The sequence below is a fragment of the Mercenaria mercenaria genome, chromosome 17 (assembly GCF_021730395.1).
Source record: "Mercenaria mercenaria strain notata chromosome 17, MADL_Memer_1, whole genome shotgun sequence".
NCBI classification, from domain to species: domain Eukaryota; kingdom Metazoa; phylum Mollusca; class Bivalvia; order Venerida; family Veneridae; genus Mercenaria; species Mercenaria mercenaria.
This window is the reverse complement of record NC_069377.1, coordinates 48,972,808-49,549,523: the sequence shown is the minus strand read 5'-3', so window position 1 is coordinate 49,549,523 and position 576,716 is coordinate 48,972,808. Positions and strand designations below refer to the sequence as shown.

General features: G+C 35.2%; 12 protein-coding genes and 2 long non-coding RNA genes across 33 annotated transcripts in view; 6 read left to right on the top strand and 8 right to left on the bottom strand.

Annotated features, from left to right (window-relative positions):
* Window positions 1-3,388, bottom strand: part of LOC123565515 (uncharacterized) — a 5,177-nt gene extending 1,789 nt beyond the window's left edge. Inside the window, exons 1-4 of the mRNA XM_053527830.1 lie at window positions 3,321-3,388; window positions 3,039-3,108; window positions 2,744-2,853; window positions 1-2,371 (exon numbers count right to left, since the gene is read on the bottom strand). The exon at window positions 1-2,371 is cut by the window's left edge and continues 1,789 nt beyond it. Coding sequence (XP_053383805.1) covers window positions 1-2,371; window positions 2,744-2,853; window positions 3,039-3,043 — 2,486 coding nt within the window. The 5' untranslated portion in view covers window positions 3,044-3,108; window positions 3,321-3,388. The remainder of the gene's footprint in view (window positions 2,372-2,743; window positions 2,854-3,038; window positions 3,109-3,320) is intronic.
* Window positions 3,389-34,327: 30,939 nt separating this feature from the next.
* On the bottom strand, window positions 34,328-45,050 carry LOC123537216 (uncharacterized). The gene is made up of 2 exons (XR_006683489.2): window positions 44,886-45,050; window positions 34,328-35,003 (listed from the first exon to the last, which is right to left on the bottom strand). It is a non-coding gene; the product is annotated as an uncharacterized LOC123537216 (long non-coding RNA).
* Window positions 45,051-59,508: 14,458 nt separating this feature from the next.
* LOC123535732 (piRNA biogenesis protein EXD1-like) lies at window positions 59,509-75,736 on the bottom strand. 3 transcript variants are annotated; one of them, XM_053528130.1, is made up of 7 exons: window positions 75,410-75,736; window positions 67,641-67,944; window positions 67,197-67,277; window positions 64,737-64,859; window positions 63,597-63,718; window positions 62,476-62,668; window positions 59,509-61,162 (listed from the first exon to the last, which is right to left on the bottom strand). In XM_053528130.1, exons 2-6 carry the CDS (start codon window positions 67,911-67,913, stop codon window positions 62,545-62,547), a joined length of 723 nt encoding a protein of 240 aa, XP_053384105.1. In that variant the 5' UTR covers window positions 67,914-67,944; window positions 75,410-75,736; the 3' UTR covers window positions 59,509-61,162; window positions 62,476-62,544. The 3 variants fall into 3 exon arrangements, with proteins under 3 accessions (XP_053384105.1, XP_045174415.2, XP_053384106.1); XM_045318480.2 differs by lacking the exon at window positions 75,410-75,736 and adding an exon at window positions 68,923-69,086; XM_053528131.1 differs by lacking the exons at window positions 67,197-67,277; window positions 75,410-75,736 and adding an exon at window positions 68,923-69,090.
* Window positions 75,737-79,054: 3,318 nt separating this feature from the next.
* On the bottom strand, window positions 79,055-103,610 carry LOC123536181 (uncharacterized). 2 transcript variants are annotated; one of them, XM_053528128.1, is made up of 8 exons: window positions 87,806-87,821; window positions 86,189-86,253; window positions 84,046-84,356; window positions 83,207-83,287; window positions 82,245-82,367; window positions 81,550-81,671; window positions 80,899-81,091; window positions 79,055-80,410 (listed from the first exon to the last, which is right to left on the bottom strand). In XM_053528128.1, the coding sequence occupies exons 3-8, from the start codon at window positions 84,313-84,315 to the stop codon at window positions 79,532-79,534; spliced, it is 1,668 nt and encodes a 555-aa protein (XP_053384103.1). In that variant the 5' UTR covers window positions 84,316-84,356; window positions 86,189-86,253; window positions 87,806-87,821; the 3' UTR covers window positions 79,055-79,531. The 2 variants fall into 2 exon arrangements, with proteins under 2 accessions (XP_053384103.1, XP_045175062.2); XM_045319127.2 differs by lacking the exons at window positions 86,189-86,253; window positions 87,806-87,821 and adding an exon at window positions 103,593-103,610.
* An 18,030-nt stretch (window positions 103,611-121,640) lies between these two features.
* On the bottom strand, window positions 121,641-235,544 carry LOC123536259 (calcineurin-binding protein cabin-1-like). 2 transcript variants are annotated; one of them, XM_053528124.1, is made up of 41 exons: window positions 235,443-235,516; window positions 224,419-224,937; window positions 220,899-220,985; window positions 216,278-216,391; window positions 215,541-215,678; window positions 214,555-214,735; window positions 213,402-213,531; window positions 212,073-212,121; window positions 175,790-175,890; window positions 173,595-173,661; window positions 170,282-172,228; window positions 169,257-169,342; window positions 167,608-167,681; window positions 167,128-167,296; window positions 165,396-165,513; window positions 164,664-164,752; window positions 164,044-164,171; window positions 163,157-163,227; window positions 162,074-162,164; window positions 159,028-159,161; window positions 158,518-158,604; window positions 157,396-157,520; window positions 155,936-156,109; window positions 154,048-154,164; window positions 152,648-152,828; window positions 151,219-151,338; window positions 150,565-150,622; window positions 149,952-150,036; window positions 149,388-149,450; window positions 148,852-148,963; window positions 148,302-148,463; window positions 144,330-144,539; window positions 142,247-142,339; window positions 140,502-140,659; window positions 139,224-140,053; window positions 137,452-137,636; window positions 136,445-136,555; window positions 135,237-135,400; window positions 128,569-128,809; window positions 125,765-125,845; window positions 121,641-123,416 (listed from the first exon to the last, which is right to left on the bottom strand). In XM_053528124.1, exons 2-41 carry the CDS (start codon window positions 224,758-224,760, stop codon window positions 122,199-122,201), a joined length of 8,691 nt encoding a protein of 2,896 aa, XP_053384099.1. In that variant the 5' UTR covers window positions 224,761-224,937; window positions 235,443-235,516; the 3' UTR covers window positions 121,641-122,198. The 2 variants fall into 2 exon arrangements, with proteins under 2 accessions (XP_053384099.1, XP_053384100.1); XM_053528125.1 differs by lacking the exon at window positions 224,419-224,937 and having other exon boundaries at window positions 235,443-235,544.
* Window positions 182,958-194,113, top strand: LOC123536152 (uncharacterized). Of its 4 annotated transcripts, XM_053528126.1 has the most exons (4): window positions 182,958-183,352; window positions 184,360-184,579; window positions 187,079-187,210; window positions 190,636-194,113. In XM_053528126.1, exons 3-4 carry the CDS (start codon window positions 187,143-187,145, stop codon window positions 191,588-191,590), a joined length of 1,023 nt encoding a protein of 340 aa, XP_053384101.1. In that variant the 5' UTR covers window positions 182,958-183,352; window positions 184,360-184,579; window positions 187,079-187,142; the 3' UTR covers window positions 191,591-194,113. The 4 variants fall into 4 exon arrangements, with proteins under 4 accessions (XP_053384101.1, XP_045186374.2, XP_053384102.1 ...); XM_045330439.2 differs by lacking the exon at window positions 184,360-184,579; XM_053528127.1 differs by lacking the exon at window positions 182,958-183,352 and having other exon boundaries at window positions 184,256-184,579.
* LOC123536153 (uncharacterized) lies at window positions 200,933-203,913 on the top strand. Its single transcript, XM_045319052.2, has 2 exons — window positions 200,933-201,145; window positions 202,722-203,913. Exons 1-2 carry the CDS (start codon window positions 200,973-200,975, stop codon window positions 203,674-203,676), a joined length of 1,128 nt encoding a protein of 375 aa, XP_045174987.2. The 5' UTR covers window positions 200,933-200,972; the 3' UTR covers window positions 203,677-203,913.
* A 5,624-nt stretch (window positions 235,545-241,168) lies between the features above and the next one.
* LOC123536284 (protein P200-like) lies at window positions 241,169-373,616 on the top strand. 12 transcript variants are annotated; one of them, XM_053528114.1, is made up of 13 exons: window positions 241,169-241,266; window positions 259,575-259,767; window positions 295,139-295,594; window positions 296,957-297,772; window positions 303,167-303,253; window positions 308,338-308,383; window positions 325,967-325,990; window positions 341,492-341,519; window positions 341,899-341,980; window positions 345,074-346,840; window positions 349,808-349,840; window positions 366,528-366,670; window positions 369,469-373,616. In XM_053528114.1, exons 2-13 carry the CDS (start codon window positions 259,615-259,617, stop codon window positions 369,620-369,622), a joined length of 3,789 nt encoding a protein of 1,262 aa, XP_053384089.1. In that variant the 5' UTR covers window positions 241,169-241,266; window positions 259,575-259,614; the 3' UTR covers window positions 369,623-373,616. The 12 variants fall into 12 exon arrangements, with proteins under 12 accessions (XP_053384089.1, XP_053384094.1, XP_053384095.1 ...); XM_053528116.1 differs by lacking the exon at window positions 241,169-241,266 and adding an exon at window positions 259,228-259,364 and having other exon boundaries at window positions 341,899-341,935; XM_053528113.1 differs by lacking the exon at window positions 241,169-241,266 and adding an exon at window positions 259,228-259,364.
* Window positions 373,617-377,906: 4,290 nt separating this feature from the next.
* Window positions 377,907-403,121, bottom strand: LOC123537068 (protein arginine N-methyltransferase 1-like). Of its 2 annotated transcripts, none has more exons than XM_045320620.2 (10): window positions 402,993-403,121; window positions 397,682-397,816; window positions 395,208-395,363; window positions 394,255-394,318; window positions 391,487-391,635; window positions 385,109-385,196; window positions 383,107-383,222; window positions 382,423-382,573; window positions 381,338-381,462; window positions 377,907-380,382 (listed from the first exon to the last, which is right to left on the bottom strand). In XM_045320620.2, exons 1-10 carry the CDS (start codon window positions 403,008-403,010, stop codon window positions 380,299-380,301), a joined length of 1,086 nt encoding a protein of 361 aa, XP_045176555.1. In that variant the 5' UTR covers window positions 403,011-403,121; the 3' UTR covers window positions 377,907-380,298. The 2 variants fall into 2 exon arrangements, with proteins under 2 accessions (XP_045176555.1, XP_045176556.1); XM_045320621.2 differs by having other exon boundaries at window positions 397,682-397,813; window positions 402,993-403,075.
* Window positions 403,122-403,127: 6 nt separating this feature from the next.
* LOC123537069 (transmembrane 7 superfamily member 3-like) lies at window positions 403,128-439,691 on the top strand. Its single transcript, XM_045320622.2, has 11 exons — window positions 403,128-403,283; window positions 416,875-417,032; window positions 418,608-418,758; window positions 421,500-421,586; window positions 422,972-423,171; window positions 425,572-425,758; window positions 430,088-430,171; window positions 430,834-431,067; window positions 432,295-432,392; window positions 435,845-436,007; window positions 436,288-439,691. The coding sequence occupies exons 1-11, from the start codon at window positions 403,226-403,228 to the stop codon at window positions 436,575-436,577; spliced, it is 1,710 nt and encodes a 569-aa protein (XP_045176557.2). The 5' UTR covers window positions 403,128-403,225; the 3' UTR covers window positions 436,578-439,691.
* A 10,070-nt stretch (window positions 439,692-449,761) lies between these two features.
* Window positions 449,762-464,033, bottom strand: LOC123536373 (FGFR1 oncogene partner 2 homolog). The gene is made up of 4 exons (XM_045319509.2): window positions 463,899-464,033; window positions 452,830-452,965; window positions 452,277-452,528; window positions 449,762-451,215 (listed from the first exon to the last, which is right to left on the bottom strand). The coding sequence occupies exons 2-4, from the start codon at window positions 452,962-452,964 to the stop codon at window positions 450,880-450,882; spliced, it is 723 nt and encodes a 240-aa protein (XP_045175444.1). The 5' UTR covers window position 452,965; window positions 463,899-464,033; the 3' UTR covers window positions 449,762-450,879.
* On the top strand, window positions 464,029-517,916 carry LOC123536372 (KICSTOR complex protein ITFG2-like). Its single transcript, XM_045319508.2, has 12 exons — window positions 464,029-464,161; window positions 469,826-469,921; window positions 470,731-470,772; window positions 477,885-477,968; window positions 489,979-490,069; window positions 493,277-493,422; window positions 499,271-499,389; window positions 500,866-501,029; window positions 505,151-505,242; window positions 507,570-507,687; window positions 513,388-513,564; window positions 514,339-517,916. The coding sequence occupies exons 1-12, from the start codon at window positions 464,063-464,065 to the stop codon at window positions 514,404-514,406; spliced, it is 1,296 nt and encodes a 431-aa protein (XP_045175443.2). The 5' UTR covers window positions 464,029-464,062; the 3' UTR covers window positions 514,407-517,916.
* Window positions 517,917-523,261: 5,345 nt separating this feature from the next.
* On the top strand, window positions 523,262-531,632 carry LOC128550071 (uncharacterized). The gene is made up of 2 exons (XR_008368031.1): window positions 523,262-525,577; window positions 526,359-531,632. It is a non-coding gene; the product is annotated as an uncharacterized LOC128550071 (long non-coding RNA).
* A 23,324-nt stretch (window positions 531,633-554,956) lies between these two features.
* Window positions 554,957-556,355, bottom strand: LOC123535734 (uncharacterized). The gene has a single exon (XM_053528111.1). It carries the CDS (start codon window positions 555,854-555,856, stop codon window positions 555,251-555,253), a length of 606 nt encoding a protein of 201 aa, XP_053384086.1. The 5' UTR covers window positions 555,857-556,355; the 3' UTR covers window positions 554,957-555,250.
* Between the last annotated feature and the right edge of the window lie 20,361 nt (window positions 556,356-576,716).

The following is a 576,716-nucleotide window of genomic DNA, read 5'->3' as shown; positions in this document are numbered from 1 at the left end:
TTCATTTGCTGAAGGTACATGTAGCTTGATTTCGTGTACAGATTATGTCCTGCAGCTGCAAAAAAAGGAAGCATGTTTTTCAAAATCTTGAGGTGACATCGCCAATTCCCAATCCTTTCAGCTGCGATAAACTGTTTCAGTAGGTTGATCATTTCTAAGTATTGTAGCCATAATTTTGCAGTTCTAGAACTTTTCAATGTATGCTTAGTACTTTCAACTTTGTCAACCATTTCTTTAAGATTTATGTTGTCTTCAGTTACTAGTAGCCGTTGATCAATTTTCTGCTCGAACACATTTTCAAAAATTGCGACTAATTTTCTCTGTTCAGGTGAGTAGGCTTCATCATTGCTTCTCACTGTTTCAGCATGATTGTTATTCTCATCTGTAAACTGCGTTTCCATTAACTCAGGAAATGTCTTCTCCATAATGAGCTGGTCAAGTGCATCACTGGCCAAGAAATGACCTCTAATTGCCCTCTGAACCGCCTTTCCACTTAGCATATGGCAAACAGTGTTTGGAGCATATACAGTGCTTAGTAGTTCTGAAAGACCGCTATTTTCCATAATCTTCCCTATACACCCCAAGAAACTCATTTCCATATGAAAGGCACCAAGTCTGATTACAGCTCTCTTCAGCTCACTAGAATCTGGTTCGTTTGTTATGATAGTCATGGCCTTCCAATACAGTGGTTGGTCAAATGTTATGACAGGGTCAATGTTCATCAAACGGGCTTGCTGTGCAACGTATGTCAAGGTGGAATATATGCAGGACATATCACTTGGGTTCATGTCTATCATGGGAAGGAACTGGACTTTGGACTCTCCTGGATGTTCACCCTTCTGAACAGTTTGCACGATTCCAGACCAGCTTGGTGTCATTGGTCTTAGTGGGCGTGTAATTTTAACAAGAAACTCGAAGTTTCCAGGTATAGGATCCTCACAATCTATATCCAACAGCTTCTCAAATATGACATTTTCAAGGACATTGTCATTTTGCTTATAATATTTTATATTGATTTTTCCAATTTTGACAAGCTCTTCATTTGTTACTTGTATCCTGGGTACAACTCGTCTTTTGTTGTCCTTTGGTGTAAATGTTGCAATTATGCCCATTCCATGGAATGTGTTATGGCCGTCAATCGTCGCAGTGTTGTGATCTATATTGTCAGCAACAAATTGTACATACTGTTCAACATTGTTCCTGTCAACTGCATTGCCTTGAGTATATGCTGCACATTTCTCGTATTTTTGTACTTCTTGGTAAGAAGAGCAGAAGCCTAGGCTGTTTAGGGTCTCTATGAGAATTCTTGATCCAAACTGGTGATGTAACTGAACACCTAATCCAAGCTGGAGAGGACATATTATACTTCTAGGAATCGCTGCTTGGACAATTGCTTGGCTAATAGCTGTGATAATTCTCTCTGGGTCCTTTTGGTCAATGAGTTGCTGTAATAATGTTACTAGACTAGGAGGTACATATTTTCTGTTGCCTTCAGTTGACATATCATTTGCAGATGGGTATATCTCTGCATTTTCCTCCATATCTTTGATGTCATTCAGAATCAGTTTTCCTGCTGTCTTTATGATTGCCAGTTTCTCACTTTCACTGTCATTTTTATTTTGTCTGTGATAATAGTTATGTAAAATAGCATGGGCTCTACTTCTGAAAGTGACAACATTGGATTTTCCATTCAATTCTGTAATTATAATACTATTACCATAATGCTCTAGCATTCTTCTTTTCATATATGTTGTGCTGTAAGAGTTATCTTCACCACAAATGGATGCCATTTTTTGTACCAAGTCGCTGATTGTGGTAAACCCCATTTCAGTTTCCTCAAATTCTTCCAAAACAGTTTTGAAGGCATTGTCAGCACAAACGCAAGCAGGTCTGCCTTTCTTTGTCTTGCTGCACTGGTCCGTCTCATATGCTGCTCCATCATCTGTCACTGGTGACTGAAAACATTTTGGAATTTTATATCCAGACCTAAAATTAGAACTACAAGACTGGTGATATCTAGCTTCAGCAGCAGGAAGATCACAGACACATTCTAATCGGCCTAATACTATATCACCCCAATCATCATTTCTTTCTAAACAAACATCTTTAATAGACTTTTGAAACTCTAATGTTAAGACAGGGTGAACATCTCTACCTCGTTTACGTTTATGTTGTTTATGTGTTGCGTTTGTTCCACAGAAAAAACACTTCGTTTGAAAGTCAAAAGATAATTCTAATGACTGTCTAGTACTTGGACTTGTATATAAATTTTCTTTGCTGCTGCTATTGAGACGATTCTGATTGGGGTGGCAGTAAATCCTCCTGCAATCCTTGTGAACTTGCTGTCCAGGTGAGACGACCAACGTTCGACCTGTAATTCATACAATTTAATTTATTTATAACTAATAAACCTTACATTAATCTTTATACATGCTTTCATTTTAGAATTTCATTTCCCTTACATATTTGATGTTGCTGAAGAAATATATTTTGGATAATACACGTATGTGCATGCATGTGTGCGCGTGTGTGTGACAATAGTTTAATCATAGACAATACTGAATGAATTCATTTCAGCTTTAGTAAGTATAAAAGAAACGATTTTACAAGTTTTTGCTATTGTGCTACCTAGATAATGTTATACTAGATGACACTATAGTACGAAATATTAAACTGATATATATAGATCAGGAGAGCCTACAACACAAGACCCTTTAAATACTTGCTTTTAAGAAGCACTAACCCTTATTCTTGCTGGCTGCTATGATGCTCTGGCATCCCCTGTCGCCGAGAACTGAAGTGGGGTTATCGTCTCTAACGCCACATAAAACGCAAGTGTTTTCATCAGAAGTACTGCAATTGGAATAGAAATACAAATGTATAAATAATCTATACTTTTATACGAAAAAGTTACTTGAAATTCAAAAGATCATTGAACAATCTCTATGTACATTTAAGAGCCAAGAAAATGTTATTATCATACAAAAATCCATTCAAAGATGATGAAATTAAATAACTAATAACTCTTAAGTAATTACCTCATGACCTGAACTTCAGTTGAATACCAATATCATTATACACAACAGGCGTTGAATTCTTCTGCAGCAACTGTAATAATTAAAAAGAGTAATAAGTTTAAAAAGAATATAAATAAATAATGAACCAAAAAATAAGGGACACCAAGAAGATAAATATGCTAAGAAACTGTATTTAGGTCTGTTTACATATATAGTTTATATGCTTAATAGCCAAGAAAATAACATTATCATACAAACATCCATTCAAAGACAATAAGATTAAATAACTATGTAAGTAACTACCTCATGACTTGAACTTCAGATCATAATACACAACAGGTGTGGAATTCTTCTGCAGCAACTGTAATACTGAAATAAGTTAAAGTTTATTATAGGACCAAACTAGTAAACAAAATTCTCAGTGACATCAGGAACATAGATATGCTAAGAAAGTGTACTGGTTACAAGTACAGGACTATTTAAAAACAAAAATAAAAAATGGACATTATTTTATGCATGAAATTTATGTCCACGATGGCGTTGCATAGTTAAATAATAAAAAAGAGAGACTTTCTTTATTGCTTTTTCCCCATATTTCCCTACATGATACTCCTGAAAGCATATCAAATATATACAAATTCACTAATTTACCATTTCAGTCACAAATAACTAATAACTTAAGTAATTACCTCATGACCTTAACTTCAGCTAAATACCAATACCATAATACACAACAGGTGTTGAATTCTTCTGCAGCAACTGTAATAATAAAATAAGTAATAAGTTTATTACAGGATCCAAAAGAATATAAATAAATAATGAACAAAAAATCATGGACATCAAGAAGATAAATATGCTAAGAATTCTATTTTCAAGTCTGTTTACAAATATATCTATTATGCTTAATAGCAAAGAAAATGTTATTATCATATAAAAATCCATTCAAAGACAATGAGATTAAATAACTATGAAAGTAGCTACCTAATTACTTGAACTTCAGATCATATTACACAACAGGTGTGGAATTCTTGTGCAGCAACTGTAATAATGAATAAGTTGTAAGTTTATTATAGGATCCAACTAGTAAACAAAATTCTCAGTGACATCAGGAACATAATATACTAAGGAATTGAAGTTGTTTTAATTCTGGTTACAAGTACATGACTATTTAAAAAAAAAAAATTGATATTATATAGTTTATAAAATTTATGTCAGCGATGGCGTTCCATAGTTTTAAAAAATTCGAAAAGAAGGACATCCTATATTTCGGGTTTTTTCATTTTTTTTCTACATGCTACTTTTGTAAGCATATCAAATATATATAAATTCAATACTTTTCCCATTTCAGTCGCAAATAATGTTTTTTAGGTGCATAAACCGCATTTTACATTGCGTCGTCTGCTAGACCGCAACAAGCATAAACTTTTCATGATTTTCATTTATTTCCGTACTGAAGACATATTTATGGATTTCCCCAAGAAATATTATCATAAACAAACTTACCACATGCAGAATGTTCGATGACTGCCAATGATTTAAATTGTTTTTTCAGTTATTGTCCGATTCCGAGACAAATTATTTACACGGTATAGCGTTATATTTCCTAACCGTGAACTTTACTGCGGAGTATGGCAGGACGTTCGAGACATAACATTGTGTACAGTACTTTGCAGATTAAATACGTCTTTTTTCAAGTAACGCCTAGGGATTTTGTTGAGGACTTTTAGTATGTTATCACACTCGTATTTATCTTCGTTTTTATAATAAATACTCTTGTGAAGGAATTTGTTTGACCTTTTCTCCCAGACAGCTTTGCCTACAGTGCTAATCTCCAATCCTCCGTCTATCAGAGATGTTATTGTATAGTTAGAAATCAGTGACCTTAACCCTAAGACTGCCAGAGGGCCACTTTTGTGGCCCTACTACATGCACTAAAATTGCCAGCGGGCAATTTAGGATCGATTTGTAACGTTTAATTCAGTATTTTATTGCTAAAACTAAGGTTTTATGAAATGTAAATAGTTGTTATTTTGTACACTTATTGACGTCATATCCACCGTGACGTCGTATACGTGCTTTTTCGCGCCGTAAATTTTCAATTACGTCGGTAATTGAACTTGTTTGTGTAGTTTTATCTGATACTATATTTCTATAAAAATTGCATGAAAAGGAAATTTTCGGTACACTTGGCTTTTGTTTATACGGTCTTTCATGAATTACAAAATGGTTAATATTCATGTAATTTTATTACATATATTGTAAGAAACGATTAATTTACTCTTCGTTCTGAATGGGTTTATGCCAACGTAAACAGTTTAATTGAATCTAGGTATTGAAGTTTGTATAAATATGGTATATTTCTACCCTACAATTGTATATCACATGTGTGACCGTTTCATTTGCTCAGTCTAAAGCATTTTACTTGTATTTTAGTTGTCTCGAAAATATTTTTCATCCAGGAAAGACAATTTTCTTTTTTTCACGATTTACTAATTTCGATTTCTATCCATCTTCGATTACTGTTTAACTTTTCTTTCGGGTGTTATTAACAGACGCACGTACTGTCAGTGAAAGAGAACGATTCTTACCAAAGTCAATGATAAGCAGCGAGATATCAAAGTAAGACTGAAAATAGGTAAAAAGTTAGATATTTTGAAGAGCTTAATAATACACTTGTTACAAAAAAACTGCATGTATGTTATCATTCTGCTTGAAAGATTCGAGGGTGGGCCGGACAAGATGGGAGGTTGTTCCATACGACGATTTCATTTGGGAAATAGAAGATTAATAATAACTAGATAGTATGTTGAAAGACGTTACACACCTGGACATTTATAATATCATCAGCGTAATATTTTCCAAAAAGGCGAATTTTTGGATGGAAGTGTTTCCACCGGAACAAAAAAGTAACTTCAACGCTGCTGATGAGAGTGGCCTTAAACATATGCCCGAACGTTATGCTAAGCTAAAGTTTATTTCATGTTCATTATCACTATGAATTTGATCAGATACGAACAAGTAAAACATTCATAGATATTATGCTAATGACATATGTTATGTTTATACCGCCTGAACCATTACTTCCACTTTTATGTTTTCAAAGCTCAAATAGGCTACATGTACATTATATATAACGTTACGCTACAAACGATAAAACTTAACCACTTCTGTGCCAAGGGCCGATTGGCCGATGTTGTTTACTACGTTGAGTGACAAGGGCCAATTTTGGCCGATCTGAATTGAACATTTACGCCGTTCTTTTGATGTAGGTGTAATTATTTTCTAAGCAGAAAGACATGCTATTGTTTCTACGGAAATGAAAACATAACAATCTTACTGGCATATCATGACGTCATTTTCGAGTTGGCGTCACTATAAAGACGTTATGGTAACAACGATTCCCGCCGAAATTATATATATTTATATCGGTGGTTTGGGTGACTGAAGAAACGTGATAAAATGACTATGACGTACGTTTTACGACGATCATGTAATAGAAAAATATCTAATTAAGATATTCTTTACTTTTTTAAATCGAAATAAGTAGAGCAAATTACGAAATATCATGTTCCTGAGAGCCAGATACTTTCATTCGCATCTTCATCTCGGACTCATTACCGCACAACAGTTACCCTAGAGCTACATATTTCCATCCGCACCTTCAACCAGTGAAAGATTATGCTAATAAAAATGCTCGATTGATTATTGAGAAATACTTCGTGTAGGTATGCAAAAACTTCTGAAAGGATACGACAACATTTCTGAAATGCATTCAAGCTCGTCACTGTTTCTGACCGGAATGATTCTCAGACCTTTTTTTTTAATAAATCTAAACAATTATGTTGTTACCTTTTCGAGGAGTTGGTTTGTTTATACCACATAGTATAAAGCAAGGCTAAAATTACCTCGATTATCATTTATTGTAACATGACAGTGTTACAGTGAGTGTTTAAGCTCTTAGTTTTCAGGTTTATATAATGAAATCGTAATAAAACACATTAAAAAGAAATAATACCATATCGGCTTTTTAAGATGAGAACAATGAAAAGTATTTACTTTATATCATGCTCACCCAGGAAGCTCTTTATCCATATTCCTGAGCTCGGATCCTGGGCGAGACGTATCACAGCTCCCCGGGGAGATCGGCTAAAGATCGGGGGAGTACTGGTAAAAACCCCCACAAAAACAGATAACACCGTAAATAACGTAAATGCTGGTGAAAAAATATCGGTAAACCCATAAAACATCAACAAAGTTTTATTATACCCGATGTAATTAGATCGCTTCTGAAAAATAGCATTGCATAAAGTCATTAAAATAGTTTTATTTTAGTTCTATGTTTATTGAAAATACTACTGTACTTGATATTTTTTTTGAGTTAGTTAAGACTGTTTTATATAATATTATGTTGACAATGATTGTAATGGAGCTTTTGTTCCTAATTACAATATAATTATATATTCAGAGTCATAACTATAATTGTATATCGTATGCCATTAATGGGCTTGCCGCCAATTTCGCAAAGCAGAAATTGTCTTCGTTAGTCACGCAATAAAAAATCTGTGTGAAACAGAATTAATTAACTGCATGTATTTCATATCATACTTGAAATACTTATGATTTGTAAATTTGGAATCTAATATGTATGTATATACGTTGCTATCTGTTCGTCTTAAGGTTGTCCTTTTAGGGCAAAAGAAAAATGAAAGCAAAATATTAAGACAAAATTCAATCGGTTAAAATTATGAGATTGAAGGGGTAATTAATCATCTTGCTCAAAATTTTAAACATCCACAAAGCAGGGATATATTCTGAAAGAGTTACGGTGACGTGTTTAAGTAGAGATATCGTGATAGGGGAGGTCAAGTGTGGTAATATGTCTATGTAAATCATAAGGCTACCACAATAGTTATTAATATTAAAAATTTGTTTATCATAAACCGAACGTAAAATCCGATCAGCTTCCGATGCAAAACGGACCATACGACCAAATATGCAGACGAAATATGTACATGTACCTTTTTGTTGTTGTTGTTGTTTTCGCAACGTAAATCTTGTTTCACAGTGTACCCAACGGTTCTCAGCATTTGCGCATGTTCTGTCTTCTGTCATAATAAAGTGTTTTCATAGTTTTATATCCGCGCAATTTCTCTAAAGAGAAAAACTGTCTGTCCTTATCCCTAATTAAGAGTGATCGGAATATGCATGTTGAAGCTGACAGTTATATATATGGTTTACCCAAGAACGATCCCACGTCTCGAGAAACAAGTACAGTGTACTGCCACAGTATTCATTTTTCACTATTCATTAAATGCTAGACATTTAGAATTACCAGCTTATGTTAAATGTGTTTCAGTGATTTACAGAAATAGTAGAGTGAAATATATCTGGTATTGTCACAGTGAAAAAATATTTGCCACTGGTAAGAAACTATAAAATGGGTAAAGTTAATCAAAACATAAAACAAAAAGAAAATTTGTTTGCTTTACATGAAATATCAAAATATTTTTCACTTATTGATACCATTTCTTACATTTTCACCCATGGCTAAGCCACTTATGTATTATAAGTACTGCATCTGATGTTCACTCGTGAAAGATATTTTAATCATACACAAACAAAATATCCTCTCTATATTCGTTCTTCCATGATAATTGATAAAATAATTCCCATTGCTTGTGCAATACGCGACAAGTAAACATCAGTATATGTTGGATAAATAAAACGTAAGTCAGTTTTTGGAAAACAATCTGTTTAAGGTTAAATTGCCTATCCCTGCTAGACCTTGTGATGTTGAATAAATAAAACGTAATTCAGTTTTTGAAAAACTCGACACCATTACTCATAAACTAAAAATACTCCAAGGACAATACAAGGAAATTCATTGATGCAAGCATCAAAGACGCCGCCAAGTGTTGTGTCTGAAGTACATTTATTGCAATATGAGAAATCACCTAATCATTACTTTATTAGTCTGACTGGCTACAAGTTATCAACATTAGCACATAAAACAATATATGTTATAAACTGTTTAAAACATGAAGAATAAACACGATAGAAAAGTTATACCATGCAATACAAATCCTCTACCTGCAATGACATTAACATTGCGAGTAGGTGGTCCCTTTACATACAAAATTAAAGTAATTATTTCACTAATTAAGGACATCTCCTGTGAAAAGTTCTTATATGCAGGAGCGTGTTTATGAAGTTTCACAGAACTGCAGTTGGGAAATGAGGAAATGTTGAAATTATTTCAAAGTTGTGGTTCACAGAAACCATTATTTTTATTATCATGTAATGTAATGAGTGTTTTCTATTTACTGATGAAGTTTTATGGACCTTAGTCACCTACATTATAGATTTCAGAATGCAGATTATACACAGCAATTTACTGTTTCCCTTGACAAAAACAATCAAAAATTTTGTCCAAGAAAAGAATGATATAACATAAATAATCTCTATATTGCCCCTATTCACAAAGCATGAATCTTTCTTATATACTTTTGAATATCATAGAATTCATTTTTTTTTCGGACGAACGATAAACTTGAAGTCCTCATTGAACTGTAAGGTTACTAGGAGTATGTCAGTGTCTAGTTCAAATCTAATATTACAAGAAATTTAGAAAGCATAATAACCCACTGCCAAAGTGTAGAAAATATTTCAATGAAAATGTTTTTGTTTTTTTTTTAATTTTTTTTTTATCAGGAATGGACAAATTTAATACAAAAACTATCTATTAAATTTAAAAAAAAAAAAAAAAAAAAAAGAAGCAAGTAACAAGATATAATAAAACCAGAGCAACTGACTAGTCATATACGATCAATGAACATATAAAAACAAGGAATTCTATTTTAAAGTCACTGATGCTTTGATAAGTTATGGTCCCATGGCTTTTGATATTTCGATCTAACCACATTTAAAGAAGTATTAACTTGTCACTGACAAATTCAGCCAAGTGCTCTTTAGCCTATTGCACACCTTAGTTGACAGTGTATATCTGTAAACAATGAGTAGATCTATATGACACGTAAGCAAAAAAAAGAAAAAGAAAGAAAAAAGAAAAAAAAAACCCCAAAAAACAAATAGAAACAGGAAGCGCATTCTGAAATTACATCACTGTACCAGGTACTATCAACAAAGAAAATAAGACAAAAAGGTTAAAAATAAGTTAACAGCGGCACTTCCTTCGTTCATTTCAACATATCTATGCTTATTGATTCCTTTATTTACTTTGTTAATACGTTTTTTTTTCCAAGGAATTTTTATGCAGGCAATTGTAATTTTCCATAATTTTTTTTTTTTAATATTCTCTTCGAAGTTGTAAAATACACGAACGCTCCCTTGTCGAGGCGATTCACGCTTTAGTGGCAGGGGCCAGTTTCGCATTTGGCCTGGGTACGTTTTTTAAATAAAATAAACATATGTACTTTACAGGCATATATATTCAACTGGTTCTTTATGATGTTTATAGAACTAAGGATTCCTGCGTACGAGTGATTATTGTGTAAAATAAATATGTGCATGTATCGATTTTCCTAGCTCCATGTAGACGGCCGGGTCTAAAACTTTACCTGAGGTAACGGAAGTCAGGCGAATTGGAAGCGGTCCTCCATCAATTCAGCTTCAGCTCAAATTTGCGGAAAAAGTAAACGGTTATGAGATACTTTTCTTCCCACCATTATTTTCGTCTGGCCACATGCTTTAAAAATATGCATGTGTTTTAGGGCAGTCATTTGCAGATAATACGGTACAGGTCGCGCAAGGAGTGCATTTTGGGCCATTTTGTCTAAAAATTTAGTGTCCTGAAACCTGCGTTTTACTCGTTTTTATCACAGAAGCAACAGAATCGGCAGACTGAAAATGTCACATAATGAAGTGCTATGTCTATGCGAGACATTCGCTCAACAATTGCCTTGAATTTGTCGAAATTGGATTTTTTTATGATATTTTTCGCACTGGCATCAGCGCAGAGTTGTGGAGTTTTCAAATTTACTGTCCCTTGCCCCCATTTACAGTATGGTATATCTGCGGTGTGTTCTATTTATAGAAAATGTGATAGGTAAGTAGGTCATGCTAAGAATAGAAATAGAAAACTTGACTTACAGAGTAACCTCCCTTATCAATAAATCGGATCAACATTTTTGACGAAATTGTAAATAAAAAAAATATGTTCTGCTCTACAAATAAGGAGAGGAAAGACAGATAGCATTATTTTAAATCACATAATGAGTTGCATTACATACATTTTTTATGTTTTCTTTTTGCCATTTTTTGTTTATTCACTAAAATGCATTGTGCAATATCGTTGATCCTTTTACAAACTATTCACTGTGTTCAGTTTATCACTCCGAAACTATTCATTACCATCTTTACAGGGTCCGAAATAAAAGTGTATCCCATATACTCGACACCGCCTTCAGGGCGGCGTCGAATAAAAAGAACGATTCTTCCGCTAGAAGCATTTCGCAAACGGATTTACATGTTTAAGGGTAAATATATTACATTCATTCGAATTAAAAAGTTGACACAAAACTACACTTATCTCTAAAATAATATTAACATGTGAGACGTAAATGCCGACACATTAAATAGAGAGAAGGTTGATAATTTAGTATACATTATTTTTAAAACCGCTATTTCCTTAATGAATTCAAATTGTGTTGAGCATAAAAACTTGGCAAACTGTCTTCAATTTTCGGGAAATCACTTGTTCACCGTCACGTACTATAATTCTTAAAGATACGAGTCTGAAAATGACGTTCACGGAAGAACGATTTGTAGTAATGAAACTGTTCGTGTACTCTGTACTGCCGAGTACGGCTCGCATACCGGGATAATTTAGCTTATAACGTGATGTCCTACATCTGCGATGAACAGCAAATCTCAGCAAATGTATAATCACAGAAGTACCCTAGCTAGAGAAACACCCATAGACTTAGATTTAATCAGTAATGAAGAATCTGGCCATAGACTCTAGCTAAACAGTTCCGAGAAAATGTTTGATTTTTGGGCATAAATGTTCTCTGTTGATGTCAGGAACCTAGTTTGATCTAAATTTGAAGGGCGTAGGAATTACTGATCCCTTAGAATTTCTTCATCAGATTTGGTCATTTTCAGTTTTTTATTAGCTGGGAGAAATTTGTTTACCTTGCGTTAATTACCGGTGCAAACTAAACTTTCTTTTACAGAAGTCCCCGCAGTAGCCCTTCAAACACATAATTGTTGAAAATATTATGTTTGGCATTTTCTGTTTTATAAGGTTGATGTCACTTATATAAATAGAGTGGGCTTTTTTCAGCTCAGCCACACACCGGGCCCGGACAGAAAAGGAGAATTTGTTTCTTTACTTAACTTTGAATTGGTCGGTAAATGGGGCCTTATTTAATTCTCTCTTAAGGTAGTTACTACTATGTCTTAAGTCTTTAACATTGAAAAGTCTTCTTTTTATATTGCGTGACTAAAAGCAGTAGTAGCGCGTAAACACTAACAGTAAAATATCTTCTGCTTTTGTGTTTTGTCCAGTTAGAAGAAAACTTTACAAAATACCATTTTTTTATCAAACAATGATAATATCACTGCCTCTGTTTTATGCATGACATCTGGCCTAATTAGTCTTAACGTCATTTATTTGAGGTTAATATTACATTACAAAGTAATTCAGTGTTTAACTACACTTCACTTCCATTAAAATGTATAAAATAATAAAAAAATATTTGTTTTAAAAGGGTTCTCATTAATTATACTTTCACTCTCCCCTGGCTGTGCCGCTAGTGAAATTATAACGTACGGTGTTCGACTTGATGAAATAAATATCGATCTTCCGCTGAAATTTACTTTCATCACCAATATTTTACTTTACAGTAAATAACTAGATCAACAATCACATGATACTACTTTCTAAATTTCGGAAAATTTGTCATAAATCTTGAGCAGTTAAAGTATGTTACAAGCCTTATGTGTTTAAGAAATCGTAGATACTAACTGATAACACGTCTAAATTGGTTTATCTGTGTTTTAACTACATAATTAGAAAAACTGGTTGACTAATGTTAAAAATTTATTATATAAACACGGTTATGGGTATGCAGGGACAATCCCTATTGTGTTGATCATATTTTGAGTTTTGTTACTGAGTCAATATTTTACAGGAAAGGAGTCACATTTTCTATAGAATAATGACCGGGGGGGGGGGGGGTCGTTATTCTATGGGGGTCGAAATACTTCATTACACCGGCCCATATTTTTGTACAATCTCGCCAAGCATATGTATGTTTTTGACAACACAGAAAATGATATCAGACGACGTTCGTTTTTTTTCCGGAAGTAAAGAAAATGAAAGTAAACAGGAAATCGAAAGTCGCATTTGCATAGGCCTATAGTCAAAGGTCACGCACAGAGGTCATCCCGTCTAAATGTATGTGCGTGGACTTCTTTTACAAATTCCACAGGTGTCCGTAACGGAGCAAGGGTTTACGGAGATTTTTGGAACCTTATCAAATCGTTCAAAAGGTCCCTTTTGATGTTGTCTGAAAGTGTCATAATCTGCCTCAGATGTACGATATTTCCATATATCAGAGCTGCAGACCTAGACATTTCAGAAATATTTTCAAAATTAATTTCGTATAATAAATGTTGATTCTTCGGAAGCGTGAAAGGCCCATCAGACGCTAGTACGTTTGACTACGTTATGGCAGCGGAAAGGATATAATCAACCTCTATTATTAATAACTATATATTTTGACCTTGTATTTGAATTAGTGATTATGTTTATTGATGAGAAATCGTAAAGTTTAAATCCTAAATAAAATGTTCTGTTCTGTTATTACTCCTGTGTACGAGTCCAATTGAATTCAGCATTGTACCCAACAATGTTAAATTGCCTCTTTAATTCAAACCATAAAAAGATAAACGTAAAAAAACACACGCAATTTAACTGACAAGCAGCAATGCACACTTTAAAATACGTTCTTCTCTGATAGGACTTAATACGTACATTTACTCCAAACAGGAATACTGTATACTATCTATTTATCGAAAACAACTTTTCATGAAATTTTGAACCCAAACCATAATAATCTCTAACAAAGAAATTCAGTGCTTACACTTACATGTGGGGCCTTCGTGACCGAGTGGTTAAGGTAGCTGACTTCAAATCACTTGCCCGTCATCGATATGGGTTCGTGTCTCAATCGGGGCGTTGAATTCTTCATGAGAGGAAGCCATCCAGCTGGCTTACGGAAAGTCGGTGGTTCTACCCAGGTGCCCGCTCGTGATGAAATAATGCACGTAGGGATACCTGGGGTCGTCCTACACCATCAAAGCTGGAAAGTCGCCATATGACCTATAATTGTGTCAGTGCGACGTTAAATCAACAAAATAAATAAAAATACACCTAAAAGGCATTTTTATTTTTTTTACTGCTGCCGCTTTATACAAGGGAAATGACTCTTTAAAAGGAACCGGAAGAGTTGTCCCATCCAATAAGTAAAAATGGATTTTTTGGGACTCGAGTCCACTAAAATAATATGGAGTTTGTGTACTGAAGACACTTAACACTGTTAAATTACCTCTTTATTTCACACCATAAAAAAGATAGATATATAAAAAGAATTCACGCATTTTAAGTCGCAAACAACAACACACGTTCTTCTCTGATAACACGTAGATCTATGTTAATTTTCCAACATTTACTCCCAGTGCAACAACTTTTCCTGAAATTTGAACCGAAACCATAATCATTGGATAGGAAACGTTCTTACTAAGAAATTGAGTGCTTACACTGAGTTGTCACGTCCAGTATGAAATTTAGAGTTTGTGGCTGTTGCTGTATAGAAGTGTGAATGCTTTCTATTATATTGTCACGTGATAGAAAGAGAAGCTTCCAACTGGTTAAATATATATAGCGGAAATAAAACAGTTTCTTGGTTTCTGGTGCACATATTTCAATGAAATTAGAAATCAAATTTTATGTAAAAATATCAGAACTATGTGTATAACACGGATTTTTAACAAATCATTTGAAATACACTGTAAATTTCATGACTACAACTGGGAAAACTTACATGAGAGGCAAAAACGTCCTACATAAATACAACGCAAGCTGACTGCAATTGTGTGATACAGTTGAAATAACATATATACATACAGTGCTGGAAATTATTTAATTCAATCGATGGAAAACTTGCAAATGAACACTTTTGAAGTCACAGAACGTTAACATTTCTTACTTGAGCCACTCTAAAAATAATTTGATAAATGAAACAATAGCCATGTACATCATTGCTAATATACACATACACTTGGTATCAAGTAAAGTAACTAAATAGAAAGATAGCAGTGCATTTGAGTAGATATGTCCTAAACGTTGATGAGGACTGGTCGTTTGATTAAAGTTTTAGCTATTATGAAGGACCATTGCTTTCCAGACAGGATTTTCCTGGATTTTTGCCGCTGCTGGAAAAACTCATCTTACAAAACGTGGTGTAAGTTGACTCACGTGCTGAAATTAATGAATGAATGCGTAAATTAATATTAGTATGCTGCTGTAATAAAATAGTGATTACAAGAAAAGTATTCTTTTTTTTTTTAATTTCTTCTATTAATCGAAGAAAATGTTATGCAAGAAAACGTATCTATCACCAGCTGAAGGTGTTGATGGAAATATCTGGTTTTGCGGTAACTCGACAGAGTCTCGTTACCGCCCAGACATTTACCCTCGAGTCAGATATATTCCATTCGCACCTTAAATCCTTAAATACTTAAAATGCCATGTAATACGTAAATATTTTATGGTTTTCTTTTTGTCCCTGTATTTTTGTTTCATAATATATATTGTCCCTTGTACTTCTTTTAGAAAGGTTTTCGTGAATATTTTATGAATATGGATGTATATGTAATGTCAGGAAAAGTGAGACTTAAAAAAGATATTGTATTGTATTTTATTGATATTACATTTATACAAGTAGTAGGTTTAATAAATATTTGTAGACACACTACATGATTTTTGAATAATATAAACGTAAGTTTGTGGATATTTAAAGACTATGAAAATATAGCAGGAGTAAAGTTCCTAAATACTGGTCTACTGTAGTCAGAAAAGGTTTTGGCCTAGATACAAAAATTATTTATAGTCGGGCCAATTTGCTCCTATAATGCTGGGCTCGTATCTTTTTAAGTTCACAGATATTTTGGGACCAGTATAGCTTGACTGACTTAAATAAATATGATGCCTAAATAATAATTATTAATAATAAGAATGTTTTAAATCTACAGTCTGCATGGGTAAGGCACACATTACACTGAAGCATATAAGATGAAGTTTATTTAGTACAAAAACTTCACTATCTAACCTTTATTTTACCCACTTTATGTCAAATTTGGTGGAAATGAACATGTTGACAAATTTCACCCAAACTGTGGGTGAGTAGCTTTAAAGTTGTTATCATTATGTATTTGCATATTACTGACAACGTGACGTAAACAAAATAGTACGTGTAAGCTGATATGGTTACAGATTTATAGACTGATGTTGCGCAATGGATACACTCCAGGGCACAATTCAGTTTAAAGCAAATACGATATTTTTATGCCGAAAACACACTACTTTACTCCAGCTCCAATAACAGACAAAACATTTATCAGGTTTAAAATGAAGGAGCCATGATATCAATAGGCGTACTTTATGTTTAATAATTTTGTAAATATCAGTACAATACAATACAATACAACATTTATTTAAAGACGGTTTACGAATGTACAAAAAGAATAACAGAAGCTATGTATAGCTTTTTACCGACATCAGTTGTATTGAGTGGTCCATAATTTATATAGAGGACAGGTTTGAAGCTGGGTGTAATTTTCGGAAAACAGCTTGTCCCACTGAGTGACATCAAATATTTTCATTAGTGCATTTTGCAATATATCAAAATTATCTTAAGGCTGCTAAAGTCAGTTATAATTCTGCATCGTATGTGTTTATTTCTTAACGAAATATCAAATACAGATAAAGAAACATGTTTAGAAAAATAATTTCATATCTACTACGCGATGTGAATTTGTTTTGTAAAAAAATATATATATTATAAAAGCATGCCTAATTGTATCATGATACGGAAGGTAATGCTAAAGTGTGTCAAAATTAATACGACAAATAACAAATATTCAAAGATTATCTGTATAACAGTAACTCATTTAAAATGACTCGCTATAGAATAGTACCAGCGTACTATCCAATTTAATAAAAGTGTCAGACATTTGTGTTAGAACTTAATTCAAGTACATCTTTGTTACAGTTTTTTGTATAGTTGCATTTGCCTTATGGGTAACATGCATTAAGCGGCCACTTGCCTTAAGCAGCCACTCAGCTAACTACCCAAATTGATTTTATGTTCTGATTTTAACTTGTCGTAAGCGGCCACTAACCTTATGCAGTCAAACTGTGTCGTTCATTTGACTGACTGCGTAATAATGGTTGAACTCTACGTGAAATTGACAAGTAAAAATAATGACGGAAATCCGATTCCCAGTAAAGGGGGTCTAAAATGATGTAACAGCCAACGACAGTCATGTAAACGTCATGCTGTCAGTGTGAAGTGAGATTCCATAACTGAGTATCCAAGGTCGTTGCTTTGAAAATACATCCCCCTCGCCACTTTTTGTTCGGGATATAGGTTTTTGTTAATGATTCATGCGAGGAAGCCATCCAGTTGGTTTACGGAAGGTCGGTTGTTCTACCTAGTTACTCGTTTGTAGCTAAGACCTTTCTCTGCCATAAAAACTTTAAGACGCCATATAACCAAAAATAAGTCGGCTTGGCTTAAATTTCAATAAATAAATCTATTGCGAATTTTTTTTTTAAATTAAAAAAAAAAAAAAACAAAAAAAAAAAAAAAAACAAAAAAAAAAACGAAATTCTGTAAAATAAAGTGGGCATTTTTTGTTTCAGTCTATGATCAAAATATTTTTAGCCAGTGAACATTAGATGTAATATTTTTGTGCGAAAATAGGTTGAATAGTACTAGTAAAACGCACTTTCTCTTTTAACTAACCTATGCACGTCATATAAATCTGGTATAATAATAATAATAATAATGTGCGAGGCCATAACGTCAAAATATTCATGAACAAAAAATGTTAAATGATTTAAATCCGAAATATTAGGTGTTTCGTATCACGTTTTACTTGTCATTGTCATCACAATTAGGGGCTCTACATGAATTGATAATTCAAGTCACTTGCCTTCGCCTTTTTTGGACCATACCAGTGCTCCCACGGAAAAAAAAAAGAATAATTGCAGAACTGCTCTGGTGCATTTCGATGTATATTAGGAGATATACCCTCTCCACTGTCTGATTTTTTTATATATAATAAATGTACCTGTGAACATCATATGTACTATTCATAGACAAAAGGTTAAGAGCACAGAGCATCCAAAACACAGCCATGGAGTCATGCATTGCAAAGTAGGCCCATAACAAAAGAAACTGTAACGGAAAAATATTGCAGACGGGTTGCTTCAAAAATCCAACAAGTACATTTTAAATATATGCAAAATACAGAAAATGGGGGTTTGGAGGTAAGGGGTAGATAAAAGGGTCGGATATTGGGGGAAGGTTGAGCAAGGATGAAAATACGTTCCTTAAACGTAGTATTCCTACAACGTCGCAGACACGCACGTACAAAAGACAAACACACACATATGTATACCGAAAAACAAACAGACAAGCAAGAAAAACATCACTGTGGGTCATAGATACATATAATACATAAACACACATAAGCAGGAAAAAGCAACAGCCGGGCACTACCCAAGGACGGCCGGCGGACAAAACAACGGTGGGCACAATAATGTGCTCATGGTAAAATCACTGTGGGGCACCACCCATGACAAACACGCACAAATACATATATATACGTACACACAGAAGCAGGAAAAAAAAACACATAAGGACGGCCGGCGGACAAAATTATGGTGGGCACGACAACTCACTCACGGTAGTAGGAGAGAGGAAGCAAATGCAAAGAAGCGTATATGCAAGGGAAAGGGATGGGATTGGACGATGGGGGTAAAAGGGGGTAGTGACGGGAAAGCGGAAAGAAACGCAAACAACGAACAAGACAACCTACACAACACAAAGTAAGAGAGGGACAGAAAACAAGTTAAAAATAGGGGCACCGCCTTGGAACGGTCAGTAACCTATAGAGGAAACTGGGGGTTTAAACGCGTTTAGGACTTTTCAACAAGTTAGACAACCAGTGTAAATAAAATCATTCCCCGCTGAGAAATGCTCTAACATTAGTGACAAAATACCAGATCATATAAAGTAAAACATAAAAATAGGGTCAATCTAAGGTATGAATAAACCATTGTACTCAACATCTTGTCGGAAGTCAGAGCACCAAGAGCCTAACTTTTAATGGCACGACTAAGCAAGCTGCAAGACAAAATTCAACTCCCTTCGCCCGTTTTTATAGTATTTAGGAGAAGAGCATCAAGAAGTCTCGCACTTTAATTATCACACCATCTAATAGGAAGCTTAGCGATTAACTGTAGAGGGTTCAATCACCAAACATGCACTGCGCTTAACGAATTTCGCATTGTATCCTCTTTTGATATCTTTTTTGACACATTTTACAAATATTTGATTAAAATAAGCATTATGTTTAATTTTTTCGAATTTTATAAACAGCATCTAGAACATTTAGCAGCAGGTATACGCAATGCTGCGAAGTGCGGACAAGGGAGCGTTAAAATATTTTCTATATATAATGAATCTTCAGCAATCTCAGTAAACTTTCGAAGAGAATTTAAAACGTAACATGTTGCCTGACGCACCTGTTAACAGAATAAATAACAGAAACCATATCTAATTAAATAAATATATTGGAACGAACGTAGGATATATATACAAGATATACAGAAATGATTTTTTAACGAGACCATGGTCTTTTCAAAAAGGGTAGGCAAATAAAAGAAAAACTGTTAAGAAATATGTTGCATGCACAATGCTTCATATTCTGCAAATAATATTATTAAAATCTACTAACTTGCATCAGAAGAACAGTTTTAAAGTCTGGTTTACAAACTTCGTAAGATCTTGGGTCATGGTAATTTTCCAACTGTATTTGGTAAAATTACAAAACGTTTTATTAAAAGCGGTTACGACCCAACTGTTTTGAGACATACCGCATGTTTAGTGTTCAACCAGTTCAGTTGGACACTACGCTTCCCTCTTTGATTGTGTCTGACGGAAGAGGGGGAAGACTCTATGATAAGCAGTTTTTAAATCCCACCAGGACTGAACTGTTTTGATGTCTGCCTTCTGGCCTGTTTCGTCGGGCCCTTAAGGATGTTTCTCTTGTTGCTCTGTCTTCTGCAAAATGCACTGATTGTTAGTTGTGCTAGTTTTAGATAGCAGACCTTATCGGTGACCTTATCATATGCTGTTGGTAAGCCGTTGAAATGTTTTCTCTTTACAAAGGACAATTTCAGCATGTTAGAGAGCTGTATTTCAGGAACGGAACTACGTTAAGCCTTAAATTAACAATAAATTTGTCTTTAGATAAAAAAAAATATTGCAAATATGTTTGAATGAAAAAAGACATGCAAACTCAGTAGTGTTCAAGTCAGTTTAAATAAAACCCACGAATATAACGTTTAAATGAATGATCATAGCAAAACAATTGCTCCGCCACATCAGGTTTCTGAAATCTTTGATTGAGGAAAAATGGCGTGTTGGGTGCTTCCCTTACTCAGATAGTGTTTACACAGTATTATATATCCGTGTATGTATACCAGTGTGTCGGAGGGTGGGGAATTTATTTTAGCGTTAAAAGGGAGATTTGCTTCCCTTCCATTATACCTTGTCGAGAGTGATTAATACAAATTGTACAGCTAACTTCACAATGGAACTAAAATGATATTTGGTTTAACGTTATAAGTCATATAGCGACTTTCCAGCTTTGATGTTGGAGGAAGACCCAAGGTGTCCCTCCGTGCATTGTTTCATTACGAGCGGGCACCTGGGTAGAACCACCAACCTTCCGTAAGCCAGATGGATGGCTTACTTACATGAAGAATTCAACTCCCCGAGTGAGGCTCGAACCTACATCGGTGTGGGGCAAGTGATTTTAAGTCAGCGAACTTAACCACTCGACCACAGGCATGTTTGAATGTATGTTGCAAGAATATTTGAAACACACACCGAAAGAATGAACGAAATGTTTTACACAGGGAAATATATTTAACAAAATAAAAGCAAAAGATATGCCACCACTCACGTAATGATTATACAGATACGTTGATTTTTCCTGTTTAAGATTGTGATGTTGACAAATAAAACGTAGTTCAATTTTTGAAAAACGTGACACCATTTCTTTCTGTTTAAGGTTAAATTGCCTATCCTTGCTAGACCTTGTAATGCTGCATAAATAAAACGTAATTCAGTTTTTGAAAAACTCGACACCATTACTCATAAGCTAAAGATACTCTCCAAGGACAATATAAAAAGAAAAATTCTTCTGCTAGAAGCATTTCGCAAACGGATTTACATGTTTAAGGGTAAATATATTATATTCATTCGAATTAAAAAAAAATACACCTATCTCTAAAATAATATTAACATGTGAGACGTAAATGCCGACACATTAAATAGAGATCGAGAAGGTTGATAATTTAATATACATTCTTTTTAAATAACGTTATTTCCTTAATGAATTCTTGTATTGAGCATTAAAACATGGCAAGCTGTCTTCAATTTTCGGAAAATCACTTGTTCACGTACTATGATTTTTAAAGATACGAGGCCTAAAATGACGTGCATGGAAGGCTAGTGCTGAAATACGCAGTTTTACACAGCTCAGAGCCATATATTATAAACACCATAGTTAGTTTGTAGAATTGTCTATGTTGGTTCGGCTGTTTCATTTCATACATTGTAAATAGAGATAGTTTTGTTTATGCCGTTGATACCCCGATCAACTATATTTTTTGTAATAATGAAACTGTTCATGTATTCCGGCTTGCATACCGGGATAATTTTGCCTACAGCTTATGACGTAATGTCTTATACGTCTCCGATGAACAGAGTCGGTTCTCCACAGAAGTAACCTTAGCTAGTGAAACACCCAAAGGCTTAGATTTAATCAGCGATGAAGAATCTGGCCATGGACTCTACCTAAACAGTTCCAAGAATATGTTTGATTTTTGGGCATAAATAATTAAATATCTGATAGGATTTGTTCACTGCTTCACATTTTTGTGTTGATGTCAGGAACCTAGTTTGATCTAAATCGGAAGGGCCTAGGAATGACTGGAGACATGCCTTCATCAGACTTGGTCATTTTCAGTTTTTTATTAGCTGGGAGAAAGTACTTTACTTTGCGGTAATCACCGGTTTCTTTTACAGAAGTCCCCGCAGTAGCCCTTGAAATACATAATTATTGAAGCATTTTCTGTTTTAAAAAGCTGATGTCACCTCTATAAATAGAATGGGCTTTTTTCAGCTCAGCTACACACCGGGCCCAGACAGAAAAGGAGAATTTGTTTCTTTAGTTAACTTTGAATTGGTCGGTAAATGGGGCCTTATTTAATTCTCTCTTAAGGTAGTTACTACTATGTCTTAAGTCTTTAACATTGAAAAGTCTTCTTTCTATATTGCGTGACTAAAAGCAGTAGTAGCGCGTAAACACTAACAGTAAAATATCTTCTGCTTTTGTGTTTTGTACAGTCAGAAGAAAACTTTACAAAATACTATCTCTTAATAAACAATGATAATATCACTGCCTCTGTTTTATGCATTACATCTGGCCTAATTAGTCTTAACGTCATTTATTTGAGGTTAATATTATATTACAAAGTAATTCAGTGTTTAACTACACTTCACTTCCATTAAAATGTATAAAATAATAAAAATATTTGTTTTAAAGGGGTTCTCATTAATTATACTTTCACTCTCCCCTGGCTGTGCCGCTAGTGAAATTATAACGTACGGTGTTCGACTTGATGAAATAAATATCGATCTTCCGCTGAAATTTACTTTCATCACCAATATTTTACTTTATAGTAAATAACTAGTTCAACAATCACATGATACTACTTTCTAAATTTCGGAAAATTTGTCATAAATCTTGAGCAGTTAAAGTATGTTACAGGCCTTATTTGTTAAAGAAATCGTAGATACTAACTGATAACACGTCTAAATTGATTTACTGCGTTTTATCAATTGGTTGACTAATGTTAAAAAAAATTATTATATGAACAAGGTTATGGGTATGTATGGGACAATTATGGCATGTCAAACGTTGCTAAATTATATATGTATGTTATTATTATTGTATGTTTGTTATTGTTATTCAATGTCTTGTCATTCATATTCTAAAAGTCATTATTGTTATTCTATATTTCGTTATTCTTATTGTATCTTTGATATTGTTATTCAATGTCGTGCCATTCATATTCTAAGTCTTACCATTGTTATTCTGTTTGTCGTTATTCTTATTGTATGTTCGATATTCTTTTGGTAATAGTCATCATTGTTGTTCAATATCTGACGATTCTATTTACAAAACGTGTCATTCTTATTGTATGTTATGTGATTGTATTTGTATAGCGTCGCTGTGCTATTTATATTGCGGGAAATCGCACATACAAGAAGAATATCAAGCTTACAAAAACAATAATGAATATACAACAACAATAACGTCTTTTACAATAAGAATATCGAACATAAAATAAAAAAAAAAACACATACAGAATAACAATGGTAACACTTAGAATATGAATGACACGACATTGAATAACAATATCAAAGATACAATAAGAATAACGAAATATAGAATAACAATAATGACTTTTACCATAAGAATATCGAACATACAATAAGACTTACGACATATACAATAACAATAGCAAATTTAAGAATAGGAATGACACGACATTGAATAACAATAACAAACATACAATAATAATAACATACATATATAATTTAGCAACATTTGACATGCCATAGACAATCCCTATTGTGTTGATCATAAAACGTTTTGTCTTTATTTTAGTCTAGGCAACTCTGGGCAGAACCAGTGCTGTTTTGGTAGTTGGTAACCCTTACAATTTCGTTTCGGCAAGGATTTACACCTATTATATTGCTTAATGTAGTTTAATTATACTTATTATTGAACAGCGGCGTGTGTCATAATATTAATGCAGTTCTTGGGCTCGGTGAGCTCATAGTTAATTTATTGGTATTAACAAAGTAAAGTATAGTTTGCTTCTCTTCTTGACTTTGATACACATAAACACAAGAAATTGATCATATTGTTAGTTTAATTGTGAAATTTGAACTCATTCACTGATATGTAAAAAATGTCATTATACCATCTATAAACACTTTGCTAAAGTTATCAATGAAGTCAAAAAATTAATAAATTAATTGGTACTAATTTGGTAGCATGTTAAAAATAAGAAGTGCATATGTATATATTGTTGTACTCTCTCATATACACGCATGCATGTACAGTTTATGTGACGATGAACTTCTATGTTCAAGTCAAGTTGTCAATAAAATTTCTGTTCTGTTCTGTTCTGTTATTGTGTTTAAACAAAAGACAATAACAATGGTTTGAAAGTACAAATAACAGCTCGGCACTGACGGTTTATAAAACTATTAAAATCACTCTTAAGTATGAACAACACTTAGATAGAATGTTGTTAACTAGGTTGCGGGTTTCAGCACATTGTCTAAGAATAGAAAGTGCTAGATATGATCGAAACAGGTTAGAAATAAATGAACGAATTTGTTAGATATGTGAAGATGGTAGTATGGAAGATGAGTATATTATTATTATTTTTGTAATAAGTATAAAGATATAAGAAGGACTCTTTTACCGCAATATTATAAGAAGACCTAGTATGTTTAAATTCGTTGAAATGTTGACATGTAATAAGAGAAAGATTTTATACAATTTGTGTACATATGTTGAAAAAGCTTTAGTAGTGCGTGAAAATTGTTTAAAAAATTTACAAATTTAATGTTTGAATTTTTTTTTGTCCAATGACATTGCAGTAGTTTTCAATTTACCGGGAAATTTATTTTGGTAAATCAACATTTACTTCCAGTCGTTTATTAACCCGGTAAGTCACATACTGTAGACGGAGCTTAAATTTGTAAACAAAAAATAATTTCAAACACTAAACGCCGCGCCAGATCAATTTAATTTGATAAATGCTTAACTAATAAACACTAACCTATACGTAGTCAGTGAGAATATATAAAAATCTGGATGCAGTTTGTTTATATCCTTAGGACTGCCGGTGTAACGTTGTAAACTGACCCCCATAGAATAATGACCCCCGGTCATTATTTTATATAGAATAGTGACTCCCCGGTCATAATATTATGACCGGGGGGTCATAATATTATGACTACCCCACACGTAGAAAAGTGACCCTCACATAGAATTGTGACCCCTATAGAATAACGACCCCAAACCCAAACCATGACCCTAACCCGTCTAAGGTACACTTACAATATAATTACCCCCCACCGATAGGCACCGGAGGAGAATATGGTAATGGCACCCGTCCGTGCGTGCGTCCATGCATCATTTTTGTGACCGCAACTCCTCATTCATTATTGGACGGAATTGATTCAAACTTTCAGGGATTACTACTACTGATGCTTAGTTGTGCATGATGAAAAAAAATTGGGTTTGCTCCACCTGTTTGGGAGTTATGGCCCTTTGTTACTTTTTTCTTATATATATATTGCAAATTTTTGTGACCGCAACTCCTCATTCATTATCCATTCATTATAGGATTGAATCGGTTCAAACTTTCAGGAATTACTACTATTAATGCTTAGTTGTGGAGGAAGAAACAAATCTTGGATTTGCTCAACCCGTTCCGGAGTTATGGCCCTTTTTTCAAATGGCATCGGCAGGAGATATGGTTGTCGTTCGACTGCAGCCCTTGTTTTTTTTCTAAGAAGTGGTCCTGGCTTCCCTGGTTTCTTTAAAAACACATTACAACTTTATATATAAATCGTGACGGGTATCGTAACAGAAACTGAGTTAACATATTGTGCAATGGCTTTTACTGTTATAAAGGGGTATAATAATTGCTCAATACGTGTTACTTAGAAGCTCTTGAAAAGTGACAAAAAACACCTAAACCTCCAGGGGAATGACTATATTTCAATATTATACTAAACTTTGAACAACATCTTATTGTCATTGGCGTCACAGGTCATAAAACGTGGGACTTCCCCACAACCGATTTGTATATTTTATGCCTTATAAATATTGTAATAATTGTTGACTTTTTCTACTTAATAACGCCTGAAAAATAACAAAAATACCCAAAATCCAAAGAAGGATGTCTCTTCAACAATGTACTGAAATTTGAATAATTTATAAAGACGAGGAACTTCATTGGTAATAAAACCACTGGGCTACCTCATACCAGTTTCGCCTATTTTTGGAGGTATATATGAGTGATATATAGGTGACATAATGAAGGTTAAGAGTATTTGACATCACTTTCAGGGACAGCATAAAACATTGTGCTTTTCCACGTATAAATTGCCTTTTAACAATCTTGCACTCCAGAAAATGAACTATTTTACTGTCAACAGCATTTTTTCGTAATGAGCCCGCGAGCCCATGCTATTACGAAATAAGTGCAACATGTAGGATGCAATAACAAAATGATGTTTCCTCTAAAACTTCGAACAAAATCATCATTATTATAAGTTCCAGAATGCTTACACTACATTGTACAGAAGGTAAATTAATAATTATTTACATGTATGCGTAACATAATTATACGTTAAACCTTGCATATAATGCGATGTCACAAAGTTACGAGGCTGTCAAAGGTACTAAATTAAAGGTAGTGTTAAAGAATCTTGGAAAAATCTTGGAAAAATAAAACTTAAGCCTATTGAAATACCTGAAGCATGAAACTTTTATAGGTAACAAAAAGATTTAGATCTAAAACATGTTCTAAACAAAAAGTCATGCACCTTTTAAAGCAGGAGTTTCGTGATCTACATGTATGTTCGAAGTATGTTCTACCGTGTACCTTGAAAGTTGCAGGGGTTCCAAGTTGAAAAGGATTCCTTTATGTACCCCCTTTCATTAGGTCATCTGTTTCTATTACGGCGAAAAATTATCCCTTTGGGGAGACCTATCCGCTTTATTAAGCAAGCGCGCTACCATTGCGCCACCGATGCTCACAAAAGTCGTAAGTATATTTAAAAGAGGATGCATAATTCGGCCTCAACCGGGATAGCTGGTTTTTAAGATGCTTTGTTATGCCACCGGTTGACGTAATAATGGTCGAAAAGTAAAGTTACCATATTGCCCTGATATTTGGTATTCACTATACAAGGACATCTCTCCTTCTTTTTGTACGATTCAGATCTTTTATATATTCCTTTTTTGTTTAGCAAAGGGCTGTTCCGTACAATTTATGAAAAATTGAAGTATCTGGAGTAAAAATGGCTCTTTTTTTCACTGGATTAATTTCAAAAACAACATCCGGATGCTCTTGATAAGGGAAACAGAATGATATGTCAGTGTTGTCAATCGGAAACTTCATAAAATGTCACTATGATGGGCGTTAAATGTTCTAAAAATGCGCGATTCTTTTGATCTTAGAGTGGCACCATACGAGCTTCGGTGGACGATTTGGTCGACGGAAAACGATTCAATCTACTAACGACTTACGCAGTCTTTTTGCTATGAAAATTCAGAACTAGTTTATGAAATAAAAAAGGGGCTCTTTCCGTGAAATATTTCACAAAATGCGGTAGAAGCATATATTTGCATCGCGTGCATCACTGAAGTAGCCTAAACGTCATCCGACGTAACACAAGTTTCAACGTTACAAAATCTTAATGTAATTGCTGTTTGTGAAAAAATTCACGGAAAGACCCGTATTTCCTATTTTACAATTTTGTTCATATCCATATTATTCATATTCAGTTTAACGCCCACTTTTAGATAGCCAGAATTGGCTAGTTTTCAGGCGGCGAGGATGCCTGGGTTTCAATCCAGTAACGCTGGGTTGCTTACCGGAACTCCTCTAGTTGAGTGGGAAACTGTGTTTCATAATTTCCAGCTTCCCCGCCCGGGAATCGAACCCGGGCCGCTCGATTAGGAGTCAACGGCCTTAACCACTCGGCAACTCCAACCAAATACTTAAGCAAAATCACTGTAAGTGACAAGTGGTTGTGAATCATTTTCCGTAGGCCAAATCTCTCACCAGAGTTTGTATGGTGAGGCTTTTGCTTTATTTCTAAAGGATGATCTCAATTGCTATCAAGAAAACACGACAAAAATCATTCCAGATGACTAATAAAAGATGATAATACACTGTTTATAAACAAAATCAAATTATCCTCTAGCCTAAATATCGGTTCTCTCTATTTCTAAAGTAACCGTGAAACGACTTAGGTATATCTGCTATTATTGTAATAGTTCTCGTTATGTACAACAATGATAATTCAAATGAAAACCCTTTTAAATTTCATTTTTCTATAGGTGTACGTTTATTTCTTAGCGGGGCCTCTAAGATATACTGCTGTTGTGTCAGCTGTAGACGCAGCAGCAGCAGCAGCAGCAGAAACAACAATGTTCAACAACAACAACAAATATAAGCAATAGAAATACGACAGTGACTTGAATTGATAAAGAGTATGTTAGTACTAGGTTAGGTGGGGGTCAATATTTTATAGATAAAATCGGGGGGGGGGGGGCCATTATTTTATAAGGGGTGTCAGTATTTTACAGATAGGGGTCATTATTCTAAATAAAATAATGACCGGGGGGTCATTATTCTATGGGGGTCAGTTTACAACGTTACACCGGCACATATTTTTATGCAATCTCGCCAAGCATACGTATGTTGAAAATGATGTCAGACGACGTTCAGCTTTTTTCCGGAAGTAAAGAAAATGAAAGTAAACAGGCTAAACTTGAAATCGAAAGTCGCATTTGCATTGGCCTATACTAGTAGTCAAGGGTCACGCGCAGGGATCACCCCGTCTAAATGTATGCGCGTGGACTTCTTTTACAAATCCCACAGGGATCCGGTCGGAGCAAGGGTTTATGGATATTTCTGGAACCTTATCAAATCGTTCAAAAGGTCCCTTTTGATGTTGTCGAATGTATCGTAATATGCCTCAGATGTAAGATATTTCCGTATTTAAGAGCTGTAGACCTAGACATTTCAGAAATATTTTCAAAATAAATGTTGATTCTACGGAAGCGTGAAAGGGCCATCAAACGCTAGTACGTTTTACTACGTTATGGCAGCGGAAAGGATATAATTATCCTCTATTATTAATAACTATACATTTTGACCTTGTATTTGAATTAGTGATTACATTGTATGTTTATGGATGAGAAATTGTAAAGTTTAAATCCTAAATAAAATGTTCTGTTCTGTCATTACTCCTGTGTACGAGTCCAATTGTATTCAGCATTGTACCCAACAATGTTAAATTGCCTCTTTAATTCACACCATAAAAAGATAAACGTAAAAAACCACACGCAATTTAACTGACAAGCAGCAATGCACACTTTAAAATACGTTCTTCTCTGGTAGGACCTAATATACGTACATTTACTCCAAGCAGGAATACTGTATACTACTTATTTATCTTTATAAGGAACCGGAAGAGTTGTCCCATCCAATGTGAAAGTAAAGTGGATTTTTTTGGGACTCTAGTCCACTAAAAAAATATGGAGTTTGTGTACTGCAGATACTTAACACTGTTAAATTACCTCTTTATAAGATAGATATATAAAAAAGCACGCATTTTAACTCGCAAACAACAACACACATAAATTAAATACGTTCTTCTCTGATAACACGTAGATCTATGATAATTTTCCAACATTTACTCTCAGTGCAGCAACGTTACCTGAAATTTGAACCGAAACCATAATCATTGTATAGGAAACGTTCTAACTAAGAAATTGAGTGCTTACACTGAGTTGTCATGCACAGTATGAAATATGGAGTTTGTTGATGTTGCTATTGCTTTCTATTATATTGTCACGTGATAGAAAGAGAAGCTTCCAACTGGTTAAAAAATATATAGCTGAAATAAAACGGTTTCTGGTGCACATATTTCAATGAAATTAGAAATCAAATTTTATGTAAAAATATCAGAACTATGTGTATAACACGGAGTTTTAACAAATCATTTGAAATACACTGTAAATTTCATGACTACAACTGGGAAAACTTACATGAGAGGCAAAAAATCCTACATGAAAACAACGCAAGCTGATTGCATTGTGTGATACAGTTGAAATAACACATATACATACAGTGCTGGAAATTATTTAATTCAATCGGTGGAAAACTTGCAAATGAACACTTTTGAAGTCACAGAACGTTAACATTTCTTACTTGAGCCACTTTAAAAATAATTTGATAAATGAAACAATAGTCATGTACGTCATTGGTAATATACACTTGGTGTCAAGTAAAGTAATTAAATAGAAAAATAGCAGTGCATTTAAGTAGATAATGACCTAAACGTTGATGAGGACTGGTCGTTTGATTAAAGTTTTAGCTATTATGAAGGATTCTTGCATACCAGAGAGGATTTTCCCGGGTTTTTGCCGCTGCTGGAAAAACTCGTCTTACAAAACGGGGTGTAAGATGACTCACGTGCAGTAATCTATGGACGAATGCGTAAATTAATATGCTGCTATAATAAAATAGTGCTTACAAGAAAAGTATTCGTTTTTTTAAATGAAGAAAATGCTATGCAAGAAAACGTATTTATCACCAGCTGAAGGTGTTGATGGAACTATCTGGTTTTGCGGTAACTCTCGTTACCGCCCAGACATTTACCCTCGAGCCAGATATATTCCATTCGCACCTTCAACCAGTGAAATATTCTTATACTATTACATACTCGTTTCTATTCCCCGTTAAGTTACACTGGTAGCGGAAACGTCAATATTTTTCCATACACTGACGCCTGAATTTCATATCAGTTGCGTGACGTAATTCAGTGTGTGTTGTTGCACTATTTTTTTCTATTTAGTTCAGTATTGTCAATCCTGTTCAGGCTATTGAACATATTTATGATATTTACATAATATTTATACGTGTAGATGCGTATGTAATGAAAAGGTTATTATCTTTGCATCGGGAAATACGCACTCGTTCTTCAGCGGAAGAATATTGCGCTCCTAAAGTCGCGCAATATTTCCGCTGAAGAACTCGTGCATATTTCCCGATACAAAGCTAATAACCTATAATTATCATACAAACATTTATGGTCACATAGAAAATGATATTAGAAAATGCAGATGGAAAGACAGACGAAACATGCGATCGTTTTTCCCGAAATGGCAGAAATACAGTAATGTTTGCATTATAATTCTTACCTTATTTACTGTTTTGTTTTCTCGATTAAGGAAAAGAGGTCAAAGGATAACGTACATTTCATTAGATACCGATGGCATCGTCACCACCGGAACTGTTCTCCCCTTCCAAGAAACAAGAATGTCAAGCGGCCGTGAGAAAGCTCAGTCGGGAAAAAGTAATCTCTCTAGATGCTGAAGGTGTTCAACTTGGTAAAGACGGACCTCTTACACTGTTGCAAATTGGCACACTGGATGGATCAGTCTACTTATTTGACGTCATGATAAACGAAAATAAACAGGACAAAAAGTTTTTCACGGAAACGGGGCTTGACACCATTTTAACGTCAACACAAATCGTAAAAGTTAGACACTATTACTTCAATATTTAACCATAATTGTACCTAACAGGCATTTTAAAATTTTAGTTGTGATTAAAGCTAGTATTTTATTTATTGTTTGACTGTATTTATGCTTCTGAAGAATTTTACTTATTAATATCAGCTGCTACATTTATTTCTGGATCAATGAGTTCATTCAACATTTATATATATTGTTATATATTGTCCATTTAAGGAGGTAGGTTACCTTGTTACCAGGGTAAATTCAAATTAGTTGAACCGCAGCAATATTTTGTATTTCGTGTAATTTAATGTTTTAACTGCTACAATCTCAATTTCGTTTATCTCTGACCCTTCAAGTACAATTTTTATACAGGTTTGAAGAGCATGACCCTCCAAAGGTATTTTATATAGAAAGAAGAAGGAAAATACGTATATTAAAGAGTTTTCAGTGTATTTTGGTTTCATTGCTATCCGTAGAAGTCTGCATAATTAATAATTTTACTAGTATGCGCGTTATCTTTCTAATATAAGCTTAAAATGTATATGTCGCGGGGCTCGTGTTTCCATGGTAACGCATTTTTTAAATGTTTAAAGTTTAAAGTAACCATGGCAACAAAGATGTTTAAAATTGCTTATATCTTGCTTTTTATCGTAATTTCTTATAAAAAATATTAAATAAGATTATATTTCTTGTTAATGTAGCTTTAACACCATTTTATTTTTAATGCAAGTAATATTTTCGTGTTAGTTGCATTTATTTAAACACATTTCACAGCTTACAATACTTACAACAGTATCCCTCGTCTGACATTTTTTTATGGAAAATCTCTCTGCATGCTGCTCTTATTATTATGAATATTGTTGAAATGAAAATAAAAAGCCGAAGCCGAAGCCTTAAATAGACCAGTGTCAACGCTTTTGAATTTTACATTTAGATATATAGGTCACGGGCTTCGTTTCCATGGTAACATCAATTTAATTCAATAAACCACAATTTTAGTGCTTAGTTTTAATATAACTAACAAATTATCAACGGAAACTGCAAAATAGGTATTACAAATCAAACTGCCCAATTTTTATTTGAAAATGGCCGTATTAAGTAACCTTTCACCCAGCTATATTCCCAATAACTTTGGTTACCATCATCCATTTTCTTACATTCCGCATAACATTTCAATAATAACTACATAAAAGAAGCAAAATATTGATTATTATTCAGAGCGAAAGACGCACTAAAGATATTTCAGCAAATAATGGCTGTTTAATTAATCAGATTTTGATCAACAGATGGATTTGTTTCAAACTTAACCAGCTGATCATCTACACTTACATTTATGTTCACGGAAATCTTTTATAAAATGTCTGTCAGATTTTCAGACTTTCACTGAAAGTATTTTTAAAGTTTGATATTCCTATCCTGGTTGCCCAACCAAGACAGCATTGTTTCAGCAAAGACAGCATTGTTTCAGCATAAGTATAAATTAAATTAACATATTTTGTCTAAGGAATAATATGAATATAAGCACTTAACTGTATTAAAGTTGTCAAATATTTCAATTGATAAGTACATATTTTGCCAAAATTCATTACAAATGCAAGTTTATTAAATTATTAATACCCCCCTTTGTTTAACTCGGTTGAGCAACCAAGATAGATCGAAAATAGACGAAATTCAGAAGCTACGCGTTGTTTTAAAACTAGCCTTTTGTTTAGGGTTGTTGAAATATCCCAATATTTATCAAATGCAAATTTATTTAACACAAGAAATGATATTGAAATCAAAAGAAATAGTCCGATTATTAAATAATTTTATATGAAAGGGAGGTAATTAAAATGTATATAAAGTAATATAATACACATTTCCAATAGGAATCTAACTCCAATAAAATGTCATAAAATGTTTCTCAAAAGTGATTGACCACCTTTAAAGGTGTTAGATGGATGTGGTAGCTTATTAAGGACTGTTGTGTCGTATTTTCGCTCGCAGATAATGTAGCATTTTGTTTTCTTTTTGTCGTCCTGATGCGAAAGCCAGTGCGACAAAACAACACTATCAAACATTGAACGCGACAGAATGTCAGCTTTATTTCATGTTGGTACGAATTAAATTAACAAAAATGTCGTTTTGGCGCCCGTGTCAAGACGAAATACTTGTTTTGTATCTCGTTGGCGCGTGCTTAGGACGACACAGCCCAAGGTTCTACATAAGCCGCGTGTTCGCCAAGCGACATAATGAAATATTCTAAATCACACATAATAAATAACCTCTTTGAACTATGTAAAGCGCCTTTGAACGTGTTTATCATGATTTTAAATTGGAAGAAGTCCACACATATGTATAAGGGGTCGTGTTTCCACCTAGTGCATAGGTAAATCTTACGATTTGAGTGCAAAGCTAATGTCATGATTAGATCCGAGATACACATATATACAAATGTAGTTGGCTGATTTTTTTCTTTGTACGCAAAACAAAACAGGAGTTGAGGTATCTGTCGCAGTGTACTCACGGCACTCAAGCAAACACTGCAATCACATTCGTAGGGCCAATAACTATAAGAAAAAAAATCCTAATCAAATTTATGTTGTTCATGTTTACTGTAACACTTTGTTGGGTAACAAATAAATAAATACACCAATCAATCAATGAGAGAATTAGTGATCAGTCATTCAGTTAAGATGTTCAGTTGTGAATGTATGTAGTGGCAGGTTTTATTATTCTTTTCTCAATAAAGTGATAAACTCCTTTAATTGAAGGAAAGAGAAAAGAAAGATTGTTTGCAATGATAATCATAAGAGCGCAAAAGTCCAGTATAATGCTTCCAAAGAGTTCATCCGTGCATCATTTGAGTGTCATACAGCTCTTGCAGTATGAATATCTTTTGTAAGCGCCGTTTTTGGTTGCAGATGGATATGTTAATTTTGTTGACGTTGACCTGTTTCCTTCCGTGAATCATTTTCTAAAAGCATCTTTGCATTGCTCGAAGAAGTATTCGTGACACAGACAACAATGTTCGTATCCATGTCCGAAAACGTCACCACAGGCCGCGCATATCGGTGCTAGTTTTTTCATAAGAAACGGGTGTATGTCTTGCACATCACATTTTGCACAAGGTACGCCTGACCCACTTTTTGATTCTATTCTATATGTTGATACATAACCTAGCAACGTCACCATGGCAACTATGACAAGAGTCATTATTTTTGAAGATGATTTTTGCCCGACAGCCTTCATATCCTTTTTGTGTCTCTGCAATGAAAAGAAAGCATGTTAAAGATTTAGAAATTTCTTCGGAGTATTTGAATTGAAGCGTGCATATTTAGGATTTGGACACGTATGGCGTTTTAAATTAGTGTTGTGTCATGTTTTCAGAAAATATACCGTGTGAAGTCTCGCAGAATCATTACAAATGTTTTTGTACTTGAAATTTGTTTCGTGTTTTCCATTTTAAGAGATGTTGTCTCCTGGAACTGACAAATTTTACATATGTTTTATATTCTTGTACTTACCACAGTGTATATGCATTTATAAACATAATTACAGTTTATGGGGAATTAGCTTGGCAACCACCACATGTGAAACAGTTGAGATCTGTTAGTCAGCATGGCATAGATTTATGGAAATGGAAACTAATACAGTAAATTAATAAGTTTTTAATACATGTAGGTTGAAAAGTGATAGAAATGTAGAAACTGGCAATTTGAATATCTTAAGTGTTTAGAAAATTTAAGTTTACTTGAAGTTTCACATGTCACCAAAAACTACTTTAATAGAATGGTAGAAGCAGCTGTGTCACTATATAAAGCTGAATGGAAAACTCTTATTAATTGAGCCACTGGCACAAGTAGACGAGTTGGCAATAAACTAAAGACTTATAAATTACTAAAAGAGGACTTTGTAACTGACGATTATGTGAGTTTACATTATGCATTTAAAGCATCGAGCCTCTTTACTAATAGTGTAGCGCCAATTAGATAAGAGACAGGAAGGTATGGAAACCTTGTAAATCTTCCGTAGAAAATGAAAAACATGTACTTATTCAATGTCGTTCATATGATGAATTAAGGCAACCAATGTTAAACAAAGCATCAAATATAAACAAGAATTTCGTTAATTTATCAGAAGACGAAAAACTACTTTTTGTACACTTCAACAAAGATATGACAATTTTGACGGCAAAACCCTACTACTGTATTCTTCAACTTAGAATTAACATTTTATATAAATATGTTTCATATGCTTAACATTGTATAAAACATTGTATTTTGTCATTATAAATAATGTCTGATATAATATTTTGTTTTACTCTGTAGTATGATTTGGCAATTTATCTAATCTGAGAAGCACAGTTGTCATAATTAGTTCATCCTTGATCTGGTCCAGGGTGATAGCTAATTTTTAAACCATTCCTTAATTGCACAGTAGTCCCCATTTCACTTTTCAGATTCTTAATACCTTATTTTGGTTTTAAGATTTTTTTAACTTTCAATTAGCGACTGCTCCTCAGTTTTATTATATAAATATGTGTTGATGTAAAAAGACGTGTTTGTGTGACTGTGTGTATAGATTATCTGTGATAATAAGTCTCCTGTTATTCAAATTTGAATGGAATTGTACTTTTACTGCGTATGTTATTATAAATATGTTATATATTTGTTGTACAATGATGAGACGTAAATAAAACAAAATAGAAACTTGATTACATGTAGCCAAATGTAATAGTGACACAATATGTCTCACCTTTCGTATTAATATTTGACAAGTTATTCACAGACTAATTACCGAGGTTCTCCCTTGAGGAAGATTTAAGCATCTTTAAGATAATCGTGTCTTGTTTATAGCACTTCAAGCTACGCAGTATTACTTTTCTTGAAACTTGGTTTTAGGTTCTAACATTGCTAAAAGTAGGCTTCGTTAAATGGTCCCTTGCAGACCCGAACATTTCTGCTGAACACAAGGTATATCCTCAATACAACAGTTTAGAAGAAATGAAGAAATATAATTTAGTTTTAAAGCTGGTCCTTTTATTTGAACTAGAATATTGATTGGGAAAGAACTAACTGTATGCAATAAAAATAAATATCTGAAATGGCTTCAATTAGGATTGAATGCTAATTTTGTGTTTTTATTAGGGCATAACCCACATTGGAATCCATTATTCGTATAAACGCAGAAAATAAAATTTCAATCCTCCGGTTATCAGTCTTAACAAAGCTAGGTAGGGCAGCTGAAAAAAAAACTTGCACCCACGTTAAAAGATAAGTATAAAGCTCCTGGTTTTGCTTCGAAATATTATTAAATATTAAATCTAAAGAATATCGTATTGTATTGTCGATTCAGTTTCAACCGTCATCTTTTATGAGGCTTTAATTGTCGATTTTTCACTTTGTTTATGCGTCATATCGCAAGAAAGGGCTGTCCTTTATATTACTGCGCCAATATTGTTTATATGAAAATGAATGTTATTTTTCCTTTTATACAAAATGCATAGTGAATGTATATATCTAAGAAGTAAATGCATTTTTTATGCATTGAGGTGATGTAAACAACATTGGGACTTCTTGCAAATCCGTAAACGAGATACGAAAACGCAGCAAAAATATGCCTGAATATATTTTTACTACAAAAAGCATCACCTTGAAATGTTCAACACAATCACATCTCGATACTCTGTTCCCATTGTGTTAATTTGATGTTCTGTTGTGCTGATTAAATTTGAACACAACGGGTATAGAGTATCGAGATGTGTATGTGTTGAACATTGGAAAGTGATGCTTTTCAGTTGTAAAAAAAATATATTCAGGCATGTGTTTCTTGCGTTTTCATATCTCGTCAGTACATAAACAATCAGGAAATGATCGCAACTAGCAGAGATCTGAAAAGAGTGCTAAGACTGATGAAAGTGAAAACCTTTGGGACTAGGGATAATTGTATGATTAAGTATCAGTTGTTGCAAGCATGTCACTCTCTCGTAACTAGATACAACGAGAAATTCCACGCTGGAATTCCCAGATACTAGTAGCCCACCACTGTTCATGTTTTTATGCAACAAACACAATTAATTACTCGCGTTTATCCATAATTCCCGCAGCATTATGTGAACATTAAATATAGGCTCCTAATGATGATTATTCCGTAAATCATTGCCACGAGGGAGATTAAGTTAACGTCCATTGAGGTCCAATGCTGATGATAATGACCACTGTGGGCCTAGCGACAATATAAAAAGGTTCAACAATGGATGTTCCCGCGATATAAATAAAGCGAATACACACGTGAGATCTGTATCAGTTTCGTCAAGTGAAGCTGAATCGAACAGTTCTAGAATAATTACAATTAACTAATTCATCTGAACCGTCTTCCAGAGCACAAAATATAAACATAACTTAGTTACTGCGAGATTTTTTTAGACTATGTTTTTGCAATGAAGGAACGGAAACAAAATGCCTCAGCATGTCAATTGCATTGACAAGCTTTACCATAATTATATGCGTTCTCCTGAAAAATTCTATTGGACTCATTAAGTCATGATTTTCAAAAGTTAGATAAATTACTGAATAAAATACAGTATTAATACATACCATACCATACGTTACGTTACATTACGTTACGTTACATTAAATTACATTACGTTACGCTACGCTACGTTACGTTACGTTATGTTATGTTATGGAATTAAAATAATCATATGTTATTGAAATATGCTATGGAACTCATTTCCCGTCCAGACCAGGGAAGCTGGCTCTTTGGCTGCTTTCAAAAGCCTGCTGAAAACCCACTTCTTTGTGCAACATTTCGTAAATTGACTAGTATATTTTTCCTCATATCACAGCGTAGAACAGTATTTTATCCTAGGGTCACTTAAATACTTTTAAATATGCATATATCGATATGGTTTACATTCACGAGTTTTGTTGATCAGAAAATGCATTTTTGTTTGTGTTGAATGTGTAATTGTTTGTATTGTTTGAATGTACTCTGTAACGCTCTTTGGTGTACGTGTGCTTGGAAAGAGCCCTATATAAATGTGGTATAATAATAATAATAATATATCATGACAAGTTAAATCATAAATATGTTATTTTGACAAAATTATCCTCCATTTAATACGTTAAATCTGGCTATTGCACTTGGAAAATGTGACTGAAACCAATAAAGGTATTTCACTGGAACTTTTCTGAAACCTCTTGGCTTATACGGCAAGTTTACATAATATACCCTATAACTCTGTCTTTTTATACAAATTGTGCCCCTTTCTAATTGTGATACATACTAGATATTCAAGAGAATGACATTAACACCGCAGAAGGGGATTTAATGTGACTTGTTGTACTTGATTTTTTTCACATTTTTAACGATAGGGGCTTTTCATGAACTTAAGTGAATTCTGCTAAACTGGTGTGGGACAAAAATACAAGAATTAGTTAATGTAATTCGATATAATCAAACATGCTAATAAGAAGAATTGAAAAGCTCTATTGTAAATTTTTTGTCCTGAATCGTAATGAAGACAGGCCTATTTCCTAGTTGTATTTATTTTTTACTACTTATTGCCTCTTCTGAAAGGAATTTAATACTAACAATACACAACAAAAGATGACAATACATGGATATAAAGAATAGAGTAACTATAATTTTGTCTTGAATGTTATAAACTTCCAAACAAAGCTTTAGTGGGTATGAATCACCATCAATGATAGATCTAGCTTCAGTTTATTTCTATTAAAACATGCTAAACTTCAGTCATCCGGGTAGTATTTAATCCGACGTAATACGATTATTTGACGTCGTAATTGACGTCATAATATTCTTTCCCCGGTCCGCGCGTCAACAGTTGTTGAATTACTTCTTTGTCTAATTAACTGGCAAAAATATCGAGCCATGTCAGATGTTATGTTAGAATAACTACATATTATAACATTTCGAAATAAATCATTTTACTTTTGCTAAGAATTTACATGTTTTCTTTCGAAAATAAGGCCTACAATTTTGCCAATAAAACTAAGACTATTCTACATATTTCTATTGCCACCCGATGGATTCCTGAACAGAAAATCACGTCACGAGAATTCCTGTTATGGATTTGTTAAATAGACAGCCGAACCAATGACATGGGTTTTTTCCACTGACACTGTCGATAATACAAGGCCTTAAAGAATGTTTGTGACTTTAGAAAAAAAGTATCTCTATTAATTCAGTTAGGGCGGCGAGTGATTGCTCTCCAATGAATGACATTATAACAAAATATACTTAACTTCGGCATTGCAGACTGTAAATTACATTACAACTCTTATGAGTATTGTTTTCGTTTCTGGGCTTACTTCTGGATGACATATTTTATTACCTTTATATTCGTATCTACTGTATGATTTACTTATTCCAAACAAAATGTTCGAGAACTTCGTGCTAGTTTTGCTTGAACCAAATATAAGTTACAACTCAAGAAGCGACTATAATAAAAGTAGATCTTATTTTAATTATATGACTCATGTATTGTCATAAGAAAATGTTGATTTTGGGCGTAAAGTTTTTTTTTGTTGTTTCTTTTTTTCAGAATTGTACAACACGTTCGTAATATGCTTCCTTAAGATATTTAGAAAGTCTCAAAGAATCCGAGTCAGAATTACAATATATTTCACAAAGTTGTTGTTCATGGCCTCAATAGTGTATGGAACGGTAACGTTTTATTTTTGCGAAAACTTTACCGTTTTTCATGAAAGCTTGGTCCATTTTTGTGAAACCTATCTGGTTTTCTTATGCAGAAGTGGGCACTAACACAATTTTTTCCACTTAATATTTGCAGTTCTTTTCGTGAAAAGCTTTTATGTTTTCGCGAAACATTTTTTGTTTTTCGTGAAAACTCGATACATTTTCGCGAAACTTATCTGGTTATCGTATGCAGAAATATGCCACCATATAAAATAGTTTTAATAGGGCGTAGTTGTGTTCTGCAATGTCATATAATACAGAAACAAAGAACGTATTCTAAGCAACATAAAATAGTTATTTTACGCTCTAAACACTACACTGTCTAATGATGATACATTCCTTGAAAACATATTTCGTGGCATAAGGAAGTCACAGAGTGCAGTAACATTGCCATTAAAGGAACTTAGATGTGCCTTGGTAGTGATTTGTAATATTGCTATTACATCGCATCTATAAACCTTGGGCGTCCTGGTTTAATATGTGTTTAAGTTCAGAACGTTTGAGTACGTGTCACCTGTCTACATCATACCCTGGTACTGGCACACTGTCAGCGCTAGAGCGGATAGGTATTTTCTTGTAATCTAGCTATTTGTCTATGTTTATATTTAAAATCCGTTGAATAATGAACAAGCTGTATTTAAAGCTGACATGAAGGCTAAAATTTCTCATGTTTTGTAGACTTCTATTGTAAACGACGTAATTTGTGGAAAGTTTAAATTGATAACCACATGCCAGTTTTCAGGCTTTTGTTTTGGCTGAGTAAAGTGCACAGGGTAGGACAGTTTAGCGAAATGAAAAATTGCGACACGGTGTCCAGAAAAAATAAATTTTTTGAGCGGCAACGCTGTTCAGCGACACATTTAATAGATACCACCCAACACCCACCACCAAGTGACAAAACGTTCTTTTTGACATTTTGGTTTGTGGATTATCTTTCAAGAGCGATATACCGCTCCTAAAATGAAAATCACCTAATCTAGGCATTTTTGTAATGTAATTACTTATATTCACTAAATCATTGTATTAATTTTAAAAACTAAGTAACAAGGAAACGAGGAAACATTTCCCTATTTAAGTATTCGATAGTGCAGGATGTGTACTTGGTATACGTGTGATACTGGATAGTTGTCATACCGTGAACATCAAATACACTGTCTATAACGAAACGGACTCAGACTAGTTTTGTCATACCAGAATACAGAGAGTTCAGCTGTTGCGTTTGTAAGTATTTATTGCATTCTGTTTTCCTATTGTTTCCACAGTTCAGTATTAATTTTCAACGTGTCCTTAATGAATATAGAACTACGTTTCACACAGTGAGTACTGCTTCATCTTGAAAATTGATTTTAACAACTATTCAAAATTCAAAAGTTTCTAGAGCTATCATGGAGATACACACACACTGAATGCCATTAATGTAAATCAATCAATGGTTAATAAAAAAAAGTACACATTCTAGAAATTCTAAATCGTATTAATATTAAAATGGTTTAACAGCTGAAGTGTCAGTGAAATTTCCACCTGCCCTTAATTTGCATTTGCAAGGAAGGGTGATTCCACGTTTCAAAACTTGTTATAAAATTCTGATAAACGTTACTGACTACTGAACCTTTTCAAATTGATAATTAGTCATTTAGTCATCAGCTTAATATTAAGTAATAATTTTTTAAATAAAATGAAACTATGAATATTACACATTTTTTTTTCTTTTGAAGATTTTTTTCACAAGAGAGATGAAAATAGTGTTTCAAAAATTTCACTGATATTGCATGTTTCATGAATATGACTATAATATCTATCATGCAATAAAACAGAACTTGATATGCATGATTTTACAATAATGACCACAAAGCATCAACAATTAAAACTAGAAATACACGTATGCCCCCACTATGTGATAACAGGATACAAAAGTGTAAGTCCTGTGATGACACTTTGACAATAGAACATGTATACTGTAACATAGACCTTTACGGTAGGGGTAGGGGTCTTGAACGCAACACATCTTCTTGTTCTGGTGGTTATTTTTGCCAAGTTATTGCACAATCCGACATTGCAAAACAAACAATCCGACATTGCAAAACAAACGATTTTGTGCAAGGACGGATGAACGGACGGACGGACGGACGTACGAACAGACAGGGCTTACAGAATTTTAATGGTGGGAGCATAAAATATCCACAAGGTAATGTGCATGCTAAGTGGGCATATGAGAATACGAAATAGTTAGTAGCATAGATTTAAAGATGGTTAATCAGATTTTGATCAAGTACTAAGTTTGTTCAAAAGTTTGACAAATGATCATTTACACATACTTCAAGTCTTGTGTAAAAATTTCTCTGGAGGTATTTTTTTTTAATTTGTTTTGCCTGTCTTGGTTGCCCAACCAAGATATAGTTATTTTAGCATATGTATAATTAAACAAACATAATATGCATAAGAAACCATATGACTATGAGAACTATTGTGTTATATTTGTCAAGCATTTATATTGAAACACATATATATATATTTAGCCGAAATTCATTAGAAATGTAACTTTGTAAAAATTTAATTAACTCCCTTTACATATCTTAGTTGTCCAACCAGGATAGATTGAAACTATATGAATATATTGTTTTAAAACTTGACTTTTGTTTCAGATTGTTAAAATATCTCAATATTTATCAAATGCAAGTATAAATTAGAAATTATATTGAAATCAAAAGCAATAGTCTACATTATTAATACTTTCGTATTTAAGGTGAGTAATTAAAAAAATCATGAAAAATAATAAAACATACATTTCTAAAAGGGATCTAACTCTATGACATGAGTCCCTTTGTTCCTCAAATATGTCTTTAACAGAATATACTAAAAATAAAAATGTCCGTTGTACATGTTGAATGGGATAAATAACATGTTTTAGTTCAGTCTTGATTTCAGTACATTCTTGAAAATGTGCAAATAATTAACAGACCTTGTCCTAAATAGTTGTTAACATTTTCATTACTAACAAATAATATTTAACTTCAAATATATGGAAGCAAGAATGTAACTAAGTACTTATATAAAACCCCTTTTAAATTATATTAGTCAGTATTAAATGAAATTTTAACATTCAATAAACACAAGTTTTCTAATTTAGTAACGCTTGTATAGTATTATCTAAGAAAAACTTGCAATAACATCAACTTTCAAAAAGAATAATACAAATATCATTTAGTTTTCAAATTGCCTGTTCACTTTTGTTCTGACAATAAACGACCTTGGTGCAAACACAAATGTTATTGTAAATGCTTCTTTTTGTACATACTTGATGAGCAGCTGAACAGTTTATTGTATACCAAGGAAAGGAAATTTCTTTGCTCACCAAACTATCTATTCTTCTTCATTTTTGTGGAGTAAGTTGGTTTTTACCAATTTATTTTTAGGTCGATTGTGAACTTATATAAATCACTTTCGACACCTCATTCCTGATGGAAACCATCGCCACGAGGGTACGAGATAAGAGCAGCCATTTTCCCTTTTAATGTTGAGCGCCAAGCAAGGGAGCTAACTGGTACCATTTTTACGTCTTTGGTATGATCAGTTTTGTTCTTCTCGGCTTCGCTGCACAGCCGTTTTGATTTTTCATGTTCTATATATGTATATGACATGTTTACGCGTAATCGATCAAAATTTAATAAGATACTGATTGTATGGACACATCGCTTGAGAAACAAAGTTTACTGCACATTTTTGCTTCATCGCTAGTTGTCGTTTTAGTTTTAATTTAGATTAAACCTGCACGAATTTTCATGAAAAGGACATTCAGTACACTGACAGAATCTGATGTTGTTATGTTCTTAAAAATAGATACAATTTAGACAAATAATCAATTTTTGGGTACAACGTTTCAAACATGTTTCTTATCATTAAATTATAGTTATATCTGTTTGTAATATGTTTCTTTTGTTCTTGGAAATTAAGTAAACTTTTGTATGTTATAATCTATATTTCTTATCTATAAAATGGCGATATCATAAGCAGTATACGTAAACCTATTATAATTTAATTTTCAAACGTTTACAAGATATATGAAAAACACAAACCTTATCACAGATTTCTGAAAACCGTAAGATATTTTCATAATTGTTCTGTGAATATGTCTAAAACTGGTTACTTCTTTGAATGAACAATGGGATTCTTTTAAACAAAAAAATCAACAATCCAACTAAAACGAAATACAGCGCTATTTTTGTATAAAGTATGAAAAGTTAGTAAGGCATATATAAATTATACAATTATTCGAACATTTCTATGTGGACCTTTTGAATAGTTTACGTTTAAAATTGGAAATATTTAAAAAATAATGCAAATAAATGCATGAATAAAAAGTAAATACAGGAAGAAAGAAAAAAAAACTACATAAAGAAAAATAAACTTAAACAAGAAACCAACCTCGTTACTTTTTCGTCAGTTTAACAACCAATCCGTTTCTCCACAAAGTGTTACAATGTTTCCAAGCACGCGATCCTGTTTAGTGCCGTTCTATGTTGTCATGTCCGCTAACCAATGGAAGCAGTGCAATTTATACACTCTATCAATATCCGCGAAAATAACGCCTGCTAATACGACCTCTTCTCCTTTGCAATTGCACCATCGAGAGCTACACTCACGTTGTTCTCGTGTCACTTATGGGGTTTCTTTTTTCCGTTAAAGGTGGGTGTTCCAGGAAAAAACAAGATTGTTGTTGTGGGCTTGAATACAGTCTGGTATTAAGGGGGGAAATATTCAGAAACAGTAATTAAAAAAAAACAACTTTAAACTGTCTTTTTAATGTGGGCGCCACGTGTATAATTGTTAAGTTTTGAGCAAAAGATTATTGAAAATGTATCTTTTTCATTCTTTTACAATGATTGAAATAACAGAAATTGTAAGGAATAAAACATCAAGTATGTAATTCAATAGTAGAAAATTGAATTAGTTTGTTAGTTATTTTCTCGCCGTATGTGTATAAATAGACGGTTATATGAACAATACAAAATATATATTTTGTGGTTATTATAAGGTATTAGTCGGTGTCTTTGAGCAGTATTAATATCATTTGCAGAAACCCTGACATTTAAACCAAGGCCATGTCTATTATTTAACTGTTTTATCGCAGGAAAACCTTTTAAGATAAAAAGGTTGACAATTAGATTAGTAATTCATTTCTTATTTTGTATTTTTTTTAATTCACTCTTTAAATCCCAGGAATATATTACAAATTATCAGAAGTATTTGACTGACATCCACCTTTTAAGAGCACAGGTGTTCAGGCCGAAGAAAATGTTGTTGTTTTTTTGTGTGTGTGTTTTTTTTTTTGTTTTTTTTGTTGTTGTTGTTGTTGTTGTTGTTGTTCATTTTAGCAGGGGTTGAGGCGGGGTTCTTAAGACCAACAGTGAAGAGATACTACCCAGCTTTAAAGACCACTAGTTTAATTTCTAACTCAACGTTAAACAGTTGTGAATGAAGTCTGCTTGCACATAAAAACAGCGCTTTGGCTTTTTCAAGCATGGTATTTATAGTCGAACCTGTGCTCGAGACCACCTGTGATCGCGGACCATCTAGCTCGTCCGCGCGAAATGGTCTTCTTATGATTGTTAAAGGGTACTTCAAGCAAAGAAACGAATACGTGTATCCGACTTATACAAACGTGCACTTTTACTGAATTATCTATTTAACGCTGTATTTTTTTTTCGCACTTGTCTTTCTATCAATATTTGATATAGATTTGCTTTTGCATGAGATTTTCGCGTCCCTATCTTGTAAATATTGTTCGTAGGCAAGACCATAACAACGTTATTTCCCTTTAATTGAACAGTTGTTGAAGAACACAGGTATAGGAGGCCTGTTTGATGTTGTTATTACCAAGGAGTTCAGGTCTGTATCAGAATCATTGTCAAATTGTAAATCAAGACTTATAAAAAGATCTGATCAGTATGGTGATATCACTTTACTTGCGACCACAGATCGACTTCTGTTTGAACCCATTTGATTTTAATATGTTTCCCGAATCAATGAAAACAACTCGTCATGGGACATTTTTTGATGTTAAACAAACAGGTTATTATGGAAAGAGGTTGTAAAAATTTTTTACGACGGAATCGACATATTCATGTAGACAATTTATTATACATGTACTACTGTTTATAAAACGTATTAGTTTTATATGTTATTCCATTAGCTGTTTACAACTGGTTGAAGAAATTGATTTGTGTGTGGTGGTGAGGTGGGAGTTAGGAGGGGAGGGAAGAGAAGTCAGATGGTAAAATTATCTACATAATGTCTATACATTATGGTTTCTTTAACAAGTCTAGAGGTTTTGCAGGCGAAGACAATTTATCAAGTACACAAATGTTTTACTGTTATGTAAAAGAGAGCCTTGGCGGACCCTGGAAGTGACAGGTATTTCTGAAGAGCAATCACCATCTAAGATGAAAGTCAAATAAAAGCCGATGCCTTTATTGAACGATATTTGACATTTTTTATCAAAATACAAACCTGAGTTTTTCTTCTAAAAGTAAGGATAGTTTTAGTGAGAAAAAAGATTTTAAACAACGACAAAGTGCAGCAAATTAAAGGAAACGCTGTGTATCACAAATATAGTTTTAGCACTAGTAAATGTTATACTTGAGCTTAAATATGATGGAAAATGTTTAAGCTGGTTAGATAAAATCTTCTACAGTTTCGATGCAGAATGTTGTTAGTTGCCATGGTTAAATAGATGAATCTACTATTAATTCGATTCGCAATGTTGTAAGATATTTTTAAGATCAGATCTTCTACATCTTCTACATGTTTGTAAGCTGCTTAGATCAGATCTACTATAGATTTGATGCGAACTGTTGTAAGCTGGTTAGATCAAATCTCCTACATGTTTGTAGCTGGTTAGACCAAATCTCCTAAATGTTTGTTAGCGGTAAGATCAAATCTCCAACATATTTGTTAACTGGTTAGATCAAATCTCCTAAATGTTTGTTAGCTGGTTAGACCAAATCATCCCCTTCATGTTTGTTAGCTGGTTAGATCAAATCTCCTACATGTTTGTAGCTGGTTAGACCAAATCTCCTACATGTTTGTTAGCTGGTTAGACCAAATCTCCTACATGTCTGTTACTGGTTAGATCAAATCTCCTACATTTGTAGCTGGTTAGACCAAATCTCCTACATGTTTGTTAGCTGGTTAGATCAAATCTCCTACATGTTTGTTAGCTGGTTAGATCAAATCTCCTACATGTTTGTTAGCTGGTCAAATCTTTTACATGTTTGTTAGCTGGTTAGATCAAATCTACTACATGTTTGTTAGCTGGTTAGATCAAACTTCCTACATGTTTGTTAGCTGGTTAGACCAAATCTCCTACATGTTTGTTAGCTGGTTAGACCAAATCTCCTACATGTCTGTTACTGGTTAGATCAAATCTCCTACATTTGTAGCTGGTTAGACCAAATCTCCTACATGTTTGTTAGCTGGTCAAATCTTTTACATGTTTGTTAGCTGGTTAGACCAAATCTCCTACATGTTTGTTAGCTGGTCAAATCTTTTACATGTTTGTTAGCTGGTTAGATCAAATCTACTACATGTTTGTTAGCTGGTTAGATCAAATCTCCTACATGTTTGTTAGCTGGTTAGATCAAATCTCCTACATGTTTGTAGCTGGTTAGACCAAATATCCTACATGTTTGTTAGCTGGTTAGATCAAATCTCCTACATGTTTGTTAGCTGGTTATACCAAATCTCCTACATGTTTGTTAGCTGGTTAGATCAAATCTACTACATGTTTGTTAGCTGGTTAGATCAAATCTCCTACATGTTTGTAGCTGGTTAGACCAAATCTACTACATGTTTGTTAGCTGGTTAGATCAAATCTCCTACATGTTTGTTACTGGTTAGATCAAATCTCCTACATGTTTGTTAGCCGGTTAAATCAAATCTCCTACATGTTTGTAGCTGGTTAGACCAAATCTCATACACATTTGTTATCTGGTTAGATCAAATCACCTACATAATTTTAGCTGGTTACACCAAATCTCCTAAATGTTTGTTAGCTGGTCAAACCTTTTACATGTTTGTTAGCTGGTTAGATCAAATCTACTACATGTTTGTTCGCTGGTTAGATCAAACTTCCTACATGTTTGTAGCTGGTTAGACCAAATCTCCTACATGTTTGTTAGCTGGTTAGACCAAATCTCCTACATGTTTGTTAGCTGGTTAGACAAAATCTACTACATGTTTGTTAGCTGGTTAGACCAAATCTCCTACATGTTTGTAGCTGGTTAGACCAAATCTCCTACATGTTTGTTAGCTGGTTAGATCAAATCAATCTACTACAGATTCTATGCAAAATGCTGTAAGCTTGTAAGATCAATTCTTCTTTATATTTGCAAGCTAGTTAGATCGAATGTACTACAAAATCGATGCGAATTGTTGTAAGCTGGTTAGGTCAGAGCTCCTACAGATTCGTTCGATTTTAAATGCTTGTAAGCTGCTTAGCTCGAATCTTCTACAGATTCAATGCAAAATGCTGTAAGCTTGTAAGAGCAAGTCTACAGATTTGATGCGATACATTTGTAAGCAGGTTAGATCATTTTGTTTTACAAATCCGAAAGATGCAAGCCTCGTGGAACAATTTTAAAGTGAACCTTAAATCGAATGCTACCGTACACATATTAGAAAAAATGTCGTTTTTTCAACACAATGAATTTGACTTCTGGGAATTTGAATTAAATCTTAACGTCCCTTTAAAACCATTCAGAGAGTTCTTTATTTTATTAATGAAATCTGGTATCACAATTATTGCGTATGTGACCTCTCATTAATTTTATAAAGAGGTAATATTTTTGTCTAGTCTAGACACAACAATTTTTGTTGCATTTTAGCACTTGTACTATAGACAAGTCTCCCAGGGTTCGGGTCCCACATTTTTACAGAGGTGGGCAGATTTCCTTCTTTGATATTTCTTTTAAATATATACATGTATATTCAACATTAATAAGTTAAGTAACTCGTCTTTAATTAATTCAGCGATATGCCAAGAAGTTCATCTGCTAAACTTACTTTACTGTGTGATCCGCAAAATCTTTACCACAGCTTTTCGTGAATTTCGGCAATATTCAGATATTACTTGCTCAGCATTCTAAAATCATGTAAATAATTACTCTTTCAATATTAAAGGTATCCAATGCGCACCTTTCATTAAATAGGTTGGTTTCATATATACCAACTTTACATGTCGAAAATCTTCATCAAATGAATTTACTTTGTTTGATAATATAAGTTAACATATTTAATGATCAGTTGTTAAAAAATCTTCCAGTCTTTTTAGACATAGTACATATCTATACTGCGCTTACCTATACATGGTGTATGTGTATGTACTATTTTAAAACTAACATATGGTACTGTGTATACAGACAAGATGTTAATTTTACATAGATACTACAAAGTAACTGTTTTGAATTCTGGCCTCATAAATCTTTAGGGATAATGAATATGTTAAGTATTATTGTCCAAAATGTATTTTCTCCTGTGTGAATTTTTGGCCCCGATATAAAATGTTGGGTAGGTTATAGTTCCACCGGCTTTATAAAATTCTGCTTTAGAAATTTAATTCTATCTGCATTTATGTGACAAACGGTATGCGTCATCATTGAACTAAGTCCGCATTGCCAGTGCTAATGATCTTAGTATTAAACTTGATTTTGCCCGGAAGTTGACAAGCTCTCTGCAGCCAATAAAAACGTTGTTAAGTGACAAGTTATTTTTACAGTGAAACTAATTTTGTAAAACATCTTTCGATTGGATGATGTTTCACGAAACAGGTCAATGAAATATTGTTGTGTTTTCAGGCTTTCATGAAAAGGGATATTTTTGTATTACGTAGACAGTCAATCGCAACATCAACATAATGGTTTCTGACTCAAATCTGATACAGTCGGTGAGTAGACCAATTATGCTTTTTCTATCGTTGAAACAGTGTTAGTTTTTCTAGTAACATTGCACACCGTCATTATGTTAATTTGCCTGACTGCACAGGACACTACTGTATTCGTCGTCAAATTCCAAATAAAATATAATAAAATAATAATATTAAATATATTAAGTATAAAGTTTATTTGATAGTGAAATATAATTCCACAATTAGAAACTAGTTCCTTTTGAAATATTTGTTGTGCCAATTGAATAATACACATGATTGTTTCATCGTTGATTCATTTAAAGTCGAAGGAAGAGTAAGATAATAAAATTTTACAAACTGGCATTTCTAATGAATTTTGGCAAGATATTTAACCATGCAAATTTTTGACAAATGTAATACAATGGTTCTTTTGTTCATATTATTTCTTAGGAAACGTGTGTTTGTTAAATTTATACTTATGCTGATATAGTTCTACCTTTGTTGGACAACCAGGGAAGCAAAATCAAAGTTAAAGAATACCTCCTCTGTAAAGTACAACATAAATTAAATATTGCAAATTAAATTTAAGCAACTATGTTCGTAATTCTTTTAGAAAATTTAATATAAATTTCAATATAAACGTTTATCAAAAGTGGACTATTTCTTTTGATTTTAATATAATTTCTAATTTAACTACTGCATTTTTAGGTACTGGAATACTTCAACATCCTGATTCAAAAGGCCAACAATAAAACAGCACATAGCTTCCGAATTAATTTATTTCCTTTCTATCTTTATTGTGCAACCAAGATAGGTAATGGGAGATAATTATAGTACTACAGACGTGCATTTCTAATAAAGTTCATATAAACATGTAATTGTCAAAGAATATATTAGTATAATATAATAGTTCTGATATTCATATAATTCTTTAGGTAAAGTATGTTTATTAGATTTATAATTTTGATAAAATAGGTCTATCATAGAAGAGGAATTCTAACTTGTATTAAGCGCTCAGTGAAATCAAATTAGTACAAATGATCTGTTGTTAAAGTTTCGCACAAATCCAATACATCGCCAAAATCTGATTAACCAAAGTTAAGCGCTCAGTGATCATGAGTAAGAGTAAGATCAAATATGAGCCTTTTGAACAAATCTATCACATAATCAGAATTCGATTATCTACTTTTAGAAAAACGGTAGTTTTAACTTTTAACATTTGGAATAGGCCTCACGATTCTTTAATTCTTTAGAAGAAATATATATCTCATATTCGATTCATCTATCAAAAAGGTTAATAATATAAAACTGAAATATTCATGTAGTTCACAAATATATCATCATAATCCGTTTTTTACTTATTTTTCAAATTTTTGCTAGCGGATAGATTTTTTCGAGAACATGCCACTGCAGAAACTGCTACATTTTATTGCCCCGTCATTCCCTTTCCGACACTTTTAAGTGCCAATTTTAGTTAATTCTGTTTATTTCAATTTTCTCATGTCATTGATATTGCTAAACGTGGTGTCGAAAGCGACTTCTTCTATGATACCTGTTTTTGCAAAAAAACAGGGGTACGCCTAAATAGCGGAAAACACTTTTTTTTTGCGAAAAACACTTTAAATAGCAAAAAAAGCTCGGCATTTGTTTATTTCTTAATTTATTTACATGATTGTTTTTTCATATCGGAAATAAGATTAATAGATTAATAAATACGAAATATGAGCTTGATATATCGAAAATTGGTGTAGTTATTAAATGTTTTAAATGCGCACAATGAAAAAATCTTTTTCGCTATTTTCACATTTGATATTTAATAGCAAAAAAAGTTCGGCGTTTGTTTATTTTTTAATTCATTTACATGTTTGTTTTTTTCATATCGTAAATAAGGTTATAGAGTAATAAATACGAAAAATGAGCTTGATATATCGAAAATTGGTGAAGTTATTAAATGTTTTCAATGCGCATAGTGAAAAAATCTTTTTCCGCTAATTTCACATTTGTTTATTTAATAGCAAAAAAAGCTCGGCGTTTGTTTATTTTTCAATTCATTTACATGTTTGTTTTTCATATCGTAAATAAGGTTAATAGACTAATAAATGCGAAATTTGGCTTATATATCGAAAAATGGTGAAGTTATTAAATGTTTTCAATGCGCACAATAAAAAAAATATGTTTCCGCTATTTTCACATTTGATATTTAATAGCAAAAAAAGCTGGGGCGTTTGCTTATTTTTATAATTTATTAAACATTTTAAAGCAATAGTATCATAAATAATGTATATAGACTCATATGTACGATACTTGCCCATGATATATCGAAAATGATGATGTTATTAAATGTTTTCACAGCGCACCATGAAAAACTTTTTTTCGCTATTTTCGCCTATGATGTTAAGTAGCAAAAAAGCTCGGCGTTCGTTTATTATTTAGTTTATCAACATGTTTTTTCATAAATATCATAAATAATGTTTATAGACTTATTTGTTCGATACTTACTATATCGAAAAATGACGAAGATATTATATGTAACCTGTCTTTAACGCACCATGAAAAAAAAATCTTTTTACGCTTTTTTCGCATAGAGTACCATAGCAAGAAAGCTCGGCGTTTGTTTATTATTCAATAAATCAACATGTTTTATTTAATTATCGTAAATAATATGTTAATAGACTCATATGTATGTTATTTAAGCATGTTATATTGAAAACTGATGTAATTATTAAATGTTTTAAACGGCACCATTTTCGCATATGAAATATTATGCGTATAATAGCAAAAAGTCAGCATTTGTTAAAGTCGATAGACAGACAGAAAGACAGACAGACAGACAGACAGATAGATTGTTCGTGGGCCGTGAAATGTTATTCATTCAATTAAAAAATAATTATGTCAATATGAGCAAGTGACCAGTAGTCTTTTTCGTGAGGACTATGTCAGATATTTTTGCATACAAAGTTGGACGAATACTGTGATCTGCTGACTATGTCTGTGCATGCCATTGATCTTTTGTCTTATAAATATCTTTTGTCTTACTACAAGGGCAACACAAAGAAACAGATTACAGTACAAAACAGGTGGGGTTCTATAGATTGTTAATACTCCTGTCAGTTTTAGTTTTTTTCAGTTCCCAGTCGCTGCCATTTATCAGTGATTCAGTTATAAAAAACTATAGTACAAACATGTTTTGAACTGAAACCCTGTTAAAACGATTAGATAAGTCTACATGTTATGTAAGAAGTCAACAAGAACACAATGCTTTTTTAAAAACAATATTTAATGGTTGACTTGGCATCATAATCTTATTCAATATATATTACATCTTTAATAATCATACAAATGGTAACTGTACTAGCTTTATCATTGTAGAATCAGAATTCAAAATTTCAAGTGAAAAAGTATGGTACCAATAATATACACATATACACATATTAATAAGTCTCCCATTTTATGTAATAAGTCACAAAAGAACAAATGCATTAAAACAATATTCAATGGTTGGCATCATAATCTTATTAAACTTTATAGTATATTTTTAATAAATTATACAAATGGTAACTGTTACTAGTACTTAGCTTTATATTGTAAAATCAAAATGTAAAGTTTCAAGTGAAAATAGTATGGTACTAAATATATACAAAATTATACACAATACTAATAAGAAAAGAGAACCGCACTAATCAACTTTGACGAGGCATTATTGTATCAGTTTTGTTTTAGGTCGGTGCGAATCACGCAAAGGGCCTGTAACTTAATGTTACAGTCCTGTACCGACTTTTTTCACTCTATAAGTCTACGTTTTGGGACTTTGACGATGGTGTTTCGTGAACGTTCTGCGCGTTTCCTTTTTTGTTGATTACATTTTTTTCCAGCCGACGGTTTTGTAATCATAGTTCTAGTTCCATCTGACGTTTGTTACTAAATTAGGGTGCGACTTACCCTTATCAGTTAAGAACCTTGCTTCCCGTTTTTCTCTTAAATTCTTGTGTTATTTCACCCCAGCGACTTATTTCAATGGAGGTGATGCGCGAACTTTCGTGTAGGACAAAGTTTCCATATCCCCTTATAGCTCGACAACGTTCAATCTGCTCACCAAGTACAATGTCTTTCAACATTCTAAAAAATTCGGGAAAGTTCTTTGAGTTGCCACTGTTTTGCGCGCTTCAGTATTGATTGGCACTCTCGCTGTTGTTGTTAGCCCAGTTAGGTGAAATCCTTCCAGACTGTGATGGCTCTATTATGTGTGTTTTTTAACATTGGAAGCATTTTCGACTCCCAATAACTCTTAAACTTTTTATCACCTTCTTTCACTCTCTGATCGTAAATTTTCAATTTTAACACCAATAGCACCAACTTGTAATTTAATGTGTCAATATCTTTGACTTCAGTTATTCCTTAGTACCAAAGATGTCATCTAAATGTCATCACGCTCAGTTTTGTTGTACCCAACAGTACCCTCCATGTAATGAGTTGGTCTTTTTAGATGCCGCGTAATAAAACGTGAGTACATCCTGGGAAACAACGTTAATTGGCAGTTTTGAAGGCGGTTCTTCATCACTTCATTGGTCACTTGGGTAACTCTTCATCGAAAGATTGTCGGCATTTGATGATAAATGTTGGTTGAATTTGTTGATGAATTTGTGTGGACATTGTGGGTCGGGGCAGTAGGGTGTGTTTTGCCTTTCAGTCTGTCAGGACATGTCTTTATAAACATGGGTGTTACATGAAAAAGCTCCAAGATTAAAAAGTTTATCTATACTAAAACAGCACCACCTTCTACACAACAAAAATCTTAATATCTTTATTTGCTGGTTTGTGTATAACGTTATCAACGGAAATTTAAAGGGTCTTCAGAAGGGTGTCACGTTAACAAAATCACTTTTTTGGTCATTTCCTAACAGCTTGAACATGATCAGCGACATTTTGTGTTTTTTTCATGTGGTGGTTTTTTCTCCTTGTTAATTGGTATTTAGTTTTCTAAGCAATTTATCGTTTCTTTGTTTTTCAAAATCGTCACTTTTTTCTCTATTCATTTGTCGTTCTACGGTTTTCAGGGGATTTTGTTTCAGTCTTGATTTCAATTTTTCATCACTGAGTTTTTATTCTAATGTACTTTACATTGCCATTCTCATTTTAACGCGACCAGGTACTGAAGCGGCGGAAATGTCCTACATATTCAACAACGGCAATGTTCGTTTGAATATACAACATGTTTGCTGGACATTTTTCAATCCATGAAACTCGACGTTTAAACTGTTCTTTACCGGGGGGTGATCTTTTCAGTGTCTGGTACAATCTATGAACTTCTAGTATGTTTTCTTCAGTCGGCTGTGGTTCAAAACTCACAAACTCGCGTTTTCCTTTCACTTGTTTCATTGTACCATATTTAGATTCTCGTTTCAAAATCGTCACTAATTTTCCAGCATTTTCTACATAATATGACACGGGGGTTGTGCCCTTCTCCCAAGCTCCACAGTCGTCCCACACGGTCGAGCGTTTTCCCATCTTTGCGTTTTTCAACATTATCCGAGTTGTTTATCAAAAAGAAGTAACCTTTCTTTTCTGCCCACTGGAATTTCATTTAATACACTATGTGATCCTTTGTGCACACTGAGTGTCTCTTTAAGGTCCATGAATTTATTACCAAGAACTCCTGGGGTGAAACTTACGGATTGGGGTTCCAATAAACTTTCATCCATATTGTCAATGTCAGTGTCAATAACAGAGTTTTCAGAGCTTTCGGTGTTTGAAATTGTCGTACCTGTTTCAACCTTTCAGCACCCATGAGGAAGTCGAATTTACCATCGTCATCGCTACGACACCGGACACAAATGTACGCAGGCACGCTTTTCCATTCTTGTTGATCTTTGGGATCGGCTACGCCCTCACATGTAAAGTGAAGCCACGTCTTACATGTCTGAAGAAAAATAATTTAAAATTGTCTTAAAATTAAGGATTCAGTGTCAAGACGCATGCATAATACATCAAAAAATAATATCAATATTATTTTATAATTTTTCGATCTTAAACAATATATATCAAGAGGAAATGAGATCCATCTTTATACAGAATCATGTTGTCCTAAATTTGTACATTTATCTTTCACATTCCTGTAAAATTCCAATCTAAGTATTCAAGACTTTTGTGTCAGTGTTTGATATTAACGGTACAAGTTTCATTAATTTATCGGTGTATTTCTTCAAAATCGCTTTAGCAATTAATCATTTTCACATTATATCACATGCTTATATTATTTTCTATTCAATATTTATTTTATTAAAGCATTTTTAAAGTTTTAAGACCAGTATCTTTTTATTTTCTTTTTTACTGGGTAATTACGGGGGCATCACCTTTAGTTTTTTATATAAAAAATATAGAAATGATAGATATACACTTGAAGGATATGCGGGAAGTAACAATATACTATAATAAGAAAAACTGCAGTTAAGCAAGCTTTATTGAACAATAAAGTGAGGTAATAAAAGAGCAATAAGTTATAAGAATTATGGAAATTAGGGCAAATATATACTGTATTTTATCACAAGTTATTAATATTAATTGAAAGTCAGAAAATATGTAAAAATAATACTATACAATCACAGCATTTAAGCCGCGGGAATATTGTAAAAGTGTTGGTATATAGTAGGCAATACAATATTATCAGTAACCACACATTATACAATACAATGGACGCTGATATTTACACCACATGGATGCACGGTAAATCAATAAGGTGTCATGTAGTAAAGTAAACTTGTAAATATTGAAATTATCCATAATGCGAATTTTCCACATATCTCGAAATTTAGTTGTTGTTTCTTTTCCCATCGAATGACGAAAAGTTCCTATTTCATTTTACTTATCATTTATAAAATAAAGGGATGAGAAAATTGCTGTCAAAGTCCGCAAAAGACTAGTTTCAATTTAAATCAAATACATGAGATAAAAATACATGTACATGTACATGATATGTTGCCCACAGATAATACGTAATTTTTCTTCTTGTCTCTGTAACGTTATAGTAATAATACTATTATACTATATGTGTTGTACAAATTGCGTTTCCAATACGTTCTAATATTTGGTACCATAAGCTACGAAAATATTGTAGAATAACAAAATTAAATCACAAAATTTCTTACCTCGCACTTAATACGATCATGTTTGCTTCCAGTAATCACTGGGTAATAAAACAAATGAAACGATGATTCTTAATAACCTGACATGCTATGACCACCTACCGATACCAACATCCCCATTTAAGGTGACAATAGGCCACATAATCCAATCACACATAATCAGCTACTGATAATATTGTTATACAAAATTTTATCAACCGTCCTTTAATCATAAATCCGTAAATCAATTATCAAAAATACTTACTTACCAAATTTGGCATCCTTTTCATTTCATATATATCACCTTATTAACATTAATTACGATAATTTAAATTAATTCAAATATTAAACAAATGCCGGCTTTTGTTTGCTATTTACATTTAAAGGGAACCACAGCGGCAAAAAAAAAAGAAAAAAATTTTTTTTTGTTTCATGATGCTGGTCAAGTATCGTTTTATATATATGAGTCTTTTAACATTATTTACGATATATAATATATTATATATATATATATATAAATTTTAAAACAATAAAACATGTCAATAAATTAAAGAATAACGAAATCCCAGCTTATTTTCGCTATTAAACTAAATGGGCGAAAAAAAAAATTTCACGGTGCGTTTTGAAAACATTTAAAAACTTTTATCATTTTTCGGTGTATATAGCTAAAATTTCGATATTAGGCTTTATTAGCATTATTTACGATACGAAAAAAACAACCATGTCTATAATTTAAAAAAATAAACGAACGCACAGCTATTATTGCTATTAAACATCATAGGCGAGAATAGCGAAAAAAGATTTTTACATGATGCGTTTCGAAACATTTAATTACTTCATCATTTTTCGGTTTTATATAGCAAAATTTCGTATAGTAGGCTTTATAACATTTTTTACGATATGAAAAAACAATCAATGTCAATAAATTAAGAAATAAACAATGCCGAGTTTTTTTTTGCTATTAAACATCGTAGGCGAGAATAGCGAAAAAAGATTTTTACATGGTGCGTTTCGGAAACATTTAATTACTTCATCATTTTTCGGTGTATATAGCTAAAATTTCGTATAGTAGGCTTTATTAACATTATTTACGATATGAAAAAACAACCATTTAAATAAATTAAGAAATAAACAAATGCCGAGCTTTTTTTTGCTATTAAACTTCATAGGCGAAAATAGCGGAACAAGATTTTTACATGGTGCGCGTTGAAAACATTTTAAAAACTTCATCATTGTTCGGTATACATAGCTAAAATTTCGTATAGTAGGCTTTATTAACTTATTTACGATATGAAAAAACAAACCCTGTAAATAAATTAAGAATAAACAAATGCTGAGCTTTTTTTGCTATTAAACTTCTAGGCGAAAATTTGCGGAAAAAGATTTTTACACGGTGCGCTTTGAAAACATTTAATAACTTTATCATTTTTCGGTATACATAGCTAAAAAATTTTGTATAGTAGGCTTTATTAACATATTTACAAAATGAAATAAAAACCATGTAAATAAATTAAGAAATAAACAAATGCCGAGCTTTTTTTGCTATTTAAAGTGTTTTTTGCAAAAAAAAGTGTTTTCCGCTATTTAGGCATACCGGTTTTTGTCTGTAGCAATTCACCATGTGTCTCAAAACGGACGGTATCAGCACATTTTAATCAAGATATAATTACTATTCAATCAGCCTAATTTCTTTGTTATGGTTTATATTTAGAAACATGACCTTAAATAAAGGCGTCACACTGGTAGTAATAGCACCGTCTCATTTTCAGAATTACCTTTATTTTCATCATTCAAATTATATGAGGAAAAAAAAACACACTCACTCGTGCAATTTTTCTTTATACGCTTTCATCATTTAAAATTCTTCCCTTTACACCTACGTTCACACATGGAGATGATTTTATTGTACTATATTCCACATTTGTGTTGAACGACAGGTGTAATGTAGACCTGCATAGAAAAGAAAGCATAATCAGCACATTTCGTGAAATTCTTGTTTTGTGATTAAACAAGCAAGAAATACAAATTGATTCATCCCTTTAAGTTTTATTTCACAAATCATTAATACATGACGTATAGGGGAAACGTTCATTTTATTTTACAGAAATATTTCAAAATACTGCATATAGTGCACTTTTTATACATATTAAAAATTAACTCTATTCTTTATCTCTAATTTTATAAGCATCAATAAAACATAGTTCGCATTACTATCGAGTTCACAGTGAAGTCTTTCCTTTTATCGGAACAAATTCAGATGCTCTAGATATGTGTTTTGTTAAAATTAAGAAAATAAATCATTAAAAGTAGTTTCATTAAAATAAGTGCATATTAACATGTGCTTCGTTGAATCAAGCGATAATCTAATTCATAAAAAAAGGGAAGGCATAAAAATAAACGGAAGTCTTTTTACTATATTCATTTTCTTTACTTCCTATGTATTACAGGCTTTCAAATTGTATAAAAGAAAAAAAGTAGTAAAAATATATATATTGAACGTGAGAGGCAAGAGCAACTAATTGGAACTTCTTTATGAAAAACTCTTGGTATCAATTGCAATATTTTTGGATATAAGATAGAGTAAATGACATGAAAATTGACAAATATATCACAAGCAAACATGCAAATATCAGACAAAAATAAAAGCAAAAAAGATATAACTAGCATTATATATAATCATTTTGCAACAAATACATTTATCATATATATAAAGGTAATCATACATTACACTATAAGGTTCATGAACATACTCTTGTTATAATGAAACGTCTGGTTTTCTTTTTAAGTTTAAAGCTCAACATTCAATATCGTCTTCCACCGCCCCTATTTGATTGCGGTAAAACCTGGAGAAATTCCTTAGCTCTCTGCCTTACATCACTAGGAACTGATACATTCTTTATGTAGAAGTCTAGCTTCCTTCGAAGTCCATCGTTCACACGAAGATTTCCGGCTCGATAATCTTTTAGATCCTTATCCAACTTCTGTAATGCAATCTTCCAGTGCAAAGCCGCTACGACCGGGTGGTAACTGCCTGACGTGAGTCTCAGTCCTCCTAGAACCATCCTTTCGGAATCCGTCAGCTCTTCTGTTTTAGTATTTCTTGTATATCTATGTGGAATTCTCTGCAGTATGGTAGATTCTTGTTTTTCCAGCAATTCGTGTGCTAATCTTTTTGCATTTCTTGGAACACCAGGGTTGTTTGTGAAAAATCTCAGTTTAGAAATCGATATACTAATGTTGTAATTTGGATCGGCTTTTAACGAATCAGTAGCGTCTCCAAGTTCTTTTTCTACAATTCTCCAGTACAAAGCAATTATAGTTGGATGGTAACGCGAGGCATCCTCTGAAAGTAGTTTAAGTCCTCTGATTATTTGATATTCCGGGGCAGATAGGTTCTCAAGAGGTGTGTCGGCATTATACTTCGTTTGTACATCACCAGTTACCACCTTGTTCACCACTTGCTTGATTCGAGTTGCCTCTTTCTGCATTTTTTCAGAACCACGATGTTCAATGTCGTTAAGCTTGAATATAAGACCACGACCTGCGTTGAAGGTTTCATGTGTCCTGAGCTTTTCTTCAATGGACTTCAGAAAACTTGCCATTGATTGCCGCTTTAAGTTTTGTATTACATCAGAAAGGCCCTCCATCTCTTCAACATTTGTATCATTTAGTGCCTTTATCTGTTCAAACAAACAAGAACTGGTTTCTAAGCCTTAAAGGTCAATAAAATTATAAATTATGTAATACATCTAAGAGCAAGAGCAAAGATAAAAAAGTTAAAATAAGAGTCACGTTCAAAGAATAAAAGACCGCAAACAGCCAAAACGAAACCCACCCGAAGTGTAGATCGGGATGTGTCAATAACTGGTAATTATACCAAAGTACATATCCGTGGTGAACCAAAGAAAACAAGGAAACACAAACAAACGAAGGGAAAAGTGGGTCCCCGCCTTGGAACAGCCAGTTGCAAAACACTACTGGGGAGTCTGAATCGTTTACATGTGCACAAACTCTCAGTCTGGACCCCACAATGCTCCAAAATTATAGGACAGTGCAAATAATATTATCGTGCGAAGCATATATGCATGTAAATAGTGAATTTTCAGAAGTGAAAGTAACAAGAGTAACACCACGTAAGGCTTGACGGAACATGTGAAATGACAAACAATAAATCAGTTCCAGTGATCTTTAGAAGCTTAAGCCTTATTCTATGCTTAACTTTCTATTCTTGCTGAACCTGAAAACAAGTCATATTCTGTTTATATTTGACTTTGAAGAAAAACTTTAGCATATTTATCACTCATGAGTTCGATTCCCGCCAAAAATGCCTGCCTTATCTGAATAGGATTCTTACCAGTGACCTCAGGTTTCATCGGGCGTTACCTTATCAATGACACTAAATCGTCATTGATCTTAACAAATACATTATGTACAGAATAGTTTGCTTTATTATACCTCTCTTTTGTCTACAATGATAAAATCCCATTACCCGAAAAAGAGATATTTTGACTATCAAAAACATTTTCAACCTTTTTGACACGTGACCAAGCGAAAGTGACTGTCAGGTCATGTGACCGCGCTGATATTTTGAATGCCATATAAGGGCAATTAACTGCTTCAATTTTTAGCCATATGATTGCCTCCCTTGTATACATAATATATATTATAGTAGCGATGTCACTATTCAATGTGTACACAGGCGATTACCGCGCTAAAGATGAAACCGTTAAATTAAATGAATAAAAAACATTTTTAAACATTCTTATGTACAAAATTTTGTTCGGTATAATAAAATAAATATCATATGGCAACGTATATGACATTGATATTGTCAACCATCGAAACAGAATGTCACCACTCGGCTTTCGTCTCGGGTGACATTCTGGGTTGACAATATCAATGATGTCACACACGCTGCCATATGATATTTATATAATATGTTTCAGCCGACCACATTATTACAGCACATTGTTATAAAAAATTCTTGACATACTTCATCTTCATCCGAAATCGATGCAAAGTCTGTTCGTATTTTGTACTTTTTTGCCATTTCATCAAGTATTCACATTCGGATGTGAGCAGTTCTCTCTTTGCGGCGTTCCTTAGCATTAGGATCTATCTCGAGCTCAATTTCTTCTTGAACTCTCTCCTCAAATAAATCAAAAATACCATTTTCTCTAATGTACCTGCAATGTAAGTTGAAAAAAAAATAATTAAGGAATAAATTGGCTTGTTGAAACCTTTAAAAGTCGCGTTAGTTGCTCTGATTCAGATGGGTTTTTGTTCCTTACTTTTAGTTCGATATTCGAATTTTAAATCTATTAATCACTTTAAATATCTTTTCTATAATCATTGGTAGCATTTCCCATGTATGTACAAGTTATACTATGAAAACCTTCGTCAATGAAATCCACATTTTCTTTTTACTTTTCGTGGTCCGCGCAAACGCGAGGACGCGTCTCTTGCATATTGTACATTACTTGACAAGCAAATATCAGTAGTTGTCCAATAAGCATACGGCAAAATAGCTCAGTCGGGTAAAATGCAGATAAAAATAGGGAATCAGCAAATCGTTTTGCGTAACGAGTTCGAATCATCGTAAGGATTTTTTTAGTTATTGTTTTCCTATTTGTTTTAGTGCTGTTCCCGTAATTTTCTTTTTTTTCTTTGATGGTTTGTAAATGCAACTATTTCTTTATATATATAACATAATATTATGTTCATTATTCGCTTCAGTAAATGCATTTAACTAATATCATCTTTGTTATGATACTAAACATTTCTCATACGTCATATCGGCTTCAGATATTTCTTTGTCGTTGTGTCATAGAGAAAATGATGAAATCTAACTATTTGATGCAAAAATGAAAAGAAAATTAACTATCGTAGCTGAATGTCGAACCCACACGACAAAAGATCTGATGAACATAAACAGTATGCTTTACCTCTGAGCTAATTTGTAAGTGGCACTAACACTAATTTATAGTCATATTTGAAAACATCACGTTATCGTTGTTAACGTTACTCATCGTTACTCATCATTACTTTGTAAGTTTTGCTGTTTATTTTCGTGTGCACAAGACACAGACGTTGTACAAGAGCAAGGGTTCCCACCTGTTTTGTGTTTCATAAACTTCTGGAATGAGAGCAGTTACGTCTGCACTGGCGTAGTCTAACATCTCTTTTGTCATTGGCCTCTTTGCCCAAAAATTTCCCGCAAGTTTACTCCATTCCAACTGAAATATGATTTTACATTACATTACATTGCATTCATATCAAGGTATCATACCCTAAGATTTTCTCCATTAATGTACTAATGTCAGCGTATAGTTTTCAGGAAAATCGTTCTCGAAACAGATTCACATATATGTTCAGTCAAATTTATAGAAGCATTTAGAGTGATATGATAATTTAATGAAGTATTCAATGTGATATTGTGTATTCAGTGATAATTCAATGAGTATTCAGTCTGAGTCACTGTGTATTCACAAAGAGCTATAAAAACAAATAGATCCGCAAGTTGAAAGGCTTATACTGGGGACATCATGTGGTTTTACTGGTGTATGAAACAGAAAGCAGAAGGATAAAAATTTGTATCGTTTGTTTATAATGTTAATGGTGTTTTTAATGTTGTTAGTATTTACTACACGGGGAAGGAATGAATTTATGAATGGAAGTCTGAGAAATCTATGGTCGTTTGAAAATTGGGCCCGATTCTGTTTATTTTTACGTGCCGGCCGTATCGCCAGTAATACTTTTATAAGCGTCTGTTGGTTTGATCACGAATGATCCACGACAGCAAACGCTTCAATAAGATAACGCCAATTAACGCGGTGATACGAGACTACGCGAGATTATCTCTGTTGCGATTCTGTGTATTTTATACTTCTTTGGTATTCAATGATAATTCAATGAAGTTTTCAGAGTGATTCTGTGTATTGGTGATAATGTAATGAAGTATTCAGTTATTCGGTAGTCGTCTTTAAATTTAAATATATATGTGCCGTTAGAACCAAAAGTTCAGAGGCTTATTTTCAAACGCGGCTAACATTGCAACATTTTTTGCACTGCGAGACATTGGTGGCATTTTTTTGAAACTTAGTTTTAAAACCGACTAATTTTCGAGATTTTAGGGTGTTCGCTTTGATCATTAATAGTACTCCGTCCAATTTACATATTTTGAAATGTGAGCTATTCATTAAATCTTTCTTTCTATTGCAAAATAAATGTTATTTTAAAGAGTTAAATATTAACCTTTACATCTTCTTTGCCTTCGTAAACTTCGGCGTTTTCGGAATACATCTTACATATATCTGCAAGTTTCTCTCTTGCTGGTAGTTTTCTTCCTTCGTGTTCTTGGATCACAAGATGTGCCACCTTAAACAGATTTTAAACGTTTTCTTTAATATTGCTAACTTACAACAAACCAGAGCACCGCAATGCGGAGCAATATACGCCCGAAGGTATTACCTTTGACCCCTAAGTGTGACCTTCAAGTGAGCCATCCGAAACATGCGCTCTGCATGTCGTCTCGATGTGGTGAATATTTGTGCCAAGTTTCTTTAAAATCCTTCAAGCGGTTCAAGAGTTACAGAGCGGACACGAAACAAAGTCATATGACCTTTGATCCCCTAAGTGTGACCTTGACCTTGAAGTGAGCCATCCGAAACATGCGCTCTGTACGTCGTCTCGATCTGGTGAACATTTGCGCCAACTTTCTTTAAAATCTTTTAAGCAGTTCAAGAGTTACAGAGCGGACACAAAACAACGTCATATGACCTTTGACCCTTATGAGTGACTTTAACCTTGAAGCGTGCCATCCAGAACATGCACTCTGCACGTCGTCTTGATGTGTGGAACATTTGTTTTAAGTTTCTTCGAAATCCTTCAAAGGGTTCAAGAGTTAGAGCGGACACGAAACAAAGTCATATGACCTTTGACGCTAAGAGTGACCTTAACCTTGAACAGAGCTATCCAAAACACGCGCTTTGCACGTCATCTCGATGTGGTGAACATTTGTGTCAGGTTTCTTCGGAATCCTTCAAAGGGTTCAAGAGTTACAGAGCGGAAACGAAATTGCTAACGGACAGACGGACAGACGTCATAACATAATACGTCCCTTTGGGCGTATAAAAATAAAATATTGTTGTAAAATTCATAGCAAATTAAAAAAAAAACAACAAAAACCTTTTTCTCTTATTAGTTAACATCAGTTTGCGAAATAATTAAAGTTTATCGGCCGATAGCAAGGCACGCCTTGGATTGATGTAAAGGGTGGCCAAGAAGAGAAACTAAAATAATGAATTGTATTCATATTAGTTAGAGAAGAAAACATTTTTTATCAAGAACTATTGTGTTATATATATATGCTGTAGATATGGGAAATACACTGCAGTTCCTTTACTGTTTTTAACCACGCTTGTTCAGTTTAAACAAATTACTAATACTTTCAAATGTTTCAGGTTAATTTACCAAATGGAGACATTTCAAGAAGAATAAAAGTTCGGTTATTATTTTTGTACTTCACTTCCATTCAATTTCCTCTGCCACGTTGAAGTTTCAGCAATGTGCCTTCAATCATTTTGAATTTATGTCAAGACAGAGTTTTATGAGGAAATAAAGGGAGATAATAATAAGAGGAGATATACATGTAAGAGGAGATAATTTTAAACAAGTAAAATAGAGGTATGGCTCTTGTACCTGGCATTTCCCCACAATACCCTCCTTCTTTATATGCAGTTTCATTATATGCAGTTTCATTAAAACCCCTGACGCAGTTATACCTCGGCGATATATGACCATTTTGTGTCGATTCGCCGTAAAACCAAACTCAAATCACTCACTTACACAGTGATAGAGTTATAATTCGGACAAGTAAATCTAATAAATATTGAAAATCAAAAAAAGGCCGCTAAGTAGTATTCGTGTACATTGTATTTCCTCTGCCTCTGCCATTACTTGAAGTTAAAACAGAATCCCTTTCGAAGTTTTACATTTCTTTTCCAAACAAGAATGTGATCTGTTAATTAAATGAAGGGAGGTAATTCTAAAAGTAAGCAAAGTAAGGTACAATTCTTATACACTGTACTTCCACTTGATAACCTTCGGCTTCATATCATGTTTGAATAAAATCCCTTTACCATGTTAAGACTAATACCCCAAACAATTGTATTAAACAAAGGGCGATAAATCAAAAAGAAAGAAAGACAGGGTTACGGTCCTTATACATTGCACTTTCTGTCAATGTCGTCTGTCGTTTGTTTGAAGTTTTAACAAAGAGCTTTAATAGTTTTAGATTTATACTCCGGACAAAAAACCATTAGCAATTAATAGATATGATTCTAAAAAGTAACAATGCTGAATTATAGGTTTTGCATGGCATTTGTCATTGTGTAAAGTTTAAGAATATCTTATGAACTGATTTGGAGTTATACTCAGCACAAGTGTTTGAGTAATTATAAAAGGGAGATAATTAAAAAAGTAAGCCAGTTAGAGTTATGGTTTTGTATATATATCCTTTTCTTAATAGCCTCAGACACTGCTTGAATTTTTAAAAATAAAATCCCTTCAAAAGTGTTTGAGTTATGCGCCTGACAAAAAAAAATGTTACTGACTGGCACACTCACGGACGCTCGCATGCATGGGCAGAGATGATTTCCATACCCCCTTTGCCTTTCGGCGATGGAGATACAAGTCATTTTCCTTGTACGATACCTGTGTATCAAAAACATTTTCAAGTCTGATGCCAAACTGGTGGTACAGAGCAGCACTGTCTCCTGAACAAGACTGGATCACCTGAAACATAAAATAACCATGACGAGGCCAGAGCGTCTACATAGCAGCTTGATACTTTTAGTCATAATCCCTCTTTAGTGTGCATTACTTGTGAAAAAGTTATAAAGGACTTTTTTAAAAATCTGAATATCATCTAGAAACCCCATTTAAGACACTTTCATGTAATGCTGTAAAATTAGTAGTGCTACCAAGGTGCCTGCTCGTGTCAGATATCAAGCCCAGTGATCATCTGATACCACCCACTCCCCTTCTCCATTAAATCAAGAATAATGTGATTTGACTTAAATTTTTCAGTAAGACACAATCGCAAAATATTTTTTATATATAAAATATTTTGTTTAGATTAAAATATCAATGTCTAACTTTGATGATTTTCGTTGATGTCAAGATGGCATTAAGCCCTGTCTCAGTGAAGAACTTTTTATCCTGTTTCTTTTCATTTATCATGACGTCAAATAAGTAGACGGTTCCGTCCAGTGTCCCAATCTGTAGCAGTGTGAGAGGACCGTCTTTTCCAAGTTGAACACCTTCAGCATCAAGGGATATCACTGTTTCCCGGCTGAGCTTTCTCACGGCCGCTTGACATTCTTGTTTGTTTGAAGGGGTATACAGTGTCGGCGTTGATGATGCCATCATTATGCAATATTATACGTCAATTCTTTGGGTTCTTTAAAATTAAGAAAAGAAAAAAAGTATAATAAGATGACAAGTTTAGAGAAAGTGATCGTATGATCCGCCTGTTTATTGTCACGTTTTCTTTGTCATTTCTCGCTGTAATACTTATCAAAAGTTTTAGAATTTGCCGTTTCTAGTCCAAATTAGAAGCAATTGCCAATATTCATCAACGTTATGTCACGGGGAACAACTGTTTGACTCTATAAAACCTAAGTATGTGGAGTAATGGGCATGTAAAACAAGGCAACGGTGTCTTTAATCTATACAAATACAAATGACAGAAACTAAAGTTAGAAATGGTAACAGTCTTGAACCTCAAAGTAGTATAGAACCAATTTGTTTCCCTATTGCATTCATTTGTCCTTTTTTACCAATAGTATTAAAGTATGTTTTTCCGCTCATGTCAGATTTGCACAAATGTATACTACTTATCTAAGGTTTACATGTATATTTCCAACTGTTACAAATCTGAAAACATCCGCAAAATACAATAGGCATAAGATATTTTATTGATGTTTTACTCTTGAAGTTTAGGAAGTATTATCATTTGCCATTGTAAATAGAGCTATAATTACTTTAGTTGCTGTAGAAAGGTTGTGTAACATTCAATAATGTAACTAATTTGTGATAGATATTAAGATTTTAAAATAATGTATCTTGAAATCATTTTGTTGCAATGATGTTTATGTTCAAATGCGTAAAAGAAATTAAGTGTGCAATCATTAAACTAATCTGTTGGGACAGCAAAATACACGTTTGTGTGACATGAGAGAACACGTATTACTGTAACTGTTGCGTGAGGAAACAATGCAGTTTTACCTAACTAATACAAACTGATTTTTGTTTACCTTTCTCAGTTATTTTCTTAATTAACGCGTTAGCTACTTCATACAATCATACATTAACCTTAAATTAACGATTCTGATATATAAATAATTTCTATATTCGTGAATTTATATAACATACTTACCCTAAAACTTGCAAATCCATTTGATAAATGAGCCTTATTGAATAAAAGCTTTTAATGCTATCACTTTGTGTCGTGAAACAAATGCACACTTAAATACATTGTCTCTCAAGCATCATCGATTTATTGTATGAGAAACACTTGAAAGCTTTTTAAAGGCTAAACTAGTAAGTGATAAGAATCACACCCGTTAACCGGTTCCGAGCAAAACAGTTCGTGGCGGACAAAACAGTTCACCGATATTTTTGACGGTATCTGCATTGGGGTAAGTATTCTCTATCCAAGAATCGGTTGGTGCAAAATATGTTAAAGATTTTTAATTTTGTAAAAAGTAGCATAAACGAAGAACATGTCATGTGCTTCCCGTTTAAAACTAACTTATATTTAGTAAGTTATGACGAGTTAAAAGTGTGATTTTGTTGAAAAAATGTGAAAACGAAAGTTTATCACGGTATATTTAATTCACTTTTCAACTTCGGTCTATGGTATTAACGTCAACCTTTATAATAATGTTTGCCCTGAATATTGTCCAATTTTTAAGCGACAAAACGCAATATTCAACGAGTTATAGACATTCAAACATGACGTGGTCGAAAAAAAGTGTGGTGGCATTGCACAGCTTAAGGTTATTTGTGTGGCGAGCAAGAGCAGTCCTGTTTCTTTTTTAGTTTACTTTAATAAATGATCTAAATAGTGATATCCAGCTATGAAAAATAACGTTTGTAATCAGACAACAGCAATTTACACTAATTTTTATTAACAAACAGATGTAAATCAAAGCATATATAAGTCATACAACCTAACAATGTAATATATCATCAACACTTCTTCATACATTTTTAAATTATGTTTACAGTGGTACGGTAGTTTGATGTGATGCCTTCCCATTTAGGAACGTTCCACTTACTTTATTATATCATTTGTGATATTTCTTTTAGGATCACAATGCACATGAACTTGTGCTACTACTGCAATACAACAGCTGACGTTTATAGGCACTTAATTCAGCACCTCTGTAATAGCCATAGGTTTGACACGTTCAAGTACAAACAACTTGAGCTTGAGTGTCGTACAGGAAAAACTAGATATCGAACAAAAATATTTGAATGTATTAAACCTGTGTCACATATATTATCCGTTGATGAAAACAATCAGTTACACATATCTCTTCTTGAAGAAAACAACACTGAAAATTCTTTTTTATCTGAAGTAGCAGAAGACAACCTTTCACTAAGCGTTAACGAAAACAAGGAATAAGGAAACACTTCAACATTCAAATTAGAATTCTCTCCCTGTTTTTCAGAAGAAACAGACCCACCTGAAGTAAATTTAACTGATATTTATGACAATATACCTGAGGTAATAGAAACATTACATGAACATGGTCAGTTAGAATTATATTTAAAAAATGGCTATCACTAGTCGCTAGTAAACAGTTCCCAATGGAAAACATATGTTATTTGTTGTTCCTCGATTTTGTAGAATGGTCTTCGAAATCCTCTTCATCCCGGTTGAGATATATGCACGGATTTTTAAAAAAAAAATTGGAAAGTTGGTTACAAACTGTTCCATGGGAAATTGTTGCGTTTCATGGCTGGTCCCCGAAATACAGGTCAAGTTGTAAGTTTGCAGCAAGTTCTTAGTGATTGTTCTACACAAAACTCAAGTATAAACTTTGCAGTGCCTTCTAAACCAATCATAGCCCAGGACGCATTGGAACCAATACTACTAGGTGTTTTTGTAGACACTATGAAGATGTTTGCAAACTATGTAGTGGAAAACTCTATCAAAACTGGCATAGACGGAAAGAAAATTGCATGGGATAATGGCAAAACAATGGGAGATATAGATTGCTGGTGGTTCGAGCCTGATCCAACACTGACTGACAGAAAAGCCCGATTAAAATCCAAAAATATGTTCTTTTTACAAAATACATGTGCTGGTTTAATAGTGCCAACTATGGACTGGTGATGTGTATAATCATTATACGCGTATTTTACATCACTATATGCATACGAATTGCATCCTGTCATCCCCGCTGTATTTTCTGAACATTGCTGTGCTAGTACCATTTGTTTTTGTCAGATTACAACGAGTAACAGGCTTGATATCACTATTTAGACCATTTATTAAAGTAAAATAAAACAAAAAAACACAGGACTGCTCTTGCTCGCCGCACAAATAATTTTGAGCTGTGCAATGCCGCCACACTTTTTTTTTCGACCACGTCATGTTTGAATGTCTATAACTCGATGAATATTGCGTTTTGTCGCTTAAAAATTGGACAATATTCAGGGCAAACATTATTATAAAGGTTGACGTAAATGCAATAGAACCAAGTTGAAAAGTGAATTAAATATACCGTGATAAACTTTCGTTTTCACATTTTTTCAACAAAATCACACTTTTAACTTGTCATAACTTATTAAATATAGGTTACTTTTAAACGGGAAGCACATGACATGTTCTTCGTTCATGCTACTTTTTACAGAAATAAAAATCTTTAACATGTTTTGCACCAACCGATTCTTGGATGGAGAATACTTACCCCAATGCAGATACCGTCAAAAATATAGGTGAACTGTTTTGTCCGCCACGAACTGTTTTGCTCGGAACCGGTTAACGGGTGTGAGAATACAATTCAGAAAACCAAGCAGATCATGTACTTATTATTACGATTATGGAAACACATTTGCATTTGTTTGTTTATTCTAAACTTTGAAAATATAAATAATACAATGTCCTATGTTCTACATGAAAATTATTGTTTGCTTATGTCTCCAGATACCATACATAGTTATACCCGCCCGCTTAGCTCAGTAGGTAGAGCGTTGGTCTACGGATCGCAGGGTCGCGAGTTCGATCCTCGGGCGGGCGTATGTTCTCCGTGACTATTTGATAAACGACATTGTGTCTGAAATCATTAGTCCTCCACCTCTGATTCATGTGGGGAAGTTGGCAGTTACTTGCGGAGAACAGGTTTGTACTGGTATAGAATCCAGGAACACTGGTTAGGTTAACTGCCAACCGTTATATGACTGAAATACTGTTGAAAAACGGCGTTAAACCCAAATCAAACAAACAAACAAACATACATAGTTATTGCGGCACGTTGAACATCTTTTCCATTGAAATATTGTGCTTGATAATATGACAGAAAAATGGTCAGAATGCGCCACTGGTACCCGTTCTGAAACCATTTGGAAGTATCAGAATCACTGCTATTTAACAATAGGTTAATACATCCATATGTTGCCAACTTGGATAGGAAAGAAAGAAGCGAAATTTGCTTTAGGATATACCTATGTACATGTAGAAAAATTGAATTATTTTGTGTGCTTGTAAATGAGAAAACACCATCCTTCAGTATATGTATGTCTTTGCAACAGTTTCAGGTACCAAGGAAGAAAAATACTATGGGAGTTAAACTGATTTTTCATTTTGTAGGAAGGAGTGAGTTTGTGTTTTTGGTTTCTGACTTTGAAGGGTTGTAAGCAAGTCTCTTTATAAAGATTGTCAATAGAAACAAATTAGATGGCTTCAGTAATGATTCTGTATGCTTCAAGTTGAATTCCACAATTTCATTATGTTGGGTAATGTTATCGGTCGGCATTAATTCTCCCTCATTGAGTGTACGCACGCATTGAATGTACACTATTAAACCTATTTAGTCAATATATTGTACACTCAATACAATCCAATTGGGCGATTTAATGTTGGCTTAATGTTATCCCACGCGACATCAGAATACCCAGGATCAAGCATTTTAAAGGCAGATAGATAGGTTCAAGAGAATTGTGGTCAATGATAAAAATAAAATTTAAGGCTCTCATTATGTTGATAGTTACGTTTCACTACCTTCTCTTTGATGCTTTCTATGTGTTCGTGCCAGTTTCTAGAAATCTTTCAAAATTAGAAAATTGTCACTTGAAAGAGGAGGTGGAATGGGAGGTGGTGGTAAGATAAAACCAGAAATTAGCCAAAATAAAATTAAAGAAAGAAGCGTGCTATTCACTCTTGAATGCTGACGAAGAAGGAAGATGCCGTTTCTCGACTGGTTCAACGGTTTCACGTGATGAAAGGAATTCATTGATTGGCTTTTACCGTAGTATATAAATTAACATAATTCAGAATAGGACCGATTCGGTCCAAATGTACAACAATGACATAAATAATTTTATCTACCTATAAAATTCATTTATAATAAACTCAAAGATGCTCGTGAGACGTCACCGCTGATCGGTACACCATGCATATATAAAGAAGTAGGAAGGGGTTTGTTAATTTTACGAGAAATGAGAAAGGATTCTGTTGAAGCCAATCAGCCACTTATTTGCCCACTCATCTGTTTTCATCAGGTCCGGATTTAGCGTTTTGGCTGCAGTGATCGGATTGTCAATGACACTGTTCAAGCTGGTAATGAAAAATGAAATGAATATGAACATTCAGATTGTGAGTGAGAATCTTGAAATCACCGACTGGAGATTGAAATGTGTGTGTTTATACACTAGCACAACAGGATAATAACATCCAGAAGTTTATTCCTCTTTAGAAATGTATTACCAGGAAAATACTTTCAAAACGAACTGAACCTGTCGGGCGGCACATCTCTGTCACTAGAAGCTTAGTAATGTAGGTCTAAATTTCGATGACAAGTCAGATGTAGTTCGATCGAAAGTTTTTGCACTAAATGTTTTGCTACATTTATAAACATTTTGAAATTTCACAATCTTTCGTAACTGTCTTGAATAACACATCAGACGTATTACCAAAGGCAAAAGGTAAGCGTAAATTTCCCGGAAGCACAAAGCACCCCAAACACAGTCATAGAGCCATGCATCGCAAAGTAGGACCACAACAAAAGAAGCTGTAACGGAAAAATATGTGGACGGTTTGCTTCAAAAATCCAACGACAAGTACATTTTAATTATATGCAAAATAGAGAAAAAAAGGATGCGGCGGGTAAGAAGTAGACAAAAGGGTCGGGGGAAGATGAATATTCAACAGGGAAAGACATGTTCCTAAAACGCAGTTTCCCTACATCGTACACCACAGCAGCACAGACACGCACGTACACAAGAGAAACGCACGCACGCACACACAACTAATATACATAAATAAACAAACAGACAAGTAAGAAAAAACAACACAGTTGTGCACCGCCCAAGACATACACACACACATTACTGCAATATTTAATTGGTTTGAAATACTTTTCGAAGTTACTGTCCAAAGATCACACCTGACTAAGATTCTAACCCCTATTACCAACTTCTGATCTTAGAACTGATTGCCGTAAAGGTTGCTTTGAGATGTGCAACAACCAAGTTTGATTTTTCGTACTCCAAAAATGACTTATCTGGATAAATATATCTTATAATTACATTCTTCTAATACTGTGACATATGACACACCTTGAACATCTACTACTATACTGCGCCGAGGCATTTACGTATTTTTCATATTATTCATTCATTTAAGTAAGATAAAATCATAGATATTCATTTTTGTAAGCCGCTGTATCATATTAGGAAAGGCAGAGGGACCAAATATATATATTTATGCTTTCTTCAATCATGTATAATATTTTATTATATATATTTTTTTTTGTAATTTACAGTATCATTTAAGTAAATTGCAAGTAAAAGTATCTTTATCTTATACAATTTCCTTAAATTACATTTGCATATGAAAAATATACATGAAAAATCATACAAAGAAAACGTTTGGATTATTTCATATAATGGTATTCGTTATACGTTTTCGTATAATCAGCGTCGAGGCAAGTTATTTTGATATAAGAAGAAAAAACACTATATATTTAACGTTAGGCACGTAAATCCATGTGTGAAATATTTCTTGCTTACAATTACGCCCTTATATTCTTACTCTGGAATATCTATCTTTTCAGTCTTGTTGTGCAACATTATTCTAAAAGCATATCAGCTTACAAAGTCTATTATATTTACTTTGTAAATAATACGGTATTTAAGAAATAGGATACATGTATTTGAATTGTAATATATTTTAAACGGATGCTACTGCCTGTATTATTGTATCCATTGATATCTTAGATATATACATGTATGATGTATATTCATATTTAACACAATTGATACACAAGCTCATTGAGCTTTATTTTATATTACATAAATAGTTATTGCACATATAACTTTGATATACTTACTATGCTTTTCTCGAAAAAGTGTCATAATGAACTAACTTGGCAATTTATTAATTGAAAATTTGGAAAAGTAAAGTGAATGCCTTTCCCCTGTACGTCTTGGTCAAAGTTTACAATTCTAATGACATTTAACACCGGATGTGATGTTTGTTTGTTTTGCTGCCTTTTAAAAAAATGAAATACCTCATATTCGATTCGAGAAACATTGATATAACGGAACTGAAATATTCATGTGTTTTACAAATATATCAAGACAATCAGATAAAGTCATTTCCTTCATATTTTTACTAGCGAACAGAATTTTACCTGTTGTCCTTCCGATCCTTTATGAAATGAGGTCGATTTTCTCATATCATTGATCCTTCTTAAACTGGTAATACTTGTGATTGTGACTGCCTCTTCTGTCTTTGGCAATTAGACATGTATACCAAATCAAACGATATTAACGATTTTTTTTATTAAGATCCAATTATTTTTGTATCTGCCAAGCTTCTTTTTATTTATTTATTTTTATATATATATAAAAAAACATGTCCTTGATAAACGTGTCACGCCGGCATTAAAAGCACTAATGACATTTTGTTTTCAAGACAAAAACATACACTCATGCTTTCTCCTTAATACACTTTAATCATTTTAAAAGTCTGTGTTTACACTTAAGATGTTTTTTCCTGTTTTGTATTTTATAAACTGGTTCGGAATATTACGTTTACCAGATGAAATGTAACTTTGTTATTGAGACGATAAAACATAGGAGTTTTAGACACCACTCAAAACATACCATAACAGGCAAATTATGTAGAATGAATTTTGCATTTGCTGAAACATGTACTGAAGTAATAAACTTAAATTTGCGACAATTATTACTCAAATGATGGCACGCCAATGGTAGTTACTATGGCACCAACCAATATCTATCTGTTACATGGCAAGTTTGAACAGACTATCTTGCAAATCGGAATCAAACCAACACTGTGGTTAAGGTTCTTGATTTTGTTTAGATAGATCATCAAGTTGACGCTGCATTCATTCATCAAGAAAAGATAGTTTCCATCCAATATTAAGTTTACTCAACCATATCGAATAATCGTTCCTTCTTGTTGTGGTAATATGAAAAGGATTCGCTTCAAATTAAACACTAATTTCATTGAAAGAATACAAGCTAACCATCGTTATCTTACACAATTCATTGCATCAAAATGTGCTAGGTAGAATTTTAGCCTTGCCAAAACGTTATAGAGAATTATATCGTACGTACGTTCGTTTATTCGTCACTTCAGTAATGTTAGTGACTTCTTGTTGTAGTACAGGATGGTAATTTCTTCGATATGTGACATCAGCTTTGAAAAATTATCAATAGACGAAAAGTGCCATAAATTGCCCACTCAAACCAATGAAGTTAAAAATGTACTCAATCACAGTGAGTATTAATCAGTACGTTACCAGATATTTGCCCGTTCAATTAAAAATGATTTTTGGTATCAAATACAAAGGTTTAGTGCAATTTTGTGCATATATTACAAACCTACTGTAGACGTAAATCGGCCTAAGAAATCTCATGACTTATTGATAAGCTCAGATTTACGACTACATACATTTTGCGCCTCTGAAAAGTGTACAAGAACACGTTGTCACATTGCCGCAGTATTATATGGTACATCATAACGGTAGTCACTTACAAAAGGAACATTCAATTAGTTCACAACAAACTGTCAAACATTAAATACGTCAGATGTACATTAATAACTGTCAAAAGTCGCATACATGAGTATGTTGGAGAAAACTATCAACTTATTCCAAACTTATGAAGAGCCACAAATTTGATATACATAATTTCATGACTCTCATCTCTCCATGTTTATCCAACATTTAATGATAATCATGTATGATGCTTTCATTTAGTGCCGATTGATATTGTATGGAAAAAAAATATTGACCGTCTCTGTAAGAACGTTCGGATCCATAAACTAAACACAAATCCGAAGGATTAAATCAAAATGTATTACAATAGATTAAATTCATGACTATTAGCATGTCAGTTATGACCTTTCACATATACTCTAGGTACATTCCGTTTTTCCTATCGCCGCTTTTTATTATTCATTACTATAGGAAATGTTTTGGTAGGGTCTCAATATCGAGAATACCTTGTACAAATGTAAGTATATAATATATGTATCATTGATTTTGAATACGTTTCCCGCCATTTGACCTTACGTTAAATCTAATCTACGTCAGTACCCGTTGTTATATTATGTATAGATTTCCTGTAAGGGTTAGCCGAACTTTAATGAGATAAAAAAAAAAGACTTCAATCGTGTTGTTGTGAAATACCTATCCACTCAAACATCTGTAGTTACAAAATACTAAAGATGAGTATTTTCATTAATCATTCAGGATTACCATTAAACCCGGATATTTTCTTTAAGTTTATACATGTATGTGGTACAATCAGCCGGAGCCTAATTTGGCCTATGTGACCATTATTACACGTAAACCATTGTGAATTATACTCATAAATTATCATTTGTTATTCATTTGCCTTATGAAAAATGTTACAAAGCACTACTTCGACATTTGTTAATAAATAACGATAACTTTGGAAAGTTAATATACTCCTAAAAAGTGAATGCTTATATCTATTAAACATTTAATAAATATTTCTTGCGTTTTACTTTTATCATATACGTTCAGGTCATAGTTTACTAATCTAATGCCATTATATACTCATTATGATAAGTTTGTTTGTTTTGTTGGGTTTTACAAGATATCAACACAATTTGTGAAAGTCATATCATTCAGATTTTTACTTGCGGACAGAATTTTGTTGTGCATGCCAGACCAGTAACTGCTATTTTCTTATTGCCCTTCCGTTCTTTCCCTTTTCTTGAAATAAGGACCATTTTCTAGTGTCACTGAAACTTCTAAATTTGGTGATAACTGCCTGTTTTGTCTGTAGCAATTAGATTTGTATACCAAAAACGAACGATATTGACACATTTTTATTAAGATCCAGTTATTTTTTGTATCCGCCAAATGTCTTTGTCTTTATCATAGAAACATGTTAAATCCTTACTGAATGTGTCACGCGGGCAGCAATAGCGCTAATGGTATTTTGTTTACGTCCAGCAAACAGACACTCGTACGTCTTCCTCAATCATTAAAAAGAAGTCCCTTTTAGATCTGCGTTACACTTTAAATTGTTTTTCCTGTATTGTATTTTTTAAATTGGCGTGGAATATTTTAATGCTGTGCTGCACAGATATGAAGAAAAAGAATGCGGAGCTTTTCCAAATATGTGAACATAACCAGCACATTTTGTTAAAAACCTTTTTCACGATTAAACAAGTAAAAACGCAAAGACGATTCATCCATTTTAATTTACAAATTATCATTACATGAAATATAAATATACAGAAAAAAGACTCTTTCAGTTTTTCATTAAGATTTCAAGATATTTAATAAAACTTCATGTTATACACATTTCAAATAGACTGAAATATTCTCAGTTAATCATGTATGTCCAAGTTCCTGACATCAATTAAACATTGTTTTTCTCGGTATAATCAGTTTAATAATTGTCGAGTATACAACAGTCTTCCTATTCTTCGGAATAAATTCAAATAATCAACTACAGTATGATCCACCTTTTCCATTATAAAGATTTTAATTGATTTATCTGACATAACATAATACCACTCGTTTCATACATCATTTTAAAGACAACCGAGGGTAAAAGGAAATTCTTAAGTAAGTAATTTATTTATCGTGAAGAAACAGTTTTGGTTGTAAATTTCAGCCATTTTGACACCAAAAAGTTTTTGAAAATACGATGTTGGCTGGGAATCGCACTTTAGTGTATCATTAAAGCTCCATTTACTTCATCTGTTGAATAATGCTTTATGTTCCATTACTTTATATATGAACATTCTGTCACTATACTACTTTGGGCTTGTGTCAGTAAACGAACTGAAACTTTTTCGTTAAAAACCGTTGATATCAATTACAACATATTAAGGGGGTAAGAAATGAAATGTAAGAAAAAGGTCTGGACATAGACATTTTGATAAATACAGTAGTTTCATTAATTACTGCAATAGAAGATGGAATTTGCAGAGAAGAAGTGGGTCTGGGTTTCTCCCATGCAGACCTTTATTTGCTACAGAAAACGTAGCCAAGACATCAAACCACTATAGCAGGGGGAATCCGGGCAAAAAAAGACCTAATATATCACAGACATACATGTAAATATGAAACAAAAGTAAAAGAGCAAAGGCAATATTCGTCACGTTATAGAATTATTTTACAACAGTTAAGAATATATAATAAGGTCATTTATAAGACTTTTGCTTCATGAACATAATCGCAAAATTATCCAGAAACATCACTCTGTAAAACTGAAGACATTATACGTGTATAGCTTGACGTTCAGTACCTCCTTCCACCGCCCCTGTTTGACTGTGGCAAAGCTTGGAGAAATTCCTTAGCTCTCAGCTTTATATCACTCGGAACTGCTCTATTCTTCATGTAGAAGTCTAGCTTCCTTCTCAGTCCATCGTTCACACGTAGATTTCCGGCTCGATAATCTTCTAGATCCTTATCTAACTTCTGTAATCCAATCTTCCAGTGCAAAGCCACTACGACCGGATTGTAATTGCCTGACGAGAGTCTCAGTCCTCCTACAACCATCCTTTCGGAATCCGTCAGCTCTTCTATTTTAGTATTTCTTGTATATTTATTTGGAATTCTCTGCAATATGGTAGATTCTTGTTTTTCCAGCAATGCTTGTGCTAATCTTTTTGTATTTCTTGGAACATCAGGATTATTTGTGAAAAATCTCAATTTAGAAATCGGTATCGTCATGTTGTAATTTGGATCGGCATTTAGTTTATCAATAGCGTCTGTAAGTTCTTTTCCTGCAATTTTCCAGTGCAGGGCAATTACAGTTGGCTGGTAACGTGGTGAATCACCAGAAAGTGGTTTCAGTCCTCTGATTATCTGATATTCCAGGGAAGATATATTTTCAAGGGGTGTGTCGGGATTATACTTCGTTTGTACATCACCAGTTATGACCTTGATCACTTCTTGCTTGATACGAGTTGCCTCTTTCTGCAGCTGCTCAGAACCACAGTGTTCAATGTCGTTCAGTTTGTACGTCACACCACGATCTGGATTAAAGGTTTCAGGTGTCTCGAGTTTTTCTTCAATGGACTTCAGAAAACTTGCCATCGACTGCCGCTTTAAGTCTTGTATTACACTAGGGAGGCCCGACATCTCCTCAACACTGGTATCATTTAGTGCCTTGATCTGTTCAAACAATAAGAAAGTTATGTTTTAACGTGTTAAATGCTATTCAGCAAATGTTAACAGCTGGTCAAGAAAATGTTCGTAATGAAATACATTTAATTCACTTTTCATAATTTCTTATGAACAGACTCAGTCAAATCGAGTCTGCTAATATTTTGCTTGATTGCATCCCTATATATTTAATTTACCTATGTCTAAGTTTTCATCCAAGTTAATGTGGAAGAAATTTCTTATTTAGTATATTTTAATTCATTTTGGGTTAAGTTTACGTAAACAAACTAAATCTTAGGGAATCACTCCCGAGAGCAGTGCAGTTCACTTTTCCCAGTGGAATTCTAACTTATGACCTCAGGTTTAATCGGTTCGGTACCTTATCAATTACACCAGCACTTCAGTTGTTTCATGTTATATACTATGTACATAATAGTTTGTTATATTCCTGAGGACCACGTTATTTCTGTAGATTTTATAAAAAAATCTTGACGCACCTCATCTTCATCCGTAATGGATGCAAAATCTGTTTGTCTGCTGTACTTTTCTGCCATTTCGTCAAGTATTGCCATTTTGATTTTAATAGTTCTCTCTTTACGGCGTTCCTTAGCGAGAGGATCTATATCGAGTTCAATTTCTTCTTGAACCCTCTCCGCAAATAAATCAAGACAACCATTGTTTTCCAAATACCTGAAACACAAGTTGAAAACTACTTAATTCACACGTATATTATTTATTAATCATATCTCTATTTTTTATCTTTATTTGTTTCAAGTTTTTTAATTGTTGCATCTACATGCAGCTGGTTAAAATGTTAATTTTGCAATTATCGACATAGATTCTATACCCCCCCCCCCCCCCCCCCCCCCCCCCACCCTTTGGTTATATGCAATTCAGTGTACTCTGCGGTACTACGCAACACCAACCTGGTTATGGTTTACCGTTTAGACAACAGTGTGAATGTCTAGTTTCCCGTACTATTTATTTCTTATCGTGCTGATTTTAATACATGCATGATTATTAAAAAAATCTTTTGAAATATAATTCTGTGGCAGATGTATATATCAGTTACTTATTCTTGAGGAAATTAGGATTTGTAAAAGATGTGTGTACGTAAAAGTACATTGAACAAGAACAAGGGTGTCTACCTGTTTTGTGTTTCATAAACTTCTGGAATAAGAGCAGTTACATCACCACTTGCATAGTCTATCATCTCTTTTGTCATTGGTCTCTTTGCCCAGTAATTTCCTGCAATTTTGCTCCATTCCAACTGAAATATGATTCTACATATAATAAAACATTACATTGGTTTTGCATTGTATTGATCATTGATATATTATAATTTGTTTTGGGGCCTCCCTGGCCGAGTGGTTAAGGTTGCCGACTTTGAATCACTTGCCCCTCGCCGATGTGGGTTCAAACCTTACTCGGGGCGTTGAAAACGACATGTGAGGACGCCATCCAGCCAGCTAACGGAAGGTCGGTGGTTCTACCCAGGTGCCAGTCCGTCATGAAATAATGCACGGAGGGGCACCTTGGGTTTTGACTCCAAAATCAAAGCTGGAATGTCGCCATATGACGTAAATTGTGTCGGTGCGACGTTAAACCCAACAAAGAAAAAAATATCCTAATTTGTTTTGATAACTGATATAACAACGTCCGATTTGTAAAAACTGTGACAGATAATATAATATAACTTTTGGAGAAACATGTATACAATGTGGAAGCAAAACAAAAAATGTTTTAAGATGAACTGTCAATCTGTCTTTTTTGTTTCGCGAAATTACGGTAAAAATAAAACTATGTAGTTTCTAACAAGTTCAAATTTAGTTTAGACATCGACCTTTACATCTTCTTTGCCTTCGTAGACCTCGGCATTTTTGGAATACAACTTGCAAATATCCACAAGTTTCTCCCTTTTTGGAAGTTTTTTTCCTTTGTCTTCTTCAATCACAAGATGTGCTACCTACAATAGATTAACAGTTTCGAAATATACGCATTTGGGCATAGCATAGATTTATTGGTGATAATCGAAGACCAATTACTTAGAACTAATAGGTCGGTCTTTGTTTTAAACTCCAATTTAAATTCAACGCTTGGTCGAACTACAGTGTTTGTGTGTGTGTTGGCGTTTTAGCGTCTTCTTTCATATAAACGACGGTGTCTACTTGTAGCAGTGAGAGCAATGCCCAACTTTAAGGTGCTGCCTCACAGGGATAACACGCCATAGACACGTGACATGATGCCTCACCAGGTCACATTATACTGACAACGGGCTTACCAGTTTTATTACTATCCTCTTAACACTGAGCGCCAAGCGCGAAAGCTGATAGTACCATTTTTCACGTCTTTGGTAATACGCGGCCAGAGAGCCATCCCACGACCCCCGCTCTCGAGGCGAACGCTCTATACCTCTGGGCTACTGAGGCGGTTTTTCGAACTATAGAGCAGACCACTCATTGATATATGGTTAGAGTTACGGTTACATTATGTTGCGCAGGTACCGAGGGCTAGCTTGGGAATCATGTCTGACAATTCTAACTTTTTTCTTACCTACAAATTGACAGCCTAGGGAAACCTGTTTCCCAACCGCAGCGCCACCTATATTACACCCGAAATATGCGGGTGTATAATAAAGAACAATAACTTCTGAAAGCAGTAATCCATGGAAGCGGTGCGCTGTGATAGCCCTAACCGATGTAGCTTAATGCGTAATATACAAAGGGAAATGTTGATATTATGCTTATTAGTTAACAGAAGCTAAGTAAATACACTTTGTAGTCTGTTATATTACAAGGAAATTACCTGTGTATCGAAAACATTTTCCAATCTGATACCAAACTGATGGTATAGAGCTGCACTGTCACCTGAACAAGACTGGATTACCTGGAACATAAATATGCATTTCAACGTGATTGTTCGGAGTGGAATAGTCAGATGGTATTACATATCAGTCTGACCCCTCATTAAAAGTGTTTACCTGAATTTCACTCATCATGAACTGGTATCCAGGGAAGCATTTGTACACATATTTCTGGATAATTTTAATATCAGTAACATAAAAAGTTCTTGAAGATATCTCCAGTTTGTTTATACAGAGCAGAATCGGTCTGATTGAGTCTATTCATGAGAAGAAATGAAATATTTAACGGGACGGACGGACGGACGGACGAACCGACAACTATATGCTTCCCCTTCGGGGAGCATAAAAATAACAACACTGAGTCCAAGTATTTAAGGGGAAACTATCACGTGACACTTAAAGTCTGCCGTTGTGACATTTAATGAAATCTATAAAACAATTCTTTGGAATAAGAACGCAAGCAAACAAAATGACGCAGATATTGCTGGAAATTCATCCTTTGTTGTTTTGAATTACTCTGTTCATGAGAGTAATGAAATATACAACTACTCTCACGCCCCTAGTGTTGGCTTAAATGGACAATATATAAAAATATATATAAATGTTGAATGAACACATTGATCCAAAAATAAATGTAGTAGCTGATATTTAATAAGAAAAATTATTTAGAAGCATAAACACAGTCAAACAATAAATAACATACTAGCTTTGATCACAAGTAAAATTTTAAAATGCCTGTTAAGTACAATTATGGTTAAATATTGAAGAAATAGTGTCTAACTTTTACGATTCGTGTTGACGTTAAAATGGTGTTAAGCCCCGTTTCCGTGAAAAACATTTTGTCCTGTTCATTTTCGTTTATCATGACGTCAAACAAGTAGACTGATCCATCCAATGTGCCAATTTGCAATAGTGTAAGAGGTCCGTCTTTACCAAGATGAACACCTTCAGCATCAAGAGAGATTACTTTTTCTCGACTGAGCTTTCTTATGGCCGCTTGACATTCTTGTTTGTTGGAAGGGGAAAACAGGTTCGGTGGTGACGATGCCATCGGTATCCAATGAAATGTACGTTATCCTTTGAACTCTTTTTCTTAATCGAGAAAACAAAACAGTAAATAAGGTAAGAATTATAACGCAAACATTACTGTATTTCTGCCATTTCGGGAAAAACGATCGCATGTTTCGTCTGTCTTTCCATCTGCATTTTCTAATATCATTTTCTATGTGACCATAAATGTTTGTATGATAATATAAGAATATTTCACTGGTTGAAGGTGCGAATGGAATATATCTGGCTCGAGGGTAAATGTCTGGGCGGTAACGAGACTCTGTCGCGTTACCGCAAAACCAGATATTTCCATCAACACCTTCAGCTGGTGATAGATACGTTTTTTTGCATAGCATTTTCTTCAATTACTAGAAGAAATTTAAAAAAAAAACGAATACTTTTCTTGTAAGCACTATTTTATTATAGCAGCATACTAATTTACGCATTCATCCATAAATTACTGCACGTGAGTCATCTTACACCCCGTTTTGTAAGACGAGTTTTTCCAGCAGCGGCAAAAAACTGGGAAAATCCTGTCTGGTATGCAAGAATCCTTCATAATAGCTAAAACTTTAATCAAACGACCAGTTCTCATCAACGTTTAGGTCATTATCTACTCAAATGCACTGCTATCTTTCTATTTAGTTACTTTACTTGACACCAAGTGTATATTACCAATGACGTACATGACTATTGTTTCATTTATCAAATTATTTTTAGAGTGGCTCAAGTAAGAAATGTTAACGTTCTGTGTGTTCAATTGCAGGTTTACCACCGATTGAATTAAATAATTTCCAACACTGTATGTATATGTGTTATTTCAACTGTATCACACAATTGCAGTCAGCTTGCGTTGTATTTATGTAGGATATTTTTGCCGCTCATGTAAGTTTTCCCAGTTGTAGTCATGAAATTTACAGTGTATTTCAAATTCGTTCATTTATTTCTAACCTATTTCGATCATATCTAGCACTTTCTTTTCTTAGACAATGTGCTGAAACCCGCAACCTAGTTAACAACATTCTATCTAAGTGTTGTTGATACTTAAGAGTGATTTTAATAGTTTTATAAACCGTCAGTGCCCAGCTGTTATTTATACTTTCAAACCATTGTTCTTTAATTGTCTTTTGTTTAAACACAATAACAAAACTTTTTATGATCAACACAATAGGGATAGTCCAATACATACCCATAACCTTGTTTATATAATATTTTTTTTAAACATTAGTCAGCCAATTGTTAAAACGCAGGTAAATCAATTTAGACGTGTTATCAGTTAGTATCTACGATTTCTTTAACAAACTAGGCCTGTAAAATACTTTAACTTTCAAACCATTGTTATTGTCTCTTGTTTAAACACAATAACAGAACAGAACAGAACAGAACAGAACAGAAATTTTATTGACAACTTGACTTGAACATAGAAGTTCATCGTCACATAAACTGTACATGCATGCGTGTATACGAGAGAGTATACCAATATACATATGAAATAAAATAAACTAAAAACATGCTGAAATTGTTCAAATTACACTTCTTAATTTTTAACGTGCTACCAAATTAGTACCAATTAATTTATTAATTTTTTGACATCATTGATAAATTTAGCAAAGTGTTTATAGACGGTATAATGACATTTTTTACAAATCAGTGAATGAGTTCAAATTTCACAATTAAACTAACAATATAATCAATGTCTTGTGTTTAGGTGTATCAAAGTCAAGAAGAGGAGCAAACTATACTTTACTTTGTTAATATCAATAAACTAACCATGAGCTCACCGAGCCCAAGAATGCATTAATATTATGACACACGCCGCTGTTCAATAATAAGTATAATTAAACTACATTAAACAATAGGTTGTAAATCCTTACCGAAACGAAATTGTAAGGGTTACCAACTACCAAAACAGCACTGGTTCTGCCCAGAGTTGCCTAGACTAAAATAAAGACAAAACTTTTTATGATCAACACAATAGGGATTGTCCCATACATACCCATAACCTTATTTATATAATTTTTTTTTTAACATTAGTCAACCAATTGTTAAAACGCTGGTAAATCAATTTAGACGTGTTATCAGTTAGTATTTACGATTTCTTTAACAAATTTTCCGAAATTTGGAAAGTAGTATCATGTGATTGTTGAACTAGTTATTTACTATAAAGTAAAATATTGGTGATGAAAGTAAATTTCAGCGGAAGATCGAAATTTATTTCATCAAGTTGAACACGGTACGTTAAAATTTCACTAGCGGCACAGCCAAGGGAGAATGAAAGTATAATTAATGAGAACCCCTTTAAAACAAATATTTTTTTTATTATTTTATACATTTTAATGGAAGTGTAGTGTAGTTAAACACTGAATTACTTTGTAATATAATATTAACCTCAAATAAACGACGTTAAGACTAATTAGGCCAGATTTAATGTATAAAACAGAGGTAGTGATATTATCATTGTTTGATAAAAAATAGTATTTTGTAAAGTTTTCTTCTAACTGGACAAAACATAAAAACAGATTCTCCCTTTCTGTCCGGGCCCGGTGTGTGGCTGAGCTGAAAAAGGCCCATTCTATTTATAGAGGAGACATCAGCTTTATAAAACAGAAAATGCTTCAATAATTATGTATTTCAAGGGCTACTGCGGGGACTTCTGTAAAAGAAACCGGTGATTACCGCAAAGTAAAGTACTTTCTCCCAGCTAGTAAAAAACTGAAAATGACCAAGTCTGAAGGCATGTCTCCAGTCATTCCTAGGCCCTTCCGATTTAGATCAAACTAGGTTCCTGACATCAACCCAAAAATGTGAAGCAGTGAACAAATCCTATCAGATATTTAATTATTTATGCCCAAAAATCAAACATTTTCTTGGAACTGTTTAGGTAGAGTCCATGGTCAGATTCTTCATCGCTGATTAAATCTAAGCCTTTGGGTGTTTTGCTAGCTAAGGTTACTTCTGTGGAGAACCGATTCTGTTCATCGGAGACGTATAAGACATTACGTCATAAGCTATAGGCAAGATTATCCCGGTATGCAAGCCGGAGTTCATGAACAGTTTCATTATTACAAAAAAATATAGTTGATCGGGATATCAACGGCATAAACAAAACTATCTATTTACAATGTATGAAATGAAACCGAACCAACATAGACAATTCTACAAACTAACTATGGTGTTTATAATATATGGCTCTGAGCTGTGTAAAACTGCGTATTTCAGCACTAGCCTTCCATGCACGTCATTTTAGGCCTCGTATCTTTAAAAATCATAGTATGTGAACAAGTGATTTTCCGAAAATTGAAGACAGCTTGCCAAGTTTTTGTGCTCAATACATGTATTTATTAAGGAAATAACGGTATTTAAAAAGAATGTATATTAAATTATCAACCTTCTCGATCTCTATTTAATGTGTCGGCATTTACGTCTCACATGTTAATATTATTTTAGAGATAGGTGTATTTTTTTAATTCGAATGAATATAATATATTTACCCTTAAACATGTAAATCCGTTTGCGAAATGCTTCTAGCAGAAGATTTTTTTTTTATATATTGTCCTTGGAGAGTATATTTAGCTTATGAGTAATGGTGTCGAGTTTTTCAAAAACTGAATTGCGTTTTATTTATGCAACATTACAAGGTCTAGCAAGGATAGGCAATTTAACCTTAAACGGGAAGAAATGTTGTCAAGTTTTTCAAAAATTGAACTACGTTTTATTTGTCAACATCACAATCTTAAACAGTCAAAATCAACACATCTATATAATCATTACGTCATCGCTATATGACCTATAATGTTAAACCAAATATCATTTTAGTTTGATTATGAAGTTAGCTGTGCAATTTGTATTAATCACTCTCGACACGTCATACCTGATGCAATCTGATGCCTCTGTGGTATAATGGAAGGGAAGCAAATCTCCCTTTTGACGCTAAAATAAATTCCCTCACCCTCCGACACCCTGGTTTACATACACAGATATAAAATACTGTGTAAACACTATCTGAGTAAGGGAAGCACCCAACACGCCATTTTTCCTCAATCAAAGCTTTCAGAAACCTGATGTGGCGGAGCAATTGTTTTGCTATGATCATGCATTTAAACGTTATATTCGTGGGTTTTATGTAAACTGACTTGAACACTACTGAGTTTGCATGTCTTTTTTCATTCAAACATATTTGCAATATTTTTTTTTATCTAAAGACAAATTTATTGTTAATTTAAGGCTTAACGTAGTTCCGTTCCTGAAATACAGCTCTCTAACATGCTGAAATTGTCCTTTGTAAAGAGAAAACATTTCAACGGCTTACCAACAGCATATGATAAGGTCACCGATAAGGTCTGCTATCTAAAACTAGCACAACTAACACTCAGTGCATTTTGCAGAAGACAGAGCAACAAGAGAAACACCCTTAAGGGCCCGACGAAACAGGCCAGAAGGCAGGTATCAAAACAGTTCAGTCCTGGTGGGATTTAAAAACTGCTTATCATAGAGTCTTCCCCCTCTTCTGTCAGACACAATCAAAGAGGGAAGCGTAGTGTCCAACTGAACGGGTTGAACACTAAACATGCGGTATGTCTCAAAACAGTTGGGTCGTAACCTCTTTTAATAAAACGTTATTTTACCAAATACAAATACAGTTGGAAAATTACCATGACCCAAGATCTTACGAAGTTTGTAAACCAGACTTTAAAACTGTTCTTCTGATGCTAGCTAGTAGATTTTAATAATATTATTTGCAGAATATGGAGCATTGTGCATGCAACATCTTTCTTAACAGTTTTTCTTTTATTTGCCAACCCTTTTTGGAAAGACCATGGTCTCGTTAAAAAATCATTTCTGTATATCTTGTATATTTCCTACGTTCGTTCCAATATATTTATTTAATTAGATATGGTTTCTGTTATTTATTCTGTTAACAGGTGCGTTAGGCAATATGTTACGTTTTTAATTCTCTTCGGAGTTTACTGAGATTGCTGAAGATTCATTATATATAGAAAATATTTTAACGCTCCCTTGTCCGCACTTCGCAGCATTGTGTATTCCTGCTGCTAAATGTTCTAGTTGTTGTTTATAACGAAAAATTAAACATAATGCTTATTTTAATCAAATATTTGTAAAATGTGTCAAAAAAAGATATCAAAAGAGGATACAATGCGAAATTCGTTAAGCGCAGTGCATGTTTGGTGATTGAACCCTCTACAGTTAATCACTACGCCTTCCTATTAGATGGTGTGATAACTAAAGTGCGAGACTCCTTGATGCTCTTCTCCTAAATACTATAAAAACGGGCGAAGGGAGTGGACTTTTGTCTTGCAGCTTGCTTAGTCGTGCCATTAAAAGTTAGGCTCTTGGTGCTCTGACTTCAGACAAGTTGTTGAGTACAATGGTTTATTCATACCTTAGATTGACCTTATTTTTATGTTTTACTTTATATGATCTGGTATTTTGTCACTAATGTTAGAGCATTTCTCAGCGGGAATGATTTTATTTACACGTGTTGTCTAACTTGTTGAAAAGTCCTAAACGCGTTTAAACCCCCAGTTTCCTCTATAGGTTACTGACCGTTCCAAGGCGGTGCCCCTATTTTCGACTTGTTTTCTGTCCCTCTCTTACTTTGTGTTGTGTAGGTTGTCTTGTTCGTTGTTTGCGTTTCTTTCCGCTTTCCCGTCACTACCCCCTTTTACCCCCATCGTCCAATCCCATCCCTTTCCCTTGCATATACGCTTCTTTGCATTTGCTTCCTCTCTCCTACTACCATGAGTGAGTTGTCGTGCCCACCATAATTTTGTCCGCCGGCCGTCCTTATGTGTTTTTTCCCTGCTTCTGTGTGTACGTATATGTATTTGTGCGTGTTTGTCATGAGTGGTGCCCCACAGTGATTTTACCATGAGCACATTATTGTGCCCACCGTTGTTTTGTCCGCCGGCCGTCCTTGGGTAGTGCCTGGCTGTTGTTTTTTCCTGCTTATATGTGTTTATGTATTATATGTATCTATGACCCACAGTGATGTTTTTTCTTGCTTGTCTGTTTGTTTTTCGGTATATATATGTGTGTGTTTGTCTTTTATACGTGCGTGTCTGCGACATTGTAGGAATACCACGTTTAAGGAACGTGTTTTCATCCTTGCTCAACCTTCCCCCAATATCCGTCCCTTTTATCTACCCCTTACCACCCAACCCCCATTTTCTGTATTTTGCATATATTTAAAATGTACTTGTTGTTGGATTTTTGAAGCAACCCGTCTGCAATATTTTTACGTTACAGTTTCTTTTGTTATGAGCCTACTTTGCAATGCATGGCTCTATGGCTGTGTTTGTTTTGGATGCTCTGTGCTCTTAACCTTTTGTCTATGAATAGTACATATGATGTTCACAGGTACATTTATTATATATAAAAAAATCAGACAGTGGAGTGGGTATATCTCCTAATATACATCGAAATGCACCAGAGCAGTTCTGCAATTATTCATTTTTTTTCCATGGGAGCACTGGTATGGTCCAAAAAAGGCGAAGGCAAGTGACTTGAATTATCAATTCATGTAGAGCCCCTAATTATGATGACAATGACAAGTAAAACGCGATACGAAACACCTAATATTTCTGATTTAAATAATTACCATTAACATTTTTTTCATGAATATTTTGACGTTATGGCCTCGCACATTATTATTATTATTATACCAGATTTATATGACGTGCATAGGTTAGTTAAAAGAGAAAGTGCGTTTTACTAGTACTATTCAACCTATTTTCGCACAAAAATATTACATCTAATGTTCACTGGCTAAAAATATTTTGATCATACACTGAAACAAACAATGCCCACTTTATTTTACAGAATTTCGTTTTTTTTTAATTTAAAAAGAAATTTGGCAATAGATTTATTTATTTAATTTTAAGCCAAGCCGACTTATTTTTGGTTATATGGCGTCTTAAAGTTTTTATGGTAGAGAAAGGTCTTAGCTATAAGCGAGCAACTAAGTAGAACCATCGACCTTCCGTAAACCAACTGGATGGCTTCCTCGCATGTATCATTAATAAAAACCTATCCCGAACAAAAAGTGGCGAGGGGCATGTTTTTTCAAAGCAACGACCTTGGATACTCAGTTATGGAATCTCATTTCACACTGACAGCATGACGTCTACATGACTGTCGTTGGCTGTTACATCATTTTAGTTCCCCTTTACTGGGAATCGGATTTCCGTCACTATCTTTACTTGTCAATTTCACGTAGAGTTCAACCATTAATACGCAGGCAGTCAAATGAACGACACAGTTTGACTGCATAAAGCTAGTGGCCGCTTAAGACAAGTTAAAATCAGAACATAAAATCAATTTGGGTAGTTAGCTGAGTGGCTGCTTAAGGCATGTGGCCGCTTAATGCATGTTACCCATAAGGCAAATGCAACTATACAAAAAACTGTAACAAAGATGTACTTGAATTAAGTTCTAACACAAATGTCTGACACTTTTATTAAATTGGATAGTACGCTGGTACTATTCTATAGCGAGTCATTTTAAATGAGTTACTGTTATATACAGATAATCTTTGAATATTTGTTATTTGTCAGTATTAATTTTGACACACTTTAGCATTACCTTCCGTATCATGATACAATTAGGCATGCTTTTATAATATTATTTTTACAATACAAATTCACATCGCGTAATAGATATGAAATTATTTTTCTAAACATGTTTCTTGTTCTGTATTTGATATTTCGTTAAGAAATAAACACATACGATGCAGAATTATAACTGACTTTAGCAACCTTAAGATAATTTTGATATATTGCAAAATGCACAAATGAAAATATTTGATGTCACTCAGTGGGACAAGCTGTTTTCCGAAAATTACACCCAGCTCCCAACCTGTCCTCTATATAAATTATGAACCACTCAATACAACTGATGTCTGTAAAAAGCTATACATAGCTTCTGTTATTCTTTTTGTACATTCGTAAACCGACTTTAAATAAATGTTGTATTGTATTGTATTGTACTGATATTTACAAAGTACGCCTATTGATATCATGGCTCCTTCGTTTTAACCTGATAAATATTTTGTCTGTTATTGGAGCTGGAGTATAGTAGTGTGTTTTCGGCATAAAAATATCGTATTTGCTTTAATTGAATTGTGCCTTGGAGTGTATCCATTGCGCATTCAGTCTATAAGTCTATAACCATATCAGCTTACACGTACTATTTTGTTTACGTCACGTTGTCGGTAATATGCAAATACATAATGATAACAACTTTAAAGCTACTCACCCACAGTTTGGGTGAAATTTGTCAACATGTTCATTTCTACCAAATTTGACATAAAGTGAGCAGACCTGGGGTAATTAAAAATGTAATTGTAATTAATTGCAATTAAATTACATTTCCCAAGTAATTCAATGTAATTTGTAATTGGGTCATTTATCAATTACATGTAATTGTAATTTAATTAATTACAGAACAGTTCTAGGGTGTAATTGACAATTACATTTCAATTACTTTCTCATTACATGGCACATGCTAATCCAGTTTGTTGAACAGATAGTATATATAATTTGTTCAACAAACTGGATTATTATTTTATGTTTATTACCAGTGACACTTCACTTTAACATGCTAATATGCATTTCATAGCTGTGAAAAATAACAATAGAATATTATGGTAGGTGTTAACCCATTGGACATAGCTCCTTTGTTCTGATATTTGTTTCATTAGAACCAACTGGTAATCTTTGATGTTGTTTGACTATGTTTTTGGAGAAAATGATCAAATAATGATTTGAAATTGTTTTTTTGCATAATTATTATTTAGATTTTTATCGGAGCAAAATTTAGCATTTAGGTTAATCATTTTTTATCTGTGATAAAATTTGTTGTATTAAATGATATAAACAACATAGCATTTCACAGTTCTAACAAGATAAAAAAATTAATTATTATTGTAGACATTATGAGTATTCTACAGTTTTAGTGATACAGTAAACCTCACTTATAAGGAACTCGGATATAAGGAACACTCGGTTATAAGGAACAGTTTTCAATTCCCCGATCTAATTCCTTCTTTATTCAATGTAAAAATCCTCGGTTATAGGGTACTCGGTTATAATGAACACTCGGTTATAAGGAACATTTTTTCTAGTCCCAAAGTACAAAATTCAATGGAAAACCCCTCGGTTATAGCGAACAGACATAAAGAATAAAAATTATTGGAAACTGGAAATAAATAAGAGAATCGCTGATGACGTCAGAGTAACGTCGGCACTTTCATGCGCTTTTATGCACATAAATAAACACATATGATCTTTAATTTGTTATTTCACGGATATGATAAAAAGAAAATAGATAATATCATCATTTACTTATAGTTATTCGAGATAATGTTTGAGAGCTACATGTATTAGGCATTTCATGTTAACAATAGTAAATGAAAATCAGTCGCGGACGGGGTCATGTCATACTATCCTAAATAAATGTGTTAATTACGTGTGATTAACAATGGCAAACAGTCCAGTTTACCAAATTTTCAATTGTAAAAATTATAGCAGGTGCTAAAATGGACAGTAGCAAAACTATAGGTATAATTTACACTTTAGTCCGTATGTATGGCGCCGTTGTCTAGTCGTAATGCACTGTATGTCATAAACACCCTACTTTTAAATTTTAATTGGTAGTCTAATTTAACATTTTTGTATTAATTATTTGAACATTTATTTTATATTAGTATTGATGCCTATTCACATAACATGCTGTCGAGCAAGGTAAGGGCTGCAACATATAATCATAATGTAGTGCTCTCTAAAAAGAAGATAGAAATAGCCGACAAAAATAAACACAAATCACGTCATTCTTACTGATGTACATTTTGGTTTAGTTTAGGTTTAAACGCCGTGTTTCAACATTAGTTCAGTCATATACACGCAGTCAGTTTACCTTACCATCTCTCTAGGAAAGGACCGGTACTAGACTCACAACTTTCTCACATAAAGTTTCATGGTCGACCCGGTGCCCTTTTCAAACGTCAGTCAAATAGTGTTCGCTATACAAATTGTGTTCGTTATATAAACCTCGGTTACAAGGAATTAGTTCGCTATACGGATATAAGGAACCTCGGTTATAAGGAACAATTTTTAGAGGTCCCAAGCTGTTCCTTATAAGCGAGATTTACTGTATAGTTATTCTAGGATGACTCATGAATGTTTTACAATTTATTTTCAATGTGGTCCTTTGGATAACTTGTAGTGTCAAGGATAAAAACTTAAAATATATGTTTAAAATGTAAATTATTAAATACTGAACTAGACTAGTTAAATTTGAAACATATTGCAGAACCATGATCCTATAAACTTCAGAGAAATTCAGACCTCAGAGAAATATCTGACTTTACATGCATCTTCTCTAACCGAATTCTGCTAGACGATGTATTAACTATTAATTAGGGCTGACTTTTTGCTCCTTTTGCAATAATATTAAAGACAGAGTAATGTTCTCCCGCAAACACAGATTTTACTTTGAGCTTAAATTCAATTTTGAAATAACTGAAATCAGTTTACATGTGGATTATCATGTTTGTGTAGTACAAAGTAAAGAACTTTGCTACAGTGTTCGTGTAAGAAGCACCACATTTGGTATTGTAATTGAATGAAATTAATTATTAAGTGGGTAAAATAAAGGTTAGATAGTGAAGTTTTTGTACTAAATAAACTTCATCTTATATGCTTCAGTGTAACGTGTACCTTACCCATGCAGACTGTAGATTTAAAACATTCTTATTATTAATAATTATTATTTAGGCATCATATTTATTTAAGTCAGTCAAACTATATTGGTCCCAAAATATCTGTGAACTTAAAAAGATACGAGCCCAGCATTACAGGAGCAAATTTGCCCGACTATAAATAATTTTTGTATCTAGGCCAAAACCTTTTCTGACTACAGTAGACCAGTATTTAGGAACTTTACTCCTGCTATATTTTCATAGTCTTTAAATATCCACAAACTTACGTTTATATTATTCAAAAATCATGTAGTGTGTCTACAAATATTTATTAAACCTACTACTTGTATAAATGTAATGTCAATAAAATACAATACAATATTTTATTTAAGTCTCACTTTTCCTGATATTACATATACATCCACATTCATAAAATATTCACGAAAACCTTTGTCACTTGACACAGAAATCAGAGCATTCCGCAACGGGAAAAGGGATTCTATTTCTAGACGCTGTATCTTGGTGTATACATTTTTTTCAGGAAAATAACAATTCACAATACGTTCACAAAACACACCAGTGTCAATAATCCATGCAAACTTCGGTATGAAGTAATTCTTCAGAAGAAAACTGCACAAGAAACTGCTAGCATAGAACTTCGTATTAATAGAAGTTGCCATACTTAGCAGTGGCTGTAAAGCACGGTAGCGGCAACAAGAGAAAGTAGTAGTAGTAGTAGTAGTAGTAGTGGCAGTGGTAGTGGCAGTTGCAGTAGCAGCAGCAGCAGCAGCAGCAGCAGCAGCAGCAGCAGCAGCAGAGGAATAAGTGACAGCAACAACAGCAGCAGGAGAAGAAGAGGTAGATGTACAAGACGTATTAGTGGAAGCAGGTATAGTAGTATCAGTAGTAGCAGTTGTAGTAGTAGTAGTAGTAGTAGTAGAAGTAGTAGTAGTAGTAGTAGAAGTAGTAGAAGAAGAAGAAGAATTACATGTAGCAATAGCAATAGAAGTAGCGGCACCAGTAGTAGTAGTACAATCAAAATGTTAACTATTGGCAATGGAGGGTATTAGAGTTGTAGATCTAGTAAAATTGTCCGTTAGGTTTGGTGGGGATCACTTTTTGATAGATATTATCGTCGAAAGTCTTTTTAGGAGCCGGTGTTTTACACGGTAAGAGTAACTTTTTTAAATAGAATAATGTCCGGGAATCTATATTGTATGAGAGTTCGAATGTAGTAATTTCGGCAGTGAGTATTTTACATGGAAGGAGTCACTTTTTCTATAGAATAATAACCGGGGTCGTTATTCTATGAGATTCGAAGGGAGTCATCTTTAGGGAGTCAGTATTTTACTTGGAGGGGTCAGTTTTTCTATAGAATAATGACCGGGGTCGTTATTCTATAGAGTTTTCAAAGGGAGTCAGTTTTTTATAAGGGGAGTCAATATTTTACAGGAAAGGAGTCACATTTTCTATAGAATAATGACCGGGGGGTCGTTATTCTATGGGGGTCGAAATACTTCATTACACCGGCAGTCCTAAGGATATAAACAAACTGCATCCAGATTTTTATATATTCTCACTGACTACGTATAGGTTAGTGTTTATTAGTTAAGCATTTATCAAATTAAATTTGTCTGGCGCGGCGTTTAGTGTTTGAAATTATTTTTTGTTTACAAATTTAAGCTCCGTCTACAGTATGTGACTTACCGGGTTAATAAACGACTGGAAGTAAATTACCAAAATAAATTTCCCGATAATTTGAAAAATACTGCAATGCCATTGGACAAACAAAAATTCAAACACTAAATTTATAAATTTTTTAAACAATTTTCACGCACTACTTAAGCTTTTTCAACATATGTACACAAATTGTATAAAATCTTTCTGTTATTGCATGTCAACATTTCAACGAATTTAAACATAATAGGTCTTCTTATAATATTGCGGTAAAAAGAGTCCTTTTTATATCTTTATACTTATTACAAAAAAAAATAAAATAACATACTCATCTTCCATACTACCATGTTCACATATCTAACAAATTCGTTCATTTATTTCTAACCAATTTCGATCATATCTAGCACTTTCTATTCTTAGACAATGTGCTGAAACCCGCAACCTAGTTAACAACATTCTATCTAAGTGTTGTTCATACTTAAGAGTGATTTTAATAGTTTTATAAACCGTCAGTGCCAGCTGTTATTTATACTTTCAAACCATTGTTCTTTAATTGTCTTTTGATTAAACACAATAACAAAACTTTTTATGATCAACACAATAGGGATTGTCCAATACATACCCATAACCTTGTTCATATAATAATTGTTTTAAACATTAGTCAGCCAATTGTTAAAACGCGGGTAAATCAATTTAGACGTGTTATCAGTTAGTATCTACGATTTCTTTAACAAACTAGGCCTGTAACATACTTTAACTGCTCAAGATTTATGACAAATTTTCCGAAATTTAGAAAGTAGTATCATGTGATTGTTGAACTAGTTATTTACTATAAAGTAAATATTGGTGATGAAAGTAAATTTCAGCGGAAGATCGAAATTTGTTTCATCAAGTCGAACACCGTACGTTATAATTTCACTAGCGGCACAGCCAATTAAGGGAGGGTGAAAATATAATTAATGAGAACCCCTTTAAAACAAATATTTTTTATTATTTTATACATTTTAATGGAAGTGAAGTGTAGTTAAACACTGAATTACTTTGTAATATAATATTAACCTTAAATAAATGACGTTAATCCCCAACTTTTGCTATAAAAAGAAGTGGGAGGAGCCAAATTTCAATTGATGGCAGTTTTTTTGCAATAATTTTCATCAGAGAGAGATTTTTCAGGAATTTGATAGAAATAAGTTGTATTCATTTTTTTTAAAAAAATATGCAGTTGTAGGGACGTATTTTCTGTACAAAAAATACATTCCTTCTACAAATAATCCATTGAATAAATTAGATATAGCAGTTACGAAATTGAAATATCAAGGTATTTATTGAAAATTTGAATCTGACCTTTGACCCACGTCATGTGATGTAAACAACCACAAGATGTATATAACTTGTGTGTATGGATATTTTGTTCCTAACAAGAACTATAGTTCACATTATAACAAATTGTCTACTTTAGATTATGGTTAGTTTTGAATGCATGCAAATTTACATGCTTTTTCTATTATGATTCTCTGATTTAGACATTATGATAATTGAGTTAATAATTAATTCCACTAACCTGAGTCTTGGGTCCATCATAGTTATAATTCCAAATGATATGTTATCCATTTGTTATAATTCTTAGATGAATATTAATGTCTGTGATATAAGTCACTGTTTGAAATAATTGTAACTGTTTAGTATATACCTAATTACACAATACAGAATTTTAATTTCCTCTGACATCTTTAAAAAAATCTATATATACATGAATTTTGGTATCTAGTTCCATTTATGGCCCATGTATGGCTGACCTGGAAGGTTTGGGTACAAGCCCTGCACTTGGTTTATAACATACGCTGGCATAATCTCCCTTAATGTCCACACAGCAGCCTCTGTCCCTGTCCTGTTTAATGCCATTTGTTTCTTCTGAATATCGAGGGAAGTACCAAGCCCCTGCATTTGATAGCATATTCCAGTATTTTTGGTACCTTCGTTTTCGTAACCCAAGATTTCTTTCATGTGGGTTTGCGCCATCATCGAGCTAAGACTGTCGTTGTTGAGTAACACATGCATTCAAAAAACAATGTTGACATGTTTGTCCAATGTCAATATCTTCAACGTTAGTCTGTCTCGTCCAAATTATCATCATTGTCATCATCACCAATGTCCCCACCACCTGTCGCTCCCTCAGTTAATGGACATGGCATTTTCCTCATTTTCAACAACAAGCAAGTTTTCAATATCATTAGACTCATTAAAATCATTTTCCTCATCATCCTGTGCCCACTCTGATTTGACTAAAGAATTCTCAAAATCTCACTCATTAAATTCAAAAAATGAACCAATACATCAAACTGTTCCCTCGTTTTTCGGCCATTTTGTCTCAGATCTCACACAAAAATTTTGCCGGGAAATTTCACAATCTCAGCATATGTGGAACAGATGATTCCATTATTTCATTATACAGTTTCTGTTTGCTTATATATAATATATTTTGTACTAAAATAATGCTATATGCTTACAACTGTATTATTAAATTTTAGTAATGGTGTGTTCTTTAATGAGGCAGAATATTTAACTCTTTAATTTTTGAAATAATAAAGTCAACATAACAGATAATCCTGCGACCCCTCAAAAATTGTTTCTGGTGTCTATGGAACTTGACCCAAATTAGTTTATGATCCACTGACCATTACAGTTATCTGTTTCATCAAGATCAGGGATTTATTTTATGACCCAGCATGAAGCATTCTCCATCAATTATCTATACATATTGTATATCCACATGTAGATTGCATTTTGTGAAGACTGTATTTAATCTAATAGATGTAATTTGCATTTCGTGAAAATTCCCATTAAGTGAATTAATATTCATTAAATTAAGAACACAACTAAAATCTGCAGACATAATTTCTAAAAGACGCCTCATTAATACCAATTATGACAGTTAAATAAAGAATTTGGAAAATTTACAATAAACAGCATATTTTTAGGGCTGGTAAATGCTGATAGGTCTTGGTAAACTAAGAAATAATATTAATGAAATTTAAAGTACATGTACCTATATTATTTCAACATCAAAGACATTTTTTTCACTGTTTATAACAAGTTTAAAAGGGTATATATAAGGTTTAGTATGGTAATAAAGTGTTTACATCCACCATTGATCAACATGTGTGATGATGTAAGAAAGTACTTATTAATTGATACTAATTAACACATTGCACTACTGATGTCCATATACCATACAAGTGGTCATTTTAGATTTGACTTGCATAAAATAAAGATAGATTAGAAGCATTATAATTAATATATATAAAGGATATTAATATAGACTTGCTTATATACCAATATATATAAGTAAATAAAATATTTATCAAAGACAAAGTACACCATTCTAGTTTGTGAAGATGGAACAGTCAAATTTGAATGACGGTGTTGAAAGAATTAAAGACAAAGCTAAGCACGGATTTTCAAGGAGTACAAAAAAAGGAAGTCAGATTCTGGTTCACCCATGAAACGGAGAAATCAAAAACGCAAGTTACAGGAAAAACAGAGTGTTTGTGGAACAATCAAGTTCTATGTAGAAAATGAGGCAGAAAAAAATTAAACTTTTCAATAAAGTTGATCAATGTAAGCTGCAGAAAAGTGAAAAAGTAAATGATACAAACAATGCAGTCTTATTAAATACATTGTTGGATTTCTACTTTAAAGGTCATGGAATTGGATCTTGCAACAACTCAAAAGAACAAACACATGTTACATATGAATCAAACATTATTTGTTGGCAAACAGAGAGGACAGCAGTGAAAAGCATTTTCTGACAAGCAAAAGTGCCCTTAGAAACATGTGTCATGGGATTCTTGAACACCACATAAATTGTCAAGCCCCTATCGATATTGACAACATTGATTGGTTTCGACATGTTGCCAAAGTCCATTTTAAATGCAAGAATGATCCCTTTTTTTAAATATGACTCTTCACCTCATACTGAAGGTGGAAAATTTCTTGGAAATATGCAAGTTCTACATGGACTGTTAACCTCAGGACTAAGATATTTGCAATATGAGAGACTCTGTGAAGATTCCTTGTTTGGTCAGTGCCCGGAATCTATGTATTCTTCATTGAATGAAATGTACTGTGATGTTACTAAGGAAGTGGCTCAAGAATGTATCACAGAGGCTAGGCAGGAGGAGGAGATAGCATCTATACAAGAAGCTGAGGAAATGGTACTGTGTATAAAGGAATTAATATTCTAACAGATGCCAGACATGCTACCAGAAAAAAATCAAAACAGTCTGATGTAATTGCTATAGGAAGCAAATTACACAAAATAATTGGCGCAGTAACAGTAACAAAGACTGCTGACCCAGTAAGCCAGAGACATGAAATCAATGGAGTGAAGCGACTATATGAAGATCTGGATAATTATGATTTATCTGTCCGATATACATGGTCATGACAGAAATTTGTCAATTAACAAATATTTGCGCCAAGAGAAACCAGAAGTTGAAAATGCAAATGACACATGGCATGCTGCAAAAGGTGTTTCCGAGGTAATTAAATCAATGACAAGTGGCCCTAAGCATATGCATGGTAAACATGGCACAACGAACTAAGAGACAAAGCTGCTTCTGTTGAAACGCATGTTTACTATGCGATGAAAAATTGCCAGGGATCAACAGAAAGACTACAACAAATTCTTGACAACATTACATTACATTATCAAGATAAACATGAAAACTGCTTAGCGGAATCACGATGTAAAACAGACAAGAATTATATGCCATCAAAGTTAATTCTAAAGGATAGTTTTGCAGTGTCTATTCTTTCCAAAGCCATAAAAAGTCTTCAAATATACAAGACACCAGAAGACTATGTTCATTGCATGGATACCCATTATGTAGAATCTTTTAACAATGCATATATCATGACAAAAGAATATCATTTGGCAAAACCGAATATGAGAGAAGAACAAACATGGCAGTATTAGACTGGAATGAAAATGTTGACAGACCTTACACATCCGTTTCTGTGACAGAAGACCCCAGAAACACCCGGAAGCAGACAGGCAAAAAGGCACTGGTTGACAAAAGTTACATTTTTAAGTCTGTGTTGTGGGCAAGAATTATAGATAACCTTTACCAGATAGCCAATTAATTGTTTACAACCCTGTGTGAAACTTTAAACCAAGAAACTGTCATGCGATGAATATACAAGTATTTTATAAATATGATTTATTATTATTTTATATAATCAAATGCTCTAAATGTATTCAAGATTTTACTGAATTAAAAAGTAATATTGCAATGTTTTATACAGATGTTACAAAAATGTGTTATGATGTTCTTTTCATTTGCTATCAATTGTTGATTAATATGACTAGTTTACATTTAAAAATGTAAATGCAAATACACATTATTTATGAAATACATGAAATACTTGGTGTTCTCTATGCTGGTGACCATTAGTTGCTACTAGAGGCAAACATTATCAGATACCTGTTGGAATCTTATCGTCTGCTACAGATAAACCACACCTACAAATTGTGTGTGTAGCAGCTACCTTCCCCTTTAAGACTAATTAGGCCAGATGTAATGCATAAAACAGAGGCAGTGATATTATCATTGTTTGATAAAAAATAGCATTTTGTAAAGTTTTCTTCTAACAAGACTAGACAAAACATAAAAGCAGAAGATATTTTACTGTAAGTGTTTACGCGCTACTACTGCTTTTAGTCACGCAATATAGAAAGAGGACTTTTCAGGGGGTGTTTTAACAGAAAACCCCAGGACTTAAGACATAGTAGTAACTCCCTTAAGAGAGAATTAAATAAGGCCAAATTTACCGGCCAATTTAAAGTTAACTAATACAGAAACAGATTATCCCTATCTGTCCGGGCCCGGTGTGTGGCTGAGCTGAATAGAAAAAATGCCACTCTATTTATAGAGGTGACATCAGCCTTATAAAACATAATATCTTTAATAATAATGTGTTTCAAGGGCTACTGCGGGGACTTCTGTAAAAGAAACCGGTGATTACCGCAAAGTAAAGTACTTTCTCCCAGATAATAAAAAACTGAAAATGACCAAGTCTGATGAAGGCATGTCTTCAGTCATTCCTAGGCCCTTCCGATTTAGATCAAACTAGGTTCCTGACATCAACCCAAAAATGTGAAGCAGTGAACAAATCCTATCAGATATTTATGCCCAAAAATCAAACATTTTCTCGGAACTGTTTAGGTAGAGTCCATGGCCAGATTCTTCTTTACTAATTAAATCTAAGTCTATGGGTGTTTCTCTAGCTGAGGGTTTTTCTGTGATTAAACATTTGCTGAGAACCGACTCTACATGTACATTGGAGACATAGGACATCACGTCATAAGCTAAAAGCAAAATTAACCCGGCACGCAAGCCGTTCTCGGCGGTACAGAGTACATGAATAGTTTCATTATTACAAATAAATATACTAGTAGATGATCGGAGTATCACTCTCTAACCTTCAGTGGCATAAACAGGACTATCTATTTACAAAGTATGAAAGGAAACAGTCAAACCAACATAGACAATTCTACAAACTATAATGTTTATAAACTGTGCTCCGAGCTGTGCAAAACTGACTATATCAGCACTGGCCTTGGTGGTTCGTCATTTTAGACCTCGTATCTTTGAACAAGTGATTTTCCGAAAAATTGAAGACAGCTTGCCAAGTTTTATGCTCAATACAACATGCATTCATTATGGAAATAACGGTATAAAAGGATGTGTGTTAAATTATCAACCTTCTGTCTATTTAATGTGTCGTCATTTACGTATCACACGTTGATATGTTTTTAGAGATAAGCGTAATTTTGTGTTAACTTATTAGTTCTAATTTTCGAATGAATATAATATATTTACCCTTAAACAAGTAAATCCGTTTGTGAAGTGCTTCTTGTGGAAGAATAGCTCGTTTTATATTGCCCTTGGAGTATTTTTAGCTTATTAGTTCACTGTTGGGAATCACATGATCAAAATAATCTCTAAACCAAAGTTATATTTTAAAGAACATGCATTAATTTCATGATAAGATATGAAATTTAAACATAGCCTATCATATGACTAATGAAAATTGTTAGATAATTATGTAGTTGACAACAATGATAGATTTCCTGTAACTACAAACACTAAGGAAAATTAGAAGTTTCATGTTCTTGAAGTGTCCCAGATAATCAGAAGGTAATTGTGATTGAAATGTGTAGTTTTAGAATACATCTATGTTGCCATATGATAGGCTATACTTTAGGTTTACAGTAAAAGTTGCTTCATTATGATGCCATATTGTTCATATTTTTTTTGTTTGGTTTAGAGATTATTTTGATCATGTGATTCCCCGCAGTGTAGTAATGGTGTCGAGGTTTTCAAAAATTGAATTACGTGTTAATTATCCAACATCACAAGGTCTAGCAAGGATAGGCAATTTAACCTTAAACAGAAAGTAATGATGTCGATTTTTTCAAAAATTGAATTACGTGTTATTTATCCAACATCACAAGGTCTAGCAATGAGAGGCAATTTAATTTTAAACAGAAAAATCAACGCATCTTTATTATCATTACGGAAATGGCATATATTTTGCTTTAATTTTTTTTTATATAAACTACTCAATACAGATGATATTTACAAAATTACTAAACATTGATATCATAACTCCTTGCCTTTTAAGCCTGGTAAATGTTTTGTCTGTAATGGAATTGGAGCTGGAGTAAAGTAGTGTGTTTTCGGAATAACTTGAATATTATATTTACGCTCAAACAAAGTCCGTTTATGAAATATGTTTTGCTTTAAATTGAGTTGTGCCCTTACGTTTTCACTTTGGAGTATTGTATGTAGAAATGGTTTCGGAAGAACCCATTGTGCAGCATCAGTCTATAACCGTATCAGCATACACTTACTATTTCATTTACTTCACGTTGTCAGCAGTATGCAAGTACATAATGATAACAACGTTTTAAGTTTTATTTTTCGCATTCATTTATAACAGACATAATATTATATATTCTACTATCTTCGTGTACTCTATAAAATGTAAGTGTTATTCATAAAGATCCTTGATCAAGTTATAAAAATACCGGTATATGTGTAATTGGCTCGAGCGTTAACAATAGTACATTTTCAATTAAACCTGTGCAAATATTGCAGCTGTATACAAACTTTTACAATTTATTTGCTTTGATAGAATATATTGCGTGTACATGTTTACATCGCCATCTATGGCAAATAAGGAGGTTAATGTTATTTTAGATAGAAATATACCTTTAAATGACAGTAATAGTTTGAATGAAAATATATCTTTATTTGAGGTACAAAATGCTATTTTAAACGCAAGGATTGGTAAAGCATATGGTTATGATAATATTCCAATGGAAATTCTTAAAAATGAATGTTGTGTTTCTTTTTTTTTTTTGCATATTTTTTCATAATATATGCTTTGAAACTGGAATTATACCTTCAGATTGGGGAAAATTATAATAAGCCCCATTCTCTCAGACTTCAGATCCAAGGGATCCTTTATCTTATCATGGAATATCTCTTTCTTGTACAATGTATAAGATTTATTGTTCTATATTGAATAATAGATTGTCTAAATGTATGGAGATGAATAACATTTTATCAGATGAACAAAATGGTTTTCGGAAATCTAGAAGTACAGTAGATCACATTTCTTCTTTGGCTAATATTACTGATACTAGAAAAAGACTTAGACAAGCTACCTTTCGTGCTTTTATTGATTTCCGCAAGGCTTGTGACTTTGTTAATAGAAACATTTTATGGCAAAAGTTTTTAAGTTTAGGTATCCATGGAAATACGTATAAAGCATTACAGTCCTTGTATCAGTCAGTATCTTCGTGTATAAGATTGAATGGACACTATACAGACTGGTTTGATGTTCATTGTGGACTCCGTCAAGGTTGTACACTATCACCTCTTTTGTTTAATATATTTATTAACGACCTAGTAATGCAGATCAAATCACTAGGAAAAGGGATCCAGGCTGGAAATGAACGAGTCCGTATATTGTTGTATGCAGATGATGTTGTATTGATTGCCGAGAATGAGCAAGATCTTTAAAGTATGTTTGATGTTTTGTCACAGTGGTGTAATAGGAATAGTATGTTTGTTAATCCTCAGAAGAGCAAGGTTGTCCATTTTAGATCTGTCTCTACTGAGAGATCGAATTTTCTATTTACATGTGGTGAACATTCTTTGGAAATAATTGGCCAGTACACATATTTGGGCCTTCTTTTTGATGAACGTTTAGATTACAATAAAACTGCGTAGCACAAAGTGCAAGTAGAGCGTTCGGGTTGTTGATAGCTAAGTCAAAAGCTTTGGGATCTATGCCATATAATGTTTTTAAAAAGTTATATGACTCGATGGTTTGGCCAATTGTTTCATACGGTGCATCTGTGTGGGGTAACAGGTCTTTATAGAGTTATGCGTTTCTTCATAGGAGTTGGAAAATATACCCCAAATGCTGCCCTTTATGGTGAATTAGCATGGCTTCCACCACATATAAGGCAATGGAGGGTGATCTTTCAGCAATGGCATAGGTTTAGTAGAATGAATAATGATAGAGTAAATTACAAAATCTTTAAAGCTTGTAGAAATAAAAGTAGTAATAGTTGTAAAAACTGGCAATATGATTTTCACAAATGTTTACATAAGGTAAATTTATCAGGTTTATATAAGGATTGTGATCATATGTCTTCTAAATATTTCTGTGATAAGATTGAGAATGCATTGATGTCAGTATATAAGACTGACTGGTATACTTCTTTGCATAATGATATAGGAACAAGTGGTAGAGCTGGCAATAAGTTAAGAACCTACAAGTTATTTGAACAGAATTATGAACTAGAACCTTATATAGGGATGTTTATACCTAAGAAACATAAAAGTGCGTATACGAAATATCGATGTGGTGTGGCCCCACTTCGTATTGAGACGGGGCGGTATGAAAATCTTCCAGTCGAAAATAGGCTATGTCCATTTTGTAGATCATCAGTAGAAAATGAAGCACATGTTATGTTGTATTGGAATACTTACTCAGTTTTAAGACAAGAATTTTTATCTGATGTTTAAGAAGTTGATCCAAATTTTAATGACCTTACAGATGATGGGAAAATAGTGTTTTTATTCTCCAACAATGATATGGTAAAATATATAGCCAAAACCTGTTACTTGGTGTTACAGTTGAGAAGCAATACTCTCTACAGTCCATAAAATAAACAAACGTGTTTGTAAACATATACGGATCCAAACGGAAGGGGAATAAGTACTTTATACAAATATTTCGATGGCAAAATACAATACATATCGTAGCACTGACCAACCTATTAACCGGGCCAGTCTATTTTCTAAGTACAACAACACGGTTGACCTATTTAAACGAGTTGTACCCTTAGGTTTGACAAATGTTTTTCGGGTTTTACTGTAGATATTGTATAACATTGAAATTTTATTGTAACACAAAAAGTTTTATAGAAAATAGATATTTTTAGCTCGACTTTTCGAAGAAAAAGTAGAGCTATTGCACTCGCCCCCTTTATTGGCGTCCCGTCCCAGTTGGTTATTGATTTTGATAATTTCAGGTAAAACATCTCTGTTACTATCAAAGCTTGGACTTGAAACTTGAATTAGTTATAAACTATCAAAAGCTACACGATAAGAAGCAATCCCCATAACTCTGATTTGAATTTTGACAGAGTTATATCCCTTCCTAATTTATAATTTTTTGGTTAACGTTTTTAATAGGGTCAAATATCTCTTGTTACTATCAAAGCTTATGACTTAAAATTTAAATAGTTAAAGTCCCCATAACTCTGATTTGAATTTTCACATATTTATGTCTCTTTTTGCTTGGAATTGTTTTGTTAAAGATTTTGGCAGGTCAAATGTCTCTGTATCTATCAAAGCTTTTGACTTGCAACTTAAATTAGTTATTTTTTCATCAAAGGTTATACAATCAAAAGCAATCCCAATAACTCTGATTTGAAATTTGACAGGGTTTTTTTTTTTTTGACAGAGTTGTGCCCTTTTGGGTGGCAAAGCTCTGATTCGGAGTAAAGCACTGGGAAAGGTCGAGCGTGCTGTCTTATGGACAACTGTTGTTTGATTATTGGTAAACTGTTACTTGGTGTTTTATTGTAACAAAAAAAAAAACGTTTTTAATAGCAAATAAATATTTTGGATTAGTTGTAAAATGTAAGATAATGATGTGTTTTAGACTATTATAAAATGTGGTTGTTTTCTTTAACAAATGTATATTATAGTCTCTTGCGAATCTGTATAGATTGGCTTTGTGGTAAGTGTTAATATAAATCTTATATGTATGTATTAAATAAATGTACACAATGATGAGACTTAAATAAAATGTTGAACCTTGTATTACTTTGCGCATTTTTAACTTAAATATTCATCATATTCTTAATAAGCGCGATGAATCAAATTTCATTTATTGCATTCTTCACATGTTGATATTATTGGATTATGCGGAAAGTTTTTAACACAAGGAATTAGTAATCTCAGGCTATAATTTTGAGAGAAAAGATCGTATTTGTAAACGAGGTGGCAACATAATTGTATATATATCAAAGAAAATATCACTATATATAAGGCGCTATGATTTAGAATTAGACACGTTAGAATCAGTTTGTATTCAAATCAGTTTAACCAGAAGTAAACCGTTCCTTGTTAACTTCGTATATAGATCCCCTGACTCTAAGCAGTCATGGATAGATTTACATGACAATCAGTTCAGTAGATTAGAGTATCAAGATCATGAAATACATGTTCTGAGCGATTTAAGTATAAATTATTTCGCACGTGTAAAAATTAATAAATTAAAAAAAAAAAACACCTACAAGAATACATAAAACAGGTACTTCTGTTATAGATCACATTTATACAACAAGACGCGATCGCTATATATGACTATGCTATGAACGATTATTTACCTGTCTCTTTTACAAGATCTACAAAAAAGAAGATAATCGAAAACAATATAAATAGTCATGAAACAATAGTTTACAGATGTTTTAGACCTTTTTAGAATTGATTTAGCAAATTCACATCTTGATGGTATCGAAACTGTAAACTAACCCAAATCTAACTAGATATGTTTTATAATATCACCAACAGTGTTCTAACTAAACATACACAGGTCAAACATAAAAGAATTAAACATGTTAGTCAACTATTTTGGTTTACAGACAATATTCGGCAAACAATTTATCTGAGACACTATTATTATAAGCATTTTCAAGAAAACTAGAAATAAGCTATCTTCTATGATACGGAAAAGTAAGAAATCTTTTGATAACAACGCTGTAAAAGATAATAAATCCCCGAATCATCTGTGGAAAAATTTAAAGAACGTTACTAATAATGGCAACAAATTAATATTCCAAATAAACACATTCGTTACTGGTGAGTTGGAAATATTAAATTTCGTAAATGTATCCCATACAATTATAAAACACCTTTAGTTGATACAAATTTTACGAAACTTCAAAAATATTTAGATGCAAAATTGCGACATGTACAGTTTAATTGTGAATACATTACTCCATTTGATGTAAATAATAATCGAAATCAACTGGTCGTGACGTTATCGGACCAAGATTGTTGAGGTATTGTGGAGATCATATTACTTCTGCAACTGCATCTCTCATTAACCTAACCAGTGTTCCTGGATTCTGTACCAGTACAAACCTGTTCTCCGCAAGTAACTGCCAACTTCCTCACATGAATCAGAGGTGGAGGACTAATGATTGCAGACACAATGTCGTTTATCAAATAGTCACGGAGAACATACGCCCCGCCCGAGGATCGAACTCACGACCCCGCGATTGTGGACCAACGCTCTACCTACTGAGCTAACCGGGTGGGCTGAAAAGCTTTTGATATGGTGGATCATGAAATACTGCTTTACAAACTGAAACCTTACCATTTTACAGACAGAACATTGAATATATTTAAATCTTATTTAGCGAATTGGACGTATATTTTAAAAGTAAAGAAGTTGCGTTCCAAAAGGATGACAGTACAATCCAATGTTCCACAAGGATTCTTACTAGGCCTAATTCTTTTTCTGATATATATCAATGATATGGCGTTGATTTCAAATACTGCCAATATTGATCTATAAGCTGGTGACTCCGCCTTACATTAATCCGCTCAAGTATTACAAACATTCAGCCTGAACTGCAATATAGCCTCAATAATGTCCATAATTGGTGTAAAATAAATACCATGTCACTTCATCCTTCAAAAACAAAATGTATAGTATTAGCACTAGAGTCAAAATATAGAAAACGTACTAAAAACCTAAGTTAAGTTTAGATGGTTCGGTCATAGAAAACGTTAAGTGTCAGAAAGTTCTAGGTAAAACGAACTACCTGAAACAAACGTTTAGTTACAAAGCTGCACACATATAGAATTCACTTCCTTCTTACATGAAACTTCATAATAATATGTCTGCGTTCAAGCGAGCTTTAAAGAATTTTCTCTTGCTACAATAATAGCCTTTTTGCAGTTTATTACTTGTATTGAATAATTCGGTTAACATTAATGATAATAATTGTATTATCCTAAAATCCGAATCTGGCACATGTATATTATTTCATGTGACAGACTTTCCTTTTTGCACGTCTTAATTGTTGAGAATTAATCTTTGTGACGCGTGGTAAATTTTTGCGCCAGGTTTGCAATAGGTACATTTTCATGAAATATGTTGCAAGGGTTTGCATTTTTAAAGCCCGAATGTTTGTAATCGTTTGATATTTCAATGTGATGAAACAAGAAGGATAATCTTATCCAACTTATGCGGTTACAATTAATGGCAACTTTTCTGTTATATACATGCAGTATATGTATTTTGATGTAAAATCTAGTGAGTTTTATTATATACCTCTACCTTTTTGTTTGTTTTTTGTTACTGAACGAAATTTTCAATGTTTATCGATAATAAAATGGAACTAAGTGAAGTTTTTATGTGCGCTATTTATAGAACTGTGTCAGGTTATGTTTATTAATGAAAGGAGTCCGGCAACGCACAATACGGAATTTACATGGTACAATACGGATTTTTTTTCTGCCTGTTCATATTAAATTGTAAAATACAAGCTCATTTTTACAGAATTTATATAGGTATTAAATGCGCATATGTTTCAAAAAGTGAGAAATTGTTAGGATACATACCTTATAACTGGTAACGTGTGTGCTGCCGTTTTCCAGTGCCTACATTTTTTAGCTCACATGTCACTTTGTGACAAGGTGAGCTTTTGTGATCGCGCAGCCGTCGTCAGTCGTCCGTCCGTGCGTAAACTTTTGCTTGTGACCACTCTAGAGGTCACATTTTCCACGGGATCTTTATGAAAGTTGGTCTGAATGTTCATCCTGATGATATCTAGGTCAAGTCCGAAACTGGGTTACATGCGATCCAAAACTAGGTCAGTAGGTCTAAAAATAGAAAAACCTTGTGACCTCTCAGGAAGCCATACTTTTCAAGGATCTTCATGAAAGTTGGTCAGAATGTTCAACTTGATGATACCTAGGTCAAGTTCGAAACTGGGTCAGGTGCCATCAAAAACTAGGTCAGTAGGTCAAATAATAAAAAAAACCTTGTGACCTCTCTAGAGGCCATATTTTTCATGGGATCTGTATGAAAGTTGGTCTGAATGTTTATCTTGATGATGTATAGGTCAAGTTCGAAACTGAGTCACGTGCGGTCCAAAACTAGGTCAGTAGGTCTAAAAGTAGAAAAACCTTGTGACCTCTCTAGAGGCCATACTTTTCATGGATTTTCATGAAAATTGGTCAGAATGTTCATCTTGATGGTATCTAGGTCAAGTTCGAAACTGGGTCATGTGCCATCAAAAACTAGGTCAGTAGGTCAAATAATAAAAAAAACTTGTGACCTCTCTAGAGGCCATATTTTTCATGGGATCTGTATGAAAGTTGGTCTGAATGTTTATCTTGATGATGTCTAGGTCAAGTTTGAAACTGAGTCACGTGCGGTCCAAAACTAGGTCAGTAGGCCTAAAAGTAGAAAAAAACTTGTGACCTCTCTAGAGGCCATATTTTTCATGGATTTTCATGAAAATTGGTCAGAATGTTCACCTTGATGTATCTAGGTCAAGTTCGAAACTGGGTCATGTGCCATCAAAAACTAGGTCAGTAGGTCAAATAATAAAAAAACCTTGTGACCTCTCTAGAGGCCATATTTTTCAAGGGATCTGTATGAAAGTTGATCTGAGTGTTCATCTTGATGATATCTAGGTCAAGTTCGAAACTGGGTCAACTGCGGTCAAAAACTAGGTCAGTAGGTCTAAAAATAGAAAACTTGTGACCTCTCTAGAAGCATCTTGTGAATGGTCTTCATGAAAATTGGTCAGAATGTTCACTTGAATCTAGTCAAATTTAAATGGGTCGCAGCCATCATAACTAGGTCAGTAGGTCAATAATAGAAACCTTGTGACCTATCTAGAGCCATATTTTCATGGAATGGGATCTGTATGAAAGTGGTCTGATGTTCATCTTGATGATATCTAGGTCAAGTTCGAACGGGTCACTGTGGTCAAAAACTAGGTCAGTAGGTTTAAAAAAAAAACATTGTGATCTCTTAGAGCCATACTTTTGAATGGTCTCATGAATTATCAGAATTTCTGTCTTGATGATATCTGGTCAGATTCAAATGGGTCACGTGTCATCAATAACTAGGTCGTAGTCAAATAAAAAAAAAGCATTGTGACCTCTCTAGGGCCATATTTGTTAATGGATCTTCATGAAATGGGTCAGATTTGTCTTGATGATAACTAGGTCAGTTCGAACTGGGTTACGTGCGGTCCAAAATAGGTCAGTAGTCTAAAATAAAAACCCTTGTGACCTCTCTAGAGGCCATACTTTTCAATGGATCTCATGAAGTTGGTCAGATGTTCAACTGATGTCATCTAGGTCAAGTTCGAACTGGTCATGTGCTCAAACTAGGTCAGTAGTCAAATAATAGAAAAACCTGTGACCTCTCTAGGGCCATATTTCATGGATCTGCATGAAATTATCTGAATGTTATCTTGATGATATCTAGGTCAAGTTTGAACTGAGTCAGTGCATTCCAAACTAGGTCATTAGGTCTAAAATAGAAAACTGTGACCTCTCTAGAGGCCATACTTTCAATGGATTTTCATGAAAGTTGGTCCGAATGTTTCACCTTGATGTATCTAGGTCAAATTCGAAACTGGGTCATGTGCCATCAAAAACTAGGTCAGTAGGCAAATAATAAAAAACCTTGTGACCTCTCTAGAGGCCATATTTTTCATGGGATCTTCATGAAAATTGGTCACAATTTTTGTCCTTATGAAATAGTCAAGTTTTTCGAAACTGGGTCACGTGCGGTCCAAACTAGGTCAAAGGTCTCTAAAAATAGAAAAACCTTGTGACCTCTCTAGAGGCCATACTTTTCAATGGATCTTCATGTATTATTGGTCAGATTGTTCAACTTGATGTCATCTAGGTCAGTTAGAAACTGGGTCATGTGCTTCAAAAACTTGACGTCAGTAGGTAATTTAATAGAAAACTTGTGACTCTCTAGAGGCCATATTTTTCATGGGATCTGCATGAAAATTCGTCTGAATGTTCATCTTGATGATATCTGGGTCAAGTTTTCGAAACTGTCCCGTGCGTTCCAGAATGTCAGTAGTCTAAAAATAGAAAAATGCTTGTGACCTCTCTAGAGGCCATACTTTTCAATGGATTTTCATGAAAGTTGGTCAGAATGTTCACCTTGATGTATCTAGGTCAACTTCGAAACTGGGTCATGTGCCATCAAAAGCTAGGTCAGTAGGTCAAATAATAAAAAAAAACTTATGACCTCTCTAGAGGCCATATTTTTCATGAGATCTGTATGAAAGTTGACCTGAATGTTCATCTTGATGATATCTAGGTCATGTTTGAAACTGGGTTCAACTCGGGTCAAAACTAGGTCAGTAGGTCTAAGGTAGCATAAATCCTTGTGACCTTCAAGAGGCCATACTTTTCATGGATTTTCATGAAAATTGGTCAGAATATCATCTTGATGGTACTAGGTCAAGTTCGAAACTGGGTCATGTGCCATTAAAAACTAGGTCAGTAGGTCAAATAATAAAAAAAACTTGTGACCTCTCTAGAGGCCATATTTTTCATGGGATCTGTATGAAAGTTGGTCTGAATGTTTATCTTGATGATGTCTAGGTCAAGTTTGAAACTGAGTCAAGTGCGGTCCAAAACTAGGTCAGTAGGTCTAAAAGTAGAAAAAAACTTGTGACCTCTCTAGAGGCCATACTTTTCATGGATTTTCATGAAAATTGGTCAGAATGTTCACCTTGATGTATCTAGGTCAAGTTCGAAACTGGGTCATGTGCCATCAAAAACTAGGTCAGTAGGTCAAATAATAAAAAAACCTTGTGACCTCTCTAGAGGCCATATTTTTCAAGGGATCTGTATGAAAGTTGATCTGAGTGTTCATCTTGATGATATCTAGGTCAAGTTCGAAACTGGGTCAACTGCGGTCAAAAACTAGGTCAGTAGGTCTAAAAATAGAAAACCTTGTGACCTCTCTAGAAGCCATACTTGTGAATGGATCTTCATGAAAATTGGTCAGAATGTTCACCTTGATATCTAGGTCAAATTTAAAACTGGGTCGCATGCCATCAATAACTAGGTCAGTAGGTCAAATAATAGAAAAACCTTGTGACCTATCTAGAGGCCATATTTTTCATGGGAATGGAATCTGTATGAAAGTTGGTCTGAATGTTCATCTTGATGATATCTAGGTCAAGTTCGAAACGGGGTCAACTGTGGTCAAAAACTAGGTCAGTAGGTTTAAAAATAGAAAAACATTGTGATCTCTCTAGAGACCATACTTTTGAATGTATCTTCATGAATATTAGTCAGAATTTCTGTCTTGATGATATCTTGGTCAGATTCAAAACTGGGTCACGTGTCATCAATAACTAGGTCAGTAGGTCAAATAATAAAAAAAACATTGTGACCTCTCTAGAGGCCATATTTGTTAATGGATCTTCATGAAAATTGGTCAGAATTTTTGTCTTGATGATAACTAGGTCAAGTTCGAAACTGGGTTACGTGCGGTCCAAAACTAGGTCAGTAGGTCTAAAAATAGAAAACCCTTGTGACCTCTCTAGAGGCCATACTTTTCAATGGATCTTCATGAAAGTTGGTCAGATTGTTCAACTTGATGTCATCTAGGTCAAGTTCGAAACTGGGTCATGTGCCTCAAAAACTAGGTCAGTAGGTCAAATAATAGAAAAACCTTGTGACCTCTCTAGAGGCCATAATTTTCATGGGATCTGCATGAAAATTAGTCTGAATGTTCATCTTGATGATATCTAGGTCAAATTTGAAACTGAGTCACGTGCATTCCAAAACTAGGTCATTAGGTCTAAAAATAGAAAAACCTTGTGACCTCTCTAGAGGCCATACTTTTCAATGGATTTTCATGAAAGTTGGTCCGAATGTTCACCTTGATGTATCTAGGTCAAATTCGAAACTGGGTCATGTGCCATCAAAAACTAGGTCAGTAGGTCAAATAATAAAAAAACCTTGTGACCTCTCTAGAGGCCATATTTTTCAAGGGATCTTCATGAAAATTGGTCACAATTTTTGTCCTTATGATAACTAGGTCAAGTTCGAAACTGGGTCACGTGCGGTCCAAAACTAGGTCAGTAGGTCTAAAAATAGAAAAACCTTGTGACCTCTCTAGAGGCCATACTTTTCAATGGATCTTCATGAATATTGGTCAGATTGTTCAACTTGATGTCATCTAGGTCAAGTTAGAAACTGGGTCATGTGCTTCAAAAACTAGGTCAGTAGGTCAAATAATAAGAAAACCTTGTGACCTCTCTAGAGGCCATATTTTTCATGGGATCTGCATGAAAATTAGTCTGAATGTTCATCTTGATGATATCTGGGTCAAGTTCGAAACTGAGTCCCGTGCGTTCCAGAACTAGGTCAGTAGGTCTAAAAATAGAAAAACCTTGTGACCTCTCTAGAGGCCATACTTTTCAATGGATTTTCATGAAAGTTGGTCAGAATGTTCACCTTGATGTATCTAGGTCAAATTCGAAACTGGGTCTTGGGCCAACAAAAGCTAGGTCAGTAGGTCAAATAATAAAAAAAAACTTATGACCTCTCTAGAGGCCATATTTTTCATGAGATCTGTATGAAAGTTGATCTGAATGTTCATCTTGATGATATCTAGGTCATGTTTGAAACTGGGTCAACTGCGGTCAAAAACTAGGTCAGTAGGTCTAAAAATAGAAAAAACTTGTGACCTCTCTAGAAGCCATACTTGTGAATGGATCTTCATGAAAATTGGTCAGAATGTTCAACTTGATGTAGGTCAAATTTAAAACTGGGTCACATGCCGTCAATAACTAGGTCAGTAGGTCAAATAATAGAAAAACCTTGTGACCTCTCTAGAGGCCATATTTTTCATGGGATCTGTATGAAAGTTGGTCTGAATGTTCATCTTGATGATATCTAGGTCAAGTTCGAAACGGGGTCAACTGTGGTCAAAACCTAGTTCAGTAGGTCTAAAAATAGAAAAACCTTGTGACCTCTCTAGAGGCCATACTTTTAAATGGATCTTCATGAAAATTAGTCAGAATTTTTGTCTTGATGATATCTTGGTCAGGTTCAAAACTGGGTCAAGTGTCATTAATAACTAGGTCAGTAGGTCAAATAATAAAAAAAAAACTTATGACCTCTCTAGAGGCCATATTTTTCATGAGATCTGTATGAAAGTTGATCTGATTGTTCATCTTGATGATATCTAGGTCATGTTTGAAACTTGGTCAACTGCGGTCAAAAACTAGATCAGTAGGTCTAAAAATAGAAATACCTTGTGACCTCTCTAGAAGCCATACTTGTGAATGGATCTTCATGAAAATTGGTCAGAATGTTCAACTTGATGATATCTAGGTCAGTTTAAAACTGGGTCACATGCCGTCAATAACTAGGTCAGTAGGTCAAATAATAGAAAAACCTTGTGACCTCTCTAGAGGCCATATTTTTCATGGGATCTGTATGAAAGTTGGTCTGAATGTTCATCTTGATGATATCTAGGTCAAATTCGAAACGGGGTCAGCTGTGGTCAAAACCTTGTTCAGTAGGTCTAAAAATAGAAAAACCTTGTGACCTCTCTAGAGGCCATACATTTGAATGGATCTTCATGAAAATTAGTCAGAATTTTTGTCTTGATGATATCTTGGTCAGGTTCAAAACTAGGTCACATGAGCTCAAAAACTAGGTCTCTGTGTCAAATAATAGAAAAAAAGATGTCATACTCAGTTCAAAACTGGGTCATGTGCGGACAGGTGAGCGATTCAGGACCATCATGGTCCTCTTGTTTACTGAATTACTTGTGTTTACCACTGTTTGCTTATGCATATCTGGCGACCAATTTTATTTCAAATGTTACCAATATACTCTGCATTTCCTCATTGATTCTAATGTATATTATTCTAATGTATATTCCTTTTTTCCTGCATACTTTGTGAAAATATTTGAGATATCTTAATATACATAGAAAGTGGTAATCTTTATTTATTTCAGCACGATTCTTCGGTAACGTTTATATCAATACTTACGTTACTTGCTTTTGTAGTTCAAATATTATTTTTACAGCATTGCAGAGGTATATTTTGATTTTATATACACTGGTTTTATAATTAATCACTGTCAAATCATACAATTTTTATAAAATAAATGCCGAAAGTTAATAAGCCTTGAAATTCATAAAGAAGTAAAACAAATATGATTTGTTTCATAATTGCAAACAGATTGCATTTTATACGCCTACTGGGGGCGTATTATGTTATGACGCCGGTGTCTGTTTGTCTATCTGTCCGTTAGCAATTTCTTGTCCGCTGTGTAACTCTTGAACCCCTTGAAGGATTTGAAGAAACTTGACACAAATGTTCGAGACGACGATGACTTTGTTTCGTGTCCGCTCTGTAACTCTTGAACTGCTTGAAGGATTTTAAAGAAACTTGGCACAAATGTTCACCACATCGAGATGATGTGCAGAGCACATGTTTCGGATGGCTCGCTTCAAGGTCAAGGTTCACTTAGAGATCAAAGGTCATACATTCGGGCGTAAATTGCTCCGCATTACGGTGCCCTTGTTACAGAAATTATTTACAGGATACATGTATTTGTGAATTGTCATTCATACTATGCCCATATCTAGAACTAAGGTGAATGTAATGTTTCTGCAGCTGTCTACATAAAACATTTTATGGTTTTTAATATCATAACATACTCAAGGAAAAAATTGACTGTATATGTTACATAATGAAAAATTCGAAATGATAAATGCCTACCAAGATTTTGCCAAGATTTGTAATATACGTTACTAAATTAGAGCATGTTACAATTTTCAACTCTACGTTATTTAACGTAAGTGGGCTTTTTATGTTAAGTACATAACTAAACATACTTTCTTAAGATCCAACTTAAATATTATAAAATAACAGGAAAAATATTACAGTTAACTTTTATATCAATCGAACCAAGTATGTAAATGGTTTGCAACTTCTCAAGGTTTTATTGTAATCACAGGTTAAAGTAAAAAATGTCGTACATATTATTTACTGTGTACAATTTATACTGCAAACGTCAAATATACAAAATTTACTTTACCTATTTATTTGCTGATGATACAAGTGTTGTTATATTACAATATGTCCACTGAATGCATACCTTATCATGTGGATATATTTATGCCTCACCCCCACTCTCCAAGGAGAGGTATATTGTTTTGCAGATATCGGTATCTATGTAGACAAATCGGTTTTCGGATGATAACTCAACAACGCTTAGGCCTAGGATCATGAAAGTTGATACGGAGTTTGGTCATAACCAGCAGATGACCCCTATTGATTTTTAGTTTAATAGGTCAAAGGTCAAGGTCACAGTGACCCGAAACAGTTAAACAGTTTATATTTATCAATTGAAAATGATTGGGTCTAGGATCACGAAACTTAATAGGGAGGTTGATCATGACCAGCCGATGACCCCTGTTGATTTTAGGTCATTAGGTCAAAGGTCAAGGTCACTTGACCCAGAACAGGTCTACGGTTTCCGGATGATAACTTGAGAACGCTTGGGTCTAGGATCATGAAAGTTGATAAAGAGGTTGTTCATGACCAGCAGATATCCCTATTGATTTTGAGAGGTCACAGTGACCCGCAACAGTTAAATGGTTTCCGGACGATAACTTGAGCCTAGGATCACAAAACTTAATAAGGAGGTTTATAATGACCAGCAGATGACCCCTTTAGATTTTTAGATCAGTAGGTCAAAGGTCACAGTGACCCGGAACAGTTAAACCGTTTCCTGACGATAACTCGAGAACACTTGGGCCTAGGATCACGAAACTTAATAGGGAGGTTGATCATGACCATCAGATGACCCCTACTGATATTGAGTTCAGTAGGTCAAAGGTCAAGGTCACATTAAACCAGAACAGTAGAACTTTTTTGCCAAATAACTAGATAAAGCTTTGGTCTAAGATCACATTTGATACGGAGGTCACTTATGACTGGTAAATGACCCATAATTATTGAACTGAGGTCAGTACATCAAACGTCCAGTGCTGAGTGACCAAATTATTTGTTCCTTGTGCAGTTACTGAATGCTTCAAGGTGGGGGCGGGGGGCGGGAGATCATTTCGTGTTCTACGAGCTCTTGTTTCAATCATTAATGCTATGTGGTCGTTATAGTGAATACATGCATATCAGTTTTCATTGAAAGATGAAACAATGTGCTACAATCATTAAACATACAATGCCAGCACAGTGTTATTTTTATTTATTCACATATGTTTTGCAACTATCTTGTGATAAAAGTCACAGATAATAAATAGTTTGTTTGAAAATCGCCGCTCATTTTCATAGATATTACGTTGGATATTCATGCAAATTCTGCCTGAATTTGGTTAATTAATGAGTTAACTGAATTTTGACAAGACGTTATGTATCAAATAGTTGTTTGACTGCGATAAGTATTTGGTAACGTATGTATATTTCACAGTAATTACTGATGAGTGGTGCCTCTTTTCTTTTACAAATTTGAGGTTGGTGAAAATTTCAGAGATGACTAATCACATGTTAAAATGTGTTAACATCAATTCAATTCAAGATCTCTGGAACATTTAGTTTTCGTTTTTTACCAATTATCATTTGAGCCTCATTAGCGACATTGGCTGTAAATGCAGCATAAAATGACCATCATATTTTACAAAAACAATCAAATCATTAAAAAAAATGACAGTGTACCGTTCTCAAAGTTCTAACAGTACGTTCATTTTAAGTTATGGACAGTTTTAAGTGTTTGAGAATAGACAAATCTACTACTAGTTATTACATGCGTCTATTATAAAATGCGCAGTTACTCCTCTTCGATGTATATGGTCTGCAAGTTTTGAATGTTTATGATATCTATACTCGTTAAACTAATGACACAACTGAAGAAAAGTAATTGTTATTGTAGGTATCTTTTAATAGAATTGACAAAGTGTTTTTCTTTATGTTTTTCCACTTATTTAGTGTTTCCAAAAGATAACTTTCCCGACTATTCAGCCACTGCTATGTGTATAAAAATACCTTTTTCTATATTTTCTGAATCTTTATACAAAAATGATGCATCAGGCAACAGCTGCGCCAGAACTATTGAAGGACCTCGTCTGCAGGTATGAAATGTGCAGTGAAACATGCACATACCTCGCAAACAAACAGCCATGCACAGTGGCATGTACCGGGAACACTGACTCAGGGGACGTGATGTACGTAAACGTTTTAAATTCTTCAAACTATATCTGAGATATGACTTTTTAATGGATTTAAAACACTGTATATAAAATAATATATATACAAACACAAAGGGCGGGCGAGCGGGCCATAAATATTATTTTACTCAAGCAATCTGACTGAAACTTGCAGGGTGGCATTTCCATGTAATGGTCAACAATTCTACCAAGCTTCATATAAATATTCCAATAATGTCTTAGATATGGCTTCAGATGGACAGACAGATGGAAAACAATGGCAAAACTATATCCCTATGCATTCAGTTAGTGCGTGGGGGGGTGGATAACAATCAGTGTTGCCTATTGGAAAGGAACAAACACAAGTAGACACTAATATTCAAGTTCTGTATTTCACAACAATTATCTGCACCTATGATTTGACAACAGTTAACAACTAATTATCAACTAACATAAACAATGTTCATATCTTGATCACTTTGTTTACGTATATATAAACAATTGATTGCCTTTGATAATAGCCCGGATTTCCTATACAGATAGGGGTTAATGGGCCGCTGAACAGAGAAGATAAGTAAAACTAGACCTGAATCAGTATTCCATCAAAATTGTTTTTGGATAGGTTGTAAAGATTTTAAAAGCTTGTATTATCACTCGAAAATAAAGGTGGATCAACACAACAGTAGACATTATTCATAATGTCATTCAAAACTCATCAGTAGTAAAGGAGAAGTAGCCTTGACAACCTTAATCCAAAAATGATCTTTGAAGGGCAGTGACATCTTCAAAGAACATTTATTGCACTGGAAAATGAACAACATGTGAAACTAACTTTAGTACTGAAGCTTCCAGCATTATTTGACTGTAATTCAAGAAGGAGTTTTAGAGGAGTCAGAACACTTTATGACAGGAAATACAAGATCACTTCTATTCATTTTTGGGAGAAATAATGGAAAATGTAGGCATAATTCTTGGACACATTTGCCTTGCCTGGGCGCTAAGCTTATTACTTACAAGATGTAATTGTAATCTTGTGCCTAACATTTACAGATCTGATTAAAGAAATGCAAAAGAGGATCTGAAGATGGATCACATATTTATTATTTCTTCAGTCTAAAGACAATACAAATTATGCACATATAGATCAAACAACAGACAAGGTGTTTATTTATCTCTAAATCATACACGTTTGGCTCAAACTTCACAAATTTTAAGACATAGAGTAGCAATTGTATTGACGACATGAATATGTACACATATAACAATATCCATGGAACTGTGTCCATGTGAAGCATTCATTGTATTAACAACATGAATATGAACACATATGTTGTAACAATATTCATGGAATTGTTTCCATGTGTAGCATTCATTGTATTAAATTAACAACATGAAAATTTATACATATGTTTAAACAATATCCACGGAATTGTGTTCCTGTGTAACTTTCATTGTATTGACAATATGAATATGTACACATATGTTGTAACAATTTCCATGTTATTGTGTTCATGCATAGCACCTGTTGTATATGACAACATGAAAAAATACACAGTTTTTAACAATATCCCAGGTTTTAGTGTCCATGTGTAGCACTTGTTGTATCATCACAATACCAATATCCATATCCAGCACACCTAGGTTTTATCAATATCCATTGAACTGTGTCCATGAGCAGTACTTGCTTTATTCACAATGGGAGATCCAACTGGTACTGGTCCGATATCTGCGGACATCAGAGAAGAAATAAGTGATGGATCAAAGTCTGGAACTTCTTTTACCAGAACTTCAGTTCCCATTAGAATGTTCTTGTGTGGCGGGGAAGGAATAATGGCCTTCCCTTTTGGTGCATACTCTTCATCTGAGATCATTATAACATCATTGTCAATATCATCTTCACTAGCGTTGTAATCTTTATCTCTGTCATCATCTTGATCAGCTTCATCATTACTGCTAATTAGATCAATTTCATTATCATTATCACTACTCTCCTCTTCATCTTCAGTTGTTGGAACTACTTTCATTCTTCTTTTCACAGCTTGAGGTTTCTTTGCAACCTCTTTGGTATCATTTTTATTGTCTAGCTTACCATCATTGTCATCATCATCACTTTCACTATCATTACTATCAGATTCTTCATCTTTGCTATCATCACTTTCATTATCACCATCATCAGCTTCACCATCATCATCATCACTACTTTCATCACTACTACTTCCACTCTCACTAGATGATGATGATGATGATGAAGAGGAAGTTGTAGAATTAGCCTTTGCCTCTTGATCATCTGAAGCAGACGGCAAAGGTGCCTCACTTTCATCTTCAGATAATGCTGAGGACAGACCTTCATCTTGTGATGTTTCATTGTCTCCACTGTTGAGAGTTCCTTCTTTAGGGTTTGGTTTCAACTTTTTAACAGCCTGAAGCAAACCCATTTTAATTTTCACAGTTGGAGCACTTGTATTCAGAGACGGTGAGGCAGTTTTAGATTTATCAACATCATCAGTCTTTTTCATATCAATAGATGATTTTACTGGGGAGTCTACAGAACTGTCTGACAGTATGATAACATCTGCTTCCTCTACCTTATCAACTGGCTGTTTATCTTTGGCTGAAACCTCTGCCTCTGACTGACTGTTGTCTTTACTAACAATGTCAGTTGAAGCTTTATCTAAGTTACTTTCAGTAGCTTTCTGCATGCTGTAACTGGCTCCCTGACTTTCCATGATGTTTGCAAGACTGATTAAATTTGGAGGTTTTATGGATTTTGTAGGTACATCTTCAGGTGTCGAGTTGGGACGTATACTTGCTGGCACTAAAGTAGAAACACTGGCTTGAGATTTTGTATCCTGAGACTGAAATAAATGAAGACAATTTATCTTTCTTTCAATATGGCAAAGCTTTGTATATAACAGTAAATAATGAAAATCAAGACAGAGCTATCACTTAAAGGGAATTCCTATAGTTTTTTATGCGCATCTTTCTGCGCAGCCGACACTTTCTATGGTAAACTGAACTGAAGTCAACATTTGTTGAAACATGTTACAGACAATCTTAAATATGAGGAATTTTGAATGAAATAACATTTTTGATAAGTTATATCAGTAATCAAATGTTGATACTGGTTTATGTTGTATTGACAAGTATCATGCCTGACAGGTATCTTGCTATTTTTGTGGTTGTGTTTTCACATCGCATTTTAGTACAAAGACAGTGTTGTTCATATAATGTAAGATAATTGACTTAGTACTGATAAGACAATATCACCTTTCAGATTATTTAGTATTCAATTATAGAAAGAATTAAGAATTTTTAAAATCTTTTTTTAACTTTTAGCAGACATACATGTAATCAATTTGGCCAGGTTCGCGCCATTTCCGTCCGAACAGGTGTTGTATTCTAGCAGTCTTAACATAAAATTTAGCCTGGTGACCCATACATTTTTAGCCATTTCTATGTTCACAATACAATTATCTATACACAAGAAGAAAAAGAAAAAATTCTATGAAAGAGTTTTTTTAAAATTTAAAAAAATATTCTTCACTATGGGTATTTTTAATTGAAAAAAATTCACAAAAGTAAATATGAAACAATATTTTTTTTTCATTTGTACCCATTATTGTAAGGATAGAGTATTACAAATATGACTATGATATCAAATAAGTATATCATAAAATCTGTAAAAAGAAAAAACCGTATTGTGCTGCCTGGATGTATATTTTGGTTGGTATTTATAAAAAAGCAGAAAATTATGAAAATGTTGAAAAATCGCTGGCAGTTTCAGCAACAGTGGGTGTGTTCAAAACAATTTTTCACAAAAACCAGCCTGGTGACCTATTGTTTTTATTTGTTCATTGTTTTCAGCACAAATTTTCCTATCATATATGTGAATTTAAAAAAATTCTATAAAAGGAAAAAAACTGGACATAGTGACCAGGGTTGTGCACTCTGCATGTTGTCTTGAAGAGGTATGAAAATCCTTCTAATGGACACAAATTAAAGCTATTTAATCTTTGACCTTTGTCTGACCTTGACCTTGCACCTAATGACCTGGGTTGTGCTCTCTGCATGTCTTCTGGATGAAGTTGAAAACTGATGCTTACTTCATGAAATTCATGGTAGTGGTTTAGAATCAAAGCTGGTTGATCTTTAGCTTCTTAAGTGTGAACTTGAATTTAGTGACAGGGGCCAAGTGCTCTACACATTGTCCGGATAAGGTAATCAAATGATGCTACAGATGGACAGACCTACCAACCTACCGACGGACTGGGGGGGCATAAATATGGCTGTCAGCTTACCACTTGTGATCTTATATTTGATAACAATATTAACAATGAATATGAGGTGAACGACTACTAGCATTGTCTATAATACAATGATTTAATTTCATTGGGATCAAACCCATAACTTCAAACTTAAGCTTAAGTTGGTGCTAGGGGGCGAAAGGGGTGTTGTACTATCCATTACCTCTCACGAAAAGACTCAAAGAGTCTACTATAATTTTGCTTAGATGCATTCTTAGCATCCAAATGAATTCTGCTTAAGCCAGTGCTTGGTGAGTGAGGGGTGTTGCATCATTACCTCTTAAGAAAAGACTCAATCAAACCGATTCTGCTATAATTTTGCTTGGTTGCATTGTAAGCTTCTAAAGGAATTCTGCTTAAGTCGGCGCTTAGGGGCGTGAGGGGTGTTGCTTGGTTTCATTCTATGCTTCCTAAGGATCTTCTTAAAGATTTTATTAACTATCTCATAGCAATCTTCAAGTGCCATTTGGTAGCCATTAAAAGCCTCCCGGTACTTGGATTCAGTGTTGTCATATTTTCTGGTCCTTTTGGGATCATGGAGTCTATTCAATATCATTGTAATAGGATTCAACTTAAGCCAGTGCTAGGGGGCGTGATGGGTGTTGCACTACCCATTATCTTTCACGAACAGACTTAAACTGAGTCTACTACTATTTTTGCATGATTGCATTCTATACTACCGAAGGAATTCTGCTTAAGCCGTTAATAGGGGAAATAACTGCACTATCCATTACCTCTCATGAGTATAGGATATGATCTAGAAATGTGGAACAAGCTTCCAAAAGACCTTCTTATAAACTGTATCATCATTAAAATTTACTAAACTGCAACAGAACAGACAATATGCTTATGAATCATCATAATGATCTATTTGTAAGCAGTGTTTATTTTGCCAATACCTTTTCACCTTTGTGCTTCTGAGACTGCAGCTGCTTACAATATCTGACTGCCTGGTCCAGAAACATTTTCTGCGGTAATGTCTAAAATTACAAATAATCTTTATTAAAACATCATGCAACTTCTAAGGTTGATTAGAAGATGCTTTTGTAGAAAAGCGCATGTCTCCCCCAATGCATAGTCGTATGGGCAAGAAGTCAATAGGGGACAGGAGCAAAAGTCAAAGAGACACTGATGGTTGGCTGCAATAGGGATCATTTACTTGGCATGTCCAATTACCCCACTAGGTTTCAACATTCTGGGCCTAGTGGTTCTCAAGTTATGAATTGGAAATGGTTTTCCATTTTCAGGCCCCTGTGACCTTAACCTTTGATAAAAAAACCCCAAAATCAGTAGGGGTCATCTACTCTGCATGTCTAATCATCCTATTAAGTTTCAACATTCTTGGTCAAGTGATTCCCAAGTTATTGATTGAAAAGATTTTTCAGCCCCCTGTGACCTTGACCTTTGATAGAGTGACCCCAAAAACAATAGGAGTCATCTACTCTGTAAGTCCTATCAACCTATGAAATTTGAAGGTTCTAGGTCAAATGGTTATCAAAGTTATTGACTGGAAATGGATTTCAATGTTCTGTCCACTGCGACCTTGACCTTCAATAGAGTGACCCCAAAAACAATAGGGGTCATCTACTCTGTAAGTCCTGTCACCCTATTAAGTTTCAACATTCTAGGTTAAGTGGTTCTCAAGTTACTGACCGGAAATGGATTTCCATGTTCTGTTCACTGCGACCTTGACCTTTAATAGAGTGACCTCAAAATCAATAGGGGTCATCTACTCTGCATGTCCAATCATCCTATGAAGTTTCAACAATCTGGGTCAAGTGGTTCTCAAGGTATTGACCGGAAATGGTTTTCCATGTTCAGGCCCCTGTAACCTTGACCTTTAATAGAGCGACCCCAAAATCAATAGGGGTCATTTAATCTGCATGTCCAATCAGCCTATGAAGTTTCAACATTCTGGGTCAAGTGGTTCTCAAGTTATTGATCGGAAATGGTTTTCCCTGTTTAGGCCCCTGTGACCTTGACCTTTATTAGAATGACCCCAAAATCAATAAGGGTCATCTACTCTGCATGACCAATCATCTTATGAAGTTTCAACATTCTGAGTCAAGTGGTTCTCAAGTTATTGATTGGAAATGGTTTTCCATGTTCAGGCCCCTGTGACCTTGACCTTTGATGCAGTGACCCCAAAATCAATAGGGGTCATTTACTCTGCATGAACAATCATCCTACGAAGTTTCAACATTCTAGGTCAAGTGGTTCTTAAGTTATTGATCGGAAATGGTTTTCCATGTTCAGGCCCCTGTTACCTTGACCTTTGATGGAGTGACCCCAAAATAATAGTGGTCGTCTACTCCATAAGCCCTGCCACCCTATTAAGTTTGAAGGTTCTAGGTCAAACAGTTCTCCAATTATTGATTGGAAATGAAGTGTGACAGACGGACAGGGCAAAAACAATATGTCTGGGGGAGACATAAATTTAGTACTAAAGATTGAGTGATTATACAGTACAACAAATTTAAACAGACAGGCATTACATTGTATATGCGATACTGTAAGTAGCAAGGAGTTGTGAATTCTGTATGCAAATAAGGCTGACAACTACTTAATTGTCTACAGAAACAATGTCCATACAACAAATTGTTTTAATGTCTAATGAAACAGTGTCCATACAAGATTTTTTAAAGTCTAGTGAAACAGTGTCCACTTGCAACAGACTGTTTTAAGGTTTAGTGAAACAGGGTCAATACAACAGACTGTGTTAAGGTTTAGTGAAACAGGGTCAATACAACAGACTGTTTTTAGGTGTAGTGAAACAGTGTCCATTGGCAATAAATTGTTTTAATGTCTTGTGAAACAGTGTCGATACAACAGATTATTTTAAGGTCTAGTGAAACAGTGTCCATACATTTGATTGTTTTGCAAACTGAGAAACAGTGTCCATACAATATATTGTTTTAAGGTCTAGTGAAACAGGGTCCATACAACAAACTGTTCTAGGTCTGAGAAACAGTGTCCATACAGCTGACAGTTAAGTGTTTTAAGGTCTAGTGGATCAGTTTCTGTACGACAAACTGTTTTAAGGTCTGAGAAACAGTATCCATACAACAAATTGTTTAAGGTCTGAGAAACAGTGTCCATACAACAAATTGTTTAAGGTCTGAGAAACAGTGTCCATACAACAAACTGTTTTAAGGTCTAGTGAAACAGTGTCCCTAAAACTGATTGTTTTAAGGTCAAGAAAAACAGTTTCCATACAACAGAATGTTTTAAGGTCAATACAACAGATTGCTTTAATGTCTAATGAAACAGTTTCCATACAACAGATTCTTGTAAGGTCTTAAGAAACAATTTTCATACAACAGATTGTTTCAAGGTCTACGGAAACAGTTTCCATACTGCATTTTTTTAGGTCTAGTGAGACAGTTTCCATACTACAAGCTGTTTTAAGGTCAGTGAAACAGTTTCCATACAACATATTGTTTAAGGTCTATTGAAACAGTGTGAGGAGTATCCATGCAACAACTGTTTCAAGGTCACTGAAACAGTGTTCAAATGCGACACACTATTTTCAGGTTTATTTAATCGGTGACCATAAAACAAATTGACTTAATGTCTAGCTAAACAGAAAAAATGTTTCAGTTGTAGACAAACATCTAATCTTAAAAATAAAACATTGTTTCACTCTCTCTTATTTTGTTAACTTTGAAAATATCAGCAAAATGCAACCTCAGCCAGATTATACCTCCAACTTCCTAAGTGTAACTCTGTATGCTTCAGCCAGCAGCCTGTTGGTCCTCTCTACATGCTTGTTCAGCTTGTGTACACCATGCTCATGTATTTTGTAAACGACCATGAGGAATTTCTGTCTAACTTCAGTATCAGTGATTGCCTTCATGTCCTCAATCTGCTGTTCTACAGCATCCAGAGTGTAACGGTGTGATGTCAGGGCATAATATTTCTTCTCTGCATCTCTAAGGTATTTTCTACAAAGAAAACACTATAAGTATGGACAGTGTAAACACATAAATTAGTATTAAGTCAGCACTACAATTACAAGCCAAATTAAAGTTCACTTAACATTATTTTTCCTATAGATTTATATGCATTTCCAAATTTTAGGAAAACTGTCATGTCAAGAAATACTGAGATGTCTATTTCTGGAAATTATAAGCTGTTAATACCTAATAAAAAGAAATCAGTTAAAAATAAACCTAAAATAGATATACCTTTGCAAATTTATTTTTTTTCATCAATATTCCCTTCAGATTACCACTGTGGTAAATAGAGTGTCAGTAATATTCTTCTTTATAGACTAACAAAAACGTATTTATCAGATGAAAGATATTGAAATTTAATTCTAATATGCTTTTCTCTGTTAAAACACTCTTACGCTAGAATGACGTCACATTAACGTGCGGTGACGCCAATGTTTTTGTTGCAACCAAGAAAGAGGGCTATTATATTTTATCTACTGTTTTAGATTAATAAGGGCATATTAGAATCGAAATAATTTATACCAAAACCGTGTTTTAACACTACTTATTCACTTTGGCGGTAAAACGTTGTACAAATAATTTCACTTGGGCTGCGCCCTTGGAAAATTATTACGCCCAACGTATAACTGCCCATTGTGCACAAATAAGTGTTAAAACACTCTTTTGCTATAAATTATTTCTTAAATACATAGATAGGGAAATGCACTACCCTACTAATGTATGAATTTTACAAATGCTGGTCAAAGAAACTGGAGTAGCGTTTTCAAAACGAATTGAAAAAAAAACAAGAGAGCCATGATGGCCCTATATCGCTCACCTGAGTACAATTGCTTTAACCAAAAACAAAAAGAAACAAGAGTGCAAGAATGTCACAATATACGCCCGTCACAGCAAATTTCTTTACTCTAGCACCTGTATTTGCAAATGGAATTTTAATTTTGTGGTTGTATAGTAATAACTGTAAGTGTTTTGTTTTTCTAAGTCCACAAAAAAACTCCTTACCAGGTAGAGATACCTTAAAATACACCTAAAATTGGAAAGTAACATCTATGTTGTACCACAGAAAAGTGGTCTTGGTTTTTCCCTACGGTCAATTATAAAAAAGTTACAATATAAGTTATTTATAGTAACAACTAAGGGAAGTTAATCTTAAAAAAAAAAAAAAAAAAAAAAAAAAAAAATCAAAAAAAAAATTGTAAGTCCTCACAAAAATCTTTACCAGGTAGAGACTGGTCAAAATACACCACAAAATTGGATGTAGCATGCATGTTGTACTACAGAAAAGTGGTCTTGATTTTTCCCTACGACTAGTAATGAAAAAGTTACAATATAAGCTATTTATAGTAACAACAAAGGGAAGTAATTCTAAAGAAGGGAACTGAGCATGACACTTCGTCTCATGATGGTGTATAATTGTGTCAAGTTACATCAAAATCCCTCCATGCATGAAGAAATGCTTCGGACAAAGTCATTCTTGTATCTGACCTTTGGCCTCTAAGTGTGACCTTGACCTTAGACCTAGGGACCTGGTTCTTGCGCATGACACTACGTCTCGTGGTGGTGAACATTTGTCCCAAGTTATATCAAAATCCCTCTATGCATGAAGAAGAAATGCTCCGGACAAGGTTTTCATTCTTGTATCCTTTGACCTCTAAGTGTGACCTTGACCTTAGACCTAGGGACCTGGTTCTTGCGCATGACACTCCTTCTCATGATGATGAACAATTGTGCCAACTTTCATCAAAATCCCTCTATGCATGAAGAAGATATGCTCCGGACAAAGACATTCTTGAATTTGACCTTTGACATCTAAGTGTGACCTTGACCTTAGACCTAGGGACCTGGTTCTTGCGCACGACACTCCGTCTCATGATGGTGAACAACTGTGCCAAGTTTCATCAAAATCCCTTCATGCATGTAGAAGATATGCTCCGGACAAAGTCTGTGGACGCCGCCCACCCGCCCGCCCGCCAGGGGCGTTCCCATAATACGTCCCGTTTTTCAAACGGGCGTATAAAAATTCTTTCAAGGTATAGATATGTCAAAATACACCTAAGTATTGGCGGTACCATTCATGTTGTACCACAGAAAAGCAGTCTCTGTTTTTCCCTACGGCCAATAATAAAAAAGTTACTAAATAAGCTATTTATAGTAATATAAAAGGGAAGTAATTAAAAAAAAAATAATTGTAAGCGAACAAAAGAAGGATCTGCCAAATAAAAACAAGAGCACTGCAATGCAACGCAAATGCAGAGCAATATTCACATAAAACAAAGTAATATGACGTGTGACCTTGACATTGAAGTGAGCCAACCGAAACATGCGCTCTGCACGTCGTTTCAATGAGGTGAACATTTGTGTCAAGGGGTTCAAGAGTTACAGAGCAGAAGGTAAATTGCTAACCAACACACAGACAGACAGATGGACACCGAGGCGATAACATAATACGTCTCTGCGGGTGTATAAAAAGGAATCGAGATCTTATGGTGATACAAGTTGTGTGCAAGTTTGGTTAAAATCAAATCATAAACGAAGCTGCTATTGTGCAGACAAAGTCAAAATAGCCGATTTTGGCCCTTTCAGGGGCCATAACTCTGGAACCCATTATGGGATCTGGTCGGTTCAAGAAAGGAACCAAGATCTTATGGTGACACAAGTTTTGTGCAAGTTTGATTAAATTCAAATCATAAATGTAGCTGCTATTGTGCAGACAAGGTCAAAATAGCTAATTCCGGCCCTATCAAGGGCCATATCTCTGGAACCCATTATGGGATCTGACCGGTTCAAGAAAGGAACCAAGATCTTATGGTGACACAAGTTTTGTGCAAGTTTGGTTAAAATCAAATCATAAATGAAGCTGCTATTGTGCAGACAAGGTCAAAATAGCTAATTCTGACCCCTTCAGGGGCCATATCCCTGGAACCCATAATGAAATCTGGCCAGTTCCAGACAGGAAGCAAGATCTTATGGTGATACAAGTTGTGTGCAAGTTTGGTAAAAATCAAATCATAAATGAAGCTGCTATTGTGCAGACAAGGTCAAAATAGCTCATTTTGGGCCTTTCAGGGGCCATAACTCTGGAACCCATAATGGAATCTGGCCAGTTCAAGAAAGAAACCAAGATCTTATGGTGATACAAGTTGTGTGCAAGTTTGGTAAAAATCAAATCATAAATAAAGCTGCTATTGTGTAGACAAGGTCAAAATAGCTAATTTTGGCCCTTTTAGGGGTATAACTCTGGAACCGATAATGGGATCTGGCCAGTTCAAGAAAGGAACCGAGATCTTATGGTGATACAAGTTGTGTGCAAGTTTGGTTAAAATAAAATCATAAATGAAACCAATATCGTGCAGACAAGAAATTGTTGACGGACGGACGGACGGCCGCATGGACTGACGACGGACGAAGGGTGATCACAAAAGCTCACCTTGTTACTATGTGACAGGTGAGCTAAAAAAACAAATAAGTCTATGGATAAAATTATCTTGTGAACTTTAATGTTAACACAATTTTGTAAGAGCAAATCTTTCAAATTTAAAAGCCAAACTAACCAAATTCTGTAGTTCAACTTTTACAAATGAAGAAAATATAAAAAATTGTTACAATACTAGGTAACATTTCAACACACAAAATATAATACTGAAATTTCAAATTTTTTCTGTAATATTTTTCTATACAAAGACCAGAAGATTAGTTCCACAAATGAAACGTATGTCTCCCTTTACTGGGTTTTCTTCCAGTCCTTTGGAATCATCGAGTTCAATCAAGTTATATGTTTAACAAGAGTTCCACTTTCGTTCAATACAGTCTGCTATTTGTTTGCTTTATACATTCCAACATGAAACAAAAGTGAAGCACCTAACATTTTAAAACACAATATCTAGAAATAATACAGACGCTGTATGGATACAAATACTCTGTAGAACTTATATGATGTTTTCAGTAACTGCTAAGTCAGAACATGTTAACACAAGAGCTGTCACAGGAGACAGTGTGCTCGACTATTTCGATACTGGATAGTGAAGCTGGGCACATCTGAAGAAACTGGAGCTGTCACTGGAGTGTTTAATGACTCCAATGGTGGATGAAGATATTGCACAATAGCTTGAGTCTGTGTCAAAAATATTAAGTAATAAGAGATGTAAAGATAAAGTGTATCAAAACACTATATAAGTATAAATCTAAGCAAAAAGGGGGCATAATTAATATTGAAATATTGATGCAATAGTTATGCACCTTGAGTCATATGATGTGGGTGATGATATGGAGAAATTACTTAAAGTTTGAATCAAATCCTTTTCGTGAAAATGCATCAAAATTAACCTTAAATTCTAAGTAAAAGGGGGCATAATTCATGAAAAATTGGTGCCAGAGTTATGCATCTTGTGTCATATGATGTGAGTGATAAGTGGAACAATATTTTAAGTCTGAATCAATGCCATTTAGCAATAACTGAGATAGAGTGAAAGTGTATCAAAACTTTAACCTGAAATTCTAAGTAAAAAGGGGGGATAATTCATGAAATATTGGTGCAAGAGTTATGGCACTTGAGTCACATGATGTGAGTGATGATGTTGAACAACTATTTTAAGTTTAAATCAAATCCATTTAGTAATAACTGAGATATAGTGGAAGTGCATCGAAACTTTAACCTGAAATTCTATGTAAAATGGGGATAATTCATTAAATATTGGTACAAGGGTTATGGGCCTTGTGTCATATGATGTGGGAATCCACTTAGGAATAACTGAGATAGAGTGCAAGTGCATCAAAACTTTAACCTGAAATTCTAAGTAACAAGAGCTCGTAGAACATGAAATGCCCGCCTTGATGCATTCAGTGACTTTGACCTTTGACTTCAAAATCAATAGGGGTCATCTGCTGGTCATGATTAACCTCCCTATCAACTTTCACAATCGTAGGCTCAAATATTCTCAAGTTATTGTCTGAAAACGGTTTAACAGTCCTGGGACAATGTGACCTTGACCTCTGGTCTCAAAATCAATAGGGACCATTTGCTGGTCATGACCAACCTCCCTATCAACTTTCATGATCGTAGGCCCAAGCGTTCTTGAGTTCTCCTCTGGAAATCATTTAACTGTTCCGGGTCACTGTGATCTTGACCTTTGACCTACTAAACTCAAAATCAATAGGGGTCATCTGCTGATCATGATCAACTTCCCTATCAAGTTTTGTGATCCTAAGCATAAGCGTTCTCAAGTTATCGTCAAGAAATGGTTTAACTGTTTTGGGTCACTGTGACCTATGACCTTTGACCTCAAAATCAATAGGGGTCATCTGCTGCTCATGACTAACCTCCCTATCAACTTTCATGATCCTAGGCCCAAGCATTCTTGAGTTATAATCCGGAAGCGGTTTAACTGTTCTGGGTCACTGTGACCTTGATCTTTGACCTACTGATCTCAAAATCAATAGGGGTCATCTGCTGCTCATGACTAACTTCCCTATTAACTTTCATGATCCTAGGCCCAAGCGTTTTTGAGTTATCATCCGGAAACCGTTTAACTGTTCCAGGTCACTGTGACCTTGACCTTTGAACTACTGATCTCAAAATCAATAGGGGTCATCTGCTGGTTATGATCAACTTCCCTATAAATGTTTATGATCCTAGGCCCAAGCGTTCTTGAGTTATCATCCAGAAACGGATTGGTCAACATACCAACCGACCGACATCTGCAAAACAATATACACCTTCTTCGAAGGGGGGCATAAAAAGAGGATAATTCATGAAATATTGGTGTGAGAGTTATGGCCCTTGTGCCACATGATGCGGGTGATGATGAGGAATAACTATTTGAAATTTAAAGCAAATCCATCAAATAATTACAGAGATAACGAGAAAAAAGAGAAAGTGTAAAAAAACTTTAAGGTGGGGACGTGGAAAGATGCCGACGCCGGGGTGAGTAGGATAGCTCTCAATATGCTTCATATAGTCGAGCTTAAAATTAAGATATATCGTACATATCTAAAAAAAAAAAAACATCACTGTGAAAAGCATACTAATTTTGTAGTCTAAACATTTTTTTGTTGAGCTGCAAGTTTACTAAATAATTCTTAGCAGATACTTATTACACTGCCTCAACAACTCAAATAAAAAGTGTCCACCTGAATGCCACACAAGCAATTTTAGGTCATATTGCAACATTCCATTTTTTGATGTGAAAAAATAACTATAGCACAGTTCCATGCAATATTTCAGGGACAGGTGGACAAATTGGTAGAACTACAGACCTGTAAATCAGCTGAATTACTTCTTCACAATGAAGATCTAGTAACTCATAGTCTGAGATCATCACAACTTCGCTACGGAGGCCTCTGTTGGAAGATACAACAGCATCCGCTCTTGTTTGGTCTTAAAATCTTTTTGGAATTCCAAAATCAGTCTAAAACTTACTTTCCAGGTTCTGGCTGCCGGTTCAGTTGTAGATGAACTTGATGTAATGTCTGACTGTCTTTCTCTGCTCGGAGAACATCGAGAACCAACCCTATACATCTGTTCAAGTGTGATGGAAAACTGCCAGACCGGTCAATTTCATCTATTGGAATTTTCCATATCCCCTATAAAACATGTTTCGAAGTCACTAATTAAAGTTACATGTTTCGTTTAAAATTAATTTACAGGTAATCATAACTTTCAACAGTATTTCAGTGACTTATAAAGTCATTTATTCCAACAATATTTTTTCTTCATAGAGATACAGTAACAACCCAGGAATAACTGAATTTCCTTTTACTATGGTAAATGTATTATATCAATAAGAAAATCATGTAAAAAGAAAAAATAATTCTTTTTTTTTTTTTTTAAGATGCTAAAATACCCATCACAATGTACTAAATGAGCTATATCAATAAAAAAAATCATTACAAGCAATCCTATGGGATAAAAGTTTCTATTTATTTCTTTTAGTATGACTGAACATTGTTGAAGCTTACTATATGCTGTACTGTCACTAATACTGATGTACTGATAAAGTACACTGTGTATAAACTGACCCAACAGAAGGGATATGTATAACAACTGGAGCCTGGTTTTAATACGTTTATTTCTAAAGCTCACTACAGTATAACTAACTTCTACTATCAGAGAGACAGGCATTTACAACTAGAGTAGGCGGAGCCTACGTGGGGTCTGCATGATGCCATAACGCTGACTGGCAGTTGATTACATTCATTGCATATGCAATCATTTATATTCACGGGGACTAATTGTCATGGATTTCGTGGTTGTGGCAATCTATAAAATTAATTTTAAACAAACAAATAAAATTCCTATTCATTTTATCTTCAAATCAGCAAATTTATATCCCCACAAAACAGCCATGTAATTTCATAATTTTATAGTATTCAATTCCTCTCGATTCCTCATTCTTAGGAAAGCCATTTAATGCGAAATCAGGTATTTTTGTGAAGCTGAACGTTGAATGCTTTTAAAACTGGAACTGAATTGTACACTAAAACAGTCGTAATGCATACCACTATTTGAAACATAGGGCCATTTATATAAGTAATAGTTATTTCCCAAATAGGACAGATAGCTAGTGTAGCAAACAGAAATCCATATATAAATTTCTGATTTTACGGTGACAGAAAAACAAAATTTACCTGGAAAAATTTGGTTTGTTTCCTCTCCCCAAATAGTCCTTGACACGGCATGTAGTCTAAGTCTTGCCATTTTGGAGCTCCAAGCAGTATATGGTGAGCTTTCATTAGATCCTTTAATAAAACATACACAACCCATAAATTAAAATGTATGCTTATGGATTTGATCGAGTAGTTTTATTGCTACTGAAAGACATTAGACCCTTAAAAATCTGAAATACAATGAAATCAATCACTGTGGATGGAGTCAACCCAGGTGACCTTCTGGGCATTTATTTCATGGAGGCTCCAGTGTAGGACCATTGACCTTCCATAAACAGCTTCAGCAGGTCCTCTATACATTATGAGGTATACAACTAGAAATAATACAATTTATCTGTATTTGAATAGTCTAAGGTACCAGATGTGTACAATGTTTTCTTGGTAGAATATCTGGCATATTCTGTAGATAATTACTGGTTGTTATGTATATTATATATATATATTCATTTAAATTTGAGCCAGTCAAATGCTTCTGAAAATATTAACAAAATGCTCAGCTAATAACATCTTCCTTTAAGAGTGTAAAGGAACGCATGTTGAGTTTTAGTTTTGAAAATTGAAGCACAGTATGAAAAACATTTAACAAAGTTAATGTTTAAACTTTGAAACCTACAATGAAGTTTTGAGACATTCTTTCTTTATTCTCCAGCAGGTTTATTAAATAAATGCCTGTGAAATCCCCAGGCTTTTTAAGGTATGTTGCAAAAAAAAGTGTAAATGTACCAAGTGAATTTCAAAAATATTTACACTGCAGCTGTTTAAATAAAGATTTACTGCCACATTCCTACAAATAAATATTTTGAGGAAATTATATGGCAATAGATGTAATTTCAATATTTTTTTCTAAAATAAAGACATGTTGTAAATGCATTTTCAGCAGAAAGGCAGGTTCAGTGTGCCTGACTTTTATTGGTTGGGGGAAAACTCTGCCTGTTAGAAGATGTTGTATAAAAAAAATCATGCCTTACCTTATGATAAGGTGAATAAAGGTGAATGTATGCCAGCCTGTAATGTGACTTGTAGTGGGTAGGAAACCTCTGCAGGCATGTGGTAAGAGCCAGACGACATTTCTCAACAAGTTCCTTGTGCAGATCTGTCACGGGCATCTTCAACAAGTAGTTTATCTGATCATCAATCTTTGAGTCATCAGAGACTGAAAAAATATTGTCAACACTTTCAACTGACTGGTAACTAGTATGTTCACACTTTTTTATAATGTAACACCTTTTTTTAACCACTCGTCACTTAATAAGTATCTTGAAAATGTTGAAAATGTTCTTAGATTTCAAAAGCATACAATGTATTACATACAATGTATTGGGCTAACAAAACCACTAGCCAGCAAACAATCTACAAAGAAATCCAACTGTAGATCTAACTTAAAACTCCTGGTTTGACGAATTCTTAGTTACTTTTAACTATATAACCTAGTTACCTGCAAATCTGTTCACACTGGTAAATAAATATACATGACAACCAATTCTGGAAATTTAAAATGTTGAATCATAATTAAAACAGTATTTTTCATAAGTATGAAACACACTTAAAAGCACATTGTCTTGTGTTTTAAATGGTATAGTTTACTTAATTATGTGGATCTACTAAGAGTGTTGTTTTTTTTAATATGTAAAAAAAAAATTTCTTTTAGGGGAAGTTTTGTCAAAAAAGAGCTTTGCCAAGTGGGCAATATACGCCCAAAGGTTTATATCAGACAAGGAAGGAAATAGAAGGGAACAAGATTTAAGGTAAAAGCAAAATGGGGTGGGTGCGGTGATGAGCAGCTGGTTGTGTGCGTGTGCGGTGGTGGTGACAGCACACTAAAGGACAAGAAACTAAATGACTTTTTTTTTTTAGGGGAGGGGGGTTGTAATGTAGATTGTTGCTGCAGTCTGCACATTGTCTCATCACAACATACTTATGTTTCAAGTTTTAACTCAATACCTTTAATATTTTTAAAGTTATGCTCTGGACATGAAATATGTTGGGCAAACTTGACCTTGCTGTGACCCTGACCTATGACCTACAACCCTTGTTCATACAATCTGCACATTGTCTCATCACCACCTATTTACGTCCAAAGTTTGAAGTCAGTACCTTGAATGGTTAATAAAATCATGCTTGGGACATAAATATTATGGACAGATTGACCTTTGAGCTCAGTTTGTGACCTTGGCCTTAAACCTACAGACCAGGCTCATGTTTTTTGCACAGTTTGAAGTCAATACCTTGAATGGTCAATAAATATGACAGACAGCTCAATTTGTGACCTTGACCTTTGACCTACAGACCCTGTTCATGTGCTTTGCATATCATCTCATCACCATCTACCTACATGCCATTTTTCAAGTCAATACCTTGCATGGTTATTTCGTTATGCTTCTGACACAAAATATGACGGATAGTTTTGACCTTTTAGCTCAATTTGTGACCTTGACCTTAAACCTACAGAGCCGGTTCAAGTGAACATCATCATATCGCCATCTACCTACATGTCAAGTTTTAGATACAAAACTATGCTTGTGACATGAAATATAATGGCCAGACAGATGGACGGCCATCACATAATATGTCCATTTTTTCGAAACGCGCATATAAAAATGTGGGGGCGGGAAACATACACCTGGGGAGAGGGGAAATGTCCAATTCTACCCATAAAATTAGCAGAGAAAATCCACTGCAATGGAAAAAAGCTTTGATGCTTTTATACAAGGACCTGCTATAACGAAAGTCCCTACAGTACCTTTTGATGTAGATTTTTGCTGATTCTGTGCTTTAATCAAATCCTCTCCATCTACTTCCATCGTCTCCACTTTGTCCTTGTCATCATCAGTTTGGCTGGAAGTATTGTCCTTCATTTCTTCTTCAATCAAATCTTCTATATGTGCAAGAACATTTTTCACTTCTTTCTCCGTGTCTCCTGAACTTAATTCTGCCTTTTTCTTTCCATCTGTTTCAAGTTCAGTTGTTGGTGTCCCTCCATCACCAGAGGCACCAGCATCTTCTGGTCTCACTTCAACATGTTTTATTTCTTTAGTTTCTTTGACATCTTGAACTTTACTCTCTTGGCTTAATGCTAAACTATCACCACCTGCTTGAGTATCTGCTGCTCTTTTTGGAGTTTCAGGTGATTCACTGGGCTTTTCTCCAAGGATACTTGAGATAGAAAATGGAGACTGCTTAAGTTTCTGCAAATTAGCACTTTCTTTATCAGCTTTACTTTCGACAAACTCATTTTTCACAGGTGTTGCCTCCCCTTGCTGTGAGGTTTCAACTCTAGGTAGTTTAGAAGTGTCCACAGTCGCCATGTTGATGTCTACTTCTGTCTTTTGCTCTTCAGAATGCAATTCCAGGGTTGTTACAGATTTACTTTGCATAACCACATCCTTTTCTTCAACACCTGCATTGTTTTGTTCTTCAACTTTCTCTGTTTCCATGGCAACAGGTTCTGCAACTGGTTTAACACCAGGAATACTTTTTTGTCTAAAATACGTGTGGTCAGAACTTGACTTTGATTTGGAAGGTGTTGTCTCTGTACACGAGTTCTCATCTGCTGATGATGCCGAGTCCCTGCTGTATAAATAAAGTACAACAGATGAAAAACTGCATGATTTTTTTTCAATATTATAAATGAATCCCTCTTGGCTGATAATATCCATAAGAACATTTTTTGTTAGGTTTAATGTCACACTGACATAATTACATGTCACTTGATGACGTTTCAGCTACTGATGGTGGAGGAAGACGCTAGGTGCCCCTCAGGGTATTATTTCAGGCACAAGCAGTCACCTCACATGAAAGAATTCTACACACCAAGGGAGGTTTTAGACCCACAGCAGTGAGGGGCAAGTGGTTCCTAGTCACTGACCTTAACCATTTAGCTATTAAGGCTCTTTACTATCCATAAGTGGAAAGAGCACCACTGAGATTTCAAATATTCCAAATTACTTAAAAATAACAAAGAAAGAATTAAAGACGAAAAAAAAAAAATTCTGGCAAAACAATCTGAGCATCAGCTTACTCGGTTTTATTTGTCTGCCCATATTCCAGGCGTTTCACAAAAGGTGTGTTTGCAGCTTCTACGATGTACTTCACATACAATTTGTAGTCGTGGCTATCTGACTCCGCATCATATTTCAACAGCTGCTTTAGTATTATCACATGGATTCTATAATACATCTGTAAAAATATAAATAGGAGATTACACCTGCCAAAGTATGACATTCAATTGCTACAGTATGACTTTCAATTTCTAACTCAAGTCGTTTGACAGAAATGAAGATAAAGAATAATGGTAAATCAGGAGTATTCATGAGGGATTATTATATTATTTCACTAAATAAGTGTCAGACTTAAGTGCAAAAATTAGTTCTTATGAATACAAACATTTTATTATTAATGGAAAAATTTACAATTTCAACAAAAATTAAACCTCGAACAATACTGCTGTTTAAAAATTTCACCAAATTTCAGTCATATGAAAATGTCTGATATTAGAGATCATTTCCCCTTGTAAAAGAGGGGATAATTCATTAAATACTGGTACCAGAGTTATGGCTATATACCAATAAAAGAAATTGTTCTTTGTTTCATATAAAATTCAGCTACTTCAGAACAATTTTGTTACAGTTTCTAGATTTTCACTCCATCGTAGACCTATTTTCCACAAGATATCCATACATTTGCTTCAAGAAAACGAAAAGAAAAAGGGGTGTTGAATAGTATGCAGTGAAATGCAAGTCAACTGAAGTCAGGTACCCTCATATTGCCGCATTTCAGAAAGCGGTCCGCAGAATAAACACCCTACTTTCGTTTTCAAGTAAACAACTCGAAAACATGCGAGTATTAGCATGAAACGTGTCCTATTTTATGTAAAATTCATTCCACGAGTGAAATAATGCCCATTTGGCCCCCGATTTACGCACAAATGCGCGTAAAATGGAAAAATTAGGATCTATTTATTAGGGACTTCTTTCGACTACACCACGGAAGCACATTTTGGACCGAATTACTGCATTATAACCTTATGGACTCTGTGTAATATGAAGAAAGAGATGATGTGGAACAACTACTTTCAGTTTGAATCAAATCCATTTAGTAATAAACTGCGATAAAGTGAAAGTGCATCAAAACTTTAACCTGAAATTCTAAGTAAAAAGGGGGGATAATTCATAAAATACTGGTGTGAATGTAATGCCCCTTGTGCCTTATGATGTGGGTGATGATGAGGTGAAACAAATCCATCAAGTAATTACAACTTTAACCAAGGGGCGGACGCCAACGCTGGGTCGAATAGGACAGCTCTCCATACTTGGTATAGTCGAGCTAAAAAGGGGGCATAATTAATGAAAATTGCTGCCAGAGTTAAGGACCTTGTGTCATATGATGAGGACAATAATGTGGAAGAACTATATTAAGTTTGAATCAAAGCCATTTAGTAATGAGAGAGAGTGAAAGTGCACCAAAATTTTAACCTGAAATTCTAAGTAATAATTCATAAAGTATTGGTGTCAGAGATGGATCCTTGTGTCACATGATGTGGGTGCTGATGATGACTAATTATTCTAAGTTTAAGCTAATCAATAAGTTATTACAGAGATAAAGAGAAAGTGCATCAAAACTTTAACCAAGGTGTGGACGCAGAAGGATGCTGACGCCAGGTCGAGTAGAATAGCCTTCCATATACTTTGTATGGTCAAGCTAAAAATCTTCTGACATGACAAATGATAAGCTACAGCCAGATATCTGTTTTATGATCAAACTTACCTCTAATGCCTCTACAGCTAGATGCGGGGTGTTGTATGCATACTGAATACGTTTAGGATATTTAGCATGCTCTTTGTGTACACATTCCAAGGCCTGAAAAGAAAAAGAATTTTCTACAATTTTTACACATTTTCTAAACAACCTTTGATCTTACTGCTTTCAGATAATGTTTGATTTTACTTATTTTAACCAGTTAAAAAAACGTAAAAGCTTATTGAGATATTCTAGGGTTAACTTTGTACAGAAAAGCCAATACCATCAAACCTGTCTTAAGCTAAGACCGCCTCAACAGTTCAGTGGTAATGTGTCCGCTTTGATTGCAGGAGTTCTGGGGTTTGATCCCTGGCCTCGTCATACCAAAGATGTAAACAAGAGGACCATGATGGTCCTGAATCGCTCACCTGTCCCCACATGACCCAGTTTCGAATTTATGACGTCGTTTTTTCTATTATTTGACATAGTGACCTAGTTTTTGAGCTCATGTGATCCAGTTTTGAAACTGACCTAGATATCATTAAGATGAACATTCAGACCAACTTTCATACAGATCCCATGAAAAATATGGCCTTTAGAGAGGTCACAAGGTTTTTTTATTATCTGACCTACTGACCTAGTTATTAAAGGCACCTGACCCAGTTTCGAACTTGACCTAGATATCATCAAGGTGAACATTCTGACCAATTTTCATGAAGATCCATTCGAAAGTATGGCCTCTAGAGAGGTCACAAGGTTTTTCTATTTTTAGAACTACTGACCTACTTTTTGACCACAGTTGATCCAGTTTCGAACTTGACCTAGATATCATCAAGATAAACATTCTGACCAACTTTCATACAGATCCCGTGAAAAATATGGCCTCTAGAGAGGTCACAAGGTTTTTTTATTATTTGACCTACTGACCTAGTTATTGAAGGCACGTGACTCAGTTTCGAATTTGACATAGATATCATCAAGATAAACATTCTGACCAATTTTCATGAAGATCTTGTGAAAAATATGGCCTTTTAGAGAGGTCACAAGGTTTTTCTATTTTTAGACCTACTGACCTAGTTTTTGACCGCACGTGACCCAGTTTTGAATCTGACCTAGATATCATCAAGATGAACATTCTGACCAATTTTCATAAAGACCCCATGAAAAATGTGACCTCTAGAGTAGTCACAAGCAAAAGTTTATGCACGCACGCTGCGCGATCACAAAAGCTCACCTTGTCACTTTGTGACAGGTGAGCTCAAAATGGTACTGGTAGCTCCCTTGCTTGGCACTCAGCATTTAAAGGGTTTTACCAGGAGGTAAAATTAGCCCAGGTGAGTATCTGGAGACATGGTTTGTTGCACAGAGTTTTGAAGCTTGTGTTGTATGTTGATTATATGCAATGTTAAATAAACTTTAAGCTTACCTTTACCTATCAGGGGACCATTTAACACAAGTAGTGATATTACTCAAAAGTACAAAACTTTTCTTTGGATATTATATTAAATATTTATAAGCTGTGGTCAAAGAATGTAGAATGTACTCTGGTATTACTGAATGAAAGATTCTATTGGTATTTAAGACAAGCAAAAATGACAAAACTACTGCCAAGTAATAAAAGAACCCTTCTTGAAAGGCCACTGTCATACTGCTGCAACAGGAACCAATGTTTCTACATTGAAACTTTACTGAAGAACCTGCACCACTGTCTATAAATCAGCTTTCATGAGAAAAAAAAACAACTTGTACTAAGTACTTTTTGAGTTATCCACCACCATAAAACAGGTGACCATTTAATGCATTACTTTAAATGACATTTTTGGGGGAATACAAAGAGCCTGTTAATGAAAGGTGACCATTTCTGAAAGGTGACCATAAGCACAAGTTACACTGTACTTTTTATTTTTCAAGGTTCTAATACAGGCCCTTCAAATACTGTACGTTAATATATACAACTATTCACACTATAAAAGATTTGTAGAATTTCTATTTATTTAACTTTTCTTTGTGATAGATTTTAAATTATTTGACACAAACATGTCTTTTCAAGAAAATACAGATCAATTTTTTTCAAATAACAGAAAATGTTTATGAAAGAAGCAAAACATACCTTCGAATAATATCCAAGAGAATCTTTTATCCCTCTATTATTCTTTTCTAAACATTTTCCAAGCATGTAATTATGTAACCATTCATCTTCTGACCAGTCTCGATCACAGCCTGCTGCCATACGGAAACAATCTGTTGCCGTCTGCAACATCTCGCGTTTACTGTCCACAGCAATCTTAACAGTTTCTTCATCCATTGCAAACCATTTTTTCTATGAAGCAAAACGAATTTTAGTAACAGAAATAAAATGTCAATCAAATTATGCAACATGTCACTGACTAAGAAATATGTCATACTAAAGGCGCATACATCCATATATAAGATAATAGATCTACCAATAATTTCAAAATTGTTAAATGATACTTTATTAGTATGAAGTAAAGTATCATTCAATTTGTTTTTTTTTTATTCATTTTTTACTGTGCGAGTAACACAACAGAAACCTTTTTATACAATACACAGACTACATGAGATTTTTTTTATCTTTTTTTCATTTTTTTTGTTTGGTTAAGAATTACACAGACACAATTTAGGTAATTCAGGCATAGGCAGGCAGCTGCGTAGAACCAACTTTCCATGAGCCAGCTGGATGGCTTCTTCATGCCTATAAATAAATAATCACTTTGGTTTTATTTATTACTTAGAATTTCAAACAAATAAAATATGACCTTTGACCTATTGAGCCCCAAAACAACAGGAGCCCCCTATTTCATATGCTCAATCATGCCTTCAAGTTTGAAGGTTCTAGGTCAAGTGGTTCTCAAGTTATAAGGCAGAAATTGTTTTCAGGGTTCAGGCCCCTTTTACCTTGACCTTTGATCTACTAACCAAACAAAAACACTGTAGGTGTCATCTACTTGATAAGCCCTTTCATGTTGCTAAGTTTTAATGTTCTAGGTCAAGTGGTTCTCAATTCATTGGGCAGAAATCGTTTTCAAGTTTCAGGCCCCTTTGATCTTGGCCTATGACCTATGATTAAAAACAATAGGCTTCTATGACTTCAAATACTATAGGGGTTATCTACTTCATAAGCCCAATCATGCTACCAAGTTTGAAAGTTCTGGATTAAATGGTTCTCAAGTTAGGCGGAAACCATTCACTCTATGGACTAACCAACCTAGTAACCAACAGATGCAAGCAATATACCCCCACTTCTTCGAAAGGGGGCATAATAATGTATATACACCTGGATGCATGAACAACTATTACTCAAACTCAATTAGTTTCTACATACAGTTTATTTCAATGATTCACCTGTGTATTATAAAACAAGAGGACCATGATGGTCCTGAATCGCTCACCTCTTCCCACATGACCCAGTTTTGAGTATGACGTTGTTTTTTCTATTATTTGACATAGTGACCTAGTTTTTGAGCTCATGTGACCCAGTTTTGAATCTGACCTAGATATTATCAAGATAAAAATGCTGACCAATTTTCATGAAGATCCATTGAAAAATATGGTCTCTAGAGAGGTCACAAGGTTTTTCTATTATTTGACCTATTGACCTAGTTTTCGAGGGTACGTGATCCTGTTTTGAACTTTCCCTAGATATCATCAAGGTGAACAATCTCACTAATTTTCATGAAGATCTCATGAAAAATATGGCCTCTACAGAGGTCACAAGGTTTTTCTATTTTTATACCTACTGGCCTAGTTTTTGATTGAACATTACCCAGTTTCTAAACTGACCTAGATATCATCAAGGTGAACATTCAGATCCATTTTTTATGAAAATCCATTGAAAAATATGGCCTCTAGAGAGGTCAAAAGATTTTTCTTATTTTAGACCTACTGACCTAGTTTTTGACCGCAGTTGACCCAATTTCAAACTTGACCTAGATATCATCAAGATGAACATTCAGACCAACTTTCATACAGATCCCATGAAAAGTATGGCCTCTAGAGAGGTCACAAGGTTTTTTTATTATTTGACCTACTGACCTAGTTTTTTAAGGCACGTGACCCATTTCAAACTTGACCTAGATATCATCAAGGTGAACATTCTGACCAATTTTCATGAAGATCCATTCAAGGGTATGGCCTCTAGAGAGGTCACAAGGTTTTTCTATTTCAAGACCTACTGACCTAGTTTTTGATCGCAGTTGACCCAGTTTCAAACTTGACCTATATATCATCAAGACCAACATTCAGACTGACTTTCATACAGATCCTATGAAAAATATGGCCTCTAGAGAGGTCACAACATTTTTTCATTATCTGACCTAATGACCTACTTTTTGAAGGCACGTGACCCACTTTCAAACATGACCTAGATATCATCAAGATGAACATTCTGACCAATTTTTATGGAGATCCATTCACAAGTATGGCCTCTAGAGAGGTCACAAGGTTTTTCTATTTTTAGACCTACTGACCTAGTTTTTGACTGCACATGACCCTGTTTCGAACTTGACCTAGATATCATCAAGATGAACATTCAGACCAACTTTCATACAGATTCCATGAAAAAAATTGCCTCTAGAGAGGTCACAAGGTTTTTCTATTATTTGACCTACTGACCTAGTTTTTGACGGCACGTGACCCACTTTCGAATTTGACCTAGATATCATCAAGGTGAACATTCTGACCAATTTTCATGAAGATCTCATGAAATATATGGCCTCTAGAGAGGTCACAAGGTTTTTCTATTTTTAGACCTACTGACCTAGTTTTTGACCGCAACGGACCCAGTTTCAAACTTGACCTAGATATCATCAAGATGAACATTCAGACCAACTTTCATACAGATCCAATGAAAAATATGGCCTTTAGAGAGGTCACAAGGTTTTTCTATTATCTGACCTACTGACCTAGTTTTTGAAGGCATGTGACCCAGTATCGAACTTGACCTAGATATCATCAAGGTGAACGTGAAATATATGGCCTCTAGAGAGGTCACAAGGTTTTTCTATTTTTAGACCTACTGACCTAGTTTTTGAAGGCACGTGACCCAGTTTCGAACTTGACCTAGACATCATCAAGGTGAACATTCTGACCAATTTTCATGAAGATCTTGTGAAATATATGGCCTCTAGAGAGGTCACAAGGTTTTTCTATTTTTAGACCTACTGACCTAGTTTTTGTCGGCACGTGACCCAGTTTCGAACTTGACCTAGATATCATCAAGATGAACATTCTGACCAACTTTTATAAAGATCCCACAAAAAATGTGACCTCTAGAGTGGTCACAAGCAAAAGTTTACGGACGCACGGACGCACTGACGCACGGACGACGGACGACGGACACCGTGCGATCACAAAAGCTCACCTTGTCACTTTGTGACAGGTGAGCTAAAAATATATATCTCACATTGTAAACCATCACAAATCCCAACAGCCCATTCATTTCACAGGATTCTGTGATTTTTTTTTTTACAAAAATGTTTTCTAATCAACCAACATGAACACAAACTTTGTTGGTCGGAACTTTTTACATATAATTTTGTTCTGTCAAGAGCCTCTGGTGCAACAAATAGTCACCTCTTTATTAACCAGAGATAGTTATTTATGAATCTAGTTGGATTCAAAGTGACGTTACCAACAAATGTTATGCACCTAACAAATCAGTGCCTATCTGCACAATTCAGGCATATTTACACAATGTACTATGTAACAACTGCCGCTAATCCTTCCATCAAATTAGACTTAAACCCATTTTCCAATGTCACTGCACTTAAACCTTTAGCCTGCTGGCGGCAAGTGATTTTGCCTTTGTAACCAGAGCAGACCAAGATCAGCCTGCACATCCATGCAGTCTGATCATGGTCTGTACTTTTCACTATTCAGTCAGTAAATTTTCAGTGAAATCCCCTTTGAGTATTAAGTGGTACTGCCCAAATTAAATAATGGACCAGTCCATTTTAGAAATATAGTAGGGTAATGGTTAATGAATATGCCTTTATTGTTAAGGTTGCCATGTATCTTTCTAAAGAAGCTGCTAATAGCATTAATCTTATAAACACACACATACCCATTCAATTTGCCTTGAAGCATGCGAGTGTAACTGGTATGCCAAGGTTCCATATTCTATCCACAGTTTACTGTTTGTGTCGTCTATTTCTACTGCTCGCTTGAAGCAACGAAGGGCTGCAATAGATTTCTTGTATACTGGTTGGTCCATTTTAAGCTCTGCCTGTAGTAACAAATAACGGATATTAAAATTTTATTATTTCACTTTTTTGAATAGAAAAACATCGAATTGGTTAATCTTGAATATTGAATTATTCTAATTTTGTGCCATAATTTTGCACTTCATTTTTGTTTGTTATGTTTAACCTATCTTGTAAATTCTAGTTTTTACTTCCTGCCTCTAATTTTGTGATGACAAATACTACTGTTGTATCTGTATCAGCACACCTCTGGTTTTTTTCAGGACATCTCCAAATTCTATTAAACAAGGATGACAACAATAAATCCAAAATGTAGTCCTTACATACAAGTATGACTGTACCATCAATTTTATACTTTTACCATGGCAACTATGCAGCAGTCCCCTACCACTGTGTAATATTGATACTCACTGAGGTTAGCTTAGAGTCAAGCTGACTCATCCGAGCCAGTGCCATACCAGCCCAGGAGTCCAGCCTACTGGGGTTCATACACAGGTCCTGCATGTAGAACTTTATCGCCTTGCTAAAATTTTAAATATATTAATATGTAAATAATGCTGCAAGATTTGGTATTAAATTAAATAACAAAGAAGTTGTATTCAAAATTTTCCAAAGTCAAATTAAGTACATTTAAGGAAGTAGCTTTAAGAAAAGATAGTCAAATAAAGTAAATTTGTGGAAGTAGCATTAAGAAAGCACAGTCGAATGATGCTGAATATACCTGCATGTTTTAAAAATGCTGATGACACGAAGTTGTTCACCTGATCTGGACTGTTTGAATATTAGTCATTTTAGTAATGCAGAAAAAAATGTGCAGTAAATTTAAATTTTACTAAAAACAGACATTAATCTCCGACTCCTTGACATTTTGAAATCTGAAAATTTTGTGATGTTCATTTTGCAGGAATGCCCCCTTTAGAAAAAAAGTCTGTTCCATTCAAACTTACACTGCCTCCTTGTTTTTGAGGTAATAATCTGCCAGCAGGTAATATATGACATCAACAACTGGTCTGAAATATAATTAAGATAAATATGTTACTTGTTTGTCTGTGATTTGTTTAGGACAATTTATTTTTCAAATGCACTCATTTACACCATCAGCTCAAATATATTCAAGAATGTGAAAAACACCTAACATGTTATTCAAGAAGCCCAAAATTTATCTCTTGATTTTTATTCAAAACATCAAATTACTATTAATTTATATGACCTCGAGGGTCTACCATTCAACCTTTTCCACTTTTGACAGTGAAGGAAGACCAGGTGCCCCTCTAGGCAGTATTAGAGACATGAGAGTGACGCATATGGGTACGAACCACTGACCTTCTGTAAGAAAGCTGGACAGCCAACTTCTAAATGTGATTGTATGGATATGTATTACCAAATATTGCCTTGCCTAATTATCAATAGTGGAGCACAACAATTTTCCGGATAAGTTCTTATTAAAGTTCATTATCTCATGAAGGGATAAAGAATTAATGTTTGTAAAACTATAGTAATAATTAACTTACAATGTTACTTGTCTGCCATCCTGTATAACTGGTGTGGTACTGTTTGTTCCCTCTATATAACTTTGTATCTCCTCAACAGTTAAACCTAAAATTCATTGAGTTCAATTCAAAATGTGCTCTACCACAGAGCTTCCTCCATTTCTTCACGCTATTTTTATCAGCTATACATTTTGTCATTATGAGATTTTAACTTCAGTTTTGATGTCATATATAGTTTTAGACTTAAAATATTGTTTCTGACTACCTCACTGATGCTATTTTACTGCCACTACTACAGGTTTTACTGTCCTGCTACATCTTGAGATTCCTCTAGTACCTGATTCAGTGGAAGCTAAATTGTATTCAATAGAAAACAATTGTACAAACAACTTGAGGAGCAAGTACCTCCACACAAAGGCTGTGATTTTCTTTTCAAATAAACCAATTTCTTAGTATTTTAAAACCAAATGTAGGCAATTTTTTGTTGCTTTTGTAGATAAAACCAAACAAAATGTGACCATTAAATGCCTACTTCCAAAGGGATACATGTTAATTAACAATAATAAGATTTATATCAACAGGCAGGGTTAAGCTAGCCTCAGTAGAATTGATTAGGAAGAAATTTTACACATACCCATGGATTTACTATTCTCTGGAATTAAAGGTATGATTCTCTTCAGCAAAAACTCCACCTGAAATATAGTCCATGATATGGCTGTAGTAATCGGCTAAACTTGCAAGAAGTGCAATACAGAGCAGCTATTTACACAGACTACAGAACCTAGCAACATATTAAATACCATAAAAACAGGTATTTTTCATGCAACAAACTTTCATAAATTTTAGTATTAAAATGTATTTATAAGATTTAAAATTAACATATTCATGAAAACAAATACATTACTAGAAAGTTACTTTCTTTCTAAATAGACAAAATTCCAAGTAATAAATCTACTGTGAAATCACTGAACTTTGATGACAAAAAAAAATAATATGGTTTTGATCAGAATGGCTATTTCATGTGTGCTTAAAATCATGGGTTTCCTGGTTTAAAGATGAAATAAAGAGGAATTTTCTTTTTTTCATCGGGATTTCATTTCCGGGATTGACAAAACCATGAAGTCCACAAAAATTTGACCCCCACAAATATTTTTGATTACACAGTATCCGGAGGCAAAAACTCTGTACAACAAACTGTAATTTAGTCCCAGAGCTGAGTTTCCTGTAGACAAGTTGCACTGTAAATATGCATGTAAACATCTATCAGTGTACAGAGAACATTGTTTACCTCAGTACTGATAGTCTCTGACCTGTACCCATCAAATTCAGGCAGACTCTTTGGTTTGAAATACTCAAAAACATCTACAGCATGCTCCCACTGAAGGCTGATGTTACTGGCACTGTGATCCTGCAAAACAGAATTTAACAAACACTGACATCATTTAAATTTGAATCCCTGGAATACTGGGCCTAAGGTGCTCACTTGAAGAGGACCTCAACCATATGACCTTGCTTCTGACAAACTATTGCTAAGTTGAAAATGGGGCATAATTTTGTAAAAATGTAAAGCAGAGTTATGGAATCTGTGCACTGCACATCAGAACATCACAGTGAACAAGTGTGTGAAGTTTCAATCCATTCCCATTAGTGGGTACTGAGATACCAGCTTACAAACAAAAACTTAACTAATACATGCTAAGTAAAACAAGAGGCCCAAATGGACAGTTCATTAAAATAGAAGTTATTTACAGGTTTTTTCTACATTTTGCTGTGACAGGGAGAGGACCTTATAATGATGCTACAGACCAAGTTTGATGAAAATCCTTTTTTTTTTTAGCTCTAGCAGCCCCTAAAAGGGGTAAAGTGCCCCTAACTGACCAAATTTGAGAGACGACGTTACACTGATGCTAAAGACCAAGTTTGATGAAGAACCATTAAGCGGTTCATGAGAAGAAGTTGTTTAAAGTTATTCCTAATTTTAGCTCTAGCAGCCCCTAAAATGGACCAAGTGCCCCCGTTTGAAAAAATTGAGAGAGGACCTTACAATGATCCTACAGACCAAGTTTGATGACGACCCATCTAGGGATTCATAAGAAGAAGTTGTTAGAAGGTATTTCTATTTTTAGCTCTAGCAGCCCCTAAAAGGGGCCAAGTGCCCCAATCTGAACAAATTTGAAAGATGCCAAGTGTGATGAAGATCCATCTAGTGGTTCATGAGAAGAAGTTGTATAAAGGTATTTCTATTTTTAGCTCTAGTGGCCCTCAAGTGCCAAATGCCCAAATTTGTACAAACTTGAGAGGGGACCTTGCAAGGATGCAACAGACCAAGTTTGGTGTAATTCTGACCAGTAGTTTCAAAGGAGAAGATGTTAAAATAAAAATGTTGACAACAGACGCAGAACGCCGGACCATCCACCTACACTAATAGCTAACCCTAAAGGTTTGATTCAGGTGAGCGAAAAACACCATACGCCCTTTAAGAGGCATAAAATGGTAATCATTCTATGAAGTTTGAAGAATAAAAGGCCTAAGCAATCTCCATTTATTTAATTCAACCTTTTTTAATGTGACCTTGACCTCTGACACCCAAACATCTACTGCACTGGCAATCATCCTATGAAGTTTCACTGCAGTCAATCTCATAGCGTTCTCCAGTTACTGATCTGAAACAAAATGGTCTACCACCTGACAGACCAGAATGAGCAGAACAATCTTACCTGCAAGTGTTTCGCCTTCCCTTTCTTGTTTGGATGACCAAACAGACAGTAAACACACTGTTCAAAGGCTTGCTGGTACTCCTCTTGAAACTTCGACACTGTTTCCTGGCACATATCTTTCTTCAGTACAGACATAAAGAACAGGAGCAGAGCACCATCTGACTTTGTACACCAAGAGCGACTTGAAAACACAGGAAGTTAAAACATTATATTCCATTAAACTGGTTAACATTTGTTTCATTTTGAAAACAGGCCCAAGTATTCTTTATTTATATGATACTTCTTCAAAAATAACTATTTAAAGAACAAAAACATCTCCACTTTTGTACACCAAACATGACTGACACATATAAAGAAATGTCATTAAATACTGCCAAAGTAGATAAATCTGAATTCTTTTTGTAGAAGATGTGACATTGTTTAACCAAAGTTGTAAGGAACTGCTTATTCTTGCTCAAATAGTTCTGAAACACAATTCTAATGTACCACAGTAACTTTCACAAGGCTTCATTTAGCAATTTCCTGGATAGCAGTGAGTGTTTGTGTTTCAGGACATGATGCCGATTTATCCTCATCCACATTTTGAATTCGTGAGTGGCATTATTTACGAATATTAAAGAAAATATGACCACAGCATAGAACTACCCAATGCACAGTACTAACACTCATAACAAGCTATTAAATACAGTGAAACACCGCTCGCTCGAGGTCGCAAGGGGATGAGCAAAATGCTCGAGTTATCCATGGTTTCAAGCGACCCAAACATTGACCAACATACGAAGAAAAATTGTTTTATTGTATCAATTGTCAGCGGTACCATTTGCAGAGGAAACGGTGATGCATAATAATAACAAACCCGTGACATTTAAAACAACGTATCTATGATGTATTAAGTAATAACATACTTGCTTTAATCTAAAGCAAACAGTAATTGATCAATATTTGATCAATAAAACTTTTCTTTAACCTTTCATCAATAATTAATCTCACTATTAGATCAAATATACCGACAAACAAACATTTAAGATAGTCGGGGAAAAGACAACGCAATTTTCACGACGTGCGAACATTTTTAATTAACCGATACATTCTGATTGCCGAAGCTGCGAAAATTTTTGACACCTCTGCTCGAGTTAGCCAGAAGCAACAAAGAGTAAATTAATACACAGGGACAAGGTGTCATGCTCGAGCGATCGAGTTATCGATGCTCGACCCAGCCATGGTAAATTCACATAGAAAATAGAAGGAAATCGGCCGGGACCACATGAATTGCTCGAGCGAGCCCAGGTGCTCGTTTCATCGATGCTCAAGCGAGCGGTGTTTCACTGTAAAGCAAATGATGGCACAAGAAGTCAAACAGCTGAAGAAAGTTCACACTTTATAATGTCCTTTGATCTTACCTGCCGAGATAGTCATGAGCTATGTTTAGTAACATATATGATGAGGACAAATTTTCTTCCTTTTCTTCAACCACTACATCTTCCTTCATTCTTCTCTCCTCTAACTTGTCTTCCTCTCTGAAAAATCCACAGAACCTTTTTTTTTTTTTGTTTCTTTATTCATAAGCATTAGTTAATTAAATACTGACTGATCGACCTAATCTGCAACAACAGGGCTTTCTGTGAATATCAGCTTAATTTTGCAACATCAAAATATAAACTAGATGGTTGTTTTTGGAAAAAAAAAACCCATATGACTTCCCATAAATTTTATCTTTAAAAAGAAAAGTGAAACAGAACATGGATGAAAATAATCACTTACTAGAGAGAAACAAACTGAAAGTTATGAGTAGCGCTATGCAGATTTTATGCGTAAAAATCAGAACCATAACTAATTAAAAGATCATTCAACTGTAAAACCAATCACATACTTATAACTAGGATTGCTACTGATCATTGCTATGAAATTTCATTCAAATTCCACTAACAGAATAGAAAATTTTATCCAGAAATGACCTTTATGGGGCCATAACGCAAAGTAAACCAATCTGAACAGGACATGTCAACAATATGCATATCTAGGCTTTATATCAATCACGGCTGTGCGATTTCATAGTTTTGGAGATGAACAGCAGACAATTTTAATCTCTATATAGAATTTATGGAAAAATCCAAAGGGCCAAAAAATATTCAACCAAAAATTGTGATTTTCCTATAGACTTACATTATGAAAACTAAAGGCATTGGACCCCTAATAGTAATGTTTAAAAAATGGCATTTGCTTGGTATATTCTTAAAGTTGACCATGTTTTACACTGTGTTGCAAATTTTAAACAACTTTTACCATGCCGTTTTTTGTAAATTTTGTATAATGTATGGTATTTCCTCACGCTCAAGAAGAGACAAAATTCAGTGTGATGGCCACTATCTAAAACGTCTGCAGAGAATTCATTACAGCATTAATTTTAATAAAAGAAACATCAAACTGTTGTACAACAATCATAAAACACAAAATAAAACTGTAAAAATAATTTTTTTTCTAGGGTGCTTCAAGTAAACAGATTTAATGAGACAGAATTCTAACTCCAACATTGACAAATTAAGGTCGAATCCTGTGGGTCTGTTTTGAATTTTGCTCACTTCATTCAAAAATAACCATGGGACAATAGTAAAACCTACCTGCATTTCTTCCACAATATGTAATCTAAAGAATGAAGTCAAAATAGAGAACTTTTACCGCACGTAACTCAGAATTTTTAAAGATGTGTAACTCTACCCCTCCTGATTCAGAGGTAAATTCACATTGAACAGCAAAAAATCGCTTATAAAATGAAAATTTTCCACTTTTGTACAATACATCCATAATTAGTCTTGAAAGAAGTAAAAACTTACTAGAAAAAAAGGAAAACATAGAAATAAAATTTGGCCCCAGTGGGGTTTGAACCTACGCCCCCTGAAAATTGCAGTCAAAGTAGGTTTATGGTAGAAATTGAATACTCTTCAAAAAGGAGATACTCTATTACGGGTCCAATACCTTAAATGAGGTTCAAATTTTTCAAAACAGTCACCATGCAAACTTGTTTTTTATTTGCCGAAATTTCTTAGTATATTCTAAGTTTTGAAAAATCAAGGTTTAATCAAATTCACACATTCTAAGCATTCTGGAATACTATTGTTTTTTACTCCACTGACATAAGAGTGTGTGCAGAATTTTCTAGTAGCCAAAGGAATATGACCCTACTTTCTTCTGTGAAACTGTCACAGAAAATATCTGCCAGGTAGAGACCAAACTTTTGATCTCTACCAACTAAGCTTATCAGAGTGCTACATTTACATGAAGAACACTTACTGTTTGATGATATAATACAGCAATATCCATGGTATAACAGTATCCACTGCCATTGCAGTCATGCTCTCTGGTAACGACATATTCAAATTTATTAATCTGATCAGATTCTGCGAAAAACGAATAATCTTTGTTGATGACAGTGCTTGAGATATAAGCACCTCCTTCTCAAATACCCTGCAAAAATGAAAAACCTTTATTCCATATTTACAGTCCAAATACATTTCATAAATAGAAACTATTTGCAGTCTGTGTGAATGTATTTTCATTCCCTTGAATGACTTTTGTTTTTGTTATAGGTCACATGGCGACTTTCAATTTTTTATGGAGAAGGAAGACCCATGGTACCCCTTCATGTATTATTTGAAAATTTCAAATAGTCATGCTAATGAGCTTTTGAACCCACAGAGGCAACTGACCTAACACATAGCAGTTAGAGGCAAGTGATCTGAAGTTAACCACTCAGCCAGGTAGACCCCCTACTTAGAACCATGATGACCCCAAAAGCAAAATACAGACAAGACCATAGAAACTCAATTAACAGCGTTTGTTCACATAATGTTCCCTCATCTGATGTTGCTTGTGGAAAGTGCGCATTTCATCCTGTGTATGAAATGTTCACTGTTCTAACAACCATTGTTTTAAACCACTTCTTGCCTTTCACAAAAAAATATTATAAGCTTGTGACTTTTTCCAATTGCTGTTTTCCATATTTTCCTTACATAATAGGTGCTTACTGAAAAACATAAATCCTAGAAATTGCAACTACTGAATTCTAATTCCTCTATTTTGTGAACATTTTCTAATGCTGTGAAATCATTCATATTTGTGCGAGACTATTTTTTGTAAAATTCAGTCAATCCATAAAATTAAATCCTAATAACCAAGTCAAATTTCCACCCATCTTCAGTAGCTGAAGTCTTTGGATTCAAATCACCATGAAATAATTGTTTTGCCACAAAATTAGTTTATTTCACAGTATATTCAGGGCCATAGGAACAGAGAGCGGGCTGGGGGGGCAGGTGGGGCCAGGCCCCCCACCCCCCTCAATAGTTTGGCCTGTTAAGGTAATTGTCTTAGCAATGTTTTGACAGAGAGGCGATTTTCAAAATGTGTGCCCCCCCCGCCCCCCCCAAATCTGAAAATGCTTCCTACGTGCCTGATATTTAATTCAACCACAGAAAACAATAGCCTTTTCAAGGTGATACCATATGGACAGGTTTTTTGAAGTTTTTCCCATTAAATAAGAAACCATTTAATAATTTCTTAAGTACATGTATAAACTTCTGTGGTTTTGCCCAAAAAGAGAATGTCACTCAGATATGACTCTTGTGGTTTTCTACTTACCATAATAAAAGAATGGGAACTTTGTCTATTCTTTTGGATTTAATCACAAAACCCACACAAAAATTGTCCTCCACAAATAATAATGATTTCACAGTATCTTAAATAAATAAGTATACCTTTGCATGTATGAGAATACACTGATCATTGTTTTAATCCAGCTGGACGTCTCTTCAGACTTACTTCCATGCCTCGACATCTGGTAACACTCACTGAAAGCTTGTTCTCCCCACAGTAAACAATTCTGTAAGATGCAGGGTGTTTCATAATATCTGTTACCATTTCGCCGTTTTAAATTTTTCAAAATATAGAATGTACTTTTAAATGAAAGTCACTAAGCGATAGGAGATATAATAAAGTTTTATTTGATACATAATATCAGCAGGTTTACTTAAAATACTCGCCTCAATGTCCCTTCAAAGAAAAGGTTCAGTTTTACAACATGTGCTCAAGATGACGTCCTCTCTGAAGACCTGACTGGTTTCGATCCACTGGTGTTACCATATCGTCCTTCAATAACTAGCCCAGACTATTCAAACCTTTCAACTATTTGGTGCACTTTTGTCTTGCTTAGTTTCTCATCCTTGGAATATCGTATTTGCATTGATCAAATGACTGTGACCGGTGAATGACTCTCATAGAGCTTAACTGCTTCTGTGCACTTTTCTATGAGCAATGCCATCTTGAAAATATTACTTGTTTTGATGACATTGTTTATGACGTCATGACGTCTACGTTTTTCCTTTATTGTTTACATTCAGTAAAACTTCATTCTGTCTCCTTTAGAATACTATATAACATGACTGCGTTATGTATTACATGTATGTTTTATAATAGCTTTGTAATGGTAACAGATATTATGAAACTACCTGTACATTAACATTGTCAGAATATATACCACATAGCTGCTATATCAAACAATAATATTAGGTCTTTTCAGATTTGGTACTGAGTATCGGAATAAAAGTAGACCCTGAAAGTAGGCCTTATACTTTCTAGAATATAACATTATCAAAGATAATTTTTTCTCCCTGGAAGGCATTGCTTCATTTAAAATCCTCAACATACTGAGCTAACACTATCAATTTTCATAATTTTGACTAACTCAAAGGCCATGACCAAGATTTTATGTGAAACATATTCTGTTTAACCTTTAGCCTGCTGGCGGCAAGTAATTCTGCCTCTGTGATCAGTGAAGACCAAGATCAGCCTGCCACCAATTGTTTTGTTTTGTTACTTACACTATAGTCTTCTGTTTTATAGAGAGCTTCCAGTAACATTATCCACTGTGCCTGTCTCTCAGTCTTGTCTGATGTCATTTTCACCATCTACAATATATATATATATATATATACATATATACATTGTGCATGTATAAACTTCTGTTTTTGTTAGTTAAGACAAGTGTTTCAAGTTTCTAATTCACACTTGATAAATTTACTTACGGTTTGCCACAATACATAAAACAATTTTCATTTGCATGGACTGAGTCCAGGCTTTATTCTACGTTACACGGATAAATGTTCAGTTTTACTTCCAGTTTTTCAAACATACAGAACCTCTTTAAAACTTTTTTTTAGAGTTAAACTTATTATCTACTTCGAAAACAATCAAAAATACAAAATTAACAATGTCATGCCTTTCTCAGCTCTCAGGCTTTCCCCGAAATACATTGAACAAATATACCATCATAAAATAAACCAAGATAGTGTCTTAAAACGAGAGTAAATATAATCAATATATGATATCACCTTCTGTTTTTCAGCTGAGAAATTCTGTTTGAGTATTTCAACAACTTTCTTGTAATCTTTGTTCTCGTACAGTTTCTCGGTTTCCTCCACAGATCTCGTCTGGTGTAACAGTTCTTGTTGTGACAGCACAATCTCTACAATACAATTAATATTTTTATCTACTTTTGGTTGATTATGAAACAAGTTCTACAACTTTTATATTAATCACTCTCAACAGCTCATTCCTATTTTTTCTTTGACAAAACAGAAAAATTTCAATAATCTTCATAGATCATTTGTATGAAATTATTTTAAAATTGGGCCTGCTTTTTTTGACAAAAAGATTTTGATTTTGATTTCGTTTTAACTATATACATATAGGCAAAAGTGACCATGTCCTCTGGTGACCATTTTCTTAAACAAATATGACTGATATGAACAATCTGGATAGAGGGACACCCAAGAAAATTTGAAACAACAGTTTCGAAGGAAATGTCGAAGGAAGACTTTTTTCTATTTTTAACTCTGGCAGCTATGTTTTTTGATCAATCAGAATGATTCTAAAGCTATTCATAAAGGATCCACAAAAGAGCATTTCCATTAAATAGCTTTAAAATAGGGCCAGCAGTTACTGATAAGAAGATTTTCAAAGTTTGCACTAAAAACATAAAAAGGAAAAGTGACACAGATAACAAATCTAACATTAAAGGTAAGTCTGGTTGAGTTTTTTCTTCTTTGAAAGTAATCATTAATACAAATTAAGGGAACGTTTACATACAAAAATCATTAAAAAAGGAATATGTCTTTCTGTTGGATTTTACGGTTTACTGCACAATTGAACAATTAAAGATGGTAAAGTTTTTTATATATATTTATTAAAACTAGAAAATGCTTTTGTAAAAAAGCGCAAGTCTCCCCCAATGCAAAGTCCTATAGGCAAGAAGTCAATAGGGGTCAGGAGCAAAAGTCATAGAGACACTGATGGTTGGCTGCAATAGGGATCATCTACTTGGCATGTCCAGTCATCCCGCTAAATTTCAACACTCTTGGCCTAGTGGTTCTCAAGTCACTGTTCAGGCTCCTGTGACCTTGACCTTTGATCAAGTGACCTCAAAATAAATAGGGTTCATCTACTCTGCATGTCCAATCATCCTATTAAGTTTCAACATTGTAGGTCAAGTGGTTCTCAAGTTATTTCCAAAAAATGATTTTACATGAACAGGCCACTGTGACCTTGACCTTTAACAGACTGACCCCAAAATCAATATGGGGTCATCTACTCTGCATGTTCAATCATCCTATGAAGTTTCAACATTCTGGGTCAAGTGGTTCTCAAGTTATTGATCGGAAATGGTTATCAATGTTCAGGCCTCTGTGACCTTGACCTTTAACGGAGTGACCCCAAAAACAATAGGGGTCATTTACTCTGCATGAACAATCATCCTATGAAGTTTCAACATTCTGGGTCGAGAGGTTCTCAAGTTATTGATTGGAAATGGTTTTCCATGTTCAGGCCCCTGTGGCCTTGACCTTTAACAGAGTGACCCTAAAATCGTTAGGGGTCATCTACTCTGCATGACCAATCATCCTATGAAGTTTCAACATTCTGGGTCAAGTGGTTCTCTAGTTATTGATCGGAAATGGTTTTCAATGTTCAGGCCCCTGTGACCTTGACCTTTAATGGAGTGACCCCAAAATCGATAGGGATCATCTACTCTGCATGTACAATCATCCTATGAAGTTTCAACATTCTGGGTCAAGTGGTTCTCTAGTTATTGATCGGAAGTGGTTTTCCATGTTCAGGCCCCTGTGACCTTGACCTTTAATGGAGTGACCCCAAAATCAATAGGGGTCATCTACTCTTCATGACCAATCATCCTATGAAGTTTCAACATTCTGGATCAAGTGGTTCTCTAGTTATTGATCGGAAATGGTTTTCAATGTTCAGGCCCCTGTGACCTTGACCTTTGATGGAGTGACCCCAAAATCAATAGGGGTCATCTACTCTTCATGACCAATCATCCTATGAAGTTTAAACATTCTGGGTCAAGTGGTTCTCTAGTTATTGATCGGAAATGGTTTTCAATGTTCAGGCCCCTGTGACCTTGACCTTTGACGGAGTGACCCCAAAAACAATAGGGGTCATCTACTCTACATGACCAATCATCCTATGAAGTTTCAACATTCTGGGTCAAGTGGTTCTCTAGTTATTGATCGGAAATGGTTTTCAATGTTCAGGCCCCTGTGACCTTGACCTTTGACGGAGTGACCCCAAAAACAATAGGGGTCGTCTACTCCAGCAGCCCTACAACCCTATGAAGTTTGAAGGTTCTAGGTCAAATGGTTCTCCAGTTATTGCTCGGAAATGAAGTGTGACGTACGGACGGACGGACGGAAGGACGGACGGACAGGGCAAAAACAATATGTCTCCTGGGGGAGACATAAATAAATATAATTAAATTTGAAAAAAATATTAAATTTGAAAAGAATACTCTTTTTCAAAAATCAGGTGATTTTATTCTGGCTTTATTATTTAGCCTCAGAGTGTCATACTGGCCATGGCTACTACAGTCCCCGGCCTAATTACAAAGACAATATGAAGTCATTTCATTAATAACATGGTAATACAGATGTCCAAATTTATATACATGTACATACATTTGCAGATGAACCTGCCTTAGTGACCACCTGTATTAAACAGCTACTTGTCTTAAGGTGCCAGTCAGTTAACTTTCCAAAATGACTTTTTGTTTTAATATCAACTTGTCTTAAGCAGCAGCTAGACTGTGTCTCTCCCTTTGCTGGCTGCTTAACCTTTAGCCTGCTAAATTTCTAAAATGGACTGGTCCATCATTCAATTTGGGCAATACCATTTATTATTCGAAGAGGTGTTCAATGAATGACTGAATAGTGAACAGTGCAGACAATGATCAGCCTGCACAGATGTGCAGGTTGCTCTTGGTTTGCATTGGTCGCAAAGGCAGAATCACTTGCTGCCAGCAGGCTAAAGGTTAATACAGACTTGATGTACTTTTAATGCAGGTATCAGCTCTCAACACATGATTACCTGTATCCACAAAGTTGTCTATTTTACAGTTTGGTAGGTATGCATGTTCTACTTTGAACTCTTCCTTTCCATATTCCAGATACTCTTTGATCTGAAGGTAAACAAGACCACTTGTAACTAATGTCAACTTTAGGTAGTTTACACTGCAAACAATTCCTCATTGCAGAATTTGCCTAACTCTGGTGAAATCTTTTAATTTTATGGGCACAAAATTTCATGGTTTGGGAAAAAACAGTGATTTCATGGGGATATTAACACAAAATGGATGGAAAGTTTACTTGTTAGTTGGGATTTAATTTTGTGAACTGACACTGACGCGAAATCCATCAAAGAGATTTTTTCCCAAGATTATTAATGATTTCACAGTATTCAAAACTTCAGAATTGAAAAAAGTCAGTAAAACAAACAAAATTATATATATCACCCGATCACAAAAGACACTGACTTTGCAATTAGGCTCCACTGAATCAAGACTAGTTAATTATACAAGCCTCTCCAATTACTGATTATCCACACCAAACCCAACATAGGAAATACACACACCCAACTCGTACTGCAGTATACAGGAAAACATTCAACCAAAACGAAAAACATAATGAAAAACCAAATACATGATTTCTAGGAAACTGGGAGAATTTGTGTATAAAGCCATTTTCATTTGTTTCCAGATCAGCAAGGTTTGTATTCATGGCAAGGATACTGTATGATCACAAAAACACAATAAAGGTAAAAAATTTCTATACAATGACACAGGAATTTCATATCGGGTGTGTGACATACTTGAATGAGTGTTGTTGCATTAATTCTTTTATTTAGTTCAGTGTTGTCAATCATATTAAGGCAATTAAACAAATTTGTAATACTTACATTACATTTCTATGTGTAGAAACATATGTAATAAAAAGATTATTATCTTTGCAACAGGAAATATGCACTCGTTCTTTAGCAGAAGAATATTGTGCTCCCGAAGTTGCGCCGTATTTCTGCTGCAAAACTCATGTATATTTCCCAAAATATAGCTAATAACCTATAATTATACTAAGTAATATTCAAATTCCAGCATAAACTATGGAGAGTAAATACCATTTCAAGATAGCTGACTGCATCCCCCATGTTGTTCCTTAGTACAGAGTATCTTGCCTTTAACCAGTATACTGCAATAAATAAAACACTTCATGAATAAATAAAATAAAAGTTTATGCTATTATTCAAATACAGTCAGCCTTGTCTATAGACTACAAAAACGGCCTTGTAAAATAGGGGGAAAAAAGTGTGGTTTTTTTTGCAAACAAGTGGTTTCTTAGAGCAAGCTGAACTGTGATGTCTGTAGATAAAGAGAAGATGGTGACCCTTTTAGGCAGCTTATATAGTTGTGACTTTTACTTGGAGGTTTAACTGTAGGTCTGTAAAAATTATTAATTTTGAATTTTTTCAGCAACACATTTTTCTGTTTAAATAAAAATAATCAGTAGTGCATTATTCTTTGTCGTACTACAACAAATTAAGAGACTGTGTTACCTATTACCTCTTATACAATGATTTATCCAGATATCTGCCATTGTCTCGGTATTTCCACACAGCACAGTCAGATACCAGTTATCTTCTCTACTATTACCTCTTATACACTGATTTATCCAGATATCAGCCATTGTCTCATTTTATCCACACAGTACAGTCAAATAACAGTTATCTGTACTACTATCAAGTCTAATACCATGACTTATCCAAATATCGACTATTGTTTCACTATATCAACACAGTCAGATACTAGTTATCTTCACTACTATTACATCATATACAATGATCTATCCAGATATCAGCCACTGTCTCCCTATATCCACACAGTAAGGTCAGATATCACTTATCATCACTACTATTACCTCTAATACAATGATCTATCCAGATATCAGCCACTGTCTAGCTATATCCAAACAGTAAGGTCAGATATCACTTATCTTCACTACTATTACCTCTAATACAATGATCTATCCAGATATCAGCCATTGTCTCGCTATATCCACACAGTACAGTCAGATACCAGATATCTTCATCAAAGAACTGAGGAACATCATCAGTTTCTAAACTATGGCTTCCCTGACTGTAACAAACACAAGGAACACTGATAAATTAACTGAATTTTGTTAAAATCTGCTTCAATCTGATTAAAAGTTGTACTTTCTTTTTTCAAACATGAAAATAACATTCTTTAATTTGAAAAATTAGGCACTTGCCTGAACAATTTGATACATCTAGAAAGCTTATTTTCTGTAGTTTATTTTTTATAATTGTCAAGTTTCTAGGGCAAACAGATACAATTTAGGTGATAATGATTCTTTATAGCTTGCTGAAACATTTGTCAACCAACTCCAAGTCATGAGGAGCAGTTGTCAGTTACTTGCCAGGAATAGGTCTGTTCTGGTACAGATTCCAGGAATTCTGGTTCAGTAAATATAGGACCCCAATCTTTCATAACTGAAATACTGTTGACAATTAATTCAATCAATCATTTTTTTTTCTGTAAAACATCCATATACCTTGCAAGTATCATTTACATCTCCAAAAACTCCAAACAGAAAATTGTAAGGCTTACCTTCGAGGTGACATGATGGAAGAACCTGTGACTTTTGACCTTGTAAGCAACCAAGTATCCAGCAGGAATTCAGCTTGTACAAGACATATCTGAAAATCATTGATTTAAGATATTCCTTTCACAAAAATGTTCTTGGTAACTGGTGAAAAATATACTTTTTTGTTTTTTGTTTTTGTATCATCACACCGACACAGTTATTGAAACTTTTCAGCTTTTCATGTCATGGTGCAGGAAGTAGCCAGGTGACCTTCCAAGAATTTATTCTGGCAGGCTTTGCTCATCAACCTTCCTCAAGCCATCTGGATAGCTGGCTTCCTCACACACAAGAAAGACTTCTACACCCCAAGTGAGGAGGTTTCTAATTCTGATAAGCAAGCCTGATTGGTATTGGCCATGTCACTATTATAAGCCTATATAGAGAACATTTAGCAACTTCTATTAAACAAGAGAACCATGTTGGTCCTGTTGTTCTCCATGATCTAATAAATTTGAGGAAGGTCCATTGGAAATACCAACAACAGATATTTTCACTAACAACGTTGGGGTAACTTCTCACGTTTTTTTCATTGTTTCCTAATCCTGTAGATATCAAAAGTAACCAAAGTAACTTTTAATAACAGTGAAGAAAGCACCAAATGTCTCAAGCTTCAACAGTATTTAGAAATAGCTTTGTTGCCAACAGATGTCAAGAGTAATCAATGTTTTCAGGTGGATTTAAGAATGAGTGCTTACCTGTGCCAGTTTCTGATACAACTTGGGTGGGTCTTTCATCTCAAATACGTTAGGTATATACAAATGTTTCCTTACTCTGCTAAACACTCCCATGTAAATCTCAGACAAGCCTTCTGGCCTGAAAACAATTTATCACTTATAACTTTTAAAAATATGTGTAATACCTGATTATCATCGAGATAATATATCATTACAATTATAATTTTCAATTGCAAGATAATTGTACAGTCTAACCTGTACTAACAGTCACCTCCGATCAGCGGTCACCTCCGTTCAGCGGTCATTTTATGACGCCTCCGACGGATTTTCCTCTATTTTATCACTTTATTCAGTGGCCACCTGCCGTCCGCGGCCAGCGGCCACCGAAATTGCCTCCCGACCGCCGTATTTGACCCCTTTCAGCGGCCATTTTTCTTCCAAAACCAATTTTTAGGCGATAACCGCCAAAGATACCTGATTTTTGAGAAGCACGTGATTGCTAAGTTTTGCGTGACTTTACCACAAGAACGACAAAATGACATGAGCTTCTCAATTAAAACTGATAACCAGGTGTAATCCCCTTTTTGTTATAATCAAATGGCCAGTAATTATTGGCAATTAGCGTGTCACCTCGTGTCAATTTTGTTGTTCACAGTTTGATCTCGGTTAAAGAAAAAACTCAATAACTAATTAACAGCAGCATAATACTTGTGATTTTTTTTTATACTTCTGTCATCAAAATGCTATTAAATTTATACGAAATTAATTGTGTTTGAAAAAAAAAGTAAACCACTCTATCTTTTGCGGAATGTAATGGCAATCTTAGATTTTAGCGTAGACAATAAGCGCGGAGAGTAGCTTCCCTTACCAAAATGGCGAAAATTGTAAACAAACTTGTTTTGAAGTTGGAAAATTGTCTGTAACAATTTTTGTTGTAAAAAAACCAGGCCGGAGTTTTAGATTGCTAGAAGACCATTCGTATTGCGAAGGAAAATGTACGTCATTGTATCCTGGTAAAATAATAATAGAAAACCGAAAAAGAAATGGGCTTAAAGGCTAAACTGGTCAGAAGTCTGAAAAAATACATATACTGGCTGCACCTCCAATCAGCGGTCACCTCGCTTAAGCAGCCAAATTGTCTGCTTCCCCTGGCTGGCTGCTTAAGACAGGTTAGACTGTATTTCATTGCAATGATAATTTTCTATTGCAAGATAACTGTATTTCATTGTAATGATAATTTTCTATTGCAAGATAATTGTATTTCATTGTAATGATAATTTTCCATTGCAAGGATGATAGTACTCTATTGCAAGTATGACATTATTTTATTGCAAGAATGATAGTTCTCTTTTCCAAGGGTGATAGAACTCTTTGCAAGTTTGATTGTACTCTATTGCAAGGGTTGATAATGTGACAATGTTCTATCACAAGGGTGAGAGTACTCTTACTGTAAGAGTTGTTGCAAAGGTAACAGTATTCTATTGCAATGACGACAGTGTACTCTTGATGTAGATAAAGTAAAAACTGATAGGCATAGGTCTAAATCCCATGACCACAACTCCTCACGTGGCTCTGATATTAGTTTTCCCCCGAAGTAGGCTTTACAATTTTTACTAACAAACTTCTTTCATAACTAAGATAAAGAAATACAGTATAAACAATACCTTAATTTGTTTCCATGCAAGAGATGATAGATATTGTAAGACTATAACAATATATATTGTAAGACTATAAGAAGCCAAACAAGTCATACCACTGAACCTTGAAGTGTCTAGCTAAGATATGGAGGAATGTAGAACACATGTCTAGAAGACCACAGTTCTTGATACACTTATCTAAAAAACATTTCACCATCTCAACTTCATTCCATTCTTCTGTAACCATGGCAACAGCAGACATCCTGCTTCCTGACTTGTCTGCATCTTGGAAAATGAGTTTACTATACAGTTATACTTACTGTAATATCCTATGTTAATTCTACCCTATTTATCAAAAGTTGTTTGAATGTTTCAGTTCTTTAAACTGTTTCACAATTTGATAAGACAACATACAAATGCATGTTGCAAAAAAAATCATACTTTATGACGTGTCTTTATCAATAATTACATTCTAAAATTTGCTTAATTACTTGTTTATAATTCACTTACTGCATAAATTCAGCAAAGTTTTACATAAATCTGGAGTCATATCATTTAATTGAAGAATGTTTGACAAATGAAAATTCAAGCAATACCTTTATCCTGTGTCTTGTCCTGTGTGTCAGATGTGTCAGTGTCCATGGAACTATTTTCTTCTTCGGCCACATTTCTGATAAAAAGAAAAAAATCAAATTATTAATGCACACCACTGCAAGCAGGATGAATTATGACTCTATCCACAAAAGTTAAAGAAACTACCAGAGCTTGACCCCAGGATGAGGTAAATGTTTACAGCAAGAATTCAACACGACAATATGTCTGAAGCCAATTGTCCTCTACCTCTAATTAAAGTGGGAAAGTTGTCAGTTACTTGCAGAGAACAAATGAGTAAATGTGCAGAATCCAGGATCACTAAGTAGGTTAAATGACCATCATTACAACAGGGTTCACACAAGACAAAAAGCCATGACTTACCCGAGTTTCCCATTGCATTTTACTCCCAAACAGAGATTAAAAGAATGAAAGAAATGCTCCCCAATGCTAGAAATCGCGGGTTATTCAAATTGTCACCTTCAAAAGTTGAGCCGCATTAAAATTAGTGCATACGTATTTCAGCAAAATAGTTCACTAATATTCAAGGAGGTAATTTGAAATATAAAGCTATTTTTTGAGATTTTCCCTGACTTTTCCATAACAAAATTGACAGTTTAAAATTCCATAATTTTTCAAGAACAAGGCAGTCTGAAAGACAGCTATATCCCCTGGCACTGTTATGGATAGTGAAAGGGTTGATGGTTTGAGTGGAACCATTAAACATTCGACGATGATCCAAGTTGTGACCTTGACTATAAGCTGACAGAGGTGAATTTTGAATTCTGCATATTGTCTTGATAAGGGGAATATTACAGCCAAGTCATATTAAAATCATTCAAGGGGTTAAGGAGATACAGAGCAGACATAAAGTGGAAGGCTCAAACCTTTGACCTTGAGTTGTGACCTTGACCCTGAACCAACATGGCTGGCTCATGAGTTCTGCACATCGTCTTGATGAGGTGATCAATTGACCCAAGTTTCATGAAAATCCTTCAAGGGGTTTAGGAGATACATGGAAGGTCAAACATTTGACCCTGAGTTGTGACCTTGACCTTAAGCTGAATTGGCTGACTTGTGAGTTCTGCACATCATCTTGATGAGGTGATCATTTGACCTGTTTCTTGAAATTCCTTCAAGGGGTTTAGGAGATACAGAGTGGACACAAAAAGAAAGTCTCAAACCTTTGACCTTGACTTGTGACCTTGACCTTAAGCCGACATGGCCGACTCATGAGTTCTGCACGTCTTGATGAGGTGATCATTTAACCCAAGATTCATGATTATCCTTCAAGGGGTGTAGGAGATACAGAGCGGACACAAAATAGAAGGCTAAAACCTTTGACCCTGAGTTGTGACCTTGATCTTGAGCCGATATGGCTGACTTATGGGTTCTGCACATTGTCTTGATGAGGTGATCTTTAGACCCAAGTTTCATGGAAATCCTTCAAGGGGTTTAGGAGATACAGAGCAGACACGAAATGTTACGGATGGAAGGACGGATGGAGACCATTCCTATAACATCCCATCACTCATGGCGGGGGATTTAAAATGAAATTTTCCTGGCTTTCTTTAGGTCTGTGAAAGCCCCGTACACATAAACACTAATATACTGTACACATAAACACTGATATACTATACAGTAAATGTAGTACTTGAGACTTGAAGGTAGAAACGTCTGCAGAAGATCATAAAAGTTGACAGTTTCCTCTTCTTTCTTTCTTCCACCTGTGTTTCTAACCTGTAATATAAACACACTTCATTAACTATGCTAGTAAAGCAAAACATTCTCGCAAACCTTCATGCAGTCAAACCTGTATTAGAGAAGAAAGCAACACAATATGACCGCTAAAGGCAAGTTGAAATTAGAACAAAATGTCAATTTGGGAAGTTAGCTGACTAGCCACTAATGCAGGTTCAGTTGTGCTTTTCTTTCTATTATTTCATAAATTCACTTTCTTTAATCACATTTAAACGTTGATTCTGCAGCTTTTCCCTTTTTTCATATTCTTTAGTCATTCAAACACTGGCCTACAGCCATGAAACATCTGTTTGTTTGGGCTCTAGCACTGTCTTTTCAACAGTATTTCAGTTATGTAATGGGGGCAGTGTGTTAACCTAACCAGAGTTCCTGAATTCTATAACAGTACTAACCTGTTCTCCACAAGTAACTGCCAACTTCTCTACAAGAATCAAGAGTTGGAAGGCAAAGGATTTCTGACACAATGTCTTTTATCAAATCATCACAGAGAACATAATACATATGCCTCACCTAGGGATCAAACTCCCATGATCTGTGATTTGCCTCTCTCTACAGTGATATTAGTGGACGAGCTAACCTTGAAACAGGTCGATTTTCATAAACAACTGGAGCTTGGTATCGCGATTCTAAGGGATTGAGCCTTGGTATCCCGAATTCTAAGGGACGGAGCATTGGTATCCCGAATTCTAAGGGACTGAGCCTTGGTATCCCGATTTCTAAGGGACTGAGCCTTTTGTATAAACCAAAATTCTATTGCAAAAAAATTGACTTCAAAGTCTTACTTTATGAATGTTTTCAGCCAGAAAAATTTCTTCTAGATAGACATTATTTCAATATAAACAAGTTTGATATACCTAGTTTCAACTGCGCTTACATACTTTGCACATTTCTTATAAGGAGTGTTTAAAGAATACAAACCCTAGCTGAGCGACGCTTTCCATAATTAAGAATGTCTTCAGTTGCTAGGGATGGACGTTTCCGTTTTTGTGCTTTTCTGCTTGATGGACTTCTGTCATCTATGTCTAATGGAACTTCTATATAACTGGCTGATGACTGCGAGTCACGTAAAACAATAGAACTTCCTGGGGACCTGGCTGCCATGGAAACCGGAAATGGACTTCTTCTTGGAGTTGACTGATTTAGTGGCATTTCATTGTAAGCTCTAGAGTAGCCATGATCTGTCACAGAACCAGTCAATCGCACTGAAGGAGATGAAATATTTATAATAGGTGGCCTCATTTCAGACTGTGTCTCAGTTACTGAAGTAGACAACATTTCTACAGATGTTGTAACACTAGACCCAGTCACAGTCTGACTGGTTCCAACATGAAGTGCTGATAAAACATCAGACTGGTACCCTGCTGCTACAGAAGAACTTGACTGAATTGCAGTGGATCCTTGTTCTTGAAAAACTTTCTGAGACACAGATGTCAAAGGGTTTGCATTATCAATTATCTCAGAACTTGAAACATGCACAGACATTATAGGAGGAGTTACTGAAGTTGTTACTGGCTGTAACCTTGACTGAGATCCCTGACTTGAAGAAGAGGAGTCAATTACTATCGGAGAATCCTCTGATTTTTTTTCCACCCCTATGGTAGATACATCTGTTTTTACCGGTTCAATGTTTTCACTGAGATTAGCTTCTTTACTTATATCGCTACCTGTGGAAACAGTTTTTTCCTTTAATGACATAACATCGTCAGCAATGTCTTTTGAATCATGTCCCATCTCATCAGATAAAATATCAGACACAGTAAATCCATAACTTGATGATTTTGTTAATAAACCTGCAGAAGTTTGTGAATGAGCTACTTTTTCATTATCCTCTACTGTTGCCTCCGTTTTTGTAAACCTGCCAGTAGATAGATCAGTAGAATGCTGATCCTGAATTCTATAAGGTTTTACAATTTCTGGTCTATCTGAAACATCAAGATTTGTTCCTGGTTCGTTCTTAGATTTTGGACTTCGACCAGAGGGACACCCTGGGAATGTTTCTGGTTTCATTGGACTCAGACTATCTAGCAGTGCATGTGCTGTTATAAGAGCCTCCTGGATAGAAGAGCTATCTTCTGATATATTTTCAGTTTCCATAAATTCTTCTTTCTGACTTTTTTCAATGTCTTCTGACATCTCTTCTTTTAAATCCCTGTCAATATCTCTGTCCTCCATGTTCCTGATAGCATCTTCTTTTTTATTTTCCACATTGTCACTCAAATGAGGTTCTTTCTGGTAATTTTCATCTTTCGTATCAGTATGCACTTCTATACCTTTATCTGCCCTTGCAGTGCTATCCATTTCGTCATTTATGTTGGTCTCACTCTTAATTATAGAATCTCCAGTAGTAGTGTCCTGGCTCCTGTTTTTGAAGTCTACATTATCACTAGCTTCTGTTTCCATATCAACATCTTCTTTGCTATTTTCTAACAGTTCAGTTTTCATTTTTTCAGTATTACTTTGTTCATTACTGTTCTTTTCTTCTGTACCTGCATTTTCCACAACATCTGTTTCTGTTTCACTATGCACAGTAGCTTTTACTGCCTCATTACCATCTTGTACAACACTGTCTTCTATATCAACATCCATTTTATGCATTTCTTCTTTATTTTCTACATTATCAGCATCTTTCTCCAAACTGTTTGATTTATTTTCATGAACAGATTCTTCCTTACCACTCCCAGTTTCATCACATTCCATTTGTTTTTCCTTTCCATCAGTCCCAATACTTCCATCAGGATGGACCTTAACACTATTACTTTGACCTTCATTAACTTGAGCTCCAGAGGCATCTAAATCTGCAGCTGTGTTAACATCCTCCTCTGGCAAGCTGCTGTAATCTGGTACATCCACTCTCAGACCCAGACTCTGAAATGTTTACCATACTGTGCTTGTTATCATTAGAACAGAACTGAAGCATATAAGACTTCAAAATGCTAAGGATCTTGATTATTTCAACATATATCCCAAATTCCTGTATCTTCGTGCCTTCCTATATCTTCGTGCCTCTGTCATTTACACGCGCTGCTAGTTCATGCGAAAGTTCTGACGTCACTATATTGTGTTAACATAATAAGCACATGGTATTTCTTAAACAAAGAAGGCAAAATGCATAAAAAACATGTAGTTTGCCTTTAATCCACATTAATTAAATATCTATCATAGAAAATGTGTAGCTGCTTACAAAGAAACCAAGTGCAATGCAATTATTTTTAAAATATCCAAATTTTCATTTCCAAAACTTCTGACAGTTTCATTCAAAGGTCTTTGACAATTCTCCTAACCAAATTTCATTGAAGGGGAAAATTTCCATGCTTGAATGACATAAGCGACCCGAATAACACAAGTGGCACGATGATATAGGAAAATGGCAGCCATGACTTAGGTTACACACATGGTGGAAACATCTTGAGATTTCACAAAGACTGTTTAGGATATCCAAACAAAAAAGTTTGCATGATAAAGATAAAAGGCTTATCTTCAATATCATATAAACAGTTTTGAATGTATTTTGCCTAATTTTGGGATTTAAATGGGAGAATAAGTAGGGGGCACGAAGATACAGGAAAAGGGCATATACATAAAAAAAAGACCTTCATGGCATATGGATAATTTGCTAATAACAACCTATAATGTTGTGCAAACTGAGGCAAGAAGACCAAAGCATTCAACATTTATCCACCTGAAACCATTTAAAATCTCAGACTTTATATGCTCTAGACCAAGAGATCAATCACTGACCAAATATATGTTGGCCAATGCCTTCTACAAACATATATTTCAATGGTTTCTTTCGGATAGCATTCTTCAGTTGCTCACCAGAAATTGTTTGCTATTTTTCTTTAGGTTTTTAGTCCCTGACTCACACCATCATAAGGGGACTTTCAAGTTTCCAACTTTTAATGATACAGGAAGTCCCCCTAAGTGCTCCTTCAGGCATTATTCCGGGTATGGGCTGGCACCCAGATCAAACCACTGAAAATTTACAACCCTCTCATGAAAGAATTTAAGCCCTGAGCAGATTTTGAAACCCACAGCAGTGGAGGGCAAGAGACTCTATGTCAATCACCCATGAAGACCTTGCTACATGAAATCATGATTACTGATTTCGGTTTCATTAAATCCTTACTCATCACTACTCCACCTTTTCAGTATATTTTTGCATTCTACCTGCACATTAACACCAAATATAAAGACCATGTCATAATTTCTCCTTAATAATTATGTATGTTACCAGAGGAGGGTCCGAGGTTGTAGCCTTATCATACAGCCCAATCAGTATCTCACCAATGGTTTTCCAACTGAAATAAACAAAATATTTCATCTTGCTATGCAATCAATAACTCAACTATACTTGCAATATCTTATTATTACAGTAAGTTGTGACCAACTTTTAACTGTGTACAATCTTTTTAATTTAACCAAATTGTACATTTTTGGCCCTCAAAGTTCCTATCATTTACCAGCAGTAAAACATTTTGGCATACTGTGATATTCATATCCATATGGAAATTACTAACCCTTACCCTGCTAAATTTCTATAATGAACTTGTCCATCTTTCAATTTGGACAGTACCATTAACGGTTAAAAGGGGTGCTTACCAAAAAGATACTGACTGAATAGCAAACAGTGCAGATTATGATCAAACTGCATGGTTGCAAAGGCAAACTCAGTCGTGTCCAGCATGATAAGGGCTAAATTGCAAGTTATATTTCATAGTTAGAGTACTGACAGTCTGTTTTCTTCTTTACTTAATTCAACGTTGCAAACATCTAAAGATCTTTTAAGTAACAAATTTATCAACTAACAGATGTTTTAGGATGAAGACATGTATAATCACATATGTGTATTCATCTGGAGACACCCAAGGCAAGAATGAAAGTCACAAATTTCACAAAATTTGTTAAGATTCTGCCATTCACCTGGTAATCACAATTCTTATGCCTCAATTTTGAAAAATGGAATGTGTTTTTTTTTAGTCATCTACTTGTACAAGAAGAGATTTTCATCATTTTTACATCAAATATCACATACATTTACTGCTGATCAAAAAACATTTGTGTGTATCTCTATGATCCATCGAAGCTCATAGGTATGGAGTGGAAACAATTTTTACTTGACTTTCAATAGTGACCTTGACCTTTGACCTACAAGCATAAGTCATGTATGTTCATAATCTACAAATTACCCTATATTCACACACCAAGTTTTATGAACCTAGCTTGAATACTTTCTTGAGTAATTGAAGGATCCGGATTTGTGGATGGACAGACGGACAGATGAAGAACATTCCTATAGATTAATAAGCACTCAGGCTACACTCTCATACCATCACAGGTTTAATTATGCAAACTAGAGATTGTTTCTCACAAAAAACGTATATATGGCAGGAGATATGAACGAAAAAAACTTTTATGCCTTTTCATGCATATTTCTTTACTAAGTCAAGGGCCATAACTCTGGTCTGACTGAGTCATATCTCTATTAAAACCCCAGATGCACAAATTCACATGCTGAAAAATATTCCTGAAATGTTACTTAATACTGGGTTAAATACTTTTTTAGATAAATGTGACACAAACTTAGGCCCTTTTTATGCATATTTTTGACTAAGTCAAGGGTCATAACTCTGGTCTGACAGTGTGAGATCCAAATAAAACCCCTGGTGCACAGCTTCCCATTCTGAAAAACAATCCTGTGAGGTTTGATAACGCTGGGTCAACTACTTTTTGAGAGAGGAACAGCACGAACTCGGACGGACTGACAAACAGAAGGACATGCTCCACCACCCCCCCACCAAAAAAATCGAAAGTCACAACTCCACTGAAAATCAATTAACCAGAACATGCGGATAATTATGCACAATGAGGCTTTGCACTGATCACTCCTGTAACGTTTGGTGGAATTCCTTCCAATGATATTAGAGAAGTGGCCAAAACATCATAAAATTTAATAAATCTAGGGCCATAACTCCGAAAATGCCAAAGACATGCTTAATGAGGCTTGGCACTGATCATTCCTGTAAGATTTGATGGAAATCTACCTAAAGGTGTAAGGGAAGTGGCCAAAACATCATAAAATATTATTAATCAAGGGCCACAACTCTGCTGAAAATCATCAAAACAAAAAATGCCAATGATATGCATCACTAGGCTTGGCAATGATCACCCTTGTGAAGTTTGGTGTAAATGCATTCAGTGGTGTCTGACAAGTTTCCTGAACAAACTTTGTGACAGACAGACAGATGAACAGACTGATAGACAAACGGACAGACAAACAGGACTAAATCAATATGTCTCACAAACTACATGTGGGAGACATAATAACCATCTAAGGCATGTCATTATCATATAATAAGTCTACAGTATTGACTCCTAAGAGGTGCTGCAAACAGTTGCATCTCTTAAACAGATTTAGTGTTCCTTTACCTGTACTGTTTGATTCTAGCTGGGAATTGTAACCGTTCTGGATCTGGAGGTTTACAGACAATCTGGTTTCTTCTCCGCATCTGCTGTGCCTCCTCTACATACTGTAATCGAAAGTTACCTATTAAATACCTCGACAAAGTTCCTCAAAACTATATCCATGGGTCAGTTGTCTGTTGGGTAACAATGTTTATAATCCCAATAATTATTCTGACCAACTCTCATGAGTTTCAAACTTAAACTGTGAACTCTTAGAGTGTTAACAAGATTTTCCTTCGATCTGGCCTAGTCACCTAGTTTGTGATTCAACATGGCCCAGATTGGAACTTGGGCTAAAGATCATCAAGATAAACATTCTGACCAAGTTTCATGAAGATAGGATCATAAATGTGGCCTCTAGTGTGTTAACAAGCTTTCCCTTTGATTTCACTGCGTGACTTAGTTTCTGACCCCACATGACCCAGATTTGAACTTGACCTAGAGGCCATCAAGACACACATTCTGACCAATTTTCATGAGTTGCAAACTTAAACTGTGGACTGTAGAGTGTCTCATAAAGATTGGGTTACAACTGTGTCCTCTAAGTGTTAACAAGCTCTTCCTTTGATTTGACTGGTGACCTAGTTTTTGACCCCACATGACCCAGATTTAAGACTAACGTAAAGGTCATCAAGACAAACATTCTGACCAACTTGCATGAGTTTCAAACTTAAACTGTGGACTCTAGAGTGTTAACAAGATTTTCCTACGATCTGGCCTAGTGACCTAGTTCTTGACCCCGCATGACCCAGTTTCGAACTTGACCTCGAGATCATCAAGACAAACATTCTGACCAAATTTCAAGTGGCCTCTAGAGTATTAACAAGGCAAATGTTGCAGGAAGACGCATGACAGATGACGAACAACAACAATGACTGGTCACAACAGCTCACCTTGAGCATTTCGTGCTCAGGTGAGCTAAAAATCCGGTTGATCATTGACCTCCAAGTGTGACCTTGACCTTTGAGATAGGGGTCAATTTTTTGTGCCTTACATATCATCTCATCATCAGGAACATTTAAGCCAAGTAATGTTAAAATCCCTTGATGAATGACAGCGTTATGGACTGGACTGGACAGGAAACTGCAGATGGACAGAATGACGGATGGACAGAAGGATGGAAAAGCGCAATCCTATAGTCCCCAAAACTAGTTTTCAACCAGTAGGGAACTAATAATCTTGGTAGAGGACCACTACATGGCAACTATCTAAGCTTAGGCCATCACAGTTTTAGACAATAAGACTTTTAAAGCTTTTCCTGTAAAAGTCTATGTAAAACAAGTGAATCAAAGGGCAGCACTTATATTGACCCTAGGGGCATGATTTGAATAATCTTGGTGGAGGACCATTAAACAAGAGGGCCAAGAAGGCCCTGTATCGCTCACCTGACCTATTGGCCTAAAGATCATCAAGATTAACATTCTGACCAAGTTTCATTAAGATATGGCCATAAATGTGGTCTCTAAAGTGTTAACTAGCTTTTCCTTTGATTTGACCCATTGACCTAGTTTTTGACCTCACCTGACCCAGATTCGAACTTGACCTAAAGATCATCAATATTAACATTCTGACTAAGTTTCATGAAGATACAGTCATAAATGTGGCCTCTAGAGTGTTAACAAGCTTTTCCTTTGATTTAACCTAGTGACCTAGTTTTTGACCCCACCTGACCCAGATTTGAACTTGACCTATAGATCAACATTCTGACCAAGTTTCATTAAGATATGGTCATACATGTGGCCTCTAAAGTGTTAACTAGCTTTTCCTTTGATTTGACCTGGTGACCTAGTTTTTGATCCTACATGACCCAGATTCCAACTGCATCTTGAGACCATCAAGATTAACATTCTGACCAAGATTCATGAAGATACAGTAATAAATGTGGCCTCTACAGTGTTAACAAGCTTTTCCTTTGATCTGATCTTGTGACCTAGTTTTTGACCCCAGATGATCCAATATCGAATTCGTTTGAGATTTTATTGAGGGTAACATTCTGACCAAGTTTCATTAAGATTGGGCCAAAATTGTAACCTCTAGAGTGTTAACAAGCTTTTCCTTTGATTTGACCTGGTGACCTAGTTTTTGATCCCAGATGACTCAATATCGAACTTGTCCAAGATTTTATTGAGGGTAACATTCTGACAAAGTTTCATTAAGATTGGGCCAAAATTGTGACCTCTAGAGTGTTAACAAGCTTTTCCTTTGATTTGACCTCGTGACCTAATTTTTGACCCCAGATGACCCAATATCGAACTCGTCCAAGATTTTATTGAGGGTAACATTCTGACCAAGTTTCATTAAGATTGGGCCAAAATTGTGACCTCCAGAGTGCTAACACTCAAATTGTTGACGACGGACGACGGACACAGGGTGATCACAAAAGCTCACCTTTGAGCACTTTGTGCTCAGGTGAGCTAAAAAAGCTTCATGCCTAATATCTAAGGTCAGTGCATTAAGGTTTTCGACAAGCAGATTTTTTAAATACTTCCTATAAGTCTATGGAAAAAAGAACTGTCTAATGACAGCAAGATCTACTATATGAAGCCGTTCCACATAATACCAATTTACATACAAAAGCTTTAGCAAAAAATTTAAGTTGAAAAAGGGGCATACTTCTGCTTAAATGTAAGCTAGTTTATGTAACTTGTCATGTGAGGCCATCCTATAATGACAAAGATGTGTGGAGAATCTCAAAACATTTGGTCAAGTAATTCCTGAGAATCATGCTAATACGCAGAACTATAAAAAAAATTCTATGTTATTTCTAGAGTTATGTATCTTGCCACATTATGTCAGGTCATGATACTAAAGCCATGTGTGATGTTTAAAAGCATTTGGCCAAATAGCTTTTGAGAAACCTACCTACATGCAAAACTTAAACCTGAAATAATTCTAAGCTAAAAAGGGGTATACCTTTGACAAAAGAAAATCTAGAGTTAGTTCACTAGGCATGAAATTTGAAAGCATTTAGCCAACTAGTTTTTGAGAAAAAAAACCTGCTTACATGTAAAACTTTAGCCTCAAATGCTTAGTACAAGAAACGCGGCAATGCCACGAAACCAGGTTTTCAACACTTTTCATAAGAATAAACAAGAGCGCCACCAAGCGGGGCAATATACGCCCGAAGGCTTACATCATAGGATGGGAGCAAAATTTTAAGAACTTGACTGTTGAAGCCCCAAAGGACTGGAACAACAAAAGGAAAACTTCAAAAAACAAATCTAAGTCCACAAAAAAAATTCAAAGTCTACAAAAAAATCCTTATCAGGTACAGGTATGTAAAAATACACCTTAAAATTGGAGGTACCATCCATGTTGTACCACAGAAAAGTGGTCTCGGTTTTTCCCTACGGCCAATACTAAAAAAGTTTCAAAATAAGCTATTTATAGTAACATAAAAGGGAAGTAATTCAAAAAAAAATTATTGTAAGTACAAAAAAAAAGAGATCTGCCAAATAAAAACAAGAGCACTGCAATGCAGAGCAATATACACAAAGCAAAGTCATATATGACCTTTGACCCTTAAGTGTGACCTTGACCTAGAAGCGAGTCATCCGGAACATGCGCTCTGCACATCGTTGCAATGTGGTGAACATTTCTGCCAAGTTTCTTTGAAATCCTTCCAGCAGTTCAAGAGTTACAGAGCGGACACGAAACAAACTGATATGACCTTTGACTCCTAAGTGTGACCTTGACCTTGAAGCGAGACATCCGGAACATGCGCTCTGCACGTCGTCTGGGTGTGGTGAACATTTGTGTCAAGTTTCCTTGAAATCCTTCAAGGGGTTCAAGAGTTACAGAGCGGACACAAAATTGCTAACGGACAGACGGACAGACAGACGGACGGACAGACGGACACCAGCTTCATAACATAATACGTCCCTTCGGGCGTATAAAAAGTATACTGGATCACAGTGCACCACTTTAAAGCAAAACCCTAACCCTAAACCTAACCCTATTTTAGTAACAACGACCTTGACCTTGATCCCAGAAACCCCAAAATCAATCCCAAGCTACAACTTTATATAAGTTTTCTATACACCAAGTTTCATCATGATAGCTCATTCCTAAGTTAAGTTATTGACCGGAAACCCTTTTTCTATTTTAAGTAACAGTGACCTTGACCTTGACCCCAGAAACCCCAAAATCAATCCCAGCCTTTGTCTTGATATAAGCTACATACATACCAAGTTTTATTCAAATATCTTTACCGAAACAAAAGTTATTGACTGGAAACACCAGTTTGACGTTGCCGCCCGCCCGACCAACGACATACCCCAATCTAATAACTCAGGTTTTCGTTGAAAACCTGGTTAAAAATGGGAGCATAATTTTGACAAAATAAAATGTAGAATTATATAACTTTACCTGTGAGGTCAACTCATGATGCCAAATAAATGTAAGAATATAAGGTCTTGTAGTTTTTTAAGAAACATGCAAAACTTTTGTGATGTGGATGCGACCAAAGGGTAACAACAATAGCTCTGCTATTTGAAATTTTCAAATTTTGACAAATCACAATAAACTGAACAATTTTGGTAGTCGGTCACCAAAGGAACATTTGCATGGAATTATTTGAAAATCGGACCAGCAGTTTCTGACAAGAAGATTTTCAAACTTCAAAGTTCCCACTATATACATAAAGAAAACAAAGGCCATGCCCCTTGGCAGTCATGTTTTTAACAACTCAATAGGACTTAAGTTGCTCACCTGAAGAGACCTTAACCATCTGACCTTGCTTCTCACCAGGTTTGGTGAAAATCCTTTAAGCAGTCCAGTAATTATTTAAAGGTTTTTCCTTTATTTTACTGTGATGCCCCAAAAATGCGTAACCATTTGAACTAACTTCATGATACAAAGTTGTTTAATTTTTTTTCTAATTATAGCTTCGGTGCCCCCTAAAAGGGGCTAAGCAAAACCATTACAATGATACTACAGGCCAAGTTTGATGAAGATCCATCTGCATGAAGTTGTTTAACCCTTTTCCAATCATATCGCCCCAATCCGCCCTTATTGCTTATCCAACGAAACGCCTCAATCCGCCCGTGCTGTCTACAAACGATTCGCCTGAAACCGCCCGGATAATGCACTGTTCATATTCGTCTTTTTCCGATTGAAAACGACGAAAACTTATTGGTTTAAAAGTTTAAATCGGTTGGGAAAAGTTCATTTTACGATCATGCCCGAGTCTCGCTTTCAAAACGTTACTATTTATACAGCAAATTTTGGAAATCCCCAACTCATTTTCAGAAAATAAAATTGTACATGTACCAAAATGGCGGATAGCGATAGAGAATCGAACAATTTTGTCACGACGATATTTACGAAATTCTATGTCGTGAACCAGATTCAGATGTGAATATTAGTGATATTTGGTTGGAGGAATTATCAAGCGACTGCGATACGTCTGAAATAGTAGAATTATACTCATGACAAATAGAAAATAACTGGGAATGTGACACCCCTTTGGAAGACCTACGACCGTTGATGAATTATTGAAATTTGACTCGAATATTTCATCGAGGTATGTTAGGGACTTTATTCATGATGGCGAACAAAATTTGACTGAAATATCAAATAGATTTTATAATTTTTTTGACACAAAGTTCGATTCATTTTTTTTAATGATTGCTGAAGAAACCAAATTTTTTATGGTACTGGTACAAGGCAAGAAATTCAACATAAACAACAACAGTTGGACTGAAGGGATGATGATGTTTGGGAGGCTCAGGGAGAAACAACAGCAAATGAAATGCAGACTTTCTTCATTGGTTATGATAATCGTCAGAATACATAACATTGTGTGGAAGATTTCTGGAGCTCCGATGACCGACTTCGAGTAGAGGGTTTTACCAAAATCATGCCTATTCAACGTTGGTGTAAGTTGAAAAATCATCTCAAATAACCGTGATCAGCCTGATCCTACCGACAATATCGCAACAGGTTATTCAAAATCTGGCCACTTATACACCTTTATAACAGAAACTTCAAGAGTGATATTACCCATCCAAGTCGTAAAGGCCGGTTTTTGCTGAAACAGTTAATACCTAACAAGGCAGTCTGAAAGACAGCTAAATCCCCCGCCACTGCTATGGATAGTGGAAGGGTAAACCTTTTATTTTAGCTGTGACCTTGACCTTGAACTGACATGGCTGACTCATGAATTCTGCACAACGTCTTGATAAGGTGATCATTTGACCAAAGTTTCATGAAAATCCTTCAAGGGGTTTAGGAGATACAGAGCTGAAACCTTTGACCTTCAGTTGTGACCTTGACCTTGAGTTGACATGGCTGACTCATGAGTTCTTGATGAGGTGATCATTTGACCCAAGTTTGATGAAAATCCTTCAAGGGGTTAAGGAGATACAGAGTGGACACCAAATGGAAGGCTCAAACCTTCGACCCTTAGTTGTGACCTTGACCTTGAGCTGGCATGGTTGACTCATAATTTCTGCACATCGTTCTGATGAGGTAATCATTTGACCCAAGTTTTATAAAATTCCTTCAAGGGGTTTAGGAGATATAGAGCGGACACGAAATGGAAGGCTCAAACCTTTGACTTTCAGTTGTGACCTTGACCTTGAGCTGACATGGCTGACTCATAAGTTCTGCACATCGCTTTGATGAGGTGATCGTTTGACCCAAGTTTGATGAAAATCCTGCAAGGGGTTTAGGAGATATAGAGCGGACACAAAATGGAAGGCTCAAACCTTTGACCCTAAGTTGTGACCTTGACCTTGAGCCGGAATGGCTGACTCATGGGTTCTGCACATCGTCTTGATGAGGTGATCATTTGACCCAAGTTTGATAAAATTCCTTCAAGGGACGGAAGGACGGACGGAAGGACGGACGGATGGAAGGACGGACAGACGCAGACCATTCCTATAATCCCTCCGCCACGGCCGGGGATTAACAAGCCAACAAAATGGCGACTCAAATCACGAATGTCAGCAGACTCTATTTATTCATTTTTTAAATTTTATTTATATATTTATTTATCTATTTATTTATTATAGTTTTCGTTCAGGCAATCTCATAGCTTTTCAAAGAAACATTTGGTCAGGTGTCAAACTGAACTACTTGCATATGAATAAAATCTGTATTAATTTTGTTGATTTTTTTTCATTTAATAGAAAGTACAAAAAAAAAATAAAACAGTAAACAAATCAAGGAAGTGTTAAATGTAAATATCAATGGGAGATATTGTTTAGTCATGTATATAGACAAATATTTCAACTATGATATATATAATACAATTTCATTTACAGTATATAGTATATATTTTATGTGTTTATATATAATTATGAATGTATTGCAAGTTTTGTACATAATCAGAATTTAATTGTGCATAAATAATGTCAGTGTAAGATGTGATAAAATGGAAAATAAAGCAATAAAAAAGGAATTTATATCTGAGGAAATCAGCAAATATCAACTAAGTGTCAATGACTGGAAATTATTAGTGTTAATTGAGTGGGGATTAAATAGACATACTCCCCACTAAGATCTTAGCAAGTGTCATCTACTGTAAGTTTATCTAATTATCTCCCATCCTGTGCATGTGTTGTTATGTTTTTTGCATGGCCTTTGTTACTTTGAATAGTTTAAAGTGACACACCCCCTCATTCTTATGTGAATAACTGGCAAAATATTATCATAGGCAAATATCTCTGTTCAGACAGGCTTATAAGATCACACAGATCTATGTTCCCAGTAGGTATAGGTTTCCAGTGGAGTACTGATTGGAAAAGGGTTAAAGGTATTTCTATTTTAGCTCTAGTGGCCCCTATAATGGGATCCAGTGCCCTCATTTGAACAAATTTGACATAACACCATATAATGATGTTACAGACCAAGTCTGATGAAAATCCAACAAGCACCCCCGTTTGAACAAATTTGAGAGAGGACATCATCATGATGCTACAGACCAAGTTTGATGAAGATCCATCCAGCATTTCATGAGAAGATGTCTTTTAAAGGAATTTGTATTCATAGCTCTCCCTAAAAAGGGAAAAGTGCTCCTATTTGAATAAAGTTGGAAGAAGACCTTATAATCATGCTATAGACCAATGGCGGAAGAAGCCATTTAAAGTTTTTTTCTTTCTTAGCTCTAGCGAACCCCAATAGGGGCCAACTATCTCCACTTGAACAAATTTGAGAGAGGACCTTATAATGATGCTACAGACCAAGTTTGATGAAGATCCACTGAGCAGTTCATGAGAAGTCATTAAAAGATATCTTTATCTTTAGCCTTAGCGGCCCCTTAAGCAGTCCAACTGCCCCCGTTTGAACAATTTTGGGAGAGAATCTTATCATGATGCTAGAGACAAAGCTGGATGAAGATCCATCTAGTGGTTCATGAGAAGTTGTTTAAAGGTATTTCTATTCTTAACTCTAGCAGCCCCTAAAATGAGCGAAGTGTCTGAATTTGAATAAACTTGGGAGAGGACTTGTAATACTTACAATGATGCTACAGACCAAGTTTGATGAAGATCATGAGAAGTTGTTTAAAGGTTGTTTTTTTTTATTTTTAGCTTTTGGGGCCCTGAAAAAGGGGCCAAGGTGAACCATTTGTACAAACTTGATAGAGGTCCATGCCCAAGTTTGTAATTCTGACCAGAAGTTTCAGAGGAGAAGATCAGGATGTAGGATGATGGATGCCGGACCATCCACCTATACCAATAGCTCATGGTCAAGCTGAATATTTAAACAAGAGGGCCATGATGGCCATTAATCCACAGCTTGCTTCAACAGGTTTGGTAGAAGGTCATGGTGTGTGTGTGGGGGAGGGTTACGTGCGTGCACGAGTGCATGGTATACAGGGGCTGTTAGTAAATGTCAGATAACATCAAGAAACACAAGAAAATTCGATGAATTGGTATCCCCCGCCGAAAGGGTTTGTGGTCAGGAATGGCAAAAAAATATATCCGGCAAAAAGTTAAGGATGTTACTAAGAAGCAAAAGAAGCAAATAATTTCATTTGTCAAAATCAATTTAACAGAAAATGAATGCTATTTTATGGTTGGGGGAGGAGGGGCAGTGGGGGTGACAGGGTAAGGGTACAAAACATCGATTATTGTCATTGATCATCGATGTTGATTATAAATATTGAAATATGGATGGAAAATTAAAAATGAAAAAAAATAAAAATGTGGGGGGGGGGGGGGGATGACTGGGTGGAGGAGTGAGGTGGGGGAACAGTACAACTTTGTATGTTGATAAATATTCATGAAAGTCTGAAAAAAATAATAATAAAAAGGAAAGAATTTTTTTTTTTTGGGGGGGGGGGGGGGGGGGGGGGTTGGGAGGTTGGTCGGGGGAGGTGGTGTGACAAAAGCAAGGTGGTGACCAGGTGTGGGTACACAACTTCACATGTTTATAATAAATGTTCACGGAAAAGAATGAAAGAAGTTTTATGAAATTCTACCAATTGGTTGGTTTGTTATGTACAAATCTGTAGATTTTCAAATAATTAAAGGGCAATAACTCTTAGGAAAATTGACCAATTGAAAAAAAAAAATGACATACATCATCAAAGTATGTTGATTCATATTTATTTTAAGTTTCATGAAATTCTACCAGCTTGTTACTGAGAAATGGCTGCAGACATGGATTTTTCAGTAAATAAAGGGCAATAACTCTAGGGGAAATTGACCAATCCAAAAAAAAACTTGATGGACATCACTGTAGTATGTTGGTTCATATTTATTTCAAGTTTCATGAAATTCCACCTGCTAGTTACTGAGAAATGGCTGCGGACGGACATTTTTGGGCATTTTTCATTAAATCAAGGGCAATAACTCTAAGGGAAATCGACCAATCCAAAAAAAAACTTGACGGGCATCATCGCAGTATGTTGGTTCATGTTTATTTCAAGTTTCATGAAATTCTACCTGCTAGTTACTGAGAAATGGCTGTGGACGGACACACGCATGCACGCACGCACGGATGCACGGACGTGACGGACGGACAACGCCATTTCAATACCCCCCTCCCGATTTCATCGGCGGGGGATAATAAGAAAGTCAGAAACAAATTGTTGAGCTGGTGGGGGGTCACTTATGGAACATCTGTATGACATTTTTGGAATTTGTGCCAGCAGTTTCAGAGAAGATGCATTTCAAAGTTTTCCATACAGTCATAAATAGAAAACTAGCCCCACCCCAGGCGGCCACTTCTTTTTTAACAAATCAATATGGCCTGAAGGAATTTGCTAGAAGGTCGACCACCAACTGTTTTCCCATAGACTTCAATTATAACAATATGGCTTGAAACAGCCTTTCATAACTCAAAATACATGTATTTAATCACATTTTTTTAAAGATTTATCTTAGTTCCAACAAAATCAGCAACAAAACAGAACTTGTGATACTTTATAGTATTTTTCGTGTGAATAACAAGACCTCCTGTTTATGCCAGTGGCATAATGGGATAAAACATTCTTTTTTACAATACTGTAAATACTTTTTTACAGTACACATCAAATGCACCAAATCTTATCAAAATGTATAATAAAATACTGTAAACATAATAAAAAGGTTCATTTTTGAAAAAAAATCCTGCGCTCATAGTACTTAAGGTAAAAATGTTATGCATTTGTTAGCAAGACTAAACAAAAACACTTCAAGCCATTTATCAAATTCATTTGAGGAAATCTAACATAAACATGTGTTAGAGAAATCATAAACATCCTGCTAAGAAAACAGTGGAATATAAACAAACTTCCCCACGAATGTGGCCAATGAAACCAAATAACTAGCCCTTCGTATTTATTTTTCTTCAATTAATTTCCAAGAAAGCTATTACAAAAAGGCTAAGACGCTCCTGTTTCTGCTGGCTTGTTCCAACAGTTAAAATCTAAAGAATTCCAATTTACATGTTTGAGCCTAAAGAGCTAAGCAAACTACAGAAAGATTTTTTTTCACTGCACATGCTTCCTAAACTCAGCTGTCTATTCCAAAACTTCAGGCAAAGCAAGTACAACTTATTTTCATTATTTCATCTTTTTTTGGCAACAGAATACCTGAATAAAATAAATGATTGTCATTAAATGTTCCATCCTTTTTTCATAAACTGACTTTGTTTTTTTATGAAACTTACTGTTCATTATCTAAAAACCAAAGCTTTTTCTCCTTATTGGCCTAAACGTATGTGGTGTATAAAATTGAGGTTCACAAAGAACTATTTCCAGTTTTGAACTACACCAGTGAAAATGAAGAACAAAATTTTCATTCCTATCCTGTTCATTTTCAGTTTTTCTTCCAGCAGATTTTTATGTTTGGCTACAGCAGATAACAAGTACAGTGTACTGGGAAAGATGTTTCAAGCAGTTATGGAAGATATGCAATTACAGGATGACAGAATAAAAGCATTGGAAAACAACAGGTAAGTCTGAAATTTTTCAACCTTAAGGGGCATACCTCTAGCGTTGGGTAATTTTTTTCTCAAAATTCGGGAAGAACCTTAATTTCTTAGCTGTAAATAAAAGTTAAACACAAATTCAAGGCAGAGTTTATCTATTATACAAACATTCATGTACTAGCATTTAGGAGTGACCTGTCGCTTTTATTAATAAATTTGAAAGGTTACTGGAATAAACCACTTCAGTAAAGGGGTACCCTACCTTTTAATAACGTATTTTTATAATAAATATTTAAATGACTGCTTCTTCGACAATTGGACACCGTGGTGCAGTGGTAAGCGTGACGGTTCTAGAATCTAACTTTTGTGAGTTCGAATTCCAGCGGAGATCAATATTTTGTTTTCATTATATATATATTTTTTCATTTTAGATTTTGGTAACATACATTCATACATTTAAAATGATAATAATGTTAAGGATGTATTTGAATTGCATTACTTGTATCATTTTGCTATTTTCGAATATAACATAGGTTTTTCAAATATCTTTTTTATTGTGAATTATTCAACATGGTTAACATAGCTTTTGACAATTTGGTCATTCAACTAGCTGATGACACTGATTCGGAGGAAACCGACGCCGCCAGCGAGTGTGAGGATGCTCCATTGGGCGCGTGTGTATGAATGTATTGAAATTGTATGAATGAAATTAAAAATGAAATTGAAATGATGAAATAAAATGAAATAAAAAAAAAACATGAAAAATATAAATAAAACAAATTCAATCATAAAACAAAACCCTCCGTGTGGGATTCAAACCCACAGCCTCCTAATCGCAAAATTTAAATCACTAGCAACATTCCTCAATTCTACCAACTGAGCTATCAATGCAATTTCAGTCTGCTCACTATTTAAAATATATTTATAGTTTTAAATAAGTCAAATATCTTTCAAACCCTTATTTAATAAAAGGAACAGTCTGGAAAATCCAAATCTAAAAATAAAAGTGACAAGTCACTCCTAATTGCTAATAGTATGTAATAAAATATTTTATTCTATGCTAACTGATAAAATACTGTATTCCATCAGTGAGATATAATGCATATCACTTACTGCATATCACTCACTGTAAATTATATAGCTTTGCCAATCTACTTGTACAGTGTGTATATTTTAAATCATTTACATAAAACAGGCTGAAAATTGTAGTCGCACTTTGTTCTTTATATTATATTTCTCGATTCAAATTATTTTACTTAATGAGAATTTCATAACGTAGCGCAACAAGAAATTAAACAAGAGCACCGCCTTGCAGGTGCTGACGCTCATCTGATTTTTTTTTGTATAATAGAAAAATTGTCCTACCCATGATTTTCTAAGTCCAAAAAGGGCCATAATTCTTGCAAAAAGCAGGATGGAGTTATGTTTCTTGATGTACAGAGTCAGCTTATGATGGTGTACAACTGTTGCAAGTTTCAAAGCAATAGCTTGAATAGTTTAGGACAAAAGCTGACCTAAACATAAAACTTAACCAATAAATATGATATATATATATATCACGATATTTTCTAAGTCCAAAAGGGGACACAATTCTTGCAAAAAGCAGGACAGAGTTATGTTTCTTGCTGTACATGGTCAGCTTATGATGGTGAACAAGTGTGCAAGATTTAAAGCAATAGTTTTGATAGTTTATGAGAAAAGCTGACCTAAACATAAAACTTTACCAAGAAATCTGATTTTCTAAGTCCAAAAGCGGCAATAATTCTTGAAAAAAGCAGGATGGAGTTACCTTTCTTGATGTACAGGGTCAGCTTATGATGGTGAACAAGAGTTGCAAGTTTCAAAGCAATAGCTTTGATAGTTTAGGAGAAAAGTTGACCTAAACATAAAACTTAACCAAGAAATCTGATATTTTCTAAGTCCAAAAGGGGCCATAATTCTTGCAAAAAGCAGGATGGAGTTATGTTTCTTGCTGTACAGGGTCAGCTTTTGATGGTAAACAAGTGTTGCAAGTTTCAAAGCAATAGCTTTGATAGTTTAGGAGAAAAGCTGACCTAAACATAAAACTTAACCAGGCAATGCCGACGCTGACGCCGACACCGATCAAGTGATGACAATAACTCATCATTTTTTTCCAAAAAAATCAGATGAGCTAATAAAATGGAACTTTATGCCGTGTATGTCCTTCTAACGTCACAACACGTCTGTTATATTCGTTTACGCACGTCTGTTTCCCGCACAGAGATTAAAATTTGTTGCAAAATGCATATCTCAACGTAATTAAGCATAAAATAAAAAGAAAAATTTTTTTTTCCATGAATATAGAATATCTCATCGCAAAGTAAGAAAATTTTCACATTTTCACACGCGCTAAGTGCTCATGAAAATATTTGAAATTATCTCACCTTTCAGTGAGATATATTCCATATTCACTCAAAACAAACAAATATCCACTATTTATCACATGTCTGACATCGCGGGAGCAAAATAAAGCCATTACATAAAATTGATAATACACTAGTGTAATAAAGCTTTGACATCGACATCGTTCAAAGTATAGGGGACGTTTGTCAAACTGACTTGTTTATATTAGTTACAGAAAATAGAACTTTTGATGTTTCAGGAGGAAAAGCTAACATGTGATAAAAAGAATATTACATTTGTGGCTTTCCACATTGAATTTATTAAACCTGTTGTATAAAATTGTTAAAATGCTTGGCAGAGCCTCTTATTTTATTATTTTATTATTTTATTCAACTCCCTTAATAAATTCAATATGAAAAGACAATCATGTAATATCCTCTATATGATTAAAAGCACTCAAAATCCTTTAGTCCTATACTGTATACTGTAGATTGGGTAATGTTTGCAGTGGTTCTATTTTCCCTATATCCACAAATTCAAAATATCCATGAATATAACTATACATTATGTAGTAAAACACAAACATTTAGGTTTCGCAAATTCTTAACACCTCCAATAAGGCTGCTAACTAGGAAATTGAGAAAAGTGCATGTCTCCAACAACTGCCTAATCATTTAGTGATTCAAAGTGGTTTGGGTGAGTGGTTCCTAAAGTGATTCAAAGTGGTTTGGGTGAATGGTTCCGATCAGTAATTCAAGGGCCATAATTCAAAAGTGACTGGGCCGATGTGGCTGGTTATCGAATTTGGCTGAGGACTTATTGGCAAACACATTTTGTTCAAATCTGGTGAAGATTGGATGAGAAATGTTTGTTTTAAGAGTGCAGGCAAGCTCTGTGACAGACACACAGACACAGACAGGAGTAAATCAATATGTCTCCCATACCACTGTGTGGTGGGAGACATAATTACAATTGTTAATCTGGAGGTGCCTATAACTTAACATTCCTTAAACTAATATTTCAGCATTTTCCATATTTTTCAGTATTTCAGAAGTGTCAGGCAGAACGTGTTTTAAATATTTCAGTGCCAAGATAAGAGATGAAGAAATACAGAAGGCAATAACTGACACACCAACTAAAGGTAACCTACAAGACAACACCCATGAATATCAATCCAGGAAAAGAGATCTCATAACACAAATACAGAAGAATGACACACAAGAAGATATTCAACAAATCAAAGACTACTTAATACACATGAGTAAAGGTTTAGCAGTAGAAAAATCTATGAGAGCAGAGAATACAAACACTATTGGAAGCCTTGTGGACCAGAACAATGAATCTCTGAACAAGTTACACCAAACCATAGACCATCATGAAAACGCAGTGAAAAACTCCTTCAAAGACCTTGAAACTGATTTGAAAGCATATGGCGATAAAATAAATTATGACACAGACCAAGTAATCCGAAACTTTACCATGGAATATAAAGAGGAATTAGATAAAACTGAACTAGAAAAAAAAGAGGGAATAAAGAATATTGCTGATGTTATTGAAAAGATTCAAAAAGATGTAGAGCAAATAAAACTATTCATGTATAACAAGGATAAGAATATTGCTTTTGGAAAGAGTGCATCTGAAAGTTCTTCCATAGAAAGTGAATATTACAAAGGTGCAAATGCTGCGACTGATGGTGTAACAAGTGGCAATTGGGAAGATGGCTCTTGTACGCATACAGCGTCAGAAATGAATCCATGGTGGCAAGTGGACTTGCAAAGACCATACTTAATCAACAGAGTGGTGATTACAAATCGAGCAGACTGTTGCGGTGAAAGATTGCACAGTCTTGTGATCAGTGTGAGTAATGAACAAGGCAGCACTGAAGAAATCTGCGGACATTTTGAAGGACCTAGTACTAACGGAGCCACAGAAACAATCCAATGTTATAGTACCGTCTTCGGAAGATATCTTAAAATACAAATGAATGCAAATTCTATTGGTGTTCTTACATTATGTGAAGTGGAAATTTTTGTTACATGACTGTTTTAGCTCCAAAAAATGGCACATGATTAAAAACATCAGCGTAAACTGAGATTTTTCTGTTTATACAGCGCTAATAAACAATAAGCATGCAAGTTTTAAGCAAGCATTTTTATGCAAAATGGTATTTTATTTTAACTATATGTTTTTAAAAACTGGCATTATTTCTTGTTGTATTTTCTTATTGTATCATATTCAGTAAGTGTTATCATATTCAGCACTTTTTATTCAGCATGCATTATCATATTCGGCATGTTTTATTCAGCATGCATTATCATATTCGGCATGTTTTATTCAGCATGTATTATCATATTCGGCATGTTTTATTCAGATGTATTATCATATTCAGGATGTTTTATTAAGCATGTATTATCGTATTTGACATGTTTTAATCAGCAGCTATTATCATATTCAACACATTTTATTCAGCATGTATTATCACATTCGGCACGTTTTATTCAACACGTATTATCATATTTGGCACATTGTATTCAGTAAGTGTTAACATATTTGGCATGTTTTATTCAGCAGGTATTATCATATTCAGCATGTCAAAATAGCAATATGTTATCACTGCAATAGGGTGAATGTAAATACGGTACTAATCAAAGTACTGAAAGTACAGAATGTAAATACGGTACTAATCAAAGTACTGAAAGTAAAGAAAGGCTGGCACACCACAAAACACTAAATAACTGTGTGGGAAACCTGTTTGCAAAATCTGATTTCTAAGTAATTCTTAGTTGGGAATCTGACAAAACATAGACAAAGTAAAACCTATAGACAATAAAGAAAACAAAGACAAAATGAACAACGAAAAGCACACAATCGGGAACCATCTGTGGCAAACACATTGGTAAATTTAAACCGTTTAAGCTGCGTTTGTATCCTTATGCTTGACCACCGCCATGGTTCCAAAATCAACTCTTAAAACAGAGTTGAGTCACTGACTTTAATATAGACTTGCATATAAACTTGAAGATGCTTTTGTAAAAAAGCGCATGTCTCCCCCAATGCAAAGTCGTATAGGCAAGAAGTCAATAGAGGTCAGGAGCGAAAGTCAAAGAGACACTGATGGTTGGCTGCAATAGGGATCATCTACTTGGCATATCCAGTCATCCCGCTATGTTTCAACATTCTTGGCCTAGTGGTTCTCAAGTTACTGTTCAGGCTCCTGTGACCTTGACCTTTGATCAAGTCACCCCAAAATTAATAGGGGTCATCTACTCTGCATGTTCAATCATCCTATGAAGTTTCAACATTCTAGGTCAAGTGGTTCTCAAGTTATTAATCTGAAATGGTTTTCCATGTTCAGGTCCCTGTGACCTTGACCTTTTACTGAGTGACCCCAAAATCAATAGGGGTCATCTACTCTGCATAACCAATCATCCTATGAAGTTTCAACATTCTGGATCAAGTGTTTTTCAAGTTACTGACCAGAAACTTTTTTCAATGTTCAGGCCCCTGTGACCTTGATCTTTAACAGAGTGATCCCAAAATCAATAGGGGTCATCTACTTTGCATGAACAATCATCCTATGAAGTTTCAACATTCTGGGTCAAGTGGTACTCAAGTTATTGATTGGAAATGGTTTTCAATGTTCAGGCCCCTGTGACCTTGACCTTTAATGGAGTGACCCTAAAAACAATAGGGGTCATCTACTATGCATGACCAATCATCCTATGAAGTTTCAACATTCTGGGTCAAGTGGTTCTCAAGTTATTGATCGGAAATGGTTTTCAATGTTCAGGCCCCTGTGACCTTGATCTTTAACAGAGTGATCCCAAAATCAATAGGGGTCATCTACTTTGCATGAACAATCATCCTATGAAGTTTCAACATTCTGGGTCAAGTGGTACTCAAGTTATTGATTGGAAATGGTTTTCAATGTTCAGGCCCCTGTGACCTTGACCTTTAATGGAGTGACCCTAAAAACAATAGGGGTCGTCTACTCCAGCAGCCCTACCACCCTATGAAGTTCGAAGGTTTTAGGTCAAATGGTTCTCCAGTTATTGATCGGGAATGAAGTTTGACATACGGACGGACAGGGCAAAAACAATATGTCTCCCCCAGAGGTGGGGAGACATAATAAGTATTTTTTGTAGAAAAGATTTATATACCAAGAAGCAATCACAGGTTTAGAAAAATGTCCAAAGGACAATAAAACTGCTTACAATGTGTAAGTTGTAAGGGGTACAAATGAGAGAAGTACTGCAGAGCAATACAAGACTTCAAACTAGTTAGGAACATTGCACACAAAAATGAGGTATTATAAAGAACAATAACTAGAAACAGAGGAACTAAAAAGGAAAAAGTAAAGAATGTGACAACAATTATCCTACGTTGCCAAATTAGGTCTCCCCACATGTTTAAACTCTCGACTTACTCTTGAATTTTGATAACAATATTGCACATTTTGACATTGATTTAGTAAATTAAGTCAATGCTAATATATGTATGTAAAGAAGCTCATTACTTTTACTTGCGATTTTTATGCCATTTTACTTTTGACAAGAAATATCTTTAAAAAAGATGTTCTGCTAATTGTAATAAGACAAGAAATTTTTCGTTTTTTCTACGACAAATAATGCATAGATCCGACCTGTCAATCAAACCAATAATATTGGCCAATGAGACAATGCATTATCTGTTGATCCGTTATCTCTGTTTCTAAGGTGTCATTGTGTCTCACAAGCTTACCATAACTAAGTACCTGTAGATTGTGTAGTTTTAAATAAAAACAGTGTTCTTTAAGGTTCTCTTCATGGCCCTGTGGTTAAAAAGAGAGGTTTTCTACAATCATATAAAATGTAAATTTGACATTGAGAAATAAGAAAAGAAGTGAATGCATGTAATAAATAATTGCAAACACTCTTGTAGAATGTTCATATGTCAGATTTATCATTTCAAGAGAAATACAGCTACTTTTTATTTGCATGAAAGACAGGTGTCACAGGATTTTCATTCAGCATTGCACACGACAATCGGCATACATTCGGGAGAATGCATATTTTTTTTCCCAAATTGTTATGTATATATTCTGGATTTGTGTGTGTTTTAATACTGAAATAAGCAGCACATTCCGTGATGATGTATAGATATTATAGACAAATATTTCTAAACTGTCCTTGTTTTCAATCAGCTGTTTATAAAATCAACATGAGATAAATTGTCGCATAGCTCCACTTATAGTCCATAATTATCATTTTGTACAGCATGCTAGAATCATTACCTGATTACATAATAAGATAATTTACATAATTAAATATGTCTCATATTGAAAACCCTTAAAACCTGCCGATTTGTTTCTCCTTCTTTTCAATAACAAGAGGGCCAAGTTGGCCCTAGTTTGCTCACCTGTGTAACATGCCATAACAGTGTAAACATGTTTTACCTAGTGATTTCATGGAGACAAATATTCCGACCAATTTTCATTAAGATTGGACCAAAAAACGTGGCCTCTTGAGTGTAGAGAAGCATTTTCTTTGATTTGATCAAGTTACCTAGTTTTTTATCCCACATGACCCTGATGCGAACTTGTCCAAAATTTCATGAAAACAAACATTCTGACAAAGTTTCGGGAAGATTGGAGCAAAAAAGTGGCCTCTAGAGTGTATACAAGCTTTTCTTATGATTTGACCTAGTGACCTAGTTTTTGACCCCACGTGACCCAGATCTGAAATCGTCCAAGACTTCATGATAACAAATATTCTGACCAAATCTTATGAAGATAGAATCAAAAATGTGCCCCCTAGGGTGTAAACAAGCTAATTCTTTGATCTGACCCCACATGACCCAGATAAATATTCATGCGATATTTCATGCAGACAAATATTCTGACCAAGTTTCATGTACATCAAATGAACAATGACCTAGTTTCTGATCCCATATGACCAAGTTTCAAACTTGGCCTAGAAATCATCAAGATAAACATTCTGACCAAGTTTCAAGAAGATAGGGTCATAAATGTGGCCTCTATGTTGTTAACAAGCTTTTCATTTGATTTGACCCGATGAGCTAGTTTTTGACCCAACATGACCAAGTTTCGTTCCAGGCCTAGACATCATCAAGATAATCATTCTGTGCAAGTCTGTATCAAATCAAAGCACAAATGAAACCTCTATATGGCTGAAAGGGCCAAAATAGAAAATTTTGCCTCTAGAACCCATGATGGCATCTAGCCGGTTTTTGAAAGGAACCGAGATCTTATTGTGACTTAAGTTGTGTGTAAGTGTGGTTAAAATCAAATATAAATGTCACTTCTATTGTGTTCACAAGGTAAAAATGAACAAATTTTGGCTCTTTCAGGGGAAAATCAGGGGCCATAACTCCAGAACTTATAATCGGATCTGACAGTATCATCATGAAATCCAAGATTTATTGTTGTTGAAGATATTTTGCAGTTTGTATCAAATCAAACTGTAAATGAAGTCTCTATATATGGCAGCAAAAGCCAAAATAGCAATTTTGGCCCTTTAAGGGGCCATAACTCTGCAACCCATGAAGGGATCTGGCCAGTTTTCGAAAGGAACTGAGATATTATGCCAATACAACTTGTGTGCAAGTTTTATTAAAGCTGATTACAAAATGTGGTCTGTTATTGTGTTCACAAGCCAAAAATGGCAAATTCTGGCCCTTTATGGGGCATAACTCTGCAAACCATGATGGGATCTGGCCAGTTTTCGAAAGGAACCGAAATATCATGCCAATAAAGCTGTGTGCAAGTTTAATTAAAATCAAATACAAAATGTGGTCTCTATCGTGTTCACGAGGAAATTGCGAACGGACGGATGATGGACAACGGACGAAAAGCGATCACAAAAGCTCACCCTGTCACTACATGACAGGTGAGCTAAAAGCATGTATTATCGATTGCAACTGCAAAGGCACCCCTTCTTGAGATTAGCACTGATGTGACAGTCAATCTGTTTCCTTTTGTCGTTGGCATAGAATTAATAGAACCTTAAATACTAAGAGCTGCTTTTGAGAAAAGCCCATGTCTCCCACAACTGCCTAATCATCTAAATAGTAAGTCAGTCTTTATATACTGTTTACTCACTACAAATATACCTTTGAAGAGTAAAAAGGCTGATTTTGGGTAATTCAAGGGCCATAATTCTGAACTGCCTTGGGCGATTTGGCTAGTTAATGAACATGGGCGAAGAGTTAACAAAAGTGTGTAAAAACATTTGGTTCAAGTTTGGTGAAGATCGAATGAGAACTGTTCGACTTAAGAAGAATGCGGACAAGATTAAAAAGGACGATTTTCGGTAATTCAAGGGCCAATGATTCCGAAGTGCCTGAGCCGATTTGGCTAGTTATCTGACTTGGCCGAGGTCTTATGGTCAAACACATTTTGTTTAAGTTTGATGAAGATCGGATAAGAAATGTTCAGGACTTATAGACAAATACTTTTTGTTCAAGTCTTGTGAAGATCGGATGAGAAATGTTTGACTTAGAGCGCGGACAAGAGTAAAAAGGCTAATTTTCGGTAATTCAATGGCCATAATTCCGAAGTGCCAAGGCCAATTTGGCTAGTTATTAAACTTGGCCAAGGACTTATAGTCAAACATATTTTGTTCTAGTTTTGTGAAGATCGGATGAGAAATGTTCGACTCTTTAGCGCGGACAAGAGTAAAAAGGCCGATTTTCGGTAATTCAAGGGCCATAATTCCGGTGCCTGGGCCGATTTGGCTAGTTTTCTAACTTGGCCGAGGTCTTATGGTCAAACACATTTTGTTTAAGTTTGATGAAGATCGGATAAGAAATGTTCGACTTTAGCGCGGACAAGAGTAAAAAGGCCGATTTTCGGTTATTCAAGGGCCATAATTCTGAAGTGCCTGGGCTGATTTGGCTAGTTATCGAACAGACACACACACACACGCACACACACATACAGACAGGCGTAAATCAATATGTCTCCCACACCATTGTGTGGTGGGAGACATAATAACTAGAAGGTGTTTTTGTTACAAAAACATAAGTCTCCCCCATATGTATACCTTTAGCTCTGGCAGCCATTTTGTTCAGCAAAGCGGAAGATATTGGCGATATGACAACTAGACTTGGTACTGATCACTCCTGTAAATTTTCGTTAAAAACTGTCCAACAGTTTGACCTTTGAAAGCCAGACAAGATTTTTCTATTTTTAAATCTTGTGGCCATTTTGTGCAGCGAAGCAGGAAGTGCCAGCGATATGCAGAACTAGGCTTAGTACTGATCACTCCTTTTAAGTTTCGTCGAAATCTGGCCAGTAGTTGGACCTGTGAAAGCCAGACACGATTTTTCTGTCTTTAGCTCTGGTGGCCATTTTGAGCAGCGGAGCAGAACGTGTTGGCATATGCATAACTAGGCTTGGTACTGATAAGTCCTGTGATGTTTTGTCGAAATCCAGCCAGCGGTTTGACCTGTGAAAGATGGGCAAGATTTTTCTACTGTTACCTCAGGGGGCCATTCTGTGCAGCTAAGCAGAACGTGCCAGTGATATGCACAACTAGGCTTGGTACTGATCACTCCTGTAAAGTTTCGTCGAAATCCAGCAAGCAGTTTGACCTGTGAAAGCCAGACAGGATTTTTTTATCTTCAGCTCTAGCGGCCATTTTGGGCAGCGAAGCTGAACATGTTTGCAATATGCACAACAAGGCTTGGTACTGATCACTCCTGTGATGTTTCGTTGAAATCTGGCAAGCAGTTTGACCTGTGAAAGCTGTACAAGATTTTTGTATTTTTAGCTCTGGGCCCAGTTGTTTGAAACAGTAAATTTAAACATTGTACTAGTGTTTCCCACCAAGACTAGTATTTTGAATCAAAATTTAACAGGTGATTAGTTTAACAGTCTGTTAAAGTTTCAAACAGCTGGGCCCTGGCGGATATTTTGTGCAGCCAAGCGAAACGTGTCGGCGATATGGACAACCAGGCTTGTTACTGATCACTCCTGTGAAGTTTCGTTGAAATACGGCCAGAAGTTTGACCTGTGAAAGCCGGACAAGCTTAAGGTAATATGCGCCACCTAACAATTTTCAACGGACAGTAATGAATTTTGCCAAATTAAAGTTGACGATATTTCAAACTATGACAGAGCTAAATGCTCAGCGACTGTTGTTGATGCGCTGATGGGGAATCAGCAAAATTGATGAATAACTCCGACTCTGTTTTAAATGTCTTGTACTGAAATCAACACAAATATAAATAATAAATAAATAACGAGTTCCTTCGACAATTAAATCTTGACTTCAAAATTAATGTCCAAACGGGTTTTCCATATAAAAGTTTACTTTTTAATCAACTACAGGTATTCCTGACATAAAACTAAACTCTGCAGAGATTGTCTCAGTTCTTACTTTCGAGTCCTAATATTTTCTTCTTTTTTTTTCATTCAAAACCATGCTTTATATAGCATATTATGTTGGCAAGGAAACATATGCCAAAAACATTTCTAAACAAGTTTTTAACAAGTATAGACTCTTACAGTGAGAATTAGTCAAGATAAATTTCAATTTGTATAACAGTTAATCATACATAATCATTATACCAATCAACATTATAATGAGCATAATAGCAATGTTTTTAACGCAATAAAATTATACAGTAAAAGCTAAAACATATTAGGTCCAGGTTAAAACATGTCTGTAAATTAGTTAGAAATCTTCTAAGAGGATAATAATAAGTTGTAACAAAATTGGATTTTTCTGAAAATACATATTCTAATAAGATAATTTTGAGAAAATCAAAAATCAAGTAATAATTCCTGTGTTTAACTTTTGAGAGAAATATTGTCACAGAAAACCTTGTGACAAAACTGACTGGTATTTTTTCCAGTTCTCTGTTATTCTCCATTTTGCAGCTGTTAATCTTCAAACATGACCACTAACGCCATTTTTTCAGCAGAGCACAAACTGATGTACGTCACAGGTTTTTTAAGTAGTGTTTTTATATACAACAAAAATATGGCAAATATTCTTTATTTTCAAGTTTGTATTAAGATTATCTCTCCAATGACATATAATTTGTCAAGTTTATATCGACGTCACATCGGAGGCAAACATTTTATAAATGAAAAACATGCAAAACTGACGTCCAGCTTCACCCAAAATTTTGTGTAAAGACACCTATATTTAAGAAACTGCCAGATAGTTTTTTGAAAAAATTTGAACAAGTGTGCAAAATTTTAATACCTATCGACCCCATAAAAGAAAAATGAGGGTCACCATTTTAGATTTCGCTCTATTTACCATGGCGTTTCCCCTACCCCCAGTAAAAATAACAACGTTTTTATACTTACTTCGTAAATTTCCATTTAAATTCAGTTTCTATTTCTTTTGGTGGATATAATGGTATTAAATTCCAATAATATATTATTATTATTAATTTAGTATTTAATTAATTCATATTATTAATGCCCCCATTTGAACAAATTTGAGAGAGGACCTTATAATGATGCTACAGACCAAGTTTGATTAAGATCCACTGAGCAGTTCATGAGAAGTCGTTAAAAGATATCTTTATCTTTAGCCTTAGCGGCTCCTTAAGGAGTCCAACTGCCCCCGTTATAATATGCCAATGACATAAACAGGAGGTCGTATCATTTACATGAAAAATACTATAATTTATTTATATTATAATGGGATTAAACCTTCTTTTTTTCAATACACATCAAATGTAGCAAATACTGTCACAATGTATAATAAAATACTGTAAACACAATAAAAAGGTTCATTTTTTAAAAAAAATCCTGTGCTCATGATAATCTAAAAATGTTATGCATTTGTTAGCAAGACTAAACAAAAACACTTCAAGCCATTTATCAAATTCATTTGAGAAAATCTAACATAAACATGTGTTAGAGAAATCATAAACATCCTGCTGAGGAATCAGTGGAATATAAATAAACTTCCCACAAATGTGGCCAATAAAACCAAATACCTAGCCCTTCCTATTTATTTTGCTTCAATTCATTTCCAAAAAAGCTATTACATAATGGCTAAGATACTCCTGTTGCTGCTGGCTTGTTCCAAACGTTTAAATCTAAACAATTCCAATTACATGTTTGAGTCCAAAGAGCTAAGCAAACTACAGAAGATTTTTTTCATTGCATATGCTTCCTAAACTCAGCTGTCTATTCCAAAACTTCAGTCAATTCAAGTACAACTTATTTTAATTATTTCATTTTTTTTGCAACAGAATACCTAAATTATTATAATAAATGGTTGTCATTAAATGTTCCATCCTTTTTTTCATAAACTGACTTTGTTTTTTCATGAAACTTACTGCTCATTATCTAAAAACCAAAGCTTTTTCTCTTTATTGCCCTAAACGTATGTGGTATATAAAACTGAGGTTCACACATAAGAACTATTTCCAGTTTTGAACTACACCAGTGAAAATGAAGAACAAAATTTTCATTCCTATCCTGTTCATCTTCAGTTTTTCTTCCAGCAGATTTTTAAGTTTGGCTATATCAGATAACACATACAGTGTACTTGCAAAGATGTTTCAAGCAGTTATGGAAGATATGCAATTACAGGATGACAGAATAAAAGCATTGGAAAACAACAGGTAAGTCTTAAATTTTTCAACCTTAAGGGACACACCTCAAGATTTAGGGGTGTTTTTTTTTTTAAACTTTGGGAAGTACCTTCATTTATTAGCTGTAAATGAAACTTAAATAACAAATTCTAGGCACAGTTTTTCTATTACAAAAAAAAAACATTCATGCAGTATGTAATATATGATGAAAGGCACTCAAAATCTTTTTATTAATAAGTAGATACTGTATAATATAGACTGGGTATTATTCGCGATGTTTTTTTTCTTTCACTGTGAATATTCGCAAATCCAAAATATTCATGAATATTAATTTGCATTGTGTCTTCCAACACAAAAAAACTCAGGAGTCACTAAGTCTTAACACCTCCAATAAAGCTACTAACCAATAAATTGCTCAGTACTAAACCACAAATTTAGCTGTCCCTGGATTTCTATGAAAAATGAATCCTCACTTTATAGATAGGAAACAATCACAGAATACTGGCAAGAACCACTTAAAATTGTAGAAAATGAAAAAAAGCTGAAAATAAGAATTGAAGGACAGTGATATTAATCATTCAAATTTCAAGAGATACAAAAAAACTAGAGCTGTCTAATGAGAGCATACACAACTATTTGAAGTCCTTCCATCTAATACACTTGCTTACAAACAAAAGCTTTAGCAAAATTTGAAAAAAAAAGTTGAAAAAGAGACCTAAATTTGCTAAAATTTAAGCCAAAATGATGAAACTTGCCATAGGAGGTCATCCCATGATGCCAAAGACATGCGGAGAATCTGAAAACATTCCTGATAAACATGATTATATGCAAAACTGTCACTGAAAAGTTATATAATTTTGAAACAAGAGGGTCATTAACCCTAAAGCACCCACCTGTGTGCAAGGCTTCAAGTGTGTTTGTTAAGTATAGAGTTAGGTTTCTTCTATATTAGCCTACATTATATACATGTCACATACATTTTTGAACCGAGGGCAATAATTTGAACAATTATGGTAGTCATTACAAATCTGATATCGCACGCCAAATATCAAGGCTCTAGCTATTCCTGATTCAGAGAAAAAGATTTCCGAAGTTTCTTATATAAAAGCCTATAGTAAGTACATGTCAGACACAGTAGCATGGCCATTTTATTTTACCTTAGGGTAATAATTTGGACAAGTATGGTAGAGAGTCAAACCCATATATCTTATACCCTTATAAACCCTTATAGCTAGAGTTATGTAACTTCTCCTGGGATGTCATCTGATGATGATGAAGAGATGTGTGAAGTTTCAATGCATTTGACCTAATAATTGTTGGAAACCTGCTTACATGCAAAACTTTTGTGACATGGACATTTGACACTGACAAAACGGTGATTACAAAAGCTCTGCTATTTGAATAGTCAAGCTAAAAATCTTTGATCTCTAAGTGTGACCTTGACCTAGGGGTCTGGGTCTAGCATGCGACTATAGGACATATGCAGTAAAGTCAGGCAGCAATCTGGAGGTAAAGCCCTTTAATATATTACTTAAACTAATATTTCAGCATTTTCAATATTTTTCAATATTTAAGTATCATGTAGAATGTGTTTTAAATATTTCAGTGCCACAATAAGAGATGACAAGATACAGAAGACAACAACTGACACACCAACTAAAGGTAACCTATCAGACAACATCCATGAATATAATACCAAGAATAGAGAGAGAGATACAATAACACAAATACAGAGGAATGACATAAAAGACAATATTCAACAAATCAAAGACTACTTAATACACATGAGTAAAGGTTTAGCAGTAGAAAAATCCATGAGAGCAGAGAATACAAACACTATTGGAAGCCTTGTGGACCAGAACAAAGAATCTTTGAACAAGTTACACCAAACCATAGACCATCATGGAAACGCGGTAGAAAACTCCTTCAGAGACCTTGAAACTGACTTGAAAGCGTATGGCAATAAGATAAATTCTCACACAGACCAAGTAATCCGAAACTTTACCAAGGAATATAAAGAGGAATTAGATAAAACTGAAAGAGAACACAAAGAGGGAATAAAGAACATTGCTGATGTTATTGAAAACATTCAAAAAGATGTAGAGCAATTAAAACAAATAATGGTTAACACACTAAATTCGAACTTAGCTTTTGGAAAGAGTGCAACTGCAAGTTCTACTTATTATGGAAAAGGGGCAACTGCTGCGACTGATGGTGTCAAAAGTGGCAACTGGGGTGACGGCTCTTGTACGCATACAGTGTCAGAAATGAATCCATGGTGGCAAGTGGACTTGCAAAGACCATACTTAATCAACAGAGTGGTGATTACAAATCGGGCAGATTGTTGCGGAGAAAGACTGCACAGTCTTGTGATCAGTGTGAGTAAAGAACAAGGTAGCACTGAAGAAATCTGTGGACATTTTGAAGGACCTAGTACTAATGGAGCCACAGAAACAATCCAATGTTATAATACCGTTTTCGGAAGATATCTTAAAATACAAATGAGTGCAAATTCTGTTGGTATTCTTACATTATGTGAAGTGGAAATTTTTGCTACATGACTGCATTAGCTCCAAAAAAATGGCACATGATTAACAAGAGCTGTCCGTAAGACAGCCAAGCTCGACTATTCGAAATATTGTCCCAGAAGCAGGAAAATATTACCCAAAAAGGTTAAATATCAAAAGAGTTTTAAGTTCAAAAGGGGAAATAATTTGCCAAAATGCATACCAGTTATGGGACTTGCTGCTATCAACTAGATTTATAACCCCGAAGGCACATGTGAAGTTTCAATTCAATATCTGCATTGGTTTTGGAGATAGAAACTTACATGTAAAACTTAACCAAATTTTCAAAGTCCAAAAGGGGGCATAATTTGCCAAAATACATGCCAGAGTTTATGGGACTTGACCCAGTGAGGTTGGTAATTGATCTAGAAAAAGAAAAAATAAGTTTCAAATCTATATGCCTTTTAGTAATAGCTGTATGTACTTGCACGCAAAACTTTAACCAGAATTTGCTAAGTCCACAAAGGGGACATAATTTGGCCAAAATGAAGGTCAGAGTTATGGGACTTGCTGCTATCAACTAGTTTATAACCCCGAAGACACATGTAAGTTTCAATTCAATATCTGCATTAGTTTTTGGAGAATAGAAACTTGCATGTAAAACTTTAACCAAAATTTTCTAAGTCTAAAAGGGGGCAAAATTTGCTCAAAAAACATGTCAGAGTTATGGGACTTGACCCAGTGAGGTTGGTAATTGATCTAGAAAAAGAAAAAATAAGTTTCAAATCCATATGCCTTTTAGAAATAGCTGTATGTACTTGCACGCAAAACTTTAACCAGAATTTTCTAAGTCCAAAAGGGGGCATAATTTGGCCAAAATGAAGGTCAGAGTTATAGGACTGGCTGCTATCAACTAGATTTATAACCCCGAAGACACATGTGAAGTTTCAAATCAATATCTGCATTAGTTTTAGAGATAGTAACTTGCATGTAAAACTTCAACCAAAATTTTCTAAATCTAAAAGGGGGCATAATTTGCTCAAAATACATGTCAGAGTTACGGGTCTTGACCCAGTGAGGTCGATAATTGATCCAGAAAAAGAAAAAATAAGTTTCAAATCCATATGCCTTTTAGAAATAGCTGTATGTACTTGCACGCAAAACTTTAACCAGAATTTTCTAAGTCCAAAAGGGGGCATAATTTGGCCAAAATGAAAGTCAGAGTTATGGGACTTGCTGCTATCAACTAGTTTTATAACCCCGAAGACACATGTGAAGTTTCAAATCAATATCTGCATTAGTTTTGGAGATAGTAAACTTGCATGTAAAACTTTAAACCAAAATTTTCTAAGTCCAAAAGGGGGCATAATTTGCTCAAAATACATGTCAGAGTTATGGGACTTGACCCAGAGAGGTTGGTAATTGACCTAGAAAAAGAAAAAATAAGTTTCAAAGCTATATGCCTTTAATTGATGGCTGTATGTACTTGCATGCAAAAACTTAACCAAGGTGTGACGCCGACGCCGACGCCAGGGTGAGTAGAATAGCTAGACTATTCTTCGAATAGTTGAGCTAAAATCTATCAGTGTAAATTGAGATTTTTCTATTTATACAGCGCTAATAAAAAAATAGGCATGCAAGTCTTAAGCAAGCATTTTTATGCAAAATGGTATTTTATTTTAACTATATGTTTTTAAAAACATTACTTCTTGTCGTATTTTCTTAATGTATTATATTCAGTAAGTGTTATCATATTCAGCACGTTTTATTCAAAATGCATTATCATATTCACTATGTTTTATTCAGCATGTATTATCATATTCAGCATGTTTTATTCAGCATGTATTATCATATTTGGCATGTTTTATTCAGCATGTACAGGGTGTTTCATAATACTTGTTACCATAACAAGCTAATATAAAACGTACATGTAACACATCACGCAGGCATGTTATACAGTATTCTAAAGGAGACAGAATGAAGTTTTACGTAATGTAAAAAATAACAGAAAAACGTTGACGTCATGACGTCATAAACAACGTCATAAAACAAGTCATATTTTCAAGACGGCATTGTTCATAAAAAAGTGCACAGAAGTAGTTAAGCTGTATTATGAGTCGTAGTCACTGTCATTAGTTCAATGCCAAAATGATATCCTGAGGATGAGAAACTTAGCAAGATGCAAGTGCACAGAATAGTTAAAAGGTCTGAACAGCCAGGGTCATTTCAGACGACATGGTAACACCGGCCGACCGAAAACAGTCAGGTCTTCAGAGAGGACGTCATTTTGAGTACATGTTGTAAAACCTTTTCTTTGAAGGGACATTGAGGTGAGTATTTTAAGTAAACCTGCTGATGTTATTTATCAAAAATAAAACTTTATTATATCTCCTATCGCTTAGTGACTTTCATTTAAAAGTACATTCCAGATTTTGAAAAATTTAAAACAGCAAAATGGTAACATATATTATGAAACACACTGTATTATCATATTCAGCATGTTTTATTCAGCATGTATTATCATATTCAGCATGTTTCATTCAGCATGTATTATCATATTCAGCATGTTTAACTCAGCATGTATTATATTTGGCATGTTTTATTCTGCAGGTATTACCATATTCAACATGTTTTATTCAGCATGTATTATCATATTCAGCATGTCAAAATATCAGTATGTTATCACTGCAAAGCATTATCATAATTTTGGTACCTTTCCTTGTGTGGTTCGAGCAAAATGGATGTCATAATTTTCAATGAAAGGAATAGGGTGAATGCAAATACTGTACGAAAAACCAAATTTGAATTTTTGTCTCCTGGATTGTTTATTTCTATTCAATAATGAACACAAACACTAAATAACTATTCATTTACTTAGACTATTAGTTTATCAACCTAGCATGTAAAGTCATTCGACTTGAAATACAACTGAACATCTTATATTCATGATTTTCTGCATTGCAAAGAGCTTCTTTCAAGGAGGCTGCCATTTTAGTTGTTGTTTTTGTTCAATTTGTTGCTAACCAGTAGAGAAAGATTCAGGCTTATGTGCCATTTACCTAGTAAAGGTGTAACGTACCTGTATGATGACAAAGAATCTATTCTCTATAATTCCAGGCACACTCAGACTGATGACATTTACTTATTAGCAATTGTATTAGTATTTAATAATTTTCTGCCATGGCAATGTAAATCTCTTACCAGTTAATCTTAGCATCTGCAAACAGTCCCCTTCAAACTGTTTTTCAACAACTGTGATAAAACTACATACATGTAGAGCAAAACAAGTGAATGAAGTATTGCCATGCAATACAAAGTCCCCTACTGGAAGGCACCTAATTTTCTCTACTGCAGTATAGCATAATGAACTAATATCTGTCAATGATGTATAAACAATATTGTACTATATATACAGTATGCTATAAACAAAAGACTTGTATTAAAATTTGTATATATAAAACCCTATAGTTGTTTTCATATAGCATATTTGGCCAATTATCAAAAAGGTAATGTTATTTATAGTTTAAAAAAAAATCCATATAAGTCCACACAAAAGTCTTTACCAGGTACAGATAGGTCAAAATACACCTACAAATTTGATGTAACATGCATGTTGTACCACAGAAAACTGGTCTCGATTTTTCCCTACGGCCTGTAATAAGTAATAAGCTATTTATAGTAAAAACAAAGGGAAATAACTCTAAACTAGAATGTGTCTGTAGGACACAGGGTGTGCCCCCCACTGGTACATTTGTCATAAATGAGGGCTAATAATTCAAATGTTTGCAGTCTTAATGGGGTATAGCCTCAACAATCATTTTATGAAAAGGATTCATTATTCTAGGCCCTTTATTTTTTGAGCTATGAGCATCACAAACAAAAAATCCACTATTTTGGTTATTTCACGGGCCATAACTCTGTAATAAGAGCTAAGATTCTCAAGAGGAATGCCAACTGTGCAAGTTCACATCACGATAAAGACTCCAGTAAGGTTTCCTGAATTTACATCTGATACTTTTTGAGCTAGGCACATAATTAGGTGAAAAAGTGCATTTTTTTACTATTTCAGGGGCCATAACTTTAAAAATTGGGGGTGGAGCCAGCCAAAAAATTAGAGGTGTGCAAGTTTATATCATGATAAAGACTTATGCAAGTTTTCAACCATTTATATTAAATACTTTTTGAGCTAGGTGCATCACAAGGTGAAAATGTGTATTTTGACTATTTCAGGGGCCATAACTCTAAAAAAGGGGACGGACCCAAATGAAAAAAAGGAGGTTGCGCAAGTTCATATCATGATTAAGACTCATGCAAGTTTTTCATGAATCTATATCAAATACTTTTTGAGCTAGGCATGTCACAAGGTGAAAATGTGCATTTTTGACTATTTCAGGGGCCATAACTCTGAAATTAGGGGGCCGACCCAAATGAAAAATAGGAGGTGCACAAGTTCATATCATGATTAAGACTCTAGCAAGGTTTCATGAATCTATATCAAACACTTTTTGAGCTAGGCATGTCACAAGGTAAAAATGTGCATTTTTTACTATTTCAGGGGCCATAACTCTGAAAATAGGGGGCAAAGCCAGATGAAAAATAGGAGGTGCGCAAGTTCATATCATAATCAAGACTCATGCAAGGTTTCATGTATCTATATCAAATACTTCTTGAGCTAGGCATGTCACAAGGTGAAAACGTTTTTTACTACTTCAGGGGCCATAACTCTAAACAGGGTGTAAGCCAGATGAAAAATAGGAGGTGCGCAAGTTCATATCAGATTAAGACTCAGCAAGGTTTCAAATTTATATCAATACTTTTGAGCTAGGCTGTCACAAGGGAAAGATGCATTTTTGACTATTTCAGAGCCAAACTCTGAAAATAGGGGCGGAGCCAGACGAAAAATAGGAGTGCGCAAGTTCATATCATAATCAAGACTCATGCAAGGTTTCATGTATCTATATCAAATACTTCTTGAGCTAGGCATGTCACAAGGTGAAAACGTGTACTTTTTACTACTTCAGGGGCCATAACTCTAAAAATAGGGTGTAGAGCCAGATGAAAAATAGGAGGTGCGCAAGTTCATATCATGATTAAGACTCAGGCAAGGTTTCATCAATTTATATCGAATACTTTTTGAGCTAGGCGTGTCACAAGGTGAAAGATGCATTTTTGACTATTTCAGGAGCCATAACTCTGAAAATAGGGGGCGGAGCCAGACGAAAAATAGGAGGTGCGCAAGTTCATATCATGATAAACACTCATGCAAGGTTTCATCAATTTGTATCAAATACTTTTCGAGCTAGGCGCGTCACGAACTTCGGACGGACGGACGGACGTTCTAACGAAACGGTATTTATGTGACACCCCCATTGTTCTCTCTATTGTTCTAACAGTCACATAAAAAGAACAAGAAACGCGGCAATGCCACGAAACCAGGTTTTCAACACTTTTCGTAAGAATAAACAAGAGCGCCGCCAAGCGGGGCAATATACGCCCGAAGGCTTACATCATAGGATGGGAGCAAAATTTTAAGAACTTGACTGTTGAAGTCCCAAAGGACTGGAACAACAAAAAGAAAACTTCAAAAAACAAATCTAAGTCCACAAAAAAAAAATTCAAAGTCTACAAAAAAATCCTTATCAGGTACAGGTATGTAAAAATACACCTTAAAATTGGAGGTACCATCCATGTTGTACCACAGAAAAGTGGTCTCGGTTTTTCCCTACGGCCAATAATAAAAAAGTTTTAAAATAAGCTATTTATAGTAACATAAAAGGGAAATAATTCAAAAAAAAATTATTGTAAGTACAAAAAAAAGAGATCTGCCAAATAAAAACAAGAGCACTGCAATGCAGAGCAATATACACAAAGCAGTCATATATGACCTTTGAGCCTTAAGTGTGACCTTGACCTTGAAGCAAATCATCCGGAACATGCGCTCTGCACATCGTTGCAATGTGGTGAACATTTCTGCCAAGTTTCTTTGAAATCCTTCCAATAGTTCAAGAGTTACAGAGCGGACACGAAACAAACTGATATGACCTTTGACTCCTAAGTATGACCTTGACCTTGAAACGAGACATCCTGAACATGCGCTCTGCACGTCGTCTGGGTGTGGTGAACATTTGTGTCAAGTTTCTTTGAAATCCTTCAAGGGGTTCAAGAGTTACAGAGCGGACACAAAACAAACTGATATGACCTTTGACTCCTAAGTGTGACCTTGACCTTGAAGCGAGACATCCGGAACATGCGCTCTGCACGTCATCTGGGTGTGGTGAACATTTGTGTCAAGTTTCCTTGAAATCCTTTAAGGTGTTCAAGAGTTACAGAGCGGACACGAAATTGCTAACTGACAGACGGACAGACAGACAGACGGACACCAGCGTCATAACATAATACGTCCCTTCGGGCATATAAAAAGTATACTGAATCACAGTGCACCACTTTAAAGCAAAACCCTAACCCTAACCTAACCCTAACCCTTACCCTATTTTTAGTAACAATGACCTACAACTTTATATAAGTTTTCTATACACCAAGTTTCATCATGATAGCTCATTCCTAAGTTAAGTTATTGACTGGAAACCCTTTTTCTATTTTAAGTAACAGTGACCTTGACCTTGACCCCAGAAACCCCAAAATCAGTCCCAGCCTTTGTCTTGATATAAGCTACATACACACCAAGCTTTATTCAAATATCTTTACCGAAACAAAAGTTATTGACCGGAAACGCCAGTTTGACGCCGCCGCCCGCCCGACCAACGACATACCCCAATCTTATAACTCAGGTTTTCGTTGAAAACCTGGTTAAAAAGGTCACATAAACAGAACGGAATGAATGACATCAAAGAGAAAGTACCGTTTTGCAGTCACTTAACCATCATTCCACGGGCACAGAAGGACGGACGGACAAGACCAAATCTATATGCCCCCACCACTCATAAGGGGGGGGGGGGCACAAAAACAAAAGTGCCTCATGGTGGTGAACATTTGTGCCAAGTTACATCAAAATCCCTCCATACATAAAGAAGAAATGCTCCGGACAAAGTCATTCTTGAATTTGGCATTTGACCTCTAAGCGTGACCTTGACCTTAGACCTAGGGACCTGGTTCTTGCGCACAACAATCTGTCTCATGATAGTGAACATTTATATCAAGTTACATCAAAATCCCTCCATGCCTGAAGAAGAAGTTTTCCAGACAAAGTCATTCTTGTATCTGACCTTTGGCATCTGAGTGTGACCTTGACCTTCAACCTAGGGACCAGGTTCTTGTGCAGGACGGACGGATGGACAGACGGAAAGACAGACGGAATGAAGGACGGACGGAAAAGCACATTCCTATAGTCCCCGAAACTGGTTTTCAACCAGTAGGGGACTTTGTTTGTTTGTTTTGGGTTTAACGCCGTTCTTCAACAGTATTTCAGTCATGTAACGGCGGGCAGTTAACCTAACCAGTGGTCCTGGATTCTATACCAGTACTAACCTGTTCTCCGCAACTAACTGCCAACTTCCCCACATGAATCAGAGGTGGAGGACTAATGATTTCAGACACAATGTCGTTTATCAAATAGTCACGGAGAACATACGCCCCGCCCGAGGATCGAACTCACGACCCCGCGATCCGTAGACCAACGCTCTACCTACTGAACTAAGCGGGTGGGCTTAGTAGGGGACTAATAACCTACATATATATAGAGCAAAATCTATCTCGGGTTATTCTGCAATAAACCACTCGCGTGCAAGGACGTCATTCGATCCAGGTGCATAGCACGGTTGTAAAAAGTAGTTACCATTTTTCACGGCCTGCGTGATATATTCTTACACATAAAAACTCAAAACCACGTTTGGGAACTTATTATTTCTTAAATAATTTTGTTACAATTGAAGGAATTATTTGTGGCTTACTTTCATATAAGAAACTATCTAATGCATGATCTGTGAAAAACTCAGCTGAAGCTCTGTGAAGAGATTAGGGTTCTGGAATTTCAGCCGGTCACTGTTGTGTGATTTCATTGGAGAATGGTATCAAGTTCTTATCTGACTAGTTAATCAGGACACACCTTCCTCACCGGGCCTACAGCCAAAATATGGTCACACCCCAGGAGTTATATATAGGCTGGAGGACAGTACAGTCACAATAGTACTAATATTTCTTGCTTAACAGTCTCTTTTTCAAACTGCAGTAAATCTTTTGAAAACCATCCATCTGTCTGTGCTGTATTTGTATATCCCTAACTGTGTCCATATTATCAAAGTTATACTATACATGTATTTTAATGTGAAATTAGTGCTTTCTTGAAACAATTAACTTTGTACAATTAATACTTTGTTACTGTGCTTTTCCCATACACACACTGGCCATTACAATATTGTAAAAATTTCCATGTGACAGTTCAATCATATGATTTTTCAGTTGTTGAGTGTATCATAAATAAAAATAGTGGTTACCTCTCTGGCCTCATCTGGGTCAATCTGGTATGTGTAGATTACTGGATCACTGAAATGACAAGCAAATGCTATTTAAACATCTCTATAAAACTTAATAAAACTTCAAATTCTTATTGCTTTTTTGTTTGTTTGCTTTTATTGGTTGTATGATAACTTTCCAGATTTTTATGGTGTACGAAGGTACCAGGTATATACCTTTGGTTGTTATTTCAAATACAGATGGACATCTGGGTAGAACCACTAGCCTTCTGTAGGCTAGCTGATTTGAAAAGAAGTTACAATTTCACATACTTTTTTTTATCATGAATTTCAACTTTTAATATGTAAAATGAATGGGAAGTTTATTTGTTCATTGGAACTAAACTTCACCAAGTGGCAAAACCACAAAATCCATGAAAATAAGTCCCCCTCAAATAATTCTGATTTAACAGTAATTTACATTAACAGGCAAACTTCTGAAAGAGACAATTAGGTTTAAATATCACTTCTCTGAACCCCTTCCTACAGAAGAACTTTAGGACAGCTTCGTATATACATGAAACTATGCAATATACCAACTGGCAGACAATATATACAATAATCTCTTTATGAAGAAAATGGACCAACCTGGAGACAGAACACAGTTCATCTTGTGCTCAGGAGAACTATCAAGTAACCAAGTATTGCAGTGGCAATACTGAAGTCCCCTACTGGTGGAAAACTTTCAATAGTGACCTTGACCTTTGACTGACAAGCATAGGTCATGTGTTGACACAGTGTCTCGTCATGGGGAACATTTCTGTGTAGCATTAAGATAATCCACCGCTGCATATAAAAGTTTTGGAGCAGAATCAATTTTTACTTGACCTTCAATAGTGACCTTGACCTTTGACTTACAAGCATTACTCATGTATGTGCATAATCTACATATTTCCCTCTATTTACATACCAAGTTTTATGAACCTAGCTTGAATACTTTTTGAGTAACTGCAGGATCCAGATTTGCAGACGGATGGACGGAAAGACGGACAGACTGAGGGCATTTCTATAGGCCCTTCCAGTGTTATTGGTACACGACTATTTAAAGGTATTATAAATGAACAGCGAAGTACTGCTGAAAATCATGCTACTGGTATATCAACAAATGAGGCTGAAAGCAGTATGATTTTTTTCCTAATCCAAAAATAGAAAGAAAACCAACTTTTGTTAATTCTAAAACATCTGTGACAAGGAATACTGTAAATTTTCAACAAATTGCAATGAAAAGAAAAGGCTTCAGAATATAACCTTAACAACATTTAACACTTTACAGAATACATTGCAAAATAGGTACATAGAATTAAGACTTACCAATTTTCAAAGAATTCTTCAGTGTCTTTTTTCAGTGACGACTGTTCTGCCCAAATTTTGTTTCTCAGGGCATAGCCCTTACCGTATGTTGCATCCAGTTCAAATGCTCTTGCAATGTAATACAAGCACTCTGGAAACAATAAATAGCACTATATATATGCTACAAAAAAGAAAATATTTTAGTGATAAATTTCACCCAAAACTGAACAGTACTCATTAATTTCATTAAGTCCCCTATTTTAATGAAATCAATATCTCCCTTCCTGTACTCAAATGGCTTCAGAGTAATAGCAACAGCTTTACACTGATGAACACACATAAATTTGTGAACGCATCTGTAATTTAACTGATTAATAGAGTATTCTAAGTGACATGTAGAGTCATTTTTAATTATTCATTTCACATATCCATATATTATAAAGAGCTATTATTTTTCAGTAATATGTGACTGTCAGTTAATTTAAACCAGTGTTTCTGGATTCCTTACCAGTACCAACCAGTTCTCCACAAGTAACTGACAACTTTCCCATATGATTCTATGGTGCAGAGCAAATGACCTAAGCCATACAGTCTTCAGTCTATCTTCTCAAGAGAAAATACACAACACCTTGATTAAAACTTAGGCCTCTTAACTGGAAGTCTTGTACTAAATCTATTGAGCTAATCAATGTAATGTTTGATCCAATAATTCTGCAACACGGTTGACCGTGAATTTTGGCATCAGATATCAGTTATACATCAATTCAACGTTTTACAGGGGTAGTAGTAAGATATTTTTGCAATTTTTTCAAATATCTAAATAGGAAATGTTGCTTTTATGCTCACTAAGATTTCAATAATGTCTTAATGCAATCTATTCACAAATACAGTTAAAATGAAATTTTAAAACTTGTTGATGTCTAAATTGGTGGAAATTTACAATGGAAAATATGCCATCAAAAAAACTATTTTCATGATAAATTAAAAACCGATGAAATAGTTTTATTTTAAAAAGTTCCTATTACATCCATCAAAGTCCTTTAAGATGCAGTATAGCATGAATGGTATTGTTTTATATCCAAAGAGAAATTACAGAAAAATGATGTAACAGAAACAGTGGCTCAAACAGTAGGCCGAAATCCGACACAATAAGACAGTCCTGCATGTAACTTACCTATGTAATTATTTGTTGCATACAGTATACTGATGACATTATCTAAACATGGCCAGTGCTTTGGATTACAGTCTAGTCCCTGCTCAAATGCCAACATTGCAAGCTGAAAATCTTCTATAACAAGGGCAGTCATTCCAACCTTGTACCAAACAGTCACCTCAGAGTTGTCTATCTTTACAGCCTATATCATTGGAAGAACAAGCTTGATAAAAGAATAACTGTCACAAATGAACTTCTGTATGCTGCAAAGGTTGTTTATTCATTTTTAAAGAGATCTACATAGTGAATCAAGTCTGAATTTTCCATTATCCTAGGGGTGTGAGACAGTTATACTGCTGACTAGACTAGGTTGCTGGTTCTACCAAGGTGTCCACCCTTGCCAAAAATAATGTCTTGAGGGGCTGCTTGGGTCTTTTCACAAGCTGGAGTTAGCAAATTTAGCAAAAATAAATCCCTTGTGAAATTTTGTGAATTTACAGTATCTGCCTCAATTTTATAACAACACTCAAGAGGTAAAGATTAACACTTATGTCTTACGGCTTGATAAATTCATATCAATATTTAATTCCGTAATACATGAACTACACTTTAAATTTTATGCACGTCTTTCAAAAAAACAAACTTGGCTATCTCTGAATATGATAAATACCCTTGCAATACCACTTTTTCATTAGTCCAAGGGCCATTAACTCTTCAATTTTCTAAATACTCTCCTATAATAGCACTTTCACACAATATTTGAAGCAACCATGAAGCAAAATGTCACACACATCTACGCTTTGTAGTCATCATATGTTTGAAGTTTCATTGGAATCCCTTTTAATGCGTGGAACTAGTTTGCACCTAAAATGTCTTGCAATTAACACACCAATGGCATAACTGACTGTACTACTCATACACCCACATTCAAACTTTTGTTTGCAGCCATATCATAATAAAAAATTTCAACAAGAACAATCTTGTCTACCACATTTATCATTTCTTACCTCTAGGTAACAATCAAGAGCAGCTTTGTAATCTTTTCTCTTTGTTGCCATGGCAGCCAGGTTTTTCTGTATAGAATACAACAGCTGAAGACCTGGATGTATTGCATCTTTACCTCTCTCTTCAAGTAAATCATATGCCTGAAAATGACAAACAAATGGACCATGATGGCCCTAAATCGCTCACCTCAGTTACGCTGCTTGCTAGAGCAGTTTTGGTAGATAGTTATGCAAAGAAAATGTCTGTATAATCATACTGAAAGTGCCAGTTAATAAAAATATTTTAGTTTTTACGAAATAAACATGAACAGGTAATAAGAAACTGCTGGTCTATCCTTTAGCATGTATCATCTCAATAAGAAACTGCTGGTCTATCCTACAACATGTATCATCTCAATAAGAAACTGCTGGTCTATCCTAAAGCATTTATCATTTCAATAAGAAACTGCTGGTCTATCCTTTAGCATGTATCATCTCAATAAGAAACTGATGGTCTATCCTACAGCATGGAATCCCAGATATGATTACATTGTACCTTAATAAGAGACTTATGGTCTACCCTACAACATGTATTCTCTCAATGAGAATTTCATGATCTATCCTACACTATTTCTACCTCAATAAGAAACTCATGGTCTATCCTACAAGTTGTTATCCCTCCATAAGAAACTCATAGTCTATCTACAGTATGTATTCCCTCTATAAGAAACTCTCATGTCCTGTCCTGCAACATGTTTTACCTCAATAAGAAATTCATGGTCTGTAAGATCCTGGAAGACTTCCTCAGCTTTCTCAGACTTCCCTTGTCTCAGCAGGTCCAATGCTTTACCATACAGTGTGAATGCTTCAGCCTCCTACAGAAATCAAAAGGGAAATATTTTTCTATAAAAGTGAGGTCAAACGTACGCTACAGACAACTGCTTAACCAGAATGACATGGCTGTTACAGTCACAAGTATCATTCCTAATTTAACCATTTGCAGTGTATTTTACCTATGTCTATTCGAAAGGCTTGCACTAGCATACTCGTTACATAAATGCTTAAATGTATATCAGTATATTCTCCCAGTCTAAATAAATTTCAAGAAGTTTTCCTATTTGAACTAAATTATAACTGTATGTTATTGAATGACAATCAGACAAGATCATCTATCAGGTCTTTAGTCATTTCAGAGACTACTTAAACAAGAGGGCCATGATGGCCCTAAATCGCTCACCTGTTATCATTGCACTTGAGGACAAGAAGGTCCTCAGAAAAAATATCTAAGTCCAAAGGACAGGAACAACAAAGGAAAGAAATTTAACCAAAAAGAAAAAAAATCTTACAAGGTACAGATATCTCGGTTTTTCCCTATGGCCAATAATAAAAAAGTTACTAAAAATAAGCTATTTATATTAACGTAAAAGGGAAGTAATTAAAAAGAAAATTATTGTAAGTGATCAAAAGAAGGATCTGCCAAATAAATCTGTTGACATAAATGAAATTTCAGATCAGTATCTTCATGAGCTACGGAGATATACCCATTTTAATTTGAAATAAAGGGAGGTAATTTGACATAAAATCAGTCCATAGTTATCTACCCTGATTGGCTCAGTCCAACTAATGACAATAATGAAATTTCAAATAAGTCCTATAAGTACTTACTAATATAAATCCATTTTAACTACAATCAGGGGAGGTAATCAGATATAAAATAACTCTGGAACCTACGATTGGATCTGATTTGTCATGGAATCCAAGATTTATTGTTGTTGAAGATATTTTGGAAGTTTGTATCAAATAAAACCATAAATGAAGTCTCTATATGGCTGCAAAAGCCAAAATAGCCAATTTTGGACCTTTAAGGGGCCATAACTCTGGAACCCATGAAGGAATCTGGCCAGTTCAAGAAAGGAATCAAGATCTGTGGTGATACAAGTTGTGTGCAGGTTTGGTTAAAATCAAATCATACATGAAGTTGCTATTGTGCAGACAAGGTCAAAATAGCTAATTTTGGCCCTTTCAGGGGCCATAACTCTAGAACCCATGATGGGATCAGGCCGGTTCAACAAAGGAACTGAGATCTTATGGCAGCACAAGTTTTGTGCACGTTTGATTAAATTCAAATCATAAATGAAGCTGCTATTGTGCAGACAAGGTCGAAATAGCTAATTCTGGCCCTTTCAGGGGCCATAACTCTGGAACCTATAATGGAATTTAGCCAGTTCAAGAAAGGAACCAAGATCTGATAGTGATACAAGTTGTGTGCAAGTTTGGTTAAAATCAATTCATAAATGAAGCTGCTATTGTGCAGACAAGGTCAAAATAGCTTATTCTGGCCCTTTCAAGAAAGGAACCAAGATCTTATGGTGATACAAGTTGTGTGCAAGTTTGATTAAATTCAAATCATAAATGAAGCTGCTATTGTGCAGACAAGGTCAAAATAGCTAATTTTGGCCCTTTCAGGGGACATAACTCTGGAACCCATGACGGAATCTGGCCAGTTCAAGAAAGGAAACAAGATCTTATAGTGATACAAGTTGTGTGCAAGTCTGGTAAAAATCAAATCATAAATAAAGTTGCTATTGTGCAGACAAGGTCAAAATAGCTAATTTTGGCCCTTTCAGGGGCCATAACTCCGGAACCCATGATGGGATCTGGCCAGTTCAAGAAAGGAACCAAGATCTTATGGTGATACAAGTTGTGTGCAAGTTTGGTTAAAATAAAATCATAAATGAAACCACTATCGAGCAGACAAGAAATTGTGGACGGACAACGGATGGACGATGGGAGAAGGGCGATCACAAAAGCTCACCCTGTCACTATGTGACAGGTGAGCTAATAAACACAAATTTAACTGATCCATAAAAAAACAAATGTATCAAACATTCAAACAACGACCTTCTCCTAAAAAGTTTGTCCTTTATGCTGCATGTGATCAGCCTGCACATCCGTGATCTGCAATGTTCGCCATTCAGTGTCTTTTTAGTAAGCACCCCATTTAACAGTTAATGGTACCGTCCAAATTGAATGATGGACAAGTTCATTATAGAAATTTAGCAGCATAAGGGATAATCTAGTAGAACACTGGGAATATCATGTAACAAGTTAACATACTCTTTCTCATAACAAGAGGGCCAAGATTACCCTAGGTCGCTCACCTGTGTAACACACCAGAACAGCGTAAACATGTTTTACCTAATGATTTTCATGGAGACAAATATTCTGACCAATTTTCATTAAGATTGGACCAAAAAATGTGGCCTCTTGAGTGTAAACAAGCATTAACTTTGATTTGACCTAGTTACCTAGTTTTTTTACACACAAGACCAAGATTCGAACTTGTCCAAAAATTCACGAAAACAAACATTCTGACAAAGTTTCATGAAGATTGGAGCAAAAACATGGCCTCTAGAGAGTATACAAGCTTTACCTATGATTTGACCTAGTGACCTAGTTTTTGACCCCATTTGACTAAGACTTCATAATAACAAACATTCTGAAAAAATTTTAGGAAGATAGAATCAAATATGTGCCCCCTACGGTGTAAACAAGCTTATTCTTTGATTTGACCCGGTGACCTAGTTTTTGACCCTACATGACCCAGATAAAAATTTATCCAATATTTCATGCAGACAAACATTCTGACTAAGTTTCAAGAAGATACAGTCATTTATGTGGCCTCTAGAGTGTTCACAAGCTTTTCCTTTGATTTGACCTGGTGACCTAGTTTTTGACTCCATATGACCCAGTTTTCAAAACTGACCTAGGAATCATCAAGATAAACATTCTGACCAAGTTTCATGAAGATAGGGTCATAAATGTGGCCTGAAGAGTGTTAACAAGCTTTTCCTTTGATTTGGCCTCATGACCTAGTTTCTGACCTCATATGACCCAGTTTCAAACCCGGCCTAGCAATCATCAAGATAAACATTCGGACAAAGTTTCATGAAGATAGGATCATAAATTTTGCCTCTATGTTGTTAACAAGCTTTTCCTTTAATTTGACCTGATGACCTAGTTTTTGACCCGACATGACCCAGTTTCGATCCACGCCTAGAGATCATCAAGATAATCATTCTGTGCAAATTTGTATCAAATCAAAGCATAAATGAAACCTCTATACGGCTGAAAGAGCCAAAATAGAAAATTTTGCCGCTTTCAGGGGCAGTAACTCTAGAACTAACGAAGGAATCTAGCCAGGTTTCGAAAGGAACCGAGATCTTATCGTGACTTAAGTTGTGTGTAAGTGTGGTTAAAATCAAATATAATATGTCACTTCTATGGTGATCACAAGGTAAAACTTAACAAATTTTGGCTCTTTCAGGGGTAAATCAAGGGCCGTAACTCCGGAACCAAATGATTGGATCTGACAGATTCATCACAGAATCCAAGTTTAAATTGTTGTTGAAGATATTTTGCAATTTTTGGTATCAAATCAAACTGTAATGAAGTCTCTATATGGCTGCAAAAGCCAAATAGCAAAATTTTGGCCCTTTTAAAGGGGCCATAACTCTGGAACCCATGATGGGATCTGGCCAGTTTTCGAAAGGAACCAAAATATTATGCCAATACAAGTGTGCAAGTTTAATTATAGTCAATAGCAAAATGTTGTCTCTATCGTGTTCACAAGCCAAAAATAGTCAAATTGGCCCTTTCAGGGGCCATAACTCTGAAACCCATGATGAGATCTAGCCAGTTTTTGAAAGGAACCAAGATATTATGCTAATACAAGTTGTGCGCAGGTTTGATTAAAGCTGATTGCAAAATGTGGTCTCTATCGTGTTCACATGCCAAAAATAGCAAATTTTGGCTCTTGAAAGGGCCATAACTCTGGAACCCATAATGGGATCTGGCCAGTTTTCGAAAGGAACCGAGATATTATGCCAAAACAAGTTGTGTGCAAGTTTTATTAAAGTTGATCACAAAATGTGGTCTCTATTGTGTTCACAAGGAAATTGTGGACGGACGAAGGGCGATCACAAAAGCTCACCCTGTCACTACGTGACAGGTGAGCTAAAATCATTTTAAAATAACCTGCAGAACATTTTCCTTTCAAACTTAATTAAAATGTGATCTTAGCCTTGGTTATGTTTTGCCAAGTCTTGAATATGTTAAGAGGAGCACAATGTTTTACAATTAAGAATCACGAAGCAAAATCAGACAATTAATTAAGGGAGTCCAAAAGTTTGCTAGTTTTCAAATTAGAGTTAGTTTGCAAGGAAAAATGTTTATAATGTATGACCAACAAGTGAAATATATTTGATCATTACCAGTTTCAAAAGTATTTTTCCATTGATATAATCAGTAAGTAAATATTGCAAAAATTAATCCATCACAAAAAGTTCTTAGTTTATAGAATTATATGTTACTGCAAAATACCTTAGCTTCTTTTGTGGCTTCTCTAGGTCCGACGTCACTCTCACTTCCTTCACTGCTAAAGCTCTCATTCAAGGCAGCTATTCGAATCTGAAACATCGAAAATGTAGAATTTTGTTAGAGTAACACCCTTATTAAATGCGCATTTAAATTCCCTGTGATTTTTTGAATAAGTGCATTTGCAATTTACCTCGTGTTAATTGAATTCTACAAGGAAAGTCCAAATAGGTCTAAAGTGAGGGCTTGTAGCCCCTTAAGAAAACATAAAAAAAGAAAATACATGTATACAGGGACTCTTCCAACCTGAACTCCCTATGGACCAAGAAAAAGTTTTGGTTTAGGGAGGTTTTTATCCCTGGCAAGTCCAGTTTGGAAGAATATGCTGAAAATAAAGACAAGAGGCCCAAATGGGCCTAAGTCGCTCACCTGATGAAAACTTTAACCATCTGACTTTGCTTCTAATTAGGTTTGCTGAAAATCCTTTAGGCAGTTCATTTATAAATGAAGTTATTTAAAGGTTTTCTCTACATTTTCCAGTCAGGCTCCAAATACGCATTACCATCAGAAGAAATCATTTGAACGTGTTTCTATTTTAACTCTAGTGGCCCCTAAAAATGACCCAAGTGCCCCCATTGAATTTTCGAATAAGACCTTACAATGGTGTTACAGACCAAGTTTAATGAAGATCCATCAAGACATTCATGAGAAGAAGTACTTTAAAAGTATTTCTATTTTAAGCTCTACTAGACCCTGAAATGAGTGAAGTGCCCCCAATTGAACAAACATGGTAAAGGACCTTACAATGATGCTTCAGACAAGGTTTCATGAAGACTCATTAAGCAGTTCATGAGAATTAGTTATTTAAAAGGTATTTCTATTTTTAAATCTAGCAGCCCCTAAAAGGGGCCAAGTGTCTCCAATTGAACAAATTTGTTTGAGAACCTTATAATAATGCTACAAATGAAGTTTGATGAAGATCCATCGAGCTGTGTATGAGAAGAAGTCATTAACATTATTTCTATTTATAACTCTAGCAACCCAAAGCGCCCATCAATTGAACAAATTTTGGAGAGGACCTTATAATGATGCTACAGGCCATGTTTGATGAAGATCCATTGAACTGTTTATGAGGAGTAGTCATTAAAAGGCATTTTTATTTTTAGCCCTTGTAACCATTAACAGGGGTCTACTGCCCCCATTTGAATACATTTGAGAGAGGACTTTATAACGATCCTGCAGCCCAAGTTTAATGAAGATCCATGTAGCTGCTCATTAGAAGAGGTTGATTAAAGGCATTTCTGATTTAATCTCTAGCTGCCCCTTAAAGGAGCAAAGTATCCCTGTTTGAACAAAATTGGGAGAGGATCTTAAAATGATGCTACACGCCAAGTTTAATGACGATCCATCAAGTGGATAAGGACCAGGATTGATGAAGATCCATCTACCAATTCATGAGAAGATGTTATTTTAAGGTATTTCTATTTTTAATTCTAGGAGCCCCTAAAAGGGACCAAGTGCCCCAAACTGAACAATGTTGGTGAATGACCTTATAATGAGAGGGCAATGCATCTCTTATCGACCCTTTTAGCTATAATATTATGTGCTTAGTAAATTTGTCATCCGATTTTCTGCCAAATAGTACCATTTGAAAGAACATGTTTCATTGGTCATCTTTAGTATTTTTCGTACATGTTTAAGAAGATATATCCAATGAAAATCTTTGCTACATTTTATACAGTAAGTATAGCATATATCGACCTTTGCACCATTTATCGACCCTCTACTAAGTTTTTAAAAAAGTTTTAAATTAATGACATTTATTTTGCGACAAACAAATAAGATTTCATTCTAATACAATTCAGAATACACACAAATAAGATTTCATTCTAATACAAATCGGAATCTTGCATAAAACCTCTGTTTTTTACCGATTCTGGGCATGCATAAACAAGGAGATACTCATGAGCACTGGCTGTTGGTGAACGTTTTGGATATGCTGTTGTGAACCCAATATAAGCAAATCATGGATCCCGAATCAGTTTTGGCCAAAGTCGAAAGGTCTGAGACTTATAAAATCTTTTTATATTTTTCAATTTATTTGTAGATCTCATCAACCATGTCTGGGTTTCTAAATCCAATCCTAGTTGCTAATATCGATGTTGGAAAATTCAAATTCTTGTGTTTTTTAAACTTTGATCAAGACGGGGCGAGATGCAAAGCAAAACTTTCTAAGCTGATTTAAAAAGTAAAGCAAGAGGGTCATGATGACCCTGGATCGCTCACCTGAGTTATATGAGCTACTTGTTTCAAATGTCAAACAGATGCTAAAATATTAAGAAAGTAGGTCAGTAGGTCACATTTATGGTCACTGAAGGTCAGTTTAAAGATAGGTGTGCAAAACTGAACATGTCACCCAAATTTCAAGACTGTATCTTAAACAAGAAGATTTTTTAAGTTTTTCTTTTCGGTTGCCATGGCAACTAGAGTTCTGTGTGGAATTCAATTCTTTGAACAGCTTTTGAAGGGGACCACCCAAGGAGCATCCAGGCCAAGTTTCATCAACTTCCACCTAATGGTTTCAGAGGAGATGTTGTTGTTAAGGAAAGTGTGTACAGACGGATGACGGACGGACGAACGGACAGACGCCGGATGGTGAGTGACCACAATAGCTCATCCCGAGCACTTTGTGCTCAGGTGAGCTAAAAAGTTTCCTATATAAGTAAATGTAAAACTTGGAACCCCCATGGCAGGGCCTCTTTTCACCCCAGGGGCATAATTTGAAAGATCTTGATAGAGGACCAAAAGGCAATGCTACACACCAAATATCGAAGGCCTGGGTCTTGTGGTTTCAGACAAGAAGATCTTAAAGTTTTTTTCCTATATAAGTCTATGTAAAACTTGGGACCCCGGGGGCGGGGCCTCTTTTCAATCCAGGGACATAATTTGAATAATCTTGGTAGAGGACCACTAGGCAATGCAACATACTAAATATCAAAAGCCTAGGCCTTGCAGTTTCAGACATATTTTTAAAGATTTTTTCCTATATGTCTATGTAAAATTTGGGACCCCCAGGGCAGGGCCTCTTTTCAACCAAGGGGCATAATTTGAGCAATCTTCATAGAGGACAATTAGATGATGTTAAATGCCAAATATCGAGGCTCTACGCCTCTCGGTTTTGGACAAGAAGATTTTTTAAAGTTTTTCCTTTTGGTTGCCATGGCAACCAGAGTTCTGTGTGGAATTCAATTCTTTGAAAAATTTTGAAGGGGACCACCTTAGGAACATCCAGGCCAAGTTTCATCAACTTCCACCAAACGGTTTCAGAGGAGATGTTGTTTAACGGAAAGTGTGGCCGGACGCCGGACGGTAAGCAATCACAATAGCTCACCCAGAGCACTTTGTGCTCAGGTTAAGCTAAAAATCTGACATCACCTTGATGGTAGTAACTAAATATTACTGACCTACTACTTGCATTCATGGATTTAACAGAATAAGCATAATACAAAGGTTCATTTTTACTCACTGGTGCAACATTTTCTATGGTCATAATGGCAGGGCCTAGTAAATTTTTATCCACATTTTCAATTCTATTCAGTGAACAAATTTCAGGCCCAGAACAAGTCTCATTATCAATCTGAATTGCAGGCTGAGTGCAAGTCTCATTATCAATCGCAATTTCAGGCTCATTGCCAGTCTGGTTATCAATCACATTATCAATGCATTCAAATGATCCATTATCAAATAAAGGACTATTGGGACGGGCTCCATCCCCATTTGAATTAACCAGGTGCCCATTTTCTCCACCATTCCTCTGAATCACTTCCTTCCTTGCAAGTGCTCTCCTCCAGTTCTTCCCTCTAGGCATCTCCGACTAATGTATCACAACAAAATCCATTCTTCACTATAAAATCCACACTACATCCACACTTCATTAACAATTTTATTATGTCACACACTATTCATCCACAAGCTTTTCACTCTCCACTATCAATAACGCAAGTATGTATAGTTTATAGTTTGTTGAAATATAATCCTTGTAAGCCTAGATAAAAACAAATGAGTATTAAATGGAATCATAATAAAATTAAATTAAATATAATTGCAACAAAGCTGTTTCCATAGGATGACAAAATGCCCCCAATGGCACTTTGATGAACAGTTATGCCAATGTTAGAGTTTAGGACCTTTGACCTACGGGCCTGGGTCTTGCCGCGACACGTCCTCTTTCTGTGGTTCACATTCATGCCCAAAAAATTTTAAAATCCATGCATGAAAAGACAAAGATATGGACCGGACACGCCCATCAATGCACTACAAGAAAAACACTTTTAACTCTAAGTGGACCTTGACCTTTGAGCTACGGACCTGGGTCTTTCGCCGCGACAAGTCATCTTACTGTGGTACACATTCCTGTCAAGTTATTTGAAAATCCATCCATCGATGACAAGATGTGGACCGACAAAAATGCACATCATGAAAAATGACCTTTAACTCTAAGTGTGACCTTGACCTTTGAGCTACAACCTGGGTCTTTCGCGGGGACCATCGTCCTTTAACTGTGGTACACATTCATGCCAAGTTATTTGAAAATCCATCCATCGATGACAAAGATATGACCGGACACGAAAATTGCGGACACACCGACAGACTGACAGACCGACAGACGGTTCAAAAACTATATGCCTCCCTTCGGGGGCATAAAACAAACTTATGACTGATTTACATCTGCATTTATATTATTTCAAATATCTAATTTATTATCATTATCTCTTCTATTCTTTAATCTTCTAAAAAAATTTAATATCTAATTAATTATCATTATCATTTCTATTCCTTAATCTTCTAAAATATTTATATACAGTTAAAGCAGTATATGAAAAGGAAATAATAGCAGACACTGTGATAAGCCAGGCAGTTAAATTCCAGGAAGAGGTTTTCTTATACATGGGTGACACTAATACACTTTAATTGGGATACATTTTTAAAAGATTACTATATTTTAAAAGAAAAGAAGCAAACTGATTGCTTCAAATTCTCAGTCATAAAAAGAAAAAGTGGATATCAATAGTTTTAACATGTCCCCCATGGCACTTCACCTGGTACACTGCAAAATCTCAAGTACGCTTAATTTGATATTATAATATATTGTATAACAGGACGCATCTGAAAGAAAATAGAAGAAATAGAATACAATGTCAAAACTAGAATGTGTCTGTAGGACACAGGGTGTGCCCCCCACTAGTACATTTGTCACAAATAAGGGGAAATAATTCATATGTTTGCAGTCTTAATGGGGTATAGCCTCAACAAACATTTTATAAAAAAGAATCATTATTCTAGGCCACATACACAAACAAAAAATCCACTATTTTGGCTATTTCGAGGGCCGTAACTCTGTAATAATCGCTGAGATTCCCAAGAAGAATGCCAAATGCGCAAGGTCACATCATAATAAAGACTCAAGCATGGGTTCATGAATTTACATCAAATACTTTTATAGCTAGGCACATAATTAGGTGAAAATGTTCATTTTTTGACTATTTCAGGGGCCATAACTCTGAAAATAGGGGCGGAGGCAGACAAAAAAGGAGGGGCGCAAGTTCATATCATGATAAAGACTCATGCAAGGTTTAATCAATTAATATGTAACACTTTTTGAGCTAGGTGCGTCACAAGGTGAAAATGTGCATTTTTGACTATTGCAGGGGCCATAACTCTGAAAATAGGGGCGGAGGGGAAAAAAAAATAAAAGGTGCGCAAGTTCATATCATGAAAACGACTCCATGCAGTTTAAAACAAATCAAATGTATACTTTTGAGTTAGGCGCATCACAAGGTGATAATGTGCATTTTTGACTATTTCAGGGGCCATAACCAGCGTTCGACACTAACTTTTTTGCCAGGTATCCCGAAGGAATACCTGCTGGGAAATTAGGAATCCCTGCTGAAAATTAGGAGTCCCTGATAACAAAATTGGTAAGAACATGAAAAAACTAAAATCTAACAAACACAACTGTTTACAGTACTACATGTATTTTATTCCCTTTATTTCCATTTTAAAATCAATGACAACAATAGCTTGTATGACTTTTGCTGTAAAAGAATAAGTCCCTTTCTGTCCAATCCTCTTCCCCCTCATCTTCACTACCATCGCACTCCTCTCCATTTGTTGTAGTTCGTCTAAATGTATGCCGCCTAGTCATTCCCCCTTATAACCCCCTTATTTGTAATCATGTTTTTAATATAAAAAAAAATTCCGAAAAGTCTCCCTTTAAAAAAAAAAAATTTTAAAAAAAAATGTTCCCACCTACCTACCCTAATTTTTTCAGCATGTTACCAGATACAAAGATTTTTTAAAGGGCCCTTTTTAATGCAACTCCCACAGCTTTATCTAAAACTAGTACATTGGGGCATAACAGATTTTCTTAAAAATATTTATATTTTAGTTGTTTTATTTTGCACATTGCCTAAAAGTGGGTGGGGTTTAGTGTTTGCATGCTTTTATTATCAGCAAATTCTTCTAAATAAGAGCTGCTTTGGCAACAGTAATCATATTTTTTCGTAAATGCAGACGTTTTATTGGCTTTTTATTTTATTTGTACTTGAAAAATCTTGTAAGAAATAATAAAAATGTTCGAAAATGTCGGTCCTAAAAACGAGTGACAAATACGAAAAACAAAAGTAACAGTTAAAGTTCTTGAAAAGATAACTGTTTTAACTTTATTTTCTCATCATACCACTATAATTTCTGCTTATTTAATTTGTTTTGCCCAAACAAAGCCTCGGAATTATGATAATAAATTTGTTATAGACCGTACGGCCGACCGGGTCAGTAACGTATCGAGCACACAAAAAAATGGTACAAACACGATAATCAAGGCTGCATTGTTTATCAATTAACTTGTAAACATTGATCAATAAACACCTTTGATAATGACAAGGCAAATTGTACTAAATACAAACCGCGAATAAGCACTGCATTTGGCGCGTGGCGTGACTGACATCTGTCGGTAGCTAATTAACATAACGACGCCCCCCGGCCCTACTGCCATATTTCCGCTTGTGCCGGCGAACAATATTGAAATTCACTTTGGGGTTTTGATTGACAGGGGGCAGAACTATCGAACTTGAACGCATCTAAGTAAATTTCCGCGAGTCAAGCCGACGCACGTCCGTAATTTATGCGGATAAAATACGAGTTTTTCGCGGGTCAAACCCGGAGCTCGGGACAACTGAACGCCCTGGGAAACTTAGCAAAAGACCGATGTTTGAGCGAAAAAGACTGGGGAATTTCATTGTTTAGAATCATATTTTATCTGAAAATCAAAAGTCCCGACGGAACACCGAAATTGTGAACTTTTTGATCCCTTTCGGATTTTTGGGGTCCCCCGGGTCCCCCGGGGCACCGTTAGTGTCGAAAAGCTGATAACTCTGAAAATAGGAGTGGACCCAGATGAAAAATAGGAGGTGCGCAAGTTCATATCATGATAAAGACTCATGCAAGGTTTAATAAATTTGTATTAAATACTTTTTGAGCTAGGCTCATCACAAGGTGAAAATGTGCATTTTTGACTAAATTTCAGGGACCATAACTCGGGAAAAAGGGAGCGGAAACCAGACGAAAAAAGGAGGTGCTCAAGTTCATAAACATGATAAAGACTCATGCAAGGTTTTTATCAATTTATATCGAATACTTTTTGAGCTAGGCACATCCCGCACCTCAGATGGACGGAAGGATGCACGGACAGGAGCAATCTATATGCCCCCACCACTCATGGGGGGGGGGGGGGGGGGGGGGGGGGGGGGGGGGGGGGGCACAAAGACATCACAAAGTTGAAAAATCCATTAAAAATTATGACCTCTAACACATTTGTAGACCTTTGTGCCTATATTAACTCACTTGGCATCTATCAATTACATGTAGTCTGGGAATTTAAAAACACAGTTGTTAACAGATCATATTCTTGGTAGAGGGTCACGCAAAGACCATTTGTGTGAAATTTGTTTAAAGTGAGGCCAGCAGTTTCATACAAGAATTTTTTTAAAGTTTCCATTATATACATATAGGGAAAAGTGGCCATGCCCTCTGGCGGCCATGTTTTTTGAAGAATCAGAAAAAAATTGAACAATCTTGGTAGAGGGTCACACAAGGAATATTTGTGTGAAATTATTTTTAAAATCGTGTCAGCAGTTTCATACAAGAAGATTTTACAAGAAGTTTCCATTACATACATATAGGAAAAAGTGACCATGTCCCCTGGCGGCCATGTTTTTTGACTAATCAGGATAATTCATAGTCTTGGTAGAGGGTTACATAAGGACCATTTGTATGAAATTACTTCAAAATCAGGTGAGGCGTTTAATTTTTTTAAAGGTTTTGCCCTACATAAGTTAATTTAAACGATGTGCCCCAGCCAGTTTCAACCCAAGTGGGATAACTTGAACAATCTTGGTAAAGGACTACTACACGATGCTACATACCAAATATCAAAGCCCTAGGCCCTGTGGTTTTGTAAAAGAAGATTTTCAAAGTTTTCCCTATATAAGTCTATATAAACCATGCGACCCCGGGCGGGGCCATATTTGACCCTAGGAGAATAATTTGAATAATCTTGGTAGATGACCACTAGATGATGCTACATACCAAATATCAAAGCCCTAGGACCTGTGGTTTTGGACACGAAGATTTTTAAAGTTTCCACTATATACATATCTAGGGAAAAGTGATTATAAATGCCCTCTGGCGGCCAAGTTTTATGACGAATCAAAATTATTTGAACAATCTTCGTACAGGGTTACATAAGGACTATTTCTATCAAATTATTTCAAGATCGGACCTGCCGTTTAGGAAGAGATGTCTTGAAGATTTTTCTATTTTTAGCCCTGGCGGCCCCTATGTGCAACCAAGTGGAACCATTTTAACAATTTTGAAAGAGGACCACCAAAGAAACATCCAGGCCATGTTTCATCAACTTCCATCAAATGGGTTCAGAGGAGATGTTGTTTAAAGGAAAGTGTGGATGGACGGACGCTGGAAGGTGAGCGATCACAATTAATAGCTCACCCCGAGCACTTTGTGCTCAGGTGAGCTAAAAATAAAAAGGCGTAGAGGTGTAGAGGTTTCATTAAGGATACACTTAAATAAAGGCTGTGTGTATCGATTTCCATTATACGATAATATTAACAAGGGACCGAATGAACAGTGCAGAATTGTTGCCAGTCAGCATCTCTCGGCACCTGTATGTTGTGTAAATGTACTGTGCAGGATGTTGTGGTGCCGTGTAGTTTTCATTATAGATCTGTACCGATTATATCGAAGAACGCGGGAGTCACACTTATTTTACATAAATTTGAAAAGAAATTACCACAATATATGAAGGGGGTTGACATTAGATACAGTTGCTCTACTACAAATTTTATCAAGTTTGATGAAGATCCATCAAGTGGTTCATGAGAAGGAGTCATTTCAAGGCATTCTGGTAGTACATAAGGCTCTCCCAAATTTGTCAGAATGGGGGCACTTCATCCCTTTTTGGGGCAACTAGAGCAAAAGACAGAAATACCTTTAAAAGATTTTTTCTTGTGAACCACCTGATGGACCTGACATCAAACTTAGTCTGTAGTAGGCAATGGTTACTGAACCTTCACTGGTGCAGCAGACACAAGAGTGCACCAACACCTGTGCAGCAGATGTGAGGTCTAGTGCACTGTCATTTTTGTTATATATAAAATACAGCCTTTCTTTGAATTATAATCATAACATCTTGTCACCAGTTATATGTATGACCATTATTAAAAGAATGAAGTAAGATAATTCTAATTCAAATAAACATTGACTTACCTTTTAATTTACCGACATACCGATTTCCCTCAATGCGCTAATTTCATTCTTCGGCAACATTATCATCCACCATTAACTAAGATATTTCCGAATAAAAACATCGTGCCGCTATCAGATACGGTCTATTAATAGAAAGTTTATTTTGGCGGAATGATTTTTAAGAAGAGCGTTCAGTTAAGACAGAATGAGTTTCATTGAAAGAAATTATTAATTTTTAATTTTCATAAATAGCATACTAGTACATTTATGTCAATTTAAGATTAGTTATTGTCTGTATTTGGATACATCAAAATTGAAATCCGAACTTTATTTCAGATTCACTATCTCATGATCAGAGCTGCCAATACAAAAGACAAACACGCCCAATCCAATCATTAAATAACTTTAACAAGCAACGCAACAAAGCCTACATTTGTAGACCTCCATTTATTGTCTTAATTTAATCTTTATTGTTTTTCACAGTTTTTATCATAGATTTCGTAAGATGTAGCTTTTGTAATTAATAATATAACAAATATTGAAATTATAACAGTTTTCACCATACATGTACATTATAAAATATTTGCCTGCAAGGTGTCAATATTTCCGAATTTCTGGTTCCACGAAGAGTTAATCGTCAATTGTCACTAACATAACCTGAAATTAAGATCAAATTTCAATTTTGATATACGTTCATATATATCCAAATACAGACAATAATTAAACTTATAAATTCAACTTAAATTGACAAAAATAACGATATGTGGTTTTCATGAAAAATTAAAAGAAAATCAATGAAATTCATTCTGTCATTCGGAAATAGCTTAGTAAATAACGGATACCACTGTTGCCGAAGAACGGAGATTATCTCTTTGAGGTAAACGGTAAATTAACAGGTAAGTCAAGGTTTATATTACTGCATTCTTTTAATTATGTTCTTGCATATTACTGGTGAAAATATCTTTTGGTTAAACTTTACATAAAGGTTATATTTTATATATAACAAAAATGACGGTGCACTAGACCTCTGGTCTGCTGCACCGGTGACGGTGCACTAGACCTCGGGTCTGCTGCACCGGTGACGGTTCACTAGACCTCGGGTCTGCTGCACCGGTGACGGTTCACTAGACCTCTGGTCTGCTGTACCGGTGACGGTTCACTAGCCACTGCCTCTGTAGTATCATTGTAAGTTCCTCTCCTACATATATAAAATTTCCTAGAGTAAAATGAATGGGGTGCATTTATTGAAGGACTTGAAAAGCATTTTTAAACAAAATTAGTTTGTATACATGTCTTTTATTTAGATGCACTACAAATCATTATTCACTACGTCTACTGTCTCAATACAAAGAGCTATAAAAATAAATAGATCGGCAACTTAAAAGGCATATAGAGCAAATCTCGCCAACATCCCGTGACAACTCCGGAAGTGGCGCGTTCTCCATGCGCCATTTTGTATGCGAAAGCAATTATTCATCGGTAAATTAATTATCACCTTATGACCACGCTTCTTTTGTTGGTAAGAAACGTGTACTCTGTGTCTTAAGACTATTTCACATTAAACTAATGTTGTTTCAGAAGCTAACATGTATTTTAAATGTAGTTTTAAAGGTACAAATTGTAACTCCATGCTCGCCAATGTTTGTTTTTACTAACAAAACGCCGATTCACACTCTGACACGAGATCACGCGAGATTACAGCCAGTTGCCATTCTGTGTATTTTATACTTCTTTGCTCAATACTACTTCCAACAAACTTGCATCCGAAATTGGAGAAACATATCCGAATATCGTGGTCGAACCGTCTTTCGAACCTCTTAATTGATGACATGGGCTGACACTTATTAGTGACGACGTTTACTAACTAATTTCTGTTAAAAATACATTTTAATCACATCTAACAATCACCGGACATAGGGCCAATTCAATTCACTCAACCCGGGGCACGCCGGTCACGTGGGCGGCAAGAAAAAAATCTTGCCGGTTTATCACTAAAACGAACGCTTCGGCGTACGCCTGCCCATGAGCTGCAGAAACAAAAAAATAAGTTTCCAATTTATTATGATTTTCTCTTGCGGCCTTTTCCAAATAAGCTAGCAAATAGTTCTTGCAGCATGTTTCTACATTTACTGGTATTAATACCCAAATTTTCAAATGTTTACTCGATTTTGTATCGCGAAAATATATCCTAGAGTCATTAGATTTGACGCCCTTAAGCAGTCTAACATGTATTTCATTAGTAATATAGATAAATTAAACAAATAAATAGTGTTGTAATAAACTATGGCATGTCTCCCTTTTTTTTAATTTTGTTTTGTGAATTTTGTGGGCAAAAAGGTGTCAATATTTGTATTATTGCTGACTGACCATCGAGGCATCCATATTTTTAAGGCTCATGAGAAATGACGCCTTTTGACTGGCTGGCTCTCTTAACCAAAACTTCACTTTTCTGGAGCCTATATGGCCAAAATCATATTTGGCTGGTATAATTCTATGTGAATGCAGTCGAGACATGAAACTTAAAAGGACAATAAACAAATTAATATAATTAATCTTTTTAAGTGACCTTTTTACTATTTCTTTGTAAAATGTGATCTTTTTTATTCACTTTATATATTGTTAATAGCAGTCATTCATTATCAAAACAGTGAGGACACAAAAATATATAACTCTTTCTAACAGCTCTAACTTTGATACTTTCAGTGAAAACCTATTAGAAACATGACCTTCTTTATTTACAACAAGATTTGCCAAAGAGCAGCAAAACCATATTCAATTAAATTAATTTAATGTTTTCAAATGATACAAGGTGTATAGCCTACAGGAGAGTGAAAAATCTAAAATTTATTCAAAATTTCAGTCAAAGAACTGTCTTGTGACTTTGAAAAATAGCTGGGGGAAAGAGAAAACCAAGATCTGAATTCCTGACCAGTTGCTTCTGTAAGAATTAGGTTTTTAAAGGATTGGAGATTTTTGCATTATTAAAAAGACATAAAAATACACCAAAGTACGAAAAAATGATTTACAGTCAGCTCGTCCCCTAGTCAACACGTCCCCCAGTCAACTCGTCCCCGATTTGGTCATTTCGTCCCCCTCGGCGATTTCATATTGGTCATTTCGTCCCCCCCTTTCGGCCCCCTTTTTAAAACGTATTTTTGAGGAAAAAAAATCAAAGTATAATAAATTAAGACGTTTTTTTTCTTTCAAATAAGGATATTTTACGCTAAAAATGTACATAAGTTTTCGTTTGTTTTAAGAACTTTTTTGCTTTAAAAATGATCGATTTAACAAGGAGGATTTTCTGGGGTTTTTCTGTTTTTTTCTCTCTTTGTTTTTGTAAGTCTGCTATGTTGGATAACATGATTGCTGTTTAAATGTCCATATTTGATGCTGCTTATTTTCAAACTCTTGCATAAGATTAAACTTTTTATTAAACTTTTTTTATTAAACTTTTTTTTATAACAAATACTTTCCTCACTCCAATCAACTATTAACACATTTAATTCTACTAGGGGAAAATTTTGACACATTTCATTCAGTCAATCAACAACTTCTCATGCAATTAAATACCATTAACACCTTCCAATCAGCCCAATCAAGGCCTTTTAATGTGATTAATAACCTTTAACACCTCGTATGCAGGTATATGCTCATTCTACTTTTTTTTTAGAAACCACTGTCTCCCTACTTTTGAAGTATTTAAGTATTTCTTTTTTTATTTTAATGACAAAAATGGATATAAAGCATGTTGGTTATTTTTAGTAAAACATATGTGACAGATATTAGTTGTTTATTTATTCTTTATTTAATTTCTAATTAAAACTTTCTTTTATTATGACCAGAGGTAAGGATTTATTGCTCTCTCTATTCTTACTATGATTTTTAAAAAGTTAATTAGATTTTCTAATATATTATATTTAAAATACTAAGGGCATTGTATTTATTTTTTTCATATTTTATTTCAGTTAATTGTCTTATATTTTCAGTATATTTCTTTTACTATTTTATCAAACCTAATTATTTAAAGTTAATTATTTCTAATATAACTCCTTCAAAACTCACGATGATTTTAAATAAAAGTTTTCAAAGTCAAAAAAGCAAAAATGCCTAAAATATTAAGGGGGAAAAAATTTCTAAAAGGGGGACGAATTGACCAAAATCGGGACGAGTTCACCAAATTTTATCATGAGGGGGACGAAATGACCAATTTTGGGGGACGAAATGACCAAATTGGGGACGAGTTGACTGGGGGATGAGTTGACTAGGGGACGAGTTGACTTGATACTTTAATATAATCTTACTGTAAATCTGTTGAATGCATTAATGTTTTATTTGAGCAAGGTAAAATATTGCCTGCTTTGCAAACGTGTGTAATTTGGCATCATAAAAGGTCACTTATACCTATTTGACAGCAAAATAAATAAGGGCATCAAAACTCATGAGTGTCAAAACAGATGATCGAAGGATATGATTTGCCGGTTTGCCTATCTCGCAAGACATCGGCGTACGCCGGGTAGACCCGGGCAGTGCCGGCAAGCCAAACGAACGCCTAGCCGGTTGTACGCGGCGAAACGGCGTACGCCACAAAAGTGAAACGAATTGACCCATAGAATCGTCCAAGTTAACCCGATTGTCACATGTTTACGCGACATAAATAAGGACATGCCATGAAAGGCAAGATATGTTTGCCATAAGATTTAACATTTATTCCAAGACAAATTCCATTACCATTTCTATATTTTCAGTCCTTCTTATAAGCTACTTTGTCCGCGTCTTGATTTGCATTATTTTGCGGCCCGGCGAAAATGTCAACAAATAACAGACTGTATTGAACGATAAATTTAACATTTAAAACACAAAAAAGGGCCAACAGCATCACAACGATGTTCCCAAAGGACTCCCATATCAGTAAGGGTAGATAGTGAAATTTTAAGAAATAATATCCAGGACAGAAATTATTTTGTTGAATAGAATTCAAGAAGCGTCCTAAAATTATTGTTTGAAATGCAGAGGAATCATATTACAAGCTCGCAACCCAAGTGATATAGTGACATTGGCGTAGGAGCGATCTCAATATTTGGAGGAGGAGGGGGGTCGGGGTGACAATGAAGGACCGGTCAGCTAAACCTATCCATATTTTTCCTGATTTTTTGACAATGCATATGCTGCACTCCCCCCCCCCCCCCCCCCCCCCCCCACACACACACACAACTACCCCACTCAAAATTGAAAAAAATCAAGATAAAATCACTGTTGGAGATATATCTTTTTCATTCTAACACGACATGAAGGATCACTATCTTCATACTTGATGTCATCCAATAAATATTTGCCCGTTCTTGTGGTGTTTTTTTTAGTGTGGACCTATATAAGACATTTGTCGCTATGATAATAATTGTGATGTATAAACAATGATTTTATTGCATAATAATATCAGTTTCAGTCTTATTTGTTTAATAGGAATTCTGCCATGACCTGATTTATTTTCCTTTTAAACAAAGAATAAAATCTATATGAAGATCCTTTGGAAGCATAGGATGCAACCAAGCCAAACAAGCAAATTCGATGATTTGGTATCCCCCGCCGAAAGGGTTTGTGGTGAGGAATGGCAAAAAGATATATCCGGCAAAAAGTTAAGGATGTTAATAAGAAGCAAATAATTTCATTAGTCAAAATCAATTCAACAGAAAACAAATGTTTAATTAAAGAGTACATAATAAATGTATGATACTTTGATCCTGACTAAAGAATTTATTTTGAATGGGATATGCTTACTATAATAAGCTTAGCTTTTAAAATTAAATGCAGTTAATTGAAATGTGAGCTTGAAGTTTAACTGGAATGAAATATTGTCTTTGAGTGGTTTGGCACCAGGTGGTGCTGTTTTACATGTACATTTGAACTTAAAAGATCAGATGTCCTTAAGAGAACACAGGTAAGATATCTTGAACATGGCTGAGGGCAAGGTTTGTGCAGTCACAACTAACATGTTGAAGGTTTGAACATTTAAAAAAAAAAAAAGGAATGGAAATATATATATCTATATATAGATATATGTATATATTTATTTTTTAGGGGGTGGGGGTGCAGGGGAACGGGAGAGGAAACAAAATTTCACATGTTGATTATAAATATTGATTGAAAATTAAAAATGAAAAAAAAAAAGGTAAAAGGGTGAAGTTGGGAGGAGGGGGGTGGCAGAGGATGCATGGTCAGTGGTGGGCATGACTGGGTGGAGAAGTGAGGTGGGGGAATGGTACAACTTGGAAGGTTTGAAAAAAATCTAAAATAAGAAATGAAAAAAAATATCTTATAATTTTCATTTGCCTGTTCTTTTATGAATTAACGCCGCGGACAACCTTCTGTCGACAAATCGAGCACGACTTCATACTGTTTGATTAGTCCAACTCATCATGTAATTATCACTTTCTTTTCATTTCAGTCTGATATTACGTCCAACTCAACCATATCTGAGAACAGTTAGTGATCCACATCCGAACATAAATTGTAAGCTCAAGAGTATAAGGAACACAAAAGAAAAGTTTGATTTGCTGTAGGCAATACATTATCTCGTGAACTATAACGTTCATCAGCATTTTAAGCATAAAACCTATATAAAAACAGCTATTAAATTTTTGCATGAACATATACGGCATATAGCACAGTCGATTTGTCTAACGCACTAGTTTTATCCCGTATTTTCATTGATGAACAAGCACAAGAGAATATTTAAAGATAGATCTGTCCCCAAATACCTTTTGCTTTCAAATGTTATAAGTTGATGCCAGATTCTTGTGAAAATACAACTAATAATGTGCTAATACACTTAGAATTAGCCCGAGACGATGTTCTCCCCATTTACTCTTACCGTTTACTGTTGCATGATGGCGAATGAAATACGCCAACAGTGACATATAAAGATGCGACGTCACCAATTGAGGAAATTAAATCGATGCTCCCCATTTACTCTTATCGTGTACTGTTGCATGATGGCGAATGAAATACGCCAACAGTGACATATAAAGATGTGACGTCACCAATTGAGGAAATTAAATCGATAATATAGGTCAGTGGGTGACTTTCTTCAGGTAATGCAAACACGACAGGACATATAGCGTATTACACAAAACAAGTACAAGAATAAATTTGCTATTCAGAAATATATTTTTTTGCTGTTACATCATCATCGTGTTATTGGGCCAACGACGGAAAACCGTACCGGGATAATCGTTGTTGGGCCGTTGTTTGACCAACAATGGTAAATACAGCTGTTGGGCCAACGTTCAGCCAACCTTGAATTTAGGTCAGAACATTGGTCCAATATTTATTTTCAGGAAAAGACTGACACAGCGAATACATCGTTGAACCAACGTTAGAAGTAAAAGATATTCTATCAAGTGATCTATAATTATATATTTTACATGTCACTTTTTTATCATAAGCTTCTTCAGATAAACCCGCCGTGTATGTGTAACATGTAGTATTTAATTTTTTTCTGCACCCATTCGTAATCATAGTTCGGACTATTATATAAACTCAATACTTATCTGCAGCCATAATGATATTTTGAGCTATTTTAAATCAACTAGCTAAAGAATCTTATTTGTGAAAAAAAGTAGAAGTTTTAAAATATTTTTGATAGAGTTGTGGAATCTTAAATAGAATTTCTAATTCTGTAAATAACGTAACCTTTACGTTCTTCAATTTTTAACAAATATTTTTCTCGGTTAAATACAGACAAAGGCAAATTTTAAAATTTTTACTGGTATTTATTATGTCCAAGGGTTTATGTGCATCTGTATAGTTATTGTTAACAATTTTATGTTGATAGTTTAATCAACATTATGATTTTCAACATTTTTTTTTCAAGGTTGCTGTACAACAGATTAATTATGGAGAGTCCAGGAATGTAACGCACAGGAAGGGAAAAAAAAGAAAGGATGGGAAGTTGTAACTTTAGCGAGGAAAACAAACAATCAGACAGAACTATGACTTACAAGTATATACAGTAATCCATTTCAATAGGATTTAATCAGTGATTAAAAAAGAAAATGGCAGATTGTTTTTCAGTTAGAATTATAAAAGGCTGGAATCAATAATTGGCACGTTGTACATATAGTGTAGTGAGGAAATATAGCTTTATATTTCTTCAGGAAACTTGCTTACAAAATTCAAATAAATATTACAGTTGGACACTATGCTTCCCTCTTTCACTGCGTCTGACGGAAGAGTGGGGGGACTCTATGATAAGCAGTTATTAAATCCCACCAGGACTGAACTGTTTTGATATATGTCTTCTGGCCTGTTTCGTCGGTGTTTCTTAAGGGTGTTTCTCAAAGGTGTTTCTCTTGTTGCTCTGTCTTCTTCAAAGGCATTGAGTACATACGTTTTTGGTTCTGAAGGTTTGTTTTTATATATTTATACAGGAGCATTTGTGTGTTTTATATGCCATGCCTTTTTGTTTCTATTACGTGTGTTAGAGATTCACCTGGCGGGGATTACTTTTATTTACACTGTCCCGTGTCTTTGGAACATGGTAGGGATCAGAGTGAGGTTCGGTGCGCACCATAAACCGGTTTAAGCTTCCCAGTGGTGTTTTTGCCACTGACCGTTCCAAGGCGGTGCTTCACTGTGTTCCTTTATTTGTTCGTTTTGTCCTCGTGCGTATGCTTTGTAACAAGTACATGTTCTTGCATTAACTGCCCTGTGATATTCACTCACTTACTGACTGCATTCGTAAGCTCATATATTTTCTCGTTTCCTGATTAATTCGACCGTCTTTTTGTTTCACCAGGGATGTAGTTTTCAGTCAGATATAACCTCTATCTTTTTTTGATGATTTTGAATTTATGTCTTACAGAAAATGAATTCTTCATCGACATTGCTATGGCTTGCGGTTTGAGAAGACTGCACCTTGATCTTTTAACATTGTCGAGCAATAAATTCTGTTGCTCTTAAATGCGGACTCGATCGTCTGTAATTGTCAATGGTAAAAAGGCAATGGGGGTTGTTATCTGCCAATTTTGCACTTACCATCAGTTTATCTCGCGATGTTCCGAAGTGACAGGAATGTGTACATGAAAATAATTTCCCACCAGGTGGAATCCTTAAACAGGTAATGGTAGTAAAAGGCATGACATATAAACAAGAAAAAGAATGAGTAAATTATTTAAAAAAACAACAACAAGAAACCAGTACATATATTTTAAGTCACATCGACATAACCTCAGTAGGCATTTAAATACATGTACATGTACATGTACACTCATAAATATTCATAGAAAGCATAGCGTATTTAAAATATTCAGATGTACATACCACACTTTAAATATCAATGGCATTAAATCGTAATTTCAAAGTAATTACGTCTCAATATGTAAAAATGTTATTATTAGAGATAAGAACTATACATAATATTTACGACCCATGACATTTACTCACCGCTATTAACAAAATAATGATGATCGTAGTTATAATGTTGAACTCTATTATTCTTATGACCTTTTCACTTATTTTTTCTTCATGTTTTTCAGACTTTATGTGCCCTTTAACATTCCGCTTAAAATGGTGCTTGTGATACGTGAGGGGTGTGCACATTTCATTACCTCTCATGAAAAGACTCGATCAAACTGAGTCAGCTATTATGTTACTAGCTTGCATTCTATGCTTCCATAGGACCTTTCACATTTCTTACTATCACAACAGCAGTCATTGTAGTGTAGCGGTTTAAAAAATGTTATTTTGGGTGCGTGAGGAGTGTTGCACATTTCATTACCACCCATGAACAGACTCACTCAAATTGAGTCTGCTATTATGTTGTATGGTTGCTTTCTATGTTTCTGAAGGCTATTTTCACAGATTCTTGGAAGGGGAGAGGGCAGCTAAACCGACCCGTATTTTCCCTGAATATTTTGGACCCCCCAACCCCACCCATCAAAAAAAAATACACATTTTCTTATCCCTTGTTGACAGTAGAAATCACATCAACTCCTAATCGGTGCGTCTACTTGCTCTCTAAAATTGGGCTTTCCCCCATTATTTACTGTTATTTCTGAGAAAAATAAGTTTTTTTTTTTTGGATCAAAAGTGTGTGTTTGGCGGCTGGCTAAGCATATGATGCCGCCATCCTCTAAACTGGAAGGACCCGGTCCCATGGCCTTTCACGCTCCTACGCCTATGAATGTAGGTTCGAGCCTAACTCTTAATGGGAGTAAGCCATCCAGCTGGCTTACGGAAGGTCGGTGGTTTTAACCAGGTGCCCGCTCGTGATGAAATAACGCACGGAGGGGCTGCTGTGTTCCACTAAGCACCATCTAAACTGGAAAGTCGCCATATACTATAATAAACCCAACAAAAGCAAAGACCAAAAAAAAAACAGCAATGTTATTCATGTTATTCCTTTTTGTGATTTATTTTACTTCGTGTTCAATTTTATATTTTACTTCGGTAACCAGACTGCATAGAAAGGGGAGGAAACTTCCGGACCGAAGCTGTCAAAATTTCCCGCGAGTGTTATTTTATTTTTGCGATTGAAAGAACAAGTATATAAGAGGTATTTCATTAAAATAATGTACACTTTAGCTTTGTTATAACTATCGTTTCTTAAATGTGTGCAGACTTATGACTGACAACCACTACTTTAATTATTTCACTATGTTCTTTGTTTTGCTGTTTTGCATAAATTATTGGAAAACTTCAAAATATTTTGAGTCTTACTGAAATGAGTCAGTTATAATGATGTGACAGAATATTCAGATAATTTGAAAACAGGCTCAGCCAGTCTCTTAATATTTTTCTTTCTGATGTCCAAACAGTCCTTTACTACTGACTGGGAATGGCTTACTGTAGTTTTACTGAAATGGCACAGTATCAGAATACTTTTTAGCTCCACTATTCAGAGAAAAGGGGGGCTATTCTACTCGCCTCAGCATCGGTGTCGGTGTGACCTTCCTTGGTTAAAGTTTTTCGGCAACCTTTGTTTTTATGCCCCCGAAGGGAGGCATATAGTTTTTGAACCGTCTGTCGGTCTGTCCGCAATTTTCGTGTCCGGTCCATATCTTTGTCATCGATGGATGGATTTTCAAATAACTTGGCATGAATGTGTACCACAGTAAGACAACGTGTCGCGCGCAAGACCCAGGTCCGTAGCTCAAAGGTCAAGGTCACACTTTTCGGCAACCTTTGTTTTTCTGTTATATCTTTGTTACTATTGCTTATATCTTACTGTAAGATCACATAAACATTGTCAATCATACAAACAAAGTATGTGCAGGGGCTGGGCCCATTATGCATAAGGTCAAGGTCCCCAAGGTGTTATACTTAGGTTTTTAAGGTTAAAGTTTTTCGGCAACCTTTGTTTTTCTGTCATATCTTTGATACTATTGCTTTTATCTTACTGTAACTTCACATAAACACTGTCCAGCACACAAACAAAATATGTGCAGGGGCTGGGCCCATTATACCCGAGGTCAAGGTCACCAAGGTGTTATACTTAGGTTATTTTTAAGGTTAAAGTTTTTCGGCAACCTTTGTTTTTCTGTCATATCTTTGTTACTGTTGCTTATATCTTAGTGTAGGTTCACATAAACATTGCCCAGCACACAAACAAAGTATGTGCAGGGGCTGGGTCCATTATACCCAAGGTCAAGGTCACCAAGGTGTTATACTTAGGTCATTTTTAAGGTTAAAGTTTTTCGGCAACCTTTGTTTTTCTGTCATATCTTTGTTACTGTTGCTTGTATCTTAGTGTAGGTTCACGTATACATTGTCCAGCATACAAACAAAATATGTGCAGGGGCTGGGCCCATTATACCCAAAGTCAAGGTCAAAAAGTTGTTATACTTGGAATTATTTTCATGTTAATTTTTTTCGAAACCTTCATTTATAGACATATCTTTGGTACTTTAAAAGATAATGACTTAAAATTAACAATATTTCTTTATAATCATCATCTGCATTTGTGGTTACAATCCCCATAACTCTTATTATAACTCTATTGTATTTTTGACAGAATTATGCCCCTTTCATACTTAAAAGTTTTTTGGCAATCTTTGCTTTCTGGATATAACTTTAGTACAATATAAGATAAAGACTTGAAACTTGAAATGTATCTGCATCATCATCATCTGCATGAGTGGTAACAATCCCCATAACTCTGATTTTTATTTTTGACCAAATTATGCTCCTTTTATACTTAATTTTTTTTTTTGACAAACTTCGTTTTCTGGACATAACTTTGGTACTATATTATAAGATAATGACTTGAAACTCAAAATATATCTTAACCATCATCATCTGCATATGTGATAAATCCCAATAACTCTAATTTTTGTTCTTGACAGAATTATGCCCCTTTGTGTTTCTTCCTTTTAAAGTAGAGGTCTCTTATTGAGACATATATTCATTTTCCTGTCAAACTGCCAAATAGTGGAGCACGCTGTCTTATGGACAGCTCTTGTTTGGGGAAAACATGGCTATTAATAAAGCTGTTTATTCATATACATTTAAAAAAAAATGGTATCAATTAAAGTATACAAAGCATCAAAATTTCTGGGAAAGTTATATAAATATTTCTATTTCAGAAAGAAATTATATCTTCAGATTTACAGAATGAGATGATCAATTGATTGAAGTGTAGATGCCCTTGCCTTGTTATTCCGAGCCCCTTAACTAATATTTCAGCTTTTGCCAATAATCAGTTGCAAAAGATTTTTTGCTACATTATGATACTCCCAACAATTAAATTTAAAAAATCCCCAAAAGGAAAATTTCTAAAAACTGTTGTAACTGAATAACCAAAACTTTCACATGATGACCCTCACCCTCTGAACCAGCCAGATGTTCTCTCATTGAACTGAGACTTGTGATCATTTGTACTAGTTCTCTAAAACTAAGACATTTTCTGGAAAAGTTATTTTTTAAAATAAAGAACAGACTCAGGAAAGTTGGAAAAAATGGCCGGACATTCGGTCCAGTAATACCTAAAAATCTGCTGAACTGAAAAACAATAAGCCGGACCGAGTAAAATATCAGTGCACTGCATATATTGCTTTTCTCCATCGTACAAGCCAGTTGCAATTTTTAGTCCTTAGTTTCTTAGTTTTTTTTTTCTTTTCACTATGATGGTCGGGCGTTAATTTACATTTCTTTCTCGGTTCTGCCCCGGCATAATGTTAGTGACACAATTTTGATGTGTTGTGTGAGATGTTGCAGTTCTCGGGGTACAATAAATGCCGGTCAGTTGCACCACATCCGGTTTAAGAAACAGCGGACCGCGTCGGACCGACGAATTTCCGAAAGTTTGTAAGAAAAGGTATATAAATGTGCCTGTACATCAAAATGTTTTACAGTAAATGGTTATTATTTCCTTTTAAAACGTAACATATTACCTCAGTGATTTGAAATTAAATTAAAGCAAATTATGTTAAAAAAATTTCCGATGTGTATATTTCTATTTTAGTGTGGATATTACAATTTTCTGTTTACGCCTTTTCAACTGTCATATGGTTAGCCAAAATATGTATAGAATTTAGAAACTGGAAACTACTTTTAAATCAATGAGAAGGCTCAGAATTATGAAAAAGAGGCATATAGGTCAAGCAATATACCCAATCAGCTTAGTGTAGCAGATAGGTCACATTGACCGATCAGGCTTCAAAGACCAGTCTGGCTTCAGGTTTATTTATATGGCGGAAAGTAGAAATTTTGTCTCTTTCATATAGAATGACTTTGATTCCTGTAAAAATCATGACTTAACTGACAATAATTGCAGTAGATCTGTAACCCTTATTGTTACACTGTTTGTTTTGAGCTAACATGAGCACATAGTGCTCACTGTGAGCTGTTACCATTGCTCTGTGGCTGCCATCATCAGTATATGATAATACCTGCTCTTCATGAAACATCATTAACATGGTCAGAGTATTTGTTTTAATGAAAGGTAGGTAAACATTGACAACTGGGTCATCTGGCAGGGCCATTTTATATTTCTGTCATAAAATTACTTAAATATCCTGCAGTTTCTCTGTAAACTTGACTTTACATCAAGATTTTTCTACCTCATTTGCCCAAATACCGAGCTATTTTCCCTACAAATAACACATGCAAGCCCCTTCATGTCTGAGTGAAAAAACCTGCCCGGTCACTAGGTTTTTTAATTGTTTCATTACTCCAGAAGCCACATTTTCTAAGTTTGATGTTCAGGAAACTGTCAAATGTTTGTCTTTATGAAATTTAGTTCTAGTTAGAAACTGGGTAATCTGAAGTCAAATACTAGGTCTCGTGGTCACATCATAGCAAAACCTTGTTCATGAAACCGTATTAGAATGTTTGTCCTAATAAAGTCTATGTCAGGTTCGAAATTTTGTCAGCTTGACTCAAAAACTAAGGCCCTTTGTCACTCCATAGAAAAATTGGTTATCATGTTCTACCTGAAGTAGGTGAAATATAGAGAAAATGTATGTTTTAATGAAATCTAGGTCATTTAGGAGACAAGCTATACAAGGCCTGTTTGTAGAAATAATCAACTTATTATCAAGGGCAAAATCTTTAATGGAAATGTCACTCTGACTCCAGATATAGTGCTCACCAGAAGGGGTTCAGCCAATCAGTTGGAATTGAAATGACAGCAACAGGTTATTCGCAGGATTTGTCTTAATAACTTGACATTAAACTTTACATTAATAAGCAAAATACTGGTTGGATTTTAGTCAAACGTAGTAGAGAGAGTAAGACCAAGTGTAATGTTGTATTACCAGGATTGATTGGTTGAATAGTCTTTGTTGTAGTTAAGGTCCTTTGAATTTGATTTTGTACATATTTTGTTGTGACTTATTCTGAGATACTTCTGAGTACTAGTAATGCTAAACTTTGTTTTGTTGCAATTCTTGACAGTAGAAATATTTATGCAGTTATAGCCAAGGCATGCCTACTACTGTCATATTACACTGAAGTTAGGTAGTGTGAGCAGTTTTAAATTTACTTGCATTTTATGCCTCCTCAGTGATATGAAATTTTTCAGTCTTGAATAACTCATCGATTTATCTAAGTAGGGGGATCAAACCTTTTAGTTCTATCCTTGGGCAAGGTGAATGTTCTTCATTATGATATAATAAAAGGTATTGTGTCTGAAGTCTCTGATTCATGTGGAGAAGTTGGCAGTTACTTGCGGAGAATAGGTTAGAACTGGTGGAGAATCCAGGAACATTGGTTAGGTTAACTGCTTGCTGTTAAAAAATAACTGAAATATTGTTTAACCCTTAGCCTGCTGCAGGCGAATTTAACAGCCTTTGCAAACAGCTTGGAACCAGATCAGATGCCGATTAAATCGGCGTCTGATCAGGTTCCAAGCTGTTTGCTACTCTGACAATATTTCTTTCAATTTTGGAGCAAATTGAATGAACTTTACAATTTTAGCAGAGATGACATTTCCAGCAGACGACAATTTATCTAGCATGCTAAAGGTTAAAAATGATGCTAAACCCAAAACAAACAAATTGAAAGTCTTTTATAGTCCTACATGGTATGTCAAAAAACTGGTTACTGTTTTACTCTAAAAATGTGGTGTGAGATAGATGGGATTTTGCACCATTTTGTATCATAGTATAAATTATCAATCGAAAAAAAAATTTGATTAAAGATTTTTAGTGAGATTTTTCAAAATTGATTATCTTTTTGTTATATTGGGAAATGTTGTTTGGCAGGCATGCTACTGGAAATAAATTTATTCTGAAGCTACACAAACTTAAAACTTTAATTTTGCTTCAGGTTGCTTAAATATACTAGTATCTATCATGTGTAACTAGAAAATATGTTGAAATAAAAAGTTTATAGGGGCGCAGTTAGAATTTTATAAAAATACTGACAAAACACACATTTTTAATAGAGATTTATCGCTGCTGTATAAAATGGATCTTTTTTTGTTCCTTAAATTACTCTCTAACAGAACATAAGAAAAGAGAAAAATGTCATAAAGTGTTGATTAAATGAGACTGACCACCTTTAAGTATGTTTTATAATGATATTCAGGCCCTTTTGATTATTTAAGAGGAACATGTTTATTTAAATGTGGCATACTTCCATCATTTTTAGCTCACCTGTCATGTAGTGACAGGGTGAGCTTTTGTGATAGCCCTTCGTCCGTCGTCCGTCCGTCGTCCGTCCACAATTTCTTGTCTGCACGATAGAGGTTTCATTTATGATTTTATTTTAACCAAACTTGCACACAACTTGTATCACCATAAGATCTTGGTTCCTTTCTTGAACTGGCCAGATCCCATTATCGGTTCCAGGGTTATGGCCCCCGAAAGGGCCAAAATTAGCTATTTTGACGTTGTCTGCACAATAGCAGCTTTATTTATAGTTTGATTTTTACCAAACTTGCACACAACTTGTATCACCGTAAGATCTTGGTTCCTTTCTTGAATTGGCCAGATCCCGTTATGGGTTCTAGAGTTATGGCCCCTGAAAGGGCCAAAATTAGCTATTTTGACCTTGTCTGCACAATAGCAGCTTCATTTATGATTTGAATTTAATTAAACTTGCACACAACTTGTATCACCACAAGATCTTGGTTGATTTCTTGAACTGGCCAGATTCCGTTATGGGTTCCCGAGTTATGACCCCTGAAAGGGCCAGAATGAGCTATTTTGACCTTGTCTGCACAATAGCAGCTTCTTTTATGATTTGATTTTAATCAAACTTGCACACAACTTGTATCACCACAAGATCATGGTTCCTTTCTTGAACTGGCCAGATTCTATCATGGGTTCCAGAGTTATGGCCCCTTAAAGGTCCAAAATTGGTTATTTTGGCTTTTGCAGCCATATAGAGACTTCATTATGGTTATATTTGATACAAACTTCCAAAATATCTTCAACAACAATAAATCTTGGATTCCATGACAAATCAGATCCAATCGTAGGTTTCAGAGTTATTTTATATCTGATTACCTCCCCTGATTGTAATCAAAATGGATTTATATCAGTAAGTACTTACAGGACTTATTTGAAATTTCATTATTGTCATTAGTTGGACTGAGCCAATCAGGGTAGATAACTATGGACTGATTTTATGTCAAATTACTCCCTTTATTTCAAAATAGAATGGGTATTCTCCGTAACTAATGAAGATACTGATCCGAAATTTTTTTTTATGTCAACAGATTTATTTGGCCCAGATCCTTCTTTTGTTCACTTACAAAAAATTTTTTTTTTAATTACTTCCTTTTTACGTTACTATAAATAGCTTATTTTTAGTACCTTTTTACCCTCATCTGATTTTTTTGAAAAAAAATGAGAGTTATGTCTCACTTGAGCGGTTGTCGGCGTCGGCGTCGGCGTTGCCTGGTTAAGTTTATGTTTAGGTCAGCTTTTCTCCAAAAACTAAAAAAGCATTGCTTTGAAACTTGGAATATTGTTCCCCATCATAAGCTGACCTGTATAGCAAGAAACATAACTCCCATCTTGCTTTTTCCCAAGATTTATGGCCCCCTTTTGTACTTAGAAAAAATCAATTTCTTGTTAAGTTTATGTTTAGGTAAATTTTTCTCCTAAACTATCAAGCTATTGCTTGAAACTTGGAATACTTGTTCCCCAAACATAAGAGACCCTGTACGTCAAGAATCAAACTCCATCTTGCTTTTGAAAGATTTATTGCCCCTTTTGGACTTAGAAAATCAGTTTTCTTGGTTAAGTTTTATTTTTAAGGTCAGCTTTATCCTAAACTATCAAAGCTATTGCTTTAAAACTTGCAACACTTGTTTACCATCATAAGTTGACCCTGATAGCAAGAAACATAACTCCGTCCTGCTTTTTGCAAGATTTAGGGCCCCCTTTTTGACTTAGAAAATATCAAAATTTCTTGGTTAAGTTTTATGTTTAGGTCAACTTTTTCTCTTAAACTATCAAAGCTATTGCTTTGAAACTTGCAACACTTGTTCACCATCATAAGCTGACCCTGTACAGCAAGCAACAAAACTCCATCCTGCTTTTTGCAATAATTATTGCCCCTTTTGGACTTAGAAAATCATTTTCTTGGTTGAGTATTATGTTTAAGTCAACTTTTCTCATAAACATTAAAGCTATTGCTTTAAAACTTGCAACAGTTTTTCACCATCATAAGTGGACACTGTACATCAAGAAACATAACTCTATCCTGCTTTTTGCAAGAATGATGGCCCTTTTAGACTTAGAAAATCATGGTAGGACAAAAATTTCTATTACACAAAAAAAATCAAAATGAGCGTCAGCACCCGCAAGGCGGTGCTTTTGTTTAAAATGGCCGTAGGGAAAAACCGAGACCACTTTTCTGTTTTACAACATGGATGGTACCTCCAATTTTTAGGTGTATTTTGACATATCTGTACCTTGTAAGAATTTTTTTTTCTTTTTGGTTAAATTTCTTCCCTTTGTTGTTCCTGTCCTTTGGACTTAGATATTTTTTCTGAGGACCTTCTTGTTCTCAAGTGCAATGATAACAGGTGAGCGATATAGGGCCATCATGGCCCTCTTGTTCAGTTTTTGATTGTGTCGATATTCCAGAAATCGGTAATGACATATCATTGACTTTTCAGTAAATCAATATCACCAGTAACGATGAGCGCCCTATAACAGGGTCCAAGGTCACTGTTTCTAAAAATAGAGAAAAAAAATGCTAATTAAATCAGCCATTAAAACGTAACTTTTATTTCTTTAAAATAGTTTGCAGTGTAAAAAACTTTTATATCCAGGATTAGATTTATTGTTAGAACTTTTTTTTACTTCAAATACTTCCATAAAACCTGTATGATGAAATCAATATGTTCATGCCAGTTTGTGTTTGTGATGCCTCTATGTCTGGTGAATTTTCGTCTGACAGATTGATGGATGCTATACTGAATCCAATCCTATTCTAGAGTGAATTAATCTCATAGAAGCTGCTGGTCCAAAAATTGGCATGTTTTAGATTATTTCTCTTTAGCTAGATAATGCGTCACTTTGGTACTGAAGCTAGATAATACTCCACTGTGTTGCTAAAGCTAGATAATGCTCCACTGGTGCTCAAGCTTGATAATGCTCCACTATGGTGTAGAAGCTAGATAATGCTCCACTGGTGCTCAAGCTAGATAATGTTCCACTATGGTGTAGAAGCTAGATAATGTTCCACTGTGGTGTAGAAGCTAGATAATGTTCCACTATGGTGTAGAAGCTAGATAATGCTCCACTGTGGTGTAGAAGCTAGATAATGCTCCACTGTGTTGCTGAAGCTAGATAATGCTCCACTGTGTTGCTGAAGCTAGATAATGCTCTACTGGTGCTCAAGCTTGATAATGCTCCACTATGGTGTAGAAGCTAGATAATGCTCCACTGTGTTGCTGAAGCTAGATAATGTTCCACTGTGTTGCTGAAGCTAGATAATGCTCTACTGGTGCTCAAGCTTGATAATGTTCCACTATGGTGTAGAAGCTAGATAATGTTCCACTGTGGTGTAGAAGCTAGATAATGTTCCACTATGGTGTAGAAGCTAGATAATGTTCCACTGTGGTGTGGAGCTAGATAATGTTCCACTATGGTGTAGAAGCTAGATAATGTTCCACTGTGGTGTAGAAGCTAGATAATGCTCCACTGTGGTGTAGAAGCTAGATAATGTTCCACAGTGGTGCTAAAGCTAGATAATGTTCCACTGTGATGTAGAACCTAGATAATGCTCCACTGGTGCTCAAGCTAGATAATGCCCCACTGTGGTACTAAAGCTAGATAATGCTCCACAGTGGTACTAAAGCTAGATAATGTTCCACTGTGATGTTGAACCTAGATAATGCTCCACTGGTACTCAAGCTAGATAATGCTCCCTCCACTGTGGTGTAGAAGCTAGATAATGTTCCACTGTGGTGCTGAAGCAAGATAATGCAACACTGTGGTGCTGCATCAAGATAAAACTCCATCGTGGTGCTGAAGCTAGATGTATTGCACTATGATGTGGAAGCTAGATTATGCTTAACTATGGTATGAAAGCTAGATAATGCTTTACTGTAGTGTAGAAGCTAGATAATGTTCCACTGTGATGTAGAAGCTAGATAATGTTCCACTGGTGCTCAAGCTAGATAATGTTCCACTGTGATGTAGAAGCTAGATAATGCTCCTTTGGTGCTCAAGCTAGATAATGTTCCACTGTGATGTAGAAGCTAGATAAAGGTCCACTGGTGCTCAAGCTATATAATGTTCCACTGTGATGTAGAAGCTAGATAATGTTCCACTGGTGCTAAAGCTAGATAATGTTCCACTGTGATGTAGAAGCAAGATAATGCTGCACTGGTGCTCGAGCTAGATAATGTTCCACTGTGATGTAGAAGCAAGATAATGCTGCACTGGTGCTAAAGCTAGATAATGTTCCACTGTGATGTAGAAGCTAGATAATGCTCCACTGGTGCTAAAGCTAGAAAATGTTTCACAGTGGTGCTAAAGCTATATACTGTTCCACTGCGATTTAGAAGCTAGATAATGTTCCACTGGTGCTCAAGCTAGATAATGTTCCACTGTGATGTAGAAGCTAGATAATGCTTCACTGGTGCTCAAGCTAGATAATGTTCTTCTGTTATAGAAGCTAGATAGTGTTCCACTGGTGCTCTAGCTAGATAATGTTCCACTGTGATGTAGAAGCTAGATAATGTTCCACTGTGATGTAGAAGCTAGATAATGGTCCACTGGTGCTCAAGCTAGATAATGTTCCACTGGGATGTAGAAGCTAGATAATGTTCCACTGGTGCTCAAGCTAGATATCTTCCACTGTGATGTAGAAGCTAGATAATGTTCCACTGGTGCTCAAGCTAGATAATGCTCCACTGTGATGTAGAAGCTAGATAATGTTCCACTGGTGCTCAAGCTAGATAATGTTCCACTGTGATGTAGAAGCTAGATAATGCTCCACTGGTGCTCAAGCTAGATAATGTTCCACTGTGGTGTAGAAGCTAGATAATGTTCCACAGTGGTGCTGAAGCAAGATAAATCTCCATTGTGGTGCTGAAGCTAGATGTATTGCACTATGGTGTGGAAGCTAGATTATGCTTCACTATGGTATGAAAGCTAGATAATGCTCCACTGTGGTGCTGAAACTAGATACTGCTCCACTGTGGCGTGGAAGCTAGATTATGCTTCACTTTGGTATGAAACCTAGATAATGCTCCACTGTGGTGTTGTAACTAGATAATGCTCCACTGTGGTGTTTTAACTAGATAATGCTCCACTGTGGTGTGGAAGCTAGATTATGCTTCACTTTGGTGTGGAACCTAGATAATGCTCCACTGTGGTGTTGTAACTAGATAATGCTCCACAGTGATGTTGTAACTAGATAATGTTCCACTGTGGTGTAGAAGCTAGATAATGTTCCACAGTGGTGCTGAAGCAAGATAAATCTCCATTGTGGTGCTGAAGTTAGATGTATTGCACTATGGTGTGGAAGCTAGATTATGCTTCACTATGGTATGAAAGCTAGATAATGCTCCACTGTGGTGCTGAAACTAGATACTGCTCCACTGTGGCGTGGAAGCTAGATTATGCTTCACTTTGGTATGAAACCTAGATAATGCTCCACTGTTGTGTTGTAACTAGATAATGCTCCACTGTGGTGTTTTAACTAGATAATGCTCTACTGTGGTGTGGAAGCTAGATTATGCTTCACTTTGGTATGGAACCTAGATAATGCTCCACTGTGGTGTTGTAACTAGATAATGCTCCACAGTGATGTTGTAACTAGATAATGCTCCACTGTTGTGTTGTAACTAGATAATGCTCCACTGTGGTGTTGTAACTAGATAATGCTCCACTGTTGTGTTGTAACTAGATAATGCTCCACTGTGGTGTTGTAACTAGATAATGCTCCACAGTGATGTTGTAACTAGATAATGCTCCACTGTTGTGTTGTAACTAGATAATGCTCCACTGTGGTGTTGTAACTAGATACTGCTCCTCTGTGGCGTGGAAGCTAGATTATGCTTCACTTTGGTATGGAACCTAGATAATGCTCCACTGTTGTGTGGAAGCTAGATTATGCTTCACTTTGGTATGAAACCTAGATAATGCTCCACTGTGGTGTTCTAACTTAGATAAATGCTCCACAGTGATGTTGTAACTAGATAATGCTCCACTGTGGTGTTGTAACTAGATAATGCTCCACTGTGGTGTTCTAACTAGATAATGCTCCACAGTGATGTTGTAACTAGATAATGCTCTACTGTGGTGTGGAAGCTAGATTATGCTTCACTTTGGTATGAAACCTAGATAATGCTCCACTGTGGTGTTCTAACTAGATAATGCTCCACAGTGATGTTGTAACTAGATAATGCTCCACTGTGGTGTTGTAACTAGATAATGCTCCACTGTGGTGTTTTAACTAGATAATGCTCCACTGTGGCGTGGAAGCTAGATTATGCTTCACTTTGGTATGGAACCTAGATAATGCTCCACAGTGGTGTTCTAACTAGATAATGCTCCACAGTGATGTTTTAACTAAATAATGCTCCACTGTGGTGTTGTAACTAGATAATGCTCCACTGTGGCGTGGAAGCTAGGTTATGCTTCACTTTGGTATGGAACCTAGATAATGCTCCACTGTGGTGTTCTAACTGGATAATGCTCCACTGTGGTGTTGTAACTAGATAATCCTCCACTGTGTTGTTCTAACTAGATAATGCTCCACTGTGGTGTTGTAACTAGATAATGCTCCACTGTGGCGTGGAAGCTAGATTATGCTTTACTTGGTATGGAACCTAGATAATGTCCTGCTGTTGTGCTGAAGTAGTCTGGCTACCAACTAGATAATCTTCATTTTTTTTTTTTTTTTTTTGGAAAAAAATAATTTATATTCTGACTTTATCTATGTTAGTATAGTATGTTTTGAAAAGGGAGATAATGTGGTGACCTAATAATCTAGAATTATAATCATCAAGGTGGAGTTTATTACAGAAACTGCTTTGTTGACTGATTGGTATGCTATTCAGGAAAGACAGAAACTGCTGATACAAACTGTGCTAATGATAACTTCCAGCTGTGCTTGTTAAAAAACAATTCCTCCTTAAACAACAGTTCCTCCAGATAACTGCTTTCTGCACTGTTAATTGGTGTCTGCTTCAGCAGAAAACAGAATCTGTCTGTAACTGTTGTTGTTTTTGTTTGACACTGTAAAGTTGATATACAGTCCAACCTCCACTAACTGTCCCCTTTATTAAGCGTAAGCCTGTCACATAAGACCAACTTGATTCCCACCTTTAAAGATGACTGTTAGGAAAGGATAGTATTGTACTGTAACTAAAATATGGAAAACCTCTTCACTGTATAAAAGTTTGCATGGGAAAAATTAAAAACTAAGGAAAAAGTATCAGTTAAGGAGGAAATGGTTAAATTGAAGTAGTGTGAAATCAGTTAGATTTTGTGGTTTCAAAAGTGGTACTTTTTTGTTTAGTTTCAGAATGTTCTGTGGGAGTTAATTCCATAGACTGCCATAACTGTGAAACCAAAAAAAAAATAGTTACATGATGTCACAGTATTGTGCCAAAATGGAAGAACTGTGAATTTATTAAATGTTTAAACTTTATTATACATCGTTTTCACAGAAATGATTTTTACAGCTACCGTAAGCACAATGACTCGTGCCTCAGTAAGGGACTGAGGAGAGCACAGTCAAAATTACACTTTCGCCTGGATTCAAACTTATGACCTCCAGGCCAGGAGTCATTCTACCCCTTCACCATTGCAAAATTTAATTAGTGAAGAAAAGAAAACCAACAATAATAGTTGCCAAAAGAACGTGTGAGGGAGTTAATTATCTATCAAACAAGAGGTGAAGATGTTAAATTGTAACATTGTCTGTCTACCTTATTTTGATTGCCCAGAAAGCTATAGGAAATCCAAACTTGAGCCGCGTCATGAGAAAACCAACATAGTGTGTTTGCGATCAGCATGGATCCAGACAAGCCTGCGCATCCGGGCAGTCTGGTCAGGATCTATGCTGTTCGCTAACGGTTTCTCTAATTGCTATAGGCTTTATAAGCGAACAGCATGCTGGTCGCAAAGGCAGTATGTTGGTTTTCTCATGGTGCGGCTCATTTGAATTATTCACGGCTCATTTACCAATGTGAAAAAGATCTGAGAGCAATGATCAGCAATCTACTGTTTGATCCATCTTTATTGTAACAAGAATTTTGCTTGACTTCTCAGTACTATTCAGGAGGGCAAAAGCATACTAAATTGCTGACTGTTATGCTTTATAAAACTGAGAAATTTTCCATTGCTGCAGCATACCCCAGATAACCCTTTATAAATGTCTGTAACATTACATTAACGTTGTCAGTGCTTAATAAGAAAAAATTAGAAGAAGAGATACAAGAAAAAAATCAGTCAAACAAACACACTGTAAAATCAGCTCAAAAATGAGACTCCAAATTGTTGTGGTGGTATATGACCTGAGTTTCCATTGCAAATTACTTCATGCCTAGATGTCAAACAAAGACCTTTCTTGTGATTTCAACAAAACAATGCAATGAAGATAAGTATAAATGCTTGACAGAGCAAAATCAGCACCACCAATATGTGACTACCACTTTTTTCGCTGTTTAGTGCCTGTAAATTTATACTGTCAAACTTCATTCGCTCAAACTTGGCGGGACCAACAAAATTTGTTCCGAGTTATCTGTTGTTTGAGCTATTGAACAAAATACATTATACAAGGGTTTTACTGGGATTTGACAAAAGTTTTTAGCTAATCTGATTTTTTGGAAAAAAATGAGTTATTGTCATCACTTAATCGGCATTGGCATTGGCGTTGCCTGCTTAAGTTTTGTGTTTAGGTCAGCTTTTCTAATAAACTATCAAAGCTATTGCTTTAAAACTTGCAACACTTGTTCACCATCAATAGCTGACTCTGTATAGCAAGAAACATAACTCCATCCTGCTTTTTGCAAGAATTTTGGCCCCTTTTGGACTTAGAAACTATCAGATTTCTTGTTTAAGTTTTGCATTTAGGTCAACTTTTCTCCTTAACGGTCAAAGCTATATATATTGCTTTAAAACTTGCAACACTTGTTCACCATCAAAAGCTGACTCTGTACAGCAAGAAACATAACTCCAACCTGCTTTTTGCAAGAATTATGGCCCCTTTTGGACTTACAAAATATCGGGTAGGACAATATCTCTATTATACAGAGACAAAAAAATCAGATGAGCGTCTGCACCCACAAGTTGGTGCTCTTGTTTGATTTTTTGATGAATTGTTATAATACTGTCAGGACATCTTAAAAAGTGATTTTACTGGCAGAAAAATTACATTTTTGGCCATAAGATTTACAATTCATCCCAAAAGGCTAAACTCTGCCAACCCTAATAGAGACGGGATTACTTACATCTGAAAGCTGAAGAAATCCTCAGGGCTTTGGTGGATCAAACATTATATCTCTTTACAGCTGCTTTTAGAAAAAAATAAAGCAAATTAAAAGCTATTTTCTGTCAGAAAAAGTTGTAAAAAGGTCTGTTCAGAGATGTGTTTGAAACAAAATGAGGAAACAACTGTATTTAAAAGTTGTAACAGTTCTTTTTTTATGGCTTGCAATTTTATTGGTCTCTCAGCTGCCTTTTATGAGAATCATAATCTGCAGGAACAGCTTTATTATTTATACATGCATCTGTTTAACACCACTTTCACTCAGATCATATATTACAGACATTTTATATATAACTGGTGTTTAAGACATATTTTCCTGATCTACTATCAAAAAAAAGAGTTTATATTTTGTTTTATTGGCACCAACAGTTACTGTAAGTTTGATAGTGATAATACCTTTGAACTTCCTCCTTATTGGTGAATATTTGAAAGTTACATTCATATGCCTAGAGTGATTACGGTATTTGTGAGGCCCCATCCAACCCAAGTTTTCATGCAACCCTGTCCCTTTATTATGGTCTGTACTAAAAACATTCCTTAGCAGCTATTTAGAGGATGGCACATTATGTTGGGGCGTCCGTGTTCAATAGACGCAATTCTAGTTTTATTATCGGTTGATTTCATTCACACAGAATCTACAGTATATTTTGCTCATATTTTGTATATCTCCATAAACAAAGTTTAAGAGTGGGTATACAGGAGTCACAGTGTTGGTGCATCTGTCATTTAATGCTCCTGTAATAAATCTTGGAAGGTGTGACTTAAAATTCAACTCAAGGTGAGCTTTTGTGACCACTTCATGTCCTTTGTACGTGTGTCAACAATTTCTTGTCTGCACGATAGTGGTTTCATTTATGATTTGATTTTAACCAAACTTGCACACAACTTGTATCACTATAAGATCTTGGTTCCTTCCTTGAACCAGCCATATTCCACCATAGGTTCTAGAGTAAGGGTCCCTGAAAGGACCAGAAATTGGCTATTTTGGTGTTGTCTGCACAATAGCAGTTTCATTTAAGATTGGATTTTAACCAAACTTGCACACAAGTTGTTTTACCATAAGATTTCGGTTCCTGTCTTGAACCAGCCATATTCAACAATGGGTTCCAGAGTTAGGGCCCCTGAAAGGACCAGAAATTGCCTTTTTTTGTCTCGTCTGCACAAAAGCAATTTCATTTATGATTGGATAAAAGCAATTTCATTAATGATTGGATTTTACCAAACTTGCACACAACCTGTATCACCATAAGATCTCGGTTCCTTTCTTGAACCAGCCATATTCCCGCCATGGGGCGTGGTCACTTTTCCTTATATGTATATAGTGGAAATTTAAAAATCTTCTTGTGTGAAACTGCTGGCCCAATTTTATAATAATTTTACACAAATGTCCTTGTCTGACCCGCTACCAAGACTGTTCAAATTATTTTGATTCATCAAAAAACATGGCTGCCAGGGGGAGTGGTCACTTATTCCTATATGTATATAGTAGAAACATAGGAAATCTTCATGTATAAAACTGTTAGCCCCATTTTAAATTAATTTCACACAAATTGTCCTTGTGTGACCTACAAATATTGTTCAGATTTTTCTGAATTGTCAAAAAACATGGCTACCAGAGGGTGTGGTCACTTTTCATCAACAATTTCTTTAAACAACATCACCAAAACCACTGAATGGATTTTGATGAAACTTTACACAAATGATCTCTGGGTGGCCCTCTTTCAGAGTTGTTCAAATGGTTCTGGTTCATTGAACATATGGGTCTTTTTAGTTAAAAATAGGTTTTCGGCTATCAGACTTTAAAAATCTTTTTCACTAGAGCTTTGATATTTGGCATGTGATATATGGGTTTGACTCTCTACCATACTTGTCCAAATTATTGCCCTAAGTTCAAAAATAGCCACACCCCTGTGTGTGGCATGTACTTACCATAGGCTTATATATGTAAAAAAAACAACTTAGGAAATCTTCTTCCTTGAATCATTAATAGCTAGAGCCTTGATATTTGGGTGGAGTGTATATCAAAATCCCCTTGATCAAAATCCCCTCCACTGAAAAATGACTGGGTGTTACAAAATCCCCTTCACACACTTGCAGGGGTTATCATAATCCCCTCTGTGATTAACATTATAGATATATAGATATCAGTGCTCCAAATTATATTATGTTTGCTAAAGGCATTGTATTTACATGCTTCATGCAATAGACTTTTAGGTTGTATATAGTTGTATTTGAACTTGATGAAATAAGTAAAAATCACAGAGGGGATTATGATACCCCCTGCAAAAGTATGAAGGGGATTTTGTAACACCCTGTCATTTTTCAGTGAAGGGGATTTTGATCAAGGGGATTTTGATTGTCTCCCATTTGGGTGTGATATCAGAGTTGTACTGTCTACCATAATTGTTCAAATTATTGCCGTAGGTTCAAAAATGTGTGTGACATGTATATAATATAGGCTAACATAGAAGAAACATAACCTCTTGTTGGTGTAGCCTTGTTCACAGGTGAGTGCTATAGGGTCAATAAACCTCTTGTTTTTAACAGAACCTGTTGGTGTGGTGCAAAGTTTGAAAACCTGGTTTTCATGGAATTTCCACGTTTCTTGTTTCATCACAAGCCACAGCATATTTCAGACCAATTTACCTCTGATAGGCCAATGAAGTTACCTCTGATAGGCCAGTGTGGTTACCTCTGATAGGCAAATGAGGTTACCTCTGATAGGCCAACGAGGTTACCTCTGATAGGCGAATGAGGTTGGGTGGGAGACATCAGCTGTATTTTATATATGATCAAAATAAGCTCCAAGTTGTCATGAAACCTGAAAGATTTTATGTTACCTTCCTCATCATGCATGTATGAATAGATATATTTTCTGTGCTCATTATTTATTGATATGTAAATTTGACAACTTGCTATGGGCAGCTATACAAATCTATATGTCAGATATGTTATTTATGTGTTGAGTTTATTGAATTACTGGATATTGCAAAGTGGTGTAATATTTTTTCATCATTTGGATCAATATTGCCTCCATTGGGGCACATTTGTGTTTTTATAGCTGTCTAGCTTTGTGTCTGGCTAGCCCGGTGCAGTGGTTTCCTTGCATTTAAACAAATGCATGTTGGGTTTAAATAATTGCATTTTAATAGGAATTAGTCATATCAGTTTGCATTGTGTAGTTTTAATATTGGGGATCCTCCCGGATGTTTTAATACAGACTTGGGTATTGAGTAATAGTTGGTGTGTTTAATTTTGGATATTTCGTCTTAATTTATTCAAGAGTTTTAATGCAGAAAATTATATTAAATCATTCTCTTTTGGAATAATATTAAATTTATGAGAACATCCTTTGTTATATCCTGTAGTTTATAATTTCCTGAAGATTAGTATAAGGAAAAATGTGTGAATCATCAACGCTAATATTAAATTGGTGTCATCGTCTCTTTACAGGATTATCTTGTGGGAACCTTAAACAGTATTCTTGGATAAAATGTCAGCCTTTGACGATCTGTTGGACCTCGGTGATTCGTCACAAACCAATCAAGGATCGGACCCCTTTGATCCTTTTGGTTCTGGACAAACAACCAATCAGACTGAAGGAAACAGTAGTGGAGATCTTCTTGACCTCGGTTTTGATACACAGGTTGGTTTAAAATAATATGTTCTCTTTCAGTGAGAAAATAGCCATGCTATAAATACTTGTTTTAAAATGAATTCAGATTAATCTTGGAATTTGAAATGAATGTAAAGGAAGATGAATATTGGATCTCATGTAGCCAGACCAGAGTTATGGCCCTTGACTTAGTCAAAAATATGCATAAAAAGGGCCTGAAGTTTGAGAAACATGTATCTCAAAAAGTGTCTGACCCAAGTATTATGAAACATTCAATACAGGAATATTATTCAGCATGTGAAGTTGTGCACCTGTGGTTTCGTTATAGGTATCACTTGGTCAGTTCACCAAAGTTATGGCCCTTGGCTTAGTCAAAAATATGCGTAAAATTGCATAAATTTTATGTTGCACATAGTTATTTTAAGAAGTATTAATTTGACTTAGGGTGATGAAACAATATTCATAGGAATATTATTCAGCATGTGAAGTTGTGCACCTGGGATTTTGTTATGGACCAAAGTTATTGAACTTGATTGTCAAAAATACGCATAAATGAGTACAAGTATCTCAAAAAGTATTCTAACTTAGAGTCATAAAACATAAGGGGATTATAGCATGTTGAGTTGTGCACCTGATGTTCTGTTTGGGATTTCACTCATCCAGACTGGAGTTATGGTCCTTGACTTAATGAACTTTTGATATATTATAGATCTAGGATGGTATGTTGACACTTTTACATTTATCGTTTCTTACTTTTCTTATGAACTGATCATCATCTAATAACCATCATATGAGCCGTGCCATGAGAAAACCAACATAGTGGGTTTGCGACCAGCATGGATCCAGACCAGCCTGCGCATCCGCGCAGTCTGGTCAGGCTCCATGCTGTTCGCTTTTAAAGCCTATTGGAATTGGAGAAACTGTTAGTGAACAGCATGGATCCTGACCAGACTGCGCGGATGCGCAGGCTGGTCTGGATCCATGCTGGTCGCAAACCCACTATGTTGGTTTTCTCATGGCGCGGCTCATATATCTACAGTACTCTTACTGCTGTGTGATCTGCCATTGAATATATGCAGAATACTTTTTATTTAAAGTATTAAATCAATAATTTTTGGTACAGATAACAGTCCAGTTGAAACATTTGATCAGTGGTGATTTTACAATTTGTTTGATATCACATTGGCATTATTTTTATAAATTCAATATAATGGAGTGCCTTATCTTCCAGTTCAGAATCTGATTGTTTGTTTCCAAGACATTCTGGTTAATTTACTTTCTTGCTGATTGATTCTGTCTCTCCACAGTGGAACTTTTCACATGTTGTCAGATTTTTCCATAGTGCAAATCAGTTAACAAAGAAGTTATTTTTGGTCTGAAAGCATGCCAAAATTTTACAGTATCTTGAGACTGAAAATGCTTCAAATTCTTGATTTTCACAAATTTCTGCATGTTGCAGACTTCCTGTATGTTAAAACCTGAGGATAGTTTATTTTGGGATATTATTCTATTTTCAAATGGTGGCAAACGTGAGTTAACTTGTGAATATGCATAAAACACTGCTTTGTCATACAAATATTAATGTGGAGGTCTTTGATGAAAAGAATTTCCAGAAGAAAATGACAAAACTTGAAATTCTTTTGAAAATTGCATTATACAGTCAAACCTGTATTAGTAGCCAAGCAAGGGAGTGGAATGTGCAAAGCTGATTTTACATGCCTATTTCAGTATAACCAGTCTTGTGCCCATTTTCATATCAAGGTCATTTTTTTGAGCCATGCCATTACTGTGTTATTTAACTATTAAAGGTCTAAATGCCAGCCGGCGCTTGAAGTAGGGCATCTAGTATTATCCTCTGTGAAAGCTGAAAATTGAGAAGTTTAACTGCAATCAAACAGTGCCCATCTTGCATTTAATTCTAGAGATAACTTTATACTGTATAAGTAGGATGTATTATTCATAATTTATAATTTATGACAATTAGCTGCAATATGTTGTCAACTGAATGGTGTCAATTATCTGTTTATTAGCTAGAATTAATGGCATATTAATTGATACATCATTGATTTATTGATCTTATTATTCAAGTTTATTACCATTGTTACATGTGACATGAACCACAAGATTTTTGTTATAGACCAACAATTTTTTTATGTCTCTTAGACTGTATGTAATAAAGGTTTTAATCACTGGTTTCTGTACAATTCAGAACAAGAATTGAATTTACTGTTTCCATGGCAAAACCAAATTGATTTTAAGATTCCTTCATTATATGTTGCCACTTAACTAAAGAGTCAGTGCCATTGAGAAGAAATTTATGTGTTTGTTTGTTTGTTTTGTAAGTTTATTTACAGTGGCCATGTGTAATCCATGTGGGCAACTCCTTCAGAAGACTCTTAGTAATTTTACTGGGAGGATAGTGCAAGATACTGAAGAATTGTTCCACCTGGTTCTTTAGGGTGCCAGGTGTAAAGCACCCATGAACAGAACTCTTATCTCAGTGTTAGTAATATTTAGTTGGAGGAGCAGATGGGGAGGGGGGCTTGAACTCATGATCTTGATATATACATGTATTTAAAGGTTATTCATAGTTGCCATCGGTAACCTATAAGGTTTAAGTTAACTCCACATGAGTGTTTGTAGTCTTAATGAGAGGATAGTGCAAGGTACAAAAGAGGCTTCAATTTCAGACGTTTCCCTGGTATTTTAGCAGGTATAAAGCATCCATATCTGGGACTGATGTTAACTCCCGACCCCTGGTTCCATAGTCGGACAGTGTTACCACCACCAGTGGAGACCAACAGTGCCTCATTATGCTACTCTACATGTCGTAGAGTAGCGTAATGAGGCGCCTGTGCCCGGTTTCTGACGATATGTTACCACTAGACCACTACACCATTACATCCCCTCTAAAAAGAGAATTACAACTTAAGTGGTTGTTATGAATGTCCTAGGCTGTTCATGTTATTATCCAAGACTAGGGCAAAGACCGATTAAATGAACAGTCCTAGCCTGAGGTCCAGGAAAAGAATGTAAAGTGAAAGATGGACCAATTTAAAAAAATTTAAGATAGGATGTATAATTTAGTTTTGGTATGGTTTTTAATCAAATATTTGATCACTTGAAACAATGAATAAACTTAATCATTGGTGAGGCATTATTAATAGAAATGAATTTCTATGCTAAGTGCATTTACATAGATTGAAATAAATTCATTTAACAGTGAATAATATCACGATAAGAGTTTTATGGGCAGGATACTGTTCATGTATCTAATGAATGTCCTTTACTAGATTGATAACTTATTCTGCCTATTGCCATAAAATATAACATTTCCATCTAATTCTCAATTGTGGGGGAAGCTTATTACATTAGCGTAGATGATCACAGATTATGCGGAAAATAAAAATGTGCGATTACTTTGATATTTCTATATTTGATATCCCACTGGAAGCTTGGGTATATCTATATATGGTAAAACGTAGAATATGTAGCTGCGGCAGTCCTTGAGAGAGACAGATCATGATTGATGAATTACTTGTAATGGCTTCCAGGTCTGTGAATGACACCACAGCAATTGATTTCTTAGTACTATATCAGTGTTAGCTTGACTGTAGAAAAATTCATGTCTGTTGTATCTGCAGAGTTCTGCCGAGGCCGTGATATCGCAGGAATCTCATGTAACAATTATGAATGTCGCACTAAAATTGGTCTAGAAGCGTCAGTTGTTGTGCTACGAAAATTTTGGGGATGAATGTACGTATGGGACGACCAGAACTGAGTACGGATTGTTCATTTTTCTTCCGTATCGGAATAGAAGAGTTTCCCGCAAAAACGTCATTTTGATCAACAGTGAACAATTTTAAGCTACGTTTCTGTATCTGCAGACAAGAAAAACGTTCAGTCTAATGATTAACGGCCGGGTAATTCATGTTGCTTCATAAAAAGTCCCATAGACCATACAAACCCGATGTTGTTAACCGTTCTCCACCCACTGTCTCGGCAGGTGTCCGTTGACTGCTTAAAATCTGTCGACAATTCTACACTAATTGTCCCCAAAACTGAAAATGCGTCACAAAATCAAACCACAAAAGGTGCAGAAAATAGGATGAAGCCAAAAAGGAAAGTGACTCCAAATTTCAGGAGAGATGTAAAGAGAATTAGTGGTTGGGCTACAATAAAGACTTCAATTTCAGTAATGTTACTGTCTTATTTCAATGACATACAGTCAAAAGTTGTTGTCCCTAAGATTTTGAAAATGTCCCCACATTTTTCATACCAAAGGTAGACATGTGTCCCTGCCATTTTTGATCCTTGGCAGAACCCTTTACCTGTGTTTGTGTTACCATCAGCTCTAACTATTGATCATGTTATGAACTTAACAGACAAAAGGTCTTGATAAAGAGCATTATATCTTTTGGTTTAGAGTCACATCCCAAATGTCAAGGTCACTGTGTTCATGTACTGTGATGATATTTAATTTTCTTGCTCTTTCCGGCCAACTTAGAGTGTTAAATGAAAGTTTGAGTTTTTTTCTTTGAACCTTTTACATTTCTGCTGTAAGACACAGACTGAAGTCATAAAATATATAAAAAAAATCAACAGGTGATTTTTCTCATATGTGTCAATAATGTTTGTCTTAATTTCCTTGTCAAACTGTTGATAATGTTATCATTTTTGTTAGGGTACCTGAATTTTATATTAGTATATGATTCAAAAAAAGTTCATTGATATTCTATCTCCTGCTGATTATGGTATAAATCATTTAAACTTTGAACTGCTAGTGTAAAAAGAAATTTGTCTCAATTTATAATATGGTTATTTTACAGCATTTTCTATGTGTTTCTGTTCTCGACTGTCTAATTATATCATTACTGTAATAAGACAATGTTTCTCTAGAAACTGGCAACAGAGGATTTAAACATGTCCTTTGAAGTTGAATTATAGTAAGGTTTTCATTTTGCATTTATATTTTCTTTGTCTTAAAACAATTACCTCCCCTTTAATTTGTAAGAACCTTCAAGAGCTAAAGAGTATAGTTATCTGACTTCAGATTACCCGCTTCTCACTGCTGTGGGTCGGAAACCTTTACTTCGGGTGTAGCATTCTTTCGTGTGAGGAAGCCATCCAACTTGTTGGTTCGACCCATTTGTCATTCTGTGCCTGAAATAAGGACCGGAGGGACACCAGTCCTGGGTCTTCCTCCACCATCAAAAGTTGAAAAATTATCATGCTGGACACAACTGATTTGCCTTTGCGACCAGTGTAGATCTTGATCTGCTTTTGTTCGACATTCAGTCAGTATCTTTTTGGTAAGCACCATTTTTAGCAGTGAACGGTACTGTCCGAATTGAAAGATGGAGAAGTTCATCATAGAAATTTAACAGGGTAAGGGATAAATGACCTAAAATTATAGCAGTGTGACTTAAAACCAATTTAAAGAAAACAAACAAGTATGATATAGTCTATCAATTATTATGCAAAGTATTTTTGTCAAATTTAAACTTGCATTGAATAAAAAACTTGGTTGGGGAACCAGGTTAGAAAAATCAAAGTTTATAGATATCTGAAGTGAGAATTAGTGTTGAATGAATATAAAACAGGGTAAATTATCAGCTGTATATTAAGTTTCGAACAAACCGTGTTTGCAATTTAACTTCTTCTCGGCGATATATGACCATTTTGTGTCGATTCGCCGTAAAACCCAACTCACTCGAACAAACCATTTCATGAAAACAATTGTACTGGTCCACCTTTTTGCATTTGATACACCGTATGATAAATCAGTGGTAACAAAGTGTGAATGGCAACTTAACTAACATGTATAAGTTGCACATGGTAAAATTTAAAAAGTCTCTTAAAATCAGCTGGAAATTTGCGCTCTCCAAAGTAAACACATCGCCTGTGTTATATAGTGAAAAAATACGCCCTGGTAGAGTTATGCCCCCTTAGACATAAAGTTGGTCTTAAAGTTTAAACAGATTTCAATGAAACTTAATGTACAAGGTCACCATTAATGGACATGCATGTAACATACTATTTAAGCAACAAAGCGTATTGCTCACTTCCAGTGATAGCTCTAGTTGAGAAGAGAGCTAACTAAAGTTAGAGTTCTTGTATTTTTTCATAGCATGTAAAGATTTTGTAGGTCTATTAAATATAGCAGGTTTTATGTGGATCAAATTTAAAGGTGTATAATGACATTGTGGTATGGTCATAATGTAGCTTGAAATATTTGAGGATAAAATCTGATTTTATGACTCCTGCTGTTTATAAAGTTGTAGATGGGTAAGTAAACAGAGTGGAGAGGTTTTTGATAAATAGTGAAATTAAACGTGTGGCCTATTTCTTATATGATGCTCTGAAATAAGGCATAAATTTGCATGTAAAGTAATTTTCACTGAAATAGTGAGTTTGGATTTACAAAGCAGGAGATTTGTTTGAAAGGTAACTTTTTGGGGCTCATTTGGATAAAAATCAGTGATATATGAAGAGATAAGATTTGATATAAATAAAAGCGAAATTACTGAAACCTGAGGTTATACCAAGGGTAAAAGTTCAATATACTGATAATTATAATCTCAGTGCATAATTATAATCTCAGTGCTGAGAGACTGAGAGTAGTGGTTACTTGTGCTAATGGGGGATAAAGGGGTTGGTTTAAGTGTTGTGTGGGGTTGGGTTGGAGGCAGGATAGTCACAGATATTTGTTGGGTGGGGTGGTATAGATAGATATAGAGGTGACACTTGTAACCAATATAAGTGTCTTACAAGATTGTTAGATTGTTTGGCTGCAGATAAAGTCAGATTGTGTAAGAGGAGAAGTTGTATATTAGATCCCACATTTGGTTGCAGATAAAGTCAGATTGTGTAAGAGGAGAAGTTGTATTAGATCCCATATTTGGCTGCAGATAAAGTCAGATTGTGTAAGAGGAGAAGCTGTATATTAGATCCCATATTTGGCTGCAGATAAAGTCAGATTGTGTAAGAGGAGAAGTTGTATTAGATCCCATATTTGGCAGCAGATAAAGTCAGATTGTGTAAGAGGCAGGATAGTCACAGATATTTGTTGGGTGGGGTGGTATAGATAGGTATAGAGGTGACACTTGTAACCAATATAAGTGTCTTACAAGAGTGTTAGATTGTTTGGCAGCAGATAAAGTCAGATTGTGTAAGAGGAGAAGTTGTATTAGATCACATATTTGGCTGCAGATAGTCAGATTGTGTAAGAGGAGAAGTTGTATTAGATGCCATATTTGGCTGCAGGTAAAGTCAGATTGTGTAAGAGGCAGGATAGTCACAGATATTTGTTGGGTGGGGTGGTATAGATAGATATAGAGGTGACACTTGTAACCAATATAAGTGTCTTACAAGATTGTTAGATTGTTTGGCTGCAGATAAAGTCAGATTGTGTGAGGAGAGGTTGTATTAGATCCCATATTTGGCTGCAGATAGTCAGATTGTGTAAGAGGAGAAGTTGTATTAGATCCCATATTTGGCTGCAGATTAAGTCAGACTGTGTTAGAGGAGAAGTTGTATTAGATCCCATATTAGTAGCTCTACATGGTGCAGAGGGCCAGCCATGGGTTTCTGTCTGTTGCCTTAAATGATTCAGAGTGGCTCACTGTAGCATACCTGTCAAGTCTCACGCATTGAGCGTGAGAATCACGCATTCAGGACAGAAATCACGCTCTCACGCCCTGGTTTCAATTTCTCACGCTAGTGCGCAAATTTAGATAAAAAATATCTTCAACAATTATTTTCAGCTCGATTAGCACTCTTTTAAGTTCCCACTAATAACGAGAAAAAAAAAAATACTGTGACGTCACCCGCTCCATCTGTCTTTTCCAAGTGTATTAAGCAAGATTGCAGTGTTAACGGTCTGCATGATGATGCAGCTTCACGTGACCATATATAAATATGTCTAAAAATAGCAATATCAGCTGCAAACATTGCTATTTTTACACATATTATTAAGGGGAATCCTAGCCCGTGTTTACACATTCCAGTCGTAAACACTGGAGCTGGCTGGAGCTACAGACAGGTCTTGGTAAGCTTATAAAAACGTTTTAAAGCCTTTTGAAATGTTCGTGCTAAAACTGGTCTCGGAAAAAATTTTCATTATAAATTGTCTTTTAGTTGTAGATTTTAATATTTTGTCTTCGTCAAAACTTCATAGAGATGAACCGATTGATCGATGTTAGGACGGAAGGCGAGAATTTATAAAGTTGTTTACAACACGATATCGGCGGGGAATATATTAGTTGTCAGTGTCATTTTTGGTCATTTTTTTCACGAAAATCAACGAGAACGCACCATTAGCGTATGGGGGGCTTTGACCCCCAGACCCCACACCAGGGGCAACCGCCCCTTGGAACCCCTTCTCTTGCTTAGACTCATGAAACCCTTGACAGCTCTGCTGTACATCGAGGTTATATAAGAGATTTCAATGAAAAGGACTTATTACTGGTATTATAGTTATCTTAAGCATCTTTAAGACTTTTTTTGATAAAGTAGAAACAATGCAGTTGTGATTATACTTGTTCCAGTTACTATAGAATGGGTAATTTGGATTTATTTAATGATTTAACATTTGGCAGCCTCATTGACAGCATTTAGAATTTGTGTTTTAGGATATGATGAGTTTTACATGATTCACAAATATTACGAATTTATGAGTGGCATTATGTGAAAATTTGTGAAAATAAAACCATTGAGAATATATATTACCCAGTCAGTTAGCACCATGTTCATTTTGTCACAGGAAACATTGTAAAATTTATGTAATATTATCTTTCTTTCAAAAATGTTCAGGGGCTACATTACTTCCATAATGTAAAATCAGTTTTTGGTTTCCTATTCTCTTGTATAGAAATATTTTCTCATATTAAGCCTAAAGCACACATTATCACTGTGAGGTACCTCTGTTTTTTTTTTAGATAAAATGCCAAATCATACTGTTTTAGGCTTTTCTTTATCAAAAACTGACTAGATAATGTTTGCAATTCAAAGATTAAATCATTACATGAACAATTGTTTCCAGCAGAAAATGGATGAACTTTGGAATTTGTCAAAAAAATAGGTGGTTAAACTTACTTTTGATAGACTGACAGCTATATATCTACTTAAATTTATGGATTGAATATTTACTGAAGGTTTTGGATAACAAAACAGGTTGATATATCTTGAGATATTGTTTCCTTAATTATCAATGAAATAATAATTTTAAGCTAGCATAATGTTCAACAGATCAGAAAGGGAGATACAGTTACCAGTATATTTGTACTTTATTTTTACTTTGACAGTCAAAATATGAGTTTGTTTTTTGTCGAGCCCGCTTACGGATGCGAAGACATAGTTGTCTGAATGGCTGTTAATTTGGTGTATGTGCGTGTGTGCATCCGTCTGGATTTGTTTGTGCAGACCATAACTTTGACATGCATGGAGCAATCTTGTTTATATTTGGCATGAATGTTAACCTCAGTGAGACAGTGTCATGTGCAAACCCCAGGTTCCTATTTCAAAGGTCAAAGTCACAGTTGGAGGTCAAAGGTCATGTCAGATCTTGTCTGGCCCATAACTTTGACATGAATTGAGGAATCCTGTTTATATTTTGCATGACTGCCTAACTCAATGAGACTGACTCTATCTCAAATGTCAAGGTCACAGTTAGGGGTCAAAGGGCGGGCTCGACATGTTGCCTGTGAGCATCTAGTGTTGGTTTTAACATTATACTGACACAACTATATGTCATAATATTATGGTAACTTTCCAGCTTTTGATGATGATGAAGACCACTCCTTGGTAGAACTACTAACAAAAATATCTGTGCTTCTGTTACTGTATTTAGATCTCTGATCGCACAAGGCTACAAGGAGATGAGCATATATACTTAAACTATCCAGGTGTTTGGGTGATCCAAACATGGAAAATGTAAGGAAAATGACCGGGAACCACATGATATCTTTTGGGAGTTTTTGGTTGCTTAAGGAGAATACGTTAGTACTTGGAACATCATCCAGGAACACTAAAAACGTCTTGTAATTGTAATTGCCTCAGTTGGTGTTGAAAAATGTTGTAAAATCAAAGAAAACAAAATTTGTTTATAATGCTTAAGAAATGAAAGTCTGAATATCGTAACCCTTGTCATGACTATGCTTATCATATTTTTTAGCTCACCTGAACTTTGTTCAGGGTGAGCTATTAATATAGGGCCAAAATAAAAAAATAGCCTTGTTTCTGGTCACGGGCTTAAAAAAATATAGGTCTGTAAATTGGGATTTTTTAAAATTTTTTTTTTAGTAAACCACTTGTACATGTTACTTGCTATGGAGTTTCTATTTCAGAAATACTGGATAAACAATAACTTCCCTTACTTGTCACATTTATTTGATTTTTTTAGCTCGACTATTCGAAAATAGTCTAGCTATTCTACTCACCCTGGCGTCGGCGTCGGCGTCACACCTTGGTTAAGTTTTTGCATGCAAGTACATACAGCTATCATTTAAAGGCATATAGCTTTGAAACTTATTTATTCTTTTTCTAGGACAATTACCAACCTCACTGGGTCAAGTTCCATAACTCTAACATGTATTTTGAGCAAATTATGCCCCCTTTTGGACTTAGAAAATTTTGGTTAAAGTTTTACATGCAAGTTACTATCTCCAAAACTAATGCAGATATTGAATTGAAACTTCACATGTGTCTTTGGGGTTATAAAACTATTTGATAGCACCAAGTCCCATAACTCTGACCTTCATTTTGGCCAAATTATGCCCCCTTTTGGACTTAGAAAATTCTGGTTAAAGTTTTGCGTGCAAGTACATACAGCTATTACTAAAAGGCATATAGATTTGAAACTTATTTTTTCTTTTTCTAGATCAATTACCTACCTCACTGGGTCAAGTCCCATAACTCTGACATGTATTTTGAGCAAATTATGCCCCCTTTTGGACTTAGAAAATCCTGGTTAAAGTTTTACATGCAAGTTACTATCTCCAAAACTAATGCAGATATTGAATTGAAACTTTACATGTGTCTTCGGGGTTATAAAACTAGTTGATAGCACCAAGTCCCATAACTCTGACCTTCATTTTGGCCAAATTATGCCCCCTTTTGGACTTAGAAAATTCTGGTTAAAGTTTTGCGTGCAAGTACATACAGCTGTTACTAAAAGGCATATAGATTTGAAACTTATTTTTTCTTTTTCTAGATCAATTACCTACCTCACTGGGACAAGTCCCATAACTCTGACATGTATTTTGGGCAAATTATGCCCCCTTTTGGACTTATAAAATCCTGGTTAAAGTTTTACATGCAAGTTACTATCTCCAAAACTAATATAGATATTAAATTGAAACTTCACATGTGTCTTCGGGGTTATAAAACTAGTTGATAGAATCAAGTCCCATAACTCTGACATGTATTTTGGGCAAATTATGCCCCCTTTTGGACTTAGAAAATTCTGGTTAAAGTTTTGCGTGCAAGTACATACAGCTATTACCAAAAGGCATATAGCTTTGAATCTTATTTATTCCTTTTCTAGGTCAATTACCAGCCTCACTAGGTCAAGTTCCATAACTCTTAACATGTATTTTGAACAAATTATGCCCCCTTTTGGACTTAGAAAATTCTGGTTAAAGTTTACATGCAAGTTACTATCTCCAAAACTAATGCAGATATTGAATTTAAACCTAACATGTTTCTTCGGGGTTATAAAACTAGTTGATAGCATCAAGTCCCATAACTTTGATATGTATTTTGGTCAAATTATGTCCCCTTTCGAACTTAAACTCTTTTGATATTTAACATTTTGGGTAATAATTTCCTGCTTCTGTGACAATATTTCGAATAGTCGAGCTTGGCTGTCTTACGGACAGCTCTTGTTTTCAGGCCTGTATGTGGGTTTGATTTAAGTTTATAGTTCAAAGAATGATCCTGTTACGATTCCCCAAGGTTCAGCTCGGCCGATTATGCAGGAAATCTGTCCGTTCAATAGTATAGCCATGTATATATTTAACTAATTCAGTGTTTTAGCTTCAAAATGATACCAAAAACATTACAATAGGTTTTAATATAGACTGTTGCAACTTAACTTAAAAATAAAAGGCATGTGTTGCGTTGTTGTAAGCCACTTCCATTTTGAAAATTTTCAATTGGCGTGTAAAAAGCCAATGAACTTATAACAAACCTCCTTCAACATGATCTTATGCATCAATCATATGTTTGCCCTTGATTTTATTATGAATTACTTCAAAATTTATTTCAACTATGGCCGATATCAATAAATGAATTGCACGGATGCTGTGGATCAAAACTTGATTCTGCGCATGGTCTGAACTGTCGTACAAATTATATACGTATTGTAAAATGATCGTCAATATTATCTCAGGGGTCGAGCGAAGAAGTCCCTTTCTGCGCCCGAATTTCGCTTCTAAATCAATTTTCACCTGCAAATTTTCAACCAACAACAAAGCGAATACACGACGTCGTGTCAACTTGTGCCTGAAGCATTAATTCTACCCACTCGTCTGTCAAAAACAATTCTAATGTGTATGGCGTCTGCAGTGTTTATCAATATGCGCGTAATTAAAAAAGGTGACGAAACTTGTTTTTTGTTGTGTGTATACATGAAACGCAGTTATCTTACGGATGAAAGGAATTGCGATTGTTTGTTTGATGCCATGTGTTCAGTCGCTGATGTGCGGCTTGATTAAAGGAATTGCCACAGTGGCTATCAAGTGCTATTTTGAATGTACGTTTATTGGCCAATTAAAAAATTACAATCAGCAGCTGTCAACAGGTATTAAAGGCACTAATACATGGTATTGTGTCGGGCGATAATTTCAACAAAATTTTAATAATTGAAGTAAGTATGTTATTCTTAAACAATACTTGTTTTTCGCTGGGATTTTCAGCGTGTAAACAAACGTAATCATTCGTGCCTTATACATACTCTCACTTTTCATTCCGAGCTCGATCTGTAAACAGGTATTCTATAAGTTTGGTACAGTTTGTATTGTTTTCAAAAAGATTTACACATTGATCAATCAACACCTTTGATAATGACAGACATTATTGTACTAAATACAAACCGCAAGTGTTGGCACGTGACGTCAGCAGCTAATTAATATACGACGCTCCACCTACTGCCATACTTCCGTTTGTTGCGGCGAACAATATTGAAAATCACCAGGATTTTGATTGACAAGGGGCAGAAATTTCCGCGGGCCAAGCTGAAGCACGGGGCATTTTTTGTGTGGGTCAGATACAAGTTTTTCACAATTTTTGCTGGTCAAATTCTGCAGCGCCGCATTTTTTTGTAGACTGATCTTTTTGGGCCGAAAAAATTTACAGTGGGGTGGGGGGGGGGTAAAAAATTATGGTCGGTCAGGTGACCAGAAACAAGACTTTTTTTTTTAGGCCTAGGTGGATGACCTGTCATCCATTGTTCTGCGTCCTTCATCCTGTGTAAATTTTTTTACTCCAAACATCTCTGAAACAACTAGTCAGAATTACATCAAACTTGGTCAGTAGCATCCTGGCATAGATCTCTATCATATTTGTTCAAATGGTCCACCATGGTTGCTAAGCTAAAATTAGAAAAACCTTTAATTGACTTCATCTCATGAACTGCTGGTGCTGGATGGATCTTCGTTTATAGCATCATTATAAGGTCCATTCTCAATTTTGTTCAGATGAGGGTGATTGGCACCTTTTAGGGGCCACTAGAGCTAAAAATAGAAATACCTTTAAACAACTTCTCATGAACTGCTGGATGGAACGTCATCAGTCTTGGTCTTTAGCATCATTATAAGGTCCTCTTTCAAATTTGCTGAAATGATGTTGCTTGGCCCATTTTAGGGGCCACTAGAGCTAAAAATAGAAGTGCCTTTTAAAGAACCATTTGATTGATCTTCATCAGACTTTTGTTGTAACACCATAATAAGGTCTTTTACCAGTTTTGTTCAAACTGGGGCACTTGGCCCCTTTTAAGGGCTGCCAGAGCTAAAGATAGGAATACCTTTTAGATTTCTTCTCATTAACTGCTTAATGGATCTTCATCAAACTTGGTCTAGAGCAGGGGGCCTCCGTGTCCGAGTGGTTGAGGTTGCTGACTTTGAATCACTTGCCCCTCACTGATTTGGGTTCAAGCCTCACTCTGGGTGTTGAATTCTTCATGTGAGGATTCAAGGCATCCGGCTGGCTTATGAAAAGTATGACAGATGTGTCCAAAAATCATGGTCGCGAAAATGGGTGACAAATAAGGAAAAAGAAAGTAAGAATTAAATTCCTGATAAAAAACCCATTTTAAATTTCTTTTCTGCCATCATAGCTATTCAATACTTACAATTTCTACTTATTTAAAACATTGTTTTATTTGTTTTTGCCCAAAATAAGCCTCTACAACAACAACATTTGCTGTAGATAGTAACGGCCAACTGCTCACATAATCGTATCAGGCACACAAAATAATGATTATAATTATCAAATTTGTTATTCAGTAATCTAATTGTCACCAATTGACTTGACTGATTAAATGAAGTTGTTGCAAATTGTCTCCCCTCCTTTCAATAATGGATCTTTTTTATATACACAGATCTTCGATTTTTCACTCCTTTTGGTTCGTGAAACAGGTAAAAGTCATAGTTTTGCAGACAATTTTCTCTTTCTTGGGGGCATGTAGTTTACTTAAATTGGCATGGAAATCAAAGTCTAGAAAGAAAAATATGACGGTAACGCACATTTCTAAACTCCGAAGCGCTTTGACTCTTTGCACTGGTTATGTCCCTTTACAACAGATTTGTACTCAAAAATATTCGCGGTTTTTTTCCTTTTGCGTTCAATATGATTCAGACGTATGACGCAAGGCGCGCCAGCGCTTGAAACTTGTGACATTTTTTGTTTTTATGTGACTATGGCGCATGGGTTTCCTAGTCACTGCTCTGTTGATGAACCACTGAATGGATCTTCATCAAACTTGATTTTTAGCATTATTATAAGGTCCTTTCACCAAATTTATTCAAATGGGGGCACTGTTATGGTTAGAGCTAAAAATAGAAATGCCTTCAAAAGACTTCTTCTCATGAAGCACTTGCCAGATCTTCATCAGACATGAATTGAAGCATCATTGTAATGCTTGGTCCCAGGTGAAGTTTTAGGGGGACACCAGAGCTAAAATTAGAAAAAAAAAGTTTAAACAACTTCTTTTTTAGTTCATCTGATTTTTTGAAAAAAAATGATGAGTTATTGTCATCACTTGAGCGGTTGTCGGCGTCTGCGTCGGCGTTGCCTGGTTAAGTTTTATGTTTAGGTCAGCTTTTCTCCTAAACTATCAAAGCTATTGCTTTGAAACTTGGAATACTTGTTCACCATCATAAGCTGACCCTGTATAGCAAGAAACATAACTCCATCTTGCTTTTGCAAGATTTATGGCCCCTTTTGTACTTAGAAAATATCAGATTTCTTGGTTAAGTTTTATGTTTAGGTCAACTTTTCTCCTAAACTATCAAAGCTTTTGCTTTGAAACTTGGAATACTTGTTCACCATCATAAGCAGACCCTGTACATCAAGAAACATAACTCCATCTTGCTTTTTGCAAGAATTATTGCCCCTTTTGGACTTAGAAAATCAGTTTTCTTGGTTAAGTTTTATGTTTAGGTCAGCTTTTATCCTAAACTATCAAAGCTATTCCTTTAAAAACTTGCAACACTTGTTCACCATCATAAGCTGACCCTGTACAGCAAGAAACATAACTCCATCCTGCTTTTTGCAAGATTTATGGCCCCTTTTGGACTTAGAAAATATCAGATTTCTTGGTTAAGTTTTATGTTTAGGTCAACTTTTTCTCTTAAACTATCAAAGCTATTGCTTTAAAACTTGCAACTCTTGTTCACCATCATAAGCTGACCCTGTACAGCAAGCAACATAACTCCATCCTGCTTTTTGCAATAATTATTGCCCCTTTTGGACTTAGAAAAATCATTTTCTTGGTTGAATATTATGTTTAAGTCAACTTTTCTCATAAACTATCAAAGCTATTGCTTTAAAACTTGCAACAGTTTTTCACCATCATAAGTGGACACTGTACATCAAGAAACATAACTCTATCCTGCTTTTTGCAAGAGTGATGGCCCTTTTTAGACTTAGAAAATCATGGGTAGGACGATATTTCTATTATACAAAAAAAATCAGATGAGCGTCAGCACCCGCAAGGCGGTGCTCTTGTTTGAAGTTTGCTCTAATGGTTACAGTATTCATTCTTGGGGCATCACAGGAAAATACAGAAAGAAAAAATAATAAATTTTATTCTTGTGAACTTCTTGAAGGATTTTCACCAAATTCGATTATGAGCAAGTTCAAATGGTCAAGATTCTCTTCAGGTGAGCGACTTAAGCCCATTTGGGTCTCTTGTTACAAGTTTTTTTAGCCTAATATGAATTTATATAAATGAAAATTAAATGCCTGTCACACAGATGTTTGTTATGGTATATGGTTTATTCATTACAAATATACTGTAAAAAACATTAGTATGATTTGAATAAGAATGTTACTTTAGTTTTTACCAAACTTGCAAACAAGAACTACATATTAATTAGATGAACTTAGGAATGTCATAGCTTAGGAATTTGTTATAGATGTAATTTTGTCATATATACCAGTATTATATAAAAGGATATTGTACAATGACATATTAGAATTTCTGTCCCAGACAGTCAGTTCCTATGTCATTATTGGAGCGATTCCAGTAATAAACAAGTATTTTTGGATGGGAGCTCTATTAGGCGTAAAAAAAATTGTTTGTTTCCGGTATCCCAACCTACCCTAAATTTTTGGCAAAACCCTAAATGTTTTTATGGCCTTGGAGAATTTTTTGAACTTTTTATGCTTTAAACATGGTCGGAGATGTTAGAAATCAACTTACTGCTGCTCTAAAGGCATTACCCCCTTATTTGTATTCAGGGTTTTCGCGGACGCAGGTTTTCTGCGTCCCTGACGCGCTTTTACTGCTTTGAACTCGCATTTTTTAGAGCCTCTGCGTCCCACCGGACCCGCAAAATCGGTCACGAAACTCCTTTGCACTGAAGCCTCCTTTGCGCAGATACCCATGTAAAATGCGCAGTTTTTTACCACTGGGACCATCACTGAATCAAGGGTGCTCATTATACACAGGTATAGACGATTTTCCAACTTCAAAACAAGTTTTGTTATCGATGTTCGCCATTGTGGTAAAGGGAAACTACTCTCCGCACTAACTGTCACCGCTAAAATCTAAGATTGCCGTTACGTTCCGTAAAAGATCGAATGTTTTTTTTTAAAGTATTTTGATGAAAAAATATTAATAAATCACAGAAATTATGATACTGATTAAGGATCGAGTATTATCTTTAACCGAGATAAAACTGTGAACAACATAATTGACTCGAGGTGACACGTTAATTGCCGGTAATTACTGGCTATTTGATCATAACAAAAAGACTATCACACCTTTTGTAATCAGTCTGAATTGAGAAGCTCATGCCCTTTTGAAAGATACCATTCCGAAATACTGAATCAACTGCTATCTAAATTAAAAAGATACAATTAAGTTCATTCGGTTTTAGGGTAAATTTTTATAGTAATAATGTCCATTTTCAAGATCAATAATTTGTGGACCCCCAAAAATTATTAGGGACCCTTAAATTAGCAGCCATGGGAGTCCATGGACTCCCAAATAAAAAACCCGAGGGAAAACCCTGTGTATTCATTTTTTGACACAAAAATAATTTATGAAAAGTCCTACTTAATTAAAAAAAAAAAATCCCACCCCCCCCAAAAAAAAATTACCGACCTACCTTCCCTAAATTTTTATGTCTCCCCCAACATATTGTTTTTGCCCTGTCCGTCCGTACGTCACACTTCATTTCCGATCAATAACTGGAGAACCATTTGACCTAGAACATTCAAACTAAATAGGGTGGTAGGGCTGCTGGAGTAGACGACCCCTATTGTTTTTGGGATCACTCCATCAAAGGTCAAGGTCACAGGGACCTGAACATTGAAAACCTTTTCCGATCAATAACTTGAGAACCACATGACCCAGAATCTTGAAACTTCATAGGATGATTGTTCATGCAGAGTAGATGACCCCTATTGATTTTTGGGTCACTCTGTTAAAGGTCAAGGTCACAGGGGCCTGAACATGAAAAACCGTTTCCGGTCAGTAACTCCAGAACCACTTGACCCAGTATGTTGAAACTTCATAGGATGATTGGTCTTGCAGAGTAGATGACCCCTATCAATTTTGGGGTCACTTTATTAAAAGTCAAGGTCACATGGGCCTGAATATTGAAAACCATTTCCAATCAATAACTTGAGAACCACTTGACCCAGAATGTTGTAACTTAAAAGGATGATTGGACATGCAGAGTAGATGACCCCTATTGAGTTTTGGGTCACTGTATTAAAGGTCAAGGTCACAGGAACCTGATGATGTAAAATCATTTCCAGTCAGTAACTTGAGAACCACTTCACCCAGTATGTTGAAACTTCATAGGATGATTGGCCGTGCAGAGTAGATGACCCCTATCGATTTCGGGGTCATTTCATTAAAGGTCAAGGTCATATGGGCCTGAACATGGAAAACCATTTCCAATCAATAACTTGAGAACCACTTTACCCAGAATGTTGAAACTTCATAGGATGATTGGACATGCAGAGTAGATGACCCTTATTGAGTTTTTGGCCACTATTGAAGGTCAAGGTCACAGGGACCAGATCATGTAAAATCATTTCTGGTCAGTAAGGCCATACCAAATTGATTAATAGTTCTTCGGAAAATTTTCAAAAAAAATTGGAGCGGGCGAGCGAAATTTTTATTTTATTTTTTTTTTCTCAATTTTGATTTTTTCAGAGGCGGGTAGATTTTACATGGAGCGAGCGGGCTTTTTTTATTTTTTTTCCCAGCTTGGACCCTTGAGGAAGGGGCGGTTATGATTATACATGAAGTTAACATTTCTTTAGAAATAACACAGAAATCAAACATTTACAGTGTGGGTAACACAGTATATAGCTTTTCTATTATGTTTTAAAGACTACATGAATGATTTTGCAAATAAATTCTTGCCAAACCTCACTGAATCACTTTGTTTTTTTTAGTTATAATTTCTAAGGGATGAGTGTCTTATTTTTAATTTTGATTTTTCTACATTAATCTGAAGGCCTGCCTATTTAACGGCACAGCATGAGGAATATTTAAGACAAAACAGGCACATGTGTGGAATAACATTTCTTCTGAAGCACAGTTAGATGACTTCGGCACATGAACAACTTTGTGCCCCTAGTGGAACTCCAACCCATAGAGGTGAAGGGAAGTAACAAACCACTTGACCAGTGAGACCAAACAGAGTTGGTCATACAGATGCTTCGACATTGCTCGAATCCCTTTGGAATAATTTCTTAACAGATCAGGCTAGCTTATGTTTTTGTGGTGGAGATTCATTTCAGGCAAAAATGATAACAAGACTGACAAAGAATGATCCCAATATGGCCACCCTTAAAGTGTTATATGGCCACCCTTAAAGTGTTGTTTGTTTTGCTTTGACTGAACTAGACATTTAGAGTTGGGGAGGTCTGTTTTTTCCAGTTTTTTTTCGTTCTATCAATTCACAGCCAAGTAATAGACAAACAGGCAAAATTAAGGTTACAAAAGGACAGATTTTATATCTACACTACTTATTTGAAAAGCTAAACAATTTTTAAATTGACTAAATGCGTTTCGATAGAATATCTGACTGCTGTACTAAAGAAGTTACGTTCAAAAAGATTTGGCCTAGACAATGTGATAGGTCGGTCAGGATCTGTGAACAAACATTTTTAGCTCATCTGATTTTTTGAAAAAAAATGATGAGTTATTGTCATCACTTGAGCGGTTGTCGGCGTCGGCGTCGGCGTCGGTGTCGGCGTCGGCGTCTGCGTCGGCGTTGCCTGGTTAAGTTTTATGTTTAGGTCAGCTTTTCTCCTAAACTATCAAAGCTATTGCTTTGAAACTTGGAAGACTTGTTCACCATCATAAGCTGACCCTGTATAGCAAGAAACATAACTCCATCTTGCTTTTTGCAAGATTTATGGCCCCTTTTGTACTTAGAAAATATCAGATTTCTTGGTTAAGTTTTATGTTTAGGTCAACTTTTCTCCTAAACTATCAAAGCTATTGCTTTGAAACTTGGAATACTTGTTCACCATCATAAGCAGACCCTGTACATCAAGAAACATAACTCCATCTTGCTTTTTGCAAGAATTATTGCCCCTTTTGGACTTAGAAAATCAGTTTTCTTGGTTAAGTTTTATGTTTAGGTCAGCTTTTATCCTAAACTATCAAAGCTATTGCTTTAAAACTTGCAACACTTGTTCACCATCATAAGCTGACCCTGTACAGCAAGAAACATAACTCCATCCTGCTTTTTGCAAGATTTATGGCCCCTTTTGGACTTAAAAAATATCAGATTTCTTGGTTAAGTTTTATGTTTAGGTCAACTTTTTCTCTTAAACTATCAAAGCTATTGCTTTGAAACTTGCAACACTTGTTCACCATCATAAGCTGACCCTGTACAGCAAGCAACATAACTCCATCCTGCTTTTTGCAATAATTATTGCCCCTTTTGGACTTAGAAAATCATTTTCTTGGTTGAGTATTATGTTTAAGGCAACTTTTCTCATAAACTATCAAAGCTATTGCTTTAAAACTTGCAACAGTTTTTCACAATCATAAGTGGACACTGTACATCAAGAAACATAACTCTATCCTGCGTTTTGCAAGAATGATGGCCCTTTTTAGACTTAGAAAATCATGGGTAGGACAATATTTCTATTATACAAAAAAAATCAGATGAGCGTCAGCACCCGCAAGGCGGTGCTCTTGTTTTAAGATAGTAGTCGGCCTCAGTTTTGGGCTCTAGATATAACATACTGAACTAAACAACTGATAACAAATGGTTTGAAAACTATATCTGAACAATATTTCCAAATATTTTTAACTGCATCCCCGTGCACGTCTTACAAGTCGTGCTTCGTTCCTTTCACTGTATTGAACAAAAGTAGAACGTGCCTACTTCATTACCTACCGACACATCGAAGGCCATGTTTGGCACTAGCACAGACACTCCAGATTTAAAACAAATGATGAACAACACCATAATTCCTGACTTTTTGAGTTTTGGTCATCAGTAACATGTATTACGGATGCATGAAATCCGATCAATATCACTTTGACGCATTAAAACAGCGATAAAACCTGCTTTGCCGTTATTATTCCGGACCGCGTAATCGGGAAAAAAAATTTTTTTTTCGGAGATTTTTATGTACGTGCGGGCGGGTGATTTTTATTTTTTTTTCTCGGGAATGAAATTATTGATGCGGTAGTTCCGACGAACGACATATCAATTTGGTATGGCCTAACTTGAGAACCACTTTACCCAGAATGTTGAAACTTCATAGGATGATTGGACATGCAGAGTAGATGACCTCTATTGATTTTGGGGTCACTCTATTAAAGGTCAAGGTCACAGCAGACAGAAATTGGAAATCCATTTCTGGTCAATAACTTGAGAACCATTTGACCTAGAACCTTCAAACTTCATAGGATGATAGGACTTACAGAGTAGATGACCCCTATTGATTTTGGGTTCACTTGACCAAAGGTCAAGGTCAGAGGGGCCTGAACATGGAAAACCGTTTACAATTCATTACTTGAGAACCACTAGGCTAAGAATGTTGAAAGTTAGTGGGATGACTGGACATGCCAAATAGATGATCTCTATTGCATCCAACCATTAGTGTCTCTTTGACTTTCGCTCCTGTCCCCTATTGACTTCTTGCCTATACGGCTATGATGATAGAGGGAGACATGCGCTTTTCTACAAAAGCATCTTCTAGTTTTTAGCATGTTACTGGAAACAAACGTTATTTTTAGCTCACCAGAGCCAAAGGGTCAGGGTGAGCTATTCTGATCAGTCACCGTCGTCATCCGGTGTCCGTCGTCCGTCCGTAAACTTTACTTTAAACAACATCTCCTTATAAACCGCTAGGCCAATTTCATCCAAACCTCACAGGAATGTTCCTTGGGTGAAGCTCTACAGAAATTTTTCAAAGAATTAAATTCCATGCAGAACTCTGGTTGCCATGGCAACAGAAAGGAAAAACTTTAAAAATCTTCTTCTCAAAAACCAGAAACTTAGAGCTTAGATATTTGGTGTGAAGCATTGCCTAGTGGACCTCTACCAAGTTTGTTCAAATCATGACCCCGGGGTCAAAATTGACCCCGCCCCAGGGGTCACTTGATTTTACATAGGAAAATCTTAAAAAGTCTTCTTCTCAAAAACCAGAAGCCCTAGAGCTTAGATATTTGACATGTAGCATTGCGTAGTGGACCTCTACTAAAGTTGTACAAATCATGACCCTGGGGTCAAAGTTGACCCCGCCCCAGGGGTCACTTGATTTTACATAGGAAAATCTTCAAAAATTTTCTAAAAATAAAGCAGAAGGCCTAGAGCTTAGATATTTGACATGTAGCATTGCCTAGTGGACCTCTACAAAATTTGTTCAAATCATGACCCCCAGGGTAAAATTGGCCCCGCCCCAGGGGTCACTTGATTGTATATAGGAAAATCTTCAAAAAAAATTTCTAAAAATCATCAGTTTGACATTTGAAATATGATGTAGCTCATATTACTCTGGGGAGCGATCCAGGGTCATCATGACCCTCTTGTTTTACATATTGTGCTGTTACTTTCTTTACTTTATAATTTAAGGGCTGCTCCAGTGCTGGGTTGACTGGTTCCCAGCTTGTAATGTTTACGCAGACCTAAAGCAGTTTTCCTTAATGCCAGGGCCAAAACAGACATAATTTAGGTCATAGACATTTCCAGTTTTTTTGGGAGGAGGAAGACCCCAAGTGCATCTCCAGGCAATGTTTCAGGCATGGGCTGGCACCTGGGTAAGAACCACAGACCTTTAGTAAGCCAGCTGGAAGGCTTCCTCACATGAAAGATTTTACACCCAAAGTGAGGATTCAGTCCCACATCAGTGAATGGCAAGTGTTTCAAAGTTATTGATTGTAACCCCTACTTTATAAGTGGAAGTACTTATTTATATAATTAACAAGACAGCCTACCTGTTTTCTTAAACCGAATCAAAGATACATTACAATAATGAACTTGCTGAGCCTGACGGTGATTGAATTTTTATGCCCCAGAAGGTGGGCATATTAAATTCACACTTTCGCGTCCGTGCGTGTGTCCGTCTCAATTCTTGTCCGGGCTGTAACTCTGCCATCCATAAAGGGATTTTGAAATAACTTGGTGTAAATGTTATCCATAATGAGATGACATGTCATGCGCAAGAACCAGACCCCTAGCTCCAAGGTCAAGGTCACACTTTGAAGACAAATGTTAACAGGGTCTGTTTCGTGTCCAGTTTATAACTCTGCCATTCATCAAGGGATTTTGAAATTACTTGGCGTAAATGTTCCTCATAATGAGACAATGTGTCATGCACAAGATTCAGACCCCTAGCTCTAAGGTCAAGGTCACACTTAGAGGTTAATGGTTATCATGGTCTGTTTTTTTGTCCAGTCCATAACTCTGTCATCGCTGAAGGGATTTCAAAATTACTTAGCATAAATGTTCCCTATAATGAGATGACATATCACGCGCAAGACCAAGATCCCTAGTTCCAAGGTCAAGGTCACACTTAGAAGTCAAAGGTTAAGGTATGTTTCTTGTCTGGGCCATAACTCTGCGGTTTATCAAGGGATTTTAAAATTACTTAGCATATTAACCACATTGAGAATGTGCGCTAAATATGACCCGGGTCTCTCAGGTCAAGGTCACAAAATGATTCATACCTAAACTATCCTGGCATATTTTGCGCAGACAACTGTAGCATTCTTGGGCTCGCTTTGGGGGCATTTGTCACTAATGGTGACAGCTCTTGTTTTTTCAATTTTTCAAATCTGTACATTGGACCACACTTAGGACAAATAGGAGAAAAAAGTCATGATGCAGCTGCTGTGCTTCTTACACATTTCTAATTTAAGGATCAAAGTACTTGAAAAAGGTTAGTTTTTCTGTCATAACTCTTAAAAAATTTGCTACAGTCAAACCATGGTAATTAATTATATTAAATGTTTTCATGCCATATACGGTAATGTTTTATATGCTTGTGGTATTGTGGGAAGGCAGGTGACACACACAGGATGTATTACTTTGGAAAGTACTAATGTTTTACAAACTATGTCATGTAATATTTTGACACATTAGATTTAGAAAAATATATACAATACAGTATATCTTTTCCAAGAGATCTCTTGCAATGTTTCTTTAACTCTTTATCCCCTGCCCCACCTCCCCCTCTCACCCTCACAGTAGGCAGTTACAGACATCTGTCTAGAACCATCCTTCTGATTTTGTTTATATTTGGCTTCAAAAATCAAGTTTCATTAGTCGCTGTGATGATGAGGTACTGTAATTGTGAGGTAATAGGTCAAAGGGTAAGGTCACAGTAAAATTAAAGATAGTTTAGTTGTCTATCAACAACACACTTTGGTAGACACAACCCGCCTGCTTAGCTCAATAGGGAGAGGGCAGATCTACGAATCAAGTTCTGTTCACAGGTGGGCCATTATGTTTTCTCCGTTATGATTTGATGAAAGACATTGTGTCTGAAATCATTCGTCCTCCACCTCTGATTCATGTGGGGAAGTTGGATGTTACTTGTGGAGAACAGGTTTGTACTGGTACAGAATCCAGGAACACTGGTAAGGTTAACTGCCCCCACGATTACATAACTGAAATACTGTTGAAAAACAGTGTTAAACCGAAAACAAACAAACAAACAAACAAAACAAGGGGGTGATAGGCCATATTATAGTTTTTGGTCAGTAGGTCAAAAGTCAAGGTCATTATGGTATTGACCAATAGTAAACAGTGAAAACATAGGTGAATATGAAAGCCATGCCATTTTTTTCCCACAATTGTAAAAATTACATATTATTATTGCAACAAAACTTGTTACGGTACTGTACTCTTTGAATGCTCAGCATTGTCATAGGGTTGGATATCGTTAAGGATGAACGGCCTGATACCAATACTGATACCAACGAAACGATACTGTATTTTTAAAGATACCGATACCGTGCGTTGTAGTACGTCACATAAGCAATGATTTAGTTAGTACTAAATATACCTATTTAAGTAGTTTATACAGGAACGTTTGCTGTGATATATAAACATTTTAAGCCTGTTAATGGAATGTTGTATTAGAACTATGAAAGAGTAAAAAAGATAAACATATCTGTACTGACTGTAGTAATCTGTTAAATTGAACACTTATTAGCTTTCGAAAAAAAAACCTTTAACAAGACTCATTGTCACTCATGATAAATCTTCGACCAGGTTGACTAGTAATGTTTTTAAAGTGCAACACTTTTTTCAACACATTTTTTTGAATTGAATAATAACCTTCAAAACACTTGAAACAACCAATAATAACATATTTCTAATTTTTCGCGAAAACCGATGACTTGTTTACGTAGGTAACAGCTTAATTTCGTAACTTTTTATTTTAATCATTTTTAGCTCATCTGATTTTTTGAAAAAAAAAAGATGAGTTATTGTCATCACAGTAATGATCAGTGTTGGCGTTGAGGTTGCCTGGTTAAGTTTTATGTTTAGGTAAACTTTTCTTCTAAACTATCAAAGCTATTGCTTTGAAATTTGCAACACTTGTTCAACATCATAAGCTGACCCTGTACAGCAAGAAACATAACTCCGTCCTGCTTTTTGCAAGAATTATTGCCCCTTTTGGACTTAGAAAATCAGATATCTTGGTTAAGTTTTGTGTTTTAATAGGTCAGCTTTTCTCCTAAACTATCAAAGCTATTGCTTTGAAACTTGCAACACTTGTTCACCATCATAAGCTGACCCTGTACAGCAAGAAACATAACTCTGTCCTGCTTTTTGCAAGAATTATGGCCCCTTTTGGACTTAGAAAATCAGATTTCTTGGTTAAGTTTTGTGTTTAGGTCAGCTTTTCTCCTAAACTATCAAAGCTATTGCTTATAAAACTTGCAACACTTGTTCACCATCATAAGCTGACCCTGTACAGCAAGAAACATAACTCTGTCCTGCTTTTTGCAAGAATTATGGCCCCTTTTGGACTTAGAAAATATCAAATTTATTAGTTAAGTTTTATGTTAAGTAAACTTTTCTCCTAAACTATCAAAGCTATTGCATTGAAACTTGCAACACTTGTTCAACATCATAAGCTGACTCTGTACATCAAGAAACATAACTCCATCCTGCTTTTTGCAAGAATTATGGCCCTTTTTGGACTTAGAAAATCATATGTAGGACAATATAAATCAGATGAGTGTCAGCACCGGCAGAGCGGTGCTCTTGTTTTATTTGTTTTGATAGAATATGACAAAATGCAAAAAAAGTTTCATATATTTAAGAAATAATTTATAGCAGAAGAGTGTTTAATATTACTTATGCACAATTGGCGGTTATATGTCGGGTGTAATAATTTCGCGAGGGCGCAGCCCGAGTGAAATTATTTGTACAAGATATTACCGCCTGAGTGTATAAATAGTGTTAAAACACGGTTTTGCTATAAGTTATTTCGATTCTAATAATATCATGCTCTTTATCTAAAACAGTAGATAAAATATAGTAGCGCTCTTTCTTGGTTGCAACAAAAACATTGACATCACCGCACGTTAATGTGACATCATTCTAGCATAAGCGTGTTTGAACAGAGATAAGCATATTAGACTTTGTAATCAAGTATTGGTTTACGTAGTTTAAAACGATGGGAAAAATAGTTTTTCAAATAATATTTAGCATATGAAACTTTTCGTAAGTCGGGGGAGAGGCTAGCTGTCCATGTTAATTCAAGGGAGGTTACGCAGAGTGGTGTCACTGAGTAAACAGTGTCGATTGCGTTATTACGATATTTGCTTATTTTCTGCTTTATTTTGTCACGGATTTGGTTTGAATTTTGTTTTAAATTTTATGGAAATACAGTGAAACACCGCTCGCTCGAGGTCGCAAGGGGATGAGCAAAATGCTCGAGTTATCCATGGTTTCGAGCGACCCAAACATTGACCAACATATGAAAAAAATTGAAGTTTGTTTATCAATTGTCATCGAGACCATTTGCAGAGGAAACGGTGATGCGTAATAATAAAACACTCGTGACATTTTCAAAAAACGTATTACAAACGTTATTTATGATAGATCGTAAATGGCACATGTGAAGAAACAGCTAAGACATTTTTTTTATTTGAAATACTGTAACCGAATTCGCAATTTTCTTCTCCAAATTAAGATCTCATAATTATCGTCTCAATTTTATGAAAAGGCTATATTTTTTCCTTTATTTGCATGCAAACAACTGTTGATTAAAATATTAAGATCTCATAATTATCTTATCGATCCCGCAGAAAAAATTAATAATTAATAACAATTTTGATCAATAAAATTTTTCTTCCACCTTACATCAATAATTAATCTCATTATCAGATCAAATATACCGACAAACAACCATGCAATTCTCACAACGTGCGAAAATTTTAAATTAACCGATACATTCTGACCGCCAAAGGTGTGAAAATTTTTGACACCTCTGCTCGAGTTTGCCATAAGCAACAAAGAGTAAATTAATACACAGGGACCAGGTGTCATGCTCGAGCGATCGAGTTATCGATGCTCAACCCAGCCATGGTAATTTCACATAGAAAATAGAAGGAAATCGGCCGGGACCACATGAATTGCTCGAGCGAGCCCGGGTGCTCGAGTCATCGATGCTCGAGCGAGCGGTGTTTCACTGTATTGAAATCGGAACCGGTTCTTTACGAAACGGTATATACCGGTACTTTCTGAAGTGATTATTCGGTACTGTAACGATACCGGGTACCGGTGTCCAACCCTACAGTCAGCAAGAAGTAAACCATTAGCCTAATGCATTTTCAGGTCCTCTAAATATGCATTTTCAGGTCCTTAAATTGTTTATGCATTAGTCAGTTATTTTAGATTGCTTGAGGAGATGTTGAAAAGTGTTACATGTGGCCAGATGGGATGCTGTTTTGAGTATGTTGGACAGATGTTGTTGATGTGAAGCTTACACATTATGCCTCCTTGGAGTCGGTTGGGAGACATTATGGAAAAGAATGTCTTATGATTGCCCATTCACCTAACACTTCATTTTGAAGTCCAGCTTTGGGTGTTGAATTCTTTTTTAGTCTAAAATAATTCCCAGTAGGTATACATAACTAAAGTTTTACTCCACCAGAAGAGCTGGCCCTTTATTACCTAGTTTAAACTGCCAGTCTGTAGGTTTTGAGTATAAACAATTGGAGACTTGCACTACTGATTGGACCAAGGTTATTTATCTTCAGTGGTGGTTCCATGAAGGAAAGATGTCAATATCCTTAGTTTGTTTCAGTGATCATAATGCTACCGAAATAGTCTGAAATCTAGATAATCTTTTTATTATTTTTTAATCATTTCTTTCATATATTCTGGTCGATCTTTCTTGGCTCTGATTATCCAGTGTTTTGAGAAGAAAAGGGACATAATTATACAAAATTTGAATAGCCTTAGGAGTTATCTCCTGTGAACAAAACACTGACTCAGGGTCTGAACACAAACTATCTGAAATCCTGTTCTTTAGGTACTGAAAATCTTCTTTCAAAAATAACACAAGAGGCTTAATGTCAGTCTGGGCACTTCTGTTGACTGCTATAAACCAGATTAGTGGATTGGAATAGCACACTCCTGTATGTAAGGATCTGTGATGTCACCTATAATGTCTGCTATCTAAAAATAGCACCGGACTCAATTTGCGGACAAACAATCAGTGCATTCATTGTACAACAGCATAAGTAAACCATAGATTTTGCATTTTATTTGTTATTTTTGATCAGGTTTCTAGCCTACACAACGCAAACAAATGATTTTTTCCACTTTTAATGTCAATAAACTAGCCGAGAAACTATTTTTTTATGTTAGGAATAACATAACGCTTTTTCTTCAATGTATGAAAGGACGATGTTAATGAATGGTTGATGTTATTATATCATTCTGTTCATTTTGTGACACTTTCAGTTTTAAAAAAGAATATTTAGAAAAAATGTATTTATGCCAAATGGAAAGCGTTAATATTTAAAACAAAATGTATTTACAGAACAGAAAAAATCAAAGTTGTTCTTCTTGGTTACCGTCATACATTAAAAGTACATTTTTTTTTCAAAAAGAAATCTTCGGTAAGTGTTTATAAATTTAAAAGATCCACTTGTGAATGTAAAAGGAAATCTTATGATCGCATAATTTAAATTTATTGGATGAACAAGATGTATATTTTAAAGTAAACTCATACACATTGTTATTTTCTGCCACATATCTAGTTATTCGTTGAAACAATTAACACCTCTGTGATATATATATATGTTGTGTTTTATTACAAATGACCACTTAGTGTGACATGTAGATATCTGACTTCTGGTAGTAATATTTAGCTGTTATATAATAAAACATGTTGCTAATCTAATGCAACCCATTTATTTTCTACCAAACCATGCATATATGTATTTTAATAAGGAAATGTTTGACGGACACTGACCACAGCTGACATCTGGGATCATCATCAAGTTTGTGTCTTGTGTTGTGTGAATCAGTTGTTTAAAAATGAAATACATGTAGTTATTGTAGTTATGATTTTAATTGTACTGATACATTCTTTTGAACGTCATGAATCAAAATGATTTAGCATTAAAAGTTTTAACCACAAGTGCCCTTCGGTGTGTCGCATTCGAAAATATTGTAATTTTTTATTAAGACTGTAGACCGTTCTTTATTGCAGAATATGGGGTAATGTGCATGCAGCATGCTTTTAAACAGTGCTCTGTTTTTTTGGGGTTTTTTTGTTTGTTTTTTTTTTGTTTTTTTGTTTTTTTTGCTTAGTCGGCCCGTTTTGAATCGCCTTGTTAAAATTATATGTCTGTATATTTGGTATATTCCTTACATTTCCAATATATTTCTTTAATTAGTTATTTTTTCATCTCTTTTATTTATTCTGTTAACACGTGCGACAATTTTATACATGTTACTTTTTTAATTCCCTTCGAAGTTTACTGAGACAGTTAATGATTCGTTATATATAGAAAACGCTCCCTTGTCCGCAATGCGCGCATTGCATTATGGTATAACTACTTTATATTCTATTTATAGAACACAGGAGTGTGCTATATAGGGGAAATTTGAAATATAGAATTTAAACCTTATTGTGGTTTTTGATTTTGTCCAACAAAACAAAGTAGACCTAGCTGCTCCTAAACTGTTAAAATTGGAGAAAAAGAATTTACTATCCCATTCAATAAAGGCACATTAAAAATCGTAACAATGCAAAAAATTTACGGTATGAGAGAATATGAAAGAAAGCTGTTAATCTGAAATCAAACTGAAGATCGTTATCTATGTATATATATATAGAGAGAGGAAGGGTTGTACAGGGATAGTGGCTGGCGAGAGAAAAACGGTATTTCAGCAACAGTGAGTCATTCCTCACAAACTTGAGGGATTGGAAAAGTGCACTCTCTGAGAAGCATTTTAAAACATATGTGAGAGTGTCTGGTTTCTTTGTTATGAATTTTATGCAGTCAGCATATCATTACATATCTCAGAAAGCGTGCTCACTAATAAATTGGACTTAGTACTGGAAGCGAACTGATTTACCGGATTAACAAGGTGAAAAAATATTTCTAATTTAGTTTTGATAGTGAAGAATAGTAACTTTTTTGTATTAACTATTATACAGACTGTTTATATTTTTTTTCACTTACATAATTTTTTTTCTTTTATCTTAACAACTTTATGTGAATATTATTTTAGTGTTTAAGCATTAGATGTGTTTAGTAAATTCACAGGTATGACAGACTGTGATAATGAATGAAGGTATAGCTGAATGAGCCCTTTGTGTTGTTACTAAATGATTAAACTGAATAATTCAAATGGTATTTACTGTAAACTGGGGACATCTAGTAGGTTAATTACTTCGTGGCTGTGATTATACAGTAAAACCTGTCTTAGTGGCCGCCTGTATTAAACAGTCACATGCCTTTAGCAGCCAGTCAACTTACTTCCCAAATTTACTTCCTTTTCTTATTGCAACTTGTCTTTAGCAACCACCTACCTGAAGCAACCAGATTGTGTTGCTACCTTATGTGGCTGCTTAATAAAGGTTTCACTGAATAAAATTAGGAAAAAAATACAAATTACAAGATTGGAACTTTCCAGATAATGTTGTTCATATACTAGATGTCTAAAGTCATGTGTCCTGCACTTATTGTTCATATTGGGAAGTTGTCATTAACTTGTTGAGAATTAGGTAATTTAATTGGTAGCACTGGTTTGTGTTATTGAAATACAATTAAAATCCAGATCAAACAAAGAATTGCATGGATTATGATAAAATAGACTTCAACATGCGAAAATACTTAACTTTAACAAAAATAGTTCATCTTTCGAAAATATATCACTATGAAAATACTTCACTTTACGTAAAAAAAATTCTTTCCAAAAAAGAATTAAAAACTATACACTCATAAAAAATCTAAAAAAAAATCTTCACTTTCATGAAAATACTTTAATATGTGAAAATACTTCACTTTACAAAAATACTTCTATTTACAGTCTTTCTTTGTGTCTGTGTTATTAATAAGGAAGAGATAGTTATCATAATTATCTCCTATCATTTTACTGATTTTTGTGTGTTAGATGTTGGTGTTACTCATCTGCTAGAATCATTCAAGTAAAACTTTCTCATTGATGACTCAGCAGTTTTGTGTTGAGGAGTTGCAGAAACTGGTTAAAGGGGACTGGCAGTACAGTCACTGTATAATTGTCTTATATATTAGAGTTGTTATCTTATATTCATTTATTATTTATTCTGTATACTTATTTATTATTCAGATTTTCGTTATAGTATATTGATTAAATTGTGTATAGCTTATTTGTGATTGTAAGACAGTAACTATTGGACTTTGAATCAAATATGGATGTTACTATGAACGGATATGTAAGTAGCTTGTAAGATAATTATTTAGATTTTCATTTTCAAGTTGTATATTGTTTAATATTTCTTTTACCACTTTATAGATAAATTTTTTGATTGGAAATTTAATTTTGCAAGTATCTTTGCATATTATTGTTGTTTTTTTTATTGTTTAGAAATGACAAAGCTTTTGAAGTACCACCCCAACTACCGTCACAGATAATACGTTTTAAATAGGTTTTGGGGTATAGCCTTTGTGGAACGGGAGAGGGGGGGGGGGGGGGGGGGGGGGGGTTAGGAAATTATAATTTTTCTGTAAGGACTTACAATGTACAAGGCTAAGTAAGTATGAATGAATTAAAAGTATTGAAATCTATGAAAGTTACTGTCGGGTCAGTATTGCCCAGACCAGCTGTAAATTCCACCAGAAACATTGTATGGTGCATGTAAATATCTAGTTAGTGCAGTGAAAAATTAGGAAAAAATAAATAAACAGACATAAATAATGGGAGCATTCTTTTCATCATGAAAGCAGTCTGGAATGTTGCAACCAATCAACATCAAGATAGAGGAGAAAGATAGTGATCTAAATGCTCTGAAGGTGAAGTAGCATATTAAGAGTTGTCTCCCCTGAGGCAATGTGTCTGCTTCCTACTGATCAATATTATTTGCACCAAAATGAAGGAAGATTATAGCGATTTTTTTTTTTTATCATTTTGAAGATTTATTGTAATTTATATGGTCCATGAAACAGTCAATGAATCCCCTGTTCAACCTAGCTAACCCATGTTTAAAATGTTAATTATTACCATCCTTGAACTGTTCTGTAAAAAATCAGTTTCTGTGAATGAGTTACTCATAATGAGAAATATATTAATAAGAATTCTCACCAAAGCCTGGGAGGTGTTATTGGAATATGTGGAATTTCATGTATTTTTCTGAAAGAGTTTACAGTAATAATTAGGCGTAAAAAAACTGTTTGTTTCCGGTATCCCGACCTACTCTAAATTTTTGGCCCGACTCTAAATGTTTTTATGGCCTTGGAGAACATTTTTTTCAACTTTTTGACAAAAAGTTGCAAAACTGCGCTTTTTATGCTTTAAACATGGACAGTGATGTTATAAATCAACTTACTGATGCTCTAGAGGCATAACCCCCCTATATGTATTCATTTTTTGACACAAAAATAATTTCCGAGAAGTCTCCCTTAATAAAAAAAAAATTAAAAAAAAAAAGTTTTTCCGACCTACTTACCCTAATTTTTTTGAGCATGTTACCGGAAACAAAGAATCTTTTTTTAGGCCTTAAGGATGGTTGCAAAGGCACTGGCCGACTCAATCCTGTCCAGCATGATATGTCTCCCTTAATCTCACACTGCTCACAGTATTGTCAAGACAGCTTCCCTCACTCCATTCTAACCTGCCTCAGACTGTATCATTTTGGACATCAGAAATGAATGAAAGAATCTTGCTCCTCCATAAAAATATTACATTATAAGCATGTGAAAGTTTAACGAGCAGAATGTTCACAGAATATATTTCCCAGCTTTGCTGGAGTTCCTGGTATGTTATCTCCAGTCTGAGATATGATCATGATTCATGCAGCCAGTTATGCAGATTGAAACTCATGTTCATGAGATGTAGAATTCTGTAGGGATAAATAGAGAATTTCTTCAGCTCCTGATAAATATAGATAAGATGGAACCAATTCTTGCTGAGAGAAACAGAATTTTACATAAAAAATGTACACACATATTTTCTCTAAATGGTACCGTGAAAATCTGACATATATTAAGAACTCAGTGAGCACAAAGAAGGGTAAATGATCAGCTGGTTAAATTTTTAACAAATCAATTAATTGGAGAAAAATCTGATCAACCGCCTTCAAAGAGTCATAATGCCTTTGTTTATGATGTTGCTGCCACACTTTTGTTATGAACATGAAATATACAAATATCTTGTTAAGTCCTATTTTTTGATATTTAAACTGTCTTCTCATATATTTGTCAAAGCTATGTGTATTGAGTAATAGACTAGAAAGTTCTACTAAATCCATTGTTTTAGATCACCTCCCTTTATGGCTCTAACTTAAGTTCATGTGCAGTATTGAAAGTAGTGCTTTTCTAACCATGTAATTATGCATAACATCTATCTTGGACAACTTTTATGTGTTTTTATGATAAAATTAAAAGCCTTATTGGAATTTTAATAGGGCCACTCTGAGAACAAATAAAAACAACTTCATTTTCAATGAGGCATTTTGCCAGTACAAGTTTAAGCTAGTTTTGAAATTTTCTAGTGAGAAATTTAATTGTCTCTGGGATAAATAACAACTGTTGTGTATAGTAATTCCTATTTTGCTTGCTAGAGTAAACAAAAAAAGACATTTTACTGTATGTTATATGACCTGAAAATGTTTCAGTGACTTAAGGCAGTTAATTTTATGTCAGTCTGTCATTTTAATTACCTACTAATTATGAAAATGTGTTGATGTAACATATTTTATACTCAATTTTTCATGCATGCTGTATGAATGGAAGAAAGATTAATATTACAGTAAAGCTGTATTGACCTCTGCCATCTGGGAGAAATCACACTTGAAGACATCCTGCAATTAAACATGGCTTACTCCTTAACATTGCCATAAGTTTCAGATGTGCAAGGGAAATGAATATAATTGTAAAAATGCTTAGAACTCTTAATAAATGCTTAGGATGCTTTTCCCATTACTTGTTTGTATTAATTTCCATAAAATTGAGATCATCTGGCAATGTTTTCCTGGTAGATCTCCTGTAGTTACTGTAAATATTCTTATAAGCAACCATGTTCTACAAAAAATTGTCATTATTTCAACCTAAACTAGCAATAATAGACTTCTTTTGCTTTTTTGACCATCCCACTATTTCACATTATGTTTCTTATTACCCTTCTGTAACTTTTCGTTTTTGCCATGTACAGTATTTCAACGCTCCCACTTTGAAAAATATTCAAGACTGCAGTTTTATGATTACATTAGCTTTTACCTTTTCTATACAGCTAAAAGTTGCCGGATTCAGAGCTTTGACCTGACTGTGATTTCAGTAAAGGTCTGGGCATTAATTGGAATATTAACAATCGATAAGGACAAAATGTATACAAAATCAGAAGTGGTTTATATAAAAAACCAAATATAAACAGTGATCATCAGATCTTTTTTGCTTCAAGTTTCTTCATTACAGATCGACAGCTGTTGTAAGAGAAAACTATTTTTTAGGTGGTTTGTTGTAAATTGTTGAAAAATCTTAATATTTACAGTTTTGGTCTTTTATTTTCAGATTTCTACAGAAAATGGTATCAGTGGGAAGGTGAATTTTGAAGCAAACACAAATCCGTTATACGAATTCACTAACTCTGATAATAAGATGGAGAACGACTCGGTAAATCCCCTTTTTGAGTTGAGTAATGAACCAGTTCAAAAGGATCTTAAATCAGAACCGTCAAACTTATTGTACGAATATATGCAAAATGAAGGGAATACGAATGGACATGTGGAAGATGGTTTAACAAATGGCGGGGAACAGGACGTAGATTTATTAGGAGGTGGGGATTTAGGAGGTGAGGATACACAAAATGTAACAGAAGAAAGTGGCGATTTACTGGGAAATTCTGAACCTGTTATTAGTGATGATTTTGGTGTAAAGGAGGATGCAAATAATTTAAGTGAAACTCAACCAGGGGAAGTAATCCAGACAAGGAGTAGATCCAGTAGTGAAAGCTCTGAGCCAGAACAGGTAATTATCTCCCTTGAGCCAATAACTCTATGGTACATAATTATGTGATTTATTTCAAAATTAGCATTTAGTTTAGAACATTGTATATTGTAATGTGGTTTCAGAAAGCTATATTGTATAGTGTAAGAAATAAGTTATATCACTGTTTACTGTCAATAAATCAATATGTATGTTTATTGTACTGTAGACAGACATTATTGTTCTATATATTATATGTATAATATTGTCTTTTGATTTGGTTTAAGTCAAAAAACATTTTGGTCTTAGCATAATAGGCCATTTAAATAAACACCAGTAATTGCTTTGTATTTATTTTTTATTCCGACAGTTTAATAGATAAAGATTGCAATGTAAACTTCTTTATTCATAAAAAAATTGTATGTACCAATACCACTTCAAAACAGTACTGGGCGATTGTGGGTTTACATGTTAAAACGGAAGATATACATTACTAGAGTTTGCCATCTGTGTAAAGGGCAGCTATTTTCAACACATTAAATTTAATTGTTTAATTTTAAAGTTTTTGAATTGGAAAAAAATCTATGTAAAGGTGCTAAGTTATTGGATTTAAGGCAAAAAATGGTAGGAAACTTTATATGCTATAATGATTTTATGCAGGTATAAGGATTTTTTTGTAGTTTTAACAATTGCTGGTTAGAACTTGTACTTAAATCTAGGAAGTGTAAAATAAAATTTTGATTATTTGACCTTGTAATATGTTGTCGACTTTATTTGTTGACTGATCCGTGTAATTTTAATGTTTATTTCTATTCACAACTTAAACCAGATTTGTTTCTAGTCACAATTTAAACAAAATGGCTTCAGATTTTGGCAGATATTTTTGGATTCATTTCAGCCAGTACATTTGTCATGTGCATTTTTAAGACTGACTTCTGACTTGTACTACATGATTAAAATTTAAAGCAAAACATGACAGTTGATGATTAATTCATAAACATTTCCAATATAACAGTAATATAATTAAGGCCTTCTTTGTCTGATTTTGCAGAGTGATTTGAAGCATATTAAGAGATTATAGATTAATAGCTTATCTTCCAAATATTATGTTGTAGCATATAAATAATTTGAGTGCAATCTTGACAAAACTGCAAGTTTGATCATATTAGGTATCAGTCAGTTTTGAAAAGACATTCTGTATCTTTAAACTGTTGATGCTATTACCTAATTAATTGTAAAATGATATATGAAATATGCAGAAACAACAGACAGTAAAATCCCATGTTGTCTTAAAAAATGCATTTGACAACTGTATCATCAGGATATTTGTGTTCACTAAGTATCATTGTTGTTACATGTCAGTTCAAGTTTTAATTAAGTTTCAATGACTCTTTTCAAACACAGGATATTGAAGAAAGTGCTCAGAAGCCATCTGAGCCAGTTTCAGAACCTGAGGGAGTTCCAGAAGTGGAAACTCCTGAGCAGACAAGTGGACCAGTTGACGAAGGACCAAAGGAGAATGAAAAAGAAATCCGCCCAGTTGAAAATAATAATATTGAGGAATCTCGAGATGAAGTTGAGACAAAGACCACTCCAGAAGTATTAGATGAAGGGACCAGTGAGACGATGGCTGATACAGAGCCAGAAAAGGAGGCAGAAATGGAGGAAACAGCCAAAGACAATCAGAATGATGTCCCAGACCATGACAATGAAGCCGATGACAATCAAGAGGTAGTTGAGCCTGTTTCTGATTCTGTTGTCGAGAAAGAACCTCAGATTGAACCTGAAACTAATGAACAACTTAATGATAATATTGATGAGGTAGTAGAAGAAAGAAATAATGTTGAAGAAGTGCCACCAGTAACTGATGTTCAAGAATCTTTAAAAGAACCTGAACCAGTAGAACCTATTGAGAAGGAAGTTAGTCAGGAAGTTGAAGATGTGGTACCAGCTGAACCAGAAGTAAGCAATGAGGTTGAAGAGGTAAAACCAGTTGATACAGTTGAGCCAGAAACAAATAAAGACATTGAAGAAGCAGTCACTAAAGAGCCTGAACAAGATATACCTGTAACCAGTATTGAAACACCAGTCGAAGAGGAACCTGCATCAGTTGATGCAGTGGATGTAAAAGAAGAACCACAAGATGAAAGCCAGGCAGGTCCAGAGGAGACTACCAAGATTGAAGAACCAGACGCTGAGCCAGACACTGTGGACCTAGGGGTGGGTTTGAATATGCTGCATGACTTGTATGAAGACACATATGCAACTATTTATGCATGGATCAATATTACTGTGAATTCTTATTTTATATTTTATTTCTATGGCATGGGCTGTATTGTTGAAAGGAGTTTGAAGTTTTCTGAAGTAGAAAAGTAAGGGTAAAGCTTGATTAGATCAACAATATTCTATTGTAAATTTCCAGCAGCATAAAAACTTCAAAGTCCTGACTTAGATCTGTTTAGAATATGTATGCTGTATATAAATATTACATCTGCATATATTGCATGATGGCTTTCTTGGTTCTCTTTGTATGGTATGTATGTATTTGAATGTAATAGTATTAACATACAGTTGTATACATTAAACTCTTCTGTTTCAGTCTTACTGTAGGGGAGTGAGTGGTCTTTTTAAACATTTCTTCTATGAAAGGTTCAGTCACTAACAAGCATTTTCCTAACCACTCAACATGATTATTTTTTGCACTACAAGTGTTGTTTAAATCATTTTGGAGTAATGATAGACATGATAGAGAAATTAAGTACCAGTCTGCATCAAAATAGTTACATGTACACAAAAGAATAAAAGTACTGTAGATCCATTGCAAACTGATGAAATTAGAAATCTAGTGCAGTTTATATTTTATGCAGATTTCAATGAGGAAAATGTGACTTAAATGTGTCTGTGAAGAAAATATACAAAAAATACACTAATATCATTTGAAACATCACCTTCCAGATATTATGAAAAAAGTTTGATAAAACTTATTACATCTGAGTTGGAGATTTTCATAGTAAGTGTTTAGATCATTTAATCAGTCGGAAACATGGTTGGGTCATTCGTATGTAATCCCAGCTTAATGTAAACAGTGAAATCAGTGTATCCTTTGTAAATATGCTTGGTTTTGTCAAGTGTTGTAAAAAGTCTTAATTTGATTATACAAGGAAAGTACTTATCTTGCTCTAGTGAAAATCCCTTGACACAATATTTATGTTATAAGTGCTGGCCACTGATGGGTCATCACAAATCAAGCTCGTTTTTCTAACTTTGACACATTTGAATGATACAGCTACTTAGTATTGATGATTGTTAATTTCCCTTTTCCTTTTAAGGAACTTAACTATTTTTTTCCCCTCCTACTACAGTTTATATAAGTTACATGTATGTGTTCAACATCTTGTTTGAATAACCCATGTTAGGGCAGAAAATCTACCTGGTTAACCACTGTCATAATAGAGGTGGTAAGTCCAATCTGTGGTGAGGCCATCATTCTTCTTGACAATTTAACAGACAACAGTATTGCCAGATGTAATTCCTTCCTGCACCACCTCAGAGTTGTCAGTTTCACATAAAGAACTAATCTGCATTTCGAGTGCTGTTCTTAACTAAATGTTATTTAAATATTGGCTAGCAAAAAGTAAGCAAATCTAGCCAGTGTTGCTATGAGCCTTCATGATCGCTGTCAGTATCCTTTATGGGTACCTTGGACCTCCCTCTGTCAGTAAAGAAAGTTGTCTGAGTCTGCAGTTTTTGAAGAGTCAGAAGAAAATAATTGTTCTTTAAAAAGCTAGTGAAATTCAAAGGTTTTAATTATCACATGAATGCAGCACAATGTCATCAGTTATCTTGGTCATGTCACAGCATACTGATAAAGAGGCAGTCTGTTTACTTTGAAGAAACTAGGTAGGAAAAAGGTTAAAAGATACATAGGCAGCTTCTCTATTTGTTGGACATCTCTTGTCAATTATATCAACAACAATACAGCTAGTTAGCTGTAAAATTTAGATTTAAGAATGCACTTCAAATTTTGACCTTTGCAAGTGAAATTCTAGCACCAGAATCTGATTAAATTTGTATAAATGTTTAACATACACCTTTCTACATACAGACATTTTAATGTGCTAATATTTTTCATGCAACAAATAAAAACTGGATAACTTAATAATCATTTTCATAGTTGAAGTTTCATTTTTGAGCTGTGAAATTTGTGAAGCAGTCTGTATTTGCAATGTAGGAGGAGGCAGATTGGAATAGAGTGAAGTTGTGAAATCAGGGAAGCAGTCTGGACTGTACATTATGTAGTGTGAAAGGAGTCAAACAGGAATACAGTGGAATTACAAAATTAGGAAAGCAGTCTGGACTACAGTATTTGCAATGCAGAAAGTGGCAGACTAAAGTGAAGTGTGAAATTAGGGAAGTTGTCTATGTAACTTCAGTGTTGGCAATATGAAAGGAGGCAGATAAGTATTGAGTGAAGTTATGAAATAAGTGATGAGTCTGAGACAGGTTAGAACGGAGTGAGGGAAGCTGTCTGGACAATACTGTGAGCAGTGTGAGATTAAGGGAGACAGATTAACCCTTACCATGCTGGACACGATTGAGTCTGCCTTTGAGCCCAGTGCAGATCATGATCGGCCTGCACATTGGTACAGTCTGATCATGACCTGCACTGTTCGCCATTCAGTCAGTATCTCTTTGGTATGCATCCCTTTTCACAGTTAATGGCACTGTGCAAATTGAAAGATGGACAAGTTCATTGTAGAAGGTTAACTTTTAGCCTGCTGGTGGCAAGTGATTCTGCCTTTGTGACCAGTGCAGGCTGATCATGGTCTGAACTGTTTGCTATTCATTTAGTAAATTTTCACTGAACACCCCTTCGAATAATAAATGGTATTGCCCTAACTGAATGATGGACCAGTCCATTTTAGAAATTTAGCTGCATCTCTTGACAAGGGGAAATAGAAAATAACAGTTACTCTTCTATAATATGCAGAGTTGTTTGCCTTGATTGTTTTATTTCACCATTAACTGACCATTAAGATATCAACAATCTATAGGGGGTTATCTATGATTGTATCTTGACAGCTATGACAGACTTTACAGCAAGACATGTTACAAAAATGCACTGTTTTGTCTGTATTTAATCAACAATATGCAACATAGTAAAAATATCAGATTGACATTTGAATTGTCTAAATGATATGTTATATAATGTGATATAGATACACAAAGTTACTTTCAAAAGAAGATCCTTTCATTTCAGATGCAATTAATATTTAAACCTTCCTGATGCAAGTTTTTGCGTGTTTACATATTTGAATTTATGTTTAATATTTGAATTCTGGGACAGCAATAAACAGAAGTAACTTTGAAAGTAGAATTTTTATAGGTGACATTTTCTGCACTTAATAGCCTATACTTCTTGGGGGAAGTCAAAGTTAAGCCTTATATTAAATCCATGTCAAATTGAAAGTGTTGAAAAATTATAATAAGTAAACCAAGTGAAAAATATTATGGTTAAATATTTGTACTACGAGCTTTGAAAATGAATTAGATGTTTGAATGTAGCCAGTCGTTTATATTAATGGCTTTAGATATATTATACCACAGGCTACAAGGACGAAAATTTTTCATGGATGGAGAACCTCTCGTTATTAGATAATTGAAGTGTGTAGTAACAAATGCAATATGTTTTAAGGTAACTTTGCTGTTATAGCCTGTTATTACCTAAATTAGGAAAGTGTTAAATTGCTTGAATAGTTTAGGGAGTTTGAAGACGAAGAGGAAATAGATTAGTGGACCATTAAAGTGTGCTATCTAGACGAATAATTGAGACATGTGAGATACCAGTGGATTAATGCTGTTGATTAACGAAGAATGTTTTATCAGTTTGGAGTAAACCTATGTATATACAATCATGTACTTGGTATCAGTAGGGTAATTGTATCTAATGCATATCTAGTTGCAAACAGGGCATTTATTGAAGGCATTAGAGAGATTTACTAAACTATTAAATGAAGATTATGCCTCTTGAATCATTAAACAGTTCTGATAATCGTATCATTGATAATGATTCACCTGTTGTATCGGAAGTTGAACTTGGAATTGCTAAGCTGAATAGGGTGTCCCATCATGAGTACCTGAGATGTGCAAAATACGTAAATCCTTTAGTGCGTCAACTCTCTGCGCCAGGCACTCCATCTGCCATTGAATCTCCAGCCATTTATAACCGGAATAGTCTGATTATTCTAGATCCGGAAATTGTAGAGAGTGATACAGAGCAGGATGTGTACGAGTCAGAACTAGAAAGTAGTCTTGAGAACGCTCTTGAACTAGATGGAATGGATGAGTCAGATACAACCCTTTCTGACAAAGATGATAGAAATGACAGTGACAAAGATGATAATTTGAGCGGCAGCATGTCCAGTATAAAAGGTGAAATAGAAGATGGCAAAAGTAGAAGTTATGAGACAAGTAAAGAAAATGATGTTAAGACCAAAGAAACTGAAACTTACAGTGATGAAAAATATGAAGAAATAAATCGTAATGAAGCCATAGTTAAATATATAGAAGATACGAAAGAAGAGAGGTTAAGATCAGAAGTACAACTTCCTGAAATTGAAGATAAGTTAATTCTGAAAACTGCAAATGGCAAAGAAGTTGTATTTAACACTGTAAAAGCTGAGGAAAGAGAAGAAAAGTTGAGTTCAGAATTAGAACTTCTTAAAACTGAAGATATAGAATCGGATATTTTACAAGCTTCTTTACAAGGAAATACTGAATCAGTTAGTAGTGATCGGAATATGACATTATATGTAAAAGAAAGTAGCTGTGATAAACCATTTGCTCATATGTGTGGCACAGATGCTCAAAATTTAACAGATAAAACTGATATAACTAAAACAGTTACAGTATCTGCTGATTCTGATTCAGAAACTGTTAACTCAGTTGCTCAGATGAAAACTTCAAGTGGTAATTTGGAGGAGGTAAATAACATATTTTTGTTATTTAATTTTTTATTGGTCACTTTCATAAAATGTGACAATTGCATGATTTTAATTGTATACTTTACATAAATGATGCAGACTGCTCCATAATTTCCCCAGTCAATCTTGCCGATTCAGCTGGTGAATATCAAGACTTTTCTCAAAACTCATTAAACTCATTTACATCATCATACCAATGTGTGTTATGTTTACAAATTATTATCCAATTTATTAATTAATGGTGACTTGTTGTCTTCTATATGATGCTAAATTATCATAAATGATGTATTAGCTAGTGCACAAAAAACAGGTTATGGATTTTTTTTAGTTATATACTCTACAGTGTATAGATATAACAGTAACATGTACTTATCTCCCTTTATTCATAAAATTCTTGATCTGTATAAATATAGTATATATTAGTAAGCAGTTAAGCATGTTGTTTATAATTTGGAATGTTGATTGATATGATTTGATTTCTTATTTTTACATGCTTTGATATTACAGTAGTATTAATCGTATGCATTTTTCTTTGAAGGTGAATTTTGCAGTTTATTAATTTATTTTTATCCCCTAACTTTTGCATTATGTTTTATTATATAATTGATATGTTATAATGTTAAATGACCAGGTTACTACATACAAATCAACAAGTTTTCTGATTCTAAGTCCAAGCTCGGAACGCTCGGTTGTGGAAAGTTTTGGTAGATTACGAGAGGTAAAATGTGTGTTGTCTGGTTCCCAGTTTCTACATATCATTGCTTACGAAAATAGAAAATATTAGACAGGAGACCGAGCAAGTTTCTTTTAGACCATATTTCTCAGTGGGTGTTGGACATGCACCTCAGATTGAATTGTCCAATGTCAGAGATACAAGGATGAAAATTAATCATCTTTTAAAGATTAGCAATTCTTTTACTGCTAGATTTCATAATTTTCACTGTTGCAGAATGACATTGACCTAGTTTAAACTAACTCGTATTTCAGTTGTGATGAAAGCTTAAAGCTGATTTAAACACTTCCAGGAAAAACTAGTACTGGTGTCCTATGAGAAAGTGTAGTTGTAACCCCATTCAGACTTTAACCAATGACCTCCCGTTTGAGCAGCCTACACCCTAACCACTAGGTCAGTGCTCCCCAATATACTCTTGAAATGCAAAAGAATATGAATTATAAATAATTGGAATGCTTTCCAAAATATACTTCAGTAAAGATATAGAAGTTGTAATAAATACCTACAAAAACATAGAGATATGCTCTATCCTGTATTAAAATGTGAAAGAAATGAATTATTTAACATTTCTCCCAAGATTAACACATTGTAATATCATGATGTTACATGTGAGTTGCCAAATATGCATGGTATTTTGAAGATGAAACAGGACTTGAATTAGAAAGAAAACAAATATGTTTGTTTAACATGACTGTTTACTGGTGAATGCCAGACTCACGGCTGCACCACTTTTGAAAATAATGTATCTGATGTAATCCCTCGGTGAAGAAAGAAAAACAAATATCTGCTTTAAACTTCAGAGAAATGAAGTGAAAAGTTTCTAATAATACCTGGGTTTAAATTTACTTCATAATATAGTAAGCAGTGATGTGTATGAAAGGGAGCCAACTCTTGTAATACCTGATCACTTGATTATCACAGAAGAGTTATCCAGAAATGTGTGAATAATGTTCACAATGTTAATCACAAATAATTATGCTATATTATATGATAACTATAATACCTGTGATAGTTATAATACCTGTATGAACTGGTTATTATGGTAACATTATTTATACACTTAATATATGATAATACAGAGACATAGTATACTTGAGCCAGAAGACTCCTGTGAAGTATTAAAATTAAAATTAAAAACATAATAATTATGTAAAAGATTAATGCTTGTTCAAGAAGGAGTTACTGTATTTTTGCCAGTTTGGAATGCTTCTGTTTTATACTGTGTATGTCCCAGCAAAATTTGAGTAAATTGGGCAAAATGATCTTTGCATGTCCATCTTACGGAATGTGGTGCAGCAAGTTCATTGTCCTGCAGAGTTTGACAATAGGGTAGACAAGATTTTAGAATTAAGAAAAATTACACCAGTTCATATCAGTTCATGAAAGTTTTGCTGTCTGCTGTTTTTAAGTGTAAATTTAAGTACATCTAGCCAACGGATCGATTAAAATGTTTTCTTGTTTGCCAAACAGACAAAAATAACAAACTAGCAAAAATGAAAGAAACTGTAACATGAAGTTGATATTAATCTTTGATTTATGGAAGTTGTAAATAAGCCGTCCTCAAATTCTTTCTTAGTTTACAAGTTCAATCCAAATTCCAACAGAAAAAACAGATATTTAAAAAACCCATTGAAAATGAGAGTACAGTAGCTTTACTATTTGTGTTGTTTTGTACTGTATGTATTCACTCATAAGTCGTATAATGAACTGTGACATTATATTGGTATAGGATATTTGTTTTACTTGAACTTTAAAATTATTATAATGAGTAATTATCTATAGAATTTTAAAACATCTCGGGGTGGTCTAAAGAAAGTTACACTACTACAAAAGTGAAAGACTATGAACAATTTTTAGCTCAACTTTTCGAAGAAAAAGTAGAGCTTTTGGACTTGCCCCTGGCGTCAGCATCGGCATCGGCATCGCCATCGCCAAAGCTTAAGTTTTGATAAAGTAAAATATCTCTGTTACTATCAAAGCTATTGACTTGAAACTTAAAATACTTATTTACTATCAAAGTCTACACCAGGAAAAACAATCCCCATAATTCTATTTTGAATTGTGACAGAGTTATGCCCCTTTTTAACTTAGATTTTTTTGTTAAAGTTTTATGAAGTTTTACTGAGAGAAAAGTTGAGCACGCTGTCTTATGGACAGCACTTGTTTTGTTTGTTTGTTTTGGGTTTAACGCCGTTTTTCAACAGTATTTCAGTCATGTAACGGCGGGCAGTTAACCTAACCAGTGTTCCTGGATTCTGTACCAGTACAAACCTGTTCTCCGCAAGTAACTGCCAACTTCCCCACATGAATCAGAGGTGGAGGACTAATGATATCAGACACAATGTCGTTTATCAAATAGTCACGGAGAACATACGCCCCGCCCGAGGATCAAACTCGCGACCCCGAGATCCGTAGACCAACGCTCTTACCTATTGAGCTAAGCGGGCGGGCTGGACAGCTCTTGTTTATATATTTCTAATTGAGAAAATGCAATTTCATCTGTTTTACTTTAATTGGCATTATTTTTGGCAATATTTTGTTATACACAGAAAAATACAGTACTGTTTCTCTGTTATGACACTGGGTTATTATCTTTATAATATGTTGACTTATGAGTGAAAACTTATAACCATTAACATGTCTGTGTTTTACCTGTAAATTACCTCTGCACTAAACTATAATTTCATAATAAATATTTTATGCCAACAGCAATATAAATATACAACGTTCATGTATAATTAAAAGAGGTTCCTGAGAATTAAGATGTTGCTGCCAAGCTTCTTGTCTTAAGACAAAATTATGTTAGCTATATAATGCATGTATGCATGCTGTGTTTATGTATTGTGTAATGTGGAATATTAATTAATATCTGTATTGTTTCTTATAAATCAAGCACACTGAATATGCCTCGCTCTGAAGGAAGCTACATGTTTCCTATTTTATAACAGTACTAAGAAGAAGTCTTCTTGCCAAATCCTTTGTTTCATATTTGCATAGGTTTAATGTTTTTTTAGAGAAAGCTGTGTCCAGTTAGGTACTGCTGAAATAAAAATTCACGTTTTCTGATTGGGTACTCGCTCAAATTTGAGACCCATTGAAAGTTATATCCATTATTATAGTATTTGATATCTTGGACTAATGTTATGAAACAGGACAAGCATCTGATTGGCTGTTTCTTAAAACAGATTTATAACTGACCAATGGCAAGGGTACAGTTGATGGCTGGTCTGAAGACCCAGTTTTATAACCATGGAGCCTTGGCTCAGACCGACCATCCCAGGATCCAAACCTTTCATTAGTACACAACATGCTCAAAGGTTACAAACACATTATTTGCATCTGTTTCATACTTTTTGAGAAGTTCATAACTGCTTTTTGCTACTCTTGTTGCCAACTTGAAAACTTTTGGAATCACATTCCATACCACAAGCAAACAAACAAACAAAATGTCTCATAGTCATGTGTACTAGATGCAGACATTGGTGATTCATTACCCTGCCCAGAAATCTTGTTGTTGCAGTTGGAAATGTTCAAGAATTCTACAGGTACCAAAAGTACATTATCTTTGAGTGAAAGAAAACAATAAGATTGACAGGTGGTATATGTTTGTAAAGTTCAGCTATCATGTTGGATAGGAATCAACATGTTCACAGATAGATGTCTGAGCAATACATTGCAGATAAAACCTTTCCTTCAGTAGGTGAAATAACAGGGAACAACATCTGAAAATTAATGAAATTCCTGTTCTGAAATGCTTTTCCTGTACTGTGTGATAAGAATGTTGGACACAATTGGGCATTTAGCACTTTACTTTTCTTCTAACCTTAATTATGAATGTCCCTGGTAGTTCAGCCGGTCAAATACCTACCATCTTGCATTTAATTGACACAGTCAAACTTACATTTCCCCTCTAGTCGAGACCTGTTTCTTCAGAGGTTAAAGTTCAAGGTCACTATTTCTACCTATGGCAGTAACCCAGTCAGAGTGGCAGCAAAGGGAAATAATTGCTTACAGCATTAATGTCTAGTCCAGTATATCCTGTGCTATTATTAGTAGTGTCTGTGCAGTCTTTGCAGGATTGTTCTAATGGCAGTTGTTTCTTTGTCGTCATATATGTCAGTTAACAATGTTTTTTAATGTGTTTACATTATCTATAGGTGGGGTGGTCTCTCAGTTGATAGTTTTAAAATGTTTACTGAACTGCATTTTACCTTTTCCATGTTCTTAAATAGTATTTAATGTTCTTACTTAAAAGTTTCGCAGAAATAGCAATAAAGGAGTTGTTCATAAGACAAAACATCAATTAGTTGACATGCTTTTTCTGAGCATTATGATTGGAAACAATATTGACAGTTAAAAGGAGTCATAAAATTGTAAACATAAAACATTATGACTTCCTGCTTTACTGAAATTCAAATTATTGTGTAACTTCAGCAGCATTATACAGTATCTCTCCAAAACCTACCTTATTCTTTGTTTGCAGCAAAATCTCAATACACTAACTGGAAGAATAAAAAAATCAGTCTGATTGTGTATATTCTTTACTGTCTTCTGATGAATATACCTGATGTTAAGTGATTGTAATATACCTCATCTTCCGTGTTTGATTTTGTCAGAAATTGTGTGGGTTCCAGCAGAGGCATATTTCTGTTATTCATCTTATCCTTGATATGCTTTATTGTTTATTAATTGGATAGTTGGTGATTGAAACTTCACATAATTTAGATGTTTAGAATCTTTGAAATATTTATGCAACTTGAAGGATTATTGAAAATTTTTAGTATAACATACTCTTAAGAGAAAAGGAGCTTTAGAATAGCTCTTCATAGAAGGAGGTTTAGAATTCCTTGAAAATATATCGGTAAGGTGGGTGTTTAAGTGATTAGAAAAACAGGAAAGATAGCATCATAAACATAGAAAGTGTGAAGAAGCAGATATTGATGATACTGATGAAAATTTAATAGTTGTTAAAGATATTTGGGCATATTATAATGTCGGGTTTCGCAAAATTTGGCTTAAAACCTGCACAGAAAAGGACTAACATATCTGGTCTTTCTCCCAAAAAACAGGAAGAAGATGCTGTGGCAGTGGAACAGAAGACAGCAACAACAGATGGTAAGTCTTTTCACCTTTTCTAATGGGCATATTTAAACATTTTTAAAGTGTAATGAGAAATTTAGAAATACTTTCATACCTCACTCTGAAGAAGAGGCGTTAAAATTGTTTTACTCATGTAAGTTTGTCTGTCTGTCATTCTGCCAGTAGACGGCCCATTCGGTTTCGAATCTATTCTTGAGAGTTTCAGTCTACAGTGGTCAAACTTCTTTGAGTGATTGTGAAAGTTAAGGTTGCTTCATACATGGGACTGAAAATCACACACTTGATATCTCTGACAGGTTATTTTGGGGCACATAAGATTTTTAGGAACATCAAAGCCTCATAAAGATTCATTTGTGAAAATCCTACACGAATGTGCTTATGAGGTCATCAGTAAAGTCTGATAAAAATGTGTAATACATGTAGAATGACATCAGATTAGCAGTATATCTAAAAGTATTAAAGTTGTAATTTTCATAAATAAGAAAAAAGGACTTGTGATCTATAGTAACACTTAACAAATTTCATCAAACAGAAATTTTAAATTACTTTTTATTGTAGTAGTGCAGTTTCCTGTTGAGAAGTTGCAGATACATAATAGAGTTGTTGGAAGTTTTTAAGTGTGTTGGAACTGAGACAAGTTTTCTAATGATTTATTTTGTTTGAGAGAGAGAAAGAGAGAGAAAAAATTGAGATAAATGGATACTGTGTTCCTGTCTATATGTGCAAACATTTTGGCATCAGGGGAAACATCTTGTTAATTAAGACTGAATGGAAACTTGATATTAACCTTTAGACTGCATGTGGCAAGTGACCAGACAAAGATCAGCCTGCACGTGTGCGGGCTGATCATGGTCTGCACTGTTCACTATTCAGTTAGTAAATTTTCAGTGAATATCCCTTCAATTAGTAAATGGTACTGCCCAAATTGAATGATAGACCAGTCCATTTTAGAAATTTAGCAGGGTAAAAGTTAATGTTTGCTGACTTCAGATTCATAAGAGTTAATTCCCTTGGTGAAATAAGTATTGAGATATCACTTGATGAGTTGATATAATGTATGAAGAAATGTTGTCTCCCTTGATTCTGGAATGGTATGAACTGTTATTTCCTGTTGTTGCAAGTTAATACCTAAGGATAATACTGTATAAATTATTGAAATAGTTTTAAAAGAGTCAAAGACCTTTTAACTGTAGTAAAAACTGATTTTATTGGAAGTTTACATTTAACCTCAATTTCCAGAAAATCTTATTGAGATGTCTTAGTGACTGAGGGACAACATCATCTTTTGAGCTTGTAAAGATGCAACAGACCATCTTGGCCAGTAGATACTGTACAATTATTTTTTTCAGAGTTGTTTCCCTTGAATGAATTTCTTTTCTTTTAGTGTTTCATTAATCTTGAATTGGGACCAATCTTATATAATAGCTGAAAATTGGAACTGACTATAAAAGCAGTTGTAAAAAGGTACATTTATAATTTATTGAAGATAACATACTTCTGGTCCGTGGATAGACTACCAATTTTGTTGTTAAATTTGTTGAAATAGACTATAGAAATTTTTAATTTGAAGTGAAGATAACATCTAAATCTGTGAGGAGTTATTCATAGTTGTTTATGATTTGATAAATATACCAATTGTTAAATGATTAATCTGATTAGATATGACATTGTTTTATAAACTACAAGGTGAAAACTAAGATAAAATGATACATAACTTGGTAACAGTTGTCAGGTGTGACTTGTGAACACTTTTGACCAAATTTGTTAATATTAGTTTATTGTTACAGATGGTTCTTAAAAAGTCATGGCATTTTCTTGCAGAATAAAGTTCCGTTACTTTTGAGATGCTAAGTTCATAATTTGTTGGGGTACAAAGGGCAGTTGAGATCAATTTTGACTCTTCGTTGGTCTTGGCCAGTTTTTGAATGATGTGGAATAAGAGTGATTCAGCAGATCATAGAGTTACATTTTGCAGGAATGTCTTAACTCTTTGTCATGGAGCCACAGTGGTCGAAGGGTCATAGTAGCAGAATCACTGACATGTCTTCTCTGTGGGGTCTAGCCCTCTCTTTATTCACATGAGGATTTCATTGAACTGGCTTGTGGAAGGGCACATGGGGACTTTCTCTGCCAGTAAAAGCTTGAAATTCACCTAAAACTATAGTTTGCAAAGATATTAAAAGGAAACTAAAGTAGATTTTGTTTTCAAGTACCTGTACAATCTGCTTGCACTATCTGTATTTGCCTATATTCAAAATGAAAAGGGTCGAAATTACAGTTTATTGTCAATAATCACGACATTGAAAATGTTTTTATTGATAAGCGTGAATCACGAGCGCAGACGTTCAATACTATCAAATGTAAGGTTTGCGGGACGACAAAAATATGCGACAGATGATTACAACTTAAAAATATATTATTATAACGGAAGAGGGCTTTTGATTTAATGAAAAACAATTTCTCGTAATTTGTCGGAAGGTCTGTGTCAATTAATTGGATGTGTTAAAGAGTGTTGAACATGTAGGAATTAATGCATTGAATAATTAGATTATCACATCAGATAGGTATATACAGTCTCTGTTAAAATGTTATTAATTTGGACATTATCCAAAATATCACAGTTCAAAATTTAAAAGACTCATCAGAATTTTGAAAGGACTTTAATTGTGCTTAAGGTTGATTTAACACTTTTAAACATTATGAATGTTGTTCGGTTTAATGTGCAACTTTCAGAATCAGTTCTTTGAAAATCTGTGTTTAAAGTGATTTCAAATTGGCTTTGAACTATAATTTAAAATAATAACTGAAAAAAAAAAATTATTTAAAGGAACATTTTAAAAACAGTGTTGGTTTCAATAGTAAATGTTCCAAGTAATTAAGTAATTTCTGTCCGTTTTGTTAACATCATTATAATTTTAAAGGGTAGAATATTTCACCTGCAATGATTTAACTTCCTGTGTTACATGAAAAAGATAATTGGAATGCATCGTGGGAATAAGTACGCATTTTATTGTTGTGGAAGGGTAGAAAAAAGTTTTGAAATGGTTAACATAAAAAATGTTTAACGTCTCAATTTCCATTTTATCTGTAAATTCTTTGTTTTCTATTCAAGTACTTGGATTTAATATGTTTGCATAGCAGATTTGAATACGTTGTTGCAGTTTGCATGGACGTTATAAAAAGAAATATTTTTCGACTGACGAAAGAAAATGTTTGGTGTATGAAAGAAACTGATTGCTTTACGACTGGAGAATGAAGACACGGATATTCTAGTAACATTTTTACGTTGTGACAGAATGCAAAAATGTTTGGTTCATGCCAATGTTGAGATGTTCAGCATTATATTCTCAACATTTGAAAACAAACTTCACGGACAGTTTCAAGCATTTCGGAACAAATATTGACTCAGAATAAACAATATATGGAGATACATAAAATTTGTACAATTTAAAGACCAGTTGCTTGATTTGAAATATTTCATTAAAGAATTTTGCTGATAACAGTTTTTGATACCTTTGTGAAATATTCGTATTTCATTGATCTCAAACTGTGAAATTATAAGTGTATTTGTAAGCAGTTGAAACTATTACACCTTCATAAACAAATAAGTCAGCGATTTGGACCATAAAAGCTTAGAATAAACTTTAATTTCTAAAGCAGAAAAAAAAAACGTTGAAGATTAACAGTTTGTTTTAGTATTGTCATATGAATGCAATTATGGAGGCAGAATTTGAAGCGGTTCCTCAATGGAAACCTGGCGGAAGCTTCGTGAAAAGTCGAAAACTTTCCATACAACATGGCAGTGACTTTCCAGGTATTTTTGTTCTTTATGTTTCCTTGCAATAATTGTCAAGTCTTAATTGTCATGTTCAGTTATCAGTAACAGATGCTGTACAGAGTTATAATGTGACATGTTATGTTGAAAAAAGCTCATCAGAAACTGTTGCTTAGCTGAATTGTCATTGATAGCTGTCAGTGTGTACAAATAGGTAGCAAATATCAGATTGCCTTGATTGTTATTGGCAGTTTATTCATAACATACTATTTTTTTGAATTTCAACTTTACATTATGAGGAGTGCCTTAGTTTTTTAAAAAGTCATAATATGTATGTTATGAATTGATTCCCTTCAGTTTTGTACAGAGTTACATGCCCTTGCTGTTTTCTAGGAAGTCAGGAAGTCAAACATAAAATGTATTAACCCTTAACCTGCTAAATTTCTATAATGAACTTGTCCACCTTTCAATTTTAGACAGTACCATTAACTGTTAAAAGGGGTGCTTACCAAACATGTACTGACTGAATAGCGAACAGTGCAAATCATGATCAGACTGCATGGATGTGCAGGCTGATCATGATCTACACTGGCCGCAAAGGCAGAATCAGTTGTGTACAGAATGATAAGAGTTAAGTTTAGAAAAAAAAATTTCCTTAAAGGTAGTCTTTGGTTGAATAGAATCTTGGCGTGATAGCTCATGGTCAGTTCGGATGTAGCATTAAAATAGAAAAGAAAATATATGGTAGAGGGTGAAGTTGTCAGAGCTCAAGAAAACAATGTACCACATGAGGGTAAAGTTGTCAGAGCACAAAAGAAAAAAATGTACCATAGATGATCGAGTTATCAGAGCTCAAGTGAAAATGTACCATAGAGGATAAAGTTGTCAGGGCTCAAGTAAAAATGTACCATAGAGCATTGACTTGTCAGAGCTCAAGTGAAAATGTACCATAGAGGATCAAGTTGTCAGAGCTCAAGTAAAAATGTGCCATAGAGGATCGAGTTGTCAGAGCTCAAGGGAAAATGTACCATAGAGGACCGAGTTGTCAAAGCTCAAGTGAAAATGTACCATAGAGGATCGAGTTGTCAAGGCTCAAGTGAAAATGAACCATAGAGGATCAAGTTGTCTGAGCTCAAGTGAAAATGTACCATAGAGGATCGATTTGTCAGGACTCAAGTGAAAATGTACCAGAGAGGGTCAAGTTGTTGGAGCTCAAGTGAAAATGTACCAGAAAGGGTCAAGTTGTCGGAGCTCAAGGGAAAATGTACCAGAGAGGGTCAAGTTGTCTGAGCTCAAGAAAAGATGTACCATTTAGGGTCAAGTTATTAGAGCTCAAGCAGAAATGTACCATAGAGGGTCAAGTTGTCGGGGCTCAAGTAAAAATGAATTAGAGAGGGTCAAATTGTCAAGCACAAATAAAAAATGTACCAGAGAGGATCAAGTGTTGAAGCTCAAGTGAAAATGTACCAGAGAGGGTAAAGTTGTTGGGAGCACAAGTAAAAATGTACCAGAGAGGGTCAAGTTGTTGGAGCTCAAGTAAAGATGTACCAAAAAGGAACAAGTCCTCGAGTGAAAATATTATACCATGGAGGGATACTACAGAGGGTCAGTTTGTCAGAGCTCAATTTAAGTTGTACCATAGAGGGCCAAGTCGTCAGGGCTTAACACAGAGGGAGTAGTTACTATATTGTATTACAAAAATACAATCAAATGACAATATTTATTATAATTGTTGTTGACTCACTATGTAGCAGCTTGCCTTTGATTCATTCTCATTTCTTATTATACTTCTATGGATCTTTTCTGATTTAAAACAGTTAAGCTAGTATGACTCGGCCATCTTAGAGATTGGTACAATCTGGCTTCTTAAGGCAGGTTTCTGCTAAAGACAAGTTGAACTAGAATAAAAAATCATTTTAGAAGTTGGCTGACTGACTTCAGATAAGGCATGTGGTTGCATAGTGACTGCCAAGGAACCATTTTGACAGTTTTCTGGAGGCTGAAAGTGGTTTCTGGACTTGTAAGTCATGAAGTTTTTAAGCTTTGTACAATGCTGTTGAAAGTACAAGTAAAGGAGTGAGTGAGTTGGGTTTTACAGCGAATCGATACAAAATAGTCATATATCGCCGACAAGTAAAGGAAGATTTAGGAAGATCTGTTTAATTTTGGTGTCAGTGACTCAAAGGTCACAGTCAAAGGGACCTGTCAATTTCTGTTCTTTCCGGGTCCATAAGCTACAGCTTTTAAACTTAATTTGCTGACTAAGCACCACTTGAGGAAGATCCCTACTGTTTTTTTTAGGACAATAGTGCTAAGGTGAAAGTCACAGTTCAAGTAACCAGGAGACTGAAAAAAATTTCCGGACTCTAAGGCACAAAGTATATTAGCTATGGTGTTTATACTTTACCTAATATGACTTTCCACCACTTGATGAGGATCCATAATATATTTGGATCAGTAGGTCAAAGGTCGAGGTCACAGTAATGGGCAGATGTAAAATGGTTTCACAACTGTAAGTCATTAAGTATTATTGCTGCAGCTTTAAACGTTTATACTACAGGAAGATTCCTATTGTGACTCAAAGGTCAAGGTCACCGGAACCAGATTTTTAGCTCGACTATTCGAAGAATAGTCTAGCTATTCTACTCACCCTCACGCCGTTTTACATTCAAGTTACTATCTCCAAAACTAATGCAGATATTGATTTGAAACTTCACATGTGTCTTTGTGGTTATAAAACTAGTTGATAGCAGCAAGTCCCATAACTCTGACCTTAATTTTGGCCAAATTATGCCCCCTTTTGGACTTAGCAAATTCTGGTTAAAGTTTTGCGTGCAAGTACGCACAGCTATTACTAAAAGGCATATAGATTTGAAACTTATTTTTTTCTTTTTCTAGATCAATTACCTACCTCACTGGATCAAGTCCCATAACTCTTACATGTATTTTGAGCAAATTATTCCCCTTTTTGGACTTAGAAAATCCTGGTTAAAGTTTTGCGTGCAAGTACATATAGCAATTGCTAAAAGGCATATAGATTTGAAACTTTTTCTTTCTTTTTCTAGATCAATTACCAACCTCACTGGGTCAAGTCCCATAACTCTGGCATGTATTTTGGGCAAATTATCCCCCCTTTTGGACTTTGAAAATTCTGGTTAAAGTTTTACATGCGAGTTTCTATCTCCAAAACTAATGCAGATATTGAATTAAAACTTCACATGTGCCTTCGGGGTTATAAAACTAGTTGATAGCAGCAAGTCCCATAACTGATATGCATATTTTGGTCAAATTATGCCTCCTTTTGAACTTAAAACTCTTTTAATATTTAACCTTTTTGGGTAATATTTTCCTGCTTCTGGGACAATATTTCGAATAGTCGAGCTTGGCTGTCTTACGAACAGCTCTTGTTATTTCTGGTAATTTGTTCATTTCAGACTTTAAGTCTAAGTATAATTGTTATGGCTTTCAAACTATACACAACGACTAAGTACTATTAAGGAAGATCCTTATTGATTTTGGGGTCAGTGGCGCATAGTTCAAGGTCACAGTTTACCTCCCCCCACTTGCCACATTTTTTAAAAAAATTTCTTGATATGGTATATCACTCATCGTCAATGCACTCCCTCCCCCATTGCCCCCTCTCCCTCCATGCACATCCAAAGTAGTTGTTGTTTTTAATGCCTATTTCTACTGCCCTGTCCTATTCTGATGTTGAAAGGCGTTTATGCCCCATTAGATGGGGCTTTTGTTCTTATATAAAGACGTATTGAGTGCGACAAGAAGGCAGCTGGAACTTAAGGACCACAATGCCCCTAGCAGCATCTTTTGTATCATTACAGTCTTGTGTTGTACTGACCTCATATCATCATATTGTGTCTTAAAATCAGTTGTTAACTTCTCATAGACTATGATTTAAGATCCCAGCGCTACAACACCGAGACTGTACCATAGGGTTGGCAAATGTTCAGTGTTGTACTACTGTTTTGATTCTGTTCACCTAGTGCACTGGCAACAGACAGACAACAAGTGTAGATCTGGAGGATTTAGTACAGTCTAAAGATTTTGTAGAAAAAGTGGAACTTCCACCATTATTTTCTGTATTCCATAGCATTACATTAACTTACTTGAATGTCTTGTAAAAATCCGTGTATATTGTAAGAAGAATGCTGCAGGTAATAATCTTGGAAGGAAAAAAAAGAGCAGCAGGAATTTCTGTATTCTTATGCTATGACTTATATATATTCTCTCTCAGACTTAGTTCAGTAGGTGGGTGATCAATTGTTTATTATTTTATTGGATCCTGTCCAACTTATGCCATCCCTCTGTAACATCAAAACATAAAAGTTCTCAGTTGTTATCAAGATACGTGAAATTTTCTTCCATTTTATTTTACTGTGAAATCATTGATTTTGCACAGTTTCACCTAATAGGGCTTTTTGTGTGGCTGCCTGAATTTCAACTTTCATAGATAGATTTTATTTGATTGTTGGAATTTAATTTCGCAAATTAATGCAACCACGAAATCTCAGAAAATTAGGCCAACAAAAATATTAATGGTTTAATTGACAGTATGTAAAAAATAACTGAATGAGACACAGTAGAAGACACAGTAAACAGACAATTTGACTTGATTTTGTGAGTAAAAGATCCGTCTGTTAAAGCTTAAAGACAACTTGTTTGATGTCATTTTAACTCTACCTGTGACCTAAGTACAGAAGTTGTCAGTCTCATGTGAACACCTTGTTTTTAGCTCACAATGCTCAGGTGAGTTTTTGTGATCACTCGATGTCCGGCGTCCGTCCCGGCGTCTGTCGTCTGTTTGTCAACATTTAGCTTGTGTATGCGGTAGAGGCTGTATTTTTCAACTGATCTTCGTGAAATTTTGTCAGAATGATCACCTTGATGAATTCTAGGCCAAGATCGAAAATGGGTCATCTGGGGTCAAAAACTAGGTCACTAGGTCAAATTAAAGAAAAACCTTGTGTATGCGATAGTGATGTTCCGACAATCGATTGTTGATCACTTAATGGGCCAAAGTCGCCGACATCGATTATGAACTTGCATAATCGATTATTTGACACTTATGCTAGTTTTAAGCCTGTTCGGGAGTTATGCGTCTTTTTGGTGTTTATTTCTTTTCCACTCTTCAAAACGGAGGCAAAGCATACTGCATTTGATCTATAAGAGCTGAAATAAGACTTTCTCGAAACACATCGCAATTAGTCTTAATAGTCATAGATCGGTTGTTTATGATATAAAAGGGTATTTTCATTGCAAAATAATAGTGAAATTTGAAATTTTTGAATTTTGACCATATTTTGAGTAGATGCGCCTATTCAGCAGCGATTTCTGGGATTAAAAAGCCCAATATTTTGTCTCCAGAATGTCAGAAAATGCACAAAATGCATCCTTTTGGGTGTTATTCATGACGAAATGAATGATATTTCAGAATCCAAGTGAAAAATAATGCAAACGAGTGAAAGTTTTACCAAAATATATAATAAAAGGGCCATAGGGCCAAAATTTAGCCCAGTAAATTGGTAGGGTGTGGCTTCTATTAAATGTCTATATTTCTCTAAAATCTGGAAATTTCACAATGAAACTTGGCAATATGTTTGGTATTACATCTTTCTTGAAAATAGAAATGAAAATTGTGTGATATTTGAAAAGAAACATTTCTTATAGGAATAAGGTCAGTAATTCGGTCGAAAATGTGCTTCCGTGGTGTAGTCGAAAGAAGTCCATAATAAATAGATCCTAATTTTCCCATTTTTTGCGCAAATTCGTGTAGAACGAGTGCTTTAATCACCGTTTTTCACTACTAGAAGACATTCTGCATGAAATGAGACGGTTTCATGTTCATACACCCCACATGGCAAGTTTTGCAGATCGAAACCGGAAGTAGGTGTTTATTGCGCGGACGAGAGTAAATATGCGCCATTTTTAGGGTAGCATACCACAACTGACTAGCATTTCACTAGGAACTACATAACCCCCTATTTTCTTTTCATTTTTTCGTTAATTTGTGATAGAACTTTCATGAAAAATAGGTGTAGGAAAAAGTGATGTTCTCTAAAGATACGTAAAGACGACCTGAAGTTGTCGTTTTTTATATGAAACAAAGAAGGATTTGAATTACTGACCTTTAACCTAAAATAATAATGCAATCAAAACTATATTCCCCTATCCAGGGAAGACTATACCACCAGTGTGGAAGTAGTTTGGATTATACAAGATATGTGAAGGTGCAGCAGTGAAAGAAAATTAAAAAATGGGGATTGTCGTTTGCCGATTATGCCGTAAAGACCGTAAATAACGGTGCCCCTCCCACGTTCGTAATGTAGGTTGATCTACTTCATAGTTTCAATCAGCATTGTGCTTCTAGAGATATTTTTAATATGCAGCTGTAGATGTGTGATTTTATAAACAAGAAATAGTTATAAATAGAAAATTAACAATAAAAAATTGGAGGGCATTGAAGTTTGAACCAATAATAAAATGTACAAATAGGGGCAAAAATAGCATTTTTTTTTTTGAGGTGTGTTAGGTCTGACAGCATGGTCAGTTTCTCAGGGACTCCTGATAGTCCCACAGACGTTTGGGTGCAAATCATATAAAAATGCCACATTATAGCTTATACTCAATAAATAAAAGACACTTTTTAATTAGCTACATATATGCGCATATAATGGCTAAAACTTCACACACACAAATTATATTACTCCTGCTAAATATATGTTAATACTGTGATACAGTTAGTCAAGTGAGCTAATGGTTAATACGTTACACAAGGTTCAGTGTTAAAGTCTGATTATTTTCCGATTAATCGCATGTAAGGCCTTTCGATTATATCCGATTAATCGATTATCATAATGCTGTCCGATTATCATCACTAGCGATAGAGGCTGTATTTTCCAATTAATCTTCATGAATTTTGGTCAGAATGGTAACCTTGATGAAATCTAGGCCGAGTTCGAAAATGGGTTATCTGGGGGTCAAAAACTAGGTCACTAGGTCAAATCAAAGGAAAACCTTGTGTATGCGATAGAGGCTGTATTTTTCAATTGATCTTCATGAAATTAAGTCAGAATGATTGCCTTGATGAAACCTAGGTTAAGTTTGAATATGGGTCATCTTGGGTCAAAAATTAGGTCACTAGGTCAAATCAAAGGAAACCCTTGTGTATGCGATAGAGGCTGTATTTTTCAATTGATCTTTATGAAATTTGGTCAGAATGATTGCCTTGATAAAATCTAGGTTGAGTTTAATTATTGGTCATCTGGGGTCAAAAAGTAGGTCACTAGGTCAAATCAGAGAAAAACCTTGTGTATGCAGAAGAGGCTGTATTTTTCAATTGATCTTCATGAAATTTGGTCAGAATGATTGCCTTGATGAAATCTAGGTCAAGTTCGAATATGGATCATCTGGGATAAAAAAATAGGTCACTAGGTCAAATCAAAGGAAAACCTTGTGTATGCAATAGAGGCTGTTTTTTTTTCAGTTGATCTTCCGGAAAGTAAATCAGAATGATTGCCTTGATGAAATCTAGGTAGAATTTGAATATTGGTCATCTGTAATCAAAAAGTAGGTCACTAGGTTAAATCAAAGAAAAACCTTGTGTATGTGATAGAGGCTGTATTTTTCAACTGATCTTCATGAATTTTTTTCAGAATGATAGCCTTGATAAAATCTAGACCAAGTTCGAATATGGGTCATCTGGGTTCAAAAACTAGGTCACTAGATCAAATCAAAGTAAAACCTTGTGTATGCGATAGAGGCTGTATTTTTCAATTGATCTTCATGAAATTTGGTCAGAATGATAGCCTTGATGAAATCTCAAGTTCGAATATGGGTCATCTAGAATTAAAAACTAGGTCACTAGGTCAAATCAAAGAAAAACCTTGTGTATGCAGTAGAGGCTGTATTTTTCAATTGATCTTCATGAAATTTGGTCAGAATGATTTCCTTGATGAAATCTAGGTCAAGTTTGAATATGGGTCATCTGGGTTCAAAAACTAGGTCACTAGGTCAAATCAAAGAAAAACCTTGTGTATGAAGTAGAGGTTGTATTTTTTAATTGATCTTCATGAAATTTGGTCAGAATGATAGCCTTGATGAAATCTTGGTCAAGATCGAATATGGGTCATCTGGGTCAAAAACTAGGTCACTAGGTCAATTGAAAGAAAATACTTGTTTTTGCTCTAATTTTAATGATAATTGGTCAGAATATTTTTTTCCATAAAATCACTAGGTCAAACATGTTTACACTGTTATGGTGTATTATGGTTTGTTTCTCAGGTGAGCAACCTAGGGCCATCTTGGCCCTCTTGTTATACTGAAAGAACAGCTGTTACTACTCTTGCACGGTATTTGTAACAATAACATGTTAAATATTACTATTGAGAAAAGGGGAATTGGGTAGTGAAACCATTATCCTTGACAAAATAGTTGTACTAATTTTGAATCGTATTGACTATAAAGAAAACCCTGATTTACCATGAAATAAACCTGAATTACCAATAAAGACATAATCGACTTTTCTGATAAATTTTTCGTTAGCGGGTTTATGTCAGTGGCCCAGTTCTCTCTTCAGTCATCCTGCATCAACATAATTTACTTTAACATCTTCTCATCAGAAACTCAGCCTGCATGGTCAGAATAACACCAAATCAATATCTAGCCCTACCCCCTCTCCCCATACTTGATCAGACCATTCATCGATTGTCCAAAGTTAATTTCCCCTTTCCACTTCCCCCCACTCCTTCCCCCCACCCCCCAACTTGATCAGACCATCCATTGATGGACCTAAGTTAATTTTCCAAGTTTGTTCAAGTGGTTCCTTAGACTAGACTGCACTTGGATATTTCTTTCTTTACTTTCATACTTAATTGTTTTGAAATCATACGATCAGATGGAATATTTCCAACAGACTTGAAAATGATACTTTAGGAATATCTTCACCAAACTTACTGTTTGATTTATTGATTCCGTTACATGTGTTTCATTATAAATACTTGATGAAAATATTGTACATCATTATAATGTATCTAATCGTTGTAACAGAAACTTGAATATTTTATAGCTGCTGTAATTTGGATTAATCATCAAAAAGTTACTGTCATTGTTTATTGCAACTGATGATTCTGGGCAACAAAAGTAGTTTTGAATGTCAGATCATTATGGAAATTTCAGAATATTGTAGCAAGCGTAAAAGCAATATTCTTATAAAAGCAATATGCTTACCTAAAATTTTGCATTAAGGCCATAATGTATTAATTACTAAATAACTGATCAATTTTTTCTTATGATTAGCTAAAGTTAAAAAACAAAATACACAGTAGAGTTTATATGTCAGATTTATAAACGGCTAATGAAACAGCATAAATACTGACAAAAAATACAAACATTATCTTTGGAAAAGATTGGGGTGTCATGAAAAATCATTGGTGGGGCAGGTTTGATTATCAAGCAATTCATTTATTATGGCCTAACCTGAAATGTTTAAGGGCCATACATTAAAAAAGGGATTCCAATGAATAATATTAGTTTTGGTAATAAATTGAAATAATCAGATATGGCAGTTTAAAATGTTATATATAGCTAGAACATTGCTTATTTTTTGTTCATAAATTCTCCCAAACAAATTGTTACAGAACAGGATATACAAACAGTAAAGCATTCAATTTTATTGGTATGATCAGTTCTTTTAAAAAAGTTTTTGATAATATCCTTCTGAAAATAGCTGCAGTAATCTTTATAGCAGCTGGATATGTGAGAAAATATTTTGGAAGCTCTTCTAGACAGAAATCACTTATGCCGTAATGAATATTTAATCTGGGATATTATCTCCCATCTAATGAAGAAGGGTGATGTAGGGTACAAATATTAATTACTGACTCTTAGTTCTGGCTTCTTTCATGTTTGTTAAACATAATCAGAAATAGACCAATAGCAAAATAACCATTTTTATGGTGCCCGCTGGCGGTGAGCTTGACGTAGTTGTCACAATTGCGGTTCAGTGTATGTGCGTGCGTGCATCTGTCCGTCTGAGTTTGCCCGGGCTGTAACTTATCCACGGATCAAGGGATTCTTAAATAACTTGGCATATGGACACAGTGTGTTGCATGCAAAAACCAGATTGGTAGCTTAAAGGTCAAGGTCATACTTTGAGGTCAAAGGTCAAAAGTTAGTGCAGTTTCTCTTGTCTGGACTGTAACTTAGCCATGGATGAAGATGTTCTTAAATAACATGGCAGAAATGTTTGCCACAATCAGATCTGTTGCCGCCAGATAGTATCATAAATGTTAGTCTTTTTTTTTTTAGCTCAGGCAGGCTAGACATGTTACCTGTGGGCATCTAGTTGTCTTCTGATGATCAATCTGTATATTGGAACCAGTGAGATAAGTTCTATCCTTTTATGTATACAAATTGTTTTAGAGGTCACCATGTTTGAGTTCAACAGTACTCAAGACTTTAGATCGCTTGCCCCTCACTATCCATAATCCTGCGATGTTGTTGTTTTTATGCCCCCGGCATCTTCTGATGTGGGAGGCATATAGTGATTGTCCTGTCCGTCCGTTCGTTCGTTCGTCCGTACGAGGTTAACCAAATGGGACCGTTTCGTCTAGCATCAATACCCCTTACTAGAATGACTTGATACTAATGCAGATGTAACCTGTGACCATTCCTGATCTTCAGACATCACTTGACCTCAGTTTGACCTTGACCTTGAACTTGATGTTGTTTTTGACTTGGGTTGCTTTGTATTGACAAGGATGCCACCGGGGGCATCAAGCGTTCATTGAATGCAGCTCCTTGTTTTGCATGTATTAGGAAGCCATCCATTTGGTGGTTTTACCTAGGTGTCCCCTTAATATTAATATTATGACCGTAAATATTTTAAAGTGAAATAATTTGAAGGCAGTTTATTTGTACACTGTTTTCTTTCATTTGTATTTTTAGCTGTGAAAAACAAAATGAAAGGAAGGAGTTATAATTATGCATGGAGCTGTCATTTAAAGATGCTATGAATTGATTGATAAAGAACATATGTTCAGTTTTTAATATTATCTGGGTGGCCTTTTATATAGATTGTATTTTTTTGCCCTTGTTTGCGATGTTTGCACACTCTGTGTTAGGCTATTTGCAGTAGACCAAGTACTGCTGACCGAGTGGTTAAGGTTAAGGTCTCTGTTTTTAATTACTCTGCGCTAGTTAGCATGTCATTGAAGCTATCTTAAATTCCAGTCTGTCCCAGACACAATGCTTGGATTGGCATATGGGGATCTTCCTCTGCATGGAAGATGGGCCTTGTCTGAATTTTAATTTAAAAAAAATGTGTAGAATGATAATAATATTAAATATATCAGCTTTCCAGCAGATAGGTATGATTATTGTTCTAGAGTCTGTTCTTGCCATTTTTAGGGTGTCAGTAGCCTGTTAGGCTGTTGTGAGTGTATCTGATGTCCTAGTGAATATGCTGTCATAGTGTATGTTGTCATTTTTTAATATTATGTGATGCTTTCAGAATATGTTTTGCTGTTTATGTGTGTGAGTTTTGGAATATATTAAGCAGTTCTTTTGAGTATGAGTGTTTTGCGATGGTGTGAGACTGCATTTTTCGACTCTTTGTTGTGAATGTTCTGTGATGATGTCAGAATGCATTTTTCCATTCTTAGATGTAAGTGTTCTTTAATGCTGTCTGAGTGTATATTTACTGTTTTTGGGGAGAGTTTTGTATGTTGTTGTCCTAGTCTGTCTTATCAATGTTTGATTTGAGCATTATGTGACATTGTGTGAGTGTCATATTCTTGTCATCTTTTGGATGTGAATGTTTTTCAGTGCTGTCTGAGAATGGAAGTGTTGTGTGAAGCTCTCTGAAAGCTGTCTGAGAGTGTAAGTGTTGTGTGCAGCTCTCTTAAAGCTTTCTGAGAGTGTAAGTGTTGTGTGAAGCTCTCTAAAAGCTGTCTGAGAGTGTAAGTGTTGTGTGCAGCTCTCTGAAAGCTTTCCTAGAGTGTAAGTGTTGTGTGCAGCTCTCTGAAAGCTTTCTTAGAGTGTAAGTGTTGTGCGCAGCTCTCTAATGGATGTCTGAGAGTGTAAGTGTTGTATGAAGCTTTCTAAAAGCTGTATGAGAGTGTAAGTGTTGTGCGCAGCTCTCTAAAAGCTGTATGAGAGTGTAATTGTTGGGTGAAGCTCCTTAACAGCTGTCTGAGAGAGTAAGCGTTGTGTGAAGCTCTCTAAAAGCTGTCTGAGAGTGTAAGTGTTGTGCGCAGCTCTCTAAAAGCTGTATGAGAGTGTAAGTTTTGTGTGAAGCTCTTTAAAAGCTGTCTGAGAGTGTAAGTGTTGTGTGCAGCTCTCTAAAAGCTGTCTGAGAGTGTAAGTGTTGTGTGAAGCTCTCTAAAAGCTGTCTGAGAGTGTAAGTGTTTTGTGAAGCTCTCTAAAAGCTGTCTGAGAGTGTAAGTGTTGTGTGCAGCTCTCTAAAAGTTTTCTTAGAGTGTAAGTGTTGTGTGATGCTCTCTACTAAAAAGCTGTCTGAGGGTGTATGTGTTGCGTGAAGCTCTCTAAAAGCTGTCTGAGGGTGTAAGTGTTGTGCGAAGCTCTCTAAAAGCTGTCTGAGGGTACAAGTGTTGTGTTAAGCTCTCTAAAAGCTGTCAGAGGATGAAGTTCTCTAAAAGCTGTCGGAGAACATAATTGTTTCATGAAGCTCTCTAAAAGCTGTCTGAGAACGAAATTGTTGCGTGAAGCTCTCTAAAAGCTGTCTGAGGATGTATGTGTTGCACAAAGCTCTCTAAAAGCTGTCTGAGGGTGTAAGTGTTGTGTGAAGCTCTCTAGTTGTGACTGTTCTGTGATACTATCTGAATATATTATGTCATTCCTGCTGTGTTATGTATAAAGTCAGTCTTATCAAATTTGGGGCCTGAATTTACATATGGTTAAAGGATATCCTTTTTTCAAGTTGAAGGTGAATGTAACTGATCTCTTACAACCTTTTGTCACAATCTGTCTTAAATAGATTAACTTTAAACTTATAAGCAAATGAAAAATATATTTTTTGTGTAGTTTGTAAATACAAAGATGTTGATAGACTTGTGATCGGACAGATTAAGTCAGATTATATGTGTAAGTTAGCCTGCTATGTCTTTCATCGATCACTCATAAAATCTGCTTTTTCATCAAGAACAAATAGTCCTGAAGAAGTTAAAGCCTTATTTGGTAATTGCAACCATAAACGGACCATTTAAACGGTATTGAAATGTTTATATTAACAATATCAGGTGAATTTGTAAAGATAAATAAAACTTACCCCTCACCTGGGTTCAAGCCTGACATCTGGGTAGAATAAGCAACCTTACAGCATACAGCTGGCTTATTTAACCTTTACCCTGCTAAATTTCAAAAATGGACTGGTCCATCATTCAATTTGGGCAATACCATTTATTATTCGAAGGGGTATTCTCTGAAAATTTACTGACTGAATAGCGAACAGTGCAGACCTGCACAGGTCACAAAAAGGCAGAATCACTTGCAGCCAGCAGGCTAAGGGTTGTTTGTTCTACCCTGATGGCTGTCTGTGCTAGCAGTAATGTCCAGAGGAGTAACCAAAATGACCTGCACTGGTCAGTTATACTTGAAATGAAATATTTACTGTTGATGTTGCGTTTATGTTTTTCCATTTTTATAATCATCAGAATGAAAATATTGTAGTTGATGAAACATGTGACCTGCAGTTAGTAGCATAAGGGAAGTAAGCATGTTTAGAAAACTGAATTTATAAGACTGAATTATGTCCCTTCGTAGTAAAATAGCATCCTTTTCTATTTCAGAAACAAGAAACAGTGTTCCAGAGGGTAAGATTCATTTTTGTGTGAAACAGAGTTTTGTATTTCTTAAAAGATGGTCTCATTAAGTCTTTACTAAGTCTTGGGGATGGGGATTTCACACTGCAGGAGTTTTTTTACCCTGAACTGCTGAATATCAGCTGGGGGGGGGGGGGGGGGGTGCCTGTCTGGACTCCCTGACTAGGGGCACTGACCCCTATATATCCACTTAGGATGGACCCCCCAGACCCCATCTACTTAGCAACTCCCATCTTCTACTACAGTAATTAATGAAACACCAGACATGTGTAATTGAAGAGATGGGTACAAGTAATATTAATTGATTTTGTCTATAGTTACAATTTCCAATATCCCCAGCCAGTGCAGGCCAAAAAAATGCATTTGAAACCAGTGCAGATGGTACATCTTTGAACTGTTTACACCATGCTGTTTTCTGTTAATGGTCTAGCATCAACTTTCATTAACATTTAATGATTTTGTAATATCACCATCTGCCGCATGTGACATTTAATGCAGAAAATTTGAAATAATTATAAAACTGAAAATACATGCAGCTAAAATTACAAAAAGAAATATTAGCACAGTATTATAGCCCTGAGTGTAACTCAATACAGACCGGGAGTGCCTGTATGAATTACAGACTCTGGTATATACCGGATTCAAGCAATTTGAAAGAAAAGTATCTTAAATGTATATATTTTTTGATCATGGTAATACTAAACCTTACCTTTAGTATGTATATTATACATATTATACACATATTATCCAATTGACAATCACTTCTGGACATGTGCAGAAGACTGCTCCAGCTCTGCAATGAGCAACATCGATTATAATCTGGCTTTTGCAGGGGACACTACTCTGTATACCTTAAAGAAAGTTGATGGGAGACAACTAGTGTTCAGGTTTGATGATGATTAAGTTGCATCCCTTCTATTTGAGGTGTATCAGATGTAAACTTGATAACAGTTAACTACTGAAACATTATGTATGAGTGAAAGCAAGAGGTGTGTTTGCTTTGTTATTTATAATTAAGCTTTTTAGACCTCTTTTACACACACCCACTTAAAAAATTTTGAAATAAATATACATCAGCCTCTTAGCCTTATTTCAAAGGGACATTACTCCAAAAAACCATGAACTGAAAGTAACCTAGACTTACAAAGTCTGTTGAGATCAAATAGTCTGTAATAATATTAATTTCTTCACACTGACACTAAATTATTTTCTCAGAAAAACATTTTCTCTCTAGGCTCATTCAATGACTCTAACGTCTGCCAGTCTAAAAGTAACCCTACCAGTTGGGCATCTTGTTTGAGTGGAATTACAAGATAATGTTAATGTGTTTAGATAGAGATCTTTGTTTTTCATGCTTCATTACCTTAGAACCCATTTTACAAAAAAAATGAGAAACTTGTTAGCCATTTACCGACATCATGTTAAAAGTAGATACCTAGCTGAGCCTTGTCCCTGGAGCAGACTGGACATGTGTTTTCATGCTTCACTTCCAACAAGAAAATAATTTTGTGAATTCCAACTAGGAGGTCTCTAGATGTTTTCATGTATGTTTGCTCCATTTTTGAAGATACAGCAATGAAACAGTACTGTTAGTTTGGAGACCAGTCTTAGAACGTAACCTTGCCATTGGTTGGTCTCAAAATTGTTCTCAGAAACAACCAATCAGATGATGCTGTTTTGAGACTGGTTTCCAAATGAAGTTTTGTAAGCACTGGCCATGAAAGCCCACTAGTTTTGTTTGTCTAAAGGATATTTGCTTAAAAGCATGCAGTTCTTTTTCTTACTGAGAAGCTGACTATGCTTGGTTATACAACTGCATCTTCCTGGAAGTGAACACTACTTGGAAGACTGAAATGTGTGTAGTGTAGTGGTTGTTGCTGTGAGTACACACAGAAAGAAAATAGCTATCTTTATAGGGAAGTTAATGTTCTTCCCAGGTGTTGAATGACAGGCAGCTTCAGTTTACATCTTAAATCCATGACTGTGTAATTGCCAATATTTAACTTACAGACTGGCTGTTTTCATTTCTCTTTTCACTGTGGAATTGATCTGTAATATAGTACTGAATCAATCCAGGGGTGGATTTTAGAGGTTTGGGTAAATAGAACAATTATAGCATCCTCTTAATCTTTGTCAGTCTGAATTGATTGCCTCATTTATTTTTTTGCTTTTGTTGTTGACTTTTCAAACAATGGATATTGAAATCATTAGAATTTTGATTGATATTTCTGAAATACTTGATTTTGAGTAAAGAATACTTTTCTGCTGTGGGAACTTCGGCTCTTTGTCTTTCTTGTACAAGTCTTTGAAATTTATTTTAAACTGCTGTATATCATCTTTAATATTGGCGCTGTTGTCAATGTCCTACCCATCATGATCATATTCAGCAACACTAATGGCATCAGCAGCAGCAAAGTCATCATCATCCTCATTATCATCATCAACTGCAGCAGATTATTATCAGCCTGATCATTTGCTAAATCCTTTCCCAGATTATTGTTAATTGTTTATCTCTACTGTTAATATTTTCTATATTTACATCATTTGGTCCATCATTGTTTACTTTAAACATCATGCCAATGTATTTCATACACAAATGTTTCTCTTGCATGCAGGACATGGGTTCTGGTGTTTTCATCATTGCTGGAAAACTCCATTTCACACCAGGGGTGTAGGCTGTAAATGGCATATAGGAATAAGGTCAGTAATTCGGTCGAAAATGTGCTTCCGTGGTGTAGTCGAAAGAAGTCCACAATAAATAGATCCTAATTTTCCCATTTTTTGCGCAAATTCGTGTAGAACGAGTGCTTTAATCACCATTTTTAATCCCCCGCCATGGCGGAGGGATTATAGGAATGGTCTGCGTCCGTCCTTCCGTCCGTCCGTCCTTCCGTCTTTTCGTCCTTCCGTCTTTCCGTCCTTCCGTCCGTAACAAAATCGTGTCCGGTCCATATCTCCTAAACCCCTTGAAGGATTTTCATGAAACTTGGGTCAAATGATCACCTCATCAAGAGGATGTGCAGAACCCATGAGTCAGCCTTGTCGGTTCAAGGTCAAGGTCACAACTCAAGGTCAAAGGTTTGAGCCTGCCATTTTGTGTCCGCTCTATATCTCCTAAACCCCTTGAAGGAATTTTATAAAACTTGGGTCAAATGATCACCTCATCAAGACGATGTGCAGAACCCTTGAGTCAGTCATGCCGGCTCAAGTTCAAGGTCACAACTTAGGGTCAAAGGTTTGAACCTTCCATTTTGTGTCCGCTCTATATCTCTTAAACCCCTTGAAGGAATTTTATAAAACTTGGGTCAAATGATCACCTCATCAAGACGATGTGCAGAACCAATGAGTCAGCCATGCCGGCTCAAGGTCAAGGTCACAACTCAAGGTCAAAGGTTTGAGCCTTCCATTTTGTGTCCGCTCTATATCTCCTAAACCCCTTGAAGGAATTTTATAAAACTTGGGTCAAATGATCACCTCATCAAGACGATGTGCAGAACCCTTGAGTCAGTCATGCCGGCTCAAGTTCAAGGTCACAACTTAGGATCAAAGGTTTGAACCTTCCATTTTATAAAACTTGGGTCAAATGATTACCTCATCAGAACAATGTGCAGAAATTAAGAGTCAACCATGCCAGCTCAAGGTCAAGGTCACAACTAAGGGTCGAAGGTTTGAGCCTTCCATTTGGTGTCCACTTGGTATCTCCTTAACCCCTTAAAGAATTTTCATCAAACTTGAGTCAAATGATCACCTCATCAAGAACTCATGAGTCAGCCATGTCAACTCAAGGTCAAGGTCACAACTGAAGGTCAAAGGTTTCAGCTCTGTATCTCCTAAACCCCATGAAGGATTTTCATGAAACTTTGGTCAAATGATCACCTCATCAAGACGTTGTGCAGAATTCATGAGTCAGCCATGTCAGTTCAAGGTCAAGGTCACAGCTAAAATCAAAGGTTTTACCCTTTCACTATCCGTAGCAGTGGCGGGGGATTTAGCTGTCTTTCAGACTGCCTTGTTCACTACTAGAATACATTCTGCATGAAATGAGACGGTTTTCATGTTCATACACCCCACATGGCAAGCTTTGCAGATCGAAACCGGAAGTAGGTGTTTATTGCGCGGACGAGTGCAAATATGCGCCATTTTTAGGGTAGCAGACCACAACTGACTGGCATTTCACTAGGAACTACATAACCCCCTATTTTCTTATCATTTTTTCGTTAATTTTTGATAGAAGTTCCATGAAAAATAGGTGTAGGAAAAAGTGATGTTCTCTAAAGATACGTAAAGACGACCTGAAGTTGTCGTTTTTTTATATGAAACAAAGAAGGATTTGAATTACTGACCTTTAACCTATAATAAGAGCTGAAATAAGACTTTCTCGAAACACATCGCAATTAGTCTTAATAGTCATAGATCGGTTGTATATGATATAAAAGGGTGTTTCCAATGCAAAATAATAGTGAAATTTGAAAATCTTTGAATTTTGACCATATTTTGAGTAGATGCGCCTATTCAGCAGCGATTTCTGGGATTAAAAAGCCAATATTTTGTCTCCAGAATGTCAGAAAATGCACAAAATGCATCCTTCTGGGTCTTATTCATGACGGAATGAATGATATTTCAGAATCCAAGTGAAAAATAATGCAAACGAGTGAAACTTTTACCAAAATATACAATAAAAGGACCATAGGGCCAAAATTTAGCCCAGTAAATTGGTAGGGGTGGCTTCTATTAAATGTCTATATTTCTCTCAAATCTTGAAATTTCACAATAAAACTTGGCAATATGTTTGGTATTACATCTTTCTTGAAAATAGAAATGAAAATTGTGTGATATTTGATAAGAAACATTTCTTATAGGAATAAGGTCAGTAATTCGGTCGAAAATGTGCTTCCGTGGTGTAGTCGAAAGAAGTCCATAATAAATAGATCCTAATTTTCCCATTTTTTGCGCAAATTCATGTAGAACGAGTGCTTTAATCACCATTTTTCACTACTAGAATACATTCTGCATGAAATGAGACGGTTTTCATGTTCATACACCCCACATGGCAAGTTTTGCAGATCGAAACCGGAAGTAGGTGTTTATTGCGCGGACGAGAGCAAATATGCGCCATTTTTAGGGTAGCAGACCACAACTGACTGGCATTTCACTAGGAAGTACATAACCCCCTATTTTTATGCCCCCGAAGGGAGGCATATAGTTTTTGAACCGTCTGTCTGTCTGTCGGTCTGTCGGTCTGTCCGCAATTTTCGTGTCCGGTCCATATCTTTGTCATCGATGGATGGATTTTCAAATAACTTGGCATGAATGTGTACCACAGTAAGGCGACGTGCAGTGCGCAAGACCCAGGTCCGTAGCTCAAAGGTCAAGGTCACACTTAGACGTTAAAGGATAGTGCATTGATGGGCGTGTCCGGTCCATATCTTTGTCATCGATGGATGGATTTTCAAATAACTTGGCATGAATGTGTACCACAGTAAGTTGACGTGCAGTGCGCAAGACCCAGGTCCGTAGCTCAAAGGTCAAGGTCACACTTAGACGTTAAAGGATAGTGCATTGATGGGCGTGTCCGGTCCATATCTTTGTCATCGATGGATGGATTTTCAAATAACTTGGCATGAATGTGTACCACAGTAAGATGACGTGCATGCGCAAGACCCAGGTCCGTAGCTCAAAGGTCAAGGTCACACTTAGACGTTAAAGGATAGTGCATTGATGGGCGTGTCCGGTCCATATCTTTGTCATCGATGGATGGATTTTCAAATAACTTGGCATGAATGTGTACCACAATAAGACTACGTGTCACACGCAAGACCCAGGTCCGTAGCTCAAAGGTCAAGGTCACACTTAGACGTTAAAGATCATTTTTCATGATAGTGCATTGATAGGCATGTCCGGTCCATATCTTTGTCATTCATGCATGGATTTTAAAATAACTATGCATGAATGTGTGACACAGTAAGACGATGTGTTTCGCAAGACCCAGGTCAGTAGGTCAAAGGTCCTAAACTCTAACATCAGCCATAACTATTCATTCAAAGTGCCATCGGGGGCATGTGTCATCCTACGGAGACAGCTCTTGTCTTATCATTTTTTTGTTGATTTGTGATAGAAGTTCCATGAAAAATAGGTGTAGGAAAAAGTGATGTTCTCTAAAGATATGTAAAGACGACCTGAAGTTGTCGTTTTTTATATGAAACAAAGAAGGATTTGAATTACTGACCTTTAACCTATAACAAACAACATTTTGAATATATAGGTTTTAGCTCTTATGTAATACCTGATGAAAATCAAAAACCTTGATAATTCCTCTTTGTTGATTATAGTATATTTCTTAATTCGTACAAAGTTATTTAAGAAAAAGCGTAGGTGATGAAACCAAACTTAACGCTGTTACTTGATATCCTGTTTACAACATATCATTTTATTTTTGCTATTGTTTATTGAAAATGGTATGTTAGAAACCGATTCTGTCACTGATTGTGGACTGGTGTGGATAGGAGTATCTGACTTTAGGTAACAAAATATTTCCATCTTGCACTGCTACAGCCAGTGAAAGAATTCAAACATTAATTTCAGTATTTTAAAATACTAAGAATTCTTGGCCTGAATTCTTGAATTTCACTCTTATTGCTTAGCAATAAGCTTTTGTTTCATTGCTTATAAATTATTAACTGTTAGAACGTAACAATAAAATTTCAAGGGTATCTCGTTAGACGCAGTTGTTTTCAAAATTTTCTATTTTATGATATATTTTGGAAATTGAAATTTATGCCAGTCTGTGGTATTAGATACCCAAGTTGAGCATTTTGTTTTGTAATATTTGGATATATAGCAACATGAACTCTGTCTTGTTTATAAGATGTTTATGAATTTTTATGGGCATGTTTTATAAAGTCAACTACAGGTTTGACAAGTTGTGTGAAATTGCAAGCTCCAATCTCCTTGGCTGCAAAAGAATGAGAGTTTTACATGGTGTTGTCCAGGCTTTTTATACTTCTTCCGTTTCATAGGTCTTGACTTAAGAAAATCATGACAAACTTGTCAATGTTTTTTGTGAAGTTTGGTGCACTGACAAAATATGATGTAGTGATATATAGTACCATAACATTGTAATAATTTGAAAATGTGAAGTTGTCCAGAAAAAGGTAAAAAACGAAATTAGTGACATGCTGCCTGGATCAGTTTTTGATAATTATCTGATTGGAGCATTATGGGAAAATATCTTATGGATTTTGGCATTTCTGGTGTTTTGCTGGCAGTATATATATGTTGATACAGGTAAGTTTAATTATATTGGCTCTATATAAAGTTCATTTTTCATCGTTATCAAGATTTTCAAAATGTATCTCACTGAAAGGTACAGAAGAAACATCTTTAAGCTGGTCCGGCTTGGACACATCTACATAGATGAAAAAAGCTCAAAATTACCATTTTGATGCCCATGTCCTGTATTGTAAGTGTGCAGTTAAGACACCTCATGTATGAATACTAGGTATACTCCTTGATATATTGGTTCAATATGCATCCAAGGCACAATTGCCTTGTTGTCTAGGATCTTAGGGTAATCAAAAGTAAAAATTTGGAAGTTAGTTTTGATAAATAGCACCACTATCATGTTCAGTCATAATATCCATGTTATTCAGATGCCATTAGGCCTTTTGAAAATAACATCTAATCTTCAGAATTGGAGGTAAGGAATTTCAATTAAAAGAGAAACCCTTTTGGGCATCATGATAGGCATGATAAAATGTTCTTTCATGTCAGCATAGTAACAAACTTTTGATAGCATTTCATCATAAAGGTAGAGTGTTATGCTGTTTCAGTTTTGTTTTGATTTATAATTTATGTGTGGATATAGTTTTCTTCTTGTTCATCAGTCTGCCCATCCGATTTTATGTCTGGGGTAATATTTTACACCGATGGATGTTCTTATAAAGTGGACTTGAAGTCTCCTTATTTCAGTGCACTACCTGAAGGTCAAGGTCACATCTAAAGGTCAGATTCTGTATTCACTCCATATACCATAATTATATAATGTTCAATTCATCAGTCAACATTCAGAATTTTGATTCCATTTCACTGAAGATGGCAGCAGAAGTTCTTGGATTGGCTTGATGATGACATGCAGTTGTGTAGGCCCAAGGGCAAGGTCACTGTATTGAAGATAAGGTTTTTGAGCATTTCACTCAGATATTGTCCTGCATAATACTACCAGTAACATCAAATCATTACTTTATAATCCTCTTGCAATAGCCTATATATGCAGTGGTAGCCCGCTTTGAGTGCAGGAGGTTGTGGATTTGCTTCCCGGCTGTGTCATACCAAAGACATGAAAAATAGCACTAGAAGCTTCCTTGCCTGGTGCTCAACATTAAAAGGAAATGGTCTAGGATTGGTCAGCTTGATTTTAGTATGATGTGACTGAGTGGGGTATCATGTCACATATGTACAGGGTGATGTTCCACGAAGGCAACACTATAAAGTTTGGCATTGTACTCACACTCTAAACCTGAGCATTTAACACAAACATTCATTGACAAATACATATTCCACAGGAGTAATTCATTGTATCTTTTTCAGGCCACAATGCTTATTTTTGCCCCATTTTGCAGCATGTTAAAAGAAAGTACTCAGGGATAGATCAAGTGCATGGAGGGAGTGGGTGATTATTGTATTTCTGAAAAACCTGTTTAGTTGATGAGCAATAAATGTGATTGTAGTTAACAGATGTTTCTAAATATTCTCTATTTAAGATGCTGCACCAACAGTATGCTTCATCTTGTACCTGTCAAAATAATTTATTTCTATCATGCAAAATGATTGCTTTGGGTTTTGGGGGAGATTTAAACATGTACTTAGTTCACCTGAGCAGACAGTATGTTATGACTAATTAGTTAATTAATGCCATATTCTCTAAAATTGCTCTCAGAAGAAAGAATGTTAGCCTCGTCAGAACATTCCTCTTGATACACTGGAGAATTTTGTAGTGCCAAAATAACTCATTTGTGGGTAAAAAAATAATGTTTCAGCTTTCATGCTGGTCCGTCACTGACCAGACTGTTAGAAAGGTTTTTTCTGTAACTTTTTTGGGGGATATATTAGTGTCAGCTGTTTGTGAACATTGTATGTGTAAAGAAAAGAAATTCCTCTAACATTGGTATTGCTCGGACTGGTCTCCTAGTTTTTTGCAGTCAGTATTAGACAAAATAGATTAGATTTATACCGGATTTGTCCCTTAGATGAAAGATTGGAAAATGCACTTCTGGTAACTCTTTTAGAATGTGATTTGAAGATCATCCATCCACCTGGTAGAACAGTATAATAGCATAACTCTATAAGGGCTACCAATCCATTGTGCTGTTAAAGACTGGAATGAAAATGTAAAAAAATATCTGCTGAGCCATAGCAGCATTGTCCAAAGTTGTTGGCTGGGAAAGTGCCTAACCAACAGTCTGACACTGTTACAGTGTCATGATGAATGGCCCTCAGTGATGTTACAGTAGCAAGTATATTTTGCTTGTCTACTGTCAAGTTTGTCATTCTCCTACATCTGGAGTGGTGATGTTATTGCAGAGAGCAAATTGATCTGTTGACATCAAACATGTGGACTGTGTGCTAGTCTGAAATAATCAGTCCTTGTCCCCACAATAGTTACGATCTTCTTCCATTGGTGTCCTGTTTCTTCTGTTCATTCCTTCTGGACACACCAGAGAGCACTGTTCAAAAGAATAGATTCTTTTGTGTACTTGTTACATTTTTTGTCATTATTTACTTTTTCACTCACCAATTTCTTTTCTTATTATCATTATAAAGGGAGGTAATCTGTTTTCAGATTGTCTCACATTTTATCACCATTACCTTGTTCTGTGGAGAAAGTATGTCATAAAATTTGTAACAGGTTGTCAGATGTTATGGTAAAAGAATGTAATCATCTCCTTTTCCACTAATACAAGTTTATAGAGCATTATTTAAGTTTGAAATAGACTTGTTACATTTAGATTTCTCATTTAATTGCGAAAAGGGAAATCTTGTCGGATACGGTGTCTGTGTTAAAAGAATTTTTTATAAGTTATAAGAGATGTTTAATATCTCAAGTGTATGCATTTCCAAAATGAATTTTTAAAGGAACGATTATCACTTGATAGATAAATAATTGAACCTTGTTGCTGAGTATTTCTGAAGGTATGTGATGGACAGGTTTGACCAAACAGGTGATAAGCCTCGGACACTTAAGTTTTTCTGCTATAAAAGTAAATGTGTGTGGGCCAAAAAAGTTATTCTGTGGTTTGGATTAATATGGCTGGCATATAGGATTATATGTTCACTAATTAAAAATTATCAGTGTGTATGTGTTACTAAAATGCCATAAATGACTGGAAATTCACACAAGGGAATGACTGAAAGGAAGACTGTTCAAATAGAAAAGGAAAATTGTTGATACAATGATATCCTAAGATAGTTAACATGATAACATCAAAGACATTATTTTTACGACAGATGCTATATATTGTCACCACATGATTTCAGTGTCATCTGGTGAATGTGACATTAGAGGCTCTTATAAAAATATAAGCAAATTTTGGATACCTTTTGACTTACGGAAGTCAATATACATTTTGGTATCATGTGTATGTTGGTCTTAAAAGCTACTGTTTAGTGCACAGCTACAGTTAAGAAGGATATTAGCCGAAGTTAGGCAGGATTATTTTACATTTTTCAATCAATATTAATTACCGCCAGTGAACAATATAGGCAGGCTGATTAAAGAGGGAACCTGTCAGAATGTTACCTGAGGTTAGACCTAAAGTGACATTACTACATGTCCGAAATGCATGTCACCTGTCAAGGCAGACAATAGTAAAGTGTTAATTAAAATCTGCCAGTGAGGGAGAATTAAGATGGTGTTTAACTTCATTTAGACATTCTGATGGATTATTCAACTTTTTTTTCCCCCTGTGTGTATTTTTCTGTCTTATAGGATTCATATATAAAGGACTAAGAGACAGGATTTTCCCTTTTGTCGTTCCTTTTTCTTCTCATTGTTTCATACTGTTAAATTAATGCATAGACATACAATTCATTAAGATGTTGAACATTTCTAAGTGATTTTGTTAATACAAATGCCTGTAGGAAGATGAGAGAATTTGCTAATTCAATTTATTTTATAAGTTAGTTACTTTGCATAGAAATAGCTATAAAAAATCAGATAAAAATTTTCATTTATTGTGTTTCATAGTATTTTGCCTTCACAGCAGGAATATTATTTTCATAGGAGGATACAAAGAATGGATTCTATTTACACAGAGACAGGCTAATAAGTTTATCATAACAAATCTATTCTGTGGATTCATATCATAATTAGTAAGAAATTAAAAGGGCATTCTCATAATCTATGAGTGTGTAAGTTATTTCTCTGTCAATTTTCTCAGACTGTAATCTTGTTTCATAACAGCAGGGGATTTATTTGCTGCAGCTCTGTTCCCTTTAGATTCTTATCTAAAATAGGCTTCTGAAGCATTGATGTGATTAGTGATAAATTGATAGTGTTACCTTTTAGTCACTCCAGGTGTGTCTGGGATTAATTTTTTGGTGCAGAGTGTGATTAGTGCTATACCGCAAGTGTCCTTCTGGAAGGGAGAAACTTTTTTTCGTCATAAATTTTATTTTATTAAATTTTGACAGGTTTCATTGTGTTTCCTGTGTTAAGAAACATTTTCAAGATTTTTTTTCGACTCCCATAGAAAAAATCAAGTGGCTGGGAAAATAAATGAAAAAAAAAATCAAATGAATGATGGGAATTATTAGTTGGAACATGGAACTTTTTGTTTAATTGTGACTCAGAATATAACATTACCTGATAAAATAGGATCTGGAATTTGTCAAAGACTGGTATGACATTCTACCCTTGAAGGGTTCTTCATCAAATTACCTTTATCATTCCTTTATTCTCTGTTATCTATAAGTGCTGGCAGATGATAATTCGGCAGATGTAAAAGGTAGTGAAAAAACATTTGGTGTGTTGGGAATTTATAGACCAGGAATATAAAGTTAGGGAATTCAGTTCAGATAAAGACTAAATAAAAATAGCTTCGGATTATATTAAAGAATTTCTTTACACTAGGAATTCTGGAAATTGCTTTATTATTGATTAAAAGGAGAACTTTTTTTCTGTAATTCTTTGAAAGTTCAGAAAACAAAGAAGTAGAGAAAATGGTATAGTCACTACCAAGTGTGCTTATTAAAATTTCGTGAAAAGTTCAAACTTATTTTAAAATTAAAGTAAGTCTGAAAATTAAAGCTGTGAAAAAATGAATGGAGATACTGAAGTTATGGAACCTGTTGCTGTGCCAGTGGCTAGGGGGCACGGGTCCTCTCCTTGTAAATCACCATGGTATGGGACCTATGTTCGTAGACTTAGTGTCACTAAGGAACCAGGGAAAGGAATTAATGTAATGGATTTATACCCATTTTCAAATCCAGGTAATATTTTACTCTTTTGAATACTGATCATTATAGTGTCTCTATATATGATAAATTATCTGGTAAAGTTTAGTGGTGGTCTCTGTATGATAGTGTTTTTGGAATGTAAAAGGACAAACCTATTTTCACAATAGCACACCTTAGAAATGTTCTCTTAATACGAGTGTAGACTTGAGATCTCTTGGTTTTTAGTTTGATTCCACCCCCCCACCACCACCCCTCAAGTGTGGTGACAATTTTCCTCATTCTATGAATCTTGTAGAGAAGTTGTAATTTACATGCAGAGAACAGATTACGACTGATAGGAATATGATTTCTCTTTGTTGTAGATATACCAGCGTATTTCATGTCAGTTCTTTGAATCTTGGAATGAACATGTGTCAACAACATACTGACAAGTGGACTTAAAGTCCAACTAATTTGATTATAAAATTTGGATGGTTGTTGACACAGCAAATTAGATTATATTTTGGCAATATAATGGTATATTATGCCCTCAAGTTTTGAAATTTGTGGTATTTTATCAGTGAATTTAGCCCTAATGGCATGTGCATGTTCTTGATCTGCTTGAATCATCTTTAAGTATTCAATAAACTGCAAAATCATTTCATTTGGTGGGAAGGAAACTTCATGTTCTTTTGCCATTTTTGGCTATTTCATGGGAATATAAATTCATGGATTTCAACTTTAAATATAAAAGGAACAGAAAATTGACCTATTTTGACATTGTCCTTATGCTTAAATATCATGGATTGACTTGACATTGAAATCCACGAAAATTTGTCCACCATGAATATTCATGACTTTACAAAAATCTTGTTTACTTTTTGGGTGAAGGTATTTTCTTGAGATAAATCTTCTACCTAACAAGTTCAGTAGATTTTATGATACAGTTTTATGATGTTTTATATATGTCTGATCTAGTTATATGATGGTAAGAAATCATTCACTGACACCAGTTTTTGCCCTTGTCTGACCATTTTTAACGCCCAAGTTTGCTTTCATTGCAGTTTTATGAAGTTGATGGTTGTTTTTATTCCTAGGGGTTCAATTATAAGGAGCTTTTCGACTTCACAGCAACAACATTTTATCTTGTTCAATAGATGTGTGGTATTTCTTTTAAATATTGACATATTGCACCAGATGTCACCTCATATATAGTTTTGCAGTACTGAGAAAGATGTTGTCTAATATAAAGCTGTCCATTTCATGTTTTGTTATATGATAGATCACAGATTGTCTCCAGCTTGATCTGGTCACATGTTCATTACATATATAGAACGATGAACCGTGGTAAATTAGACGATAAATCAGAAGAAAGCCTTGATTGTTTTCATTCTGACATGCTCATTGACATATTTTAATAAATATTATGCTGGACTTCATATTCCCGAGGAGTAATGAATCGGGCGGCAAGCGGCAATTTGACGTCATAATTGAAGTCATAATGCTCTCTTACCCATCCGCGCGTCGAATGTTGTTTATCGCAGAGTATACAGAGCTTGAATTCCTTCTTTGTTTAACTGGAAATCAAATCGAATCATGTTAGAATATATGATAGATCACAGATTGTCTCCAGCTTGAGATGGTCACATGTTCATTACAATTATACAGGATTTCATTACCTTTCAATTATACTTGCCAAAAGTTGCCAGTATTTTTGTTTACATTTTGGCATTTGATATAAACCATTTATGAATTGTCGTACCTCTGACAGTGACAAGGGCTTGAACTCTTGTTTGCTTGTATATATCTAAAGGGAAGTAATCGTGCAGAGATCTAAATCATTAAATTTTGTTTTAACTTTAAATACAGAATTTTAGAAAGATAATGACCTCTGTTCACATTCTCACAAAAAAACACGTTTTGTTTGAGTTGAAGGAGGCACTTACAACAATAAAAGTCTTAATTTTATATTAGTGTAGTCTCTCTTACTGTCAGTCTGACTATCAGTATGGGTTATTTCATGGTTCTGATATTTTATAGTTGCCATCCCTCTGATGGACAACAACCATGCAAAACAGTGTCCTAAACATGAACTTAGTTGGACCAACTTGTCAGTGTGATGAAATTGGAGTTCAGTGACATCATGGTGGGTGTATCAGTACATCTCGGCAATCATATTTCTATCATTATTTGACCAGCTGGCACCCTCTGGAATACAACAGTTGCTATTTCTCTTATCTGTCTGTCTGTCTTCACTCTTTGATCAGGTCCAGTCATTATTTTATCATACAATCTCTTTAATATTTTTGGGAGTATTTGCCATAACCAGAACAATTCTGTAGGTGAAAACATTAGATATTGAGTCAGTGTTGGTTTGTCTGGACATCAAGTCTTGTTGTTTTGGATGATTTTATCTTGCAAATATATTATTATGAGTCTGTCATGCATTAATCATAAAGTCATCCTGAGTTCAGACCAGTTAGTGTTTGGCGGCTTCACGCAGAGAATGATTCCTGCATACCAACGTGAACATATTTTTATGAAACATTCCCCTGTACAAGTAACTTTGTGAAAAACATGGAGTGGCTTTCTCCACTGGTGCCCAGTATTGAAGTCTGTTGCTGTCTTCTTGGGCTCAGAGAAGTTAGAAATTTTACATATATTGCTAAAGGAATTCACATGTTTTTATTTTCCTATTAGTACTTGGTGAATAGTTTCAAAAGTAAGAATAATTGCCGTAGTTGTTTATTTCATACATCAAAGCTTAGAAGGTCAAATGTCTTTGTAACAGTTTTCAGTAAACACTGAATAAATCAGTTATTTTAAAAAAACATTTACACAAAGATTTGGGCCTATAATGTATGATATATACTTTTAAAATGGTAGGTGTGTGGATAGTCTTTATGTTATTTCACAAAACTTGACATCAAGATTTATTATAGTCCAGCAATCTGGGGGTTTGGAGGAGTAGTGTCCCTTGATGTTGATTATGATACTAAGTTGCACAATCCAAAAATGTTTGCAGTTTTGTTTGATGAGTGATTTGTTTTCTCTTTTCAGAAAATGCCTTGAAAGTAAATGGCACCAGGTAAGAATCATAACTTTTCGAACTGAGATTCAGACATGAAGAAGTATAAAATATTTTGATTATTTTGTCAAGCAGGCTTTAATTTAATGTTTTTGGTCTGGTTTATACTAGCAGTTTTCTCACAGCTACAATACTGATGTAGTAGAAGAACTATATTTTTTCAAGAGATGCATTTATTCGTTCTCTTAAACTCGTGTGAGCCATGAAAGCATCATACTAATATGCTTGCAGTTAATGGTTATCATAATCAACCCATGAATTCATTAGCCTATTTTAGTCTGCATGGGAATATGACTGGTGTCTAAAAATATCACTAAATTTTGCTAAATAAAGTTTGAAACTATCAAAATATAGTTCTGTATTCTTCAATTTTTTTCAGTGACATCAGCGAGAATGGAATATCTGAAGAAGATGCGGTGAGAGATCCAAACATTTTCCGCGAGACACACGAAAAGGAGGAGGTATACATTCTGATGATCTGGTCACAATTTTTTTCTCATTGAGTGTGAATCATTTTGAAGCAGGGCAGGGGTAAAAGAATGTAAAACTTAAGAAACTTTGTGGGAAAAGGTAGCAAAATAAATCAACAATATTCTTTGAAAAAATAAAACGGGATGATGATTACATTGAAATAAACACATTAGGAAAAGTGAGAGAGTGCATTTAACAAAAGTTCATCATCTTGAAAATTCATTAATTTCATCAGTTCATTGTAGAATAATGACTGAAATATCAGCGTCATTACAAATGTGGTTACACAGGCTTCTCACTGGTGTGAATTTTGAGTTTTCTTTTCATTTTCTTTTTTTTTACCTAGCAAAGTAACACTCGTGTTCTAACCTCAAATTTTGAAAGTTTCACGTTTTAGACCAGGGGATCTTCAGTATGTAAATTCCAACTGTTTTTCCTTGCATGCTTAAATGTATGGATGTTGTGATTTTGACATTGATTTTGATTTTGTTACAATTTTTCTTTCAATTCAACTAATAAGAATGGTTAGAAGCTTTTCCAAAGTACATCAGATTCCGTCTTCAATCACAGCAAACACCATCATTCATACAGCTGACTCTTTTCTTAAGCTAGAAATTAACACCAATTTAGTTTTAATGTTTTCACCCTATTTTTGTGACTGGTATCAGGATATAGATTTCATACATCCACTTGTCCTCCCCTCACCCCACCCCCCATCCCTCTCCCCCTAGGGAAAATTACCATTTGACCCTACTTGACTTGTGTCTTTGTAACTTGAAATCCAACCAAACAAAACATGTGGGGAAGTTGTCAGTTAGTGAAAACTTGCAGAGAAGCTATTAGTACTAGTGTGGAATACAGGAAGACCACTTGTTAAAAAACTGATTGCCGTTATGTAACTGCATTACAGTGAAACACCTCTCACTCCAGCCTCATAGGCTCAAGCACCTGGGCTTATTTGAGCAGTTCATGCTTTCTTTGGTAAATCTAGTGATCTGCTCATCACCTTGTGATCTTGAGCAATCAATGTTTTACATTTTTGTTATAAAAAAGTTATTCTAACACGACCAGCTGATAACCTACATACTTGAACTATGCTGCACGTGCACTGTGTATGGCTATTCCATTTATACACTGCTTCTGCCTTCTTGATATATTCATACGCATAAGAGCTCCAAACTTGGGTTATTCAGCGATAAACCTAATTTTGATTCTTAAATTCATGCTACTCTAATAAAAAATGTACACCAGGCAGATTGGGAATAGATTTATCACCATTGTGTGATGGGACTGAATCTCTCTATTCACTTAAAATGATAAGATTTGAATTTATAAATAGGACAGAGTGGGTAGTATTTGCAATGTTTTATTTTGGAATAAAGCCAAGCACAAATTCAAAATAATTGTGACTATTAATCTGTATCCTGCCCTGAAACAGAAACTCGCAGGTTTCACAATATGTTTTGCGAATTCTTTACATGTAGAAATAACACTTTATCATGCTGAACATGATTTATTCTGCCTTTGCAACCAGTGTAGATCATGATCTGCACTGTCCGCCATTCAATCAGAATCTTTTTGGTTAGCACCCCTTTTAACAGTTAATGGTACTGTCTAAATTGAAAGATGGACAAGTTCATTATAGAAATTTAGCAGGATAAGGGATAAGACTGCTAACCATGAAGACACTAAATAAAACCTGCGTGAAAATTTCCCTATGCAATGTAGATGTTCCTTATGTAGATTAATGGCCATGTTGTGTTAATATTTCCACAAATAGACCAGAGGTCTTGCTTTAATTCGTGGCATTCACTTAACCTTTAATAAAAAAGCAACTTCATGAAAGCATTCTTTTTTGTTTCACTGTACACCAGCTTACATGCACATTGTAGAAATCACTTTGCACTTTATACCAGAGCTACAACAAATTCTCCTAATTATTTGCACGATACATGTGGAATGGTTTGATTTTTTAACGAGCCCGCTGGCGGTGAGCTTGACATAGTTGTCACAATGGCGGTTCGGTGTATGTGTGTGAGTCCGTGGGTGCATGTGTGTCCGTCCGAGTTTGTCCGTGCTGTAGCTTACCCATGGATGAAGGGTTCTTAAATAACTTGGCACATATGTTTGCCTCAATGACACGGTGTGTTGCGTGCAAGAACCAGTTTGTTAGCTTAACGGTCATTGTCATACTTTGAGGTCAAAGGTCAAAACCTGGTGCTGGCTGTAACTCAGCCATGAATTGAGAGATTCTTAAGTACTTTGGCACAAATGTTTAGCCTTGATAAGATGATGTGTCATGTGCAACAACCAGATTGGTAGCTTAAAGGTCAAGGTCATACTTAGAGGACAAAATTCAAAACTTGGTTCAGTTTTCCTTGTCCGGGCTGTAACTCAGCCATGGATTAAGGGTTTCTTAAATAACTTTGCACAGTTGTTTGCCTCAATGAGACAGTCGAATGCTCAAGGTCACACTTAGGGGTCAATGGTCTAAAGTTGATGCAGTTTCTCTTGTCTGGGCTGTGCCATGGATGGAGATGTTCTTAAATAACTTGGTAGAAATGTTTGCCGCAATCAGTTCTGTCACTGCCAAAAAGTATCATGAATGTTAGTCCTTTTGACAGCTGGCGGGCTCGGCATGTTGCCTGTGGGCATCTATTATTTTTTTTACTGCATATCTATTTTCTGTTGTGTTCATTTTATTTTGAATTTTAGTTGAAATCTGTAGTTACAGTTACTAGATAAAAAAAATACAGATCATATGTTTTACACATTTCCATCGTGCTTTCTTAAATTTTCATATTTATAATACCCAGTTTCAGATTTTTCATGTATAATTTTATTATGATCTATTGATTTAGAAAATGAAAAGAGGTTATTTTCAGTTTTCAAGTTTAAAGAGTAGTAATTATGGTTACTTTGTTCAAAATAACCTGTTTAAAATGAAGATTGTTTTAAATTATTAGTAAAACATTGTCTAGGATTAGATGATATATTTAAATCGCAATGTATTACTGTTGCCTAAAAACAAAATTAAAAATAAAATTACATGTTTTTGACAAGCTGTAGTCGATATTTTTCAGGTTCATTTTGCTGAGATGAACAGTGTCCGTGAAAAGTTTGAGTCTGGAGGAAAATCAGATGAGGATCAAGCACCTCGTAGAGTATCCGTCAAGGACGAGTATGACCAAGGTGGTGAGTTCGAAAATGAGCCAGTGCAGAATCCTGATGTTGTTAAAGAAACAGATAGACCAAAAGAAGAATTACCTGAAGTTGGCAGTGCAAAAAGTCTGGTAAATCGGTTCAAATCTATTCAAGAAGAAAAAGCACAACCAGTAGCTAGCAGTAAACGGCCATCACCACCTCGTGATTCAGAAAAGGTTGAGTATGAGAGTCAGCCAACAGAGCATTTGCCACAATACGAAGGACAGACTGAGTCTGGTGTTTTCGAAAGTGAACCAAAAGGTCATGAAGATGTTGTAAGGTCAGGTGACCTAGCAGAAGATTATAAACCAGAAGAAGGCTCGGCTAAAAACATTTTGAACAAATTTAAAGAGATTCAGACTGAATCAAGTCAGCACAAAGTACACGAAAAGCGTGAAATTACACCGGATAGGTCCGGTAAAGTGGAATATGTAAGTGAACCACGTGGGGAGCATATAGTATACAATGAAACACAAACTGAATCTGGAGTGTTTGAAAATGTGCCAAAAGAGGAAGAGGATGTTGTTCGTTCTGGCGAAAAAGCAGATGAAATTTTACCAGAAGTCGGTATGGCGAAGTCACTTCTGTCAAAATTCAAGCAAATGGAAACAGAAGTAGGTCATAGGCCACCACCTTCACCTAACAAGGAGAAACCTAAAAAGGCAGAATTTGTAAATTCACCAAGGGGTTACCTAGAGAAATATGAGCCACAAGTAGAAGCAGGTGAGTTTGAGAATAAGCCAGCTGATAGAGGGGAGGTTGTTCGATCAGAAGATCATACAGAAGATATCCTTCCAGAGGTTGGAAGTGCTAAGAAAACAATGGAAAGGTTTCGTGAGATACAGAAGCAGTCAAGTTCACCTGTAAGTTCAAAAGCAAAAGAAATCACACCACCCAGAGAACAAAGCCCAGGTCGAAATGTTGCAGGTGTTTTTGAGAATACACCAGCTGAGAGAGATGATCTAGTTAGGTCCGGTGAGGTTCAACCAGACGAATTACCAGAGCAAGGTACTACTAGGAACATTCTTAATAGATTCAAAGAAATTCAAACAAGTGGGTCACAGTCTAGTTCACCTGGTAAAAAACCAAAAGAATTCACTCCTCCACCAGAGGCAGGTGTTTATGAAAACAATCCTCAAGAACATTTAATAATTGAAACAAGGCAAGCGGAGAGTGGTATATTAGAAAGCACACCAAGTAAATCGCAAGCTGATGTAGCTAGGGAAAGGGAAGCAACCCCAGAATCTGAACTTCCTGAGCAAGGATTTGCGAAAAATCTTGTCTCTCGATGGAAACAACTAGAATCAACTTCCAGTAGTGCCAAATCAACATCATCCACGTCGCCTAGGTTTAAGGAGTTTACACCTCCGAGGGACAGTAGGGGTCCGTTGAGTCCCAAATCCCCAGCGGGCGTGACTAATGGCGTTCATCCCAGTGATCTCCCAGGACAGTACCAGCCACAAGAATCTACAGTCATTCATGAAAATAAACCGGAAGTAAAAGAAGATGTGTATCGTGAGGCTGACACAGACTGGACGGATGGAATGCCGGCACCTAATACAACATCTTCGATGCTTCAGAGATTCAAAAGTATTCAAGAAGAAGCAAAGATAAATGAAAAGACCCCTGAACCGATTCATAGAAAGGTGAGATTATAATTTCTATATATTGTTATAATTATAGAGTTTGGTTCAGAACAGATGGAATACTACACATTTAGATTTAGATCTGCTTATGTGTATAATTTAGTTCTTTTCTCCAAAATTGTGTACGTAACTTTTGTTTGCTTCGTCTGCTTGTATATAACAAAGCTGTCAAATTTAGGTTGAAGGAGTTGCACATTGTCAAAAAGAAAAACTGAGAGGTTGAAAAATGTGAAACAAATTTGAATAAGTATTATTTCATCTGTATGAAAAGATAGAAAAAAAAACATGAAAGAAATGCATGGACAGTGCATGCAGTTAGTTTTGCATTCTTTTACAAATTTTGTTCATCTGATAAGCAGAAAAAATCCTTGAAACTAACTGCACGCATGCATGCCAGTAACATCGATCTTTGTTTCTAGTGAAAAAAATGATACCATGTTTTCTTTATAGGAATTTCTGTAGCTCAAGGCAGCAGCAAAAATGCTTTCATGGTATAGATCGAAATTTATATTATTTTGCTCTCTTTTTTTCAAAGGAAAAAAGAAAGGTTAGCATTTAGAATTTTATCACCTCACTTTGTGTAGTATGATCAAAGGGAGACTAGCAGTGTTTCCCAGTTTTCATATCTATCGCAGTTACCTCCCTTATAATCTCTTTGTACCAGGCACACTGAATATTTTGCACAAATCTTGTATGTAGTAAAACAACACTACAGATGATTTCATTTAAGTTGAAAAAAAAAAATGTACTGTATATATGTGCTTAGTTTACGGTTCATTTATGATATTATGTTTCTTACGTATATTGCAATATGTTTTACAGACAAAGTTGTTTAAATGTAACAAAAACCAGTTTGACAATACAGTATCTTTAAATTGCATCAGAAAAAGAAAAAATAAATAGCTTATATTGTGTTATACGTCAGTTCTGTGCTATTATTGTAAAATTCTGCTGTTTCCGTTGTTAATAATGACGGTGATTAATTTCCATTTGATTACACATTTGCCAAAATGCAATTTTGTCATTTCCAGACAGGTTTTCTTGACTGCAGGAGAATGCTGAAGTAGAATACAGAGAATATAAAATTACAGTGTCATTACGCCTTTTCTACCTTAATATGTCGATTATGATGTTCAATTTACAATCTCGAGTTTACTTGAAATAAGTTTTCAAAAATTTTTATTCTAGTTTACTCTAAATAAGTTTTCAAAAACTGTTTGTTCTCTATTAATTTGAATTTGCATCTTACATCTTAAAACTGTTTGGATGCCCTATATTAGTGACATAATTGTTTCAGGCCTGTTTCATGACAAAGTTCAAACTTAGTATATAGGGTCCATTTACATTAATATTTCAAGTGTGAAATTTGAACTTCTATTCTATCATTGTTACATTAGTACAGATTATATTAAAACTTTATATGAATGTGCCTTGTACAGCTACAGACAATTTCAGCTGTTTAGATTAAACAAAATAATGGCAAATTTATGGTGGCACAGAGGTGACATAGGAAATATTTTATTTATCACGTGCACATGTGTTAGCTTCCACGTGCGAACGTGTTAATTAACATGTGTGCACGTGATAACTATCACATTTGCACGTGGTAGCTAACACGTTTGCATGGGATACCTATTACGTTCGTATAGTAAATATTTTATTTATCACGTTCGCACGTGATAGCTATCACATTCACATAGAATATATTTTATTTATCATGTGCGCATGTGATAGCTAACACGTGCGAATGTGATAGTTATCACATGCACACAAGTTAATTAACACGTTCGCACATGTTAGCTAACATGTGGGCACGTGATAAATAAAATATTTCCTATTTTCCCTCTATGCCACCGTACAAATTAAATATTTAGCTGTCATAAGTCTAAAGTGTTGATGAAAATAGCCTCTAGTGTTTCCAGATAATTTTCTTAGGTGGTTCATTTCAATCTAGAACTATTTTAAGTTTCAAGAAAAAAAAACCTTGCCTTTGAGTTGTAAAATAAATTTAATGGAAAAATATTATGTTCAAGATATAACAGTAAGATTTATGAAATTTCATGAAACAGGCTATAGCATTGTATGTGTTATTAATGAGTAGGTTGGAACATTCCTTTCACATCTCAATCTTGACACAATCTGATTTTTTCTCATGCTTTTCAGAAACCCTTGTAGATCAGAAACTTATATCAAACTTCTAACTTTCTTGTAGAAAATTGGCATTATATTGAAGGCATAGATTCATGTCATTTCAAAATGGGAAAAAAGTTAGAATTATTCTGGCTTTCTGCAAGGGTTTGTTTTGATGTTCCTTACAACCAGGCTTTACACAAGGTTTAGACATAGTGGCAAGTACATGAGTGTATTTTCATATTGAATTTATTAAACGAGTTGAATAGGGTGATAAAATAGGAGGCTCTGTTGTTTAATAAATTCAATGTAGAAAGACATAAATGTAATATTCTTTTTATCACATGTTAGTTTTTTTCCCTGAAATGACTGAAAATTTCTTTTTGTACCAAATGTTAATTTGACCAATGTTGTCAACATCAAACTATTTTTTATACTGTGCACAATGACTGCCAAAAGTAAACTATGTGTAGATAGCAGTTCTTGCTTGAACCAACTTCAGTCACTGAAGGGGATTCTTTATGGTGGAATACTTTTTGCATTACTCTAATATATCTCGTGGGTTTATCAATGTTTTACATATAATTCTGAACTAGTTATTATTTGATAATTTTACATCATTTATTCAAAATCTCAGTTGTTTTTAAAAAAGATTTTACAAAATCATTGTGTAAATTAAATGACATCACCTTTTGGTAGACGATAAGGCTATCCCTTCAGGTGAGCTTTGCACCTGTGTTTCAAGCAGCCCAAAGTCAGTACATGTAGTTACAAATGTTCAGAAATATATGTTTTATTTGCTATACATGTGATCAGTGTATTTTATGTACATTCAAGGACGATTCCCAACCCCCTCAACCAGACACCGAGGTAATCACACACTACAAACTTACTTTTTACCAAATATGGTCATATATCAAAGCTTTACTCTGGGAAGTTGAACAGTCTTTATGCAATACTATTGAAACAAAGCTGACCCTTAGTCATCTGTGTTTAGACTATGAATTAAAATGCTAAATTTCTATTTGTGCCAGTAGTTTTGAAATCACCAGAGATTTTCATGAAATTTTTCTGAAATATAGCAAAGTTTTAACATCTGAAACCAGTTGTTTAGCAGTTTGATATCTAAATTTCAGTGTATTTACCCATAAATATTTTTAACATTGTAATATAGACGTGTTTTGTTTACGTAAAAAGAAATGGATCATTTTGCACTTTCAGTTTTTGGGGATTTTTTCTATATTGTTAGTCATGAACTGAATTTTGATTTAGTTTATAATGGAAGATATTTTGCATTCATACCATTTTGAAAAATTGCAAAACTACGTTTTATGCATATATTTAAAACACAACCATTTGTAATGTTCAACTTCCCATAGTGCATCATCCTTGTAACCTGTAATATAATTTGCATAGTTTACCGTCCTGCTAACTTACACTTTCTGTTAATTTCACCGTTATCTTTCATTATATTGCAAACTTTGTTAAACTTTCATTTTTGATTATTCAATGTGTTAATTGCATGCCACATTTTCACTGTTAGTTTCAATCAAGTTTTCCATTTTTTTATCTTGATCAGGCTGGGATCCACTTGATACACAAGATTTAACTTGAATAGGCATACCTCTAGATTTATGTCAACTTTTTTTTCAAATTAAAAGTAATTTCCATTGCTAGTTCCTGTAATTACAGTTGAACCTGCTTTAGCTGGCACCTGCATTAAGTGACCACCTGTATTAAACAGCCACCTACCTTAAGCAGTCAGATTATGACATTCCTTTGGCTGGCTGCTAAGTACAGGTTTGACTGTAAGAAGTTGATGTTTCAGCAACTTTTAGTCAGTGTTTATTTATAGAAACTCGTGTATAATCTGTAGCAGAAAAGCTCACAAAAAAGCCTTGTTTCATGCAGTAGAAATGTGATAAAGAATGTACAGAATTCAGCAGCTGTACTATATGTATCATACTCATAAACTACTGACTTATTATTAATTAGAATGAATTATGAGGTTAATGAACAGTTAGTATGTGACATCTGGTCATAATGTAGTCTGGCTACCGACTAGATAATCTTAATTTATTTTTTAAAATAATTTCTGTCATATATTCTGATCAATCTTTCTTGGCTCTGATTATCTATGTTTTGAGAAGAAAATTGACATAATTATACAAAATTTGAATGGCCTCAGGAGTTATCTCCTGTAGTGTAATAATCGCCCAAGGGCTAAAGCACCTGAAAGGTGCCAATAACATGTGCATGGCTCTTGTGCCATTGACACTTGAGCAGGTCAACTGGTGATCATAAACTTGTTTCTATTTATAGTAAGGTATATAAGTGTTTTATACATTTTGAAAATTATAATATTCTGACATAAATCTAGAGGTGGGTCTCTTTCATTTTTTGGGGACCTGAGTATAGTAACTTTCTTAGTTTCATTTGTTAATTTTCAAAAAAACTTTTCTTCATGATTGTGTAACCAGAGTTGAATTTTAAACAACACTTGAGATTGAGATGAGTTTTTTTTTGTCTTGTTGATGACCTGTAATATTGGGAAGCTGGTCCATGTTTCCTCCTGTCTTGGAATATTTATAAAGTCATCAATATTTGACGAAGTTTCATTGGACATGATTCTAGAATTGTATAACCTTCTTGACAATAGAAATAATGAATAATTGATTTGTGTATAGAAATTAGAATAATAGTCTAGCTTTAACAATTATACTAAGCTAATACAGTATACCAATAGTTCAATAATTTAACAATATTTTGACAAAGTAGCAAGCAGTATTGGCAGTAATATCTACATTTTGTTATCGAAGGGAAATAATCACAACAAGAAACACTATTTTATAATGTAAAAGATTTTTTCCCCTTAATTATTTTGGAAGATGGGGAGCCACTTGGATTTACCCTTGTCCGAATGTCTGTCTGTTCATCTTTCGAGATGTCACAATCTGCCCATCCTTCTGGACTGTGTTGTGCATATCTCAAAAATGGTTAGATCCACAGTCATCAAACATCATATTGTCAAACAGAATCATTGTTAAGTTGTTAACTTCTGGTTCTGTTTGGGATTTCACTCTGTAATACCAGAGTTATGGCCCTTGACATTTAAAATTATGCATAAAAGGCTTAAAAGTTTTTGTCACATGTATCTCAAAAAGTATTTGACCAAGAGTCATGCCAGTATAATTGTGAACCTGGCGTCTTGTTTAGGATTTCAGTCAGCCACGCCAGGGTTATGGCTCTTGATCGCCAAAATTATACATAGGGGGTGTTTAATCTGTGTAAACATGTATCTCTGAAAGTATTTGACTTAAGAGTCTTGAAACATTACAGGATTGTTATTCAGCATATGAAGCTGTGCACCTTGGGTTTCACTTAGCCAGAATAGAGTTATGGCCTTTGACCTAGTCCAAAATATGCATAAAGGGCTTTAAGTTCTCAAAGTGTATTTGACCTATAGTCCTGAAACCACTAGTTGAGATTGGTAAATGTTTGTGGTGGTTTTTCTGTTTAATGGTTGAAAAGTCAAGAAACTTGATGACTGCATAGACATTTGAAACTGGTGAGCAGGTCTGGGAAATTCAGAAAAATTTGTGAATAATCGACCATGTAAAGTTCAGGTAGGATTTTTCAGTCGGGCATAAACAAGTGACACCTGATCTGATGGGTAATAGATGCCAGAGCAACCTTCCCTATAGAGTTATAGGTCCTCTTTAACAATAGTATCCTTTGTTCTGGCAACATATGTTATAAATATTTCATATGTAAATTCTGATTTAGTTTCTGTGTGGTATGTATATTAAATTTTGATTTTTGGCAGCTCAAAGTGACATTTTTGTAATTGTATTGTACTTCTTCTTAAGTGTTTGCAGCAGATGTTTGTCATTGATTGATAGATTGGAAAACAGAAAATGTTGAAGGCAGTATTAAATGAAATTTTATAATTCATAGGCAGTATAAGTAAAAGGTTCACTAATTGGAGTTTAATACACCAGAAATCCAGAAAATATGTTAAAGCTTGAAAATTTCTAGTCTGTCAACACCTGCCACAGATTTTTATGCTTCCCGAAGGGGAAGCATATAGTTGCCGCTTCATCTGTCTGTCCATCCGTCTGTCCTGCATTTCTTGTCTAGAGTATTTCTCAGCAACCACTGGTTGAAATTTAGCGAAACTTCACAGGAGCTTCATTATCAACAGGAGATGGGCATTTTATCTTTCTGTTCCGGTCGAATGATTTTTCACCCAGTTATTGCCCTTTTAATATTCAACAGTATTATACTATAGTAAATTATTGTCCGGAGTATTTTTCTGCAACCACTGGTTGGAATTTAGTGAAACTTAATAGGAAGCTTCTTCAGAGGAGATGCGCATATTATCTTTGTGTTTTGGTCGGGTAAACCCAGTAATTGCCCTTTGATTATTCAACAATAGTATACTATAGTACAATTCTTGGTTGGATGATTTTTCTCTAATTATTGCCCTTTGATTAAACTATAGTGCCATCATAGTCAGGAGTATTTCTCAGCAAACACTGCCTGGAATTCAGCAAAAATTCATAGGATGCTTCACTCTCAAGACTAGGTGCACATATTTCTTCATTATCGGTTGGAATGAGTTTTCAGTGAGATGTTGCCCTTCAAACCTGTATGTGCCCAGTCAGTAAATTCCACTTTTGTTCTTTTAGTATGCAAATTACGGGGAGCATCCATCGGTTTTACCGATATTTCTTGTTTGGGAATGTTAAAAGATCAGATAAACTGTTTAAAGGGCAGAGAATTTGATCCGTCCGTCTGATTTTGTCCGGACCATTACTTTGACATGCATGGACCAATCTTGTTTATATTTGGCATGAATGTTTACCTCAATGAGAAGGAGTGTCATGCGCAAACCCCATGTTCTATCTCAAAGGTCAAGGTCACAGTTGGGAGGTCAAAGGTCAAATTGTAGTTTGTCCGGAGCATTTCTTCTTCATGCATGGTGGGATTTTGATGTAACTTGCCATGAATGTTCACCATTATGAGATGGAGTGTCATGTGCAAGGTTTAAGGTCAAGGTCACCCTTAGACAGCTGGCGGGCTCGACATTCTGCCAGTGGGCATACTTGTTTGGAAGTTGTCAGTTACTTTTTTGAAAGTTGTCAGTTACTTGTTTTGAAATTTGGAAGTTGTTTGAGTTACTTTTTTGGAAGTTGTCAGTTACTTTTTTGGAAGTTGTCAGTTGTCAGTTACTTGTTTGGAAGTATTTAGTTACTATTTTGGAAGTTGTCAATTGTCAGTTACTTGTTAGGAAGTATTCAGTTACTTGTTTGGAAGTTGTCAATTGTCAGTTACTTGTTTGGAAAGCTCATGTTTCTTGTTTCAGAGTTGCTTGTTACTTGTTAGGAAGTTGTTACTTAATTATAATAATAATAATAATAACTTTATTTAAAGAAGGTAACACATAAAGATATTAACAGTGTTAGAACATATTAAATATCTTAAATTTCAATGTGGCCTTCTGTAATATTACACACAAAAATAGATTAAAACTGATTATCTAATTATAATATAAGATAGAATTAGAATGATGAACATTTAAATACAGCATTCACTCTTGACAAACACTCCATTTACTTGTTTGAGTTGTCAGGTTATAGTTTTCATAGGAAAAAAACTTGTCTCTACCAAACTGTTAAACATCACACAGACATAATGATAGAATAGCTATTTATACTTTCATAAAACTATTAAAGAGCTTTTAATAAAACAACATGATTTATGCAATTTTTTAATAAAACTGGCAAAGTTACATGATTTTTACAGGTTTTTTAAAATTGCTTTCCTCTAAAGATGAATGTGTTTTACACTTGAGGCTTGACAGGGTTTTCTGGAAATATAAGCCTTTGTATTGCTGTGAGGCAGATACCAAAAACAAACAAACAAAAAAAACTTCCTGGTATTTTGACTATGCTACATCAGAAATATTTAAAATGAAAATTTTTACATGTCATCGTTCCCTGATCAGATGCACTAAAACTTCAAATATTTGCTTCTGTGTTGAAGATTACATCTTTTAACTACTAGCAAGTCATTGTTCATTTCCTGAGTATTTCTGGCCATGGCAGGAAAATGATAGGGTTTCAGGAAATGGTGTAGTGAACAATCAGTACTTTTAAGTGACTTTTTAAGTGTCTTAGTACTTAATTATTGGGACATGTTCAAATATATAATCAGTTTTACCATCAGTTAGGATCAATATGCTGTAAGATAGCTGTAGTTTGAACTCTGTAATATTGTCAGTAATTAGTGCCTATAGGGAATTGTAATTGCACCATTTAGGATAATTATGGTATGTATTTGACTCTATAATTGTCTATTGAAGAGTATTTATAATTGCTATAAACTGAAGTAATTTTGAGTTTAAACTTTTATTTAGATGTTCTTGTGTCTTGCTTTGATGTTGCCATGGTCAATGAAATTTTATTTGCCACAATGACCATTCATTAATTAAAGGCTGAGCTTGATTTACTTTTTGTGTATGCTCACAGTTCATACGTTGCCCTGTAAACACCAAATGCTTTGTTAATAACAACATAATTATTGTGCCTTTAAGGTGTACAGTACCAATGTTGGGGTTGTACTTTCGAGCTGAAGGGTCAGCGATTAGTGTTCTCCAAGACTTTTAACCAAACATGGTATTTTTGTTTGTATTCCAATCTGATTTATGTGAAAAACCTGTCACTTGCATGCTGAGTTATATTAGCACACAATAGGAGATAATATTGGTGGTTCAGGTAGGATACATTGCAGCTCAGTGGTCATGGTCTCAGGATTTTCCCACAAATGGACTCAAGACCGGTTCACACAAGATACCCGATTTAGCTGAAATGAATAATTTGAAAGTCCTATATTCTTAGGGATGGGTGACTGGGGGACTACAAAAAGGAAACTTAAAAGTTTTGGTTCTGTCATCTTTTAAAAACTCTATGCTGCTTTGGTTTTTTCTTTAGGTAAAGTTTGGCTGTTTTTATCATAATTGAGCGGTACCATGAGAAAACCAACGTAGTGGATTTGCGACCAGCATGGATCCAGAACAACCTGCGCATCCGCGCAGTCTGGTCAGAATCCATGCTGTTCACTAATTGTTTCTCTAATTGCAATAGGCTTTGAAAGTGAACAGCATGGGTCCAGACCAGACTGCGCGGATGCGCAGGCTGGTCTGGATCCATGCTGGTCGCAAACCCACTATGTTGGTTTTCTCATGGCGCAGCTCATATATATCAGGAGTTCTATAGTTATTAGCTCATCTGATTTTTTGAAAAAAAATGATGAGTTATTGTCATCACTTGAGCGGTTGTCGGCGTCGGCGTCGGCGTCTGCGTCGGCGTTGCCTGGTTAAGTTTTATGTTTAGGTCAGCTTTTCTCCTAAACTATCAAAGCTATTGCTTTGAAACTTGGAATACTTGTTCACCATCATAAGCTGACCCTGTATAGCAAGAAACATAACTCCATCTTGCTTTTTGCAAGATTTATGGCCCCTTTTGTACTTAGAAAATATCAGATTTCTTGGTTAAGTTTTATGTTTAGGTCAACTTTTCTCCTAAACTATCAAAGCTTTTGCTTTGAAACTTGGAATACTTGTTCACCATCATAAGCAGACCCTGTACATCAAGAAACATAACTCCATCTTGCTTTTTGCAAGAATTATTGCCCCTTTTGGACTTAGAAAATCAGTTTTCTTGGTTAAGTTTTATGTTTAGGTCAGCTTTTATCCTAAACTATCAAAGCTATTCCTTTAAAACTTGCAACACTTGTTCACCATCATAAGCTGACCCTGTACAGCAAGAAACATAACTCCATCCTGCTTTTTGCAAGATTTATGGCCCCTTTTGGACTTAGAAAATATCAGATTTCTTGGTTAAGTTTTATGTTTAGGTCAACTTTTTCTCTTAAACTATCAAAGCTATTGCTTTAAAACTTGCAACTCTTGTTCACCATCATAAGCTGACCCTGTACAGCAAGCAACATAACTCCATCCTGCTTTTTGCTATAATTATTGCCCCTTTTGGACTTAGAAAAATCATTTTCTTGGTTGAATATTATGTTTAAGTCAACTTTTCTCATAAACTATCAAAGCTATTGCTTTAAAACTTGCAACAGTTTTTCACCATCATAAGTGGACACTGTACATCACGAAACATAACTCTATCCTGCTTTTTGCAAGAGTGATGGCCCTTTTTAGACTTAGAAAATCATGGGTAGGACAATATTTCTATTATACAAAAAAAATCAGATGAGCGTCAGCACCCGCAAGGCGGTGCTCTTGTCTAATATTGTCTTCTTGGTGGATGTTCCATCTTCTTGAACAAAATTGTACACATACTGTTATATTTTATGTCAAATGTTTTCTCTTGGTGATAAAAAAGTAAGTGATCCTTATAATTTAGTGTTTAAATGGTCTAAAACGTTGACATGTGTTGCCCATGTCAGTGTAAAATTATCATACAAGTTTCGTTTTGTCATACTTTACCCTTGAATGGGCACCACCCATCCTCTGTTAGTTGTATTATTGCGATTATGACATCAAAAAGCAAGTACTGACATTAATAGTGTGAAGATAAAAATCTCCCGACAGCATTCACTTACACCTGTCCCAACCGTCTTATCACGGCTGATTAGTTGTTTTTCCCTTCACCTGTATACATTGTGTTATTATTACTTAAGACATCAGTACGCTAATTTGTCATTTTCCATTGTATTCCGAATAGTATTGTTTGGAGATGAGGAATGTTGTAAAATTTAATTTTTTTTAAAAAAAAAAGGAATATTCGTGGACTTTTGGTAAATTGTAATGTACACGAAAACTGTGAATTGTTTAGTATTGGCCTAAATATTGGCCCAGTCATTGTGTTACTCATGTGTTCAGACATACTCCAGCGAGCATGTGGTTTACAACCCCCAGTTGTTTCACTGTGAGCATTCATTGAGATTTGTTCAATGAAACAAGACACATTTTAAAGTGCTGACTTGTAAAAATATTTCTTTTGTGGATCAGTATAAATACTATAAATACAATAGGAATTGAAAGATCATTTACTACAGTGGTTTGGACAGTTTCATAACACGTGGCTACAGTGCATGTATAATACATTTATACAGTTTATGGTAGTAAAATGTTACAAATATACGTGTAATGTATATCGGGTGATATTAGTGTTGTAAAGAGGAAATTAATCATAAGTGGCGCAGCTTTTCAATCGCCGTTTCATCGACTGGATATTTCGTTGTCATTGCCGACATACAGGACTTTGAAGTTTGCCTTGCAGGCAGATCTTTTGTGTATTTCCTGCTTTTTCATGCTAATATTCCCTATTGATTATTTCAAAATCCGTCACAGCTGATTGTGAGTGAGTCACTCATAGAGTTCTTTCTGAAGGGACATAATAATTGACATAGAACTGCATAAAAACAACAAAGGAAATTGTATTGGTGCACAGTTTTCAAGGAATTTTGGCCATTTTTGTTGCTGTTGTTTGGAAGGTATTTTGTAGTTAGGTTGACATTGTAGTTTAACAATTAATAATCATAACAAAAGTATATTATTTTTGACTGCAACATACATATAAAAAAGAAGATGGAAGTTGAAAACGTAGAAGTTACAGAAGAAACGAGTCCAACCCAGGAAACTGAAGTTTTAGGTGGTGGTGATATTGATGTTGTAATTGAAGAGTTGAATGGTGGGGCTGGTCATGCAGAAGAACCAGATGTTGGCGTTACTTCTGACAGAGATGAGAATGAAGATATTGAAAAAGTTGACCATGTTGAAAATGAAGATTTTCAAAATATTGGTGTGGTAGGGAATGAAGAGATAGAAAACAATGACAGAGAGGATGATAAGGAGGTCGAAAATATCCAGTATAGCGAAGACACAGGGAGAGATACCATAGAAAATGCAAATGATGATGAAAATGAAACCACCATGGGTGATAATGTAGATGTTTTAAAAGAAAGAGAAAATGAAATTGGCATTAAATCAGTAGAGGTAGATGTTCAAGAGAAAGTTAATGATGTTCCTGTGGTAGACACAAAAACTGTCAATGAGGTTACCAAAGAGCACATTCCAAATCGAGAGGAGAATAAGGAGAATGGAGGTGTCCCTGAAGCAAATAATAACTCCGTAAAAAGTTCTATTTCAAAATTTGGCGCTCCAGTAAAACGAAAGGTTTGTTTGCTATTTGAAACTTTAGCAAATAATCAGTTAAAGTGGTTCAAAGTTTGCAAAAATTTCATTGATGTAAAAGGTAATGATGTTCAGTTGCAGTCTATTAATATATGTCTTTATACTTTAAAAAAATGTCAGGTGTTCTACCTCTTTCTCTGCCACCTAGGACTATTTTGGTGAAATGAGAACAAGAATGGCAAAATTACTTGGTAATTTTCTATATGATGATTTGACCAGAGATCTTGGTCTTGGTAAAATCAAGAAAGTTTTTTTTTTGACTTTCTGATAATTTCAAAAGCATAACTAAAGCTGAAACTATTTGACAGGTTGTTGCAAAACTAGTAACTAGTTGGACTGCTGCATATTTAAGTGCATAGTTGTATTAAACTACCTATCAGTGCAGTTAAAATCAAAATGTCTGTTGTTTTGCAGAGATATTAGAATGCAGTTCATATTGAAATAATTAAAATTTAATTTATCTTGTGTATATTGCAGGGAACATGGACATCTGCAGACTTAAACATGTGTTTTAATTACTGTTACAATATTTTAACAATACTTTACAGACATATTTCTGTCCAAGTCTGTCCTGCAGTTTTGTCGGTTAAAGCTCGTGCTTTGAGCGCGAGTGTTGTTCCACATTTCATTATGTATTATGAGAGCTTACTCGATGAAACAGAGTCTGCTATTATTTGGCTCTTTGCTGTGTTTTGCGCTTCCAAATGGTCTTCTTGTATGTCTTCTGGAGATTTTTTTGTTCAAAACGTTGACAGATAATCTCATTCAACAATGAAAGAATTACTTTGTATAAAGGATGGAAAAAAGAAAGAAAGGCTTGTTTTACTTGCAGTTTTCTGATAAGGTTTTACTTGCAGTTCTCATGTCAGGCTTTAAATGACTGGTTTTACTTGCAGTTCTCATGTCAGGCTTTAAATGACTGGTTTTACTTGCTCATGTCAGGCTTTAAATGACTGGTTTTACTTGCAGTTCTCATGTCAGGCTTTAAATGACTGGTTTTACTTGCTCATGTCAGGCTTTAAATGACTGGTTTTACTTGCAGTTCTCATGTCAGGCTTTAAATGACTAGTTTTACTTGCAGTTTTCGAAAGGCAAGTTTTACATGCAGTTCTTTGGTCTGGTTTTACTTGCAGAGTTTCGGTCAGGATTTTAATGGCTAGTTTTACATGCAGTTCTCTTGTCCTGTTTTCAAATGGCTAGTCTTACATGAAGTTCTCTGGACAGTCTTCTTTTGTAACTGGCAACATTTGTTGCACACTTTGTTTTAATGCAGGCTGACTTTCAGGCAGTAAATTTTAACTTAATTTATGATTAAGTCATTTCATTTCAAAGGAATGGCTATATATTTTAAAGATATGAATAATTGTTATCTGACCTGAAATATTTGCCATTTGTCAAGTACTTGAACTGTTTAATATCTAATGTAAACTTTTGAATATTAGCCGATTGCTGACCCACCTACACTTTTCGTTATACGTACATTGTGTGATTCACTGAAATACAAATAATCTGGGCTTAAAAATCTCTTATACATTAAGATTTACTTGTAGGAGTGTTTTACCGCAGGCTTTTAAATTTTGCACATCTTGTGTGTAGATTTTTTTTCTTTTAAAATGAAACCACATGCGTTTCCGCATATTTTCATTTGAAACGTGCTTTGTCAGTAGGTTACAGTAACCAGCAGAAGTTTAGAATTATTTCGTTTTAAATTTTGAACATAATTTCTTTAGTTTAATAACTGAAAAGGTTCCATGGTGGTGGGGTAAAAGAAATACTCATATAATAGCAGGGACTGACAATGGGCAAAGTAGATTTAAACATTTAGTGGGGTTATGGCAAAAGTGGTTGAAGTGCATGTAGATAAAGAAGTGCACTTAGAACTGTTTTGCTGTCACCTTTCGATTTATATAGGGGAGTGATATAGTTACTATTAAATATTTAATTATAAGGAAACTGTATAATTGTAATAAACCTTACTTGATGTATTGTAAGTATTGCAGTCAGTCATGGGATATGATGAAATATGATGTATCATGTAGTGATAGTATTTCATATTGTAGAAAGCCGATCAATCAAGTCCTGGATTGATCTGGGACAAATGGAAGATATTTCCTTACATATTGACATACAATACCATTACTCACCAATTTAGCACAGATAGATATTGAACCGGTTATACCTAATGGAAGGAAGTGAGCTGGTGCAGGCAGCAGTAATGAATAGATTTGTCAGACTCCACTTAAGAAGAGGCGGTCAATACACAATAATGCCTTCCTAATAGGGATAAGATAATTGAAACTCCAATTTGGGGAGCTCATGCAATAGAGATTGCACCTTCAACTTGGAGAGCTCATACAGTAGAGGTTGAACCTTCAATGTGGAGAGCTCATGATAAAGAAGTTCAGTAAATTGGGCTTGTTGTCTTGTGTTCTTTTTTAGGAATTTATCTGCAACTTAAATGAATCAGAATATTTGGCTGCAGCAGCCTGAAAATTTTTTGTTTCAAGTCAGTTTAAACTCATTACTGATCATAAAAATGACTTTAAATTATTAGCCCATGTCATGTTAAAAGCATTATTAAATTGTTGAACTGTCTTAAATTCTAGTATCAACAGTAAATCTACAATTATTTAAACTAAATGCGTAGGATTTAAGTAAATTCTGTTACATCCCATTAACATCAATGTAAATGTAGTGAAACTGGCTATTAAATGTCCTTGTTCGTGTTTGAATCACTTTTGATAGACATTGTATTGTAACTAACCCAGTGATTAAGACTTTTGTGACGTGTATGACTCTGAGACAACGCAATTATTATCCAGTAATTTATACAAAAATTTGACTTTATTTAAATTCATGAAAAGCATGACCAATTTGAAATGGACATTATAAATGAATCCGTTGGTTTGTTTGAAAGTTGAATTTGACTCATCCGTCATGAATTGATCAGTTGTATTGTCTGTAAGTATTGACCTAGTCTGGCTACCGACTAGATAATCTTTTTTTTATTAGAAAAAATAATTCTTTTATATATTCTGACTTCATCAGTCTTGGCTCTGATTATCTATGTTTTGAGAAGAAAAGGGACATAATTATACAAAATTTGTATAGCTTCAGGAGTTATCTCCTGTGAACAAAACATAGGGTCTGAACACAGACTAGTATTGACCAGACACTCGTAAGTCATTCGTCAATATTTTCAAGCATTTTAGTTATTTTATGTGATAATTGTATCATTAAAATATTTCATGATGAAATTGCATGGTGACGTAGTGGTAAGCTCTTCAACTTCTACACATGTCACAATGTGTTTGAATTCAGTTTGGACCATTTTTTTTTGTAATTAAATGTAATGTAAAAGTATTGATATCACTTTTATTCTTACAGTATTTTATAAAGCATATCATTTTTCTAGATCATTGAATTGTCTGTTGAACAATGTTGAATGAACAAACACTTGTCCGGTCCTGAAGGTCTTAGAACGGTACATGTATGTAGAAATATGATGAATAGCAAAGTAATTCGAACAATAAATCATGATAAGTGTGACAATTGTTCCCTCTGTTAAATGTACAGATGATATAAAAAAAAATAATATGGTGAGACAGCCATGAACCCAAAACCCTGAGATTGGTATCTAAATGCTTTGTCTGCACAGCTGTGTCGGCACATGCAATATGATGAAGTTAATTAAGAAATGTATGTTACTGGCTTTTCAATAGTTATATTGTTATTTAGGTTGGGACACCTGAAATTAATTTACGGTAATGTACAGAATATTTGGTAATGTACAGAATATTTACGAGTGCGAGGTCAGTACTTACAGACAATAGCTTTAATGTTATTCAGTTTCTTATTATGGTTAGATAATTGAAATTTCTAATACCGCTAAGGTGTTAAAATTCCTGCCCAGTTTTCACAGTATAAGCCCTAGACAGTACCTCTCAAATTATGTCTACCCTCTCAGATTCATGTGAAGAAGTTGTCAGGTATTTAGGTAAAACATTGCTAGTACGAAATCCAGGAACACTGGACCAATCAAACTGAGAACATGACTTATGTTTCCTAATTAGATATGGCATTTAACTTAACAAACGTATTAGGAATTTATTTAATTGAGAATAGCAAATATGAAATGCCTTTAACTTAATAATATTATATAACTCTTACATTGTTTTTATAACAAAGCCAATTACTTGAAGCAGTGCTAATGTTCCTAGGATATATCTCTGGTATAACATAGTATAAAACACTTCATGCTATTGGAATGATATAAGTAAATAGATGTTCATAAACTGTTTCTAAATAGATCACTTTGATTGCTGTCAGCTGTTCAGTAGCATAAAATTATATTCGTTTGCAACATACTGGCTAAACAATTTAGTGTTCTGAAACAATTTTGGTTTGTGTATTTCATACTTTATAGATATTATAAAGTCATAGAGTTGGAACTTGATTGTGTCTCATTGTTGACAACTCCTTTTTTCCTGTCATTTGTTGATTTCTTTGTCAACTATTGTTGTTCGTTGTTGAAATACTGTTCAGTAGTCACAAGTTTTTTTTATAGGTTTAACCCATTATCACCACTATCATTATCATCATCATCATCATCACTCATGCAGCTATGTCATCTCTGTTGTATATAGATCTTTAGTGAGTATTCTTACCTGCAGTTACAATTTCTTCAAAAAGAAGCAGAGAGCATTTTCATTTGTTTTTAGCTCGACTATTCGAAGAATAGTCTAGCTATTCTACTCACCCTGGCGTCGGCGTCGGCGTCACACCTTGGTTAAGTTTTTGCATGCAAGTACATACAGCTATCATTTAAAGGCATATAGCTTTGAAACTTATTTATTCTTTTTCTAGGTCAATTACCAACCTCTCTGGGTCAAGTCCCATAACTCTGACATGTATTTTGAGCAAATTATGCCCCCTTTTGGACTTAGAAAATTTTGGTTAAAGTTTTACATGCAAGTTACTATCTCCAAAACTAATGCAGATATTGAATTGAAACTTCACATGTGTCTTCGGGGTTATAAAACTAGTTGATAGCACCAAGTCCCATAACTCTGACCTTCATTTTGGCCAAATTATGCCCCTTTTGGACTTAGAAAATTCTGGTTAAAGTTTTGCGTGCAAGTACATACAGCTATTACTAAAAGGCATATAGATTTGAAACTTATTTTTTCTTTTTCTAGATCAATTACCTACCTCACTGGGTCAAGCCCCATAACTCTGACATGTATTTTGGCCAAATTATGCCCCCTTTTGGACTTAGAAAATTCTGGTTAAAGTTTTGCGTGCAAGTACATACAGCTATTACTAAAAGGCATATAGATTTGAAACTTATTTTTTCTTTTCTAGGTCAATTACCTACCTCACTGGGTCAAGTTCCATAACTCTGACACGTATTTTGGGCAAATTATACCCCCTTTTGGACTTAGAAAATTCTGGTTAAAGTTTTACATGCAAGTAACTATCTCCAAAACTACTACAGATATTAAATTGAAACTTCACATGTGTCTTCGGGTTATAAAACTAGTTGATAGCACCAAGTCCCATAACTCTGACATGTATTTTGGGCAAATTATGCCCCTTTTGGACTTAGAAAATCCTGGTTAAAGTTTTGCGTGCAAGTACATACGGCTATTACCAAAAGGCATATAGCTTTGAAACTTATTTATTCTTTTTCAAGGTCAATTACCAACCTCACTGGGTCAAGTTCCATAACTCTTAACATGTATTTTGAGCAAATTATGCCCCCTTTTGGACTTAGAAAATTCTGGTTAAAGTTTAACATGCAAGTTACTATCCCCAAAACTAATGCAGATATTGAATTGAAACTTAACATGTTTCTTCGGGGTTATAAAACTAGTTGATAACATCAAGTCCCATAACTCTGATATGTATTTTGGTCAAATTATGTCCCCTTTCGAACTTAAAACTCTTTTGATATTTAACATTTTGGGTAATAATTTCCTGCTTCTTTGACAATATTTCGAATAGTCGAGCTTGGCTGTCTTACGGACAGCTCTTGTTGAATTTCTATTCTGACATTTTCTCAAACCCCGGGACAGGATAAAAATAGTGCTCCTTTATCTTGCTAGCCAAATGGAAATTTGTTGATTTTTATCCAAAACACTTACTGTTGCATGCTGGTTTTATCGTCTTTGGTTTATAAATGAGCCGGGCCATGAGAAAACCAACATAGTGCATTTGTGACCAGCATGGATCTAGACCAGCCTGCACATCTGCGCAGTCTGGTCAGGATCCATGCTGTTTGCTTTCAAAGACTATTGCAGTTAGAGAAACAGTTAGCAAACAGCATGGATCCTGACCAGACTGCGCAGATGCGCCGGCTGGTCTGGATCCATACTGGTCGCAAATGCACTATGTTGGTTTTCTCATTGCGTGGCACAAATAGTTGATCTGCTACATTTTGCACCAGTCACATTCAAAGTTAACAGTTTTGTTCCTTAGTTTGATTTCCAGCTTTTTATATCTTTTATTTCTATACTTTCAATTTCCACTTTTTGTGAATATTGTAAACGGAGGTTTGCTTCTTATTGATGGAACTAGTTAATACTTAAGGAATTTGGAATTAGAAGTCACACGGGTTTACTGTTGTAGAATACACTAAATAATAAACTAATCAGTATAATTTCTTGCAGCAGACGTATTGTTTTTGCTACACGTTTTATAGATGGCAATTACTTATAATTTGCATCATTTTCCATACAGACCAAGATGTTTTTGCTTTTAGCTATTTTGGCAATACTGTGAAAAACTGTACGAAACAGGATTTTATAAGACAGATAAATGTGCCTTTTGCGACAGTTATATTTTTGTACATTTTTGTATCGTAATTTATTTCTTGACTTTTATCATATTTTCTAGCAGATCAATTCTAAAAGCTACTGAAAATTATTTCTCAGAAAATTTAGGTATTTGGTAAAAAAAATAACATCCGGGACAATGATTTGTTGTTGAATAAAATCATTGTTTGAAGTTCAGATGCGAAAGAGTTACATTAAGAAAGCTCAGCCCTCAGCTGTTATGATGTTTGATGCAAGGACATAATAACTGTGACATACAAACAGTGATTTTGTTGGATATTAACACACAGTTTTAGTTTTCTTTGTTCAATAGGAAAACAAATCAGGTCGTGTTAGAATAATTTTTTTCTCTCTGAGAATAATCTTAATTTAAAGGAAACTTTATCAAGACAGAAATCAAATTAGAGAGGACTTAATATTTTCACAGTATTGCAAAATTTTCTTTTTTTTATTTGAATGAGTTTGATTCTTATGTTGTGTTGTTTTACTTACACAGGAAAAGGGAATGTTCAAAGTCGTACAAACTGAAAAGTGTGCAGCATGTCAGAAAACAGTGTATGCAATGGAAAAACTCGAGATGAACGGCCATATTTATCATAAGAATTGCTTCAAATGCTCGCATTGTAGTGCACGATTAACGTAAGATTAATAATCTAGATCGATTTGTGCGACTTAGGGCTCATTGTGCTAAATTACATGAAATGAACAGTTTGTAAAATTGGTCATTGCGCTGTGCTGAATATAAAACAACTTTGGAAAACTTACTTAAGTTCTGTATGATTTATCTAAGATCTGCAACACCAGCAAAACTTCTGAGAAACATTGTTCTGTTTTGCTTTTGGGACATACTATGCATGTTTTGTGTAAAGCAGTGTGAGCCCTGAGTTTTTGTCTTTTGCGTGTATTTTCTACCTCACTTTACTAACTCTTTGTTACGTGTTGTGAATGCTTTTAATGTCAAAGCTGCTGCCGAAATTTTGCTGCTACGTCATAGACCACATCATTTTGCATGATTAGTGGCTTTCTGACTGCAGCAGACGCAATATACACCAGTCACTTGTCATTTGGCATGGTTAGTGGTGTTAGTTGCACTTGCTCAGCTTGACTTGTTCTCGGCAATGAAAGGTAAGTTTTTGATTTTGGAACTTAGCTACCGAAGGTTTGGCACAGATAAAACGTGTAAGTATCCGAATGTAAAGGTTAATAAACACCTGTATGATTAGTAAGGAGGAATAATATGTCAGTTATGTTCATAAATAATTGATACAGTGATGTTCTGTCACCTTCATGTCCTGTACCTGCAGTAACAACTGCCAAGTTTTTATGTACATTAAACCTTATACCTCTTGGCCAACCTTTATACAGGTGTAGAAATCCCGTCAAGAAATACATAAAACTGTTTTCCGTGTTTGCTTTTGGTTTCCAATGGGACCCCATTTCACAGTTCCTTTTTATATATTCATAAAATGGGACATACAGGATCGCTTGTGATTGGTGGCATCCACAAAGTTGTCCGCACTCTAGTTTGAGCAGTTTGTATTCAGTTTTTACCAGACTTGTTTAGAATTACTATAGGGATAATATCTCAGCAAAGTTTGAAATCCATCTTGATTATCCCTGTGGCTCTGGAGTTATAGCCCTTGAATTACTCAGAATTGTGATAAATAACAGTGTATGCTGTCCAACATGAGTAGTTCTTATCCAGTATTAACCAACTGGTCAAAATGTTCATGGGCATAATATCTTGGACAGGTTATTAACCAGCCAGATAGTCTCAGTCACTCTTGAGTTATGGCCCTTGAAATACTTATCTTGCTCAATAGAGTATTTAAAAAGTCTGAAGTAATTTGCTTTGACAGACATATTATGACAGTTTGACACTCTTGTTAAGTTGGAGTTGTCATTGGCTTTTGGGGATATTACATTACCTGTATGTGACTTGCCAATCTTTCCTTTTGATAAACTTACTTGAGAGAATGTTCTCTGAATAAGAAAGATTTTTAAAAGTGTATTAAATTTTTTCTGGTAAGTTGAATTTGCTGGGACAAAGTGTTTACAAGGTAAATTAATGTTTTGTGTTTTTTCTGCTGCATGTTGCCAACACCTGCATCGTGAGTTTTAAGGATGGTTTTCTTTTGATCATCATTTCTAACATGATTTTATATATTATAACTGTTCAGATGTTTTCAGCTCATTCTAGCGGAAGGTGAGTTTGTAATGATATTATATAAGAATGTGTTTTTATTTGTTTAATTCTTGTTTTGTTAACATTTTATTCAGGCCAATTATTTCTGGCAACTGTGTAAATGTTAACTATGATAAAATATTTAAATTATTTGCACAGTTGAACTGTCAGAATTGCCATAAATACATTGAAGTTTAAAATTACTATTGATTTAAGGTTGCAGCACTACTACTTAACAAAATGTAGTGACAACAACACGTAGTTAACTGCATTGACATAAACTCACAACAAGGGATTAACTACATTGACATAAACTGACAACAAGGGGTTAACTGCATTGACATAAACTGTCAACAAGGGATAACAGCATTGACATAAACTGACAACAAGGGGTTAACTGCATTAACATAAACTGACAACAACTAGGGTTAGCAGCATTGACATAAACTGACAACAAGGGGTTAACTGCATTGACATAAACTGACAACAACCAAGGTTAGCAGCATTGACATAAACTGACAACAACAATGTGTTAACTGCATTGACATAAACAGAGAACAACAAGAGTTAGCAGCCATGAAATAAGCTGACAACAAGAAGGGGTTAGCTGCATTGACATAAACTGACAACTGTTGAAGAAGGGATTCGCTGCATTGACATAAACTGACAACAAGGGGTTAGCTGCATTGACATAAATTGATAACAAAAAGGCATTAACTGCATTGACATAAACAGACATCAACAAGGGTTAGCTGCATTGACATGAACTGACAACAAGGGGTTAACTGCATTGACATAAACTGACAACAAGGGTTAGCAGCATTGACATAAACTGACAACAACAAGAGAATAACTGCATTGACATAAACTGACAGCAACAAGTGGTTAGCTGTATTGACATAAACTGACAACATGAGAATAACTGCATTGACATAAACTGACAACAACAAGTGGTTAGTACATTGACATAAATTGATATCAAAAAGGGATTAACTGCATTGACATATTGACATAAACAGACAACAACAAGGGGTTAACTGCATTGACATGAACTGACAACAAGGGGTTAACTGCATTGACATAAACTGACAGCTTCACATCATGTTGAAAAATAATATTCACATCAAAAGTTCTAATTTTATACATGTATCATTTTATCATCTCAGAACCAGCGTATTTGAAGCAGTACTAGTTAGGCATTTTACATTTTCTCAAAGGAGTAGTAAACAATTTATTCTGTTCTCATTTTCAGGGCAAAAACATTCAGCATGAATGAAGGCGTTATATACTGTGTAAACCACTTTAAACAGCTTTTTGCACGCAAAGGAAATTACGATGAAGGATTCGGAAGACAGCAGTATAAGAAGAAATGGCAAGGAGATAAACCAGAGGGTGCTACCGCATAGCTTTTTTAACAATTATCAGTGTTAGATGTATATTTTTGTTGAATGTAGCCTAGGCATTTTTTCCGTATTTTTTTTGTGTAAATGTTTTGAAACTGTTGTTAGAGTGATCTCTTTTTGATTTAAGAAGTAAAAGAGTTAATTCCCTTGGAGATATGCTCAATGATTAGACAGTTAGTAACATAATGTACTGTTGTCTCACATTCGATTTTAAAGTTATTTGTTGACAGATAAAGTGAACATTTCCAGTTTTGACATTTAAATGTATTTACTTTAATACAGAAATATTAAAAGAATTGAAAGCAAATTATATAAATACTTGTGTGGAACATTATTTTGTCAGTTGAAGTGCTTCTGCACCTGTGAACCTACAGACGGATATTAAAAAAAATTCTTGTGACTAATGTTAAGATTACAGTGCATCCGCCCAAGCAAACAGTATAGCAACAACTAAAATATGTTTGCTTTACAGTGGATGTTGCTGTTGGACGTTTAGTTTCAGTATGTTAGAAAACATCTGCCATTGGTATACTATATTTCTCAGTTTCACTAAAACTCTGTGAACAGGTTGCTTTAAGTTTGGACTGCTATTGACGTATGGAGAATAAGTATTACAAAAAGATCATGTGATGATATGTAACTGTGTAAAGTATTATAACAATGTTAATCAACAAAATCTCTTAATTGCGTGAGATTGTGTGTGAATGATAAATATATATGTATTTTGTATTTGATATTCAGAAAAATCCACTAATTCTTAATCATGAACAAAGTTAGTTTTGGTTTTAAATGAATTCAGTGTCATTATGTAAATGAATTCTTGTTGCCTTATTTCTCATTGTATGTAATTCATTCATTATGTAAAAATATCCATAATTACGTATGTACATTTATACATGTCAGACATTAGTGAGATGTGACGGATCGTGTTTGCTTCAGATGACCAGTTTTCTTTTTATACCAATGACTCTCTTAACTTACCTAGATTTTCGACTACATGTATACTAACATGTGTTAATTTGAATATTTTACCCAATTTTCGACTTCAGCATAAAGTATGCAAAATGATATTCAAAAAAGGCCTTGTAGCTGAGGAAAAATTTAAAATGGCACACAGGAAATATGCCTAAAAATGTGTTAACAGCCATATTAAAACTATTATAGTTGTATTGTTGAAATTTATGATTATTACAGAGAATCATTAACTTTGAAAGGTACGCCGGAGTTGTTTTTGGAAAATTCATACCTGTTTTCACTTAATTTTGAATAACTGTTTGTTTTTCTAGAAATATAACAAAACAACCGAAATAGGTGGTTGGCAGTGATATAAAACTGGTTAGAGTTTGAAATATTAACTGTATACCTGTGGAATACTGGTAAAAGTGTTTCATATAATAAAGGCCCACAATTTCTGCTGACTAGGTATAGTTTTAAAGAGAATGAATTCTGGTGTGTATGCGTTTGTAATATTTTGTGAAAGATAACTGAGTGATGTTTACAAATCATTTTAATTTTACAGTTATGTTTTATTATTACATCTTGCCAGCAATACATTTGTAAGTTATATATGCAATTTAAGTCTTGAGTGTTGAAAATGAATATTCTCACAGACAAGTCTGTCTTAGTCATAACTTCATAAGTCGCACCCTATGTTTAATGACTGATACATATTTTTGCATCAGTCATTACCCATATAAAAACTTGAAAAAAAATTTCATTGAATTTTGATTGGGGAACTTTTACATGAGAATTATACTACCATAGAAAAGGTTATATGAGTAATGATTTGTAGTATGCAATCGTTAAACTGAGATCTATTTTGAAAAATGTGCTTTGTATATGATGACTTATAATAATCGGATATTATGAAGTTTTACAGGTAAATGAAAGTATTGATGTAAACATCAAATGAGATTTAGAAATTCATTTTAAAGAACTTTTGAATCAAAAATGTTGTTATAGAAACACAGATAAATATAGCATGGATTTTGTTTTTCTTACATAAACTCATTAGTTTGTGATAATTGAATTGTAAATCAAAAGGACTCTTAATGGGCCAGTACCAATTTTCATTTTTGATATTCTGTTTTGTTTTGTGCTAGATTAGGCACTTAAGTTTAAGTACATGTAATGGGTTGATTTAGCTGAGCACAGTTATGAAAACAAAATCTAACATTGCATTTTCTGTTGTTACCTGCAACATTTGTTTTTTGCAAACATGAACATTTTGAAAGCTAAGACTTCTTCCTTCTTCTGTCAGTAGATTCTCTTTATTTATAAATCTTCTATTAAGGTAGAATTCCCATAATCACAGAGGACAATTTTCATGAAATTACGTATTATAATTAGCTAATTCGGCATCCTTTGGCCATAAGGGAAAATTATTTTTCATAACCAGCAGAGAATGCTGAAAGCACATACGGGGAATAGTAATTGAATGAACATTGCCATTAACATTATGTGTCCGCAACCTTAATTTAGAAAAACTTGCTATTTTAAGACTATAGTAAGTGAAATATCATCAAGAAAAACACTCTTTATTGTTATTTCTAACGCATATCTTTTTAATTTATTTTTATTGCATTTAAAACATTATACTTAGCAGTATTTGATAAACATTGTACAAAATAGAATGTGTGAGAAGACTGAACTCTATTGTTGCCATGGTTTTTACTGTGTATTGTGCTATATTATTTTTGCTGCTTATTTCATTCATTTTCTGCATATTTTCATGTACTGTGTATAGCTAAATGTAACTATTTATAACACAATTATCAATGTATAACATACTGCTATGTATAAGTGATATTTTTTAAATTTTCAACATTTTTATTTTTTTGTCGTCTGCCTTTAGACAACAGCAGCTGTAGATCAAAGCTTGAGTCTTTCGAAGATTCTTAATGGATTTAGTTTTTTGTGTACATTTTCATAACTTTGAGCTTAACCAACAACTAGCTTTTTTTTGTCAGCTGAACAAATGCTGGATAAGTAGCTGCTACACAACATATTTATGCAATCATTCTGTTTCTGTTACCGGAAGTTTTTTCAGTCTTGAAAATTTAACAAGATATTTGTGGCTTGTATGTCAAGTGAGTTGATATTAAAACTTTTTTTTTGTCGTTATTCAAAATAATTTTTAAAGGGACCTGCCTCCAGATGTGCATGCCAGTATCAGCATGTCTTTAAGATAATAGCAACATCTTCCTAAGTATCAAAAATTATATGAAAAGCAAAATTTGTTCAAGTTTAAGTCCGTTCTACTGCATGAGTAATGCATAAGATAGCATTCTATGTCTGCCTATGTTTCTGACTGCACAAGTGGAATAACTTGTAGTTTATTGTCTGATATACCATGGTTCAGAGTTCAGATGCATAGGAATTTAACCTTGACAGCATTCATCAAAGTTGTTGAATATCCTAGTATCTGAATGGTGAATTGTGGTATATAAGGCTAAAAACCAGAACCTTGTTTGTTTTCATTCTGATATGCTCATAAGAAATACTATGGTTAATATGCTGAAAGTCATTCATCTGAAAATTAATCAACCAGTCTGACTGTTGTTTATCATAGATTTTATCACTGTTCTATTCCTCTTTGTTTAAATGACAAAGAAATCCAGCCATGTTAGAACTTGTAAATAAATACTGCCTAGAACTTTTGCTTTTATAGTCTGTTAAGAATTAAAGTGCTTTGTAAATTTCAGTGTAAAAAAAATGTAAATCTGGAGGTGTGCCCCTTTAAAGATGATTTGATATATCCTAATTGTAATACTATTGCTCTTTTATCAGATCAGCAGGGATAATTATCAAAATAATGTTGATAAAATGATGTTAAGAAAAGTTTGAGGGGCTTAAGATAATGGCAGGATGTTGCAGAAGTCTGGTACATGTAATACTGTGATGAATACTTTCTTGTCCTGGCTTGTAGCTACAGCAATCTTCTATACTTAGATATAAAAGCATCATTGGCAAATAAAATGCTGTAAAATGTGAACAATATGTTGTGTTTTTATCATCTAAGGTTTTTGGCAGAGCTATTGCACTCGTCCATCTGTCAGTGTCCTTGTCACTTTCAGCGTTGTTGTAAGCTGGTATCTCGTTAATTGCTGGGAGGAAATGGATTGAAGGTTCACAAACTTGTTCACTTTGATGGTACAGTGCATAACTATTTTGCTTTTTCACAAAATTATGCCCCTTTTTCCATTTTGAATTTTTAGCTGGACTATTTGAAGAATAAGTAGTGTTGTCGTCACACCTTGGTTAAGTTTTTTTGTACCAGTCCATGTTATCACAAAACCTTTTTGAGATAAAGCTTTGAAACTTTCAACACTTGTTTACCATCACAATGTCCAATTTTAGGCAGGAGTACATAACTCCATCAAGGAATTTGGCTGAATTATGGCCCCTTTTAACTTAAAATCTTGGTGATGTTTTTCGTACCAGTTCATATTTTGTGTAAACTGTTTGACATATGGCTTTGAAAGTTTTATCACTTCTTTATCATAACAGTCTCTATCTGTTGGCAAGAATAGACAACTCTGTCAATTATTATGGCAGAATTATGGCCCTTTTTATGTCCCCCTTCGAAGGAGGGGTATATTGTTTTGTCAAAGGTCAAGGTCACAGTGACCCAGAACAGTTTCCAGATGATTATCCAGAACGCTTGGGTCTAGGATCATGGAAGTTGATAGGGAGGTTGGTCATGACCAGCAGATGACCTCTTTTGATTCTGAGGTCAGTAAATTCAAGGTCAAGGTCACAGTGACCCGCAACAGTTAAACGGTTTCCTGACGATTATCCAGAATGCTTGGGTCTAGGACCATGAACATTGATAGGGAGGTTGGTCATGACCAGCAGATGAGCCCTATTGATTTTGAGGTAAGTAGGTTCAAGGTCGAGTTTACAGGGACCGGGAACAGTTAAACAGTTTCTGTACAATAACTTGAAAACATTTGGACATAGGACCTTGAAACTTAATAGTGAGGTTGGTCATGACATGAAGATGACCCCTTTTAATTTTGAGGTCATTAGGTCAGTGACTCGGAACAGTTAAACAGTTTCCATATGATAACTTGAGAACATTCGGACCTAGGATCATGAAACTTAATAGGGCGGTTGGTCATGACCAGCAGATGACCTCTATTGATATTGAGGTCAAAGGTCAAGTTCACAGTGACCAGGAACAATTAAACCATTTCTGGATGATAACTCGAGAACGCTTTGGCCTAGGATCATGAACGTTGATGGGAGGTTGGTCATGACAAGCAGATGACCCCTATTGATTTTGAAGTCGGTAGGCCAAAGGTCAAGGTCACAGTGACCCCGAACATTTGAACTTTTTTATGGACGATAACTTGAGAACACTTGGGCATAGGATCTTGAAACTGAATAGGGAGGTTAATCATGACCAGCAGACAACCCCTATTGATTTTGAGGTCTATTAATAGGTCAAAGGTCAAGGAAACACTGATCCAGAACAGTAGAACTTTTGTGTACAGTGACCAAATTATTTCTGATCCTTGTGCAATTACTGAATGCATCAAGGGGGGCATTTCGTGTTCTACGAGCTCTTGTTGGACTTGGAAATTGGTACAATTTTCGTACAAGTCCTCGTTTTGTCAAAACTCTTTGACACGTGGCTTTGAAACTTTGAACACTTGTTTATCATCATGATTTCCATCTGTAGGCAAGAGAACAGAACTCTGTCAACTATTTTGGCTGAATTATGGCCCTTTTTTGGACTTGGAAATTGGTTCAGTTTTCGTTCATCATTTTGTTAAAACTATTTGACATGTGGCATTGCCATTATGGCCCTTTTTGGACTTGGAAATCAGTTAAATTTTGCGTACCAGTCCATATTTTGCCTAACCTGTTTGTCATATGGCTTTCAAAATTTGACCACTTGTTTACTACCATGATTTCCATCTGTAGGCAAGAGTAAATAACTAGGACAAGGACTTTAGCTGAGCTTTTATGATCGCCCTGTGTCCGTCGTCGTCAACAATTTGACTGTTGACACTCTAGAGGTCACAATTTTGGCCCAATCTTAATGCAGCTTAGAATGTTACCCTCAATAAAATTTTGTACGAATTTGATATTGGGTAATCTGGGGTCAAAAACTAGGTCACCAGGTCAAACCAAAGGAAAAGCTTGTTAACACTTAGAGGCCACATTTATGACTGTATCTTCATGAAACTTGGTCAGAATGTTAAGCTTGAATAATCTTTAGGTCAAGTTCCATCATGGGATCATGTGGGGTCAAAAACTTATGTCCACCAGGGCAAACTCAAAGGAAAGCTTGTTTAACATCAAGAGTGCCACGTTAATTGTAATTGATATGGAACATTGCGTCAGGAACTGTTAATCGTTAATCTTTTGATGATCTGTAGGTCAAGTTCAAATCTGGGTCAGGTTGGGTCAAAAACTATGTCACCAGGTCAAATCAAAGGTAAAGCTTGTTAGCACTCTAGAGGCCACATTTATGACCATATCTTAATGAAACTTTGTCAGAATGTTAATCTTGATGATCTTTAGGTAAAGTTCGAATCTGGGGCAGGTAGGGATCAATAACTAGGTCACCAGGTCAAATCAAAGGAAAAGCTAGTTATGACCATATCTTAATGAAACTTGGTCAGAATGTTAATCTTGATAATCTTTAGGTCAAATTCAAATCTGGGTCAGGTCGGGTCAAAAACTAGGTCACCAGGTCAAATCAATGGAAAAATTAGTTAACACACTAGAGGCCCATTTATGACTGTATGAAACTTGGTCAGAATGTTCACCTTGATGATCTTTAGCTCAAGTTTGAATCTGGGCATGTGGAATATGACCTACTGACCTACTTTCTTGGTTTTTTAAGATACAGCCTTGAAATTTGGAAGACATGTACAGTTTAGCACACCAATCTTTAAACTGATTTTTAGTGACCATGAATGTGGCCTACTGTCTTAATATTTTAGCATCAGTTTGAAATTTGAAACATATAGCTCATATCACTCAGGTGAGTGATCCAGGGTCATCAGGACTCTCTTGTTTAAAATATATTTAACAATGCAAGATAGACTTTTTTTCATGACAGTAAATGCTGTATCTTACGCTGTCAGTTGTGGCGATGCCATTTTTGAAACTACTGCACCTTTTATTCACCCAAAAGAGGTTTGATCTTGTACTGAAACAGACAGTATTCTCTCCTTACGGCAAGTTACCTGGCATATTCATAACTAGCTTCCTTCAGGACTGATTTAACCAGTTTGATAAGGAGAAAAAAATTTGTTTTACATATTGCTCTTGTTTTGTATTATTATGTCTCCCACCACACAGTGGTGTGGGAAGACATATTGAGTTACTCCTGTCCGTGTGTTTGTGTCTGTCACAAAGCTTGTCCGCACTCTTAAGTCGAACATTTCTCACCTGATCTTCACCAAACTTGAACAAAATGTGTCTGACCATAAGACCTCGGCCAAGTTCGGTAACTAGCCAAATCGGCCCAGGCACTTTGGAATTACCGAAAAATCCTCATTTTGCATGCGCTCTCATACAGGCAAAACGTACCCTATACTACTTATTAGTATTATAGGGTGCGTTTTGCCTGCATGAAAGCGCATGCGAAATTAGTAGTATAGGGTATATTTTGGGTGCACGAAAGCGCATGCGCAAGATGATTAGGCAGTTGTGGGAGACATGCGCTTTTCTCAGAAGCATCTCTAGTTATGGTATGGATTTGACAGCTGGTATTCATCATTGACTAAACAGGTCTATAGTCTAAAAGCACCAGATCTCCCTGGTTAGCATCCGCTTTCACCTGTTAAAACACCCCTTGAAAATGACACCAACAGTAGTTGAGGACCAGACCAAAATCATAGAGCGAGTATTTCATAAATATCCTTGCTTAGCCTAGTGCTACAGTGTAGGTTCTAGCACACAGGTTGTATGAAGACTCCAGCTTTAGATGGTGGAGGAAGACCTCCAGGTGCCCATCTGAGCATTATGTCGGGCATCTAGATGGAAACAATGAGCTTCCTAAGCCAGATTCACATGAAAGAATTCTACACCCAGTATTTTGTTTGCTTCATGATGTTTCAATCTTACGCGAAGTTCAAATTTCGTCTATACTAACTGACCTATAATAAACACAAGCTTGGACTAAATTCTGAATTTCATACTCCTTTACAAAAGTGGCTGTACTCGATGTATTCAAATGAAATATTATAAAGTTAGCCCTTAGATCCAGTTTTAAGTTTATTTACAAGAAGTCTGATCAACTCTGGTAAAAACAAAAGAAGCATGGTTTTGTTGCACATGACTTTATTTCATGGTCATTTTTGCTGACCTACAAAAGCAAACAATTACATAATTAATAAGTGGACAATGATGGGATGATTAAAACATGAAAGATGAATGAAAGACTAAAAATCTAGATGTTGTACAAGAAAAAAAAAATGTTTGTCCAATGAAGAGCATTAATTTTCTTCAATTCTATGAAATTAAATGCCCATACTACTACTTAGCACAATAATACTGCACTTGAAATAGGTGACGCAGCAGGAAAATTCAACTGTCAAAAGTGAAAACAATTTTCCTGCAAGATTCCTTCAAATTACAAACAGAAATTTACAGCAGTTTAGCAAACCTTTCTTCAGAATCGATATGCATACTGCAGTTGATAACATAAAGAGCTCTAAAACATGGCTCAAATGAGACTAGTCTCAGAATACTGGCTTGCCATTGGTCAATTTCATGAACAATTTATTTCTTCATTTATTTGGGTTTTGCTGTGCACCAACACAGTATAGGTTATATGGCGCCAAACAGGACTATAAATTTTGGTTTTACATCTCATTTACATCGAAATAAAAACAAGAGGTATGGAATCAAAATTTGCATACCTGCTAGAATCACAAGAGTTACAGCAAAACCAAGTGTTAAGACCCTATTAGTCGCCTCTTACGATCATGCAAGGGTAAGGCAGTGGTTCCAATTCTTTTCATACAAAGATCGTCCCAGAACCACAATCATCCAATCTCATAAAAAAGTTTCAAGACTGGTCCTCAAAGTTATTTTATAAGCCTGTAACAGTATTTCCTACATGTTTGTTAACTGTTGTTTCTAAGGAGTGTTTGCGTTCAAGTAATCTACTCAAATCTATGATATTACTCTATCAGTAATAACACATCTCATGCAAGTATCTATCCAACTCCTTTACCATTTCACTAAATAAATACTTCAGCTGCAAGTTAGGAGCAAAATGTGAAAGATTTTCTACAACCTGCATTTCACAGAAATTTATGCTTGGAAGAGATACTGCTGCTGAACTGAATATGTTCTCAGCTATCCATCCTGCTTAAACAGCAGTCTGAAGATTAAGATCAGCTGAACTGAAGTGACTGCTAACAAAGTTCAACTGTATACAGTCTCACCTTACAGATGAGATGAAAAGCACCTCATGACCATTCTATTGTTTTGTTCAATAGATTAAAAAGTCTGTAATTATCAAAACTATAGGCATGGTCCACTGCTGGAAAACAGCATATGTTTTGTTAGTCTAGATTAAAGTCATGGGACCATCAATAAACAAAAGACAGTAACAACATAAAACAAAAATATATGGGTATAAAATATACAAGATAATTACCTAACACAAGCTCAAAAAATGTCTCATTTTACAGATCATAATTTTACAAAATATAAAAATTTAGTGATAATGACTGTTTACAATAAAATTAGGACTGTAGTTATTTATCTCAATACGACGGCAAGCACTGTAATGAAATTCTTTACAATAAACTGAAATTACTTCAAAATTCCACCCACCAGCCTCTATTTTAAATGCATTTGCAAAATATGTTTTCATCAGCAAACAACTATAGAGTTCAAAGTGACAAATTTCAAACTAAATGAATCAGCTCGAGTTTCAGTTTCTGAATCTAATTCGTCAGTTCAGTATCTTTTTTTTAAAACTTTTGATTTGTGAATGTACAGATGCAACTTACCAAAAACAAAATATTGCTTTAATTTCTTAACTCTTGTTACGTAATCGTTCACATTATTATATAAATCCATGTACATGACAAGCCTATTTTGCAGTAAATATCAATACATACATATATGTAGTTAATCTTTTTCACTCAAATTACATACTAAATACTTAAAACTGATATTTATCAATACAAATGTAAATTTTCTTAAAGAAAAAAGAAAAGGTACATCTGATTCTTCAACTCATAAGTGATCCCAAATTTATACAAAAGTGAACTTAAATGTAATTTCTGTCCAACGAAAATTGCTGTGTTCCCTAAACCAAGCCCATAATTCATTTGTGTAACATTGTAATTTCACATGATCAAGTTCAAGAAATTTGCACACTTTCTTGAATGTATATACCCCTCTCATCAATATTCTCAACTTAAAACTAAAGTGTATTTTTCCAGAAAAAAAAAGCACATACTTTTCAATAATGTAGCATGCAATCTTGTTACATACTAATAACACATATGATTATATATTTTTATCTAGTCTATTGAAAAAGGGGCCACTTATTTCCCCTGGTGAGGCCTCTTTGGTAGGAACAGCATGCGGTGTGATGCATCAATCCGAGGTGATTCTGTATCACAGTCAGGCCTTGAGTACATGTGTACTCAATTATGTTTGTTTCCATGGCAACAGATTGTCAAGTATTGTTACTAGCGCATTTTGTATTTTAAAGTCTCTTTCATGGACGACAACTCTCCCTCAAACTCCACATCTACCTCAAAGTCTAGATCTCTCTGTGAAACAAAAACAACAACATGAAATTAGATTTTTAATGGCGAACATCTTCAAACAAAAGCTATGTAATGAAAGCAGGTTTTACTATTTGAAGTTACTTCCACATAATACTATTTTACACATAAAAGCTTTTAAATTAGCAAATTTTCTACATTGAAAAAAGGGGAATATTTTGCTAAAATGAATGTAAGCCAGACTTAAGTAACTTGCCATGAGAGGTTACCACATGATGACAAAGTCATGTGGCAACTTCTGCTAAAAAGGGGCATAATCTTTGACAAATATAACCTAGAATTATGTAACTTGCTACATTAGGTCATCTCATGACGCTGAAGTTAAGTGTAAGTCTGAAAGGATTTGGCCAAAGTTTTTGAGGAACTCGAGTACATGAAAAACTTCAACCAAAATTTCTAAGTTAAAAATGTAAATCAGTCTGTAACATCATTTCATAGCGCCAAATATATGTGTGACATTTGATAGTACAAGGCCTGGTAATTTTGGAGAAACTTGTTTACATTTTAAACTTTTGTGACATGGAGTCCGATCAAAGGCCGACAACAAATAGCTCTACTATTAATAAAAATTCCAATAGTTGAGTTAAAAATAACCAAACAACTATAACAACAAGACCTTTTATTTGAGTTGTAATTGTTCCCACCTTTAAAGACACTCCTATGAATGATCTTGTAGCTCTGGGCCTGGATCTTGCATGCTTGACTTATGGGTAAAATTTCCAAGAAACTCAGTTTGGTAGAAACCAAAAATTTAATGAAATTTAATGATTTTACTATGCACATTTTTTGCTATTGATTTATCAATACAGTAAAAATCTAACTATTTCGGATGACACTAAACACATAAATTTCTCCCCTTTTCCCTGAAACAGAGGGAGGTATTCACTATATCTGCAAGGGTTTCACACCGTATCTCCAGGAAAGTGTAAGGTATACATACGTTGTTTTTCTTATTTGGCTGCATTGTGATGGTGCCTGTGATTTCCTCGCCTCGTTTCACTGTCAGATCAGTCTCATTGAAGTAAAACACTGTCTGTTTCCAATGGGTGTAGGGTGCTTCAGGAGCTATTAGAAGAGAGATCATGAAAACATATATTTCACTGAAGAAAACTAAAGCATTTTTCTGACTGGATTTTCATTTTGCTTTAAGTTTTAAAGTCACACCATTATACATAAAGTCACATGGCGGCTTTTCAAGCTTTCGATGGTAAAGGAAGACCAAAGGTGCCACTTCAAACATTATTTCAAGCATGTTTGGGCACCTGGGTAGAACCACCGACCTTCTGTAACTTGATGACTGTATGAAGCTATAAAGAATATAGATTTCATGTATGATACTAAAGGTAATTCAGAAGTGCAGAAAGCAGCCAAACAAATTTCTATACACTGAATTTAAGGACAGCAATATAATATAAAATGCATAGTACATCTGTTCCTGGATTTCAGATCAGAATTATTCTGGCAGAATGTTGAGCCACCAGCACCTTTGGCCTCTAAGTGTGACCTTGACCTTAGACTTAGTTCTGGTGCATGACACATCCGTCTCATAATGGTGACATTCATGCCAAGTTACATCAAAATCCAACCATGCATGAAGAAATGCTCCGGACCAACTTCAATTTGACCTTTGACCTCCAATGGAAGCACGCACGGACGTACACCGACCCAACGTAAGTGACGCCTATATCGAGCTCACCGCAAGCGGGCTCGACAAAATTGGCACAAAAAGGATCACTAAAGACTTAAAATTCATCTTTTCTATAGAGGACTAAAATTTTTAACTCTTCATGTGGATCTTGCTTTAAAGTTAGGAGTCTGAAACTTCTGCGACACATTATCTTCTTTTGTTAAATATTTTGAAAATCAATCTAATTGACTGGACAACAGACCGACAATGTGCAAACATATAGATATATTTTCACGTAATGTGGTTTCGATTTTCAAAATGCAATAAAGTTTTTGTAAAGGATATGTGTTATCTATAAGACATTCTTAAACCTGATAAATTGGTCAGGGTGACTTTACCTGTTGAGAATCCTGTTCTCTTATGACATTTAGTGAACTCAATGTTGAAGAAGGTAACTAGAGCGTGCACATAGTCATTCCTCCGACATGACAAATGGAAGGGAGCAGTAAAATGGAGATCCTTTTCCTGTACTGTGTATATATCCACCTCCTGAAAACAAATATCCTTTTAAAGTCAATTTCACAATGGATCTATATATACCTACAAACAAGTCAAAGCTTCAGTATTTTAAGCTTTCATGATCTTAATTATAATCGATCAGACATCTCTACTTAAACTTCAATCTCTTCAGTACTTCTGGAGTTGTGCTCTGACCAGGGAGACATATGACATATAGACGATTACCCTTCAGGATGTTTAGTGAATATATATTAGCACTAGTACTGATGGTCAGTTAACCTAACAAGAAATGTTGCTGGATTATGTACCAGTATTAACACAAAATTTATCAGCTTCATATAATTGATGAAGCCATACAGTACTTTGTCTCATACACAGATCATACTTCCTAGCTAACAGTTCATAATCTTAAGTTAATCTGAGCTAACTGGCTTGATTGAAATCAAAGTTGAGAATGTTTATAAAACTTAAAAACTCAAGATAGAAACTCATGAAACTGATAAATCAACATTTCAGTGCTTCCAACAGCTAAATTATACAGGTGTAAACAAGTGAGAACTTACCTTAACAAGACAGGAGTTTGTTACCACCTGTTTGGGATCTACTACATCAACTAATGGTTCAGATATTGCAACCTTTCTTATTGTACTCATATCAAAACCATATACATTATCCCACCCTGAAAACAAACAATAAAACATGTCAAGTAGAGCTTGATCAATGTTTATCAGGTCAATATGCAACATGATCAATATTCACTGAGCCAAAGTTTTCTTCAGAACCTTGTTAAATTTCTGTAGACAGGACCCCTACATACTTTAGGGGATTGAAGCCATGTCTCTGATGGATAATTCTTCATTACATTTTCGAGGAAAATTCTTGTAAAATTTCTCGAGGTTCTAACCAGCCTATAAGTATTAGCTGTATATCATGTACAACATTTCTTCAGTGATAATACTTGACATCTTCCATCACCTCCAAAAGTTTGAATAAAATTCTCTCAAAAACAAGAGACAGCAAGTGCATAAAGATTTCAAGATGACAAGGCAGTCTGAAAGACAGCTAAATCCCCCGCCACTGCTATAGATAGTGAAAGGGTAAACCTTTGATTTTAGCTGTGACCTTGACCTTGAACTGACATGGCTGACTCATGAATTCTGCACAACATCTTGATGAGGTGATCATTTGACCAAAGTTTCATGAAAATCCTTCAAGGGGTTTAGGAGATACAGAGCTGAAACCTTTGACCTTCAGTTGTGACCTTGACCTTGAGTTGACATGGCTGACTCATGAGTTCTTGATGAGGTGATCATTTGACCCAAGTTTGATGAAAATCCTTCAAGGGGTTAAGGAGATACAGAGTGGACATCAAATGGAAGGCTCAAACCTTTGACCCTTAGTTGTGACCTTGACCTTGGGCTGGCATGGTTGACTCATAATTTCTGCACATCGTTCTGATGAGGTAATCATTTGACCCAAGTTTATAAAATTCCTTCAAGGAGTTAAGGAGATATAGAACGGACACGAAATGGAAGGCTCAAACCTTTGACCTTCAGTTGTGACCTTGACCTTGAGCCGACATGGCTGACTCATAAGTTCTGCACATTGACTTGATGAGGTGATCGTTTGACCCAAGTTTGATGAAAATCCTTCAAGGGGTTTAGGAGATATAGAGCGGACACAAAATGGAAGGCTGAAACCTTTGACCCTAAGTTGTGACCTTGACCTTGAGCCGGCATGACTGACTCATGGGTTCTGCACAGCGTCTTGATGAGGTGATCATCTGACCCAAGTTTTATAAAATTCCTTCAAGGGGTTTAAGAGATATAGAGCGGACACAAAATGGAAGGCTCAAACCTTTGACCTTGAGTTGTGACCTTGACCTTGAGCCGGCATGGCTGACTCATGGGTTCTGCACATCGTCTTGATGAGGTGATCATTTGACCCAAATTTTATAAAATTCCTTCAAGGGGTTTAGGAGATATAGAGCGGACACAAAATGGCAGGCTCAAACCTTTGACCTTGAGTTGTGACCTTGACCTTGAACCGACAAGGCTGACTCATTGGTTCTGCACATCGTCTTGATGAGGTGATCATTTGACCCAAGTTTCATGAAAATCCTTCAAGGGGTTTAGGAGATATGGACCGGACACGATTTTGTTACGGACGGAAGGACGGACGGACGGAGACCATTCCTATAATCCCTCCGCCACGGCGGGGGATTAAAAATTTGTTAGAATGGGGCCTACAGTGTCATGTCTAAAATTTTGGTGCAAAATTTATTTCTCTTATGTTGTATGATGTAGGTTATGATGTGGAACAATATTTCAAATCTGAATCAAATCCATTCGTAGTAACAGAGGTAGACTGAAAGTGCATCAATGAATAAACCAGAATAGTATAAAAGAGGCATAATTCATAAAACACAGTTTGGCTGAAATTGGCTATGTGATTAATAAAAAAAATCTTCTTTACTGTGGATGACAGCATACAGACATTCAATGCCCCTAAATAGTCATCAAGGGCACTGTGTGCTCAAGTGAGCTAGAAGGAAATGGAACTTACAGTTAATTTTCTCATCTTTGTACTGCCTGTCTTCAATTGCAGTCACATACAGTGTGGCTCTGTCTGGGAAGATCATGCCATTTGGTGCCTACAAACATGTTATAGTGGAGAATCAGTTCTACTTTGCTTTTACAAATATACATGTGTACAGCTGAAACAAATGAAAGCAACCTTTTTTTATTATTTTTAACCATACTTGTGCAGTATAATTTAACCCTTAGCATGCTAGATAAATTGTCGTCTGCTGGAAATGTCATCTACTAAAATTGTAAAGTTCATTCAATTTGCTCCAAAATTGGAAGAAATATTGTCAGAGTAGCAAACAGCTTGGAACCTGATCAGACGCCGATTTAATCAGCGTCTGATCTGGTTCCAAGCTGTTTGCAAAGGCTGTTAAATTCGCCTGCAGCAGGCTAAGGGTTAATTCAGTTAATTATATTGTATAATCATCAATATTAGGGAGTGAAAACTAATTTTCATGGTTAAATCGTTTTCATTGTTCCGTTTAAGAAAGAATTTTTTTTCGGAGTTCATGCTAAGTTAAAGCAACTGATGGATTTGCCCATTCGTATTCTGACATGGTACTATAAGAACATTTTCTAGGACTACATGCATCTTAGAAACAGCTGCACATTACCTCTAAGCAGGGTAATTGTAACAGTCACCTTTCCTTTTAAGGTTCATACAATATGAATCTCATAAATTTCAATATTGGGTCTGGGCAGGTAATTTTCATGGTTTTAATAGTTTCATCAATATAAGACATTAAATATCAAAAACTGAACTCCAATCTAGTTCATCTTTAAAGCTTATGATTACATAGTTCCATGTAATAGCCTTTTTGACGTAAGCTGTGAAACTGCCCACAAAATTAAATGATTCTACAAACAAGAGCTGTCTCCATAGGATGACACATGCCCAGTGCTCCAGCTAGCTATTTACAGCAGGGCGCATCGCCCGTTCCGAAATTCGTTCCGCCCTGTTGCCCCGCCAGGCACCCTGCCCGTTTTACAACCATTCATTTCTTTTTTTTTAGCCAAACTTCCCTTTTTTGCCTCTGTGATTATAATACACTGCTTTATTGCCCCCTTTTTATCGAGTGATACACGCCGGGGGGCACTGACATAATTAGCAAACAGTTAAACAATATTACCTGCTGTAATCGTGCCCGAGGCAGACCATGATATTTTAGACTGCTCCACTAGCATTAAAATCATTGAACCTTAGTGTTAAAACAGTTTGCAAACCAGTCTGAAATCATTATCATTTCGCGCCACCTGTCAAAGTGTACTTTCGTTTTTGGTAATATAGTCGTAAATACCCCTTTATACATAACTGAAACTTAAGTCCAGACAACAGACATTTATATGTAATTAATGAAAATCGATCACAATCAAATTTAAATAGGAAAATATTTTGATTTTATTGTTTTACAAGTTTTTGAAATCGAAAGTAAGTTGTCGTCTGCTTTGTGAAATTGCCGTTTTTTCATGAAGATTTCTTTGAAATTAGTTTACTTAGATGTAATGACAGGGTACACTTTAATGTCAGATACTGTGAAATGCTGTTAAACTGTCTTTGCATCATAATATTTTTTCAAAAATATTGTTTAAACTGGACATTCGACGACTTTTAGAAAAAACTGTAACCATATCCGGATATAAAATTTTGGATACCCGGAATATGTCTATTACAAGTGCTAAACTTGCTTTTAGACTGTTGTAAGTTAAAAACTTTGCCTGATTTCATTTATTTAAGTGGAAGTTTAAACTTTACTTTCTGTATATAATATGTTGCAGGTATAAATTTATAAATATCAAGTAGCCTACATGGAGATGTGTACTGAAATTGTAGCAAGTAAAATAGGCCTAAACACATAGATATTGTTATTCAGTGTGCAATTACAAAGAAATGTTACAAGTTGAAAATCAATGCCAAGTAAAATACAAACAGCAGAATTTTTAGTTAATAAATAGGTGCATTAGAGATGACAGACATAGCCTATTAAAAGACCATACCTAAAGTGTGCCAAAAAACATGCCTAAATTATGCCAAATTCCATGCCTAAAGTATGTTAAAATGCACTGTATGCATGGACCAGTTATATTTTTTTCCTGGGGGAGCACGGTCCCGGACCGACCACCACCCCAGAAGTGCCCTTTTCAGTGCCAGCACCCTGCCCTTTTTTAATCCTAGCTGGAGCACTGCATGCCCCCGATGGCACTCTGAATGAATAGTTATGGCCGATGTTAGAGTATAGGACCTTTGACCTACGGACCTGGGTCTTGAGCGCGACATGTCGTCTTACTGTGGTACACATTCATGCCCAATAATTTTAAAATCCATGCATGAATGACAAAGATATGGACTGGACAAGCCCATCAATGCACTATCATGAAATATGACCTTTAACGTCTAAGTGTGACCTTGACCTTTGAGCTACGGACCTGGGTCTTGTGCGCGACACATCGTCTTACTGTGGTACACATTCATGCCAAGTTATTTGAAAATCCATCCATGGATGACAAAGATATGGACCGGACACGAATGCACTATCATGAAAAATGACCTTAAACGTCTAAGTGTGACCTTGACCTTTGAGCTACGGAGCTGGGTCTAGCGCGACACGTCGTCTTACTGTGGTACACATTCATGCCAAGTTATTTGAAAATCCATCCATGGATGACAAAGATATGGACCGGACACGAATGCACTATCATAACAAGAGGACCATGATGGTCCTGAATCGCTCACCTATCCCCACATGACCCAGTGTTGAACTGAGTATGACGTCGTTATTTCTATTATTTGACATAGTGACCTAGTTTTTGAGCACATGTGACCTAGATATCATCAAGATAAAAAATTCTGACCAATTTTCATGAAGATCCATTGAAAAATATGGCCTCTAGAGAGGTCACAAGGTTTTTCTATTATTTGACCTAATGACCTAGTTTTTGAAGGCACGTGACCCACTTTTAAACTTGACCTAGATATCATCAAGGTGAACATTCTCACCAATTTTCATGAAGATCTCGTGAAAAATATGGCCTCTAGAGAGGTCACAAGGTTTTTCTATTTTTAGACCTACTGACCTAGTTTTTGACCGCACATGACCCAGTTACAAACCTGACCTAGATATCATCAAGCTGAACATTCTCACCAGTTTTCATGAAGATCCATTGAGAAATATGGCCTCTAGAGAGGTCACAAGGTTTTTCTATTTTCAGACCTACTGACCTAGTTTTTGACCCCACATGACCCAGTTTCGAACCTGATCTAGATATCATCAAGGTGAACATTCTGACCAATATTCATGAAGATCTTATGAAAAATATGGCCTCTAGAGAGGTCACAAGGTTTTTCTATTTTTAGATCTACTGACCTAGTTCTTAATCCCACGTGACCAGTTTCGAACATGATCTAGATATCATCAAGGTGAACATTCTGACCAATTTTCCTGAAGATCCATTGAAAAATATGGCCTCTAGAGAGGTCACAAGGTTTTTCTTTTTTTTAGACCTACTGACCTAGTTTTTGACCGCACGTGACCCAGTTTGGGACTTGACCTAGATATCATCAAGCTGAACATTCTCACCAATTTTCATGAAGATCCATTGAGAAATATGGCCTCTAGAGAGGTCACAAGGTTTTTCTATTTTTAGACCTACTGACCTAGTTTTTGATCCCACATAACCTAGTATCGAACTTGACCTAGATATCATCAAGGTAAACATTCTGACCAATATTCATGAAGATCTCATGAAAAATATGGCCTCTAGAGAGGTCACAAGGTTTTTCTATTTTTAGATCTACTGACCTAGTTTTTACCCCCACGTGACCCAGATTCAAACTTGACCTAGATATCATCAAGCTGAACATTCTGACCAATTTTCATGAAGATCCATTGAGAAAAATGGCCTCTAGAGAGGTCACAAGGTTTTTCTATTTTTAGACCTAATGACCTAGTTTTTGACCCCACGTGACCCAATTTCGAACTTGACCTAGATATCATCAAGTTGAACATTCTGACCAATATTCATGAAGATCTCATGAAAAATATGGCCTCTAGAGAGGTCACAAGGTTTTTCTATTTTTAGACCTACTGACCTAGTTTTTGACCCCACGTGACCCAGTTTAAAACTTGACCTAGATATCATCAAGGTGAACATTCTGACCAATTTTCATGAAGATCTTGTGAAATATATGGCCTCTAGAGAGGTCACAAGGTTTTTCTATTTTTAGACCTACTGACCTAGTTTTTGATGGCACGTGACCCAGTTTCGAACTTGACCTAGATATCATCAAGGTGAACATTCTGACCAACTTTCATAAAGATCCCATGAAAAATGTGACCTCTAGAGTGGTCACAAGCAAAAGTTTACGGACGGACGGACGGACGGACGCACGCACGGACGGACGACGGACGCCGCGCGATCACAAAAGCTCACCTTGTCACTTTGTGACAGGTGAGCTAAAAAATGACCTTAAACGTCTAAGTGTGACCTTGACCTTTGAGCTAGGGACCTGGGTCTTGCGCGCGACATGTCGTCTTACTGTGGTACACATTCATGCCAAGTTATTTGAAAATCCATCCATCGATGACAAAGATATTGACCGGACACGAATGCAGAATCATGAAAAATGACCTTTAACGTCTAAGTGTGACCTTGACCTTTGAGCTACAGACCTGGGTCTTGAGCGCGACACATCGTCTTACTGTGGTACACATTCACGCGTAGTTATTTTAAAATCCATCCATCCATGACAAAGATATGGACCGGACACGAATGCAGTATCATGAAAAATGACCTTTAACGTCTAAGTGTGACCTTGACCTTTGAGCTACGGACCTGGGTCTTGCACGCGACACGTCGTCTTACTGTGGTACACATTCATGCCAAGTTATTTGAAAATCCATTTATCGATGACAAAGATATGGACCGGACACGAAAATTGCTGACAGACAGACTGACAGACGGTTCAAAAACTATATGCCTCCCTTCGGGGGCATAAAAATATTTACAAACTAAACTTGGAATGAACAATTTTCAAAAATTAGCCAGAAAATTGATGCTTTTTAAAAGCAACATTTCATTAATGCTTCCAACAACATGACTACTGTTCAAATGTTTTTTTTTTAAAGGTCTTTACTGCAGATTGGGGAATATTAGCAACAGATTGATTTTCATTAATATTTGCAAATAATGCCACTCATAAATTGAAAATATTCACAAGTATCAATGTACATCATTTACTAAAACAAAACAAATGCTTTGCGATTTCTTAACACAGTAAATAAGTCTACTAACTACGAAATTGCTATTAAAATAAAACCTTCATGAAATATACCCAGTCTAAAGTAGTACTAGAAATATACCCAGTCTATAGTAGTACTAGAAATATACCCAGTCTACAGCAGTACTAGAAATATACAGTCTACAGTAGTACTGGAAATATACTCAGTCTACAGTAGTACTGGAAATATACCCAGTCTACAGTAGTACTAGAAATACACCCAGTCTATAGTGGTACTAGAAATATACTCTGTCTATAGTGGTACTAGAAATATACCCAATCTACAGTAGTACTGGAAATATACCCAGTCTAGTGGTACTAGAAATACACCCAGTCTACAGTGGTACTAGAAATACACCCAGTCTACAGTGGTACTGGAAATATATCCAGTCTACAGTGGTACTAGAAATATACCCAGTCTACAGTGGTACTAGAAACATACAGTCTACAGTGGTACTAGAAAAATATACATAGTCTACAGTGGTACTAGAAATATACCCAGTCTACAGTGGTACCAGAAATATACCCAGTCTACAGTGGTACTAGAAATATACCAAGTCTACAGTGGTACTAGAAACATACCCAGTGTACAGTAGTACTAGAAATATACCCAGTCTACAGTAGAACTAGAAATATACCCAATCTACAGTCGTACTAGAAATATACCCAGTCTACAGCAGTACTAGAAATATACCCAGTCTATAGTAGTACTAGAAATATACCCAGTCTACAGAAGTACTAAATATATCCAGTCTACAGTAGTACTAGAAATATACCCAGTCTATTGTAGTACTAGAAATATACCCAGTCTATTGTAGTACTAGAAATATACCCAGTCTATTGTAGTACTAGAAATATACCCAGTCTACAGTAATACTAAAAATATACCCAGTCTATAGTAGTACTAGAAATATACCCAGTCTGTAGTAGTACTAGAAATATACCCAGTCTTAAGTACTAGAAATGTACCCAGTCTATAGTAGTACTAGAAATATATTCAGTCTATAGTAGTACTAGAAATATACCCAGTCTATAGTAGTACTAGAAATATACCCAGTCTACAAAAGTACTATAGCTTACCAGCCACTTGTCTCTAGCGAAGAGTACTGTTTGTAACATAGATTCATAGAACAAGCAGTAGCCCATCCATTCACTGATAATAATGTCCACCTTCTCTATACCCTCTGGTAGCTCTACCTCCTCTACCTTACCTTTTACAAGGTAAATATCTGTAAAGCAGACAAAAAATAATGCAAAAGTAACATAACAAGTCAATGAAGTATTGCCATGCAATACAAAGTCCCCTAATTTTCTCTACTGCAGTATAACATCATGAACTGATATCTGTCAATGATGTATAAACAATATTGTACTATTATATACAATATGTTATAACAACACACATGGATTAAAATGTGCATATATAAAAACCCACAGTTGTTTTCATATTGAAATGTTTTTGCCGATCAATGCACTATCATGAAATATGACCTTTAACGTCTAAGTGTAACATGCATGTTGTACCACAGAAAAGTGGTCTCGATTTTTCTATACGGCCAATGATAAAAAAGTTAAAATATAATCTATTTATAGTAACAACAAAGGGACGTAATTCTAAAAACAAGGGTGCCTCATGGTGGTGAACATTTGGTCCAAGTAACATCAAAATCCCTCAATGCATGAAGAAGAAATGCTCTGGACAAAGTCATTCTTGAATTTGACCTTTGACCTCTATATATGACCTTGACCTTAGATCTAGGGACCTGGTTTTTGCGCATGACAATCCGTCTTATGTTGGTGAACATTTGTGCCAAGTTACATCAGAATCCCTCCATGCATGAAGAAGAGTTTTAGACTGGACAGGAAAAAAATCCTACTGACCTTTGATCTCAAAGTGTGACCTTGACCTTTAAGCTAGGGTACTGGGTGTTGTGCATGACATGTCATCTCATCATGGGGAACAATTATGCCAAGTGATATTGTAATCCCGTGATGGATGACAGAGTTCTGGATCGGACAGGAAAAACAAATTATTGACCTTTGACCTCCAATTGTGACCTTGACCTTTGAGCTAAGGGTCCGGGATTTGCGCACGACACGCCGTCTCATCATGGGGAACATTTGTGCCAAGTAATATTAAAATCCCTTAATGAATGTCAGAGTTATGGACCGAACACGAAACAGACCCTGTTCATGCTATGTTAACATTTGACTGCTAAGTGTGACCTTGACCTTTAAGCTAGGTGTCTAGGTTTTGCGCATGACACATCGTCTCATCATGGGGAACATTTGTGCCAAGTAATATTAAAATCCCTTCATGGATGGGAGAGTTATGGACCGGACAGGAAAAAAGCCCTGTTGACCTTTAACCTCCAATTGTGACCTTGACCTTTGAGCTAGGGGTCCGGGTTTTGCGCATGACACGTCGTCTCATCATGGAGTACATTTGTGCAAAGTAATACTAAAATCCCTTCATGGATGGGAGAGTTATGGACCGGACAGGAAAAAAGCCCTGTTGACCTTTGACCTCCAATTGTGACCTTGACCTTTGAGCTAGGGGTCCGGGTTTTGCGCATGACACGTCGTCTCATCATGGGGAACATTTGTGCCAAGTAATACTAAAATCCCTTCATGGATGGGAGAGTTATGGACCGGACAGGAAAAAAGCCCTGTTGACCTTTGACCTCCAATTGTGACCTTGACCTTTGAGCTAGGGGTCCGGGTTTTGCGCATGACACATCATCTCATCATGGGGAACATTTGTGCCAAGTAATATTAAAATCCCTTCATGGATGACAGAGTTATGGACCGGACACGAAATTGCGGACGGCATACGGACAGACGGACGGAATGAGGGAAAAGCGCATTCCTATAGTCCCCGAAACTGGTTTTCAACCAGTAGGGGACTAATAAAGACCCATACAAGTATTCACTTACTATGTAATGCTATAAAGTTTTTAAATGCTTTCTGTAGCACATATTTTTTTGGTCACTTTGAGAAAAGGTCTGGTACTGACCAAATTGGGAAAAATCGCTGCATTTTTTCTCAATTTGGGAACTGTTCGCGTCATTCTGTTTTTCTAACCAACAGCAGGGTTTTTTTTGGCCGTTTTTATAGCTGTTATTCGGCTATATTCCCAATGAGAAAAAGTATGTATTTTTCCCAAAATGAGTGCAAAAATTCCCAATCTACATTCTGAAAAAAATTTCATCAAAATTGCACAAATATTGACCAAATTACGGACAATTTTGTAATGGCAGTATGTTAAAGAGGTTGTACAATGTGAAACAAGTGTATGAGAAAGTGCTTAAACACATCCTTACTATATCCTAATGACCTATGGGACTAAATATTTCCCAATTTGGAACATTTACGCGTCAAAATTCCCAATTTTGGGTGGATAGGCTATGTTCCCAAATTAGCTAGAAAAAACCCTGAACAGAAATAAAAGCCCCAGATAGGCCTGTACATATCATAAAATCAATGATATTTGCAGTTAGGATCTGTTTTGCATAAAAGTCAATAAATTACCAAACCACTTAACAATTTTACCATTTTCCTTGGTCTTTTTGGGATTTTTTATGGAAATTGGGAAAAAATCAATTACTTTTTAAATTAGGAAAAGGTCCTTTTACCAGTACTTTATAAAGAAGGGAAAAAATCACTGCTGTAGCGGGCTTCAACTCCAAATCACTTGCCCCTCACTGTTGAGCGTATAAGCCTTGCTCAGTGCTTCCATCAGTCATCCAGCTGGTTAATGGAAGGTTTGTAGTTACACTAAAGTGTCAGTCTCTGAACACTTTATGAACAAAGAAAAAATGCATATGGCTTTCGAGAATGTACTCACTTTTGTCAAGCTTGTTTGCCTCTATGATGTTTTTAGCATGGTCTATAATACCAGAACATTCAATCTGAAATTAATCAAGGAAAATTCTAAGGTTATCTAAGATTTGCCTTCTATGTCTTGGCTAGTCCTTGCATTTATCTCAAACCCTAGTCACAGGTGAAGTTATCGCAACAAGCAAAATCTAGCAATGAAACTTGATAACTATCATTTGGGACTGAATGATGAAATGAGAAAAACAAGCAGGCCATGATGGCCATAGATAATCTAGTTCACCTGTGTAACACCACTTGCTTGAATAGTTTTGGTAGATGGTTAATTGGTTATACAAGGAAAATGCGAGTGTAAGAAATAGTGCCCGTGTTTTCTGACAAAAATCTTTACATATTTACTATACATAAAGGGAAAAGTGACAACGCACCCCCCAGCCCCCGCTTTTTTTTTCAGAATCAGAATAATTTGAGCAATCTTCATAGGGTCACAAAAGGAACATTTTTGTAAAATTAAAATTGAGCAAGCTGTTTCTGACAAGAACATTTGTATATATATAGGGAAAACTGACAACGCCCCCTGGCGGCCATGTTTCCTTTGATGAATAAAAACTCACACAAGGACCATTTGTGTGGAATTATCTTAAAATTGGGCCAGTAGTATCATACAAGATTTTTTAAAGTTTCCGGTATATATATAATTTATACTATAGGGAAAAGAGACCACATCCTATGGCGGCCTACGAACTGGAATAATATGAACAACCTTGGCAGAGGGTCACACAAGAACCATTTGCGTGAAATCACTTAAAAATTGGACACGCAGTCTCAAACAATTTTTTTGTTTTGAGTTTGCACTATATACATATATAGAAAAGTTACCAAGCCCCCTGGCGGCCATGTTTTTATCAGCACTGAGTGCTCAAGTGGGCTAAAAAATGTGGCAAAGAAAAAAGTAACACTCACCCCAATAACTTTAGCAGCTCCAGCTTTTGCAGCGAACATACAGAGAATTCCAGTGCCACAACCTACATCAAGAACTACTTTGCCTTTGAATAAATGTTTGTTGTGATAAATAGAGTTTCTGTAGGTTAGTGTGCGAACTTCATCCTTCAACATCTCCTGTAAAACATAGTTATGTACAATTTTAAATAAAGAACATTGTAAATCACCTTACTTCATCACTGTTCCTCCCTTAATGCGTTTTTTTCTTCTTTTTGTTTTTTGTGGGGGCTTAAATCACCTGGCCCCATTCCATTCTCAAACAACAGCACCACCTTGCGGGTGCAGACCCTCATCTGATTTTTTGTCTCTGTATAATAGCGAGCGAGTGAGTTGGGTTTTACTGCGAATCCACACAAAATGATCATATATCGCCGAGATTCTGTATAACAGAAATATTGTCCTACCCGTGTGTTGATATGATGGTTAATATAAAACAAAAAATCAGATATTTTCTAAGTCCAAAAGAGGCCATAATTCTTGCAAAAAGTAGGATGGAGTTATGCTTCTTGCTGTACAGAGTCAGCTTTTCATGGTGAACAAGTGTTAAAAGCTTTAAAGCAATAGCTTTGCTATGTGTTAAAATGTGGAAAATATGTCACATTAGTGATATATTAAACAATCTAATCGGTAAACACTGCATTTATCTGATAGTTATGCTTAAAAAAAAAACAAGAGGGCCATGATGGCCCTATATCGCTCACCTGTTATCATTGCACTTGAGGACAAGAAGGTCCTCAGAAAAAATATCTAAGTCCACAAAGGACAGGAACAACAAAGAGAAGAAACTTAACCAAAAAGAAAAAAAATTCTTACTAGGTACAGATATGTCAAAATACACCTAAAAATTGGAGGTACCATCCATGTTGTACCACAGAAAAGTGGTCTCAGTTTTTCCCTAAGGCCAATAATAAAAAAGTTACTAAAAATAAGCTATTTATAGTAACGTAAAAGGGAAGTAATTAAAACAAAAAATTATTGTAAGTGAACAAAAGAAGGATCTGCCAAATAAATCTGTTGACATAAATGAAATTTCAGATCAGTATCTTCATTAGTTACGGAGATATACCCATTTTAATTTGAAATAAAGGGAGGTAATTTGACATAAAATCAGTCCATAGTTATCTACCCTGATTGGCTCAGTCCAACTAATGACAATAATGAAATTTCAAATAAGTCCTATAAGTACTTACTGATATAAATCCATTTTGATTACAATCAGTGGAGGTAATCAGATATAAAATAACTCTGGAACCTACGATTGGATCTGATTTGTCATGGAATCCAAGATTTATTGTTGTTGAAGATATTTTGGAAGTTTGTATCAAATAAAACCATAAATGAAGTATCTATATGGCTGCAAAAGCCAAAATAGCCAATTTTGGACCTTTAAGGGGCCATAACTCTGGAACCCATGATGGAATCTGGCCAGTTCAAGAAAGGAACCAAGATCTTGTGGTAATACAAGTTGTGTGCAAGTTTGGTTAAAATCAAATCATAAATGAAGCTGCTATTGTGCAGACAAGGTCAAAATAGCTTTCAGGGGCCATAACTCTGGAACCCATTAAGGGATCTGGCCAGTTTAAAAAAGGAACCGAGATCTTATGGTGACACAAGTTTTGTGCAAGTTTAAAATTCAAATCATAAATGAAGCTGCTTTTGTGCAGACAAGATCAAAATAGCTAATTCTGGCCCTTTCAGGGGCCATAACTCTGGAACCCATAATGGAATTTCACCAGTTCAAGAAAAGAACCAAGATCTTATAGTGATACAAGTTGTGTGCAAGTTTGGTTAAAATAAAATCATAAATGAAGCTGCTATTGTGCAGACAAGGTTAAAATAGCTAATTTTGGCCCTTTCAGAGCCCATAACTCTGGAACCCATAATGGGATCTGGCTGGTTCAAGAAAGGAACCAAGATCTTATGGTGACACAAGTTTTGTGTAAGTTTGATTAAATTCAAATCATAAATGAAGCTGCTATTGTGCAGACAAGGTCAAAATAGCTAATTTTGGCCCTTTCAGGGGCCATAACTCTGGAACCCATAATGGGAACTAGCCAGTTCAAGAAAGGAACCGAGATCTCATGGTGATACAAGTTGTGTGCAAGTTTGGTTAAAATAAAATCATAAATGAAACCACTATCGTGCAGACACGAAATTGTTGACGGACGCACGGACTGACGACGGACGACGGACGAAGGGTGATCACAAAAGCTCACCTTGTCACTATGTGACAGGTGAGCTAACAAAAAACAAAAAACTTACCGACCCTACTTTTTTTGGCCATGCCACCCAAACACAACTATTTGTTTTCCCCTTATTCTGACGTGCAATCTTGCAATTGGAAATCTTCACTAAAAGTATTTAAAACAGACAGATATAGAGAGAGAAGAGAGAAACCCAGTTTATATCAACCAATCAAAAGCATGTACATGTACCTCATGAATGCCAAAATGAGCATATGAATCAAAGTAGTAGTCCTTGGATGTCATCTCCTCTCCACCCTCACCACTCTTCATCTCTTCGGTAGCCTCACCATTTGTGGTGCTGCTTGGACCATTTGTTGTTATCTGCTGAAAAAAGGAACATTTCTCAAAATATAAAAGCTATTTACTGTCACTGCTAGGAAGGAATGTACATAAAAAGCTGCAAACAACTACCGTAATAATTTATATTTATAAACGTGAAACAGCGCTAAACTTGATTCGATTTGTTCCATCTCGCAATTTGTAATTGGAAAAAACTCAGAAACCTCAAAACTGCATGAACTTTGGCCAAAAAGGTTACCAAACATTACACAAAATGTGGTTTTTACCACTTAAATATGAGAAAATAATGAATTTACTATTGTGGACCCCAGTTATAGCCGCGCAGTGATTTTTTTACTTTTTTTGGCAACAGCCCATGCCTTTTCAATTGGGAATTTTTAGCGCGATAAACTTCAAAATTGGGAAAAATTAACAAACCTTAAAAAAGAAATTATTTTGAAAAGTTTTATTTTAAAGGTGGTCAATCACAGTTAAACAACATTTTATGACATTTTTTTTACTTTTTGTATAGTCTGGTAGAGAATTATCTAAGGAACAAAAGGACCGATTACATAGAGTTAGATTCCTATTTGAAATGTATATTTTATTATTTTTATAAAATTTTGTAATTACTCCCCTTTAATATGGAAGTATATAAAAAGCTGGGTATTTCTTTTTATTTCGATACAATGTCTAGTTTACATTTGCATTTGATAGACATATCAACTATTGAACAATCTAAACCAAAATGCAAGTTTTAAAGCTGTGTGTAGCTTCTGAATTAATTTATTTCCAATCTATCTTGGTTGCGCAACCAAGATAGGCAAAGAGAGGTAATAATAATTTTTCAAACTTGCGTTTCTAATGACATAATTTTTAATGCAAATATTTTACAAATATATTAAAATATGTCTAATATTTATACATTTCCTTAGGCAAAGTATGTTTATCAAATTTATACTTATGGTAAAATAACTTGGTTGGGCAACCAGGATAGGAAAATGAAATTTTAAAAATACCTCCAGTGAAAATCTAATTTGTATTAAGTGTTAAGTGAACATAAATGAGTGTAAATGATCAGATGCTGAAGTTGCGAACAAATCCGTTACATGGCCAAAATCTGATTATCCACCTTTAAGGTAAATTTATTTCATTCAAATATGCACTGAGGTTGAACAGACAGGTTATTTTCTGATATCACAGGATCTGATGGCTCAGATAGCTTAGGGTCACCATGAGCTTGTTGATTTCTGAGGGTCATTTTGTGGGGACTCATATTTCTTGGACAGATCACTTTGCTTTTCTGACGTTCGATTTGAATTTAATTTCTCTTTAACTTTACCAAAAGATGTTCGAATGTCCGGAGTACCGATGGCGTGTTTAAGTTTTATTTTCTTATTATAATATTTGGAATTATGCGACATTTTTCGATAATTTAGGTAATTTTCTAACAATTTTTTTTCCGACTCATTTTGACGCATGAAAAAGCGTTTAGCGACCGTGATGAAAGTCATACTAAATGCCGTACTATGCCGTGACCCGTTTTATGTAAACAATGCGCTTCGAGTTGGCAACAAAATTCTGCAAATAAACCATAATTAGAGTCGGAATTTGTATGATTATTTGCATCGTTTTAGTTCAACTTTCACAAGAAATCGATCTAATTGGGAAAAATCATCTCGTTTTTTGGGAATTTTTAAGCATTTTTGGGGAATTTTGACCATTCTTGTCAATTGGGAAGACGCCGAATTTCGGAGTCAAATTGGCGCAAAAAAAATCACTGACAGGCCATGTTCAGGGTCACGACTGAAGGCAATAACTGAAGGCTGTTTGAATGGCATCATTTCATGCTTGAAAGATCTTACATTACAGTACATTATTTCTGTCTTTATTCACCCCAATTGTCTTGAAAGGCAACACATTTTAGCCAGGCTCCTGAAAAAAACCCTCTTCTTTGACTTCTGGAAACATCCACTAGATAACTGGTAATAAATGGGCCACTGACTAGCTTCTACCAAAAGCTAACATTGTAATGTTTACTTCTATAACCATGACTTTTAAAACTGATTTTATTAAGTAAGTATACATGTGTAGTGACATATAGAAAAGAGGAAGTTTTCAGTTTTGGTCATGTCTTCATGCATTTTTCAGTTTGAAATTGTGCTTACATTCCGATTTACCTTTTCCAGCCTTTTTTTGTAAATTTGGGGAAGGGTACCAGGTCCCTTTTGGAGGGGAAATTTACGTCGCAAAATCATTGTTTGGAGGAATATATCTGCTGAAAAGTTGTTAAAATCAGGACTGAAAATCAAAACTAATTTCATTTTTTTTTGCATGGGGAATTTTTGGCCAAGGTGGGGGAAAAAGTATACTTTTTAGATTGGGGAATGGGGCCGAATTTCGGCCCTAAAATCAGCATAAAAAAAGGCCTGTTTTCTGTACGAGTCTTATTCTGAACTAAGAACGTTTTGGGAGACTTTTTATTTTCTTGATATATTCCTATTAATAGCAGAGTTTTTCCCCTTCTAAAAGGGGTCAATGTTCGGCCCCTTCCCAATTTAAAATTGCACTTTTTCATTAATGAAAATTGTTTGCTCAAGTACCTATATTAATGCTTAAACAAAATTCACAAATAATTTGGATTTTGAAAATAATTTTGATAAAACAAAGATAATTTTCTGTCTTTGAAATAAATTTGCGCATTCTAAAACAAATTTTTCATTATTCTTTCATTGAGTTTAATTGCTTAAGCTAATCAGAGTCTTTCGAGATCGAGATAATGTCTCTCAATCCATACGAAATCTCCGACTTGTTAATACAACTGCTTGTTTCATACAGATATGATATATAATTACAAGCAATGATAAATTCAATTATCGCATAGTGCGGCAATTTTCCTTTGATCTTTGCAGTATGTTAAACATGGTAACACACATTAATACTACAAAATCTGTGCTGGTATTTTACAAAAACTGTTACGTTATATATCAACACAGAAATCTCAGAGTTTCATTAAAAAGAAACTGTTGTGATATATATCAGCACAGTAAAACTGTTCCGATATATATCGCAACACTTTTTCTCTTAACGTGGCCAGGTCTTATCAAGGGAGTATAATTTTTTCCTTTCAACGAAAAGATGATTTTAGCTCCAATTTACAGTTCACAGAGAAAGAATTATCACAAACACCTACATTTATAAAGTAAAAGCATAAATAAACTAGAATATTTCAAAGACTCGACAGTTATCGCCAAATTCAGAAATACATGAAATATATGAAATTCTGAGATTTCTCAAATGTTTCTTTTTCTTTGATTTTTTTTTTTACAAACAAAACAACAAGTTTTACAATATGTTTGGCCAATGAAATGCAAAGATTTATAACCAATGCAGAAATCTGTTGGATACTTTTAACTCACTTCCGAAATGCTATCAACAATTTCTATGAACACAGGCTGAACAAATCAAAGCTGTTTTCACAGGTAATTATCACCTATAAAGAATGGCTATAATTTCACAATGCTACACTACGTTTTGTTTTGTTTTATTCATTCTTATTTGTTTACGCTGCGCTGCGTAGTTATGACTGTTTCCAGTCTAACTAATCAATCGTAGGCCCAGCGAGATTTGAATTTTGAGACCCGTTGCCAGATACAGGTCGGCGCCTGGATCGATTCCAAAGAATTAGATTCATATGATATAGTTAAAAAGGGACCTTAATTCAAGGCCCGGGTGTTATTTTTGAACATGTCTGGGTCTTGGCTGGAGTATTTATTGTTATTATATTGTTTTTAAATGTTATATTCCCCTAAACTGTGTCATAATTTCCGAAATAATAAATAGGTTATAAAAGTATTTAAATTTATTAAATTTTGTCATCCAGGGTAAGAGCCGCGACTACCTTACTAACACTCCTGAAGCGCCTGAGAAAAACTGCCACTGACCATGAACTACATCTATACTCTTAAGCTTTATTTTATTAATATCAAAACTTTAAAAACATTAAAACTTTAAAAATACGTTTAAAACATAGCCTCTATATACGTCCGATTGTTGACAGTACACAGGTTATTTATAGATTACACGCCACGCCTACTGCATAAATGTGTCATATCGATAAATATGCTTATTTTATATTCTCGTAAACATTCAATGTGCTTCACCGATACCGTTTTACTATATTTTTAAAATGCTGTCATTTTGTCATTTTTTAATGTTTTTCAGTTCTGTTTTTTGCACTTTATAGTCCAAAGTCTGAATTTAATGATTATATCGGTATTAGTTACTTTACATATTATATGTAAAAGATATTTACGATCGCGCTGTATGAAATTTTGCGGTTGTTTTTATCAAAATTCGACCGTTTCTACGTGATTTTGGTCATTTTAATGAACTTATCTTCCTAAAAATGGTCTAGCAATATAGCTATATGTGTTCTTTAGCGATTCTGCAAATTTAAAGATAAAATATATATTAATAAATGTTTTACACGCGAATCCTGTGTACCCGTCGCCTAAATTACGCGTAAGAATTTTTACTTAAAATTTACCTGTTTACCTGTTGTTTGTTTACCGTTGTGTGTCGACGTCTATATGTTTCCGGATCATCATCACTACTGGATTTTCCTATGGTGGCGTCTTTCTCGGACTGGGTCATGCTTATGCATGCCACCATAGGTCCCTATCATATATATACAGTGCTGACCAATACTTTATATTATTTTATAGCTTTATTTGATATTGGTTGCTTATGGTTTTAAACACTACGAGATGCAGTTACATAATATATAGGTGGTGCATTAGGTGTCAAAGTGGAACATAAAAGACCTGTTACATAAATGACCATAAATGGACTGGTAGATAAACGGCCACAATGAAAACTGACCATCAGTCAACAGAGCATGTCCTATAGTTGGTGCCGAAAGTTGAAATAATGTTGATCAATGTCACGATAATAATAAGTTAAAAGTGAATGCAACGAAAATTTGCTGATCTATGCAAAGGTTTTTTTTTTAAGTAGGCTGAGGATTTCTTTTGTACACATTTGCTTTCTTACGACGTTGGGTTTGTTCAAGCGGGAAAATGACTAAATCTTCGCGGACAAGTGGTAGAAACCATGTTTTAATGAAAATGCCAATAGTTCCCAAATGAAGTTTAAAGACAAATGAAGAAACACACGCTTATTAATTTAAGAAGCCGATAATTTAAAACATATATTTTACCTCCATGTGTTCTGCCATTCTTTTTATGTTCACACCGCGCACACGTGTTGTGTACTACGTCTTGTCAGAAGACGGGTTCAAGTAAACTGTGGAAACATTAGCTTGCATTAATTTCATAGAGCATACCAGTCTAGTTTACCACAAATATTGATGACGTAAAGTTTCAAAATGGCAGCCTCCATAGCCAACAAAAATTAGAAAAAAACAAACAACTTTTTCTATGTCTTTGAGGAATGGCATCGCAGTGTATCATCACAATACTTCTAATTCCTTTTAGCTTGTTATATGCTGGTGAGAATTTAATCACATATCATTTTAAATTGTTAATTAAAACAGGGTAGCTTATAGACCCAACAACCAACTTCTTGCCAATCTTCCATGTAACTCCATGTAGAAATCGAGACCAGAACTCCATTCTCTGGAGTTAAGCTACAGCTTCTTAGGCCCTTTAGTTTTTCGATTTTCTACATTGGTACATTAATGTGAAATTAGGCGCTGCCTATCTGACGGGAAAACCTAGTGATAGTGATACGGATTCTTTCTTTTTTTTCTGCATTAAATTGTTCTTTCTGATATTTTCTGTTTGTCTTTCAGTTTTGACAGTAAGCCTGATGGTTTTGCTATTGTTATAAAAATAAGAAGGGGAAATGTTTTAAAAAGTTTTGTTTAAATGAACATAGATCTAATCATTTCTTCAAATGTATCAATACTAGACAGACAATGGAAAATAGTGTTCATGAGTTAAAGATAATAGTGATATTTGGGTGCACAGAATCTACTCTCAAAAACGCACCATTAGTTGTACTGATGATAAAATAGAGAAAAGTGGAAACTTCACATGTCGCTCAACACGACAAATACGAAACTGTTGCATAAACCCGGACAGATAACGGGGGGTTTTTGACCTGTCACTTTTTTATTTCTGCAAATTGTTATCATTTATTGGTATCAAAATAATGCTTTTGCTGAAAACTTTACATAATTCAAATTTATATCTAGTAAGCAAATTTTAACTCACACGAAGTGAGCGCCGGAAAGGGGTATGTAAAATGGGGGCTGTACGAACATTGATAAATTCGAACACTTTGTCATTTACAAAATTTTCCTCATAGTATTATATATGGTGCAACAGTCATTCAAAAGTGACCCAATATCAGGCCTTTATGTGTTGTCAGTGAGCATGCGTAAAACACACTCTTCCTCAGTAGTTTTGGATAAATATTTTATTATATACAGATAAATGCAAGTCATTTATTTATACATAATATTACCAATTTTGTTTCTGTTTACAACGAACATGCCTTTGCTATCAATTTGTTTCTCTAATACAAATTTCTGAATCCGGAAATGCACATATTCTTTTCAGTTCATTTGTTACAAACAAATAGTTTCTAAAAACGACAAAACAATCCAAAAAATAAAACACAACAATTTACACATGCCTGCGTAACATCACATTCAATATCATCTTGTTCTGATATTCTTTTGTAGTATAGATACCGGAACTTACATAATCCTGCTATCCTAAACACGGACTATTTTAATTCTTTTAAATGCCATTATTGTCAAATGACACTCTTTTAGGACAAATTGTGTTCCACTAATACAGCTATGGTAAAACTCGTGTATGTGAGAATGACAAACAACCATTTACTTGTGAAATTCTTATTTCAAATTCATTGTAAAAAGTTTTTGACCAGAATTTTATATATAACACAAACACTCTTGGTCTAAATTCAATTTAATTTACCTAACTGCTAACAGTCTGGGACCTTTTTTTGAATATGATTAAGTTTAATTTCTTAGCTTGATAGTGATCGTAGTGAGCCTCTCAAGTTTATAGCCAACATTTTTTTCCAAGTGTAATTTTACTAAAACTCTAGTCAATGAATTGACTTTTAGAAAGTAGTTGCAATGTATGTGAAAGATTGTGGAAGGGAGGGGAGATAAGCAATATTGATATATGCTTTTCCATGCCTTCGAATATTTTGTTCAAAATTTACAGACAGAAAATTGGTTAACTATACTTATTATTGATTTGTGTTCCAGTAATTGAAAAAAGTGTGATAAATATAAAGAAAAAGAAATTAAATTGGGCCTAAGCTAAAAAAAAAAAAGAAAATTGGTTAACTATACTTATTATTGATTTGTGTTCCAGTAATTGAAAAAAGTGTGATAAATATCAAGAAAAAGAAATTAAATTGGGCCTAAGCTAAAAAAAAAAAAAGCACCTTACGAGATTCGAACTCGGACCTCGCGCATGGAAAATATGTGCGCTAAACACTGGGCCACAGTGACTTGTGATATAAATGTGCGATAAAATTATGTATATAAATAAATTTTGTTAGGACAGCGTGTCTTTATTCATTTTACATTGACATTTTTGAAATTATTGGCTTTTCAACATTCATAGAAATAAATAAACAATGGTTTTGTTATTCAAACAGTGCAGTAATGTAGCTTACATCATAATTCATTATTGGAAACAAAACGCGGGCCGCTTGAATCATCCATAAACTCGTTTCATGAAGAAACCCGAATAACACCGATTTCTATTGATACCGCGAATTTTCAACTGGATAGAATAATTTGTTTAAATAATGCGGCGCCCGATCGTTCATAAGAAATTTTATTTTATCAGATGTCGTCCTGAAAATTATTTATTGCGCAAGCACGGCAGCAGGTCCGGTAGAATTATGGGAGAACAACAACAACAAAACCGGTGAAGGTATAGAACATATTCCCAAGTTGAACGGTATATAGGTTTACTTTGACATATATACACGTACACATTATCTATAGACGGAAAAACCTTCGGTTTTCCCGTATAACTCCATGTAGAAATCGAGACCAGAACTCCATTCTCTGGAGTTAAGCTACAGCTTCTTAGGCCCTTTAGTTTTTCGATTTTCTACATTGGTACATTATTATTTTAGTTTAGTTAATAATTTCTTTTTCGTTTCTTTCAATGTTAATCTTCCTTGTTATACAGTCAGGGGTGTAACTGTTTCAAGCTATCGCAGTTTATAACCCATTTGAGTTATTGTACCCCCCCGACAACAAAGTTGTAAGGGGGGGTATACTGGTTTCAGGTTGTCTGTCTGTCTGTCCGTAGACGCAATCTTGTGCGTACCATCTCTCCTTATCCCCTTGACAGAATTTAATGAAACTTCACACAAGTGATCAGTACCAACAGTTGTTGTGCATGGGGCATGTTAGGTTCTTTTAGAAAAAAAATTTGCAGAGTTATGGGACTTTGTTTTTTTGTTACTATACTATATACATAGACACAATTTTGTGCGCACCATCTCTCCTCATCCCCTTGACACAATTTAATGAAACTTCACACAAGTGATCAGTACCAACACTAGTTGTGCATGGGGCATGTTAGGTTCTTTCAGAAAAAAAATTTGCAGAGTTATGGGACTTTGTTTTTTTGTTACTATACTATATACATAGACACAATCTTGTGCGCACCATCTCTCCTCATCCCCTTGACACAATTTAATAAAACTTCACACAAGTGATCAGTAACAACAGTAGTTGTGCATGGGGCATGTTAGGTTCTTTCAGAAAAAAAAATTGCAGAGTTATGGGACTTTGTTTTTTTGTTACTATACTATATACATAGACACAATCTTGTGCACACCATCTCTCCTCATCCCCTTGACACAATTTAATGAAACTTCACACAAGTGATCAGTAACAACAGTAGTTGTGCATGGGGCATGTTAGGTTCTTTCAGCGACAAAAATTGCAGAGTTATGGGACTTTGTTTCTTGTTAACATACTATGTACATACACTCTGCATATGCAATCTTGTGCGTGCCTAATCTACCAAACCCTTGCACACAATTTAATGAAACTTCACACAAATGATCAGTACCAACCCTAGTTGTGCATGGTGCATGTAACATTCTTTTAGATAAATATTCTGCATAGTTATGGGACTTTGTTTTTAGCTCATCTGATTTTTTGAAAAAAAATGATGAGTTATTGTCATCACTTGAGCGGTTGTCGGCGTCGGCGTCGGCGTCGGCGTCTGCGTCGGCGTTGCCTGGTTAAGTTTTATGTTTAGGTCAGCTTTTCTCCTAAACTATCAAAGCTATTGCTTTGAAACTTGGAATACTTGTTCACCATCATAAGCTGACCCTGTATAGCAAGAAACATAACTCCATCTTGCTTTTTGCAAGATTTATGGCCCCTTTTGTACTTAGAAAATATCAGATTTCTTGGTTAAGTTTTATGTTTAGGTCAACTTTTCTCCTAAACTATCAAAGCTATTGCTTTGAAACTTGGAATACTTGTTCACCATCTTAAGCAGACCCTGTACATCAAGAAACATAACTCCATCTTGCTTTTTGCAAGATTTATTGCCCCTTTTGGACTTAGAAAATCAGTTTTCTTGGTTAAGTTTTATGTTTAGGTCAGCTTTTATCCTAAACTATCAAAGCTATTGCTTTAAAACTTGCAACACTTGTTCACCATCATAAGTTGACCCTGTATAACAAGAAACATAACTCCGTCCTGCTTTTTGCAAGATTTATGGCCCCTTTTGGACTTAGAAAATATCAGATTTCTTGGTTAAGTTTTATGTTTAGGTCAACTTTTCTCTTAAACTATCAAAGCTATTGCTTTGAAACTTGCAACACTTGTTCACCATCATAAGCTGACCCTGTACAGCAAGCAACATAACTCCATCCTGCTTTTTGCAATAATTATTGCCCCTTTTGGACTTAGAAAATCATTTTCTTGGTTGAGTATTATGTTTAAGTCAACTTTTCTCATAAACTATCAAAGCTATTGCTTTAAAACTTGCAACAGTTTTCACCATCATAAGTGGACACTGTACATCAAGAAACATAACTCTATCCTGCTTTTTGCAAGAATGATGGCCCTTTTTAGACTTAGAAAATCATGGGTAGGACAATATTTCTATTACACAAAAAAAATCAGATGAGCGTCAGCACCCGCAAGGCGGTGCTCTTGTTTATTACTATACTGTATACATACAGTCTATATACATACATACCACATAATTATGCAATCTTGTGTGCGTCAAATTGCAATGTACTGTGTCAGTGCATGCGGGGGTACATTCATCACCATTAGTGATAGCTCTAGTTGCTTATATTTTCATAACTTGTTTCAGTTTTCATAATATAATACAAAGCTCTCCTGTGCCAATTCCTCATTTTGAATGTGACTCATACAATTATTTCCTGAATCCTTGAACTCTTATTTTTCCAGCTATGCAGTAAAATTTTTTACGCAAGGCTGATAAAGATTTTCGCAGAAGGTTTAAAGCTATAAAACTCTTAGCATCCGGTTATGCTTATCAGGTCATGATCAGACTAAAAGAGAATTTGATTTACCACAGATTGCTACTTATTTCATTGTATAGGTCACTTTGTGAGAACAGCAAAAAGACTTTTTTTGAATAACTTACCGAAGTTAACTTATATTTTAAAACTTATACAGGTTATAAAATGCTTGAAAAAATAACTGAAATAGGTTACATAACTTAAAACAGTTACACCCCTGACTGTTATAGGTATTTTGATACTATGGCACCCAAAATCTTTCAATTTTATTAGTGTCTTTTTTCTTTTACTAAGTTTTAGTAGACTAATTTTTTTTTAGATTAGTTTTCCTAGTTTTCTTTGCTTGTATTTACATATTTACATTGCACTGTCTCCACATATTTTTATGCGCCTCTTCGAAGAAGAAGGGGTATATTGTTTTGCAGATGTCGGTCGGTAGGTCAGTCGGTCAGAATGTAGACCAATCCGTTTCCGGATGATAACTCAAGAACTCTTGGGCCTAGGATCATGAAAGTTGATAGGGAGGTTGGTCATCACCAGCAGATGACCCCTATTGATTTTGAGGTCTGTATGTCAAATATCAAGGTCACAGTGACCCTGAATAGTAAAACGGTTTCCGGATGATAACTCAAGAACGCTTAGGCCTAGGGTCACAAAAGTTGATAGGGAGATTGGTCATGACCAGCAGATGACCCCTTTTGATTTTGAGGTCAGTATGTCAAAGGTCAAGGTCACAGTGACCAGGAACAGTAAAATGGTTTCCAGGCAATAACTCAAGAACGCTTGGGCTTAGTGTCAGGAAAATTGATAGTTAGGTTGGCCATGACCAGCAGATGACCCCTATTGATTTTGAGGTCATTAGGTCAAAGGTCGTGGTCACATTGGCCAGGAACAGTTAAACAGTTTCTGATCTTCTTGTCCAAAACAATAGGGCCTAGGTATGAAGCACAATCTAGTGGTCCTCTAGCAAGATTGTTCAGATTATTTCCCTGGGGTCAAATATGGCCCCACCCCGGGGGTCACATGGTTTATATAGACTTATATAGGAAAAAACTTTGAAAAACCTCTTGTCCAAAACCACAGGGCCTAGGGCTTTGATATTTTGTATATGAAATCATCTAGTGGTCCTCTACTAAGATTGTTCAAATTATTCCCCTAGGGTCAAATATGGCTCTGCCCTGAGGGTCACATGGTTTACATGGACTTACATAGGGAGAAACTTTGAAAATCTTCTTGTCGAAACCACAAAGACTATGGCTTTGATATTTTGTAATGTAGCATCATCTAGTGGTTCTCTACCAAGTTTGTTCAAAATAGCCCTCTAGGGTCAAATATGACCCGCCCCAGGGGTCACATGGTTCATATAGACTTATATAGGGAAAAACTTAGAATCTTCATGTCCATAACTTACATCATTCAAATTTGGACCACATGTATAGTTTTGAGTGGCAAGATGAACCTTGACATGAGTTGACCTTGATCTTGACCTAGTGACCTACTTTCACATTTCTGTAGCTACAGCCTTCAAATTTGGACCACATGCATACCGTAGGTTTGTGTACCGAAAAAAACTTTGACCTTGTTATTGACCTAGTGACCTACATTCACATTTTTGAAGATACATGCTTCAACTTTGGACCACTTGCATAGTTTTTTGTTCCAAAATAAAATTTGACCTTGATTTTGACCTAGTGACCTACTTTCACATTTCTCAAGCTACAGCCTTCAAATTTGAACCACATGCATAGTTTTGTATACTGAAATGAACTTTGATCTTGAGATTGACCTAGTGACTCCTTTCACATTTCTGAAGGTACAGGCCTCAAATTTGGACCACTTGCATAGTTTTGTGTTCCGAAATAAGATTTGACCTTGATTTTGACCTAGTGACCTACTTCCACATTTCTCAAGCTACAGCCTTCAAATTTGAACCACATGCATAGTTTTGTGTACCGAAATGAACTTTGATCTTGAGATTGACCTAGTGACCTACTTTCACATTTCTGAAGCTACAGGCTCCAAATTTCGACAGCATGCATATTTATTTTTGTGTTCTGAATTGAAATTTGACATTGATTTTTACCTATTACCTACTTTCACATTTCTCAAGCTACAGCCTCCAAATTTGAAGCACATGCATAGTTCTGTCTACCGAAATGAACTTTGACCTTGAAATTGATCTAGTGACCTACTTTCACATTTCTCAAGCCACAGCTTTCAAATTTGGACCACATACACTTTGTTTTGTACCGAAATGAAATTTGACCTTGAGCTAGTCTTGAAATTTGGAACATTCAAAAATGTCTCAGTGGATGGCACCAATATCTCTCTGTAATCTCTTGTTAGGTTAATAGGTTAAAGGTCAAGGTCAGATTAAACCAGAATGGTAGAACTTTTGTTTACAGTGAGCATATAATTTCTGTTCCTTAAGCAATTACTGAATGCATCAAAGGGGGCATTTCGTGTTTGACGAGCTCTTGTTACTCATAGTGTAGCCATTATTTCTACCAACATCTATCTAATATTCTGTCCTTTCTGTCGGCAGAACAATTCCTGCACAACCTCAACTGTACTTTTTAACTATTAAGATATTTCTTTTGCTGTACTTTTTGGCAGAGCAATTCCTGCACAAAATCACATATAATCATTTTCAGTTGATGTAGTTATTTCCTTGTATTCTTGCATAGGGGGTGTAACATTTGGCTTGAAACTTGCTGTCTCCTGACCAGTGTTTGTTCAGTCTTGCTTTGAAGAAGTTTATTGTTGGTGCCTCTATTACCTTATTTGGAAGGCTGTTCCAGTTTCTAACCACTTTAGTCATCACTGATCCTGGTTTTATGTTTAGCATAGTCCTTTTGTAATTTTCGGTTATTCCACCTAGTTACAACATTCTGACTAAATTTCAATAGACTTGTTGCTGTTATATCTAACTCATTTATGAGTTTGTAAACCTCTATGACGTCTGCTCTATCTCTCCTGTATTAAAGAGTCAGTAAGCCCAGTTGTTTAAGTCTTTCGCTGTAATCTAGTCCATTGAGACTCTGCAGCTCTCTCGTTGCTCTTCACTGGACATTTTCTATTGCTATCGCATCTTTCTTGTATTTAGGAGTCCAGATGCCCGAGGCATACTTTAGATGTGGGTGTACCAGAGATTTGTATAGTAACAGGAACATTTCTTTATCCATATATGTAAATGTTTTCAATATCAGTCCCAGGTTCCTGTTTGCCAAGTTAACTTTAGTGCAGATGTGTTTGTTAAAGGAGAGTTCATTGTCAAAAATTACACCTAGATCTTTTTCATGTTCTACTTGCTGAATCCTGTGTATTTTCTTTTGGCTATCTTTCATAAAGTATTCATTAGGTGTTTCTTTTCCGAAGTGCATAGTTTTGCATTTCTTTATGTTGTTCTGCCATTTTTCAGCCCAGTCACAAGCATCAAAAATTTTGTCTTGTAGAATTTTTTAATCTGAGTTGTTCTTTATTATTGAATACAGTTTAGTGTCATCTGCAAAGAGTTTTAGGGTGCAATAGACTGCTTCAGGGAGATCATTAATGAAGATGAGGAAGAGGACCGGGCCTAAAACACTACCCTGGGGTACTCCGCTGGTCACTTTTTCCAATTTGATTTTTGCCATTTACTACAACTCTTTGGAATCTGTTTTCTAAAAAGCTTTTTATCCATGAGTATATCTTCCCTCTAATTCCTACACTCCATACCTTCTTTAGAAGATGCATGTGTGGAACTTTGTCGAATGCTGCTTTGAAATCGAGGTAGACAATGTCTATTTCATGTCCATTTTCTGTTGCATCTGTCCACTCTTCTATGCATTCAAGTAGTTGTGTAGTGCAAGATCTCACTTTGCGAAATCCGTGTTGATATATAGATAGAATATTGTTTTGTTCTAGGTGTTTAACTATGGCATTTCTTATTGTTTTTTCCATGATTCTACAGCAGATAGGTGTTACACTTATAGGCCTATAGCTCTCTACATTTGATTTTTTGCCGCTCTTGAAAATTGCTGTGACATTAGCTTGTTTCCAATGTGATGGTAGCTGCCCTTCATCCAGTGAATACCTATATATACTTGTCAGTATTCCACATAATGATTCTCTAAACTCATAAATAACCTTTGGATGTATTCCATCAGGTCCTTGTGATTTTGATGGATTGACTTCCTTCATCGTTATTTCATTGTTTATTTGTGTGTCTGAGATTGTTACAGCAGATACGTCATCAAGGTTGGGAATGTTTCTGTTTTCATTTGTGAAGACAGTTACAAAATGCTTATTGAGCTCTTCTGCAATTAACTGATCATCTGTCACCTTCTCTCCATTGACCTCAATCACATTGATTCCTGTTGTTGTTTTTGAACTGCTCCTAACATACTTCTAAAATTTTTTGGGGTTATCTTTTACTGAATCTGCTATATTTTTTTCGTACTTACATTTTGATCTTTTCAGATGATTGCTAACATTGTTTCTTGCTGCTTTGTAGTTGTTAAAAGTAATATGATTTTTACAGTACTTGTATTTTATCCATTTTGTTCTTCTTTCTTTTATAGCACTAGCAGTTTCATGATCAATATAGGGATTCCGGTGTCTTTTGACAATGGTTTTCATTGGAATGTTATGTTCTAGAATATTGGAAAGTTTATCTGCAAAGCCATCCCAAGACACCTGAATTCCTAGATCATCGTTCACTGACCAGTCAGATGTTATTATTTCTTGGAATCTTGGAATGATCAAAGAGCTATAAAAATAAATAGATCGGCAACTTGAAAGGCATATAAAGCAAATCTTGCCAACATCACGTGGGATCTGAATGAGATGAGATCTCGTTCAACCAGTGTATGAAACAGACAGCAGAAGAATAAAAATTTGTGTCGTGAAAAACTTTCTATCAGATCCTTTGTTTATAATGATAATGGTGTTTTTAGTCCCCTACTGGTTGAAAACCAGTTTCGGGGACTATAGGAATGCACTTTTCCGTCATTCTGTCCGTCCGTCCGTCCGTCCATCCGCAATTTCGTGTCCGGTCCATAACTCTGTCATTCATGAAGGGATTTTAATATTACTTGGCACAAATGTTCCCCATGATGAGACGACGTGTCATGCGCAAAACCCGGACCCCTAGCTCAAAGGTAAAGGTCACAATTAGAGGTTAAAGGTCAACAGGGCTTTTTTCCTGTCCGGTCTATAACTCTCCCATCCTTGAAGGGATTTTAGTATTACTTGGCACAAATGTTCCCCATGACGAGATGATGTGTCACGCGCAAATCCCGGACCCCTAGCTCAAAGGTCAAGATCACAATTGGAGGTCAAAGGTCAACAGGGCTTTTTTCCTGTCCGGTCCATAACTCTCCCATCCATGAAGAGATTTTAATATTACTTGGCACAAATGTTCCGCATGAAGAGACAACATGTCATGCGCAAAACCTGGACCCCTAGCTTAAAGGTCAAGGTCACAATTGGAGGTCAAAGGTCAACAGGGCTTTTTCCTGTCCGGTCCATAACTCTCCCATCTATGAAGGGATTTTAATATTACTTGGCACAAATGTACCTCATAATAAGACGATGTGTCATGCACAACTTTCAGACCCCTAGCTCAAAGGTCAAGGTCAAACTTAGCAGTCTAATGTTAACATAGCATGAACAGGGTCTGTTTCATGTCCGGTCCATAACTCTGACATTCATTAAGGGATTTTAATATCACTTAGCACAAGTGTTCCCCATGATGAGACGACGTGTCATACGCAAATCCTGGACTCCTAGCTCAAAGGTCAAGGTCACAATTGGGGGTCAAAGGTCAACAGAGTTTTTTTCCTGTCCTGTCCATAACTCTGCCATCCATGAAGGGATTTTAATATTACTTGGCACAAATGTTCCCCATGATGAGACAACATGTTATGCGCAAAGCCCAGACCATTAGCTCAAAGGTCAAGGTCACAATTGGAGGTCAAAGGTCAATAAGGTTTTTTCCCTGTCCGATCCAGAACTCTGTCATCCATCAAGGGATTACAATATTACTTGGCATAAAAGTTTTACCATGATGAGACGACGTGTCATGCGCAACATCCAGTACCCTAGCTTAAAGGTCAAGGTCACACTTTCAGATCAAAGGTCAAGAGGATTTTTTTCCTGTCCGGTCTATAACTTTGTCATGCAAAGCAGGATTTAGATATCAGTTGGCACAAATATTCCCCTGGATGAGACAACATGTCATGCGCAAGAACCAGGTCCCTAGGTCTAAAGTCAAGGTCATATTTAGAGGTCAAAGGTCAAATTCAAGAATGACTTTGTATGGAACATTTCTTCTTCATGCATGGAGGGATTTTGATGTAACTTGGACCAAATGTTCACCACCATGAGGCACCCTTGTTTTTTAGAGTTACGTCCCTTTGTTGTTACTATAAATAGATTTTGTTGTAACTTTTTTATTACTGGAGGTAGAGAAAAATCGAGACCACTTTTCTGTGGTACAACATGCCTGTTACATCCAATTTTTAGGTGCATTTTGACCTATCTCTACCTGGTAAAGAGTTTCTTGTGGACTTATATTATATAGATGTTGTTTTTTTTTTGTTTTTTTTTTTTTTTGTTTTTTTTTTTAAATAATTTCCCTTTGTTGTTACTATAAATAACTTACATGATAACATTTTTATAATCAGCCAAAAAAAATCAACATGAAAACAACTGTGGGTTTTTATATATGCACATTTTAATCCAAGTGTGTTGTTATAACATATTGTATATGTAGTACAATATTGTTTATACATCATTGACGGATATCAGTTCATTATGTTATACTGCAGTAGAGAAAATTAGGTGCCTTCCAGTAGGGGACTTTGTATTGCATGGCAATACTTCATTCACTTGTTTTTTAATGTAATTAATATTTTCTACACTGGGAATTTATGATTGGAAGTCTGAGAAATCAACAGTTGTCATTTGAAAATTGAAAACCCGATTCGATTTATGATGTGCCAGTGTAATACTTTAATGAGCGTCTGTTGATTTGATCATGATTGATCAAGTTGGCCAACACTTCAATAAGATGATGCGCTGACATGAGCTTACGCGAGATTATCTCCTGTTGCCATTCTGTGTATTTTATACTTCTTTGGAATGATTAAACATACTTTCACATTAGCCCAACTTATTGTGCACAAAGGGCTCTTTAATGTAAAGAGACTATAACGCCCTCCTCGCACAACCCACATACCATTCAAAACAATGTGGAAAGTTTTCCTTATGTGTGTATATATCCAGCAACGCAAATCGCGTTGCTAACTTTGGAGGCTTCAATAATAACATATTTAAACCCAATTTTTCACACTAAAAATTACATGTCTGAAAAGTCTACACTCTACATTTCTGAAACTTTACTTAAAGTAATTTACATGAGCCTCTAAATGTTGAAATCTATTTGCATATGTTATGAGGAAAATATGCACACATTTAACAATGAATTATTCAACAACAGAAAACCTGACATGAAACACACGTGTATTGTTTTGCTGCCAAAATGTAATACAGAGTGCATCAGCAATAAATTCATTTTTAGTGCACAGATTTCAGGATTTTGATTTACCATCTGTAATTCAAGTCATGAAACATGAGATTCATGAGCTATTTTCATATTAACATCCGATAATTGATGAATTTTGCGCGGCGACATATAATAAAAATAGCGGCATCCATAACGTTTTCTGTCGCAGCGCCTACAAGTTTAATCAGGAGAGGTGTTTTCGAATTAATAAGACAGGTTACCCTTATAATAGTTTTATTCTCATGACCAGAAATGGACAGGAAATATTAGCTCCCGCTTTAAATTCTCTTTTGATTTATTGACCTGAAAAGAAGCTTGAGTAGCCCTTCTACAAACAATATCTGTCATGAAACTGGTGTTAGGGTAGATATCCTCTTATACCTACTCACAGATTTAAAGTCTCCTAATATGGAATTAGGTGCTTCCTAAAAGGTAGTCCAAATAATAATGGGACGTTTCAGGGCTGATAACTTTTGACTGTCACTGTCCCGTTAACCTTACACCCAAACTTATTATGCATATTTCTGTTAGGAAATCCCCAATGCTACTTTTTGTGGCTGTGGTTCAAATCCCACTGAGCGGCCTTTTTTTCGCCCCCCTACACCCAATTTTTTTTTTGGGGAGAGGGGTGCACTTAGGTCAGTGCTGTTGTTCGTCCAAATTTGTGTAATTCATATCTCAAAAAGTATTTGATCCAGAGTCATCAAATTTCATAGGAATGTTATCCAGCATGGGAAGTTGAGCACCAGGGGTTTAAATTGGATCACACAGCCAGACCAGAATTATGGCCCTAGACTTATTAGAAAATATGCATAAAAAAGGCCTTAGTTTGTGCTGCATGTATCTCAAAAAATATTTGACCCAGTATTATGAAACATTACAGGAATATTATTCAGCATGTGAAGTTGTGCACCTGGGGTTTTGTTAGGGATATCACTCAGCCAAAACAGAGTTATGGCCCTTTACTTAGTGATTTAGAAATTATTAGCCATCATGTTCTATTTTCCAGAGGCAAGAAATATTTCCCTGCCGCAAAAAGATGCAAGAATAATTGATGTGCCAGTGAATGGTAGCGTTGTCATACAGCCTGTAGGTCTGTCAGCTGATGTGGCATACATACAGTGTCAGGCTCACACTCAAGCAGGAAATATAACTTTGTCCATGAAGGTTGGTGTTGTAAAACAATATAATATTGGTGATATCATTCAGTTTTATTAGCATAAAATTTGATAATTTCATTTCCAATTGTCTTACATAGTTAGTGCTAAAATGATATATTGACTCAAGAGGGAAGGCAAAATACATGACCTTTCAGTAGTGATGTTATGAAAGGCACTAAGACCCTAACACAAGAAGACATTTCTTCACACTATTTGCAATCCTTTTTAGCTCACCTGAGCAATGCTTAGGTGACTTATTGTGATCGCTCGATGACCAGCATCAGTCGTCTGTCTGTCGCCTGTCAACATTTAGCTTGTATATGCGATAGAAGCTGTATTTTGCAACTGATCTTCATGAAATTTTGTCAGAATGATAACCTTGATGAAATCTAGGCCAAGTTTGAAAATGTGTCATCTGGGGTCAAAAACTAGGTCACTAGGTCAAATCAAGGAAAAATGTTGTTTATGCGATAGAGGCTGTATTTTTCAATTGATGTTTATGATTTATGGTCAGAATGATTACGTTGATGAAATCTAGGCCAAGTTTGAAAATGGGTCATCTGGGGTAAAAAACTAGGTCACAAGGTCAAATCAAAGAAAAACCTTGTGTATGCAATAGAGGCTATATTTTTCAACTGATCTTCATGAAATTTTGTCAGAATTATTACCTTGATGAAATCTAGGCCAAGTTCAAAAATGGGTCATCTGAGGTAAAAAACTAGGTCAAATCAAAGGAAAACCTGTACATGCGATAGAGGCTGTATTTTTCAATTGATCTTCATGAATTTAACAGAATGATTACCTTGATGAAATCTAGGCCAAGTTCGAAAATGGGTCATCTGGGTTCAAAAACTGTCACTAGGTCAAATCAAAGAAAAACCTTGTGTATGCAATAGAGGCTGTATTTTTCCATTGATCTTCATGAATTTAATAGAATGATTACCTTGATGAAAACTAGGCCGAGTTTGAAAATAGGTCATCTGGGGTCAAAAACTAGGTCACTAGGTCAAATCAAAGAAAAACCTTATTTATGCGATAGAGGCTGTTTTCAACTGAACTTCATGAAATTTTGTCAGAATGATTAACTTGATGAAATCTAGACTGAGTTCAAAAATGGGTCATTTTGGTTCAAAAACTAGGTCACTAGGTCAAATCAAAGAAAAACCTTGTTTATGCGATAGAGGCTGTATTTTTTTAATTGATCTTCATGAATTTTGCTCAGAATGATTGCCTTGATGAAATCTAAGTTAGTTATGAATATGGGTCATCTGGGATCAAAAAGTAGGTCACTAGGTCAAATCAAAGAAAAACCTTGTGTATGCAATAGGGGCTGCATTTTACACTGGATCTTCATGAAATTTGATCAGAATGTTTGTCTCGATGAAATCTAGATGGAATTTGAATATGGGTCATCTAGGGTCAAAAACTAGGTCACCCGGTCTAATTAAAGAAATACCTTGTGTACGCAATAGGGGCTGCATTTTACTCTGGATATACATAAAATTTAGTCAGAATGATTGCCTTGATGAAATGTAGGTCAAGTTTGAATTATTTGAGTTATCTTTTTTCTTTCTTGTTTTAGTATGAAATAGAGCATGACACAGCTGTGACTGGGCGGGATGTAGGTGTTATATCAATGTATTCTGGTACTTCTGATATCAAATGGTACTTGTATTCTCACACTGATACAGATCTACAGGTTCTTGTGCATTTGACCTATTTTTCTGAAAAAGGTAAGTCCTCTGTAAACCAGATACTTTTAACATTGTGTTGGTTACTATAAATGTACATTAAATATATGATGATAGAAAGTTTTTACAGTATATAGATGATATTAAAAATTTCGTCTTCATACAGTCTTTTGAGATTTTATAAGTAACTTTAAAGAAGAATTACACATACTAACATTATTGTATGAGTAAAATTTTGATGAATGTCAAAACATGATGACCATCTCTACAGCTGGTGATATTTCAGGTCTTGATTTTGCATGTATTTTGTTAAGTATTATGCAAAAACGTCCCAATGTGATCTGCAGAATTTTGAATTTATATGTTGCAGTTTTTTTAATGATATATACACTGTACTGTGGGCATATACCTAGTAGATGCACTAGGTATATCACTATATCTTCTTAACTGGTGCCCCGATTATCATCAAATTTCAATGAAGGGTTAGTCTTTGACTGACTCTTTGTAAGGGCAGATATCTGATAGTTTAGAGCCAAAAGCTCAAGGTGAGCTTTTGTGACCGCTCGATGTCGGCATACATTGTGTGTCAACAATTTGTAAAAAAATCTTCTTCTTCAAAACCACTGGGCAGATTTACACCAAACTTAACAGGAATGCTCCTTGGATGGCCCCCTTTCAAAATTGCCCAAAGAATTTAATTCCATGCAGAACTCTGGTTGCCATGGCAACCGAAAGGAAAAACTTTGAAAATCTTCTTCTCCAAAACTGCAGGGCATAGAGCCTTGATATTTGGCATGTGACATCATCTAATGGTCTTCTACTGAAATTGTTCAAATTGTGCCCCTGAGATGAAGAGGCCCCACCCTGGGGGTCCCAAGTTTTACATAGACTTATATAGGAAAAAACTTTAAAAATCTTCTTTGTCTAAAACCACAAGAACTAGGCCTTTGATATTTAGTATGTAGCATTGCCTTAAAATTGTGGTCCTATATGAAGAATGTTCAAATTGTGCCCCTGGGGTGAAAAGAGGCCCCGCCCCTGGGGTCCCAAGTTTTACATAAACTTATATAGGAGAAAACTTAAAAAATCTTCTTGTCTGAAACTGCAAGGCCTAGGCTTTTGATATTTGGTGCGTTGCATTGCCTTTTGGTCCTTTACCAAAATTGTTTAAATTATTACCCTGGGATGAAAAGAGGCCCTACCCTAGGGGTCCCAAGTTTAACATAGACTTACATAGGGAAAAAAAAATAAAAATCTTCTTGTCTGAAAGTTCAAGGCCTAGGCCTTTGATATTTGGTATGTAGCATTGCCTAGTGGATCTCTAACAAGATTGTTCAAATTATGCTTCTTGGGTGAAAAGAGGCCCCGCCCTGACTTATATAGGAAAAAATAATTAAAAAATTATCAGATCATAATTCCTAGACTGTTTAATTATATTTACCTGATGTACCCAAGTGATTACGGGTCACCTTACTGTGACCTTGACTTACTGACCTACTTTCTTGTTTTTTAAGATGCAGCCTTGAAATTTGGATGACATGTACAGTTTTGCATACCGATCTTAAAAACTGACTTTCACTGACCATGAATGTGACCTACTGACCTACTTTCTTAATATCTTAGCATCAGTTTGCCATTTGAAACATGTGGCTCATATTACTCAGGTGAGCGATTCAGGGTCATCGTGACCCTCTTTTCTTAACTTGCCCTGGCAATCATCAGAACTTGTGTAAGGATTGATCTTAGTAAGGGGCATACATGGTTAGGTTTAGGGTCAGGTATCTCAGAGATCACTTTGCTCAGATTTTAATTGGAGTGCTGGTTAAAGGTTTTTGGCACCCTTCTCAGTTTCACTTATTTCTTAGTACTGGTAGTCCACTTCTAACCCCTGCCATTACTTTATCTACCCACCCCAACCCACCCTCCAGCCCCCCCCCCCCCCCCCCCCCCCCCTAAAAAAAAACAAAAAAAAAAACATACATTCCTCACACTCATATTTCATATCATGTCTTAGATATCCTCACCTCATACACTTACTGCCTCCACTGCCTCCAGCCCTCATCACCCACTCTTCTGCAATTTTGTTGTAGATGTTACTCTTACTTAAATCGTATAGTTCTTTATGGTATCCCTTATCCCCTCCCTCAATTTTTTTTTCATATTCTTCACACCAATTTATATCTCTTATTGATTCTTAGATTCCATCATACACCCACTAATAATATCTTGGTAAATATTTTTCAAATGATCAGGCATGCTGTCCTTCTGACAGCTCTTGTTGTACTTGTTTTAAATAATTCAAAGTCAATAATTTTGACTCACTAAAGGGAATTTAATGTGATAGACAGTGAAAGAGGACAATGAATTGGACAGAAGAACCATAACTCTGTCATGAATATTTATTACGTTATTGTTGTAGTATGAAAAACCTTCCTGCACTTGCTTCTTAAAAAAAAATCACAAATATGACTTAAGACAATAACTTTAAAGCCAGTGGAGTAAATTCAGTGTAACTTTACACAATGATAGATAACATGACTTATACTGAACAGCTCAAGACCAGACTATTTCTTGATTATATAGATATATATAAAATGGCTCCTAGGTTGAACATGAAAGATACATTGAGTAGTATTTAAAATGATACAGTGAGTATTATTCATTACCATTATAACCTTTTTTTTCAAACAAGGCTTTTAATGGGGCATGAATCACATTTAGTGATAGCTCTAGCTATTGATATGGTACTGCATACTTATACTAGTAACATACATGCTTTTCAGATCCATTTGTTGGAGGATGTAATGAAGAGTTTAACCTAGAAAATGATCCAAACATTCATCTGCATGTTCATCCAACAAAAACAAAAGGTTAGCAGTTACTTTGCTTTTCAAGCCAAATTGTAACATGTTCTTGAATACTTTTAGCTTTGACGACACAATCACAGTTTAACTTGACTTTGGCAGAATTTGTTACTTTTTCAGCACACTTGACATACAGGCATCTGGTGAGCTTTTAGTGTTGATGTGTACCTCAGCGGCTATTGACCAGTATTATCATTTTTTTCTTATCACAAACCCCTGGATTGTCCTTCACTACATTTGAAATGTATACTGTAGCATATTCTTGTATATAATTACAAAAAATTGTATTATTTTAGATTTCTTATATGCCTCTTTACCTAATAACTTATGATCAATATTGTTTAATTGCAAATGGTCCTATTTTTAGAGAAAAAACATGTTTCTCTGCTAACAATAGTGGAAAAATTGCCTACGAAATCAACACACATCTCACGATCATTTACCCTGTAAAATTATCAAATTACTTTAAAATATTTATAGTTAATTAATTCAATGACAGTAGGTGCTAATATTCAGGACTTATGGGCAGCGTGAAGTGCCTAAGGGCCCTTCCTTGCAAATCTTTAAAAGTAATTTTTGTCCTTTCTTCATGTTATTTCTGGAACCAGACAAAACCTTTCCTAGATAAAATCCCTCCTGCTGAATTTTGATAAAGCAGACACAACAGCTCCTGCTGGTTTTAACAGGTAGGACAAAACCTCTCCCCTTAAAACTTGTATGGTAGACAAAATACCTACATCAGATAATAACCCTTTTTTTGTATTTGAACAGGTAGGACTCACCTCTCTTAATTTTTCTGACAATTTTTTGCATTGGTGGTCATTGGGGGGAAAAAAACATATCATGATGCCGGTCTTCCATCATTTATGAAGAATAAGTCAGGAAAAACAGTTTTCTATATACCAAATGTTTTTTTAGTCCAAGATCTGCTGGAAACATCTAAACTAGGAATGGCAACAAATAGCAAATTTGGTATGCTGATTTCAGTAGTCTTCCCAAAGAATATTTGAACACCCGATCATCAAATGTTTGCTTTTTTTTATCTTATCCAAATGAATGCGTTGCGAACAGATTTCACTTTTGTTTTCACCAGAAGTAGTTCAGACACTGACAAAGACTGAAACATTGTTTTCTTTTTGTAAGTTGTGGAAATCAAGAATAAATCATATCAGTAATATATCTTTTTCATAAGATATAACTGGATTTGTTCTTTGCAGGAAAAAATAAAAAGGTACTGTAGAGGTTTGTAAAATGTAGATTACATGCCCTAGACCTCTTTAGCATGTCAAGCCTGCACATACATTCTGGTCTAGCTCTGTTTCTTTTTAAGTCAGATTAAGAAAATAAAATGTTATATTACAATGTATATATATGACATTCATGTATTTCAGTGGAGTTTCAGTGGTCAAATACAGGTGTGAACCCTGTAACAGGAAAATATCCATCATGTGAAGACTCTGTTTTCCAATCAGACATAGAATACCATACATACGTGAAGTTCATGGAAGCAGACGACTTTAGTGAAGATGAATACTTTAATGTCATCAAACAGATGTTGACAGTGGAAGATGTCTATAAACACGGTACTTGGGTAAGGTGATATTTTTTTAAAAAGTATGGGGGTTTAGCTATGTAGATGATTTTTTTATCCCGATTTTGTATACAGGTTAAGGAATTGTGGAGAAATTTGAAATTCAACACCAGACTGGATCCAAAGAGAAACATTTGGATTAAAGTTGTAAAGGGCAGCATATACTGTTCACTGTACACTGCTACAATATTCAAAGAGCTGTTAGAGAAAGTTGTACAAGATTGTTACAAACATGGGCTTCAGAATCAGATTCCATAAGAAATTTCAAGATAATTCTGTTAAGGTTTATCTTACACACACAAACAAAAGTAAAATGAGAATAAAGCAAAAATCAATCCTGCACAAGTGTTTCTGGTAGGAAAGTACAAAGTAATTTACCTTATTTTATTAGCCCACCATCATCAGATGGGGGGCTATTCAAATCACTGCGTCCGTGGTCCGACGTCCGTCCTTCCGTCCTTCTGTTAACAATTTCTCGTTATCGCATCTCCTCAGAAACTACCAAGGGGATTTTGACCAAACTTTGTCAGAATGATGAATTGGTACCCTAGTTGTGTCCCCCTGAAAATCAGACTAGTTCAACAATTCTTTAGTGAGTTATGGCCCTTTGTTTATTTCTATAATTTACATAGATTTATATAGGGAAAAACTTGAAATCTTCTTGTCCAAAACCACAGAGCCTAGAGCTTTGATATTTGGTATGAAGCATCGTCTAGTGGTCCTCTACCAAAATGATTCAAATAATTTCCCTGGGGTCTAATATGGCCCCGCCCCGGGGGTCACATGTTTTATATAGACTTATATAGGGAAAAACTTTGAAAAACCTCTTATTCAAAAGCACAGGGCCTAGGGCTTTGATATTTTGTATGCGACATTATCTAGTGGTCTTCTAATAAGATTGTTCAAATTATTCCCCTAGGGTCAAATATGGCCCCGCCCCGGGAGTCACATTGTTTACATAGACTTATATAGGGAAAAACTTTGAAAATCTTCTTGTCCAAACCACAAAGCCTAGGGCTTTGGCATTTGTAATGTAGCATCATCTAGTGGTTCTCTACCAAGTTTGTTCAAATCATCCCCTAGGGTCAATTATGGCCCCACCCTGGGGGTCACATGGTTCATATAGACTTATACAGGGAAAAGCTTTTAAATCTTCTTGTCAATAACCTCCAACATTCAAGTTTGGACCACCTGTATGGTTTTGAGTGGCAAGATGAACCTTGACATGAGTTGACCTTGATTTTGACCTAGTGACCTACTTTCACATTTCTGTAGCTACAGCCTTCAAATTTGGACCACATGCATAGTTTTGTGCACTGAAAAAAACTTTGACCCTGATATTGACCTAGTGACCTACTTTCACATTTTTGAAGGTACAGGCTTCAAATTTGGACCACATGCATAGTTCTGTGTTCCGAATTAAAATTTGACCTTGATTTTGACCTAGTGACCTACTTTCACATTTCTCAAGCTACAGCCTTCAAATTTGGACCACATGCATAATTTTGTGTACCGAAAGAAACTTTGACCTTTACATTGACCTATTGACCTACTTTCACATTATTGAAGGTACAGGCCTCAAATTTGGACCACATGGATAGTTCTGTGTTCCAAAATAAAATTTGACCTTGATTTTGACCTAGTTACCTACTTTCACATTTCTCGAGCTACAGCCATCAAATTTGGACCTCTTGCATAGTTTTGTGTACCGAAATGAACTTTGACCTTAATATTGACCTAGTGACCTACTTTCACATTTCTGTAGGTACAGGCTTCAAATTTAGACGTACATGCATAGGATTGTGTACCGAAGCAAACTGTGACCTTGACATTGACCCAGTGACCTATTTTCACATTTTTGAATATACAAGCTTTAAATTTGGACCACATGATTGTATGGATTTGTATTCTGAAGTGTAATTTGACCTTGATTTTAACCTAGTGACCTACTTTCACATTTCTTAAGCTACAGCCTTCAAATTTGGACCACTTGCATAGTTTTGTGTACCAAAATAAACTTTGACCTTAAGATTGACCTAGTGACCTACTTTTAAATTTATCAAACTACAGCCTTCAAACTTGATGCACATGCATAGTTTTGTGTACAAAGAACTTTGTCCTTGAAATTGATATAGTGATCTACTTTCACATTTATCAAGCTACAGGTTTCGAATTTTGACCACATGCACAGTGTTTTGTATGGAAATGAAATTTGACCTTGAGCTAGTCATTAAGTCTTAAAATTTGGAATTCTCAAAAATGGCACATTGGTGGGCGCCAAGATCACTCTATGATCTCTTGTTATTATTGGAGCCCAGACTGTCCAGCCTTGCTATTCTGGTGTTCATGTTGCTTTTGTACTGGCATGATATAAAGTTTTCGTATGTTTTTTTTTTCTAGTTAAACAAGTTTTCCAATACACAAAGTCATAAATCTTTTGTGGATGTGTCATCGTACAGTCACCGTGGAGTGGTATATAACACGATGGTCAAGTTCAACAAAGATGATGTACATACACGTGCTGTGTACATCCCTGTAGTCAGCTACAGATGTGATATTGAACATACTGATATATGCAAACAAAGAGGTATAGTTGTTGCATTACAAAGAATTACAATATTGAGTAGAAGGCTTGGAACCACCAGACTTCAGCTTAAGGTCTCTGTATGCAAACTGCTCTGGGAAAAGACTAAATAAACAATAAGGTTAAATCACATTATATCCATTTTAGAGAGGGTGCAGTCGGAATTTAAGTTTTTATGCTCCCAGCATTATAGCGATTGAACTGTCCATCCATCCATTTGTCTGTCCATTCATACAAACCAGATTGCCTACAGCCCACATTGATGACCTGGTTTAGATCATGCTCAAACTCAACAGTCCTTGTGGCAAGACTACAAACTAACCTTTATATAGATGACCTTGACCTTCATCCATCTGTATGAACAGATTGCCTACAGCCCACATTAATGACCTGATTTGTTCATACTCACAGTCCACAATCTTTGTGGCAAGACCTACTCACTGATATATATATTAATGACCTTGATCCTCATATAACCTACCCTTCAATCTTAAAACCTTAATTAACGACAGTTTTGGTCCTACATCTCAAATAACCCAATTTAGATCATACTCACACTCGATAATCGTTGTAGCAAGACCTACAAACTGACCATATATGATTTTCACCCTTAAACTTAAGACCTCAAAAAGCAACATCTTTGGTTATACACCCGTGGGCATGATTTTGCGTTTTGAAATTGCAGCTTCTTATTGATTAGCACCATGTCTTTCTTTTAAAAAGCAATATGTTGTAAGTCAAGGATTTTTAAAAATAAGTATTATTCAACCATGTAACTACTCCAGGGTTTCCTCTGGGTCAATTTCACTTTGCGCCAACAAATTCGCCAGTCAGGAAAAGTTTGCGCCAGTGGCTCTCAAGTTGGAGCCAATAGTCTGTGATTGGCGACATACCATTTTCTTTTTCAATTTCTTTTTCATTTGATTCTTTACAGTAACCATGCAATTTGCTCTTGAACCAGTCTATCCTAATATCACATTAAATCAAAAATAGTTTTTAATCTTCTCATTTTCAAGAACATTTTCTAAACAAAAGTAATTGCTCAATCTATAAAATTATCCCTTTATATAGTTTGCCATTTTTAATTATCTCCCTTTAAGGGTCATTTTCACTAAATAGATGTTTTTAAAACATGAATATTTATCCTAATATCATATTGAATCAAAAAAAAAAATTTAATCTTCTCAACCATTTTCAAGAACATTTTCTAAACAAAAGTAATTGCTCAATCTATAAAATTATCCCTTTATATAGTTTGCCATTTTTAATTATCTCCCTTTAATGGTCATTTTCACTAAATAGATGTTTTTAAAATATGAATACTTATCTCTTTATTCTTTTAACTTTTTATTTCAAAATTAATTTAGGTCATTTATCAAAAACAGTGTTGTTTTATATTATTTCATAACTTTTGAAAAGCTTTTTAAAATGCTTAAGTTTCATTATATATATAACTAAATTTCTATTTCCTTTTATACATACTAATGTATAGCGAAAATACCACCTACAGGTATTATTAGCACTTTGTTTCGAAGCTCTGGGGTTGAGCTTTTTAAAATTATCCCTGTGTATCAATGCTTTACGTTGGGCAAGTAAAAGAACCAAAAGAACTGCTTTAGTTCATTTGTATCTCAAAAATTCTCCGATTGAAATTATACAACCGCGACTGATATTTACGAACGCGTAGATTTATTTATCAACGCTTGTGCAAAATTTATCTATTTACGATCGGAGAATATGTGTATCTTTTGATCGCGCTTTGACGTGTCATTATTTCCTGCATTTTCTCGGTCTCAATTACTTCGGTGAATCGGATCGTAAATTTATCTCGCGTTTTCTGCATCATAAAAAAGGTGGTGCATTAGACGAAGCAGGCAGCTAATATTTCGTTTCATTTGCTTTCGTGTAAGTAGGCGGGGTTAAATTTGGCGAATCAGATTGACTGATAATCGTTCTTGCGTGGAGGAACGCTCTAGTGACTCGGCGAAGTTTTAAATTGTGCCCCGAGGTGTAAATCGATATTGACACGTTGTGTATTCTCTTCGTGTAGTGTTAAATATCGGATAATCCGTTATTGCGTCATTGAGAAAGATCAGAAGATCAGATCGACGATTATCTTGTAGGCGCCAATGAAACTCGCCAATAGCACACTCTCGTATGTAAGGATCTGTGACGTCACCGATAAGGTCTGCTATCTAAAAATAGCACAGCACTCAATTTGTGGACAAACAACCAGTGCATTCCTTGTACAATAGTATAAGTAAACCATAAATTTTGCATTTATTTCGTTATTTTTGTTCAGGTTTCTAGCGTGCACATCGCAAACAAATGTTTTTCTTCACTTTTTATTTCACTAAACTAGCCGAGAAACTCTTTATTTTATATCCATGTTAGAATTATCGCTTTTTCATCAATATATATGTATGGATGGATAATGTTATTATATAATTCTGTTCTTTTTGTGACACGTTCAGTTAAAAAAAAAGAATATTTAAAAAAGTAGAATAACTCGGGAAAATGTATTAACACCAAATGGAAAAACGTTATTTAAAACAAAAATGTATTCACAGATCCAAATTGTTCTTCTTAGTTACTGTCATATATTAACATTATATTTTAGTAAAAAATCTTCCGTTTTAATTGTTTGATTTAATAGATCTATCTGTGAATGTAAAATCGCATAATTTAAATTCACTGAAATTTTTAAATGTTATAAACAACATATATATTTTAATGTCAACTGTCATCCACATTATTATTTTCGGCCACATATTCAGTTATTCGTTGAAACAATTAACACCTCTGTGATATACATATGTTGTGTTTTATTACAGATGACCCCTTAGTGTGACATAATAAACTAAAGATATTTGACTTTTGATAGTAATATTTAGATGTTATCTGATAAATATATGTTTGAATCTAATGCATCACCATTATTTTCTACCAAATCATGCATATATTTATATGTATTTTTAAAAAGGATAGATCGAAATATTTGATGGATCCACACCGACCACTGACATCGGTGATCATAAATGAGTTTTCGTCTTGTGTTGTGTGAATCAATTGTTTAGAAAAAAAACAACATGTAGTTATATTTGTTATGATTTTAATTCTGCTGATACATTCTTTGGACGTCATGAATCAAAATGATTTAGCATTAAAGTTTCAACTACAAGTGCTCTTTGGTGTGTCGCATCCGAAAATATTGTAACTTGTTATTAAGCTGTAAACCGTTCTTTTTATGCAAGATTTAAATAGTATAATATGGAGTAATATGGATGCCATGCTTCAAAATAGTGCTCTTTATTTGCTTAGTAGGCCCGTTTTGAATCGTTTTCTTAAAATAATATGTCTGTATATTTTGTATATTCCTTACATTCGTTCCAATATATTTCTTTAATTAGTTATTTATATTTTCATCTCTTATTTATTCTGTTAACGGGTGTGACAATTTTATACAGATGGAATGTTACATTTTTAATTCCCAGATAGCTGATGATTCATTATATACAGAAAACGCGCTCTTGTCCGCAATTCGCGCATTGCATTATGGTATAACTGCTGTATGTTCTATTTATAGAACACGAGAGAGTGCTATTAAGGATTTTTAGCGCCAGAAATTATATTTTGTCGCATTTGGCGCCATTGGCGACCGACAGCGGGAACCCTGCTACTCTGGCTTCTTCAAAGTCGAGCTTGACTTAAAAAAATAGAGGTATTCTACCTCACCAGAGCATTGATGTCACACTGCACACATGGTCTGACATGGCTCAGTAGTCATTGTATATAATAGACTGAAACTTCAAACAAGCCTTCTAGACCTACTAAAGTAACTAAGTTGGATAACTCTTAGTTGAATTTAATATAAATTATAGCCTTACTTGGACAAAGAAAAGGTGAAAGTTTTGCATGCAACTAACTATCATGAATGTACCTCGGTAACTACTATATGTTTTGGATTTAAACTTCCCACAATGCTTCCCAGTCATTGAACATACTGATAACCTTTGATTCAATTAGATATAAATTATGGCCATTTTTCAACATAAAAGATTTAGTGAAAGTTTTTTATGTGATATTTACTGTCTATTCTTCTAACTGTAGCCAAGTAACATCTACATATATTGGATTGAAACTTTACGCAATGCATCCTAGTCATCAGACCTTATTAAATATGAATAATATAAATTGCTTGAGTGAGCCCAGATGATTGAGCCTCTGATGCCAAAGTGAGCGGTATTTCACTGTATTTCTAGTGATTGAGAAAATTGGAGCATTCCATATGAATTATTTTTTTCCTCAGTTTTGTAAATTTGTCTTTTTCAGATGTCACAAGTCTAGTTTTGTCAACTGCAGGAGGTCTTATTGGTCTTTTCCTATGCTTCTTTGGTCACAGATTCTTCAAAACAGGTATCAATGAAATGTTACAGCTCTATTTAAGAATCTTTAAAGCTAAGTGTGTGTTTTGGATTAATCACATTTGCATGACTAAGGATGTCTTGTATTCATATTGATCATTCTATGACTTGCAGTAAATAATGATTTATTAATTTTGAAAAATATTGTACTTACTTGTTAGCCTGTCTCAGCCATAGGGGCTTAGATTTGTGTCATATGTCTTACGTCACACTGACACAGTTTGGAGCTCATAATATTATGATAAATTTCCAGCTTTTAATGGTGGAGAAAGACCCTAGATGTTCTTTTTGGTATAATTTTTGCACAGCCTGAACCTGTGCAGAACCAACAAATTTCTACAAGCCAGCTAGATAGTTTTCTCATGTGGAAGAATTATACACCTTGAGATTGGTGTAAAATCTTCAACAGAGAGTGGCAATTGCTTCAAGGTCAGCCTTAACCAACTAACTTTAGGTGTTTTTGTAAGTATATATGTTGAAAACTCAGTTTTGGTTTCTTATGTACAAAGTACATTTTTCTGTTTTCTTCCACTGGGAGAATAATTTATATACAGAAAACACAAAGTACACGAAAAGCAACAAATAACCAGCATATGCGTGAGTAAAGTTGTCATACATACAGAACATACATGTTTTATTTTATTTCTATTTCAGAAAACTTTGTGTTTGGTTTCCTGATTTTTGGACTTATCTGGTACCAGGTTCTAACCTTGGCAACATACATCAGTTTTCTGGGAACACTTGCACTGGCAGCCGTATTTGGTCTGATGGGGGGCACCTTATTGCTAGGATTGTGGTGGTACCATGGGATACCAGTGATTAATGTTCTATTTATAGGTCTCGTCACTGGGTACCTTGTGTCCAGTGTACTGTTTTATACCCCATTTGGTAAGTGTTAAGAGAAATTATTATAGTCATGTACTGCCCAGCGAGGCAGAAGTTGTGAGTGGGGCTAGGGGTAGGATGGATAGCTGTATTTTTCTAGGGCTGCTTGTTAATCTGTTTCCCACAGGTAGCAGTCAAGTTCAAACCATTATACTTTCAACTGCTATTGTTGTTAATATCAATATTACGCATCAGCAAAAGGGTTTACGGTAGTTCTGCATGTTTGATAAACTGGAAGTAGTGGCATAACATCACTTATCCAGATAACATAGAATAAAGCCTGGACTCGGTATATGGAAATGTAAATTGTTTAATGTATTAATAGCAACCGGTGACTTACTTTCTCAAAATGGCAACATTACTATCTTTTTAAAGACAAGATATCATATTAAAACGTTAGATTTGTTAAAAAATTCCAAATAAAGTCTTAAATTAGTGTGTCTTGGTGGATCTTTTTTTATTATGGGCAAATATCTCAAAAACAAGCACATAAACCTATATGTTTTATTTTACCATATTATATACCATATATTATTTACAACAAATGTTATCAAAATTTTTATTTTCCCATGTGATCCATTATGAAAACTTGTGCGAGGTCCAAATTTTTCTTTTTTCTTTTTTGAATTTTTAATGCATATTCTGAAGATTTGGAAAATCAGTGTTTAATCAAATTCTGCATAATAGAAAAAAAAAACTGATATAAATGTGCAGAACTACTTTAAAGAGAAGCAATTAGAACTGATATGTAAATATTTGAAGACATTTTGTCTTAACATGTTAATTCGTATTTCTGAATAGGTTGGACGTTTTTGTACTCCTCTGACCCTGTAGTGAGACATTCACAGATAACTTTCTCCAGTCATCTATCACAACGTCATTTGTGGAAATTACCTTTATATATCATTTATGGCAAACAAGAAAATACTTTCACTGTCATTGTGTAGTAATTTCCAGGCATATGTATTCTGTGATGATTGACAACCAGTCTAAAATAATTCATATCCCTTCTCTGATTGATATTAGATAGTTGCTAGTTTTTTGTCATAAACAGGTTTATACTGGTTAGGTAGCTGCTAAAAATACCAACAACAAAGCAGAACAAGAAAATCTTTGTATTGTTTTATTTCTGTATTTTTAAAATTTCAATACAAAATAACAAAGGTCCTAAACTATATATCGGTATTTGAATTTTAAAAGTCATCTACAATGAATATTTATTTTTTGCAGGGAATCTCACATATTTAGAAACTCCGTTCAACTATGGAGCAACATTTGCCTGTGGAGTGCTGGTCATTCCAGTAATACTTTTGTTCTTTACAAGATTTGTAAGTTTATTTTTGGTAGATCATCTTTACGAGGTCAAAGGCCAACAGGGCTTTTTTCCTGACCAGTCTGTAACTCAACAATCCTTACAGGGATTTTAATATTACTTGGTACAAAATATACCCGTAATAAGACAACATGTCATGTGCAAGGGAGGTCAAAGGTCAACAGAGTTTTTTCCTGTATGGCCAGTAACTCTGTCATGCATTAAGGGATTTTGAGAATACTTGGTACAAATGTACCCCATAATGAGATGTGTCTTATCTGTAACAATCTGCGACACCCTTATCTCTATCTCAAAAGTCGAGGTCACAGTCGGATGGACAAAGGTCAATAGTTTTTTTTAGCTCACCTGTCACAAAGTGACAAGGTGAGCTTTTGTGATAGCGCAGTGTCCGTCGTCCGTCGTCCGTCCGTCCGTCCGTCCGTCCGTCCGTCCGTGCGTCCGTCCGTCCGTAAACTTTTTGCTTGTGACCACTCTAGAGGTCACATTTTTCATGGGATCTTTATGAAAATTGGTCAGAATGTTCATCTTGATGATATCTAGGTCAAGTTCGAAACTGGGTCATATGCGGTCAAAAACTAGGTCAGTAGGTCTAAAAATAGAAAAACCTTGTGACCACTCTAGAGGTCACATTTTTCATGGGATCTTCATGAAAGTTGGTCAGAATGTTCATCTTGATGATATCTAGGTCAAGTTCGAAACTGGGTCACGTGCTATCAAAAACTAGGTCAGTAGGTCTAAAAATAGAAAAACCTTGTGACCACTCTAGAGGTCACATTTTTCATGGGATCTTCATGAAAGTTGGTCAGAATGTTCATCTTGATGATATAGAGGTCAAGTTCGAAACTGGGTCACGTGCGGTCAAAAACTAGGTCAGTAGGTCTAAAATAGAAAAACCTTGTGACCACTCTAGAGGTCACATTTTTCATGGGATCTTCATGAAAGTTGGTCAGAATGTTTATCTTGATAATATCTAGGTCAAGTTCGAAACTGGGTCACGTGCGGTCAAAAACTAGGTCAGTAGGTCTAAAAATAGAAAAACCTTGTGACCACTCTAGAGGTCACATTTTTTCATGGGATCTTCATGAAAGTTGGTCAGAATGTTCATCTTGATGATATCTAGGTAAAGTTCGAAACTGGATCACGTGCAGTCAAAAACTAGGTCAGTAGGTCTAAAAATAGAAAACCTTGTGACCACTCTAGAGGTCACATTTTTCATGGGATCTTCATGAAAGTTGGTCAGAATGTTCATCTTGATGATATCTAGGTCAAGTTCGAAACTGGGTCACGTGCAGTCAAAACTAGGTCAGTAGGTCTAAAAATAGAAAAACCTTGTGACCACTCTAGAGGTCACATTTTTCATGGGATCTTTATGAAAGTTGGTCAGAATGTTTATCTTGATGATATCTAGGTCAAGTTCGAAACTGGGTCACGTGCGGTCAAAAACTAGGTCAGTAGGTCTAAAAATAGAAAAACCTTGTTACCGCTCTAGAGGTCACATTTTTCATGGGATCTTCATGAAAGTTGGTCAGAATGTTCATCTTGATGATATCTAGGTCAAGTTCGAAACTGGGTCACGTGCAGTCAAAAACTAGGTCAGTAGGTCTAAAAATAGAAAAACCTTGTGACCGCTCTAGAGGTCACATTTTTCATGGGATCTTTATGAAAATTGGTCAGAATGTTCATCTTGATGATATCTAGGTCAAGTTCGAAACTGGGTCACGTGCGGTCAAAAACTAGGTCAGTGGGTCTAAAAATAGAAAAACCTTGTGACCACTCTAGAGGTCACATTTTTCATGGGATCTTCATGAAAGTTGGTCAGAATGTTCATCTTGATGATATCTAGGTCAAGTTCGAAACTGGGTCACGTGCCTTCAAAAACTAGGTCAGTAGGTCTAAAAATAGAAAAACCTTGTGACCACTCTAGAGGTCACATTTTTCATGGGATCTTCATGAAAGTTGGTCAGAATGTTCATCTTGATGATATCTAGGTCAAGTTCGAAACTGGGTTACGTGCGGTCAAAAACTAGGTCAGTAGGTCTAAAAATAGAAAAACCTTGTGACCACTCTAGAGGTCACATTTTTTATGGGATCTTTATGAAAGTTGGTCAGAATGTTCATCTTGATGATATCTAGGTCAAGTTCGAAACTGGGTCACGTGCCTTCAAAAACTAGGTCAGTAGGTCTAAAAATAGAAAAACCTTGTGACCTCTCTAGAGGCCATATATTTCAAAAGATCTTCATGAAAATTGGTCAGAACGTTCACCTTGATGATATCTAGGTCAAGTTCGAAACTCGGTCACGTGCCGTCAAAAACTAGGTCAGTAGGTCAAATAATAGAAAAACCTTGTGACCTCTCTAAAGGCCATATTTTTCATGGGATCTGTATGAAAGTTGGTCTGAATGTTCATCTTGATGATATCTAGGTCAAGTTCGAAACTGGGTCATGTGCTGTCAAAAACTAGGTCAGTAGGTCTAAAAATAGAAAAAAAAACGATGTCATACTTAAAACTGGGTCATGTGGGAAGAGGTGAGCGATTCAGGACCATCATGGTCCTCTTGTTTTCATTTCTGGTCCATAATTCTGTCATCCATAAAGGGATTTTAATATTACTTGACACATACGGACCCAATAAAAAAAATTCTTGGTGTATTTTCTTTGAATATGATGAATTCGTACATTTTTTCCCACATTTTTCCACCAATTTGAAAATGAAATGTTATCAAAATTGAAATTAGATACTTAGTTATATTTATAGACACAGAAGCGATAAATGTAGATTATTATATATGTAAATTTTAATCCAAACTTCGTGTTATAACACTCTGTATATTATATTTGTTTATACATCATTGACAAATACCAGATCATTACATTTTACTGCAGTAGAGAAAATAAGTTGCCTTTCACTAGGGGACTTTGTACTATGTAGAAATACTTCATTTACTTGTTTTTGGTAGTTCCTCTTTTAAATACAAGATTTGTAACTTTATGTTTGATAGTTATATTACCGTACTCTTCTAGACTTTACATAGTTTATGTTGTGTAAGGTGTCAAAATTACTCAACACTGCAAGGTATTTACATTTTAATGTCATACACATTCATAAAACATTTTAAAACAAAATTAGACTCGGATAAGGTTTTTGGTACACACTTGTGTGAAAGGCAGTTGTTAGCTTGTAAATGTTCTTAAGAATATATGTATTCCAAGTTTAACCCTTATCATGCTGGACATGATTGGTACTGCCTTTGCGACCAGTGTAGATCATGATCAGCCTGCACATCCATGCAGTCTGATCATGATCTGCACTGTTTGCCATTCAGTCAGTATCTTTTTGGTAAGCACCCCTTTTAATAGTTAATGGTACTGTCCAATTTGGAAGATGGACAAGTTCATTATAGAAATTTAGAAGGGCAAGGGTTAAAAGTATTTTACTTCTATTTCAGTTGAGTATATTCAGCTGTGCAGTTGTTGGGTCCTACACATTTATGCTCATGTTTGACATGTACATACAGAGTGCACTACATGCCATTGTTCTCAACTCATTAAGACACGGAACAGATAGGTCCTACGTCAAAGTTATTGTCACTGGTCCTTTCACTCACTATGGTTTGTGTTTTTATATTGCTTTCCTGAAAAGTAGATTTTGAGCTGTTTCTGGTCTAAAATGTCATATGGAAAAAGTAAAGAAATTAAAAGTACATGTTCAAAGAAACAACCCTTTTTTCTCAATGCAGTGCATAAATAAATAGAATTTTCTTGGTCGTTTCCATGAAAAAGTTTTGCTGCTGCAGATGCATGATAATGATTTTGCAAGATAATTTAAATTTCAGTGTTTTAAGTTACAATTCTTTTACATGTAACTTTTGTGTTTTCTTTAATCTTTCAGAAATTGCATTGACAGTTGCCTGGCTAGTTCTACTCATTCTGGGAACAGGTTTTCAGTTGTTTAGAGAGAGAAAGAAAGCTCCATTTCCACCCTGTCCGCGCCAGCTAAGGGATAGAGCAAAAGATATGCGCCGTCTGCTGCAGTCTCATTCTAAACAAACCTCTCCTGAAAGAGAGCCTCTTTTAAGGGGAGGTAATCATGGGTTATATGGTGCTACCCAGAATGCACCAGTGCATGTGGAGGAAACAGAAAGCAGCGAAGAGGAAAGTTACAGACCAGGAATGATTTGATCATGTGAACAGTGATCTTTAAAGAACATTTTCCATTGTACAGAAAATTGTATATGTCAAAAGCATAGCCAAAGCAATGCTTGAAAATAGGAATTTATGTATAATTGAATGCTTTTTAAGTTAAGCTTTAATTTCAATTCATATACATGTATATTACTTCTGCATATCAAAAATGCTTTTCAACTGCTTTATGGCAGAACTCATCAAGAGAACAGTAGAAAGAAATGGGACAGAAAAGAGCACCAAAAGAAGGTCACATTGAATACCACTGATGCAATTTGATAGTGGGTGGGGGTGGGGGGTAGGGGGGTGCTCATGGCTGAGACTGAATCACTTGCCTCTCACCAGTGTGGTTTCAAAACCTCACTTGAGGTGTAGAATACTTCATGTGAGGAACCATCTAGCTGACTTACAGAAGATGGGTGCTTCTTCTCATCTGAAGTTGGAAAAGTTGCCATACGACCTAAATTGTGTCCCTGGGACTCTAAATTCAACAAAAACAAAAATATATCAGGTACCAGTTTTAGAAATGATCTTGCAAAGTTTCTGTTTCCATTTTTAAAGAGAGGTTACAAAGTTTCATAATTTGTTATATACATTATGCATTGTATATTTTCATTTTCCACAACATGTTTTACTCTTACTACTACACAGTGAATGCATCTTACTTAACTCTCTAATCATGTTTCATGTAACTTTGTTTATTACTCCCCTACTACCTTCTGAATGGGACTTATGGTTTGTCCCTGTCAGTGATGAGGTTGCTTCAGAATGTACAAGATATTCTTTTTCACAAAACATGGTAGGTACATGGCAAAGGGGAAAGTATGCACAACAATTTATTTTGTTGGTGCATCAATATTAGCTGTCACTGTAAATTGGTATATGCAACCTCAGTGTATCTGTCATATTGAATAAGATATCTGTCTGTAGTTACTGAATGTGACCTTTATCCTAGTGTCAGCAAATGCATCCCAACCTTTAACCTTGGTATAAGCTATCTACGTACCAAGTTTTATTGCAATATTTCATTCCAGTCAAGAAGTATTTAGCGACAAGCTTTTGCCTAGTTTGATTAACAGGGACCTTGACCCTGAAAAAATTCCGAAGTTGGGTCTTTATATAAGTTTGCTATCACCAAGATTGGTGGCATTTTGTCCATCCTAACTAAAGTTATGGGCCAGAAATTGTACTCTTTTTTTTTTAATATGACCTTGACCCAACTGAAATAAATGATTTTTGTTATTAAAGCTACTTGCCCAAATTTTTCAACATGTTCATTCCCACAAAGTTTGGCATAGAATGTATATGATATGACACTGAAAAATGATAAAGTGGATGAAAACAGAAAGAGATTGGTTGAAAATGCAAGAAGAATGTAAATTTTCTGCATTATTTCAAAAGTGTTGCAACGGTTTACTACCTTCTGCACAATATTTTTGGTTATTTATGAGAATAGCTTGCAAAGTTCTTATGTCAATATGTTTGTACCACTAGTCACTTTCAGAGTACTGACTCTATAGATTTTTGAGAGAAATTATTTTTCACATAATGCGGGTTAGTCTCTTTAAAAAGAAAGAAATTTCTTTTTTACTGCCACCAGGATTTGAAAAGATTCTTATCTGTTACCATATTCTCAACCATTCAAATCTCCTTCATTCCAAAAGGTAGCATAAGTCCTTTTGGCTACAGTAAATTTTTATGCGTAAAAGTGAAATTCGAAATTTAGATTTAACATGATTATTCAAAATATATTTGTGCTAGAGTTATGGTTCTTATACACTTCACTTCTTATCTTAGCTAAAATATTGTTGGGTTATAATGGAGTAAATGGGCAGAAAAGGATATATGAAAAACTTGAAAGTTGCAAAAAATAACTGACGATAGATTTATGGTCATCACTCATCACTGCCATCTACCTATATTCCAAGTTTGAAATCAGTCCCTTTCCTTGTTCAAGTTTAACTCGAGACAAGTGAAGTACAAGGAAAAATGAAAATAAGGGAAAACTAAAGATAACTGATGCTAGAGTAACGGTTATTGAGCGCTGCACACATCATCATCATGTATTTACATATATTTCAAGTTTGAAGTCAATCCCTTACATAGTTTTCAAGTTATACTCTAAACAAGCAGAGCTGGGATGGATGGTTGTTTTAATTACTATATGCCGTATAATGATTGTAGTTACTTACTGTATGTATAATAAATGTGTTAGCTGTTGCAATATTGTCCAAGGTTGTAACACAGTATGCACGTTTCTTTAACTGACATCTATCGTTGTGCAGTTTTTGGGTTTACTTTTGATATCTTTTTTTCAGTAATGTCAGTTTTTAAATTTTAATAGTGCATAATTTATGATAAATATTATACAGTTATTGCCTTGTAGTGAGATTAATATGCCCGAGTTTATAAAGGTGATACTGACCAAGAGATTAATATGCCTGAGTTTATCAACCCAGGTAAAGTAATATTGACCAAGGGCATAGTCCAAGATTGATTTCACTTTTTCCAAGTCAGTAACTCCTCATAAAGACTGAATATAAAAGGCAACAACGACTTTATTGTTAAATTGAACAACTAACTTGAATTTTCATATCCAAACATTTGCAGATGTTGGTAGGTTTTATTTCTTGTTACATGATATTTTAGCTTGTGTATCATGCTATTGTGACTTCATATGAGTTGCGCCATGGGAAAACCAACATAGTGGCTTTGCGACCAGCATGGATCCAGAACAGCCTGCGCGTCCACGCAGTCTGGTCAGGATCCATGCTGGTCGCTTAAGGTTTCTCTAATTACAATAGGCTTTGAAATCGAACAGCATGGATACTGACCATACTGCGCGGATGCGCAGGCTGGTCTGGATCCATGCTGGTCGCAAAGCCACAATGTTGGTTTTGTCATGGTGCGGCTCATATTTCTTTTTCATCTGTGATATATTTCTGTATTTTATAAGGGATTTGCTGTGCTACAGGTAACATGTATACATCCAATTGTGTTATTCAAGAACTGATTATAAATATACATAAAATGTGATAAAACGTATGCTATGAATAAAAATTTGTACAAATTAAGAAATGTTACTATTAAAATGTGTATGAAAATGAAAAATGGTTGTTTAAAATTTGTTTTTTATTCATCCAAAAAAGATGGTTTTGTTTGATATTATGTTATTGATGCTACTATATTTGTCAAGATTTACTCTTAAGTTTGAAGGAGTGTATAACGTATATAATAAAAGTCATCTTTGATCATGCATCTGGGCTTCAGAAATTGCCATTTTCTCTGTTTGTAGACCAATTTTGAGCTTGACTGTATGAAATATATTAAGAGCTGTTCTACACACCCCTGGGTCAACATCCAAAGCTAGCTTCAAGTTTTGATGCACTTTGAACTTCCCCTTTATTTCTGTTATTATTTGATGGATTTGCTTCCAACTTAAAACAATTGTTTTTCATCATCACGCACATCAAATAACTTTCAGGCCAGCACTGTTACCATTATTACATGAATTTTTAAAAGTATTATGAATAGTTTTGATACAGTTTCACTCTTTCTTGGTTATTACATAGTACATTTGTTTCAAACTTCATTCACATTTATGTCACAAAGTGCATTACTCTGGCAGAAATTTTCAATGAATTTTTATGGTGTCCCTTTTACAATTCTGGTTACATTTTCATGCACTTTCGCACTGTCTTAATTATTTCTGAATGGATTTGACTCAAACTGTTGTCCCACATCATCCACAATGAAGGTACAAATCACTGATAGCTCTAGTATTCTCAGATATGCCCTATTCCATTATCAAGCATCAATATTGTTGAGTGCACTGTCTCTGCTGATAGATTTTAATAATTTTTTAGCTCACCTGAGCACAAAGTGCTCATGGTGAGCTATTGTGATCATGCTGTGTCTGACGTGCGTCCGTCCGTTCGTCAAGTTGTCCATCCGTCGTCAACAATTGTGTTTAAATGACATCTCCTCCAAAACCACTGAATGGATTTTGATGAAACTTGGCCTGGATGTTCCTTGGGTGGCTCTTTACTAAAGTTGTTCAAATGGTTCCGCTTGGTTGCACACAGGGGCCACCAGAGCTATAAATAGAAAAGTCGTTAAACGGCATCTCCTTCTAAACCACTGGTCTGATTTTGAAGTAATTTCACACAAATGGTCCATATGTCACCCTCTACCAAGATTGTTCAAATTTTACAATTCGTCAAAAAACATGGCCGTCAGAGGGCGTGGTCACTTTTCCCTTTAAGTACATAGTGGAAACTTTAAAAATCTTCTTGTGTGAAACTACTGGCCCGATTTTAAAATAATTTAACACAAATGGTCCATGTGTGACACTCTACCAAAATTGTTCAAATTATTCTGATTCGTCAAAAAACATGGCCCCAAGGGGATGTGGTCACTTTTCCCTATATGTATATGGTGGAAATTTAGAAAATCTTCTTGTGTGAAACTGCTGCCCTGATTTTAAAATAATTTATTAGCTCACCTGTCATGAAGTGACAAGGTGAGCTATTGTGACCGCTTGTTGTCTGCCGTGCGTAGTCCGTCAACAGTTTCTAAAAAAATCTTCTTGAAAATCCACTGGGCAGAATTACACCAAACTTCACAGGAATGATCCTTGGGTGGCCCCCTTTCAAAATTGTTCAAAGAATTGAATTCCATGCAGAACTCTGGTTGCCATGGCAACCGAAAGGAAAAACTTTAAAAATCTTCTTGTCCAAAACCACAGGGCCTAGGGCTTTGATATCTGGTGTGTAGCATCATCTAGTGGTCTTCTAACAAAATTGTTAAAATTATCCCCCTAGGGTCAAATATGGCCCCGCCCCGGGAGGTCACATGGTTTATATAGACTTACATAGGGAAAAGTTTGAAAATTTTCTTATAGAAAACCACATGGCCTAGGGCTTTTATATTTGGTATGTAGCATCATCTAGTGGTACTCTACCAAGATTGTTCAAATTATCCCCTTAGGGTCAAATATGGCCCCACCCCGGGGGTCACATGGTTTATACAGACTTATATAGGGAAAACTTTGAAAATCTTGTACAAAACCACATGACCTAAGGCTTTGATATTTGGTATGTAGCATCATCTAGTGGTCCTCTACCAAGATTGTTCAAATTATCCCCCTAGGATCAAAAATGTCCCCACCCCGGGGGTCACATGGTTTATATAGACTTATATAGGGAAAACTTTGAAAATCTTCTTGTACAAAACCACATGGCCTAGGGCTTTGATATTTGGTATGTAGCATCATCTAGTGGTCCTGTACCAAGATTGTTCAAATTATCCCCCTAGGGTCAAATATGGCCCCGCCCCGGGGGTCCCAAGTTTTACATAGACTTTTATAGGAAAAAAAGTTTAACAAGAGCTGTCTCCATAGGATGACACATGCCCCTGATGGCACTTTGAATGAATAGTTATGGCCGATGTTAGAGTGTAGGACCTTTGACCTATGGAGCTGGGTCTTGCACGTGACACGTCGTCTTACTGTGTCACACATTCATGCATAGTTATTTTAAAATCCATGCATGAATGACAAAGATATGGACCGGACACGCCCATCAATGCACTATCATGAAAAATGACCTTTAACGTCTAAGTGTGACCTTGACCTTTGAGCTACAGACCTGGGTCTTGCGTGCAACACGTCGTCTTACTGTGGTACACATTCATGCCAAGTTATTTGAAAATCCATCCATGGATGACAAAGATATGGACCGAACACGCCCACCAATGCACTATCCTTTAACGTCTAAGTGTGACCTTGACCTTTGAGCTACGGACCTGGGTCTTGCGCGCGACACGTCTTACTGTGGTACACATTCATGCCAAGTTATTTGAAAATCCATCCATGGATGACAAAGATATGGATCAGACACGCCCATCAATGCACTATCCTTTAAAGTCTAAGTGTGACCTTGACCTTTGAGCTACGGACCTGGGTCTTGCGCGCGACACGTCTTACTGTGGTACACATTCATGCCAAGTTATTTGAAAATCCATCCATGGATGACAAAGATATGGATCAGACACGCCCATCAATGCACTATCCTTTAAAGTCTAAGTGTGACCTTGACCTTTGAGCTACGGACCTGGGTCTTGCACGCGACACGTCGTCCTACTGTGGTACACATTCATTTCAAGTTATTTGAAAATCCATCCATAGATGACAAAGATATGGACCGGACACGCCCATCAATGCACTATCCTTTAATGTCTAAGTGTGACCTTGACCTTTGAGCTACGGACCTGGGTCTTGCGCGCAACACGTCGTCTTACTGTGGTTCACATTCATGCCAAGTAATTTGAAAATCCATCCATCGATGACAAAGATATGGACCGGACACGAAAATTGCGGACAGACTGACAGACCGACCGACAGACGGTTCAAAAACTATATGCCTCCCTTTGGGGACATAAAAATATTCTTGTCTGAAACCACAACACTTAGACCTTTGATTTGTAGCATTGTCTTATGGTCCTCAACCAAAATTGTTCAAATTGTACCCCTTGGGTGAAAAGAGGCCCTGCCCTTGGGGTCCCAAGTTTTATATAGACTTATATAGGAAAAAGCTTTAAAAATCTTCTTGTCTGAAACCATACGACCTAGGCTTTTGATATTTGGTATGATGCATTGTCTAGTAGTCCTCTACCAAAATTATTCAAATTATGCCCCTGGGGTTAAAAGAGGCCCCGCCCTGGGGTCACTTAGTTATTATGTAAGTTATATAGGAAAAATACTTAAAAAATCATCTGATCCTATTTCCAAGACTGTTTAATTATAATTACCTGATGACCCCAAGTAATATGATATCACTTGACTGTGACATTGACCTACTGACCTACTTTCTTGTTTTTTAAGATACAGCCTTGAAATTTTGATGACATACACAGTTTTGCACACAAATTGTAAAACTGAATTTCATTGACCATGAATGTGACCTACTGACTTTCTTAATATTTTATCATCAGTTTGACATTTGAAACATGTAGCTCATATTACTCAGGTGAGCGATCCAGGGTCATCATGACCCTCTTGTCACAAATGGTCCTTGTGATACCCTCTACCAAGATTGTTCAAATTATTTTGATTCGTCAAAAAACATGGCAGCCAGAGGGCGTGGATACTTTTCCTTTTACATTATACAAATGCACTTGAAGCCTTGTACAGGTGAGCACTTTAGGGTCAATGACCCTCTTGTTAGACCAATTTATGAAATGAAATATACACTACCACATGCCAGCAAGGAATTGTTGAAAACACCTTCATATCTCTAATGTCAACCTTGGTGATCAACACATGTCACTAGTGTTTACATAGTGTATTAAATCTTTTGATGCTTGCAGCTAGCTGACTTCATTATTAGTCCCCTACTGGTTGAAAACCAGTTTCGGGGACTATAGGAATGCGCTTTTCCGTCATTCCGTCCGTCCGTCTGTCCGTCCGTCCGTCCGTCTGTCCGTCTGCAATTTCGTGTCCGGTCCATAACTCTGTCATCCATGAAGGGATTTTAATATTACTTGGCACAAATGTTCCCAATGATGAGACGACGTGTCATGCGCAAAACCCAGACCCCTAGCTCAAAGGTCAAGGTCACAATTGGAGGTCAAAGGTCAACAGGGCTTTTTTCCTGTCCGGTCCATAACTCTCCCATCCATGAAGGGATTTTAATATTACTTGGCGTAAATGTTCCCCATGATGAGACGACGTGTCATGCGCAAAACCCGGACCCCTAGCTCAAAGGTCAAGGTCACAGTTGGAGGTCAAAGGTCAACAGGGCTTTTTTCCTGTCCGGTCCATAACTCTCCCATCCATGAAGGGATTTTAATATTACTTGGCACAAATGTACCTCATAATAAGACGATGTGTCATGCACAACTTTCATACCCCTAGCTCAAAGGTCAAGGTCACACTTAGCAGTCAAATGTTAACATAGCATGAACAGGGTCTGTTTCGTGTCCGGTCCATAACTCTGACATTCATTAAGGAATTTTAATATCACTTAGCACAAGTGTTCCCCATGATGAGACGACGTGTCGTGCGCAAATCCCAGACCCCTAGCTCAAAGGTCAAGGTCACAATTGGGGGTCAAAGATCAATAAGGTTTTTTCCCTGTCCGATCCAGAACTCTGTCATCCATCAAGGGATTACAATATTACTTGGCATAAATGTTTCCCATGATGAGACGACGTGTCATGCGCAACACCCAGTACCCTAGCTTAAAGGTCAAGGTCACACTTTGAGATCAAAGGTCAAGAGGATTTTTTTCCTGTCCGGTCTATAACTTTGTCATGCAAAGCAGGATTTAGATATCAGTTGGCACAAATATTCCCCTGGATGAGACAACATGTCATGCGCAAGAACCAGGTCCCTAGGTCTAAGGTCAAGGTCATATTTAGAGGTCAAATTCAAGAATGACTTTGTACGGAACATTTCTTCTTCATGCATGGAGGGATTTTGATGTAACTTGGACCAAATGTTCACCACCATGAGGCACCTTTGTTTTTAGAATTACGTCCCTTTGTTGTTACTATAAATAGATTTTATTGTAACTTTTTTATTACTGGCGGTAGAGAAAAATCGTGACCACTTTTCTGTGGTACAGCATGCATGTTACATCCAATTTTTAGGTGTATTTTGACCTATCTCTACCTGGTTAAGAGTTTCTTGTGGACTTATATTATATAGATTTTTTTTTTTTTTTTTTTTTTTTAAAAGATTAATTTCCGTTTGTTGTTACTATAAATAACTTACATGATAACATTTTTATAATCAGCCAAAAAAATTCAATATGAAAACAACTATAGGTTTTTATATATATAAATTTTAATCCAAGTGTTTTGTTATAACATATTGTATATATAGTACAATATTGTTTATACATCATTGACAGATATCAGTTCATTATGTTATACTGCAGTAGAGAAAATTAGGTGCCCTCCAGTAGGGGACTTTGTATTGCATGGCAATACTTCATTCACTTGTTTTTAATAGCTTTTAGTTAGGACCAGCTTCTAACAGAGATTTCTGAGCTAATACTAGTAGATATTTTAACTACTTAAGGCCTGAACTGACCATGTTATGCAATGGCAATTTTGTATGAACATTTGAATATCTGAAAACCAAATAATCAGAAAAATTATTTATATAAAATTTGTTATAAGTTACTTTTATTTCAAAGATATGTTTGAACAAAAGTGAAAAATAGATCAAAACAAAACAAGTTATTGCATTCGCTGTTGTATAGAGCACAAGAGGAGCCCCATAAATAATTTTTATAACATGATTTTTTGAATTTTATCATTTCAATTGATCCAAAAATGGGCGCTTCTATTAAATACATTGATTATGTTTTTGTTTACATCACATGAGTAGCGGACAAAATGTTAAAATTGGCAGGATGTGGTTGCCAAGTACTGCACAACACAATGGGTAGGGTAGCCTTGTAGTGTAGTGGGAGTTTATTTTATTTAGGGCTGATAATCCACGTCTGCCTGTTGTTGGACAAATGGTATTTGAAAATTTTCTATTTATGAACACAAATGTATTGTAGAAGTGGCAATACTGTAATTTATTGAAGAAAGTTTAAAGACATGAGGAAGCTGTTTTAAACTTAACCCTTACCCTGCTAAATATCTAAAATGGACCGGTCCATCATTCAATTTGGGCCATACCACTTATTATTCAAAGGGGTGTTCACTGAAAAATTACTGATTGAATAGCGAACAGTGCAGACCATGATCAGACTGCACGGATGTGCAGGCTGATCTTGGTCTACACTGGTCGCAAAGGCAGAATCACTTGCCGCCAGCAGGCTAAGGGTTGTTTGTTCTACTTGCCGCCAGCAGGCTAAGGGTTGTTTGTTCTACTTGCCGCCAGCAGGCTAAGGGTTAAACTATCAACTTTATCACAGATGCTTTTACATGAGTTGCTGACCTGACATTGACTGTTTGACCTGGAACATATGTAAGACTCACTGAATCATGAATGTTAACAACTGTGTTTGGTACAAGTGGGGCCAAGTGCCACCATTTGAACAAATTCGGGAGGATCTTATAATGATGCTACAAATTTCATTTATATCTACCAAGCAGTTCATGAGAAGAAGTCATTAAAAGACTTTTCTATCTTTAACTCTATTATATTATTATTATTATTGGGAGAGGACCTTGCAATGATGGTACACACAAAGCGTGATGAAGATCCATCAAGCAGTTCACGAGAAGCAAAGATATTTCTATTTTCAGCTGTAGTGGCCCCTAAAAAGGGCCCAGTGCTGTGCCCCTTTTTAAACAAAATTTGGAAAGGATCTCATAATGATCCTACAGACCAAGTTTGATGAGGATCTATGAAGCTGTTCAACAAAAGTTTTTATAGGTATTTCTATTTTCAGCTCTTTTGGCCCCTCAAAGGGTAGAGAGCCCCCCTTATGAACAAAACTTGTAGAGGTCCTTGTAGTGAAATCTACAGACCAAGTTTAATGAAGATCTGTCACATGTTTCACGAGAACAAGTTGTTTAAAGGTATTTCTATTTTTAGCTCACCTGTCACAAAGTGACAAGGTGAGCTTTTGTGATCGCGCGGTGTCCGTCGTCCGTGCGTGCGTGCGTCCGTCCGTCCGTAAACTTTTGCTTGTGACCACTCTAGAGGTCACATTTTTCATGGGATCTTAATGAAAGTTGGTCAGAATGTTCATCTTGATGATATCTAGGTCAAGTTCGAAACTGGGTCACGTGCCATCAAAAACTAGGTCAGTAGGTCTAAAAATAGAAAAACCTTGTGACCTCTCTAGAGGCCATATATTTCATAAGATCTTCATGAAAATTGGTCAGAATGTTCACCTTGATGATATCTAGGTCAAGTTCGAAACTGGGACACGTGCCATCAAAAACTAGGTCAGTAGGTCTAAAAATAGAAAAACCTTGTGACCTCTCTAGAGGCCATATATTTCACAAGATCTTCATGAAAATTGGTCAGAACGTTCACCTTGATGATATCTAGGTCAAGTTCGAAACTAGGTCACGTGCCGCCAAAAACTAGGTCAGTAGGTCAAATAATAGAAAAACCTTGTGACCTCTCTAGAGGCCATATATTTCATGAGATCTTCATGAAAATTGGTCAGAATGTTCACCTTGATGATATCTAGGTCAAGTTTGAAAGTGGGTCACGTGCTTTCAAAAACTAGGTCAATAGGTCAAATAATAGAAAAACCTTGTGACCTCTCTAGAGGCCATATTTTTTATGGGATCTGTATGAAAGTTGGTCTAAATGTTCATCTTAATGATATCTAGGTCAAGTTTGAAACTGGGTCACATGTGTTCAAAAACTAGGTCAGTAGGTCTTAAAATAGAAAAACCTTGTGACCTCTCTAGAGGCCATATATTTCATGAGATCTTCATGAAAATTGGTCAGAATGTTCACCTTGATGATATCTAGGTCAAGTTCGAAAGTGGGTTACGTGCTGTCAAAAACTAGGTCAGTAGGTCAAATAATATAAAAACCTTGTGACCTCTCTAGAGGCCATATTTTTCATGGGATCTGTATGAAAGTTGGTCTGAATGTTCATCTTGATGATATCTAGGTCAAGTTCGAAAGTGGGTCACGTGCCATCAAAAACTAGGTCAGTAGGTCAAATAATAGAGAAACCTTGTGACCTCTCTAAAGGCCATATTTTTCATGGGATCTGTATGAAAGCTGGTCTGAATGTTCATCTTGATGATATCTAGGTCAAGTTTGAAACAGGGTCATGTGTGGTCAAAAACTAGGTCAGTAGGTCTAAAAATAGAAAAACCTTGTGACCTCTCTAAAGGCCATACTTGAGAATGGATCTCCATAAAAATTGGTCAGAATGTTCACCTTGATGATATCTAGGTCAAGTTTGAAAGTGGGTCACGTGCCATGAAAAACTAGGTCAGTAGGTCAAATAATAAAAAAACCTTGTGACCTCTCTAGAGGCCATACTTTTCACAGGATCTGTATGAAAGTTGGTCTGAATGTTCATCTTGATGATATCTAGGTCAAGTTTGAAACTGGGTCAACTGCAATCAAAATCTAGGTCATTAGGTCTAAAATTAGCAAAATCTTTTGACCTCTCTAGAGGCCATATTTTTTAATGGATCTTCATGAAAATTGATCTGAATGTTCACCTTGATGATATCTAGGTCAGTTTCGAAACTAGGTCACATGCGGTCAAAAACTAGGCCAGTAGGTATAAAAATAGAAAAACCTTGTGACCTCTCTAGAGGCCATATTTTTCATGAGATCTTCATGAAAATTAGTGAAAATGTTCGCCTTGATGATATCTAGGTAAAGTTCAAAACAGGGTCACGTATCTTCGAAAACTAGGTCAATAGGTCAGATAATAGAAAAACCTTGTGACCTCTCTAGAGACTATATTTTTCAATTGATCTTCATGAAAATTAGTCAGAATTTTTATCTTGATAATATCTAGGTCAAGTTTAAAACTGGGTCACATGAGCTCAAAAACTAGGTCACTATGTCAAATAATAGAAAAAAACGACGTCATACTCAAAACTGGGTCATGTGGGAAGAGGTGAGCGATTCAGGACCATCATGGTCCTCTTGTTAGCTTAAGTGGCCCCTAAAAGGACCCTCATCCTCCGAGTCCCCAATCTGCATACAATTGTGAGGACCTTATAATAATGCTACAGACCAAGTTCGATAGTGGTTCAAGAGAAGTTGTTTACATCTACTTCTAGTTTAAGGTCTAGCAGCCCCTAAAAAGGGCCAAACATACCCATCGGAAGGAAATTTGGAGAGGACCTTATAAGAGCAGGTTTCATAAAGATCCATCAAAAAGTTAATAAGAAGGAGTCATTTCAAGGTATTTCTACTTTTAGCTCAAGAGCCCCCCATTTCAACAAATTTTGTCGAGGCTACAGACAAAGTTGGATGAAGGTCCATCAAATGGTACATGAGAAGTTCTATTTTAAGCTCTAGCAGAATACAGAGTCGAGAGGACATAACTTGTGTTGGAGAGATAACCAGACCAAAGAGAAATTGTTTTGGGAGAAACAATTACCGTGTAACTGCTGTATATTTATAACTAAACAGAAAACAAAGAACTTAACACATGGATTTTTTTGATACATTAATTTACTTGTTTTACATATGAAACAAATAATACATAATTGGAAGAGACAAGCAGAGGTTATTTAATCATAAATACACATGTATAATGTAAGTCTACAATATTATGTAACATAAAGCTGAAAACTTTCAACACATTCCTTAAGATAAGTTACTGAATATTATGAAGTCATTAATTTTCATACGGGACTATTTTGAATGATTTCATGATGCATACAAACAAGAACTTCTTGAAATGGGTATAATGTTGTTCATGTAATCATGTGTTTTAAACATTTAAATACTTCTTCAGACTAGGTCAAAATCAAACCAAAATAAGCTTGCAGATGCAAAAATAAATACTTCTTGAATATGGAGCATACCACAAAAAGATGTTGAAGAATAAAAAGTGAAGTATCAAATAAATGAAAAACTCTGGTATTGTATTAAGTCCTAACTGCTGCCCACTTTACCTATCCCCACAAAAATGTAATCCAATTTAAAGGAACATGCCTCCTGATAACCTTCAAAATTTCAAACATTTTAAAACACATAGCAATTGATACCGATGTTTGAAAGTGATAAATTAATATTAATTGATATTTCAATGTGTATGTTTACAGCTTAATTTCTTCGATTTTATGTCAATTTTCTGTTGTGTAATTAAAGCTGTTGCGATCTTTTCTATTTTACCAACTACTGACAAATGATATCTAAAACACATGGAATCACTTTATTTCTTCTTTCTATGCATTTCCTGACAAAAGAAAGCATCTGGTCTGGAAAAAACACCCCAACAGCTGAATGCATCACTGAAGGTACTTCTTCAATGACTCTTTAATTATAAACATGTGTAAAATGGAACGTTTCAACAATAAGTGAGCTATGTATCTATTACTGCCCTTCTAAGAAAACAATTCACATGTTTACTTTGGTACTATGCTTTACTGCAAAACTTAATTTAATTAAAAGGTCAAAAAGTTATCGATAACCAATACTGGTACATAATATTCACAAATTTTGTTTTGATTGGTTTTCCAATATAAGTGAAAATAAAACCATTATGAATATCTCCCAGACAGAATGGAGCCCTTGTCAATTGCAGGGTTTATACTGTTAACTAAATTTAACTCCATGTTACGTGGAAGATTATACAGGACTTCATATAGAACAGAAATCTAATCTCAATCATGAGGGTTCTTCATTTCTAGGAGTTCTCTCCCCTGACTTTTCGTCATCTTCTGTTTCTTGTTTTTCAGCTTCTAATAAATTACTTTTTCCCTCGACCCCACTTGCAGTCCCTTCATCAGCCCCTGTCTGACAGCCCTCATCGTTAACAGACTGGTCAAGGATTCGGAATCGACTAGTTGAGCAAATCTCGAGAAGTTCTCTAAGTCCTTTATTCTCTATTTCAAGCTGTGTTAGTCGTTCCTTGTCCTGAGCAGAAGCATCCTCATCTACATTCACTGATTTCTGCATGATGTTTGCCATTTCACAGATCTTATTTATTAATTTATCCATGTCCTGAAAAAAAAAATACTTCAAACTTCATTCATTTCAACCACAATATCTTGCCAGACAACTGGTTCCAAGTTTCTAACAAATACTACAGAGTGGGTAATTTTTGTGTTGGCTTATTTTGCAATTTCATGGTTAGAAGACTTATTAGCAGTGTTAAGAATTTGTGAAACATAAGTGCTTGTGTTTCACAACATGATGCATATTAATAGTCATGACTATATTGAATTTGTGAGTGGCATTATTCACTAAACATTAAAGAAAATAAACCCATTATAAATATTACCCAACTTACATTATTATATCTTGTGCCTAAATAATTAGTGACTCCAAATTAATATCTTATCTTTAATTTAACATGACCAGCTAATAACCTACATACTTGTAGAGCAAAATCTATCTCTGGTTATTCTGCAATAAACCGACCTTGAACTATGCTGTGTGCGCACTGTTTTGCTGTGGCGTAGCATGCAGTTGTAATTTACGTTTGATGAAAATACTCCTCTGATTCTAATCAAACATTATTTGAAGTAAGTCGATCGTGTTAGAACCGAAATAATAAGTATCTAAATAAGGTTTATCGTAGAATAACCCTCGTTTGTCTTTTTATGCATATAAATATATCACTCAGGCCTTCGTGATATATTCATACGCATTAGAACTCCAAACTCGGATTATTCTACGATAAACCTAATCTTGATACTTATTATTTCTTAAATAAAGGGACAACAGTGCACAAATTAACCATAGTTTCATATATCAATAACCCTAAACCAATATATTTTCATGAGACAGATCTTACTATAAATATGCCCATAAATCATCATTCAAAATTCAAACGTTATTTTTATAATACCGTCAGTTTCGAGGTTTTGGACAAAACTATTATTTTGTGGAGATCTGAAATAGATTTCGTGGATTTCAACTTTTGAACAAAAAATGAATGGGAATTTTACTTTTTTCAATGGGATATAAGTTTTGAATTGAATAAACCTAAAATCGATTATGATAACCATGTATATTCATGTTTTCACAGTATTATCTATATTTTTCAATACTAGTCTAACCTGTGACTGATCAGCACTACTGGCCAAAGCTTTCTCCCATTTGTTAGTTTCTATCAGCGTGTTGACTTGTTCCCTATATTTCTTCATAATCAACTCGAGTGCAGACTGGTGCTCCTCAAGTGCAAGTCGTAACTCCCGATTCTCCTGCTGAAGCTCTCGGATCTGTCGGTTCTCCTGTGCAATACCTATTATCAGATGAGATCTTGGTCGATGCTTGGCAATGTCATTTAGTTCTGTTATATCGTCTTGGTACTGAAACAAAAAAAATATGTTGCCGTTACGACACAATAATTTTCACACTTTATGGTAACGTGATTAAAAAGAAACAAACAGAAAAATTGGAAATGAAAAACTTCTTAAGATATTTTTAAACTTCAGTAAATTTACTTCAAAAATTTATGAAGTATATTATATCATTTTTTGTGCAAATATGCATGTACTGCTAGGCATAATGAATAATGAATACCAACCATCACAGTATATGATTTGTCAGATACTACTTTCATTATATACAGGCTTTACTGCCAAGCAAGAATTATCTCAATTCAGTAACCTCTTTCATGGCTTCCATGCGTTTCTGGAGATTGTCTGTCTGTGAAATTAGGATATCTGCCACTGTGTCATTTTCCTTCAATCTGCTCACTAATGTTGCGGCATCTGACAGAAGTTTCTCAACAGTGTATGCCATTCTGAAATAAATTATTTAATAAATCATACTTTATACTACAGAGAACTTTAAAATGCATAGAAGTCACATACCCCAAAGAATTTTTATGCCCCCGGCATCTACTGATGCAGGAGGCATATAGTGATTGTTCTGTCCGCCCGTCCGCACGACATTAACCAAATGGGACCGTTTCATCTAGCATCAATACCCCTTACTAGAATGACTTGATACTAATGCAGATGTAACCTGTGACCATTCCTCATCTTCAGACATCACCTGACCTCAGTTTGACCTTGACCTCATTTTGGACTTAGGTTGCTTTATATGGGCCATCTCTTGGTTAACCAAATGGGACCGTTTCGTCTAGCATCAATACCGCTTACAAGAATGAATTGATACTAATATAGATGTAACCTGTGACCATTCCTCATCTTCAAACATCACCTGACCTCAGTTTGACCTTGACCTCATTTTGGACTTAGGTTGCTTTATATGGGCCATCTCTTGGTTAACTAAATGGGACCACTTCGTCTAGCATCAATACCGCTTACAAGAATGAATTGATATTAATACAGATGTAACCTGTGACCATTCCTCATCTTCAAAACATCACCTGACCTCAGTTTGACCTTGACTTCGTTTTGGACTTAGGTTGCTTTGTATCGACAAGGATGCCACCGGGGGCATCAAGCGTTTATTGAATGCAGCTCCTTGTTTTCAAATAGATTTTGTTTCCAAAACCAGAAAATTGCACTATGTGACAAATCTCATCTTAAAACATTTAATTTCTGAAATAATAAATCCTAAACAAGACAGTACCTGGCCCCAACATGTGGTAAGTACTGAAATGAGCATTTTGAATGCAAGTGTCAAAATTACTTATTTGACTGGGTTTTCGCACCGGATAGGCAGTGTGTAATTTCCTACTCGATGAAGTAACTAAAACTAGAGCTATCACCAAAGGTGATGAATGTACCCCCCGCATGCACTGACACAGTAAATTGCAATTTGACACACAAAAGATTGCATAACTATGTGGACTACAGTAAACCTCACTTATAAGGAACTCAGATATAAGGAACACTCGGTTATAAGGAACAGTTTTCAATTCCCCCATCTAATTCCTTCTTTATTCATTGTAAAAATCCTCGGTTATAGGGAACTCGGTTATAAGGAACACTCGGTTATAAGGAACACTTTTTCCAGTCCCACAGTACGAAATTCAATTGAAAACCCCTCGGTTATAGCGAACAGACATAAAAGAACAAGAGGACCATGATGGTCCTGAATCGCTCACCTCTTCCCACATGATCCAGTTTTGAGTATGACATCGCTTTTTCTATTATTTGACATAGTGACCTAGTTTTTGAGCTCATGAGACCCAGTTTTGAACTTGACCTAGATATTATCAAGATAAAAATTCTGACCAATTTTCATGAAGATCCATTGAAAAATATGGTCTCTAGAGAGGTCACAAGGTTTTTCTATTATTTGACCTATTGACCTAGTTTTTTAAGGCACGTGACCCAGTTTCAAACTTGACCTAGATATCATCAAGGTGAACATTCTGACCAATTTTCATGAAGATCCATTCAAGGGTATGGCCTCCAGAGAGGTCACAAGGTTTTTCTGTTTCAAGACCTACTGACCTAGTTTTTGATCGCAGTTGACCCAGTTTCAAACTTGACCTAGATATCATCAAGATAAACATTCAGACCAACTTTCATACAGATCCCATGAAAAATATAGCCTCTAGAGAGGTCACAAGGTTTTTTCATTATTTGACCTACTGACCTACTTTTTGATGGCACGTGACCCACTTTCGAACTTGACTTAGATATCATCAAGGTGAACATTCTGACCAATTTTTATGGAGATCCATTCACAAGCATGGCCTCTAGAGAGGTCACAAGGTTTTTCTATTTTTAGACCTACTGACCTAGTTTTTGACCGCACATGACCCTGTTTCGAATCTGACCTAGATATCATCAAGATGAACATTCAGACAAACTTTCATGAAGATCCATTGAAAAATATGGCCTTTAGAGAGGTCACAAGGTTTTTCTATTATTTGACCTACTGACCTAGTTTTTGATGACACGTGACCCACTTTCAAACTTGACCTAGATATCATCAAGATGAACATTCAGACCAACTTTCATACAGATCCCATGGAAAATATGGCCTCTAGTTAGGTCACAAGGTTTTTCTATTATTTGACCTACTGACCTAGTTTTTGATGGCATGTGACCCTGTTTCGAACTTGACTTAGATATCATCAAGGTGAACATTCTGACAAATTTTCATGAAGATTTCATGAAATTTATGGCCTCTAGAGAGGTCTCAAGGTTTTTCTATTTTTAGACCTACTGACCTAGTTTTTGACCGCATGTGACCCAGTTTCGAACTTGACCTAGATATCATCAAGATGAACATTCAGACCAACTTTCATACAGATCCCATGGAAAATATGGCCTCTAGTTAGGTCACAAGGTTTTTCTATTATTTGACCTACTGACCTAGTTTTTGAAGGCACGTGACCGAGTTTCGAACTTGACCTAGATATCATCAAGGTGAACATTCTGACCAATTTTATGAAGATCTTGTGAAATATATGGCCTCTAGAAATGTAACAAGGTTTTTCTATTTTTAGACCTACTGACTTAGTTTTTGATGGCACGTGACCCAGTTTCGAACTTGACCTAGATATCATCAAGATGAACATTCAGACCAACTTTCATACAGATCCAATGAAAAATATGGCCTTTAGAGAGGTCACAAGGTTTTTCTATTATTTGACCTACTGACCTAGTTTTTGATGGCACGTGACCCAGTTTCAAACTTGACCTAGATATCATCAAGGTGAACGTTCTGACCAACTTTCATGAAGATCTTGTGAAATATATGGCCTATAGAGAGGTCACAAGGTTTTTCTATTTTTAGACCTACTGACCTAGTTTTTGACCGCACGCGACCCAGTTTCAAACTTGACCTAGATATCATCAAGATGAACATTCTGACCAATTTTCATGAAGATCCATTGAAAAGTATGGCCTCTAGAGAGGTCACAAGGTTTTTCTATTTTTAGACCTACTGACCTAGTTTTTTATGGCACGTGACCCAGTTTCGAACTTGACCTAGATATCATCAAGATGAACATTCAGACCAACTTTCATACAGATCCAATGAAAAATATGGCCTTTAGAGAGGTCACAAGGTTTTTCTATTATTTGACCTACTGACCTAGTTTTTGAAGGCACGTGACCCAGTTTCGAACTTGACCTAGATATCATCAAGGTGAACGTTCTGACCAACTTTCATGAAGATCTTGTGAAATATATGGCCTCTAGAGAGGTCACAAGGTTTTTCTATTTTTAGACCTACTGACTTAGTTTTTGACCGCACGTGACCCAGTTTCAAACTTGACCTAGATATCATCAAGATGTACATTCTGACCAATTTTCATGAAGATCCATTGAAAAGTATGGCCTCTAGAGAGGTCACAAGGTTTTTCTATTTTTAGACCTACTGACCTAGTTTTTTACGGCACGTGACCCAGTTTCGAACTTGACCTAGATATCATCAAGATGAACATTCTCACCAATTTTCATGAAGATCCATTGAAAATTATGGCCTCTAGAGAGGTCACAAGGTTTTTCTATTTTTAGATCTACTGACCTAGTTTTTGATGGCACCTGACCCAGTTCCGAACTTGACCTAGATATCATCAAGGTGAACATTCTGACCAACTTTCATAAAGATCCCATGAAAAATGTGACCTCTAGAGTGGTCACAAGCAAAAGTTTATGGACGCACGCACGCACGGACGGACGACGGACACTGCGCGATCACAAAAGCTCACCTTGTCACTTTGTGACAGGTGAATAAAAACTATTGAAAATCTGAAATAAACAGGAAAAATCGCTGATGACGTCAGAGTAACTTCGGCACTTCCACGCACTTTCATGCACATGAATAAACAAATTATTTCATTTCTATGATCTTTAGTTTTTAATTCACGGATACGATAAAAGAAAATATATATTATCATTAACATTTACCAAATACTAGACGATAGTTAGTAGACTTACATTTACTCAAGATTATGTTCGAGAGCTACATGAATAGGGTATTTCATGTTGAAATAGTGAACGAAAATCAGTCACGGTCACCAAACCTTGGAATTTTAATATTGGCCATTACTAGTCTAGTTTCACGATGAAAATATCCTAAATAAATGTGATAATTACATGTGATAAGCGATGGTAAACAGTCCAGTTTACCAAATTTCCAACTGTAAAAATTATAGCAGGTGCTAAAATGTACAACAGCAAAGCTATAGGTATAATTTACACTTTAATCCTTACGTATGACGCCATTGTATAGTGCGTGCAAAAAAAAAATTTGAACATTTATTTTATACCAGTATTGATGCCTATTCACATAAAATGCAGTCGAGCAAGGTAAGTAGGGCAACTGCAACATATCTTATAGTCATATGTAGCACTCTCTAAAAAGGTGATAGAAATAACCGACATAGATATACAAAAATTAGGGTTATTCTTACATTTTGGCTTAATTTAGATTTAACGTCGTGTTTCAACACTTTTTCAGTCATATACTTGCAGGCAGTTTACCTTAACATCTCTCAAGGAAAGGACCGGAACTAGACTCGCAACTTTCTCACATTAAGATTCATGGTCGGCCTGGAGTATGAACACATATAGTCCTTTTCAAACGTCAGTCAAATAGTGTTCGCTATACAAATTGTGTTCGTTATACAAACCTCGGTTACAAGGAACTAGTTCGCTATACGGATATAAGGAACCTCGGTTATAAGGAACAATTTTTAGAGGTCCCAAGCTGTTCCTTATAAGCGAGGTTTACTGTATAATAATAATAATAAAGACTTTATTTTAAGAGGCAACGAATTCAGGTAAAACTCCGATCTTCCAAACAAGCCTCTTCATAATATATACATTTTTCACAACAAAAAAAAAAAAAAAAAAAAAAAAAAAAAAAATATATATATATATATATATATATATATATATATAAATAGCAATGTGAAAAAAGTCATGGTACACTACAAAGACCATTACATTGTTAACAAATTAATGACATTATACAGGATATAGGAAGAAAGTGAAGACGTAATCTAAAAGTACAGACAATGTATATAGACTGTATGTATACAGTATAGTAACAAAAAACAAAGTCCCATAACTATGCAGAATATTTATCTAAAAGAATGTAACATGCACCATGCACAACTAGGGTTGGTACTGATCACTTGTGTGAAGTTTCATTAAATTATGTGCAAGGGTTCGGAAGATTAGGCGCGCACAAGATTGCATATGCAGACCGTATGTACATAGTATGTTAACAAAAAACAAAGTCCCGTAACTCTGCAAATTTTTTTTCTGAAAGAACCTAACATGCCCCATGCACAACTACTGATGTTACTGATCACTTGTGTGAAGTTTCATTAAATTGTGTCAAGGGGATGAAGAGAGATGGTGCGCACAAGATTGTGTCTACGGACAGACAGACGGACAGACAACCTGAAACCTGTATACACCCCCTTACAACTTTGTTGTCGGGGGAGGGGGGGGTACAAAAATGGATGCCAACAAAATGGGATGTTCAATATTGTTGTCAGCCAGTTGCATAACTAAATAAGTACATGGGTGAACCTTAAACTATTAGTCGAGGTTATCTGCATGATGGCCATGCCGATTAATTTCATTATCTACATGACTGTTGCGCTGATTATTTTTGCTATTTCCACAATGATCATGTGTGTAAAGTCATGCTGATCATTTCTGTCATCCATCAGAATAGTGTTTCCTGCTTTTCAGATCACCATTACATAAAGAACATGCAGTATGTTTTTTTCCCAATTTCAAAGCTAAAATTCCCCAAGTTAAAAAAAAAAGAGCTGTCACAGGAGACAGCGCACTCAATATTTCGATGCTGGATAGTGAAAATGTGCACATCTGAGGAAGCTAGAGCAGTCACTGGAGTGTTTAATGACTCCAATGTGGATGAAGGTATTGGACAATAATTTATGTTTGTGTCAAAAGAATTAAGTAATAAGAGAGATAAAGATAAAGTATCAAAACATTAAATAAGTATAATTCTAATCAAAAAGGGGGGCATAATTCTTGAAATATTTGTGCAAGAGTGATGCACCTTGCGTCATATGATGTGGGTGATGATGTGTAACAACTACTTTAAGTCTGAATCAAATCAATTTAGTAATAACCAAGATAGAGTGAAAGTGCACCAAAATTTTAACCTGGAATTCTAAGTAAAAAGGGGAGATAATTCATGAAATACTGGTGCTAGAGTTATGGTCCTTGTGTTATATGATGTGAATGATGATACCGAACAACTATTTTAAGTTTGAATCAAATCCTCTCTGTAACAAGAGCTGTCGTAGGACAGCAACACTCGACTATTCAACAGCCTTGTCAATTGAATGAATACAAGTCGAAAAAGGGGCATAATTTTGTAAATTGGGAAACAGGCTTATGGAACCTGCACAGTGCTTATCAGCTCATGACAGTGGACAAGTGTGTGAAGTTTCAATCCATTCCCATTAGTGGGTACTGAGATATCAACTTACATATATAAGAATTGAACCAAAATCTGCTAAGTTGTAAAAGAGGCATAATTTTGAAAAAAAATGCAAAGTAGAGTTACTGAACCTTTGCACTGCATGCCATATCATGACAGTGAACAAGTGTGTCAAGTTTCTATCCTTTCCCATTAGTGGATACTGAGATACCAGCTTACATACAAAAACTTAACCAAAAACTGCTAAGTCGAAAAAGGGGAATAATTTTGAAAAAATGCAAAGTAGAGTTATGGGACCTGCACAGTGCATGTCAGATCATGACAGTGAACAAGTGTGTGAAGTTTCAATCCATTCCCATTTGTGGATACTGAGATACCAGCTTACATACAAAAACTTAACCAAAAACTGCTAAGTCGAAAAAGGGGCATAATTTTGAAAAAATGCAAAGTAGAGTTATGGGACCTGCACAGTGCATGTCAGATCATGACAGTGAACAAGTGTGTGAAGTTTCAATCCATTCCCATTAGTGGGTACTGAGATACCAGCTTACATACAAAACCTTAACCAAAAATTTCTAAGTCGAAAAAGGGGCATAATTTTGTAAAAAAGCAAAATAGAGTTATGGAACTTGTTCAATGTAAGTTTATCACAGTAAACAAGTGTGTGAAGTTTCAATCCATTCCTATTTGTGGTTACTGAGATACCAACTTACATACAAAAACTTAACCAAATAAAGATGCCGACGCAGACACACGGGTGAGTCCAATAGCTGTACTATCCTTTGAATAGTTGAGCTAACAATAGAGATATAGTGAAAATGCATCAAAATTAACCTTAAATTCTAAGTAAAAGGGGGCATTATTCATGAAAAATTGGTGCCAGAGTTATGGACCTTGTGTCATATGATGTGGGTGATAAGGTGGAACAACTTTCAAGTTTGAATCAAATCCATTTAATATTAACTGAGATACAGTGAAACTGCACCAAAACTTTAACCTGAAATTCTAAGTAAAAAGGGGAAATAATTCATGAAATACTGGTCCTAGAGTTATGGTCCTTGTGTTACATGATGTGAATGATGATGCTGAACAACTATTTTAAGTTTGAATAAAATCTATGTAGTAATAACAGAGATAGAGTGAAAGTGTATCAAAACTTTGACCTGAAATTCTAAGTAAAAAGGGGGCATAATTCATGGAAAATAGGTTCCAGAGTTATGGACCTTGTGTTGTATGACGTGGGTGATGATGTGAAACAAGTATTTTAAATTTGAATCAAATCCATTTAGTAATAACTGAGACAGAGTGAAAGTACATCAAAACTTTAACCTGAAATTCTAAGTCAAAAGGTGGGATAATTCATGAAATATTAGTGCCAGAGTTATGACCCTTGTGTCATTTGATGTGGATGATGATGAGAAATAACTGTTTTAAGTTTGAAACAAATCCATCAAGTAATTACAGATAAATAAAGAGAAAGTGCATCAAAGCTTTAACCAAAGTGCAGACGCGGAAGGAAGGAATGATGGTTGATTAATAAATGTTAGTGGTATCAACTACCTGGTTTCTAGCCTTACTCATTTGGCTTATCGGGATGACTTATTTTATGATCTGAAATTTTATAGTTGTCATCCCTCTAAGCCTTACCTGTATCTGCATTTTACTGTTAGGAAAACGAAGACATGAAAAAATCCAAAAATGTCAGGATATACTGGTCAGACTTACTTGCTTTAATTAAATGGGTTGAATTTAATTCATATTTTTAAATAAGAGACTTAAATCTTAAAAATATGAGTGACAGGGAAAGGGAGAACTCCCTGACCCATTCCAATAAACACAGACTCCCGTACATAATTGCAGAAATAAAACAAAATTTTAAACTTTATAAAATATAAACGAGGAAATTTTTATCTTTAATGTCAACATAAATTATTTTCAGAGTTTAATCATTAAAAATATTTGTACTGTCCCAGAAAAGTTCCAATGGATTTCTTTGGGGGATTTCCCAAACAGAAATATGCGAATAAGTTTGGACGAAAACGGAGACAGCGACAGTCAAAAAGTTATGGAAAGTGGCTAGGGGTCTGGCAACCGCCCTTAGACAACCCTTGCGGCGGGCAGAGGTCCGGTAATCAATAGGTTACTGGAACAGTTTTAAAAAAGATTTTAAACAATTTTATCTGTAAAAGGGGGAAATTGATTTCAAAAATTTGTTTTTTTTTTTTGGGGGTTTGTTTTAATACATGGTAAGTCACGGGAAAACTGAATTTAAAAAATTTTTCAATCAGGGGAAAAATACGACGAAAATTTCGCAATAATTAATAAAATTTTTACGCAGGGGTGGATCTATATCTAATAGTAAACCAACAATTGTTTTCCCGTTTATGATGGGGGCCTGTCATAGAGACGTTGTTAAAATTTAGATATTCAGTTTTAAAAAGTAAAAGATAAAAGGGACTTTAGTACAGTTAAAATAGGCGAAATGGAAGAATTCTCGTTGCGCCGCCGTCTCTCTTTAAGATACTGAGAGGGGGGACTTGATATGTGGGGGGGGTTTCCCAGAGAAGAGGGTTTTGGGGAAAAAAGAGTTAGAAAAGTATTGGGTGCGGGAAAATAAGGGATCATGTGTTCAGATTTCTAAGGGGAGTAAGTAACCTTGGTAAATTTGCAACGGTTGGGCCTTACTTTGTAAACAAAAGTAATGAACAGTTTAACCACGAAACTGGAGGGTTTTTCCCTTTAAGGGTTTCAACATTTTATTACATGCTTGTACAGTTGTAGTTGTTTTATAACATTTCCCAGTGCTGAACTCTGGACTCGTTCAAGTTTATGGGTGAGGGTTTTCTGCCAGGGATGCTACACAGTTGAGCAGTATTCTAGCTGGGGGCGGACATAGGTGGTGATTGCAGCTTCTTTGACCTTTATGTCATCTGTCTTGACATTTCTCTGAATAAATCGAAGGGAAGAGGTTGCCTTAGAAGTTATGTTTTCTATGTGTTGTGACCAGTTCAAATCATTGGAGATAGTTATTCCTAGGTATTTAGCTGATGAGGTGGACTTTAACTCTGTCGGATGCTTTTATTGTTTTTCTTGTTTTTTCTCGAGACTCATGAATCAAAATAATAAACTTATTTTTCTAGTATTTTAGATTTGTATTGTGCTCATGATTTCTTGGAATTCGTTTTACTTCTTGAGTTTATTATTTTCATTCATCAGTCCCAAGAATCGTACGCGATCGTATTTTTCATGGGATTAAAGAATCTTAAATACTTGTTTCCTGTGTCTTACCATATATCTAAAACTCAAAACAATGAGAAAAATACGAGAACAAACTTTTGAAGTCTTCTCCCATTTTTATAGATTAAATATTCACGATATCGACATTATGGATAAAATCCCGTTTTCCGGTATAAACCACTAATAAACGCCCCTTCCCGTTTTCACGGTGAGGGGGGTATCGGCCATTACGCTACATGGCGGTAGTGTTTAGATTATCCTTTTTTAAAGTTTTAAACAAAGAAAATGAATAAAAAAAAGTATTGCAGATTATCATTAAACATTGTTGTAATTAAGATATAGCAAAAATATCCTCAAAGTTTACTTCATTTTTGAAATTTTATCTTTTATTCCACACTGCCGCTTCCGTGGCTTGATACCGAAGGTGTGAAATTTTTTGCATTGTTCAAGATAAACAGATTATTTTTGCAAAAAACAATGTTGCCGAAGTCGTAGAATAGTATTTCCATTGTGAGAAAGTAAGATCTTTCATAAATTCTTATCTTCTGGCAAAAATAATCGCTCATAGTGTACACGGTCTTTATATCGGTTAATCTCGCCGACCCCCCTGACCCTATGTACGGAAATACCGGAAAACGGGATTTATCAATAATGTCCAAAATGGTCAATAGTCTGCTCTTTGTAATTCTTGGTATTCATATCGATTACTGGACCTCTAGCCGATAGGCTAGAAATCGGGTAACCGGACCTCTAGACCCAGAGTCTAGGACCTCTAGACCTGGAGTGTAGAGGTCCGGTTACTGGACCCCTAGCCACTTCAAAAGTTATCACGCTGTCCCGAAACGTCCTATAATTTATTTGGACTACCTGGTTTTCAAACTTAATCTGAAGCACTGGCTAAGCTTTAAGTTACATGACAGCTATAACACAGACAGCTAGGCAATTCCTAATAAATATTAACTCTGTACATGAGTAACATAAACTTTAGTTTCTGAACTGACAGGGATCCATAAAACGTTTGATAACGAAAACCAATGACAAATATGGTTGTTTTTCGTGTTCAGCTTTTTTTTATGATGCAGTCTACTTGATACGAAAAAGCTTTTTTCTCTCTTTATATTCTGTCTGCTTTTTACCTTTCTTGGTAGTTCTCCGCATGGATTTATTAAAAAATTTGGAAAAAATGACAGTTCCCGGAAATCAGAAATCTCCGTAGTAGAGAGCTTTGTATCAGGGGGGATAATCAAAAGCGGACTGCGACTGTGTTCAAAGTATATTTTACAGATATTATCTTCTACTCATGTGGCGAACAGTCTCTTTTGTTGAGCGAGTTGAAGTAGAGTTTTCTGGTAATGTCCCCAATCAAGCAATAATCCTTGGTGACATTGACAATGACAAGGTAAAGTATTATTCTGAAAAATACACTCGTCCCCTAATCAACTCGACTCTCGTCTTTCGCACCCCTTATCTGAATCACAGGCACGGGTCCAGTGTATATTTTTTGTTTAATATAAAAATCCCTTTTTTTTCACAGAAATATACTTTCTATATGTAAAATCAATGACCAAAAATCTGGTCACAGTATCAATAACAGTTTAAGATAATTTAATATTAGGAACAATAGCCAAAAATCCCGTTGTTTTCAGCACGTAGGCAGTGAAGCTACATGTAGCCTTTATGGAAGAAATGGCGAAAACGATCAATTAAACGATAATTATTTTAAAAGGTTGTAATCTTTTAAAATGTAGATTGATTGTCACACATATTCTAAATTAAAATTTTGACTATTGAATGCCTTTGCCGACCGATCCATGAAAATTGACACAACCCGAAATATTTTATATCGATTTTATCTACAAGATTTATTTTATTCCTTTGAGGATTCCATTTTATTAATGATTAGACAAACGTTTAAGCTTTAAAATGATACCAAATAAGCTGGATTCTAAATCACGATGACCTGGTTAATTCTTTGTACCGTATTTTCCCGAATTAAGGCCCCCCCTCTAATTAACGCCCCCACCTATTTTGGAGGGAAAAAAAGTCAACAAGAACGGGAAAAAAATCACCTACCTCATTTTTATAAGTCCATGTAATAAGTAATTTACAGTACTAAAGTCCAGTGTATTAAAAATTAAACACACTTTTAAACAGTCTATGTACGGTAAGTCCAAAACATTTGTACTAAGTACGGTACATATCCAATCATCAAACAGAAAATTAAACGGTAATACAAGCAGCGTGTCAATCCATTGACATTGTGTATTGCGCTATTAGCTACCCGCATGTACCAACGAAAATGTTATCGGAGTACACAGCTGTTTGGGTCATGACGTAATGTGTAGTGTCGCGAGCGTGTCAAAATACACGAGGTATCGATACCGTATTTAAATGCATAAAAGACGCACTGCATTAAATTGGGTGCCAAATAATTACGTTTTGGGGGGATTAAACAACACACAAACACTTTACAGCTAGATTTAAGGATGTTTTTAAGTTTGTAAAAATTTTCAGTTTTTATTTTTTTACCTCAAATAAACGCCCCCTCTTTGGAAAATATAACGCCCCCGGGGGCGTTAATATGGGAAAATACGGTATGTAGTAAGTCTCCTAATTCTGTTCCCCTCGGGAACGCAACCAATTCACGTGCTGAACTATAGACGTGAATTACCGTATTTACCTCCCTTAGAAAGCTAGATGACATTTGCAGCAAATTATTCCTAAGCAAGTGAACAATGTTTATCTCCGGAAACTGCATGTAATTTTATGATATTAATTTTATGCATGCAGGGCTTTTTTCCCCTATAAATCTACCTCCGGTAAAAGGAGGTAATCCCAATGCAAAAAAGTATGTTTTTTTCCCAAAGTTGAATTTAAAATTCCCAAATGTTTATACCTTTTAAGGTTTTTGCTGTTTTAAGATAATTTTGCTAACTTGTATGTATGTTTAGGTAAATTATAAAACTGTTGAACAATTACTGAAATGCAGTTCATTAATATTTCACACAAAAACACATTTATGTAGATTTTGGTAATTTGCAAATTGTCCCAATTAAGACAATTTCCGAGAGCATTTTCCCAATTCCACCGGTGTCGGTGGCATTCCCAAATTGATAGAAAAAAGGCCTGGCATGAAACAAACAAATACTAATGTCATGGTGTATGTCCCGGACAAAGGGTAAAAATCCCGGAAATTTTAACTCAGAATCCCGGAAATGTCCTGAAAAATTATGGCATGTATGCATAAATACTAAACTGACCCCATAAAGTGCTTTGAAATACACAGTACAACAGGCTGGTAACATTGCCCAATCGGGCTTACCACATAAAAAGTAATACTTCTTGAAAAATAATGAGGATATTTCATTCAAACTTGGTCCATTTATTAAGCATAACATATAATGCTTATCAAGGTAGAAATGACTTTTTGCCTTCAGTTTTGTTAGAATTACTTCCCTTTTTCAGATTTTTATGATGCATAATTTTTGAAGTCCAAAAAAATTATGTTTTGATGCGATGTTTAAAATAGAAAAGGTTCAATGGCTTTCTATTGCTCCAAACTTTTGCGCCAATACCTTTATTCTATATATTTAGGGTAAATACTTTGTTTCTAGTGCAGATGTATGAGCAATTTTTTTAGAACTAACATTTCTCTATAATGTTGTAAGTGAAAGCAGAGTAAAATGTATACATTCATGTACTAGCGCACTAATTTAGAGCATCAGAAAGCCATTGAACCCTTTTTTGTTTTAAACTTAGCATTAGAACTTATCTTTTTGGACTTCAAAGATTATGCATCATAAAAATCTGAAAAGGGGACATAATTCTACCGAAACTGAAGGTAACCAAGTTATCTTTATTCTGATTTGTATCATTTGTTATGCTTAATAAATGGACCAAGTTTGAAAGAAATATCTTCATTATTTTTCAAGAAGTATTACTTTTTATGTCGTAAGCCCAATTGGGCAATGTTACCAGCCTGTACAAGTCTCTACGAGTGAAATATTTCAGTTATCCCCGGCGATTTCATTCCAGATAGCAGACGTGTTCTTGGTTTTTATCACTTCGTTTGGCAGCTGAAATCGCCGGGTATAACTTGGCAGGAAATAACACATGCACAAGTTCAACAGCTTGCAATTTTAGATGCAGACGCGCATTCATTTTGTGAAAAAACATTCAGATGAAAAACAACAGCCATTTACGGAAGTTTTTTAGCTCACCTAAGCCAAGGGCTCAAGGTGAGCTTTTGTGACCGCTCGATGTGTGTTGTGTATCAACCTTCTTCAAAACCAGTGGGCAGATTTATACTAAACTTCACAGGAATGATCCTTGGGGGCCCCTTTTCAAAATTGCCCAAAGAATTGAAATCCGTGCAGAACTCTGGCTGCAGGGTTTTTTCTGGCTAATTTGGGAACATAGCCTATACCCCTAAAATTGGGAATTTTGATGTGTAAATGTTCCAAATTGGGAAATATTTAGTCCCATAGTATATAGTAATGAAGTGTTTAAGCACTTTCTCATACACTTGTTTCACATTGTAGAACCTCTTTAACATACATCCATTACAAAATTGTCCATAATTGGTCATTTTTTGTGCAGTTTTGATGAATTTTTTTTTCAGAATATAGATTGGAAATTTTTGCACTCATTTTGGGAAAAATACGTACTTTTTGGCATTGGGAATATAGCCGAATAACGGCTGTAAAAACGGCCGAAAAAAACCCTGGGCTGCCACAGCAAACGAAAGGAAAATCTTAAAAAGTCGTCTTGTCCAAAACCACAGGTCTTGGGGCTTTTGTATTTGGTATGTAGCATCATCTAGTGGTCCTCTACCAAGTTTGTTCAAATTATCCCCATAGGGTCAAGTATGGTCCCGCCCTGGGGGTCACATGGTTTACAAAGACTTATATAGGGAAAACTTTGTAAATCTTCTTGTCCAAAACCACAGGACCTAGGGCTTTGATATTTGGTATGTAGCATATCATCTAGTGGTCCTCTACCAAGAGTGTTCAAATTACCCCCTGGGGTCAAATGGCCTAGGGCATTGATATTTTGTATGTAGCATCATCTAGTGGTCCTCTACCAAGATTGTTCAAATTATCCCCCTAGGGTCAAATATAGCTCTGCCCAGGGGGTCACATGGTTTATATAGAATTGTATAGGAAAAAGTTTAAAAATCTTCTTTTCTGAAACCACAAGACCTAGGCCTTTGATATTTGGTATGTAGCTTTGCCTTGTGGTCCTCAACCAAGATTGTTCAAATTATTACCCTGGGGTGAAAAGAGACCCTGTCCCGGGGGTCCCTAGTTTTACATACACTAGCCCGCCCGCTTAGCTCAGTAGGTAAGCGTTGGTTACGACGCTGGTCGCGAGTTCGATCCCGGCGGCGTATGTTCTCCGTGACTATTGATAAACGACATTGTGTCTGAAATCATTAGTCCTCCACCTCTGATAATTCATGTGGGGAAGTTGGCAGTTACTTGCGGAGAACAGGTTTGTACTGGTACAGAATCCAGGAACACTGGTTAGGTTAACTGCCCGCCGTTACATGACTGAAATACTGTTGAAAAACGGCGTTAAACCCAAAACAAACAAAATTTACATACACTTGTATAGGAAGAGAACTTTAAAAATCTTCTTGTCTGAAACTGCAAGGCCTAGGCTTTTGATATGTTGCATTGCTTAGTGGTCCTCTACCAAGACTATTCAAGTTATGCCCCAGAGTTGAAAAGGGGCCCCACCCAGGGGGTTCCAAGTTTTACGTAGACTTACATAGGAAAAAAACTTTAAAAATCTTCTTGCCTGAAACTGCAAGGCCGATGCTTTTGATATTTGGTATGTTGCATTGCCTTGTGGTCTACTACCAAAATTTTGCAAATTATGCCCCCGGGGTGGAAAGAGGCCCTGCCCTGGGGTCCCAAGTTTTACATTGACTTATATAGGAAAAAACTTTAAAAATCTTCTTGTCTGAAAAGCCTAGGCCTGTCCAAAGGTAATCACAGTTTGAAGTTTAATGATTGTAGCCCGAACCATTCTTTAGATAGTGAGTGGAAACTGATTTCAGTCTGAAGGCCCCTCCTACCTTGACCAACCAAAAGCAACAGAGATTACCTACTTACCACAGGCAATCATCCTATGAAGTATGACAACTTTAGGCAAAAGCATTCTTTACTTATTGAACAATAACCATTTCCTGTCTCAAGGTCACTGTAACCTTGACCTTGGATCTACTACCAAAAGCATTCATCCTATGACATTTGATGACTAGACCAAAATGTTCATGCTATGCAGAAACCATTTTCAGTCTCACAGTCACCATCACATTTGACCTAATGACCCCCACCATCACCCCAAGCAGTCTTAACTTATTGAGCGGTAACTGCTTTCAGTCTTAAGGTCACTGTGCCCTTGACATTTGACATACTTACCCCACTTCCCTACACCCAAACAAGAGGGTCAAGATGGCCCTAGGTCACTCACCTCAGAAACACACAATAACAGTGTAAACATGTTTGACCTAGTGATTTCATAGAAACAAATATTCTGACCAATTTTCATTAAGATCGGACCAAAAATGTGTTATTTTCTTCCATTTGACCTAGTGACCTAGTTTTTGAGCCAAGATGACCTACATTCAAACTTGACCTAGATTTGATCAAGGCAATCATTCTGACCAAATTTCATGAACCTCAATTGAAAAATACAGCCTCTATCACATACAAAACATTTTCTTTGATTTGTCCTAGCGACCTAGTTTTAAACCCCAGATGACCAATATTCGAACTTGACCTTAATTTCATCAAGGCTATCATTCTGACCAAATTTCATGAAACTCAATTGAAAAATACAGTCCCTATCGCATACACAAGGTTTTTCTTTGATTTGACCTAGTGACCTAGTTTTTGACCGCAGATGACCCATATTCTAACTTGACCTAGATAAATTTAGTGATAGCTCTAGTTTCTTCAACTCTGAGTGATGTGACATAAAACACAGTAACACAAGCAAGTTTTAATTTCCGGAAATATGTGCTGCCAATTACATTTTTTCTTAACTTTGACAGGGTAACGAACTAGCCGTTGGCAATATTGATGGAGAGTTAGCCATCTTCAAAGGCAGGGGACATGCACCTTGGAGACTTTGTTCAAACTTAGGCATGGCAAGTAGAATATTTTATTGAAATTATGTAAACTCATTTTACAGTTAGGGTATTGCTTCTAAGAAACTAAGATACATGTGTTATGTGAACTTTACATGGGAGAGATAATTGAAACAAGTTTATTACTAAACTGTTTTCACAATTGATCACATCTACATATTACTTAGTACAACATGTATTTCAAGCTATAGAATGCTATCTGAAAAAAACTTTGCAACCAGAGATTTTAGAACATAGAAGTCTGTTTATCTCAGTGTTACCGGTAGTATGCTCTGATTTGAAATCTCGCGGTGTACCCTTATGCTAGGTATGTCTGTTAGTTCATTCAAACTTTGGAGCATGATAGCATGTCACTCCACTCCACCACTCCTCTTCAAGTGTTAGTATTTGCCAAGGCAGTAGATGGCTCATAAAGTCAAACTTCATTTGAGACCATCGGTAGACTCTCCTGTTGTTTCTTGGATCATTACTTACCAGATTAAAAGTTAAATCTGATAATTAAATGCCCTGACTTACCTTAGAGAAGACATCTTTACCTATACCCTGTTAAATTTCTATAATGACTGAATCGCGAACAGCGCAGATCATGATGAGACTGCATGGATGTGCAGGTTGATTGTGGTCTACACTGGTTGCAAAGGAGGAGCATGATAAGGGTTGAGTAGCAAAATTATAGCTGTTGTTAAAAATTTGTCACAATTTCTTCTACTAGGACTACTCAGAAATTAAAATGACTGGACTGTTTGTATATATGCAGAATATACAGAAATAAAGGACTCACATGTTTACACTTGCTTATCTTTTTGCAGATAACATGTGTTGGTGTTGGTGACATATTTAGCAGAGGAAAGGTAAATTTTAGCTGTACTCGCATGATGCACCAGTACTGTTTTATCATGAAATTGATACAGCAATTGGCTTTTATTTTCTCAAAGGCTTTTGAAATTTTGAAATTGAAATTACTTTGAGTCAAGTAAGTATTTTTAAAGGGACTGGCCTCCAGATCATTCGACAACACAATTTTTAAAAAAAATTTTTAGATATCTGGAAATAAATGCTATATTTGTTAAGAAGGCTTTGAAACTTAATTACTGACAAACTATATTTTACGGAAACACATGAGAGTTTGCTGGTTTTACTACTTTTACAATGAAAATTGAAAAGCGCTTGTAACGCTTTTACTCCAGGTAAACTGTCTCGATTATAAATATCTATATTTTGAAGTCATAATTCACTAATTCCGCTATAGCTCTATTGGCTATGACGACAGGAAAATGTCTTTATTGTTGCGGTGGTCCGGGGTTCAATTCCCGACCAGGTCATCTTTTTTTATTGATTTGGAATTTTTATAATATTTTAGAAACAAAAACTCATACATTGTATTCTAATGTTCATAATATGACCAAACTTCAATTTGAGAGAAAGATTATTTTTAGCCAAATCTGGAGGTCAGTGCCTTAAAACAGTGTTTTATTTCGGTATAAATAGGGAGACTTTGCTTAAAACTAGCACCTGGGGTCTTCCTCTACCGTCAAAGCTGGAAAGTCGCCATATGACCTATAACTGTGTCAGTGCGACGTTAAAACCCAACAAAAGAAACAAAAACAAAAAATGAATAAGATTTTACTAACCTTTCTGTGTTCCGTCAATAGAGCAGCCATGCTTTTAAATTACCGACCCCCAATGATGAAGCAATTCTGGAATATTTGAAGTAAAGTAGGTCATGGGTCAAATCATAGAAAAACCTTGCAAAGACACTAGAGACCATATTTTCTACATGATCACCATAAAGCTTTGTCAGGATGTTTGTCTTTTTGAAATCTAGATAGTTTACCCGAGGTCATAAACAATCGGTAGGTCACCAGGTCAAATTATAGGAAAATCTTGTAAGTGCTTTAGATGCAAAATTTTCTACTTGATTATCATAAATCTTGGTCAAAATGTTTGTCTATATGAAACTGAGTTCTTGAATTAGTTCATTAGGTCAAATCATAGGAAAACTTTCTTAACACTCTAGAGACCAGATTTTCAACCTTATCTTCTTAAAATATTACCAGAATGTTTTTCTCTATCTCCTGTTTTTATTTCAATGTAAATAAAATGTGAAACCAAAATTTGTAGTCCTGTTTGGTGCCATATAACCTATACTGTGTTGGTGCGCCGTAAAACCTAAATAAAATAAAAAATAAATAAAAATAAACTATGAAATATAGGTCAGGGTCAAAACTCAGTTTTCTGAGATCTTAAAATAGGTCACTATGTCAAATCATAGAAGAAAACTTGTTTACATTCTAGAAGCCACATTGCTACTTGATCACCACAAATCTTTGTCACAGTGTTTTTATACGCCCGTTGGAAAAAACGGGAGGTATTATGGGAACGCCCCTGGCGGGCGGGTGGGTGGCATCCACAGACTTTGTCCGGAGCATATCTTCTTCATGCATGGAGGGATTTTGATGAAACTTGGCACAATCATTCACCATCATGAGATGGAGTGTCATGCGCAAGAACCAGGTCCCTAGGTCTAAGGTCAAGGTCACAGAGGTCAAAGGTCAAATTCAAGAATGACTTTGTCTGGAGCATATCTTCTTCATGCATGGAGGGATTTTGATGTAATTTGGCACAATTGTTCACTATCATTAGACGGTGTGTCATGAGCAAGAACTAGGTCTCTAGTTATAAGGTCAAGGTCACACTTAGAGGTCAAAGGATACAAGAATGAAAACTTTGTCTGGAGCATTTCTTCTTCATGTTGGAGGGATTTTAATATGACTTGGCACAATTGTACACCACCACGAGACGGAGTGTCATGCGCAAGAACCAGGTCTACGGTTAAGGTCACAGTGGCCAAAGGTCAGATACAAGAATGACTTTGTCCGGAGCATTTCTTCTTCATGCATGGAGGGATTTTGATGTAACTTGGCACAATTGTACACCATCATGAGACGGAGTGTCATGCACAGGTCCCTTCTTTAGAATTACTTCCCTTTGTTGTTACTATAAATAGCTTATATTGTAACTTTTTCATTACTAGTCGTAGGGAAAAATGAAGACCACTTTTCTGTAGTACAACATGCATGTTACATCCAGTTTTGAGGTGTATTTTGACATATCTCTACCTGGTTAGGATTTTTGTGTGGACTTGGATTTTTTTTTTTTTCTTTTTTTTTCTTTTTAAAGATTTACTTCCCTTAGTTGTTACTATAAATAACTTATATTGTAACTTTTTATACGCCCGTTTGAAAAACGGGACGTATTATGGGAACGCCCCTGGCGGGCGGGCGGGCGGGCGGGCGGGCGGGTTGGCGGGCGGGCGGGCGGGCGGGCGGCGTCCACAGACCTTGTCCGGAGCATATCTTCTACATGCATGAAGGGATTTTGATGAAACTTGGCACAATTGTTCATCATCATGAGAAGGAGTGTCATGCGCAAGAACCAGATCCCTAGGTCTAAGGTCAAGGTCACACTTAGAGGTCAAAGGATACAAGAATGAAAACTTTGTCCGGAGCATTTCTTCTTCATGCATAGAGGGATTTTGATATAACTTGGCACAAATGTTCACCACCATGAGGCGGAGTGTCATGCGCAAGAACCAGGTCTCTAGGTCTAAGGTCAAGGTCACACTTAGAGGTCAAATGATACAAGAATGAAAACCTTGTCCGGAGCATTTCTTCTTCATGCATAGAGGGATTTTGATATAACTTGGCACAAATGTTCACCACCACGAGACGTAGTGTCATGCGCAAGAACCAGGTCCCTAGGTCTAAGGTCAAGGTCACACTTAGAGGCCAAAGGTCAGATACAAGAATGACTTTGTCCGAAGCATTTCTTCTTCATGCATGGAGAGATTTTGATGTAACTTGACACAATTATACACCATCATGAGACGAAGTGTCATGCGCAGTTCCCTTCTTTCGAATTACTTCCCTTTGTTGTTACTATAAATAGCTTATATTGTAACTTTTTCATTACTAGTCGTAGGGAAAAATCGAGACCACTTTTCTGTAGTACAACATGCATGCTACATCCAATTTTGAGGTGTATTTTGACCAGTCTCTACCTGGTAAAGATTTTTGTGAGGACTTACAATTTTTTTTTTTGATTTTTTTTTTTTTTTTTTTTTTTTTTTTTAAGATTAACTTCCCTTAGTTGTTACTATAAATAACTTATATTGTAACTTTTTTATAATTGACCGTAGGGAAAAACCAAGACCACTTTTCTGTGGTACAACATAGATGTTACTTTCCAATTTTAGGTGTATTTTAAGGTATCTCTACCTGGTAAGGAGTTTTTTTGTGGACTTAGAAAAACAAAACACTTAGTTATTACTAAACAACCACAAAATTAAAATTCCATTTGCAAATACAGGTGCTAGAGTAAAGAAATTTGCTGTGACGGGCGTATATTGTGACATTCTTGCACTCTTGTTTAAAATTGACTGTAGGGAAAAACCAACATAGATGCTACTTTCAAATTTTAGGTGTATTTTAAGGTATCTCTTCCTGGTAAGGATTTTTTTTTTGTGGACTTACGGCAGGCCTCGACCTTAGCGGTGGACCGTTGGACCGACGCAGCCAAAATATCGGCAGGTCCACTAATTATCAAAAGTTGGATAGACCGACGGTCAACCAATTTTCAGTCATGGTCTGCAAAAGTGAAGAATATGGGAAAAATCGTATGCATATCGGCGAATTCACAAAACGAAAGTTGATTTTGCCTTAAGTACGGCATTCTACAGTTACAAGCATTGGCGAGTTGAAGTCAGGATAGCACCAATGGACTACTCCACTGATCGGGCGAGTGGTTTTTACGTGGTAACTTTACCAAATTGAGAAATTACATCAGGCAAAATAACCTGGATTGACTGGAATTTACCTGCGAATCGTAAAAATATCAAAACATCATGCTGGTAATTTTCCATTCACGAGCACGTGCGCCCTATCGTAATATCTAATTTACATCGCGGTTACTTTTGACACAAAAAACGCGCGTAGTGCATTCATTTTTTAATATAATCGCTTCAAATTATCAACACCGCTTGAGAACTAATAGAGTTTGAATTCTATAACAATTTTAATAAGATATCGACAGGAATGCAGGCAAAATTCTTTAAAAACAATCAAATTTTCATATAATGTTTTGTAAAATAGCGCGATCTTGATTATTTACTTCTTTCTTAAAGTTAATAAACGGTACATACTATGGTAATAAAATTAAGACTTTTGACCAGAAAGTACAAAAAACACAATTAAAAAATCTTAAATAATGAAAAAGCGGCAGCAATTTAAATACATGGAGTAAAACGATTTTTGGCAAACAGATTTCTGTTAGCGCGACAGAATAGGTTACGTGACCTCGTGAACGTAAATAGAAATGTGATTTTAAAATAAAGCAGTATGATGTTGCTGCGGATTTTAATAAGTTTTAAATGGTTCTTCGTACATATATTTTTTGACACAACACTTTGTTAGATATTCTTCTCAAACAATAAATTGTAAATTCCTTGAGGGCAAATAGGTCACAGAGGTAGGATATACACTATAATCGTTCACGGTTTGACACATTTACATGTCAGTTTATTCGGGATATTGCACATTCGCTTTTTAAAAAATAAAGAAAAAACTTTTTTTACTGATTTCTTCTCATCAATTTAAGGAATCGAGAAAGTATGATAAGACTGATCTGTCACATGGCGCAAAAACATGACGTAATGCCATGACAATCTCGGGCAACTATAACGCTTTGATCTCCACTTCAGATGCCATAATAATCGACACACTTCTTTTAGCTCTTTGTGGGGGTGTTAATTGATGATGAAAACAAGGCCAATTACTTAGTTTATCATCAGAATAATTACCGATAATTGTTAATGTTTTTTTTTCACTTTCAACACGGGTCGGGTGGATGATGATTATTGTGTCCATATTTTGGGACACTTTCCAAAATAATTACCCGTGCTACAGAGTGCTACAGTCTTCCATTTCTAATTATTTTAGAAATAAGTCCTGTTTCTTTGAGTCATATGAAGTTATGACGTCTACAACATCACAATTTATGTGATAGAATTGGAGGTCCACTAAAGTCTGAGCAGCTCTCCTAGATTTCAGCAGTTGGTGGACCTGCTGGCAACTGCTGAAAAAAGTTAAGGTCGAGGCCTGCTTAGTACAATAATTACTACACAACCACTGAATTAAAATTCCATTTGCAAATACAGGTGCTAGTGTAAAGAAATTTGCTATGATGGATGTATATTGTGACATTCTGGCATGCTTGTTCTCTACGAGATCTTGGTCAAGTTAAAAAGTGAGATGCTTGCGATAAAAAAGTAGGTCACTGTGTCAAATCATAGAAACATGAAACATTAACACTCTAGAGGCCATATTCATACATGATCGTCATGATACTTGGTCAGAATGTTTGCCTATTTATAATCTATGATAAGTTTATACCTTAGTCACTTAGGTGAAAAACTAGATCAGAAGTTGTTTTTGTTTCTTTGCTTTTGAATTTTTAACGTTTTTCAACAATTTTTAGCTCATCTGATTTTTTGAAAAAAAATGATGAGTTATTGTCATCACTTGAGCGGGCGTCGGCGTCGGCGTCGGCGTCTGCGTCGGCGTTGCCTGGTTAAGTTTTATGTTTAGGTCAGCTTTTCTCCTAAACTATCAAAGCTATTGCTTTGAAACTTGGAATACTTGTTCACCATCATAAGCTGACCCTGTATAGCAAGAAACATAACTCCATCTTGCTTTTTGCAAGATTTATGGCCCCTTTTGTACTTAGAAAATATCAGATTTCTTGGTTAAGTTTTATGTTTAGGTCAGCTTTTCTCCTAAACTATCAAAGCTATTGCTTTGAAACTTGGAATACTTGTTCACCATCATAAGCAGACCATGTACATCAAGAAACATAACTCCATCTTGCTTTTTGCAAGATTTATTGCCCCTTTTGGACTTAGAAAATCAGTTTCTTGGTTAAGTTTTATGTTTAGGTCAGCTTTTATCCTAAACTATCAAAGCTATTGCTTTAAAACTTGCAACACTTGTTCACCATCATAAGTTGACCCTGTATAGCAAGAAACATAACTCCGTCCTGCTTTTTGCAAGATTTATGGCCCCTTTTGGACTTAGAAAATATCAGATTTCTTGGTTAAGTTTTATGTTTAGGTCAACTTTTTCTCTTAAACTATCAAAGCTATTGCTTTGAAACTTGCAACACTTGTTCACCATCATAAGCTGACCCTGTACAGCAAGCAACATAACTCCATCCTGCTTTTTGCAATAATTATTGCCTCTTTTGGACTTAGAAAATCATTTTCTTGGTTGAGTATTATGTTTAAGTCAACTTTTCTCATAACCTATCAAAGCTATTGCTTTAAAACTTGCAACAGTTTTTCACCATCATAAGTGGACACTGTACATCAAGAAACATAACTCTATCCTGCTTTTTGCAAGAATGATGGCCCTTTTTAGACTTAGAAAATCATGGGTAGGACAATATTTCTATTACACAAAAAAAATCAGATGAGCGTCAGCACCCGCAAGGCGGTGCTCTTGTTCAGTTATGTAATGGTGACAGTTTCTAAAACAGTGTTCCTGGACTTTATACCAGAACCAGTCTGTTCTCTGCTAGTTACTGCCAACTCGGAGACAGAAGCCAAATCATTTAAAGCAAAATGTGTTTTTATTAAATCATCAGCGATAACATACAACTTGCCTGGGGAGTGAACTCATGACTCCGCCAACCATGGATATGCACTCACCGTTGGAGAGCTCAAATTAAAGGCTAGGCTAAATTTAGAATGTCTGCAAAGCTTCTTTTGAAGAGGCTTGTGTAATATGTATACTCCTGTCAGTGCACTGCAATAACTTGGCTGGAATGTCGCTATTTGACCTATAATTGTGTCGGTGGGATGTTAAACCCAACAAAAATAAATAAAAATAAGATTTATCATGTTTTACAGAACAACTTGTATTGCTTGACTGCAGAGGGCTGGTTCTATGTGTTTGATGTTAAAATTGATTTTCAAGCTGCAGAAGGTGCTGAGGTGAGCATGCTTTTAAGTGTACTAAACAGATTGGTTTATATCTTTTGTTATAAATTAAGTGCAATGCTGTTCTCATCAGTCGCCAACATGCCTATGCAAAAATGAGTGAAGGGGGTTTTGTCCGCAGGGGATTTTGTCCGGATCCCAATTTTGAGGTCTATTTTGACCTATCTCTACTGGTAAGGATTTTTGTTTGGACTTAGAATTTTTTTATTTTTTTTTTAGCTCACCAGAGCCAAAGGCTCAGGGTGAGCTATTCGGATGGGTCACCGTCTGTCGTCCATTGTCCGTAAACTTTTATTTCAAACGACATCTCCTCATAAACCGCAAGGCAAATTTCATCCAAACTTCAGAAAAATGTTCCTTGGGTGAAGCTCTACAAAAATTGTTCAAAGAATTGAATTCCATGCATAACTCTGGTTGCCATGGCAACCGAAAGGAAAAACTTTAAAAATCTTCTTTTCAAAAACCAGAAGCCCTAGAGCTTAGATATTTGGTATGAAGCATTGCCTGGTGGACCTCTACCAATTTTGTTCAAATCATGACCCCGGGGTCAAAATTGACCCCGCCCCAGGGGTCACTTGATTTTACATAGAAAAATCTTAAAAAATCTTCTTCTCAAAAACCAGAAGCCCTAGAGCTTAGATATTTGACATGTAGCATTGCATAGTGGACCTCTACTAAAGTTGTTCAAATGATGACCCCTGGGTCAAAATTGACCCCGCCCCAGGGGTCACTTGATTTTACATAGGAAAATCTTCAAAAATTTTCTAAAAATAAAACAGAAGGCCTAGAGCTTAGATATTTCACGTGTAGCATTGCCTAGTGGACCTCTACAAAATTTGTTCAAATCATGACCCCCGGGGTCAAAATTGACCCCGCCCCAGGGGTCACTTGATTTTACATAGGAAAATCTTCAAAAATTTTCTAAAAATAAACCAAAAGGCTTAGGTCTTAGATATTTGACGTGTAACATTGCCTAGTAGATTTCTACAAAATTTGTTCAAATCATGACCCCCGGGGTCAAATTGACCCCGCTCCATGGGGTTACTTGATTGTACATAGAAAAATCTTAAAAATTTTCTAAAAATAAACCAGAAGGCCTACAGCTAAGATATTTGACGTGTAGCATTGCTTAGTGAACCTCTACAAAATTTGTTCAAATCATGACCCCCGGGGTCAAAATTGACCCCGCCCCAGGGGTCACTTGATTTTACATGGAAAAATCTTTAAAAATTTTCTAAAAATAAACCAGAAGGCCAAGATTTTAGATATTTGACATGTAGCATTGCCTAGTAGACTTCTACAAAATTTGTTCAAATCGTGACCCCCAGGGCCAAATTGACCCCGCCCCATGGGGTTACTTGATTGTACATAGAAAAATCTTCAAAATTTTCTAAAAATAAACCAGAAGGCCTAGAGCTTAGATATTTGACATGTAGCATTGCCTAGTGGACCTCTACAAAAGTTGTTCAAATCTTGACCCCCCCCCCCCCCCAGGGTCAAATTGACCTAGCCCCAGGGGTTACTTGATTGTACATAGGGAAATCTTCATAAATTTTCTAAAAATAAACCAGAAGGTCTAGATTTTAGATATTTGATATGTAACATTTCCTAGTAGACTTCTACAAATTTTGTTCAAATCATGACCCCCGGGGTAAAATTGGCCCCGCTCCAGGGGTTACTTGATTGTACATCGGAAAATCTTCCAAAAAATTTCTAAAAATCATCAGTTTGACATTTGAAACATGTAGCTCATATTATTCTGGTGAGCGATCCAGGGCGGGCTCGACATTTTGCCCGTGGGCATCTAGTTGACTAGTTTATAAGAGTCTTTGCCAGGAAAAGTCAGGAATTAAAGATAGGTAGACGGGAAAAGCCAGGAATATCCAGGGCTTAAAGGAAAAAGCCAGGACATATCAAAACTCTGTTTTCCTGCTGTCAGGAATTCCCAGGACTTCTACTTTATAGGCAACAGGAAGTTTTGTAAATTCCTGCCTCCAGGACTTGGACTATGTTTTTTAGCTCACCTGAGCAATGCTCAGGTGAGTTTTTCTGATCACTCGATGTCCGTCGTCTGTCTGTCCGTCAACATTTAGCTTGTGTATGCGATAGAGGCTGTATTTTTCAACTGATCTTCATGAAATTTTGTCAGAATGATTACCTTGATGAAATCTAGGCCGAGTTTGAAAATGGGTCATCTGGGGTCAAGAACTAGGTCACTAGGTCAAATCAAAGAAAAACATTGTGTATGCGATAGAGGCTGTATTTTTCAATTAATCTTCATGAATTTTGATCAGAATGATTACCTTGATGAAATCTAGGTCAAGTTCGAATATGGGTCATCTTGGGTTAAAAAGTAGGTCATTAGGTCAAATCAAAGAAAAACTTTGTGTATGCGATAGAGGCTATATTTTTCAATTGATCTTCATGAAATTAAGTCAGAATGAAATCTAGGTTAGATTTGAATATGGGTTATCTTGGGTCAAAAATTAGGTCACTAGGTCAAATCAAAGAAAAACCTTGTGTATGCGATAGAGGCTATATTTTTTAATTGATCTTCATGAAATTAAGTCAGAATGAAATCTAGGTCAGATTTGAATATGGGTTATCTTGGGTCAAAAATTAGGTCACTAGGTCAAATCAAAGAGAAACCTTGTGTATGCGATAGAGGCTGTATTTTTCAATTAATCTTCATGAATTTTGGTCGGAATGATAACCTTGATGAAATCTAGGCTGATTACGAAAATGGGTCATCTGGGGTCAAAAATTATGTCACTAGGTCAAATCAAAGAGAAACCTTGTGTATGCAATAGAGGCTGTATTTTTCAATTGATCTTCATGAAATTTGGTCAGAATGATTGCCTTGATGAAGTCTAGGTCAAGTTCGATTATGGGTCATCTGGGGTCAAAAACTAGGTCACTAGGTCAAATCAAAGCAAAACATTGTGTATGCGATAAAGGCTGTTTTTTTTTTCAAATGATTTTCCTGAAAGTAAGTCAGAATGATTGCCTTGATGAAATCTAGGTAGAATTTGAATATGGGTTTGCTTTGCTTTGGGTTTAATGCCGTTTTTCAACAGTATTTCAGTCATGTAACGGCAGGCAGTTAACCTATCCAGTGTTCCTGGATTCTGTACCAGTACAAACCTGTTCTCCGCAAGTAACTGCCAACTTCCCCACATGAATCAGAGGTGGAGGACTAATGATTTCAGACAATGGGTCATCTGTAGTGAAAAAGTAGGTCACTAGGTTAAATCAAAGAAAAAACCTTGTGTATGTGATAGAGGCTGTATTTTTCAACTGATCTTCATGAAATTTTGTCAGAATGATAGCCTTGATAAAAACTAGGTCAAGTTCGAATATGGGTCATCTGGGTTCAAAAACTAGGTCATTAGGTCAAATCAAAGAAAAACCTTGTGTATACGATAGAGGCTGTATTTTTCAATTGATCTTCATGAAATTTGGTCAGAATGATAGCCTTGATGAAATCTAGGTCAAGTTTGAATATGGGTCATCTGGGGTCAAAAACTAGGTCACTAGGTCAAATCAAAGAAAATACTTGTTTTTGCTCCAATTTTAATGATAATTGGTCAGAATATTTTTTTCCATGAAATCACTAGGTCAAACATGTTTACACTGTTATGGTGTATTATGGTGTGTTTCTCAGGTGAGCGAACTAGGGCCATCTTGGCCCTCTTGTTTAATAACTGGTAGAAAGTGTATTATTTAAAATAAATGTTGTCAATTAAAACAGGATGAAACTATTGAAAGTTTATATAAATGACACCTAAAGCTCCTTTGTTAGCTTTGATATGTTTGATCGGAGCAAAGAAACTGAAAATGGAATGAGGAGCTTATAAATTGAGACATGATGAGTTCAAGCAGCATTTTTAACAGTTTTATGTAATAAAGTAGAATTCAGACAAAAATTATTTTATTACTTAATCATTTTTAATGATTTTATGTTTATCTTAAAAGTGGATGTATTTATTTTTAATGAACTGTCTGTCACTTAGTACTGGAAGCCATTTAAGATTTTATCAGTTTTAATTTCTATTGTTATGTCTTTATTAGCTGTTTTACTGATTAATTGTTTCGAATAAGTCAGGCAAGCAATACATTAAAGGTTATAGGCATTTCCCTAAAGCACTTTTACATTGTACTTTTCTTTTGTAAAGTATAATCCCATCAGTTGAATTTTTCAATTAAATTATGGGATTGGTTTAGTTTTGCAAAGAAGACTTAAGCATATTTTATAATAAAAAAAAATAAAAATATTTTCTTTAAAAAGTGAAGGAGATTGTTTTTTTAGCTTGACTATTCAAAGAATGGGGAGCTATCCTACTCGCCCCGGCGTCGGCGTAAGCATCACACAAATGTTAAAGTTTACGTACCACCCCAAATATTTTCAAAGTCCATTGAGATTTGCTTTGCATACTTGTTTACCATTATGACCCCCAGTCTGTAAAAAGGAGGAGGCAACTCTGTCAAGCATTTTGACTGAATTATGACCCCTTTTCGACTTAGAATATGCTTATTGTAATGTTAAAGTTTTACTCATAGCTTATATTATACTATCAAGCACTGAGAATAGTCGAGCGCGCTGTCCACTGACAGCTCTTGTTAAGAGAGGAGACTGAACTCAGATTGGTTGCATTATTAAACGTTCGCTACCAGGAGTGTCTGTTCACCATCTTTTTTACTGTAGCCAATTTAAGACTGTTTCTCTATAAGTCTGCTACATAAATATACATTTTGGACTTCATAATACAATTAAATTTCAATATTGGATTTATATGTTATATTGTTATTGATGGTAAATTAAACTGTAGGAACTGGAAGTGAACTGTTTGGAGTTCTCTGTGTGAGTTAATTAACATTAAGTCTACAGACTGTGGACTGACCCCTTCATGTGTTACCAGACTATATGTTGAGCCGCATGTCTAAGCTGTACCATTTCCCCAACTTTAGAGGTGGCCAGCTTGTGGGAGTTTGACCCCAAACTGTCAGCACAGACTGGGTCTGAACTTATAATGGTGACATATACATGTAAAGCCTGCCACTTTAAAAATTATATTTTAAGCTTTTATTAATTATTTAATTCCAGAACAAAATTGTTTAATTTTACCTTTGAAGTATATAACTGTGTATATTACACAAATGTTTCCAGTTAATCACAGACCAGGGAGTCTTTATAATTATTACACTGATAAATTATTTATGGTACTCAGTGTTAGGGGTTCTTATCTGAGACCTTACATGAAGGCACAGCAGGTGCCCTTACAGTTGCTCCTTACTGTGCGCATTTAGAACACAATATCACACAGGAATGGGAACAAAGTGCATTGAGTCCGATATCAAAATTTGGAATATTTAAAGAACACAGCTGTTAGAAAGGTTAGTTTTTTGTATAAAATTCTGGAATTATTTTTGAAGTACTTCAGAATCACTTTTGACGGTTACAGTTCTATTGGACGACTCTCATGTAAGGCACTTGCTGTTGTATATGTATATGGTACAACATTCTTAATTATGTCTCAGATGGTTCTATAATATTGCAAGACTGTGCATCATGAAGTCTGTGTTTAGTTGTTGTGTTGTTTAGAGAAACCGTTAGCGAACAGCATGGATCCAGACCAGACTGCTCGGATGTGCAGGCTGGTCTGGATCCATGCTGGTCGCAAAGGCACTATGTTGGATTTCTCATGATGCGGCTCATATAAATCTTTCTAACAAATAAATTCACACCTAAATTAGATGACCATCACTGAAGCTACTGCTTTAAAGAATCTTTAAATGGAATTGTAATGCTACATTTGTGTAATCGTAACCGGTATTAAATAAACATCACTAAAATTATCTTTTTCAACCTTGTTTGAAAATGTCCTGCTCCCAGGATAAAAGATATCCTGTTTCTAGCCAGCAAACACGTGATGTTGCATAGACGTTGTACTGAAGTTAGACCATGACGTTGGATGATCGTTGGATCTAGGTTGTAAATGAAAGTTTTTTAGACGTCATAATCCAACATCAATACAATTAACATCGATGAAACCAACCAGTATCCAAGTTCCAACCGCATAATGCAACCTAAACCCAACCGCAATCCGACCATAACCCAACATGTTAATGACTGCATTCTACCCTTAATTAAACTATTTTAGGCAATGAATATTTATGTCTCCCCCAGGAGACATATTGTTTTTGCCCTGTCCGTCCGTCCGTCCGTCCGTCCGTACGTCACACTTCATTTCCGAGCAATAACTGGAGAACCATTTGACCTAGAACCTTCAAACTTTTTAGGGTTGTAGGGCTGCTGGAGTAGACGACCCCTATTGTGTTTTGGGTCACTCCGTCAAAGGTCAAGGTCACAGGGGCCTGAACATTGAAAACCATTTCCGATCAATAACTAGAGAACCACTTGACCCAGAATGTTGAAACTTCATAGGATGATTGGTCATGAAGAGTAGATGACCCCTATTGATTTTGGGGTCACTCCGTCAAAGGTCAAGGTCACAGGGGCCTGAACATTGAAAACCATTTCCGATCAATAACTAGAGAACCACTGACCAAGAGTGTTGAAACTTCATAGGATGATTGGTCATGAAGAATAGATGACCCCTATTGATTTTGGGGTCATTCTATCAAAGGTCAAGGTCACAGGGGCCTGAACATTGAAAACCATTTCTGATCAATAACTGGAGAACCACTTGACCCAGAATGTTGAAACTTCATAGGATGATTGGTCATGAAGAGTAGATGACCCCTAATGATTTTGGGGTCACTCCGTCAAAGGTCAAGGTCACAGGGCCCTGAACATTGAAAACCATTTCCGATCAATAACTAGAGAACCACTTGACCCAGAATGTTGAAACTTCATAGGATGATTGATCATGAAGAGTAGATGACCCCTATTGATTTTGGGGTCACTCCATCAAAGGTCAAGGTCACTGGGGCCTGAACATGGAAAACCATTTCTGATCAATAACTGGAGAACCACTTCACCCAGAATGTTGAAACTTCATAGGATGATTGTACATGCAAAGTAGATGACCCCTATCGATTTTGGGGTCACTCCGTTAAAGGTCAAGGTCACAGGGACCTGAACATTGATAACCAGTTCCGGTCAGTAACTTGAGAACCACTTGACCCAGAATGTTGAAACTTAATAGGATGATTGGTCATGCAGAGTAGATGACCCCTAACGATTTTGGGGTCACTCTGTGAAAGATCAAGGCCACAGGGGCCTGAACATTGAAAATCATTTCCGGTCAGTAACTTGAGAACCACTTGACCCAGAATGATGAAACTTCATAGGATGATTGGTCATGCAGAGTAGATGACCCCTAACAATTTTGGGGTCACTCTATTAAAGGTCAAGGCCACAGGGGCCTGAACATGGAAAACCATTTCCAATCAATAACTTGAGAACCTCTCAACCCATAATGTTGAAACATCATAGGATGATTGTTCATACAAAGTAAATGACCCCTATTGTTTTTGGGGTCACTCCGTTAAAGGTCAAGGTCACAGGGGCCTGAACATTGATAACCAGTTCCGATCAATAACTTGAGAACCACTTGACCCAGAATGTTGAAACTTCATAGGATGATTGAACATGCAGAGTAGATGACCCCTATTGATTTTGGAGTCAGTCAATTAAATGTCAAGGTCACAGTGGCCTGTTCATGTAAAATCATTTTTTGGAAATAACTTGAGAACCACTTGACCTACAATGTTGAAACTTAATAGGATGATTGGACATTCAGAGTAGATGACCCCTTGTTATTTTGAGTTCACTTGATCAAAGGTCAAGGTCACAGGAGCCTGAACAGTGACTTGAGAACCACTAGGCCCAGAGTGTTGAAATTTAGCGGGATGACTGGACATGCCAAGTAGATGATCCCTATTGCAGCCAACCATCAGTGTCTCTTTGACTTTCGCTCCTGACCCCTATTGACTTCTTGCCTATAGGACTTTGCATTTGGGGAGACATGCGCTTTTTAGCCCACCATCATCAGATAATGGGCTATTAAAATCACTCTGCGTCCGTGGTCCGTCCGTCCGTCATTCCGTCCTTCCGTCCGTCCGTTAACAATTTCTCGTTATCGCATCTCCTCAGAAACTACTGGGGGGATTTTGACCAAACTTTGTCAGAATGATGTATTGGTACCCTAGTTGTGTCCCCCTGAAAATCAGACTGGTTCAACAATTTATGAGTGAGTTATGGCCCTTTGTTTATTTCTATAATTTATATAGATTTATATAGGGAAAAACTTTGAAAACCTTCTTGTCCAAAACCACAGAGCCTAGGGCTTTGATATTTGGTATGAAGCATCATCTAGTGGTCCTCTACCAACATGATTCAAATTATTTCTCTGGGGACAAATATGGCCCCGCCCTGGGGGTCACATGGTTTATATAGACTTATATAGGGAAAAACTTTGAATAACCTCTTGTCCAAAACCACAGGGCCTAGGGCTTTGATATTTTGTATGTGACATCATCTAGTGGTCTTAACTAAGATTGTTCATATTATACTCCTAGGGTCAAATATGGCCCCGCCCTGGGATTCATATGGTTTACATAGACTTATATAGGGAAAAACTTTGAAAATCTTCTTGTCCAAACCACAAAGCCTAGGGCTTTGATACTTGTAATGTAACATCATCTAGTGGTTCTCTACCAAGTTTGTCAAATTATCCTCCTAGGGTTAAATATGGCCCCGCCCCGGGGGTCACATGGTTCATATAGACTTATATAGGGAAAAGCTTTTAAAATGTTCTTGTTAGTAACTACAACATTAAAACTTGGACCACATGTATATTTTTGAGTGGCAAGATGAACCTTGACATGAGTTGACCTTGATTTTGACCTAGTGACCTACTTTCACATTTCTGTAGCTACAGCCTTCAAATTTGGACCACATGCATAATTTTGTGCACTGGAAAAAACTTTGACCTTTATTTTGACCTAGTGACCTACTTTCACATTTTTGAAGGTACAGGCATCAAATTTGGACCATATGCATAGTTTCGTGTTTCAAAATGAAATTTAACCTTGATTTTGACCTAGTGACCTACTTTCACATTTCTCAAGCTACAGCCTTCACAATTGGGACTACATGCATAGTTTTGTGTACCGAAAAAAACTTTGACCTTGACATTGACCTAGTGACCTACTTTCACATTTTTGAAGGTACAGGCTTCAAATTTGGACCACATGCATAGTTTTGTATTCTGAAATAAAATTTGACCATAATTTTGACCTAGTGACCTACTTTTACATTTCTCAAGCTACAGCCTTCAAATTTGGACCACATGCATAGTTTTGTGTACTGAAATGACCTTTGACCTTTACATTGACCTAGTGACCTACTTTCACATTTTTAAGGTACAGGCTTCAAATTTGGACCACATGCATAGTTTTGTATTCCGAAATAAAAATTGACCTTGATTTTGACCTAGTGACCTACTTTTACATTTCTCAAGCTACAGCCTTCAAATTTGGACCACATGCATAGTTTTGTGTACCGAAACAAACGTTGACCTTTACATTGACCTAGTGACCTACTTTCACATTTTTGAAGGTACAGGCTTCAAATTTGGACCACATGCATAGTTTTGTATTCCGAAGTAAAATTTGACCATAATTTTGACCTAGTGACCTACTTTTACATTTCTCAAGCTACAGCCTTCAAATTTGGACCACTTGCAAAGTTTTGTGTACCGAAATGAACTTTGACCTTAAGATTGACCTAGTGACCTACTTTCACATTTCTGTAGCTACAGGCTTCAAATTTAGGACCGCTTGCATAGTTTTGTGTACCGAAACAAACTTTGACCTTGACATTAACCTAGTGACCTACTTTCACATTTTTGAAGGTACAGGCTTCAAATTTGGACCACATGCATAGATTTGTGTTGTGTACGGAAATGAAATTTGACCTTGAGCTAGTCAATAAGTCTTGAAATTTGGAACACTCAAAAATGGCACATTGGTGGGCGCCAAGATCACTCTGTGATCTCTTGTTTACAAAAGCATTTTCTAGTTTTACTTAAATTTAGAATTTTACTTGTGATCCAGCATATTATCAACATAATTAATTGTATTTTCTATTCTTTATTTCATACTGAGGCAATTTAAATAGTCCAATAGATAAAGTGTAGTCATTTTTACATGTCTCTTAACCGTTATCATGCAGGACACGAGTGATTCTGCCTTTGCGGCCATTGTAGATCATGATCAGCCTGCACATCAGTGCTGTCTGATCATGATCTGCACTGTTCATGCTTCTTAACCGTTATCATGCAGGACACGAGTGATTCTGCCTTTGCGGCCATTGTAGATCATGATCAGCCTGCACATCAGTGCTGTCTGATCGTGATCTGCACTGTTTGCTGTTCAGTCAGTATTTTTTTGGTAAGCACCCCTTTTAACAGTTAATGGTACTGTCCAAATTGAAAGATGGACAAGTTCATTATAGAAATTAGCAGGGTAAGGGCTAAACATCTCTATATTAAACTTCCACCTGAAATGTATAAAATACGAGATTTTCAGCAGTTTGATCGTTTCCACTAAATTGAAATAAAAAAGCGAAAATGTTACTTTTGTGCTTATTGTATAGAGTATAATCATAATAACTTCATGCACAACAAATATATAATATATCTAAGATCCAATATATCTAAGATACAGATATCTTCCCTGACCTCGCAAAAAGTTTACAAAGTTTGGTAAAATGTATTTCTAAAGATATCAAATGTTTTTTAAGTAACTAATTACGCAATTATTAAAGTATGCTTAAGTTTTAAAACATTTTTCCCTCCTTGTGTAAAGTGTTTGTAAACTTGCACTATGTAAGCTGTAACCTCTCCAATGTATCAGATTACAGGAATATATTATCCTCTCTGATACCACTTTCTGAAAAAGTTTACAATATCTCTTGCCTCTGTCTCTACCCTGGGTTATAAAATATTAGGAGGAGTAGGAGTCTAATTATTTATACATCAGTACAAAATTTATGATTTTTTTTTTCAATTCTGAAAATATACATTATTTAATATGCATTTTGGCAAAAAAAAATGGTTATGATTTTTAGTATCCAAATGAAATATTATTTATCAGCACATTTTCAGGCTTTATAAAAACAAGTAATTATTTTAAAACTATGATAGTATTTCTACACTCATTTGTTGTGTGACCAGTTCTAGATTTTAGATATTTTTTATTATGAAAGTCATTAAAATAACATTAAGTCATTATTTCATCAGAGTCCCCATACCTGTCTACAGTTTATTACTTATCTAGAAATAATTATAGCTAAACAGATGTTCATTTGATTTGGTCTACTACTTCAAAAGATATTCCAGACAGAATTTGATAGGGTAAAGTAAGTGTTAATTGATATCAGAAACTGATTAGTCAGTGGAGTCAATTCTGATAGACAAGTACTGGTCAAGTTTTAATGTATGCATGTGTGATATGATTGGTTGAAGTATGATGCATGTGTGATATGATTAGTTGAAATATGAAGTGGGCGTGAATGAATATGTTAGAGAGTTTGGAGAGAAAATTGAAAGAGAAAGTCAGTTGGAGTTCTGTTTTAGGCACCAGACAGTCAAAATTAATCAAAATTGAGATCTTTAGATTTTAGGTTAGAAGAAATACTTTGGAAACTTTATGAAAGAGAATAATACTATATACTAAGCATTGATGTGAAATTGGAATTATTGAAAAGAGACATATTTGGAAATGAAATAAAAGATAAAACTCTACTACTTGTTAATAGCTAAATATAATAAAGCTAACATCTATTGGATGTTGTGGATATGATGTTGTATAGAGGTTGGATTCAGTGTCAAAAAAGTAGTTCCTATGGTAGCAGATATGACAAATGGCCATTCCAGTAGGAGACTTTTATTGCTGTCAATAGTCCTTTCAGTTCTAATGGGTGAGGCAGGGAGGTATTTTTAAAAAATACGTTGACATGTTTTTTTTTTTTCAGAGTCATGATGAGGATGCAGGTGATAATTTGAAACCTTTATTTAAACAACATCTGCCTCCCAACGGTAAAGTAATGCAAGCAGCAGATGTTGGTGAGTTGTGTTTTTAGCTCGACTATTCAAAGAATAGGGGAGCTATCCTACTCGCCCCGGCGTTGGCATGTGCATGAGCGTCACACAAATATTCAAGTTTGCGTACCAACCCAAATATTTTCAAAGTCCATTGAGATATTGCTTTAATATTTTGCATACTTGTTTACCATCATGACCCCAGTCTGTAAAAAGGAGGAGGCAACTCTATCAAGCATTTTGATTGAATTATGCCCCCTTTTCGACTTAGAATAAATGTTAAAGTTTGCGTACGTACCACCCCAAATATTTTCAAAGTCCATTGAGATATTGCTTTGATATCTTGCATACTTGTTTACCATCATGACCCCAGTCTGTAAAAAGGAGGAGGCAACTCTATCAAGCATTTGGACTGAATTATGACCCCTTTTCGACTTAGAATATGCATATTGTAATGTTAAAGTTTTACTCATAGCTTATATTATACTATCAAGCACTGAGAATAGTCGAGCGCGCTGTCCACTGACAGCTCTTGTTGAAGGTTGTTTTTGGTTGCGGGTTTATCCCGCTACCATAGTTAAGTGTATTTCTGACAATCATGTAGCATCTTTATTTGATTCCAAATCACATCCAAAGGATGTTCATGTGCTACACAAAATAGTCCCATTCATGAACCATCCACGAATTATCAGTGATCAAGGCAGTTCTTACTCATCCTTTATCCATTCACACTGGCCATTTAGATTATATAAGACCTGTCAATGATTAGGTACTCCAGCCCATGGTTACATCACTGATTTCCAGCTGTTCATGTAAGGTCAGGCAGAGTTTATCTTAGATATAAGGCACATTAGTATTATGTGTATACATATATATTTAAAGATTGGTAAAATGAAAATAAATCTAGCAAAACCCGCAACCACCAGACATCTCGAGGCTTTGATTTATTTCATGGCATTCAGTCTGCATTGACGAAAATTCGCATTTTGTAAACAGTTATGTTTTTGAAAATACTATAGGTTAAAATTCACGTCATTTCATGTTAATTTTGTGAATCACAGTACAGTGAAACCTGTTTTAAGAGACCACTTAAGGGAGAGCAAAAAAGTGGTATCATAAGACAGGTGGTCTTTTAATACAAGTTCAATCTATGTGAAATGCACTATAGAGGAACCTAAAATTAATGGTCTTATAACACAGGTTTTTGCTTAATATAGGACTGGTGGTCTCTTAAGCAGGTTTGAATGTATTTGCAAATATTAGCTCAGTCTGCAGGATTGATTTAATAGTAAATTACTGTTCTGACAAGGTCAGTTCCAAAGTTCACATTTTTAAAAACAATCATTTAGTAAGCTGAGTTTTATATATCCCAGACTCACCAGTTTCGACGCACATAACAAGCAACATGGCCGCGCTTTTTCATTCAGTAACATACGTGACTCTATTAGATATTGCATGTACACTAACCTTTTATGCATTGAATCATACCAAAAACATCTTATTCTTAACAACTGACTGCCAGAAATCAAATGGTACACAACAACTAGTGTGATCGGCCATACTTTTTCTAACACACCTATTTCGACGCATCTTACATGATCCTTGTTGCGAAGCTTTTGATTGGCTTAAATATTTGTGCAATCACTAAGTAATGCGCTACACCATAACTGTCATGGATGCTGCAATAAAACTTGACATAAAAGCAGATGCAAGTAGATAATCAATATTAAAGGCCAAATGATATAAATAAATCTGAAAACATTTAAACATTCATCAACATATGGGGCTAAGAACATAAATAATCACTTTGCTTTTTTAATACACACTGACTTGTGTTTTTTCTTTCATTTTTCTGGACTGCAGTGTTTACAGAGGAATTTGGCACATTTTGTTTTATACAAAACTTTAGATGAACCCAGTGTTCGCAGCCTACTTGACAAGAGAAAAAAATGAAGTGTGTAGTAATGATCGCATTGATATATAATGCGTACACCTTCCAAAACAGTGCATAAAATAGTGCGATTACATATGTCACGTGGCAGTGATGTGACCTTGATAGCACCAAAGTCGGCTGCAGACGTACAACAAAATTTCCAGTAACTTTTTTAATCTATTCTTCCACAGGGACATTCTTAAAATGGATGAAAATTTGCAGTAGTAGAAACATTAAAAATCATGTATAGTGTAAATGTAAGTTGATAAATATCTTCAAATTCCTGAACTTTCCAACCTTCTTATTGGTAAAATTAACCATGATGTTTTCTGTCATTACACTGAGTAACTACGTCATCGGAAACCCCAAGTTAATCGAGAACGAGGTCAAAACAAAAATGGCGTCGAAATAGGTGTGCGTAAAATTACGTGGTGCGACGATATTCAAGTAAAACCTTCCGTTTGATCCACCTGACCGGTAACATTTTTTTTTTTGTGAATTGTGCCTTGATTTTGCTTGATCTAGATGATCAGCGATACATCATTTTAAGGTCTGTGAAGGTTGTAGTAGGGAATTTTCAAAATGTCTTCAATAATGTCAGTTTTATTATCTTTTTATTTTCCCATTGTGAAAATCAGGTAAAATCAAAATTTGAAAAATATTTTATTGCTTTCATGCCAAAAATAAGACATTCTGAAGGTTTTATAATAATTTGTTCACATTGGATGTAAAAATTGAACTTTTTTGAAATTTTTTGTGTCAAAAATGGTGGAAAGTACCCCATCAAAGTTTTTTTTTTTTTACGATAAATACAGAACTAATCAGATATTTTGAAAATTTAATAATTTCCTTTAACCATCCTTTGAGTTCTTTAGATTAATATGTATAATCAATGACTGTCTAATATTTAAAGAGAAATCAAGGAAAACCTTTGTTTCGGATTTAGTTTGATCAAACAGTATATAGAAATGTATTTGTTGGTAGTTTTGTACAAATGTGAATGTTTTAAAAGAAATTGGATAAAGTAAGGCATTTTTAAACCAATATCTGTTGTTGTAGATTGAGTAATTTTTGTGCAGGCCTTTACAGTTTATCAATTTTTAGGAGTAGTAGCCTTATTTTTGGTGTTAAAAAGCTGCAAAATGTAAGTGATTGTGTTTTAAGACCTGATCAAGATTGATATTTACAATTATTTTGAATTTTTGATTGGCATTATACCTGAATATAAGCAACAATAAAACCATTGCTAATATGAGTTATGACCAGGTCTACAGTAGTAACTTGTTTTAAATTTCAAGATGGAGATGGTAAACTAGAGCTTGCTATGGGATACTCTGATCGTGTCATCCGTCTCTACAAATGGAGTGGACCGCCAACATTTGACAATGAAACAGAGTCTAAAGGATCAATGGTACAGATAGATAAATGGCAGCTTGCAGGACAGGTAACTTACTGTTTTACAAACACGTGTAAACACCATCAAGATATAGTAGACGCAACTTGACCCCGATGGTTGACCTTTGCATTATAATACATAATGAGGCACAACCTATTATTGAAAAGGAGTGTACGTAAAACACGAGCTGCACGAGAAAAGGGAAATATAATTTTGTGTAAATATAAATTAGTGTATTGGAAAGTTTTAATTGATCAAATGTAAGTATATATACTTTGATACTGCACTGTATACAAACTAATTCCATATAAATATACACGGCTACCCTAAGCACCCTTGATTTCTATAATGATATAACCGATATGAATAATCAGCCTAAGGTCAACCATCGCGGTCAAGTTGCGTCTACTATACATTACACTTGAAAAGTAAATATCCCTTCTGGCTCTTTTCAATGATCTGCGTTTTACTGTATCATATTGGTTACAAATATATTTCATATTTTTTGTATCAAATCCCTATGTTAGTTGTTGACCAATAAAAGTAATCGCATGAAATTCAATGTGATTAAACATGTTACACAGTGTTTCTATGTATGCTTTGTAGATGGAATCTTACGGTGCCCCTAAAGTGACATGTTACACACATTTTTTCCAATAAGGTAATGTGAGACTTTTTTTTATTTCGTTTAAACAAAATGATTTCGTTTAAACGAAATTATTTCGTTTAAACGAAATAACTTATTTCGTTTAAACGAAATGATTTCGTTTAAACGAAATAATCATTTCGTTTAAACGAAATAACTTATTTCGTTTAAACGAAATGATTTCGTTTTAACGAAATAACTATTTCGTTTAAACGAAATGATTTCGTTTAAATGAAATAACTTATTTCGTTTAAACGAAATAACTTATTTCGTTTAAACGAAATGATTTCGTTTAAAGTAAATAACTATTTCGTTTAAACGAAATGATTTATTTCGTTTAAACAAAATCATTTCGTTTAAACGAAATCATTTTGTTTAAACGAAATAAAAAAAGTCTCACATTACCTAATTGGAAAAAAAGTGTGTAACATGTCACTTTAGGGGCACCGTAGAATCTTGCTGGTTTTACTGTTTTAAAATGCATAAAATTGAATTTTTCATATATCAAATATATTTCATATTTTTTGTATCAAATCCCTATGTTAGTTGTTGACCAATAAAAGTAATCGCATGAAATTCAATGTGATTAAACATGTTACACAGTGTTTCTATGTATGCTTTGTAGATGGAATCTTACGGTGCCCCTAAAGTGACATGTTACACACATTTTTTCCAATAAGGTAATGTGAGACTTTTTTTTATTTCGTTTAAACAAAATGATTTCGTTTAAACGAAATCATTTCGTTTAAACGAAATAACTTATTTCGTTTAAACGAAATCATTTCGTTTAAACGAAATCATTTTGTTTAAACGAAATAAAAAAAGTCTCACACTACCTAATTGGAAAAAAAGTGTGTAACATGTCACTTTAGGGGCACCGTAGAATCTTGCTGGTTTTACTGTTTTTATTTCGTTTAAACGAAATCATTTCGTTTAAACGAAATCATTTTGTTTAAACGAAATAAAAAAAGTCTCACATTACCTAATTGGAAAAAAAGTGTGTAACATGTCACTTTAGGGGCACCGTAGAATCTTGCTGGTTTTACTGTTTTAAAATGCATAAAATTGAATTTTTCATGGGGTCCGAAAATAACATGTTTTTCCAAGGATCCCGAAGGACTCCAAAGTTTTTTTACTGCAAGGGTAGGGAAGGTGGAGCATTTTGACTGGAAAAGTGGAATGTCTGCTGCCGTTGATTTTGATCATATTCTCTTTGTTGTACGACCTGTCCTCCTCCATTTTCTTCCCACTGTTGTGGAAGCTCTTTTGTGACAAATTTCCACATAGTTGTAGGTCACAACAACCTATTTTGCCTCTAAGTCACCAGCTGCTTTTGTTGTGAGTTCGATCCTCGAGCGGGCCGTATGTTCTCTGTGACTATTTGATAAACGATATTGTGTCTGAAATCTTTAGTCCTCCACTCTGATTCATGTGGGGAAGTTGGCAGTTACTTGCGGAGAACAGGTTTTACTGGTACAGAATCCAGGAACACTGGTTAGATTAACTGCCCACCATTACATGACTGAAATACTGTTGAAAAATGGCGTTAAACCCTAAACAAACAAACAAACAAAATCAAGGGTTGAATCGGTTAGGCTCTAACAAACCTAAAATGTAAGCTGTTACTACTTCCATGATGAATTTTTCATGTTTTACAAAGTCATGCTCAGTTTTCAAGCAGAATGTCTGCATCTTGTACACAAACAACTAAGTAGCACCTTCATTGGCAGACTTACTATGAGATCCAGATGGCATTACTATAGCTGTCAGAAAGAAAAAGTCCTCCCAAATATCAAGAATCCTTTGACCCTTTGGTACCATTAGTGTCAAACCCTGTTTCATTTTTAGCTCCGCTATCCGGAGAATAGGGGGGCTATTCTACTCACCCCGGCGTCGGCATTACCCTTCTTGGTTAAAGTTTTTCGGCAACCTTTGTTTTTAGCTCACCTGTCACAAAGTGACAAGGTGAGCTTTTGTGATCGCGCGGTGTCCGTCGTCCGTGCGTGCGTGCGTGCGTGCGTCCGTAAACTTTTGCTTGTGACCACTCTAGAGGTCACATTTTTCATGGGATCTTTATGAAAGTTGGTCAGAATGTTCATCTTGATGATATCTAGGTCAAGTTCGAAACTGGGTCACGTGCCTTCAAAAACTAGGTCAATAGGTCTAAAAATAGAAAAACCTTGCGACCTCTCTAGAAGCCATATATTTCACAAGATCTTCATGAAAATTGGTCAGAATGTTCACCTTGATGATATCTAGGTCAAGTTTGAAACTGGGTCAACTGCCATCAAAAACTAGGTCAGTAGGTCTAAAAATAGAAAAACCTTGTGACCTCTCTAGAGGCCATATATTTCACAAGATCTTCATGAAAATTGGTCAGAACGTTCATCTTGATAATATCTAGGCCAAGTTCGAAACTGGGTCACGTGCCGTCAAAAACTAGGTCAGTAGGTCATAATATAGAAAAAACCTTGTGACCCCTCTAAAGGCCACATTTTTCATGGGATCTGTATGAAAGTTGGTCTGAATGTTCATCTTGATGATATCTAGGTCAAGTTCGAAACTGGGTCACGTGTGGTCAAAAACTAGGTCAGTAGGTCTAAAAATAGAAAAACCTTGTGACCTCTCTAGAGGCCATATATTTCATGAGATCTTCATGAAAATTGGTCGGAATGTTCACCTTGATGATATCTAGGTCAAGTTTGAAAGTGGGTCATGTTCCATCAAAAACTAGGTCAGTAGGTCAAATAATAGAAAAACCTTATGACCTCTCTAGAGGCCATATTTTTCATGGGATCTGTATGCAAGTTGGTCTGAATGTTCATCTTGATGATATCTAGGTCAGTTTCGAAAGTGGGTCACGTGCCTTCAAAAACTAGGTCAGTAGGTCAAATAATAGAAAAACGTTGTGACCTCTCTAAAGGCCATATTTTTCATGGGATCTGTATGAAATTTGGTCTGAATGTTCATCTTGATGATATCTAGGTCAAGTTAGAAACAGGGTCATGTGCGGTCAAAAACTAGGTCAGTAGGTCTAAAAATAGAAAAACCTTATGACCTCTCTAGAGGCCATACTTGTGAATGGATCTCCATAAAAATTGGTCAGAATGTTCACCTTGATGATATCTAGGTCAAGTTTGAAACTGGGTCACGTGCCTTAAAAAACTAGGTCAGTAGGTCAAATAATAAAAAAACCTTGTGACCTCTCTAGAGGTCATACTTTTCATGGGATCTGTATGAAAGTTAATCTGAATGTTCATCTTGATGATATCTAGGTCAAGTTCGAAACTGGGTCAACTGCGGTCAAAAACTAGGTCAGTAGGTCTAAAATTATTAAAATCGTTTGACCTCTCTAGAGGCCATATTTTTCAATGGATCTTCATGAAAATTGATCCGAATGTTCACCTTGATGATATCTAGGTCAGTTTCGAAACTGGGTCAAGTGCGGTCAAAAACTAGGCCATTAGGTATAAAGATAGAAAAACCTTGTGACCTCTCTAGAGGCCATATTTTTCATGAGATCTTCATGAAAATTAGTGAGAATGTTCACCTTGATGATATCTAGGTAAAATTCAAAACAGGGTCACGTACCTTCAAAAACTAGGTCAGTAGGTCAAATAATAGAAAAACCTTGTGACCTCTCTAGAGACCATATTTTTCAATGGATCTTCTAGAAAGTTGGTCAGAATTTTTATCTTGATAATATCTAGGTCAAGTTCAAAACTGGGTCACATGAGCTCAAAAACTAGGTCACTATGTCAAATAATAGAAAAAACGACGTCATACTCAAAACTGGGTCATGTGGGAAGAGGTGAGCGATTCAGGACCATTATGGTCCTCTTGTTCTGTCATATCTTTGTTACTATTGCTTATATCTTACTGTAACTTCACATAAACATTGTCCAGTATACAAACAATGTATGTGTAGGGGCTGAGCCCCTTATACCCGAGGTCAAGGTCACCAAGCTGTTACACTTAGGTTATTTTTTAGGTTAAAAGTTTTCGGCAACCTTTGTTTTTCTGTCATATCTTTGTTACTATTTCTTATGTCTTACTGTAACTTTACATGAACATTGTCCAGCATACAAACAAAGTATGTACAGGGGCTGGGCCCAATTTATTCAAGGTCAAGGTCACCAAGGTGTTATACTTAGGTTATTTTTAAGGTTAAAGTTTTTTGGCAACCTTTGTTTTTCTGTCATATCTTTGTTACTATTGCTTATGTCTTACTGTAAGTTCACATAAACATTGTTCAGCATACAAACAAACTATGTGCAGGGGCTGGGCCCATTATACCCAAGGTCAAGGTCACAAAGTTGTTGTACTTGGAATTATTTTCATGTTAATTTTTTTCGAAAGCTTCGTTTATAGACATATCTTTGGTACTTTAAAAGATAATGACTTGAAATTAAAAATATTTCTTTATAATCATTGACTGCATGTGTGGTTACAAACCCCATAACTCTAATTTTATTTTTGACAGAATTATGCCTCTTTTGTACTTAAACTTTTTTGCAATCTTCCCTTTCTGGATATTACTTTAATGCAATATAAGATAAAGACTTGAAACTTTAAATGTATCTTTATCATCATCATCTGCAAGTGTGGTAACAATCCCCATAACTCTGATTTGTATTTTGACCAAATTATGCCCCTTTTATACTTAAATTTTTTAACAAACTTCGTTTTCTGGACGTAACTTTGGTACTACATAAGATAATGACTTGAAACTCAAAATATATCTTTACCGTCATCATCTGCATGTGTTGTAACAATCCCAATAACCCTAATTTGTGTTCTTGACAGAATTATGCCCCTTGGTGTATCTTTCTTTTAAAGTAAAGGTCTCACATAATTATATTCATTTTACTGTCAAATCCCCGAATAGTGGAGCACGCTGTCTTATGGACAGCTCTTGTTCAGTACAAACTGGCTGCTCCAATATGCTTTCCGAATGGGTACAAGTCCATATATTGACAACTCCAATAGTTTGTTTGGATAGTTTCGAGTCCAGATGTATTGCCATATTGTACAATGTTAAATAATCCAGTAGTAACAACTGACCCATAATCACAAAAGTAATAAAGAGGCTATTACAGCTTACATTGTACAGTGCTACCTCTGTATAGAAACAGTTCTTAGAGAGATTAATTGAAGAATCCAGTTTAGTTGGAAAGACAATTTTTTCTTTGTATAGAGGTGTTGGTTATTAAGAGGTGTAATTAAACATGGTTATACTATACATTTCAGATTGGTTCTATCACCTTGAACAAAGACAAGGATGGTAAATCGGAGCTTCTAGCATCACAGCCCGGAGGAACTTATGTCCGCTTACTACATGATCCCTTATCACATGATATTCAGGATGGGTACGTGTTGCCTGTGACATGATACATTTTTGCTTTGCACAAAATTTCTTGATTTGTGCCAAATCTGCTTTTTGCTGGGGACATGAATTTGTCAAAATGACAGGGAAGTCTTTAGTGGGATATTTAGCTCACCTGAACAAAAGGTTCATGGTGAGCTATTAGTATAGGTTGGTGGTCTGGTGTCTTTTAGGAGTTGATAGAGCTAAACAAAGAAAAAAAACCTTTAATTAACTTTTTCTCATGACCTACTTGATGGATCTTCATCAAACTATAGCATCATTATAAGGTCCTCTCGAAATTTTATTAGTCCCTTGCTGGTTGAAAACCAGTTGCAGGGGAGCTATAGGATTGCGCTTTTCTGTCTGTCCGTCTAACAATAGTTTTTTTTAGCTTGTCTGATTTTTGAAAAAATCTATGAGGTATTGCCGTCACTTGATCGTCAGTGTCAGCGTTTATTTAAATTTTTTTTTGGTCCATCTTTTCTCAAAAACTGTAAGAGCTACAGCTTTGAAACTTGGCTCACTTGTTTATCATCATAGGTGACTGTGTAGGCCAAGAACCATAACTCATTTGCATTTTGTCAGAATTATGGCCCTTTTTGTACTTAGAAAATTTGAGTTTCTTGGTTAACATTTTTGTTTAGGTCCACCTTTTCTCAAAAACTATAAGAGCTACAGCTTTGAAACTTTGCACAGTTGTTTATCATCATTAGGTGACTAAGTAGGCCAAGAACCATAACTCTAACCTGCATTTTGTCAGAATTATGGCCCTTTTTGTAGTTAGAAATTTTGAACTGTAACTCATTTCTTACACACTGTCCAGGATTTGCAGATGAGCAATGGCACGCATAGGCGGTGCTCTTGTTTTCCTGTATGGTAAATAACTGTCATCCATGAACAGATTTGAATATTACTTGGCACAAATGTTTCCCATAATGAGACAATGTGTCTTAACACAACACCCTTATCCCTATCTCAAATGTCAAAGTCACGGTCAAAGGTCAAAGATCAGTACTTTACTTTCCTTTCTGGTCCATAACTCTGTAATCCATTCCGGGATTCAAATATTACTTTATTCAAATGTTCCCCATAATGACATGTGCCATGGGCAATACCCAGACCCCAAGGTCAAACTTCAAAGTTCAATCTGGTTTACCTGTGCAGTCCAAAACCCAGACATCCATCAAGGGATTTTCATTTTTTTTTTTGCATAAATGTTTCCTATAATGAGTCAACTTTTCATGTGCAACACCTAGACCCCTAGTTCAAAGATCAAGGTCACACTTAGAGGTCATTTTTCCAAATTTGGTCCATAACAAATAGCTGATAAAAAATTTGATCAAACATTTATCCAGAAATTCATATCCGTTACCACTTCCATTCAAATGAAGCAGTATGGGGGCATGCACTTTTTCAAAAGTAGTCTCTGGTCAGTTTACTGTATTATCTTCTATGTGTCTTTTCTTTTATGTTTCAGGATCAGTGAAACTGTGCCAAACAATCTAGTGTATGATCCTCTAGTTTCCACAGAGATAAGAAACAGCAGTATTTCTACAGAGATTGTTGGCAATATCAGGAAGGGACCAGGCCCTATGAAGGAGAATGAGACAGAAGTTCTCTATGCTTTATGTACACTTGACGGTAAGTATTAAAAGATGTGAATTAATTTAATTTTATAGGCACAAAATTTCATAATTTTTGCCAAAACCACTACTTTCTAGGGATTTGTATTTGTAGATTTTAACTTTTGAACTGAAAATGGATGGGAAGTTCACTTGTTTGTTGGGATTTAATATGTTGCGGATTGACTCAGCCAGGAAATTCATAAAAATTTGTCCCCCACAAATATTAGTTATTTCAGAGTATTATATTATCAGGTATCTGTAGCCAAGCGGTTGAGTCTGATTGTCTTCCCCTCACCACTTGGGAGTAAAACACCACATAAATTGTTCCTCTGGAGAAAGCTGTCCAGCTGGCTTGCATTGGTCTTGCTGATGGTCATTGGACAAATACTTGAAGTTGCACCTGGCATCTATCTTTATTCTATTAAAAATTCAGAAGTTGCTTCATCGGATTAGTTTTAATTAATGAAGCAGTGTAAACCCTTAAAAATGCTTTATGTCAGTGACAAATATCCCCTTTCTAGACAGGTTCTATTAAGTATAACTGAGTACGTTTTGCAGAGAATGGTTCCCAGTCTGACCAGGAAGGGTTTACGCAGACCGTTTGTATCTATTGGGCTGCAGTCATAGACAGAAATTTGTTGCACATTGGAACCATTCAAGTAGAGTTTTCTTTGTGAGTTTGTGTCAAAATCTCTGTCTGTTTGATCAATGTGGCAGATTGTGTTTTAGAATTCTCAGGCAGTTAACCAGCTCACTTTTGACATATTAAAAAAAATGCTGTTTTTAATTGGATTAAAAAATGTATTCATTTAAGAAATAAATCATGGTTCAAACAATTATCTTTAGGTATGAAATATATGGACACTAAAGGCCTCTTTAAATACATAATTGTCAACTAACAATGGCTATAGCAAATGTTCTAAATTTGCATCACAATACACTCATTCCACGGATAATGTTCATCTCATACATGTATGATGATGTGACATAATTATGTTAATTAATCTTCGCCAGTGGAGCATTGTCACATCTGGAATGCAGTGTGTGAAATAAATCTGAATTCCAACTTGCCCATAGGGCAACCTAGAACTGATTTCAACTTGCCCCCTTAGATTCCAACTTGCCCTGGATCTCTTCTTTAAAAACACGTTCAATCCCAGAACGTTCGGGCTAGTGCCTTTGAAATAGTACTAGCCAAAATTCATGTTAACTTTGCTAGCCTGAAAATAATTTGTATTTCAGCATTGTATGAAATGAAACAGCATTGCTTTGTCGAAATACATTCCTGTAAATGAATAGTCATAATATTTTCTTTATTAATTATTCTCTGAAAGTCTGAATAAACGAAAACACAGCCTCCTGTGGCAACTCTGGCTCATCATAATCCTAATCATCAAAGTTATATTTCTCATTCACAGAAGGGCTTCCATAAGGATTCAATTTCACGGAGTCAGTACTGCCTAACATTCAGATTTTGCAGTCCCTTTTAAATTTTCTTGGAGTCCTATAGCATTACTTTCATGACCTTTATCATCATCATCATTATCATCATCAGGAATATCATCTTCATATTTAATTGGTTCAAAACATGGTGTAAAGTAATAGAATTTAAAGAAAAGGACCCCTAGCATAATAAGAAAACATTATATTTAATAAAACTATTTTATAGTTTTATTATAAATATAGCAACAGTCAGCATTAAAATTAATATTAAAATCAACAAACCTACTGTTCTTCCTCTACATAATGAAAATCCACAAAAAACACTAAAGTACAGTTTTATACTCTTGATGTAGAATTATGTCAAATTACGTCAGTCACCTGGCAATGTCCAACCAGTTAACTTTCATCCCACATCAAAGAGCAATACCGAAAATCAATAAAGGAAAATTTGCCTTTGAAGTCAGCTGCCATGTGCTGGTAGTTTATTTCAGGCTGTCAAAATGTGTCATAGATACATGTGTCAGTTGTGTAACCTAAATAGGAGACGAATTGAAGTGTGTGTGTGTTTTTTTAGGACTGTAAAAGTAGGATTTATAATTTTCGAAATTTCAAAGTAAGTAGCAAATTTATTACTCATCGGAAAAAAGTTTTTAACTTTGACTTTGAACTGTCAATTTACTCACCAATTTGCAAATAAAATTTATTCATTTATTTTTTTTGTGCTGGAATTGTCGGTATCATTGTGACAATTATTTGTATTGTCTTCCGACTTCGGAGCAAATGACTTACCAACTTAATCCGAGCCAAATGCATGTACTTCTTTTTATTATCGGCAATCAGCGCCTTCTCAACATGACAGCTGATCTGAATGACGGTACATTTTTCAGACGGTCTGTTTATAAAACACGATTTACTTTATCAAACATGATGCTTTAGGAGGCAGTCAGACATCAAGAGTTAAACACCGCTTTGATAAGTTTCGGGGCAGAGCTAATCACATCATTAACTGAAGTTACGTCACAGTGTATTGATTTTGTCCTCCTTCGAAAACAAAAGTGTACACAATTGACATTTGTTGGATACAGTAAACCTCACTTATAAGGAACTCGGATATAAAGAACACTCGGTTATACGGAACAATTTTCAATTCCCCAATCTAATTCCTTCTTTATTCAATGTAAAAATCCTCGGTTATATGGAACTCGGTTAGAAGGAACACTCGGTTATAAGGAACACTTTTTCCAGTCCCAAAGTACAAAATTCAATGGAAAACCCCTCGGTTATAGTGAACAGACATAGAGTATAGAAATTATCAAAAACCGGAAATAAACAGGAGAATCGCGGATGACGTCAGAGTAACATCGGTACTTTCACACGCTTTCATGCGCATGAATAAACACATATTATTTCATTTCTATGATCTTTAGTTTGTTAATTTACGGATACAAGAAAAAGAAAATATATAATACCATCAAATTACCAAATACTAGACGATAGTAGACTTATATTCTCAAAATTATGTCCGAGAGCTACGTACATGTATTAGGTATTTCATGTTAACAATAGTGGACGAAAATCAGTCACGGTCACGGTCAAATCCTAAACAAATGTGCTAATTGCACACGATTAACAATGGCAAACAGTTCAGTTTACCAAATTTCTAATTATAAAAATTATAGCAGGTGCTAAAACGGACAATAGCAAAAATATAGGTACATGTATAATTTACACTTCAATCCATATGTATGGCGCCGTTGTCTAGTCGTAATACACTGTATGTAATGAACACCCTACTTTTAGATTTTAATGGATAGTCGAATCTAATATTTTTGTAATAAAAAATTTAACATTTGTTTTATATTAGTATTGATGTCTATTCACGTAACATGCGGTCAAGCAAGGTAAGGGGAGTAACTGCAACATATCTGATAGTCATCATGTAGCGCTCTCTAAAAAGAAGATAGAAATAACCAACAAAAATAAACATGACTTACGGTCATTCTTACCGACGAACAATTTGGCTTGTTTTGGGTTTAATGCCGAATTTCAATACTTTTTCATTCATATCCATGCAGGCAGTTTACCTTACCATCTCTCCAGGAAAGGGCTGGTACTAGAAACGAAACTTTCTCACATGAGGATTCAAGGTCGGCCCGGAGTGTGAACACATAGCACTTATCAAACGTTAGTCAAATACTGTGTTCGCTATACAAATTGTGTTTGTTATACAAACCTTGGTTACAAGGAACTAGTTCGCTATACGGATATAAGGAACCTCGGTTATAAGGAACAATTTTTAGAGGTCCCAAGCTGTTCCTTATAAGCGAGGTTTACTGTATTAGGGTTGAGCGTGAAGATTGGATTTTACACTTGACTGATCTGCAAATTACTCGACTCAGGCTTCGGGCTGGCAGTTTAAGTCAAAGACTATTTTCACAGCTTGCCCGTCGGGCAATTCAACAGTCAGTTTTACTTGCCCATCATGGTTTTTTACTTGCCAGGGCAATCGGGCAGGCGCTTATTTCGAACACTGGGAATGAGAATTGTAAACACAAAGGTGATACTGACTGCAAATGCAGAAGCAGTGTAAATATTCAGTAATTGAGAGCACTGAAAGTACAACTGACCTGAATTTGAGATATCAGATGTATATGCATGGTCATATCAATGAAATAAGTTGTGTTCTAATTACAGGTACACTTGTTCTAGTAGAGAGTGGACGAAGGATATTATGGTCCCTACAGGTGGATCATCAGCTCTTCTCACTGAATAAACTAGATGTCACTGTAAGTTATAATTCTGTCTTGCATAAGGATTTCTGGGAGTCAAAGGGACCTCTGTGGCAAAGTGGTTAAAGTTGACTTTGAACTGCTTGCCCCTCACTGATGTGGGTCCAGAACATTGCTTAACATGTTGAATTCTTTCATGTGAGTAAGCCATTTAGCTGGCTTACTAAGTGTCACTGATTCTGCTCAGATTCCTGCCTGTGATAAAATAATTATAGAAGGGACATCTGGGGTCTTCCACCACCATTTAAAGCTGAAATTTGCCACATATCCTGTGGTTGTGTCAGCGTGATGTAAAACCCACCAAAAATCAAAACCTCTGTGGTCAAATTGTTGGATTGTTTTGTTAATTGGTTTGAGTGTCATTTTACAACAGTATTTCAGTTTTTATACCCCCTTTTGAAAAACGGGACGTATTATGGGAACGCCCCTGGCGGGCGGATGGGTGGGCAGGCGGACGGTGTCCACAGAATTTGTCGGGAGCATATCTTCTACATGCATGGAGGGATTTTGATGAAACTTGGCACAGTTGTTCACCATCATGAGACGGAGTGTCATGCGCAAGAACCAGGTCCCTAGGTCTAAGGTCAAGGTCACACTTAGAGGTCAAAGGTCAAATTCAAGAATGACTTTGTCCAGAGCATATCTTCTTCATGCATGGAGGGATTTTGATGAAAGTTGGCACAATTGTTCATCATCATGAGACGGAGTGTCATGCGCAAGAACCAGGTCCTTAGGTCTAAGGTCAAGGTCAAACTTAGAGATCAAAGGATACAAGAATGAAAACTTTGTCTGGAGCATTTCTTCTTCATGCATAGAGGGATTTTGATATAACTTGTCAAAAATGTTCACCACCATGAGGCAGATTGTCATGCGCAAGAACCAGGTCCCTAGGTCAAAGGTCAAGGTCACACTTAGAGGACAAAGGATACCAGAATGAAAACTTTGTCTGGAGCATTTCTCCTTCATGGATGGAGGGATTTTTATATAACTTGTCACAAATGTTCACCACCATGAGGCGGAGAGTCATGCGCAAGAAGCAGGTCCCTAGGTCTAAGGTCAAGGTCACACTTAGAGGTCAAAGGATACAACAATGAAAACCTTGTCGGGAGCATTTCTTCTTCATGCATAGAGGGATTTTGATATAACTTGGCACAAATGTTCACCACCACAAGACAAAGTGTCATGCGCAAGAACTAGGTCCCGAGGTCTAAGGTCAAGGTCACACTTAGAGGCCAAAGGTCAGATACAAGAATGACTTTGTCCGAAGCATTTCTTCTTCATGCATGGAGGGATTTTGATTAACTTGGCACAATTATACACCATCATGAGAGGAAGTGTCATGCGCAGTTCCTTTCTTTAGAATTACTTCCCTTTGTTGTAACTATAAATAGCTTATATTGTAACTTCTTCATTACTAGTCGTAGGGAAAAATCGAGACCACTTTTCTATAGTACAACATGCATGCTACATCCAATTTTGAGGTGTATTTTGACCAATTTCTACCTGGTAAAGATTTTTGTGTGGACTTACAATTTTTGTTTTGGATTTTTTTTTTTTTTTTTTTAAAGATTAACTTCCCTTAGTTGTTACTATAAATAACTTATATTGTAACTTTTGTATAATTGACCATAGGGAAAAACCAAGACCACTTTTCAGTGGTACAACATAGATGTTACTTTCAAATTTTAAGGTCTCTCTACCTGGTAAGGAGTTCTTTTTGTGGGCTTAGAAAAACAAAAGACTTACAATGATTACTAAACAATCACAAAATTAAAATTCATTTGCAATACAGGTGCTAGAGTAAAGAAATTTGCTGTGACGGGCGTATATTGTGACATTCTGGCACTCTTGTTATCAGGTATTTTGGTCAGTTAAGCTAACCAGTATTTCTTGATTCTCTGGCAATATTTACCTGTTCTCTACAAGAAACTGACTACTTCCCAACATGAATCAGAGGCAGAGGTCTGTCATTACTAAGATGTCTGGGATTCAAACCTAGGACCCCATGAAATAATGTATTTTCTCTCTGTTCGGAAATTTTAATAAGTTTAAAATTATCTTGATATTATTCAAAATATTCCCAAGTTATGGCACATCCTTCAAATTTTGCATTTTCAAAGCTGTTCAGTGTACAATCCTCAAAAAGACCCAGATAAATACTTGATTTTGAGGTAAGAAAAAAGAATAAATGTAGTTTGTTTATTTTTGTAAAGCTTTTTAAATTTAATTAAGAAATTGTTAAATTGATGTGAAAAGCTGGAATTAAATAATGTTTGCAAAGTTCAGAGATGATTGAATTATATACTTATTCTTACAATGACTAGGGCAATGGTAAGGAAGAGGTGGTATGTTGTTCCTGGGATGGACAGACATACATCGTCAACCATGGTAGAGAGGCTGTTAGATACCAGTTTGAAGATAATGTTGCAGCTTTCACTGCAGGTAGGTTCCTAGTATATGTGGGGTTTCATTTAACCTTTAGCTAAGTGCTGCTGGCAAGCCATTCTGCCTTTGCGACTAGTGCAGACCCAAGATCAGCATGTCTGTGCAGGCTGATCATGGTTAGTCAGTCAGTAAATTTTCAGTGAACAGCCCTCTGAATAATAAGTGGTACTGCCCATATTGAATGATTAGCCAGTCCATTTTAGAATTTTAGCAAAGTAAAAGGTTAAAAGGGGAAGAAAAAACTTGCTCAAGTCGTTCATGCTGGCTGATGATACAAAACAATGCAGTATGTGAGAAAACCAAAATGGATCATTTGTGCCAATGATATGAGACTGCAGCAAATATGAAAAGAATATCTGTTTTAACTATATATGGATATGTTGCATTAAATACAGTAATACTGGTGAACAGATTTTATAGGCTGAACACCACTAAATCCAGCTGTTCTTTATTTCATATAAAATCTACTTACTTCATAACGGTTTTTCGACACTTTCTAGCATATCAGATTTTCAGAGACTTATATTCCCATAAAGAACTAGATCGCTACTTTAGAAAAACAAAAAGAAAAGGGGATGTTAACTTTTATATAAGAAAACTACAGTTCGTTAAATACAACCCGCTGAATTTACTACTTTTCGCTTCTTTCAATTTCTCTTTACTGGTCATTAAATTCTTACGCCGCTATTTTTACCTAGCATGCGATAGGAACATGCCGATTTCAATAGAATGTAAAGTGATACATACTGAAACGCGGTAGAGTAAAAGTAAGCACGTTGCTGCCGAGAAAATGCACTAGGAAAGGAAAAAAGATCAGTGCTATTTATATTGGACTACTTGTGACTAGACCAGCGGAGGCTTACATTCTATTTGGTAGTGATCAGCCTATAAGAAAAAATTTTTATTTAATCTTTCCATGAATTTGCATTCATTCTCAAGGTACACCTGTTTTACAATGATTCTGCTTAGTTTTGGTGCAAAATACTGAGAAAATCTAGAGAAATGACAATTCATTACAGGCCACCCCCATCATCAAAATTACGCGAAATTTAGCCCTGTGCAAGCAGTAATTCATTTATTTTTTTACCTTATTCGTCGAGTTTTCATTTAAAATTCATTTAATCGTTACGATGTTTGTCATTTTCATTCAGAAACATGCTAATTTCAATAATATACAGACAATTGAAGTGCAAAAATGCGAGAAAAGACATCTACTAGGTTCTAAAACGAACCAAAATAGAACCACCTGGTCGAAAATTCGATCTAAATTCCAGAAACACAAGAAATTTAACAGTTTTCAGTCATTTGTTACCGTTTTACATCATAAAAAATAGATTAATTGCATTTCCAATCATTTTCGAGGAGTTTCACAAAATACCATGTATTGCCCCTTATAGGCTGAACACCACTAAATCCAGCTGTTCTTTATTTCATATAAAATCTACTTACTTCATAACGGTTTTTTGACACTTTCTAGCATATCAGATTTTCAGAGACTTATATTCCCATAAAGAACTAGATCGCTACTTTAGAAAAACAAAAAGAAAAGGGGATGTTAACTTTTATATAAGAAAACTACAGTTCGTTAAATACAACCCGCTGAATTTACTACTTTTCGCTTCTTTCAATTTCTCTTTACTGGTCATTAAATTCTTACGCCGCCATTTTTACCTAGCATGCGATAGGAACATGCCGATTTCAATAGAATGTAAAGTGATACATACTGAAACGTGGTAGAGTAAAAGTAAGCACGTTGCTGCCGAGAAAATGCACTAGGAAAGGAAAAAAGATCAGTGCTATTTATATTGGACTACTTGTGACTAGACCAGCGGAGGCTTACATTCTATTTGGTAGTGATCAGCCTATAAAATAAAACCTGCGGTATAGATAATGATACCTCAAAAGCAGGTACCTTCTTATAAAGGCAAAGACTCAACTATATGAAGTAAAAGTGGAGCTATCCTACTGTGCACCTTAGTTAAACTTTTGATGCACTTTGATTTTATCTTTGTTATAACTTAAAGAAACACTTTGATTTTATCTCTGTTGTAATATTAAAGAATTGGCTTTAGGCTTAAAAAAGCTTTTCCTTATGACCACCAACATCGTATGACATATAGGCTGTAACCCTTGTGGCAATATTTCATGAATGATGTCTCCTTTTACTTAAAAATTTTAGGTTAAAGTTTTATGCATTTTCACAGTTTTTAGCTCGACTATTCGAAGAATAGGGGAGCTATCCTACTCGCCCCGGCGTGAGCGTGAGCATCACACAAATGTTAAAGTTTGTGTACCATCCCAAATATTTTCAAAGTCCATTGAGATATTGCTTTGATATTTTGCATACTTATTTACCATCATGACCCCAGTCTGTAAAAAGGAGGAGGCAACTCTATCAAGCATTTTGACTGAATTATGGCCCCTTTTCGACTTAGAATAAATGTTAAAGTTTTCGTACCACCCCAAATATTTTCAAAGTCTATTGAGATATTGCTTTGATATTTTGCATACTTGTTTACCATCATGACCCCAGTCTGTAAAAAGGAGGAGGCAACTCTATCAAGCATTTTGACTGAATTATGGCCCTTTTCGACTTAGAATATGCTTATTGTAATGTTAAAGTTTTACTCATAGATTATATTATACTATCAAACACTGAGAATAGTCAAGCACGCTGTCCACTGACAGCTCTTGTTACTGAATGGAATTGATTCATGCTTGAAATATTGTATAGCCCTTTATATCTGCAGTGCCAGACAATTCTGTGTATTACAACATGTATCTCTAACAGCAAGTTATTTTATCGGCGGTATCTTACAACGAATTAGTAAAATAATTTATTACGACAGGTTCCAGGCAAGTGCTCTTATAGTTGTTGGTATAAAATGAAACAAGTATGTAATCTGGTTTATGTTGTTGTTTACTTGACTCCAGTTAATTTTTATACGCCCAAAGGGACGTATTATGTTATGACGCCGGTGTCCGTCCGTTAGCAATTTTGTGTCCGCTCTGTAACTCTTGAACCCCTTGAAGGATTTCAAAGAAACTTGACACAAATGTTCACCACACGGAGACGACATGCAGAGCGCTTGTTTCGGATGACTAGCTTCAAGGTCAAGGTCACACTTAGGGGTCAAAGGTCATATGAGTGTGTTTCGTGTCCGCTCTGTAACTCTTGAACTGCTTGAAGGATTTCAAAGAAACTTGTCACAAATGTTCACCACACTGAGACGACGTGCAGAGTGCTTGTTTCGGATGACTAGCTTCAAGATCAAGGTCACACTTAGGAGTGAAAGGTCATATATGACTTTGCTGTGTCCGCTCTGTAACTCTTGAACTGCTTGAAGGATTTCAAAGAAACTAGGCACAAATGTTCACCACACTGAGGCGACATGCAGAGCGCATGTTTTGGATGACTCGCTTCAAGTTCAAGGTCACACTTAGGGGTCAAAGGTCATATATGACTTTGCTTTTTGTATATTGCTTTGCATTGCTGTGCTCTTGTTTTTATTTGGCAGATCGCTTTTTTGTTCTCTTACAATAATTTTTTTTTGTATTACTTCCCTTTTTTGTTACTATAAATAGCTTATTTTGAAACTTTTTTATTATTGGCCGTAGGGAAAAACCGAGACCACTTTTCTGTGGTACAACATGGATGGTACATTCAATTTTTAGATGTATTTTGACATAACTTTACCTGGTAAGAATTTTTTTGTGGATTTAGATTTTTTTTTGGAATTTCTTCTTAGCTCATCTGATTTTTTGAAAAAAAATGATGAGTTATTGTCATCACTTGAGCGGTTGTCGGCGTCGGCGTCGGCGTCTGCGTCGGCGTTGCCTGGTTAAGTTTTATGTTTAGGTCAGCTTTTCTCCTAAACTATCAAAGCTATTGCTTTGAAACTTGGAATACTTGTTCACCATCATAAGCTGACCCTGTATAGCAAGAAACATAACTCCATCTTGCTTTTTGCAAGATTTATGGCCCCTTTTGTACTTAGAAAATATCAGCTTTCTTGGTTAAGTTTTATGTTTAGGTAAACTTTTCTCCTAAACTATCAAAGCTTTTGCTTTGAAACTTGGAATACTTGTTCACCATCATAAGCAGACCCTGTACATCAAGAAACATAATTCCATCTTGCTTTTTGCAAGAATTATTGCCCCTTTTGGACTTAGAAAATCAGTTTTCTTGGTTAAGTTTTATGTTTAGGTCAGCTTTTATCCTAAACTATCAAAGCTATTCCTTTAAAACTTGCAACACTTGTTCACCATCATAAGCTGACCCTGTACAGCAAGAAACATAACTCCATCCTGCTTTTTGCAAGATTTATGGCCCCTTTTGGACTTAGAAAATATCAGATTTCTTGGTTAAGTTTTATGTTTAGGTCAACTTTTTCTCTTAAACTATCAAAGCTATTGCTTTAAAACTTGCAACTCTTGTTCACCATCATAAGCTGACCCTGTACAGCAAGCAACATAACTCCATCCTGCTTTTTGCAATAATTATTGCCCCTTTTGGACTTAGAAAAATCATTTTCTTGGTTGAATATTATGTTTAAGTCAACTTTTCTCATAAACTATCAAAGCTATTGCTTTAAAACTTGCAACAGTTTTTCACCATCATAAGTGGACACTGTACATCAAGAAACATAACTCTATCCTGCTTTTTGCAAGAGTGATGGCCCTTTTTAGACTTAGAAAATCATGGGTAGGACAATATTTCTATTATAAAAAAAAATCAGATGAGCGTCAGCACCCGCATGGCGGTGCTCTTGTTTTTGTTGTTGCTGTCCTGTGCTGTAACACCACAGTTACGTGCCTTCAGAAATATTTGGCACTTCTTTCTCTTTGATTACATTTTGGCAGTGGCTTATAACTGTGTTGTTTGTTTAAAGACAATGTTTAGATTTGGTGCAATTAGTGATGACTGCCAAGAAAGACAAAATAAAAAACCTCTCCAAAAACAGTACTTATAGGGTGTCAATTTCATATTATCACCCACATCATATGATACAATGTCCTTAACTCTGGCACCAGTATTTCATGAATTATGCCCTCTTTTTACTTAGACTTTCTGTCTGAAGTTTGGATGGACTTTTACTTTATCTCTGTAATTACTTGTCTCACCTGGTAGGGGCAGATATATATTGATTTAATGCTCTTTATCTGCCAGTCAGTCTGTCTGTGACAAAGTTTGTCTGCGCATTTCCTCTTTCACCACAAGGCCGATTTACACCAGACTTAGCAAAAGTGATCATTGCCAAACCTTGTTTTGCATATCTATGGCAAATGGATAAATGGATTTTATACAAACTTCAAATAGTTGTTCATCACCACATCATAGGACACAAGGTCCATAACTGTGGCACCAATTTTAATTTACATGAATTATGCCCCTTCTTTACTTAGAATTGAGTCATACTCTACATAGTTGTTCCACATCATAACCACATCATAGAACAGGCAGAAATATTCCATGACTTGTGTTCTTTTCAGTCTTTGAAGTTCTGGTTAAAGTTTTGAAGTTCTTTCACTTTACCTCTGTTATTACCAAATGGAATTTATTCATGAATAGACTTTTGTCCATCATCAGGGGTGGGTATTGATCACTCCACTGATAGCTCTAGCTTCAGAGATATGCTGTATTTCACTATCAGGCCAGTGTGCAGTATCCGCTTACAGCTCTTCCTTTTGTTACAGGATATTATGCTGTGAATACAACAGACAATGTACCATGCTTTGTGTACGCAACATTTAACAACCGTATCTACATTTATTACAACATACGTTTACCACGAGTGGAGTCGACAAACTCCATTGAAGTAATGGACAAACGTGAAGAAACACATGAGTTACTGTCGAAGCTCAATATTCAGTGTAAGTAACTTTTATATTGATGTTTGATGACCACTGCCAGAGATTTTCTATATTCTCTGTTAAGGATCCATAATTTTTCACAGATTCTCAATTTCTTGAAACATGACATGCCTTAGATTCCTGTGCAGTTCTTTTACCACAAGGACCACCTCAAACTATTGGTGCATATTATACCCAGGTATAGATGATTTTCCAACTTCACAGCAATTTTGTTTACAATTTTTCACCTTTCCAAAGGGAAGTCAAATTTTAAAGATCTCTCCAGTGAAAATCTTACAATTAATTAAACATTCAGTGAACACAACTAAGTATAAATGATCAATTGTGGAAGTTTCAAACAACTTGACCAAAACCATCTTAACAACCAGTTCACTGTTATTTGTTAAAAAACAAATGTTCAGTCTTTTCAGACTAATACACATTTACACTGTGTATAGCTATACATGTAGTAAGTGTGTACTGTGTTAAACCTAATGTATAATACTGTTATTAAAGGGGAGTAATCACAACATCTTATTAAAACCAGTAAGATCAAAATGTGTAATGGGTCTTTCTTTTGTTGATATAAGTCTAACAGAATATACAGGAGAGGCAAAATGTCTTAGATGTTGCTTAAATATGACTGACCAACTTTAAGCTGTGCATATGGTATTACCTAGGTTTACACCTGCATAGGAACCTTTATCATTACAACAGAATGAAAGCAACATGAATACCTTTCAATACGATAGAAAACATGAAAGTGCTTTTTTTAGTCAGTTTTGTTTATTGCAGCACCAAGCAACAGACAGCTACAGGAGCTCTATCATTGGTGTTTGTATGGTTGGAAAAACAAATCCTGAAGGTTCCTTGGCTTAATATCTATATGGATTAAAGACTTGTTGAAACAGGTACCAGCATTACCAACAGTGAAGAAAAGAAAAACCAGAAAATGTTTCATCTTTGAGCCTGTGATAATAGTAAGAAAAAAATGTGCATGTATATAATATCCCATGTGTTCTGGAAATATTTCAGATGGATAATATGACCAGGATCCTTTTTCACTTGTGAGGGGTTTGAATATTTATTATGTGTTTATTTTCTTGAAAACTTGCTTACAAGGTCATCTTTAAAAACAATTGTTTGCATGAGTACCCATTTAGTATAATTTAGTATAATCATTTTTTACCTCTGAAAATAACTGTTCAAAGGTCAAATATCATATTCCTTTCTTTCAGTCAAATAGAATTTAGTGCATAGCTGTAAATCTTTAAACTTCTGAAAAAAGTTATGTTTAATGGAATAACTTTACTGGTTGGGACCTATTTTCTGGACAGGACCAGTTTCCGGACACATGTAATATCCGCTTTATTTCTTTGTTATTCATGTAATTGTTTCATCTAGATAATTTAGTTTGTTCCTCATGTCTACAACAAACCACTATTTTATAAGGCTGTATAATGTTTGGGTTTTTGATGATAACTCACCTGCGTTTACAAAACAACTTTCCGTCTTAACGGGGCATGAAGATAGCATTGCGCATGCGCAGTAGTTCACACATGCCGAGGTATCAAGTGGGGAAGAAATAATCAAACTACATAATGATTGTCTGCTGATAACATGTTCTACTTTTAATTTCACGCTAAAAGTTACGTAAGATGCAGGGCTGTCGATTTTTGCATTGATTTTATTCTATATCTATTGGAATTCGTATAAGACAAAATTCGATTTTTTATAGTCAACCTCGGTTTGCTTTCGTAGCTGCTATTGAATGTCGGGTTATGTTTCATGTGCAATTTTGAAGAGATGAATGATAAAGAAATGTGTAGAAATGTGTAGAAATAGTTTAATTACTTATTTTGATATCAAATTAACAAAAAAACACCGTCAAAATATTTGTCCGGATACTGGTTTACCTGACGGGAAAAATAACTTATTTTAGAGACCCCATTTGAGGCCCCATGGAACCCATATTTTACGTCATAACGCGATGCTGATTACTACATCGGATGTGGAAGGAGCTGTAGTTTGTGTAGTGTGGGCTTCATTTATGTCAAATATTTTTTTAGGGAATAATGGAGCCGAACTATGAAAATGTGTCCGGAAATTGGTTCCCAACCAGTATAATTTCCAGGCGTCATGCAATTTCAGTTCACTCTATCTGTATTTTAGCAAGTTCTTTATTGACCAAAATAAGTTTTTCATGCTTTATTATCATTACTAGCCTGAAATTCTGGGTTGGCGCACAGCAAACAAAAGTTATTAATGATGACCTATAATGAAAATAGTTCATTATATTTTTTGTCACAAAATGTATTTCCTAAGGTTATTCATTGTAAGCACTTTTAATGCGCCTTCATTTATTTGAAGCACTTCATATCCACAGGCAGAATATGCCGACATGTTTTTGTAGACTGTGTCTACATTTTTTTTTTTTTTTTCCTTGCTTGTGGTAAAACAAGTCAAAACTTGAAATTGAATATACTTAAGAATCTAAATTCTCATAGGCTATCTCACCTGTCAAATTTACAAGTTTTTTTTGTTCTTTACTGGTATTGAAATCCTTTTAAACTTGTTTATTGAAGTTGTCAGCCTGCTAAATATTATCCTAAAGTTCTCTGTTATGATCTTTCATAATCCATGAAGTAACATATCTACTTGATATTAACAGAAACTTCACTTGTACTTAACTTGTATGTAATATTCTATGTTAATCCCCTTTTATACATTGGATAGATACTCAAGTTGGAAAGCGTATTTGCTGTAGTGCCATCTGGTGTCTTGTTTGCTAGTTGCTACTGTTTGACTGTCTCACCATTGATATGGTCTTCCCCAGAATCAGATCAGCTTCTTTGACCTCTGTTCAGACCAGTTTCTATCAGTTATGATTTTTACTTTTTGTGACACAACTTACACATTTTTGAAACAACATGAAACTCTGGATTTGCCAATAGTTAATGGCTTTTCAAACTTTCAGATCATATTTGTACACAGGATTACTGTCAGCAAGTTTATATATATTCTTTAAGGAGGACTTTATGGCATCAGCTTGGCTCATTTTCTATCAGGGGCCTCACTGTACTCTTGGGGGAAGGGGTCACAGTCCCAACACAGGGGAATTCAAGCAAGATGGGTGAAATCTTCATTATTAGTATTTACAGTAAAAAATAGGGTAGGGGTTTGTAGTGTATATGTTGGGGGTCCAGGCCACAGGAATAGCACCTGTTTGCCAGTGAGTATTGACAAATATTGAATTACAAAAAATATATTTCAACATAAGTGTACCAGGAATACATCTTTAACTCAGTAGTCTGAATATCAGAACATCCCTCTGCAAGAGAAGTGCTTGCACTGGCTGCAGAAACTGTCACAAGAACTTCTAGGTACATTGTCAGGAATTGCAAGACAAGAATCAGCACAGTTATTGTCATCAGAATTGCTAGGTACGTTGTTAGGATTTCCCAAAACTTGTTATCGAAACAATATGTCTATCTTGCAGCAGGATGGTTATCTATTTGCTTCCTGTATGAATTGAATGGTGCAATATTTTGGTTAAGTCAGACTGATGAATACAAATATCTAGATGCATGCATTGGTAAACAAACAGACTGATATAGGATTATATTTGCTTGTCAGAAAAAAGATATTTTTCAGTTTTTTGTTTTGTTTTGTTTTTTATTTTGAGTGGGAAAATCGACATCCATTGGGAGAACAATACTGGACAGGGACCTAATTTGGCATCCCTGTCCATTAATAAATTTCCACCCATTGATGGATTAAGTTTTTAACTTTTTGCTTTCTGATATCAACAAGAGATTTTATCCCTTTTATATACCCCAAATGGACATAATTTGTGATGGCACAGGTTGTCTGTACATCTAGATGTATGTATGTCTCTCAGCAATTTGCTTCTGCACAGTAAATATGAATGCTTTTACTTAAGGTCTTCAAACTTGATATGCACTTTGCTCATAGGCTGTGCATAATGCCAATTTATTTTGAAGTCAGTGGGTCAGAGTTGCAGTGACAATAAGTCCAAACTGAGATTGCCATTACTTTCTGTACTAGGTAAGAGTGTTTATATTTTAAACAAAATTAATTTCATATAAATGTAATAGTATTCTGTAGAGAGAAATATAAAAAAAAACACAATAAATATTGTATTTTCCAGATTGAATACTATACAATTATTGATTCTTGAGCCATCGGATATGATGTGATATTCACTGGAAGAGGGCAATATTGACAAATACATTGTATTGATATATATTGGTTCAGGTTTATGAATAAGTAACAAATATTTGTTGCAACATATTTAATGTTTGAAAGTAACAATAACTGTGTGAAAACTTATTTAAGTTTAAATGAAGACACTTAAAATTTCAGGAATCATTGTGTATACAGTTTCTTATAGCTGAAATATATTGTAGTTGATTGAACCTGAGCATTTTGGCCAGTTATCATTTGCTGGGCTAACACCTGTAGCTGATTTTTCTCACTGTTCATATTGATTGTAACTAGAGCTACATGTCAGTTCAACTGTTCTCATCACCAAATTTCCTTCTCTACAGTCTGAAATGACATTTGTTTCTGGAAGGTTAAAAATAATGTCATCAAATTCCAAATTAGAAAAGTCTTCCATAAACGAAACAACCTGGGAATTTGTCATTGGAACCAATGTAGGGTTACTGAAGTCTGCTTCACGTAATACACTTTCAGAGGACACGATAAAGAAATACCATCATCATGATATGATATTTTTAGCTCGACTATTCATAGAATAGTCGAGCTATTGGACTCGCCCATGCGTCGGCGTCCACGTCCGCATCGGCGTCCGCATCCCAATTTGGTTAAGTTTTTGTATGTAAGCTGGTATCTCAGCAACCACTTGTGGGAATGGATTGAAACTTCACACACTTATTCACTGTGATATACTGACTTACATTGCACAGGTTCCATAACTCTGTTTTGCTTTTTTACAAAATTATGCCCCTTTTTTGACTTAGAAATTTTTGGTTAAGGTTTTGTATGTAAGCTGGTATCTCAGTAACCACTTGTGGGAATGGATTGAAACTTCACACACTTATTTACTGTGATAAACTGACTTACATTGCACAGGTTCCATAACTCTATTTTGCTTTTTTACAAAATTATGCCCCTTTTTCGACTTAGAATTTTTTGGTTAAGGTTTTGTATGTAAGCTGGTATCTCAGTACTCACTAATGGGAATGTATTGAAACTTCACACACTTGTTCACTGTCATGATCTGACATCCCCAAAGCAGGTCCCATAACTTTATTTTGCTTTTTTACAAAATTATGCCCCTTTTTCAACATAGAAATTTTTGGTTAAGTTTTTGTATGTAAGCTGGTATCTCAGTATCCACTAATGGGAAAGGATTGAAACTTCACACACTAGTTCACTGTCATGAGCTGATAAGCACTATGCAGGTTCCATAACCCTATTTTACTTTTTTACTAAATTATGCCCCTTTTTCAACTTTCTTATTCATTCAAGCGACAAGGCTGTTAAATAGTCGAGCGTTGCTGTCCTCCGACAGCTCTTGTTTCATTTGATCCTAGTAAACATGTTTCTGTGGATGCACTTATTGTGTGGGACATGAGTTTTTAGCTCTGAGTCCAAGTCACTCCCATCTAGAAAGGAAATAACTGGTTTCCCATACAGCAACTGCAATTACATATAAAGGCAATGAATCTTGGCAACTAGCTTAAACAGTTTGAAATAAAATATTATGCCTGTCACACCATTAATTGGGCTTTGAAGTCCACTTCGAATATCCCAATTTCCTTGGCATACATAAGCACCTTTGCTTGCAACATTCATGCACTAACACAAACACCTTGTTTCATAACATTGTGAAACCACTCCCACATTAGGTTATTTACTTCTACAGATGATCGTTGCAGTCATTTCCTGTGATTCCCAGCATAGCTCTCAAATTCTTCCATGATCTCTGCTTTACTTTTCAAAATAGTCTGGACCTGAAAATATTATATTTACAGTACAGTGAAATGAAAAGCAAGCAAATTTTGAACAACTTATAAAATCATATATTGTTCAGTTTTCAAAGAAATTGAATACAAATTGAACTGATCCTCTTGTCAAATACATTCATCATTTTGTCTGATTCTTTTCTCAGACCAAGAAAACTGTTCCTCTAATCTTAGAATTACTATTACAACAATCAGTCTTCATTTTCCAGGTAAGATCTATGCCTGGATAAATTTTTCAGCATACTATAGAGTCCATAATAAAACCCTTAAACCTTTTCAAACCTTTAAAATTACTGGGAACAAACCCCAAAATGTTGGTTCAAAAGCCTGGAAAAAAAAAAAAGAATGTCCTCGGAAAGTATCTGTAACCTCTGGTTCAACAGCCCAGAAAGTTAAAAATCTGTACCTTAAAAAAAAGGAAGTTAGTGAGCTATACTCAACTGCCTTAATTTGACAAGAAGCACTTCATATGTCTGTTATACATTACAACCAGGGCCCTTATATTGGAATACAGCTTCCTATTGCCCTCAACTGATAAATGCACACCATCTGGTGAAAAGACTCTCAGTAGAGACTTGACTGACAAATTCCTTTTAAATGCCAGAGCGACTAAGAGATTTCTTTCAAAGAATGGTCATCAACTTTCAAGTACATTCAAAGGTAATTTTGAAACATTACTTGCTGCAGCCTCACGCCTGAGTAACTTCTTCTTGTCCAACTTGATTCCATATTTGGTGTCATCAAGTGACTGTAGATCTAGAGAAGTGATACATCTGTTTGGGCTTATATATTAACATTATACAAAGCTTTCCTCTTGTTTGGTTCCATTAGATTCTTATTTTCACCAGTCCAGACATTGAAAGAGTGTTACATGCCTTTTTTGTCACAAGGCATTCAAGTACGTTCAGAGCTAATTTTGAAATATGATCTCAGCCCTGAGTAACTTCTTCTTGTCCACCTTGATACCATATTTGGAGTCACCAAGGAACTGTAGATCTAGAGAAGTGTTCTGCTATGCATGCCATAATATTTTTACTGTTACTTTTTTACTTCCACATATTATTATTATGAAAATGTATTAAACTTAAGAGTGCTTTGTTAATCCTTTAATATAAGACTTTACAATATATTAACATTGCAACTTATGATGCAAAGCTTTCCTCTTGTTTGGTTCCATTGCATTCTTATTTTTCGCCAGCCCCTACATTGAAAGATTGTTACATTCATCTTTTGTCACCAGGCATTCCAGGACATTCAGAGCTAATTTTGAAATATTACTTGCTGAGTAATTTCTTGTTGTCCACCTTATTTTTGCCAGTCCAGACATTGAAAGAGTGTTACATGCCTTTTTTGTCACAAGGCATTCAAGTACGTTCAGAGCTAATTTTGAAATATGATCTCAGCCCTGAGTAACTTCTTCTTGTCCACCTTGATACCATATTTGGCGTCACCAAGGAACTGTAGATCTAGAGAAGTGTTCTGCTATGAATGGTACCTCTTTGGGTTTACAAGGATGCAGAATGCATTAATTATCATTGTAGAATCTTGCCGCGAAATACACAGGAAATGTTGGCAATATGCTATCTACAAAATTTTTAACGGCTTTTTTGTGCAAAGGAGATGATCCTGCAAGCAGTTTGGTTAAAAGCCATAATATGTTGACTGTTACTTTTTTACTTCCTTATATTATTATTATGAAAATGTATAAAACTAGAGTGCTTTATTAATCCATTAATATAAGACTTTACAATATATTAACATTGCAACTTATTATGCAAAGCTTTCCTCTTGTTTGGTTCCATTGCATTCTTATTCTTCGCCAGCCCCTACATTAAAAGATTGTTACATTCATCTTTTGTCACCAGGCATTCCAGGACATTCAGAGCTATTTTGAAATATTACTTACTGAGTAACTTCTTGTTGTCCACTTTGATGCCATATTTGGCATCACCAAGGAACAGTAGATCTGAATTGTAAATGATGTCCAGTGATTCTAGAACAGTACGTATTGTTTTTCAACTTCAGTCCTATACACTTGTGTAGCTTCTAAAATCCACGTATCATCGGTAAACAATTTGTACACTTCAAGTAATATTTTAACTTTGAACATACTTGTTTGGGGCTGCACTGACAATTGCAGACCTCTGAATTGTCCCTTTGCTGTATCTGTTTGCCCTTGAAACTTCAGCAGAGAATAACTCCTATTGTAAGGCATATTTTGAGTCATGTAGGACTTTTCTTTGTCTCTAGCATATTGAAGATATCCTGATTAATACAACTTACGTCCAAATGCTAGAACAGTGCAATCCCATTCGGCCTTCCCGTATTTGGCTTTACCAGAGTCGCCAGCTTTGTACATGTTCCAAGCCTTCTTTGGTTCTCTGATACACTTCAGATGTTAAACGCTCAATTTGTTATTATCACTTGTCCATTGTAGAAGGGCATATTGCATTTGATCCATAATTAATTAAGTGAAAAACAGTGATGATCCAGTAAGCAGCTGGTTCAAAGCGCATGTTTTGGATGGCTCGCTTCAAGGTCAAGGTTAAAGGTCATACATTTTGGCGTATATTTGCTCTGCATTGCATTGCATTGCTCTTGTTCCAATTCTTTTGCAATGCCATCACCGAAAAGGTTTGATGTTATTGGTATTCTTATGCTGGAAATGTTTGAATATCTAGATTTCAAAGCTGGCCTCAGAAGGTAATGTCTTCTTACACTAAGCAAAAACTGAACCTCGCCTAGGACAGTAATTGAATCAGCAGTAAGGTTTTTAACTTGTTAGAGGGTAGAAACATGTGATTTCAACACCTTAGCTAGATAGCATTATATCATGTTAAATCTGATATTTTAATGGATATCTGAAACGTTTTTAGCTTTAACATTGTAAAAATTCAAGTTGATTAATCTTCTGGTTATTTAGGCATTAATTTAAAAGTATTGATTTGTCTGCCTGCAGAGAAAATAAGTATACTCCCAGCTGGGACTTGAACCCAGGCCTCTTCTTCAAGGAGAAGTGTTCTAACAATTGAAACTACCAGGAGGGACAGTTATTCTACAGTTACGTTCAGTCTTAAATTATTTTTATCCCCCCGAAGGGAGGCATATAGTTTTTGAACCGTCTGTCAGTCTGTAGGTCTGTCAGTCTGTCCGCAATTTTCGTGTCCGGTCCATATCTTTGTCATCCATGGATGGATTTTCAAATAACTTGGCATGAATGTGTACCACAGTAAGACGACGTGTCGCGCGCAAGACCCAGGTCCGTAGCTCAAAGGTCAAGGTCACACTTAGACGTTAAAGGTCATTTTTTATGATAGTGCATTTGTGTCCGGTCCATATCTTTGTCATCCATGGATGGATTTTCAAATAACTTGGCATGAATGTGTACCACAGTAAGACGATGTGTCGCGCGCAAGACCCAGGTCCGTAGCTCAAAAGTCAAGGTCACACTTAGACGCTAAAGGTCATATTTCATGATAGTGCAATGTGGATGTCCGGTCCATATCTTTGTCATTCATGCATGGATTTTCAAATAACTAGGCATGAATGTGTGGCACAGTAAGACGACGTGTCGCGCGCAAGACCCAGGTCCGTAGCTCAAAGTCCAACGTCAACATTAGCCATAACTATTTCATTCAATGATGGGCATGTCCGGTCCATATCTTTGTCATTCATGCATAGATTTTAGAATAACTACACATGAATGTGTGGCACAGTAAGACGACATGTCGCGCGCAAGACCCAGGTCCGTAGGTCAAAGGTCCTAAACTCTAACATTGGCCATAACTATTCATTCAAAGTGCCATCGGGGGTGTGTGTCATCCTATGGAGACAGCTCTTGTTTCTGCCTAATACCCACCAGAAAGAATTTATCAAAATTGAATCAGCTTCTCTCCCTCAGCTTTTTTCATGGCATTTTATATTTTTTGGACATGCCAGCTTTTAAAATAAAAGCTAGGCAGCTTTAGAAGAAGTGTACATTTCTTTAGATGTTAATTTTTCTGTTTATTAAGCACATGATATCCACAGTTATAAGTTCCCTGTCATGGTTTTGTAAACAGTTCATTGCCACACTTGAAAAATAATCTGTAAGAAATTACATATGTTTTGTCACTAGTGCCTGCTGTTCAGTTTGTTGTTTGTCAAGTTTTTTTGTCTCTGCAATTTTCACCCTACACTTTTCCCTCCATTCAGCCTCAGTCCTTTTCAAAGTTTCTGAACATCACCAGTAACCTGAAAAGTGTTTTGGTAGATCTTTCTTTGAAACACTTGCTACATGAATAACATTGGGTTTCACATCTTCTCTTATATAAACAAACATATTCTCCGGGAAGTAATTTATCATGTTGTCTTTTCTTGTACCAAATTGTACTCCGTGAGAGGCCTTGTGTCTAGAGGATTTGAAGTATTTGGACAGTATGAAGAAGGCTGAGGCTGAATGAATACAGGAGGCGGCTTGGTAAATGATGTTACTAAGTGGCTTCTCACTCTGCCTGTTCCTGCAGTAATTGGAGGCAGACAAAACTCATGTTTGTGGCCTGGTGGAACAGGCGCTTGCTGTATTGATGGCAATTTTTCACAGACTGGCGGCAGTGACCTTGTGGCAGTCATAGATGGCTGTGGCAGAAGGATGCCTTGTTCCAGGATCTGTATGCCTTGAACATCAGTTCTTTTTTTCTTTAGCACACCTGTCACTTCGTGACAAGGTGAGCTATTGTGACCGCTTGATGTCCGTAGTGCGTCGTGCGTCGTCCATCCACAATTTCTAAAAAAAATCTTCTTCTTGAAAACCACTGGGCAGAATTACACCAAACTTTACAGGAATGATCCGTGGGTGGCCCCCTTTCAAAATTGTTCAAAGAATTGAATTCCATGGAGAACTCTGGTTGCCATGGCAACCGAAAGGAAAAACTTTAAAAATCTTCTTGTCCAAAACCACAGGGCCTAGGGCTTTGATATCTGGTGTGTAGCATCATCTAGTGGTCCTCTACCAAGATTGTTCAAATTATCCCCCTAGGGTCAAATATGGCCCTGCCCCTGGGGTCACATGGTTTATATAGACTTATATAGGGAAAACTTTGAAAATCTTCTTGTACAAAACCACATGGCCTAAGGCTTTGATATTTGATATGTAGCATCATCTAGTGGTCCTCTACCCAGACTGTTCAAATTATCCCCCTAGGGTCAAATATGGCCCCGCCCCGGGGGTCACATGGTTTATATAGACTTATATAGGGAAAACTTTGAAAATCTTCTTGTACAAAACCACATGGCCTAGGGCTTTGATATTTGGTATGTAACATCATCTAGTGGTTCTCTACCAAGATTGTTCAAATTATCCCCCTAGGGTCAAATTTGGCCCTGCCTGGGGGTCCCAAGTTTTACATAGACTTATATAGGAAAAAAAGTTTAAAAATCTTCTTGTCTGAAACCACAACACTTAGACCTTTGATATTTGGTTTGTAGCATTGTCTTATAGTCCTCAACCAAAATTGTTCAAATTATACCTATTGGGTGAAAAGAGGCCCCGCCCTGGGGGTCCCTAGTTTTATATAGACTTATATAAGAAAAAGCTTTAAAAATCTTCTTGTCTGAAACCATACAACATAGGCTTTTGATATTTGGTATGATGCATTGTCTAGTAGTCCTCTACCAAAATTGTTCAAATTATTCCCCTGGGGTTAAAAGAGGCCTTGCCCTGGGGTCACTTAGTTATTATGTGAGTTATATAGGAAAAATGCTTAAAAAATAATCTGATCCTATTTCCAAGACTGTTTAATTATAATTACCTGATGTCCCCAAGTAATATGATGTCACTTGACTGTGACATTGACCTACTGACATACTTTCTTGTTTTTTAAGATGCAGCCTTGAAATTTTGATGACATACACAGTTTGCACATAAATCGTAAAACTGAATTTCATTGACCATGAATGTGACCTACTGACTTTCTTAATATTTTATCATCAGTTTGACATTTGAAACATGTAGCTCATATTACTCAGATGAGCAGTCCAGGGTCATTATGACCCTCTTGTTTAAGATACAGCCATGATAATTGGACGACATATACAGTTTTGCACACCAATCATAACAGCGTAGAAATTTGGACCATGTCAATAACTTTCGATAAAGATTTCAATACTCATCTTTAATGCTCTTAGCCCTGACCTACTTTATTGTTTTTAAAGCTACAGCAAAGAGATTTGTATAATTTTTTAACAGATTTCAGTACTTATCTTGAAGAATCTTTACCATGACTGTCTCACCTAATTTTCTTTTGTTTTTGAAGCTTTTTGCAAAGAAATTTGTTCAAGCAAGCAATTAAACTCAGGTGAGCGATATATGACCACCCCGATCATGCCTTTCCCCCCTCCTCCCCCAACATTTTTTTTTCTTTAATTTTTTATTTTCCATCAGTGTTTATAATCAACAAGTTTTGTACTCTCACCCAGTCTCCCCCACTCCCCCACCCAAAAAAAAAAAAATAAATAAAAATTTTTTCCATTCCTTTTTTAAAAAAATGTTCAAACCTTCAACATCCACACCCACCCTGCCGCCAGCCATGTTCAAGATATCTTACTTGATTGTGCATCATTACACCCAATAAAACAAAATCAAATTATCAGCCTTACAATCCTTTTCTCACTGATGAAAGACCCACCAGGTACCACTTTTTATCCACCGCTGTGTCTAATTTGCAGACGATTGGGGATCAGTTGTCTTCCTCACTTTTCCTCGAAACATCAAAACATATTTTTTTTGCTTTGCTGGAACCACATTTTTGAGCTGATTTAAAGCCGATACCAACTTTTTAGCTCACCTGAGGACAAATTGCTCATAGTGATCTATTGTGATCACGCTGTGTCTGTCATCCATCGAGCTTCTGTCCGTCAAGTCGTCCGTCCATTTTTAACAATTGTGTTTAAAAGTCATCTCCTCCAAAACCATTGAATGGATTTTGATGAAACTTCGCCATGATATACCTTGGGTGGTTCTCTACCAAAGTTTTTCAAATGGTTCCGCTTGGTTGCACATAGGGGCTGCCAGAGCGAAAAATAGAAATAACTTCAAACAATATCTCCTCCTAAATTGATGGTCTGAATTTGAAATCATCTTCATTCAAATGGTCCTTATATCACCCTCTACCAAGACTGTTCAGATTATACTGACTCGTCAAAAAATATGGCTTCCAGGGGGCATGGTCACTTTTCCCTATATGTACATAGTGGAAACTTTAAAAATCTTCTTATGTGAAACTGCTAGACGGATTTTAAAATAGTTTCACACAAATTGACCTTGTATGACCCTCTACCAAGATTTTCAAATTATTCTGATTTGTCAAAGAACATGGCCACCAGGGGGTGTGGTCACTTTTCCCTATATGTACATAGTGGAAATTTAAAACATCTTTTTGTGTGAAATTTAAAACATCTTCTTGTGTGAAACTGCTGCCCCGATTTTAATTTTACAGAAATGGTTCTTGTGTGACCCTCTACCAAGATTTTTCAAATTATTTTGATTCATCAAAAAACATGGCTGCCAGAGGGCATAATTATAAAAGAAAATTTAAAAATCTTTTATGAAGCTCGTGGCCCAATTTTAAAATAATTTAACACAAATTGTCCTTGTGTGACCCTCTACCAAGACTGTTCAAATTTTTCCAATTTGTCAAAAAACGTGGCCGCGAGGGGTGTGTGCTCACTTTCCCCAGTTCGTATGTAGTGGAAATTTTAAAAATCTTCTCATGAAACTCATGGCTCAATTTTAAAATAATTTTACACAAATGGTCCTTGTGTGACGCTTTACCAAGATTGTTCAAATTATTCCGATTCGTCAAAAAGCATGGTTGAAAGGAGGCATGGTCACTTTTCCCTATATGTATATAGTAAAAACTTAGAAAATCTTCTTGTATTAAACTGTTAGCACAATTTTTAAAAAAATTCACACAAATGGTCCTTGTGTGATCTACAATATTGTTCAATTTTTGTTGTTTTTTTTTCTTTAAAAAAACATGGCCACCAGAGGGCGTGGTCACTTTTCTTAAACAATTTCTTCAAACAACATCTCCAAAACAACTGAATGGATTTTGATGAAACTTTACAGAAATGATCTCTGGGTAGCCTTCTTTCAAAGTTGTACAAATGGTTCTGGTTCATTATGGGTCTTTTTGGTTAGAAATAGGTTTTCAGCTATCAGACTTTAAAAATCTTTTTTTCTCTAGAGCATTGATATTTGGCATGTGATATAAGGGTGTGACTCTCTACCATAATTGTCCAAATTATTGCCCTAAGGTGAAAAATGGCCATGCTCCTGTGTGTGATATGTACTTACTACCAGCTTATAAATATAAGGAACTTTGAAAATCTTCTTCTCTGAATCAGCAGTATTTAGAGCCTTGATATTTGGCATGTGATATCAGTACAGTCTACCATGATTGTTCAAATTATTGCCCTCAGTTTAAAAATGTATGTGACATGGATACAATATAGGCTAACATAGAAGAAACCTTAAACTTTGTACTTGTATCATTACGTTACACAAGCACACTTGAAGCCTGGTACACAGGTGAGCGCTTTAGGGTCAGTGACCCTCTTGTTTGTAATCTTTTCCGTTTGCAGGAGAATCCAATGACTTCGCAGTTTGTCAGTGTCCCGTCCTTCTTTTTAGAAATCATTCGGTCAAACGGTCGCACTCCATCTACAAATTGTGAAGATAGTCGTTCAGTATCCATTTCTGCTGTCATTAAACCCGAGCGACTCATTTTCTTTTCTTATGCCGGAATAAGCAAAAATGAATGATTTTTTATAAGAAAATAATATAATCAAATAAAAAAAAAAATATTTTTCCAACACCAGGTACCACTTTTTAACCACCGCTGTGTCTAATTTGCAGACGATAAGGAATCCATTATCTACCTTACTTTTCCTCGAAACATATCAAAGCATATTGTTTTTGCTTTGCTGAAAACACATTTGCTGGCTGATTTAAAGCTGATATCAACTTTTTAGCTCACCTGAGCATAAAGTGCTCATGGTGAGCTATTGTGATCATGCTGTGTCCCTCGTCCCTTATGCTTCCGTCTGTCAAGTCGTCTGTCTGTCGTTAACGATTGTGTTTAAACGACATCTCCTCCAAAACCATTGAATGGATTTTGATGAAACTTTGCCATGGAATTCCTTGGGTGGTTCTCTACCAAAGTTTTTCAAATGGTTCCGCTTGGTTGCACATAGGGGCTGCCAGAGCGAAAGATAGAAATAACTTCAAACGATATCTCCTCCTAAATCGATGGTCTGATTTTGAAATAATTTTATTCAAATGGTCCTTATGTCACCCTCTACCAAGACTGTTCAGATTTTTCCAATTTGTCAAAAACATGGCCGCCAGGGGTGTGTGCTAACTTTCCCCAGTTCGTATATAGTGGAAATTTTTAAAATCTTCTCTGACTCGTCAAAAAATATGGCTGCCAGGGGTCATGGTCACTTTTCCCTATATGTACTTAGTGGAAACTTTAAAAATCTTCTTGTGTGAAACTGCTAGACGGATTTTAAAATAGTTTCACACAAACAGTCCTAGTATGACCCTCTACCAAGATTTTCAAATTATTCTGATTTGTCAAAGAACATGGCCACCAGGGGGTGTGGTCACTTTTCCCTATATGTACATAGTGGAGATTTAAAACATCTTTTTGTGTGAAATTTAAAACATCTTCTTGTGTGAAACTGCTGCCCCTATTTTAATTTTACAGAAATGCTTCTTGTGTGACTCTCTACCAAAATTGTTCAAATTATTTTGATTCGTCAAAAAACATGGCTGCCAGAGGGCGTATATAAAAGAAAATTTAAAAATCTTGTATGAAACTCGTGACCCGATTTTAAAATAATTTAACACAAATGGTCCTTATGTGACCCTCTACCAAGACTCTTCAAATTTTTCCAGTTTGTCAAAAAACATTGCCGCCAGGGGGGTGTGCTCACTTTCCCAAGTTCGTATATAGTGGAAATTTTAAAAATCTTCTCGTGTGAAACTCATGGCCCAATTTTAAAATAATTTTACACAAATGGTCCTTGTGTGACCCTCTACCAAGATTATTCGAATTATTTTGATTTATCAAAAAATGTGGCCACCAGAGGGCATGGTTACTTTTCTCTGTATGTATATAGTGGAAACATTAAAAATCTTCTTGTGTGAATATGCTAGCCTGATTTTAAAATAATTTTACACAAATGGTCCTTGTGTGACGCTTTACCAAGATTGTTCAAATTATTCCGATTCGTCAAAAAACGTGGTTGCAAGGAGGCATGGTCACTTTTCCCAATATATATATAGTAAAATCTTCTTGTATTAAACTGTTAGCACAATTTTAAAATGATTTCACACAAATGGTCCTTGTGTGATCTACAATATTGTTCAGTTTTTGTTTATTCTTTAAAAAACATGGCCACCAGAGGGCGTAGTCACTTTCCTTCAACAATTTCTTTAAACAACATCTCCAAAACAACTGAATGGATTTTGATGAAACTTTACAGAAATGATCTCTGGGTAGCCTTCTTTCAAAGTTGTACAAATGGTTCTGGTTCATTGAACATATGTGTCTTTTTGGTTAGAAATGCGTTTTCAGCTATCAGACTTTTTCTCTAGAGCATTAATTAATTGATATTTGGCATGTGATATAAGGGTGTGACTCTCTACTTTGTACTTGTATCATTACGTTACACAAGCACACTTGAAGCCTTGTACACAGGTGAGCGCTTTAGGGTCAATGACTCTCTTGTTTGTAATCTTTTCCATTTGGAGGAGAATCCAATGACTTCGCAGTTTGTCAGTGTCCCCTCCTCCTTTTTAGAAATCATTCGGTCAAAAGTTCGCACTCCGTCAACAAATTGTGGAGATAGTCATTCAGTATCCATTTCTGCTGTCATTAAACCCGAGTGACTCATTTTCTTGTCTTATGCCGGAATAAGCAAAAATGAATGATTTTTGTCGTTTAAAAGGAAGCAGCATTCAAAATACGTCTAATACATTATGGGTGGGTGGGGTATTGCGCAATCGGCATATACGGCCAACCCTCCTTATAAATTTAACCCCGCTAGATCTGCGGGTCTCGAACAAATTTCACCATCTTTCTTTTCCAAACAGAAATTTTTTTGTTGACAATTTATCAACACCATGTCAAATTCTGAAACTGATTGATTTTGCAGTACACAAGGGCATTTAATTTCCAAGAACCCTTCCAATCTCTTTCCTTGGATCATACACAAAGCCATCTGGGCTTGCCTCGATTCCAACACGTTCAGAATTAATCCAAAAGCCTGTCGAAGACACCTAAAAAAATTTCACCTTTGACTCCATTTTGCACTTGTACTCTTCAAACACATTTTGCTCTTTTTCAGATCCATATCTCATTGATTGAGTCTGGATTTGACTAAACCATAGTTTTGTCTTTGAAATGTTATACACAGAATGTCTTGAGTGGGCAGATGCAATCTTTTTGTTTTCAGAAGCCGTTACTCTTACTCTTCTCTCATTAAACCATCGTCTGTGTTCTGCTTATTTGTTCCTTCATTTGCAGCAGCAGGATCTGGGCAGCAATGTTGTGTAATAACTTTTTTTCGGCTAGCACTGAAGCACCATCCTGATGTTCATAATCACTATACTCACGAAAAAGAAATGTCTGCCACATTGTTGGCTGCAAGCTCCCACATTCAAGTGCAGATAAGAAGGCTGTAAGGGCTTGTTCTCTTCATCGGGGTTTAAGCATGGGTGTTGAATTGAGGCCAATGATGTTGTCTACCTTACTTTTTTGCACTGGAGTAGCTGGCATTGCTTACACTATGGGGATCCTTTTTCCTTTTCCGACCTTTATTCCAATTACAGGGTTTAGATGTGCATGAAGCGGAATCAGTACCATATTTTTCAATATAGTCCCTAAGGGCAAACAGAGGACCAGTTATATGTGCACACGGTCCCATTGACCTAGCTGCACATGTACATGAGGCATCCTTTACAAATCCACTTTCAACATTTATCTGTACCAATGTTTTGTATTCAGTTTTTGTGTTATAATTACATGACTGCATGATGCAACACTTAACAGCCTTCAGATAGTAAAATCCATGCTTCACACAGTCTTTCACATTCTGCACATGTCTACTTTGAAAATACTCCAGTCCCTTCTTCAAGGACTTTGCTGTGTGGAGGTCTTGTACACACGATTCATCATCACGTTCTAACTGTGAACTGTCATCTCCCATGAACTGCACAGATTCCACACTTTGATAGTGTGTGTGTCCAGTTATAGTTTTGGCAGATTTACTGAGGGGAAATGGATCCATACAGTGATTGGTGGTACAGGTACAGTAATGCTTGTGGCACTTGATGTACTTTCATTCTGCAAAAAGGACTCAAATTTTTCGCGGCAGCCAGGGGCACAAAGACACATTCAAACTATCAAATTTTTTACTATAAATGAATTACATTAACTGTACTAACAACTGTTTCACAACCATTAACCTTACTATCAACTGTTTCGCATGCAACTTATAAAGACATTCCAATACGATTAATGACTGGGTTCACACCAATAGCCTATTGTTATTCAAAATAGTTTCACACCAATAGCCTGTTGTCATTCAAAATAGTTTCACACCAATAGCCTATTGGTAATCAAAATAGTGGCTGTACATCTTGAAGAAAATATTCCAGCCCCCTTTTTATTATGGACCCTTCGAAGAACGAGGGGTATATTGTTTTGCAGATGTCTGTCTGGTGGTCGGTATGTAGACAATCTGTTTCCGGATGATAATTCAAGAACGCTTGGGCATAGGATAATGAAAGTTGATAGGGAGGTTGGTCATAATAAGCAGATGACCCCTATTGATTTTGAGATCAGTAGGTCAAAGGTCAAGGTCACAGTGACCTGGAACAGTTGAACAGTTTCCAGATGATAACAGAAGAACACTTGGGCCTAGGATCAGGCTTAAAATAAAATTAAGTTTGTTTGACCTTTACCGACCGACCCGAAAAAATTGCCGCGACTCAAATAATTTTATTGCATTCCAGAGAAAAAAAAATATTTTTATTTTCTTATCAAAGGGAAAAACTTATTTTGGTGCTTGAAACTGGCGATTATTTTATTTAACAAATGCGTACATAATTATGGCAAGTGAGAAAGTAACCCGCGGTCGGTTAATAGAAATCGATAAAGCAGACTGTTTATCATCTCGTGTATTCCGAAAACGTGTCAACTATGCCGATAACGTTGCCTAAGGCCATAGGGTGCAGACGACAATCAAGCACGACTTTTACCGAAGCATTACTGATGAAAGGACTATAATTACTCTATCTAGTATCATTACTTACACAGCTACAACTTGAAGCCTGTAACCAACCAGTCAATGACCGTCTGTTTGTCCTTCACAGCACGTGCGAGCAATCCGAATACTAATATTTCCATCCACTCGACTCTCTTTTTTAAAATACACCAAAATAACGCTGCCATGTAGTAGTCATTCATATTTTTGTTCATTAAACCAGGCATCATTTTTGTTAGCCGATAAGAAAAATGAAGATTTTTTCGTAAAAACAGCATTTAAAAATATCTAATAAATGGTTGAGCGCAAATCTGATAAAAACGGTCACTTTATAAATTTAGTAGTCTCGTTGTAAAATTTCAACCAGTCTCTTTAAAATTCTTTTTTACATTTCAACATGTAAACTAAATGATGATATTTCTAAAGGGCATAACAAGCCTTCCAATCTTTTACCTGGATGTACACAAACATCTGTGCATCACAACACATACAGAATAACAAAAACTTAAAATAAAAAAATGTCACCTTTATCCATGACTGTACTTTCAAACGACTTTTGTTTTCAACCAGATTATTGATTAGTCGTGCAAAATAGTTCTAGAGGAGTTATCCCACAGAATTTATCGATGCACATTTCTGTCGTTTTCAGTACAGGTTATTTATTCGCTATTAAGAAATGATGACTTTTTTATTGTTATTCATTTCAAGAATCCGGGCGTACGTTATAACTTTTTTATCGGCTCGAACACCACTGAATGTTCATACAATCTCGGGCAATCTGCACATGTTGGCTCGTCCACTTCAATCCCAGATAAGAACTACTTTTCTCTTCTCGGGGTTTAAGATGGTGTAATTGACAATGATAGTTTGTCAACTATATTTCACGATAAGCTGTTGTTACACTTTTTTTTTCCTTTCACATTGTGATTAAGATTTTATGTGCATAAGGGAACTCATACAATATATTTTCGAAATAAGTCCTTGGAAACAGAGACAGTATATGTGCCATACCATTGTTGGAAATGTACAGTAGGTCCTAGCAACATTGTCACATTTATCTTACAAATGTTGATTCAGTTTTTGGTATCAATACATGTGCGTGATTACAAACTTACCCTTTCAGATAGTAAAAATCTGCTGTGACACAGTCTACAATTCTGAAGCTATGAAAATACCAGTCTTCTTCAAGGGACTTATGTTGGAGGTCTTGTAAATTTCACTATGTTCTAACTTGAATTATCTTGAATGCACAGATAACTTATATGCTTTCCATTAAGTTTGACAGATTTACTGGGAAATGATCCATAAGGCATGGTGGTAAATTCATAATGCTTGTGCAAATGTATTTTTGAAAAAGGATTTAATTTTTGGAGGTCACAAAGTCAATTAATCAAGATGTTTTGAAATGCATTATGTTCAAACTGTCAACAAACTCTCACGTTTCCTGAATTTAAAGACATTGCACTGAAGAGGGGTTAAATGCTATTGTTATTCAAAATAGTTCAACCTAGCTGTTGTATCAAAATTTTCAAATAGTATTGTAATGCCAACAAAGATGGTTATCTAAGAAAATATACTTTTTTTGCCCGGACAATTGTTGCAGATTAAATGTCTGAGTGTCGGTGGAACAATCTGTTTCTGATTTATAGACCTTGGCAGATTACAGTGATAGGAGGTTGAGTCTAATAACAGATCCATATTTTGCTTGTCAATACGTGACCCATAACATTCCAATGATAAAAAAACACTTCCTAACAGAAATTGAAAAGTTATATATATCTATTGATTGAGGCATCAACAATGTTGGACATGAACCGACAGTAGATTTTGTTAATGCCAAATATTTCTGCGCATACTAATACAACGTGTTCTGGTACTTTCCAGATTAGCAAATTAATTTATTGTATATAATATAAGAAAAGGGTTGAACATTGAAGAACTAAAAACCGTTGACGAAGCAGCTTCCTTGTGCAAATTTAAGCTCTTTGACGATGTTTCAATGAATAGGCTATCTTTTAGTCTGAAAGCATCTTAACAAAACCAACGTTCTGAGAATTACGCATGAAATATAATTTTAACTAATTAATTTTTAGATATACTGAGAACCAACAATAAAACATATAAGGAAACCTTAACCTAGTAATAAGTTTGTTTTCCTATGAACTCCTAACCACTTAACATACTGCTTTAAAGGTCAAACACTTAATTTTAATTTAGCGAAGGCATAATTTTGAATGTCTGTCGGTGAGTTGTCGATCTGTCCTCAGCTGTCGGCCCCTGTCGATTTTTGTGGTCAACTAGGATCAAATTTCAAGTAACTTGCTATGTGTACCACGTAAGAACGTTCGGGTAAGGACCATTATAAATCTGTTCCTTGATCAATTAAGGGTATTGCATTAGGGGCATTGTGTCCATCTTTGTCACAAATGGATGATTTCTAAATTTGACAAATGTATCACAGTAAGCGATTGCGAAGAAGGTCCGTAGCCAAAGGTTGCAAGTCCATTAGAATAAATAAGTTGCATTGATGCGCTTCCCTGCTTACGAACTGATTTAACTTACTTGCATGATGTTCTCAAAGCGATACGGTCCCAATACTCCAGTCCCTTCAAAGGTCTAAGGTCACACAACATTACGGATTCATTGAGAGTCGCTTTGTCCAATGCACAATTTTCAATATCTAATTGTCCACAGTAACACATTCATGCGAAGACCAGGTCCGTACCACATCACACATGAATATTTTCAATATAATGGGACCTCCCCTGCACCATGCATGGATTGTTAAATAACTAGTATTGTTTGCCGACGCGTGTCCAAGTGAAGACCATCCGTGTAACACACTGCATGGCCAACTTTGCATTAAAAGGGGCATGTGTGCCTTGAACATTTTTTCAAATGCTAATGAACATAGTTTTAATGCCATACATTAAAAAGCCATGAAATATGTATATTAAAACCCTGGTAAAATATATCTTGTTAAAATGACTTTGATGGCCATGAAAAGCTGCTTAAAATAAACCATTAAAATACGTTAACAGGCTCCTTAAAACTCCATAAAATTTTTTAACTGGCATGAAATTAATGTGCCATTAAAAAAATACCCCTTAATTCCCCATTAATTAGTAAGAACTAATGGGGCCATTAATTCTTGTAATACTCTGTTAATGCCCGTTAATTATTAAAAAATTGATTAATGGTCTCATTAAATATGCCAGATTCAGTTTTAATTGGTTCATAATATTTTAATGGTATATCAAATTAAGGGCCATGAAAATTTGCCATAAGAATTAGACATCTCAAGATAATCAACTTCATATTTATTTTTGCCGTATTGATTTAAACTACATATTACTACAGGTGTAATAGTATCTATACATATGTACTGTTTTGTAAGATGCTAGAAGAATATTTGTTTCTTCTTTTTTCTCTCATTATTTTGTAATGTAAACATATGTAACAGCCTCGTACATATTGTCATATTGTATCCTTATTCTGTCATATGTTCATATGAAATGAGAAAATAAATGGATTTTGTATTGTATTGTTTTGTAATGAGAAAGGTTTACAGGTACCGGTTTAATAGATCAAGTGACCATGTGGGTAGTTTTAACTAATCAACATTATAATATTGACCAACATTCTGACCAAGTTTTTATTGGTACAGACATTAGGCATCAGGTGTATTCAAAAAGCAACTGTTGATGACAATGTCAGCACACAATGGGCAATCACAACTTAGCTCTACTTCAGTACTTTGTGCTCAGGCGCATGCACTTAAACAGCTAAGAGCAAATGTTTGAGGGATTGCATCACAAGTTCCCCCCTCCCCAATCAAGCATACCACACTCTTTGATTCATCGGAACGAAGAAGCGATTAATCTGCCCATGCCCTAAATGAATTTAAGGAGGTAGGTTACCTTCGTATTTGTATGTGCGCATGTCCAACCGGAAGCTAACGTGACGATTTACGACGGCGTTTACGACAAACTAAATGTGTCTGTATATTCATTCTTTTGAAAATTAATCATGAAACTGTCTTCGATCTGATGCTTTATGGTTTAATAATGCAGAAATAATGAATAAATTGCCGCAGAAACGCTTCAAAACAATGTTGTCTTAAAATGACGTCATTGACGTCATGACGTTACGTGTCAGTTACCGCGCAAAATTAATAGCTTTTATCTTTAAAGTACGTAATTCTGTGCATGTTCTTTACTTTAACTATTTTCAAATAACCATTATTTGCTGAAATATTTTTATGAGTCTTTTGCTCTGAATAATAATCAATAGTTTGCTTCTTTTATGTAGATATATTGAAATGTTATGCGGAATGTAAGAAAATGGATGATGATAAGCAATGTTATTTGGAATATAGTTGGGTGAAAGGTTACTTGTTACAGCCATTTTCAAATAAAAAATCTAGCAGTTTGATTTCTAATACCTATTTTTCAGGTTCCGTTGATAATTTGTTACTTATGTACTAAAACTAAGATCTAAAATTGTTGCAATTTCAGTAGAAAATTGTGGTTTCTTGAATTTAATTGATGTTACCATAGAAACGAAGCCCGTGACCTATGTATCTAAATTTAAAATTTAAAAGCGTTGACACTGGTCTATTTAAGAAACACAGCTTCGGCTTTTTATTTTCATTTCAACAATATCCATGAGAATAAAAGCAGCATGCTGAACGATTTTTCCATGAAAAATTCCAGACGAGGGGTACTGCTCTTAGTATTCTAAGCTGTGAAATTTGCTTGAATAAATGCAAATAACACGAAAATATAACTTACGTTAGAAATAATATGTTTTAAAGCTACATCAACTAGAAAGATAATCTTATTCAATATTTTTTATAAAAACTTAGGACAAAAAGCAAGATATAAGCTATTTTAAACATCTCTGTTGCCATGGTTACTTTGAACTTTAAGAAAAATAGGGTACCATGTAAAGTGCTTAGTATTTTGCTAATAATATTACCCAAATATTCCATGTTGGTCATTAACAGAATGGCACTGAGGCCGTCGAAAACCCCTATTTTTATACATAGTTGTTTAAAAATGAGAGAAAATGCGTTACCATGGAAACACGAGCCCCGCGACATATACATTTTAAGCTTATATTAGGAAGCTAACGTGCATATTAGTAAAATTATCAATTATGCAGGCTTCTACGGATATCGATGAAACTAAAATACACTGAAAAGTGTTAAATATCCGTATTTTCCTTCTTCTTTCAATATGAAATACCTTTGGAGGGTCATGCTCTTCAAAGCTGGATAAAAACTTAACTTGAAGGGACAGAGACAAACGAAATTGAGATTGTAGCAGTTAAAACTTCATATTACACGAAATACAAAAGAATGCTGCGGTTCAACTAATTTCAATTTACCCTTGTTACAAGGTAACCTACCTCCTTAAGTCAGACTGTAAGTCTTCACAATCATGTGTACTGTTCACTTCTCTATAAACCTTAGTTTCTACTCAAGGATTGGAAATTTAATTTGAAAATCTAAACTGGTCTGAGCACATTTTATAATGTAAATTCCTTACCCCACCCTTTTTCTTATACAAATGCTAATTATTTGGACAGGAGAAACAAAAAACAGAAAAGTGGCATGCATCAATACATATTTACCTTTTCCCAAATAATGTAGATTGATGTTATCAAATAAATTAATATGTTTTCATCCGACTTTCATTGAAATAAATCCGATTTTTTGTAGGAACACAATTTGGCAAACATTTGAAAAACAATGGCGTAACTGCATCAAGGGGAAATAACTTTAATGCAACTAAATATAACATCATGATATATTATAGATAATGTGTGCATAGTATGTATTTATTGTGATTAAAGTCCATTTTAGAACAATATGGGACTGGAATTATAAGCATTCAATGGGAGTGCAAGCCAAAAACCAAAAACAAGAAAATGTACGAATCACATTTTACAGAATGAAGGATTTAATGGGCATCACATTGCTGTTAAGGGCCATTTAATTTACTCTTAAATGAAAGCGTACAGAACCTGAACATTTAATGGGCATTAAATCAATTTTAAGGGCCATGAATAATCCTGTTAAATTCAAAATATACAGAATTTCACTATTTTTTCAAAGCCATTAACTTTTTTAGCTACCAGACTTAATTTTTAATGGCATGATTCATGGTAAAAAATGGGTGTTTTAATGGTATTTTAACATGTAACCCATTAATATTGTGAAACCTGTTAAATAAAGGTGGTAAAAACCTCATGAGTCAAAGTTTTGACAGGTAACAACATTGCCTCAAGGATCCTACGAGCTACCCCTATCATTCGTTCCCAACTGCCACCCATGTGTGAATTATGAGGATTATTGAATAACCACGTAGAACCTGAACGTTGCAAGTAGTTTTGCATGGAAGTGTCTTCAACATTAATAGCCTCAGCTTGAATATTATGAATGGCCCCTACAAAGTTTGTTCCACAATCCGATCGATAGACCTTGACCTTACCCCTTATGGACGTGAACCTAAGAAGAGCATTAATAAATGCCGAGGATGATAGGTCTTCAATGATCGCTATGTGAACAGCTCTAATGGTGAGACATGTAAATAAAACTGCCCAACGTTTGTTTGAAGCCTGACCACCCCTAGTACGTCGAGACAATTTGCCAAGGACCAAAGACATCAACTCCAACATAACTAAATGGTGAAGCTTGCTGAATCCGGTCAAGTGGTAAGTCTGACATTTTCTGACTAGCAAAGGAACCTCTTAACCTCCTACATGTAACACAGTTCTGAATAACAGAAGAAACCAATTGTTTGGCTCCAATAATCCAGAAACCGGCAGTCCTCAAAGCGCCCTCGGTGAAATGGCGACCTTGATGATATACAGACATATGGTAATGTATAACAAGCAATCTAGCTACTGAGTGTTTTCCTGTGACAGTAATAGGTCTTTTTTCTTTGTCTAGTAGTTCACCACGATTAAGCCTACCACCTACATGTAACAACCCATCAGCACCAAACACAGGGTCAAGAGATAAGATACTACTTTGTCTACTAAGATTCTTACCACTTGAAAGATCCTTTATTTCACAAGAGTAAATGTCCCCTTGAACTGTACGCAACACATATAAACTAGCTTCTTGTAATGAGCCCAAGTCTTTTGGACAAATTTACAAGGAAGTCTACTGTGAACTGACCTAGCAATATGTTTAAGTGTAGATATAGCTCTCACTAAACATTGCCAAGTTGAAAACCGCTCGAACCTATCACTCAGTGATCTTTGGTGTAGTACTTTAGTGGCACTAACAACTACCTCTTTACGGATTTCCTTATCACTCTGGGGATTTACAAGAGGAAAGTACTCTGGTAAAACTACATCCCGCAACAAGAATTGAGGTCCACTTAACCACAAACTATTAAACAACTGTGCAACACTAGCTCCTCTACTACCGATATCAGCCGGATTCTTATCAGAACTGACATAACTCCACTGATTTGGACTAGACACAGAAACTATTTTCTGAACCCGATTACTGACATATGTGTAGAACCTTCTAGAACTGTTGTTCAAATATCCTAAAACAACCTTGCTGTCAGTGTAAAATCTTACATCAGCTAAGTCTACTTGTAGCTGTTCAGATACGGACCTTTATAACTCGACAGCTAGTACTGCGGCACAAAGTTCTAACCTAGGGATTGTGTGACCTTTTTCTGGAGCAAGTTTGCTTTTACCTGCAACAAAACCAACATGTTTGTTTCCTTCTTGAGTGAAACCAACTACATACACTACAGCAGAAACAGCCTTCTCAGATGCATCTGAAAAGGTATGTATTTCAGCCCTAGCCATTTCACTTAAAGACCCAGTCAAGTAACATCTTGGAACCTGAAGTTTTTCCAGATCTTTAAGATTTTCCTGCCAACTCTGCCATTTTTCTCTGATGTTATTGGGAGCAGGCTCATCCCAATCAAGCTTTAAAAGACATTAAATCTCTAAGTATAAATCTACCTTTAAGAACTATGGGAGATACAAAGCCTAGAGGATCAAAAATAATGTTTATTGTAGACAGAATACCTCTCTTGGTAAAGAGTTGAACCTCACTATTTGGTTTGAACAAGAAATGATCCTCTACAATATTCCAGACAATACCTAAACTACGCTGACTTGGTAACTTGTCAGAATCAAGATCCAGATCCTTTAAACCTTTGGCAAGCTCTTTTACGGGGAAACATTTCATCACTTCTGGGTCATTTGACACAATCTTGTGTAAGCTTTTTGACGTTCTAATTTAGCCGTTTTCTCAGCATACAATGCTTTTGTTTTTAATGTCTGCAGTTTTGTTGATGAAGTTGACCTTCTTGACTGCGCTGTTTTTGTAGAAGAATTTTCTGCTCTTAGGAGTTTGAATTCTCTGATTCTTTTCAGGAAGTTATCTGTTATTTGTCTATTATTGTTAGATAATTGAACCACATCTTCAAGTAAATGTAGACTTTCAGTTGTCTTGACACCTTGTAAGTATCTTTAATAATCAGTAATTTTTGCTTCATCAATGTTGAACTGTTTAATAATTTCGTCTTTGACATTTTTCAGTTTCAGTGTATCATAGTATGTTAGGTCTTGATTATCGTTGATTATTTGCTGGACTGAACCCCATTGTTTATCAGTGATATCTTCGAATTTCTGCACTCTTTCTTGATAATTCTCCATAGCTTTGTATGTTATGGTTCGTACACTTCTAGACATTTAGGAGCTGAATGTATACATGTATACTTATTCATCAGCACTGTGTTTGTCCCTCTTCGGACTTCAAAGATGCATAGAATCTTCTTGAACAATATCGATCTTTTACTATGCTGCCTCGTTATTGGACCGTGGACCCAGGACAAACGAAAGTCAACAACGAACAGCTAGTATTAAACCCATTTATTCACGGAACATATGTGTATGTACTCATGTGCATGAATATTGCCGTGTTTGTGGTAAAAGCTGAAACAATACAAAAGAATGTCTTACTATTAACACTAATACATTTTGTAAACTAAGACTTTACCAAAGTTACACAATTTTACAATGACATAGCCGTTTTAATATTCTATTCTGCAAATTTCTCTTTTCAATAAAAAACCTTTTGAATATTTTATATGTAGTTTGTAAACCTGACAAATAAATAAATTTACCCATTTAAGTAACATTTACGGTGTTTAAAATATAAATTTCCCAGATTTACTTGTGTACGAAAAGTCGAAGTACGAACTGCCAATTCAACATTCTTGAATAAAATGTTCATACAACTCTCATAGTTACAAATTACAAGCAGAATAACAGTAGGGGATAATGTTTTCTTAAAATACCTACATCAATGCGACTGAGAAGGCATCTAAGAGTAATTACAGGCTGGTTTCTAACAAAATTTTACTGTTGCAGCATGCTACGAAATGCAAGTCACGTGATGTGCCTAAAACCAGAACGACTACGCAGCGGAAAAAATCCAAGCCGGCTATTAGGTTACACAATACTAAATTTCAATCCAGCACAGTCACATAATTGTCAATGGAGTAATCCCCTACTAAAATCACATAAAATGCTTTCTGGTCTGTGTGCACAGTAGCACTTACATTAATCATTTGATTAAAACCCAAAAAAGGTCCATTCTTAGATGGATGTAAAGGTTTTGGTTCCATTTGCATTTCACTTGGGTCAGATAATTGTCCAGAATTTTACAGAGAGTTATGGGAAATCTTTAGAAATTTTAATGTGTGACACTAATTTGCACAGAGCTTAAATATTAGGTGTGTAGCATTGTCATAGAAATGGTCCTTTAACAAGTTTGTTCAAATAATATAATAATATATCTTACAAATTCATGAATAAATTCATGAAGTTCATGAACCTTTTTCACAGGGGTAGTATTTCCAACAGCATTCTCCCTCTTATTGGTAGTTGTTTCTAAGTCTGAATTTGTTATGACAGGTTGACTAATTAAATAACTTATGTCCATTTTGCTAAATTTAACATTGTTTTGTATATAAAAATGATTGTTCTTGTCTCCAAAGTATGTATTTCTACTTTGTTATGCCAAATAACTTGCATTGACTCCTTTTTTGTGTTTATTCGAAAAACAATGTTTCAGTAGTCTAAGTATCGTATCTCTTTTCACAAGTTAAACACATAATATCTAAAATATAAAGGTCTATAAAAGTAGTCATGTGCCTCTCTTCAGGGAATGTGACGTCATCATTTTCCCTATATATTCTATATAAAGCCGCCATCTTGGTCTCGGAGGGTATTTTCAGAGTAGGAAACTTTCAGTACATAAGGAGCGTACAACAATGTTACGCTTCATCTTTTAGGCTATATTGATTGCTTGGCTTGGCTGATTGTATTGATATTAGAATGGAGTTTTGATGAATTCTGTTTTAAAGGTAGATCAATCACGTGTATACATGATTAAGAAATGCAAATATGCCCATCCAAATGTACAAATAGCAGTACATATCCACCCAGTATGGTAGGCTATGGAGTCTAGGTTCAATATAGTATGGTTACATCGGTTGATACAAGGGCCATATAAACATAATACCAACTGTGAGAGTTCTGTTACAAGTATATACATGTACAGGCATATAGTTGATCAATGTTAAGACACAGATCAATAAGAAACAGCATACATTTTCTATTCTTTTTATTAGGACTACAATACACAAGTATAACAGCTTATGTACAATATATATGAAAACTATTCACATAGAAAGAAAGTTCAATATACTTCATAATCTTTAATTGCACACCACTGAAATCTTTTATTTGCAATTACACTTAATCCATTCGTCTTTGATAACGATCAATAAACACATTGTTCATTCAACTGGGAAAGTCTATTTTGCCAATGTTCAGTACAACCAATATTGTCTTTATATCTGTTAAAATCCATATGGATAAGAGATGAAGTTTTCATGAATGACTCGCTTGTCAAACACTAGTCTGTAATCTTTGTTTTGTGACATAGTTAAAAGTTTTGTACTATTTCTTTCTCTACTAATTTTGAGAGGATCCTTAACTGTTATTGATTCTTCGGAACTATCAAGTACCATTGTCTTCATTACATCAAAATTGATGGTTTGTAAATTTCTGTAACTAAGTGTGATTCCTCTGATTTTACAATGTGTTTGTTTTCCAGATCCATCCAACTGATATCATGAAAGCTCACTCACCCACTTGAACACAGTTATTTCCCCTACCCTGAAAAAAACAACAAAGAAAGCAAAAGAAAACATAGGTGCAAAAAGATTAGTCTCATATTGGTCCCGGTCCCCATTTACCCACTCGTGATGAAATAATGCACGGAGGGGCACCTTGGGTCTTCCTCCACCATTAAAGCTAGTAAGTTGCCATATGACCTATCATGTGTCGGTGCGACATTAAATCCAACAAAAAAAAAATATATATATAAATAACCATACAAGAGCTGTCACTAGTGATGACAAATTCCCCCGAAGTATGTCAACTACTGCTTTTTATTCCTTTATGTATATTAAACCAATGAAAACTTTATTCTTTATTTTGACATTTTTAAACACGTTTTTTCCTCAAAATTTTCTTAAAGTTTTCAAATTCTTTTAGAAATTGTTCCTTCTCATATTGACAATATTTCTTCACCTCTTTTCTTAATTGTTCAAATTTTTGTGGATCAATTGGTGGGCGAGGTGTTTCTCCTGTTTTAACAGCTCTGATCCCAGTTCGTGAAAGGTTTTTTAGTTCATCATCTGTGAATATATTTCTTCAAAGAAATTTTAATCGATCTTGATCGCCTTTAATTTTCTGCATCAGGTTCAGTTCCAGTGAGGTGTACAGTCGACTTGTCACTGGGAGTGGACTTAATAGTTGACTTGTCACAAGAAGTGTAAGTGGAGTTGTCGCTTGGGCTTACGTGAAAGTTGTTCAAAAATCATTTTCAATTGCTTGAACATCAATCAGCATTTGTTGAAGTAATTCTCATTGCAATGTGATCCAGAAATGGAAAAATATTAAAACATATATTAGTTTTTAAGAAACTTTTTTTTTTTAATAAGCCCTTCAATTGTAATTTTAATTGTATGTAGGTATTCTAATTTTTGTCACATTAAATTTTTTGATACAGAATTAAGGAAAATAATTAGGGCAAATTGTTTTAACATTAAACACATGCTTTTATGATGGGGAACCTAAACGGCTAAAAAATACTCATTGTGAATTATTCAAACTCAACCCAGTTTTCATATTTTTAGTTCACCTGAGCAATGCTCGGGTGCAACTTTTAGTGTTGTTGTGTGTTTGTCCACATTTAGCTTCGTTTCATTTCTGTTCTGACTTAATCTATGTTTGATTATAAGCAAACTTGCAAATAACATGTACTCTGTTTAAGATCTTGGTCAAGTTCGAAATCCAGCTATAATGATAAGGTATCATAAATGTAAAAATTATAGTCCTTTAAGATCCCAAAATTGTTGGTTTTAGCTTGTGTTGCATAACAACTTCATTTCTTAATGTCTTGTTTTCAATTGAATTTGCAAATAACTTGTATTAAAATAAGAATTAGCTTGTGTGCACTCTCACATTTTCATTTATTTTAAATTAAAAGCCAATTACATCAGTTGTTTTTGGATAGAAGATCTCACTTCCTTTTACAATTTACCTTCACCTTGTCACATAATTGTCAATGGAGAATTCCCCTACTTAAATCACACAAAATGCTTTCTAGTCTGTGTGCACAGTAGCACTTACATTAATCATTTGGTTAAAACCCAAAAAGGTCAATTCTTAGGTGGATGTGAAAGTTTGGTTCCATTTGCATTTCACTTGGGTCAGATAATTGTCTCTAGAATTTTACAGAGAGTTATGGGAAATCTTTAGAATTTTTAATGTGTGAAACTAATTTGCACAGAGCTTAAATATTAGGTGTTTAGCATTGTCATAGAAATGGTCCTTTAACAAGTTTGTTCAAATAATCCCGCGGGTACAAAATTTATCACACCTCAGGGGGTCTCTTGTTTTACATAGTTATGTATGGAAAATTCAGAAATCTTGTGTGAAGCCATTTTCCCAAGACCTTAGATATTTAATATGTAGCATTGGGTAGCATCGGTACTGTTTCTTTAACCATTATTGGACTTCCTTCACATTCACTAAAATTTAGGTTTATGAACCTTTTCTTGTCGATCATCTACAACATCTTTAAAAACTAAGTGAATTTTTTGTTTTAAGGTTCATGAACTTTTTTAAAATGACTTAAGTTCATGAATCTTTTCCTGTAGTTCATGAATCACAATTGCAGTCATTATCAAGTTAATGAATTTCTTAAATTATTCAATGGATTTCCTGAAATGTTCATGAACTACATTTACAAGTTCATGAAATTAAAGTAATATTCATGAACTTGAGACTTCATGAATTTAAGTAAGTGAACTTTTCCTTGTAGTTCATGAACTTTTTGGATAATTCATGAAATTCATGAATTCTTACAAATTCATGAATAAATTCATGAAGTTCATGAACCTTTTTCACAGGGGTAGTATTTCCAACAGCATTCTCCATCTTATTGGTAGTTGTTTCTGTCTGAATTTGTTATGACAGGTTGACTTATTAAATAACTTATGTCCATTTTGCTAAATTTAACATTCTTTTGTATATAAAAATGATTGTTCTTGTCTCCAAAGTATGTATTTCTACTTTGTTATGCCAAATAACTTGCATTGACTCCTTTTTTGTGTTTATTCGAAAAACAATGTTTCAGTAGTCTATAAGTATCGTATCTCTTTTCACAAGTTAAACACACATGATTTCCAAAATATAAAGGTCTATAAACTAAAAAGTGTCTTCTCAATTTTTGTAAAGTTTTAAATTCCTTTTTGCAGTTTCTACATTTTTTGCAATTTTAAGATGTTTAGAGACCGCATATAAAAATACACAGCTAATTCTAAATTTCCGATGACTCTATTTTATAAGATAAATGCTGGTAGTTATAAGATCTTTCTTACACTGAAAAAAAACAAAACTCATTACATGCAAAAAAGTATGAAGTTTTTTTTGTAGAGAAATGAATTTAATGCATTTATTGTGCTAAATTCTTTTGAAAATCTACTGCTTCTCCTGGAGCAACTTTACTAAAGTTTCTAGTGCACTGACTCACTGACATTCTAAACCCATGCGCTCTTCATGCATCTGCTGCTGATCCAGCTGATACTTCTCAAACCATTGAGGTGGTTCTTTGTATATACTTGAGCAGTGACATTTTCATGGGGCATGTGGTATGGATGTGAAAGGCTGTTCATTAGATGGTTCCTCTTCAGTTATCTGAGAAGTATCAACCGCTGGTACAGACTCTACACACATTGAGGACACAACAGTCACTGGTATAACTGCTGGATCACCAGCAAACATTTCTTCCATCACATCAAAATATCTCCATGACTGACGACTGTTTCCTGTCTGTCTGTTTCTTTCTTTGTCCGTTTTATACCTGAAATATGGATATTTATTGTTCTGCTCTTCAGATGGTGCTGCAAATTTACCATCTTGGAGAAAGTCACCAAATTGTCTGTTCACATATTGCGATAATGCTGGCAACACAACACTGAGGATAGCTTCACAGTCATTGTCATACTTACTTTGTTTCATTAGACACTCATAAACATAGCTTTCTTTCATAGGTATGTCCAAAAATGGCTTGCACTTGCCTGTCATGAAGTTATATTCAATGCTGCATCTCTCAAGCCAGTATAAAGCATTGTGTAGTTCATCTAATAACCAATTTATTTGAGATGCAGTAAATTTTTCTGTTGAAGGGACTAGGCATCACAAAGGATAAATAATAAACATGTATAATTTTTGTTGTTAGCATTTATTGAAAATGTTAGAGAATAACATTTTCTGTCTAGCTCCTGGCTCTTTCAGACCCTCCTCCACCTCAACAAATTCTTCCATAGTTGTGGCTTGGTCAATTTCTTCCCCTAGTTATCCTGCTACATTTACATTAGGACCCCCAATACCACCTCCTGCTGCAAGACTGCGTTTTTCAACAAGAAGTGATATTACTCTCTTCTGGAATCCTAAAAATAAAAAGTACCTCATGACTTTTTTTTGCAAGTACTACTAGCAAGGAACCTGAACTATAAAGTAAGCTTTATTGAACAAAAGGTGAAGCTCAAAAATTGCAAACAATCCATCACATTTTAAAAACACAAGGCCGCTAGGAAATATGTAAATTGTATCAACATGTTGTTATGTAACAACTAACAAAATGGTTAAATGTTAACTGCAGTTTAATACTAAACTTATTAGCATCTGGCATGGGATAGAGCGATGAATTTGTCTTCCTTAATCTGTCCTCTGGTTAACGGCTTCTCTGATGATTAGTTGGAATGGTTTGACGGCAGGTTGAAAAGGCACAATTTTCCCTGAGCTATCTTCCTTGGTGAACGTCTCAGATTTTCAGGTGAAATGGAGTTCCTGTCCTTGCACGTTTGAGTCATCCAAGGGGAATGCGAGATACCATCTGTGCATTCTTGACTTCTTTGTTTTTGTGGGGTCTGAGACCCCACATGTTGTATGTGTCCCTGGGCTGTATTCTTTGGAGACCACCTTTGTGAATAAGTGACTCTGTGGCCAGTGTCTCATATTGGCTTCCTAAGAATTTAAGACCTTTTCTTGTCCTTTCTTATACTTCAAAGGCGGAGCTGGTAGACCACTTTGAACTTCATCTGAAATGTCAGCATTCATTGTGCTACTTTTAATATTGCTCAGTTTGTTTGTTTTGTATAATATGTACAAACTAGACAGTAAAATTATCCATCTGATTTATCATAATTCATCAATCTCTTCAAATGTCTAGGGGAATCCATTAATGGCTTAACCTTTAGCCTGCTGGTGGCAAGTGATTCTGCCTTTGCAACCAGTGCAGACCAAGATCAGCCTGCACAGAATCCTGGTCTGCACTGTTCGCTATTCAGTCAGTAAATTTTCAGTGAACATCCCTTCGAATAAAAAGTGGTACTGCCCAAATTGAATGATGGAACAGTCCATTTTATAAATTTAGCAGGGTAAAGGTTAAAGGATTGGAAGGGTAAAATAATCCTCTCAGATATGTATGAGGCAAGCATTTCAGATTAAGGAAATATTTAGTAAATCGGGACTTGCTGACTTGTTAGAACCAGGAGATTTGGTAATAGCCGATCATGGATTTTTGATACCGGACATTCTTATGTCACCAAAGATTGACCTTAACATTCCACACTTCCTTTGTGGCAGGGAACGACTTGCACAACATTTTCTCAAAATTTACGGATCTCTTAATCGTGTAAAAAATACCTAAAAAAAAGCACATGGCCATATACATTTTATTTGCCTATGTAATAGACAGTATCTTGATTTACATTTGAGAAGTTTCATTTAAATCTACTCTATAGTATATAATGTTCATTAATAATGATCAACAATGGATGTCTCTAGACTTACAATTTATTGTAAATGATAATTACTAACATTTTAACTGTAACAGTCTGATGGGGATACTTGCATATCCAAAGAGTAGTATTCAGGAATGATAATTATATTATATAATCCATTTTGCATACCAATGATTGGTTTCAAAAAAGTTTTAAAAAAACACTTTCTAAACATTGAAAATCTAGAAAAAAATTTAGAATGTCACTGTCATTTGTTGTTGTTTTTTTATTTTTGTGCATTTATTGCCTGCGTCGTCTGTTTTCAAATATTGATTTCATAAACAGTCCCAAATGCTTTTTCTGTATTTGTAACCTACAGCTTTGTAGTTTTTCTTTCTCTTTTGTCTTCGTCGTGCCCAGTCGTCCCTTGGGTTCCGAATGGAAGTATAGTTTCTATCGACATTTTCATTCCAATGCAGAACTGCAAGTTGGGATCTCATATTGTATTGCATATCGCTGAAAGCTGTCCTTTTATCTTTGAATATGTTCACGACATTGTTGAAACTTTCAACATATGTTGTATTAGGGCTCAGTAGATAATCCTCTGAACTTCTATAAATCAGCCAAAGATGCTGTTTCAATTTCATAATTACTGTATTCAATCTCTTATACTTGCTCAAACATGCTAGTAGTGCCAGTCAATGGTAGGTCAGTAATAAATCCATTGGCAGATTCTTGTCCATTGCTGGTATCTGGTCTAGGGTCAAAGTTAATAATCCAACCTGGCTTTAATTTTTTAGAGTATGTGGCACTGTGACAAGGTTGTGATTGACACTTTGCTTTGGTTTGCTGCCCACATTCCATTTGCACAGTTTACTTGCTGATGCTGTTGTCCATCAAGGCAGCTACATGGCTACAACATACCATGCTGGATGCTTTACAATTGCATGAAGCATCAACAATTTTTCCTGAAGACTTCCACATCGTCAATGTTATAGAATACCTCTTTTTAGCTGACCAGAGCCAAAGGCTCATGGTGAGCTTTTGTGACCGCTCAATGTCCGTCGTGTGTCGTGTGTCCGTCAACATTTTCTAAAAAAATCTTCTTTTTGAAAACCACTGGGCAGAATTACACCAAACTTCACAGGAATGATCCTTGGGTGGTCCTCTTTCAAAATTGTTCAAAGAATTTAATTCCATGCAGAACTCTGGTTGCCATGGCAACCGAAAGGAAAAACTTTTAAAATCTCCTTGTCCAAAACCGCAAGACGTAGAGCCTTGATATTTGGCATGTGACAATTAATTAATAAAATTGACTGCAAGAAATCCCCCAGAGAGCAGGCTAGGGGCCCAGTTACCTTAAAGCTAGACACTTCCTTATGTAATAGGTCCAAAGATGTTTAACTAAATTTTAATACTTAGAAAAACACATCACGTGACATTTATCCTGACCCTCAGACTACTAACTGTTCTGGTGATCTACCAAAGAGCTCCCCAGCGCCTACACACATTCTCCTCCTTTCAATAATCATCTCATATACCATAAAAATATTTGCTCCAGGTTTCACCTCTTTATACAACTAGAGGGCCATGAAGGCCCTGTATCACAGGCTGTCTAACGTCCCTAAAATTCCTACTTTTTCCTATTTTTTTCAATTTGGCTAAAATTCCTATTTTTTTTAAAAAATCAAAGGAAATTCCTAAAAAGGCCCTATTTTTTCACAAAAATTCCTAATTTTTTAACTTTTTTGCAGTGATCAAAAACAGAAAATGTTTTAAATGTTGTTTTAAAGTTCTTCTAATTCAGAAAAAAAACAGTTTAGCACAGTTCAAAGCAGTTTACCAGTGGTAGACGCCTTTTCTGTAAATAAAGCACTATTTGTGAGTTACTTTTATGTCAGTCACATAAAGGTAAGCACATTACATGGTCTTTAAAGTCCATATTTTAATTTGAAAATTCCTAAATTTAGCCCTAAAATTTCCTTAAAATTGTACCATATTCCTAATTTTAGCCCTATTTTTTTTGTACAAATTGCCCTAAAATTAGCCCTAATTTTTTGTCAGGGTATGCTAGACAGCCTGGTATCACTCACCTGACCTATTGACCTAAAGATCATCAAGATCAACATTCTGACCAAGTTTCATTAAGATATGGTCATAAATGTAGCCTCTAAAGTGTAAACTACCTTTTAATTTGATTTGACCCGGTGACCTAGTTTTTGACCCCAGATGACCCAGATTCAAACCTGACCTAAATATTATCAAGATTAACATTCTGATCAAGTTTCATAAAGATACAGTCATATATGTGGTCTCTAGAGTGTTAACAAGCTTTTCCTTTGATTTGACCTAATGACCTAGTTTTTGACCCCACCTGACCCAGATTTAAACTTGACCTATAGATCATCAAGATAAGCATTCTGACCAAGTTTCATTAAGATATGGTCATAAATGTAGCCTCTACAGTGTTAACTAGCTTTTCCTTTGATTTGACCTAGTGACCTAGTTTTTGACCCTTCATGACCCAGATTCAAAATGGACCTTGAGATCATCAAGATTAACATTCTGACCAAGTTTCATGAAGATATAGTCTTAAATGTGACCTCTACGTGTTAACAAGCTTTTCCTTTGATTTGACCTCGTGACCTAGTTTTTGACCCCACATAACCCAGTATCAAACTCATCCAAGATTTTATTGAATGTAACATTCTGACCAAGTTTCATTAAGATTGGGCCAAAATTGTGACCTCCAGAGCGTTAACAAGCTTTTCCTTTGATTTGACCTGGTGACCTAGTTTTTGACCCCAGATGACCCAATATCGAAATCGTCCGAGATTTTATTGAGAGTAACATTCTGATCAAGTTTCATTAAGGTTTCGATGGAGGCCTTGAGAAACAAAAATCAAACAACACCAAAGCATAGAAAGAAAGAGTTGTTTGGCATGAAAATTGAACAGCATGAAAAACATGTATATTACTTTACGAAACAAGTGTCAGTATACTGATATAAACATTGAATTCCAGAAAAGGGCTGCCTAAAGGGGCTCCACTTCCGGACAGTTAAACGCCTTTAAAAACTCACCATTTTCAAAGAACTGTTACACATGTTCGTTTTGATGCATTTGCAATAGCGTGCGAGTGGTGAAATTTCGCATAACAAGGTGGAACACAGTTTTCAGCAATTGTTTATCTTTATTTCTTTACAAATGGCATTCATTTTCAAAGGGAGACAACTGTTCCCGATTATTTTAAGTACAAATGGCATTCATTTTCAAAGGGAAACAACTTTTTCCGATTATTCTAAGTAATCTTTGAGAAAAAGTTGTCTCCCTTTGAAAATGAATGCCATTTGTAAAGAAAAAAAGATAAACAATTGCTGAAAAACTATGTTCCACCTTGTTACGTGAAATTTCACCACTCGCACGCTATTGCAAATGCATCAAAACAAACATGTGTAACAGTTCTTTGAAATGGTGAGTTTTTTAAAGGCGTTTAACTGTCCGGAAGTGGAGCCCTTTGGGCAGCTCTTTTCCGAAATTCAATGTTTATATCAGTATACTGACACTTGTTTCGTAAAGTAATATACATGTTTTACATGCTATTCAATTTTCATGTCAAACAACTCTTTCTTTCTATGATTTGGTGTTGTTTGATTTTTGTTTCTCAAGGCCTCCATCGAAACCTTAAGATTAGGTCAAAATTGTGACCTCTAGAGTGTTAACAAGTTTTTCCTTTGATTTGACCTGGTGTCCTAGTTTTTGACCCCAGATGACCCAATATCGAACTAAAAGTTTAGAGTCTTCAACAGTATTGTAAAAGTACAAAGTGAATGAACAGTAAAACAGTATTACAAAATTTACAAGCATTTGGCAAGAAAATTCTACAAGTAAAATATAGTTGACTGTAGAACTCAAATTAAATAGTTTATAACAATGTAGAAAGATGCAAACTGCTTGTGAGATTGAAAATATATAAACACTAAGGAGGTTTTTTTAATATGTGTACAGCATGTCGTATATTACATTAATTTTTGACACATGTTCAATGGGAAGTACAGGAAATGTACTAACATAAACTTGTGTAATAAAAGTTTACAGTCTTCAACAGTATTGTAAAAGTACAAAGTGAATGAACAGTAAAACAGTATTACAAAATTGACAAGCATTTGGCAAGAAAATTCTACAAGTAAAATATAGTTGACTGTAGAACTCAAATTTCATAGTTTATAACAATGTAGAAAGATGCAAACTGCTTGTGAGATTGAAAATATATAAACACTAAGGAGGTTTTTTTAATATGTGTACAGCATGTCGTATATTACATTAATTTTTGACACATGTTCAATGGGAAGTACAGGAAATGTACCAACATAAACTTGTGTAATAAAAGTTTTCAGTCTTCAACAGTATTGTAAAAGTACAAAGTGAATGAACAGTAGAACAGTATTACAAAATTGACAAGCATTTGGCAAGAAAATTCTACAAGTAAAATATAGTTGACTGTAGAACTCAAATTACATAGTTTATAACAATGTAGAAAGATGCAAACTGCTTGTGAGATTGAAAATATATAAACACTAAGGAGGTTTTTTTAATATGTGTACAGCATGTCGTATATTACATTAATTTTTGACACATGTTCAATGGGAAGTACAGGAAATGTACTAACATAAACTTGTGTAATAAAAGTTTACAGTCTTCAACAGTATTGTAAAAGTACAAAGTGAATGAACAGTAAAACAGTATTACAAAATTGACAAGCATTTGGCAAGAAAATTCTACAAACAAAATATAGTTGACTGTAGAACTCAAATTACATAGTTTATAACAATGTAGAAAGATGCAAACTGCTTGTGAGATTGAAAATATATAAACACTAAGGAGGTTTTTTTAATATGTGTACAGCATGTCGTATATTACATTAATTTTTGACACATGTTCAATGGGAAGTACAGGAAATGTACTAACATAAACTTGTGTAATAAAAGTTTACAGTCTTCAACAGTATTGTAAAAGTACAAAGTGAATGAACAGTAAAACAGTATTACAAAATTGACAAGCATTTGGCAAGAAAATTCTACAAATAAAATATAGCTGACCACAGAACTTTAATTACATAGTTTATAATAATTGAGAAAGATGCGAACTGCTTGTCAGATCGAAAATATATAAATACGCTTGAGTTTTTTTTATTTTGCATAGCATGCCGCATTGTATGTTATTTTTTGACACATGTGCAATCGGAAATATAGGAAATGTATAAGCAAAAAATAGTGTAATGGAAGTTTACAGTCCTCAACAGGATTGTTAAAGTACAAGGTGCACCGGAGTGCTTTTATTTTTGCATGGCACGCCACATCTTACATTATTTTTTGACGTATGTTTAATGCAACATTTAGTTAAGGTACTAATAAACCATCAAGATGTACCTTACTTGTGTAACAGTAGTTTACTTTCCTCAACAGTATTGTAAAAGTACAAGGTGAATAAGTGAAAAACAGTATTTCAAAATTTACAAGCATTTGGCACTAAATTTCTATAAGTAAAACATAGCACATAGTGTTGCCTATTAACAATGACTTGAATTTGAAATGGTCCCTCAATCATAATTGTATCAACTAATGGCAGCACAATCATAATTGTATCAACTAGCTAAATAGTGGTACTTAATGAGAGGTTCATCACTCATTACGCGGTGGCCAATGAGGAGCTTGGGCGTTTACATAATCATGATTCAATGTCAGTGAATTGAAAAACTTTACCTATGCAACAATAATTTTTTTATTATGAAGTCATTGGAAATATGCATTTGGCATTAAAAACACTAAACAGATGATAAATCTTGACAATACAGAGAACGAAATAAACTATAGTAAAAAAGTCTCTCTTCCACTAAGTTGCATTAATAAAACCGTTACCGTAGACCATTTCTTTTTTATATCAAGAGCATCAAGTAGAGCAGTAGGAGTATTCAACATTTTCTCATTTTTGTAACAATGTTCTCAGTAGACAGGTGAATTTCAAATTTGTTCAAAATAAGAAAGTCTTCAAATGCATCAAGGTCATCTTTTAATTCTGGTTTACTTTCTGCAGTCACAAGGGTTTCTACAGCTTCTGTTGAAACCTGTAGTTTCTTTTGTTGACCATCAATCTGTGCGTAAGCTACAACAGAGATCTGAGTTGGCAAGGAAGTGGTGAGGACTTTGAAATTGCAACTGGAACAGCGAACAAGTGGCTGTTGGTATTCGTTTGAATCTAGTATTTTGAAACAAATGGGGCATGAGATCTTCTTCAGTACTTGTACAGACTGAAGCTGCACGTTAATCACTTGTTCGTGGCAAATTTCTTCGATGTCTGATTTTACATCTTCAAATGGTGGTATGGGAATTACCTTTGTTTGCGGAGTTGTATTAAGCTGTCCTTTCTCAAACATTTTTACCCTGAGGAAAGATATACAATAGAATCCACCTTCACGTAGTTGTTCAAGCAGCTCATGTGACCATATGACAAGCTTCATTGTTTGGGAAGCATCTGCTACTATGGCTGTAGTTATTGATCTTGGTCCAAACTTGGTCATGATTGGTTTGTTCTTTTCAATTGCTTTGATGTACTGAACATTGACAGTGGCCTGAAATAGATAATTAGAAGACTCTGTATGACCGACATACTATTTATTTACCAGTAAATGTTTCAATTTTGTATGCATTTTTGAAAAAAAAAAATGTTTAAGGTAGCTATAAGTATTTATAAGGCAAATAGTTTCTATAACAATACCTCAATTAATTATACACATTATGTCATTCTCACGCAGACACCAGGCCGAACTGGATAGCTTCAGTATTATATTTTCATGACAAAATGGGAGATCAGCAACAAATAATAACAGATTGGTCAAAGGTCTGAAAGAGCATATCCCTTGCGAATTTTTGGTTGGATTTCCTTAGAATTGTTTAGTTTTCTAATGCTTTCTATGGAATAAATCCTTTAGATATCCAAAGAATTCCTAAGAAATTATAGGAATTCTCTGTTGGAAAACTTGGGAAAACAATGGCGGTATTGGCACCAAATTTTCCTAAGAATTCCAAAGTAATCCAAACCTGAAACTTCATCAAGTTCCTAACAAATCCATACTTTTTCAAGTGAGAAAACACTGGAAATCCTAGGAATTCTCTGTTGGAAAACTTTGGAAAACAATGGCGGTATTGGCACCAAATTTTCCCAAGAATTCCATAGTAATCCAAACTTGAAACTTCATTATGTTCCTAAAAAATCCATACTTTTCCAAATGAGAATACACTGGAATACCTAAGTAATCCAACATGGACCAATAGCAGTATTATTAATTCAAAATTTATTCAAACCCAACAAATCCATACTTTTCTGACTATGAAAACATTGGAATACTTGGGAAATATTTTAAATAAAATCCAGGTTTTTTTTTTTCCAAAATTTCTGCAGCAAGTGACATAAAAAACAATGCATTTTTACAGATGCAGAATATTATTTTCACTTTTGCCATGCATAAAGTCAATACATGTATATGATAACATTATTTTAAAAACGTCTAAAACTTATAAAACAACATGTGGTTAGTACAGCATGCTCAACTATTTTCAATGCTCTTTTGTAACAGCTATGTAAATCAATTTGTGGATTAGACATGGTCATTTTGACCATATCTTTTTAAAGAAGAAAAACCCTTGAGCTAATAGAGGCTGGAAATGTTACGCATTTGAAATTTCAATGGTCTAAAACCATACTCCAAAGTCAAAGAAACTCCTGCATTTTATTTGAATAGTTGAGCCTAAAATAATTCAAACATGATTATAATGTGATCTCATTACAATATGGGTTGAAAATCACAGCAAAACAAATAATAAGCTATTTGGTATGTGTAGTCATTCAAAAAAGTTAATCTTGCATTTGATCTTCCCTAAGTCTGAAAGACGCACCAAGTAGCAGAACATACAACATATTTAAAATATGACTAGAATGTATAATACAAACAAGAGCTATCAATGTTCTTGGTAATTATTAAATTATTTAACTGAGAAAAAGGGCCATCATTCAGACGAACTCTTAGAAAAACTTTACGTATACACTCCTGATGGTAAATATTATCAAGGTAAAATCATTCAGTCTGTGTGGGTGCGGTTATTAAGATCTAAAAATGACTGGCAAAATCCTTGACAATGTTGACTAAACTCTTACAGTTTTCATGATGGTAAATGGGCCTTTGATTTTTCAAAGAAAATGAAGATAGGCTTCAATAGTTGAAACATAACAGAATGTACTTTAAAAAAATTCAATATCGCTTAGAAAATCACAGTAACACAAAATATAGGCATTTGGCACAATTATGTCAATCAAAAACATAAAACTGATAGAAAATTCACAAAAAATACTGATAAGTGATCAGTATAACACAATCAATTATTTGGCACAAATGAAACATTAAAACATAACTAGGTTGTAATCTCATTTCAGCTTGACCTGAGAAAATCATAATAACACAAAAAGATATTTGGCACAATCAAGTCTTAAAACAAAGTAAAACTGGTATTTGATCTCCAAACTTAATATCCATTGAAACCATTTACTTGCTATTTGAATTTTACACATTCATCATGAACAAATGTATTAATCACCATTTAGAAAAATACTTTTACATCAGATGTTCATGAAATTGAATTTACTCTCTACTTTTTGGCTGTGTGGGGAGGCTGTGTTTTCTGAATGTTGCTATTCCTGACATGCATATTTCACTTTTTTTACAGTAATTTTCATTATCCAGTCTGTTGTCTGCTGACAATTCATGGCCCATTTGACTGGCATAGCGATCTTTGCGGTGTATTTTCACTGTTCTGGACATCAACTGAAATATATAAATTGTATATAAAACAAGAAACCTGCCAACTTCACTTAAACTTCATAGTAAATTGGTCAACACTACATAATAATCAAGGCAAGCAGTTTTAATCCCAAGGAGAGACTGCAAGTTTGTAATGATTCTTGACCGAGCAAGCTAATAGCCGGGCACTGTAGCGCAGTGGAAGCGGTAGCAAAGTCATTGGCTTTACGATCCAGAGATCGCGAGTTTGATCCTCACCCCGCCACTCTCTCTGTGATGATCTGATCTAGAGCATTGTGTCTAGTGGTCATTCGTCTCCCACCTCTGATTCAAGTGGAAAAGTTGTCAGTTACTTGCGGAGAGAGGTTAATACTCGTTATATATAGCGTTGTACTACAGCTGAAAAACAGGTGTAAAACCCAAACAAACATTTCATAACTAGCTATATAAAATTTAGCAAACTCATTCAAAAAGAGAAGCATAAATGTGTATTGTGTTGATTTGAAGAGCTTATTTCAATTCACTTATTGTTGGTTACTTTACTTATAATTTTTCTTAATGAAAGCAAGGTCTTAATATTTATATTGTTCACACCAGAGCTGTGAACAGCAAATTCTAAAAGCCAGAAATTTATTGTCAAAACATCTTTGCTTGTTATTATGGGATGCAAGTGATATGATGGCGGATTATAAAGAGACATAAACTGTCAAACCTAGGGATTCATAGACCTGTCAAGCTCACCAGTTTCATGAATAACTAGAAATGTGTCCATAGGACACGGATGCCCCCGCTACATAATGCTTGACACAGGAATGGGTGATAGGTGCCAGATATTCGTTATGTGAATACATACAAAGTTTAAAAATAAAGATACAGAGTTCAGTTAAATTATGGAGATGATAAAAAATTTACTGTGACCTTGACCTTTGAGCAAGTTTTTGCACGCGACATGTCGTCTTCATATAATGATCATTTGTACCAATTAATTTCAAAATCCAATCATGTTATGAGAAAGACAAAGTTATGAGCCGGACACGAACATACACTTTTCATTGTATCCTGCACAAAGTTGAAGTGTCCGCTGTGACCTTGACCTATGAGCAAGCGGCACAGTTTTTGCATGCGACACGTTGTCTTGATATGCTGATCATTTGTACAAATCAATTTCAAAATCCAATCATGGAAGACAAAGTTATGAGCTGGACACGAACATACACTTTTCATTGTATCCTGGACAAAATTGAAGTGTCCACTGTGACCTTGACCTTTGAGCGAGCGGCAGTTTTTGCACACGACACGTCGTCTTGATATGATGATCATTTGTACCAATCAATTTCAAAATCCAATCATGGAAGACAAAGTTATGAGCCGGACACGAACATACACTTTTCATTGTATCCTGCACAAAGTTGAAGTGTCCACTGTGACCTTGACCTTTGAGCGAGCGGCACAGTTTTTGCACGCGACACATCGTCTTCCTATGATGATCATTTGTACCAATTTATTTCAAAATCCAATCATGGACTACAAAGTTATGAGCCGGAAATGCCCATACATACATACATACATACATACATACATACATACATACATACATACACACAAACACACACACACATGGACAGGGTAAACACTATATGCCCGTCTGCCTTTGGCGGGGGCATAAAAAATGTGGGTGGTGTAGGATGAAAAACAAAAACAGATTTGATACTTGCAATGTGTTTTTAGCTCACCTGTTACATAGTGACAAGGTGAGCTTTTGTGATCACCCTTTGTCCGTCGTCCATAGTCAGTCCGTGCGTGCGTCAACAATTTCTTGTCTGCACGATAGTGGTTTCATTTATGATTTTATTTTAACCAAACTTGCACACAACTTGTATCACCATGAGATCTCGGTTCCTTTCTTGAACAGGCCAGATCCCATTATGGGTTCCAGAGTGATGGCCCCTGAAAGGGCCAAAATCAGCTATTTTGACCTTGTCTGCACAATAGCAGCTTTTTTTTTTATTTGATTTTTACCAAACTGGCACACAACTTGTATCATCATAAGATCTTGGTTCTTTTCTTGAACTGGCGAGATTCCATTATGGGTTCCAGAGTTATGGCCCCTGAAAGGGCCAAAATTAGCTATTTTGACCTTGTCCGCACAATAGCAGCTTTATTTATGATTTGATTTTAACCAAACTTGCACACAACTTGTATCACCATAAGATCTTGGTTCCTTTCTTGAACTGGCGAGATTCCATTATGGGTTTCAGAGTGATGGCCCCTGAAAGGGCCAGAATTAGCTATTTTGACCTTGTCTGCACAATAACAGCTTCCTTTATGATTTGCATTTAATCAAACTTGCACAAAACTTGTGTCACCATAAGATCTCGGTTCCTTTCTTGAACCGGCCAAATCCCATAATGGGTTCCAGAGTTATGGCCCCTGAAAGGGCCAAAATGAGCTATTTTGACCTTGTCTGCACAATAGCAGCTTCATTTATGATTTGATTTTAACCAAACTTGCACACAACTTGTATCACCACAAGATCTTGCTTCCTTTCTTCAAATGGCCAGATGGGTTCCAGAGTTATGGCCCCTTAAAGGTCCAAAATTGGCTATTTTGGCTTTTGCAGCCATATAGAGACTTCATTTATGGTTTTATTTGATACAAACTTCTAAAATATCTTCAACAACAATAAGTCCTGGATTCCATGACAAATTAGATCCAATCGTAGGTTCCAGAGTTATTTTATATCTGATTACCTCCCCTGATTGTAATCAGAATGGATTTATATCAGTAAGAACTTATAGGACTTATTTGAAATTTCATTATTGTTATTAGTTGGACTGAGACAATCAGGGTAGATAACTATGGACTGATTTTATGTCATATTACCTCCCTTTATTTCAAATTAAAATGGGTATATCTCCATAACTAACGAAGATACTGATCTGAAATTTCATTTATGTCAAAGATTTATTTTGCAGATCCTTCTTTTGTTCACTTACAATATTTTTTTTTTTTAATTACTTCCCTTTTACGTTACTATAAATAGCTTATTTTTAGTAACTTTTTTATTATTGGCCGTAGGGAAAAACTGAGACCACTTTTCTATGGTACAACATGGATGGTACCTCCAATTTTTAGGTGTATTTTGACATATCTATACCTTGTAAGAATCTTTTTTTCTTTTTGGTTAAATTTCTTCCCTTTGTTGTTCCTGTCCTTTGGACTTAGATATTTTTCCGAGGACCTTCTTGTCCTCAAGTGCAATGATAACAGGTGAGCGATATAGGGCCATCATGGCCCTCTTGTTCAAGAATGACACCTATCGTACCTTATCAAGAAATAAAAAACTTCTTACTATGTATGTCAGTGCCAGCATATTGATTCCTAATAATCTTCAGCCGATTCCTGATCTTCATTTGGATGGCTTGCTCACCTACCTCAAACTTCTTCATAAGTAGGGGCCTCCGTGGCCGAGTGGTTAGAGTCGTTGACTTCAAACCATTTGCCCCTCATCGATGTGGGTTCGAAACCTCATTTGGGGCGTAGAATTCTTCACGTGAGGAAGCCATCCAGCTGGCTTACGGAAGGTCGGTGGTTCTACCCAGGTGCCCGCTCGTGATGAAATAGTGCACGGAGGGGCACCTGGGGTCTTCCTCCACCATTAAAGCTGGAAAGTCGCCATATGACCTAAAATTGTGTCGGTGCAACGTTAAACCCAACAAAATAAATAAATAAATCTTCATAAGTAACACTGAAAATGAATAATGTTGTTTAGTTACATAATAATAGAAGGATATCCTTACACAAAGTATGGTACCAATAAAATTCCAGTATTCAGGCACAAAGAAAACAAAAGTTAAATCCCCAAGACGTGGTTTTTGAACAGTTCATTTCAAACAGACCGAAGTTCAGAAATTTTTCTGATGAAAATTTTCTGTGATCAAAAAAGACTCATGTCCAAGGTTTTATCTGACAAGGGATTTGTGCTTGACAAGAGATGCCATTTAATTACTGCTTGATAAAATTATAAATGGCACAAAAATATGGGTTGACAATACCAGATGACAGAGTATATAAAGTGCAGAACCACCGCGATAATGAGACCGCTCCACTAATCAGACAATGCTTTTAAAGAACAGAATGGCATTGAACATCAATACTGAGACCGTCCCCACTAAACAAATGTTCTCTACCGGTATTCCCTTTTTAGCTCACCTGTCACATAGTGACAAGGTGAGCTTTTGTGATCACCCTTCGTCCGTCGTCCATCGTCAGTCCGTGCGTCAACAATTTCTTGTCTGCACGATAGTGGTTTCATTTATGATTTTATTTTAACCAAACTTGCACACAACTTGGATCACCATAAGATCTCGGTTCATTTCTTAAACTAGCCAGATCCCATTATGGGTTCCAGAGTTATGACCCCTGAACGGGCCAAAATCAGCTATTTTGACCTTGTCTGCACAATAGCAGCTTTATTTATAACTTGATTTTTACCAAACTGGCACACAACTTGTATCACCATAAGATCTTGGTTCCTTTCTTGAACTGGCAAGATTCCATTATGGGTTCCAGAGTTATGGCCCCTGATAGGGCCAGAATTAGCTATTTTGACCTTGTCTGCACAATAGCAGCTTCATTTATGATTTTATTTTAACTAAACTTGCACACAACTTGTATCACCATAAGATCTTGGTTCCTTTCTTCAAATGGCGAAATTCCATTATGGGTTCCAGAGTGATGGCCCCTGAAAGGGCCAGAATTAGCTATTTTGACCTTGTCTGCGCAATAGCAGCTTCATTTATGATTTGAATTTAATCAAACTTGCACAAAACTTGTGTCACCATAAGACCTTGGTTCCTTTTTTAAACCGGCCAGATCCCTTAATGGGTTCTGGAGTTATGGCCCATGAAAGGGCCAAAATTAGCTATTTTGACCTTATCTGCACAATAGCAGCTTCATTTATGATTTGATTTAAACCAAACTTGCACACAACTTGTATTACCACAAGATCTTGGTTCCTTTCTTGAACTGGTCAGATTCCATCATGGGTTTCAGAGTTATGGCCCCTTAAAGGTCCAAAATTAGCTATTTTGGCTTTTGCAGCCATATAGATACTTCATTTATGGTTTTATTTGATACAAACTTCCAAAATATCTTCAACAACAATGAATCTTGGATTCCATGACAAATCAGATCCAATCGTAGGTTCCAGAGTTATTTTATATCTGATTACCTCCCCTGATTGTAATCAAAATGCATTTATATCAGTAAGTACTTATAGTACTTATTTGAAATTTCATTATTGTCATTAGTTGGACTGAGCCAATCAGGGTAGATAACTATGGACTGATTTTATGTCAAATTACCTCCCTTTATTTCAAATTAAAATGGGTATATCTCCATAACTAATGAAGATACTGATCTGAAATTTCATTTATGTCAACAGATGTATTTGGCAGATCCTTCTTTGTTCACTTACAATAAAGATTTTTTAATTACTTCCCTTTTACGTTACTATAAATAGCTTATTTTTAGTAACTTTTTTATTATTGGCCTTTTCTGTGGTAAAACATGGATGGTACCTCCAATTTTTAGGTGTATTTTGACATATCTGTACCTTGTAAGAATTTTTTTTCTTTTCTGTTAAATTTCTTCACTTTGTTGTTCCTGTCCTTTGGACTTAGATATTTTTCCTGAGGACTTTCTTGTCCTCAAGTGCAATGATAACAGGTGAGCGATATAGGGCCATCATGGCCCTCTTGTACTTTTATTTTATTAGTGTAATACCTATTAAATAATCTTTCCTTTCTGGTTCAAAGGGAGGCCTCTGGTATCCAGAAGACTTGCCACTTTTTTGACCTTTAAGTGTGCAAGTGGTCAGTTCCTCCATTGTAAAGACCAAAGGCATCAACTCCTTCACAGCAACTGTAAGGGACTGGCAGGTGCCTGCTCTACGCTCAACTTCAGCCTGAAATTTAGAAGAAAAGATTTGAACTGCCAAAAGATACTGTTAAACACAAAACTATATGATCGGTGACCTTAAAACTAATCTGTGAATATGAAGAAACGTACAATGTTCAACCCAATCATCAAGTTAAGTTGTTTGATGCTATTTCCTACATTAACATATCCAAAGACAAATCAGTTACTGCATTACTTTTTATGCCCCCGAAGGGAGGCATATAGTTTTTGAACCGTCTGTCAGTCTGTCGGTCTGTCAGTCTGTCTGTCCGCAATTTTCGTGTCCGGTCCATATCTTTGTCATCGATGGATGATTTTCAAATAACTTGGCATGAATGTGTACCACAGTAAGATGATGTGTCGCGCGCAAGACCCAGGTTCGTAGCTGAAAGGTCAAGGTCACACTTAGACGTTAAAGGTCATTTTTCATGATACTGCATTCGTGTCCGGACCATATCTTTGTCATCGATAGATGGATTTTAAAATAACTTGGCATGAATGTGTACCACAGTAAGGCGACGTGTCCGCGCAAGACCCAGGTCCGTAGCTCAAAGGTCAAGGTCACACTTAGACGTTAAAGGTCATTTTTCATGATAGTGCATTCGTGTCCGGTCCATATCTTTGTCATCCATGGATGGATTTTCAAATAACTTGGCATGAATGTGTACCACAGTAAGATGACGTGTCGCGCGCAAGACCCAGGTCTGTAGCTCAAAGGTCAAGGTCACACTTAGACATTAAAGGTCATATTTCATGATAGTGCATTGATGGGCGTGTCGGGTTCATATCTTTGTCATTCATGCATGGATTTTAAAATTATTGGGCATGAATGTGTACCACAGTAAGACGAAGTGTCGCGCGCAAGACCCAGGTCCGTAGGTCAAAGGTCCTCAACTCTAACATCGGCCATAACTATTCATTCAAAGTGCCATCGTGGGCATGTGTCATCCTATGGAGACAGCTCTTGTTGAAATAGCAACTTGCATGTAAAACTTTAACCAGGATTTTTAAAGTCCAAAAGGGGGCATAATTCAGCCAAAAATACAAGGAAATATTGAGACTCGATCCAGTAAAGTTGGTAATTACCTAGGGAAAGGAAATATAAACTTCAAATAGTATGCTAAATTACAGCCCTAGAATCTGCATGCTAAACTTTAATGAAGATGTGATGCAAATGCCAACACAGACGCCAGGGCGAGGTAGATTATGAGCTAGTCTATATGCGAGCAGTCGAACTGAAAACTGTACAGTTGGCCAACATTCAACGATTGCAAGAACTCTCCAAAAACACAATCTGTGAAAACATTAATACGGAAGAGAAAATAACAGAATAGCATTTATTTATTTTTTTATTAAAAATAAAAAGGTGAAACAGCATACTTTACAGATAACACAAATAAAATAACCTACTAAACAAGAAACTTTAACATTTTCAAAAATGGTAACTTAACAAATGCATGCAATAAAACATAAAATTTTTAAACATTGACCCAGCACTTTCAATAGCCTTTAAACCATATGTACTTGTACTTTATTTTTTCTAAAACGAATGTTTGAGTGTAATACTGTTGCAGCATACCGTATTTTCCCGAATTAAGGCCCCCCCTCTAATTAACGCCCCCCACCCATTTATTTACAGTACTAAAGTCCAATGTATTAAAAATTAAACACACTTTTAAACAGTCCATGTACCGTAAGTCCAAAACATTTGTACTAAGTACGGTACGTAACAGAAAATTAAACGGTAAATACATTTTTGATTTAATTGTTTTTACACCACTTGCGCACACGCTTCCTGCCGACTTTAAACAAACTTGCAGCAATGTGTTTACGATATACCCTTTTCTTCGGCAGTTTTAAGAACTTTTAATTTAAAAGCAGGCACAGCAGCGTGTCAAACCACTGACATTGTGTATTGCGCAATTAGCTACCCGCATGTACTAAGGAAAATGTTATCGGAGTACACAGCTGTTTGGGTCATGACGTTATGTGTAGTGTGGCGAGCGTGTCAAAAAGCAGACATGAAATACACGAGGTACCGTATTTAAATGCATAAAAGACACACTGCATTAAATTGGATGCCAAATAATTACGTTTTGGGGGGATTAAACAACACAGAAACACTTTACAGCTAGTTTGAACGATGTTTTTAAGTTTTGTTAAAATTTTCATTTTTTATTTTTTTACCTCAAATAAACGCCCCCTCTTTGGAAAACGTAACGCCCCCGGGGGCGTTAATACGGGAAAATACGGTAAATTAAACGAAACAATACAAACCGAAAGCTGGCTACCAAATTTATTAACTCTCCAACAAGTTTAATATCATATTGCTGTTTACCATATGTCCTTATTGGTGCAATTGTGCATTTTCAACCTCAGCAATCCAAAAGTTACTACATTACCATTTTGCAACAGTGCAAAAAATAGAAAAACACTGCAGAAGAAATATTATCAACTTGCAAAGGCTTACAAAAAAAAAACATATGTGAAATCTGTGGAAAAGAATGCACAACTGAACATCAAAAATACAAACACAAAAAAACCCATGAAGACCACAACATGAAATACAAATGCTCATGGTGTGAGAAATTATATGTCAGGAGAGACACCCTTAAGCACCATTCCACCAGGATACATGGTTTTGAGGAAAAAGAATTTGTGAAAGTCACAGTGATGAAACATGACAAAGTGGTAACCTTTCCCAGATTACAAAACCCTACTCACAAAACTCTAATGAAGACACCTAAATTTAGGATCATGCTGGGAAAAACTGGAATGCCGTATGTCAAGATGACACCCAAGATGAAACTTAAACGTAGCAGGAAGTCCGAGGAAGAATAACCAATCGGAACACTTACATTCAATATACCATCGCCCTTGTCGCCAATCCAACCAACACCCTGTTCCAGCACGGATACCTTATGCCAGGACGAGTACGGAATGTTCAGTAATGAGAATGAACAATTAATTAGTGTCAACAGAGTTTACGGAATATTTAATTAAGTTAAAATTATTTCTTCTTATACAAAAACTCTAAAAACAGACTCCTTTTACATTTGGACCGATGCCAACATTTTTTGGACAGTTGCCAGAACCAATCTATTTATAGTAACAATTTGTCATCAAAGTCGTCCACATTTTATATACTTCAGTGTAGAAATTTCTTTATATTTTATCCTGATGAAGGTCATTATATGACCGAAACCGGTAGATTTTATTAAATTTGTTAACCACACCCGGTGTTTGATGTGTTGTTCCTCTTAACTCTCTTTTATTATTAGTTCAAAAAAAAAAACATAAGAAAAAAATATTGCAAAATAAAAATATTATGCAATGACTAGCTGGTAAAAAAAACCCCCATAAGCCTACATATCAACACATCTACTCTACTAAGTGGTCCTTTTCAATCAATACTAATAATTATATGCAACACTAAAATGAGCTTTATGAAAAATCACAGATAACAATTTTTTTGAAGATAGTACTATAATCATACATGATTAAAATATTATGAATATTGATAAATATGGTCATGAAGGTCTATTTGCAAAATCACATAAAAAAACAATTAAGTCTGGCAAGGAAATTAAAGTTCTTCATTTTTACCATTGGAAGACTCACATTCTTATACACCCACAAAATATTCTTTCATTTGCAATTCACTTATATATCATATAGTAAATAATGCCTGAAAAAAAAAAAAATTCAGTAACTTTTGTGTTCAAAAGGCACTCTAACAATAAATATTGCATGGGACATGGCTTATAAAATACCAATGGGAAAAAAGTATTGCACTATAATAATATTATGCAAAGACTAGCAGTTATGAAATGAGATCAAACATATTTGTAGACGTCATCAATACCATATAAAAACACAAGAAATATATTTATTACACAAAAAATATATTTATTACCCGTATAAAAACACAAAAATATATTCAACTGTGAAGGTAAGTAGCTGCATGACTTTGAATATATACCTCTCACTGAATGGACAAAATTAATAGTGTAAAACAAGCTAAGTGACAATATTCTATTATGGAGAAAAGTAGCTGCAAATAAAAAATGTAATATCTCTTTAATTAAGTAAACACTTACACAGTATCTTTATACCATACAAGTACTTTTTCTGCGGAAACTTTATTTCTGCGTTTTCTGCTTTAGACAGTAAGACTAGATTTATAATCTGCAGAAACTTTTGTCCTGACATGCCAAGATACAACAATACAAGCCGCCATTGTAATCTGACAATGTCTTGATAGCGTTATCGGCTTTTGCCCCACATGTAGACAAATGCCAATGAAAGCAAGTTGAAAATTTAGTAACAACGGTAATATATTATTGTTTTGCTGTTTAATAATCCATAATAAAAAAAATCAATTTTGTTTTGATTTTCTTTCACCATTTAGCAGTTGGCGTTCGGTTTTAATTTTCTTTATGTGACAAACACAATCCATTGTATCCTTTGCATCTACTGTCAACCGTTCCGTCTGGCAATGGTCATGTTTACCGCTAATTGTATGGGACTTGAAAAAGGCACGGTTAACAAAACTTATCATACCTTTAAATGCACAGATGAAAATGTTTGCAATATATAGAATCAGACATTTTTCGTGTCTGTTTGGCCTGATCATATTCATAAAATGACTGTTTTCGCTTGCATTTAATAATTAACATTATGTGATGACGACGATGTGTCATCAGTATCTGTCAACTTTTATTTTTAAACCGAAAGCCAAAATAAACTGTCAAAATAACAAAAAAATACGTACCTGTCTATTTGAAATAAATAACTACCGTAGAATACAGAACCGCAGAAATAAATCCCTTCAACCTGAGAAGGAAGACACCACAGAAATTTGACATCACCTCATTTTTAGCTCACCTGTCACAAAGTGACAAGGTGAGCTTTTGTGATCGCGCGGTGTCCGTCGTCCGTCCGTCCGTCCGTAAACTTTTGCTTGTGACCATCCTAGAGGTCACATTTTTCATGGGATCTTTATGAAAGTTGGTCAGAATGTTCATCTTGATGATATCTAGGTCAAGTTCGAAACTGGGTCACGTGCCTTCAAAAACTAGGTCAGTAGGTCTAAAAATAGAAAAACCTTGTGACCTCTCTAGAGGCCATATATTTCACAAGATCTTCATGAAAATTGGTCAGAATGTTCAACTTGATGATATCTAGGACAAGTTTGAAACTGGGTCACGTGCCGTCAAAAACTAGGTCAGTAGGTCTAAAAATAGAAAAACCTTGTGACCTCTCTAGAGGCCATATATTTCATAAGATCTTCATGAAAATTGGTCAGAACATTCATCTTGATGATATCTAGGTCAAGTTCGAAACTGGGTCATGTGCCTTCAAAAACTAGGTCAGTAGGTCAAATAATAGAAAAGCCTTGTGACCTCTCTAAAGGCCATATTTTTCATGGGATCTGTATGAAAGTTGGTCTGAATGTTCATCTTGATGATATCTAGGTCAAGTTTGAAACTGGGTCACGTGCGGTCAAAAACTAGGTCAGTAGGTCTAAAAATAGAAAAACCTTGTGACCTCTCTAGAGGCCATATATTCCATGAGATCTTCATGAAAATTGGTCAGAATGTTCATCTTGATGATATTTAGGTCAGATTCCAAAGTGGGTCACATGCCATCAAAAACTAGGTCAGTAGGTCAAATAATAGAAAAACCTTGTGACCTCTCTAAAGGCCATATTTTTCATTGGATCTGTATGAAAGTTAGTCTGAATGTTCATCTTGATGATATCTAGTTCAAGTTCGAAACTTGGTCATGTGCAGTCAAAAACTAGGTCAGTAGGTCTAAAAATAGAAAAACCTTGTGACCTCTCTAGAGGCCATATATTTCATGAGATCTTTATGAAAATTGGTCAGATTGTTCACCTTGATGAAATCTAGGTCAAGTTCGAAAGTGGGTCACGTGCAGTCAAAAACTAGGTCAGTAGGTAAAATAATAGAAAAACCTTGTGACCTCTCTAGAGGCCATATTTTTCATGGGATCTGTATGAAAATTGGTCTGAATGTTCATCTTGATGATATCTAGGTCAGATTTGAAAGTGGGTCACGTGCCATCAAAAACTAGGTCAGTTGGTCAAATAATAGAAAAACCTTGTGACCTCTCTAAAGGCCATATTTTTCATGGGATCTGTATGAAAATTGGTCTGAATGTTCATCTTGATGATATCTAGGTCATGTTCGAAACAGGGTCATGTGCGGTCAAAAACTAGGTCATTAGGTCTAAAAATAGAAAAACCTTGTGTACTCTCTAGAGACCATACTTGTGAATGGATCTCCATAAAAATTGGTCAAAATGTTCATCTTGATGATATCTAGGTCAAGTTTGAAACTGGGTCACGTGCCTTAAAAAACTAGGTCAGTAGGTCAAATAATAAAAAAACCTTGTGACCTCTCTAGAGGCCATACTTTTCATGGGATCTGTATGATAGTTGGTCTGAATGTTCATCTTGATGATATCTAGGTCAAGTTTGAAACTGGGTCATGTGGAAAGAGGTGAGCGATTCAGGACCATCATGGTCCTCTTGTTTCACAAAGTGAACTGCAATGTCTTAAAGCATCGCCACAACTACAACTCAATAGCAGTTCATATTTTAAGGCCAAATATTGTCCTGAGGAGAAATAGCACTTGACCTTTGACAGTTGGTGATATTATCATCAACATAAAAACATAAAATACATAAAATTATGATCATCAATGGAACATAGCTGCTATACTAACTCTATTGATTTATATTGGCAGATCTGATGTTTTTTAGCTCACCTGTCACAAAGTGACAAGGTGAGCTTTTGTGATCGCGCGGTGTCCGTCGTCAGTAAACTTTTGCTTGTGACCACTCTAGAGGTCACATTTTTTGTGGGCCACAAATTGCCTGAATTGATGTTGTTGTTTTTTTCCTGTGTAGAATTCAGTAACCAGGTTAACATTTCAAAAATGATTTCCTAAGACTTAGATCTTCAGCGTCTGCTATAAAATTGGCTGCATTTTTTTTTATTCAATATATATAGAGCTTGACTGCTGTAAAATTGCAAAATTTTATCATAAGGCCTGAGAAAAGTATCATATAAAGGCATAAAACAAATAGTATATACACATTCTTATTTGTGCATATGTTAATTTTTATGAAAATTAGCATGTAAAATTTCAAGTCGAAGTGACTTGCACCAAGTATCAACAAATGGAAGGCTTACAAGAGATGCTAGTACAGATAACATAATATACAAAATTTACAAATATGACCAAGAGAGAACAATGTTACATGGCAAGAAACACCTTGCAAATACTAAAATAAAAACACACAAGAACAACTTATTATTAAAACTACCAACAGCTATCATGCCACTAAATTAATCTGAAATTAAACATATGTACAGTAGCACAAAAAATAAGCCAAAAATCCGTAGGATGGTCAAAACATAGGCAAAAAGAGTAACCCAATTGGAGCAAAAAATAACCGTAGGTATAACCTTCAACCCATATGTGTGACTGAAGGGATATGTCAGACGGGAGCAAATTTTGAACAACTTAACTGTTGAAGTCAAAAGGAACTTAAAAAATCTAAAAAAACCCTTATTTGTATTCATTTTTTTGGACACAAAAATACTTCCAAAAAGTCTCCCTTAATAAAAAAAAATTCCAGACCCACCAACCCCAATTTCTTTTAGCATGTTACTGGAAACAAGGATTTTTAGGCCTGAACAGATCTGTCAAAATACACTTGAAATTGGATGTACCAATGTCATTGAACTCCAGAAAGTTTTCCCCTAAGACCAATAATGAAAGATGCAAAATAAGCCATTTATAGTAATATAAAAGAGAAGTAATAAAAGAAAATTATTGTAACTGAACAGAAAAAAATAGATCTGCCAAGTTAGGACAGCACCGCAACTGCAGATAAATAAACACATGAAATAGTCATATCACCTTTGATCCCATAAGTGTGACCTTGACGCGAGCCATCCATAACACCATTTGCTCGGCAGGTTGTCTACATGTTGTTAACATTTGTCATAGACAATATGTCTAATGAAAATTATTAAAGAATACCATCTTGCATACCATTCCCACATTTATGAACTTCATAGTTTTCCTATGCTAACAACTTCATTCCCCTGCTGTGTTAACCTGAACTCAACTGGACCCTCTGCTGTACAGGACTCGACGTCTGAAGCCTCTCCTTCGGGACTCAAGGCCCCCAGCAACATTTCTGGGTCTATAACAATGGATTCGCCAGCATCTCTGCTCTACCATCGTGAATGCCAACTGCTTCAATTGTTTTCGTCACGGTAATTGCTGGAGCTGTGCACTTCTGCCAATAGGTTAACATAAATTCATAAGCGATTCAATGTAGTGTGAAGCAAGTGATTTTGTGTTCAGATTCTTCAATGTTAATATTTTAACTAAAACATTTCGAAGATGAATATACCAGAATCACTGGGAGATCTTCAGAGATTGCCAGGTTTTTAAAATAGAAAATAACCAGAACCTTTATGAAGGTACATTTTGTGAGATGCATTTGATTGGTCCCACAAACACATAGTAATGACAAGGCAACCCTTAGGTTTTTAGTTTTTATGCCCCCGAAGGAAGGCATATAGTTTTTGAACTGTCGGTCTGTCCGCAATTTTCGTGTCCGGTCCATATCTTTGTCATCGATTGATGGATTTTCAAATAACTTGGCATGAATGTGTACCACAGTCAGACAACGTGTCGCGCAAGACCCAGGTCCGTAGCTCAAAGGTCAAGGTCACACTTAGACATTAAAGGATAGTGCATTGATGGGCGTGTCCGGTCCATATCTTTGTCATCGATGGATGGATTTTCAAATAACTTGGCATGAATGTGTACCACAGTAAGATGACATGTCACGCGTAAGAAATAGGTCCGTAGCTCAAAGGTCAAGGTCACACTTAAACATTAAAGGATAGTGCATTGATGGGCGTGTCCGGTCCATATCTTTGTCATCGATGGATGGATTTTCAAATAACTTGGCTTAAATGTGTACCACAGTAAGACAACGTGTCGCGCACATGACCCAGGTCCGTAGCTCAAAGGTCAAGGTCACACTTAGACGTTAAAGGATAGTGCATTGATGGGTGTGTCCGGTCCATATCTTTGTCATCGATGGATGGATTTTCAAATAAATTGGCATGAATGTGTACCACAGTAAGACGACGTGTCGCGCGCAAGACCCAGGTCCATAGCTCAAAGGTCAAGGTCACACTTAGACGTTAAAGGATAGTGCATTGATGGGCGTGTCCGGTCCATATCTTTGTCATCGATGGATGGATTTTCAAATAACTTGGCATGAATGTGTACCACAGTAAGACGACGTGTCGCGCGCAAGACCCATGTCCGTAGCTCAAAGGTCAAGGTCACACTTAGACGTTAAAGGTCATTTTTCATGATAGTGCATTGATGGGCGTGTCCGATCCATATCTTTGTCATTCATGCATGGATTTTAAAATAACTACGCATGAATGTGTGACACAGTAAGACGACGTGTCGCGCGCAAGACCCAGCTCTGTAGGTCAAAGGTCCTAAACTCTAACATTGGCCATAACTATTCATTCAAAGTGCCATCGGGGGCATGTGTCATCCTATGGAGACAGCTCTTGTTTAGTTTATTTCATTTACTCTCAGTTTGTACAAATATACAAAAACATGAGACAAATACATTCATTATATACATGAGGGCAACAATAAAAACTTCTTAACACACACAAAAAAGAAAATAATACAAATTCAATTCAATTCAATTCAAATATTTTATACAGATATTGCTATTTCTAAATAATATTAATAGTGCTACATCCAAAGCGGTATTTCTTTTCCTTAATTACTAATCATGTCAGTAGAAATGTTAAAAATAGGTCGTGTTCCAAGTTGACGCTATGAAACGTGTAATCGCCTGGGTGTGTTTTTACAACGGTGTGTGTGACTAATTGACCAATTTCGGCATAAAAAGTTGCCACGTGGAAATATTAATTTTATGGATTAATAACCTAGTGAATTAATTAATTACTGTATACTGGAGTATGCTTTCCAGGAAAGTACAATCAAAATATAAGAAATTGTGTATATTCACGGGATTCGTAGTCTTGGAATATGGATAGAAATTATTTTTTTGTGTGTGTGACATCTAGCCATTTATTTTTGATTTTGGAGAGTGATATCTTGGTTCATGGAGACCAAATCAAAAACCTGGAACTTATATCTACGTCAGAATGTAAAGTAGTTTCATTAGTCCTACAGTATTAATGACTAGTGCTAATTTTTTTAAAATGTGATTGGCAGGTGCTTGTATTTTCATAAACCTTGTCAATTGTTTTATGATTATATTAAGTTTACTTTGTCAGGTGTCAGTATTGTACAAAAGGGTTATATTTTGAAAAACCCTGTGTTATGCATAGACTCAACTCTATGATATAATGCCTATATTGAGTATATACTGTATTAGGTAAATGTTGAGTTATAATTTCAAAGACATGAATCCTAAAGAGATGTGTTATTTTGGTATAGGGGTGTGGGGAGGGTATGGGAGTGGGTTGTAGTGTATGGGATGGGGTATAGTACTTGATGAAGGGGGTATTAATTATCCAACTGAGTTCTGTGCCAAATGTGTGTGATTATGCGGATGCATTTAGGATCATAACTTTCTGTTTAAACTTTACAGTTTTGGATTTATTAATTATTCACACTTTAGATGTACTTAAATATAGTGAAAATAATTAGTAAAATATACATGGTATTAAAATGAGTATTAAAATATACAAAGTATTTACGTGCTCATAATTCCATATACAATAATATGCTATTATAATTGAAATAGCATATCCTATGGAAATAATCTATCACAGCACAGAAATGCTGCAAATTTGTACACTCTTGCGAAACGAAATAAAAGAGCAATTTAACTTGCATTTTAAATTGAAGGATAACTTAGAGGTCAATTATGACAATATTTCTGTACCTTAAAACAAGATCTCTCTCTCTCTCTCTCTCTCTCTCTCTCTCTCTCTATATATATATATAACAATATCATATATAAGTTTCATATACTGTACAGTCAGTGTTACCTATAAGAACTATATTATAGTTCAGTTAGAACTAGTTTTGCATGAGTTAATATATATTTAAAACAATAGACCATTGCATGGAATATAACATATACTACAAACCGGTTATATAGTCAGCAGTAGACTACAATAAAATTAACAAAATATTAACAGATTTCAACATGGATTAAATATTATTTGACATAATATTTTAAAACTTACTACCGGTCTCTTCAAATCTTTAAGGATTATTTCTAACAGTTTTCATAACAATATCTAAAAATTTGCACAATCTTATTAATTCAAATTTGTTTCCACTGTTCAAAAGCTGAGAAAATTTTATTATATTGGGGTTTCAATAATTTATACTGTTTTATCAATTGTTTCCTCTGTTCTTGAAAAAAGTTACAACAAAGTAGGTAATGAAATTCATCACCTAATTCAGTTTGTTCACATAGGTTACATTTTCTCTCTACCAATGGTAATCAGGCAATTAGGCAATTCAGTAATAAGCAAGTACACAATTATTGACAATCCACATACTTTTATTGTTGTTCTCTGCGTGGTGGACAAGGAAGTCTGGTTGTTAAATACATTAACCACAACATCAGTGATTTTAACATGGTCACCAGGCCTTACATCTTTTTTGGTGATGTCCCTCCATAGGGTGACTCGCGACTTTCCTGTCCTATCTTCCACAGTAACTGTCTTTATAGTCACCTCCTCCCCCTTGACTTCAACCTTCCATGGTTCATCCTCCTATTTAAACAATAACATACATGTATTGTCAATAAACTGAATTATCATGCACAAATACAGTTACACAGATCACAATATTCTTACGCTCAACATTTTGTTTAACAAGGACACAGAGTCTCAAGGTGGCTCGACAGTGATACATTGCCCGATTCAGCAGTTTTTGAAGACACTAATGCAAGTAAAATGTCTGTAAAAATATTATGCTAAGATTGTTTGTACAATCTTAGTTAAAGACCTACTATGACCTAGCTACCTACTTTTTTCACCTACAAAAACTTCAAGAAAATACAGGTAATATTCAGCCATACTACAAGTTTCCAGGCGGACAGTTTAGATGCAGTTACTGAGTCAACCTATTTTCACCAAAGTTTTAAAATTATAGATGAACAACAGCCTTCCACTGTAGAAACACAATGCAGTTGAAATTTAACTTAATACACTGATTTCTGTACAACTGCTGTAGTAATTCAATAAAATGTTAAGACATCAAACACAGCTTCAGCCTTGTTCTTGTCAATTTGTATTTCTCAATTTCTTCATGCAAAGTATGAAAAATTACCATCATAGAAATACATAAGAATACAGTTATTTTCGTGGTGCCTCTTTAAGGGGACGCATATTGCTACATTCACAGTTCATACAGAAATGCGGAAGGGGTGCATATTCAAGAAATCGATGGTGGGAAAATAAAAAACATATTCCTAAACTGATATAATACTGATGGACACCTGTAATATTCAGTATTTTGTGGATAAGGATGTGGTACTATGAATGTAATA

Bases quoted from the DNA above. Each gene is read 5' to 3' on its own strand.
- LOC123535732 (XM_053528130.1), bottom strand. From the start codon at position 67,913: ATGATGGCATCATCAACGCCGACACTGTATACCCCTTCAAACAAACAA. The intron at 64,860-67,196 runs GTATCGTACAAG...AATCTGTTTAAG, and splicing joins AAAATGTTTTTGATACACAG to GTGGCACATCTTGTGATCCA. The intron at 62,669-63,596 runs GTGGGAACCCTT...CTTACATTGCAG, and splicing joins GTTTATGAAACACAAAACAG to GTACATTAGAGAAAATGGTA.
- LOC123536181 (XM_045319127.2), bottom strand. From the start codon at position 84,315: ATGGCATCGTCACCACCGAACCTGTTTTCCCCTTCCAACAAACAAGAA. The intron at 82,368-83,206 runs GTAATTTCCTTG...AATCTATTGTAG, and splicing joins AAAATGTTTTCGATACACAG to GTAGCACATCTTGTGATTGA. The intron at 81,092-81,549 runs GTAGACACCCTT...CTTGTGTTTCAG, and splicing joins GTTTATGAAACACAAAACAG to GTATTTGGAAAACAATGGTT.
- LOC123536152 (XM_045319049.2), top strand. From the start codon at position 187,038: ATGAAGAACAAAATTTTCATTCCTATCCTGTTCATTTTCAGTTTTTCT. The intron at 187,211-190,635 runs GTAAGTCTGAAA...TAAATATTTCAG, and splicing joins AAAGCATTGGAAAACAACAG to TGCCAAGATAAGAGATGAAG.
- LOC123536153 (XM_045319052.2), top strand. From the start codon at position 200,973: ATGAAGAACAAAATTTTCATTCCTATCCTGTTCATCTTCAGTTTTTCT. The intron at 201,146-202,721 runs GTAAGTCTTAAA...TAAATATTTCAG, and splicing joins AAAGCATTGGAAAACAACAG to TGCCACAATAAGAGATGACA.
- LOC123536259 (XM_053528124.1), bottom strand. From the start codon at position 224,760: ATGCCTAGAGGGAAGAACTGGAGGAGAGCACTTGCAAGGAAGGAAGTG. The intron at 216,392-220,898 runs GTATTTTGCAGT...TGATTTCTGTAG, and splicing joins AAGCCACAAAAGAAGCTAAG to GAGGCTGAAGCATTCACACT. The intron at 163,228-164,043 runs GTAATAGTAGTG...TATTTATTGCAG, and splicing joins GATAGATCATTGTATTAGAG to TATACTGGTTAAAGGCAAGA.
- LOC123536284 (XM_053528114.1), top strand. From the start codon at position 259,615: ATGTCAGCCTTTGACGATCTGTTGGACCTCGGTGATTCGTCACAAACC. The intron at 295,595-296,956 runs GTAATTATCTCC...TTTCAAACACAG, and splicing joins AAAGCTCTGAGCCAGAACAG to GATATTGAAGAAAGTGCTCA. The intron at 341,981-345,073 runs GTATACATTCTG...GATATTTTTCAG, and splicing joins AGACACACGAAAAGGAGGAG to GTTCATTTTGCTGAGATGAA.
- LOC123537068 (XM_045320620.2), bottom strand. The intron at 394,319-395,207 runs GTGAGTGTTACT...GATTAATTTCAG, and splicing joins GAGCTGCTAAAGTTATTGGG to ATTGAATGTTCTGGTATTAT. The intron at 382,574-383,106 runs GTAAGTTCTCAC...ATTTGTTTTCAG, and splicing joins CAAACTCCTGTCTTGTTAAG to GAGGTGGATATATACACAGT.
- LOC123537069 (XM_045320622.2), top strand. From the start codon at position 403,226: ATGGCATCGCAGTGTATCATCACAATACTTCTAATTCCTTTTAGCTTG. The intron at 423,172-425,571 runs GTAAGGTGATAT...TTTTTTTTCTAG, and splicing joins TCTATAAACACGGTACTTGG to TTAAACAAGTTTTCCAATAC. The intron at 430,172-430,833 runs GTATCAATGAAA...TTTCTATTTCAG, and splicing joins TCACAGATTCTTCAAAACAG to AAAACTTTGTGTTTGGTTTC.
- LOC123536373 (XM_045319509.2), bottom strand. From the start codon at position 452,964: ATGGCATACACTGTTGAGAAACTTCTGTCAGATGCCGCAACATTAGTG. The intron at 452,529-452,829 runs GTTACTGAATTG...TTTTTGTTTCAG, and splicing joins GCATGGAAGCCATGAAAGAG to TACCAAGACGATATAACAGA. The intron at 451,216-452,276 runs GTTAGACTAGTA...TTTTTTTTTCAG, and splicing joins GTAGTGCTGATCAGTCACAG to GACATGGATAAATTAATAAA.
- LOC123536372 (XM_045319508.2), top strand. From the start codon at position 464,063: ATGTGGCGAACAGTCTCTTTTGTTGAGCGAGTTGAAGTAGAGTTTTCT. The intron at 505,243-507,569 runs GTAAGTTATAAT...TACAATGACTAG, and splicing joins TGAATAAACTAGATGTCACT to GGCAATGGTAAGGAAGAGGT. The intron at 513,565-514,338 runs GTAAGTAACTTT...TGTTTATTGCAG, and splicing joins GTCGAAGCTCAATATTCAGT to CACCAAGCAACAGACAGCTA.
- LOC123535734 (XM_053528111.1), bottom strand. From the start codon at position 555,856: ATGACCAAGTTTGGACCAAGATCAATAACTACAGCCATAGTAGCAGAT.